Source organism: Triturus cristatus, chromosome 7 (assembly GCF_964204655.1).
Source record: "Triturus cristatus chromosome 7, aTriCri1.1, whole genome shotgun sequence".
Taxonomy (NCBI): Eukaryota; Metazoa; Chordata; class Amphibia; order Caudata; family Salamandridae; genus Triturus; species Triturus cristatus.
Window position 1 is genome coordinate 844947199 of NC_140590.1, and position 576716 is coordinate 845523914.

Below are 576716 nucleotides of genomic sequence, written 5' to 3' on the forward strand. Positions count from 1 at the left end.
TGGCATTCACATCGGAGGTGAGATGCTTAACTGTGGCCTCAGGCATGATGCATGGATCCTTTCCCTCCATCATGTTTTTCCCAGGGGGAACTTAAACCATTTGAAGGAATTTCATCTACCACCTCGTCAGCAGTGGATATATATCCAGATATCCGGGGGCCGAGTTTTGAACCGGCGCCTTGCCTCTGGCCATTGGTGGTTTCTGGTGGTGGCAGTGAACCACTGGGCGAGCTGTGTGGCTCTGGTCACTGCCCTTACTGCCATTGCTGCAGATCTCTTTCTACTCATCAAATAGGCCCATTCTACTACTGGCTATCTTCTACAATGCAGCTACTGGGGTTGGAGACAAATGTACCCACTGAGCTGGACACCTCCTGCACTGACTCGCCTTCCGCTCTGAGCACGCCACCATGGGGAAATCTGAGCACAGCCAGCCGCCGCTCACCTTTGAACCTCGCAGGTCCACAAAGACCTCTCAACTGGCCGCCTCAGACTCGGAGCTCGATGCCCCTGGCAACCACCTGTCAAATATAGACAAGACTCTCCTTGCTGTTCAATCTAGTCTTAAATCCATAGATGGGAAGATCGACAATTTGAATCTCTCATATGGATCACATGTCGCAGAAACTGGATAAGCATGCTTTTCATCTACGGGAGGCGGAAACATGCATATCTGATGCGGAGGATGGCCTGCAGCAGGTGACCACAAAGACGACCTCCATGGAGAAGGTGCTGGTGGTAATACAAGTGCACAACGAAGACTTGGAGGCTAGATCGAGGCGCAATAATGTGCGCCTTACTGGTTTGCCAGAATCCACGAATACAGGCCACCTCGAGACATACATTGAGAAATTAATTTGTGACATCTTCGGCGCTGAACATTTCTCACAAGTGCTAATTGTTGAGCGGGCTCATAGGTCTCTGGCTGCTTGACCCCTCCTGGTGCGCCGCTGTGCTCCATCATAGCCCGTTTCTTAAATTATCGGGACCGTGACACCATCCTTTGTCTGGCCCGTGAGAAAGGCGATATCACCCATGAGGGCAACAAACTTGCTTTTTACCCAGACTTCACGGCGGCGGTACAAGAAGCTCAAAGAGAATACCTGCCTGTTAAAAAGCTCCTCATCCCCGCAAAGATTTCCTATGCCATGCTCTACCCTGCGCGGTTGCGCATTGATGATCACAGTGAACCCTGGATCTTCACCATTCCTAACTCTGCTATGGACTTTGCGGAGACTCTGACAAGGTGCAGCCGCTCCCCCACTGCGGCGGCTGGGGTTGCTGGCAGGTCCTCAGACGAACTGGCAGACGAGTGAGGACATTGGCAGGATACGTGAGTAGTAGGCTGGAGTTCATCCCCTCACTGTGCTCTGCTCTGTTTAGAGTGCGCCCTTTCTCTTTTGTTGTTTTTTGCTCCATATTATGGCGTAACTGCATGACGTACCCTGTGGAACTTATGGGGTCCGGTCTTGTACCATTGTTCACACTTTGCCTACTGTAGACTTAAATGTTAATATGAGAGTTATCTCTCTGTCGTTATCGAAATATTGCATGTTGTTAGCCAGATAACACCATTGACACCGCTCGGCCACCTCTCACTACACCAGGAGGGGTATTGTGTTCCTGCGCCCCCCTATGGGTGTTCCCTGTTATTGTTTTCTCCCCTGGGCCAATACTCGAGGTTCACACTGGGAGGTTCTGGATGGATTTGGCATGTTGGGGTTGCTGAAGTGGGTGGAGGGTGATGGGTTGGAGGGTTTGGTACCGTGGTGCTGGAGCAGAGTTTTCATTTAGAAAATTCAGAGGGTTTTGAAGCTCTAGTATGTCTATGCGTTTTATTAATTATTAATAAATAACAATTAATTATTTGTCTTGTGCAAGTGTGTTTATATTAATCAATCCGTTTGTCCTAACATAAGAGAAGAGTTACACGAGGGCCAGCATAATTGTGCTGTTTCTGTTTTAAAAAATAATGTGCGTGTTTTCATGTTTAAACGTTGCTGTGTGCTGTTTATTTTTGAGCACAAAACGCTTTTCGAATTAATGCTTTTTATGTTGCAAGAGCTAGATAAATACATACACATAAGGGTATTAGTGGGGTTAACACTGTTTAATCACTATGCTGTGGTAACGATTGTTTTTGTTTCTTTAATTAAGATGGTCAATTATGGCCTATGGAGGCCTAAACCGAGTTGGCTAGATTGTGAGCCTGCCCGTGATTTGTAATATGAAAGATGTGACGAGGGAGACCCCTGCTGGAAATGGTCCTGAAGTCAACTGACCATAGTCCTCGCCTGAAAACTTTCCATGAGGACAGCAGTAGTTTTGGAGGATCTCCAAAAGAAATGGAACGTCCTTGGCAGCCTTGGGAAACAAAGGAGTCTTAGAAAAGGACAATGAACTATGGCTCGGTTGCTGAGGGAAGTTGAACAAATTAGATACTTTAATAGTTTCTTGGTTCCTGTTCCGTAGTTTTCGTTTTGTGACTTTTCCTGAGCGGAGATTTTCAAATGTAGCGATGTTACATCCCTTCCTTCTCGCTCTGCTCAGTGATTCAGCGGATTTTGTAAACTTTAATGTGTCTTTCCATTGTAGTTTGAGTTTGAGTTTAAAAATTCTTATATAGCGCTCTTACACCAGCGGTTTCATGGCGCTGTAACTGGCAGATCTCCTCAATAGGCAAGGAAGGGAGGTCGGGTAACAGAGAATTAAATGAAAATTTTGCTGAAGAAGTAGGCTTTAAGTTTCTTTCGAAACTGGGAATATGGGGTTAGGGATCTGAGATCAAGGGGTAATGAGTTCCAAAGGGTTGGGGCAAGGGTCGCAAATTTTGAGCCCCCCCACTTTTTCCGGCGAAACCGGGGAACTATCAGGAGGGATTGGGAAGAAGATCGGAGCTCCCTAGTTGGCAAGTAGGGGATAATCTCCGAAGAAATGAATGCAGGGGCCGTACCCAATCGAGCCTGGTAAGTGATAGATGCAAGCTTGAATTGGATACGTTCCCGAACCGGAAGCCAATGTAAAAGTTTCAGAAGGGGGGTGACATGTGAGGGTTTAGGAAGGTTAAAGACCAGCCGAGCCGCCTGGTTTTGGATCATCTGCAACCGCCTGAGACTATATGCAGGTATACCTGCATATAGGGCGTTGCCATAATCCAGGCGGGAGATGACCATCGCAAGGACGATCAACTTCAAGGCCTCAAAGGTGAAAAATCGAGAGACCCTGCGGATGGTGCGAAGAGACAGAAAAGAGGAAGATACCACAAAACTAACCTGGGAGTGAAGGGTAAGGTGAGAGTTGAGTTTAATACCAAGGGTTTTGACCGAAGTAGAGGGGACCGGAGAGGGACCAAGGGAAGGGGGCCAAAAGAGTGAAGACCAGGGACTGGAACAACCACCCGTCAACACCAACTCGGTCTTATCAGGGTTGAGTTTCAGGTGGTTGAAATCCATCCAGTCCCTGATGAAAATCATAATGGACTGGAAATTAGAGATAGAGGCAGAAGAAGAGGACAGATTAAAGACAAGTTGGAGGTCATCCGCATAGTTGTATACGGAGACCTCCATTTGTTGTAAAGAAAAAATGAGGGGAGAAATGTAAAGATTAAACAGAAGAGGTGAAAGGGAGGAGCCTTGGGGGACCCCGCCCAGAACTTTCCGAAAGTCCGCAGTGAAGTCACCCAGGCGAACTGCCTACTATAAAAAATGTTAGCTTAGGGAGGGCTTTGCCACTTGCCATTTTCCTTTGCCGCAAACAGAATCTGCGTTGCTGAGGATCGATGCTGTAAGGACTTCGTCTTGAGAGACTTTTACCGAGAGACTTGTCCTGACCCGTTCTGACATTTAGCTAGAATAGGTAACTATGAGAAAAATGATTTACTCTGATTGATTTTCTTTGACTAATTTTAGATAAAGCAATATAATTTTAAACATGGTGTTGAATATTCTTTCTTGTCAATTATTGGGTTTATATTTTTGATCATTATTGTATATGTTGTATAGATTATGTTTATTGATCAAGGACAGTCACAAAACCAGATCTTATCGACCTGATATAGATGCAGGGTGTTTAGGTGTTTCTTTCCACAGGTTTATTGCCGGAAGAGTATTTGAGCGTGTGTTAGTGAAATGGGCCCTAGCGTATGATGAATATATGTGCATGTAACTGTGTGATTACTCTATCCGTGGTAGCGGGCATATTTTAGATACCCTGATCTCTATCAATTTCCTGGTAGCAGAGGATGGTTTTGATGGTTGTCTTGATCTGATAAGATTGCTTGTACATTAGCTTATTGATTATTGATTTTATTTTGTTGATATTGGTATATGTACTAATACTATATGTTGGAGTCGTCATGTTGAGTTATGTGTAGTGCTTCTGGAATTTGGAAGCTGGTAGCGGTTCCGTAGTAGGGCAGAGGAAGGTATATGCTGACAATTGAAGTTGCGCGTCACATTGTCTGGGTTCGGAATCAGTGACATTATTGCATGTTACTATTAGAATATATTTCTGGTATATAAGGAGTGTATATCGTAGTGAAGGTTATCTGTGAAACTCTGGTCTTAAGTCCCAGGGATCCGTAAGGATTTCCGTTAAAGCTTATTGCGGGAGGAGTAATAGGTATTCTCTGAGCTTGTTTGAGGAACTGGGCAAAGTTGCTTAGTTAATGTATGTTATAATTCTGTAGTAGGACAGATTGTGCGCTGTTCTCGGGAAGCAGGATTCTGTGTGCATGTACTATATTTTTCTTGTATGAATGTGCGTGAATGTATATACATTTATTGATTGTAAGACTCTTTGGATAAGTCCTAGAGGAAACAGTTATGAGATGTATGAAAGTTTGTTGACTCTTGAGAAATAGACTCTCTTTACTATTCTGTGGTTAGCGAAGCAGACAATGGAGATGTTTTTATGTTGTATAGATTATGTTTATTGATCAAGGACAGTCACAAAACCAGATCTTATCGACCTGATATAGATGCAGGGTGTTTAGGTGTTTCTTTCCACAGGTTTATTGCCGGAAGAGTATTTGAGCGTGTGTTAGTGAAATGGGCCCTAGCGTATGATGAATATATGTGCGTGTAACTGTGTGATTACTCTATCCGTGGTAGCGGGCATTTTTTAGATACCCTGATCTCTATCAATTTCCTGGTAGCAGAGGATGGTTAAAGGTATCTCAAGTGACTGCAGCGACTGTTGACGTCAGAAAGTCCGCGCTCTGATTGGATAATGGATCAGAATAGGGTTCGCGCAGGGATTGGAAGAGCTATTTTAGTGACGTAGACGCTCCAGGATTGGTGCGTTAGTGTGAGTCGCGCTGCTATTGGTTGAAAAGCTCGTATTGTATATTTATAATACGGAAAGAGTAGAGAGTTTGGTAAGCGCTAAAATGTATTACCAAGAAGAGAAAAAGAAGAAAACATTCTTTGAGAAAATGAAACAGTGGTTTAGCAAGGATAAAGAGGTTAAGACGAGAGAGGGTGAGTTGCTACCTCCAGCGAAAACACCTGCATCCTTCATGGCTGCGAAATATGGGTATCATACCTGTATATGGTTGGAGAACTGGGTTAGGTATACTAAAGAAGATGGTGTTCTAGCATTTCCAGAACATGGTTCATTTAATCTGGCCGTGTTGAGAAATTTACGGGAAATGATGTTATGCTTAGGCCCGAAGCCAAGACCTACGCAGTTTGAGGCTTTAGTGGAATGGGAAGAGGAAGTTCATGAGCGAGAAAAACAGAGATCTGGAGGTTATTACAGATACATGTTCGGGAGGAGACATGATCGTGAGACTCATCATGATCGAATGAAAAGATGGCGAGATGCTAGTATGTCGGAGGGATTATATCCGATGAGAACAGTTGAAGAAGGAGCAGAAAGGGTTCCTGAGTCAGAAATGAGAAGATATGGAGAGTATGAGGATGAGGTCTTGAATGACATGATTTACAAGAGACCACCTCCATATAGACCAGAACCAGATGAGAGTACACCAGTTGTTTCTCCGATAAGAGATACAGTTTGTAGTATCGAAACAGAGAAAGTGACTCCTGAATCAAGAGGTATTAGGGAGAGAGAGAATCGAAGTGGTGACGAAAATGCCAGACAATTAGCCAGAACGACAACAGAACTGACTGAGAAAATTAGGGAGTTAACGAAGAATCTGGAAGCTGTTACGGTGCCTGTAACTATAGGTCCGGTTATTCCTATGTTTGACAGACAGAGAGCAGGTGAAAATGGACTGGTAGTTCCATACGTTGCGAATGATTTGACAAAAATCAGTTGGTCCTTCAGGAGATTCAGGGAAAAGAACAGGGAGAAGTGACCTGAGACAAACCAGACATGACACATGAAGTGAAATATTGGATGCTAGTGAACCTAGTTGTTAAGGGATGCCAATTTTAGAACCGCAGAAAAGAGTGGTTCCAGTGAGAAAAACTGCTGAAATAACTGTTGATGATTTAAATGATTGGATGAAAGTTCTTCAGAAAAAAGATAAAGATTCACAAGTAATTGATGTGGCTAGGTTACGGATAGAATTAGAAGAGCTTGTTACAGGAACAGTTCCACCAGAAATTTTGAAGAGTCATCATGATGGTGAGCTGATGTTTCTGTGTAAAAGTATCACCTGGAGAGCAAGAAATACACATGATAGACTAAGAGCGATAGAAAATGAGCAGGGAATTGACATTGATAAAGTGAAGGCTTTACAAAAAACCTACAGGATGGATTTCACAGAGAAAGATATTGAGAATTTGAATGCTACTGGTAGAACAGGACAGATCAAAGAAATGGTAGCATTATTGCGAAGATGGGGTGATGTGGAAAAGTGGAAGGATAGGTGGTATAAGAAAAGAGATGAATCTGAGGATAGAACAACTTATTCAGCATTTCCAGTGAGAGAAAAGGAGAAACCAGTGGATAATTATCCCATGAGAGAAATACCTGGAGGAGGATATGTACATGTTCCATGGACCAGACAGGATATTTTATCATTTACGAATGATTTCCCTCGATTGAGAGAAAAGCCCGTCGAGTGGTATAGGCAGGTAGACAGGTTTGTGAAATTGTCAAAAGTGCTGTGGGTTGACCTGAATAGTCTGTTTGATATAATTGTTCCAGCAGACTTGTGGACTGAGTGTAAAATAGTTGTGAGTTGGCCTACTGAAGAGTATCCAAGAGATCCAAGAACAGGGGCACCAGATCCAGAAGTAATGAGAAAATATGATCAGGTAATGGTATACCTGAAGAGTAAAGTTCCTCCAAAAGAGACAGACTGGGTTAAAATAGATCGAACACAACAGGAGGCAAAATAATCAGTTCATGCTTTTTACGAGAGGCTGATACTGGCATTCAAACAATTCAGTGGAGATGAACACCTGGGTGACAAAGATTTGAGTCATTTTGTATACAGATTTGTATATGGCCTTAGACCTGAAATTGGTGAGAGAATTCGTGAGCACACAGTGGATTGGCAGAGTAAGAAAGTAGATGAGATTCTGAGACATGCAAAATACTTCAGTGATGAAATCGAAGCAAAACAAAGAAAGCTGCAAGAGAAAGCACTGTGGGCACAAGTGAAAGTTGCAGAAAGACAGGAAGCACAGTTGGTGGAACAGGCAAATAATCCAGGAAATAATGCGGGGAATAGACCTAGGTATGCAGGAAAAGGAAAGGGAAGTCTTGAGGAAGCAAAGAAAAAGTTCCTGTGTCACAACTGTGGCCAACTGGGACATTGGAGATCTGAATGTCCTAATCCACCATTAGTGAATAATGAGGGTAAATCCTTAAATCAACAGGTGCAGAATGAAGGAAATAACCAACAGCAACAACAACAGAAAGTTGTGAGACAGCAGAGTCAAGAGCCAAAACCGCCCTTGCCGCAGAATAGAGGGGTACAAAAGTATAATCAGGATTCAGGATTCTACAATGATGAACAGGTAAACAAACCAAGACGTTCTAACAAGGTACAACAGTACTTGTTAAAGAGTGAAGGGAGTGAGTCTGAGGGTGATTATTGACGGTGCCGAAGAGAGGAGGAAGAGTGCATACTTGGTGCAACTCTAGAAAAAGACCAGGCAGGACCATTTGTGGATGGGAAAATAAATGAGGAGAGTGTTACTTTTTTGGTAGACACAGGTGCGACAAGATCAACTGTCAGGTCAACAGATGTTAGAAATTTTCCTCTCTCGGATGAAGCAATCCAAGTAGTTGGTGTAGCCAATACACAAATCAGAACACGTCTTACTGAACCAGTAAGAGTACAGATAGGGAAATTTTCAGACATGCACAGATTTATTGTCTGTGACACGAGTCCAGTGAACCTGTTAGGTAGGGACTTGTTGTGCAAGATGAACTGCACAATTTTTTGTACACCGGATGGAATAGCTTTTGAGACACCAGATGATGATGTTTTGTACCGAATGACTCTAGAGAATAGGGAGAGTGAGTTAATTGGTGCATTTGCTGTGTTTAATCCGGAGGATTTGCCTCAAGAGCTGAGAGACACAGTGAAAAGAGCAGTTTGGGATTTTACTGGAGAAGATGTGGGATTGATGAATAATGTAGATCCAGTGAAAATTGCAGTGAAAGAGGGAATTACATATCCTAACATTCCTCAGTACAAAATGACACCAGCAATAATTGAAGGGATAACTCCTAAAATTGAGAAAATGATTCAGCAAGGAGTCCTGCGAGAACTATTGAGTAGTCCGTGTAATTCACCGATAATGGGACTGAAAAAGGCTAATGGCAAATTTAGGATCGTGCAAGATCTGAGAAAAGTTAATCAAATTGTGGTGGCATGTTGTCCTATTGTGCCAAATCCGTCAGTGATTCTGTATCAAATACCACATGATGCTGAGTGGTATACAGTGATTGATTTGTGTCATGCGTTCTTTTCAATTCCATTGCATCATGACAGCCAGCCGATTTTTGCATTTAGGTTTGGCCAGCGTATTTTAGCATGGTGTCGTATCCCACAGGGGTATACGGAGAGTCCTTCGATATTCAATCAGTTATTGAAAAGATCGTTGGAAAGTCTGATCATGCCTGAGAGTTCAGTGCTAGTGCAGTATATTGATGACCTACTTGTGGCATCAAAGACACGTGAAGCTTGTGAAGTAGATACCATAGCTTTACTGAATCATCTGGCAGATGGAGGGTTAAAGGTATCTCCAGCCAAATTGCAATTTTGCAAGAAAGAGGTGCATTATCTTGGACACAATATTGAAAAAGGTCTGAGAAAAGTGACTAATGACAGGATCAGAATAATCAGAGAAATGAAAGCTCCAAAAACCCAGAGAGAAGTGAGAATGTTTCTGGGTATGGTGGGATATTGTCGTCAGTGGATAATTAATTTTTCGCTGATAGCAAAGCCACTGATTAAATTGACAAAAAGCGAAATGACAGATCCATTGGATCTGGATGCAGAACAATTGGCGGCATTTGAAGAGCTCAAAAGTAAAATGTGTGAAGCTCCAGCTTTGGGTATGCCAGACTACGAAAAGGAGTTTGAGTTGTACTGCAGTGAGAGAAATGGATGTTCACTTTCAGTGTTAATCCAGAAACATGGACAATTGAGAAGACCTATTGCGTACTTCTCATCGACACTTGACCCTGTAGCTGTGGGTTTACCAGGTTGTCTAAAATCTGTGGCTGCAACATGCAGAAGCCTGGAACAGAGTGAGGGAATCATAATGGGGTATCCTGTAAGGGTATTCGTACCTCACAATGTGGCAATTCTTTTGACAAGAAGCAGAACTCAGTACATGTCACATAGTCGGTTGACTAAGTATGAAAAGGTGATTCTGGGAGCATCAAATGTGACTCTTGAGAGATGTGTGAATGTGAATCCAGCGACACTCTTGCCGGATATTGAAAATGTGGGTATAAAGATGGAAGATGATCATGATTGTTTGGATGTGCTTGAGTACTGTACAAAACCGAGACCAGACATAAGGGATCTTCCCTTACCTGAGAATGACCATGTGTTGTTTGTGGATGGATCATGCCTGAGAAATGATAATGGTGTGCTATGTGCAGCATATGCGGTGTGCAAAGTTTCAGAGGTCATGGAAGCATCACCATTGAAAGGAGTGAAATCTGCGCAAGTTGCTGAATTGGTGGCATTGACGAAAGCTTGTGAGATTGGGAAAAATTTGAGGACAACTGTGATGACTGATAGTCAGCATGGATTTGGAGTGGTGCATGATTTTGGCCAACTTTGGCTACAAAGAGGTTTCTTGACGTCAGGTGGAACTCCAATAAAGAATGCTGAAATGATTGGTAAATTGCTTGAGGCGATACAGCTGCCTAAGGAGTTAGCAGTTGTAAAATGTGCTGCCCATGGTCAGGGGGAAGATTTCATAATGGTTGGAAACAGATACGCGAATGATGTTGCACAATAGTGTGCAAAAACAAATCAGTCCATTAATCGGGACCGAGAGGGGGAAATGTCTTTTCTCTCTGTGATGTTTACTAATGTTTTAGAAACATGGGATGAAGTGAAGCAGTTACAGGATGAGGCAGGAGAGGAAGAGAAACAAGATTGGATTAAGGCAGGATGCGCTCCAAGAGAAACAGACCATGTTTGGATCTACAGAGATGGCAGACCAGTAATGCCCAACTCAATCTTGTCGTCAATGGCAAGGATGTATCATGGCCAGGGACATTTGGGGAGGGATGCGATGGTCCGGTCGTTCAAACAGACCTGGTACAATGCAAAGTTCAGGACAATTGCAGAGAGCATCTGTCAAAGGTGTTTAGTTTGTCAGCAATTTAACACTGGGAAAAAGACAGTGGTGAGTCTGGGAACAATTGGCAGAGAAGGAGGTCCTTTTACAAGAATGCAAATTGATTTCATTGAAATGCCCCAAGTGAACAGACTGAGGTATGTTCTAGTGGTAGTCTGTTTGTTTTCAAGGTGGGTGGAAGCTTACCCGACTAGAAGAAATGATGGATTAACAGTGGCGAAATTACTGTTGAGGGAGTTGATTCCTAGGTACGGGTTTCCAGTTACAGTTGAGTCTGATAGAGGTAGACACTTTCAAAATGAACTCATAGGTTTGATTTGTGAAGCATTGAAAATACAGCAGAAGCTACATTGTGCATACCGACCAGAGGCTTCTGGTGTGGTTGAACAGATTAATGGCACAATCAAAAATAGGATTGGAAAGATGTGTTTAGCCACTGGCATGAAATGGCCAGATGTGTTACCTCTAGTTCTGATGACTATGAGATCTACTCCAGATAGAACTACAGGTTTGAGCCCGCATGAGATAATTATGGGACGTGCAATGCGCCATGCATTCGTGCCTGTAAATAAGTTGGTGACAATAACTGATGACATGATTTTGGATTACTGTAAAGGCCTGGCTGACGCAGTTCATTCTGTGTTTCACCAGGTTGGAGAAGAAGCTACCACACTTGAGAAGAAGCAAGCCCATGATCTGAGTCCAGGAGACTGGGTGAGGATTAAGGTGCACAGAAGAAGAAATTGCTTGATTCCAAGGTGGGGATGGCCGAGACAAGTTATTCTGACTACAACGACTGCAGTAAAGTGTGCTGGAGTGAAACACTGGGTACATGCAAGTCATACTCTGAGAGTTCCAAACCCAAAAGAAGGGACTGGTAAAGAGTATTTTGAAGAGTCAGATTCCAGTGATGATGAAGATACAGAATCAGTGAGAAAAGAAGCAGAAAAAGCTTCAAGTGAACCACTGCGAGTATCAGAGAAGAGATCAGATTCTGTGAGAGAGCCTGAAGTTTCAAAAAGCAGTGAAGGAAAAAGAAAAGAAAAGAGAAATAACACAGAGACTACTCCTGAATCAGAAGAGGAGGAGACTGAAGAACCACTTGAGATTATACTTGAATAAACAGGGTCAGAAGAAGATAGAGAGGGACAGATTGCGGAAGACCCCCGAGGAGGTGTAGGGAACATTCATGACGAGCTAGGTGAAGGGACAAGTAGACAGCAAGAAGATTGCGTGTCGGAGACCCGAGGAGGGACAGAAGTAGGGAAGTCTCAAATAGTGGTGAAAGAATCTGTGGAAGAGAAGAAAACTGCTAGAAAACGAAAACAGAAGGCACTTGAAACAGAATCGGATGATGAAAATGAACAAACAGAGGGTCGAGTTCTGAGAAAGAGAACTTGGATTGGAGAGAGGAATGATAAAGAATTAAGGCCGAAAAAGGTTGTGAAAGGAGATCGTTGGCCTAACAACAGAGTTAAAAGGGTGAGATACAGAGTAATAAGAGCAAATTCATCAAAAGCTGAACAAGTGGATGAAATATCGAGTCAAAGTTCAAAGGCTGAAGGAAAAGAATCAAAAGAATCGAAAGAACCAGAAGAAGTCAAAAGAGTGAGAAAACCTAACCAAAAGTATAGGTCGCCGGAATGGATGTATGTGACACTGCCTGAAAGTGAAGAGGTGGAAAGTCAAGGAAATCCAGAGGAGACCGTACGAGGAGTGGTTGAGGAAGATACTAGTGAAATCCTGAAAGTACTCTTGACTGACATTGGAGAAGAGTCAGATACTGAGGATTTGGATTTGAGTGTTGGAGATCTAATACAATTTGATGTTGAAGAAAGTGAAGTGAAGAATGACAAGTATCCAAACTGAATACAAAGGAGGATTCACTTGGATTAAGTGAACGGAAAAGATCATTTGAAGAAACTGGAAAGAAAAGAAGTTGAAAGGAATTGTTGAAGATTTTTAAAGTTTCAAATTTCAGTAGTGGAGTAGTGGTTAAGTAGTAAAATGGCTAACATAGAGGATAATCAAAATAGATGTGCCTTCTTTAAAAGGTGGTGTAGGATGTGCTGCTGCTGTACTGGATTATTAATGCTTCTATGGGGTATTTTAGTTTTATTAGTGACTTTTAAGGTTGAATTTGGGATGAATACAGAAAATGTGACAAATATAGAGAAGAATTCACAAAAAGTAGTTCCAATTAGAAGTAGTAGTTACATACACAAAGATAGGTCAATTAATAATTTTTCTAGTAATGTTTTTTCTAAACTGTTATATGAATATGTGAAGACAATGGAAGTGAGGGATTGCTACGTTTGTATGCAATTACCTGCATCCGTTTCAGAGGGTGTTACTTATCACCATTTACCAGCTACATATGGTATTTCCTGTAGTATTTTAAGTAGTGTTTTTTATTTGTTAGGGAAAATAGATTATAAGATGTCTAACAGAGATAGTATTTTTGGGCACTTGCCAATGAACAAAGAGCTGAATCCAGCTAAAGAAGCTAACACTTTTGGTGAGATTTTTATTGAAGAAAAAGGATTAACATTAGATTACATTTTTAAGAATAATTTAACTTGCAGTCTGAAAGAAGAGGAGAAAGCTTTTCTGGATATGGTAGAGGAAAGGAGAGTGAACATGCATGAGAAAGTGGGAAAATATGAAGTGAGTGAGACAATTTGGGACATTGAGATGGGAAAAGAGTTGAAAAATGGGGCTAGTCCAACTTTAGCTCTAGATGCACCGCAGAAGGGTAAACTATGCATTACCAGAAGGAAATCCCAATATGATACATATTTTGTGGGGACTAGTGAGTGCCATGATACATACTTCGTTGCGACAGGTTGGGGTTTCAGAGGTGGAGAAGATACAATTTTTCCAGGAGTGTACTATGTGTGTGGGAACAAGGCTTATTACAATTTGCCTGACCATTGGTATGGCACATGTTATGTGGGCCTGGTTTTTCCTAAGATTTTTCATACAGATAAAATAAGAGATGTAGAAGATATTAACTTATTAACACGTTTTAAGAGAGAAACTTGGTCTGAAATTGTGGGTGATATTTTTGGGGTTTTGATTCCAGCAGTGGGAATTTCTTTAAATGCTTATGGAATTCGGAAACTGTCCACAGTGGTTGATCGTTTATCGACAAATACCGCAGGAGGGTTTCTTTTGGTGAATACGGAATTGAGTGCCGTACGTGCCATGTCTATGCAAAATCGACTTGCCCTTGATATTCTATTGGCCAAGGAGGGTGGAGTCTGTGGAATATTGAAAGTTCAACATTGTTGCACTTACATTCCTGACGAAAGTAAAGACCTGAAGGTCTATATCAGAAATATTACTGATTTGCATGAAGAATTAGTACCACTTGAAGCTGGGAGTTTGTGGACTAAAATAGCTAATAAGATGATAGCTGTTAAGAATTTTATTGCAAAAATAGGTAGTACTATTATAGGTAGGATTTTGTTTCCTTTAACTTGTATAATTATTGCTCTACTGATACTAAGATTGGTGTGTGTGTGTTGTAAAAACAGGAGAGGGAAAAAGAAATTGAATAAGGAAAAGAAAAACAAGAGGTCGAAAAGAGAACCACAAGAGATTGAATTAGAAGAATTGAGGGAGAGTGTTTATTTAGAGACAAAGAGAGATGATGAAAGAGTGACTGGTGTGTAATGTTGTGTAAGGGGAAAAGACATTTCTGATTTCTCCTAAAATGGGATTAAATTTCCACTAATTTTTTTTTTTGGGTTTATTTGGTGATAAAATCACCAAAGGGGGGATTGCTGGAGCAGAGTTTTCATTTAGAAAATTCAGAGGGTTTTGAAGCTCTAGCATGTCTATGCGTTTTATTAATTATTAATAAATAACAATTAATTATTTGTCTTGTGCAAGTGTGTTTATATTAATCAATCCGTTTGTCCTAACATAAGAGAAGAGTTACACGAGGGCCAGCATAATTGTGCTGTTTCTGTTTTAAAAAATAATGTGCGTGTTTTCATGTTTAAACGTTGCTGTGTGCTGTTTATTTTTGAGCACAAAACGCTTTTCGAATTAATGCTTTTTATGTTGCAAGAGCTAGATAAATACATACACATAAGGGTATTAGTGGGGTTAACACTGTTTAATCACTATGCTGTGGTAACGATTGTTTTTGTTTCTTTAATTAAGATGGTCAATTATGGCCTATGGAGGCCTAAACCGAGTTGGCTAGATTGTGAGCCTGCCCGTGATTTGTAATATGAAAGATGTGACGAGGGAGACCCCTGCTGGAAATGGTCCTGAAGTCAACTGACCATAGTCCTCGCCTGAAAACTTTCCATGAGGACAGCAGCAGTTTTGGAGGATCTCTAAAAGAAATGGAACATCCTTGGCAGCCTTGGGAAACAAAGGAGTCTTAGAAAAGGACAATGAACTATGGCTCGGTTGCTGAGGGAAGTTGAACAAATTAGATACTTTAATAGTTTCTTGGTTCCTGTTCCGTAGTTTTCGTTTTGTGACTTTTCCTGAGCGGAGATTTTCAAATGTAGCGATGTTACATCCCTTCCTTCTTGCTCTGCTCAGTGATTCAGCGGATTTTGTAAACTTTAATGTGTCTTTCCATTGTACGTTTTACTATAAAAAATGTTAGCTTAGGGAGGGCTTTGCCACTTGCCATTTTCCTTTGCCGCGAACAGAATCTGCGTTGCTGAGGATCGATGCTGTAAGGACTTCGTCTTGAGAGACTTTTACCGAGAGACTTGTCCTGACCCGTTCTGACATTTAGCTAGAATAGGTAACTATGAGAAAAATGATTTACTCTGATTGATTTTCTTTGACTAATTTTAGATAAAGCAATATAATTTTAAACATGGTGTTGAATATTCTTTCTTGTCAATTATTGGGTTTATATTTTTGATCATTATTGTATATGTTGTATAGATTATGTTTATTGATCAAGGACAGTCACAAAACCAGATCTTATCGACCTGATATAGATGCAGGGTGTTTAGGTGTTTCTTTCCACAGGTTTATTGCCGGAAGAGTATTTGAGCGTGTGTTAGTGAAATGGGCCCTAGCGTATGATGAATATATGTGCGTGTAACTGTGTGATTACTCTATCCGTGGTAGCGGGCATATTTTAGATACCCTGATCTCTATCAGTGGCTAACTTTATTGTCAATTAATGTGTTTTCATATTTTATTGCATTGTCATGCTTATGGTATGTTCTGTTTCTGCATCACATCCCGATCACATCATAGTTAATTGTCTCACCTGGAACGTACGAGGGCTCAATACACCGAAAAAGGTTTGAAAGGTTTTGGCGTTCCTAGATAGGCATGAAATCGCTATTGTCCTATTGCAGGAGATGCATCTCACACCCCAATCAGACTGTTGGGCTCTGTCACAGTGGGCTTGTTACCGCTTGGCGTCCTCCTACTCCTCCTACTCACGAGGTGTTCTCACGTGAGTCAAGAAGCATCTGCCCTTCACCGCGCTCCAAACCTGTATTGATGATGCTGGGCGTTACGCTATAGTGCATGGGAAATTAGCAGGCATTTTAATCACCATAGTGAACACATATGGCCCAAATATTGATGACCCGGGTTTTTTCGAGCGCGTCATCTCCATATTGAGCGACTGGCCAGATGCAGTGATATTGTGGGGACGCGATCTCAACACACATCTTGATCCGGGCCGGGACAAGTCAAGTGGCAGGGGTGGTCATGCACCTAGGGCGGCCCAAGTTATAATAGATGGAATGGCTGAGCTGGGACTAATAGATGTCTGGAGGCAGTGAAACGCGGAGACGCGAGAGGGCACGCATATTTCTACAGCGCATAGCAGTTGGTCTCATCTTGACTACTGGCTCCTGAGCGAGACAGCGGGTGGGTGGGTCTCCAAAGCAACTGGGTTGCCTCACACACTTTCCGATCACAGCCCCGTCTTTTTGTAAATACACCTCCCCTGCACCACGCACTGCGCTTTCACATGGCGTCTCCGCACGGAGGCTCTCCTTGACCCTCTGTATGTGACTGCCATCCGTGATGCTATTACTCAATATTTTGCGGACAATAAGGGTTCGGTGGACAACGCGTTAACCCTCTGGGAGGCCTTCAATGCCACCATACGTGTCACGGGCATTAGCACTTCTGCTGGTATCCTACTGGATCTGAGGGGACAGCTTGGTAAGCTTGAAAACACGTTGCCTGATCTTGAACATGACTATGAGATTTTTCCCTACGCCCAAACGTTAGCAACCATCAAAGAGGTCACGATGGAGTAAACTGAGCTGGCTGAGAGAGAGGTCAAATATATTTCTTGGCAACATGTTGCCCGCGTGGATATATATCCAGATACACAACTGCCTCACGAGACGCGTGGGCCAGTAGCCCGTCCTCCTTGGTACAATCCTATTTTAATACATGGGGGCACTTTAGAGGGGTGATGTTGTTTTTTTAAAATGTTTTGATCCAGCATCTCTACTCCCAAACCACTATTGGTTAGGGGGCAGACTTGGCTCCAGATGGAATATGAAGCAGAGCACTGGGCGGAGCTGTTGGACACCCTCAACCGTGGAGCCAGAGAGGCCAGAATGAAGTTCTGCCTCTTTAAAACAATGCACAAATGACACTGGATCCCACTCCCACTCCAACTGCTGGTGTTGTAACAACACACTCTGCAACATGGTGCACCTACTGTGCCATTTTCCCAAAATCTGTTCTTTTTGGGGCGCTTGTGGATCCACGTTGCACGAGACAATGGAAATTGCAAGCCCAAAGTTGCGGTCCCTGATCATGCTTCATGACACAGCGAACTCCCCTTTGCTAAACCGTCATGAATATAGGCTGCTTCATACAGCGCTCACAATGGCATAAAAATAGTATTCTCCAACACTGGCACTCCCCACACCCACTCAAGCATGAGGTATGGCTCATGGAGATGTATAAAACGGCCTCATATGAGCGACTCATTTATAATCCGCAAGACAGGGTGGAGACGTTTCTCCAGACCTGGTCATGCTTCTTGCACCACAATGGCTGCTGATCACTGCTTGACCTGCTGGCTTTGATCCTGTGTATCTCTCTGCCACAAGCTGCAATTTTAGCTCTCTTAGGGGATGGCACTGATACTGGGCCACCCTGCCTCCCCCCACAGCCCTCCCTGCCTCCCTCAGGCCCATGGTGGCTGCTTTCCTCCATTCTGCCTTACCCTCTCCTCTCACCCCTCTCACTCTCTCCTCCTCACCCTCTGTACCCACATACCCCTTTTTCCAAGGCAGAGCCTTCCAATACACTCTTACCCTACCCTATTTTTGGGCAAATGGCACCCAGGCTACAAATATGTGTAGTGCCATGGACTTTATCCTTGTGCTTACTTGTATTCACTGGTACTTTCAGGCAAACTTTGTGTGGTGACAGTTTTTTTCTTTACAACTCTGAAAACAAATAAATAAATGCAAAACAAAAAAATGCTTTAGAAGATTTACAAATTTATTTCCAACCTACGGTTTGCATTACTATTGACAGGTATAGGGCCCGAGTAAAAGTAAAGGTGCTATTTATTGCACCTGATACCCTGAGATTTGTTTTTTATCGAGGGCTATAAATAGCACCGATTGCAAGTTCTTGGGTAATAGCATTACATTTTTTTAATACACAAAAATCCATATGGTACGGTAAATACTGTACACATACCCCCAGTTACATTTTGGCAGGCTTGACCTGCCGAAATTTAATGAATGTTGGGTTATTTAAGACACCCGATAAATATTGGATGTGTTAAATAAAACCAAACTTGCAATTCCATCTTGTGTGTAAACAGGGGTTTACACATGGCATGGATTTAACTGCGCAACTTAATTTTTTCCAACGCAAACAAGGTTTGCCAGAAACAATTGAGGATTATGTTACTGCCTTAAAGGAACTTGCCAACTCATGTAAATTTTGTAACTTGCATTAAGATCTTATTAACTTGCATTAACATCTTATTAAGGATTGGATTATCATGCCTACTAATGATTACAATCTTCAAGAGTGACTGGGTAATTGATTTAGTCTTCCTTAAAGGATGTAGTTGCCACTGCTAAAAGAGCAGATCTATCTAAAAGATATGCCAAATCATCCTTTAAGAATGTCTCTGTTACCACTTCACAGTGGGAGGGATATTCTGTTGTTTGAAGAGTCCTCCTAGAATGACTTCAAAGGTTTACCTAAAAACAATTGCAGGAACACCCAGAGAAAACCCAAAAGTAATATTTCAGAAAAGAGCAAGGAACTTAGATGTTGCAGATGTGGAAACAAGGATCATCTTGCTAGAGACAAGTGTCACCCAGTCTTCCAACAGAAGAGTTAATTCTGTGGGATTCTTGGTCACTTTGTTAAAGATGTGGAGAAAAATGTTCAGAGAAGTCTGATTCGGAGTCATCAGGTGTCAACGAACTCCTTAATGCGGAATGTGTTTTGCGCATCCGTTGTTCTGTTTTGAATGTCAATGCACCTACAACTAACAAACCCGTTTGTCATAATATTATGTGAAGTTGATATGCAGATTGTAGCTAACTCGGGTTCACCTTACACTATTGTGGATCAGTCATTTTGTGAAAACAATTTCCGCAATGTGTTAGTAAAAAACTGCTTCCTCATATGTCCATCCATGGGTTTTACTAGTGTTGAGAATCCAATGATAGGTTATAGAGTCTTGATGTTTGTATGTAAGAACATGTTCTAGAGAAAGGGCCAACTGTTTTGGGATGCACGGATCAGAAGTCCTTCAGAATAACATTGCATCCCAATAATGACCAACCCATACTACTAAGAGAGAATGAGGAGACACGAATGGGTATTCAGATGGAAATAGAGTTCCTCCGATGTGTTTTCTTGAGTAGTTGGGAGACTTAAGTGTTTCAATCACTAAACCAGTTTAAAATATGGTGATCTACCAGTCTGTCATAAGGAAAGAAACTTTTCTTACAGTTTTAGAGGGAAAGTTAATCCAGAATTAGATAAATTATTGAGTAACTGCATAATGGAACCTCTGGAAATCAGTGAATGGTTGGCTCCCTTGGTAGTGGAAAGTTACTGGCAGAAACCAAGGATGTAAAGTTGTTTTTGTACAATAGATATAACCTCAGCCTACCATCAGATACCTCTTCTTCCTGACAGTAGCAATCTTACTGCTTTTGTTAGTCCTTTTGGATGCTACAGATTTTTAAGGATGCCTTTTGGTTTAGCCTCTGTGACAGCAGTCTTCCAGTGGCTAATGTTTCAACTTTTCAGAGATAGTAGAGGTGTCATGTTTTTCAGGATTACATACTTGTGATGGGGAATGCCAGAATGGAACATGATGGTAAACTGAGGAAGGTTTGAGTATTCTGGGAGAAAGGCGGCTGACTGCTGAGGTCAAGAAGTGCAAATGTGTGGTGGGGTCCATCACATACCTCGATCGTGAGATTAGTGAACCTGGTATCAAACCCAAGAAGGACATTTTGAATTCTGTCCACAGCGCCCCACCGGACATTTGCAAGGATGAGATAAGGTCCTTCCTAGGTTTGTCAGAATTTTACTCAGAAACTGTGATAAACTTTGCCAGTATGATTTATGGCTTGAGGCAATTGCTTAAAAACCGCTCATGTGGAATGAAGATTTACCAAAGGAGTTCGCAGCTATCAAAATTCACATTTGCCAAATTATTCCCTTGCAGGGATTTGATCCTTTTTCTCTTTTTTCAGCTATTGAAAGAGAGATGATTGCTTGTATGTGGACCATGGAGAAATTTAGACAGTATATTTAGGGTACAGTTTTCATATTGTGTACAGACAACGGGATAAGTAATATTAAATAAATTAATTAATTAATCCACTTACATTGTGCAAGCCAGGATACAAGGTACTGATAGTAGGGGGGGTGCAGAGTATGCACATGAAAAAAAGGGATCCGAATCCTGAGGAAGTCCTGTTGACCCCACAGGGCATGCAGAAGGGAAAACATGTTGATATAAAGAACACAAGTATCAGGGGTAATGGATACTAATGATCCAAGAACACCCCGCACAGACGTTTTTTAATCCTGCCAGAAGTCCGGAATACAAATTTAGGTGGACTGTCCCCTAGACAGTTTCAGATATATTTTTTTTGTGTTGAGAGGATCTTTGATTTTGATGGGACAGAGGGATCACCTCTGGTTCTTCAACATTTGATAATTTAATAACGAGAAAAAATTTTTTTCCCTCCACTCTGTACGTTGGTCTGTGTCAGAGTGTTAATGTGTGCCATTTGATGAAGCATGACATGATTTAATGTGTGAGGGAAGTATTTAAACACAAAATGTTTTTCCAATGAGAAAATCTTTTGAATTCCCCTTTCTTTCCTTTGTGTGGTTAAGTGTTAGCAGCAGGAAGGACAAAGGGAAGGGAAGTATCTCTCTCCCCCGCGTTTTGCATGTGTTTATGGTTCCACTGGATCCACAGAGACTGGTAAACACCTTAAGCCCACTTCAAGGGTGGAAGACTTGGGTGGTACCACTTGGCAGGGAAGACTCACAGATGGCAGAGCCCAGGTGCAGGTGCAAAGTTGTTGGAAGCCTATTCTGTCCCGTAGGCTTCAGATCAGGAGGCCATCCAACCAGCCCTTAGAGTCACTTTGGGTCCTGAGTTCAAGAGATGCTGGTCCAGTCCCTCTTACTGATGCATGAGGGCAACATGTAGCACGTCAGCACAGCAAAGCAGGATTCCATCAGATTAGCAGTCCTTCAGCTGCACAGCAGTCCTTCATCCTGGCAAAGTATCCACAGGTCTAGAGGTGTAATGAAGTGGTAGTGTTTGAGGCCCAGTATGTATACCCAGTTGTGCCTATGAAGTATGGGAGAAGCCTCTAGAGGTTTCCCTTTGAGGTCCCCAGGAAGACTAGCTACAGTATGTTTGCAGCCCTTTGTGTGGAGGCAGGATACAGCCTCTTCAGGTGTGAGTGGGGCTGTGTCCAGCTCCTCCCTCCCATCCTGCCAGTGATGGCCTATCCTGTCGCACCTAAGCTCCCTATTGTGTGTATCTGTCTAAGAGGAATACACAAAGCCCAACTATCAGCTACACCCAGTCATGTACCCAGATCCAGACTACAGGCACTAAATGGATAAGGCAGGAAAATGACAACTTTCTAAAAGTGGTATGTTCAAAATTTCAATTTAAAATCACTTCACTATATAAGTTAAGGTTTTAAATTGTGATTCCAAAGACACCAAACATGAACTGGTTACCTCTTCCCATTTGGAAATGACATAAAATGGAGTAATCCACTGCTAATCCTTTGGGTTCCAGGGTGGCATGGTACTTCAATGCCACAACAGGGGTAGTAAGCGCTATTTAAATTTGAATTACAATACAGTACAGTAAGGCAACTTTAATGTTATCCAATTGAAGAGATTGGTCTTGCAGTAGTGAAAAGTGAATATAAGAGTTTTTCACTACTTGGACAGGTAAAACATAAAAATACATGTCCTACTTTTAAAATGCATTTCACCCTGCCATTTGGGCTTTCCAGGGCCTACCCTAGGATTGGCTTACATGTATTAACAAGCATTTGCAATGCAATAGGTCTCGCATTATAAAAGTGTGAGCAGTTGGCATTACTAATAATAATGCAACACTAGCTATTGGCATTGTAAATGATGCCATTTATTTATGTGTTTGTTTTATAAAATAGATAAAAAAGGCATTGTCATGAACAATAACAATAGCTGAAACCTTTGCAAATGCGAGACCTATTGCATTGCAAATACTTGTATCAGTACTGCAGGCTTTTTAAAAGTTTTAGTCACTACTCAAAATAAAATCCATGTTATCAGCGTTGCCAGTGCTCCTTTATGTTTAATGCCCTAAATGAAACACAATGTTCTAAGCAGATTTCTAAACAGCATCTCCAGCCCTGATCACAATGTCTCACTTCATGCAGGACAGTGGGCACCCTGTTTTTATGCAGTGCCAAGACGGGGTGAACTAATGCACAGACTGAGGTCTGTCAGCCTCCGAGGCTCAAAGCATTCCTTGCAACAGTCTTCTGTGTCAAGGTATTGCCATGTGTACAGCACACACTCTGCAACAGCAAGTGGTTTCAAAGTTGGGGGTGACTTCCCAAACTTTCCCGAGGTGTTTGGTGACAGCGTATTTATGCTGACAGCCAAAAAACCTGTTTGTGGTTGTGTGTGTGTGTGTTGTGTGTGTGTGGTTGTGTGTGGGTGGTTGTGTGTGAGTGGTTGTGTGTGTGTGGTTGTGGTTGTGTGGTTGTGTGTGTGTGGTTGTGGTTGTGTGTGTGTGGTGGGGTGTAGGGGTGGTTGTGTGTGGTTGTGGTTGCGTGGTTGTGTGTGTGGTTGTGGTTGTGTGTGTGCGGTTGTGTGTCTGTGTGTGTGTGTGTGTGTGTGTATAGTTGTGTGTGTGGTTGTATGTGTGTGTGGTTGTGGTTGTGTGTGGTTGTGTGTGTGAGTGGTTGTGGTTGTTGTTTGTGGTTGTGTGTGTGTGTGAGCGGTTGTGGTTGTGTTTGTTTGTGGTTTTGTGTGTGTGCTTGTGGTTGTGTGTGTGTTGTGGTTGTGTGTGTAGTTGTGGTTGTGTGTGGTGGTGTGTGTGGTTGTGTGTTTGTGTTATTGTGTGTGTGGTTTTGTGTGTGTGTGGTTGTGGTTGGGGGATTGGGGAGGGCAGAGGTAGGGAAGGAGAACTGAAGGAGGAAAGAAGAGGAAAGGGGATGTAAAATTAGTGAGAAGTGTGCCAGGAAGGCAAAGAGAGAGATAAAGAGAACAGGAGGTTCAGTGGGGGTAGAGTGCGAGAGAAGAGAAAGTGAAGGGGAAGTGAAGTAAAGTGAGGACAGCAGTAGGAAGGTGTCGGATTTAGGAGGGGACTAGATACAGGGAAGGCGAGTGAGGGCATACTAGAGGAAATGAAATGGGATCTAAAGATGATAGAAGGGCGGGGGGAGATGAGTGAACATCGATGGAAAAAGAGGAAGATGGAGGGTGGAGACCTAAAAGGTGATTAGATGAGGCAGGATCGGGAGGGGCGAGTACAGAAAGAGCAGAAGCTGTGGAAGGAGAGAAAAGAAAATAGAAATGGAGAAGCATGGGGAGGGGACAGGAAAGAGATGGGGAGGTGAGAGTATAAAGAGTGGGAGAGAAGGACCAGGAGAAAAGGATGGAAGGTGGAGAGAAGAGGGGGGAATGGCTGAGATAAGGGTGAGGATGTAGGTGGAAGAAAGAAACTAAAAAGAGATGGGAGTGGAATGAGACTGGAGGAGAGGGAGGCTGGAGAAGAGCGGGGCAAGAAATAGATGAGGAGGGTGGGGGGGTAGCGAGGCCAGAGAAGAGGGAGGCTGGAAAGGGGGCGAGAAAGAGATGAGGAGGGTGGGTGGGGGGTAGCAAGACCAGAGGAGAGGGAGACTGGAGAGGAGGGAGGCAAGAAAGAGATTTGGAGGGAAGCGAGGCCAGAGGAGAGGGAGGCTGTAGTGGGGGCAAGAAAGAGATGGGGAGAGGGGAGGCCAGAGGGGAGGGAGGCTGGAGAGGAGTGGGGCAAGAAAGAGAGATGGGGGAATCGAGGCCAGAGGAGAGGGAGGCTGGAGAGGGGTCAAGAAAGAGATGAGGAGGGTGGGGGGGCAGCGAGGCAAGAGGGGAGGGAGACTGGAGAGGAGAGGGGCAAGACAGAGATGGTGGGGGGGCAAGGCCAAAGGGAAGGGAGGCTGGAGAGGAGGGAGCTAAGAAACAGATGTGGAGGGCAGGGAGGCAAGTGAGGCCAGAGGAGAGGGAGGCTGGAGAGGGGGCAAGAAAGAGATGAGGAGGTTGGGGGGGTAGCGAGACCAGATGAGCTGTGAAGCATCCAGACTGTCCTGAAGGAAATAAGGTGCGAGGTCGGGGTGAGGCCAGAAAGAGTTGAGAAGGGAGGATGGAGAGGGGGGAGAGTAGATGAATATGTGGCTGTGGGGACGGAAAACGTGCTAGAAGCGAGCAGGAAGAGAATAAAAGAGGTGTGGAGAAGAGAAGGGTTTTATACAGGTAGAGGGCTAGAAGGACGCTGCAAGGCGAGAAAAGTACATCGGATGATGAGAAAGAGGGGTGAGAGAGAATAGAAGGAGATGAGGACGGATAAGCAGAGGGAGAGAAAATAAGGACAATGAGGCGAGAGTGGAGAAGATAACGAGATACAGATGAGACGATGGCGGTGGAGACGAAAACAATGAGATACGGATGAGAGGATGAGACGGAGGCTGGAGAAGTGAAGGGGGTGGAGGGCGGGAGAAGGGTGGGGGAGCGAGCATAGGAAAAGGGAGAGAAAAGGCTTCCGAGGGAATAGTGGAGAGGAGAAGAGGAAGGCCGTGAGGTGCAGAGGGAAGAGGTGAAAGAATTAAATGTGGAAGCGTAATAAGGGAAGAAAAGAAAGTGAGGGAGGGGGCTCAAGGGTGGGATATTGGAAGAAAAGGGTGGCAAAGAGAAGTGATGGGAAGGAAGAAAGTGGAGGAGAGAACATTAACAGAGAGTGCTACTCTAGAGGGGACACGAGGAAAGGGAGTACATGGCATGAAAAGGGTGTGTGCACACTTAAGAATTTGCACCTGAAGATGCGTAAAGGTGGTGAGAGGGAGAAAATGGAGGGCTGGGGAAGTAATGATGTGGAAGAAGTGAGACGTAGGTTGAGATGGGGGTAGAGGAGTAGGTGCAATGGCATGGTATAAGGAGGGGGAGTGATGTAGGAGAGAAGGAGCGTGAGAGAGTGGTTAAGAGAGGGACGTGTGGTGGTGTGCATCAGGAGGTACTGGGACAAAGGTAGTCAGAGAACGAGGGAAATGAGACAGACCACGTGTAGAAAGAGACAGCAAAGTGGGGAGGATGGTTATAGGATTAGAGGCGGCGCAGGTAGAAATGTGGGGAAAGAGGTGAGACGCGGAAGGACTGTATGGTGCACGCGGGAAGGAGGGGAGGAACAAGGGAGGGGAAGGAATCCCACTAGGTGGAAAGGGGGCAGGAGATATAACGAAAAAGGAAGAACAAAAATGGAGGTTGGATGGGCAAAGGAAGAAAGAGGCGACACGCGAACTGGAATTAATAAAACTAAAAAGGAGGAAACTGGAGGAAACAAGCATTGGCCACGAAAGTGATCGCGATCACGATCGCTGTGAAAGCGAAAGTGATTGCGATGACGCGCTAAAACATTCAACGGATGCGCGCGCAAGCACGCGTGCTTGTTGCGCGTTCTAGCAAGCTGGCTAAAAAGCTGGGGGGAAAATGCTACCGCCGGCCACAGCTTGCGCGCACCCGTGCACATGCACTGCAAGCTGTAGCCGGCTGTAGCACTTTTTGAAGCCCTCACTTAAGGTCTCGCCAGACCAGCGCCCAAGCGCTGGGTCAGGCGAGACCTAAAAAAGAAGGTTTGGAACCAGCCAAGGGTTTATCTTGACAGGTCAAAATGGAAATTTAAAAACTGCACACACAGGCTCTGCAATGTTAGACCTGAGACATGTTTAAAGGGCTACTTAAGTGGGTGGCACAATCAGTGCTGCGGACCCACTAATAGCATTTAATTTACAGGCCCGCAGCACATTTAGTGCCATGTAACTAGGGACTTATAAGTAAATTAAACATGCCAATTGGGTATAAGTCAATCGTAACATGTTTAGAGGAGAGAACACAAGCACTTTAGTACCTGTTAGTAGTGGTAAAGTGTACAGAGACCTACTGCCAGCAAAAACAAGGTCAGAAAAAATGGAGGAGGAAGGTAAAAAGTTTGGGGGAAGACCACCCTAAGGCTGACAGGTCTAACAACCACCATAGTTGGCCAAATGTAGAGAATTTTGCTCTTAAAAAAGAATGAGGTTCCCAGAATTTTCCAAAGCAGGCCTAGTTTTGTTTGGTTCCTACCTGCAACATGGACGGACCATCAAGCCACAGGCAGTTGTGTTTCTTGGCTATCACCTGAGTGGCAAATGCAAGTGGGAACACACAATAGCCTCCTCTCATTCATGTCATCTCCCTTCTCTGCTACTGGTGCAGCAAGCTGAAAATGCTTTGGATAGCAGTGGAAAAGTACCACTGCAACACAGGTGCCCTTTTTAGCCTAGTTTGTTTATTTCTATCATTCACAAGCTTCGCAAATAACAAAACTGAACTAAAAAAAAAATCATTAAGTTATCAGATTGCAAGCTTCACAGATTGCCCTTTCCTATTCTTGAGGCACCTAAACATTAGATGTTGGCTCTGTACTTCAACGAATAATTACGTGAATAGGATACTTTAACAAACAAATTTGAATAGTTGGAAAAAATGTGTGCGGCCTCCGAAGTGTTATGTTATGTTATTCGCTTTTGTAGAGTGCAAACAGATACCCAAATAGTGTTTCCCGGCACTTTAGGTGTAGTGTATGGAAAGATATATAAGGGAAGAGAAATAATATGCAAGTTGGCATACCTGAGAAGCATAGTGATGAAAACAAAACCTGGACGCACGGGAAAAGCATTTCTGGGGCACAAAAATGCAAAAGCAAGGAGAAGTTACAGAAGGAGGAGAGACCGTTGGACTGAAAGGAGCATTGAGAAGGTAGGAAAGAGACATCCAGGATGAGAGAAGAGAAAGTCATGCAAACTCAGAAAATTGGAAATTTAAATTGGTTTCACGTCAAGCACAAGCAGCACTGACAGTCAGAGGAAATGGTTTTAAATAACTTCCACTATGTAGTACAGTGTTCTGTCTGAGTCTATTTATAAATAACTATGATTGTTTCACCCACAGTCGGCATGGTTTTATAAATTGCTAATGGTGTTTTTTATCCCGGTAAATATGTATTTATTTTTGTTGTTTCAAACCCATCTCAATTTTCCTTTTTCCCAAGAATCTTAGCATACATTCTTCTTGTAGTCTTGAATTCTGTTTATATTTTTACCTAATTTTCTCTTTAGAAGGAAGGTGTACTTGAACAAAGATGTATGTCTCTTTATATTCATCATATATGAATTGTGGGTAGTTCCTCCAATGATAGAGTCAGGAGTTGAAGTATCTTTATAACTGCTTGTCCTGGCAGGAGAGTCAGGAGTTAAAGTATCTTTATAACTGCTTGTCCTGACTGGAAAATGTAGGGAAAAAAAGGGCCTACATCAGCAGTTTTGGAACGCCTCAGGTCCAAAACATAACAGGTATTTATCCCGGCCCTCTTGATGCAAACAAAACTCCATCTGAAGTTGCAACATCATACTACCACTATCAACACTAACCTCTGACCACTCTGGGGCCTTGTGATGTATGTAATACTCCATCTGGGGCTGCAGCACCCAAACCGCATAATGAAGATGAAACTAGGTTTCTGCTAAGAAGCCCAACCCTCAGGAAAATCATGAAACCCCATCTTGGGCTTCAACAACCAAGCCACATAAAGAGCATGAAACCTGGTTTGATGCTACAAAATCTATAGCTCAGGATTTAAGTGAGACTCCATCTTTCATTTTGAGGCTGTAGGACACAATCCTCATAATGGACACAAACCCCCAGTTGATGCTGCAGCACACAATCTGCAATGATGAACATGAAAGTCGGTCTCAAGCAACCGGGCCCAAACCACATGAGGTGCACGAGGCTCCATCTACAGCAGGTCTGCAAAGCTCTACATGTAGCTAAGATTTCATCGGAGACTACAACACAGGTCTCTGTTTCTTGTGTGCTCTTCTGTGGTTTTGTAGTACGTTCAAACCACTAGTTTTTCTAATACATCTACCTCATGTTTAAATAGATTCACAGACCATGCATTTTACATTTTCAAACCCTTTTTGACAAGGCTTGTCCATTCTAACTGTTGAGTGTCCTTCCTGCAGACTGTGGACACTGCAGCTCAATGTAAACATGCTTTGAACTAAATATGGGAAAACGGAATTGCACGCACACACTGCATATCTTATAGGGGTGTAACAAGACAAGAAGTTTCAGAAGCACCTTGCCAGGGGGTAGTGGAGTATTTTATGTTTCAGCGTAAATATAAACATGTCGGTTAGGAACTCTATGGGGTCAAAGCTAATGACATCCCAGTAGACACCATTATCCCTATTCCCTCTATTTAGAGTCAGCATCGTTTTGCAGAAAAAAAATGATTTTAAATGATCACATAAGATCCTAATACATGGACGAGAAAGATCTGAGTCTGTGCTTTGTCTCAAAGGAATACCTAATACAGCACATCCTGAATAATACATAAATACCATAAATGGAGTACACATTTCCGGCAATGTGCGGTAGATATGACTCACTCCTTTATAAGATGGCTTTACTGGGACAGGTGTTGAATCAGCATGGCTGAAACACGCGGGCCACCACTACAAGTCCCAGCGGTTGCTTTCAATCTTACAGGGGATGAACAATTTTCATAAAAAAGATCTTTGAAGCTTAGTAGCTTGTTTGTCATTAGGAAGAAATCTATTTTGCAACCCTGCAAAAATTATGATGTGCCTGCTTACATGTAAAACATTATAAAATGCTTTGTCAAATGCTTAGCCTATGCGGCAGAAAAATAAGCAGAAACGAGTATTGCGTTTGTATTAACTGTGCAGAACAAATCTCCACAAGGTCAGAGTCTGTGTCTTGAAGTAGTCACTAGCTATGGTTGGGAAGGGAGATGCAGATAGGAGGTAGGGCATGGGGCAGTTGTGATGTCTGACAGCTGCAACAGTGCTGAGATTTGTTGCAAAGTTTGGCAGACTCAATAATTGCAAAGCTGACACTGTTTAACAAAAAAAGGGGCCATGCATTGCCCCAGGAATGTCCTGATCCCAGAATTCCAAGGGGGGTGTTGGAAACTATGTTACTGGTTGAGAGGGGTGAAGCCCCACTGAAGCAGCACCCACAGTCCCTGTATGGATTAGACACAAGCAAACCCCAAGTAACATGTGCTTGACATGTCCTCTGGTAGTTTGGCACAAAAGCAGTTAGGCTTAATTTAGAGACAATGTGTAAAGTATGTATGCAGCACTTAAAATAGCAATCAAGTGCCTTGGGCCATCTGCACTGACCTGCTTGCAGTCGTTTGTGGAGGGGCTGCCTTTGCCGCTGGGCTGCTGGGCTGCTGTTGAGACCGAGGAGGGGAGTAGTGCAGGACTACATCTCCCAGGAGCGCCTGTGGACCTCCAGGTGTGTTGCTGCTGCCCCCCGCCCACAATCAATCAATTAAAACCTCACGGAACCCGCTGACGCGGGTCCCGCTTCGTGACTTGGGCCATCTGCACTGACCTGCTTGCCGTCGTTTGTGGAGGGGCTGCCTTTGCCGCTGGGCTGCTGGTGAGACCGAGGAGGGGAGTAGTGCAGGACTACATCTCCCAGGAGCGCGTGTGGACCTCCAGGTGTGTTGCTGCTGCCCCCCCGCCCATTGGTCAATGTGTCTCTTTAACTCCGCCTCACTTCCCGCAGCGCGGGACGCACGCGGGCGGCGCCGGGCTAAGCCCGGGCAAAGGGCGGGCCGTCTGAGGCCGTCCGAGGGTGATCGAGGACGGGACGGGCCACATTATTGTCATCTGCGTTTCTGTGTCACTACCATCGGGACTGAGACCTCACAGGTATTGCTGTTGTCTGAGATTATTGACGATTTGCGCCACTAACACTTGACTCAAAACCAGGTTGTGTTATAGCATAGTGGTATTATGTCCAAACAAAAAAACTCTTCGATGTCGAACACCATGGACAACTACCTGGTACAGATTGTCAGCAAAATCAATAATGATAGGAGGGTGTCACTGGGGTTAAATTGTTTGTCCAATCCCCCATTGTCGATTCCCCTGTCTGATTCACTGTTGGATTCTTCTTCACAGGCTATTAGTAGTACTGCCACCGACATAGTGATCTTAGATAGTGATAACTGTGAACCAAGTGTGCCCTTAGCCCTTAATTTGCCATCCAATCCTGTTTTAGATCTAGTTGAGGATGCTGAAGTGGCACATCCCCAGTCTCCTGCCCTTCCCCTGAGAAGCAGGGTAGTTAGAGCATGCAGGAAATCCCAGACCAAAAATAATGGGACTCGTTTAGGAAGGAAAAGGGTAACTACCATAAATAAAAGCACGAATAAAGAAGAGGCACCAGGGTCACATGTTAACAAAGACCCTGAGAATGAGCTATCTGCAAAAATTGTAAACATGATCGATACCAAAATAGAAAGTATTATTATACCTTTGGTAGCTAAAATCGATCACCTTACGGCAGAGGTAGTTAGATTGAGTGCTATAATAAACAGGCCAGTGGAAGAAGTAATACCTTTGGCACCAAATTTATTCCAAATATGGTGCCCTCTAGCGGTGGAGTAAGTGCTACAGCAAAAGAGATAGTTAATGTCCCACTTCAGCAACCTACATCTAATAAAAAATTTCAGAAGGTAACTACAGCTAGCCATAATGCCCCACTTCCAGTAAGCGATCAATTTCAATGTATCATTGAGGCCCATCCCCTTACATTGGTTCTTGCTAATGTTCCTACCCTGTCGGCTGACAAAGCAGAGTCTACATCTTCTTTGATTAGCAAATCTTTGCACTGGATGGTAAATAATATGAAGATGTCCCCTTGGGGCGAGCAAAAACTAGCAGGGGAAATAATTATGGCAAGAAGAGTCTCATGGTTAGGGCACAACCCCAAAAAATTTAAAGGAGACTGTGTGGTTCTTAACTTTTCTAATCCAGAAGTCCTCCCCAATGTTCTGGGTAACATATTTCCCCCCCAACGAAGGCAAGGTGCTATCATCCCATTAACTCTAAAATATTTTTACTATAAGAGAAGCAGAGATGTCTATCGAGCGATATTGAGGCCAGGGAGGACTCCGGTCCCAAGCATAGGGGGTAGGAGTGACTCCATTAGTAAGTGGAACATTAGCCTAGAAAATAGGTTTGGGGTTTTGTCAGACTTAAATGACTGTGACTGACTTGATGGGGAAACTAGTCCAGTGAATAAGAATATAGTACTGTCTGATAGTTTGACTGCCCTTACAACTTCCGTTAGCAGTCGAGAAAACGGGGTAGTAGGTAACCTTAGAGAAATTCAGACAGATGTAATCGAATCACATGGGCTAACATTCCCCAGTATCCCTGAAAGTGCAAGTTTAGGATCCAATGTGTTAGTAAATGTTTCACTGGGCCTTCCATGCATTAATGCTGATCATGTGAATAGGACAGTTGGCGAGATACAAGGCCCATTGACTAAAGAACTCCTTTGTCTTCCTGTAATTGAATCAGGATTGACTTTCTTATCCTGGAATCTTGCAGGAATAGCCAACAAGCTGCATTCTATTGCTTGGTGCAGCTTTGTTGACCAATTCGACATAATTTTATTCCAGGAATCGTGGTCTCTGGTCCCGGTTTTCCGCCCTGGATTTCTTAACTTTTATATACCTGCTACTAAAAAATCCAAAGGTCGCCCATCAGGTGGTTTAATAATTTGGATGCGCCAATCATTATGTTGTAAAATTAACCAACAGAGCCTCCCATCTAATGATATATTGTCATTAAATCTTATCTGGCCCAATGGCCAGGGAATGGCCATTTTCAACATTTATGCAAGAGGGATGGTTGGAGGAACCTTGTCTGATGTGACAACTGCTTTGGATTACCACCTCTCAGCACTTCCATCGGAGATGTTAATAATCGTAGGAGGAGATTTTAACACGACATTTGAGCCCCTTGGCCCTGAGGACCAGTTTCTTGCTGCTGAAGAGGATAATAGGTGGGGTATTCCCCAGCTGGATCTTCCCCCAGTCAAGAGATGGTCAGCCGCAGCCATTCAACTCAAAGCACTCTGTCTGGAGAGAGGGCTCAGAGCCGCTAATGGGTGCACTCGGTCAGATCGCCAGGATGCAAGTACATTCGACAAAGGCAGGTCCTCTAGTCGTATAGATTACTTCCTGGTGGATATTAGAGTTTGGTACAGACTGAACGACATGACTATATATCCACGGGATGAAAGTGATCATAATCCCCTGTGTTTGGAACTACAAACTCCTAATAGGTCTAGAGAACCCAAAATCGGAGGGGAGAAAACTACCCTGGACATTATCGTATCAAATAATATGCGACATGTCAAATGGGATAGATTTATAGAGAAGTTGGAAAATTTAGAGGACCTTAAAAAAGTGACCATTGACGAAGTGGCCAACCTAAGTTCCCAATTGACTAATAAAAATTTCTCTTTAATCATACTTGAGGCCCACACCATCTTCTTCTCAAAACTCCAAGGGTTTTTTATGAAGTCCTCTAAGGCTGGTAAAGCTAACAAGAGAAATCCACCTGAGGTGGGATGGTTTAATAAAACTTGTAAAATAGCTCGCCAGAATTTGAGTGCAGCCCTTAGATCAAGAAATATGGAAGATGTGAGATTAGCTAGGAAGTTATATAGACAAGTGCAGTTAGTGGCTAAGAAAGAGTGGGATGAGGAGCAGTGGCAAAATCTGAAACATGCCTACCTGGCTAAAGACCAAAAACAATTTTGGGCCGTAATAAAGTGGGATAGAGGTGGGATTGCACCATCACCCCAAAATAACGTGGCAAAAAATCAATGGGTAGATTTTTTTAGACCACAGTATGCTTCTGTCTTATCTGAAGGAGAGCACTCACTCCCCCCTACCATCTATTTTCAAACGCAGGTGTTCTCGATCAAAGATGTTAATCTAGCTTTAGATAGTGTAACTGGGGGCCGAGCTCCTGGAATGGACGGGATACCTGCGGATGTGTTTTTAACTGACAGACCAACTTGGTGTCAATATTTTCAATGGCTAGCTAATTCAGTAGCCATGGGTGCACCTATTCCCCCTTCATAGAAAGGGGCGGAAATAATTCTGGTTTATAAAAAAGGGGATAAATCACTACCAAGTAACTATAGACCTATTAGTCTTATAGATTCAGCCCAAAAGCTGATAGGTCGACTAGTGCAAAATAAGTTACAATCTTGGGTTGAAGAAAATCACATTTTATCCCCGTACCAAGCTGGGTTTAGACCTTGCACTAGCTCTGTTGACCAGGTTTTCTATTTTTTAGCTCTTTACTGGAGGAATGTGAAGCTGACTAATGGGACCCTTTATGCGGTCTTTATAGATCTGAAGTCAGCTTTTGACCTAGTGCCTCGCTCTAAACTCTGGAGGGTTCTCGATGACGCAGGAATGGCCCCAGAACTACTAACGCTACTTGTCCGCTTGCATGAGAATAATTATGCACGAATTAGATGGGGAAGCCAGGGGGAGATGACTGACCCATTTCCTGTTGAGCGTGGTGTTCGACAGGGATGTGTCTTGGCGCCCACGTTGTTCTCCTTGTACATTAATGGCATAGTTGACCATCTTGGATGTTCCCCCACGGATGCCCCTGTATTGGCAGGGTCCCGAGTGCCTGTTTTCATGTTCACGGACGATACGCTGATAGTTTCGCGAACACCAAGTGGGCTACAGAAAGCATTAAATGTATTTGCCGATTTTTGTCAAGAACGTGGCCTTGAGATAAATACCTCCAAAACTAAGTTTATGTGTTTAAATCAGCGGCAAAATTTTAGAGGAGTTATTAAACTCAATGGCATCCCGCTGGAACAGGTCGAGGCTTTTACATACCTAGGAATATCCCTTCAGAAGAACATGAAATGGACAAACCATATTGATATGGCTGTTTTAAAATTTCATCAGTTAGCAGGTGCAATTGTTTCTAAACATAAATCTTCTTTGACTAAACCCATTACTCCCGCCCTGGAAATTTATAATATGAAAGTTATCAGTGCCTCCTTGTATGGTTCGGAACTATGGGGTTTTGCCAATCTAAACCAATTAAGGTTGGCTGAAAATAAGTTTTTACGCTGCCTAACAGGTGTTCCCCAAAGTACCCCAATGATTCCGCTTAAATATGATTTAGGCAGGAAAAAAGTAGAGGATTTGGTACGATTACGCCCACTCCTTTATTGGCGACGGATCATGGCAACTCCAGAACTAGCACATTATGCCATAGCCCTGAAAGACATTATCTGACCGTTTCCATTCCATCTTATGGCTTAAAGAAATTAGAGATCTGCTTATAAAATTGGAATTAGGGCATTTATGGAATGACTTAAATGGTTCAAGTTTCCCATCAAAGTCAATTCTCAAGAAATTGTACTGGGACATGACCCTGACATCTGCCTCTAGCTCTGGCCAAAATTCCAACCTGACTGGTCGCTTTTTTGACATTAAATCTATACCATCTTGTGAGGCCTTTTGGGATATTATAGAGAGGCCCATTGACAGGAAACTGTATTTCCAGTTTAGAATTGGGTCTCTCCCTGTAAAAGCTTTTACCCATAGATGGTCATCTACCCAGGATGATAAATGTCCCTATTGTCTAGATCTGATTGAAGACCCAGGTCACTTGCTGTTTGTGTGTCCATTGTATATTGCTTCACGCCATAGGTGGTTAAAACCAGTATGTTCAAACTTGGGAACACGTAGTTACAAGGAAGCCTTAAGAATACTCGAATCTGATTGCACTCCTTGTTTGGCTATTGCTGTCGCAAAATTTTTGGGGTGGGCATGGATATTACGCCTTCGTACCCTAAAATCCCTTGAAGCTGGTCATTGAATGCTTGATACCAAATGATGTTTAATCAATTTTAAAAATCATTATCTTATCTCTTAAATAGATTTTAATTATTGATGTTTTTTTTTTTTAAAGTTATTCGCCAGCATCATGATTTAATGTATTTTTAAATATTGTATTTTAGTATAGTATTTATGATATTGTTAGGATGTTAATTGCTTTTATGACATGCTGTCGAATAAAGCTTTTGAAACTTGACTTGCAATCAAGTGAAAACACAAATAAGAAATATCACACAACAATTTAGAAAGCAGAGTAAAACTAAATAAATTATTTGAGACCAAAATTACAAAAATTCAATCAGTAAAACCGGAGATAGGCAATTTCAAAGGTTTAAGTGAACAACAGGGAAGCACATAGCACCAACTGTGATTATCTGGTCACCGGACCAGGACAAAGTCACAAGTTCAGGCCAACTGCCATAGATTATTGGTCTGATACAGAGCCCAAGCTAGGCCTGCTGAACAAAGTATCTTAAATCTTGGTTGTGGAGCGTTGCAATATCCTGCTGTGAAGATGCTTTGTGCAGCAACGGTTCTGCGGTGCTGTGACACTGCGATACAAAGTCCTGCATCATCCTCTAGGTTACCGGCAGTGAGGGGCTCGCAATGCAAAATCCTGCATCAGAGATGCGGCACACTTTAGTGGTTCTGAAGAAGCTGCAATGCTGCGATGCAGAGTCCTGCATAGTCGTTGAGGATGCTTTTGATGAGGGTCTTGCATTGCAAAGGCCTGTGTCGAGGTTGCGTTGCGCAAAGGTGGTTCTGATGAGACTGTGATATGAGATGCATTGTGCAACGTTGGTTCTGACCACAGGACTACATCTAGCCTGGCAGACCATTGCATTGCAGTAGGGAAAAAACAATGTAAGACTTGTGCAATACCAGGACATGTAAAACTTGAATATGAATGTCCAACTTTACATGCACACTGTGACTTATATATATTTAAACTGATGGCTTAGGACTGGCAAAAGGTTTACTTTGTCAGGTCAAAATGGCAGTTTAAACTGTACACCCAGTTGGAAATACAGTCCTGAGACATGTTTAAAAGGCTACTTAAGTGAGTGACACAATCAGTACTGCAGGCCAATGAGTAGCATTTACTTTAAATGCCCTGGGTACACGTAGTACCACTTTACTATGGAATTACAAGTAAATTAAATGTGCCAATTGGGTGTAAGCTAATAATTTCAACATTTTTATAGGAGAGAGAATACACACTTTAGCACTGGTTAACAGTAGTAAAGTGCACAGAGTCCCAAGGCCAGCAAAACAAGATCAGCAAAAATGGAAGAGTGAGGCAAAAAGTTTGTGGAAAGACCATCCTAAGGCTTACAGGTCTAACAGCGAGACATCTAGGATTGAGGAAGGAAGAGGATGTAGCAGAGAGGATGCAAATGTCATCTCTACTATCACCTGCATGGCAGCTGAATAACAAAATGATAGCAACTCAGGAACGTCATCTACTTTCCAAAATCCTAGAAGTCCTTCCTGAACCAAGGAATGGAGAAGGAGAGTCCCTGCAGCCTTATGTCTCACCTACATTGGGCAGGACGTCTCTTTGTAACAATGGGACAGCTAGGTGGCTCTGCAAGTGTAATTAAATATTCACCAAATCAAAGAAAATTGAGAATCTAGACAGGTGTAACCTTTTATAAAGAGAAGCAAAGTACAACGGAAATAACAAAGGGCTGAAATGTAAATGTTTCAGCCATGGTGGAGAAATTAATTAATTGCCACTTGATATGCTTCAAGTTTATTGGTTTTCCAATAAGGTAGGATTTTTCTTTTCATCATATATGCAGAGTTGGCTCTCCTGTCAGATGTGTCCGAAATATGATTGACTTGCCCGATCCAATTGGGAACTAAGGGGCATATCAGCAAGCAGGCATTACAAAATGATCGCCGCTTTTGCGTCCCTTTTCGGACGAAAAGTGGCGATAGTTTTATTGCCTTATCTCCATTTTCCTTAACGCCCATCTTTGCATCTATAATGAGATACAAAGTGGGCGTTCCTCCCCAGGATAATGGGAGAAATGTCCCTAAGCAACATTTCTCCTATTATCAAGCCTCATGCAAAGCAGCATAGCGACAGGAAAAGTAGCGATAACCTCTGTTATCGCTACTTTCCTTACGCCTGCTTTGAAACTGACTTAGCCATGATATCCTACGGAAGGTGGATATCATGGCTAAGTGTGTGAGGCCCTATCAGCAAGCTATCGCCAAACTTCGTGGGATTATCGCTGGGTTTCCAGCGATAATTACACGTTTGGCAGTTAGCGCTAGGATGTTTATCGCTTTTGAGATAAGCGTTGCTAATAGCACGCTATCTCAGCGATAAAAATCCACGCTAGCCGGCGATAATTATTCTAGCGCTAAGTGCGCTTAGCGATAATTGTCGCCAGTTGTTGCTGATATGCCCCTAAGTGATGGAGGCCTGAAAGATTGATCATGATTCCTGACATGCTGGTCCACTTCAGGTTCTCAGAGGCAGTTGTAGAGTAATTTGATTTTTGTAAAGGAATAAAATGTTAAACTGGTTCTGGTAGCTTAAGATGTGGATTAAATCCACTTGTCGAATGACGTTTTTCTCAAAACTATGTATGTTGCACAAGTTACAACACAGACAAATACAAATATTTAAAAAATAAAACTGGTGAAAGGTTCAGTCTGGTGGGCGTGGCTCCTATCCTCCCTGAGTTATTTGAATCACATGGAGAAGATTCCATCTAGTAGTGTGACCAGACTGCAAAACTAAGAATTGGGAATTCTAATCTTGGCTTCTTCACTTGACCAATTTGTGCTAGTTTATGCAAATCTCTTTTTCAAGGAGCCTTCCAATGTCAAAACAAGAGCGCTTGGAAACATTAAGAGCTAGATAGAATCCTGTCACATTCATTTAAACACAGTATAACCAAAGCCCTCCAAGCTAGACTCCCCCGCGACACTGGATTACATTTTGCCAAAAACGCAGCTGATTTCCCAGGATCATATGTGGATTTTGTAGAAGAGCGCAATCCACCATGCTGGCAGTGCTTTTCAAGTTACAAACTTTTGTTTACCTTTTCTTGCCTTTGAGTTTGCAGTGCAGCACAGGATTAAAAAGCCACATCTTAATGAAAAGGTTGAATACGTCAAAGAGCAGAGACTGTAGCCTCAGACCACTGGCAGAATGGCAGGCCAGATGCCACCTAAGTCAGTGTAACTTTGCAAACATGTTGCTTTTTGACTGAAACTGCTCTTGTGACATTCAATAAATCTCCACAGAAAACAAAATCCCCTTTACTGTATTTCTCCCCTTCACTGTATTCATACGTATGATGTCTTTGCTTATATCTTTATGCATCCGCATGTCCTGCGATGTAGTGCAATTGTTTCTTTTCCTTTGTGTATGTAAAGCGCTCTAATACCCATGGGTCTAGCTAGAGCTATATAAAACTTTATAAGTAAAAGTGATGAATAAATAAATAAATAGATCATTTTGAACAACTGCGTTTCTCCTGTTCCTTAAAGTAATGCAAACGTATCAAACTGTTCTTTGCTCAGAGCTTTAGGAACCCTCCCATATATAACTATGAATTAGCTTTTTAACCCCTTCGCTGCTAAACCTTCCCCCCCCCGTACTAAGCCTTTTTTTGGCTATTTGGGGTAGTTCGCGCTTAGGCCCCTGTAACTTGTTGACCACATAAGGTATCTACGCCAAATTTGGGTCCTTTTTTTACAACATCATGGGAATTCTAAAGGTACCCAGGGTTTCTGGATTCCCCTGGAGGAGACCCAGAAATTAGCCAAAATACAGCAAAATTTGTTTTTTGGGGGAAAAATGGGAAAAAAGGGCAACAGATGAAAGCGTCTGGTTTTTCCCCTGCAAATGGTATAAAAAAAGGGGTTGTGGTGCTGAAATCACCATCTTCCCAGCTTTCCAGGACAGGCAGACGTTTGTCAGAAAACCGAAAGTTTTTACACAGTTTTGGCATTTTTCTGGGACATAGCTTATTTTTGCTATTTTTTGTGCTTTCAACCTCCTTCCAGTTAATAGTAGAAATGGGTATGAAAGCAATAATGGATCCTGGAAAGCTATACATTTTAGAAAAGTAGACAAAATTCTGAATTCAGCAAGGGGTCATTTGTGTAGATCCTACAAGGTTTCTTTTTATTTTTTTATTTTTTTTATTATTAAATACCTGGTTTGATAACAATATATACATTTATATAATAGACAATCTGACATAGCTTAATTTTTACATTGATGGTCATAAATAATACATAATACATAATCAGGTGTTTAGTGATTCCATTAAATATAAAATACAAGAATATATATATTAGGAAGGCAGTTAGTTCATAAATGTTAAACTAACATTTAAAAAAATCTAGATACAATCTGTATGCAGCTCTACCCTACCATTGGGAGTTCCTCCACCTCTTCAGAGGAGCCCATATTTCCAACCCCAACTCCCTCATCTTCCTTCCCCTACGACTGTATAGAGCAGCTTCAATATTATGTATCCCAAGTAGTCTAGATAGCCACAGTTGAAACGTAGGGGCCATGGCATCTTTCCAACTTCCTGCTAACATTAAACGCAAGACAGCCAGACATAAAAACACAAAGGCTTCCTCCTCCGTCTTCAGCCCCAGGTTACTGTCAATACCTGTTATCATTAGGGTTGGGGATAGGTTGATCTTTCTACCTAGCAGCCCCTCCAAAAACTTTTCAATCTCTTCACAAATTATACTCAATTTATTACATTGGTAAAACATGTGGATCAAATTGGCGGGTCCCTCCACACACCTTGGGCATTTATCATCTTCCCTTTTATTCCACTCATATAGTTTGGAGGGTGTATAATATAAGTTAACTATGGTTTTGTAATGTTGTGACTTTAAATTTGTGGAGCGAAAGATTTTCCCTGCCATTTGCAATGCTTTGTCCACATCAACATCCGGATCATCTAGTTTCTGCATCCAGGAAGCCTCAACCTTTTCAATGTCATCTTGTAAACTTGATAACAGGGTGTTATATACCACTTTAATTTTAGTCCCCCCACCTAAAATATAGTCAAGCTCCTTGATTCTACCGCCTGGACATATCCTTGGTCTGATACCCATTAAAGTATTACGTATTTGTAAATATTTAAAGCCTTGATTATCTTGTATACCAAATTTCTGTTGAATAATGCCGAAGTCTAACATTTGCCCACCTTTCCAGATATCCCCTATACTTGTCACTCCTTGTTGTTCCCAGACTTTCCCCATTCTATCATAGCTGAGTTGGGGAAAAGGACTTGAATTCCAGAGGGGGGTATAATAGTTTATTTTAGGTATTCCTATTAAGCTACAGAACCGATTCCAGACCTTCCAGGCACTATCCATCAATTTATATCGTGATTTTTTATAATATCTTTTATCCGTTCTCCGTAACAGGAATCCTATGGCTTCCCTGCCCAACATTAATTCATAAATAGATGGTAATTCTGAGCTGCCATATAAGTTGTCTGTATGATGTTTGGCCGATTCAAATAGTGTTGCCATTTGACTAATTAGACACGAATAATGGTAGAATCTAATGTTAGGCATAGCAAGTCCCCCCTTTTCCTGCGGCTGCGAGAGATATTTCATAGATCGTCTTATTTTGCCGTACTGCCAGATAAAGTTCATAAATGTTGCCTCTATTAATTTCATTAAGCCTTCCTCAATCATATATGGAATAGATCGAAAGAGGTAGAGTAATTTTGGGAGCATAGTCATCTTCAATACATTGACTCTACCTATTATTGTCAGATGTAAAGCGTCTATTCTTTTTAAATCCACCGTCATACTTGCTAATAACGGATCAAAATTATCTTTAATAATAGCTTCCGGTACCGGGCTCACTCTAACCCCCAAATATACTGCAGAATCGATTCGTCTTTCGTCGTTCATTATAATATTACTTGTACACACTATCTGTGTCTTACTATCATTTAGCAAATATCCGGAGCCTCGTCCAAATTCATTAGCGATCTCTTTTATACTATTCATAGCCCGGCCTGGTTCAGGGGTTAATATTGCAAGATCATCAGCATAGGCCAATAGTTTGGTCTCAAATCCATTACTAACCACTGGTCTAATATTATCACATCCTATTAATCTTTGAATTAATGGGTCTATATATAGGGCGAAAAGAATAGGTGAACAGGGGCATCCCTGACGTGTCCCCCTGGATATAAATATTCTTTCCGAACTTATACCCATTAATTGAATTCTCGCCGTCGGTTCAGAGTACATGGCCTTAATAGAGCTTATTATTTTAGGCCCAAAACCTCTATATTCCAATATCCCCCAAAGATATTTCCATGTGACACGATCGAAGGCCTTTTCTGCATCGAGAAGGATCAAGGCCATCCGTCCACCCGTGGCAGCCTGCATATCAAAAAGTGAAATAACCCGCCTGATATGTTCTGTGGTCCCACGACCCGGAATAAACCCATGCTGCCACGAGGAGACAAGTCCGCCTATGATCCTTCCGAGCCTTTTGGCCACAACCTTTGCGTAGATCTTAGTGTCACTATTAATGAGGGATATAGGGCGATATGAAGCCGGGTTCTCTGGGGGCTTCCCTTTTTTATGTTGGTTTCTTTCCATGAGTCCGGGATTACCCCGGAGTTCATTATACCGTTAAATAAATCCAGTAATATACTAACGATCTCATTCTGTATATATTTGTATACCTCTAGCGGAATGCTATCGGGCCCAGCAGCCTTCCCAGTACGTAAATCTTGTATTGCTTCTGCAACCTCCCCTTTTTCAAAATCTTTCTCCAGTGCCGCTAAATCTTGACTGCCTAGACGTGGGCCTAAGTCTAGCTGACCCATTAATCTGTTATTATTCTCACGCTCTTCTTTCTTCCCTTTAGCTGAAAAGCTTATTGTTTCCCCTCTAAGAGCTGCCTTAAATGCATCCCAAACAGTGTTTCGGGATGCACTATAGCGATTCATATTAAAATACTCCTGGGTCCACTCCCTAATATGCTCAACAAAACTGGGATTAGCGAGAAGCTTCCTCCCAAATGTCCATTTTGTTTGTTTGTTTCCTATTCGGGCTATCTACCAGAATCTCCATAATTAATGGGTTATGGTCCGACAAAATTTTTGGAAGCTTCTCAATTATAACATTCTTAATTTCAGAGCTAGAAATCAAAAAATAGTCTAATTTAGTATATTTATTAAATGGATGGGAAAAATATGTAAACCCAGGTTCATTTGGTTTCTTATTCCCCCAAACATCTATCAGCTCGTGTGAATCCCTTAGTGCTTTTAATGCGCGATATACCTTAGGTTTACGGCCTGTATACGATCCTACAAGGTTTCTTTACGGAAACTAACAGTTGAATATAGGAAAAATTTAAAATTAGTTGAAAAAAACATTTTTGCCAACATTTTCACCTGTAACTTCTTCTAATTATGACAGCTGTTTGTAAGCAATATACCATTACATCAACTAGAAATCTTATTGTGGTGATATATAGGACTTGCAGGTTCACCAAGAACCCGATGAACCCAGAGCCAATAACTGAGCAGCGACTTGCAATGTTTTTTCATTATGTTCCGGGTATTTAGCAATTAATTATATACATGGAAAAATCGATATGCAAGACACCTATGGATTTCTGAAAATGGAACAAAATATAGAGATTAGAAACAGTGTGTGGGTTTGGTAGGTTTCCCTAGCTTTCCGTAAAGCACGGGGCCAAAAACCCAGGTGACCCCCCTTGAAAACCAGGTCATTTTGTGATAGGCAATTTTGATGTTGCCTCAATATGTTTTGGGCCCTTGCCTGTCGCGGGTACTTGGGCCTCCCACACGAGTGAGGCACCATTTTTATTGGGAGACCTGGGGGAACGCTGGGTGGTAGGAAATTTGTGTCAGCCCGGTGATGCCACAACTTTCCCACACAAAAATGTGTAGAAAAAGTGATTTGTTTCAGCTAAATTTGAGATTCGCAGGGGATTCTGGGTAAGAAAAAGTTGAGGGATCCACGCAAGCCATTCCTCCCTATAATCCCTCGGGTGTTTAGTTTTCAGAAATATGTGGGTTTGGTATGTTTCCCCAGCTGGCCGCCGAGCACAGGGCCAAAAACCCAGGTGACCCCCTTGCAAAACCAGGCCCTTATTGTGATAGGCAATTTTGATGTTGCCTCAATACGTTTTGGGCCATTGCCCATTGCGGGTACTCGGGCCTCCCACACAAGTGAGGCACCATTTTTATCGGGAGACCTAGGGGAACGCTGGGTGGTAGGAAATTTGTGTCAGTCCAGTGATGCCACAACTTTCCCACACAAAAATGTGTGGAAAAAGTGATTTTTTCAGCTAAATTTGAGGTGGGCAGGGGATTCTGGGTAAGAAAACGTTGGGGGATCCACGCAAGCCATACCTCCCTGAAATTCCCTCGGTGTCTAGTTTTCAGAAGTGTGTGGGTTTGGTAGGTTTCTCTAGCTGGCTGGCGAGCACAGGGCCAAAAACCCAGGTGAGCCCCCTTGGAAAACCAGGCCCTTTTGTGATAGGCAATTTTGATGTTGCCTCAATACGTTTTGGGCCATTGCCCATTGCGGGTACTTGGACCTCCCACACGAGTGAGGCATCATTTTTATCGGGAGACCTGGGGGAATGCTGGGTGGTAGGAAATTTGTGTCAGCCCGGTGATGCCAGAACTTTTCCACTCAAAAATGTGTGGAAGAAGTGGGGTTTTTCAGCTAAATTTGAGGTTTGCAGGGGATTCTGGGTAAGAAAACGTTGGGGATCCATGCAAGCCACATCTCACTGGAATCCCCCGGGTGTCTAGTTTTCAGAAATGTGTGGGTTTGGTAGGTTTCTTTAGATGGCCACCGAGCCCAGTGCCAAAAACTCATGGGACCCCCCTTGAAAACCAGGTTGGTTTGTGATAGGGAAATTTGATGTCGCCTCACTAGGTTTTGGGCCCTTGCCTGCCGCGGGTACTTGACCCACCCTTGCGAGTGAGGTACTATTTTTATCGGGAGACCTGGGGGAATTCTGTGTAGAAGGAAATTTGTGGATCCACGCACATTCCAGAACTTTCCCACAGCAGAATTGTGAGGAAAATTTGTTTTCTTTTTACAAAGTTTGAGGTTTGCAAGGGAGTGTGGGTAACAGAACCTGGCGGGAGCCAGACAAGACACCCCATCCTGGATTCCCTTTGGTGTCTAGTTTTAAAAAATGTACAGGTTTGCTAGGTTTCCCTATGTGCCAGCTGCGCTATAGCCCAAAATCCACAGGTAGGCACATTGCTAAACAAATGTCGGTGCTTAGTGGGCTTTCTGTCGCCCTGGGGAGAATCGGGGGAGGGGGGTTCACCCTGAAATGTCCCCAGGGAGGGCAGAAAGACTGTGGCTATTTTTGTGGGGGTGGGGGCATTGGTATGTCGATTTTAGGCAGCCCACACCCCCACGCATAGAGAAGTCAGCGTAATCGCTGGCGCCTAATGGGCTTTCTGCCGCCCCGGGAGCAGATCAGGGGCCACTGCCCCATCTGCCCTCCCGGGGGGCGGAAAGACTGGAATTTCTCCGGGGAGGTATTGTCATGCCCATTTTGGGCAGCCCCTACCACTACACGAATAAAAAAAAATGTCCCTGGTTTCTAGTCGGCTTTCTGTCCCCCCGGGGGGGCAGATTGGGGGCTGCTGCTCCCATCTGCTTCCCGGGGGGCAGAAAGGCTGTAATTTTGGTAGGGGTGGGGGCATTGGTATGCCCGTTTTGGGCGGCCCCTCCCTAATTAAAATTAACCCCCAAAAAATCCCTGGCGCCTAGTGGGCTTTCTGCCCCGTGGGGCATATTGAGGGCTACTGCTCTCATATGCCCCCCGGGGGGGTGGAAAGGTTGTAATTGTGGTGGGGGTTGGGGTCATTTGCATGCCCGTATTGTGCAGTCCCCACCCTAATTACATATGGTAATACAAAAATCCCTGGCGTTAAGTGGGCTTTCTGCCCCCGGGGGGTAGATTGGGGGCTTCTACCCCATCTGCCTGCCAGGGGGGACAGAAAGGCTTTAATGGTGGTGGGGGTGGGGGCATTGGCGTGCCTGTTTCGGGCAGCCCCCACCCTAAAAAGAAATGCGCAAAAAAATATCTCTGGTGCTTAGTGGGCTTTCTGCCCCCCCCCCCCCGGGGGGGCAGATTGGGGCTACTGCCCCATCTGCCCCCAAGGGGGGACAGAAAGACTGAATTATGCCATTTTTTATGGGGGAGCGAAGGCCCTTGTCCAAGGGGCCACTCCCCCCTCCCTGGTGTCTAGTGGGTGGATCCCTGCTTGGGGATCGCCCTCCTGGGGTGATCCCCAAACAGGGATCCAGTGGGGAGGGGTAGCATTGGAAAGGGGGAGAGTCTCTCCTTTCCAATGACACCCCTCCCATCTTTCTACGTGCTCAGGGGGCTGAGATAGCCCCCTGAGCATGTAGAAAGTGAAACTGATATTAGCCTAAAGGCTCATTTTAGTTTCGGTTTCAGTGAAATGACGTCAGCGCGACGTGCGCTCTGATCGTCATTTCCCTGAAATGGGAGGGAGGGGGGCCTCGGGAGCTGGGGAAGTCCTTTCCCAGCTCCCGAGGCTACAGGGGAGAAATATAAATCCCTCTGGTGCCTGCACCAGAGGGATTTCCGGTGCCATGTGCCATGACGGCCGGGAGCCTTCGTGCGCACACGAGCACCGTTGCGCATGACGGCTTCCGGCCGTCGTGCGCATGGAAGGGGTTAAGGTCAAAGTCCATGATCAGGAAGACGGTAGTTTGAAAGAACTTGTGAATGAGGTAGGCATTCTTAGATCACAGTGAACAACTGTGAAGGACTTGAAATGATCAAAAAGACTGAAAACAGAACATATTCTAGTCTCATAAATTGATATATGTCACAATGTGTTCACCTGCACTGCCCACTCCCACTAACTGAAGATTAGACAGATGAAATTGAAGTAACTCATAAAGATCAATTCCCTGGCTTCCAGTGAAGGAATCCTTAGTGTTCCAATATAATTACCTTAATAAGGTTTGTTCATGAAGAGGAGATCCTATATTTTTTTAAATTATATCAAAAGACATAGACAGAAGGTGTTTGAAATTTTAAAGAATTCATCCTGGAACAAAACGAGTTAATATTTTTGATTATCATTTTTGTTAGGCCTTACCGTGGTATTTCCCTAAACGTTTTGCCTTACTCCTCTATTTTTGCTGATTTAGTTAATTTTTGGCCTTAGGACTCTGAAATTTACCACTGATAACTAGTGCTAAGGTGCGTGTGCTATCTCCTTTAAACATGGTGAGATTGGCTTACACCCAAAAGACACATTTAATTTACTTGTAAGTGCCTACTAAAATGGTACTGAAAATTGAATGCTACTAGTGGGCCTGCAGAATTGATTGTGCTACCCACTTAGGTAGCTCTTTCAAACATGTCTCATGCCTGCCAAATCAGGCTGTGTGTGCAGTTTTAAACTGCTATTTCGACCTGGTAAAATAAATCTTTTATCTGGCATAAATCTTACTTTTTAATAGTCACCCCTAGGATAGGCCTTAAATAGCCCATATGTCAGGGCGCAATCTAATTTGAAAAGTTGGGAATGGACTTTTCACTTTTACATGTCCTGATAGTGAAACACTCTTAAATTCATTTTTCAGGACTGCAAGGCCTGCCTCTCCTAGCTTATAACATTTGGTTAACTCATTCCTTTTTATAAGTGAATACTTTCAATTGAGAGCAGGTACAAATGTTGTATTTGACGTTAAGAAAATTGGCATTCAAAACCCTCTTTAATGGTAAAGTCGGATTTTAAGTCACAAGTCTGAAAGTGCCATTTTTAGAAAGATGGCATTTTCTTGTCCGAATCGTTTGGCGCCTGCATCCTGTATCCTGGGTCATATGACTAGGGGTGGCTTTGAGTTGGTTTGTGTGTATTGGTCCTAGACAGAGAAACAATGGGAATAATAGCTGGCAGGATGGGCACTCTGTCCTGATGAGGGGGAGGAGCTGTCAACTACCACACTTGCACATCACAAAGGCTTTGACAGGCACACTCAAAAAAGGATTTGACACAAGTCTTTTGGTACCCCAGACAAGCTGAGGCCAGGACAGGGAGGCCGTAATTCCAAACACCTCCGGGGGTGGAAACCCTCAGAACATTCTGGTACTTCAGCAGGTATACATAATGGACCCTCAGACCCAACCCTTCAGTACACCTCTGGACCGGTGGAAGACTCAGAAGGACTGCTGTGCTGCTTTGCTAGAAGGACTGCAACTCTGTTACCCTGCTACCCTCTTGCCCTGCTGCTTGAGTGAAAAGACTGGACCTGCCTCTGGATAAAAAGACCACCAGAGTGACTCGAAGGGCTAGTTGGCTGGCCTCCAGAGCAGAGCCGCAGGGACAGAAAAGACTCCAACTACCTTGAATCCAGCACCTGGACTCTATCTGCTGTGAGTCTTCACCCCTCAAGTGGTGCCAACCTAGTCCTGGACCCTTGAAAGTGGGCCTGTGGTCCAGTAAGCAGAATCAACGCAGCACAATGCATCTCCTTGCAGCAGCATCAAAACCGCCACAGTGTCAATACATCCCCAGTGCCAGACCTCTCATTGCAGCCCTGCAGCTCCCCAGAATCACCTGATCCTCGAAGCAGGATCTGCAAACTAGAATTTAAGTTACTTTGTTCAGCAGGACTAACTTGGTCCCTTAATCCAGCCCATGTTCTACTGCCGTCGACTTTGTCCTTGTCTGGCACAACCAGATAACCACAGTTGGTGCTTCATGCTTCTAGGCACTATTTTCACTTAAATCTTTAAAATACCATATCTCTGATTCTACTGATTGGATTTTGTCGTTTTGATCTCAAATAATGTATTACATTTTACTCTATTTTTCAAAAATGGTTTTGGATTTTTCTTGTGTTGTGTTTTCTTGTTATTACTTTTTGAAGTGCTGCAAAGAAAATGTATACAGTACCTTCAAGTTAAGCCCAACTGCTTGTGCCAAGGTACAAGAGGGTTAAGCACAAGTTAAATTAGGAATTGCCTGTGACTTCGCCTTGACACAAGTTGCAGCTGCTGCTTGAGCAGGGTTTCACCCCTCCTAACCAGTAAAACAATTTCCTACAGTTTTTTTTCTTTAAAATAGCAATGTTGCCAACTGTGTGGACATGGAATTGGCAGACTAGTGAAGCTTGGGCTCAGTTTACATGCTAACTTAATATTTGCATTTTTCTGGCTTGGAAACTGATTGCATTTCATACATTTCTATATTCATATATCTGAGTATACATTTCTCATTATAAATTTGTGTTGCATTTAGTATTGCTTTTACATGTACAAAATATAACATTTGCTTTATTATAGTGTGATAGTTAATCAGTTATTCACATATATGTATTCATATGCTATATAATACATGAAAAATAATTGTGAATAGGCAACAAGATTCATATGTTATTTCTTGCATTTTGCTTCATTCAGAAAGAGGCCAACTCTTTTCAAAATAATCAGAAAAGTGGATTCAAGCTTGGTACAACCATGTATTAGGTAGAGAGGAAGCGTCCACTTTCTGGCAGACTTGGTCCATGTGAGTTGAGCTGCAAACATCCTCAGTGAAGGCCATTGGATTCTTTGAGCTAGACTGGCTTTATCACCTTGCTAGGAAATGCTGCAACCAAGACAGAAAGTGACCTTTGGAGGTGGAGGACATGAGGCTTGTTGCTCATCTAAGGTAGGAGGGATAGATGCAACCTTAAGAAACTAACATGCACTTTTAGTGCTAAGACAACGTAACTAGGGCTAGAAGGGTGGGGTGGTGAACAGAAACTGGTTCCATCATACAACAAAATGAACTTCAGAAGTACCATTACAAGTTGGAATTCCTTTTAATACTTTGCTTAATATTTGCTTTCATTGCAAGTGTCCTTTTTGTTTTTATAGGTACACCAGAGCATATTATGTGCACTAGATTAGGACATTGATTTTTGATAAAGATGTCTATTGCTGCTCTTTGTGTGGGTCCATCCATGGCAAAAGGAGTTCAGTGCACAAAAAATAAACAAATAATCCTGCATACAAGACTGATTGTTGCCCAAAATGCACCATTCTCATGTAATGCACAGGTAGATCATTGGAAACAGTACACAAGGTTCCCTGTCTCAAATTGTTAAAATGGCATTAAGCCTGCGCTTGGCCAGAGGGTCTATCTGATCTAATACTGGGCCGCATTTGCAGAAGATTGCAGAAAAGCAGCAATACAGCTAGCATGTTGAAAAATGTCAACTCCCTCACATGCAGAAAACTGAGCTTGAATGAACTACAAGTACAAAATTAGAATTCTTGACACACTGGTGCCATTGTATGAAATGTCATCTGTGCTCAAAGTCAGATTCGCAATTGGATATTTACCATCAAGGTGATACCAGTGAAAACTCACCAGGGCTCGGATAAGTCAGTCACATGCCAGGAGATGTCCAGACAAACTGATATGTCTGAACCCTGGTAGGGCTGGGGAAGAGTCAGTCACCTTTCATGCTTCTCTGATGTGGTAGATTCTTAGGGATGATTGTATGGATGACACTATCATATTGACCATCTATCCAGGACTGCAAAAGTCTGTACTCATTGAAGCGATTCGTTAGAGTTCTTATATGCTTTCCAACCCGTTCCTTTTCTTTCTCTACATTGGCCTGTGGGATCTCTCAGAGGTTGGAGTGGGAGAGGAAAAACACAGATTAAGTTGTCACAGTATTCATGATGCTAAGGCTCAAATGTCAAGAGCCTTAGCTTAATTTAATTTTCGGCACAATTGTTTACTGTTTCTTTGACGTCCTCAATTATGCTTCTTCTTTATTTGTGTTTGTCAATCACTTTATACTCTTCTCAGTACCAGTCAGAGATGTTGACTGGTATGTAAGGTGCCACCGAGGCCCGCATAAAGAGCTTCCCAAAGTTCCCGATTCAGCTGGTAACTTCCAAGACTACAATGGGTGTTTCTGGGAACAAATTCACTAGGTCAAAACTGGAGAAATGTATCTCTGAAATATGGCCAACATTTGGGAAAGACATGTGAAAACTGGTGCTGGAACCAGGACTCATAAAGTTATTCCTTATCCTTTGGGGACTACTTGTAAGGGGTTGCTAAATTTGCATCACTCACTTACTTATCTCTCTGGAAATGGTAAATCCAGATGTGAAATTCCTGCATATGCTGATATGTTTATAATGAGGTTCTTGTGAAACTGACTTAACCTGGGTATGTGCCACAGGCCTCGACTAAGTCTATGCCCTTGAACCTCTTGTTCGCTGTAGTCACCAGAATGTTTTTCAATTCAGCACCTAGGATATTAGGACAAATATATGAACGCATAAAACAAAGAGTGATATACCCTCAGGGGCTTATTTATGAGCCCTTGTGTCACTTTTACGCCACCGGTGCGTCACTTTTTGTGACGCACCAGTGGCATAAAAAATGTGCATGTTGCACCATATTTACAAAGTGACGCATCTAGCTAGATGCGTCACATTGTAAACCCCTACGCCACATTATACCTGCGCCAGGTATAATGTATGCAGGGGGGGCGTTCTGATGCAAGAAAGGCTCGTAGAAGTGACGCAGTGAAATCTACAATATTTCACTGCACCACTTCTAGGACGCAAATGCGTCAATATCTTGCGCCTGCCTCATGGAAGGCATAAGAGTGACACAGGCACAATTCACAAGGGACTTGCCCATTTGTAATGACCCATTGCTGGAGTTGCGTCACTTTTGTGACGCACTCCAGCAATGCGTAATTTTTACGCCTAAAGATACGTCAGAAATACTGACATATCTGCAACTCCTTGTGACATAATGTGTCATACTGTCAATATGACGCATCATTGGTGTCACAAGGAGGGCACAATGAAAAGTGACTCATCGCTGTTTTCTCGCAGCGAAGCATCAATTTTCATAAATAAGGCCCTCAGTGGCTTATTTACACGCCACTTGTTCCACTTTTGCGTCATTTTTAACATGGGAAAAGTGACGCAAAAGTGGCTCACGGGGCTTGTAAATCTGCCCCTCAGTGTGTAAAGTCTCCCTGAATTGAAAACTCATATCAAACAGGATGTTGTAGGTAGACGCTTGGGGGGAGTGAGACATTTTGAGAACTTCAATGCAACACATTTAGGAGTACAGGACAAAAAACTAATTACAATAGATGTAAGGTCTGCAATAAGAAGGTTTTATATTTCCATTGTGATGCATTAAGTACACTACCTTCAGATAAGCTGCAAAAACAAAATTGAGGAAATCGAGCTTTCTTGCGCATGAAAAAGTTGGCCTTTAAATTACGAACTTCTAATTTGTTTATTTTGGGGAATTTCAAGTAGTGCTAGTTACATGAAATCCCTGAAATTATGCCAGCATGCCTCGTCGCGTAATTACACTGTCCTTGGTGACAAAATGTTAGTGCAGGAGCAGGGGAACAATTTGAATAACCAGAACACCAGCAGCAATTGTGTTTTTCAACCTATTTTTTCACTCCAAAATGAGTCCTCGCATCAAGAATTGACACAATGGGGCATTTTCTGCAAAATGCTGAGCTAAATGATGGATTTACCTTTCATATAATTATATGGCATTTTGTTTAATTTCCCCAAAAGTTTGTGTGATTGCCCAAAAGCAAACTGGCGTTTTTGGCATCCCCCGATAAAAACATATGTTAAGGGAAACATTAAGGGGCAGATTTACAAGCCCCATGTGCCACTTTTGCGTCACTTTTCCCATGTTGAAAGTGATGCAAAAGTGGCACAAGGGGCTTGTAAATCTGCCCCTAAGGATTTTGCGATGTATCTTTTGATGCATACCATGCTTTCTACTCTTTGAACAACTTCTCAGAAAATGTCTAAGCACTGCTGAGTGGACAAAATTAGAAAGAAATATAGAAATAAAATTACCATCCACACATTTAGATTTCACATGCTTATGGTGATAGCTAAACGATGCAAAGTGGTCTTTCAAAACAAGTACTATGAACAATTATGACGCACACCTGCTGGTGTGGCAGCTTCTTTGGAGAACTAGAAAATATGAGAAGTTGTAGCATCGAGCATAGGGGCATATTATCAAGCCAGGCGATAAAATTATCGCCGCTTTAGCGGCAGAAAACTGGCGCTAAAACGGCCGTAATGTGCTTGATAATATGCTCTATGGAATTCCAATTGAAGCCCATGTTAGACGTGAAGGACATCTAACCTGAGCTTCAATTGAAATTCCATAGAGCATATTATCAAGCACATTATCGCCGTTTTAGCGGCAGTTTTCTGCCGCTAAAGCGGCGATAATTTTATCGCCTGGCTTGATAATATGCCCCTTAGTAAGCATGACGTGCGCATTCAAGTGAATCTTATTATTATACCATTCACTAGATCCTTCCACTGTAGAAGGCCAGACTGAGTGTGTTCGCCACTGGCTGGGATTGCAGGCATTGGGGCTCCAAAGACTCCTTGATGGTGCTGTGGTTTGCTTCCAGAGCAGTCAAGTCCCAGCTCTTGGGAGACAGTGGTCGCCAATTGGAATCAATTATTGCAGAGGAAGAAGTAGGGATTGTGTGACTGTCATTTCAACAGGTATGCAGTGATACCATCCTTTTCCACACACAACACACACAGACCACACACTCTACTTAACACACATAATACACACACCAACACCCTGCACCTCACCCACACGCACCCAAGTCACTTGCACACCATAAAGCTTCCATACACACTGCTGGAAAACGGGGCAGTATCTGTGATGCCTGCGCAAATACCATGCCACTTTAGTCCTTCACTGGGAACCAAACACCCTAGTGTAGCGCCTGACTCTCAGAGGGTAGCATTGCAGAGCAGTCTAAGGCTTATTCAAGGGAGGTGGTGTCGGCTAGTAATTGCCATTTACAGGTATGCAGAAATAACACTCAATAATTGATTGTCCAGTCTGTACTTTGCTTTATAAAAGTAAGAGTACATTTATTAAACACACACACTACTCAATACTATGCACCAATTTACAAATATACATAAGCTGTTGGAATTACTTTGCGACATTGCATAACATCTCCACCCCGCCCGCAAGGGGGGGGCCTAGTACCGCCACTCCCATGTATGCACATCATCTTGCCCCCTAATGCCGTTAGTTGAACATAACCTGGAGCGAGGGTCCTGCACACTGGCACCATCCCAGTGGCGACCCATCCCATTATCTCAACAAGCCTTGAAAATGGGTACACCCTGTCTTGGTGACACATAACCCTGACTAAACATGTCATACTGACCATGCCGTATACACCTCTACATCTTTAGTGGCTAGCAGTCTGGGTTGTTCTTCACCTAAGCGCAGCAGCAAGAATACATGTTGAAGCATCACTTTAAATGAGGTACTTATCATAGCTGATAACATTTATAATACATTGCAATTACAACCTCTGAAAGGCATTACAGATGATATCACAGGATTAAGCATATATGCCGCCAGACACCCTAGCAGGAATGTCTGACAACATAACCCCACTTTGCTTATGATTCTTCCTTCGCAGGTATTTCACATCACACATACCTTTTAGTTCCCCTAAAAAGAAATAACGTGCTTAAATGCATTTGTGGTGCAATTACACCTCTTCACCTCCAGGGGATGCCCTTCTCCAGACATCCCCAACTCAGCCCTTCACTCCTTGAGGCAGTCCCTAAGGCACCCCCAGCTGCAGAACAAAAGTTCCAGCCATGGGGATGCTGCTAACGCCTGGCTGAGCCCTTGAGGGTTTATTCTTTTTAGTCCCTTTGAGACACAGGGAGGGACTTCTTCTCATTGTGCTGGGGGAGACAGCGCTGCTCCAGCAGCTCCCCCTGCACCTGGGCACTCACTTGGTGGTGACCCCGTTCTCCTGGGGCCACCACAAATGAAAAAAAGCGGTTTTCCCCTTGCAGGCCAGTCCAGGCCTGCAAGGCATTACGGGGCGATTCCTCGTTCTCTGTGAATATTAGAGCAGCGACTCACTCGCGAGCCATGCTGCCCTTTTGTCCTGGCGCTTTGCGCCGCATCCAGTTCTTCGTTGGGAGCCTGGTTCCACCCGGAACCCCAGGGGATGCATCGCAGCTCGGGGAGCCCACCTCCAGCTGCACCTTCCACGGTGAGTGTTTCGGCTCGTGGAGCCCACCCCCGGCTGCTCTTCCTCGGGGGCCAGGGTGGGCTCCTGGCACCCCGCTCGCACATCTTCACGAGGAGCGCAAAGGTGCTCCCCAGCTGGCTTCTGGACATCGGGGCCCAGAGTTGGGGTCCCGGGCCCCTTACAGGCTTCTTTGCGGGTGGCGCGACGGCACTCCCCACCTCCTCCTTCACACACGGGGCCTGGAGTTGGGATCCAGGGCCCCTCCCCCTAATCTTCATGAGGAACGCGTTGGCGCTCCCCGGTTTCATTATCGCCGGGGGCAAGGGTGGGCTCCTGGCATCCCGCGGGAGCACCTTCACGGGCTGCGCGACCCGACTTAATTTCTTCTGGGGGCAGCCCCCTGGACCTGACCCACCCTGGGGGCATAGTTGAGACCTGGCGGTGGAGCCCCACGCGCTTCGTTGTCGGTCCACTGGGTCAAAGGTCCCCTACCTTCTGGGGGCATATCTCGGCCCGAGGCAGCCGATTTTCACCATTTTCATCTCTTCTTGCTCCTGGTGGCCAGCTCTACCCATCTGGAGCACATTTCGCCACCCTCTTCGCCTTCAAGAGGGTGAAATTCAGCAGGGAACTGTTTTCACTGGCTCCCTGCGCCAGCCTTTCATCTGGCTCTCCTCATGGGCCTCTCTTCTCCTTGCGCAGAGGCCCAGGCTTCTGCTCACTGGTCCTGGTGTCCATTCCTGGCGCAATTCAGGGTCCTGGGCCAGTCTGGAGGTTCTTCCTACCAGCTGCCCATGGTGCCAGGCTCCAGCACCAGTCGTCCTCAGCAGACCACACCCCAGAGAGAGCTTCTCTTCCTTTGCAAGTTCTTTTAAAGAATTGTGGAGGGGGCTGGCAGGAAGTCTCTGTTTGCCCTATCACACAGCAAGCCATCACTTCACTGCCGCTGCTCCCTCCTTCCTGCCCAAGCCTCTGGGTTGGTTCAAGATGGCGTTGTCCATGGGTCTCCTGCCACATGGACTCTGAACGCCCCTTCCCCCGCACTGCCTTCTCCCTTGTGCAGCCTGGTGCCTGGCACTAGGTGACAGCTGCTTATAGATTAGCCTGTAGCTCCATCAATTTTCTCTTCTTGGAGAGGAGGCCTTCGCTCTTGGTAGGAAGGTAATTAATCCAGCCTGCCAGGGTGAGCTCCCAGCCAGGACCTGGTTACGTGCTGACTCAGAGAAATATGACATTTCTGGATGACCCAAAAGCAGTACAAATATGGCTTTGGACTCTGCAGAATACTCCTTCTCACACCAGTTACAGTGGACTTTAGTGCGTGTCTGGATCTTGTAGGCCTGAGGAAAGTGAAAGAAGCCCATGGACTCCACATCCCCATAGGAGAATAATGAAGTGAAAAACAGTAAAACAGTAAAACACACTGAATTTCCTTGGCATATTTCTTCCCACTGTATAAAGCCTATTCCCTGTCACCATCCAATTCTGCATAAGTCCTGCCGCACCATTCACTTTGTAGCTGCTCCTGGGCTGCGCACGCCAGGAATCGCCCCTGCGCAGCCCGTACACGTGTGCACCCGCATGTACACATGTGTCTGCATGTAACTAGCCCGGTGCCCCTTACTCCAGCTACTGTGCAGCAGCCTAGTCAAGCTAGGGGGACACCAGTAAAATCCACATGCAGTCTCTTTCATCATGAGTTCACTGTGGGTAAGTCCCAAATTATGAGCCTCTCCCACAGTAAAAGCTCAACAAATAGGTGCTCAAAAAGCAAAAAATCTGGGTGGCTCAGAGTGTCAGAACAACCTTCTACACACACCTTTCATTTGCACGCACACCACACTCAGATTCACACACGTAACACATAACTAATGCACCACTCACACTAAACACCACAGAAAACACACAAATCAGTAAACATATACTGATACAACCACACCGCAAATGCTGTCGACATATACACAAGCACACATACACACTCACACACCAATACAACAACCAGACACAAAGCACACAGCACACACAAACTTCAGACCATACACACACACCACATACACATGGACCTGGGTGCACTTCCATATATGCCTAAATGCAACACATACACACACACACACTTTCTCCCTCTCTCTCTCTCTCTCTCTCTCTCTTTCTCTCTCTCTCACACAAACACACACACACACATAAACATGTGCTCTTTCAATTTGCGTAAGGGGAAACAGATGTTCCAAGAATTGGGCATGACTTCACATTTCGGGTGGCCATATATCTGCACACTCAGCAGCGATCCGTGCAGGCAAGCGCAAAGGGGTGGGTGGGGGGGAGGGCGACAGACAATGGAATAGGAATTTTTTATTCATTTAATTGTCCGTATTCCGTCGGCTGTCAACTCCCCCACTGCATTCACCTGCACAGACGGCCGCTGTGAACACTCACTAAGGGTGCTGCTGGGAAGCACTGGAACTCTTGAACCCACAAGTCAGGGGCAAATATGGCACCACCAAAAATGAAAATGAAGGGAGTCTTTAGGGGATGAATGGATAATGGTGGCATACCACAGCTGCAAAACATGGCTGCAGGCTTTCGTTTTTCCTATTACAAAAGCATGACCAGAGAAAGAACGAAGTCCTACAGCAACGTACACAGTAGGAACCTTCTAGAGTAAGGTAAATGTAAATGTCAAGGTACTTATAGAGTGCACTGTCACCAGACAGACACCTTGCAGTGTCGCCTTTGTGGTTTCCTGGCACTGATACTCATACCACTGTGGAACCCCTCCTGGCTTTCCCTGTGAAGTGTCCACTCCTGGGCACCCCCAGGGTGAAGCCAGGCATCCTTAGCGCTGTTGGGGCCAGTGTGGAGGTATTGCCCAGAGTTGCAGCGTGGGGCCCGTGATTAGAATAGGCACCGAGGCGAGAATAGACAGGTCCGAGGAAATTGAGCCCGAGCCCCACCTTGGTGGGAATCGAACCCTGGTCCCTGGCCAGAACTCTGCTTCAGGGTCTGCCGCTCTAACCATTGAGCCACACTCCTCCACGTTAGGACCATGGAGTGTCTTGAAGTGATGAAAGAGGCATGGGGTGGATTCAAGACTACGCAGCCTTGGTATTCACAATTAATATCACTGACACGAGCTTCTGCGCAGAGCTTTGGCCACCCCCACTCATTCTTTACAAATTAAGCACCGGATGAGAAGCGAAATTCCTCATTAAAGGGATGTTTTGCAATCTGATTTTGAGGAGGACAGGGACAGAGTGAGTATCTGACAATGATGTCTGTTTTTGTTATTCAATCACATCACTCACCCACATATTTCCACAACCCACGCACGTCTGATAATTCTTCTGCTACTCGAGTGAGCATTTTTTGTTCACGATTTCTGCTTTTACTTTGCACATTCATAAAGAACCCGTTGACTGCAATAGAAAATCAAATCTTAAAAGAGTGACCTGTTTAGTTATGAAAGGCAATTACAAGACTTGTCATTTCAAACCGTAGATAAAATTCATTTAATTATTCCTTTAGGAATCTAAGTACAAGGGCTGTGTAAAGTTTTTGGTAATATTTTCTAGCGACTGCTTGTTGGTACTGAAAATGGATGGGATGTTTCTTCATGATCTAACTTCACAACGATATTCCTTGCAATTTGAAAATGGATGGAGGTTGACAAACACTTTTTCTGGAAATAACTAAAAAGAAGTGTGAAAGTCCAGATGTTAATGTGAAAACTAACATGCAGTAACTGCTACGGGTAATATTCGTGGTAATTGCAAGAAGGAAAGAAGCTGGCGAGTTAATGCAAGAACAAGTATGCACATTTGAAAACCCCTATCAAATACCCCCTTTTCTAAGAAATGTATGTGTACAATTCTTTAGCCTGGAGTGCACAATATATTGGACTACTAAAAAACCTATATGTAATTTCCTTTCGAGCTTTCTCTGGCCCACACGATCTGAGGGGAATTTAATGCACTTTAATAATAGATGCACTAAGGCAGCACCTTTTGTCTGGAGTGTGACTCGTTAATCCACATTGCAGCTGGAGATACTAGTACCTTATTGCTTCAGCGTTTCTTGCTCCTTTAAAGGACACCTTCCTCCACAAAAAACAATCCACACAGGCATTTCCCTTTTTCTACATTTAATACAGAATGGATTAAGTATATAAAGTGGGAGTAAAATCTCCTTGTTACTCCTTACTGAGGAAGGCACATAGTGTTTGACGCATTCCCACGTTTACTAGCTTCAGTAAACTGGGAATGCTCAAACATCCATGGCTGGCTTCAACCACTAAACGTTGCTCATCTTGATTTATAAGGATACTTTGCCACTGAATTGCGTTAAATTCCTTTAGAAAGCCATGAAAAGCGCTGCAAATCACCCCTTGCATGGCATTAAAAATATTACCGAAGCCTTTGCATTGTCTTTGCGTCACCTTGAGTGATACAAAGTCGAAGTAAAGGCGTGATAAATTTGGGCCTGTGTGTGCTTGTGCATGTGCAGAAGAAAGAAAACACATTTTGGTCCCGAAATATAGATTGAAAATATGAGTTTCCACTCAAATACCACACTTTTGTTGGATATGCTGATGTGTGTTTCCCAATTAATAGGTCTTCACTTGTTCTTTGTTACCTTTCACTCTTCCATACATACTGAAATGTGGAATTTACAATTAAAAAAGTCTTTTGAGGATAATTTAAAAACTGGAAGATAACATGTGGTGTGAACAACACTCAACTTAAAGAAAGAGCCATGAAGTGCCAGAGTATGAGAGTGTATAAGTGCATGGGCATGTGTGCGTCTGGGTGTGTGGCCGCCCACCACTTGACACCCAGCCCGATGCGGTCTAAATACCCTCCAGATAAAGGAGGTGGAGGTACAGAATATCGTGCTCTGAATACTGATGTACATCTATATAGCATTTGGAGCAGAGGTTCAAGTGGAGGATCCCAAATGAGGCGCATGGTCGACCAGCCAAGGCTGTGGAGATCTGAACGAGTCAGTACTATACACACGCACCAAGGGCGTGTGCTGAGAAGCCTTCCTCACACTACGAAAAGTAGGAAGCACAATTAATGGCACTGGTGCCTGGTATTGCAGCTCATTAGGAAGAGTCAGGAAGTGATCTAAAACATGGTTAATAAATGAGGGCCACGCGCGCCCCAAACACTCGTCATCCTAGCTGTTACAAAGGAAGTATCCAGTGAAAGAGACAGTACAGGAGGCAGTAGCTTCTATCCATAGGGTCTCTCAAGGCACCACACAAAGAGCAATACTGGATTGGAAGAGTCCTGGGTTCATCTGTAGGTAACATCTATGACATGCTGAATTTCCGGGCAGGGATCCTGTCCCAAGGAAAGAATCCCTTGGATATGGCGAAGGATGCCTGGAGATTATTAATGTAATGCTTGCTGCCCAGAGACACCTTCCAGTGGCTCCTTGTATGCCAGCTGCACTTTAAAGGTGGTCACTGGCCACCGACCTAGGAATAGAAGAGATCACTTTGAGTGATGGTAGTCTGGATTTGCTTCTCTTGGACTCAGAAGTACTTCTCTATTTCAGCTGGCAAAACTGTCACTAGAAAGGTAATCAATAACCTGTCTATTGACCTATCAGACGAGATGAGGAAGAATACGAGTCTGTAGGGACTCCTTTGCAGGAGGAACTTTGGTGGAATAGGGCTTACTTTATATCCTTAGGAAAGCACCAATTAACCAATTGCTACCAATTAACCAATTGTGGCATTAAGCCAGTGGGCAATAGTAAGGTGTACCAAGACCCTGCTGAGAAGAGTCCTTCTTCGTACTTAAGTTAAACTGAAGATACCTCACTGACCATGAAATTGTCACAGGAATCACATCTTCCCACTACAACTCCAGGTCACGGTTGCTTGGACTCGCTTGAGCGAAATGCTTTCTAGAGTGTAATCTGTGTAATCAATGCTATTTACCTAAACATGCTTTCAAGAAGTATGCTTTGATCTGTGATCTTTATGATGTCAACTTAGTCCATGTCCGTACTATTCTCTACAAAAGAGATAGTTAGACAAACAGACAGACAGACAGACAGACAGACAGACAGATAGATAGATAGATAGATAGATAGATAGATAGATAGATAGATAGATAGATAGATAGATAGATAGATAGATAGATAGATAGATAGATAGATAGATAGATAGATAGATAGATAGATAGATAGATGGATAGATAGATAGATAATGAGACATAGAGTATATGTGTTTGTGTGTGTACAAAGCAAAAACCAAAGGAAATGATGGACGGAGTGTTGAACATTGCAAGCACTCACCCCCAGTCAACTGATCTGGGTTTAATCCACCACCGTTCTTTAGCCCACTCTGCCACCCCAGATCAGACATGGCTATACACACATGTAAATGATGGATTTTATGAATATTCACATGCAAATACATTTTATACTGTATAAGTCTGATCAAGAATTTGCCCCAGCCAACTATTCATTGAATTTGTGTGCATATATTTCTCTAATCATATACATAATGTATGCGTTTGGGTTTGCCTATATAGTTTGGAATTCTTGTAATGTAGTAACTATTTTGCACCATGCCCACTTAATAATTATGCCCTGTTCCTAGAGCTCTCGATGTCCACTCTAGTACTAAGACCGTTAGGATGCTACTTCTTAATTGCCGCTCCTTGGTTAAGCATGCAGAGGAAATTTGTTTTTTGCTTGAAGAAGAAAGTCCTGACATGCTTTTTCTGACGGAAACCTGATTGAATGAAGAGGGGTGCCCGGCTATTATTCAAGTTTTGCCCCCGGGATATGCCATATCTAGGCTTGACAAGAAAACAGGGAGGGGGGGTTTAGCCATTATTTATAAAGACAGACTCAATTGTCGTACTACATCCAACCCAATACAAGACTGTGAAAGTCTTTTCTTTACGGTCAGCATATCACAGGTTAGTACGTTTTCCGGCATTTTAGTTTAACGTCCTCCTGGCCCCGCAGCTAATTTTTGCAAACTACTCCTGGATACTGTCGCTAGTCTGGCTAGTACCCTCCCTAATTTTACTCTTCTTGGGGATTTTAATTTGCACTTTGATGAGGTTTCACTTCCACCAGTAGTGGAGATCACCAAAGGTCTTGAAATACTTGATCTCAAACAATTAAGTAACAAACCTACACATAATAAGGGACACACTCTTGACCTCATTTTTTCTAATGCCCCCAGTCTTGTGGCGACCGACCCGATTCCTCTTCTAAGGTCGGATCAATCCCTTATCCCCTTTACGCGGACAGTTCAAGAGGCTCCTCCTTTGGTGAAGAAAAGTGTCAGACACACGCGTTCCTGGGCAAAATTGTCATGTGACTCTTGGACTACTTATTTGAAAGAGTCGGTCCCTATAGTAGACTCCAATCTGATAACTGCAAATGATCAACTTAATAAATGGTTAGAGTCATTGTTGGATATGGATCTACCCAAGAACCTTACGCATAATAAAAGAGGAGGCCACCATAATTTGTGGTATACACCCAATCTACGTGCCCTCAGACAGGCTTTGAAGAAGTTAGAGCGAAGCTGGAGGAAAGACCCGACAGCTGATAGGAAAATGGAATATAGAACTGGAATCAGAACCTATAAGCGTGAAATAAAACTAGCTAAATCCGCTTATTTCGAAAATAAAATAATTTCAGCAGCAAATCGCCCCCGTGAAATTTTTAAAATTGCCAAATCTCTTTTTATTCCTCTTCCCCCCCCCTATCATTATTAAGGATATTCCCTTACGTTGTAATTTAATTGCTAAATTTTTTAATGACAAAATACAATCCATTTATAAACTGTTCCCCGCGGTACCTGATACACAGACAGGGCCCCCCATATGCGCTGATGCTAATCAGCTAGAATGTATTCCTCTTTTGAATTTGGTCACCCTCCAGAAGATTCTTAGTCAATTGAAATCTGGAGCGCCTTCGGATGCTGCCCCTCCTACTATTTTAAATCGAGTCTCTGAGACTGTAGCCCCGGTGATTCTTAAAGCAATTAATGCTTCCTTAGAAAAGGGTATAGTACCTCCCTTATGGAAACAGGCTATGGTCAGAGCTTTGTTAAAGAAAGCCCATCTTGATCCAGAGATACTATCCAATTATCGCCCTACCTCGTTGCTTCCTGGCATAGGGAAACTGGCAGAGAAATATGTTAATACCACGATCTCTACATTCTTAGAAAATAACAACTGTTTTCACCCCACTCAAACCGGATTCAGAGCTCAACAGAGTACTGAGACCGCCCTTTTGGTAGTGGTGGAAAGCCTAAGGAAAATAATGGATAGCGGGGGCTGCGCTGTATTAATCCTGCTCGATCTCAGCGCAGCCTTTGATACGGTTAACCATCAGCTTCTGATTCAAAGGCTTAGGGAGGCTGGAATTACAGGTCTGGCATTAAAATGGCTGCAATCTTTCCTTGAAGACCGCTCTTTTGTAGTCTTTGAAGAAAATTTTGCTTCGGAGCCAATGCCCCTTGGATGTGGGGTTCCTCAGGGCTCGTCCCTGAGCCCCACTCTCTTTAATGTGTATATGATCTCCTTGGCGGAACTCGTAATTCCTTATGGCATCCAGATTGTCACATACGCGGATGACACCCAGTTAGTGGTTTCACTTAGTCAAGAGGACAATTCAGCCCCTAATCTGGCTTTATGCCTGCAAGAAGTTTCCAGATGGATGGACAATTCTTATTTGAAGCTCAACGGGGACAAGACGGAACTTATGTTTTTGGGAAACCACTCCCCTTGTACAATAGCCTCTTCCTAGCCTAACTGTCTCGGTCTTCCGCCCACTCCCAAAGCGGAAATTAAGAGTCAGGGCATGTGGGTGGACCATAACCTGGACTTTAAGAAGCAGGCAAGTAAGGTAGCCGCTGGCTGCTATGGAGTACTTAGAATGCTTAGGAAGATCCTCCCTCTGCTCCCACTTACTGTAAGAAGAGTATTGGTCCAGGCACGTATTCTTTCGCGCCTGGACTATGCCAATGCCCTTTATCTAGGAGCTCCCCAGGCAGCTATCAAGAGGCTCCAGGTTATTCAGAATTGTGCAGCACGGTTACTTACTAACTCTTCTAAGCGCATTTCAGCTAAACCGTCGCTTTCAGCATTTCATTGGTTGCCGATCCCCCAAAGAGTTCATTTTAAGGCATTGTGTATTACTCATAAAGCTCTTTCTAACAAAGGTCCCCTTATTATCAGATCTCTTATCCAGCCCTATCGCCCGGCCAGGTCGCTTAGATCGGATAAAAAGCAACTAGCTATAGTTCCGATTATAAAGAGAACGTGCAGCGGAGGACGCCATTACGGGTACAATGCTGCGAAACTGTGGAATAACTTGCCACTGTTGATCCGTTCTGAATCAAACCATCTTACGTTTCGTAAACTTTTAAAGACCTTTTTGTTCCCTTAAATTCTCTACCTGCTCAAAGGGTTGCTGTAGCGCTGGGATTATCTCGGGTAGCCATGAGCTTTAGAAATGCCTTTCAATTCAATTCAATTCAATTCAATTCAATAATGTTTGTTAGACCTACTAGTGACATATATTTGTTGTTGAAATTATGACTACTACCACTTGTCTAACTGTAATCTTCACCTTAACTTCAAAAACATAATCTTACCCAAACTCAACTCTAACCCTAAACCTAAAGGTAAACCTTACCATATCTACGTCTTACCTTAAACCTAAGGTGAAGCGTCCTCCTTTTTCCCACCATAACCCATAGTACAGTCCTGCCTATAAAATAAATCCTACGGCTACCCATAAGCCTAACTCTGCCCCTTATCATTACTATTTATCTAATCCTAAACACCCTTACTAATCTGAACTCTAACAATAAGCTTGATCTTAAACCTAACATTAAACCTACCCCAAGCCTAAACCCGACTCGATGCAAATCCTAATCCTAGCACTAACCGTCAAACAAATGCTACTCATACCCCAACCTTAACACTTACAATTATAATTACCTTGTTCAATATAGTGGTATTTTCTGTAACTGTATTTTCAAAAGATTTACCTGGGATTATATATCAATGTAATGGAATCTCAGTAATGTGCGTGCACTGTTGGTTGTCATTATTACCACTAGCGTACCATCCACCACCTTGTAACACAATGATGGGAGTTTTCTGTAGATTTTTTCCATTTGTGGTTGGATTCACTAACATCTTAGTGGTGGTTGGTTTGCACAGTGCGTTCAAAATGGATAGTAAATTAGTTGATAGTTACCAGACCCAAAAGAGTGGAGTCCCTCTCTGAAGACCTAAAAGCCAAATGATTGTCTAAATTGCCATTTCCATGTGTTTTGTCAAGAGTGAATGGACTGTTTGTTTTCAAAGCAGAGACTCGTAAAGGTTGAAGCAGAGCACCCTCCTTCCAATTGTATTCCTATCATCTCAGAGGTGGTAGCCTGAGACTGGACTTTCAGTACAGAGTCTGTACCCTGAGACTAAAAAGGTGCCTGGCAGTCCACACCTTTTGGAAGGGAACCACAGCTCCCCCTCAAGGGTAAGACACTTTGTTCGTGCCATGTACAGGTCTGCATGGGCCAGGTCTCTGGTCCTCTGTCTCTTTGAAGTCACAGTGGGTCCCGTACACACTGTGTCACTGGAACCAAGCTATAGTCAGCTGATGAGCTGAGCCCATAACAAGGGCAAAACTGTCCTGGGTTGCTTGCGTTCCTGTTCTGGGATAGCCATAAGCAAACAAGCTAATCATGGATTGGTTTTGTGGATTCTTCCTCTAAGGCTCTGGATGGTTAGGTGAAGGATAGTGAATGATTACAATGGGCTATACAATTTCTTCATGATGGAGCACAATTTAAGTAATTGTTTTATAGAGTTGAGCTAGCACATAGTAGATATTAAGCTCACTGTGCCCAAAGAACTTGGTGAAGAGTCTAACTACTGGATCAGCACCAGAGTGTCTGAAAAGGTACATCGGAGGGACCCTTGAAAGGGTGGTTTAGGGCGCCCTCAGTGGAGAGAGTGGGAACACCAGGATTAAACACAGAAGTTCCCCAAAGTGCCCAAAAAGAGCTTGGAGGGAATAGATTCCCATACCCCTACACAACACAAGGAGAGAGGTTCTGATGGACGAAATTCCAGTGTTGTGTAGTTCCTACAAATCTATATAGGATCTGCACGTTTAGACAACATAAACTAAGGGATTGGTGTCCAGACTGATTCCAGACACCCCCGAAGGATATGTTAGTCTGTAGACAAGCTAGCTCACAGTGCCACTATAAGACCCACAACCTTACCAAGGAGCGAATAGTTTCTGGCAACTATCACACATGACAACTCTGACCCCTTAGGGATCGTGGAAACACTACAGTACTTTTCGCTCAGTCACTTGTGCTCACTTTGTCTCAGAGAGATACATAGAATAAACGGTGGAGACATTTTCAAATAAGCATTTATTGAACCAGCCACATTCTAGCATAAAATACGTAGGCTGCAACACCATTAGACAGAAACAGATATATACAATTATAAGCACCAACAGAGTAAATAAAAGGTAACATTCTACCATGGTGCTAAAACAGTGAATATATGCAGGCATATAGATACATGGCAGTAATCATGAGTACTCCCAAGATGCAAACCCTAACTAAATGTACCTAAGTGTACCTACCATGTATGTAGGTGTATAGCCAAGAATCCCCATAGGAAAGAGCCAACCCCATTACCTGATGAAAGAGAATGAAGTACCCCGTCTTAGTCTCGAGTTGGACACCCCGCGAGGGATGTCAGACCACTGCGTGCGGGAGTGTCTGCGTGCAGGGACTTCAGCATCTCGTGTCAGCATGGAAGATTCTCCATTGGTTTGCCCAGGGAAAATGTGGTACTTATGTACCCAAAAGGTGCCCTCAGGGGTTCTATCTAGATGGGCCATGGTACTGTGGGACTGTCGGCCAAGGATGACGATAGTGCTGACTTTTGTGCAGAGTTATTATGCAGAAGATGGTAATCCTGCTGTGATGCTAAGAATCCTCATGCATATTAAATGAGGCAACATCTAGAAGAAAACCACACAATATTTATTCGCACCTAACTAGGTAAAAGGTCAGCACCAGAGCTGTTATGTAGAGAAAGGTAGGACAAATGTAGGTAAAAGGTTTTGCGACTACCTAGGCCTATATTGGGGTACATCAGGGCTCATAACATCAGGATACCCTGTCTCCTGCCCAGGTGTTAGAACTGTGTGCACTTAGGTCACAAGCTAGGGACTCTGACTGTGCCAGGAAACCACCCACAGGTGGGCAATCCATAAGGGTGGCTAATGTGGCCTTCGAAGGAGGTTATCCACAGGATAAGAGTGTAGAGCATGCCCTAGTGACGTTTAGTTGGGTGGTTGGCCCCGGAGTCAAGCTGTAGAGCCTAGACAGCGGCAGCTGTCACTTCCAGTTGGTTACCCTGAAGGGGTTCCCTGACACTGTTCTGTGGGATACCTATGTCAGTCAGACTATGGTGATAGCCAAACTGGTTTCCCCAGATCAGTACTTGCCAGGACAGATTTGTAGAGTAACTAAAGCCCATGGACAAGTCTTCTTCTGCCCTATGACCCTGATCTCCTTAGAATGAGTAGGGGCATCAGTTCAGAGGAGAGTTATTGTCAGTCCCCAGATGCCCCTTGATTTCATATTTAGCATTGAACTTCTATCAGTAAAAAAGAACAGGGTGGGACAGTCACCCTCGGCACCGCAATTAGTTGGGTACGACTCTGAAATGGACACAAAAAGTATGGGGTCCCAGATGAAGAGTAAGTGGGAGGAGGTGGAGGCCCTCCACAGTGGGAGAGCCAGTGGGTCAAAGGTTACCTGCTCTGAGAGAAGAGCACCTCAAACTAACGTTCGTGGGGGCACTTCTGACCTTGAGGTGTTGCCTGTGATGTCACAGAGAGTATGCAAAAAATGATGGAAGGAATGCTTGAATTAATCTCAACCACTGGTAATTAATTGGGCATCAACCCAGTCTATGTTTTTTTTTATCCCTGGATGGGCATTGCGGCGTTTTGGTCGGTGGAATTCCGCGAGTGCCCCAATAAACCTGCGAGATTCCGCAGTACTCCGTGAGTGGGCAGAAGTGCTCGTCCACCTGTTTGCGCAGATTTTTTACAGGCAAGTTATACGATCCGCACGGTGCAGCAGCTGACACACCGCTTGGTGGACATCATTGACCTTGAATACAACCTTCTTTATCTGCTGGGCATTGAGGTTGTGGGTCTCAGTGGGTAATTATTTATTGTTTGTTTTCTAAAGTGCTAATGTTTTTTTTTCAAATAGCATGCTGCTCACACTCAGAGGTAAGTTAAATTTACATAATGTTACGCATATTATGTGAGCTAGCCAGGTGCTTAGTGCTATCTAATTCTACTCGTCAGCGCTCGCTTGGGTTGATTATTTAGGAAGTCATGCAGACTCCACAGTCCTGTCACTAAGACAGTGATAGCAATATAAGTGAGTTAGCATTCTCTGTGCCATAATTATGTAGCCCATACAGTCCCAATCTCCCAGCGATGTACTGTTTGCATCTATGCATTCAAAAGGGAGACTGAGTTGACCCATCAAAGGGGGTGAGAAGTAAGGTCATTTATTGCAATGCATTAGCATTAATACTTCCAAATGTAGTTAAGGTGTAGGAAATTAGGAATAGGCCAACTCAATACTAGTACTATATGCAATCTGATTTAAGAAAAGTACAATGTTACTGAGTTTGCCATAGCCTGTTAAAATATTTTTGGGGAGATTAACTGTACCACAAATCTATTTTTTAGCATCCTTATTTCTTACAACAGCACCCAAGGGCAAGAAGAGGGCACCATCAAAGGCAGGTCACGGTGAAGGGGCTGCCACCACCAGTGCTGCGGCAGGTAGAAGTACCACAACCACTACCGGTGCCATGGCCGAGTGATCTGCTGGACCCAGAAACTCCTGTTATTATTTATTATTTGTATTATTTCCCTAACTTTCACCTCTCCCCATTTAGAATTTAATTGCAGTGTTTTTTTTTATTGTTTCCTTTTTATTCAACTCTTTTTCTATCTAATGTGTGTTAAATTCTTGCTATCCCTGCATTATCCTTTATTTCTATATTTTTGCACCTGACATCCTCCTGTCTGCACTAGTCTGTAGCTTTCTCCTGCTTGGCTATTAAGCTTTCCCTCTCCCCTTATATGTCTTGTGGACTGCTACTGTCAGACTAGGAGAACAGATTTTAGCTACTTTGCTGTGAAGATTGCAGTCCCGAATAAGCTGTTTGTCTGTGCGCATGTTTGTTGAGGAGGCTTTCTTTTCCTTGGTCATGTGCAAACTGTAAAATTAGAGAGTGGCCATAGTGGACCCCCCCATTGTTGTGTTGCATTGTCATTCATTGTATACAAGCAGTACAGCATGGCAATAAATTAGAATGTCCTTCATTGACCAATTTATTTCACCCCTTCATTGCACATCGATGACTCAGAGTCATCATAGCCCTGCCCCTCCATTATGAAAAGGTTTTGGTTGGCTTGACTACCTGGCATTTCTAGCATTGTCAACTAACAAAATGCCCAAAGTGATATTTTTTATAGAAGGTACTGCTAACCAAACTGTAGTGATGTATTGCGGTTTTATTTTGTTAAAAAATAAGAAGAAGAAGGGGAGGTGTATCTGGCATAAAAAATGTGTAATGTTTTCTCTAGCTACACAGACCACCAGAGCCGGGGCCAGCTGCAGTGCCAGTGCATAATATAACCCGACATTTGTAAAGCGTGAACTAATCACCCCTAAGGGTCTCAAGGCACTGGGGCCGTCGGGAAGAGTAAATTAGCTATTGTGCAGAGTCACATGGTGCTGGGCTGAGCTGCAGCTGGCACCAGGGATCAAAACGTGAGCCCTGTGCTCCGGAGTCAGCAACCCTGGCAGCTGCGCCACACCTCTCCCGAGCGTCAATGCGTCAGACGCAGCAGTGGACGCAGAAGGAAAGGGAGTACCAGTGGTAGCTGGGACAGGAGCTGGTAAGTTACATTGCTTGCTCATTGACAAATTATTAGTATACTCACTGTGTTTGTTAAACAGGCAGATATGTATCCCATTCATCATAATTTATCTCCTCCCTGCCCATGGGGTTTCGCCAACCATGACCTAACTGCAACATGATTCGATTTGGCACTGCAACTTTGGCTCTGCAATGTGTGTCTGCTTCAGTTAATGTGGCATTTACTAAGTTTTAAATGCATTTGCAAACCGAAAACAGGGAGTGTATCCCTCCCAGTGTCCACTCAATCACCTCCTAGTACTTCACTCCTTTCATATTGCCTAAGGTCAGTCCCAGCCTACGAAAGAAATTGAGAAATCCATTCTTAGCATGTTCCACAATTTTCTGGCCAAGTGATTTATGTACATAATCATATTTCAATGCTTCCATAACAGATTTTCACCTGTCCCTTTCGACATATGTCAACTACAGTGACTTACTAAGCCAAAGCTTAGCAAGTGTACCCCACTATTCAATAGAAAAACCTGTACCTATCCGGCCTAATCCCTCTAACTTATCCTGCAGTAGAGTAAGTTAGGTTTCCTTTCATTACTGCCAAATAAATGTTTTATTGTTGAAAATAATTTGTGGTGGAGTGCAAGGCTAGGGAGTAAAGTGGGACTAAGGACCTGATTTAGTTCTTGGTGGATGACAAATATAAATCTCATAGTATATAATGGGATTTATATGTGATGGAGTAACCTGTCCGTCAAGATTTAAATCATGCTATAAGTGTGCCTGATTTCGAGTTTTGCAAATTGGGATACTCTTTGACGAACGTACCAAATAAAATCTATATGCTGTTCCTTTCCATGTAGTGTAGTGTACCATTTTTCTCACTGTCTACTTACAGCAGATAAGATATACACATTTTATATGTGATGTGTGTGGACCAGGGTAGAATTGAAAGGCATTTGGAGAAGGGCCATTGGAATTAAAGTAGGACAATTGTTCATTACAGCTGCCCCAGTAGCAGAGTACTTGACGTGCTAGCATGCCTCAATTAATTTAGCACAACAAGAATACTTTTACTGCATAGTGCATAATGCCTTACTCTTTAATGAGTAGTAATGTATTTTTCTTTTTACATACAAAGTGTTTATATATTTTTTTTACCAGAAAATCCTCTAAAAGAAAAAAATCTTTTTTTTTTAATCTGGTGGTATTCTGGATTAATTCCTTGCAGCCAGTCAGTGCTTTTATGTGAGGCATAAATGGCCATGTGACTCCTAATCACATCAAATTCCAATGGCATTAGGGGCCAGCAATGTACCTCTAATGTGCCACTATTTAACTTTAAACAAGTGTTTGCACAGAGCATTGTTTACAATTTTCTTTTCTTTCTTTTTCTTTCTAGATATAGCTACTCTTGCTGGTCCACCATCACCACCTACTGGGCAGAGGATGCAGGCCATCCAGGGACAATAACGTTGACTGATGGTTCTGGAGGAGGAGGAGGCTGAGGTAGCATCTGCTACAGGCCCTTGCCCCAGATTTTCTAGCCAGTCACCAGCTCCTCCATCGTTGCCACACCATCATCAGCACTGCAGGCAGCTGGGAGCCTGAAACATGCCACATGCTGTATGAGCTGCAAAAGCTTCTCCAGCAGGTGGCAAGCCTTGAGCAGGAAGATGGAAGACTCCAGCCTGTATCAATGATGCCCTCTTCTGAGTCATTTTCTTATTTTTTGTTTTCGTGGGAGGGATTAGTATGGGTGGAGAGGGTAGGAATTGGGAATGGACCGGGACTTTGGACTACTCTTCTTTGTACATTATTTTGGACATTAATTGGAGATGGGGTGATTTGTTTGAGGAGAGGGGTGGGACTGTTATGAATTGAGAGGGTAGGTGTTTGAACTTGAAGAAAATGGAAAAAAAATTCTTAAACTTTATGCCTAAAATAGTTTTTTGTGTTATACTTTTACTTTGCACTGCTGCCTTTTAGCGCAGCATGTTATTTAATCTGCTTATCAAAGTGTATGCCAATTAGCTATAGTCAGTTATACCTTTGTCCTACTACCCGTTACTATGTTGACCATTAGGGTGGATTGCTGCCATTGCCTATATTGCCTACATTACATAAGAACTTACTTATTTGCAGTAGACGTTAGTTACTCACTCCATAGTTCTCTTACCTGAATAGATAAAGCAATGGGTGTGACCTCTCTTAATATTCCAAAACCTTATTCCAGGGTTTCCCAAGGTCCTTCTTAATGGTGTTTGTGGTGGTAGTAGCAGGCTTGCACACTAACAGGGAAGGCATCACAAGCGAGGTTCCATTCCCAACTATGTGAACTCCAACTGTAGGATTAATCAAAAAGATTATTAATCACAAGTAACTAGCTTGAAAGAAAACACAGAGGTAGTGGATTATATTCATATCATAACTTTACAAAGATTGAGACCAGACTACCACCATGACACAGCAAAGAAGACCTAATATTATAATAAAAATTAACAATAGTGACTTCTTCTGAACAATGGGGAGCTAGTATTTAATTAAAACAAAACTTTCAAAATGCTCGAGTCAGGAGAAGTGGACTCAGAGTCAATAGTGGATAAGGTTAAGCGTTTACGCAACACAAGGCCTGAATGATAATGTTGACGAATTATGTTATATATCTGAAATATGGTTCCCTTTTATGCATGGGTGGGCTAGGGGGGGCTGGTGTGGGCTATTGCTCAGGTAATAGAACATCCTGCAGTGAGTTGGTGTCACTTTCACCACATTCGCCCAACCGAGTGTGGGATCCATTTGTGGTGTAAATTAGGTCACAACACAAAAAATCAGGGAAAGGTGTGACAAACAAACACTACACAGCAACAATATTTATCAGGGCAAAGGGGAGCACATCATCATCCATCTGTTGTAGAAGGTAATGAAGGATTGATACAGTTCAGTTAAATGCATTACAAATGGTCCATCAGCTCCAGAGACCCAAGTTATATCTAAATGGTCTTTCATCTAGGTGTAAATAATACAAATTATGGAGGAGTGAACCAACACAGTTCTAAAAGTTATGACTATTAAAAGAAAAATGATACTGTATCTAAAATGCCTAATTGGGTGGTGCATCTGAATTCTTCTTGGAATGTCCATCTCGGATTCCTCGCAGATCCAGTCCTGTAAGGTAAGCAGGAGTGTTATGGAGCTTTTGCCTTTCGTGCAGAAGAGAAGTCCTGCGGATTGTAAAACAGAAACAATATTGTAGAGTCAAGGTGAGGCCAGAAGGTAAGATTCATGAGGAGTGTACCAAGACTCAGAGCAAGAGCATAGGCTGCTGTAATTATTAATTTTATGACTTATGTGCGATCAATTAACTAAGAAGTGAGAGCAATTCACAACCAATCACAAATAAGTAGCTGCATGAACCGGGCTGATCAATCTCACAACTGTCATCATAACATTTAGCCGAATGCATACATCATGTGATGATAATGTGGCATCACAAGTCTGTCTACAGTTACAAGCAACAAGCACCCTCGACCACACCCACTTAAGGGTAGTTTCACTTTTGAGCCAGCACACACACTCATCAGCATTTCCCAAATCAATGCACCTCTCTTCAGTCCACAGAGCAGAGCAGGCCTCAGAGTTATCATCTTATTGCTTTTCCTTTGAAGTCAATAACTTATACTGACAGTTGAGGTTGTCCTGCACTGAGTCCTTTCATCCTCTTCCAGGCTCTGAGTAGCAAATTAGGTCTATCCTGACCTGAGTGATATAGACCTGTCGTGTACTGCTTTTGAAGAAGAAGAAGAAAAACTGAATTTGAGTACTTTGTGTAGATTTATGCTTGTTAATTAAAGTGGCTGGTCTGGTATCTGAAGAACCCTGCAAATAAAACTCTCTAATTGTGAAAGGGCCAGTCATCTTCAGGAAAGATTATCACCCATCAGGCCCCAAACATTGCAAATCATCAAATTTAAGTTTACAAATTAGTTGAACACCCTCCCTCACTGTCTGTCACCACATGAATCATCAATCATCACTCACAATCACTCAATAATATATCACTCATTGGTGCAGTAGTTACCTTTTCCAATCCAAGCACAGTGGTGCACAATTGTATCTCTTCTGTGATGCAAGCAAGCAACACATTGGATTTGGCAGTCTTGTAAACCAAATGATTTTTGCTGAGGCAGCCCTCCTATGGGGTCAAAAAGAGAAGGATAGGCATGGGACGGAGGAAGGCATTGTCTCCAATGTCCTTGAAGGGAGAAGGGTTGTTTCTTCATTGCGCACTGATCCTACTCCAATCTGGCCATTCAAGCCCCTAAATATGGTGGGTTTGCATAACTCAGACACAGCAAAATATATAACGTTCCTCTTCATATATCCATTTTTTTGTTGCCAAAGCACTAAGCAGTTTGACAATGCTCAGCAGACACATTGGCTACCAGACAAGCCAGATACTTTATTGTCAGCCTGCTGAGCTCAGGTCATTGGTGCGCTGCTGGGGACAGGGCTGCTTTGAATAAAGCTGTCAGTCCCTTCGTACTCATCACCTTCACCTCCCACCATGATTGGAGCGGATTCTCTCTCTCATCATCACCACTGCCACCTGCAACAATTATTTTATGGTGTGCCTCCTACCGGGTTGCATGATGTTTTTTCATATGGGTAGTTTGGCCTCTAGTAACATAGGTGAACCGGGCTTACCTTAACAAACACTTGTGTGGCCAACAGAACATATTCCAATGTTATCCTTCTGCTTGCTAATTTAAAGAAGTCCAAATTCGGGAGGAGAACTTCCTTAGTGTACCACTGCCAATGCCTGAAGAAGAACTGGACGTAGGTGAGTGTGTTGTTTATTACCTCTCTGCAGAGCATACTTCAATTGAGGTAGTGGTGAATGCAGGTCTCAGCGGGAGTCTTACAAATATGGAAGCTGTGGTTAGTGGTGGTAGCGGTACCTGTACCACATCCCTAAGAGCAGGTTGTCTGTGTCCTGTGAGCCAGCTTCCAGACAATGACTGACTCGTCATTCTCATCCCCTTCCATAATTGAAAGGCTCTCAGGAACTTACCTTTTCCCCTATCTCTTCTGGCATGTTTCAGACTCAGCCGAGGTCTAATCCATGTCCAGATTATCAGAATAGGGGCTTGGAGAAATTGGTGGAGTACCTTTCCTTTTTCTTGGTGGAAGTCTGGAAGACAATGGTTCAACAACATCTTGATGAGCAGGAAGCTCAACGTCCTGTTCTGCTCCTACTTCGGGAAGATCTACTATTGCTGGCTGTGGCTTGTGTTGTTCACTATGCTCAGTTTCCTGCAATGTAGGGGTGCTAATTTGCAGCTGAGACAAATACAATTCAGGCTCACTGCTTGTGGCCATGATTGCAGTGGCTGCCTTGCTGAGGTACATAGCAGTGGGCTTAGGTTGGGGTGGTGCAGTTGATGTGGGAGTGCTTCTCCCAGCTTGCTCCCCGGAGGACGGTGTGGCAGGCACATGTCTCCTGAAAAAGGTGTGAAGTGGCATGCAAGTGGTGGCAATTTGCTTCTTCATCTGCTCCTCACTGGCCACTTTCTTGGAAGCACCTTTCCTTGTAGCCATCTTGAAGATGTTAGTTGGCAGCGGCACTTAGCTGCACAAGTGGAAGAGACTGGAGGACTCACGTCACATGTTGTGGTCATGTTATTATGTACAGGTCTTCTGTCTGACAGTACTGTGAGTGATGTCTCTTGTGCGCCTAAAAACAAACAAGCAAGAAAAACACAATGGCCCAGATTCTGAAAGGTGTCACGCCATGCAGCGCAGCACCCGAAGAAGCTGCATTGCATGACAGGGAGAGAGCAGGGGAATGCCATATTCTCAGAGATATGGCTCTCTCCTCTCCCTAGCACCAGAGCTGATTTCATCTGCTGTGCGCCGGCACATACTAAAGCGCCATAGTACTATGGTGCGTGCCTGAGTCTACCATAGGACTTGAACTGAAAGGGTGCCCTTCCTGTACAAAATACTATGGCTAGACAAGTTTAATATATGTTCCTATATTGGATGTGTGCTGCACAGTGCAGCACAAATGCAAAGTAGGAAAGAAAGGAGAAACAAAAACATTTGTCTTTTAATGCCTGCATTCCAGCAGCATAAATTTTTGGCGCTAAACCCCTTTCTACTAATGTTAGTAGGTAGGGTTTAGAGTAAAAAAGCATGGGTGGTTGCATGGGAACACCCACATACCACCCATGTAATGCCTCCTTAAGGCAAAGTAATGCAAAGCAGGATTTTGCGCTGCTCTGTGCTACCTTTTTATACAAACCAACACTAAAATCAATTAGCATTGGTTTGTAAATCCCCAAATAGGTTTAGGGTCGGGTGAGCATTACAAGAGTCTTCAGATGGATCCCTATCAACACCAGGAGAACTGTCACCCACACCCTCATCATCAGTGGGCTCAACTACGGAAATGCCCTCTATGCCGGAACCACCACACACACCTCCTCAATCGCCTTCAAACCATCCAGAACGCAGCCGCAACAATCATCCTTGACCTGCCTAAATGAGCCCACATCACCCCCCTCCTCCTCAGACTGCACTGGTTCCCCATCAAGAAGATATGCCACTTCAATCTGCTCACCTACTCCTTTAGAGCCCTCCACAACACTGGACCAGATTACCTGAACAACCACCTGATCTTCCAACATCCCATGCATCGATTGCACCCGTACCAGAGTTCGCTTCTTCTCCCCCGTCACTGGCAAATCCTGCAACAACTTCTCTATCCACCTCCCTCCCCTAGTTCAGGAGTGGACTCAAACCTGGCTGTTTGAATAGACCCTCCTAACGCTAGCACCTAGATACCCCTCAGGGTGATAAGCATGCTCTAGATAACTCTGATCGATTGATTGATTTAACCCGCCGCTAAACCTTTGTGAATCTGCACCATAGTGAAAAGCGGACTTTTTGAAGTTTGAATTATTCATTCATTTATTGTTACTTATCTTAAATAATTAGCAACAATAGTGTATCCATTTTAAAGTAAAACCACACCGCCCTAACATTTAATTTTCAATCAGGAAAACATTAACAACATACAGATGTAACTGTTTGCTTTATGTGCATCTAAGGGAGACACTTGTGGCAGTCAGGGAGATGCAGGGGAAAATTGAATAATCCTTAAAAAATTGAATGCTGTTGTGCACCTATGGCAAGCAAGGGGGTCCAGGGGGAAATGGAATAATCCCTAAAAAATGAATGCTGGTGTGCACCTATGGCAGGACAGGGTGGTCCAGGGGGAAATGGAATTAAAATGAATGCTGGTGTTTGTGCATTGTGCATCTATGGCAGGCAGAGAGCCCAGGACAAAATGAAATAATCCTTAAAGAATGAATGCTGTTGTTTGGCTGTGCACATACCACAGGCAGGGGGTCCACCAGTCCAGGGGAAAATAGTAATGACAATCCTTAAAAAATAAATAATGGTGTGCGGCAGGCGCCTATGTCAGGTAGAGGGTTGATGGAGGAAAAAAGTTTAAAAAAATAGCTTTTTTTAAATTAAATTAATAAAAAAACGTAATTGCTGGTGTACTAGTGGACTATGAGAAACCCATTGGTAGCCAAGGAGGTGCAAGGAAAAAATTTAAAAAGTGTTTACATAATATAAAACACTGTTCATACATACATATACTACAATGTTCCTCATGCATATGATGCAGCGGAAGCGGTGGGGAATTTTTATCATCTTTTGTCCCACACCAATTACTATAACACTAACGGAAACGTAACTCTAATGACGGGTCCATGAGTCATTATTATTCAGTAGCAGAATCAAAGGTCCTCTGATGGATCTTTGGTAGAGCTAAAAGGGACTAAGTAGCGAAAGTCGGAGACCTACACTCTCACGAGGACCTGTAATGAAAGAGTAAGCTATTCATCAGTGAACATCAGAAATATGTCAAATAACTCATAATTCGTGAATAAAGACAAACACTATTATTTTCAAAATATTTCTCTTTGTTATTCAAAATATGAATGGTCAATCACGAGTACAGAGTAAAAATTTCATCGCTTAGTTCTTAAAGTTAGAGGTTAATTCCACAACAAGTAAATCAGCCCAAAATGCTCAAATCATCAATCACCAGGTATAGAGAGGAGAGAGAGAAAGAAAACATCTGCATAGATAGTTCTCTTCCGAACCTTCCGAAATGGAAATACTAATGCACCGTGTGCAATTAGTCGTAAAAGCTAACCCCATGCCCGCTAGGGTATAGCACGTGCAGCATCACCAGCCGATGATGTGCTAAACTCTTTAGGAAAGTCTTAGGTTTCTGCGGATACACCAGCCAGAGTGATCAGGAATCAGCACAGCATACAGCATACAGCATACCACAACACAGGGTGAAGTCACCAATCTTGTGAACGAGCTGACGAACATTTTCCCACAGTCGATTTATAGTAGTCTTTCTTTATCTCTGAGAAAATGTTTCTTTTACAACTCTCTACAAGCCTCTCCATTGGACAATAACTATAGGAAGGCAATCTCCTGACAATGACTTTACAAATATTCTCTAAGCATGCTTTGTCTAGGAATTGTATAACTTCCTGGAGAGGAAGAACTACAGCTACCTTTGTACATAAATATCGAAACAGTTTCATCTAAGTCTACTACATTCTTCGCCTAGACAGGAAAAAGCCTATAATTTTCTATTCAGAAATAAACTAATATGTAAATTTTTTAAGAAGCGTTTGAAACAGTTCAAGAACGGGAGCACGGAAGCACATCCCCTAGCATTTCTACAGCCTACAATATTTTAACTAAAGGGAAAAATAATTTCTAAAACCTACATAAACGTTTACGAAGAATAAAACATTTTTCTCGTGTTTTAAAGTCGATTCCTGCAGTTTAGGAAACATAAAAACATTTCATTAGAGAGACAGGATAATTTCATTTCAAGAACAAAGGCTACATTATGCATTAATCTTTTAATGCTGTCCAAGCAGCCGCATACATCACAATATTAAAAGGTTCCAGAACAGAACATTAGAAACGCATAAAACGTGTGAGCCATCAACAATCTGCCTCTTTTAAATGCGGCTCCAAGCAAATAAGTTGATTTTTCTTTTACTACTTGCCTATAACTAATTGTCTTTGCCTTTAATTATCTTTTTTCCTTTAGAGATCTACTCGTGGCTTAAACCCCAATCCTGCCTCTATACCGTTCTCCAATTTATGGAGATCTCCTTCCCCACCTCTTTTCCATAACCTCTATGCGTTATTCCTCTCTTATTCCCCATTAGAACGATCCTCATCATATATTTTCGGTAAGTATTTCTTTTGTACTAACTGTTCTTATTTTTAGCCTTACGAGTAGTTTTTCTACCCGTTTTTTTACTCCATCAATATTTTCACCTATTTAATATTCTTTTTAAACTCCTAGCGATGTAACTACCAACATCGCTAATGCTTATTTTAATTTTAGCCCATTTTTTAACTAATTCGAGAGGATTTAATTTACCTCTCTCTTCCACGCTGGCCGCTAGCTCCAACGCGTCCCTTCCTCACGTCGTGCATTAGAGGAAAGTTCCTTGGCAACGGGAGAGCTACATCCTCCCGTTGCCAGTAATCTTTCTTCTTTACATTCCTTGCGGGCATTTCACGAGCGCTCTGACGATCGTGCTAATCACTATAACAACGGGCAGCAGCAGCTGATCACTCGCGCACTCGTATGTCAGTTGCGCGAGTTTTTTATTGCGATCAGCTGCTTCCAACTATGCAATTCAGATTTAAACATCAGATTACTGGACACAAACGCAAGTAAAGATTAACCAATAAGATTCTGCATAAAAAAGGGGGGAAATTAAACAAGAGGAGACAAACCTTCATATTTGGCCTTTATATACCTTGTATGGTATTATTACCACAAAAAAAAAGAGAGAGGAGATATTTCCCTCACCTCCTATCTAATTCAGAATCAAATCTAACAATTTGTACCTAATCTAGTTTTCTGCACCATGTCTGATACAGATTCAGACGACGCTTCCGACCCTACTCCTAATATTGATAATGAAGCGCTCAAAAAGATGCTACATAAGGAGATGAGGTCCCGCAAGATTTAGAGCTTGACCCAGGTCATGAACTCTAAAAGGTAACTCCCTATTGAGGAAATAGAAATCCCTGACATTTTGAACCCACACTACTCTGAGGATATCACCGAATTAAGGGGCAAAAGATTAAAGAAAATAAAAAATGTGGATCAAATGACCCCTAAGAGCACTACGGGAGGTCCTTGCACCTCATCCAATATGGGAGGTCTTAGCACCTCAAATATCAATGGAGGTCCCCGCACCTCAAACTCCCTGGGTGTCCCTAGCATCACAACTTACTCGGGTGTCCTTGGCGGCACAAAACATCTGGTTGTCCCTAGTGGCATAAAATAGCACAGTGCTCCTTACAATATGGGAGTCAATGAATTTAATGATGATGGATCCTCAGACATACCTGATGAGTATGTCCTAGATCTGGAGGAGGACGATCAAGAATTTTACAGTCCGGAGGAAGAACCCCCATCATCCTTAAAGGACAATATTTTAGACCTCTTGGGGGGAGAAATGTTTTCCCCATTAAACCTCAAACACCCCAGAAGTTCGGAGTGGTCTCCACAAGACCACGTTGCTAAATTCATAAAAAAATGGGTAAGAAACCTCTTAGAGAAGGACACTCGAAACATTCTTAGAGCCGAATGCTCTAGGCCATCTATCGAGGACAAAACCTGCCAAACCTCCAGCTTGGACCCCGAGCTGATTAAATTCCTCTTCAAGCTCGGACGAGATCCAAGGAAAGGGATGTAAAGATCCCTCATAGGATGTCAAGACCGTCTTCTCAAGGTCCTGGGACCGTAAGTAAGAATTATACATTCTGCTGAAGAAAGCCACATCAATGGCACACCTCTCAACACCGACCTGATCAGAGGCTGGAGCCAGAGGGCACTGATACTCCTGGGCAATGCAAAAGCAAGCATCAACGCAGAAAGATGTACAGTTGTTTTTACCAAAATAAGCCCAAAACTCAGTGATATGGCAAACAGAGAACGCTCACAAAACGCAAAAGGATTACTCTTTGGGGAAGATCTCATTAAATCCTTGGGGAAGTACGTATCTATTTTCACCGCCTTGGATAAGGCCCAGCAAAATATGCGCAGAGTGTTTAATCCTAACCTTTTTGACCTGGCCTGAAGAAGGGGCCTTTCTTCCAGCCGATTTAACCAAAGGCCCTATTAAAGATCCTGTGGCTACGGAAGAGGGTACCAGCAGTAAAACACTCCTCAATTCTACCCCCAATGAGGGAGAGGACGACGCAACAGAGGGTTTAGATCCAGGCGAACCACCAACTCCATCAACTCTACAAGTGAGTTCTCTTCCTCCTCCTCCTTTCCCTTCTTTCCCCAAAAATGTGGGAGGCAGACTCAAATACTTTTATCAGAATTGGAGATTGATCACTCAAGACCCTTGGGTTTTAAACACAATCAGGGGATTTATGATAGATTTCACACATACACCTACACAAACCTCTTTCCCGAGAGACATGCCTCTCTCTCTAGATCAACAAAAAATAGTAGAGGAGGAGATCTCCTCCATGCTTCAGAAAGGAGCAATAATAGAGGTCCCCTTAGAAGCGTTAAGATTTATAAGCACACTCTTTCTTGTGGAAAAAAGGACATGGGTTGGAGACCTGTGATAAACTTAAGGGAACTAAACAAATATTTGGTTTACAGGCACTTCAAGATGAAGGGCATCCCCCTTCTGAGGGATCTATTATTAGAGGGAGACTGGCTATTCAAACTAGACTTAAAAGATGCTTATTTCACCATCCCTATGGCCACTAACCACCAACCCATTCTCCAATTAATTTGGAAAAACCATCTATACCAATTCCAAGCTCTTCCCTTCGGACTATCTTCTGCCCCCTGGTGTTTCACCAAGGTCATGAGAGCAATCGCCTCCTCCCTAAGAGAAAGAGGTATTCACATGATCATTTACCTAGACGACATTCTTATAATGTCACAAGACCTTTCACAAATAGTCCAAGATCTGAAGACCATTATGGACCTCCTAGAAACGTTAAGTTTTATCATAAACAAAGAAAAATCAGTCTTGACCCCTTCCAGAACTCTGGAGTTCTTAGGTTTAACAGTAGATATTTTGAGATGTCTCCTTCTACTCCCTTCCAAAAGAATTGCCAAAATCAGGAAGTAAATAAGACATATCCTGAAACAAGAAGATTTATCTCTGAGAGAGCTTGCCAGATTACTTGGTCTCCTCTCCTCCTCCACCCAAGCCATCTTTCCCGGTCCCCTAAACTATCGGGCCCTCCAAAGGGTAAAAGCAAGGGCTCTAAGATCTGGCCTCTGGTACAGAGATCGTATTACACTGGATCAGGAAGACCAATCGGAACTTTCCAGGTGGCTCAAGAACCTAAACGAGTGGAATGGCAAAGCGATCTTTGGGTCAAAACCAGATTTTGTTTTAGAATCGAATGTGAGCCTCCATGGTTGGGGAGTTTGTCTTCTTGATCAGAACACAGGTGGTATCTGGTCACAGAAGGAATCCTCTCACCACATAAATTACTTGGAACTAACAGCTGGCCTTTACGCATTGATGAGTTTCAAACACTCTCTCCAGGGCAGGTCAGTCATCCTAAAGATGGACAACATGTCAGTGGTAGCCTATATAAATCGCCTGGGAGGCACCAAATCTGCAGATCTATCCAACTTAGCCAAGAAACTTTGAATGTTCTGTCTAGAACACAAGATCGTTCTCAAAGCGGAATACCTTCCTGTGGAAATCGGACATCTCTGCAGACTGGAACTCCAGATTCCTATTAGATCACAGCGATTGGAAACTCAATGTTTCCGTTTTCACAACCCTGAACAGGATTTTGGGTCGCCTAGAGATAGACCTGTTTGCGAGCAGACTAACTTTTCAATTGGAGAAATATTTCAGCTGGATGCCCGACCCGGGTGCTCTGGCAGTCAACGCCTTCCTACGCCTTCCCTCCATTTGCCATGATTCAAAGAGTTCTTCAGAAAGTGAGACAGGATCAGTGTTTTCTTTTCCTAATAACTCCCTTTTGGCCATCTCAGGCATGGTTCCCCACCAGTCTAGAACTATCTTGCAACTCCCCCTTCTTAATTCCTACCCAAGAGAATCTTCTAACAGACGTAGATGGAGTAAGTCACCCCCTAATCCTGAGTGGAAGTTTAACCCTTCTCGCCTGAAGAGTGTCAGGAGATCCAATGAAATCTCAGGTCTTTTGTCGACAACTGCAACTCTCCTCAGAGAGTATTGGGCCCCAGGCACTCACTACAGATATAACAACGTATGGAGAAGCTGGGTACATTGGTGCCTGGAAAGGAACCTGAATTCCTTGGAGGCACCTATTGTTGACATAGTTAACTTCCTTGCCGAACAATTTGAAAGAGGTCTCAGCTATAGAACTATCAACTGCTATAGATCAGCAATCTCTGCTGGCCATGTCCTTGTCAATGGTAAAACAGTAGGTAAAAATGTCATTGTTTGCAGAGTGATGAAAATCATTTGTTTAAGAAGGCCTTCTAAACCTAAATATCAAAGTGTCTGGGATGTCAAGCTAATACTTGATCTTTTCAATAAATGGCTGGATAATTCTCTCCTGAATAGGAAAAACCTTTCCATTAAACTTGCTTCTCTACTATGCCTAATCTCATGCAGAAAGGTCTCAGACGTCAAAGCCCTGGAGGTTACGAATAGATCCTATAACATGTTCGGTGTCAAATTTGAGATTTATAGAAGAACAATGACTATGTCTGATTCAATCTTTTATCCACGTTTTGATTTATGCCCAAAACTTTGCGTTGTGGTCTGCAGGAGATAGTATGAACGCAGAATGTTTATTCTTCGTCCCCTGGGTGTGAATCAATTACTTATATCTTTTGTTAAACCCCATAAAGGTTTAACCTCTACCTCTATTGCTAGATGGGTTAAAACTGTTATGGGTTTAGCAGGTATTGACTTAAAGAAATTATCTGGTTCACTCCCTTAGAGGTGCTATGGCTAGTAAAACTCTCTGGTCTGGAGGTAAATTGGATAACATTCTCTAAGCTGCTGATTGGTCGAATGCTAGCACCTTTGGACGACACTATTGCAAGCCTATTGGACATATGTCTGATGTAGTTTTACAGAGCTACCAACATGCATAATTTAGCCTCCGTTCTTGTAATGAAATTGCGATTCTCCTATTACCATGGCTAGAGAATCTAGATTTAATTAAAGACACAGAGGCTGACATTTCCCCCGATCCCACCCTTGGATGGTGATCTTACTGTGATTTAATGTTCTTTTATTATCAGTACTAATGTCACCTCTTACCTCTTCTTTTAGCTTGTTAAGTCTTATACTATTTGTTACATTCAGAGGTATTTACTTCTCTCTCTTTTCAGGTAACCCTTCTTAACGGCAAGACGTGTAGTCTTTGGATTTTCAAGCGTTCTTCGTTCTCCTTCATATTGCTCATCCGAAGTTGATTTGGATGTTTGGAAGTTTAAAGTTTCATGGACTTATTCTTTTCTCCACATTTGAAAAAGGCAGATTGTTGATGGCTCACACCTTTTATGTGTTGCTAATGTTCTGTTCTGGAACCTTTTAATATTGTGATGTATGTGGCTGCTTGGACTGCATTAAAAGATTAATGCATAATGTCAGCCTCCGTGTATTTAATGAAATCCAGATTTTCTAGTCATGGTAATAGGAGAATCGGAATTCTCTTTTAATCATCCATTTTTGATTATTCAATTTTAACACAATTATTTTATTACCTTTCAGTTAAATGAATTCCTCTACCAATTTAACTATATATTTTGCATTATACTCTCTAATAGTGTACATTCTAAAGAAGATAGCAAAACCTGTCTCCACATTTTATTAACCCTGGGGGGGAGTATGCGGAGTGGTGCTCTGCGTAGTTCCAAAACTCCATAGAACTGCGCTTCGCTCCGCCCCGTGCCCACGAAAAGGGTTAAAAAATGTTTTTCAAAACCCACTTACATTCTCTTCTGCCTGCCCTCCACCTGGCTGCGTTGTCTCCTTCTTCAGTTGTCCTCCTCCTCACGTCCCCGTACGTATTACATCTTGCTTGAACAGAACTCGAGAAATTATTTTTCCCAATCATTCGTTGAATCAGCAGCCAAATATGTTCATTCCGGTGCTGTGTACTTTTTGCTTGGTACTTTTATTCTTTTTGTTCTTCGTACCGTATTTTCTTTTTCTTCCTGTTCACTTTGCTCAGATTGGCTAGATATTTCGATGTCTGTCTCTGGGATTCCTTCATTTACTGAGTATTTTAGTCTTTTTTTTCCCTGTGGCCATTTATCACCTTTCTTTGTCCTTTTTCCATTTGTCTTTTCAACTTCTCTTTAAATTTTCTTTATACTTTCTTCTGATGAATCCCTTTTTCTTTTGTTTTTGCTGTTTACAGGGATTACAGCATCATTTTTATTTTCACTAGTCCCAGTAACTTGTGCCCACTCTACTAGATTCTAAACTCATTCATGAAAATGTCTTTGTTCTTCTTTAGCAAGTTCTTCACCTTCAAGTGGACTTGGGACTCTTCGGTGTGGCTAGCATGAATCCAATTCAGTAAGCCATCACACTTAACAGCTGTTGTCGTCACCATTATTACTTGATAAGGATCATGCCATCGAGGTTCCAGCCAAGACTTCCTCACGTGCATTTTGAATAGCACCCACTCGCCAGGACACAGATCATAACCATGTTCTTGCTGTGTTGTTGTTGCAACTTCTCAAACCTGGTGAGACACAGAACGTACCACATCAGCCAATCCTTTGCAATAATCTAGTACAAAATCATCAGTAATGTTCATCAGTTGGTTTGCTGTAACTGTCTGCTGTCTGATAGCCCTTCCCCTCACAATTTTGTTTGGGGACAGTCCTGTTCTTTTATCTGGAATACGTCTCAAGCACATTAACACCAAAGGCAGAACATCAGGCCATTTCAGTGTTGTGGCTACACAAACTTTAGCCAATCTAGATTTTATTCTGCCGTACATTTGTTCAACTACACCTGAAGCCTCAGGTTGATAGGCACAGTGCAGTTTTCGCTGAATCTGTAATCTGTACAAATCATCCAAATTATTTCATTGTTAAAATGTGTTCCTCTATCGGATTCCAATGAGTCTGGAAAACCGAATCTAGGAATAATCTCTCTAAGAAGCAATTTTGCAACTGTTAGACTGTCATTATGTCTTGTTGGATATGCCTCAACCCAACGAGAAAACAGACAAACAACCACAAGGACATATTGTAATCCTTGACAAGGAGGCATTTCAATAAAATCTAATTGCATCCTAGTAAATGGTCCTGCAACTTTGCCAATCCATCCCATACTCACTATTGTTTTTCTTTCTGCATTTTGTTGCTGACAAATGATACATCTTCGACAGAGGCTTTCTGCAATAACCCTGAATTTAGGGTTAAACCACACTTTACAAAATAATCTGATCATGGCATCTCTACCTATGTGTGTTGGGCCATGCTAGACTCTTGCAATCTGTAACAACAGACTATCTGGCATTACTGGTATTCTGTCAGTATAGATCCACACTTCATCATCTGATCTGCATGTACATCCTGATTTAATCCACCCTTCCTTTTCTGAATCACTTGCTTCTTCTTGTAATTCCCTTACTTCATCCCAAGTTTCAACAGATGAAAACATCAACCTGCATTCTGTTTTGTCAACCTGTTCATTTGTTTGTTAATCCACATTGATCGAATATGAATTTAGAACACAAAATCTTGCAATTTCATCCGCATAGCGGTTACCCAGTGTGATATACTCACAACCAGATCTATGTGCTGAGCACTTCACCGCCCCAATTTGTGCCGGCAATTGTAGTGCCATCAATTAGATCCTTTACACACTCTCCATATCCGGTTGGTGAGCCCGAAGAGGTCAAGTATCCAAGTTGGGACCGCAACAGCCCGAAATCATGAACAACCCCGAAGCCATATTGGCTATCAGTGTATATTGTCACTCTCATTTGTTTTGCTAGGCAACAGGCCCTAGTCAGAACTATCAACTCTGCCACTTCTGTTGAACTCACTCCTTTCAACCATGATGCTTCAATCACATTTGTGACTGTGCAAATTTCCTCTGCAACTCGCAAACAACCTTCTAAATCTCTCAGGCATGATCCGTCAACAAAAAAAACCACATCAGACTCAGGCAATGCTGTATCTTTGATATCAGGCCTTGGCTTTGCACACAACTCAATCACATCCAGACAATCATGATCCGCTTCATCCAGAATCACTTCACAGTCTTGAGTCGGTAACAAAGTAGCTGGATTCAAACTTGTACATCTTGTTACTGTCACATTCTCTGCACCCAGTATCACTTGCTCATATTTTGTTAACCGACTGTTTGTAAGATGCTGTGTGCGAGTTTGCTTTAAAATCTCAACGGAATGTAGTACATACACTTTCAAATGGTCTCCCATTACAATTGAACTCTGTTCAAGACTCACATATTTTGCAGCTACAACTTTTAAACTTACTGGTAATGCTGGAGTGACTGGATCCATTGTAGCAGAGAAATATGCTACTGGTCTCCGTGCTGTTCCGTGTGTTTGCATTAGAACTGACAGTGCACTACCATCGCATTCATTGCAAAATAACGCAAATTCCTTCTCAAAGTCTGGCATGCCCAATGCTGGTGCTCGACTCAAGCTGTCTCACAACTCTAGGAATGTTTTCATGCATTCCTCATCAAGATGTATTGGGTCTTTCACATCTTTGTGTTTCAATCTCTGCAATGGTTTGGCGATCAGTGAAAAATTCATAATCCACTGCCTGCAGTATCCAACCATTCTCAAAAACCTTCGAAATTCTTTCTGTGTTTTTGGCTGATTCATTCGCATAATAGCATTGATCCGATCTTGTGAGACTTTACGAATTCCTTTTTCACTGATATGTCCCAAATACAGAACTTCTTTTTTACAAAACTGCTATTTTGCCGGTGAAACTTTATGCCTACCTACTGCCACGTGGTTCAGTAGAGCAATTGTATCTGTCACACAGTCATCTTTTGTTTTGGATGCAAGCAATAAATCATCGATACAGTGAACTAGTACTGACTATAGGCATTATCAATGATTGCATATATTTCTTCAATATCTGATTTAAGATTGAGGGGCTCTCTGTATACCCTTGAGGAACTCAGCACCATGCCAAAACACGGTTTCGGAACTGGAACGCAAATAAATATTGGCTATCCGGATGCAAAGGTATTGAGAAAAATGCTTGACACAGACCGATCACAGAAAACCATTCTGCATCACATGGAATTTGATACAGGATCACAGCTGGATTTGGTACACTCGGACAACAAGGTATAACAATTTGGTTTACCTTTCTCAGGTCCTGTACAATCCTATATTTCCCATTCAGTTTGCAAATGCCCATTATAGGCAAATTGCATGGGCTCCCTAGAATATCTTTCAGTATTCCCTGTTCAATCAGCATGTCTGTTACAGGTGTTACTCCCAGGACTTATTTTGTACTGTGGTATTTTTGGAAATTCTGCATTAGGTTTTACAGTAATCTTAATAGGAGCAACTCCTTTAATCAATCCAATATCTTTCCCTGAAAAATCCCATACATCCGACAACGCTATATCTTTCAATTCAAGCAGTAAATCACAACTGATATAATTCATTCACTTCTGTTCCCTGACTTGCCAATTTAAAAATGATATCCTCATCTTTTGTATGGAAAGCTATTCCATCTGGTGTACAATAAATGGAATGATTAAGTTTACATAACAAGTCCCTTTCTAACAAATTAACTGGCCTTGTATCACACACAACAAATTTGTGTAACTCTTGGAAATTTCCAATTTGTACTTTCATTGGTTTTGTTATTGGCATTTTAATCAATTTGTTTGAAACTCCTACAACTTGGATATTTTCTCCCGAGAGGGGTGGGTTTGGGATTTCCACAGTTCTCACAGTGGACCGGGTAGCACCAGTATCTGCGAGGAAAGTAATAGCATTACCATCAACCTCGCCATCCACATATGGACCTGACTGATCTACCTCTAGAGATGCACGAAGAACTCACTCTTCCTCCTCCCTTGGGCACCGTCATTGTGATGAATCCAAATAATTTTCCTCTGTCTTCATCAAATATTGTGAAGTCACCTGCACACTTGAATTTACTTGACCATTAGTATGAAAACCAGCATTTGCATTGTATCTTTGCATTTGATCATTCACTTTCTGATTCGGCAATGGAGCTTGTGGTACTTGCAAACCTTGTCCTCTATTATTTGATACCTGTACTTGTGGATTTTGATTTTGCATCTGATTCATCTGTATCTGATAATCTTTATTCTGCATCTACATCTTATTCGGATCATATGTTCCACTCTGTCCTGTATTATTCAACACACTTCTACACTCGCGTCGGCAATGTCCAAATTTACCACAAACATGACAAGGAAATTTCTTTTTCAATTCTTCTTTGTCTCTGAAATTACCTCTACCTCTTCCTTGACCCATTGGAACAATCTGTGTCACTATATTACTATTTGAAACCACACCTTTCATAGCAGTGGTAGTCTAGCCATTACCTTGATAAACATCTTTTGAATCAACTCCCAAATAACCTCTTTTCTTCACTTCTTTCATGTGTGCTACCATTAATTTCTCTTTCAACTTTTTATGTCTCATCTCTATATCATCGTCACAATACTTTGCATAATTAAGTATCTCATCAATTGATTTGCTCTGCCAACAAATTAAATGCTGCTGAATTATCACACTTATTTCTGGTCTTAATCCATACACAAATCTGTACACAAAATGTCCCATGCCCTTTTCTGTCATATTCTCTATTCCACTGAACTGCTTAAACACATGTAGAAGTCTTTCATAATATGCATGTACTGATTCTTTCAAATCCAGAGTTGTTCTATCAATCCTCACCCAATCTGTTTCCTTTGGAGAAATGTTTCCTTTCAAATACCTAATGACCGGATTATGTTTTTTCATAACCTCTTATGAAGGTGCTCCTGTTTTAGGATCTCTTGGATATTCTTTTTTCTGCCAATCCACAGCAATTTTACACTCAACCCATAAAACTGTTGGAACCACAATATCAAAAAGACGATCCAAATCATTCCACAAGACTAGAAACTTTCACAAATCTTTCTACCTGTCTATGCCATTCAGCAAGCTTCTCTATCAATTTTGGAAAATTATTCGTAAAAGGTAATATATCCTGTTTCGACCATGGAACGTGAGCAAAACCTCCTCCTGGTACATTTTTCATTAGTTATGCTGTAACAACATCCACCGGTGTTTTTACCTTTTCTGTCTATTTAACAGGATACATCGGTAATGTAGCATTCGCTTTTGCACTCTCATCTTCTTTCTTTTTAGCCCATCCTCCTTTCCATCTATCTAACTATCCCCAACATCTCAATGTAGTGATCAACTCTTTAATCTGCAATTGTTTCCCTAAAACATTCAGATTTTCCAAATCCTGGTCTGTAAAATCCAGCCTATATGTATTTTGTAAAGTCTTAGACTTCTCAATGTTGACTCCATACATCTGTGCAACTTCAGCAAAAGTCTCATGCAGATTTCTTGCTTTTCTCGTAATATTTTTAGTCATTCTGGACTAATTGTACCTGCAATAAATTCTTCCAAATCCCCTTTTAATTTGCTCAAATTTATATAAATATCTTTATTTTGCCCACTGCAACCAGGAGCTACTTCTCTAATCCATTTGTCTAATTCTTCTGGCGATGGACGTACTGATGTCTGGACATCTTCACTTGACTCACTTCTTGGTCTAATAGGTATCTGTGAATTCATTCTCCTTTCAACTTGTATTAATTTCTTAGGATAAAGATATATAACTCTTTTAGACATTTCATTCCTCTCTGAAGTATCAATCAATTGTCCCTCTTGTCCCATAACTATTCTCACATTTGTATCACTATTTCATTAGTTCTCCCATTAATTCCAGCTGTCCCTCTAAAACTCGAATGAGAATGTTCATTGGGACCAGTTGAAGCATGCCCTCTAGTAAGTCCTTGTCCTTGTCCATCGTTATATAATGGCACTACTGGACCAATCGTCACTGGTACTGACAAAACTTCTGGATTCTTCATCATATTCATTATATCTGATTCTTCTCTAAGCACATTTTGAATTTGTCTTACACCTTCAGGTGATCTATTTATGTGCTCTTCAATCTGAATAAAAGGTGCATTTGCACTTGGTAAAACATTTGAAACACTTGTATTAATTTGTTCTTCCTGATATGGTGGATGCCTATTCATTAATAACTCATTCATGAAATCTTCATCAATTTCATCTGTATTATTCATTAAATCTGTATTTTTCTCTTGTAGTTCTGTATTTTTCTTTTTCTCTTTGGATTTCCCCCCTTCACTCATTTCAGCTTCTCTAACTGGAAACATTCTAGTCCCTTCAATAACATCTCTTCTCCACATCTTTTTACGGGCAGCCCATTTTGCTTCAGAGTATCCACTCACTGTTTTCCTATATCTATTCTGCTGTCTATCTCTTTCTCTTTTATATGCTTCGTAATCCCACTCTTCAGGGGCTTCGTACTGCATAGGTCTTGGATTTGGACTCAAATTATTCATTCGTCTTCTCAAATTTTCAAAAATCCTAGTATTAAAGGTACCATTCTCAGGGAAAGCCAAACTACCATCCTGTTGTGTATATTTCATCCAATTTCCTAACCAGGTACAAGTATGAGAACCCCTTTCTACAGCACCTTAGTGAAGTTTTCTCAGCAACTGACCAATACCAGCGTGGCACTTTGATACATCAGTATCACTCCTTCAACTGACCCTCCCTTTACAAAATCAGCGTCAATGTCATTTCAAGTTTTTGACTAACAAAACAAACTACATAAACACAGCTTGCCTGCTCCACTAATGGAAATACGAAAGTATTTTCATGTACTCTAAGAATTTCTACTCTCCAGCACAGCCTCGACCAGCATGATTATGCTCTCTTACATGTGAAAGATTCTCGGGACTTTTCATTTGCGCTTCTGAAGCGACCCAAATAAACCTCCACTACTTCAATCAACAAAGTTCCCTGTGCAGTAACTTTCAGTTTGACGACCGCCTAGTACCGCATCAACAGCAGACAACGCACATACAGTTTAGTGTATGCCACACTAAGACAGCCCTTAGGCTTATCCCGGGATCTTGGGCCTATGGCGAACCCGCTAACTTCTTTCCATTGAGGTTCAACAAACCTCAACGTGACATAAAGGTGCAAACTCAACATATATCATAAACTGTTTGAATCTGTCCTGTCCTACACTCCTCTTTTCACTACCTAGTATTTTAGTCTAAACAAACCATCCGATGCAACTACCAAAAACTGATGCAGAAGAAGCGGTGGGGAATTTTTATCATCTTATGTCCCACACCAATTACTATAACACTAAAGGAAACGTAACTCTAATGACGGGCCCATAAGTCATTATTATTCGGTAGCAGTATCAAAGGTCCTCGGATGGATCTTTGGTAGAGCTAAAAGGGACTAAGCAGTGAAAGTCAGGGAGCTACTATCTCACAAGGACCTGTAATGAAAGAGTAAGCTATTCATCAATGAGCAACAGTAATATGTCAAACACATCACAACTCATGAATAAAGAGAAACACTGTTCTTTTCTAAATATTTCTCTTTGTTATTCAAAATATGAATGGTCAATCACAAGTACAGAGTAAAAATGTCATCGCTTAGATCTCAAAGTTACAGGTTAATTCCACAACAAGCACATCAGTCCAAAATGCTCAAATCATCAATCATCAGGTATAGAGGTGAGAGAGAGAAAGAAAATATCTGCATAGATAGTTCTCTTATGAACCTTCCGAAATGGAAATACTAATGCACAGTGTGCAATTGGTCAGAAAAGCTAACCCCATGGCCATTAGGATATAGCACGTGCAGAATCACAAGCCGATGATGTGCAAAAGTCTTTAGGAAAGTCGCTTAGGTTTCCGCAGGATACACCAGATAGAGTGATCAGGAATCAGCACAGCATACAGCATACCACAACACAGGGTCAAGTCACCAATCTTGTGAACGCGCCGATAAACATATTCCCACAGTCGATTTATAACGCAGTCTTTCTTTATCTCTGATAAAATGTTTATTTTATAAGTCTCTACAAGCCTCTCTATTGGACAATGACTATAGGAAGACCATCTCCTGACAATGACTTTACAAATATTCTCTAAGCATGCTTTGTCTAAGAATTGTATAACTTCCTAGAAAGGAAGAGGAAGAACTACAGCTACCTTTGTACATAAATATTGAAACAGTTTTATCTGAGTCTACTTCATCCTTCGCCTAGACAGGAAAGAACCTATAATGTTCTATTCAGATATAAACTAATATCTACATTCTTAAGGGAGCGTTTGACACAATACAAGGATGAGAGCATGGAAGCACATCCCTTAGATTTTCTACGGCCTGCAACATTTTAACTAAAGGGAAAAATCATTTCTAAAGCCTACATAAACTCTCACGGAGAGTGTTGAAAGCCGGAGTCCCAGTCCCGCACTACTGTCACCAAGTGCGCGACCTGGGGCTCCCCACTTAACATTAGGCCAAGTAAGGACACCGTTTGAAATAGCCCTGCTCACCCCCTTAGTAGCTTGACACGAGCAGCCAGGCCTATTTCCAAGGCACGAGTGTTCTGTATGTGCAACCACGCCCACAGCAACCCCCTGGTGACACCACAAATGGACTCCACACGAGTTTGCTAAAAACGAATATAACTTTATACAAAAAGATATACGATCAGACCACACGATACATAAGCCAACATAGAATAAAGGGTAATATTCGTTCCAGCTGGCTGGTAGGTTCATATCCCAACCACCGCTTTCAAAATGCTATGCTGGTTGCAATACTAGAATCACACACGTTGCGATAGACAAACAATAATGCTCTGCGTAACGATACAATCCTGTGCTGGGCACAGGAGAAATAATACAATGGGTAACGATACCTGAAATAATGCAATGCGTACCGCTATATTCATGTACTGTGCAATGAAGGAATAATGCAATGCGTCACACAGCAATCACGTACTTTGCAATGAAGGAATAATGCAACGCGGGCCGCTACAATCATGTACTTTGCAATTAGGAAATAATGCAATGCTTAACTACAATCATGTACTTTGCACTGAAGAAATAATGCAATGCGGGCCGCTACACTCCTGTACTTGGCAAGGGAGAAATAATGCAACACCTAGCGCTACAATCGTGTACTTCGTTAGGCAATAATAATGTCAGGCGTCCTAAGACAGTCTGGCAGTTCGTTAGCAGCAATATTGGCAATGTGTATTACAACAATCAGCCTCTTCGATAACAGTTGCCCCCCACACGGTTCAATGATTGACACAGAGTACAGCTTCTTACTGTGGCCCCTGTACTGCTACTCCTTTCGTCAGTACGGTCCCCACTTTGAGCCGAAGCAAAGGCTCACGTCCTCAGAAGGACTGAGAGGCCAAGAGAGTGTCCCTCTGAGCCCGCACCCTGCCCAGGTAGCAATCTACATTACCTGGGGGCGCGACTCCACTCTCCACTCCTCCTTCCACAAAATGGCCCTTCCATGTAGAGCTCTCTCAACGGCCCTCAGCGGCTCAGCCTGGCAGCTCAGCTCCTCCAGGGCTGCCGGTCCGGGCTGCGACTGGTAGGAAGGTCTTAGGCCCTGAGATTACTTTTACTCTGGGTGCACATTCGCCACCGCACCCTCTGGGTCTCTTCTGGTACAAAGCCACCACACAAAGCTGATGGGACTCCACGTTGACTCCGAGTGCACGATCACCAGGCACTCCTTCCTGTGGTCTCAGTTGGCACCAAGATACGCACACCACGCTGCAGAGGCTCAGAGGTTCTTCCAGTGCACACGATGATCAGCCGATCACCTCCACAGTACCAGGTTGCATCAAAGTAGGCACACTGCTTTGCAGAGACTTACTCCAACTCTGGTTCCCCGATATCCAGGCGCTCTTCACCGACGCCTTCGGCCGCACCATGACACGCTCACCATGTCTGAGCCTCACTTTTCCTCCAGTGGACTCGATAACCAGGTGCTCCTCACCAATGCCTTCGATGCACCCCGACACGCACCGTGCGCATCCGAGACTCACTCCCCTTCCGATACACACGTTGGTCAGGCGCTCCTCATCAACGCTTCCCGTGCATCACGACACGTATCCTGCGTGTCCGAGAGTCACTCTACCTCCGGTGCACATGCCGACCAGGCGCTCCTCACCAGCGCCTGCGGTGCACCACAACATGCACTCTGCGTGTCTGAGTCTCACTTCAGCTTCGTTGCACACGCTGACCAGGCGCTCTTCACTAACACCTGTGGTGGACCACGACACGCACCCAGTGCATCCGAGACTCACTTCAACTGCGATGCCCAAGTTGGCCTGGGGCTCTTTACCTGTGCTTCCTGTGCACCACAACACACACCCAGTGCATATGAGTCTCACTCCTTCTTTGTGTGTCCAAGATAACAGGGCACACCTTCTGAGGGTCGCAAGCTGTCACAACATGCGCCTACAGCATCGCTTGAAATTTCTCTGGAAACTTTTATGTTCCTGTGTTTCCAAACAGAGAGCCAGCTCACCTCGGGCCCTTGGGGTTACAAGACCCAGCAGAAAGCACAGTCTCCATCAAGCCGGGGGACCCAGCGCCTCCAAGCACAGTCCCAACAGCCTCTTCTTTGGTTAGAACAGCAAACTGCAGACCAGCCCCAGATCACCAAGCAAGGGTTGGTCTTTTCCCAGTAGTCTCTTCAGTTGCTCCTTCCTTAGCAGAGGTTCCTCTTGACCACAAAATGGGTCCAAGCCTTTTCAGTCTCAATCCATTTCAGTTTCTTTCCAACGTTCGGGGTTACAGCTCTCATAGTTATACCCCTTAATGTCTTTGAAGTTCATTGTGCTCAGGGGTCCCTGACCCCTCCCTAAATCAGTTCTGGGTCTCTCCCTCCCAGTGTCACCTTTCTCCCTTTGATACTGGGGGTCTGGATCCTTAAACACTCAGCAGGAGATGGGTCAATTGGTTTATAGCAGCAGGCCAGGTCTTTCACCTCCTAGGCTTCTCCTCCCCCTACTCTTCAGATGCAGGGCAGCCTGGTGCCATCTCAACCCCTCCCTGGGTCAAGACCTCTCCCAACTCCTCTCACCTCTCAGATCCAGACAGTCAAGCCACATTCAGCAGAGACACACAAAAATGTTTAAAGCATAAAACTCAGCCACTTTCTAAGAGTGGTTTCTGAACACACAGTGACAAAACCATTTTCATACAAAGATGTGTTATGACACTGTGAGTTCATACATACTAAGCCCACCTCTCCATTATAAACTTACAGGAAACTAGGCTACCAAAACAAAACACCCTGCCTCCCCCATTCTATCCTATGGGCAGAATGGCCTTTCAGCAGTGAAAAACGAAATGGAGGGTTTTTCACTGTCAGGACATAACACACACCTTAGTATATGTCCTGCCTTTTACCTACACTGCACCCTGCCCAGGGGGTACCCAATGTGTATTAATAAGGGAAAGTAAGACCTGACAAGTGGTTACACTTGTCAGGACAACATGCTAACTTAGCAAACTGCACGCAGGCCCTACACTACAGGCCTGAGTTCCCTTCTCCGCGCGCCTTTGCATTACTAGCCCTGGCACACACAGTGCACAACACTAGGGACTTTACTAGGAAGGCAAACATACCAATCATGACCTTACCAGTAAGGCAAACATACCAATCATGACCTACCAATTACCATTACACTTTACATAGTGAACACTTGTACTTTGACACTGATCAGCAGTGGCAAAGTACCCAAAGCATCTAAATTGGCAACTCTATGTCAGGAAAATGGTCTAGGGGGAAAGCAAAAAGTTTAGGGAACTTTTGCCAAAAAGGGCAAGTCCTACAGAGAGTAAACATTTTTCTCATGTTTTAAAGTCGATTCCTGCAGTTCAAGAAACATAAAAACATTTGATTAGACAGACAGGATAATCCTCATTTAATCATCCATTTTTGGTTACATTTACTATTATAACAAAATTATGTTATTACCTTTAAGTTAAATGAATCTCTCTACCAATTTAACTATATATTTTGCATTATACTCTTTAATAGTGTACATACTAAAGAAAATCGCGAAACCTATCTACACATTTTATGAAATATCATGTAAAATAATGTGTATTTAATGTTTTGTTTTCAAGCATTAGTATTTATTAAACATACACACGGATGGTTTTCTTTGAACAGATTTTATTTACAAAAATCATACTCCATCACATATTAAACTGATATCAGGGAAAAGTAAAAGATATGAACAGTAAAGGCGTAGCCCTCTCCTACCAATCTCTCTAGAAAACGACTTTTAAAACTGGAAAAAGAAAATGGTTTACGCAGTGGCAGGCTGCACAAAATGGCCACTGGCAACATGGTCAACCAAGAACATCAAGCAAGCAGGGATGGCCCCAACAAATAACACATGGCGGCCTATGGCAAAACCACACTGGTTGGCTATAAAAAATGGCCACCGGCCACATGGTCAAACAACAGCAGCAAGTAATGAAGGAGACCTATGGCAAAAAACACAGGCTAGCTACACAAAATGGTTGCCAGCCTCATCGTAAAACAACAACAGCAAGCAAGGAGGCATGGCCACAACAAAGAACACATGCAGGCTTATGGCAAAAACACACTGGCTGGCTACATAAAATGACCACCGGCCACATGGTCCAACAATAACAACCAGCACTGAGGCATGGTCGCAACAAAGAAACCTTGCAGGACTGTGGCAAAAGCAGACTCGCTGGCTACATAATATGTACATCGGCCACATGGTCAAACAACATCAACAAGGAAGGAAGCACAGTCCCACCAAACAACACATTCAGGCCAATGGCAAAAGCACACAGGCTAGCTATATAAAATGGCCAACGCCCACATGGTCAAACAACAACAGCAAGTAAGGAGGAGTGGCCACAACAAAGACCCCACGCAGGACTATGGCAAAAGCACACTGGCTGGCTGCAAAAAATGGTCACTGGCCACATGGTCAGACAACAACAGCAAGAAAGGAGGCATGGCCACAATAAAGAACACATGCAGGCCTATGGCAAAAGAACACTGGCTGGCTACATAATATGGCCACTGGCCACATGGTCAAACAACATCAACAAGGAAGGCGATACAGTCCCAACAAGCAACACATGAAGGCCTATGTTAAAATCACACCGAATGGCTACATAAAATGGTTGCCGGCCACATGGTCAAACAACAAGCAAGGAGACTTGGACAACAAAGAACACATGCACACTTATAGACACTGACTACACAAAATGGCCCCCAGTCAATTGGCACGGAGGCCAAAGACAAATGGTGGCTTATGGCACACACACACACACACTGGCCAGACAAAGGAGGCATGGTAACACGGAATAAAACACTACCATTAATTAAGCAATGCCAAAAACAAAAATTGAGCGAGCTATAAGATTTTTACAACAATCAACATCCTCCTAAGGTTTCAATTATTATTCCACCAAAATGTACTTTTTGTTGGAAAAACCATGAAATAAAAAAAGAAGTTTTTTAATGTAATCAATTGCCATCCTTGACCTAAATTATGTTTTAAAACAACATATGCCACAGAAACATTTGTATCATTTACCCATGACTAGTACTGGGCCTATTGGCTGGGATGCCTGTGTGAATACTAAGCTACATAGTAAAATAAATGAATAGTGCAAATTTATAAACATGGAGAAAATGTACTGTACTATGTTGGCATTATGTGCAAGGCACTCACGTGTGCGATACAAACATGTTGTTATTCTGTCCATATGGTGACGGCTATTTGTGGAATACAAACAATGGCAGCCTGAACTCATCTCGGCCCGAGGCAAGGATGCCCTTTTCCATATATAACATTTGTTTCCAAATACAACAGAGGAGACACTTCTGCTGATTTCAAGGGCTCCCTGCATGCTGAAGTTTTCACCTAGCAGCTGACTGACATCTCCGTGAGGGATGTCCAGTTTGTGACCACGATGGGGTCCTACACTCTTCTCTTGCCCACCAGGTAAAGGGGTTAGATCATACAGAAGGGGGTTTCTTGACAGACCATATATTCACACCCTAGCACATAGGTTAGGGTTTGCATTGCAGGAGTATGTTAGATTGTTATAAATACTGCACATGTATGGATATATACATTATCTCAACGAGATGGTGGAACTCTTCATTTTATTCACTATTTTGACACTCAATATAACTTTTATATGCTTATGTCTATTAATCATTGCAGCACATATCATCTATGCAAAAATCACTATGGTTCAATACATTTTGAAAACATCCCTTTCATGTATTCTTTGTATATTTCACTGAGCGAAGGAGAGCACAAGTGACTGACTGAAAAGTTCTAGGTCTGTCACCACGATTCCTGAGAGAAGAGGGTATTCATGTACAGTAGTTGCCAGAATTTTTGGCTCCCAGTATTGGTTTAGGGTGGCTAACAGTGGCACTGTGAGCTATCTGGTCCAAAGGACAACATATCCTGTGGGGTGAATGGAATTAGTCTGGCACCATCCTAAGTTTATGTCATCCCAAAACGCACCGTTTCCACTGATTTGTGGAAACCACATGACAGTATGTATGCAGCAGACAAAGAGAGTGATCCTTCCATGATGAAATCAAAATGAAAAATGACCAGGAGCTGGACAAAGCACTGGGAGGAGCCTGCTAGCTAGGAGCAGGAAGTTGGAGCCTCTGGGGCACTTCCTTCTTGTTGAAAAAAAAAAAAGTACGATAAAAAATGATTCTTGCTCTAAACAAAAACCTGAACGGTCCGTTAATTCAAGAACATCTTTTCAAGTTGATTTAGCAGCTTCTCAAGTAGAAAATCTGCTCTAGATGCAGCTGAGGCCACTTCCGCTCACCAGCATCACTAAATGGCGGCAGAAGGCGCCGTGCTGACCGGAAAGCCATGCTAGTGCCCATCAAATCTCACTTGCACTTGCTAGCAGGCGGCAAATCTCTTTGCACTCACCAGTGCACAGTAAAATAAGGCTTACGTACACTAATGGAAAAATATTTCTGCCACATGCTGGATGGCGGAATTTAGTGGGAACTCCACATTATATGAGTTGTGCAGGGTTCCCCAATCCCACCAACTCTGCGAGGGCAATTATATTTCAGCCCAGGCCTAGTTATTTTGCAGACCATGCCACCTCATTTTGGATCCAGCTTTAAACAAATCCATTCTGACCTGCTCCAATGGGAACTGTCCAGCCCAGACTGACATTTGTTAACACATTCAGTGCTGCATTTAATGGAATTCAGAAAGCCATTCGTAAGCATTGGCGTACCTTGAATATTGAGAGATATACCTTACCACCACCTCTCTACTCCTTCAAAAGGAGCTCTAACATCAAAGATGATCTGGTGCATACAGGACCACCTACTAAGATTTCAACACTTTCCACTCAAAATACACTGTGGAATTTACCACCAGGGGCATCACCCCTGTGGGTCATGTTCGGCATGTCCACAAACAAGTCATACGACTATGGTGGACATTGGCACTGATAGACCTTGGTCACAAATCAGACACACTAATTGTAATAGTGATAAACTTATTTATGTAGTCACTGGCCCTTGCCAACTGAAATACGTGGGTATGATGACCCCTAAAGTTAAACTTCGTTTTTCTGAACACAAGAGCACGATTAGGTACAAAAAGCAATCGACTAAACTAACCAGTCATTTTTTATCCTTTAAAAATCAAGCAGATGAACTGCGATGGACATTATTGGAGCAACCTTTTATTCCCATCCATGTTACAGATGTCACACGTTTTCTTCTTCAGAATGAGCAGCAATGGGTGTTCAAGCTTAAGAGTGACAACATAGGGCTCAATGACGACAAACCATGGACCCTGCTGTAACCTCCTCTTATATGCCCCCTTTTTGGAGTAATCAGCAATTTTCAATATAGATAGCTAACTTTACTTATAATCATTATCTCATAGTTCTTCTTTAACAATTTACGCTATCAGCAAAGTTCTGCAGCCAACATATGGGCATGTTCTGCTTGTATTTCAAACTTGGTACTTTATTGGTCCATTATGGGAACGAAAAATTATCATTTTGTTCGCATCTGCGAACTTACTTGTTCGTTTTAATGGTGAAACCAAACTCAATAATTTTTAACTTGTAGACTTTCAACAGCTACGTTATCCCCATCTCATGTCCGTACTCGACACAGGAGTGACTTGAAGTGACTACAATTGCCAGTTCTCCATGCTGCCTTGACACGTCATTTCTGACTTAATTACAGCCACACAATACTAGGTTCACATATAATGGCGTTTTGGAACATAAATCACTCTCAAGTAATAGACTCTCAACAGCTATGTCATCCCCATCATATGTCCGTACCACGGACTTGACACAGGGGTAATTTGAATTGACTACAATTCCCAGCTCTCCATCTGGCTTTGACACATCACTTCCGACGTAATTACGACCACCCAACACTTGATTGACATATAATGGCACTTTTGGAACCTCCCGCAACACCTCCGGTTAGAGCCTTGAATGGTCCTGGATACCAACGGAGAGGTAAGCTGTCCCACCTCATATGGTTGGTTTATCTTAAACTGCTGCGCTCAGTCACGCACTTAGTTTGGGAATGTGAGACTGTTCTTTTGCTTGCGGCTGCTTTGTATTTAACCCCTTCCCCGCTCATGACGGAACCGCTCCGTCATGAGCCACGGTTGCCGTTCTCATGACGGAGCGGTTCCATCATGCCACGACCGTTGGCGGCCGCTCCGCCCACGCGGCGCTGTTTCCCCGCCTGTGCGGGGGGACAACGCAACTGGGCGGAGTCATGACGGAACCGCTCCGTCATGAGCACAGCTCAACCGTGGCTCATGACGGAGTGGCTCCGTCATGAGCACAGCGCCACCGCGCTGCCCCCCGCATCCCCCAGCGCTGCGGCGGAATTCCCGCCGCAGCGAAGGGGTTAAATGACACGTTCCCGGAACGCGAAATGTTTTCCGCGCTCCGTGTGAATTACTTTGAAATTCTCTTGACCAACATCAGTATGATTTAAGAGTTTGCTTGTAAAACAATGATTGCCTACTCTGGCAACAATACCACATAGTCGGTATATGCAATCTCTTTTCGCTGACTTGGGCGGCATGTAGCTTATTGGTGGTTTCTGCACCATATTATTTTAAATACATTATTTTAACCCCTGACTTTGGGTTTCTATGTTTGTTCTCATTATTAGTACTGTGAGATATTAGACACAAAGCATCACTCTATTTGTGCTAGTTGATTTGTTACACATTCTATAGCTAACATTCCTTAGGGTGCTTTGTCTTCTATTAATACACGCAATAGCGGAACCTCTATAAGATTGACGATTGGTTGATTTGTACCCTAATAGAAGACATTGCCACAGATACTTCCCTTTGAATGTAGATTGAATGTGATTGTGTGCTGTATCTATGTTGCAAGGGTAACTAGTACTCAATTAATTAACTTACATTGCCATATGTTGACATGATCGATGTACTGTTCTTCTGTAGACAAAACCATTCAATCAGTTATGAGGTATAGATTTAATTACATAATGAGATCTGATATTTCTATTAGATAGAAGGAATCAAATCACTCAAATTGACTCTAGTGCTTTCTCAGTTTGATACTCTGCTTTTTTCAGAGCGGTGCCTCAAGTCCTGAGCTGTTGCCAGGTGAGGTGATGTTTCTTGCCCATGAACTACGGGTAAGTCTCTATTGGACGTTTGTGTCATAATTGGTTTATGCATAATATTCACCAATAGTTGAATAACTTATATCCCTTAACTTTTTCTACACAGGTTTTACTTATACACCTGAAACCTCCATCTGAGATCTAGAGTGGTATAGGTTGTATCGTATCCATTTACTTTTCCTTTGGTTACAACTTTTTCTAAATACACATCACGCAGTAGCATTGCTTAATATCTAAGTCCTGAAGAAGGCTAGACACTTGTTAGGTCATGATAGCTGAAATATGTAGACCACAACTGCAGTTATTATGTTAAAACTGCATTATGCACTGTTTTTAATCCTGACATCAAGACAAAATCATTAAAATTCCTAATGTCTCTTGATAGTTAGTTTTACTTTACACTTGCGCTTCTTGTGCGCACTGCGCTCATCACTCACATTTAACAACAACAGCTCATCATCCTGGGTTTTAGTTAACCTAAGATAGGGAAAACACTCATAAAACATCCCTGTGCTCCTCCCTCACAGTGAGGGGGTTGTAGCCCTCAGCTGTACTAGAATTTACAGCCGAGAGGAGATCCCAGATGATGAAGCCTGTCACTTCGGTGAGTAATGGGATTCTGTTCTTTTAGTTAGGACTTCCTGTGTAGGTTCAGTTACTTTGGTGCACTTTAGGCACACATGTCATCATAACTGTAGGTGACTTTGGTAGACCCTCGGACTTTTTGGTTGTATACAAAAATACACAATCACTGACTCTCTGGATACGCTACATTAGTCTTCCGAAAGTCCGTAAATGTCTTCTCCTAACACATTTGGCCATTCGTTGTTGATATCACTTTCCATCATATATCCACTTGTTTTGCACTGAGCAATATGGAAATCTTTTAACAACTAAAATAATTTCCATTTGGTGCAATTATGATTTTATGAATTGTTCTAAGCTGAGCTTTAATGGATCATTGTCCACAGGATCATTCCATGTGTTCATATTGTCTATTTCGCAAACCATAACAATGTCCTTGCATTATATTTTGTCTTATCGATGCCTCAGTGAAACATTGTTGCCGTTCATTATCTATGAATTTGTATATTTGTGTAAATTTATGTGCATGTGTTTATAAGTGCTTGTGAAGGTTGTGTGCTTCTTTGTGTACGCATCTGTGTGGATGTGCTCACATAAGTGCGTATATGAGTGGATGTCTTTACAAGTGCACGTGACCTTGTAGCCGTATGCGCATGCGTGTTTTTATGAGTGTGTGGGTGCATTTTGTTTTACGTTTGTCTGTGAGCTTGTAAGCGGGCAAAACAATGATTCCATTTGGTTATGCCTATGACTTGCAGAATGCAGTTGGACTTATAAATGCCCTGGTTACTTACCGGTAATCTTCATTACTCCAAGTCCTTGTCTTCCTAGCCACAGTAATTACCAGTGAGCATTCTGCTCTTACAGAAACTCCAAGTAAAAAGTTACATACTAGTCTCCCTATCCCTCCAATATGGCCCCCAGTGACAACAACCAATCACAAACAAGGATACAAAAGTCAGAGCATGACCTGTAAACAAAGCCATAGACATGAAGCCACAACAGAGGGCCGGGAGGGAAGGGAAACTATACATTGGTGAGGAAGACTAGGACTTGGAGTAATGAAGATTACCGGTAAGTAACCAGGTCATTACCTCCTCGTCTGTCCTTCTCGCCACAGTAATTATCAGTGAGCCGATACCAAAGCAGTATCAGCTTCATGGAAATGAAACACAGCCCACACATGGAAGGCAGTACAAAACAAACTTTATTGATAACAATGGAGAAAGACACACATCTCAAGAAACCACAGAGTCCAGGACCAAAGAAGCAAAGGCAACAGAAGCCCCACCCCCAATCTCAAGCCGGTAATGAGACATGAAGGTATGAGGAGAAGACCAAGTGGCTGCTCTGCAAATATCCTCCATGGAAACACCCTTAAAGGTGGCCCAAGAAACAGCCACAGATCAAGTAGAACACCCCAGAATAGGATGAGAGGGAACCACAGACTGGACATCATATGCCAAAAGAATAGCCTCCTTAATCCAGCGACTGAGAGTGGAAAGAGACGGCGTCAGGCCCTGCCGAGCCTGACCAAAAGTGACAAACAAATTGTCCACCTTACAAAATGAAGCCGTGCGAGACAAATAAATCACCAAAGCACGCTCAATATCCAAAAATTGCAACAGAGATTCCTCCTCCGATGAAGGAACAGGAATAAATACAGGGAGGACCACCTCCGCAGATTGATGAAAGAAAAAGTACACCTGCAGGACAAAAGTAGGATAAGCCCGTAAGACCACTCTATCCTCCAAAATCCGCAAAAAAGGAGCAGACCGCAGGAAAGCTCCCAACTCCCCAACACGTCTGGCAGAGGCAATAGCCACCAAAAACACCACCTTGAGCGTCAAAATTTCAAGTCCACCAACTCCAAAGGCTCAAAGGGAACCCCTTGCAAGGCCCGCAACACCAACGGAATGTCCCACGGGGGAGGCAACACCATCGGACGAGGATGTGGAAAAGCCAGAGATTTGAAATGACGAGCCACCAAGGGCTCCACAGACATCAATGGGAGACCATTTAAATCCCGAATGGCACACCACTGAGCACGGAGGGTAGAAAGGGCCAAGCTCAAATCAAAACCTTCCTTAAAAAAATCCAGCACCCGAGCAGGATCCAAAGTCTAAACAGACCAACCATGGCGAAGACACCAACTAGCAAAGTTCTTCCAATGCTTAGCGTAGGACTTCAAATTCGAGGAACGCCTGGACTGCTGGATAAGACATGTAACCTCCACAGAACAACCACTCCGGATCACGGAACCCCTTTCAAGAGCCAAGGCTGCAGACCCATGGACCTGAACACCAGAAAAGGAACCAGAGGGTCCATCAAAGGATACGGATCGAATGGTAACGTCCAACCCGGATGCACCACCAACTCCAACAAGAGAGGAAACCACAGGCGGTGGCACCAACCCGGGACCACCAGAAGAGCCCTCTCCCTCTTGATGTTCTGCAACACAGCCGGAATCAGGGGAACCGGCAGAAAGCATACAATAGGCCCCTCGGCCACAGGAAGGACATCACATCCACTTTCCATGCTTCTGGACAAGGCATAATCATGCAGAAACAATGGATCTTGGCATTGTCCGGAGACACAAACAAGGCCACCACCGGACACCCATACTTCCTCTGCAATGTCAGGAACATCAACCAGGTCCGAGACAAAGACAGTATGAAGGGAAAGACCCTGTTCAGACAGTCTGCCACTACATTCTCCCATCCGGAGAGATAAATCACCGACAGGGACACCAAGTTTGACTCTGCCCAAGAACAAATCAGGAGACTGAGGCAACTGAGGGAACAAACTCTGCAACCCCCCTGATCATTGGTGTATGACATGACCACCTGGTTGTCCTTGCGGACCTGGACACTGTGACCCTCCGACAGGGCAGAGAAAGCTAAGAGACCCAACTGAACCGCCTTCAGTTCACTATAATTGGATGAGCAAGACATCAGAGCTTTGGACCACTCACCCTGCACCTAAGAATCGTCCAGAGTAGCCCCCTAGCCCAACTGGCTGGCATCCGTAGTGACCACTCAAGAGGGAACAATCAGAAATGAACGTCCCCTGGACAGATGATCTTCATTCAACCACTAACCTAGATCCTCCCTCACCTGGTCTGACACAGGAACCCCCTGATTGAATTCCTGACCACAGGGGCGCCAACGAGACAAAACATGGTTTTCTACGGGATACAAATGGAGACGAGCCCACAGAACCACCAAGAACGAGGTGGACATCAGACCCTGGCCCCTCAACCACAGTCTCACGGGACGACAAGTCCCCGACAACAGGGACCGAATCTTGGACATCAGAGTCAATTTATGTGTACGAGGCAGGAACACCAACCCCAACTGAGTCCGGAAGAGTGCCCCAATGTACGTCAGATCCTGAGAAGGAACCAGGCAGGACATCTTCCGATTCATCAGAAATCCATGACCCTCTAGGACCTGGTAAACCTCCTGGACATGGAGCTCCGCCTTAGAAAAAGAAGAAGCAGAAATCAACAAATCATCCAGGTAAGGAAAGATCTTAATACCGCTCCCATGCAAATGACCCATCAAAGGGGCCGGAACTTTAGTAAAGACCTGGGGGGAGGAACACAGGCCAAAGGGTAATACCTTGAACTGAAAATGGTGCCCCATAACACAGAATCGGAGAAACCTCTGAGAGTTCAGATGGACCGGGACATGAAGATAAGCATCCTGCAGGTCGATGGAAACCAAAAAATCCCTCTGACTGATCAGAGGGAGGAACACCTGCAAGAACACCATCTTGAACTTTATGGGAAGAATGAACCAATTTAACCACTTCAGATCCAACACTGGTGTGAGGTCCCTGGTGTGTTTCTCCACCAGGAAGAGAATAGAGTACACTCCCAGTCCCTGCTGATCCATGGGTACTGGAATGACAGCACCCTTTTCTACAAGACAGCGGGCGCCTTCCAACAGAGCTACCTTCTTCAGAGAGTCCCTGGGCAAGGAGTGACCCGAAAACAGTCTGGGGGAGTCTGGACGAACCCAAGGCAAAAACCTTCTGACACCACCTGAAGAACCCATTGGTCTGATTCAGTTTGCCTCCAGCTGCCTAAAAAGAGGGACGTCCACCCCCCACAGGACCCACTCCTGGAGCAACCCAGTCGTGACTTGGAGGGAGCAGAAGAGGAGGAAGAGTTGGCAGGGAACCAGGATTTGTCAGAGGAAGGAGCACCCCGGCCATGCCCCCTTCCACGAAAGGGCTGAGGAGCCCGTCCTTGACGAGCAGGACCAAAGGCCCTACGAGCCCCAAAATAGCATGAATGTCCTGCTCTCTCCAGAGCCAACAGCTTACGATCCTCTGCAGACTTCTTTGACCATATCTTCCATGGGAGCACCAAGCAGCTTAACTCCAGAAATGGGATTTTCATGAGTAAACCCTTTTGAGCAGCATCAGCATTCCAAGAGCATAACCACAACTGGCAACGAGCTGCCACAGAAGACCCAGCAGTAGAAGCCGCCGCCCTCAAAGACTCATAGAAAATCTCAGAAAGCAGACGCACCTGCTGTTCCATCAGTGTGAGCGTGGGAGAAAGGTCCTCGCCCTGGTCCAACAACTCAGCCAATGATTGGAAGTCTTTTAGCAAAGACTGAATGGCATTGAAGGAATAGGTAGCAGCCCTAATGGAAAAATTGGCAGCGAAAAAAGTGTGTTTCACCGCTGCATCCACCTTTTTATCAACCGGATCTGCCGGGAAAGCATCCGCAGAAATAATAGCACCCTGAGAGGATATGCCAGCCATCAAAAAATCCACCTTCACAGAGGCTGGAAACTTAAATTCAAAGTCCTGCAATGGATATCTTTTGGCCAGAATCCTGGGAAAGTTACTCTTATCCACATCCTTCTATTCTGTCTCCAACACCTTCAAGACAGAGGATTGGAGGGGTAACGACTCCAGCTCCTTCTTTTGATACTGTGAAAAGAAATCCATGTCTTCCACATTAATATAAGAAATCGGAAACAACAGGTTGGAGCGAATGTGTTGAAGAACTTCCTTAAGAATCAAGATCTGACCCCTGCACTAAACGACCCTTAAGTTCTACATCCTCCTCCCCATAATGGGAGGAACCAGGGTCACATTTAGCCTTTTTAGAGGGAGGAACAGACTCCCTGTCATGCAAAGCAGCAGCCACAGCAGAATTAATCATCTGTTGGATTATAGCCAGGGAAGGGACCGTGTCCGCCGTCTAAGAAGACTCACCAGCGTGAGTAGAAGGCAACTCAGCACCTTCCTCCATCTTTGCCACAACAAAAATGCCAGAATAATCCACTACGACAAGCTAGGACGCCTAAAAAGCTTACTATTGCCATGGTAACCATTGAAAAAACGCTTCAGGCCGGCCATCAGCATGGCCCTAGTGGAAACACCAAGTTAATTAGCCCCTGCATAAGGCGCCTTCTCAATGCGCCGAACCGCAATGAGCCGGCAGGAAACCACACCCCCACAGGCCGAAGACCAGCGCAGAAGACTCAAGCCTCCATCCAGAGGAAGCGGGTAAGAGACAGGGGAAGAGGGAGCCATGCGAAGACCCAGGTGTCTCTCCTTACCCCACAGGAAGCCAAGCGGCAATAACTGAAGACACACTGAAGACACGCCGAGTCCGCTAGAGCAGGACTCGGCAGGTCTAATGCATATAATGCACTGTCCAACACCACGGCACCTCTGAGAGTCCATGCAGTTCTGCGGAGGAAGTGCCCATTGAAGGGTAAAAAGAAGGGGGGAGACATGTAACACAAATCCACCCCCCCTACACGGGGCCCAAGAGTCCGCTAGAGCAGGACCGCCGCCCCCACCAACCTGAACATCAGGAACAGGAACAGCACTCGGAGTAGTGCAGAAACCAAAAAACAGGTTGTGCTCTGACTTTTGTGTCCTTTTATGTGATTCGTTGTTGCCACTGGGGGCCATGTTGGAGGAATAGGGAGACTAGAATGTAGCTTTTTACTTGGAGTTTCTGTAGGAGCAGAATGCTCACTAGTAATTACTGTGGCGAGGAAGACGGACGAGGAGGTAATGCTTGTTTATGACTGTGCATGAATGTGTAGGACATGAGCCTTGACATTTATGTGTGTGTGTATCAAAGTGCATGTGCATGTATGTACTTGTGTGCTTGACTGTGCTCAGCAAGTACGAGTGTGTACACAGGTATAACTTTTATTTATTCGGCATTCGCTTGTTCAGTAAATAATAGTGGATGATGTAAGCACTCTTCTGTCAACAATCGCTTCTTCTCGGCACCTGTACTCTGCATCTGGCAGGCTTGAGTTTGTGTCCAGAATTGATGTGTGCGTGACATCTATTATAGATGCTCCATAAATTACATATTAAATGTCATGTTTCTTCCTCCCCTCAGTAAAACATGGATTATTCTTGGCTCGAATTTATGTCTGTTTTAGCTCTGTGTCACGCGAGACAGGAGGAAGGCTTTTGAATGGTGCATTGGCGGTATGAATCAGGCACTTAGGACTGACGGCGGGAAAGAAAGATTTAGCATGTGGGTGAGGGCACTAGTGAGAGCGTGAAAGAGAAACCAAAAAGCGTAGTAATGGCAAAAGAAAAATAGAAAGAACAACAGAAATAGAAAGAAGACACAGCAAAGATACAGCATGAAACAAGGAAGGGAAGACTAAATCAAAAGAAAAGAATGCATCTGAATAAAGGATCAGATGGAATCAGTAACAGAAGTAAAACAAATATGAGAAAGCAAGAAATGAAACAAACCAACAAACAAATAAACAAAGAAGAAATAAAAGATTGAAGAATTAAGCCTAATAGAAGATTATGGTATCTAGTGAAAAAGAAAGGAGAACAGTAGACAAAGCAAGTGAAAGATAGACAAAAACAGAGAGACCCGGTGTATGGGAGAGAGAGAGATAAAAAGAGGGAGAGAGAGGGAGACAGTGATAGGGAGCTATGAAAGAAAAAGAGAAAGACACCCTGAGAGAAAGGAAGAAAATTAATGATTGTTACACCAAGAAATGAACAGAAATAGTGAGAAGCAGAGATTAAGAGCCATATTAATGACACGGTTTGGGTCCCTCTTACAGCATGCAACGTGCACCACGTGCAACACAAACCTTCAGTTTTTTCAGCCATGCAAAGCCACTTTGCATGGCTTTGAGGTGCTTCAAAAATCTGGAGTAACGCAAAGCAGTGAAAATCACTGCCTTGAGCTACTTTGCACTTTGAAGGCATTTCATGGGCATTGCTTGGGTGTCCCCACATAACTCCCAGGGTTTTTGGCACATTCCCAGATTTACAAGACGATGTAAACCTAGGAATGAGCCAAAAAGATACGCCTCCTCAGGAGTGGCGTAATGAGGAGAAATATCTTTATTTTGCACCACACATAGAACAGGAAATAGCCTCTTCCTGCACAAAAACAATCCTGCATGCAGCAAGGCACTAGGCAGCCCATTGTGCGCCAGCACAGCAGAAAATTCAGGAATGTACCATATGCCTTAAATGCTGAGCATTCCTACCCTTTTCCAGTGATGCAGTGCAACACAACAAGGTGAATTGCTGCGCTGCACCACTATTTTATAAATATGCCCCCAAGAGACTAACCATAAGAATGGTTAAAGGAATTATGATGGAACGCAAGAAAGTTTGGGGGGAAGTCAAGAAGAAAACATGGAAGGTCTAATAAAAAATAAACAAGAATAATCTACTAAAGCTAAATGGGCCGATTCACAAAAAGACTCCACAATCTTGGCGGGGGGGACATACTTGTGGCAGGGGCCTTGCACTTATTGCAGGACCTCCGCAATAAGTAACTGCAGTGCAGAGTTTCCACCACGAGTGCTGGCCCCCCTCCCTGACTGTCGGTCTTTCACCACAAGTGTGGAGGTCCTTTGTGAATTGGCCCAATAGACCAAAGTATGTGTGTAGGGAAAGTATCAGCCAAGAAGAGGGCACAATGTGCAAGGCTGTAATCAAATCCACTGCAGGTAGAAGAGCACCCACAAGAGTGTACAACTGAACTACTACTGCTGAGTGTAACTTATTCCGCCGCATCTCGTTCATCAATCTGTCTTTCAGATGTCCAACACAGCTAGTTGGTTTAGTCCTTCATGCACAAAGCACTGCTTTTTTCCCAATATCACAGAGGTTATTAACATGACAATGTGCAATATTGGTTCTGCTCTATGAGGTGACGCTGTGCTAATTTCTGGAATTGCCATTGACCTCTAATTTCTTCTGGACACGTTGAACACTTTTGGGAATGATTTGTGACTCAAAACAAAGCATAGCAAGTTGTGAATATGAACATTTGACCACAAAATACTAAAACCTGGAAATTTCAACTAGGAGTGGTGGAGATTTTAATGGGGCCAAATTTTATGTATTTGGGTTTTTCTTTTGATTCGCAATATAGGGGCTGATTCCGATTCCCGGTCGGACAGCTGTCCATAGCCTTATCGTGCGACCGACAACGTCCCCGGAGCCGGTCTGTCCTATAGAGTAAGTACGATTCGCATAACTGCCAAAAACACGACCGACACGTAGGCTGTGAATCAAGCTCCATTCTCCGTCCGAGCCGTAACTCCTAACGCTGAACTGAGTCGCCCGGAAGCAGTATCCATAGCAGTTTCCGGCATGACAAGTACGATGCGTACTTCTTACGCGCCGGACGGGTCACCACATACGGGACGTCACAGCATCCGGAAAAAAGCATATCAGCTACGATTCGCGCCACAACTCAAAACACGGCTACGAAACGGACCAGCTTGCAGCGGGTACAAGACGGAGCAACAAGCAGCGTGTACGACACAAACACATCATGAATCCCATCGCGCAGGTCATATCAGTACTCTACATCTATGACCGGCTCAGGAACAGACACTGACAGCGCAGGCAGTAAGTCAGACACCTACCACATAAACAAACGACACGTACCTGCAAAATGGCACACACACACAGGGGATCCACATCCTGGCCACTAACAACAGCCCACCATAGGGGTTGCATGGCCAGCACCACTAACACCCCCAGCCATAGGGCTTATGTTGCTCATCACCCCTGCCACCCACACCCATAGGGGACCTGTTGCCCATCACTATTGCCACCCCCAGTCATAGGGCTTATGTTGCCCATAACTACTGCCACCCCTAGCCATAGGGCTTATGTTGCCCATCACTATTGCCACCCCCAGCCGTAGGGACTATGTTGCCAATCACCCCTGCCACCCACACCCATAGGGGACCTGTTGCCCATCACTACTGCCCCCCCCAGCCATAGGGCTTATGTTGCTCATCACTACTGCCACCCAGACCCATAGGGGAACTGTTGCCCATCACTACTGCCACACACACCCATAGGGGACCTGTTGCCCATCGCTACTGCCACCCCCACCCATAGGGACTATGTTGCCCATCACCCCTGCCACCCCCACCCATAGGGCTTATGTTGCCTATCACTACTGCCACCCACACCCATAGGGGACCTGTTGCCCATCACTACTGCCACCCCCACCCATAGGGGACCTGTTGCCCATCACTACTGCCACCCCCAGCCATAGGGCTTATGTTGCCCATCACCCCTGCCACCCACAGGGGACCTGTTCCTCATCCATCACTACTGCCACCCCTACCCATAGTGGACCTGTTGCCCAACCCTACTGCCACCCCTACCCACAGGGGACCTGTTGCCCATCATTACTGCCACCCCTACCCATAGGTCTTATGTTTCACATCACTACTGCCACCCCCAGCCATAGGGCTTAGGTTGCCCATCACCCCTGCCACCCCCACCCATAGGGTGTATGTTGCACATCACTACTGCCACCCCCAGCCATAGGGCTTATGTTGCCCATCACTACTGCCACCCACACCCATAGGGGACCTGTTGCCCATCACTACTGCCACCCCTACCCATAGGGGACCTGTTGCCCATCACTACTGCCACCCCCAGCCATAGGGCTTATGTTGCACATCACTACTGCCACCCCCACCCATAGGGACTATGTTGCCCATCACCCCTGCCACCCCCACCCATAGGGGACCTGTTGCCCATCACTACTGCCACCCCCAGCCATTGGGCTTACGTTGCCCATCACTACTGCCACCCATACCCACAGGGGACCTGTTGCCCATCACTACTGCCACACACACCCATAGGGGACCTGTTACCCATCACTACTGCCACCCCCACCCATAGGGACTATGTTGCCTATCACCCCTGCCACCCCCACCCATAGGGCTTATGTTGCCCATCACTACTGCCACCCACATCCATAGGGGACCCGTTGCCCATCACCACTGCCACCCCCACCCATAGGGCTTATGTTGCCCATCACTACTGCCACCCACACCCATAGGGGACCTGTTGCCCATCACTACTGCCACCCCACCCATAGGGACTATGTTGCCCATCACCCCTGCCACCCACACCCATAGGGGACCTGTTGCCCATCACTACTGCCACCCCCAGCCATAGTGCTTATGTTGCCCATCACCCCTGCCACCCTCACCCATAGGGGACCTGTTGCCCATCACTACTGCCACCCCTACCCATAGGGGACCTGTTGCCCATCACTACTGCCACCTCCAGCCATAGGGCTTATGTTGCCCATCACCCCTGCCACCCCCACCCATAGGGACAATGTTGCCCATCACCCCTGCCACCCCCACCCATAGGGCTTATGTTGCCCATCACTACTGCCACCCCCAGCCATAGGGCTTATGTTGACCATCACTACTGCCACCCACACCCATAGGGGACCTGTTGCCCATCAGTACTGCCACCCCCAGCCATAGGATGGGTGATGCACAACACATCCAGCATACACCAACATTAGGTATGTCAGCAAAATACATCCCCCTTAACATCATGTCCACATTGTGTAGTCTGTGACAAATGCCCACAACAGTGAATATGACTTCCAAAATACAATGTAACTAACAGCACGTGTGACCAACACATGAGTGTGACATACACAAGGCAAGCATCCCTATAGCACTGGGGCAATGTAAAAAGAACACCCCCTCACTGTGTAGAACAGAAGTTAAGTGTGGGCTTCCAAAATGCAGCAGATGTTGAGCATTGTGGTGATGGGGACTAAACCCCCCCTCATCACAGTGACCAAAAGGTAAGTGTCATCATGGTCAAAGCTGCAAATAACAAACAGCATGTATGATCCCTGCTCCCAACACATTAAACACTTCTGGGGAAAACTAGTGGTTGTGTCCCATTCCCACAGAGATGTGGTGAGGCTAACAGTGCTGTGAAAACATAACACACTCTCGGCCATGTGCAGACAAGCACCACACATGGGGGCTGACAATGCATACAGTGTACAATGACACAAGAGCAGAAGTGACCATCACCAAGCATGCACATGAAAATAGACACACTAATCAAAACAACATGTGTAGACTGTAGGTGTCAGCTCACAAACACACATTCCATGCAAGCAATGGCACCTAACAACCCGGATGAATGTGCACAATGATGTGATATGACTCATAGGGACAGCAGTCAAAATCACAGAAACAGCACCCAGACAAAGGCCCACAACAGCAATACCAATGCACTGGTGCAGATGCACAAACACAAACAGGCAACCTCACACTGCACATCTGACACAGCATGTGTGTGTGTGTCACAGTATCCCCAGGCAACTACACAACACATGAGGGGGGCTAAACCACAGTGACACAGATGTGGACACAGTGCCACACAAAAGTAAATCATCATTGGGACACCCTCAGTGGGAAATCAGGCATTGGGAGATGAGAGGGAGCACAACAGACACATGTGACACAAGCTGGAATTAACAAAAACTTACACAGCAAGAGACTGCCACACAACAGCACTACCCCCATGGACCAGACAATGGGGTGACACAAGCATGCATGACACTTCCACTGTGATGACAAAGGCAGATGGCGTACAAACTGGGAAACCCAGACATGTGTCCTGTGCCACAAACGTACATCACACATACACAAACACAAATCGCTCAGCATAGCCCCTCATCCATGGACAAACGGGAGCTAGGGGACCATCCATGCAAACATTTACATCAGTCCACCCTCACCACCACACACCCTGAACTGCAACAATGTGTATCTGTGAAGCCCACATGGACAGGTGACATTGCACATGCACCCATGACAAACACAGGAATTTTGGGAGGAACTAAGGTGCACAGACACATCACACAAGGACCGCTTACAATCCTGGGGAATGACAGACATACTGCACAGTATGCGGTACATGGACATGACCTCAAAGCTCACATAACCTTCAGAATCCCTGCCACAGTCCCAGGACAATGCAGAAGCTAAGGAGAACCACAAGGCACGCATGCTGCCACCTGCCAGCATCGCTGCCATGAACCCAACAAGTGGGGGCAGTCACACACACTTACAAATGTCTCAATCACTGCAAGGTACCACCTAGGGACAACTACATGATTTAGCAAATAAACAGGTGCCTTGGGACCCATCTGTGTCTGACAACATCATCACCACTCAGAACTGACAAATCCCACTGATGATACACCAATTAACAGTAGTGTGTCATGCACCCACACATCTAGTAGCACATTGGAAAAGTAGTGGGATGAGCCCAGTACCACTCAGCAAGCATCAACAACAGGAACATATCAAGGGAACACTGTGTATGAACAGGGATGTGGACACACACACATGCTCATTCAACACACACCATGGCCCCGGCCATGTCACTGGACAACATACTTACTTGAGGGGACCCAACTCCTGTGGAAGCCCAGCTGTGCCAAACATATTCCCCGCACATCTCACTCATGTCTGCAGAACACCTGGTCAGTCAGCCAACAGTTACCACACAATAAAGTCTCTGGTCACAACAGCCGGGGTACGGGAGTCTCCCCTAAGTCATCTGCACATACCCAAAACATATGTCTAGCAAGTTGCACAGAGGACCCAGTTGCTCCCATAACAATGATGCCCACACCTGTAGGTCCAGTGTTGAGGAGCACAAAGTCTGTTGAAGTGACAAATTGGACAATGGGAAGCACATCATATGTGCCAGGGTGCAAGCCAGAGATGTGGCCATGCAAATGAAATGTTCACAGAAATGTCCACAAATAGTTGATCCTTACATACCCAGGTAGCTGCAAAGGATGACATGGATACCCACTAGAATAGGATACATATCTCATGGACCACAGGGAGTACCTCACAGCAACACATCAGTATTCAACATTGGAAACCAAGCATCACAGGTGCAAGGGCATGTTAAACATCATCAACATAATGTACAGCTAAATCAAGTTCACAAGGATAAAGAAAAAAGCTTTATTCAGCATATTAAAAGTTAAACGTCTGTTCAAACAAAAGGCCAATGGCCAGTCCATGTCCAAATGCCAAGGAGTGAAGTAGAGTGACAACTGTCACACCTTGCTTGCCTGCACTGCTAAGGACCGGGGTCATCCCCTCGGAGGGGCATACATGGGGGCAGGCCAGGCACCGCAGGGACAGGTTAAGGGCGCAGCAGAAGGAGGCAGTGAAGGGGTGGTGGATGCGGGCCAGACACTTGCAACTGCAGTGGAGCTCACTGAAGTGGTGGGTGCTGTCACCACTGTGGTGCATAAGTCAGATGGGGTGGGTGCCGGCGGGCAGGTCAGATGGAGTGGATTGGGTCACCACTGCAGTGCCCAAGTCAGACGGGGGGTCGTGGACTCCAATGCTGTGCCTACATCCATGGGAGTGGAATGGGGGGCAGGTGAGGTCGGCAGGGCAGGGGGGAAACGGTCCTCACATCAGTGGCACTAACCGTCTGACTAGGTGTGGAGGAGCAAGTGCCAGGGGGGGAGGGCCTTAGCATTTTGGGGATGGTGTATCTGTGGGTGGGGGAACCCGGGGCAGGGAGTGGCGGGGGAACCTCTGGAGTGGTGGCCTGGGGGATGGAGGACGGAGACTTTGCCTTGGAGCTGCGTGTTGACAGGGGGTCTTGCTCGTCTTGCGCCGTGGGGACTTGCGGGTGGGGGTCTCTGTCTGACTGCGCCTGGGGGAGGGTGTCCGGGTGTGAGGGGCACTCCCCTCTGTGTGTGGGGACTTCATCTTCCCCTTGTAATCAGGATCTGCTGGGTCAGTGGGGAAGAGGCCAAGGTCACAGACTTCACTTCACTACGGATTTCTAAAGCTCATGGCTGCCCGTGAGCGTCCCAGCGCTGAACAAGTACAGGTGGAATCAAGAGGGGAAGCTTACGGGAAAAGCCAGGTCTTCAGAGATTTGCGGAATGTCAGAAGGTTGGGTTGTGCGCAGAGGTCAGAGGGGAGGGAGTTCCACAGTTTGGAAGCGTTGTATGAAAAACGCTGACCTCCTGAACGTGCTCTCTTGATCTTAGGCGGCAGAGTAAGGTGGGCATTAGAGGATCGGAGGGGTCTGGAGGTGGTGTAGAGAGTCACCAGGTCTTTGAGGATAGGGGGTGCTTTTCCATTGAGAATTTTGTGCGTTAGACAGAGTGCCTTAAACTGCACTCTTTCCATGACGGGTAGCCAGTGCAGCGCTCTGATGGCTGGTTTGGCCGAAGAGCGACTCTTAGTGTTGGTCAGAATCCTAGCGGCCGCATTCTGCACTACCTGTAATTTAGTTGTAACTTTCCGCGGTGCGCCCAGGTACAGTGCGTTTCCGTAATCCAGCCTTGACAAAATGAGGCCCTGGATCAGAAGTTTCCTTGATTGGAAAGGGAGCAGTGGTAGGATTTTCCGGGTGGAGAGCAGGAGACCAAAGCAGACTCCAGCCGTTTTTCTAGCTTGGGTAAGCATGGTGAGATTTTGGTCTAGCCATAGACCGAGGCTTTTAATCTCGGTTTTGGGAGTTGGGGGTTTGCCCATGCATGGGGGCCAGAGAGAGTCTGGATGAAAGTGGGCCTGATTCCCCATCACCAGAACCTCCGTCTTGTCGCCATTAAGCTTCAAGTGAGATCTGTCCATCCAGCTGACTATGTCTCTCAAGCAGGAGTAGAGGTCGATGGTGGGATTTTCCTGTTGAGTAAGAGAGACAACCAGCTGCGTGTCATCTGCATACGTCAGGAGTTTGATCCCATATGGGGTGACTATCTTTTCCAGGGGGGACATATATACGTTGAAGAGCGTGGGGCTCAAAGAAGAGCCCTGTGGCACTCCGCAACGTATAGGGGTCTCTTTAGATGTGTAATTGCCCTCTATCACCTGGAATGAACGGTCCTGAAGGAACGATTTCAGCCAAGACAGGGCAGTGCCTGTGATCCCAAGATCTTTAAGTCGCTGGGCCAGGATCTGGTGGTTGACCGTGTCGAAGGCCGCACTCAGGTCCAGGAGGATCACTGCCACTGATCCTCCTGCATCCATGATCTTCCTGGCCTCCTCGACCACCGTCACCATCGCAGTTTCAGTGCCCTGGCCCGGGCGAAAGCCTGTCTGTGAAGATTTGAGTAATTCGTTAATTTCGAGGTAGTTAGACAGCTGGGAATTGATGAATTTTTCTGTTATCTTGCTGATACACGGGAGAAGAGAGATCGGCCTGAAGTTGGATAGGTTGAGGGGATCTAAATTAGGTTTTTTAAGTAGGGCCCTAACCTTTGCCTTCTTCCAGCTAGGGGGTACCAATCCGTTTGTCAGAGAGGCATTGTTCACGTTTACCATTGGTGCGAGAATGGTAGGTGCTACCTGCTTTAAAATTTTTACTGGGGCGGGGTCCGACGGTGAGCCACTTTTGAGTGAATGGAGGATGGGGGACAGAATGTCCTGGCTTATGGGGGCGAGTATGTCAAGTCCCGTGTTGAGGTTGTTGACCTGCATTACGGACAGCGATGAGGGGTCCATAGGGGAGAGGGGCGGAAGTTGCTGTAGAATATTTTGTATCTTTTGATCAAAGAACGTAGCCAACTTATCACAGTCGTTGTCCGAAGGATCAATCGAACCTGTGGGTTCTGGTGTTTTTAGAAGTTGTTTTACGATTTGGAAAGTCTCCCTAGATGAGCAAGATGCCGCACTGATTTTCTCTTGGAAAAAAGCGGTTTGGGCAATTTTCAGGGCTTTTTTATAGTTACGAATGGACAATCTATAGTCCTTCTTGCTATTAGGGTCGAAGTCTTTCCGCCACACTCTTTCGGCCCTTTTACAGAGCTTCTTCAGATGGCGAGTTTCCTGGGTGAACCATGGGGAGGAAGTTTTTTTACGGGAGGTTAAATATGGTTTTTTAGGAAGGATCGTGTTGAGAGAGTTTTCAATCCACGAGGAGAACTCCATATCTGTTGTAACAGGGTCTATTTCATGGTTTGGTTTAAGGAGTTCCAAAACCTGCTTCCATTTATCGATGTCTAGTTTGGCCCAGGGACGCGTCAGTTTGCCGGGGGGATTGTTGGGAGGAGAGATATTAGGGATCTCCCACCTAAAGGGGATGAACAGGTGATCCGACCATGGCAGGGGGCTCGGGGCATTAGTTTTAAGATCGTCAATATTGCATATGATGGGGTCGAGTAAATGTCCAAGCGTATGCGTAGGTTGGTCGCTCTGAAGATGGAGATGAAGAGCAGCCAGGTCTGTAAGTAGTTCTGATGCGGTATTGTCATCGCTGTTGTCGAAATGGATATTAAGATTCCCTAAAATTATCATGTTGGATAAAGTGCTAGACATGGCCGTAGAAAATTCCAGGAGGGAGCTACAGAATTGGCCCAGAGGCCCTGGTGGGCGGTAGATGAGGACTCCTGAGAGGGAGTTACATGGGGACAGTTGAATGCTAAAGTGTACATTTTCACAATCCAATAGGGGACTATCGTGAAATCTACATGGAAATTGGTCCTTGTGGATAATAGCAATCCCTCCTCCCCTTTCCTTCGCTCGGTCCAAGAGGAAGAGCTTCTGGGGAGATGGGGTTGCAGGTGATGCAAGGGAAGGGGGCTGGGAGGGAGAGGTCTTGGAGGACTGCGGAGTGGTTGTGGATGACTGTGTGTGTGTCTGCAAACCAGCCCCTGTGAGTGTGTCTTCAGTCCCCTGCGCTTGCTTGTGTGCATGTCTAGACCTTGGTTTGGGTGTTTGTGTGCTCGGGAAAGGTAGGCTGCTAGGAATCGTGGGTGGTGCAGGGGTAGGAGGGGTGCGGGACTGTTGGAGGAGGGACACTGCTGCCTTCAGGGAGAAGGCCACAGAGTGATTGGTCCTCTGTAGGGCAGACATGCCCGAGCAAATGCCCTCCATGAATGACACCAGTTGTGTCAACAGACCTGTGTGTGCATGGACCTTCAGCATCGACACCTGCCCTACATGGATCTGTCGAAGTAAGTCCACAGACTCCTCACTCAGGGCAGCAGGGGACACAGGGGCAGGGGGTGCAGTGCCGGGCACGAAGTAGACATGCTCACGAACACGGGAGCCCACAGGGACCTCTGGGATGGGAGCCAATGGGAGGGTGGTGGTGGTGGTGGTGGCGGTGGCGGGGACAGCCTCACTAGCTGGGGTATGGTGGCTGCTGACACCCGCCTCCACAAGGGAGTCATCCTCAGAGCTGCTGTGGCCCTCAGCTGGGGGGAATGGTGCTGACGACTCCTCTGTGTGGCTCCACCCGCCATCCGTGCCACTGGGTCCACCCGACTCCTCTCCTTCTGTCCCTGTAAGGCTCTGTGGGTCCTCCTGGTCCATGGATCTGTCCCCTCCTGTGGCTGTGGATGTATCTGGATAGGAATAGGAAGTAAGAGAAAAACATCAGTCACCTGCACCGACTGCACACACTACAGTGAGTACATCACATCACAGGGCAAGCCCTGGCATCATCAGCTGAACACAGCTCAAACTGCCAACACTGTTTAGGATAAGACAATTGTCATTCTCAACATCAACCATGGCACACATATCCCTCCTTGACTTTCACACATATTTCTGTTGCATGTTGGATGCTAACACCCCAATGTGCCAAAATGCACAACCCACACATTAGTTGTACATGCAATTGAACATGTAGGAGTATGTCACTATACACACAGCACATCTCTTGCTACTGAATCAGTACAGGTGTCTGGATGAATGGATGGGCAGAGACTCATTTCACATGCTGGTGATGCATGCCAGCAACACACACTATGATGTCCTCATGTCCTGATGGGCAATGCTACAATGGTGTTCATGGTACGCACTTGAACACAATGCAGGATCACCCATAGCAAGTTAAATGCCATGGCACTGGGATGCCCTGAAAGTCAGTCAACACTGTCTCCTGTCACAGGGGCAGGGCATCCAGACAACAACAATATGCACTGGCTCACAATCCTAGCTCAGGGGTAAAGCTAACTCTGCAGATGACCGGCGCACTTGCCCATCCCATGCAAACAACATGTCCAGGAGCCAGAAGACACCACATCATGCAAATCAGACATCTGAGTCTCTGCAAACACAAATCCCTGTACATTAACACGTCACAGTCTGCCATGCATGTAACCCAGCTGCCTGAAGGACACAGTTGCATACACCATTGTGCGCTGTCAGATGATCACACACCTATATGTCACACAGGTCTTGTCTCTCATAGTCACATCTCAGATGTCATGCTGACCCTCTGAATCATGGACACCCCAGTTCTACATAACAACAAGCCACACCCTAATGACACAGAGGCAGACACCTGAGGGCACATGTCACTAAGCACAAACTGCAATTTCATACACAGGAGTGGGATTACAGAGTGTTTCTCAATGCCCTTGAGGAGGCATGACTGGCAAGGTCTACGTGAAACAGTGTTTGGCCCTGGACAGTAGTCAGGTGGCTAAGCAAGTGTGACATACTCGATATACATCAGGCATGGACTAACCCCCTTCCTGCTGCTGTCTGGCCTTCAGCTGCCTATCCATGTCCGGAAAGACCACTGCCAGTATCTGGAGCATGTGGGGAGTCAGGGTCCGGTGTCCGCCCCTCCTGCGTGGAGGTGACAGCTTCAGCTGGACTCTAGCTATCCTCCGGGTCCAGCCACGAAGGTCCTGCCACCTCTTCTGGCAGTTGTGGATCTGGCGCTTGTAGAGTGTAGACCCCCACCGAACGAACAGCCCGGGCGATGGTCAGCCAGATCTCCTGCTTCTGGTGGGCATCAACCTGTGAGGATGACAAAGTGAAAAGTACATTAACACACATGCCCCAGATTTGTGCAGCACACATTTGGATATACATGTCATCATCACAAAGGGAAATGAATTACACAGGTAGTGCAACCATGGGGAAGGACAAATCACCTGCATGTCTGAAATGTTAACAATGCCTGGATAGTTTAAGCTTGCACTAATGCACTTTAGCAGCAGGAAACCTATTCAGTACATGTACCTACACAATTTGGGGGATGAAAGTAGTCAATGAGAATGCTTGCCACTGGTGTACACACTGCTAGTCCTGCTAGTCAGACAACATGCATAATTAGGAAGGCAGTGGACTGCACACTCACCTGCTCCCCTGGTTTCCCATAGAGCATGCTGTACTGTGGAAGGAGCCCATCCAGCAGGGCCTGGTTCTCCTCCTCAGTGAAGGCTGGGGCCCTCTCCAGAGTACGTGCCATAGCAGGAGCCAGAGGATGCAGAGACAACAGCAGTGGTAGCAGGGATGTGGTCCAGTAGCATGTAGAGCAGGCAAGTGAGCTTCCTGGGGGCCAGACAGCCTTATATCTGTGCTGCAGAGTCAGACTCTGTGCCATGTGTCCCAAGTGATAGGTCCGACACGGTTGCATTCTATGAATCTGGCCAATCCATTTAAATGTACGACTTGTTCACGCCTTCTGCATTGTGCAAATCGTCACCTTCATGGAACACTTGAAATTGCAACATTGTTGTAGGCATCCAACTGAATTTTCAGTGCTCAACTCGTACAAGTTTTGAATCCGCATCCGTCTCCATGACAGTCCGGAGCCAATGGGTGCGCCCGGCTCGTTCAACTGACTGTACAACGCGTATTTTGAATATACACATGCACCCGTCTCCATACTATTCAATGGCCAAGGCGTACGCCTGTCTCGGACCATGCCTGTCTGACGCGTATGCATGATAGTCACCCGCGTCAGACCTCATTGCATTCAATGACAAAGCGTACGCACGGCTCGGACATGACCCGTGCAATGCGTACGTATTTTCACCCGTGTCGGACCTCATTGCATTCAATGACAAAGCATACGCACGGCTCGGACATGACCCGTGCAATGCGTACGCATTGTCACCTCCGTCGGACCTCATTGCATTCAATGACAAAGCGTACGCATGGCTTGGACATGACCCTTGAAATGCGCACGCATTGTCACCCGCGTCAAACCCCATTGCATTCAATGACAATGTGTACGCACGGCTCGGACATGACCCGTGCAATGCGTACGCATTGTCACCCGCGTCGGAACTCATTGCATTCAATGACAAAGCGTACGCACGGCTCGGACATGACCCGTGCAATGCATACGCATTGTCACCCGCGTCGGACATCATTGGTGTGACTATTATACGGATGCAACACACTTTTACTGGCCAGGGACACATGTGCACACTTACCACACTAAAGCATTGGCCACACAGTGTCCCATGGCATGTAAGGCTGCATTCCCTGGGTGTTTGTGGGGGGCCACATCTGGTTTTTTGGCTGGCACTTTGTGCAGCCACTCCCAGGCTGTGCAAGTGTACATGGGGGCAGAATCCTTTGTGTGTTGTGCACATTACCACTGTGATGTGCAATTGTACAGTAATGATCATGAGTCACGGACACAGTGTCAGGTTGGATATGTATTGGACATGTCACATACGCCCTGAGTCCTGGGGGTGATGGCATGTACGTCCCAGTGAGACCTGTAGCCACAATAATGATGTGCACCCACAGTCTGTGTACATGTTGTGTCTCAGATGTGTCTGATCAAATGTGCCCAATGGGTGACAGTCTCCACATCCATGTGGTATATGCATCACCCTTGATGGGGTGTGTGTCTAAGAGAAGTACATGTAGGGCCGGCAGGAACAACAGTGGCCACTACCTGTGGGATTTACGCTTGCCTTGTGGTGTGTACATGATACGCAATTTCCATTGCTGTGTCGATGTGGCAATACAGGGACCCTGGGTTTCTGCATGGCAAAGATCTGTGATGCCTGGGAGACATGAGGCCTCACTTGTCACTGTGGTGTGTGTTTGGAACGTTGCAGCAGCACATAGGTTGGGTGACACAGCCAGATGATTGGCCATTGCACTACATGAGACTCATGTGGACATGTAGAATTGAGATGTGAGGTGGTGGTCATGTAGGTGACATATGTGTCCATGCCCAACAACACACACCTCAGTATATTGTGTAATGTCATGATCTAGCATGTGATATTGATCGTGGTCATGGCCACATGGGTGGATGAACTGACAATCTTCCTTTGTGCATCTCTGTACTGCTGGTCACCAGCTGTCCATCGGCCGTTCCCAGACCTTGCAACCATGCAGGAACGTGACTGCATCAGACGGTATCGCTTCACCAGGCCACTGATTGCGGAGTTGGCGGAGCAGTTGGCGCCACATCTGCTACCTGGCCGGACATACCCTACAGCACTGACCCCAGAGGTGAAGGTGATGGCAGCCCTGCACTTCTTTGCTACTGGTACCTTCCAGTACACTATGGCTACTGCTGGTGGGATGTCGCAAACGATGTTTAGTCGTGTGCTACACGATGTCTTGGAGGGGATGTTGCATTTCCTAGACCTGTATATTAAGTTCCTGAGCCCAGCTGAACTCCCTGAAATAAAGGATGCCGTTTATACACTGGGGAGGATGCCGAACGTCATTGGATCTATTGATGGGACACATGTTGCCCTGATACCACCACAGGCACATGAGCAGGCATACCGTAACAGGAAGCTCTACCATTCGATCAATGCTCTGGTGGTCTGTCTTGCTGACATGTCGATCACACATGTGTGTGCACGGTTCCCTGGTTCTGTGCACGATGCCTACATTAAGAGGGATAGTCGCATTGCAACGCTGATGTCACAGATGCCAGCTCAGCATGCCTGGCTTGTCGGTGTGTACTGACTGTTTATCATTGTTTGTGTTTGTCAATGTTGTATTCCGCACTCCTATAAAACTCAGCTACTTCTTCATTTTTGTGTGTGTAGGTGACTCCGGATACCCCAACATGCCGTGGTTGCTGACACCTCTCAGGAACCCTGTGACACCAGCCGAGCTGCACTACAATGAGGCACATGGTCGGAGCAGGAGGGTGATTGAGCGGACATTCGGCCTCCTGAAAAGCCGCTTTCACTGCCTGGACAAGACCGGAGGGGCCCTCCCATATGAGCCTGCAAAGGTGTGCAAAATACTCCTTGTCTGCTGCATGCTACAGAACATGGCAGTACGGAAGGAGGTGCCTCTCATCCAGGATGACGATGATGATAGCCAAGCTCCAGCACCTGTGGAGGATCCCGGCCTGGGCCAAGATGCCAGTGATGATGAGGATGAGGGTGACGTCCGCTCACAGCTCATCAACAACTTCTTCACCTGAATGTGAGTTTCCAGGGTTGTTATGTGAATGTATGGAGGTAGCCTGGAATGTGTTGTGCCAGCTCTGTTGCTGTCTGAGTGTGTCTGTGTGCCACTTGACTGGAATGGATGTGTGCTGTGATGTGTCCATTCAGGTTGTGTGTACTCCACAATAGGGTAGTACTGCTAACTAGTGTTTGTGTAGGTGTCTTGCAACATGTTTTGTGCATGTGTATTGCATTTCTCTCCTGTTCTTCTGTGCTTTAGACTGTGTCTTGTGTCTGTCCTTCCCAGGGTACTTTGCCTGTTGTTGGGTCAACACTGACCCCCAACACACAGACGCCAACACCAGTGTGGAAGTTGACAATTCCCATCAACTGATGTACCACACATCCCTGGACTTCCATTCTCCAACACATTGAGAGCCTGTGTCCACTGTTATGTAGAATTACCGTGCAACTATTGTGGAATAAACGTGCTGCTGATGTGTAATGAACCTGTGCTATGCTTTCTCATGTGCGTTGTCTGTCTTCCCACATCTGAGTGACATTTGCTTACCTCACCTGTGGACTTGTTACCACTGACTGGGGTTGGTGTTGTGCCTGTGCATGCCACTGCATTTCAGGTCAACATCATTTTGTGTGATGAGTAACATGGCCATGGTGAGTATGTTTTGTGTTGCCATAGTGGTGTGTCTCCCTCACATGTGTCACATCACCATGACTCACCTTACGTTGCTCACATTGTGTCAGTATTTGGCATGCACTGTGTTGTGTAGCAGATCGACATCTCCCTGAACATGACAAGTTGGAATCACAACAGGCAAGTATGGTGTACTGGTGAGTTTATTTACAAACATGTGTGAGGGAAGTGCACAGGATGGTGGATGCTGTACATTGGTTTGGGAATCCAAAGTTCACATTGGAGTTGGAAGTGCTGGTAGATGAAATGTCCAGAGTAAAGTCCACAGTCATCTGCTACATTGGCCCAACATGAACCCTCCATGTCATGTGGGCGAGTTGTGTGCGATTGGACAAGGTGAACGGGTTGCGCACAAAGGACATTGTCCAGAACAGGGTTAGAGGCCCTGTGGGATGTGCTGGCTCATCTGCCTCTCACATGTCCTTCTTCGGACGACCCCTCTTCTTCCGGGCGGGGGCTCCTCATGTGCAGGCCTCTGCGTTGCAGGCGACTCTCCGCCAGAGCCCTCCTCCCTCCCTGTGGCGCTGGCAGATGGTGTTGCGACAGATGTTGTGGCCACACAGGGGGGTGTGGACAGGTTGGTGTTGATCTGGCAGAGGCATTAGAGTATGTCCCGATGCACCACAGTAATGTCATCCCACTTGGCCTCCATGCGGGCATCGTGGGTGACCTGCTCGTGTTGCATGTCCTTGAGGATCCCCACTATCTGGCCAAATCCTCCGGTGCTATCCTGATACGCAGGTGGGGGTCATCATGCAGTCCAGACCCCTCTGCAAGGTGCGGCCTGTGCCTCCCCCCCCCAGCACCCCTCTCCACACGGGCAGGACCAGCGGCGGGACGCCCAGGTGACACTGGGACCCCTTGGGTGGTGCTGCTGTTGGTGTTTGCTGTAGCTTCCGGGGGGTCCTGTGTCCCTGTACTGTGAGTGTTGATTGGCCTTGGTCTGTCCGTGTTGGCGGGGGTGCCCTGTCGGTGTCCAGATGCTGGATGCGTGGGTACAGGGGATGCAGATGTTGATGCTGCTGGTGCTGCATGATGGCTCACACTGGAGCGGCAAGATTGGTCGTCATCATCCAAAGAGGACAGAGAGAGAGTCAGACCAGAGAGATCAGTGTCCCCCAGAGTCTGGGACTGGGTATCCTCATCATTTGGTGCAGGGTGCCCAGCACCACCTGTGTTTGGAAGAGACACACAATGTGAGTTATGTTTCTACATGCATCAATGGTTCACAAACATGACATTTTCTACTTTTCGAACAGATGCCTGCATGTACACTGCTTTTTCCCTGCTTGTCACAGACAGAGTTTGATATTGTTGTTGGCCATTTGCCAGCATGGCCTTGTGCTCCCCACGACAGAGCCCAGTGTCAGACATCTTGTCAGTCCCTTCCCACTCCCTGTGAGGCGAGTGTGGTTCAGTGGGAGCTTGCTGGGCCATGTGGCTGTGTGTAGATTGTCTGTGATTGCGACTCCCATCATACTCTTGGCTACACCTACTTCCCAGCATGCCCATACTTCCTCCCTCTTGACTCTGCTTCCCTGTGAGGGGATGTGACAGCAATGGCAAGATGGCTGACTGTGTAGTCCTGGTGTTTGTTGTTGGCCATTTACCAGCATGGCCTTGTGCTCCCCACGACAGAGCCCAGTGTCAGACATCTTGTCAGTCCCTTCCCACTCCCTGTGAGGCGAGTATGGTTCAGTGTGAGCTTGCTGGGCTATGTGAGTGGGTGTAGATTTGTTGTATATTGGCAGCGATTGGCTTAGCTTTAGGGGAATCCATCTTGAATTTAGAGGCTATCTTGTCCATTTTGCGGAATCCATTTTTGTATTTCTGATAGCCATTTTGTTTGCCATGTGCTCACCATGTACTTTGTCCTCCCTCAGTGTTGACTGCTCTTGTATTCTGCCTAGAAACTAACTATATTTAGCATCTTCCACCTTTGCACATGCCCAGTGAGTTTTCAACTGTCCTTGCAGCCGTTAGTAGTATGTAACTGTCAGGACGTGTTTACTAGCATTGGCAAACTGTTAACTCCTCCTACTTGTCGACTGTGCATTTCTATATGACCTTATATGTACATAAAATCTTCTGCTGTACTTGTACCGCCCTCTTTCAAGCCCCTGTGTGGGTATAAAAGGACCATGCTCCTTCTGTTTGGTGTGCTACTTCATTCAATACCGAAGGGTGCTGTGTGAATGTAGTTCCACCTCATGAGGTTTATTAAACTTTGTATTTTCTATTCCAGTTTCTGTGACAACTTCTTCCTATTGGTCTGAGGACTCTGTGCAGAGAAGGGCGAAGCCCTTGCACTGGTAGGCCTAGCTGAGGTCCACTTCTACAAATTGGCGCCCAACCAGTGGGGCTCATCGGCGACTCGGATGCCCAAAGGATTGGTCGCGACGAAGGATTGGAATCTCGCTCTGGACGCGATCGCTGCCCGATGAGACCCGAGTCTTGGCAACCACGGCATTTTTCCTTTCTTTCTGATCTGACCATCCAGGTGGTGCCGGTCCTCGACAGAGATCTCTTCTGTTGATTCACCGTGCAGTGACAATTTGGTCGATTTTAGAACTTGGCAGTTGGAACCTGGACACCAAGTGATTGGTAAGTGTCATTCTGCGGCGCTTGCTGTTGGTTTTTATGCCTGGGATTGGTAAGGTAGTTTAGTAACACTTACTGCGGCTTTTGTATTTTGGATTTGTGTTGGCCAACTTAGATTTCTATGTGATTCATATATAAATTGCAATTTATATAGGCAGGTAATGAGGAGAATTTTCTCTATCTGAATTGATTTGAACGGCACATCGTACTAAAGGTACCTTAAGTGCTACTTTGATTATAATACTGCATATTCTGCACTATTTTTGGCATGCCTGTTTTCAGCACACTTCGTAGGATGTGTTGCTTTTGCAGTGGTACCAATTTGAGACTCGATAAAGCACAACCGGCCCCCCCCCGGAGGGGACGCCTAATAGGGATATGTATATTAAGCATGGTCTTTCTTCTATAATGTACAGCACATTATGGACTAAATACACTCGTAAGGATCCTGAGTTGCGTTGGCCTATGTATGGGTCATTTGACTTACGAAAGATTGAGTATGTGGAACAATGTCTGTGTAAGCGAAAGACTAGGCAAGATATGTTTGATTGTGTACGAATGTGGGAGAAAGAAGTGCGTGAACTAATGAATCATGAGCAAGCCTTGATTGAAAATAACAGCGAAAGAACATTTATGTGAAATCATTAGAGCTGAAGAACAAAGAAATAAAAGAGGTAAAAGAGAGAGAAGATAGGGAGCTCAATTTACAGGTAACTGGCCAATACGCTGTTCGGCGGCCCCTTTATCCTATACTTAATAAACCACAAGATGATTCCTTATTATTAGATCATCCTCCACCTCCGTATACTGTTCCTTCTGCCCCTCATGAGTCAGATGAGGACTCTAGTTCGGAGGAACACAAGGCACCAGAAACTCATTCTATGTTGACCGCTGCGCGTTCGACCCAGCTTAGATCTGCCGCTCGTAAAGCAGTTCGTAGCATTGCCCCCACCTCTGAACTTCTAGATAGTATGAAAGGGTGGCAGGAAAGGGAGCAGCTGTATTTTACTGAGGTGTTTGCCGCAGAGGTCCTTGAGCTGTTTAGGAAATATTCTGAGGAGTTAGAGCCCGATGATGTAGCAGTTAATTGTAAGCAAATGCGTGATGGTCTTTTTGTTCTCCCCCAGGTGAATGATACAATCAGGCGTTTGGTTAAACTGCGTGTTGATGCAGTCCGTTTGCGAGAGGAGAAAAAGGCTGCAGACGTAGCTGCACAGACATCTCAGACCGGCATGGCACAAGCTTCTATCTCCGGAACAGATAAGACTATCATAGTTCATGCGAAACCTATGCGGGAGGCCGCGCCTTTGTATGTTCCTCCTAAAGAACAGGGTACAAGTGATGATAAGGCCTCTATCGATGCAAAGGGTTATTTTATTTATATTTGGGTTTACACTCCTTGGAATAGGACGGATGACATGGCACTTAAAACTGCATTGCCTGATCCGCGGAAAAATCCAGCCGCTTTTTATGAGGAAGTTGAGGGTGCTATTAGCTCTTGTACTATGACTTTGCCTGATATTGATTTATTTTTCTGATTGATATTACCGCCTGATATGTGGAGAACTGTTCGAAAAATTGAAGATCGTGCAGCTTTTGGGGTGTTATGGAAAGAGTTAGAACAAATGGATGTAGAAAGGGAACCCGCACAGAAGCCATGTCAGTTAATTTTAGATCTTCCCGCAGCTATATTAGTTAAGTTAAAAACGATTATTCCCCCTAAAAAGATAGATTGGACTGTTTTAGCGTCTTGTAAGCAAAAGGCAGATGAATCGGTCTCTGATTTCTGTACACGCTTTGAAGAAGCATTCCACGATTTTAGTGGCCAGTCATTGACAGATGACATGGGCAGACATCTGTTTGTCGATAAATATGTCGCAAACCTGTTGCCAAGAATAGCTAGCAGCTTAAAAGCCAGTGAGAGTTCATGGACTACCTCTTCTCCGGTTTCTCTCTTGACTATGGCTCAGTATTATGAACGCCAGGAATTAGAAGCAAAGGGTAATGAGGATAAGAAGACTAAAGAATTAAAAACGAAGGTTATGTTGGCTCAGGCTTATGGTCCGCCTTTTAGAGGTAATGATAGAGGTGGACGTGGATCTTATGGGTCGGCTTTCCCTTCTTATACTCGTTCAAATTTGTCTGCTGACCAGTGCGCGTACTGTAAGAAATTTGGGCATTGGGCTTCTGATTATCCAGCACTGTGTGCTCAGCAGTGTCCACGTGGTCAGGGACAAATGAGAAATCGTTCAGGATATTCAGGGCCTAGAGGAAGCACAGGTGATCATGCTAGGTTTGATGCTAATATACGTGGGCAGAATGGGTTTAACACTTTTGATAGAAGGAACCAATATCAAATGTCCGACTATGTGCCGTCTGATTCTCAAGATTCTGCCTATGCATAGGATTGCCTAGGATGGGGTAAGGAATCAGTTGAAGTTCCAGTAGATCAGAGGGGTCCCTATGTTACAGCAAATGTTTTGGGTTCCACTGATCAGTTTCTGGTTGATACAGGAGCTACTCGTAGCGCCTTGTCTAAACAATTGGTTCCAAGGGCTCCCCTTTCTGGCTTAACCATTACATCGATAGGTTTCGATGGAACCCCTTCCCTTAGCCCATTATCACAACCACTTGCATTCCATGTGGATAAATTTACTGCTCCGTGTCCATTTTTGCTTTCCCCGAATACACCAGACAATATTGTGGGTCTTGATATGCTCAAGTATTTCAGGGCTACGATACGATGTTCTCCAGAAGGTGTACGTGTTATCTTGAATGACAACCATCCTGTAAAGGAGAGAGCTTGTCTTGTTAAAGAGGATATTGCATTAGCTTCACTCCCTAGTAATTTGTGGGCTACTTCAGTCACTGATGTAGGGCAAATGGTTATTCCACCAGTACATATTAGTGTCAAGGAGGGTGCTGTGCTGCCACGTTTTCCTCAATACAAAATTTCACAGGAAGGTGAAGAAGCACTCATACGTATTGTCCATGATCTCATTGAAGTGGGGGTTGTTGAGGAAGTTCCTTACAATGTTTGTAACAGTCCGATTCTTCCTATTCTGAAAAAAGATACTGACACTAGGATTTACCGATTCATTATTGATTTGCGAGAAGTTAACAAGATTGTAGTACCACAATACCCCGTGGTTTCTGACATAACAACACTTCTTACTTTGGTTCCTCCGACAGCAACTACATTCTCTGTGATAGACTTGAAGAATGCTTTCTTTTCGATCCCTATTCATCCTGATAGCCGATATTTGTTCGGTTTCACTTTGAATAATCGATCGTATAGATTTTGTAGAGTTCCTCAAGGCTATACTGAGAGTCCTAGTATTTACAGTCAAGCATTAAAAAGACAACTTGATTCTTTTGTTTTGCCTGAAGGTGTGGCTCTCATACAATATGTTGATGACATCTTGTTGGCAGCCGATACCCCTGAACAGTGTGAAAAATATACTTTGTCCTTTCTATCTTTTCTTGCTTCCCATCATCACAAAGTGTCACGAAAGAAATTGCAATATTGTAGACCGAAGGTAACCTACTTAGGTCACCTTCTGTCTAAGGAGGGCCGTGCACTCACACCAGATCGCATTCAAGCTATTTTAGACACACCAGTGCCCCTTACTCAGAAAGATGTCCGTGCATTCATTGGTCTTACTTCTTTTTGTAGGAAATGGATATTAGGGTTTTCACACATTGTTAAACCCTTGCTAGCACTTTTGACTAAAGATACTCCAATACCCCTCCCATGGACCGATGAATGTGAGACTCGTTTCCGACAGTTACGACAAGCTCTTTGTTCAGAACCAGTGTTAGGTACTCCAGATTATATGAAGCCTTTTACACTCTATGTACATGAGAAAGATGGATGCGCATTGTCAGTTTTAGTGCAGACACACGGTGACAAACAGCGTCCCTGTGCATATTTTTCAGCAGTACTTGATCATGTTGCTCGTGCGTTACCTAGATGCTTCCGTTCAGTTGCAGCAACAGCTGTGTCAATACGTCAGAGTGAAGGGATAGTTTTGTCACATAAGCTGTTGGTGCTAGTACCCCATGCGGTTGATGCCCTTTTAAATCAGACGAAGACGCAGCATTTAACTAGTGCTCGTCTGACGATTACGAATTGACATTGTTGGCCCCTCACATTACACTAAAGAGATGTGCGATACTAAACCCAGCCACTTTGTTGCCATACCCAGTGGCTCAGTGTCAGTCACAGGAGTCTCATGATTGTATATTCCTTACTGAGGAACAGACAAAGGGTCGTGTCGATCTGCAAGACACGCCCCTTTCAAGTGTTGATGGGGAACTATGGGTTGATGGGTCCTGTTTGAAGTTACCAGATGGTACAACGTCAGCTGCATATGCAATTACAACACTTCAGACGGTAGTTGAGACAGCTCGTATTCCACAGAAGTCAGCTCAGGCAGCTGAGCTAATAGCTTTAACACGAGCATGTGAACTTAGTACTGACTTATTTGTGAACATTTATACAGATAGCTGCTATGCTTTCGGAGTGGCTCATGATTTTGGGCTACTCTGGAAGGAGAGGGGCTTTCTTACATCCCACGGGATGCAAATAATGCATGGAGAATTAGTACATAATCTCTTGACTGCTTTAACATACCCGAAGAGAATAGCAATTGTTAAATGTAGCGCATATAAGAAAATAATTGATAAGATAGGACAAGGCAATGCTTTTGCAGACCAAACAGCCCGTGAAACTGCCATGCAGCAAAGCACCATGTCTATGTACGTAGTGAAGTCACAGGCTGAACGTTGGCATGATACCAGACAGGAAGTGCTAGATATGCAGAGATCTGCTTCTGCAGAAGAAATTGAGCAATGGTCTAAGGAGGGAACATTGGACGATGAGGGCTGTTGGAGGAATAAAGAGATGAGCAAGTGGAGACTGCCTACAGCCTATTTACAACCTATGATTCATATGGCACATGGGCCGGCACATGTTGGAGCCTCCTCGAACACAAAATTGCTCACGCAAGTTTGGGAGCATCCAGAAATTGCTGGCACAGCTAAAAAGATGGTGCAGTCTTGTCTGATTTGTCTTCAGCATAATCCTGGTAAAGGGACACGAACTCCTACAGGAGGGTTTGCTACGCCAACCGCACCTTTTGAAGTTTTGTAAATGGATTACATCCAGCTTGAGCGCTGTAATAACTTAAAGTATGTTTTGGTAGTGGTATGTGCCTTCAGTAAATGGATAGAGGCATACCCTACGAAGGACAATACAGCTCTCACTACAGCAAAGGTACTTTTGAAGGAATTCTTCCCTAGATTTGGTGTCTGTAAGCTTTTATGGAGTGATAACGGACCCCATTTTGTTGGCCAAGTTATCGATTATGTCCTGAAGGGATTAGGAATTAAACACAAGTTCCACGCTGCTTTCCATCCACAATCAGCAGGGCTAGTGGAAAGGTATAACGCCACACTTAAATTGAAACTGGCGAAAATACTGGCTTCCACATCCTTGAATTGGCCAGACGCATTACCTTTGGCACTGTTGTCCATTAGATCAGTGCCACATTCACGATCTGGTCTTACACCATATGAGGTGGTGTTTGGAAGGCCTATGAACATTTGGGGAATTCCTAAACCATGCCCCATACATGATGTACCATGTGTGTTGATGAGTGACTACCTATCACAATTGACTGACAGTTTGGTTTCTATTCATCAACAGGTTCGAGAAGCTCTTCCTGATAGGTCTGCAGCAAAGGCCATGGACTTCGACCTGCAGCCCAGGTGATGATCCGATCATTCCAGAGGTCGAGCAGCTTGGAACCGAGGTGGCACGGCCCAGAGCAGGTGCTCCTTTCAACGAGAACTGCGGTCCGAGTGACGAACAGGAGGAACTGGGTGCACTCCACCCATTGCAAGAAAGTGCCGTCTACCTTGGTGGATCCTGCTGCCTTAATCGACAATCGGGACATCCTGGATACAGAGAAAGGCCAAGCCATATCACCTGACGAACTTGAGGGAGTCTTCCCGGACCAGAGGATTCCTGGAGTATCCCGATACCAACTGAGACAACGGAAAGAGCCCGCATCGTCGAAATAGACTGGTTGAGCAACCGCCCTGGGTTAGTGAAACGGAATGCCGATGTGGCAAGGGGGAGGATCAGTCTTGTATAGTGTACTGACACCCGTCTTGACCCTCGGTGAAGAAACTAACGGCTGCCCAGGGATAAGAGCTCCAACGATTGTTTTCAACGACAAGCTGATCATGTCCACAATGAAATCAACTGTTGCTAAGAGAAAGATCATTTGTGCTATAGGGTTTGTTGTTGCTATGGTGACTGTAGCAGTAATAACCTGGTTCGTTGAGAAAGTGGCTCCTGTTTGAGAGCTTTTGATCGCCATTACTCCAGTATCAGTTGAACACCACTACTTTACGCTTCCCTACCATGAGCAGAAGCATCGACAATCTTATTTAAATAATACCTTTATCTAGATGTTGCATCATACTCATAATGCCACAAATATCACCAACTGTTGGGTGTGTGGGATGATACCTGCACATCAAAAGAAAGGAGGAACACCTTTTATTCCTCTTCCCTTTTCTCATAATGGTTCTTGTCAAGCTTGGTATGCGCTTTTGTTTGCATCTGGAAGACGCACAGTAGGCGGGCTTCTTTTTCGCCTTAATAAAGTATGCTACCAAGATAAAGATGGTTATCCTCAAGCCAAAGGGACCAAATGGGAATGGGAAGAGTATCAACCGGACAATATTTCAACACCATATGTCTTCACAAATATGAGAACTTTTACCAGTAATGAACAATTTGTGATTTTTCTGTTACTAGAGCTAAAGCAGATCTATGTGTAAGCAGTATTGGGAGAATTCCAGTGGGAAAAAGCGAATGTACTATAATTCTGACTATTGAAGGTATAAATAATAGCAGTTTTATAGCCTCACATAATACCTATTTTGTCTGTGGTAGCCACGGATATTATCAACTACCTGCTGGGTGGTCAGGTGTGTGCTATGTGTCCTTTCTATTGCCCCCTGTGTTTCTGGCACCTGCATCATATCACCGGGACCTTAAATTATTTAACGATATCTCTAGAAATAGATACAAGAGGACACTAAGTACTGTTAAGTAGACCAAACTGATACCACTCTGCAACAATATGTCAATTTTAATTTAGGTTTGTTCTTCTTTGTGGGTGCTGCATTAAACAGTAGGAAAGTAAGACGAGTTGTGGAAGCTGTTACCATTCAGACAGCTATGGCACTTGGGAACATTACGGAGGAGCTGCAAATTGCAAGGATTGTAGCTCTCCAGAACCGAATGGTTCTAGATGTGGTTCTGGCTGATCGAGGTGGTGCATGTCACATCATCGGTAGCAGCTGTTGCGTATTAATACCGGATCACTCACCTTCAGTATACGACGCAATATCAAAACTGCATAAGATTGCTGCAGAAATTCATCCAGAGACTGGTACTTGGACTTTTACTGGATGGTTTTGAACTCTTGTTTCTGCTTGGGGCTGGAAGCTACTGACTATCCTGTGTGTAATGATTACGATACTTTTTACATGCTGTGTATGTATCCAATGTGGTCCAATGCTTTGCTCCATTTGCATCTCTGCCTGTATACCTGTCAAAAGGAATGTTGCAGAAACAGAAGCCCAACAAATGTTGAATAAAGAGGTGGCCGAAATAATGCTAATAGATATATGGGATGCATATTTAGATTACCCCAGAGGAACAGATGTCTTCAGCTAATGCTAAAAGGGTTGTCTGTTGTAAATTGGCAGCGATTGGCTTAGCATTAGCGGAATCCATCTTGTATTTAGAGGCTATCTGGTCCATTTTGCGGAATCCATTTTTGTATTTCTGACAGCCATTTTGTTTGCCATGTGCTCACCATATGCTTTGTCCTCCCTCAGTGTTGACTGCTCTTGTATTCTGCCTAGAAACGAACTATATTTAGCATCTTCCACCTTTGCACATGCCCAGTGAGTTTTCAACTGTCCTTGCAGCTGTTAGTAGTATGTAACTGTCAGGATGTGTTTACTAGCATTGGCAAACTGATAACTCCACCTACTTGTCGACTGTGCATTTCTATATGACCTTATATATACATAAAATCTTCTGCTGTACTTGTACCGCCCTCTTTCAAGCCCCTGTATGGGTATAAAAGGACCATGCTCCTTCTGTTTGGTGTGTTACTTCATTCAATACCGAAGGGTGCTGTGTGAATGTATTTCCACCTCTTGAGGTTTATTAAACTTTGTATTTTATATTCCAGTTTCTGTGCCAACTTCTTCCTATTGGTCTGAGGACTCTGTGCAGAGAAAATCGAACCCCTTGCACTTGTAGGCCTAGCTGAGGTCCACTTCTACAGATTGTCTGTGACTGCGACTCCCATCATACTCTTGGCTACACCCCTTCCCAGCATGCCCATACTTCCTCCCTCTTGACTCTGCTTCCCTGTGAGGTGGTGTGACAGCAATGGCAAGTTGGCTGACTGTGTAGTCCTGGTGTTTGTTGTTGGCCATTTGCCAGCATGGCCTTGTGCTCCCCACGACAGAGCCCAGTGTCAGACATTTTGTCAGTCCCTTCCCACTCCCTGTGAGGCGAGTATGGTTCAGTGTGATCTTGCTGGGCTATGTGGGTGGGTGTAGATTGTCTGTGACTGCGACTCCCATCATACTCTTGGCTACACCCCTTTCCCAGCATGCCCATACTTCCTCCCTCTTGACTCTGCTTCCCTGTGAGGGGATGTGACAGCAGTGGCAAGATGGCTGACTGTGAAATCCTGGTGTTTGTTTGGCTACAAATCCAAAGTGAGCCCCTGTGCTTCACACAGCAGCACCCAGTACGGGGTATCTTTTGCTGATATTTCAATGAGGTGTGTGTCAATGCATTGTACCCGGTGAGTTGTGTGGAGTTTGTGTTGAGGGGTGTGTGTCTCCACATGCTGGTAAGTATGGTCAGGGCTGTCAGTCCTCCTTCCCATCATGAAACGTGCTTCCATTGTAGGGCGTGCAAGTTGTCTTTCAGGATGTCAGTCAGTGGTGTCCTGCTTCTGATTGGCACACAAGCCCTAGCAGGGCCTTGTGCTCCCCACAGCAGGACCCAGTGTCAGCCATCTTGTCAGTTATTATCCACTCCCTGTGATGTGGGCATGTTTCAGGGAGGTCTTGATGGGCCAATCAGGAGGGGGAGCATTATCTGTGACTACAGGCCCCATCATGCTTTTGGTTACACTCACTTCACCTGCATCCCCACTATTCCTTCCTGACAGTCAGCTGCACTGTGAGGTGGTGTTTTTGTGGTGGCAAACTGTCTGGCAGGGTCTATTTGGCTTTGTGCCACTGGCTTGCTCTATTTGTTTGTAGGTTGGTGCATGTCATGACACAGTTCCCAGTTACTATGAGATGGCAGGTATTGTGTTTGTCTGACTGGCATACACATCGTGGTATGATTATCTATTGGTTAGTGTAGCTTTGCTTGTAGTGCATGGTTTCACTGTCCCCTTGCCACACAATCTTGGGTATGTTGTTTGTGTACTCACCAGGCTCTGGTATGTCTGTTAGGCCATGGACGCTCTCTGGCGGTAGGATGTCCACCACCTTCTCCTCCCAGGTCCTGAAGTAGACTGGTTTGGCAGAAGGACCACCGCCGTGCACTGACTCAGGGCGTGATCTTTTTCGATGAGTTTCTTGACCCTCCTGCACACGTCATACCACCTGTTCTGGATATCATCCTTTGTGCGCCTTGCTGGTGCTTGAGCGTTCACCTTGTCCACAATCCTCGCCTACATCTTGGTTTTCTGTGAGATGGGGGTCCTTTGGACCAATGTACCAAACAAATGTGGCTCTACTCTGATGATCTCGTCTACCAGCACTTCTAGCTCACTATCTGTGAACTTTGGATTCTTCTTTGGGGGCATGGTGATGGGTGGTGGTGGTGAGGGATGTGTGTGTGAGGATGCAAGTGAGGGTGGTGTTGTGTTGGTTTTGCTGGGTGTGTGTGTGTGTGTGCTTTTGTATGAGGTGCTGATGGTGTGTGAGTTGTGTGATGGGTGAGTTGTGAGTGTGGTTGCTGTGTACTGGTGTTTGCTGCTGGCTGTGTCTCCTGTTTGCAAGGGATGATGGTAGTGATTGTAGTCCTTTATATAGTTGGAGTTGTGGGTGTGTCTTTGTCCCATGTTTTTTCCTGTGGTATTTATTGGCTTTGTCATTGCTTGTTTGGTCCTTTTTTTGTCTTTTTTCCTTTGGGTTTTGTAGGCATGAAGGAGACGTTCATGTGATGGAAACGGACGCTGCGTTGTCTCGTGCGGGCTTCTCCGCCTCGTTCATGCTGCCTATCTTCTGTGTTTGGTACGCGTCGGTCGCGGCAGTCTCTATTGCTTGTGTGCCGGGTTGTCTGTGCGTATGGGTCGTGCAGCTTGGTCTCCGTGCAAGTCAGTCTGGTTTTACACGCATTGCATGGTACTGCGCTAATCGTACATCGCAGGTACGGGTCGGTCGGGTTCATTCCGGGTTCGTGTCAGTCGGTGAAAATCGCATCGGTTTTCCGGCCGGATCACTATTTTCCCTACGGCTCGGTCGTACGGCTTGTATTCTGTACGTGTCGGTTGCAATTCACTCGCGTTCCATCGTACTGCACGGGTCGTACGGCGCTGGTCCGTGTTGGTCGGTATTCGGTCCGGGTCCGTGTCGGTCGGTTCGTTTTGCGGCCGGAATAGGAATCCGCCCCCAAGTTGTAATTTGTTGCTTACTTCTAGAGCAATCCAATGTCAGAGAGCCATTGTATAATTTTTTAGTTTTCCACGCAGACAGGGACACACACTTGTGAAAGAAAATGTGAATATGTACAGTGTGGTGTTCCTATGCTGGAACATGGTATCAGAATGTCTTCTGCATCTAAGAAGTTACTTCATACAGCATTAAGTGTGTGGCTATAGCGACATATGGAGCTGGGGCCTGTTGGTATAAGGGCGCTGAGCAAATACAAAAGTTGGAAAATATATTTCTAGGTAGGATGCTGGCTGTTCCCACATGCCTTGCCACCCTTCATGCGTCTCTCAGAGGTTGTGCAGGATTCTCTGGACCACGAGACCAAATTGGGCCCCTAATTAATATTATGGTTAAGGATCTAGAGCATTCCAGAAGTACGTTTTTCGAGGAAGGTTCTGCCAGATTGCTTTGCTCTGGAAAATATTTTGACCATTCTATGGGTAAATTATGTAAAAACAACTTTAACTGACTTGGGACTGCTGGAGCTCTTTTTCAACCCAGCACGCATAAGAAGCACGACCTAAGAGTCTTGTTAGAGATCTACACCTTCAGAGGCAAGCTGGAATTAACATGGAGGATTTTCAAACGCTGTATTCCATCATTAGCTCTGGACCAATTAAACCATCATTAGGGTGTTCCGTTTTAGCTAGTTTTTAAACACCGATCACATATTTTATCTTACTAGGCAACGTTTTAATAATATTCATTTTTTAGCGGCATTCCCAAGGCAGGTTTGATGGTTTCCAACCCTCCCTAATTGTCCCTGTGACAATGTTTCCAACCAAAGCACAAAGCACGTCATGCTTTTCTGCAAACTGTATTCCTGCTACTGGAAACGTTCCTGGCCCCAATTTTGTGCGCTAGTATTAGACAGCACAAGATGGTATTAGTTTTTCTGCAACAACTAAGCAACCGGGAGCACTTGCATAGCAGTAGCAAATTACATTTGTTGTGCCCTGGCAATAAGGAAAACATGTGGGACACCAGAATTCTATTTTTAATATTTTATTATATGGATCATTCTTTGTATTTTTTAATCGAAGGATAACATGTCTCCGATGTATTTTTTGGTATTGACTTGTTTTAATTTGTGTGTAATATGATATGTGCTTTTATGGCTTCAAATGGAGGCGAATAAAGAAAGTAACGCACGGAAACGAACAAAACAACAATGTACGTATTGCATTATACAACAAACAGTTCTGTCGGTCCAGGCTAGGTTTGTTAACACTAAGGTGCTACATTGTCTAATATCAATGTTGTCTCAACTTGGTAGAAAACATGTTTGTGGTACATAAGAATTTGTATTATCATGAAATGATACAATTAAGAATTATATCACTTGAATTATTCTGTCACATGGCAATTTTTAATTATTAAATTTCTTGTCACAGAATGCCCAGCAATTTCTAATAATACTTCTTTGCTTCGAGGAAATTACCCCAAATGCATTGGAAGTGTTATCACCTCATATTTTGAACAGGTTATTTATAACATATAAGCAGTGGATTAGTCTATTTTCAAATGGAAGGCAGATTTACATTTTTTTAATAATACTTTTTTGATACCTTCTGGATTCTGGCAATTCATAATTTTTTAGGTTTGCCATACGTATGCCTTCATATCCATCACTAAAGAGAATAACTGACTTGTATAAACGATTGTCAGGAGACGTTGTCCAGTGGTTTATTATTTCAGCTATCTCCATCCACCAGAATGTATATTTTCTGCAGTCGGTAAACAGGTGTACCCGATTCACTTCTGAACAGTTACATCTACATCATTCATTTTTAGACATAGTTTGAACGGATTGCCTGGTGTCTAATAAAGCCTTCTTAAAATTCACTGGACCCAAAACCATAGTAAAAAAACTCCCCGTCAGACCTGGAATAATGTCAGCACCATGCATGGCCAACCACTGATACTGCATAACCCTCCAATAGAAAATAATAATAGAGCAAAGGGTTTAAAATAAAACCCCATAGGAAATAATGTTAAATTACATTATTTACAAAAGCTATAATATAAATATATATAATATAATGTTTACAAAGTCTAAAAATAAAACATTTTTTTTACTTAAATGTATTTTCTAACAAACGTTTCTATATTTATAAATGAGTGCACCATTATTTTTTATTAAATATAATTGAATTTCTTTTAACTAGTTTTATGCATAACTTAAAAAAATTATTACTGCAGAATAAAAAAAACATACTAGGATCTTTTAAAAAAAATGTAAACTTTAATAAAATAATACTTTTCATTTAATTAATTTAAATTAAATAAATATTTAATTGAAAATAAATTAATATCACTAAGGTATTTTTTTAATTTGTTCTAAATTAAGAACACATTTATACAATTATTCACATTACAATTTAAAATGAAAATATATTTACATTTTTTTTTAGTTAAATTAAACAATGTACTTTACCTTAGAAACACTCTATAATTGGTGTGAATATCTCCCTATGCTAAAGTATAGGGACATTTTAAAAAGTTTATTAAACTTTATAATAAATTACAAGAAATATTTTAAGGTAAATTTTAATTTAATTTTAATTTAAATTAATGTCATATATTTATTTAAAAAGTAGAATAAAATTTAAATGGTGTCGCACAAATAGCGTAATTTTGAATTAAATATTTAATTAGTTTAAATGTAAAAAAATGATTTTCCACATAAACTTTTAAAAAAAAGTTTATATTATGCATTAATAATTATTAAAAGTTATTCATAGAATTACTTAAAAGGGGTCTCATTGTATTTTAATATTTACATATATTTTTCAATTCAAAAAAGGTTTAAAATTATATTTGTAATCAAAAAAGAAATGTTTAAAAAATATATTTTTCTTAACATTAACTGATGTGTTTTATTATATTGTTAACCATTTTCAATCATATAATTTATTTTACTATTATTTACTATGGAGTTTTATTTAAGTCCCTGTCTCAGTTATTTTTATGGGAGGGTGGTTCAATATCAGCAGTTGGCCATGTGTAGTGCTGATCTTACCGCTGTTTATTCTTATGGTTGGTTGTAACTTCCACTCCTAAATTTGTCTCCACCCCCTTTATCAGGGAATGGAAACGTGAAGGTCTACACTTTTTAGTAACTTTACACTCAGATTTCCTGAATAGCCAAAGAAGTAAAATTACTCAAATGTGTAAGTACATTTGTTAATTATAAGTGTAACTTATCTTTGGGAATGACACCATGAGTATACAGAAGATACTTCAGAGGATGCATAATACGGGAGATAGTTCAGACCTGAAATTTAAAGACAATTTAAATCATGTAGCACATGCATTTTAAAGAACACTTAAGGATTTTGTTTAATGTGCAACCAGAAACTCTTCAGTCAGAGACTAGAAAAATTAATTAATAATTTTACAAGTGAGATGGTATAAATTGAACACATGAGATTTGAGTGTCTCTGAAGAATTAGGTATTCACTCAGACATAGATGTTTTTGGATACTACTGTACCTGAGTAAAATTGTAAACTGATGAGCCATGTATTGACACTTAAGGTTCAATATCTATATAAAACCTCTGGCTCAGGTAATCTTCCTCCTCCCCATACATTTCCAAATGCATGCAGATTATATTCACCACCACAGCAGAGCAGGTGGTGAACTATTTCTGCAAGACAGCGCTAACATTGCTGAAAATATTTAAGGCCTGAATACAAGTCAGGCGGTCTTGTGACCTCCAGACTCAGGGTGGCACAGGAGTGGCGGTCCACCGTTTTGCCGATTACAACTTTGTGAATCGTATCGGCGGTGGACCACTGTCGTTCCCTGATGGTGGTGCAGAAGTGCCACAATGCATTATACCGAGCAGGGACTGGCGCAGTCCTGCTCAGCATATTTTGAGTTCCTGTACCGCCAGACTTTTCATGGCGAAGCCCCGCAATGAAAAGATCTGTAGTGCAGGACCGAAAGGGGCCCTACAGGGCAACCATGTCCCCCCGTCATGGGGATACATTCAGGTGGACATAACATGTGCCGCCCTGTCTGTATTCCCCCCAGTTTCAGCACAACATGGATGTCATCGTCCATGCCGAACTGGAACTTTATGGCCCTTCCCTATTGTGGTGCCTGTTCTCAAGGCACCGCCATGAGAAAGACCAAAGAACCACCAACCGTATTGCAAAATGAACTTGTGTAACACGTGTTCAACTCATAATACGACCAGCTGTCCATGTGCGGGTTTGGTGCAGCAAACCCAGTGTTGGGCCAGTGCCACTGTGCCAAACTCGTAATCAGGCCCTAAGTTCTGAATGAAGAGGGATTCTTTTTTACACAATAGTCTAAAGCTCAAAATTTGTGTACCCACAGGACCTCCAACTGTCTGCTTACCATTTGAATAATTGGTGGAACTAGGATCAACCACATTCTAAGCAATAAAAAATAACTTAAGGCACAGTTTGGCACAGAAGTACTTGGACCTGAAAAAGTAATTACACATTTTTCAGAACTCTAAGTCATCCACTTACTTATAATGGAATACAGGACATAATTCCACCTGCTTAGCACTGTCTTCAAAGTAATCAAGATTCTTGTCCCAAAGTACCTATAGACGTTGACTGGGCCATCAAAAACCGTATGCTCCTTCTTGTTTCTGGTAAAACATGACCACCATAACTTCTGAAAAAGGTCAAGACTCGTAGATGAATGCAAGAAATTGTATTTTCATTTAGGTGGGTGAAGATCCTCTGCATGCAACACCTACAATCTTGTTAGCGTGAACCACAACAGTCACTAAATTAACCTGCGCTTAAACCTCTGGTATCTTGGGACAAAAGCAGTCATGCTTAACAAAGAGCCTGATTCCGAGTTTGGCGATGCAGGAGAGTACTGCCAAGCTGGAGCCCGCTCCCGCAACCACCAAACCCATGGTCGCACTGCTTGCCAGATTATGAGTGTTCTCATGTCTGGCAGACCTCTGAAAATGGGCACTGCAATGGGAACACCCGAAGAGATCCCACACGGCATGGACTGTAAATTCCATGCTGTGCATTAACTGGGGGGCATGCACACAGGGGGGCACATGATGTGCCCCTCTGCTTGCATCCCCATGCACATGGGCAACAGGGGTCCCTGCAGGGCCCCCTTTGTTTCAGGACCACCAGCCTTTTTATGGAGGAAAGACATTTATAACACCACTGGCGGTCCTGAAACTCATAATATGCATGGCAGTGCCACAGCAGCATCATCAGCATATAACTGAGGCCCTCACCGCCGCATCAACAGTCGGGAATGGCAGTTCCATGGCGGCTGCAGAAGGTGCAATGGTGTTCTGATCACCCAATGGTTCATGGGGAGGTTGGACTGCGAGTGCGGTGGAGGCTGGATTGCCACCTCTGAGACCCCGCGAGTCTGGCAGTCAACAGAGCGCCAGACTCGTAATAGGCCCTTAGAGGCAATGTATAAATATTTATGCATCACACAAACAGTAATAAAGTAAAAACACAAAATAAGAAAAATCTCATACTAATTTAGATAAATAGGGAACATTTTAATAAATAAAATCATACCTGAATGACAAAAATCCAGTTAGCAGAAATGGAGATATATAATTTTAAAGGTTTAAGTTAAAATAGCTGAAAGCGCTAACTGTGGATATATGGTCGTGCTGGACCAGGATAAAGGCACAAGTGCTGTCCGACCACAATGGAGAGCAGGGGAGGTACAGGACCAATGAGGCCCGCTGAGGGTTGTGCCTTATGTCTTCGGTGCTAGGTTGCATGCCATTGCCTTGCAAGGCTGCAGATCATCCGGCATCTGTCCCAATGAGGCTATGTGGTGAGGTTTAGAGGGGCTTTGTGTTGCCAAGCATCAGTTCTGATAAAGCTTGTAGCTGTGCAGAGAGGCTTAGCATCACTTGGTGCTATTTCGGATGAAGCTCGCAGCTGTGCATTGAAGCTTTGCATCGTTCAGCAACGGTTCTAGCGAAGCTTTTGGCTGTGTAATGAGGCTTAGTGTTGCTCTGTGTCTATTCCAATGTGTGCAGAGGCTTTGCGTTTGCATTACGTTGGTTCATGGTAGGATTGATAAAACCTTTAGTTATGCCAGGAGGAGTTCTCTTTTCTGCCAGCCAAGGATTCAGGATCTGGGGAGGAACATCCTTGTGCAAGGACCAGCAGGGATCAGGCAGGTCTAGTTTCAGGATAAGGCAGGTCCAATGCCTCAGGTCAGCTGGGCAGCTGCATGGAGGCTTCTGGAGATTGTTGTGTCCCTTTAGCTCAGAACAGGAGGTTCTCTTTCTACAATGCAGGCCTCAAGCAGCAGTACAGTCCTCTGGGGGTCCAAGTAGGCCTCTAGTAGCAGGGCAGTCTTCTGGTAGCAGCAAGGCAGTCCTCCTCTGGGAGTCCAGGAAAGTCTCTAGCAGCAGGGCAGTTCTCTGGGGAACAATGCAGCCTTTCTAGAATCTTCCAAATGTTCAGAAGTGTACTGTAGATGTGGTTCAGGATATCCAATATGTATACCTGGTGCGAGCCTTTGAAGTGAGGGTGAAATTGTTGTTACCTCACATCTGGTTCTGGAATGTTATTCATTTCTCCTATCAATGATACAAGTATTCTAGGGTGGCAAAAGACTGGTGTCAAGTCTCTTTGTGTATGTGCTAGCGCCAGCCCTTTGAAATGTAAGTTGGTTAGGGACCAACTCCATCCCACCCATCCTGGCAGAAGGACCCATCCTGCCAACATCTAGCCCCCCTTAATCTCGCTGTCCGGGAGGAATGCACAAAAACTAACTGACAAGCTATTCACAGTCATGTGATGCAGAACACAGGCTGCAGGTCCCAAATGGTTATGACAAGAAAATGAAAATGTTCTAAAATTGGCATTTTCTGAATTTTAGAGGGTTTTAAATTACTGTTCATTTGAGCCCAAACTTGATATCCTATCTATTCCCCATCACGTAAACGTAATAAGGCAACCCAATGTTATCCAATGTGAGAGATAGGCCTTGCAGTAGTGGAAATGAATCTAGGGGTTTTTCACCACCAGGACATGTAAAACTTAAAGACACATGTCCTAGCAGTATTTAATTTACAGGCCATGAGTACATGTAATGCCACTTTAGCATGGACTTACAAGTAAATTAAATGTGCCACTTGGGTGTAAGCCAATTTTACCAGGTTTAAAAGAGAGAGCACAAATACTCTACCACTGGTTAGTAGTGGTAAGGTGCTCGGAGTCCTAATTCTAACAACAACCAAATTCAGACAACAGAAGCGGAGAAGGTAAGTGGTTTGTGGGAATACAATTCCAAAGATATCAGGTCTAAGAGTGAACAAGAACACTGATGTTCACAGAAAAATAACTTGCTAATTATCCTGATATTGGATCAACTGAGGTTTAAAAATTGAAGCTCAGTAAGACAAGCTTGACTTCAGTATGACAACACACATGAATAATTTTGGAAGGAGAATAGCAGCTAAGCTGTAAGCACTAGGCACCATCCTGTTCAGAATGTTCTTTAACTGTCTCACTGATCAAAAATGTAAGTCAGTGATCTTTATCCGGCTCACCTACTTTCTGACCTTTTTCAAAACATTACTTCAGGAGCTACACTATGAGCACAGCACTCTGCAATCACCGTAGACATGGTAGTTTTGTCACAAACCCCATATACTCCCTCTGTGTAGTGGGCCTGGTGTGCAGGGCTTATGTTATGTTACCCCTGTGTCACCTCATGGTGTGCTATAATTCCATGCCCAAGTTGCCCCTCTCGCTCTGTTTCCATTACACCCGAGCTTGCAAGCATTTCCTGAACACTTGACTTGCTGTGCTCCCACTTTTGCTGGGCTCTTAGAAGTTTTTCCCTCGTACATGTTTAGACAAAATAAACCTTTTGTTTCCTGGTAAGGGGTTTCATCAGTTAGTTTGCACCTGCTTTTTCTGAAAGTTTAACCCTGTGTACCAACAGATGTTTCTTTCAGGAATCTTGGAGAACCTTCCAGATTGCCATGTGTGCTGCATGCCTTGCATGATTCTGTTGTATCCATTAGACCCTGAGCCTATATGTAAACCATGCCCTGTTCTGAGCTCCTTGCTTGGCCTATGTTCCCTGCAGAACAAGCTTCCTTCTTACCCACTCATGTGAAGGATTGACTTTTCCTAGGCAGCACTATTCTCGGCTGCAGTTCAAGTTCCTCCAGAGATTCCCTTGACTCTAGTTCCCTCAATGCATCCGTCATCTCTGTCTTCTGCTCAACTGAAGAACTAGTCTAAGTACTTGATATCAGGTTAGTGCATACTATCATTTTACAGTAGTAAGAAGGCTGGAGTATTGGCATCCTCAAGACTATATACTTGCCTTCAAGTTCTCTCTCATTGACTTCCCTCCAGTTCACTTTGATTGTGTTTGTTCCGGATTCTTCCTGCAACCCTGGCTATTGAACTGGATTATTTTTAAGAACTAGAGACTTGAGTCTGTTTCCCTGATAAACAGTAGTGCCTTGAATACGCTCCTCCAAGCGCTTGATTCATGTATTAACCCTGTACAGAAAGTCATGTCTTGAGTTTCCACCTGAGTCTCAGTAACTCCAATCTGTATTTCGAGTTATTCCTTGGAAGTGCTTAACTTCACTCTGTTTTTCCGGTTATTCTGTTCCTTGCTGTGTGTCTGAAAGAGACTGCATGTGTATGTTACCAATTTATTTGCAAATCCATTGTTTGAGAGGATTAGTGTATTATTGGTAACTGCCTCTTCTTGTTATTTCTAGTGCATTACGCCTTCGCAAAACCAGAGGTCACTGGCCTGTGTACATCTATGTAGCAGACTCAGAGGGCCTCCAGTTAATGCTGTGCCGCATAGTTTCTGACCAGATCCAGTATGGCAAGCCTCTCTTTTCTTATTTTGTCCCTACCTCCCTCCCCCAAGGGCCATGCCTTGTTTAGGGAGAAATTATTTCTTGAATGGGTAAGGCCCACTGGGATAGTAGTTCCAGTATCATCTCCATGGTTGGAACCAGGTGAGAGCATGACAAGTATTAATCATACATTTTACTGGCAAACCATACAAAACTAAAGCTGACACTGGTGTTACATTGCTACTCAGAGTTAGTGTTTAAATATGAATCCATTATTGGTACGCATTGATTAAAACCTGAGGTCAGTCAGTCAAATAGCTTTATTTCGATAACAAGTATCATAAAAGCATTGAGCAATCCATCAGTACAAAAAGAAGAAAATAGAGATTATAAAATTTATAAATATAGCAGCACATAATTGAAAACAGTCAGATTTTAAAGCTATTTCATCATGGATTGGACATTTCATTTTGAATTAGTTAGATAAAAACACTAAAAATATGGTTAAAACTAAGGATATTTAATGCCATATGTTGGAGTCAGTGTATAATAATTCAAATTACAACTATCCTCCTTTTTTTGCTCTGCTGTACATACTCACAAGGGTTCCTAATCAAAGTCAAGTCGCCCTTCGTTTAGCACTGTGCCTGATTATCCAGGCACGGCCTAGGAAATTGGTGACTCCGCAAACAAAGAGGGTTCTCGAATCAGATTTTAAAATACGTAAAGCTACTCGATGATTGAGAGTGCCTAGTTGATTGCAGATTGACTCAAGCCACCTAGACCTAGCGTTTGCGTACCCTGGGCAGGTGAACATAAGATGCGCTATACTCTCTTTAGATGCCCCACAAGCAGGGCATTCTTCAGTGGTCTGATATGGGGGGCACCACTTCGCAGTGAATTCATGAACTGGAAGTGAGCCAAATCTAAATTGAGTATATAGTGCCCTCTCTCTTGGGATCTAAATTATATCCAAGTATGGTTCAAGGCTTCAAAATTGTTTATGCTCTAAGAATTCCTCCGTAAACCTTCCCATGCTTGGACAGCTGAGATCTCTGGCATCTATGCAGCCCCAATAAGTGCGTTTGTGTTCTATCTTGCTAGGTGGATTTTGGGTGTCCCAGGATTCCTTAAAGCCAAGAGTTGTCATTAGTGCCTTAACATTGGAAATCCACTTAACCCCCTTGGTTAGTATCCAAACTCAATACTTCTGCAAAAGCTTTTGCATAGTTGGCGAGTTCCAGTGTTCTCCTAAGGCGAGCTCAAAAAAGCAATGGACGAAGTTTCGCCATGTCTTTGAAATGACGCCTGTCCATGTCATATATGAAAGGGGTTAGGGGGACGCTTTGGGGCAGCATAATCAGATCCCTAAAGAACTTGTGTTCTGACCTGCTGATCTCATCTAGATTATCAAAACCCCAAAGCTCAGCTCCATACAGAGCCGAGCTAACTGCCTTAGCTCCATACACAGCGAGTGCTGGGGTAACAGGTCTACTGAATGATGAGCGGTTCAGAAGCATTTTGTCGAGATGGGGTCTCCACTGCATCTTTTCTGAAATAGTCAAAGGTGGTTACTCTCTCTAGGTGTGTCCCATCTAGAGTAATATTGTTTCTGAACGATCTGTGGGGATTGAATATCATGAATTTTGTCTTAAATGTATTTATGACCAGCCCCAGGGTATTGCAGAAAAGTTGGAATCTATTCAGGAGGTTTTGCAGGCCAGCTGGGGTCTTAGAGATCAGCAGTGTATCATCAGCAAACAGGAGAGTTGGTTCCTTGTTACTTGCCAGGGCTGGTGCATCAGCTGATGTTTCTTGCAAAAAGCTGACCACCCCGTTCACGAATAGGGAGAACAGGGTGGGTGCCATCACACTGCCCTGTCAAAATCCCCTGTTTGCTGGAATCTTATCCGTGAGCTGCCCTTGGGACCCCCATCTAACCTGTGCATGGTTACCCTCGTGTAGCCTTACCAATAGGATAAGGATTAGTGGTAGAATACCCATGTCACACAATATTTCCCATAACCTTTTCCTGGGCACCAGGTCAAAGGCAGTCTTTAAATCGATAAAGGCGAGATAAAGACTGCCCTTGCAAATCACTACCACCTTCCAATAGATCAAAAGGAGCCTAAAGACCTGGTCCACCGTTCCCGTGTTGGCCTGGAATCCCGCCTGGTATTGAGAGAGGATGTCTTCCTGCTCAACCCACGATTGAATTCTCTGCAATATGACCCTGCCAACCAGCTTCTGCATTGCATCAATTAAACTGATTGGCCTATAGTTGGCAGGGTCCTGTCTGGCTCCCTTCTTGTAGATTGGGACTACCTCCGCCCCCTTCCATGATTCAAGTACTGCACATCCTTGAGAGATGGAATTAATCAGAAGGAGGACATACTCAGCCCATTTCTTACGATCTGCCAGAAACAGATCTCCAGGGAGGCCACCTGGTCCCAGGGCCTAAGCAGGGACTATCCTGCCTATAGCAGACTCAACTTCGTTCAAAGTGAATGAGTCACCCTCGCCATCCCCAAGATTGGTTGGAGGATGGTCACATTGCCCATCCACACTTGCATCATTAGGCCCAGAATATAGTTCCCCAAAGTGGTCCTGCCAAGCCTGGGATGGAATGGGGCTAGAAATTTGATTGATCTGCTTCCCCCTTGTTTGCCCCTCTAACTAGTGTCCAAAAGAGGCTAGAGTCCCTTGCTAGGCTGGTGTTTTTTAATGCTTGCCAGCGGTTTTTGTCCCTGTCTAACTTTGCTTGCTTTAAGGCCTTTCTGTAATCTTTCCTTGTGGCGCTAATGGCGTGGCCATCTTTTTGCTCTAATGGCTACTACCAAGGCCTGCCGTTTGAGTCTGCAGCCATTGGTGTACCCTGATTGTCCCCCCTCGGATATGCTGTAGGCTTGGTGGGCCTAATGGGCACTTGGAAATGAGTGCTAATCTGTTCAACAGTACGTGGATGTATAATGAGAGCATTGGTGGGACCTGCTGCTATGTACTTGCCTAATGGCCTCTAGCTTTGCGTCCTGAACGGCAACCTTATGCCATTTTAGTGCTCTTTTAGAGCTTGAGGGGATCACCTCTTTGGTCACAGAGTGCGTGCGGGTATTAGATGGAGGGAAGGAAAGTGCCCATGGGAGCTTCATGGACAGACAGAGAGGGTTGTGGTCGTTGTCAGTTGTGTTCCCCACCACCATATCTAGGACATATCCCCAGAGCCTGACATCTTGTAGGATGTAATAAATACGAGACAGACAGGTTGCTCTATTATAGGTGAAACCTCCCTGGGTGTCTGATTTGGTCCTTCAATTCACTGCCCACAACCCATATTCCACAGTGAATGCATTAAGTTGAATAACTATCTGTGACCATCTTTTTATCGGAGGTATATTTAGTGGGGAAACGCCCCATTTTCTGTCGTCTTCCTCTATCCCTAATATATCCCCTGTACTAAGAGGCTCAAAAGTGCTATTAAAGTCTCCTACAATTACAACTCTAGAATGGGGCAAACAGCTTGACTAGCCTTGTTCTAGTAGTGTGATAGTGGGTGAAGGTTTGCCCCCTACTGTCCCCCTTATGTAGACATTAAATAAATCCATTGTTTCTCCTCCCCTTGGACCCTTGATTGTGAGCCTCATGATGTCTGGGGTCAAGCTCAGGTGTTTGGAGATTCTACAGTTCAGGGTAATATTAACCCATACAATCAGCCCACCAGCAACCTATGGTGGTTGCTGGTGTGTGATAGCAACTATAGCCCAATTTGTATAAGGGAACAAAGCTCCATGTTTCCCGGAAAGCGCAGATGTCGTAGCCCTCTACTAGATCGTTCCAATGGGGTAATAGTAATTTACTACTAAGGCCCGCGACGTTCCAGGAGATGATTTTTAGCTGGTGGGGAAGGGCTGGGTCTTGAGTTGTGTCTATAATGGTGGTGTGGGCTGAGGGTGATGGGAAAAGCAAAAGAAGCAAGAGGATCGGGTATTGCTGGGTAAGTAGCCACCTGAGCCCTAACATTAACTGTGTGCATGGGTACTTGAACAGAAAGATCCGGGCTAACTAACCCTAATTTGGGGTCAAGACGATGTATTCGGTCATTTATGGGGCTATGATCAATAACTGTGGGAGGGGCTTGAGGCGGCTGCCCTGGTCGGGTCTCATTTTGTAGTCAATCAATGGATTCCAATGAGGACGAATCTCTTCGTGTCCCTGGCTGGTGGTTGTCGCCTAATCTTTCTGTAGGTGTTGCATTTGGAGATCGCCTACTCTGTATTTTTGAAGCGTCAGGGGAGCAGGTGCGAAACTCAAGTAAGAGAAGATTTTCTGCCAGTTCTACGTTAGTCAGGGTAAGTTCAATGCAGTCAAGTGATTGTGTGTGTGATGTGCATCTCCTAGCCCTGACAATGTCCTCCCGAATGAGTGATCGACATCCCCTGACATGGCGAATCCAGTGTATCGACTTATTAATTAATGAGTCCTCGCTTTCATAACTGCCCATAATATCTAGTTTAGGAACGTTGACCATAAACGCTCTTTTTGCCTGTGGAGGGGAAGTATGCGGTGGGTAGTACCCCTTTTGAAGGTTTGCCACCATAGGACCCATAGCTATTGGTGCGCTTGAATGGGTTGTGTAGTGTGCGGGTGCTTGTGGAGAATCTAAATTCTGGCGATAGGGTCTTCTGGAAGCTGCCTGTCCTGTAATGGAAGGTGAGGGTACCTGTTTATGCAAGATTGGTGGGAGCGCAAGGATTCTATTGCCTGCTTGGTTTCTCTCTGCCTGTGTGGGGGGGGAGATCTGCTGGGCATGTGGGCGCTGTAAACACTGTTCGAGCGGGGGGCATAAAGGCTGCTTGTGTTTGTGCAGAGTATTCCTCAGGGATAGGGTTTTAACCGTATTGTGGAGCTCTTCTATCTTAATTCTCATGACTCCTATTTCCAACCTAAGAGAGCTAACTAGCTGATGGAGGTCTTGCAATGATGGAGTCACCTCTTCACTGCTCTCAGTAAGAGTTTGCGGCAATAGGGGCATGGTCTGAGCCGCCGAGGCGCCAGTAGTGTCTGCCAAAACTGCAAACCTATTTGAGCAAGGAACTAGAAGACCAGGTTGACTACCGGTCATTGTAGTTAGGGTCGTTGGAGCTTGAGGAGGTATGTCGGGAGGAGGGGGTCTGTCATCTGTACCTTGGCTAGTTCCGATGGGATCTCATTACTATGTGTCACTACTCCCTTCCTGGAGTGCTTGCGAAACATTGAGGGGATGGTTGGTGTGTGTACTCCGCTGGGACTTTGGGATACTGGGGTATTGGGGTGATGGGGTAATGGTTGGGTGTTAGAATTAGGTGTTAATGAATCTGCATCTAGGATATCTTCACACTCATGAATGAGGGTGTCTATCCTATCCATCACACAGTTATTTGCAGTACGTTTATGTGCCCTTTTTGCTTTTTTACCCTTCCCTGCCCCTCCATTCGAACCATTGCTCGCCCCCACTCCCTCCATTTCTTTCCTTTTGCCCATTTTATTGTCCCAGTTGGATTAATACGTCACCAAAGTTCACTGAAATGGACCCCTAGTATATTTGAACACAACATGCAAGCTTAAACCTTAAGCGTTCAAGCGTTCAAGCGTTCAATGGGGGTCAGCTTTTTCTACTAAGTCCCAGGGCTATGGGCAAAGATTATTGTGTTAAGTTCCTGATAAGTCCCTGCTTCGGTAAGAGTGGGCCCAGGTGGAAGAAATGTCACATTACACAGTACCTTTTTGGGCTGTGGATGGTATGCGGCCCAGTCCAGCAGTTGGATGTAAGGGAGGTGGCCCTTCCCTGCCTCTTCCTGGCAATGACGGGCAAGGATGGGCCCGCCCTTGGCCCGGGCTTTGCCCGGGCACTCCCGCGCGCGTCCCGTGAAGTGGGAGCAGCGAATGCCTTTATGTGCCTCTGGGCGCGCAGGAAAGTGACGGCGCCTCCAGGCGCTAAGAGCAGCAGGGCAGTCTGGGGGCTGAAGTCCCCCTGCGGCGATAGTGTAAGCGGTTCCCGCAAAGAGGGAGACGCGAATGCCTTTATGTGCCTCCGGGCGCGCAGGAAAGTGACGGCGCCTCCAGGCACGAAGAGCAGCAGGGCAGTCTGGGGGCTGAAGTCCCCCCTGCGGCGATGGTGTAAGCGGTTCAATATCAATGGGGTAGAACAATCCCCCAGTGGTGCTTGATCTGGCAGCATCAGTAATGGTCTGGTGTTAATTTTGGCAATGTCCCAATGTTACAGCCTGTATTACAATGGGGTTGAGGGCTCGCGCTGCGCTCCCCGCCCGCCTTTTCCAATTTTCGGCAGCTCTGGGAGCAGACGCGGGCAACGGCTCCGTGCGCTCACACAGGGACCACCGCTGTGAATCTCCTCACCTGAACGATGGACGGGACGTCGGGCCTCCGGATCTCTGCGTCTCAGTCCTGTGTAGCCTGGATTGAAGCAGCGAGCAAGTGGGCAAGGTATCCAGGCCATTCCATGAATGATGCAACTTACATCCCTTTTTTTTCTCCCAGCATCCGTACTGAAAGTACTATTAATACAAAGAGCTTGATTTAGAATTTACATTTAATGAAAGTCCTCTGATTTCTGCATTTAAACTAAAATTTACAGGAATATGCACCTGTGAACTTTCCTATATCATCAAACCCATATGGTGGAATAAATTCTCCTCCCCCATAATTTAGTAATTTCTTCAGAAATCAGAGGATTTTCAGGGACCACTATCCATATGGAAATAAGGACCACATTTTGGTAACTCTGGGTGGGTAACTCCACTCCGCCAGCGGAGTTTGCAGAGATTTGCCTACTCCGTGCTCCGTTGCAAAAGTGGAGATAGGCAAAACTCCGCCTCCAAGGCAGAGGGGAGTTAGCCACTCCCTCCCCCCTCCCAAATTCTTTAAAAATGATAAAAGGAGGCACTTACCTACGTTTCTGCTGAGCGGGGAGGGAACGGGGAGGGAGCGGAGTGGAGCAGAGCGGAGCGAAGCATAGCTCCACAACGTTTTTTTTTCAAACTCCGTGGAGCTACGCGTAGAGGCACTATGCCAGCTCCACCCACCCTTACATTTTGGTTATGCTGCAGGGCCACTTGCTTGGCAGCCTTTCGTAGGATGAACACTCTGAGCTGGAAATGCCATTATTGCCATGAGTACTCTTTTAAAATGGGATAATGGTTTTCTGTGATTGAGCAAAGGGAATCTACTTTGGCTAGACAAGGACTCTGCTTTCAGTCCTATTACATGAGCCCCCTCACTGTGGAGTCTTTAAGATTGAAGTGCTAGGACCCTCGCAGTGCTGGGAGGACTTTAACAGTAATTATGTATGCTGCTGGGAGGTGTTAAGGTGTGGTGAATGAAGTCATGATGCAATGCATACAGTGAGATGGTAATTCTTTGCTGAAAAAGGTGTCTGTTACAGAGCTCCGTGTGTGGCATGTTCCTTCGCATGATCCTGGGCTGAGGAAAATGCTGCAACTGGTGAAGAGTTGGCGATACGCAACAGTACAGCAAACTGCTTGTGCGTGGCATGTTCGCCCCAAATTGATGCATAGCAGTCTGAGGTTGGGGTTTGTGGAGTCAAAGCCGTGTTCCAGCCCATACGTGGCCCTAGAAGAAGTGGAATGCCCAGAATGGGAGCACATTCAAAAAGCCCACCAAAATCTACTGTTAAGGGTGAAAGAAATTGTGCTGCATCATAATACAGAGCCATCATCCATGCAAAGCAAATGCTAAAGGCAATGACAACCAGGTACAAAAGCAGAAATGTTCTTACCGATATATGCGAGTGAATAGCTTTACGACCTCTGATCAGATGTGGAGACTCAAGGCCAAACACATGAGTGGTGTTTGCAGATGTTGCAGGTGTCATCCTCCATCTTAGTCACCCAAACAACTCGTGCAAACACAATGTTGGGAGAGAGGGACGCAAAATATACAGCTGCAGCATTCCTGAAACCACCACCGCCATTCGACAAGGTGAAGAAACAGAACATTGGTGGCAGGTGGGCTGCATGGATTGAAACATTTGATTACTTCATAGATTTGCTAGAAGAAGATGATAAGAAGGTCATTAAATACTTAAAGAACATTGCTGGCGATGGAGTAAAAGAAGTGATAAAGAAAGTCTTGCCAACCGAGGCAAAATTGTACCAAAAGATAAAAGAAGTATTGGTAACCAAGTTCAATCCAATGCCAAATGCCGACTATGAAAGACACATTTTCAACCAAGCATGACAACAGGTTGGTGAAACGATGGATACATTTGTTGAAATACTTGAGACACTCATGAAGCGATGCAAATTCTGTGTCTTCACTAACGAAGAAGCCATGTAACTCAGAATCAGAGATGGCTGCCTTTCCAATTCATTTAGTAGGTGCATGTTGAGAGAAGAACACAGTCTGAAGAAAATGTTAACAACTGCAAGAAGGGAAGAATGAGCAGATCAACAAGCTGATATGGAAGCGGAACCGGCCCATCATGAATCGTCTCTGACCATTTACAGAAATCAAAATTATTTTCACTCCATCAGGCACAAAGGTGTAAACTTGGGCAGCTTCTGACCACTGCAAAGCCAAGGGACATTCACAGCGTCCATGCAACACAAACTTTTTTTTTAGTTTTTCCAAAACCTTTATTGAAGAACACAAGTCTGACACAGCCGTCTTTCGCCTACAACCCCACCGGGGCCGGCAGCAGTGCACGTTAGGCATAGAGTATAACATTCTGCAGTTAGCACACAGCAAGCCGCCTACAACCCAACAGGGCCGGCCGCGTCAGAACACAAAATCATAACAACGCTGAGGCAATATGAAATTCAGCTCAGAGCATTAATTGGCACCACAGTGTACAAAACAAAAAGAGGGGTACAGCTAGGATTCCCATGCTGGGTTATGGCCCCCGCCGACCTGTAGTCACGTAGGACCACGGCGAGGGGAGAGGGGTGCAGCCGCCCCGCGGCTCATGCCCCGGCATAGGCGACACCCAGCACACACATACCCATGTCAGTTACACATTACAATGTCAAGAGTAGCCCATAGGAGCACAGGCAGTCCGTGAGCGCAGGAGAGCCCCGGCGGTAGGGGGCCCCACATCCCTCACCCCCACCGAGCCTCAGGCGTCCCCATCGTGTAGCAGGCTCAGGACGTGGGGGCAGTGGCGTTATCCAGTGTCTGAGGGGTTTGAAGCAGGTACCTCCTTAAAGGGTCCCATATATCTCTAGGTTTGGAGACAGTCGGCAAAATGTCAGCATAGAGAGTAAGTTCTTCCTGCCAACGTATCAGATCCACCCAGCCAGCTCTTGAACTTAGGGGCATGCCCTCTCCCCCATCTGCAGGCCACTTTACGCTTGGCCAGGAGAAGATAAAAGGAGACAAATTTTCTATGAGGAGCCGGGAGGCTCTCCGTACACCCCAAGATACCCATTTGTGGGGTCGGCGGCAGAGGGGTAGCAATCATTTTCCCCACCGCGTCAAACACCAAAGTCCAGAAGGCGTGCACAGAGGGGCACGCCCATGCCAGATGCAGCATGCCCGCCCCCTTGGCCCTACATCTATCGCACCTAGTGTCCTCCCGCAGCCCAAACCGATGGAGCTTCAAGGGGGTATAGTAGTAGCGCTGGATGAACTTATAATGCGTGACACGGAGCCCGCTACTAGCAGCCACCTGCTCTGTCTGTCTACAGCTGAATAGCCAGTCACGATCAGTTAAGGGTTGTCCCGGCTCTTCTTCCCATCCGCTGCACGCGGCGCACTGCGCATATTCCGTCCCCGTGTATATTTGAACGGTATAGGGTCGACACCAAGTGAGAAGCCGTCGTGGCCCGTAGCACAGCGTGTAACTGGGGAGACGTCGCCGGTTCTAGCGGATAGTCCGGTGTAATGGCCTGAACTCCAGCCCGGAGCCTGATGTACAGGAAGGTGTCTATTGTGGTGGGACGAGGGTCAGCACAAAGCTGTTGCAACGTGATGAATCTGCCGTCTTTATACAGGTCCCCCCACGTATTGAGACCCTTATGTTGCTTCATCTTGATGAAAACTCCCTCCTGCAAAAGAGGCATGCGGGGGTGGTACATGAGCGGGAGCAGCGGAGAATACAGCATAGGCGCACCCGTCTGCTTCACGATCCACTCCCAGGCGCGTCCCGTACACTCCACAGTATCGGGACTGCGGTAGGAGAAGTGTCTCCACAATGCCCAGCCAGCGGTACGGGGTCAGCGAACGAATGCTCATTGGCCACATGTGCTGTGTACCGCAGGCCGCTCGTCCAGTAGTGCTTGTAATGCGCCTGGGCGCACTGATAATACAATTCAAAATTGGGCAGGTCGAGGCCTCCTGCCGCATATGGACGAGCCAGAACGTCCCACTTGATACGGGCTTGCTTCCCTCCCCACACCAGCCGCAGGAGTTCGGTGCGCAGGGTAGCGAAAAAAACTTTCCCCCGATGGTATGGGATATTTGTGAAATAGTAAAGCATTTTTGGTAGAATTACCATTTTGATCAGGGATATTCTGTCCGCAAGGGACAGAGGCAGGGCGATCCACCGTGTTATGGTGTCTTTCAGTGCCTCTATCGCCCGGCCATAGTTGTCTCTCATGAGTTCCTCCCGATCAGCAGAGACCTGCACCCCTAGGTACTTTACAGTGGAGTCGCACCCCTCCAATGGGAAGTCTGTGTGGAAACGAGACACGGCTGGGGTAAGGGGGAATATCTGGGATTTAGCCCAGTTGATGTGGATACCCGTGAGCCCCCCAAACCTCACAAACTCTCTCAGAAGTGGATTTAAGTTATTCTGTGGGTCTTTTACATTTGGAGTCATGTCGTCCGCGTATAGCGAAATGAGGATGGGACGTAAGGGGCAGCTGAGCGCCATGTCCCGATGATACTGCCGTACCCGCGCCGCCAATGGTTCCACAGCCAGTGCGAATAACAGAGGTGACAACGGGCACCCCTGTCTGGTACCTCGGGAGAGTGGTATGGCGTCAGAGGTGTGGTCGTTTATCAGTACCTTAGCCACTGGTGCGTTATACAGCAGTCGAATCCAAGCGGAGAAACCCACCGGGAACCCCATGTTGCGCAAGACCGCATGAAGATAGTCCCACTCAATCGAATCGAACGCCTTAGTGGTGTCTAGGAAAATAGCAGCCAGGGGGAGGTGCGGGGCAAACTGATGCATGATAGAGAAGTGCGCAAATTATGAGATGTTGCTCTCCCGGGTATAAATCCTGCCTGGTCCGGCAACATCAGTTCATCCATGAGGAGATTAAGACGATTCGCTATCATTTTAGTTGAAATTTTGATGTCTACGTTGATTAACGATAGGGGCCTGTAGGAATCGCACTTATGAGGGGGTTTCCCGGGTTTCAACAGAGATATGATAAGGGCCTCCCTCATTGTGGCAGGCAATATCTGCGCCTCCAGCGCCTCCGAGTAGACCTCCAGCAACACCGGTGCGAGATGGTCTGAATATAATTTGCAGAAGTCTACCGGAAGACCGTCAGACCCGGGCACCTTCCCCGACGCTAACTGGGCGATTGCTTCCCGAATCTCATCCAGCGTAAATGGGGCAGCTAAAAACTCCCGTTGCTTCCCATTAAGATACCCTAAGGTGATGTCCCCAAAGAAGGCAGGAAAGTCCGTCGTGTTCACTCCTTTTGACGTGTACAGCGACTCGTAGAATGTCGTGAATGTACTCAATATCTCAAGGCCTTCCCTGTGTCTATCCCCATGCGCATCCTCTATTTCCAGCACATAGTTGGCGTACCGTGGTCGCCTGATATCGTGAGCTAGTGCACTCCCTGGCCTGCCTCCCTCTCCATAGCGTCTGGCGGTTACATATTTCCCTCTAAACCTTGCCTCCCGTTCAGCTGTGGAAGTGTAGTCAGAGATTGTGTCACGCAATTTAGCTCTCCCCTCACCTGATTCCTCGTGCCAGACATCGGCCTCCAGTATTTTTAGTTGACCTTCGAGCAAGCGTAGACGCCGACGCATGTCTCTCAAGACCCCAAAGCTCTTTGCCATACAAGTGCCCCTGATTGTGACCATCGCTGCCTGACTACGAGTGTAGTGGTGCGGTAGCGCGCTGGATCTGTCTGTCTGGGGGTCGCTGACCGTATTAAAATCCCCGGACCATAGTACATGTGTGGCCCCCCTCCTGTGATCTGTCCCCAGAGTGAGTGTAAAAAATCGGGGTCGTCTGTGTTGGGCCATAACAACTCACCAGCACAACCGACTGCGTACCCAGCGTGCCCCACAGCATACAACTCCTCCCATCCCTACCTCCCTTCATTCCCGCACATGCAAACGGAGTGCTACGTTTTACGAGAATCACTGTGCCCCTGGCGTATGTGGAATATGATGAGAATACGCGATCGGAGGCCCATTTGCTCCCAAATGTCGGGTTGTCCCTAGGATCCATGTGTGTTTCCTGTAGGAGCGCTATACTAATGTTGTGCCTATCGAGGTATGAAAGGATCTGTCGCCGCTTTCGGGGGTCCCCCAGCCATCTAACATTCCAGGTCAGTAATTTCAGTTTGATCAGCGCATGGGGCGCGTGTGTACCGCAATGTGAGTGCGCCATGGGCTGTCACATAGGGGACCAACTCCCAGTGCTGGCCCCATCCCATGTGAATAGGTACCATGTGTTCGGAGTTTTACTACAGCTGTAGTTGCCTGAGCAGTTGCTGATTTAGTCCCCCCTCCCTACCCCTCCCCCCAACATACTAATAAACCATGTACTCCGCCCCTTCCCTCCCACATCAGCACCCCAACCGTGCCGGCATCAAGATACCCCCCCCTCCCAACGCCCTGGCGACCGCAACGTGTGGGTCAACTGTACATCCATAACATTCCAACCCTGTAGGGGACTGCCCATGGCGGGGGCGCCTGTGGACCCAGATATCCCTCCCTTCACCTCTCTCTTGTGGTGGTCTACAACCCGCCAACAAGGCAGGAGCCTAGAGAGGGAGTGTTGGGAGGGGGCCCGGCTATAACACAATATTCGCACATTTCCCTTATCTCATCTAATTCGCATTTGGGTTAACGCAAGGGGACCATCCCATACCTGTATTCTGATGGACTGTACTCTGATGCCCCCCCGCCTGCATACCATGAAGAGTGGTAGTTCGATCATGTCCGTTTATGAGTCCTCAGTGCCACCCCTTCGTCACCCTCTCACCTCCGGTCTCTGTGTCACTGACAATCCGGCAGCGGAGGCTATACTTATGCATGAGTGTAGGGATGTTCACTCTCCTCCCCGCGTTTCAGTTGCAGGCGAAGGGGGACGCGAGTCGTCAGTATCCGTGGCATGGCTAGGTGAGCGGTGTCGCAGAGTCTTAAGAAACTCTTCCGCCTGCTGAGGATTTATGCACAGAGTCGTGCGCCCCTGGTGCTTGATGCGCAATTTCGCGGGATACAGTAGGGCATATTCAATGCTGGCTTTGCGCAGTTTTTGTTTGACAGTTACAAATTTCCGTCTAGCTTCCTGAACAGCCATGGTGAAGTCCGGGAATATGGAGAACGCAGTACCCTCAAATTGCAAATTTTGCTGCTGTCTCGCCCTCCTCAAGGCCACGTCCCGGTCTCTATAATTGAGTGTGCGTGCCACAATAGGCCGAGGCGGCCCACCCGGCGGCGGCCGAGGACCAAGCGATCTGTGGGCCCTCTCCACAATCAGATGGGACGAGAAGGCCTCCGCGCCAAACGTCGTTATGAGGAGCCTCTCCACATAGTCTTCCATCCGTCCGGTATTGGCACTCTTGGGGATCCCGGTGAGGCGTATGTTGTTCCGGCGGCTACGGGCCTCCAAGTCCTCGTTCTTTGCCGCTATCACTTTCAGGAGGCGGTCCATCTGCGTTAGTTGTTTGCCCATAGTACCTGTGCGGTCCTCGTTATCAGAGATGCGCTGCTCCACTTCTTTCAGCTGTTCATCGTGTTTATCAACCTTTAAGACGAGAAAGTCAAGCCTGTTATTCATCATGTCCATTTTTCCCGACAGCCCATTCAGACTCTGTTGCAGCATTTTCAGCATCTCTTTGACTTCAGTGTACGGGCTTGCCGCTTGGCTGGGCGGCCGCTCCTGCCCCTGCCCGGGGGGCTCCTCCGCTACCGAACGGGTGACCACTTTCTTAGCTTCAAAGTGGAGCCGTTGCTGCCGCCCATCAGACTTCCCCATCCTGGTGGCCCATGCCGGTCCGTCTGGGTATCTTATGTAGCGTGGTCCCTGCCCGGTGTTTGATGGCCTCCTCCCTCCCGAGCCGCGTAGTATAACTGTTGACGCTGGACCATGACCGCCGCGGGGCTAAGGAAGCCTCCGCAGGCCGGCCCCTGATCACCACCCCAGGAACTATGGGGGCAAGGCGGCGTCCAAATGGGAGGGGAACAGGGGCCCCTCCTCACTCCGGGCCCCCGCCAGAGCCAGCGATCCTCGGGGCGGCCGTGCAAGGCAGCCTCCCGCCAGTCGCGCGGTCCGCCGCTCGTGTGTCAGAGGCCCAGTGACTGACGCCGCGTCTCACTCCCCCAATCCCAGGGCGATGCAGTTGTTCGGGCAGCGAAGGGGGAGGTGGCCCAGAGCGCACAGCGCCTCGAGGTGCGCCTCCAGAGTCGTGAGTCACCCCAGGGGAGGGGAGGGGCGCGCCAACAGGTTCGTAGTCACCATGAGGGGATGCGCACAGGATTTTGCAGTGCTTCCGAGCGTGCTCCCAGAGTTATGGGGTGCCCCGGAGAGGGGGAGCATCAGGAGCTATGGAGTGGCTGTAGCGGTGCTGCCTATAGGTTGTAGTGGTTCCGGGATGTGTGTCCAGGGGTACTCAGTGCCTTGGAGAGGCGAGGGGGTGTGCCTATTAGTATGAAGCAGCAGAACGAGGGCGAAGGTGCACCCCCCAAATCCTCATCAGCACGGCACTCACCCCCTCCATTGACAAACGGAATTCTCCAGAGAGTCCTCAAGTGTCACCCCAACAGCTCAGGAGACGCCACACACGGGGTGCGTCCCAGCGACGCTGTGGCACAAGAGGGAATTTAGAGAGAAAACAGTGGAACTCTCCAGGCTTGCGTGGCACCCCATCCGATCATCCAGGCTATCGGGTGTGTTGTTCAGGCGAGAGGCAGGCGGGGCCGGAGCAGCCCCGCGCTCAGCCGCGCAATGCGCCGAGCTCCTCAACCGCCTCCGGCGATCCGCGGCCCCAGCCCTCGGCACGCCGCTCCAGGGGGATCAACCGCCCAGCTCCCGGCCGAGCCGCAAGGGTCACCACGTCTCCGCTCCACAACCGATTGGCTGTAACTTTCACCGAGGGTGGCGGCTTCCCTACTCCACTCAGGCGTATCGTCTTATCGCACGGGGACTGTGCAAAGTGCTAATAATTGTCGGATATGCAGACCAGGCTCCCAGAGCCTCACGACGGTGCGGCCATCTTGGTCTGGCGCCACCTAGCGCCCCCCATGCAACACAAACTTGCATGAGTGCAAGCACCAATCCGTGTCCTTCAAGGAACTTCATCCAGTGCATGCCTACTCAGCTTTGCCACTGCTGCTAACATGGGCCTGATATTTCTCAATTACATCATTCGTACTCAGTCTGATATTTTAAGTCAGTTCCGGTTGTTGTTTCATATTTTAGAAAAACTCAAGAAAATTAAATTACAACTTCATATTAATGAGGACATTTACCCTATTGCACAACAACACCACAGAGTAATTTTTCACTTGCAAGAAGCTGTTGAGAAAGAACTAGAAACGCTGTTAAAGTGTGACATCATTCAACGTTCCACCGGTCCTAAAGCATGGGTATCGCCCATTGTGGTGGTGCCAAAAAAGAACAGTGGAGATGCAGTGCGCATTTGTGTTGATAAGCACCAGGCCAACAAAGCTATCAAGAGAGAAAGACATCCTGGTCCCCACATAGCAGACACGATCATTCAATTAAACTAAGTCAAAAGGGCATATTATCAAGAACGATGTTAAAATTAAGAATTCCAATAGAAGCCCATGTTCTGGTGTGAACCTGGCCTTCTATTGGAATACTCAAGGGCATATTATCAAGCCCATTATCGCCGCTTTAGCTGCAGTTTCCTGCCGCTAAAGCGGCGATAATTTTAATACCATTCTTGATTACATGCCCCAAAGTCTTTTTCCGCCTTGACTTGAACAAGGGATAACATCGAGCTGGAAGAAAATTGCTGCTACATTTATACCTTTGACTCATCTTGGTCTGTTCAGATACAAAATACTGACTTTTAGAATATCTTTGGCTGTGGAAATATTTCAGAATTTTATATGCAGAGTAGTTCAACATGTTACACATGCTTTTAATTACAGTGATGACACGAAAAGAGCATGACAAGTGTGTCAGTTACTTGCTGATGCAGGCCTCAATCTGAATGCAGTAAAGTTTGAGTTTCATAAAACCAAGCTTAAATTATTTGTGAACATATTCTCTGAAGGGAGAATGGCTCCATACCCAGATAAGGTGAAAACACTGAAATGTATATGTCCCCTACAAGATGTAACCATGCTGTGATCCTTCAAAGCAATGGCTAGTTACTGCTAAAGTTACATTTGTGACTTTGATATAGTGAGTATCCCATTGAGAGAGGTAACTAAGTGAAATGTCCCACTCCAGTGGTCTCCTGAATGTGACCAAAGTTTCAGAAGAATAAAACATACAATTGAGAATGCAACTGAAATATCCTACATTGACCACAAATTTCCGGCTGAGATCACAGGAGATGCATCCCCGGTGGGGCTGGGAGCCATCCTTGCTCAACACGATGGTCATCCAAATGCTCAGAGACACATTTTGACCTATGCCAGTCGAAGCTTGTCTGATACTGAACATGCCTATTCTGAATGGGAAACAGGGAGTCTGGCTATAGTGTGGACCTGTGAACATTTTCATGGGTTTCTGTATGGAAAACATTTCACCATTATCAAAAACCACCAGGCATTGCTCACTTTCTTTGGAAACCCGCAGCTAAGATGTCACCTCACATTGAGAGGTGGGGGTTGTGACTGCAACAGTATGACTATGAAATGGTGCACAAGCCACGGAAAGACCAAACCTGTCTGATTACTTTTCACAAGGGCCACTACGTTGGCACAGTTCGACATCCAAAGCGGCTGAAGAGTATGCCAACTTTTTTATGAGGTTCAGCACACCAGTAGCAATATCCATTGAACAGATTATTGCTGCTACCAATACAGATAAGAATATGATTATTCTCAAAAACCTCCTTTCAATTCAAATGTGAAAGAAAAGCATTCAACCCTTTGCTGATGACGTTGAATTAAAAAAATAAAATTTTTTACAAATTGAACTATCCATCAACGAGAGGGAATTAAGAATTGTCACCCCTGAGAGCCTGTGACAATAAATCATTGAGCTGGCCCATGAAGGACATTGTAGTATTGCAGCTACCAAAAGAGCACTAGGGGCCTCATTAGGATTTCCATTTGGAAACGGGACCACCCGCTTACAAGTTGGCCTTCCCGCAAGCCGAATTAGGATGCGACCACCACTACAGTGGTTGGAAAGTCTACATTTTATATTATGGTGGGTGCTGCGGGCTGCAGCACACGCAGCAGTAGAAAACATAGACATTACACATATCCCTGCACTGTGTGTCAGGGATATGAGGGCCCATGTGAGAGGCCCAGGGGGGTAAGGGGGCCCACTGCGGGCCCCCAATGTCCGTTTCTGCCTGCCTTTTCATGGCAGGTTCACCGCCATGAAAGGGCTGGCTGAAAGGAACATTGTAATATCTACGGCGGTGCCTGTCAGGCACTGCCACCATTGTAGGTATTACTTCACCTCCGACTGACCGACGGACTCCTTGAGCCCGTCGTATACATGGCAGTTGGTCTCTCCGAACGCCACCAATCTGCCCACCATCCTAATGTTGGGGGTGGAAAGCACCATTACGATGGCGGTGGGACCGCCACTGATGGGCTGGCGGCGGCAGTCCCACTGTCATCTTAATCAGGCCCCAAGGGATTGAGTGTGGTTCCTTTGCTTAGATGAAGTTGAGAAAGAACTGAAAGCGTGACATTTCTATAACTGCTTATCTTCCAAAGAGAGCTTAAAACAAACTCCGTTCTGTGTTTAAAAGCACCATGTTAACTCTTCCTTACCTGGGCTCCGGCCGCTTTTGCAGCATGCTAACTATATTTGGTAGGAAGTCTTCCTCTTAGTACATCTCAGTGATCTTCCCCTGTTTTTATTTCTTAGTGCCCATGATCGCCACGGCGTCTTCTATTTAATATACTTCCACCGGTTGGTGAAGTTCCATTAAATATTCAGGTATGTGGGCACCACCAAGGGCATCTGAATGTGTTATTACACTACATGTACGAATGGTTTTACCTTTCAGCATTCAAAAACTCTTTGATGTCATGATTCTTTTGTGGAGCACATAATCACCATGCTTAATTGCTTTCTTTTTAGACCACAACCCATTGGTGTGAGTCTTAGGTGTCGGCTGACACCCCCCAAGCATTTTACTTCAAGTTGGATGCCCATTCACTGGGATCCACAGCCAGCGGTAAGCTTGAAATTGCTACTGCGTTCCTTGTTCTTTACACATCTGGTACACACCATTCTGACCATAGTTTGGATTTCATTATTCAACAGGCTGTCATCTCCTCCCCCCCCCCGTCCTGATGAAGACCCGTTCCTGATGCCTAAGAAGCTGCACAATTGCCAAGGGTCGAAAACGTCAACGTTACTGTCACTATTAGTCCACGTATTCCCCCTGACTTGATCAGGAAACTATAACTACAGTTGGAGAGTTATGCTTTAATTTTTGGACTTGACAAATAAGTTTCTCTCCCCCTTTTTGTATGTATATGTAATTCATGTCACCCTTGTACAGCACTTTGTCACTTATCACTATAAGTCACTAATTGTACACCATTGTTTTTTGTATCATCGTCCTATGTGTACTATGTCACAGACAGCCATTTCCTCTATTTAGTTTTGTATATACAATAAGTAAGGAAATTTCATTTTTTGCAGATTTGAGTTGTTCCTTTTTTGTGTGTCACTTAGAAATATAACTACAATGTATATTCCGCAATGTATTGAATACTTTGTACAAATCTATTGACCTACCCGACAGAACCAATTTTTTCATATTATCTTCCAAAGTGATGCAGCATCCATTAACCATGTCTGACCTTCCTGCGCATGACTGGGTGAGAGTGGCAGTCAGTTTCTTTGTGTCCCTAAAAAATGGACATCATCTCATGGCAGTCATCGATAAATACTCTTGTTTTCTGTTGGTGGAAGACTTATCACTGACAACCCTTGACAAAGTAATTGAGCAGGTTGATGACATCTTTGAAGCGTGGGGCATCCCACTGTTCTCAAAACTGAACCAGCCAACCTTTCAATAGCAAAGAATTCAAGGAACTTCTTGTTCAACTCAATATCAAGCACCAAAAAAGTACACCTCTCTGGCCTCAGGTCAGCTGTGTTGTCGAGCGAGCATCAATGAAGGACATTGACCTAATGCCTATCGATCAACTCCCCACTGCACCACTACCACCTTGCTATTTGGGAGAGCCTTTGGAACTAAGCTACCTCAATAAAAATCCACAAGATTCTTGTCACAAACACTTCTCCAAAGTGCAAGATGAAAACTTATGCTGATTATGGCCGATACTCCCAGGAAATGGTCTTCAATAAGTGGGACTGGGTTCTGGTGAAACAGAAGTGGAAGCGTAAAATGGGCACTCCGTTTGCTGTCAACCCTCTTAGCATTGTAAAGACCAAAGGGCACATGGTGACCACACATTGTCACTGAAAGTCTATCACATGGGACATGTCATACTTTAGACATTTGAATCGGTGTTCGTCTGCTCCTGAGATTGTGAGCGAGACAACCCCGCACAAATGTCCAGAGGAACCATCTGAGTCTATGTCATCGGTGAATGCTCAATGAATCCCTCAACTACCTGATACCACCACCCAATCTGGCAGACAAATGTGATCGCCTTGACGACTCATTGAGGAAATATGATGTTAATGTTTATTTGTACTTTTTGAAGGGGGATATGTAGAGTCTTTAAGATTATGAGCACTAGGGCCCTCACGATTCTGACAGGACTTTAATGACCACCTCTAAACACCTCCCAGCAGCTTATGTAATTTCCGTTAAATTCATGACGCAAAGTGTACAGGGAGTTAGTGATTATATGCTGAAGAATAAAGATGTTTGCTACAGACCTCCATTTGTGGCGTGTTCATTTGCATGCTTCCGGGCAGGGGAGGATGCTACACTTACTTTCTCCAAGTACTGTTCCCAGCCCCTATACGGCTGTGCTTGGCAGGATGCTGGGTTCATGGGAAGGTGTTGGGTGCAAGCTTTGCACCCAACACCATGTAACAAATGGAAATGGACATCTTACTTTACGTTAAAAAAAACTAGAAAGTCACCAAAGAAACCAAAGGTTAAAGTGACATTATAATTAGCAATATGCATGATGAAAGCCATTATAGGACTCAGGGACTCAGTCCCCTGTCCTGTAAACAAATGTAATAAACATAATAGGGGGCAGGACAGGGATACCCTTCCCCCCGAGGCCTGGTGCCAAACCCCCCATCCCCTGGGGTCAAAAACCTATTTTGTTTCGGCGCTGCGGGTCCACAGAGCTCCCCAAAAAACTCAGTCTCTTCTGATTTTTGATTGTGCCGCCCCTAGGGTTCTCCAGGACCCGGGGTGGTCATTGCTTTGATTATTCTATAGGAAAGGGGGGGCCATCCGGATCCCCTCCCCAAGCCTTATTGCCGTCTCCAGGACCTCATCCCTAGGGCAATCATCATAATTAGGGGAGGGGGAAGTGCGGTCCCCTCCACAAACCTTACTGAGGGCCTGGGGACCCCAATTTGTTGGGGCCAATAATTATACTTAAGGAAGTGGGGCACAAGGCCTACCTCCCAGAGCCTAATGGAGGCCCTGTGAGCCCAATCTCCCAGACCTCATCTCTGAGTCTTGCACAGTCCCTTTGGGTCACATCCTCTGGGGTGATCCTTAAACTTGGGGAAGGAGGATCCTCCCCAAGTCGCTTACCTTTCCAGGGGGCACCATTACCCAGGGCTCAGTGGGAGCTGTGCCCTGGGATCCCATTGCCTTAGACAGTGCTGTTTCCTGCCTGTGAAAATGCAGGCATACCCTGCCAACACTTTACTGAGCAGAAAACAAAATTTGTGTCTGGCCCGGGCGAGAGAGCAGAACATTGCTGATCCCACCAGGGTGGGAGAAAAGTTATGGCAACTTGCTCCCAACAGCACCACAATGGGTGTTGGCTAGGGAACCATCAAGGGCAGCGGGGGGCTTGAGGTTCCCTCCATGACCCCCAACACTTTTGGTGATGTGGAACATCCACTTTGGGAAACAAATGCTGGCTCCTGCCAGTAACTGGTAAGGACACTAGATGTGGAGCCGTCCAGGCTCTTGGGGACCTGAGGTTCACCTCGTAGCCTCCAACAATTTGACTGACATGGGTGCTCCAACCAATCACCGGGGCTTTGAAAAAAGATTATGGCTCTCATCGGCAGCTGGTATGGGTGCTGATGGCTTCTGCCAGCATATGGTATGGGTGCTCACTGAGGAGCCAGCCAGGACTATGGAGGCCATAGGGCTTTCAGAGCAGCTCTCAACAATTATGGTGATGTGGGTGCCCCGAGGAAAGTACTGGGGCATCAACTTTGCAAAAAAAGTAAAAAAAGAATAATAAATGAGCAGCAGTGGCCGAAGGCCGTGCTCAGCATGGGGTTGACTGTATGCAGGGGTTTGGCTGCACGCCCTGGGGTCAACCACCCGTTGTGCACGACCAAAGACCCTAACCAGTGGGGAATTTGCTGTCATTGAGCGGTGGTGCAAGGTGGGGGGGACTCAGCAGGACAATGAAGGAAAATTAAATAAAACATTTATTTTCCCTTCTCGTCGTCTGCCAAGTCACCCAGCCTCACTTCTCTTACCTACACGGGCTGCTCCTGGTTGGTGCAGGGCCTGGCTGCAGACCAGTTACTAGGCCATACGTGGCAGTGGGTTGAATTTACATATAGTAATTAAATAATACTTTCCTATAAATTCACTGAAAATAACAAAGGTTAATGCAATGTTATAGTTATGTGAAAAAAATATATATCGATAGATAGATAGATAGATAGATAGATAGATAGATAGATAGATAGATAGATAGATAGATAGATAGATAGATAGATAGATAGATAGATAGATAGATAGATAGATAGATAGATAGATAGATAGATAGATAGATAGATAGATAGATAGACAGTCATCAGTAGGTAGTTATAGTTAGGGCCTAGTTTCCAAAGGAAAAGTGCTTTTTCAATTTTGGCTAATAACACTGGTGCCAATTGACGAATCTTTACGAAATTCTCAAAACTAGTTTGCCACTCACTTCAGCTTCGGTCTAGAAAGTTTCAAGGTGATTCATCAAGTGTGTGCCAAGAAAAAAGGGGGATCTCAAAAGGGTTTTCAGTAGTTCTGGTGTTATTAAAGTTAAAAGATTTATGTATATTTAGAGGTGAAGAACAACCGTTGCTCCATCGCTGCGGATCTGTGGATCCACGTGCAAACAGTAATGCCATGATTGGCTGCCACCACTTCAACAAGGTAAGGGTGGCAGCCATCTTAGGACTTGGAACTACAAAAAAATGCAACAAAAAATCACAAGGGGGGAATAGGCATATTCTGGCCTTCTAAGCCTGGTGGAGGGTCCCAAAACTTTCGTTTTTGAACTTTTTTGCCAAAAATGTGTGGACGAGTCATGGATTCACAGCGAACAAAATAACTTAATCGTTGTCTCCCACGCTTATCTTTTAACATGCCTCTGGTGGGCCAGGTCCCAGAGTGAACAATATGTATACTTTAGTGGAGGGGGGCACACATGGCTCACCTCCCCAGGCTGGTTTTGGCCCCAGGAACCCCATCCCCCGGGGTGCAGCCGATAGTGAGAAGGAGAGGGGGCCATGTGGCCCCTTTCCATGGCCAATTTCAGCCACCGGGATATCAACCGGCGGGGCCTAGCCTTTTAAAAGGTAGGAGGGGCAAGTGCCTACCTCACTGGACCAGCATCATCCCAGGGGGGTGCCACATGGCCCCCCATTTGACATTGGCTGGGCCCCAGGTGATGGGGTTCCTGGGGCACATATTGGCACGAGGAGGAGCTGTGTTCCCCTCTCCCCATTTATATAAGTGCTGGGCCCTGGGGAATGGGTTCCCAGGGGGCACAAATGGCCCAAAGAGGGGGCTGCATGCCCCCTCCCCCTAGTGTGGGGCCAGAAACGTTTGTTTTTATTATTTTGGCAAGTCATGGATTCACAGCAAAAAAAAAAAGAAAACTCAAGCATGGTCTCCTGCACTTGTTTTTTTTTCACCCCCCGGGGTGGGCCAAGACCCGGGGGGACAATATATATACTTTGTTCGAGGGGGCACACATGGCTTACCTCCCCATGCTGGTTTTGGCCCCAGGTGCTCCATCCCCTAGGGCCCAGCTGATAGTGAGAAGGGGAGGGGGCCACGTGGGCGGGCTATCTAATGATTATAGTAATTGTAAAATGAGGGCGGGAGGGAGGCGGGCAGTGCGTAGTGGGGCTACGTGAAGTGTGCGGGTGGGCGTAGATTTGCCCCTACTCCGTAATGCTTCACGTAGCCTCACTACGCGCACTACGCCCAGGGTTGCATGACACATCAGAGGATGAAGATGATGATGATTATGCAATATTGCTAAGAAGAAAGCAGCAGAATTCATCTATGCCAAATGGTCAGTTTTGCCTTGAATATGTGCTTAGCATCATGCCCCGGAACATCATTTTTCAATGACCTTTGCTACACACTGTGACACTGAGCCTGGACCTCAATATGGACTGCTATAATTTGTGTTGTTACCAAAGACCCTGCAATCAGCATGCTGACTTAACTCTGCCTCTTCCTCTGGACATGTTCCACCCAAAAGACTCTGTCAGGCCCTCCACTGGTAATCTATGAAATGTGGGGGTTGTTTGACCAAGTTATGTGGCAGTCTTCACCAAAGCCAATCAACATGCTAGTTAAAGCCTACAATTTACACAGATGTGTTTATCATGGCCATTCAGGTATAGAAGTTTTCAATAATGTTTGAGAAGTGAATCCATACAAATGTATACCGAGTGACATATGATAAATATTCATGTTCAACTGTGTAACAGATAGGCAGTGAGATGACTGGGCATGTGAGATCTAGCCGTGCCCTCATTGATCAAATATAACCTACTAGCAATATCCCAACATTGCCCTCCGTACATGATGGCAATAGGCATGTGTGGAAATAGGTCCAAGTCTGTTGCATGCCACAAGTAGTGTCTCCATTTAGCATTGAAAACAAGTCTCAGTTTGCAGAACTACTCACACTCTACGGGGTGGACAAAGATTGTTGTGATGGTGGTCATTGCATGTCACATTCCAAGATAGAGCACATAGATGACGATTTGTTATGGCACATATCGCCCACCTGCTATTGGAATCACAATGTCTGTTTCAGTGAAGCTGTGTTGGCAATAGGGACTTAGCCTAAATTGCAAGTCCTCAGTCAGACACTTACCGTGGCTTAACAATGCCTTGAATCACTGTGAAAGGAGAGGACAATGTATCCAGGGATGTGTAATGCACTGCACTTAGCATATAGTCAGATGCTGTACCACCATTTCAAGTGTGGCATCACTATGAGGCAATGACAAAAGTAACAGCTGGGAAAAGTGGGTATGACACTGGCACTACAGGGAGCAATGCTTCATTTCCCCTCCTGTTTGCTGCAGAACTGTGTTCTGACTTCTGCCATGCAAATTTGATCTGCACATTTACAACATTGTGCACGGGCAGGGGGGTGAGCCTCCAGCCACAGGAACAACCAATTTCCATAATGATGACATACTTGCACTACGCAGCAAGTATGCCTATGTCGGTGCATGTTAGATGGACTCAGCTCCAGGCTCTTGTGATATGCAGGGTGTGGACGTAATCTGTGGAACACAGTGCAGACATTCATCATCATGATGGACAAGAGTTGCAATGTCAATGTCAGTTCAAGGCCATGTCCCTACATTGTGCTGTAAATGTTCAACAATGTGCAGTCCAACTCTGTGAGTCACACATAAGTTGTTCAACTTCACAAAAGAGTGTCACTGGCCTAGGCCATAACTCCAACTTGCCACACTGTAATGCAAGCAACTTTACTGTGCTCATATCAAAAAAATCCTGACACTATCCATCCAGCTAAGTCACATGTCATGACCACACATATACCTTCGAATGATAACCCTGAGATTTAATAAGTTGGAAACAACGTAAAAAGCAACACTCCTCCAAACCACTTCGACATAAGTGCTACCTGAATTCCAGAACAGTATACATTTATTAACATTTAACAAAATTAACTACCCTAAACTGACACTAAGCACTACTACAACTAAACTATTCTTAACTAACTATGACAAAGTGAATAATAACATAAACTATCTAACGTAACTAATACTAAACATGCAGCAACATATCTGAGACATCAACCTCCCTCTCACCCTTAAAGCACATCAGAAGACAGGACAAATACATCTTATCTAAACTAACTACACAGACATCATACACAAATATATATTTTTTGTATGTTATAAGTTTTTTTAGAAGAGCAAATACATCAACCCCCCACCCAAATGAAAAGGAAACTTATCCACAAATACTACAAGATAATAAATAAAAAAAACTATGCTAAAATCTAACACTACCTATTACTACACTACAACTACACTACCGACCAATTAAAAAACTAACCTATCACTAACTAATATGTATAAATAAAATTGGGGGAATGAAGAAAAGGAGGATGGGTGTCCATTGGCCAGTTCAAAATGGGAGACCCGGAGCAGCTTTACGCCCTGCATGTGGGTGGTCTGCTCCGACATCTCACATTCTAAATATGCAAACCTGACATTCATGCCTATTGTAGCACAACAGTCCTGCATGGTAAATGGAACCACCTGATCAGATCTTGCTGCTGCCATTGTAGCTTGTCCTTGGGTCTGTGAGGGGGCACCAGATTGTGTTCCGGATACTGAGGCTGCAGCTTGTCTCGGTGTTCTTCCAGGGGGATGTGCAGATCCCTCCCCATGTTGGGACCCACACCTGTGTTTTACTCTGGTTGTGTCCTTGGCCTACATTGGGCACTGACTTCTACCAACCAGCGGCACGGTCAGCTTGATACCTCCTTGACATGTTGCGGTATCCCGTGGAGATACTGGTCCTTCCAGACCTTGAATGCACGGGCCTCCTCTGGCGACATGTTGTCTGTCAAATAAGATCAATGACCGAATGTGAGTCATGAAGACTATGTCAAATCTCTCCATTTAACACAGAAACACTAGGTCAGTGAAACATGGGAGCCTACACTCTAACAAAATATTGGGAAGTTTGAAAATAACATCTACAATGCAATGTAGAATCAATTATCAGTTACAACATGCTGGCAACACTGACATGACGGTGCATGGCATGTGACTGGTAGTGTCACAACCCAAAGAGCCTGTCAGGGGCATATGTACAAGCCCCTATCGCCACCATAACATCAATTTCAGTGACATTATTAAGGAGAAAGGGTCTGCACCTTATGTACAAGGCAACGTTAAGACACGTAACATGGGTTAACGCTGCCTTGTACATCAAGCACCCTTTCACACTATGGTTAGTGTGAAAGGGGTATCCAGTGGGTAATGCAGAGTGAGGCCAAACAATTATTCGTACTGAATTGAAATTTTTATGTGTTGAACTTGGGGGGCTTTTTTAAGAAAAGTTGAACTTGGACGCTGCACTTTAGCACTTTTACCTGCAGGAGCTGGGTTATAGCTCCGGGGCCGCAGTTTAATTTGACAAATTATTTGAGGTCAGCAGTCGAGTATTCGACGCTGGCGCCAATGTGCACGCCCAGATATAAAATGGGCTAATGAAGCGACCGCGCAGCGGACGCGTGCAGCGGGCGCACACCTGGAGTGCCAAAGGCGCGCCTAAGGAAAGCCCGTCTGCGCCCGTCCGCGCCCGTCTGGTCCCAGGTGCCAGAACCCCTGCCAATTGCGCCAGGATCTCGATTATCTATACCTCTGAACAGCTCCAGCAGTATAGAAGAACGATAAGGAGTAACTGTATCCATTGTATGTGCCCAGACAGGAAAACAATTCAATGCATGCATTGTCCATTTCATTTCCGGCCTGCTCCTAAAGAGCACACAACCTTGACTCCAGCTTCGGTTTTTAATATGCTTTTGCTTAATTGTCGCTCATTGCCTAGACATGCTATTGAAATTAGATTATTGTTTGAGGATGAGAGTCCAGATGTTCTGTTTTTAACAGAAACATGGCTAACGAGTGAATCTGACCTAACTCTTACGCAAGCTCTCCCATCCGGGTACACTATTCAAAGACATGATAGAGAACATAACAGAGGAGGTGGCATAGCCATTGTTTTTAAAACTGGATTCAACTGTCGTATATAGGGGAACCATATACCCGACTGCGAGAGTTTGCTTTTTTCTATCGGTTTCTCCCACACCTGCCCTTTCTCAGGGATTCTAATTTATCGCCCTCCAGGGACACTGGACAAATTTTGCACTGATCTTCCCGAGATTACAGCCAACTTAGCTAGTTCCTTGTCCAACTTTTCTTTGCTGGGAGATTTTAACCTGCATTTTGATGATTACTCTTTACCAGCTATACGTAACTTAGTGGATAGTATGGAAGCCCTCCAATTATTTCAAAAGGTGAGGGGCGACACCCACTTTCAGGGTCATTTACTCGACCCTGTTTTTACTAATGCCACTGATCTTCAGGTTGGAAATTCTACTCCGCTGCCTTGGACTGACCATTGCCTTATTCTTTTTTCTTGGACTCATCAAGACAGTAGTAGACCCGTAAAAACATCTACCAAAGTGTTTCGGGCATGGTCACAACTCCCAGTAGACCGCTGGGTATCAATACTTAATGGCACTAGACCTGCACCAGAGTCCAATCCGATCATTGCAAGTCACAACTTTGAAAACTGGCTGATTTCCTCTTTAGATATGGTGCTCCCAAAGAAACAAATTAAGGATAAAAGTGGAGCAAATCGTACAGCATGGTATACACCCAAACTGCGTAAACTCAAAGCATGCTTGTAAGCGATCTGAAAAAAAATGGAGAAAAGATTACTCCATTATTAATAAAATGATAGGGAGGACATTAAAAAGTATAAAGAAGAAATTCAGTGTGCTCAGTCTCTTTACTATGAAAACCAAATACTGTCATCCCCCAATTCTTCTCGCGAAATATTTCGCATAGTGAAATCTCTTATCAAACCCCCTCCCCTACCTACTCTGTGCGATGATATGTCATCTCGCTGTAACCAACTAGCCACTTTTTTCTTCAATAAAATTCTATACCTCTTTTCACCAAGCAACAGTCTTAATCAATGCTCCCTTAACCAACAACAAAGGAGGCATTGATAACTGTATCCTAGCTGAATTTCCCCTCTTGTATCAACCCACTTTGCAAGGTATTCTTGGCCAGCTGAAGTCAGGCTTCCCTAAAGATACAGTCTCCCCCCTCATTTTAAATCGAATCTTTGATACAGTTGTCACTGTTATCTTAGATAAGATTAATGCATCATTTCGGAAAGGCATAGTCCCCCCTCCTTGAAGGCAAGCAATGGTTAAAGCTTTGCTGAAAATATCAAATTTGGACCCTGAGGTATTAGGAAACTATCGTCCCATTTCTCTATTGCCAGGGATCAGCAAAATTGCTGAAAAACATGTGAATAGTGTTTTGTCCAGGTTTCTGGAAAGCAATAACTGTATTCACCCGTCCCAAACTGGTTTCAGACCCCTACAGGGCACAGAAACTGCCCTACTGACCGTGGTCGAGGCTACTAGAAAAATCTTAGACAATGGGGGCTGCGCTGCCATTGTTCTTTTAGATCTCAGCGCAGCCTTCGATACAGTCAACCATCAGCTGCTTATCCAGAGGCTTAAAGATGTAGGAATGACTAATTTGGCCCTTAAAGGGATTCATTAATTTCTGGATGACCGGTCATTTCAAGTGTTCCATGAAGACTGCATCTCTGACCCTCATCCGCGCCATTGTGGGGTTTCTCAGGGATCCTCCCTGCTCCCCACGCTTTTTAATGTGTACATGAGCCCCCTGGCAGGTGTTGTGGAGCCTTTCGGCATTCAAATTGTTACTTATGCCGATGATACGCAGCTGATTGTCTATCAGCTCAACAACACTGCCTCGGAGTTGGCCTTGTGTTTGGGAGAGATCTGAGCATGGATGGAGTGCTCATTCCTGAAGTTGAATGGATCTAAAACGGAGTTGATGTTTTTGGGTAATTACCCCGTACCTAACTTAATACCACCTTGGCCAAATTGTTTTGGCCTTCTCCCATCCCCCAAAGATTATATTAAACGTTTGGGGGTGTGGTTGGATCGTAACCTTGATTTTGGGGAACAAGCAAGGAAGGTTGCTGGTAGCTGTTTTGGGCTGATGAGGATGACATGGAAAATTATTCCTCTCCTCCCTTTCGCTGCAAGGAAAGTGGTGGTCCAGTCCCTCATTCTTTCCAGGCTTGACTATGCCAATGCTCTTTACCTAGGAGCACCTTGCTCCACGGTCAAGACATTGCAAATAGTTCAGAGCTGTGCGGCACGTCAACTCCTGAACATTCCCAATCGACAGTCAGCACGGGCAGCCTTGGCCACCCTGCACTGGCTGCCTATTCAGCAGAGAGTGCAGTTCAAGGCTCTCTGCATTTCACACAAGGTATTGTCAGGTTCCGCTCCACCTATCATTTGTTCCCTCGCTTCCTTTTACCATCTTGCGAGAACCCTGCGATCAGGCAATAAGTGGCTGGCAGTTGTTCCTAGAATTTGGAAAGTACGTGCAGGGGGTCGCCTTTTTTCATATAATGTAGCAAGGCTATGGAACACCCTCCCACTAGACATTCGGTGCGAAACTAACCACCTGGTCTTCCGAAAACGTTTAAAAACGTTTTTGTTTACATAAATTGATACGTAGTTCATTAATTTTGGCCTCTAGCGCTGGGATGCCTTTGGTAACCATGCGCTTTACAAATGTTTTACAATTACAATTATAATTACAAACAAGACAATCATGCTTGCACATTAACACATTTTGCACAGACAACTTGTATGACACATTCCTAAGCCCCTGTTTGTCCAAACATAATCATGTTCTCCATGCTCTTTTGACAAGAGCATCGATGGAGATTGCACAAGGGTGTGTCAAAACTATTGATGGTGTATGTCACTCTTGAGAACTCAAATGATAAATTATTTAAGTTTCAAATCTCATACAACGTTACTCTAGACAGAGGTACAAGGGCAGCGTACATAGTAGTATGCACCAATATGGAATGTTAGTGAAAAGCTGATCCTATCTCAGCAAAACTCTGAGAAAAGCATTATTCTACATATTTTTTGCTCTTTACATGTGTGGTGCCTTGTGCAGCACACATTGAATGATCAAAAAGCATTGGATTGTTTATGTACTGTAGGGTCACACTTCAAGTACATGAACAATCTTTTCCCTGCACGCAGACACACTTGCAATATGGTGCAAGGATGTCTGGGCTGGCACTACATTACAATTTTTTGCACCAGCGCTGGTGGAAATGCAAGCTTCCACCATATACTTGTAAACATGGTGCAGCGTTGCGTTTCTGCAGTGGAAAATGTAGGCCTGAAGGCATGCTGTAGAATGCCTCACTCCGCAAAAAACTTGTACATATACCCCATTATGTTACAGACAACATTTTTTATTAGTAACAAAAGTGTTCATTTAACTAATTTGAAGTTGTACTGACAAGCTTGATGGCCGATGAGGACTCCAAGGTGGTCTAACATGTCACCCACACGGACAGCGCAATCCTGCCATCGATGCTTCCGTTGTCGGACAATCCTGTCCACACCGAAGACCCGCAGCATCTGGCTCCTCACATTCTCCCACCTCACGTATCGCATAGCCCTGCAGAATCCGACCCCCACTTTCGATCATCAATCGCAGGTAGTGCTTCACTAGCCAGAGAAAGCCCCCCAATGCCCCCTCCAACATCCTACCCTCCCTACCCACACCCACCATGTCCCAGCACACACCTAAACCCACTCCTAAAAAATAAAAACCCAATATATACCCCAACAACTATTACTAATTTAAAATACCCCTTGGACAAACACCCAACAACAAATAGTACTAGACACAAAAAACAAGTAAGGACAACTACACAAGACTTCAAAGGGACACTAGGGACAGTTCACAGGACAAACCCACACTCTCAAAACCAAATTCAGCAGCACACTACACCAAAAACCTCCAATACGCTCCACAATCACAAGAAGTGTGCTAATAAATGAAAGTGACAGTGCACAGTACTCATCCAGGTTACAGGATGCATGCTGACATCACTTCCTGTGTGTTTGTGGCCCATTTTTTGACTTTGCAATCATTTTCTGCACGCAAATTGGCTTTAGCTGTAATTATTCATGTTTTCTTTTTTTTTTATTTATCATATTTTATTGATATTAATGTCACAAATATCAGCACAAATCTGAGTAACATATACGGCACATAAGAAACAACCACTCGAAGCAGAAGAGCAGGACACAGCATTCGTGAAACAGAAATATTTGAGATACATATTGAGATTGTAGGCACGGAAATACAAATATATATACCAATAAATCGAGAGAGACATACAGAAGGGCCCCAGCAGCGGGAATCCCCCCCCTTCCTTAATCCCAATGTAGGCTAGACCAAATCCTTCCAAATTTGACCTTAAAACGTATTCCCCGAGCTTTAGCAACTGCAGATTCCATTTCATACACCCCTCTCAACAATACCCAAAAATCAGTAATCTTGGGGGATACTGGGTCAATCCAAGCCCGAGCGATACACAGCCGAGCAGTACTAATACAAATTGACACGAGTAAAGTCGAGAGAGGGCCTGAATCCAGTACCATACCCAAAACAATTTCCTTCTCCGTTAATTGTATATCCTTGCCAGCGAGCTGACTGATAGCATTTCCAACATCCTGCCAAAATGAGGTGAGAGCAGGACATTTTATAAGCATATGTCTAAGATCCGCCGCAATTTCCTTACATTTAGGGCAGAATGACTTTACTGATGCCCGCTCTGTAATCCATTTAGAGATAACATTCGGAGTATAATAAACCATAAAAATAGTACGATGCTGTTGCAGTTTTAAATTAATTGAGATAACAGCCGAGTTAAATATGGCCATAGAATCAGTAACTTCTTCTATATTAATATCTGTACAAAACATAGAAGAGTTTAGTCGCTATCAACAACCCGTCGCTTTCACTAACAGATCGGAAGCTCTTATAGATTTTCCCGATCTGACCCCGGCCAGAGATCCTATAAACAGCCCGCAATACCTCTGTAGTATCAGGTAGGGGAAATAAACCCTTTCTTTGTAAAAAATAATCCCTAATTTGTAAATATTTAAAAAATATCTTATGGGATTGTCCAAACTCCGCTTGTAAAGAAGCAAATGATCTAAACCCATGATCATCATATAGCTGCCCAAGCCATATTAAACCCGACTGTACCTACAGCCGGAACACTGAGTCTGAAAATATATCCGGAAAACGAGGATTTCCCCATAAAACAATAAATTCATGTAGCTCTGATATGGCAAAATTTTTAACAATATCTTGCCAAATATAGTAAATATGTTTGACTGTCTTAAAACGAACTCTCTTAAAGTAATTAGGATCCAACATACTATGTAAAAGAAAACCGGTGTTGAAACCAACAGCAAGCTTATACGCTAACCATGTTTTAGTTACATAAGGTCCCAAAAGTAAGCTCTGAATCCGATTAAGAAAAGCTGACCAAAAGTAAGTTTTGAAATAAGGAAGAAGGAATCCACCTTGCTCATATGCCAATTTTATGTATTTAAGTGCTCTTCTGGATTTACGAAAACCCCAAATAAAACTGCCAATGGCTGAGTCAAGTCGCTTGAAAAAAGACACTGGAACTCGTAGAGGAATGGATCGAAAAAGATATAAGAATTTCGGCAAAATATTCATTTTTACAACATTGCATCTTCCAATAATAGTAAGTGGTAGTTTATGCCATTTACGTAAATCCGCTAAAGTTTTCTTAAGTAGCGGTTCATAATTTAGGAGCATAAAATCCTTAATACGGCCGCTCATGCAAACACCCAAATACATAGCCGAGTTAGCTAACCCCAAAAGTGGTATTGGAGATAAAGTCTCATAATTAAGGATCAATTGTGTTTTGTTAATATTAAGCTTGTATCCCGAAAAGGAACCAAAAAGTTCAGCTGATTGCGTAATTGCAGTAATTGCAGTTTCGGGATTAGTAGTAAACACAGCAATATCATCTGCATAAACCGTAACTTTTAAAGATATTCCGTTGAGTATTACCGGTGCAATAGAGATATTCTGTAGTAAATGCCTAATAAAAGGCTCAATATATAAAGCAAACAATAAAGGGGAGAGCGGAAATCCCTGATGCGTACCCCGCTGAATCTGAACCGAGCTAGATGTAAATCCATTAACTTTAATAACAGCAGATAGACTAAAGTAGAGTTGCTGGACCGCCGAGACAAATCCTCGACCGAGGCCTAAAGAAAGCATAGTACTCCAGAGAAACCCCCATGCTACTCGATCGAAAGTCTTCTCAGCGTCCACACTAGCATACCTATCTGAAGGCCCTCTTGACTGGCAATATCGAAGGCCGCATACGCGGTATTAATATGGGTTACCGTATCTCTACCCGGAACAAAACCATGTTGTTCATCTGAAACCAACCGGTGAATATACAAAGAAAGACGAGAAGCAAGAAGTTTTGCAAAGATTTTCGCATCCGAGTTAATAAGAGAGATCGGTCGATATGAGCCCAGTTCTTCTGCCGGTTTGCCCTTTTTGAGAAAAACCATAAAAGAAAAAGGAGCCACCCCACCCTGAAGTATATCATTAATCAGCTCAAGAAGGAATGGCATCAGCGGAGCCCTAAAGATTTTATAAAACTCAAGAGGGATTATGTCCTCGCCCGCCGCCTTGCCATTAGACAAAGAACTAATTGCTAAATTCAGCTCCTCCAGATCTGCACTTTTCTCCAAGTTCAAAGTTTGAGATAACTCCAAAGATAAAGATAATAAACCACTTTCTTCTAAGTACTTCCCAGCTATCATCTGATTAAAAATGCCAGATTGTTTATATAGGCCATCATAAAAAATCCTAAATTGCTCTGCTATATCCTCAGTTTTCGTATATGTGATACCGTCTACCCCTTTAATACTCTTAATGTGTGATTTAGCCTTACGATCCGCTAATTGATAAGCCAGTACTCTGCCGACTCTTTCCCCATATTCATATTGCAAAGATCTAAACTTAATAAAATTATTAGCAGCCTTATCCTTCATCCCTCTAATCAATTTAGCTCTCACTGCGATAATTTGAGCATAAATTAATGATTCACTACTATCTTTTGTAGCAATTGCCCGGGCATGTTGCTGCTCCAGTTCAGAAATTTGCAGACGTTCATTATTTATTTCAATATTATTAGATCTATTTTGCCTACCTATAAACTGAGTGGTGGCACCTCTAACCACAGCTTTTAAAAAATCCCATACCACCGCAGGGGAAGATGTATTCCGATTCTTAGATATATATTCCTTTAAAGTAAGATGCATATGATCAATAAAATCCGAATTACTAAGCAAATGCCGAGGGAATGAGAATTCCCTACCTTGGGCTTGTCTAGATAGGCCTAAATTTATCGTCAACAGAATAGGATTATGATCCGAAGTTATTTTAGGACATACGGATATGTGCGTTAATCAAAAGCCGACCTGTAATAAAAATCATATCAATCCTAGAATATTTTTTATGAGGGTGAGAGTAAAAAGTAAAACCAGGATTAGTAGGAAACAATGTTCTCCAGGCGTCTTCCAGTTGATGAATTTGCAATAAGTCCTTAAGCGCATCCCTAACCTGAACCATTCTAAATCGGGCAGATGCATTTGTAGTATAAATTTTTTTATCTAAAATGCAATTAAAGTCACCCATCAGAACAAGATCACCCTCCCAGTCCAAAAATTCGGAGTTCAGATAAGAAATAACCTCCGGACAATCCACATTAGGGCCATAAACCATAGACACAGTAACCTTCCTACCAAGGATAAGGATTGCGCAATTGCCCACCTACCCCTGCTATCAGCAAGAGTTCGCAGTACAGTAATTTGATAAAACCTATCTTTTAGAAGAGCCACGCCACGTATAGAAACTGTCTGCGAGGTGCATACCACCAAGTCGTACCCTAAATGTTTAAACAAATTTCTATCTTGGTAAGACAAATGAGTTTCTGCTAATCCAATAATTTGAGGCTTAAATCCTTTAAGCTCTTCAGCCACCAATCGCCTTTTACTAGCAAGATTCACTCCACAAACATTCCAACTCATAAATTTCACATTAGCCATTCCCAATCGATTCATTATCTAGATAAACTAACTGATTCCTCCTCTTCATATTTCTCAAATTTATTTTCATCAGTTTCTTGTGCCGTTTTAACACCCCTGTGACTATTTCTCCCCAACAACCCTGCCTCCCCCTAAAGCAAAGCCCACCCCCCTCCCTCCAGTTTCTACAGAAAGGAATCCTTAAAGCTGTCCTAAATGACAGCATATGAAGGACATTGCTAACACCCCCCCCCTTGCCCATCAGCCTGCCAACACGCCATAGCCCCATATTCAAATTCCAATAATTATGCTTTGGTTACTAATATACACCTTTCAACATAACACCACAAAGATTCCCCCCGGAAACCAAAAATCAATCAAAGAGAAAAAAAAAGCATCCTAACCAATCTAAACTCTCTGTATTTATAAAAAATCAAGGCTTAGAAGTAGTATGCCAGTTAGCAAGTGCAATTTTGGCTTCCTGCTCATTTGAAAAAAAGTATGAGCGACCATCCCTTACCACTTTAACCCTAGCAGGCTCTTGCAAAAAAACTTGAGAGCATAATGGCTTAAAAGAATCAATAAGTTGCCGGAACTGCCATCTTTTCTCCATAGAAACCTTACACAAATCTGACCTAACAAATATTAACATGGAGTTCACCTTTACAGGAGCCATCGGTCTAGCTTTTAAAAAAATAGCCTGCCGTAATAAAAAATTGCCAAAAAAAACAGGATGGGCCTTGAGAAATTCGGTTTAGCTTGTATATTTGATTTTAGAGTTAAGGGGAGACGATGTGCTCTTTGGATCTGTGTGTCCAAGTCCCAATCCCCCAACTCTGGGAATGCTTTTTGTAGTAAGTCAACAATAAATGCACGGGGATCGGATCCCTCCTTCCCTTCAGGTACCCCGAAAAACCTCAGATTGTGGCGACGCTGTCGATTTTCGATATCCTCAATCTTTGACTGCAAGTAAACGAGCTGCGACTCCTGAGTAGTGACAGATTTAATGACTTGAGTATTAACTTCCTCAATGTCTGCGACGCGCTGTTGCAGCTCAGTCACGTCCATTGTTAAACGATGAACTTTTGCATTAACCTCAGATAGTGCCTTTTTAATTTCCGCAGAGTCCTCCCTTGCTTGTTGGTAATGAGCTTGCGCCTCCACTCTCTGTATGTTTAAAGCCTTCATTATGTGAGAAAGAGTAGGCTCATCATCAGCACTCCCTCCAGCTTGTTCCTGATTCGGCAAGAATGTATGGTCTGTAATATCTTTGGTAGCACCCTGCGAGCTAGTTTCGGTATACTGTCCAATAAGTGAGGCTTGTAGACAATCCGAATCAGATACAGCGTTATCAGGAGAGGAAGAACCACTAGTCGCTAGAAGGGCTGGAAGAGAGGGGCTTATCATAGCTTCGACTACATCAACTGTCACATCTGAGCTTTTTTGCATTAGATGGGTGTTTGTGCCTCCCAAGCCTGAATTAGACAGTCTAGAGACAGTATTTCTTACTCCGCTCTTAGAAGATACCCACTTGTGTAATGGGCTAGCCCCCCCAGAACCAGCCTTGCATGAGCTAGTGCCCTTCAGCCGGCCAAAAACATCGGTAATTTGAGCCACATTACCAATGCTGCCACGGCCCTGCCACCTTTACCCAATCGATTTAATTGAATACCCTTAGTTTTTAGTGTATCGCCCGGTGGTCCATAGACAGCGCCGCTATTCCTTATATTAGCACAGATGCATTATTCATGTTTTCACATGTATTTAGCTATATTTTCCTATTGTGGTTATGAAAAATTAGTCGCGTTAGCGTTAATGCGGCAAGAATCTGGACGCTAACTGCAAGTTTTACCTGTATTTGCTGTAACTTCATCTCTGATCCCAAAACACACCCTAAAATTAATCTCTGACCCCAAAAAACACCCTACAATTCACCTCTGACCCCAACACACACCCTGAAATTTATTTCTGACACCAAGACACATACCCACCCACAAACATACAATTCAACATTAATAACCGCACATTGTTAAACTCACGTGTCAGATGAATGTACTCATGCAGAGTATGAATATGCACACAAGGTTTTTTGTGTTGTGATGTTTTATTGCAAAAAATATGCTTATGTGCATTTCGCACATTCTAAACAAAGAAAGGGTTATCATATTTTTACATGATCATTTGAAGAAATTGTGGGTAATTCTGTTCATTCGTGCTGTTCCTGCAGCCATAGCTGGGGTGTGTGCAGCATCCGTCTCTTCTTCTTCGTCATCCTCAGGATTGTCCGGTTCATCCAGAACTTCAATCCATGGTGCTTTGGTATGGACACATATGTTGTGTAGCACACATCATGCCACGATGATCTTGCAGACTATTTCAGGGCTGTACAGCAGTCTGACGCCTGAGATGTCGAGGCACCTGAACCGTGACTTGAATACACAAAATGTTCTCTCCACAATGGACCTGGTGCGTCCAAGTGTGACATTGTAATGTCTCTGTGGATGGGTGTTTGTGGCTCTGAGGGATGTCATCAGCCATGGAGATAATGCACATCCTTGATCACCTGTAACATGAAATGTCCATTAGTATTTGTGCATGCTGTGTTTGCAGAGTTTCTATTTTTGTTAGTGTGATTTTTGCTACTTAGGTAATTTAGCTTTGCCATGTGTAGCTTCAGACAATTGTCCAGTATCATGCAAATTACATTGCCTCCCAGCTGCTCCTCCATCCCCCCTACCCTATGTTATGGTGGCGGCTGCACATTGCACCGCTGGTGCAAGGAAGGCATGCAAAATGCAAGCACATCTGCGTCCATCCACAACACAAACACAACTGGTGCCAGGCACCCTGGATCTCATTACGTCTGCTTCTACTACTCATCCGCCATCATCGCACTCAACCCCAGAAGGAAGTATAACTGACAACAGACCACAACGAACACTACCCATGGCCAGTTATCCTGCCTCCACTGCCGAATGACCTTCACCACTGCCACGGCTGCCAACACCGCCAACGCACTGAGATGCATCCTCATCACCATGTGCTCCCTGCACAGACACACTGTGGACATCTGGTACCTCCAGGACACACTCTCACCCAACATCGTCTTCTTTATGGAAAGCAGCACCACCTCCTCCTCTGCCCCTGACATTGCCCTCACAATCCCAGACGGATACAAGATCTGGACGGAGGACTGCCCCAAACACCAGGCAGGTGTCTTCACCATTGCGCATGAAAAAGTCCCTCTGCCTCTCCACCTCCAGCAACACATTTGCCGCCACGGAAGACCTGCACTTCCAGGTCCAGTCCAGCCCCAACTCCACACTCTGCAGCACACTTGCCTACAGACCCCCCAGACACATGGACTGCTTTGCTAACACCATCAACGACCTCTTCGCACCCCACGTCATCACCTCCTTGGACTAGATACTCATTGGAGACCTGGACTTCCACCGCAACAACACCAATGGCACCAACTCCACTACCCTCTGGATGAAGAGCTCACCAACATGTGACTGAAACAACTCTAACCCACAATGACCCACAAGACAGGACACACCCTCAAACCCTTCTTCGCAGGAGGAAACAGCGTACACTTCAGCGACACCACACAGCACCCATGGACCGACCACCATTGCCTAGACTTCCTTGGAAGCAAAACCAAGCCAGCCAAACCCGCACCTTGCGCCACGCAAAGGAACTGGAGCTGAGTCACAGCTGAGCAGATGTAATCAACCCTCAACTGCAACACCCCTAACGCTGCAGCAGATGCCAAACGTGCTGCCATGGAATCCCGCACATGGATCTCCAATTGCGCAGACAAACTCACCCCGCCACACAACTCCGACAGACAGCGCAGCAACAAAGCCATATCATTCACCACCTAACTAAAAGATTCCAGACACACCTGCAGACCCCTGGAGAAAAACAGGAGGAACTGCAAGACACACGTAAACTTCTAGACATACAAGAACACCATGACCAAATACCACCAAGGTATCGGTAGCACTGAAAGGAGCTTCATCCACAACATGATAGTGGCATTGTCCGCCAACTCCAAAGACCTCTTCAACGTCATCCATGAATTCACCAAGGCCACCTGATAAGCCACGGACAACGCCATCCTGGACATGTCTGTATCTGGATTTTCCAGCAACCACAGCACCGAGACCGTCCTACTAGCTGCCATAGACAACATCCACACCCTTCTCGACCAAGGCCACACCGCAGCCCTGATTCTACTTGACCTGTCAGCAGCATTCCACACTGTTAGACCTGGTACCATTGGCGTGGGTCTCCTGTGGTTTTGCAATGTTTTTCTGGTCTAGATGCTTTGGGCACTTTGCACTGCTATTCAGTGCCAAAGTGCAAGCTCTCCCTTTTGTAAATTGGTGTAATGGATTAGTGACTCTATGATTTGCTATTTGACTTACTTGTCAGACCCTGGTGCAGTGCACCATGTGTGTCCAGGGCCTGTAAATCAAATGCTGCTAGTGGGCTTGCAGCATTGGTTGTGCCACCCACAGAAGCAGCTTATAAAATATGGCTCAGGCCTGCCATTGCAGAGCCTGTGTGCAGTCTGGGACTATCATGTTGATTTGGCAAGTGCACCCACTTGCCAGTCCCTAAACCTTTCCTTTTCTACATGTTAGCCCCCTAAGGTAGGGCCAAAGTACCCCCATGGGCAGGGTGCATTGAATGTGAAAGGTAGGACATGTCCTGATGTGTGTGGCATGTCCTGATAGTGAATTACAGCCAATTTCGTTTTTCACTATTGCAAGGCTACCTGTTCCCATAGGCCAGAATGGGCAGTTTGATTATAACATCTTATAATCCTAACTGACCCAGGGAACAAGGTGGAAATTTGAGTTTAGAATGCCTGAACTCAGAATGTTAAAATACATCTTTTAGTGAGGGTGAGTTTTACATTCTGTGTTTGAAAATACCACTTTCAGAAAGTATGTATTTTCTTGCCTAACCATCCAGTATGCCTCTGCTAGGTTTGTGTATTCCATGCCTGGTTTGTGAGTGACAGGGGGCTGGAGAGGGCCTTGGCTCCAGCAATCTGATGGGTCAGGTCTGAGCCGTATAGGACCTGTATTGAATAGAGAGTAGGGGGAGGAGATTTCCTTTCACTGAGCTGAGCCCTAATAGAATAGAGAGTAGGGGGAGGAGATTTCCTTTCAGCTACCTAGGTCAGGTCTGCTCTCAAACAATGCTGTCTCCACCCCTTCCAGGAAGCTGCATCCAGGAGGGCAGAACTGGTTTTGACTAGGTGCAGGCACTCTCTGTCTTCAGAGAACAAAGGATTTTGCAATATAAATATTGGGTCCCAGACCCCAGAACTTTAGATTACTTCTGGTAACCAAGACAGACCTTTGCCAAGGAGAAGAACCAAGGAAGCTGAAGGAGGAGACTGCCCCAGCGAAAGTGACTGTTTGGGGTTGGCCTGCAGTGGCTACTTTATTGCCAAGCAAATGAGAAAAATAACTTTGTGCGTACTTTAATCATCTTGAGGAAGATCTCCAAGGGCTTGAAGCTGAGCTTGCCTCCTGTTCTGAAGTCTCAGGGACACAAAGACTTCACTACCAGCTCCATTCGAATTCCCTTGCTGGGAATTTTACTTGCAGTGAGGTGCCTGCTGTTGTTTGGGCTCTCTGAGAAACTGTGTGTCACTGGGAGCTGGAAGCACAGCGCAACGAGGAGAAGCGTATCGCCGCAGCAGCAGTTGCAGTCGCATCGCTGAAAAAGCGTGCCGCAGTTGTTCGCCGTCACATCGCAGTTGAAGTGTGTTGCATCCCCGGAGAAGCATGCCGCTGCCTGAGAGGTTGCCGTCGCATCACCGTAGAAGCGTGTGGCAGAGCCTGTCGCGGCTCCAAAGTTCCTCGATTTTGCCACACGGCCATGAGGCTTACACGCATAGCATCCAACGTTGTCGCATCGCATCCAAGATGCCATTTTGTCGCATTGCACCAGATCGTAGCATCACATCGAGGCGCCATCTTGTTGCATCGCACCAGATCACAGTAAGAAACAGACGCTTTGCCTCATCTCCGATAAGGAACAGACGCATCGCCTCCCCTGCGCTGCAGTAAGGAACAGGTGCGCTGCCTCCCCTGAAGCAAGGAACTGACACATCGCCTTCCCTGCGACCCTTTTGTTTGTTTTGCGTGACGCATCGAAGGCACTTTGAGAGTAAAGTGTTGCATTTACTATCTACATTGAACTAAGCTATTTCTACCATTTTAAAGTCATATTCTTGATATTGACATGTGGATTTTTGTCATTTGGTCTTGTGCTAAGTCTAGTAAAGATTACTTATTTTGCTAAACTGGTGTGGTGTCCATTTGTATTGTTTTCACTGTACCAAGGGGGTGAGCAGGGGTTATCTAGGATTGTATCCCCCTTATCCTGACTAGAAGCAAGGGTCTCTATTTGGACAAAGGTGCAAGCCATTGCCAACTAGAGAGCCCCATTTCTAACACACACCATCTCCCACCGCACACTAGCGGACAGACTACATGACGCAGGTATACAAGGAACCACCCTTGACTGCATCCAATCATTCGTCACTGGCAGAAGCCAAGGGACCAGACTGCCACTCTTCCTCTCTGAACCCACAAATATTCACATGCTGAATGCCCCATGGACCATTGCTCACCACAACACTCTTCAACATCCACATTGCCCCCTTCACCGCCATTGTCCAACAGCACAGACTCAGCATAGTGTCCTACGCCAAGGACACCCAGCTCATCCTTTCCCTCACCAAGGAGCCCACCACCACCAGACTCAACTTCTAGGAAGGAATTCAGGAAGTTGCAAACTGGATGAGCAACATCTACATGAGACTCAACCAAGAGAGGACATAAGTTGTCATCCTTGAAAACACCCCAGCGGCATGTAATAGCACCTGGTGGCACACTGCCCTCGGCAGAACTACAACCCACACAGACCACGCCAGAGACCTGGGCATTGTACTCAAATCATCCCTCTCCATGTAGCAACAGGTCAACGCTGTCACATCCAGCTACTTCAACACCCTCCACATCCTCTGTAAGAGCTTCAAATAGATCCCCCCAAATCCAAGAATACGGTCACAAATGCACTAATTTACATCAGACTGGGATACAGACATGCCCTCTGCGCCGGCATCGGACAGTCTCTGCTCCACAAGCTCTTGACTATGCAGAACACCACCACCACACTTGGGCTTGTGTTTACACTTTCCTCGTAGGTCTTGACCCTCCATCACACCTACTTGGTTCCCACCTCTCCCAGCATTTGCAGCTGTGTGACGGAGGGGCAGGAGCTTGGATGGAAGTTTGTCTACAAGGCTACCCCCAGTGACTGCAGTCCCTTAGGTTTTTGTGTATGGTTGGTGGACACATTTCAAGGCATGATGTGTGACATTTGCTACATGTGCATTCTCACATTTGTATGCTACATGATTGTGGACTTGATGTGTGTTGTGTGTTCAGTGTGTACTTTCCAACAAGCAGTCCATTTCCATATGTGCCATTCACATACTTCTGGTTGATGAAGGACTGCTGACGATGTAGGAGTCATGCACACTCCCTGCAAACTTTTTCTTCATTTTTAAACCACCTTTTTTCTGGTCTTAGAAACCAGCCACTATCAGGCCTTAGCGGCTGTTTTTTTAACGTATTGCCGGCCCTAGGAACGCTTACCTTGCATCTCATTTTCATTAGCTATCGCTAACAGAAGTGGCAAATGGAAAAACGGACGATATCACCAGTAAGCTGTCGCTAACCGCGGTTAGCTACAACTTGTACATACGGCGATAAAAAAAAAAAGCAGCCGTAGCGTCGGAGGCATTAACTCCTTGTACATATGCCCCTATAACTCCTGTCCTACGGTTACTATAACTCGCACCCTAGCCATGCGCTGCTAATTACCTCATATATTGCCTCAGTTGTGACATCTTCTATGACATCATTAATAATATCACTGAAACCTATGCAATCAAATTATTCATGAGAAAACTCTGCATGGCGGGGGTAGGAGTTAAAGTTGTTTTAGGGTACAGGTTATAGTTTCTTGGGATAACTATGACTATAACTACTGAATTTCTATGGATCTATGTGTGTAAATTCTGAAACTAACCATAACGTCCCTGTAACCTATAGCTATCTATCTATCTATCTATCTATCTATCTATCTATCTATCTATCTATCTATCTATCTATCTATCTATCTATCTATCTATCTATCTATCTATCTATCTAACTATCTATCATCTATCTATCTATCTACCTATCTATCTATCTATCTATCTATCTATCTATCTATCTATCTATCTATCTATCTATCTATCTATCTATCTATCTATCTATCTATCTATCTATCTATCTATCTATCTATTAATCTTCATTGCAGTTAATAGAAGGTTTTAAGACTTTAGTTACATTATAAATCATTTGTTGATGGTACCATACTCATTTTAGGAATTGTGGTGTGTTCTAAGGTGATTTTACCATGTGAAAAAGCCTTCTGCTGTGATATCATGAATCATGTTTGAGAGAAAATTATTTTCTCATGCTTTTCCCCCAGAGGTTTGGAAGGTGATCTATAAGCTAAACTGAGAGCATATTTTCTGTAAATTCACATTATCTTTCTCAATCATGTGAGAATGAAGTCTGACATTCTCAGTAAAACATGTACATCCAACAAGGGCAGAGACTGTCAGTTGATTCCTTTGTGTTCTACTGCAGCTTCCCAGAGTGTTCTAAAGAACAACTAGAGCGCTAACAGTCCTACTTATGACAAACGTATGGCACACCTGAAGCCATCTTGATTGGAATAAAGTGGTAACTCCTAAAACATTTAATTTAAAAAGGAACAAAATGAGGGGGTTCATTTTGCCATAGAAAGTATGATTAGTGCTGCAGAAAGAAAAATTAGGGCACATTTTGAGTGACTTCTCAAATACTCTTCTATTTCATTAAAAAATTCTGAAATGCAGACTGAAACATGCACTTTTAATACCAGCAGCAGACTTCCGTGGTGAGCAGTAGCTTTACTACAGTGATCTAATGAGCAACTAGAGTGCTATCATTCAGAATTTATGGCAAATGTGTGACATATCTGAATACCTTCTTGATGGAATCAAAGTAAAAAACTGAAAGCATTTCCTACTGAGGAGACTGCAGTAAATGAGGAAATTAGGAAACTTCATAACAAATAAATCTCCCAAGATGGCCACCAGAGACAAAAGAGCCCAAATGCAGCACAAATATCACCCAGATGTAGCCCACATGTAGCCCAATGACAGAAGTGTGCAAAACACTTATTTTTTGTGTATTTGCAGTTTTATATAGTGCAGACTTGTCAGGTATTGGAGTGTTTTACATGAGCATTGGTTACATCACACAAGATCAAATTCATTTTGGTTGTAGACATGGGGAGATTAATTGATTTAACCAGAATCTCAGAATGTTGAGCTGAAGCAGAAACTCCAACCTGGTTCCCCAGTTGCAACGACTGCAGCTCTGGAAGTAACACCACATCCTCTCCCCTAGGTGCAACATTTATTCAAGTGGTCAAATGGATAAAAAATCATAAAGATTACAAATAATTTAAAAGTTCTTTGTCGCTATTTGAAAACTCAGAAAATATGTCCTCATTTTAGTTTTTTAGAGCACTAACCATAATTTTGATGCAAGTAAGACCCTCTCATATATGTAATTTCTAAAGGAAATACTCTAGGTATTACAGTTTTGATTACAACAAGATGACGTCAGGCATTCCACACTTTTGTAATAAATATAGAATGTTAGCAATCTAGTTGCTCATTGGGATACTGTTGAGAGGCAGAGGCCAGGGACACGGACTCTGAAAATTGAAGGCAGGTAGGAGAGTGCGGAGGCAACAATTTTACCACACTGGGCAGGCAGGAAGGTTAGTGGCAGCACAACAGACTATGGAGGGCAGTGGAAAGGGGGGCAGGGGCAACAAACCAACAATACAGGACTGGCAAGAGAGGCTGTGGCAATATAATAGACCATTGTGGGCAGAGGGAAGAGGCAGTGGTAGTACAACCATACATGCCAACAGACCCGTTTCAGCCAGGAAACGTCCAATGTTTGTAAGCTCAAATGGGCTTTATTTGATCTGTCTCCTGTCTACAATCTCCTCTTTTTCAATATAACTCAAAGGGGAAAATCAATACCCCAGTTTTTTTTTCAAAATCTCCCTCTTACCAAGTTCAAAATGTTCACAAGTATGGTACATTGGATCATGGTAGGCAGGAGGAATTGGGGTAGGGACATGGACTCGGATAACAGAGGAGAGGAGGGACATGGAGAGGTGCACCAAACTGACCCTACAGGGCAGACATCAGGGTTTGCAGCAGCACAATACACCACACAGCGCATGCGGGACGGGAGTGCAGCACAACAATCCATAGAAAGCAATTAGGGAGGGGACAGGACCATGCACATGGACAACAGAGAACAGAGGGGAAAGAGGCAATGGTAGCTAGCTGACCATAATGGACAGACAGGAGAGAAAGCTGCAGCATAACAGACCATAAAGGGCAGGAGGGACGGATCAGGGGCATTACAATGGAACAGACAAGCCAGGAGGGAGGGAATAGGGGTCTTCATATGAAAACAGAGGGCTGGGGGCAAGGGGGCAGGGCAGGAGCAGCAAGATGACCATGAAGGTCAGGCAGGATGGGCACTAGAAACAAGACACACCATGGAGAGCAATAATGAGACTATGATGGCATACACACAGACCATGGAGGGAAGGTAGGAGGGGGTCAGGGGCAGCTAGCTGACCACACAGGGAAGGTGGGAGGGGCCATGGCAGCACAGAAGACCATGAATGGCAAGCGGGAGGGTTAGTGGCAGCACAATGGCTATGATGGGCAAGAAGGAGGGTGCAGGGGCATGCACAAAGGACCATGGAGGATAGAAGGGAGGGTCAGGAAATGGGCACAGACAAGAGAGTTCAGGGGAATGGGCCTCACAACAGACCGCACGGTCAGACAGGAGGAGCAGTTGCAGCACAACAGACCAGGGAGGGCAGAAGGGTGTGGCAGTAAAATGGACCATGGAGGACAGGAGGAAGGGGATAGGGCATGGCATGTGGACAGGCAGGGTGGAGGTGGCAGGGACAGGTTACAGTCATCTGACAATGCTAGGCAGGTGGGAGGGGAGTGGCAGCTCAACAGAACACTCAGAGTAGATAGGAGTGGCAGGTCCATGGAACATGGTGGGCAAAAAGGATGGAGCAGGGGCATGCACAAAGACATCAGAGGGTAGGGGGAAAGAGAATAGGGGCAGCAAGCTAAGCACAGAGGCTAAGCAGGAGGTCAATGATGGGCCATAGCATTGGGCAATGGAGGGCAGGAAGAGTGGACTGGTACATCATGTTAAATGGAGGGCAGTGGCAGCACATCAGAACATGCACGGCAGGAGGGAGGAGGCTAGTCCATGGATTCAGACAACAGAGGATAGGGAGGAGGTGGATGGGGCAGCAAGCTAACTGTTCAGAGAAGGTGGGTATTAGGAACTTTATTGTTTTTAAAATGTGTGTCTGTGCGAACTACTTAAAATATGAACAAGTATGCAGCATAATCTCACTTTTATTCAGGAAGAAGAGGACGTTTGTGACTGTGACTCCGGGGTCACTTGGCAGAAACACCCCCTGACCCTCCACCCCATCGCAAAATGTAATGCCCGTGAAAAGGGTAGGTGGACGCAGTGTTATATAGAACATAGTCCTGAGAGCACGATTGAAATTGAAAACTAGATATAGTATATGGTATAAACTATGCACCAAAAAGTGTGATATAAGATGAACCGGGCGTGAAATATAATATGCAATACATTGTGCGCAATGACAGATTCATTGGAGAGTGCGAGATAGCACAGGCACTAGCGCGTGCTATGCGATATGCGCCTTGGAGTGTAATATGCACAAGGCAGTGTTGTGTAACCTAACTAGTCTCTAAAGTTGTAATATAAAATATGTGCTGGGGAGTGTAACGTTGCATATGCACTGTGACAAAGATATGGATCCCAGATTGTAATATGCATGGCATAGCGCTTTGCGTTATAACACGTTATAACATAGGCATCGAGGAAGGCACGTTAGCTGGGGCAATATAACCCGTGCGAAGGCAAATGTGGCATGACATATTCACGGGGTGGTGTTACAGTGCACATGGGCTAGAGAGTGTCATAGCATACGCACTAGCTGGTGGAATACAACACAGAGGTGTGAGGCACTCGGCAGGCACTGGTGGGTGTAACACAGCATTGGGCTCAGCCAGGAGCACACTGTGACTCTCAAGTGAGGTTCGTCTCCTTTCCAGAGAGTAAAATAAAAAGTATTACACATCCGGCGGTGGATGTGTGTTTTATTAACCGTGTGGGGGGTTTCTTGCATAGTTTGGTCGAATTTTTGTCGAATCCCCTTGAATGGATTGGTATACATGTATAGTAAAAGTGCCCGTCAATAGCTACCCATGTTTGTATAAATAAACGACAAGGGTGTCTACTTGGAGAGTACCCACCGGCGGGGGCGCCGGGATTAGGCACGGTAGGGCGTCAGACACATCAGAGCTTCACTAGCGGTGTAAATACATTCCATGTGGATTCATTCTATGCATAGTCGCCTTAATGAATATCACGCAAATCATCATGGTGATAGGTACATACGGTTTGTCCAGCATGTCCTAGGTGTTTCTATAAATATATATTTTTTAAAAATAATAAAAAACAAAGGCTGGCCCCGGGGGATGGGGTCCCTGGGTCCATAAGTGGCCTGAGGAGGGGGGCAACGCAGCCCCCTCCTAAGGAATTAAAAAAAAATAAAAGGCCATGATCCGGGGGTTGGGGTCCCCGGGGCCGATTAAGGCCTTGGGAGGGCCAAATTTATTTTTTTCAACAAAAAAAATTAGGGTGCAGGCCCTGGGGGATGGGGTCCTCAGGGCCAGTAAATTAGAAAAAGTAGGGGGGCCACACAGCCCTCCTTCTTAAAAAAACCTCAAATAAATAAAAGACCGGCATCGCGCCGGAGGCCACGCCCCCTCCTTGCAGCACTCTGCAAACTCGCCCCCTGGTCAGTTGTAAGTTGGGGAATTAATTCCCCTTCAATACTGAGGGTCCCTGAGGGCCAACTAGCCCAACAGGTATCTCCAGTATGCACCAGGGAGCTGCGTTGCAGACAGGTGTTCTGAGGCCACGCCCCTTTTTACACCTCTATGCAACGCAGCTCTGTGGCGCTTACTGGAGGTACCTAGTGGGCTAGTTTGACCCTAGGGACCCTTAGGATTCAAGGGGACTTAATCTCTCAACTTAGAACGGCCACAGGGCGTGTTTACACAGTGGTGAAGGGAGGGGACGGGGCCTAAGGTGACGTGGGCAAACACGCCCTGTGGCGCGTTTTAAGTTGGGGAAATAATTCCCTTTCAATCCTGAGGGACCCTGGGGGCCACCTAGCCCACCAGGTGCTTCCAGTAAGCGCCACTGCTCTGCGTTGCAGAGAGGTGGTGCAGGCTGTGCCCCTTTTAACACCTCTCTGCAATGGCGCTTACTGGACATACCTAGTGGGCTATTTTGCCCCTAGCGATCCTCAGGATTCAAGGGGACTTAATCTCCCAACTTAAAAAACAGCCACAGGGCGTGTTTACACAGTGGGGAAGGGAGGGGCCGGGGCCTGAGGTGACGTGTGCAAACACGCTCTATGGCGCGTTTTAAGTTGGGGAAATTATTCCCCTTCAATCCTGAGGGCCCCTGGGGGCTAACTAGCCCACCAGGTGCTTCCAGTAAGCGCCACTGAGCTGCGTTGCAGAGAGGTGGTCCAGGCCCTGCCACTTTTTACACCTCTCTGCAACGCAGCTCTGTGGCGCTTACTGGAGGTACCTAGTGGGCTAGTTGGACCCTAGGGACCCTCAGGATTCAAATGAACTTAATCTCCCAACTAAAAACGGCCACAGGGCGTGTTTACACAGTGGTGAAGGGAGGGGACGGGGCCTGAGTAAACGTGTGCAAACAAGCCCTGTGGCGCGTTTTAAGTTGGGGAAATAATTCCCTTCAATCCTGAGGGACCCTGGGGGCCAACTAGCCCACCAGGTGCTTCCAGTAAGCGCCACTGCGCTGCGTTGCAGAGAGGTGGTCTAAGCCGTGCCCCTTTTTACATCTCTCTGCAACGCAGCTCTGCGACACTTACTGGAGGTACCTAGTGGTCTAGTTGGACCCTAGGGACCCTCAGCATTCAAGGGGACTTAATCTCTCAACTTAAAACGGCCACAGGGTGTGTTTACACAGTGGGGAAGTGAGGGGACGGAGCCTTAGGTGACGTGTGCAAACACGCCCTGTGGCACGTTTTAAGAGGTAGTTTTAATCCCCTGCCCTATTATATACTAGGGACTTACAGAGGAGGTCATGCTGATCACAGGGGGACCTCAACTCACAGTGTTCCCTAGTGTATGTAGGTGTTTTCACTGTATTCTGAGTGTCTTTTAACATAGCACTGGCTCTAGGACTGTTTAGTCATACTCAGTTAACACCAGTATCCATCTGAAAAAGTTGAGGGTACAGGACGATTTTGCAACAACGCTTATTTCTGCTCTTCTGTTTGTTCTTTCTGCACGTTATCCTTCTTCCTGCACTTTTCTTCATCTTTGAGGACTTCTGTTGCTTCTTTAGGGATTTCTTTTTTTCTTTCTGTGCGTTTTTTGTTCTTTCTTCACATGTCCTATCTCTGTAGGCATAGTTAGAAATTAGCATTTAAAAAACCTTTGAAATTCACTGAAAAAAACATAGGTTTCAGGCATGTTATAGTTAGGAATTAGCATTTAAAAAACCTTAGAATTTCACTGAAAAAACCATAGGTTTCAGGGGCGTTATAGTAAGTTGGACTTTTCACTCGTACAATACCATTGAAATTCCCCTGTTATAGTTAGTTCAGCTAACTATAACTCGCACGCCCGAAATGCACTGCTGATGACGTCACATATTACATCACTCATGACATGGTCAGTGACATCACTCATGACATCACTGATGACATCTCAAATAACATCACTGATTACATCATCCTTGTGATAGAGTGGCAGACCTCCTCTCCCCCTAATATAACCTTTGATACACACGTTCAAAAATATTAACTAAAATTTTCAAAACAAAGGGCATACCAATATCAGTTACAACAACCTATTCAGTAATTCTAAGATCCAGATACACATCCACTCATTCACCAACAGTCCTATACAGTCACTCATGTATGTACTCACTCATCATATGTACTCATACACCTATACATCCTGTTACAGAATGCCACTCATCCATAGAGTTACTCACACACATAGTCACTCATGCTAATAAAGAATCAAACATCCATTTACTTGCATATACAGTTATACACACACCACCACACTTACTTCTACAGGAACTTACACATACTTAGTCTTTTAAACAATCACTTATAGAAACACATACTTATTCATACAGGAACTCTTTCAATCTCTCACTCTCACATATACTCACTTATATACACCAATAGTCACATATACTAGTTTAAAACATATGTAGTGACTCATAAAGACACTATTGAGACAGTCATTCACTCACTAACACACCCATGCACACACTCATCCACCCATACAGTCCTCCACACATGCTGTCTTCAACACATACAAACAGTGAGTCACTCATTCATGCACCTATGCATTATGTAATACCCCCCACCGAACCATACAGACACTCAGACACTCATACTGATACTCAAAAAACCAACTAATAACCTATATAGACACTCATGTAGCTACTCACCAACCCATGCAGCCACTTATACACAAAGTGAGAGACTGATACAGATATTTACATATTTAAACATTACTCACTAAGCCATGTATTCACTAAGATACACTTAATCAGTCAGTTATACAATCAATTTTTCAAAAACAAATCATCCATTTAGACACTTATATACCCATTTATTCTTCCATCGACCTTGAGATAAACATATATAAAACATATGTAATCTTCAGAAAAACACACATACACTGGATGATGTCATCAGTGATGTCATCAGTGATGTCATTTGAGATGTCATCAATGATGTCATGAGTGATGTCACTGACCATGTCATGAGTGATGTAATATGTGACGTCATCAGCAGTGCATTGCGGGCGCACGAGTTATAGTTAGCTAAACTAACTATAACGGGGGAATTTCAATGGTTTTGTACAAGTGAAAAGTCCAGCTAAATATAACGCCCCTGAAACCTATGGTTTTTTCAGTGAATATATATATATATATTGCTGCTGCTATACCAGTGTAATCTAAACTGTACCTATTGTAAATGTGAAGCACTCTCATACCCTTGGGTCACGTTCGCGCTATATAAAACTCTATAAATAAAAATAAAATAAAATAAAGGTAAGATGTGAATTTTTGCATGAAAGTCAAATCACTTTCTGATAATTTGCCACAGGCTCTCCCCCGCCTCTTCTGTTGTGAATATCTGAGGGGTCACATTGATGAAAGATGCACTAATGTTGGTCCAAAGCAGTTCAGTAACCAAGACGCAGAAAATAATTTGATGAAAGGGAAACTGGGATAATGGTGAATACGCTAATTTATAGCGCGGAAAATATTATTGGAATGTCAATTGTCCAGGGTGCTCTCGATTGAAAAAACAACCCATGGATGACCTGCAATAGTTGTAGTCCTTGAGAGAGCCCACGCCAACGTGAAGGAAACAAATGGTGCACGCAAGAACCATAGAAAGTGATAAGATACAGCCGGAAGTAGAATAATATTGACATGACAGAGTCTGTCTGTCCGTGTGTTGAACGTATGCTGTTGATAGGTAGAGAAAAAGACCACACACCAATTAATGCAGCTAAAACAAAAAAAGGAAAGAAAAGCAGGAGATGATGGCTGTGCCACCTAGCAGCCACTGTCAGTCTCGAGGGGCTCTGGGCTCAAAGCGTCTGCCTCGGAGAGGCTTGTAGGACTGAGCCCGCAGCTCTGATACGTCAAACTTCTTATGGACTCCAGAGGGAGAAGCAGGCTGGAGAACCGAGCAGAGGAAAAGCGAAAGAGCAGAGCCATGGCATCGCCAGACGGAGCCTTGAAAGGCTCAAAGCTCGCCCAGGGCTGAACGAGGGTTCTGAGGATCAGAGGATGAAGGGGGGCCGCCTCCCAAATCCAAACAAACGGACATCTCCCTGTTAGCTATCACGCCTCTCCCCACCACCAAGCGCTCAAACTCCCCAGCTGCCATCAGCAGTCTACAAAACCTGGGGTGTTTGTGTTCTCTGCTGCTAGATCACAGCGTTGCCCATTCATTGCAATCGAAGCACTGAGCCTGGGCTGCTGTGTGTTGGAGCTGGAAGAAGAACATACTTTCATTTTTATAATCTATTCCAAAAGTGTAACACATAGTCTGATGTGAGGCACCACGGGACTGTGGTTTCCAAACAATGATAGACAGGGAATTAAGTATGGACGAGATTTGGTTAGAGAATGGACTGGAAACATTTCAGTGCTCATCTAAGTGAAAAGCAGACTAAAATCATATTGTAATTTATAATTCACCAGTAATAGCTAACTGGAGTAGTATAACTCTTGCCCTCACCATGCGCAGTTTTGTAATCAAAGATGCCATTTCAGATGTCATCAGTAATGTTATAAACAATGTCATAGACCTTGCCATGAGTTTTGTGCGGTCAAAGCAGTGCATTACAAAGGCATGAGTTATACTTTCTTCAGTTAACAATAACTGGTGAACTTTAGTGGTTTGTTGAGGTTATAACTGTCATGGTTTAAGTGACATTTTCACCTAGCTATAACATACCTTTAACCTTTGTTTTTTTCAGTGAATCTCTCTTTTTTTTAAAGCAAAGTAAGAAGTTATTTACATACCTAACCTTTGATTTCTCAGTGAATTTCTGTCTTTTTTTAATGCAAAGTAATAATACAAAGGCTGTTATTTTTAATTAAGGTAGATCTACTGGCATTGTCCGTGGGTCAGAAGTCCAATATATAAAAAGACAGGCTCATTGGCTTTATCAGGGGGTCAGCACATCAAAATTCATAAACCACATTTATTGTTTTTGTCATTAAATCAGCATAATAATTTATCAACAATAATAATCCAATGTATTCCCATCTACATCCATCCCAAAGATTAATATTAATTAATTTTATAATAATAATTTACATCAAGCATTTTTTATTAAAACAGCTATAAACATGTCTTGGAATCTTTCTTTAAGACTCCTCAGGCTGCAAACCGCAGCCATTGAACCAACCCCAAGAGGTTCTCACTCTCCAGCTGAGGAGCCGATCCGGGGTAAGGTTAAAAAAAATAGATTTTTGGCCACAGACCCCCAGCCCAAAATTGTGATGTGAGGCAGTGAATCAGATCTTATCTTTTGACTGCCAGGAGCCACAGTACTACTGTGTCTCTATTTACACATAAAATGCGAACATTAATTTCTCAAAAACTACTGAATGGATTCAAACAAAATCACAAAAAGTACGCTTTCTGATAAGGATCTATTTTATTACAAAAGTGAGTGCAATTCCTTTAGCAGTTTTTTCTGTATCGCTGTTTTATTAGTATTATTTTGCATGGAGTATTGTATTGCACCCACCTTCCCCCTTTTCCATGGTCTGCTTACCATCACCCCAAAAATGTCTTATGGGAACCCACTCCTAAATATAACTACACAGTCTAGACTGTCATTGTAGATTGCCAATATAGAGTACTAGAACTCCTGTAGTGCCTCATACCACTAATGAGGCCATAAAGCACTTCTTGTGGATGAGTAGGATGCTAATATGTTACGTTCACTTTGCCTGTTTGGTTGAGTTTGATTCCATAATGTTGCCTGTGTGAAAAGCGTTGTTCAGATTGTGTGATACAGTGCTTAGTTTGTAAAAGAATAAATTACGTTTTGGTCAGAGCCCACAGGCAGCACCATCGAAGTCTAGGATGCCAAATAACAAGGATGTGAAGTTTTGATTCCATCTCATGCCTCTTTAAGTGGCTTCCAAGGATATGTAAATCAGCACACTTCGTCATCTCATGGCATCACACATCTTTCCGTGTGCCTATCCCACTGTGCGTTCGGCAGCGTCATTGCTCCAGCGGTGGCCATTTTAGCATGAGATTGTAGTTCGCTTGTATGCATATACTATGGAAATGAACTGCCCACATATGAAACGAAATGAAATTCAAGTCATTGACCCTCTGCAAGAGGCTCGCACATTTTAGGCGTCATAAATACAACTGGTTTCCTCAGTGATATATTGCATTACTGTGCTCAACTATGTGTAACTTCAGGTCCTTTATCTTTCTGTACTACGAGGATGAGAGGAGCAATCTAGATTCCAGAGCTGCACACAAGGAATTAGTATCAATTACAAAATAAGACATGAATGTACTATTCCAGCAGGAAATGTTTCCTTCCTCCGGGGACTTCTGTAAGCTCAGCCCGCCTCTCTCACACAACCTTTCCAGCTGAAGCTCAGAGCCATCAGTCAGTTCAGTTGCTAACTCCACACCCAATTACATTTCCATTACCTACTGCGCGAGCACGTAGGTTTCCAGATCACTTCATCTCCAGTAGCTCTGACTTCTTACGTGGGTATGGCTCACTTTCACAGAAGAAGGGCCCTCTCCCCTGGAAAGCAGAAGAGCCTGCCGCGTGAGCAGCTGGGGCATTTAACGTCTCAGCAACCTCTGCTTTTCATTGTTCACTGGAGATAATGCTGACTTTAAAAGCCAAGCGAGCACTGAACCAGGTGTGCATTAAGCCTCAGAAAAGAATGCACGCGAGAGCCTGCACGCCCGATTACCTGAACGAACATGTTATGTTGATGCTTAGTTTGTAAGGAGATTTGTAGCCAAACCGATTTCACATGCTTTCAAAAACACGCTGTAGGAACAACATCTGTAAAACAACTAAGCAAATAACTATTTCTGACGCTTCTTCAAAACGATTGGAGTTCAACTGCAATGCGAAGCAGGGAGATTCTTCAGAAGCAGGGAACCAGCAGAGAGTATGGGCGAGTATGGGCTTCCATCAAATCTCTCTTTGGAGTAAGGGGGACCCCTAACAGCACTGGAGTTCACGGTGAAGGCGTCCTCCCAGGCAGTAGAGTGGCAGTACCTAAGCCTTCTTGCTCAGCATCCTTTGTAGCTCTGTCCTTGTATTCTACAATGAATTCCCCACAAGGTAACACTCTACCAACAGGTCTCAAACGTACTTCATTCCACCAAATCTTGAAAACTGCTCTAACATCCTTCATATCATCTTAACTATAAAACCCCTTCCCACTAATAAACTTGTGCAACCACTAGTAGGCCAGTACTACGTATTGCACACTTGAAATCAATACATACATGTTCTAAATCTTGTAATATTTATGGGCACCCATTCCCTATGATTTATGCTAGAGTTTATGTCGCCACCCAAGCGCTTTTTACTTTATCTCAGACTGGTGCCTTGTAAAGCATTTCTATTTTAAGTGCTGATGGCAGTATACAAAATTATATATATATATGTACATATACATATATAGATATATATATATATATTGCACAGAAGTCCTCTCCGCACATCCACCAGGAATGAAGACGAGCCACACCAGTCTTGCAGGAAATAGTGTAAAGTTTATTACACCAACGACAAAAGACGCGTTTCGGCTGACAAGCAGCCTTGGTCACATGACCTCGTCTTTGAACCAGGAAGTAACGTGTGAGAAACCTATGGTTTTTTCAGTGAATTTGTACGTTTTTTTAAAATGATAATTTATTTATGTATTATTATTTTTTTATATATTTATTTTACAATAAACTACGTATTAAATTTTTTTTGGGGGGGGTTTCTCCGTGCGCGCAAGGTGCGCGCACCGCCGCGATTTAAAAAAAAAAAAATTACATTTTTCTGCCTTCGGGGTCCTTCAGGGACCCCCTGACAAAGGCTAGGGGGTCAGGAACTCTCTACCCTGCCCCCTTTTCACGTTCGCCACCTTCCTTTTTAACTCTTGCACTGAAAACAAACAAAATGGCAGCCGACACTTCCTGATTTCGACCGATTTGAACGTTGACTAACATGTAACCACCAATCAGAATTACGCTCGTGCACGTTAGGGTGCTCGCACGGTGCGCACACGGTGCGCGCACGGTGCGCGCTTCTAGATATTTATATGCTTTTAAATGCTATTTTCTCAGGAACTACTGAACAGATTGACACCAGACCTGCAAAAGGCACTTCCCTGACCTGAGGACTACCTCTCTGCCAAATTTCAAGTAATTCTGTTCAGCCGTTCGGGCTGTACCTTCGACTAAAGGTCCTATGGAAAAATACATGGGGAAAACGTGTTTTGGGACCCCCCTTTTTTCTCGGCCCCCGCTTGACGAATCTCCCCGAGCCTTTCAGGGTAGGAGTGGAGCGGAGCGCCCCACCTATTTTGAAGATTTTGCGAGGATTCGTCAACCGGCGCCAAAGTTATTCCAAATAGAATGTTGCGGATTTCCTATGGAAACACGGTCCTAACTATAACTATCAACTGGCGACCGCCAGTAGATAATATCTATATATATATATATATATATATATATATATATTCACTGAAAACACCAAAAGTTTCAGGGGCGTTATAGTTAGGAATTGGCATTTAAAAAACCTTAGAAATTCACTGAAAAAACCATAGGTTTCAGGGGTGTTATAGTTAGCTGGACATTTCCCTTGTACAAAATCCTAGAAATTCCCCTGTTATAGTTACTTCAGCTAACTATAACTCGCGCCCCCGCAATGCACTGCTGATGATGTCACATATTACATCACTCATGACATGGTCAGTGACATCACTGATGACATCACTGATGACATCTGAAATGACATCACTGATGACATCATCCAGTGAATGTGTGTTTTTCTGAAAAGTTTAAATATGTTTTATATATTTATAGTGAAAGGCCTATGGAAGAATGAGTGGGTGTCCAAGTGTGTGAATGGGTGATTGTCTAGGTGCGTAACTGACTCTATAAGTGAGTCATTAAATGTATCTTACTGCAGTCTACTGACTAAACTGTGTGAATGTCTTCATGTGTCTGTGTGTTGGTGTATAAGTGGCTGCATGGTTTTGTGAATAGCTATATGAGTGTCTATATGGGTTATTGATTGGTTGTCTGAGTATCTGTATGGGTGCCTGAGTGTTTGTGTGGGTAGGGTGTGTGTGACTCTGTGCATAGATGTGTGAGAGGGTGATTCAGTGAGTGTATGGTTTTAAGAGTGCAATTGTGATGGACTGTATGGTTGGGTGAATGTATGTATGGGTGTGTTAGTGATTAAATGTATATCTCAGTTGTACATGTGTCAGTAACTACATATGTGAAAAGCAGTGTATATGTGTGTAAGAGTATATAAGTGGGTATATGTGAGAGTGTGTGATTGTAAGAGTGGCTGTATGGATGAGTGTGTGCTTGTATCAATGATTGTATAAGAGCGTACGAATGTGGTACTATTTTTATGAGTAAGTGAACTTGAGTATGTATAACTGCATAGGTGAGTAAATGGGAGTGTGATTAATTATTTGCATGACTGACTAGGTGTGAGAGTACCTCTATGGATGATTGGTGGTGTGTGAGTGTCTCTGTAGGTGTATAAATGCATATGATAGTCTTGTACAGAATGACTGTATGTATGAGTGACCGTACAGGTGAGTGAGTGGAGGTGTATGTAGACCTAAGAGTTAATGAGTGGGTATGTAGTGATTGGTATTGGAGTATCTATGGTTTTGAGAATGGACGTCTGAAATTTTGAGTTGGTGTATCAACGGTTAAATTAGGGTGTGAGAAGATGCAGTAATTTATCACATGGATGATGTCATCAGTGATGTCATCAGTGATGTCATTTGAGATGTTATCAGTGATGTCATCAGTGATGTCACTGACCATGTCATGAGTGATGTAATATGTGACGTCATCAGCAGTGCATTGCGGGGGCGCAAGTTATAGTTAGCTGAACTAACTATCACAGGGGAATTTCTAGGGTTTTGTACGAGGGAAATGTCCAGCTAACTAGCTAACCCCTGAAACCTATGGTTTTTTCAGTGAATTTCTAAGGTTTTTTAAATGCCAATTCCTAACTATAACGCCCTGAAACCTTTGGTTTTTTCAGTGAATTTCAAAGGTTTTTTAAATGCCAATTCCTAACTATAACGTGCATAAAACCTATGGTTTTTTCAGTGAATTTCAAAGGTTTTTTAAGTGCTAATTCCTACCTATAAATTGTCTCTGATGATATCATGTTTAATGATTTTGATTGGATTTGTATATTTTTCAAATTCAGTGTGTCAATTTCATTAATTACATTTTTTTTTTAAATACTTTTTTATCACCATTTTTTAAACCTATTTTTTCAATTAATACTTTTAAAAATTAAAAAATATTATTTGAACATAATGGGTTTTTCAAACATATTTTTCAAAATATTTTTGTAACTATATGTTCAAAACTTTATTTCATATATTTTTTTCAATGTTTTTTCAAACCCTATGCGCACCGTTCTCAATTCCTACGCGTTAGCATCCGCGCATGGTATGCGTCGGGTACGTGGTTAGTGCGCAATTCCAATGTGACCGGTATTTTTTAGACTAAGTTTACACTTAGCTCTAACTTTTTTTTTCAACCAAAAATGGCTTCAGGGCAGCAGGCATCACCTGCATCTCCTCATATTTCTGAGGATGAATTTTTGGAGGAGGCACCACCTAAAGAACGTTTTTCTTCAGTGGTGTGGACATTTTTTACTTTTCCCGCGGGGCAGAATAAGACCAATGCCACCTTGGTCACGTGCAAGATTTGCAAAAGAGTCCTGTCGCGAGGGGATCCTAACAAGAAATACTCGTGCGGCACAGCAAGTATGATGAAGCACATGAGGACCCTTAATCCGAACAATCTTGCATGAGAAGAGTGCCGACGGATGAGAAACACTCCTGCTCCTGCGCCTTCCACCTCATCGCAGCCGAGCACATCAAGAGTGCATCCATCAGCCCAAACCTTGGACATCCGTCCTCAATTTCAATTTTTAAAAGTGCTCTGCACTAAGTGCAATGCGACTTTGTGCGATGGTGAGCAGTCGATCGATCTGATCTGCCGCCGGCAAGAAAGTCACATTTGCTATATATATATATTTTTTTTTATTGTTCCCTGAAGTTCATTGTTTGGTTTCTCCTGTTTTGTTTTTTTCAGAAAAAACAAAAAAACAAAAAAATTGTTCAGAAACCCCCCCGAAAAATTTTAAAAGAAGAAAAAAAAAGTTCTTGTAAGAACTAACTTTCCTGGTTTAAAAAAAGAGCTACATTTCTTTGTTAGTGTGTGAAAGTTTAGATGAATGTATGTGTAGTACGTAATTGGCTGAATGAATGCATTAGTAGCGTATGGTGAATGTATAAGTGCAGAACTATGAGGAAGTGCTGCAGCATCACACAGTAACCTCTTTAACTGCAGTGTGCTGTAGTACTTCCGAAGCACAGGGATGCAACATATGTACATAAATATGTTGCAAATCTATGCTTCTGTCTGCACGGCTGCTTAAACTGCAGCCATATGGTGACACAGGCACCCTTGCACCATAGTGCAAGGATATCTGTGTCATGTGCTGTTTGTTTTTCTACAGGAAGACACACCTTCCTGCACAAAAACAATGAGAACATGCATTTTTCTCCTTCAATGTATGCTGAACATTTCAGCATGCATTGAAGATATAAAAATGTGGAGAAATTAAAACAATTCTCCTTGTTGTGCTTTCCTACACCAATTTTAGAATGGTGCACCATTCACACACATATCGAGATTTATGATTTCTGATATGTTAGACCTGGCACCTTGGCGTGAGTTTCCCTTCCACTTTTTGATGGTGTGCCTCGATTGTTTTGCTGGTGTTGTCCGCTCAGGGCACTGCGCCACGGCTAATCCGTGCCGCAGTGCAAGTGCTCCCTAGGTAAAGTGTACCTGTAATTGATGTTCCTGATTGGTTTATTGGATTCACTGTCAGTCCCCCGTAAAGTGCACCAGGGGTGCCAGGGCTTGTGAATGCCAATGCTGCTGGTGGGCTTGCAGCGCTGGTTGCGCCACCCACAGAAAGCGGCTTTGTAAAATGTGTCTAGGGTCTGCCACCGCAGACCCTGCGTGCAGTCTGGGACTGTCGCGCTGACTGCGCAAGTGCCCCCACTTGCCAGTCCCTAAACCTTCCCTTACCTACATATTAGCCACCCCTCTGGTAGGCCCAAGGGCAGGGTGCATTGTAGGCATAAGGTAGGACATGCCCTGATGTGTGTGGCATGTCCTAGTAGTGAATTACAGCCATTTTCGTTTTTCACTATTGAAGGCTACCTGCTCTCCATAGGCCAGAATGGGCTGCTGGAGTCACTACACGCTGTGACCCCAGTGGACTCAGAGAGCATGGTAGAATGTCAAGTTTAGTATGCCTGAACTCAGAATAATAAAATACTTCTTGTAGTCAAGTTTATTTTAATATCCTGGGTTTGTAAATACTACTTTTAGAAAGTTAGTATTTACTGACCTGACCATTCCAGTCCGCCTCTGCTGTGTGTGTGTTCTGCCTAGCAACAGTAAGGAGCAGGGTTGGGGAATCCCCAGAGACAGGTTGGCTGCCAGGTGGTGGGTAGAGAGGTGACACCTGGATGGGTGGGAGGAGTACACCTTGACTCTTGAATAGACCTGTGCTCTGCCACCACAAAGCCGGCGCCGCCCCCTGTGGAGCGGCTGATGTCTCTGCCCTGCTGCTGAAAGGAAAGAGCAGAGTCACCATAACAAAGTGCTCCAGAACTGGACTGAGCCAGGCCCAGGCCCCCTGGCGCTAAAGAACAAAAGAATCATGGTATAAAAGTAGGAGCCTGGCTCCTAAGAAATCAGAATCCTGTTTTACCACAAAGAACCTCTGCCCGACTAGAAGGAGAAGAAGACGCTGGAGGAGCTGGCCTGCTGCTTGCCTTGCTGAGAAAGGAGAGGAAGAGACTTACTGAAAAGACTTTGCTACTTTGTGCTTGAACATTCTCCAAGGGCTTGATCTGAGCTTGCCCCCTGAACTGAACCCCAGGACCAGTGGGTTCTCTGTGCTTTTGCTCGTCCTCCAATTCGAGCCGTGTGTGCATCCCGCTGGAAAGAGACTGCGCCCCTCATCGCCCCTCCTAGGGCCGTGACACTCAGAAGCTTGCCTGCCTCAAACCCGTGAGAGCCCCGCTCCGTCCAGAGCCGCTCTCTGTCCCCGGGCCAGGCCGCCTGCATCCCTGTCACCGCCTGCTACTGGAGCGCGCTGACCGCGCTATCACCCCTCCCGCCGGAAGCCGTCCGACGACTGTGATCTACGCCGGGTCATCCAGCTGCACTGACCGTGCCCTGTGACCCCGCTTCGCTATCCCCGGACATCTCAGGCCGCGCCGCCCCCGCTGTGGAGACCCCCCTGCACCGCCGTGCTAAAGGGTCGCTGGCCGCGCCTGCCTACTTGCCCACACCTGCTGATTGAGGACCCAAGAACACTTCCGAAGCTGAGAGTCGCACCGACCTGTGCCGACTCTCCACATCACGAAAGAAGTTCCAGTATCGGGCTCGGGGCCCGCAACGCCTTATTTCCCCGTTCGCAGGAGCCGATCGCTGTGAGTACTGGAACCACAAGTAACATTTGCAAGAGACTACAGAGTCTCCATTTGAAGCTACAAACAGAGAACATTTGCCTGCTTTACAACCTGGTGGCATAGCGAAAACGTTATTGGTCTTGTGATAAGTCTGCTGAGATATATACCTATTTTTACATAAAGAAGCGTATTTTTCTACATAGCCAAGTCTGGTGTCCGTTTCTGGGGGGATTGATGTATTTACTGTATGTATGATTGTAAGTGCTTAACCAACAACGCCTGAGGAATCGCCTTGGCTGCTCACGCCACGCACCTAGAGGGTGAGCAAGGGTCATTCACGAGGGGTTATCCTGCGCCCTGACGTAGAGGAGAGGGTTCCTGCTTGACACAAGGGCAACCTTGCGCCAACCAGAGATCCCCGACTCTAACATGATAAATCTAGACATGTGTCTTGTTCTATGAGTATTAAGTGCAATCATGCACAACAACACTTATAGAACACCCTTTCAACACAAAGTGGCCTACATGATGAGGTTGTACTTACATGGAGTATAAAAAGTGCACAGAGTGCCTTTTCTTCTCTTTGTAAATATGAAAGAGTATCTTACACAATAACTATGTCACAAAAAGTGACATATTTCCGTTTTTAAATTTCCTTGCGAATGATAAAAGGTAAGCACAGAGTTTTGTCTGCAAAGATGTTCAAAGAAGAATGATTGAAATAATTGTGGTCCTTCAATATCTAAAATGGGAAATATTATGAACCCCTCAAATCTCTTTTTTTGCAGGTCACATGATATCTGATTATGGTCAGATTTCAAAACTACATAGGTATAAACAGAGTGTTTTTAGAAACATGTTTCAACTTTGTAGCTTCTTGCAGACCTCTTCATTCTGCATATTGAGACTTAGTTAAACTTACCTTCACAGTAATAGGAATAAAAAATGGTACACATTTTTTTCACATTTTCATTCCAATCTAAATTCATAAAAATTGCTTATTTTAAAATTTTGGATCTGTGAAAGAAAAGGAAAAAAAATTATAACATGTAATAATACATTTTTTACAACACAACATCATTTCCACAAAGTAATCTTTTTGCCTTTTTTCCTGTTCTCAGAATATATTAAATTTCACTCAAAATAGTGATTTCAATCGTACTCATCACTTAACAGCGGGCAAAAAAAAAACAATCTCAAAGATTGTTAAAAAAAATCAACATGCTATTCTCAAACAAAAAACAAGATACAAATCACAGATATATAAAATGCATACAGCTAACAAAATGTTATAAGTTTAAGTTACAAAAGCTGTAAATGTTGTCGCTTTAAAATATTCACCGAATCTAAGGATGAAATTTTAGAGGATGCACCACGCCCACAACGTTTTCCTTCAGTGTTGTGGAAATGTTCTACTTTTCTCGAGGGGCAAACAAAGACCAATGCCACCTTCGTCACGCACAAGATTTGCAAAGGAGTTCTGTTACGAGGGGATCCTAACAAAAAATACTCGTGCGGCACGGCAAGTATGATGACACAAGAGTGCCAACGGATGAGAAACACTCCTGTTCTGTATCTGTAAAAAAGAATCACAAATGTATATTAATAACTTTCAAATTTATACTATTCCATTACTATACAAACACATTTTATATAACAACTGACTAAAGAAACTATAGCCCTGAACCACAAGTGTGACGATCGTTAAAACACTACATGCATAGTGCATACTACTTTGAAGCAGTTCATGCCCTAAAGCCTACCTCACTAAAAGACTACATGCTAACTGACTAAATAATTACAGTACTATAAGGAGACACACTGGGTGAGTGACAGGGTGTTTGCTAGAAGTGTATGAATACTAACTAGGGATTTGAAGGTGTGAAAGACAACTGTGTAGATGATTAGTGGACTGCATCCGTACTGGATAGGCATTTAAAGCAGTCCATGTGCTAAGGCCTGGCTCACTGCATGAGTACTTGGGTACTGACTGAATGATTAGAGTACAGCAAGGAGAGTGCCTAGGTGAATTTATAAGTGGTAGGCTTTTCGTACAGGGAATAGATTAGTACTTGGTACTGAATGGGTCACTAAAGGAGTGCAAAGGGAGTGACAGGATGTTTGCTGGACTGTATGGATACTGACTAGGGAATTGAAAGTGTGAAAGACAAGTGTCTAGGTGGTTAGAAGACTGCATACATAGTGGATAGGGGTTTGAAGCAGTCCATGCGCTAAGGCCTGGCTCAGTGCATGACTACTTAGGCACTGACTGAAAGATAGTATCTTGGTGAATTTATAAGTGTTTGGGTTTTGGCACAGTGAATGGATTAGTACATGGTGCTGAATGGGTGACTAGAAGACTGCAAAGGGAGTTACAGGGTGTTTCCTGGAAGTGTATGGATACTGACTAGCGAATTGAAAATGTGAAAGACAAGTGTATAGTATGTTAGAAGACTGCATGCATACTGCATAGACATTTGAAGCAATCTATGTGGTAATGTATGGTTCACAACATGAGTACTTGGAAACTGACTAAATCATCAGACTACTGCTAGGTTGGTGCCTGGGTAAAACTTTTAAATTTTCAGTTCTGGCACAGTGAAGGGAATAGTACATGGTACTGCACTTTAGTCTCAAACCCTGACTCATTTTATCAATGCATAAGCAAAGAATAGCTTCTAAAGCTACTAAAACTTGACAACATGACCGATTTTAAAACAGTTATCTGTCATCAAATACACTATGTTACCAAATGCTTCTCTCACAATCCTTACCCAAATGTACACAGACTCACAGTGTGATTTTATACAAGCAACACTATCCCTAGCAGTTTACCAAAACTCATTCACTAGTCTAGAAGAGGTAATGGTACTGCACACAATCTACATATTTAAGCACAGCACATTAGTATCAAAGCATGACTCATTTAATCAACGCATAAGCAAAGACTGGCTTCTAATGCTACTAAAACTTGACAACATGACAGGTTTTAAAAGAGTTATCTGCTAAAAAATATAAGATGTTACCAAATGCTTCTCTCACAGTGGTTCCCAAATGCACACAGACTCACAGTGTGATTCTAGACAACAACCACTATACCTAGGAGTTTACCAAAAATCATTCACTACTGTGGAACTGATAAGGGAACTGCACACAATCTACATATTTCAGGACTGCACTTTTGTGTCAAAGCCTGACTCATTTAATAAAAGCATAAGCAAAAACTGGCTTCTAATTCTACTAAAACCTGACAACATGACAGGTTTTAAAACAATTATCTGTCAGCAAATACACAACATTACCAAATACTTCTCTCACAGTGGTTCCCAAATGCACACAGACTCACAGTGTGATTCTAGACAAGCAACACTATCCCTAGCAGCTTACCAAAACTCATTCACTACTGTGGAAGGGGAAAGGGGACTGCACACAATCTACATATTTCAGTACTGCACTTTAGTGTCAAAGCATGAATAATTTTATCAATGTATAACCAAAGACTGGCTTCTTATGCTACTAAAACTTGACAACGTGACAGGTTTTAAAAGAGTTATCTGTCAACAAATACATGATGTTACCAAATGCTTCTCTCACAGTGGTTCCCAAATGCACACAGACTCACAGTGTGATTCTAGACAACAACCACTATACCTAGGAGTTTACCAAAAATCATTCACTACTGTGGAAGTGGTAAGGGAACTGCACACAATCTACATATTTCAGGTCTGCACTTTTGTGTCAAAGCCTAACCCATTTAATCAACGCATAAGCAAAGACTGGCTTCTAATGCTACTAAAACTTGACAACATGACAGGTTTTTAAAGAGTTATCTGTCAGAAAATACACGATGTTACCAAATGCTTCTCTCACAGTGGTTCCCAAATACACACTAACTCACAGTGTGATTCTAGACAAGCACCACTATCCCTAGGAGTTTACCAAAACTCATTCACTACAGTGCAAGTGGTAAGGGAACTGCACACAATCTACATATTTCAGGACTGCACTTTTGTGTCAAAGCCTGAGTCATTTAATCAAAGCATAAGCAAAAACTGCCTTCTAATGCTACTAAAACTTGACAACAAGACAGGTTTTAAAACAGTTATCTGTCAGCAAATACACGATATTACCACATACTTCTCTCACAGTGGTTCCCAAATGCACACAGCCTCACAGTGTGACTCTAGACAAGCAACACTATCCCTAGCAGCTTACCAAAACTCATTCACTACTGTGCAAGGGGTAAGGAGACTACACACAATCTACATATTAAAGTACAGCACATTAGTGTCAAAGCATGACTTATTTTATCAATGCATAAGCAAAGACTGGCTTCTAATGCTACTAAAACTTGACAACATGACAGGTTTTAAAACAGTTATCTGTCAGCAAATACACGATGTTACCAAATGCTTCTCTCACAGTGGTTCCCAAATGCACACATACTCACTGTGTGATTCTAGACAAACAACACTATCCCTTGCACTATACCAAAACACATTTCTTCATCTAGAAGAAGTACTACATTTTAGTATAGAAACATAACATAACTCATTTCACAAATTCATAAACAATGACTGGTTTCTAATTCTACCAAAATAGAAAAACAGCACAGTTATCTGTCTGCAAACACATGAAAAACACAAATGCTTATCACAGAATGGTTTCTACATGCACACACACTGTCAATAAGATTGTAGAGAAAAAAAGTACTCCCTACACTTTAGCAGGAGAAATACATTAGTCTGATTAAAATCAAAATAGTCTACATACATCCGCTCACAATTAAATAACTCACCTTTCAAGTTGTTTTGTAGATTAAGAAGTATATCAGTCACACACCAGATTTTCTTTTACAGAATCTCTGCACTGTGCACCTCTCAGCAAAAACAAAGAATGGAAAAGTTTCCCTTTCATTTTCCACACATATACATGTAAACATCAAATCACAATCCTTCACACATGAACTCAAAAGTCAAAAGCAAACACACATTTCTATTGGTTAAACATTTCAACCCTTTCCAACTGAAATACATTTCAACCCTTCCCCCAATCTGCCTTCTGTCTCTTACCATAGAAACAGGTCATGAAACACTGCACTGAGCACACAGGTCACAAGTTCAGCACACAATGTTGCTAAACAAGACAGGAAGTGTGCTTGACTTTTCAACATATCAGCTTATCATATATAATGTTCCTTACAATCTGTTTTTGTTAACCAATAAGAATCATACTTTTAAAAAACTGAAATATACACCCTACCTTTCAGTGTAGAAAGTAGTCATACAACCAATGATTTCTTGTCTTTTTTCCCCAAAAAAATCCGCATTTCGCCGTTTTTTTTTTTTTAAAAGGGGGCCCCAGGGGGTCCTTCTAGGACCCCCTAAGCACCTCTAGAGGGTCAGAGTATTTCCACTCTGCCCCCTTTATATGTTTTACACACTTATTCCCCTTGCTTCTTCAGCCTAGCTTCTACCGAGGCAGAAAATGGCCGCCAACAGTTCCTGGTTTCGAATGTAGACAGACACTCGACAGCCAATTAGCATTCAGTGCGCGATCGGGAGGGTGCGTGCTCGGTTCGGGGAGGGTGCGCTTACGGTGCGGGTAGGGTCCGCGGATCCTCCCCGGCCATAGATATTTATGTACTTTTAACTCAAATTGTCTCAGGAACTACTGAACAGATTCACACCATTTATGCCAAAGGCACGAGTCTGAACTGAGGACTACCTCTTTGCCAAATTTGGTGTCATTCTGTTAAGCGGTTCGGGCAGTAGCTGCGACAACAGATCCTATGGGAAATTGCATGGGGAAAATGCGTTTTGGGACACCCCTTTTTTCTCGGCCCCCGCTTGACGAATCACCACGAAACTTTCAGTGTAGGCGGGGAGTGGAGCTGGCCAAAAGTTTGGAAAATTTCGCGAGGATTCGTCAACCGGCGCCAGACTTATTGGGAATAGAATGTTGCAGATTTCCTATGAAAATAGGTCCTAACTATGTCATCAGTGATGTTATTTGAGATGTCATCAGTGATGTCATGAGTGATGTCACTGACCTGTCATGTGTGATGTAATATGTGACATCATCAGCAGTGCATTGTGGGCGAGCGAGTTATAGTTAGCTGAACTAACTATAATGGGGGAATTTCAATGGTTTTGTATGAGTGCAATGTCCATCTAACTATAACGCCCCTGAAACCTATGGTTTTTTGAGTGAATTTCTAAGGTTTTTTAAGTGCTAATTCCTAACTATAACGTGCCTGAAACCTATGGTTTTTTCAGTGAATTTTAAAGGTTTTTTAAATGCTAATTTCTAACTATGCCTACAGAGATAGGACATGTGAAGAAAGAAGAAAAAAAAGAAATGCAGAAAGAAGCAACAGAAGTCCTCAAAGACGAAGAAAAGTGCAGGAAGAAGGAAAACGTGCAGAAAGAACAAACAGAAGAGCAGAAAGAAGCCTTGTTGCAAAATCATCCTGTACCCTCAACTTTTTCAGACTTATACTGGTAGTAACTGAGTCTGACTAACCAGTCCTAGAGCCAGTGCTATGTTAAGAGACACTTAGAATACAGTGAAAACACCTACATACACTAGGTAACACTATGCATTGGGGTCCCCCTGTGATTAGCATGACCTCCTCTGTAAGCCCCTAGTATATAATAGGGCAGGGGGATTAAAACTACCTCTTAACGCGCCACAGGGTGTGTTTGCACACGTCACCTCAGGCCCCGTCCTCTCCCTTCACCCCTGTGCAAACACGCTCTGTGGCCGTTTTAAGTTGGGAGATTAAGTCCACTTGAATCCTGAGGGTCCCTAGGATCCAACTAGGCCACTAGGTACCTCCAGTAAGCGCCACTGAGCTGCGTTGCAGAGAGGTGTAAAAAGGGGCACGGTCTAGTCCACCTCTCTGCAACGCAGCACAGTGGTGCTTATTGGAAGCACCTGGTGGGCTAGTTGGTCCCCAGGGGCCCTCAGGATTGAAGGGGAATTATTTCTCCAACTTAAAACGGGCCACAGGGCGTGTTTGCACACGTCACCTCAGGCCCCGTCCCCTCCCTTCACCACTGTGTAAACGTGCCCTGTGGCCGTTTTAAGTTGGGAGATTAAGTCCCCTTGAATCCTGAGGGTCCCTAGGGTCCAAACTAGCCCACTAGGTACCTCCGGTAAGCGCCACATCGCTGCTTTGCAGAGAGGTGTAAAAAGGGGCACAGCCTGCACCACCTCTCTTCAACGCAGCGCAGTGGCACTTACTGGAAGCACCTGGTGGGATAGTTGGCCCCCAGGGTCCCTCAGGATTGAAGGGGAATTATTTCCCCAACCTAAAACGTGGCCCAGGGTGTGTTTGCAGATGGCACCTCAGGCCCCGCCCCCTCCCTTCACTATTGTGTAAATGTGCCCTGTGGCGGTTCTAACTTGAGAGATTAAGTCCCCTTGAATCTTAAGGGTCCCTAGGGTCAAACTAGCCCATTGGTACCTCCAGTAAGTGCCACAGAGCTGAGTTCCAGAAAGGTGCAAAAAGGGGCGTGGCCTCTGAACACCTGTCTGCAACGCAGCTCCCTGGCGCATACTGGAGATACCTGTTGGGCTAGTTGGCCCTCAGGGATCTTCAGTATTGAAAGAGAGTTAATCCCCCAACTTAAAACACGCCACGGGGCGCGTTTGCACAGTGGTGAAGGAAGGAGGCATGGCCTGAGGTGACATGTGTGCAAACACACCTTGTGGCATGGTTTAAGTTGGGGAATTAATTCCTCCTCAATCCTGAGGGTCCCTGGAGGCCAACTAGCCCACCAGGTACCTCCAGTATGCTCCAGAGAGCTGCGTTGCAGACAGGTGTTCAGAGGCCTCGCCCCTTTTTACAACACTCTGAAACGCAGCTCTGTGGTTCCCATTTTATTTGTCCTTGGAAGTCCTTGTGGGACCCACTGAGCAGGCCTAAGGGGTCAGGGTGTTTCTACTCTGCCCCCTTATATCAGATTCACTTGTACTGCCAGGTGTTCCTGTTATCTGTGGAAGAGGGAAATTTTTCTTCAAAGTATCAAAGCGTTTTGCAAAGGTTAGTATTCTTCCTTGTGCATAATCCTGTTCATCCCTTTTGTATTTTCTTTGTTTCCGTTCTTCAATCTCTGTTTCATACTTTTCTAATCTGCCATTCATTTCCTTGCGCAGTTTTGCTATATCTTCTTTGTTTGTTTGTTGTTTAATTAGATCTTCGATTTCCTCTATTTTCTGAGTTAATTCTATTACATCCAATTTTGAAAGTGGCCTAATAGCATTTACAATCAAGAAATATTGGCATCTAATTTCTGGGGATCCAGATATTGGGAAGATGTTGGGAGAAAGACCGATGATTACTTACAGAAAAACAAATTGCCTCAAAGACACACTTGTATCAAGTCACTTCAAAATGTCTGAATCAGAGAATTGGCTAAGCAACCAACAAAATGGATTTTAAAAATGTAGTGTCTGCAAAGCCTGTAAAATTGGCAAAAACAAAAACACGATCAATGATCCAAGTGGGCAAGTCATCAAAATTGAACAAAAAATCCTTTGTACATCAACTGATGTGGTATATGTTATTGAGTGTAAATGCGGAATGCAATATGTCGGAAGCACAGTGTGCATGCTGAAAAAACGGATTCTAGAGCACATAAGAGCCGTTAAAAATAAAGATATGTCATATTCAACAGCTAAGCATATTGCGTCATGTCAAAAAAGTGATTGGAGAGCCATGAACTACTATAGGATACGGATGATACCTCAAGAAGAACGGGTGGGAATAGGATGAAAAAACTGCGACAAACAGAATCACGATTAATTATTAGACTAAAAACTAAAATCCCGAGAGGGATGAATTATGATGAAGAACTTTTTGTACATCTAGAGTAAGATGAGAGACTGTTTACCATTTATAAATACTGATAGTCTTCATTGGAAAATAAGCTGCTTGAAATCATGATACAAATAGCATTTATAGGGGGTACTATACCCCATGATGTTGTATTTACATAGAAAAGAATCATGAATTGAATAAGGTTAATATATGCACTGAAGTGACCTCCGTTTTGTTTTAAGGTTGATACTATATCAATTAATTGTGAGCAAAAGGGAGTGCATACAAAAGAGCACAGGGATTTGCGCAAATAATATAGGTACTATACCACTATATTGCCAAATGGATAAATACTACGTATAAAACTTCCATAAAGCTAAAGGCAATACGCTAAACATTGTGGAAATATGTGGCAAATATTTAAACATGTAATAACTTTTTGTTGCCATTTTTTATTTTAAATAAATTACAAATATGTACTACAATTCCCATAATGCCACATTGAGGCAAATATGGGATAAATAGTAGAAACAAATGATTACTCACTTACCGTGAACAAAGCAGAGAGTAGGCTAAAACGCGTTGGTCTGAGTGGTAAACACTGCATTAAAAAGCTAAAATGCCAAGTTTTGAGTGCGCGTCCATTGTTTAAAAAAAAAAAATTATATATATATATATATATATATATAGATATATATATATATATATATATATATATTATCTACTGGCGGTCGCCAGTAGATAGTTATAGTTAGGACTGTGTTTCCATAGGAAATCCGCAACATTCTATTTGGAATAACATTGGCGCCGGTTGACGAATCCTCGCGAAATTTTCAAAATAGGTGGGGCGCTCCGCTCTGCTCTTACCCTGAAAGTCTCGGGGGGATTCGTCAAGCGGGGGCTGAGAAAAAAAGGGGGGTCCCAAAACGCGTTTTCCCCATGCAATTTTCCATAGGGACCTTTAGTCCAAGGTACAGCCCGAACGGCTGAACAGAATTACTTGAAATTTGGCAGAGAGGTAGTCCTCAGCTCAGGGATGTGCCTTTTGCATATATGGAGTCAATCTGTTCAGTAATTCCTGAGAAAATTGCAGTTAAAAGCACATACATACCTATAGCCGTGCACCGTGCGAGCACCGTGCGCGCACCATGCGAGCACCCTAACGTGCGCCAGCGTAATTCTGATTGGTGGTTACATGTTAGTCAACGTTCAAATCGGTCGAAATCAGGAAGTGTCGGCCGCCATTTTGTTTGTTTTCAGTGCAAGAGTGAAAAAGGAAGGTGGCGAACGTGAAAAGGGGGCAGGGTAGAGAGTTCCTGACCCCCTAGCCTTTGTCAGGGGGTCCCTGAAGGACCCCAAAGGCAGAAATATTTTTTTTTGTTTTTTTTTTTTAAATCGCGGGGGTGCGCGGTGAAAAACAAAAAAAAAAGAATAAATTACATATTTTTTTTTAAACGTAGTTTATTGTAAAATAAATATATAAAAAAAATAATAATACATAGATAACTTAGCATTTAAAAAAATGTACAAATTCACTGAAAAAACCATAGGTTTCACACACGTTATAGTTAGGAATTACCATTTAAAAAACCTTGCAAATTCACTTAAAAAACCATAGGTTTCACACATGTTATAGTTAGGTGGATATTTCTCTCGTAAAAAACCAATGAAATTCCTCCGTTATAGTTAGTTCAGATAACTATAACTCGCGCGGCCGCCACTCTATCACAAGGATGATGTCATCAGTGATGTCATGAGTGATGCCACTGACCATGTCATGAGTGATGTAATATGTGATGTCATCAGCAGTGGATTGCGGTCGCGCGAGTTATAGTTATCTGAACTAACTATAACGGGGGAATTTCATTGGTTTTTTACGAGAGAAATATCCACCTAACTATAAACCTATGGTTTTTTAAGTGTTCGATAACCTGCCCAACGATCTTAACACACTAGGGGCTGCCAGTACTACCAACCCTACCGGCACTACGGATGTAAAATCACTTCTTAAAAAATTAGAAAAACTTTTGCGCACGGAACTCAATAAATGGTGGGAGAAACGCTCCCTGGAAAAGTACAGGGAAGTGGGGAGAGTACCACATGGATTAAGAATACTTATTGCCCCCTCCTTTGAAAATCCTAATCCCCTGATGCTTGAGGAATGGGCTTCTAACAACCTTGAGTCGTCAATGAATATGGTTAAGATTTTGATAAAGTATGCTGCCATTGATAGAGAAGTAATTTTGAAGCAAATCGATGACCTGAACCAGTTATTGGGGGCACACGAACAACAAGATATGATCACTAAAGGCCGAGTTGAAATCGATGTACGACTTCAAAAATATGAAGAATCAATAAAGGCGCGAAAAATATTCAAATTCGCCAGGGATAAGACCAACTATGAGTCGGGAAGAATCTTTACTTTCGCACGCAAGTTTGATAATGTTAAGAGGCAGGCTCTGACATCTAAAGCAACTGTAGCCCCAAGTATTAGTGTGCGTCCCCCTGGCGCTATAGATTCTGACTCTGATCTCAGTTCATTGGCAAGCAGTGTTTGCTCATCTGATAGTGGGCCAACCACGGGACTAACGCCTATTCCCACTGACATCTCCCCCTCTGAGGAACTTGGTTTTTTAGTGGAAGATCACCGCCACACGTTGCGGCAAACTACTCAATCAATGAGAGGATCAAACGAAGAAATGAGAGTAGAAAACAAAGACGGAAAGCCAAAAGGAGGAAACAACAGGGGAAAATGGAAAAACACAAAGAAAAGGAATTAGGTAATGCCGTGCCATCTGACAATACTGTCATCAATCTGACTGATGTGAACCTTACCCAATCTGAGCTTGCTTTATTATCTAAAGGACTGTCATTTTGCCCAAGAAGTTGTTTTAGGTATGTTCAAACCAGAATTGATGTTTTCAAATTCATACGGAAACTAAAACTACTTAAACACTTCAAACTAAACAAGGCTGCCGGCACTGCTGCCAATATTGTAAGTTCAGACAAGGCCGGTTCTCGGCTAACTGCCAGTGATGTAACGCACTTAAAAACCATTCATGCTCTTGTTGGTAATTCAGAGGGTGTGATATGTTCAACTCAACAACAATTGTTGGACCTAGGCACCACGGGCAATTCACCAGCTGTTAGCCCATTCCGTCCTAAATCTACATTCATTCCACTTATGCCAAAGGACGCGTTGGATGTATTTAGTGACTGTGTCACTCAAGACCTTAAAAATCTTAACAGAAAGATAAAAAAGTCATCGAACCGTCTGAATTATCAAGAGCGACAATATTCCACCCTAATCAATAAACTGAAAAACAACAAGGAAATCATTATAACTAAAGCAGACAAGGGCGGCAATGTTGTTCTGTGGGCTAAGAGTGACTACTTACAAGAGGCCTATCGTCACTTGAACAATGAATCATGTTACAGGAAGGCCACCTTTAACGACATCAAGAAGCTAAAAGACTGCGTCCATGCTGAACTAGGACAATGGAAGAGGGATGGGTTACTCAACAAGAATGAATACAGCTTCTTAAAAATTGAGTTCCCAACCACTGCAGTTCTTTATTTCATCCCAAAAGTGCACAAAAAACAAGAGCCCATTCCAGGTAGACCTATCATTTCAGCTCAGCGAAGTTTATTTGAAAATATTTCTAAATATGTTGACTTTTTTTTGCGGGGTTCTGTGGAAGAACTCCCATCCTACATCAAGGATACAGGGCATTTTCTCTCTAACATATCTGAGACGGTGTGGCAGGATGGTTATTGTTTTATTGTCATGGATATTTGTTCTCTCTACACGAGCATACGTTACTGTGACGGTTTACAAGCAGTTAAATTTTATCTAGAGAAGAGAGACATCATTTTCCATCAACACAACATTATGTTGTTACGCATGATTGAATTATGCTTATGCAATAACTATTTTTTGTTCAACCAAGAAGTGTTTCAGCAATTGCAAGGTGTAGCGATGGGGGCATGTTTCTCCCCTAGTTACGCGTGTTTACACGTGGGCTGGTGGGAGGAACATGTCCTCAGATGCATACATGACGATCTGTATCAGATTCATGTCGTTCGTTGGTGGAGATTCATCGACGACATCTGTATAATTTGGAAAGGGTCAATTGAATCGGCTAATGAATTCGTAAAGCTGATCAATATCAACAACTTGAATCTTGAGTTCACTGCCCATATTAGTGCTGAGCATGTTGAATTCCTTGATATTGAACTCTATATTCTTGACAGTATTATACAGACTAGAATACACCGCAAAAGTACAGCGGGCAATTCAGTACTTCATGCACAGAGCTCCCATCCATATCATCTACTTAAAAGTATACCATATGGGGAGTTTTTACGCATTAAACGCATTTGTAGTACTGATTCAGATTGCATTAATTGCCAAAAAGACTCATTTCAGAGGTTTTTAGCCCGCGGTTATGCTAGAGTTGACCTGGAGACAGCACTTGAGAAAGCCAACAGCACTAATCGTGATGATTATCTGAAATCGGTAATCAGGACTACCACTACTAAATCCACCCCTAAAAATGAGAGTGAGTGTAGCGAACCGGGCTGTGTTCGATTCATCACTACTTTCAGTAATCAGGATAAGGAGGTGAGAAAACTGATTTATAAAAACTGGTCCATAGTGAAAACCGACCTGACTATGTCCCAATTAGCACCTGATCTACCGCAAATCACATTCAGGAGAGCACCCTCTATGAGGGATGCCCTAGTTAGGACGAGCCCAGAGACTACCATTACGAGCACTTGGCTCTCTAACCGTAAAGGTTTTTTCAAATGTAGCTCGTGCCGAGCGTGTAAGTTTGGCACCAACACTCACAAATTTATAGGCGCATTTGATTTAACCCCTACTGCTTTTAAAGGTTTTTTCACGTGCAAAACTGACCATGCAGTTTATGTTCTTGAATGTTCGTGTAATTTAAAGTATGTTGGAAGTACGAAATTACAGGCATCAGTCAGAATTTTACAACATTTAAGGGCCATTGTTAATTCTGATTCAAGCTACCCTGTTGCCCGACATTTTAAATTAGTTCACAAGAACAACCTGAATGATCTGAAATATTTTGTGATCGATGCAGTACCTAAACAGATTAGAGGAGGCAATAGAGAGAAGCGCCTTAGGCAATTGGAAACCCAATATATTCTTTTATTAGACACTAGGATGCCTAATGGCCTTAACACAGGGGAAGATATGCATACTTTTCCTTGAAAATTAATCCAGGATATTACACTCCCTGTGTGTACTAACTAACAAATTAATCTACTGTAAATACTCTATTGCAAAGTCCACTATACAGAAATAATCACATCAGCTTTTAGATGAGTATAGTCTATTCAGTCTACATTAATAACTGCTGTATGAAGATCACTCCTGTTATCATATCCACCCTTGGGGTACCTTCTGGGGTATAGTTTAATTTCTCGCCTTGGGCTTGCTAATGTTTTGAATGGATATGTATAAGAAATGAAAGGCAACTTTGTTGGTTCTCTAGTTTTGCAGCCCCTATATACTTGTGGATTTTACTCACTGGGTTAATTTAACTTGTCTAATCTAGTTCCATTCTCTGATTCTTAATAACTTTTTTGTGCTGCTACATGACTCTGCTAAATTGCACATGTGTTGCCTATTTTGCACTGATGTACTTGCACTTTATTTCCAGTACTGTTGTTTCTAGGAGAAAATGTCTATAGCAGGGCCATTTGTCCATTCTAGGATTTATCGTTTATATCGGTCCGGTACGCTCATTGTTTATTTTGTGTATTTGCACATACAATGATCTGTGCCATACATGTTTTTATTAGCACTAAGGCACGAGCACTTTATCTAGGACGCAGTAGTATATTAATGCATTATCCATTACAGTTTATTTGCATATTTGTCTCTTAACTGGTTTTATAAGTTGTGTGCAATGATTAAGCAATATTTATTTATATATGCAGTGATGTTCATGTGCAGATTTATGTCATTTTGTAGTTCGCTGTTAATCTTGTATAAAGGAACTATCTATTAATACAGTATTTATCCAGAGGGGACGTATCTAATAATGATCCACATCAACTTTATATCATGTACTTTATGGGGCTTTATAAGGTTATATTGAAGAGGTTCATCCGCATGTATCGATCTTTTTCCTACGGAATATTTATATATAATTTTTGAAACTCTGATTCCTTCTGGTTGTTTCATATATGGCAAACTTTAAGGATATGCGAGCACAATGTTTTACTTCAGGGTACTTTTTTACTGTGTAACCACTATGGTTTAATTTAGATTGATGTGGCTATCCAACATGCTGCAGAATTTTGCACAGTTTAAGTATTTCTTCTAGTATTTCTTCTATTTTGTGTAGTCTACCCGTGATGTAATGTGGAAGTTTGCTGTTCTGTATGCCGCAATCCTATTGGCCCATATATAAGGGAAGAGTCTACATTTTACTATAATTGTTGTGTATGGTTCTTATGGTGTCATGTGATCAAGGCCGTGGCAACACGGCCGAAACGCGTCATGCCTACTGACTCTAAAGAATAAACCTTTTCATACTACAATCTTCAGCGTGTGGTGGTCTGTACCTGTTCCAGATATCTACTGGAGTCTGGGAACTCCTCTTGTGATATATATATATATATATATATCATCGCCACAGCGTCGAGACCTCAGGAGTCCTCCTCGCTTCTACGAACAACGGACACGGACCAAAGTTTTGTGTAAGTTAATTTATTCCTGGTATGCTGCCATAACGTTTCGGCTCCTCCGAGCCTTGCTCACATGACAATGTACCACTCAAAAGCACGCAATTTAAAGTGGCAGTGCATAGTAACGGTGATCACGTGGGAGGCATGTTCAAGGACACTGAAAAAATACTGTCGTTCATTACAGGAAAAGCATAACAATGACATCACATATACTAATTTATACTTATACTAGGTAGGCTATGTAACATGTCATTTTAGAATCACTTCACCCTGGCAAAAATATTGCTTTTATTCTTTCACTGGCCCCCTAGTGGGCCGCACTTGCAACGTGTTGATTTTTTAAAGGCATTGTGGAAGTTGTATTCCGAAGTGAATCACAATCTCCCCTGGGTGGGTAATTTTGCCACGGTGAAGTGATTCTGTGTTGCCCTTTGTTGCAGAACCCCGAAGAAGAGGATTGTTCATTGAAACGTGTCAGCAGTCAATCTATCTGAAGCATGGGATAAGAGTGGAAGAGAAGCTGGAGGGCTGGCGAACTGTTGTGTGCCCCCAGAAGTAGCTTTCGGGCCTTTGGTGATTCATATTTATATATATATGTATATATGTATGTGTATATATATATATCTATCTATGTGATCAAGGCCCGAGTGGGGGCGAAACACATTATGGCGGACAGGCTTGACGAATATTAAAATAAAGTAAATTTGATTGGCACCAACCTCTGGGTCCGCTCTCCATCCTTTTCTACCCGAGTGAGGCAGAGACAAAAGGCGATTTACGTGTATATATATATATATATATATATATATATATATATATATATATATATATATATATATATATATATATATATATATATATATACAGAGTGAGAGAATTGCGACAACTGGAGTCGAGATTGATCATTAAGTATGATACCGTCCAACCACTAGGTTTGAATAAAGATGAAGAAATGTCGGTTCATTTAGGGTAATTTATTCATGTAATAATGCTGCAATTTTGAGAGCTCATACTGTATTATATTGATGAGAAGCCATTAGTTTGTTTTTATCTTTGCACATACACCATAGTGATTGCACAATTTTGTATTTTTGTAGGAGACCAGACTGTCAGCATACTTTTTAAGAAGATGGATTTACAGATGCACAATGATTTAGTGGGATTAAAATTATGTAATTTGGAAAAATACTGCCATTTGGTAACCTTGAGCCCACTGGGGCTGAATTGTATGTAACAGAAATGGCCCACAGGGGCTTGATTCAAGATAGTAATGTGCATTATGTGATAATTAATTTTATTTATTATTTTACTAAAAATTATGAATGATCAATGCCCACTTGGGCAGAATTGAACAATATTTGTAATTTGTAAAATCAAAGTCATGCACATATCTACCAATGTTACGATATATTTTGTCGAGAACAATGGCAATCTGAATAGTGATACAGGAACATTTACGTATTTTGACCATTCTAAGATGGATGCCAAAGTAAAACGTTTTCGAGACTGAGTTGGGACAGGTAGTCCTACTTTCATGTTTTGTTTACTCACTATATGTTTCACTGTCTACAAACTACTGATTACCCGTGACCAAGGTGCGGCTGCACCGAAACGCGTCGGGCGTTTGTTTGTCATTTTGTAAATGAAAAACTCACGCATATGGAGTTGGGCTCGAGATTGCTTTCTTGACTACGAATAAGCTTGATGTGTGCTAATTGAAGGAGGATCGCTACCTCGCACGAGCCCGCCACCGTGAAAGCGGCAGGGAAATCAGCGAACCGTTTGTTGGAATATATATATATATATATATATATATATATATATATATATATATATATATATATATATATATATATTATCCCAAAACTTGCTCAGATTTGAGGCCGCAACTCACCCGCAGGCGGCTCACAAAGCCCTTGTATAGCTCATTGCAGTTTCCCATCACAGTGTTTAATCCTTTGGCCTGACGCGCGTTTCGAAGCCCATTTGCTTCTCATCAGAGGCCTCACGCAAGACAGTTCGTTTGTGCCACATCTTCCCAGCATGCTTTTTCACGACCACCATTGGTCTTCTCTTAAAATAGAGTTCAATTTTCACCAGTGCCTGCTGGGATATGTAGTTTTGGGCCATTTCACTCCCCTCAAGTGGGTTCCGTTCTTGCATGACATTTCAGGATTCATTTAAAGCCCTCCATTAGGCTCCCGGATGAGATTGTGCAATGTCGATAATGCTCCCCGCTGGTGCCGATCAAAGAGGAACGTTACCTCTCTGTTGGTTCCTGTAACACTTTCAGGCAGCGCGATCCCTCCACGGCCGAAGCCGCCGTGATATTTATTATCCCAAAACTTGCTCAGATTTGAGGCCGCAACTCACCCGCAGGCGGCTCACAAAGCCCTTGTATAGCTCATTGCAGTTTCCCATCACAGTGTTTAATCCTTTGGCCTGACGCGCGTTTCGAAGCCCATTCGCTTCTCATCAGAGGCCTCACGCAAGACAGTTCGTTTGTGCCACATCTTCCCAGCATGCTTTTTCACGACCACCATTGGTCTTCTCTTAAAATAGAGTTCAATTTTCACCAGTGCCTGCTGGGATATGTAGTTTTGGGCCATTTCACTCCCCTCAAGTGGGTTCCGTTCTTGCATGACATTTCAGGATTCATTTAAAGCCCTCCATTAGGCTCCCGGATGAGATTGTGCAATGTCAATAATGCTCCCCGCTTGTGCCGATCAAAGAGGAACGTTACCTCTCTGTTGGTTCCTGTAACACTTTCAGGCAGCGCTATCCCTCCACGGCCGAAGCCGCCGTGATATTTATTATCCCAAAACTTGCTCAGATTTGAGGCCGCACCTCACCCGCAGGCGGCTCACAAAGCCCTTGTATAGCTCATTGCAGTTTCCCATCACAGTGTTTAATCCTTTGGCCTGACGCGCGTTTCGAAGCCCATTCGCTTCTCATCAGAGGCCTCACGCAAGACAGTTCGTTTGTGCCACATCTTCCCAGCATGCTTTTTCACGACCACCATTGGTCTTCTCTTAAAATAGAGTTCAATTTTCACCAGTGCCTGCTGGGATATGTAGTTTTGGGCCATTTCACTCCCCTCAAGTGGGTTCCGTTCTTGCATGACATTTCAGGATTCATTTAAAGCCCTCCATTAGGCTCCCGGATGAGATTGTGCAATGTCAATAATGCTCCCCGCTGGTGCCGATCAAAGAGGAACGTTACCTCTCTGTTGGTTCCTGTAACACTTTCAGGCAGCGCGATCCCTCCACGGCCGAAGCCGCCGTGATATTTATTATCCCAAAACTTGCTCAGATTTGAGGCCGCAACTCACCCGCAGGCGGCTCACAAAGCCCTTGTATAGCTCATTGCAGTTTCCCATCACAGTGTTTAATCCTTTGGCCTGACGCGCATTTCGAAGCCCATTCGCTTCTCATCAGAGGCCTCACGCAAGACAGTTCGTTTGTGCCACATCTTCCCAGCATGCTTTTTCACGACCACCATTGGTCTTCTCTTAAAATAGAGTTCAATTTTCACCAGTGCCTGCTGGGATATGTAGTTTTGGGCCATTTCACTCCCCTCAAGTGGGTTCCGTTCTTGCATGACATTTCAGGATTCATTTAAAGCCCTCCATTAGGCTCCCGGATGAGATTGTGCAATGTCAATAATGCTCCCCGCTGGTGCCGATCAAAGAGGAACGTTACCTCTCTGTTGGTTCCTGTAACACTTTCAGGCAGCGCGATCCCTCCACGGCCGAAGCCGCCGTGATATTTATTATCCCAAAACTTGCTCAGATTTGAGGCCGCAACTCACCCGCAGGCGGCTCACAAAGCCCTTGTATAGCTCATTGCAGTTTCCCATCACAGTGTTTAATCCTTTGGCCTGACGTGCGTTTCGAAGCCCATTCGCTTCTCATCAGAGGCCTCACGCAAGACAGTTCGTTTGTGCCACATCTTCCCAGCATGCTTTTTCACGACCACCATTGGTCTTCTCTGTCTTGCGTGAGGCCTCTGATGAGCTATACAAGGGCTTTGTGAGCCGCCTGCGGGTGAATTGCGGCCTCAAATCTGAGCAAGTTTTGGGATAATATATATATATATATATATATATATATTTTACATAACATTATTCAACTTCAGAAATAATCATCCAGCACCCCCTGAGGTATTGGCCACTCGGGAGTTTTTTTTTTGACGGTTACATCTACGCGTTTCAGCAGTATCACGCTGCCTTGTTCAGCGCATTTTCTTTTTCATTAAATGCACATTACAATAGTGAACATAAACGAAGGACTTAATTCACAGTGACCATCAAGCAGCCCTCCTTTACTTGAATAGCAACTGCCATTTTGGAACATGTCTTTTACGAAAGAATAATGTTTATTGTTACAGCAGTTTCACTTCTAATAATATCATTCATTATACTTCTTTTACAAAAACGAATGTTTGCTCATTATTAAGGTAACCGGACACTATAAATGTACATACTCAACACATCTGATTTCATATAATACGCAGAAACCTACATTCCTTGAATTCTGTTTCAGTGTATAAGTTGATCAATTTATAATTGCACAGTTACCCTCACTCTTAAATTTGTGCCCATTTCATATATTCATTCTTTAGGCAGATTACTTCATCATTCAAAATGCATGTGTAAAATGTATTTGACGATTTTTATATAAAGGTACCAATGCATATTGTATACAGTGTAATTCTTGTTGATAAAGTGCTAGTGCTTGAAAACCACTCACTCAATCAATTCCCTTGACTGAGAACCAGATACTCTTTTTCAGTACGAAACTTCTCAAAGTTCAAATACTCATAAGTATATTATATTGACTTCATATACTTTAGCATGTAGGACAGGAGGGTTGTCCACGACCTCTAAATAAAGTACCAGTGCTTTAGTAAACATGAATCAGTTCATTTTCTCCTAAATATTGAATACTTTTCTACAGTACTAAATTATATATAGTCAGGAAAGCTTCTGCACAAAGCCCTGCTTTCACCACTCCTTCACCAGGACCAACAGAAGGACTGCACACAGGAATCCTTTATATAAGCGATTTATTTGGCTTCAAATGCTTCCATAAATTATAAAGCAAATAACCAGCAAAGTGCAAGGTGCATGTTAACCCACAAATCAGACCTAAGCGTTTCAGCCATAGCCTTCTACTGGGTCATAGAGTTCAGTGCACAGAGTGTCTTTATAAAGGGACAGCTGTACCCTCTCCCACCACCAATTAAAAACGTCATGTGGTATTTAAAGGTGAAACAGCACATTCCTAATTCTTATCAAATAAAGAATACCATTGCTGCAGTTCATTACAGACGTAATACAAAAGGTCAAAAGAATCATTTTGAAGTACACTATTAAAGAACATGATTCGCCAAGGTCATACGTTTTAGGCTCTCAAACAGACACATTTTGTGCTCAGCCAAGTAAACAGTCCCCATGGGCAGTTGTTTTTTGGAGTGGCTGTATAGTTTATAATGATCTAATTACATATTTTTAATAACATATTTTTAATAACATATTTTCAGAGAAGAAGAATGGACCAGTGCTAACTGCATCATTAAATTCCTGTTGCAACTGGAACAATTCAATTAAACCCATGTATTAATGTTGTGATATGCATACATATATAAAGTTTTCAATTCCAGACCATTTCAGTTTTGGATATAAAGTGCTAAGTGCTTTATTTGTCCCATATACAGGTTAGAAATAGCCATTAGCCGCTCCTATAACACCTCCTCTAATACACCCATACTAGGATGCAAAATGGCTCCGATATTTCATTCAAAAATATCACATATAAAGATATATAAAAAGGTTCATGAAAAATGCTGTACCTATAGAATACCCAGATTGAAAAGTGCTAAGTGCTGCTTTTATGTCACCTCCACTATTGCACTAATACTTGATCACTAAAGGTTCCATTATTGCACACAAATATAAAGTGCAACCTGTTTTTTCTGTAAAGTACAGAAATTGGAAAGTGATAATGCCACTCCTACATCCACTGTTCTAGTGCACTAATAATGTTAAAGTGCAGTATATTATTGTTATCAAAAACCTGGGAAAGTGTCCGTGCTTGTTATTAAAAGGTGACAAGGCATTAAAATTCAATTTCATCCTCTTAGAGAAATAATTATTAAGATCAAACATATAATCTGAAACAGATAAGACATCCTACTCCATAGCTCTTTTAAGAATGGTATCATTGATATTAAACACCAATCATTGAAAAGGTTACAAAAATGTATAGAGTTCGGCTTTTCTGCATTCAAGCCCCATGGAATTTCCATTCCCAATGTAATCATCCATTTCAATTCCACTTGCCTAAGGGCTATTTCTCCATCTCCTCCTTTGATTTTTATCGGGATATGTTAGATGCTAGAAAAGATAAGGTTATTTTCAAATTGCCGTCATGAATATGTAAAGTCTTTGTTAATGGTGGCCCTTATATGTTGGAGAATGCCCAACTTTAGTTTATTACCGTACTGCACACATATTGTTTGCCACAGCCACATTCTGGAGGATAGATTACATGGGTGGTCACGCAGGCTATTCTTTCTTTGATGGTTTTTTTAGTGGCTTGTGTTACATCCGCCTTGTTGCGGCCATAGCAGCATGTTTTACACTTGGGGCATTTTAGAAAACCATTACACATTAACAAATTAATTTTTTGTAAGTTTTTATTGGTAAAATAAATCTGGGTTAACAAATTTCCCAAGGAGGGTACCTTTCTATATGTGATGTTCACATGTTCCGAAATATGATGTTTAAGTTCATGAGCTTTCTTTAAAATGTTCCAACGATTGGTGATCACTTGTTTCACAGCTTTGCTTGAACTATTAAAATCTGTGATGAATCTTGTTGTTTCTATATTTGGTCCAATAGGTGACACCATTTTTATGGACAGCAGTAGATGTTTCCTCATGTGTTTAGTGGCTCTTTTGCATGCATCTTCTAAAACAGTTATGGGGTGTCCTCGGCTTCTATATCTGTCGTACATCCCGTCAATCTTTTTCTCGTATTCATTCTCCTCGGAGGAATTCCTACAGGCTCTCAGGAATTCTCTGTACGGGATGCTCCATTTTAGAGCTTTGGGTGTGCACTGTAGGCTGATAAGATGCTGTTACATGCTGTGGTCTTACGGAATAAAGTGGTGCAAATTCTTTCATCTTCAATATAGGTTTGTATATCTAGATAGTCAATCGAGCTCTTGCTGTATGTATGAGTAAATCGTAAGTTTAGGGAGTTGTTGTTTAATGATACTGTCCATGAATTTTCTAAAAGAAAACTCTGCTCCAGCAATACTAAGAAACCTTTTAAATCATTCTTCTCTCCTTCCCATATAAGGAGGATGTCATCAATTTAACGGACCCATAAAACCACCCTTTCCAAGTTAATGCTATTATTCTCTGACCATAGGCATTCTGTCTCTCAAAAGCCCATTGTTAAATTTGCGTATGTTGAGGCTAATGAGGTGCCCATGGCAGTTCCTTGTTTTTGCCTGTAGAATCTGCCATTGAAGATAAAAACATTGTTTGTTAGACAAAAGGACATCATCTCAGGGGCATTTTCGTGTGGCTGAGCAAACTCAGGGACCTAATAAAATGCTCACATGCCAAAAGTCCATCATCATGGACTATCGAAGTATAGAGAGAAACCACCTCCACTGTGGCCATGATGTACCCAGGTTTCCAGGGGGTATCATTGATGCGCTTCAAAAAATCCATGGAATCTCGTATGTAGGAAGGTAGATCAACTACACATGGAAACAAAAAGATATCCACAAATCTGGAACTGTTCTCTAAGAGAGAACCACATGAACAGGCAATGGGGCAACCTGGAGGGTTTTCTAGGCTCTTGTGCACTTTGGGAAATACGTATAGGGTCGGGACAATGGGATGAGTCACCTTAAGATATTGCAGTTCATCATCATCAAGCAGGCCTTCATCATGCCATAGTTGTAATTTGGTATGAAAGGTAGACATAATTTGGTTAGTGGGGTTATTTTTTAACCTCTCGTAGTTGGTAGAGTCCCCAATTGTCTCCTGATTTCCTGATGATATTTGATACGGTCCATCACAACAATGTTCCCACCCTTGTCTGACTGTTTAATGATGATGTTAGTGTCTCTACGTAAATCTGTACGTGCTTACCAATCCGTGGTTTTCATACTGGAAGGTCTATAATTCCAGTTTTTCTTTTCTTTAATGTAGCTGTCCCTCAGGTCTTCTGCCACAAGTTCCTGGAAGACATCCACTCTGTTGCCTGGAGGTAGTTGTGGGCAAAATTTCGATTTTCCTTAACATTTACTGCTTACAGATGTATCCGTTTCTATGCCCATTGTTGCACAGTATTAAAGATTTGATGCTCCATCATATTCAGTATCATGTTGATCTCCTTCATTAATCAGATTGTGTATAGGACTCTCAAAGGTTCGATGTCTTCTCCGGTAAGGTTGGACAAGGGTTGTGTTAATTCCGATCTCGGTTTGGAGGTGGGCCTCGTGGCAAAAAACTTCTTTAGTTTTAGTCTCCTGCAGAATTTGTAGAGGTCCACTCTGGCCGAAGCTAGATCCAAGCCTGATTTAGGGCAAACTATTAGTCCTTTATTGAGTAAGTTGAAATATTTGTCATTCAGAATCTTGCTTGATAAATTGATCACCATATTATCTTCCTTTGTATTGATGGGGTTATTTTCATTTATCTTTTCCCCTTCTTTCCTTTCGCTTTGCCTCTTCCTGCTGCACCTGGTTCTTTTTGTTCTTCTGCCACTGGAGGGGGTATCACCCCTCTCCCTCTTCCCTGTGTTGTCATTCACAGCAGTCACATTTCCCCTGAAAAATCCATCCTTGGTCTGCCACCCTGGGCACCTTCATCCCCCGAGCTGACCTCCGAACTTTCTGCACTAGAGAGCCTTATTTGATCATGCTCTTGAAGTTGTTCCATGGTTTGCTTTTTGAAATTGGAATCCTACTGGCCTCCAAAAGTGTATACCCTTCCAGTGGCATAGTCAATTCTGTCTCTATTGAATTGTTTCATCTTTTTCATCTGTATATCTTTCTCTTGTTTCTCTAACCTATGCTCCAACTCTTCCGTTATTTTCTCCAATACCGGGGTTTCAAAGACTTTTTCAAGCAATTTTTCTATGGCAGCAATTTTCCCAATTGCAACTTTCAATCTTCTTTCTGCATGTATTATTAGTGTCTCTGTACGTTTCATGGAACACTCAGTGGTGTAATTTTGCCATTTAAGGTGTAGGTCAGAGTCCAAATTACTTAAAGTTGGTAGGACAAAGATTCTCAGCACCCTGGGAATGCATTTGCATTCAATGTTTTTTTTAAAGTGACGCTCTCCCACCATTTATTAGCCTCCATTGTCCTAGCTTGTTCCAACTCCCTTAGCTGTTGCGTGGTGTATTATTCATATTAGGACCTTTGGCTGTTACTTGGTCCTTCCTTGGCATCTCCACATTTTTATTGAACATGTCTTTTAACATGAGCTCCCATTTGCTCCATCTATCTGCCATGCTGCTTATAGATCAAAAACAGCGTCTGTTCAAGACCTAAGTGAGTAACTTCACTGCAGTGTCTCCCCTTTAGAAATAATGTTTCCTCTTTACACATTGCGGGTATATATTCACCTTAATGTAACTATTCTTCGAAGCCGTCGTTTCATCAGGATTCCCAAACACACACGCAGTATATTGCCCAACTGAATTCAAACTGTGGCGTGACTGGTAAACAACTTGCACCAGCCTGCAAATCTTTGCCCGGATACAATGTTGCAAGACGGGCTGTCCAGGAACAGAAAAGCTACCCGGTAGCAGTGCGTGGAAGGGAGACCCTCGCGCACGCCTGGAAACAAGCAGCCCACAAGCTTCGTCACTCCTCCCGCTGCCGCCAAGCCTCTCACCGTCTCATAGCTTGATTCAGTGCTTCTGCAGTGGATTCCATGCCTGTCTTTCTTCCTCCGTCGTGGATTGTCAGTTGAAGGCACCTCCTTCCCTCACAAAGAATGCCGATAATTAGGAGCTCCTTCACTTCCGGGTGGAAGTCTCGTGTAGACCGGCTCTACGTGACAGATTCAGGAAAGCTTCTGCACAAAGCCCTTCTTTTACCACTCCATCACCAGGACCAACAAAAGGGCGGCACACAGGAATCCTTTATAGAAGCAATTTATTTGGCTTCAAATGCTTCCATAAATTATAAATCATCAAATAACCAGCAAAGTGCGAGGTGCATGTTGACCCACAAATCAGATCTACGCATTTTGGCCGTAGCCTTCTACTGGGTCATAGAGTTCAGTGCGCAGAGTGTCATTTTAAAGGGACAGCTGTACCCTTTCCCACCACCAATTAAAAACTTCATATGGTATTTTAAGGCAAATCAACACATTCCTAATTCTTATCAAATAAAGTATATAATTACTGCAGTTTGTTACAGACGTAATACAAAAGGTCAAAAAATCATTGTGAAGTACACTATTAAAGAACATGATTCACCAAGGTCATAAGTTTTAGGCTCTCAAACAGACACATTTTGTGCTTAACCAAGTAAACGTCATAATGGGCAGCTGTTTTTTGGTGTGGATGCATAGTTTATAATGATCCAATTACATATTTTTAATAACATATTTTTAATAACATATTTATAATAACATAATTTCATAGAAGAAGAATGGACCAGTGCTAACCGCATCATTAAAACTCTATTAAAGCATTCCACCCAGTTGTAGTACTGCATATCTTTCTAAGCAATACTCAATCTATCTATTTGTGTATATGAGGATGTGATCAAAGAAAGAAAGGCTTTCAAGTTTGCCCGTGATCAGAATGACTACGCCACTGGTAGAATTTTTACATTCGCACGCAAGTATGATAACTATAAAAGACAAGCATTATCTGGCGGTGGCGCACGTGACAGACAAGGAACCCCTAGTAATGAGGCACAAATCAGTGATGGCGATTCTGATGTAGTATCTCTGACCACTAACAGTGATTCGGAAGATGGTCAACCGGGTACATCGTTGCCCCTTTCTTCCAATATTCCTAGTTTTTCTCTAGTGGAGGAACTGAATTTTGTGAGCGAGGACCGGAGGTACGCCTTGCGCCCCCGCAAACCTCAATTCGCGCAAGGGGAACAATCAACCAACGCAGGAGGGAGAGGAGGCTGAGGCACCGCCAAAACTTTCTCAAGAGGGAATTCGCGAAGAGCCTGGAAGAAATAACAAGCGTTACTAAGAATACTGTCATTAATCTAACTGATACAGTATTATCATCAGCAGAACTGCAGCTCTTGTCCTTAGGCCTCTCGTTCTGTCCCAAACACCGTTTCTCCTACAATCAGACCAGAATTGATTTATTTAAATTTGTAAGAAAAATAAAACTAAAAAAATATTTTCAACTGAACACTTTCGAAGGTAAATCTTCTGGTTCTGTCAAGAAAACCACCGCCTCTTTGGGTCCTCTACGAGTCAAAGACATCCCAAATTTACAGACATTAATTGATCTGAGCAGCGAGACTGAAGGTGATGAATCAGCTATGGCCACCCCTGATATTATCCGCCCTAAGACAGCCTCCAGCCCTTTCCGTCCCACTTCCACTTTTCTTCCTCTTATGCCTAAAGACGCTGTCGATGTCTTCAGTGACCGTGTTATCACTGAGCTCAAGGCACTTAACAGGAAGGTACCTTTCCAATCACGAAAGAACGATTACCGCAATAAACAATACCATGCCCTTATTTCTAAATTGCAACACAATCATAATCTTGTCATCAAGAAATCTGATAAGGGTGGCAATAACGTTCTATGGTCATGTTCGGATTATTTAGCAGAGGCAGAGCGACATCTTTCGGATACCTCTTGCTATAGACATTCGTCCAAATTTGAAATGAAGGCTGCAGAAGATACAACTCGGAAGAAAATCCTCCATTGGAAGAGAATTGGTCTTTTATCTAAAGATGAAATGAACTTTTTTTGTATTGACCATCCAATCACTCCTATGTTGTACTTTTTACCGAAGGTCCATAAGAATAAGACTCCTGTCCCTGGTCGCCCCATAATCTCTGCACAGGGCAGTATGAATGAGAACTTATCAAAATATGTTGATTTTTTTCTGCGGCCCCATATGATTTCGCTGCCATCCTTTATCAAAGATACTATGGATTTTCTGAATAAAGTTAAGGATATCACATGGTGTTCAGACTACCTACTGGTAGTGATGGATATAGAATCCCTCTATACAAGTATTGACCATAAACATGGCATAAATGCCACTAAATACTTTTTGGAAAATAGGGATATCAACATGTTGAAGCATAACACTATGCTCCTAGAAATGATTGAAATATGTCTATCCACAAACTTTTTTCTTTTTCAGAATGACTACTACCATCAGGTGCGCGGGGTGGCCATGGGGGCTTGTTTCTCCCCCAGCTACTCATGTCTTCATGTAGGTTGGTGGGAGAGCAATATCCTCATGGTCACTCACGAGCGTTGGTGGAGGCATGTAGTCCATTATTGGCGGTACATCGACGATATATTTTTGGTTTGGAAAGGTTCTGAGGAAGATGCTATGATTTTTGTTGAAGACATTAATGTGAATGAGTTGAACCTCAAATTTACTGTGTCCATTGACAGCTCCTCTGTAGAATTTCTAGATGTCTTGGTATATATAGACAATGACAGACTCTGTACTAAGTTACATAGAAAAACAACTGCGGGGAATTCTATTCTCCATGCTACGAGTGCACATCCTCGGCATTTGATTAATAGTATACCCTATGGCGAATTCATTCGTATTCGAAGAATTTGCAGTACTGAATTGGTCTCCACTGAATGTCAGAAGGCAGCATTCATTAGATTTTTGGAAAGGGGTTATAAAGCTCATCTCTTGACCCTCGCCCTTAACAAGGCCAATAGTAAATCTAGGGAGAATTTATTGCAGCCCAGTACTAAAAATGCAACTGTGATTTCAGAACTTTTGGTACAGCCAGTACGTCTGATCACCACGTTTTGTACTCAAGAAAATGCCATCCGCAAGATTATCTATTCAGAATGGCCTATTGTCCTAACAGATAACATTCTTGGCCCCATTCTTCCTAGTCTCCCATCTATTACCTTTAGAAAGGCTCCTTCAATGAGAGATGCCCTTGTGAGACCTATGCTTGCATCCAGTACCAAAGGCACATGGCTTTCCAGGACGGGCTTCTTTAAATACAATTCTTGCCGAGCTTGCACTTTCGCAACTAACAGTATGCACTGCAAAACAGCTTTTAGTGACAAGGAGATAGCTATCCAAGGGCATTTAACTTGCCGTACAGAATACGCTATTTACAAACTTAAGTGCACTTGTAATTTAGAATATATAGGCAGCACCAAACTTCCGGTGCATAAGCGTATTCTCCAACATGTAAGAGCTATCGTCAACAGTGATCATAATTACCCAGTTGCTAGACACTTCAAATCCATTCATGAGAATAAATTAAAGGATTTGGAGTTTACGGTCATTGGGTCAGTTGCCAACCCCGGACGGGGTGGTAATCGTGATAAGTTATTGAGGCAACAGGAGTCCCATTTTATTCTTGCTCTCGATACTAGAGTCCCCAATGGCCTTAACATGAATGAAGATCTGCACAACTTTTTATGATTGCTGTTGTACAACAATTTTTTAGCTTTTTTAGAGTCATTGTCTGCCATATTTTGTTGTACATTTCAAATCTAGTCTTGACATGTTTTCTCATTTTTGACTTGCTGCTATTGCTCTTTTTATCTGCTAAATTTATAGCGCTATTTTTGCACTGTTTGTTTACCAGCACCGTAGTTTTTAGATTTTTTTACAGACTATTTATTATAGGGGTATTTTTTATGTATAGAGGTCATTTAACTAACTATAAAGTGTATAGAAAGAATTTTTTTAGACATCTTTTTATCATGAGGTTTTAGCTATTTATGAAGTCCGGCAGTTTTTATTGTTGCACTGATATTGTTGAATTTTTTTGGTTTAGATTTTACCTTGACACCAATTGCTTTACCTACTGTCTTTTTTATTTTGTTGATGATTTTTAATTGGTGACAATATTAGCTTCTTAGTCTATTGTATATATACACTTTAGTCGGATACTTGCCTGTCCTAAAATATCTTTGGGATGGTCGCATGTATCTACATGGTGTGTCTTATGTTTAGTTATATCTAGCTACCTCTCAATGGCATTTTACCCCTTAGTTGTTTTTTGGTCTCATTCTTTTAGTGTCCGCAATCAAGTGTATAAATTGGTATGTTTTGTCAGATACATGTTATGAGTTAGTGGTGGCATTTTTCAATGGACACTAGTCCTTGTTTTATCAGATTCTTGCACATTCAGCTACTCATTGAAGCGGTCCAAATACACTATGTACTAATTTTGATTACCGCCTTCTTGTAACCTATTTGTATTTTCTGATATTATTTATTATTTTTTTATACACATCACCGCCACGTTTTACTCAATTAACTCCTTTTATATCTGGCAAAATTCACTATTCTGTGTTTTCTTCGGATGCTTTGAGACCCTATTTACTGATATTTTTAGTCTGTTTTCCACTTTCACTGAATTTTGGTGTTGCTCCTCTATTTATTTCGTCATCATACTGCATTGCATCATGTGATCAAGCTCCCTGCGTGGAGTGAAACGCGTCATGGAGGACACTGGTCCTATGACTTATTGACATTTAATTCTTTGGGAGAAATAAATACCTGCTTCATCCATTCTTTGCTGATTTTTTTCGGAGGAAAGAGGCCCGTACCTTCATGTTTCTGCTAAAGTGAAGAGCAGAGAAGGACTGTTTCTATATATATAAATATATATATATATATATATATATATATATATATAGACGTTGCAACGGAGAGCGCCACAGTTTACCCAAAAGAGAACCCTGTTTGACAAGTATGTGTAAGCGACAGGGTAAACAGGCGCCGCCAAAGATTACTTTGGTATGGATCTCGGAAACATCGAAAATGAGCTTCCTTGAGACGCAATGAACATTCAAAAGCAGAAAAATGAATTAATTTTCCTGATAACACCCACTGGATGGTAAAAATTACGGGGACACTGAACTGCATGTACCACAATGCATTGAACCCACTATGGGCGTCCACTAGGGGGCGAAGACTTGAAAAGCGAGTGGCAAACTTGTTTGCTTCATTGTCCTAAAATGTTGTCAGCAGCGCACCTTTGAGAAAGTTCAAGGAGAACGAAATATGTCAGAATTGCCGGCTGCTTTTGAAATTAAAAGGATACAACCCTCATTGCGGAGTGCAGCTGTCTCTCTGTAAAAGGAGGGTTTTGTGAATATATGAGCGAAAAAGCAATTTTGAATTCACAGAGAAATTCACAAATATTCACGAATATCAATCTGAATAAAACAAAACAAATATGATCGATCACCTGCAATTGTTTTTCAAGAATCACGCATGTAGGTCAGGTCCCGGGGGCATGCTTGCATTAATAAATAGGGAGAGTGTGCAAAGGCCCCTCTCCCAGTGCTAATTTATGCTCCGGAGACCACCACCTCTCCGGGGCTGATGATAACCTAATTGTTGTGGGTTCCATATACCCCCTCGAGTCCCGGAGACCCCTACCTCCCTGAGGCTACAATAAACATTAAAAAGGCGTCCATATGGACCTTCGGCCCTAAGGACCACCTCCTCTTCAGGACCAAATACTTTTTAAGCAATGTTGGCTCCCGCAGGAGCCGGGGAACTGGCTGGGACTGCAGGCACCTAGAGGCTCCCTTCACAGTCCCCATTCTGCTCATTGGGTGCCCTGGGCGGGACCAAGGCACTCAGGGACACATGGCTGGGACCTGAGGGATCTCCCTGGCGAGGGGGGTCATGCAGCCCCCTTCCCCCATTACATTTCAGCCAGACGCTGGGGGATGGGGTTCCTGGGTCTAAAATCGGCCTGAGGAGTGTAGCTATGCAGCCCCCTTCCTATTAATTTGTGGCTGGACCCCGCGGGTTGAGGTCCCTGGTGCTGTTCTGGTCCTGATGATGCTCATTTCAAGAAATTAAACCTCAACAGTAAGCACTTACAAATATAAAGATAGCAGGTGTCCTATTTAAGCTCCACTTCTATAAAGGAAATATGATCCTAACTCCTGAGCTTGGAGAATGCACAGCAAGTGTGTTTTCTTGGCAATTCCATATTGAAAAACTTTCTACAATCCTCTGTGGAGTGCATCGTTGATCTATTGTAGTGCAATCTGTATGTGACTGTTATGAGTGGGTTCTTTTTATGTCCACTCCTGGTGAGAACAGAGTCCATGGTTTCCCTTTTAATTTGCTAGGAGTATGCAAATGTGCAAATAACTTGTTTGCTTCCCTGTTTGGTCCCACCCACCATAGTAGTATCCAAAGGTCTTCCTATCTTTTGCTAGGATGATGGATAGCTTAACAAGAGTCTCCCCAGTGTGTTTCCAGCTGATTTTGGTGAGGAGTTCTCGATTCCAAGGAATATGAGGACATCTCCACCAAACAAAGAAGCACTTATTTGATATAGTTAGGAGAAAGGACCCTTGTTTGGTTGAGATTTACATCTTTGTAGTCTTGTTGTCGTCTGTATAGAAGGACTCATGTTATCATATGTTTCTGGATAAAGACGCACCAGGAACATTCACATTGCCAAAATGCACACAAAGTCACTGGTGACATTTCCTTGTGCTCCATTATGTAGCTGTAGTGTATAATACGTACTGAACATTTACCCAAGAAGGTAGCACTTAGTAATTAACCAGCAGAGAGAACTCCACTTGGGTAGATATTTTCTGCAACACTGTGGACTCTAGTTGGATGAAAGGGCAGGTGCAGATCTTTTGTGGCTGACTTACTCTCACAGCTACTGACACACCCACACAGACACGCACACACCCACTCACAGACGTACTCTGACACTCATGCACCCACTCACAGACCTATGCACCCACTCGCAGAGCCACTCATAAACCCATTCAGAGACTCATGCACCCACTCATGAACCCATACAGCCACTCACATAGCCATTCACAGACCCACTCAGAGACTGACACACCCAGTCAGAGACTCATGCACTCATTCACAGACTGACTCACACACTCATAGATGCACTCACAAAGACATTCTCACATGTACTCACAGACCCACTGGGACACTCATTCAGACACTCATGCACACACTCAGTCATCGAGTGAGACAATTATGCAGATACCCACATACCCATGCAGACACTCACACACCTACTCACACACCCATTGAAACACTCACACACTCTCTCACACACCCACTGCGACACTCCTGCACTCACTGTCAAAGGTTACAGTTTACAGTTAGAAAATACAATTTAAATAAAACCTTAGAAAATCACTTAAAAAAAACAAAGGTTACAGGGACGTTATAGTTAGGAAACATCATTTAAAAAAACCTTAGAAAGTCAGTGAAAAAAACCAAAGAGTACAGGGTCATTATAGTAAGGAAAAAGAATTTTAAAACAACTTAGAAATTCAATGAAAGTAATAAAGGTTACAGGGACTTTATAGTTAGGTTACATTTCACTCAAACAAAACCACAGAAATTCAGCACCCACTCACACTGATATACACAGTCACACAGCCACTTACATAATATATGTTAAAAACAATATCACTCATTAGTAGTACAAAAAGTACACTATTTAAACTTTTGTAGTAACTTGGTATTTATGTTTAAAACTCATAAAGTTTTAGAAAAAACTCACATTCACAGGATGATGGGATGATGTCATCAGTGATGTCATCAGTGATTTTATTGACCATGTCATGAGTGATGAAATATGCGTGTTCATAAGCAATGCATTGCGGGGCATAAGTTATAGTTAACTCAGCTAACTATAACTGCTGAATTTTGCTGGTTTTGTTTGAGTGGCCATATGGGTGGGGGGATTGTGTGAGTGGCTGTATGAGTGCATGAGTGTGTGTTTGAGTGTCTGTATCAGTGACTTAGTGGCTGTGAGAGCTGTTTTATGGGTGTGTGTATGAGTGGGTGTATGGGTGACTGAGTGGCTGAGTGAATGGCTCTATGGGTGAGTGAATGGATACGTAAGTGGGTGTATGGGTAAGTGAGTGGCTGAGTGTGTGTGAGTGAGTAGGTGTGTGAGTGGCTGTTTTGCACCGTAAATATCTGGGTGATTTGCTCTATAGGTGCATGAGTGGGTATGTGAGTGGATGTATGGGTGAGTGATTGGTTGTGTGAGTGGGTGTGTGACTGAGTGAGTGGGTGTTTGTCAGTAGTTGTAAGGGTCTATGAATGGATATGTGAGTGGGTGTTTGGGTATGTGAGTGGGTATATGAGCAGTTGTATGGGGTGTGAGTGGGGGTGTGAGTCGCTCTGTGGATGATATCATCAGTGATGTCATCAGTGCTGTCACTTGAGATATCATCAGTAATGTCACTGACCATGTCATGAGTGATGCAATATGTGAGGCCATAAGAAGTGCATTGCTGGACCTGTTATAGTTAGCTCAGGTAACAATAACTGCTGAATTTCAATGGTCTTGCATGAGTGAAATCTGAGCCTAAATGTGAAGTCCTTGTAACCTTGTTTTGTTCAGTGAATTTCTAAGGTTTTTTTAAAATGCTTTTCCTAACTATAATGTCCCTGTAACCTTTGTTTTTTTAGTGAATTTCAGAGATTTTTCAATATTATTTTATAAGTGTAACCTTTGAGGGTTGGTGTGTGAGTTGCTATATAGGTGGGCGAGTAGATGCGTGAGTGGCTGCATGTGTGTGTGAATGGGGGTCTGAGTGGTTTTGGGTGTGTGAGTGGCTGTATGGTTCAGTGACTTGGTGTGTGAGTACTGTATGGGTCTGTGAGTGAGGGTGTGAGTGTCTGTATGGGTGTGGGAATAGTTTTGAGGGTGTGTAAGTAAGTGTGTGAGTGGATATGTGAGTTGGTGTATAGGTATGAGTGACTGTATGATTCTGTGAGAGAGTGCAAGAGTAGCTGTGGTTGTGAGTGGCTGTATGGGTCTGTGAGAGAGTGCATGAGTAGCTGTGGTTGTGAGTGGCTGTATGGGTCTGTGCATGGGTGTGTAAGTGGTTGTATAGATCTGCACATGGGTGTATGAATGGCTGTATGGATGTGGCTGTGTCAATGGGTGCATGAATGTCTGTGTAGGTCTGTGAGTGGGTGCATGAGTCTCTGAGTTAGTCTGTCAGTAGGTGCATGAGTCTCAGTGAGTCTATGAGTGGCTGAATAGGCATGTGACTGGGTGTATACATATCTAAATGGGTCTGTTCCCCATGTTGTGACTGTCATGTGCCACATTATCTTACACTGCATAAAGTTAGTCTGGACAATTTAGTGTTAAAAAGGGCACATAATTACATGCTGCAACCTCCCTGCTCATTTTACTTTCTTTCTCTCATGAGAACTAGACACCTTTACTTTTAATAAATCAAAATGTAAATTATGCTGCCACTTCTGTGGAAAGTGTGCTGCAATCCTATTAAATAAAGTGGATTTGTCTAGGTAGAGATTGTCATGAGACTGTCACTTCCTGCCATTAAATGAACAAGGAGCCATTTAAATAAATACAAACAAGTTCACATAAGCGTCCTAAGTCTATCATACTAGGAATGATGCCTTCAAGCAAGGTTGTCCTCACTGCGCCCAGGTAGTTCTTGCACAGCAATCATATGTTTCACAACATCGCACAAAATGAGTTCTATTCAGGGCATCAGCGGTAGGGATCTATTTCCACCTTTGACTCTTAAAATCCCTGGTGTCTTGTTTGATTTGGATCTTACCTTGGTAGAAAAAATACTAATAATTGTAATTTGCTTTTAGAGTGTTGTACATTTATCAGACATTTTCCCAAAAGGTGTTAAACACCTCACGAATGAGAAAAGACAAAGTTCACATCCTTACAATAAACATTGAGTTTACAAGGAGGTACGGCCCCAGTCTTTATTGGGCAGACAACAATCCCAGCTTCTATTTCAAGCTTAATTTCCTGTATTCTTTCCAGCTCGACCTAGGACACAATAGGGTATGGACTATGGAGTCACCAAGTGGCATGCTTAAACAAGCATTGGCAAAGCCAATAGTTCTTGCCTATTTGAAAGCTATCTGATTAGCCAATGTCTTTTAGCCATATTGTACAGCAGCATGGCTAAAAAATAGTGGCATGGCATAGAGGAGTAGAGTGGCATAGCGGAGAGTGGAGTAGAATGTCATGGCGTAGATGGGATTGCGTGAAAAAGAATAGAGTAGACTGCCGTAGTAGCATTATTGATGTCTCCTTAATCGTGTATATACCACATACCAACATCCCTGCAATAAAGTCACTATTACAATGGTAGCAGAAAGCAACAACTGCTGCACGCACTCCTCAAACTAACACGATGAGGAACATTGAGTAAAAGGTCTATTGGTGTTCGACTGACCTACCATTGCCTTGCCACTTTGCTATATTTGGAGGAAACATCACATACTTCCACTAATAATCCTGATGCATATGGTCAATCTGCAACCAGTACGGATGCCCACTTAGGCAACACGAATGACACACATACGCACTGTCATAATTCATTCGGAGCTATTGTCATCCCTTTTAAGCCAATCAACCTTATACTTTGTGCGGTTCAAAATACTGATTTATACAAAGCCCTCACAAAGGGCCTCATGTAGGTAAATAAATTTTACCGGTTCTAAAATACCGAGCCGTACCGAATCGGTAAATTAGAATCGGTAAGTTATATGTAGGTAAAAATTCGGTAACAGTTACCGATTCGGTAACATTCGGTAATCACGAATCGGAATTCACCGAATCGGTAAATACCGAGGTGGTATTTACCGAATCGGAAAATACCGAGGTGGAAGTTACCGAATCGCAAAATACCGAGGTGGTAGTTACCGATTCGGAAAATACAGATTCGGTATGTACGGAGTCGGTAAAGAAAATCACATGACTTGACGAAACAGCGAATCCAGTGCAACGACAGCCCACCCAACCTGGAACTGCCCACACCCAGGCAGGTGTACTCAATTAGCCGAAGTGGCCACACCCAGGCAGGTGGACATAATTAGCCGACCCTGGAGAGGCTTGGAGTGCAGAGGAGAGGCAGGGAGCAGTTGCATGTGCGAGCGGGTAAACGAACAGCATGTCCAGCCAGAGAACACAGAAAGACGGAGGGGAAAGGAGGAGGAAGCTGAAATTTAGCCCCAAGGAACTCCAGGTGCTGGTGGAGGAGGTCGTGAAGCAGCACCAGAAGCTGTTCGGCAGGCAATCCCTGCAAGTGCCTGAGGTGGAAAAGCGCAACATATGGCTGGCCATCCAGGCGCAGGTCAATGCTGTGGGAGTGACCCACAGGGACATTGAGGTCCTCAAAAAGCGCTGGTATGACCTGAGGATTGTAACCAAGAGGAAGATGGGCGACATCCAGAAGGAGGCCAGCCAGACCGGAGGTGGAACCAACAGGGCACCTGCCCTCACCGAACTGGAGGAGCTGGTGGCGGCCACAATCGAGCAAGAGAGCGTCGTGGGTCTTGGGGACGCCGACAGCTCTGCCAGAGCCGCAACACACCAAGGTAAGACGAAAGCACAGCAATGTATCCCCCCCTACCCCATCCCACATCCCCCAAATGTGAAACGAGAATCACACTGCAGTCCACACGTGTCAGTGCAGACAGGCAATGCATTTCGGGAGATGTAGTCAGGGCAACACTAACCATGACGTAAATGTTACAGGGCAACAAGGCATGTCACGCACTCGAGGCACAAGGAGACAGGGGACATGTTGGAATGTGAAATTATTTATTGTGCCGCTTGCAATGCAGCCCTTCGGGGACACTGAGCCAATGTTGTATTTCTGTCCACAGATGTGACATCATGCAGGACAGGGCATGCTGCAGGAGAGACGGCACCACGGCAACATCAAACACCTCCAGCCAGCACAAGTACAGACCGGGGAGCAGGCCCACTGGCAGCCGCACCACCAACACAGCCAGCATCGCCGCACACAGAGCCAGCATCACCTCACCCAGAGCCAGCATCACCACCACCAGAGCCAGCCTCGCCACTCATGTTCGATTCACCGGCCACATCTCCGCTTGCATGCGTGAGACAGAGGAGGCGTCCAGCAGCCAGGCTACGAGCCTTGGACACCTCGTCAGACGACAGCATGGGCCCTGAATACCGCACCGGGCCCCAGGAAGGGAGCCATGCCACTGTGCCCCACACCTCACAGGCAGCACAGACGGAAACAAGAGGGCGCCGCAGGTCGCGTGTCCAGAGTCCACCAGCACCCACTGACGGCCATGGTGTCTTCTTGGGGCTCGAGGGCCAAATGTTAAAGCAACAGCGCCTGCAATCAAAGGCAGTCATGTCAGTCCAGAGGCACATGTGGGTGATGAAGACAAGCATAGTCAACATGGACACAAACATTGGCGGCATGGCTGCGGGCATTCGGGACATGTCCCAGTCTATCCAGTAGTTGTGCAGCAAATTAGATGCTGACATCGAAGCACGGCGCCGGGAACGCCAGAGAAGGGACACTACCAGCAGGGCACTCAACCGTCTGGCAACTGCCACTTCCCTACTGTGCCGGCGCTCTGTGACGATGCAGGAGGGCCTAACACAGTGCTGCAGCGACCTGTCTCGGGGATGGTGCAGGTGACAAGTGCACTAGGGGTGCTATTGACGAGTCAGGCGTCGACAACTGCTGCAGGGGATCCTGCGGAGAGCATCGACACCACCAGCAGCATCACACCCCCCGTCCCAGAAACACGCAGGAGCAGCAGGCGGCTTGGGGTTGGCTCTAGTGAGGATGCACAGGCCGTGCAATCCACCACTGCAGCGCGTATGCGCAAACATTGATGTCGCCCTGCCTAGCCACTTCACAATGGGTGACGTAACCCTGGACATACTCCTTGTATAGATGATATATTGCCAGATTGGCCTGATCATGTGTTCATGGCGTGGTGCCACATTAAACTACGTCATGACTGCTCACAACTCGCTGTGTCCCCTTACTTACTCAGAAATAGTTGGATGTGATCTCTGCCCGTCTCTCTCTCCCATCGATTGCAGTTGGCACTCTAGCTGCGTTGCCCTCTGGCTGGCCTGACTCATCCTCGTTGTCCTCAAAATATGTTAGTTCCACATCTGTACCTTTTTTCATGGCAAGGTTGTGCAGCATTGCACAAGTGGCAATGATCTTGCAGCAGGTGATGGGTTTGTACTGGCGTGCGCCTCCGCTCTTGTGCAGGCAGCGGAACCTGCTCTTCAGTAGTCCAAACGTGCGCTCCACCACATTGCGTGTTGTTTTGTGTGCCGCGTTGTATCGTCTCTCACTCTGGGTAGCTGGGTGTAGGTAGGGAGTGAGGATGAATGACCGGCATGCATATGCACTGTCGCCTGGATGGGTGAAAGGGAACCATCAGTAACATGCCTCTATACACTATGTTTGCATGTTTCAAGGGGCGTCACTGTGACTTACCTAGCAGGTATCCCTCTCCGAATTCTCCGGCACTCAGTCGTGTGTAAATCCCACTATTCTGGAAGATGTAAGAGTCGTGGGTGCTCCCAGGAAACTTTGCAACAATATCTGTGATGATGTTCCCTGCATCACAGATCACCTGCACGTTGATGGAGTGGGTGGACTTCCTGTTCCTGTAGATGTGCTCTGTATCTGCTGGTGGACAGATTGGGATGTGGGTACCATCAATACAGCCGAGGACATGGGGGAACTGTGCCATGTGATAAAAGTCAGTTTTTGTTTTCTGCAGTGCAGCCTGTGAGTTCGGGAAGCTTATGTAGTGGTGCATTCTCTGCATCATGGCATCCAGGAACTTCCTGAAGAAACGGGACAGGCAACTTTGGGATACCCCACCCACCGCAGCTATCACCACCTGATAACTGCCGGATGCCAACAGATGTAGGCTGCAGAGCACCTGCACATGTGGGGGTATGGCGTGCGCCCTTCTAACTGGCTGGTCCAGGAGTGGGTGTAGGTCCCTGATTAAGTCCATGATGGTTTCGGGGTGTAGCCTGTACCTCTCATGTATCTCTGCATCAGTCAGCTGGAATAGTGTGATGCGCTGTCTGTAGATTTGTTCCTCCCGTCGCCACACCCTCAGTCCTGCTGCCTGTAGACGTAGGCGCCTTGCAATGACGTACATAGCGGCCATGTTGTCCACGCTGTTGAATTTTGGGTTTGTTTTTATCCATTGTTGATGGTTACCACCTGCTTTTAGTCCGTGTTAATTACCGACTCTTAATTACCGATTTTAATGGATTTCTTAATTACCGACTGCTCCTACATGTCATTTCAAATTTTTACCACTTCATATTTACCACTTCATGTTTACCGATTCGTTAATTCTGTATTCGGTAAGTATGAATCGGTATTTTAGAATTCGGTAACTATGAATCGGTATTTACCGCCTCATATTTACCGAAAAGTGGTTTTTGGACTCCTACATCTCACTTGTCTGTATACCGGTCGGTAACGGCATATTTACCGAAAATCGGCCGTTACCGACCGGTATTTCGCTACCTACATGAGGCCCAAAGTCCCACGGATGACACATGTGTTGCCTTTCTTCTGTTTGGCTGTTCTCTGTACAGCTGTTCTTTGAACCTGGAACAAATAAACTACAAAAAAATACCAACCACCACAGCCTCTCATCTTAAATCACTGTATATCTTTAAACTCTTCTGTGTGCTCCAATACCTTGTGCCTTCTATCCTTGCAATAAAGGCCTGACCCACAAGCTACATCACTGAATAACGGACCCATGGTACACTGTGTATTGAGACACATGTTACACTTTTCAAGTGGTGTTGGAGGGGGTTGTAAGAGGGAGTGGAGCGGTCTTTTGATGATCACAGACCGTGGAATTTCCTTGCATCAATTTACAATGAGACCTACAAATTGATCAAAACCTTAAAACTCCCATTAGACTGAATGTCAACATATTTTGAAAGGAGACGCCCATTGGATAATCAGGATTGCTGGATACCACTCAACTGCTGTCTTTGTAGCAGATTATGATGTTGAGCACAATTAGGCTAGTGATGAGAAATGTAATGCCCCACGGATGCAAGATTTTTCATCTTGATACATTTCTTAGAAATTAAATAGAATTCCACCTAAATGAAAGTCACATTTTGCCTTGGCTAGCATTGAAAAATACTTTTCTTCTGAAACCCAGCTGAAAATACTTTTATTGAAAAGTGCAGTCATCTTTCGCAGCAGTCATCGGCGTCTTAATTCCCTTGAAACGGAACTGCCTATTTTGCTTATTCCAAATTTTCAGTGGTATTTTATTTTGTATGAAACACTTCCACTTAAATATCCTCATGAAACATGGTGGTGTAGTGCAACAGGATACCATTGTACCGCAAAGAAAGACTCCAACCACTATATACTAGCGGGTTGGAGGCATTTTAGAGAGCAGCATTGGGGCAGAAAGGGCATTTCAAGCAGTTCATGCAGCACCAACAGCCACACCTGGGAACAACTCAGTTCCAGAGGCCAGCGCTTGACCTACCATTCAGAGAGTACAGCTCTGACATTAACAACGAGGGTAACAAGGAAATTAAACTTTGTCATTTGCGCAGATCCTTTGGCGTCACAACATGTGAAGAATGCAAACTCATTAAGTGACGAATGGGAACCGCGAGCTGTTGATGTCACCCGAGGCCAGTGCAACTCTTCAATAAACTTTAAAACAGACTCTGCGTAATCAAATACCACAAAGATATACTTATGTACAGTTCCTATCACAAAATCCTGAGGATCAGTGTCAGTCAGTGGATGAATGCAGCACGATTCGGTAATGGGAAGAGGTCTACAGCAAACAGCGACGATGGACTGTGGGCTGGGGGTAGGCGCAGGCAATTTATAATAACCCGGGTCATGCTCTAACATTGATGGATGCAGGAGGGGGTTAATCTTAAACAACCGTGCCTCACAAGCATCAACAATGACAGACGAGGAGAGGGGCAAAGTACAACGATGAAACGGGGTATCCTACGACATGAGGCCATCAGCAACAATGGACACAGGAGGGGGCAAGTTACATCAATGAAAACAAGCCTGGGAGTGGTGCGCACGCACGCGCGCTAAATGGAATTTGCACCAGGACCAGCGCAACCGCCATCTGTTTCCAATTAAGATAATTGGAAACAGATGGCGCTGCTGCTCCTCCCGAGCTGCCTAGGCCAAGGCAGAGAGAAGTCGGGCCATGCACCTGCCTTTGGCCAATTGCGTGCTGTCTTTCTTAGAAAGACGCACGCAAAGGCCAATAGGTGTGATGAAAAAAAGCACACGCATGAGCGTGTGGGGTCGAGTTGAAAAGCCCTTACTAGAAGCCTCGCCTTGCAGCGCATGCGTGCTGGGTCAGGCGAGACTTAAAAATGGCAACATCACATCCCTGTACCATGTCAGACCTGCCTTTACTGCCAAAAACAAAATGTCCTAAGCACTTCAAATAACCATTTGCCCTAAATTTCTTTTTCAAGGTTTGAATTCCATTAAAAAAGATTGTGGCCCGCCTCCCCTTTTAGATAACAGGTTGGCCACAGTGTTAATAAGAAACATATCTTGTAAGATGCAAGGTGCCTCTCTCGTAGGACTGGGGGTGCATTTTACAAGACACAACCTATGTATAGTGCAAGAAAACTATTAGTGCAAAGCATTACTATGGTAAGATTCTTTGCACAAAGCATGTTAGTTCAGAGCCATACTGAGAAATGCTTTACACAGCAAAGCTGAATGTTCATTTTTAAAGGGGGGCAGGGTTATGGCTTCATGACATTAGCTGGCACTTACGTTCAAGCCCCAAGACAAGATGTAACTCAACTTCCCAACACAAGTTTGTGCATTCAGGGATCCATGCAATTACAGGCAGTTTGCACTTTTTTCTCGAAGACAAAATTTCCCACACAGTGGTAAAAAAAAGTCATTATGTTTAATGTTCAGCTGGATATCTCTCGAAGGTGGTGAAAACAGCCTTAATGGCACATCCACTCACCCTGCAGATAGTTCCAGGGGTCCCGGATTCCTCTTTCACAGACATGACCTGCACTCCCAGATATCAAAAGCCATCCTCCCTATGGCCCTGGCAGAGACAGACATGATGGTACAGAAGCTTCCCAGACAAAGGGCAGGAAGGGCCAGACTTGGGGGACTTCTCCTGAACTTTATTGACCCCCCTTCTTTAATTTTAATGAATTAACCCCGGGGAGGTGGTGGTCCCGGGAATTAACTGTCCATGTGGAGGGGGCTGCATGCACCTCTCCCCTTTTATTTAATACATGCTTGCCCCTGGGACCTGGCCCACCCAGAGGCCAATGTTTAAACAAGTGCAGGAGTCCATACTTGTTTTTATTTAATGTTTAGCGTGAACTCAATAATTTTCACAATTTTGCTGCATTTTTTGTTTAAAAAAAATGCTTTTTGGCCCTGGTGGGGTGCCTAGGGACACTAGTGCTACAGGGTCAGGGTGTTCCTAACCTGCCCCATTTTCTTTATATTTACAGTGTTTTTTTTGGGACTCTGCTAAGGCCGAGCCCAAAATGCCACCCAACATTCCTGGTTGAAGTGTTGGCAGCCAATCAGATCTCTGCATGAGATAGTCACTATTTGCTAAGGCTTCGTGACCCTAGTTGTACAAATTTGGACTGTCTTTAATATGCACAAAACTACTGAATGGATTTACACCAAATAATATAAAAGGCACTTTATATACCAAGGTCTAGCTTTCTGCCATATTTGGTGTACTTTCATTTAGCTGTGCAGGCTGTAGTCATATCTAAAATATCTATGGTAATTACTATGGAAAATGCATTTTATTTGACCTCCCCTTTTTCTCATCCCCTTCATGACAAATCACCCCAAAACGTTCCATGCACAACAAGACCCAACTTGGCACTTTTATTGGAAAAGTTTGTGACTATTCTTTAAACAGCATGAAAGTTACACGCAACTCAAAAAGTGCTTTTCCTTTGGATACTAGGTCCTAACTATAAATACGGATTGTACTACGGTCTTTAAGTCTTCATGGGGCAGAAAGGGTTTGATTTTTTATATGTGTTTCAGCGTGTAGAAGGCACATTTTGCAGAGGCATTATTGTGCTCTTTCATGTTCAGTTTTTTTGTCAAGTGTAATTCCCAGAGATTTGACAGAGTTGGAGATAGAAAGTTAGCAGTTTAGCGCAGTTAAGTTGTCAAGCCAGTTGTGTATTGGATAGGACTTTCATTCGGTTGGATGAAGAAGAGTTCAATTTTGTTGAGGCTAAGCTTGGGCTGGTTGTTGGTCAGCCAAGTTTGTACCCTTACTAGACTGTTGTTTAGGTGCTGAATGTCTTTGGGAGATGAGATTTTAATGTATAGTTGGGTGTCAACCACATAGAGGTGGTAGGCAACACTGGCTTGTTTTAGGATGACTGCAAGTGGTTCCATATAGAGGTTGAACAGGGCAGAGGACAGAATGTATCCTTGATGAACTTCTTGTTAGACTAATACTGTTGATGAGGTAGATTTGTTCAGTTGAATTAGTTGAGATTGTTGGTTCAGATATGAGGTAAACCACTTAAGAACTATACCTTTGATGCCTGTGATGGAGCAGGTAGTGCAACATTTTGTATACCTCCTCTATTCCTGCATGAAAATACTAATTATATAATCTATTAATTATAATATTATTAAACGAGTATTGCATTTATACTAAACAACATTATTATAACTTAAACTTAAACTATACATGGGATTTGCTATTTGCATGGCTAAATAAGTCTTATAACTAAAATCTGTACGCATATTAACAATAGTATATGTGGTAATAGAATACTGCATGATCTATGTTGCTTTGTGATGTTGCACCCTCGAGGAGGATCGAAAAAGGTGAATATAATTGCTTTAAATGTCTCTATATGCTAGATAAATACAAGCACATAGAGGGATTAGCCAGGGGTTAACATTAGAATCACAATTCTTTTGTGTTTGTTTCGCTTAAGATGACATCTGGGCCTTAATCCAATATGGCCGCTGTTACCACGCGCAGAAGTGGCCACTGTCTCATTAGGCGTGGAATGAGCTGCGCATGTGCGAGAAATCGCCTAAACCTCATAGCGACCTTTGCACATCATGTACCCAGTCAAGGATATGAAACGGGACGTTCGCCAAGACAGGGGAACAATCAACCTCACAGTAAACCGGAACAAGCCGACACTTCGCTGACCAATGACCTCACCCCTCGAACTGTACCAAGAAACTTGGATTAAAAATCAGACGATCTCAACCAGCCAATCACGACTGTTCTAAAGCTTAAAATTGTATCTTCTTTGACTTGATTTTGTTATAAAAATAAGGGTAGAAGAATAGGGGGGCTCATCTCATCTCTCTTCTTTCCATTCATCACTTTTCCACCTTCGTTCGTCGTGACACCTTTTCTGATGATCCAGATGCTGCCCGACCGCTTGATGACTGCAAACTTTTTCTAAATCCACGGGCTATGATAGGAGCTTGCACGATTTCTGGTCCTTTGATAAATTGCGACTGTAGCATGCTGATCAGAGGACTTTGAGCTTTGGCCTGCTTTTCGGACAATTTACGACAACATTTGGTTATGCAGAGCCAATGAATTAGGGGACTTCAAATAGCCGTATTAGGTAAATATAATGTTCTGCAATTTATTTGAATTGATCTAAAAATTCTAAACTTTGACGAGGCAAATGCAAATATAAAATCATTATGAAAATTTAGATAAACAAATATTGATTAACAAGAAATATGGGTTTGTGGTTTCATTAAGGGAGATAAGGATTTTGAGTCTTAAAAAGTGTTTTAGCTGGTTCAAAATCACAATCAACCAATCCAACTAAATTGGTCCATTGACCAGGTGGGTGGAGTGCCTTGATGTTTGGGACTAGGGATCTATAGGCGAAGGATGTTAATGTATATTTTGTAAAATAACTTTTCTCTCCCTATAGGTTATAAGGTATTTACCCCACATGTCCAGCGCTTGAATTACTCATCCCTCCTGTGTGCAGACTCGTGAGAGAGACATATGAGTGTTGTTGTTATGGGCCCCACCAAAGAATGTGTGTGTGAATGAGCTACTGTGACGTCGGGTCTGAGACGCAGGGAGGATATCGGGAAATGTTATTTCCCATTTCCAGATTTGCGCTGGATCACCTGCAGTCTGTGAGAGGGTGTTTAGGAGAATGCTATGGTTAACAGTATGTTTTTTTTTTGTCCTCATTTTGCCAAACTTCTTGATGGGTTATACTCTGGTCTCCCTAGGTCTTATTCTGGGGGGACCTCGCTGGGGACCATAGAGTAGAACCAAAAGATATTAACCCACAAGTATACACCTGTTTTCAATTCCATCTCCAGATACTAACAGAGCCGACCTGAAAACAAGGAGATAATATGGCCGACATAGTAAATGGCATAATCATTGGTATCTCGTTTCCTTTTCTCTCCACTTTATCAACGGAGCCCATACTTTCTCTTTGCTTTTCTGGTCACATATCATATCGGATTCACTGACATATAGAATACTCTTCAGGCATTCAGAAAAAATCAGGGGGTTCCCGGATTTCCACAGTTTATATATTTCCTGTCTTTGCCAGCAAAAAACATAAAACAGAAAATTGGATTCTACAGCAGAAACTTGCATTTCTTGATCCAAACTAAGTCCGAAGAAAATTAAACATAGTGTGACTTTTAGTTGTGTCGTAATATTTTCTCCTAAAAAAGCAATTATGGCATTCCAGAAGGGGGCAATTATTTAACATAACATGAACATATGTTTATCATCTGCCTCTACCTGCATAAACCTGGGATATGTGGCAAACAAATGATTTTGCTTTAATGGGGCTGATTTTACTACTTTTCTTAGTATGGCGTATGACTTGCTCCACATTTGCTTCAAATCCCAGTTTTCAAACTCCTCTCCCCACAATTTTAGAATTTCATTCTCTATGTTTCGGTCTGTTTCCACAAAAGCCCAATACCAATATGACGTTTCCTTGCGCCACTTATCAGTTCTCATTATTTGATCCAATTTATCTTCTTCAATCTCAGCCCAATCTTGCGTTGCCCACCATGAACTAAGTTGGTAATATTTAAACCTTGTAAGCCGACCATTAGTACAATTACTCAGAGCTTCCCAGCTCATCAAATAGCTGCCAGCCCTAAGGTCTGTCCAATGGCTAATGCCTCCTGTTCTCAAAGGTTGGCTCAGTTGGTCCCTCAAACACTCCGGTGTACCCGGAGAGTCCCAAATTGGTGCCCATTATGAGAAATATGGGATTCTTAAGATTTTTCGCACATACATCCATGTGTTCAATGCAGACCTTAAAATCTTAAGTCGCACTTTTAAAAACAATTTACGATCCCCGAACTTAAAAAGAAAACCACTTTGACCTTGGGGTACATCCATCAATAATGCTTCAAATAATGCACCTATCACTGAGTTGTCAACTTTATTTGCCAGCATACGGATATTTTTAAATTAAAAAGCGTAGCAATATGCTAGTATGTCCAGTAGTGCAAGTCCCTGATGTCTAATCTCCTGCATAATTTTTTACTGGAGATCCTGGAACCTTTTGATGCCCAGATAAAACTCCCTATTCTTCCCTGAAGTTTTGCTATGTATTTCTTAAGAAAAGTTAATGGAATGGAATTGAAAAAAAAGCCACTTTAGGCAAAATAATAATTTTTATAAGTTTGACCCTTCCATAAATATTAAGTGGTAAATTCACCTATTTGGAAAGCATACCACACACTTTGTGACTGACTTTCTTCCAATTTATTTGCATACAATCCTCAATGTTTTGAGTTATTTGGACTCCTAAATATCTTATATCTGATTCTTCGCCGCGCTACTTACTACCCTCTGATTCCAGTCCATAATCTCGTTTTTCTCTGGGTTAACTTTATACCTCGAAATTTGTCCAAAAACCTCCGCCTTTCTCATCAGATTTGGAATAGCTTCTTGCGGATTACTTGTATAAAGCAGCAGGTCATCTGCATAGAGCCCTAACTTAACTTAAAAAATACCCGATTTAAATGGAAGAATAGCCATATCTGCCCTAATCAAGTTAGCTAGAGGTTCAATATATATATTAAAAATAATTGGGGAAAGGGGACAGCCCTGCCTCGTCCCTCTATGAATTTCAAACCAATCTGACAATCTCCCATTTATTAAAACTCTAGCTTTGGGGACAAAATATAGAGTCTGAATCACCTTTACCATGTTTAATGGAAGACCAAAGCTTCGTAAGGCCTCCCATAAATATGGCCAGTGTACCTGGTCGAAAGCTTTGGCGGCATCCACTGCCACTATTGTCAAAGGTAATTTCTGAGTCTCAGCCAGATCTATGGCCCCTAATAACTGAAAGGTCAACTCATTCAGTTGGCACCCGGGGATAAAGCCCTTTTGATTAGAGTGGATAATCTTGTGTATTGCTTTAGCCACCCGAGATGCTATGATACCCGAAAAAATCTTGTAGTCCGTATTCAGTAACGAAATTGGCCTATATGATTCTATCTTCTGTGGGTCTTTATTGGGTTTCTGTATCATAGTGACTGTAGCTTCTAGCCAGGATTTAGGGACCTTTTTCCCGCCCATGTATATCTTATTAAATAAAGCTAATAAAACAGGGGTTATGATCTCTATAATACACAAAAAGATTTCAACTGGGAGGTCATCTGGCCCCGCTGCCTTTCCCTTAACCATTTTGTTGCATTGGGCCCTTATCTCACTCTCCTTAATCTCTCCTTCTAAAGTTTTTAACTGCTCCTCAGATAGTCGAGGGAGGGTTGTTAACCCGAGCCACTCCTTTATGTCCACTTGACTAGGTGCTATATCTACTCATACAGTTCCTTCATGTATCTACAGGCCTCCTTACACATGTCTGAATTGACATTCAGGAGGTCCCCTGATTCGCCACAGATCAATTCCCGTATTGTATTTCTAGCCTTATCAGTCTTTACTTTCCAGGCTAATAGTGATCCACACTTCTCACCATAGGCGAAGTGTTGAAGTTTGCTCGCCTTCCACCTGTCAAGTGCTTTTTTAAAATCTATTTTAGCCTTAAATACAGATTGAAGCCCCTCCAGCTCCTTACTTAGCGCCCCCACTGTATTGGAGTCCTCCATAGATGCCTTCTGTAGCTCATACTCTTTATATTTTATGTCTTTAATCGCGTCTTCTCTAGCTTGTTTCTCCGCTCGATGTTTCCCTACCATGATAGATTTTAAGGTCCCCCTTAGATAAGCGTTAAAAGCATCCCAAACTATATCCTCTTCTGCCGGACCAAAATTTATGACGAAAAAACTATCTGCTTTTTCCTTTAATTGCTCAATTACCCCTGCATCTAAAAGAATTACCCTGTCCAATGTCCACCTTCTACACTCCTCTGCTTGATAGTACTTTAAAGATAGTGCTACGGCCGAATGGTCTGATATTATTGCCGGGACATGGGTCACCTCAATCACTTCTCCACATAGCTCCTGATCAACTAAGAAATAATCAATACAAGAATGGTGTCTATATTTTTTTACTATAAAAAGTACATTCTCCCGTATCTTTCTTTGTAATGCACCATATATCTACTAAATTGAATTCTCTCATTATGCTTTTTAGTCTAGAGAAGGTTTTCGGCGGGCTATTATATTTAGCTTTAGACGTCCTATCTAATTCTTTATTTAGAACCAAATTAAAATCTTCTCCCAGTACAATAGGGCTGTTGTCTCCAGTAGACAAGACTCAAGTTTTTCTAACGAATCTGGGTTATCGTTGTTTTATTATTGTCGTAATAAACTGCGCATACCAGGGGCCTACCGTGGACTAAAAAGGTTGCCACTAACCACCTTCCCGACTGATCTGTCTCATATTTAAGTAATCTTACTTTTTTATTAGTTTTAACAATTATGGCAACTCCCCTGGAATTCCCACTCTGGTCCGAACATAGTACCTCCTGTATCCATCTGAATTTCCCAAAGCACTGCTTACATTCTATTCTTTCTAGATGGGTTTCCTATAATAATATTATTTGGGTCACGCTATCTTTACAAAATTCACTGACCCGTGACACTTTTTTCCTAGATCTTAGTCCATTCATGTTCCAGGTTAATATATTAACTATTTGTATTGTAGTCATCCCCCTGAATAAAATAGGTCCTGAATCCCCTCTACCTCAACAACCCCATCTGGTTCTTTCCGAGCAAAGAACTTGAAAACTACAATAATGAGGATTCATTTTTTGTTTTTTTCTCCCACTGCACCCCACACCAAGTGACCCTTACCCCCCTCCCCCTGGAGGAGGCATCAAAACAAAAGAGAAATAGTGAAGAGCAAAATTAAATATCACACTGCAACTCGTATTGTTAACTCTTTTAACCAACGTTCAATAACTCATTTATCCATCAGTTGTATAAATGCATCAACTTCGTCTGGGTCACTAATCTGCATTTTATTCAGCCGCATTATTTTTAACGTAGCTGGAAATTTTTGTTGCACCTGTGCTCCCTTTTGTCTAAGCTCCGTCATCCTCATACCTAACTCTCACTGTCTCTGGGCTGTCCTCTTACTTAAATCGGATCTTATCTGGTAAATAAAACCTTCATGTTTCAGAGAACCCTCTTTTAATGCCTTTCCTGATATCAGCTCTTTCAAAGTGAAATTCAGAAAGTTGATCAGAATTTTTCTTGGGGTTTTCCTCTCTGGTTTTAGCCTAAAGGGATCCTGGTGCACCCTCTGTATCTCGTTTTCCCACTCACTATCCGATCTGTCAGGTAAGATCTCTCTTAATAGAGTACAAATGAAGGATTTAACATCCCCCTTCTCTGCCCCCTCTGGGATTTTTAAGAACCTCAGGTTATTACGACGTAATTGTGTTTCAAGCCTTTCTAAGTCGTCTTCCAGTACTCTATTCTGTTTACTTAAACATTCCATCTCTTTTGAGTTTTCCGAGACCGTTACTGACAGGGTTTTTACTTCCCCCTCTAGAGTACAGGTGCGACTTACAATATCATCAATTTTCTCCTCTAAAGCTTCACATTTGTCATGGATCCTCCGCAGACTCAGAAACTATTTTTCCATAGATTTTTCGCCATCCTCCCCCCCTCTTTGGTCAACAGTGCGCTTCTCACCGTTCTCCCTTTGATTAGAAGATTCTATCCCTCTATACGGGGATTCTAAATTTGTCTGTGCCATACTGGTAGGGCAAGTGCTAGTACCCGAGTTAGAACTAATGTTGGGGCTATTATTCAGGCTAGAAGGTGTGCTGGATACACCAAAATCAGGATTTAAATCAAGATTTGAATCAGCAACAGCACTAGCTGACACCTTATCCTTTCCAGTCTCTTGCCCTTGATCATTGGGAAGCAATCCAGCTAAAGCCGAGAATCTGTTCTGTACGGGAAGAGGGACGGGGTTTGTTTGCATCAGAGTTTTCTTTCCCTTAGTTTGTGCAGTTGTTATGTGTTCCATAATTTTAAAGTATGACTTTAAGGGGGCTGGTTTTACCGGAGCTCGTGCCTCCTTCTGCCCGCTGCGCCGGGGTTTTCCTATGCCTTTTGGAATTTTCTTCTTTCTTGGGGATACTGGAGCTACAACTATGACCTCCTTTGGTGGCTGTTCCCAAGTTACCCCTCCTTTACCGCCTTTATCTTTCTTTCTCCCATCCGGAAGTGATCTTAACTGGTATCGACATCTCGCTTGCCCCTTCGATAAACATTGTGCAGGTTCACTTGCGGGGACTAATATAGTGGGGTTGGTTTCCTCTCTTATATTCTTTTCAATATCAACGGAAAGAACAGTTCCTACCCCTTGTGGCAGAAATCGTGACCAAATTCGATGGCCATATTAAGGGGCTTTTCCGTCTGTTTCTGCACACTCAGAGCTTCCCGCGGCACCTGTATATTCTTTGCTCTCACCCCACTATAACCCTTAATTTGCCGCTGTTGGAAAATTGCATGCGCAGCTTGTGTATTCTGGGGTACTGGGATATACTTAGCTTTGTCTCTGCTACCTCCTCTGCTTTCAGCCGACACCGCGGCACCTTTTTCCTCGCGCCAAGGTCCCGCTGTGCTTCTCCTATTGACCAGAAAGCCAATCGCCGAAGTTACCGCTCTATCCTTTCTTGGAAGCATGGCCGCCCATTGCCATACTCCGTAGCCTTTCCCCACCGCTGCCGCTAAACTCATAGAACCTGGAGCAGCGTACAAAAATCTAAGCTTTGTGTCTTTGTGTCTTTATAACTTCATATCTTCACGTCTTTGCCCGCCGCCATGTTTCCGCAGTGTGGTTAACAGAATCGAAGGCCACTGATAGGTGAAGTAGGATTAGGAGGCAGACCTTACCATCATCAAGAGATCTGTGTAAGTCATCAGTAATATTCAGAATTGCAGTTTCCGTACTGTATCCTTTCCTAAATCCAGAGTGGAAGGTGTTGTGTAGGTCAGACCTTTCAATGTGGCTATTGAGTTGTGAGAGCACACATTTCTGTGTTGTTTTAGTGACTCCTTCTTCAGAGATATTCTCAAACTTTGTCCATGTTGCATTGTTTTTCAGTTGTTTGGGATTGAGGTTGGAGTACAAGCACAGTTGCGAGTGGTTGTGGGGGGGGTGGTCGTCATTAGTTGGAGGTTCATCATTGATAGAGGGGTCATCATTGGTAACGGGTGAGGAGGTGGGGGTATCCAATGAGAGTTTGATGTTTGTTATCTTTTCAGAGAAGAAATGGGCGAATTAATGACAGAGCTTGACAGAGTCATTAGAAGAGGTTGGAGGGAAGTAGGAGGTTTGCTGTTTAATTATGTTGAACAGGTCAATAGGTTTGATTATAGAATGGTCAAGTTGGGCTTGAAAGAAGGAGGACTTTTCTCTGTAGATATTTTTTTTGTATATGGTAAATTGCATATATTGGGGGGCAGATTTACTATTCCAACTTCAATCCAGCTATCACTAGGGAAAGAGTATATATTGTGGTGTCAGATTTAACATTATCAATTCAGTCCAGCAAACATTGAGAATGTGCATATATTTGGCCTGGTCACAAATTTACTATTTTAAGTCCAGTTCAACTAACATAAGGTGATTTGCGTGTATGGGGATGGGATAGCTATTTATTTTAAGCTTAAAAAGCTTAATTTAATAATTAGACAAAAACAGCTGCGATAATAAAATGCATGTAACAAGAAAGGATGATACCAACATCAATAAATAATATTATATGAGATGAATAATATGAATATTGACATTATGAAACTAAAGCTTTTGTGAGTTTTATCATTAAACTGGAGGAAAAAAAATTAGGAAAATATAGGAAAATATAAATAGAAAGGAAGAGGAGCACCAGAGTAAGAGTGTGAAGACCAGGAATCAAAAAAGAAATACAAGTATAAGATATTAGTATTATTGTAAATAATATAACAATGCTGTGACCAGAGAAGTTCAAGGTGAGTCACAATTCTCAGCAATAACAGCAGATACACATAATTCCTTTTTGGAACCAGTATTCAAATAGGCAGTTTTTTTAAGCCAATATGCTTCTCTATTGACAACAATAATGGAGGATCCCACAAACGCTCATTCTAATCTATGACCCCCCCCAGAGGCAGCACAGACAAATACAGCAGACCCTCAAAAAACGCACCAACCTCACAGACCCAACACATTGGGAATGTCATTGACCACTACAGGCCCAAAAGGACAACCATCCTAAGCATCCTGACCATCATTGCCCACAGGCAGACGGCACTAACACAGCGGACAACCAACGTCCCACCTCAGACAAAGCTGCTGGCTGTGCTGCACCTGTTGGCTTCTGGTACCTCCCAACCAACTGCCGGCAGAGTCGGAGGAGTCTCACAGCCAGCCTAATCCAAGTTCATCACAACTGTCCTGGATGCCATCATCAGCTTGGTACCCCAGTATCTATACCCTCCTCCCCCACTGTGCAGGAACAGCTTTTGACCAAGCAAGGCGTCTACTCCATAGCTGGCTTCCCGCACGTGTCAGGGGGCAATTGACTGCACAGATTTCCTACCTGTGCCCTCTGGTGACACTGCACACAATTACCTCAAGGGAAAGCACACACATTCAATCAATGTGCAGGCAATAGTGGACCACCGGGTTATCGCCACTAACGTCTTCGCCAACTACCCAGGCAGTGTGCATCATTCCACTTCTTCTGACAGTCCATCATCAACCAGCTCTACCAGGATGGCACCCATGGAAATGCAATGCTCGTTGGTAACTACCAAATGAACACACAACACACCTCAACTTCACAATCATGAAACTCACAACACTCGGAATGCAAAGGTTCCAAACTCACATACAACAAGCCCAACAACATGCCCACCCACCAGACACAACAGCACAACTTACTGTGGCAACCTGGGCCAGCCATGTACATGAGCCATCAACTGCATGGCACATCAGCCACACAATAGCAGATTGTGGGGAGAGGCGGGAACCAGGCATGTGCGAAGGAGGCAAGTGACCCTTAAATGAGAAGGTACACAATGCCAAGTGTGGCGTGTATTGTGATGACCAGACTGCAGTATGCAGACCACACACATATCCAGGTCGACATACACCGCTGGTGTATGGAGTGTAGTGGACAGTGGACTCAACCACATCACCCCAGCCAGTGGGGAAGATCTCGAAAATGTAGGTTGTTATGTCCCCCCCTGTAAGCGTGAGTGGAGTGGGCTGGTCCGGCATATGCCAGGCCAGCTTAGGGGTGTGAATAAAAAGCACGTAGCTCTGGGCGGGGTTCTCTTCCGTCTCTGCCAGGGCTATGCCTTTCACCCCACCACGAGGCTGATGCCATCGTCGTGAGCGGAGTTGCCTGCGATCCTGTGTGCCTGCTGTACCCCAGGTCGCTGGTCCCAGAAACCGTCCTGCCTGCTCCTGCGTACCCAGGCCTCACTGCTCACCTGCTGACACCAGTGTGTGTCAAAGAAGGCCACGTGCCAGCGCAAGCTCCAAGCCCGAGGCCCGCGACCTTGGCAGCCTGCTCAGACCGTCACAGCCTCCTCGAGCAAGGCCCACAGTCCTCCTTTCTTGTTGATGTACTCCACCTGCATACACAGCGGACAAGTAGGTCACACATTTGGAACTGAATCTGGCAGAGAACATATTAATGGCTGATTTTATGTCACTATACTCCCTTTGATGTGGTGCCACCAAGTCTGTGTATGGCATTCCAACCACAAGTGTCCGTGGGCCCTCGCGGACTACTGCCCTCGGCACACACTGCGCTCGAGTATGTCACACATTTGGAACTGAGTCTTGATTTCAGCATGGCAGAGTTTATATCATTGCACGCAAGGAGAGGTGTAAGAAGAAAACGCTTTTCAGTCAGGAGGAAAAAAGGATCATCGTTACGGAGGTGTTCGAGCACTACCAACAACTGCCCTGGTGTCACTAACTCTGTGCTTCGCAAGCCAACGACACATGCTTGTGGGCCCCTGCTGACCGCTGCCCTCCACCTACATTGTGGTCCAGCAGGCCTTACACCAATCCAATCCAGTCCGTACCAGGCAGGACATGTCATCGTCGCTGACTGGACACCCGCTCAGCTCTGGTGCTTCTACCTCCGCCAACCACAAGTCATCCCACATTTCAACGTTGTGTGTTAGAGTTCCAGGAGAAGCTCGCTGAGCAGCAGTTTGCTTGCACTGACCGCTGCCTCGGGCCTACACTGTGGTCAAGTAGGTCACACTTTCAGAACTCAGTCTTGATTCATTAATGGCAGATTCGATATCATTGTAGAGGCCTCATCGCAGACTGCATCCACTTTCAGCTCCGGTGCCACTAAGTCTGTTCCCGACATCCATGGAAACTTTCTGGTTGAACTTTGGCTGTGACTGAGTCTATGGACTGGGGGTTGCCTTCATCATCATGTCGGTGATACTGACTTGGTGGCAAAAATTAGGATGTAGCATTCCTCTCCTCCATTTGCTGCTTCTGGACGGCTTCTGCCCTCTGCATCATGCCCTGGAGGACACCTTCCACTGTCCCCTGCAACCCATCACCACATTCACCTAGGACATCGATGAGGACCCGCTCAGCTTGCGTGGCCCCATCTCACTGCACCGCAAGTCACTGTCCTGTGGCGGTGTGCCTGTGCCGGCTGCAGTGCATTCGGGGCCACTAACTCTGTGCAGCTCAAGTCAAACACCCTGTCTGCTGAGATATTGGATGGCATCTGAGACGATGGTCTTAGGCCATCAACGCCATATGTCTGTGGCCCTGTGCTGTCCGCAGCCTCCAGCCTCAACTGCGGTCCACCAGGGCTCATACATCAAATCGAGTGCTGACCGGCCTGGATGTCGCATCACCACAGGAGGCACACACCACCACCACCAGGACCAGCTCCTAATGTCAAAAGCCAGATTCGAAAGTGTCTTACTGCCAGACTATCAGAGTTGCTCACACCTGTCGTGGATGCCATCATCTACCTGATACCCTGCTCAGCACTACAGGTGCCACTAACTCAGTGCACCACAGCTCATGGACACTTCTATTGGCTCATTGGGTGACCTCTGTACTTGCTCCGGCTACCACCAAGGATGCTCCACAGTTGTCTCTGTAATGCTGGTGTTTTCTGTGTCCATTTTAATAGTGTTCGCTGTTGTAGTTGTTGCCTGCACCAACGATTCCTTGCAGGCCGGCTTACACTCACCCCACACACATCCAGCACAGGTGTCACTGTACATGTGACCCTGCCAATAAAGGGGCCATGCACACGTACCCGTAGCCACATTACATTGTGCTGTGTACAGCAGATGCAACCATGTCCCCGCTGGCAGCGGGTAAGACCTTGAACATGTAGCTTTGTCGTCACCCAGTCAATACGTAAGAGGAGTGGACTGGGCCATCGTACGGATGTCTGGCATGGGTGTGTGAATGATAATTACAGGGCTCTGGGCGTGGTTCATTACAGGACATGTGCAAATGCATGTGTCTCTGTCGCAGTGTAGGTCTCCTTTGTGGGGTATAGGTGGTCCCTGCTGGGACTTAGACACCCATGTATGTGGTCTAGTTTGGCTTCCATGAGCTCTGACCCCACCGCTCCTGTTCGGCAAACTCCTTTTGGCATTCTGACACCTGCATTGGAATGCGATGTGTGCCTCGGTGGAGTGTTGGGAGCCAGTTGTGGTGGCGAGTGCTTCCTGCTGTTGTGGTCTGTGCAGGGGCTGGGGTCTCCTCTATGTAGCTTGACTGCCCTGCTCCTGAGGGTGGGTTGCCTAAGATGTCAATAGGCTGTTGTAGGGTGTCAGTGTCTGAGGTGTGGTGGTCCTCTCCGGCATCACTGATGAGTTGTCTGGTCTGCTCTGCTGGAGGTGTTGTTTGTCCCTCTGCAATGTGAAGGGGAGATGCATGTTGACATTGTGTTGACATGTATGTTGGCGCATTGTTCTTGTTTACATGCAGACTGTATGACAATGTACATTGTGACTGTTTGGGAGGTGGTAAAATTTCGAGGTGGGACAGTGGACATTTGGGCTACATGACGGATGTGAGCTTGTACACGTGCATTTCCATCTCACAGTTTCCTACTATGTTAGATGTGATTGGCCTGTTTCTGCGCATGGGCGGACCCAGTTGTGTCCTCTGTTCTGCAATGTTGGTGTTACACTTTGTACCACATTTTTGTGGGATGTGCTGTGATTGCTATGTGTGTGTGCTGCAGTGTGCCACGGGGATCAGGGACACGATCCAGGGTCATTGTGAGTGTGCAGTGTGCTACACATCGTTGTGCATGTGTGCCATTGTGCCCATCTCCCCCTGTCCCCCCAGTCCCTGGTCATTACTCACCCTGTTGATGTTGTGTCCGGTCCTATCGTGCTGTGTCCGTACTCCCGACTCCTTGCACCGTCTCCACACTGATGACTGTGGCCTCCATTTGCTCCAGCTCCTCCTGTGGTGCAGGACTCCCACCTCCTGTCGACGTTGCTGCTTTTCTCTTGGCAGCGGGTTTGTGCCTGGTTTGGCTTTTTACATCTTGCCAGCACCTCTTTGCCTCCTCCATTGTCCTCCTCGACACTCCGACTGCATACACGTATGTCAAATTGGCGTTCAGTTGATGGTAGTGTTCTGTCACCTCCGTGACGCTGATCTGGTTTTCCAGAGGACTGCACCCCGTCTTTTCTTGTCCACTTCTCCTTGCCCTTCCCCGACCCCGAGGTTCCGTGCAGGTGGTCAGAGGGGCTTGTGGAATTCGCGTTGGCCTCTGCACTCGGTCCTGGTGCATCCATGGTGCTACGCAGTTTCTTTTTACTCCCTTTTTTTTGTTGCTTTTAAAGTGCATTTTCCCGCATGACACGTGGGATTTGTAGGCCTGTGGCTGGTTTTTGCTGATTTTTGTATCGCGATTGGCGTCATCGCTACTATTTTCGTGTTTGTGTTTCGCATTTTTGCGGTATCGCATTGATTTTAGCATGGCCATTTGACGTGTTATTGTGGGACTATCGCATTGTGCCGCCGGCTTGAGAATACCACGTTAACACAGAGTTATTTTCCCATCATAGACTGCGATGTGAAGGGTTGCGTTAAGCTACTTTTGCAGTAGTTATCACACGTTCTTGAGAATATCCCCCATAGTCTATAATACACAAAAGAAAAGTCTGCTTAGTATTGGCTGTTATAGAGGTTTTATGAATTATTAGCCATAGTTTGTCCCATAAAGTAGGTGACCAGGTAAATTCGAAGTCCCTTTCCCATTGAAGTTCAATCTTAGATTTCAGTCTCCACAAAGGAGGAATAGAGAAACTTTATATATGAGGACGGCTCTAGGAAATAAGTTTAAAACCTTTAACAACCTGATTTGAGGAGGAGAAGAAACTGGAGGGCTACCAAAATAAACAAAGCAGATCTAATACTACTTTTAAGAGAAGGGAGAACATAGAGTGAAATGAGGTACAAAAATAAAAACATGACTGAAACTGAGGAAAGGAAATAGAATCACCATACTTAAAGAGGTCCGAAACCAATATAAAACCTCAGTCCCTCCAAGATTTCCAGTATAACGCTCTGTTACGATATTTAATAAACCTGCTTTACCACAGGGGCATCTGCAGAAAAGTCACGTTAGAAAAAGAGTTGGAAGGAGAGTATGATGATAACAAGGAAAAGGTATGTTTTAACACTAAGGCCCGATTATAATGTCAGGTGGATCGCCGCCAACAGAATGTTGGCGGCATTCCATCCGTTTTTAGGACCTGCAGTCCAACCACATCATAATGATGTGGGCAGATGGACCGACCAACGCCTCCGACAGGCTCAAGGAGCCCGTCGGAGCATCGGTTGGAGCGTAATCCCTACAATGGGGGTTGTGCCTGCAGAGGCACTGTTTTAGGGATTATGAGGCCCCTTTTACCTATGTCTTCACAAGGCAGTCCGACCGCCATATAAAAGCAGACTGAATGGGACTTTGGTGGCCACAGCAGGGCTCCCGTGGCCATCGGCTATGGGGCAGGGGGGCACATGTGGTGCCCGTTCAAACATCCATGCACCATGTGCCAGGCACCACATGGTGCATTGATGTTTCAAAACATGCCTTTTACAATTGTGACTTGTGCTGCAGCCCTTTTCCGGACTGCAGCACAAGTCGCAGTTGTAAAAGGCATGTTTCCAACCACCTTCATGGTGGCCGCATCGTAATAGGGTGGATAGAGCTTCCGACTTAATGTTGGGTGGGCTCCATCCCAATACAATGGCGGTCGGACGCTCGTCCGTCTGCCATCATAATGAGGTCCTGGGTGATTAACTATCAAGGGTTTAGAAGAAAAATACATAATTTCCAAAATAGACATGTAATATTTCTCAATGTGAAGCCATAAAGGGGAAAAAGAAGAAGTGCTCTGTTATAACCATAAAGAAGTTTTGTGAAAACAGAATACTTTGTGATATTGACGTTAAATAGAAAAGGGAACCACTCCCCCCAATTAGATTTTTTAAGCATGGACAAACACTATGAAAGTTTTCCCCTTCCATAAAAAGGTAGGAAGGAGTGTCCCAAGCTACCTGCAGAAGAAGCTAAGCTTCTATTGTCTGTTCAGAAATCTAATCTCTAAGGGTAAAGCCTTGCCTATTGTTCCCTGTTCCCCAATATCCATTTGGAAAGATACAGTGGTAGGTCCTTTTCCTATCTCATCTCCTCATGTTGGAACAATCTTCCATATCACATTCATTCTGGTACAGAACAGATCATGCCAAATTGTTAAAACTCCTGAAGTGAGTCAAGCTTCTTTATGTGAAGGAGGGGGATTCTTACTGGTATCTTGGAAATGGTATAGAGAATAATGGGTAAAATCATCAACTTAATGGCATCTAAACAACCCCACCACTATAAAAATAAAGGATTCCAACTCGAAAGCAAGGTTTCAGATTTAGGCAAAGCTTCTTTTAGATTAATGTGGACTGTCTCTGTAACGGAATTAGTAAACCAAAGGCCTAAATATTTGATTTGAGAAGAGGACCAAGTGAAGCCCGAAGATTCAAAAGATTGCCTAGTACAATGTTTATTTAAAGGAAGGACTTCAGTCTTATTAAAATAAAATATTATGTACAGAAACAGATTCGAAAAGGGAAAATCAGTCAATAGAGGTGATTATGCTATGTTAGGATTAGATACAAAAATCAGAATGTCAGCAGCATAAGCTACTTAAGAGAAAGAAGAGGTTCCAAAGCAAGAAGAAATAACAGAGGAGAAAGAGGAGAGCCTTGAAAGATACCTTCTTGGAGTAGGAAGTAGGGAGACACCATACCATTTACTGCCGTGGAAGCTCTGGGAGATTTATAGAATAAGCATGTAAGAGAAATAAATTGAGGACAAAATCCATGACAATGTAGAGCTGAAAGCATAAAATCCTAACCTAATCTATCAAAGGCTTTCTCAGCATCAATCTTGATTGCTGCTTACAAATAAGACAAAAGTGGAGCTTTACAAATGGTTCTTTCCCAATTAGCACAGGTAGAAAGTGGTCTAAGCGCAAGGCTAATATTTTTACTAAACTTTAGTAATAAGAAATAATGAGAGGGATGGGGCGATAATTTTTACAATGGGTAGGTTCTTTACCTTTTTTGTGTATGAGGCATATAGATGCCTCCTGAAATGCCTGTTGCAGAATAATATGCGTCAAAAAACTGGAATAACTGTAACACTTTTGATATTAAAAGATCAGAGAAATGATGGGAAAATTCAATTGATAACCATCGGGTCCAGGTGACTTAGCTTTCTTAAGGGTGGAAATAGTTTGGGTAAATTCTTGTAAGGAGATATCTGTTTCTAGAGGAGAGTAATCTATGTCTCCTGTCATAGGATTGCAATAACACCACAGATAATTAACAATAGCTTGTGGAGCCACAGCGTCTGATGTAGATAGAGACCTCTAAAATTGTTTGAATTCAGCAACGATTTCACTGTCTTTAAAAATGGAAGTCCCCCGAGTGTTGTGCAAATGATCTATCTTGGTTCGTTGTTTCTTAACCTTCAAATAATTAGCCAGAAGCTTTCGATCTTTATTGAAACCCCTAGAGTATAGAGCACTACTCTTGAGTAACATGGTGGAGGTAGTATTTACATAGATTTAATGAAATCATAATTTGGCTTTAACTAAATCATGCAAGATCACCTTATATTTAGATTAATAAAACTGCTGCTCTAGTGTCTTGAATCATAATTCCATCATTATTACACAAGCTTCAGTCCTACAAACTTTAGAGTTAGTGCATATCATTGGTGACTGGGGGAGGGACGGCAATTTTAATATTATAACTTTCGCTCTTTAATACTGGGTAAGTGACTATAATTTGTGAGTTGTGCATTTAATTACTATTTTAATTACTATTGTAACTGCAGCCCAACAAACATTGAACTTAGTGCATGCATTTATGAATTCAAACTCCTTTCTGACACACGTTTAAAAATGTAGAATAATTTCAAAACATAACAAAATTAATTAAAATATATTACTCACGAATTAAAGTGTTATAATGAATATAGATTAAATAGATTTTAATATAGTTTTTTTTATTGCTTTATTTGTTACCCTAAAATGTATAATTCCATGAAAAATTAAATTGAATCAAACATATCCATTATTCATTCAAATTATGTGTTAATTGATTTTTTGATGTAAGTGGTAACAAACAAATCAACATTTTAAAATATTAGCATTTTTTCAAAAACATAATTTGCCACCAAATTATTGCTCTAATTGCATTGATCCAGCTGATCCAGTGCTCACTGGAGACCTATTTGTGTTTGATCCAGAATGACTAGGTCATCTACATATTGTAGTATTTGAATTTTATGTGGCGATAGATGTTTGGTGGAATATTGTTAGCCTTTGCGATTTCAATCCTTAGATCTGCAGTGTAAAGGTTAAACAGGAAAGGGGCTAATACACAGTCTTCTTTAATATCTTTGCTTGTGCATACTTTTGGAGATGCCCTGTTCCCTTGGCTGTGTTTGACCTATACCTACGTGTTCGAGTAGAGTGAGATTATTTCTTTCAGTAGGAAGTAGATTATGTTGCAATTCACTGGTTTCTTCCTTAAAATGTAATACTCGGCACCGTAAAATGCTGCGGAGTAGTCCACAAAGCTTGCAGTTCTGGGAGCTTTGGTAGACCTGTTTGATCTATAAGCGCGATATGAGAGTGCGATTACATTGTCGATAGTTGAAGCACCTTGCTTAAATCCCGTCTGAAAATATATATTAGGTTAGCTTTTCCGCCCAAATTTTTAGTTCCTCCAGTAAAATGCTGGGATCAGAAAAATGCAGGAAGTGTTCACCTTCTGGAAATTCTGAAAACTTGGCACTTTGCTGGTTCATGCATAACTCAGTGCTGCACTACCTATCACAGAATTTCAATGAGAACTAACGAAGATGGTAGCAGTGCACTGGGTTTTATAGCCATACCTCAGGACCAAAGTAAAAGCCAAACCGTGGTTTCTAAAGTGGTCTTACAATCTCAAACATGGTGCATTTAGAAAGTCATCCTGAATCTGGATCATGGTATTATGGAAAGTTTCTTCTGTTTCATGTGATGTAGGTATGAAGAAGTGGATTATTAGTTGAAGTAGATGGTAGTCCTCTTCAAGAAATAATGGCACTATTCCTTAACTAAGTCCAGTTAGATCTAAATAATTTAAACCTGAGCTCAATCCTTGGTAGTTGTAGCTTAACCTGAGAGAAATGTGCAAAGCATTTATAAGTACCAGAACAGTTAAAAAGTAGAAAACACAACATAATAAAAATCCCACTTTGATTTATCAAAATAGCATACATTTTAACCCTCAAATAGACACAAAAATGAAATAAACGTTGATATAGAGAACTGTAGCTATGATTTTTCAAAGTGTTTCTAGCACCACTGGAATATAGTCACTCTAGACCGGGTCAAAGTTGAAAGGATAAGGCTGACGGGAATGGAGCACTTGTCAGATACAGTGACTAAGTTCGGTCCAGTGGAAAGTTGTTGACAGAGGCGTTACCAGGTTGAGGTGCCAGCAGGATCCGAAGAAGAGTATGTTGACGATGCCTTGCTGAAGCATGGGACCTATGTGGGAGCCTTGGCGTTGGTGGAAAGTTTAAGGCTCTCGACTTTGAAGGAGGAAAAACTCAGGCTGAAGTCTAAAGATCAGGCCCTGGAAGGTGCTGCAGCTGCTGGTGGGTTGCTGACTTGCATTGGTCCCCAGTGAAGTTCTCTATGTTTGGACTTAGAAACCTTTTTGGAAATTAGGAAACTTACAGCAGGGTAAACCAGTAAATTGATTTCTGCTGCAGTTCGAGAGCGGAGTCTGTAGCTTGGCGGCAATCCTGTGACAGTCTCTGGTACTTTCAGCAAAAATCTCTGAAAAAGTTTCTACGTTCCAGCTTATAGGCTGAGGCAGGGAGTGCACTCTGACACTTGATGAACAAAACTCACTCCAGGGGAAGCCGCCAGCAGAGTCTACGGCAAGTTCTTTTGGAACTTGCCAACAGGCTCTACCGGAAGATGGGCTTCTTGCAGCTTTTGTGATCCTGTAACATATCAGGAGGCTTGCCAACTAGCCCTTGGAGTCTATTGTTCTGTCTTGGTTTTAAGTGGGAGTATGTCCAGCACTTGGAGTTTCTCTCCACTGGTTACAGTAAGTGTAGTCCTTTTTCTGAAGTCCAAAGGGTTCAGTAGGTGCAGTCTTTCTTCTGTCTTCCTTAGGTCTAGCAGTGTTCTGAAGAAAGTATCCAGGGGGGCCACTTTTATGCCTGGATCTAGTTTGTGGGAGGGAGAATCGCCATACCTACTTTGACATCATTTTCTGTGGGTTTGGCCCTAAGCAGTCCCTCTGTGCCCTGTGCTGCCAAAATCCAACATGGTATCACATTTCTTTCCCTGATCAGAGCTCTGGGCACACCCCTAGGTGTGGCTAGTAAAATGAGGTTATCCCCTAGCAAACGATTTCTGGAACAGATTATACCCTCCACTGGTATTAATGCCACTCTGGCTACTTGGAAAGTGCTAGTGGTAGATCTAGGTGTGAGCTGCGTATGCATTTGAGAGGAGATGATATCCCTTTGAAACATGTGCATTTAGTGGCAACATCCTCCAGGTCAAGCTTCCAGTAGGTGAAACCTTCTCTCAGCCTAGGCCCTTTTAGTCTCTCTCCTGGGAGCCATGCATTCTACCTGGCAGGCTGCTAAGTGACAGTTGGGGATTAACTCTGAAAAGGCAACTAGAGGCTTTACGCAGGAAAATACCAACTTTTTTCTAAAAGTAACATTTTCTAAACAGTAACTTAAAATCAGATTGCGTTTTAAATTCCTATTAAATTGAGTCCATGAACCACACTTCTAACTATTCTCAAATTGAAGTTATGCATGTGTTATAATGTCACCCAGTGCTTTTCTATGGGAGAACCAGCCTTGCCACAGTGAAAAATGACTTTGAAGATTTTTCACAGCCAGGACATGTAAAATGTAAGAACACATGTCCCACCATTGAAGTACCATGCACACTGCCCTGTGGGCATTTAGAACCTACCTTAGGGGTGATCTAACAGTATTAAATAGGACTTACAAAAGTTTTATTTTGCTTTGTAGAATCAGCAGTTTTAAAACTCCACACTCAGGTAGCAGGGGGAGGCATGAAGAAATGCTTTGTTATGTCACTTTAGTGGTGGCACAATAGGTCCTGCAGTTTACTAGTGGCATTTAACTTACTGGTGTTGGGTACACTGAGTACCATATTCCAGGGACTTAGAGGTGAGCTAAATATGCAAATCATGGATTAGTCCATTCTAAATGTTTTTAGAGGTTAGAACAGGCCCAGTCAACTGATCTGGGTTTAATCCATCATCATTCTTTAGCTCACTCCGCCACCGCAGTTCAGACATGGCCATATGCAAATCAGTCTGACCCTGTGCCTCATGGGAACAGTCCAGCCCGAACTGCCAAGCCATGTCTTCCCTGGACTGGAAACAAGCATCCTGGGACCGGTTTCTGGCTAATCATGTACCAAGGTCAGCAGCTCTGGCCGTAATGCCACATCCACCATTATAACCAAAATTTCATGCTACTCACTCTTGCTATTCTGAACACATTCTTTGCCTCAATGTTTTCCTGGACCAATTGACATAACCCCAGGGACACATTTCAAGCACGTCTCTCATGCAGACCCTGACCATAATCCCATCTGGCTCAAAGTAAAAGCACTATAATGCTACACCAGCTAAAATGCTAATTTAAAAAAACACAACATAATATATGCATATTCCAGTATACGGAGCTGTAGTGCCTTAAGCCAGTATATCCACATTTGCTCAAGTATAAACCAGGCTCATGCTTTGCCCTTTATGTTCTGTGCAGAATCCTTATGCAGCTTTATCAACTAGTGTAGAATATCGTGTGGCTACTTTCACATTATACACTTTTATAGATAGAAAAACAGAGATGACAACAGCATTCTTTAATGCATGGCAGCAATTTTTCCAGTTGGTTGCCCATGTTCAAACAAAATAAAAATTATATAATTGAATAGGTACTATTTGGCATATTTAAAGTATATAACTAAAAGAAACCTTTTTAAAAAATAAAAAAAATAAGATTCTTTTTGGTCCAGACCCTTAAGGTATGTTTACCAGATAATGGTTCAGCACTCAAAATCAGATTTTAGTACTAACATGTAGTTTAGCATATATAAAAAGAAATGCATAGTTTTCAGTATCATGCATTATCCTTTAGCATTATCGTTGAGTCACAATAGACATATGTTAGATTGGTTTCTTCATTCAGTCAGTCAGTCAATTAGTCTTTATTCGATTCACATCATAAAAGACATAATACACATATTAAAAAGACAATTCATATATAAAAAAATACAAATTACAATACACAATAAAACTTCTAAAATCTTGGGACATAAAAATGTAAATTGATAAAAAAGGTAATCACAACATGATAAAACATAATGTGAGACACGCCATTTGATATCATAATCCAGATACAATACTTATTGGTAGCGGCAAGGTCTTAAAACACAAATCAAGATTTAAGTTTCCGTGCCCTAAGAACCCATGCCCAACTAATAAATTTGGCAACGCCTATTACTATGGGTTTTCATGTGTCGGTTTTCAGGATCCTTCCAGCGACCTGTGCAGAACGAGTGTTCATTAATCTGCAGACGGGTCGAAGCCAAACACGTCGAGGGAGTAAGTAGGTTGGGCAACAAAAGAGAAAATGATCCAAGGATTCAGTCATATCTACACAAAAGGGTCACTTGTCACTACCAAGAGGACTCCAACTTTTGGTGAGGCCTCGCAGTAGTAGGGCACCCACTCTAAACTGGTGATACAATTTGCGGTCAAAGTGCTTCAGAATGGTATCCCAGTAGCTTTCATAGACAGACTCATCCTTTAAAAGTAAAAATGAAGCAGTCATTGAAGACCCTATAGAGGAAACAAATCTCTTGTTCTTAATAAAATCCCAATAGGCTTCCTTTAGGGCATTTTTCGATGGGAATGCCGCAGTGTCAGGGTGGGTCCATAAGTCACCCAACCCAAGATCTATCAACAGGGATTTAATACCAGACAACCAAGGAATCCTATGCGAACCCACCAGCCCTTTAACCTCCAAAAGGGCATTAGCATAGATTGATAATTCAGGTGTGGTCCACAAACGGCGCCAAAACGCCAGGGATCTGTACCCTGCCAAGTCCTCAATAGGCTGGATTCCCAGATCATATAGTAGGGGGATCCGCGGAGTGGATTGTGGAAGACCAATGGCTGACCGCAGAAATTTGTTCTGGGCTGTCGTCAGCTTAGATAGGTTACTGAAACCCCAAATCTCAGCGCCGTATAAGATGGCAGGCAGAATCTTAGAGCCATAGATCTTCATTAGGTGAGCCATGGGTTTGGTGAGTGAATGTTTATGCTCTTTCAGCAGGGCTCCACCTAATTGGGCATGTTTAAGGGCGAGAAGATCTAGCTGATGAGACCAGCTGCATGTCTCGCTAAAAGTAACCCCCAAATAAGAAAACACGGCCGTTGGATCCAGACTGACTCCATCCAGCGCCTTAATATGTCGAGATCCTCGGAAAACCATAAACTTGGTTTTCCCAACGTTAATTTCCAACTCATGTTCGCGACAAAAGATCTCAAAGCGAGACATTCAATACATCTTTATTCCTCTTTTTTTGTTTAAAACCACAACAGCAAACAGTAGCCAATGCGTTTCGCCCAACAAGGACTTTTTCAGGGCTACAAAATATGTAAACAAACAGAATTTTACTTACAATATATACAAATAAAAGCATTTCCTAATTACAATATACAGAAAAACAGACATTATACCAAATAACAAAAGACTAAGTACATTTCCAAAATGTAATACAAGTGATATTTAGAACTCATTACTCAACGATAATGATCTCAAGTGAAGAGTAGACATCTTAAACACTGTTACTCTTATGAACATAGGGAAATGAATGGCGCGTATTATAGACATTGTATGTACAACTTTAGTATTAAACTGTATAAAAACATCATCTTGAACAGAAACAAGGATCATTAAGTGGTAACAAAATACATATGAAGAGTCATATAAAAAACATCAGTCATGCACCTAGTGCAATATGACATTTTCAACTATAGGAATATGTGCCTCCATATGTCAACTGACGTACCTCAGATCATAAATAAGCATTAGTAGTCCTTCATGATCCAGTGAATTTAAAAGTGTGAATATCAATAGTAGCTTTTCAAAGTTGAAAATTCCTGTAAAGAATCAAAAGAAGCCGAATTTTATAATTTTATAGCCCAACTCATCAATGATTTGACGGTGACATAGAGAGTTTTTGGCTAAGATAGTATATACATACAAGCAATAGCAATAATGTTGTGAAATTATAGGTCTGTATAGTCACGAAACTCGTTTCACTGAAAATATAGACCCACTCTTATTGTTGTAGCTCATCGTTTCTATTATTTGATTATAAAGATCAAAGAATTTTTTATAAATAACAACACTTTTTGGTAAAAGGGTCTCAGAGTGATCTGATGTTGTAAGCACTGTGGCACCCTAACTGTGATGTAAAAGAGGTATAAAAAAGCGCAGGGCAAAATAGCACAAGCTTAACTGCCAAGGATACAGAACACTTGGTAATTGGGACATTGCATGTAGATAAATAAGTGTTATCATGATATCGAGATCATTACTTATATCGCTCAATTATATCTAAAGCCTATCCTTGACATGGACATCTTCGAGTGACTACAATAGTGCCAATAACATGGTATTGATTAAGTAGTGAGATGCAATTACGGTGCTTAATACCTAATCTCCTGAAATTTGAATTTAACAAAAGATGTTTTGTAAAATGGTCTCAGAAAGTCCTAACAGTATATGTACCGTAGTACCTTAACTGTGTTGTTGATAAGATATCAGAAACACAGGGCAACCTGGTACATGGCTTTACTTTACAAGGATATAGAACATCTAACAATGGAGACATTTTATATGGACACTCGTACAGTCAAATGTTCTCACAATAATTGAACCATCATTTATAACCCACTATATTGCCTAAAGCCTGTCCTTGATATGGAAGGCGCAATCTTTAAATGGCTACAATAGTGCCAATAACGTTATATAAAAAATTCTAAAAACCTATTTTGCCCAAAAACGAAACCACAATATAAGGAAAAGTGCCTTTATAAAACAGGCCATATTGGGTGTAAATGCCATATTGTGATCGCTAATAATGAGATTAGGGAGTAGCTGAGAGAATCAGCACATACTCTTTGAGCGACATCTTGGAGTGTCAATGGGGATATAGCTCACAATGGGTCATAATGAACTTGTTCCATCTCAGAATGCCAAAAGCAATGAGCAATCATTAGAAATGAATATCTATGTATATCACACAGGATTCTTACCAATAGGTCATATTAAGGGTGGATGTCATACAGATTATATATCAACATCAAGGTCAAAAGAAGACCGAATGTATTGGAGTGATTAAATTGAGCACCATCTTAAAACGGCTACTAAGGAAAGAACCGAATGTATAGGAGTGAACATATCAAGCGCCATATTAGACCGGCTTAAAAAATGCAGCTGCCACTATGAAAACATCGAGGGCCATCTTGAAACGGCTACGAAGGAAAAAACAGAATATATAGGAGTGAACATATCGAGCGCCATCTTAGAGCGGCTTCAAAAAAATGCAGCTGACAATGGACCTAATGAGTTTATTACAACTAGGAAAACAAAGAAAAAAAAGAGCACGCTGTCCCAGGACACTGCCCCTGTCCATTGAAACACTTAATTATGTGAGTTTCCATCTATATATGTCACTCAAATTTCTTACCAATAGATTATATTGAAGGTGGATGCCGTATAGAAATTGATCAACATCAAGATTAGGGAAAACCAAATGTATTGGAGTGAATACATCGAATGCCATCTCAGAATGGTTACAAAGGGAAAGCCAAATGTATCAGAGTGAGTACATCAAGCACCATCTTAGACCAGATATGAAGATTCAGGCTACAATAAATCTAATGAATTTGTTGTAGCTAAGTGTACCGTTGAACAAGAGCCCGCTATCCCAGAACACTGCCCCTGTACATTGTACAACTTAAGGTATGTTTGTTTGGCAGATTTATGAGTAAATAGCTTCTGAAACTTCGATTTGTTGTTCATAACAGGCTTTACATGTAGCATCCTATGAGTCAATACAACTGTTAACTAACCCAAGATAAAATCTAGTTTGAGGGCACTGGCTACAGGTCCCTTATCAGCCATGCAAAAGACAGACTTGTGAGTTGGAGTAACCCCACAAAACAAAGAAGGATTGAATTTGCTTACATTATGTTATACAGAGTTGTAGAGCGGACTACCACCCAGGAGGGTAACCTGGCATTGAGTAGGTGTGAGTCTAGCTTAACCTAGGGTCCAGTGGTACTACTCGAAAAGCCAGGTCTTTGGCATTCTGCTGAATTCAAAAAGTGAGGGGGAGATTTTTATGTGTAGTGGCAGAACATTCCACACTTTATGAGCGATGTAGGAGAAGGCTCGACCACCAGATCTGGTTTTCAATATGATTGGGATGTGTGCAAGTAGGAGTCTGGACAAGCAAATGTGTCTGCGAGGTTTGTGAAAGCAAATGCTATTGTTGTTGTTATATAGTGCCTTGAAATTGCGGGTTAGGAGTTTGAAATGTGCTCATTGGTGTATGGGTAGCTAGGGAAGCTCCTTCTGGTCTCACTTGATATAAGTACCGCATGGGAGGCTGAGGGTAATTCTGGCTGTCAAGTTCTGAATGGTCTGCAACCTTCTAGTGAGCTTTTTGTTGATCCCGGCATAGACGGTATTCCTGTAGTCCAGCTTTCATTTCACAAGGGTGTGCATTGTGGTTTTCCGGGTGCTAATTGAAAGTCATTTGTAAATCTTTTGCAGTCAGACTGGTGTAGGTCATGTCAAGTTTGCGGTTGATGACAATCCTGAAGCTCTTGCTGTTGGTTGTGGGGGTGGGTGTCAGTCCTACCTTTGTTGGAAAACAGGTAGAGTCCCACAGTGAAGTGAAGATCCCTGTTTCAGTATTCTTGGTGTTCTGTTTCAGACAATTCATCTTCTTCCATTTTACTTGATCCAGGTGCTGGTTGTCTTGTCCTTGAGGGAGAGAATGAGCTGTGTGTTGTTGGCATTGGAGAAGACGTTGATGTTCTGATAGCAGAATATTTTGGCAAGAGGGACCATGTATGCGTCGAATACTCAGTCTATGGGAGGATACTTGCTCACCAGCTGGATGAGTAGTCCACTGCAACAAGGATCTCAGAAAAATATCAGCTGCAGAAACAAATGACTGATGACACATCCACAGCCATCAAACACCTCTCTTTATGATTGGGTGAAGAAATGCTTGCAAAGTAGACTGTTGTAGAGCTTAAAATCAATATCTGTCATGCAGCCAAATTAATCTGACAAAACTCTGGCACTTCAAACAGAACCATTTTGTAGTTGTTTTTTTCCCTACAAAGATCTCCCCCTGCTGAAGGGTGTAAATCAGAGTAGCAAAAGACACCTGCTGTATCTTCTTGAGTCAATGGTGTCAGTAGAGACATATAATCATTTTGCCTTCATTAAATCCTAGGATCTGTTAGTAAGTTAAGCCTGACTGAGAAGCCTGACCCCATCAGAGTAGAGAAGGCAAGCAGTGATTCCAGGAATCATAATGATTTTCAGCGTCACAAAGCTCAGTTGCATATTTATGAGGAAGTGGCGGATTGAAGCATTAGCCACCTTGGCTTAATGCCACTTCCGAAACGCAGTGCTGCACCATATTTACAAGCCCTGCGTTTCCCCCTGTGCTGGTGCTAATTTTAGCTGCCTAGTGCTAACACAGACACGCTTGCACCATAGTGCCTGTGATGTAGGGAAAGATTGTTTATGTGCAGGAAGGTGTCTCTTCCTGCATATAAACAATCTGAAAAGGCATTTTGAAACCTCTATGTGTGCTGCATAAAGCAAAACATCATTTTTTTAAAAATTGATTGTTTATGTGCAGGAAGGACACAAGTCCCTCTGTTGCTCTAAGATGAGGGTAGTGGAGAGGCCGATATCTTCCACTGACCTATCCTGCTCCTTGGAAGAAAGGAGGTCAGGAAGAGGTTATCAACCGTAGCCAGGAGCATGGTTACCTTGGACCTCTTAAAGTGGGGTTTGAGACAATTGACATGTCAACCCCTTAATAAGTTCCAAGGGAACCTGAGTAGGGGTGAGCAGAATTTGTGCGTTTGATTCTGCAGAATAACTCCATATTACATACAAATCCCAATAGATTCTGCAGAATTCTGCAAAGGGATGATGTGGGTATTTTGTGCTATTTTTTTTACCTCAAAATGCACCCTTGCATCCAAAAACAGATACAATTATGTATTTTGCCTAAGACAATAGCATGTATGTAAGGGCGTCCTATGGTAATTTTGTGGTTTATAAATGTAGAAGGACTGATCATGATGAGAAGAGGGAACAGTCTCTCTAAGTAAATTTACCAAATTTCTTCGATTCTGCCAGTGGAACCAAAAATTATAACCAGGACTAGTCTTGAGGTCCACCAGGTAGGTGACATTACTCTTGCATTGTTTCACTTCATAGGGCCCAGACAAGCAGTTTTGCAGGGCTGTGGGCTTCACAGGCTCCATCACCCACACTTTTTGGCCCGGCTGAAGGTCAACCAGAGTGGCTTTCTGGTCATACCACCATTTCTTAACCTCCTCACCGGCTTCAAGATTCTCTTTAGCCTTCTTCCAGAAGCACTTCATCTGTGTACAAAAAGCCAGGATATAGATGATCACATACTGAGGGTCTTTCCTGGAAGCTTGCTCCTAACCCTCATTTACCAGGCTGAGAGTACATTGTTCAGAGTGGCTGTACAGAAGCTCAAAGTGGCAGAATCTAACTCCCTTGTGAAGTACCTTCATGTATGCAGCCAACAGGCATGGTAATATGACGTCCCACTTCTGCCTCAACTGCCCTGATAGGCACATGAACATGCCATTCAGGGTCTTGTTTAACCTTTCAAAATGCTCATTCAGTTGGGGGTGGTAGGGGGTGGAAATCATATAGGCTACCCTACACCCTTCCACATAGACTTCATGTATGCAGACATGATGTTGGTACCCCGATCAGATATTACCTGCTTGATGTACCCCAATCCAGTGAATATCGTCGTCAGTGCCCTTGCCACTGTGGGCAAAGTCACTGTCTTCAGAGGAATAGCCTCCGGGTACCGGTTGGCATGGCACACCAAGACCAGAATGAACCTGTTGCCCAGGGCTATCTTGGGGCCCAGAGGCCCAAAAATGTTAATGCCAACCCTTTTTTTATGTGAATAATTGTTATTCTTTTTATACTTAGCACATCATACAGCTGTGATTATGATATAGTAAGTGTAAATAATTGTACATGCCCATTCGTAATTTTGTGTCCACTAGGTGGGTGGAGCAAATGCTATGTATGACATTACCATCCAGCAATGACAACAATAATTCACTTCAGAGATTAACAGCTTATGATACTGTACAAAGCAATGTCCAAACATAACATAAAGGAAATGAACTATTAAAATTAATACTACTGCCTTAATGTGTCTGTCCTATAAGTATCACAAGTATGGTCCCGCTGTGTATGTCGGCTATGCAGAGTGTAAGCTATCAAAGTCCTGCTGTTGTAGATGCCACTATATAAGCAGCATGATGAAGGGGTTATGCAAAGTGGTTGTTGCTTTGTGTGTGGGTGTATGTGATTGGAGAGGGAGGGGGGACTATAATGTGTGAGTGCCCCTCCCACATGTATATGTAATGCCTAGTATAAAGTGCGCCCCCTGAATTGGAATTGTGAGTCCCGTTAAAACTGACAATACATCAGAGACCTCCCCCCAGTATATTATAATGCGGGGGCAAGACCAGACCATGTGTAGGAAGTCCGCACCCTCGACCCGACACCTGGGACAAATGTCCGTGGGGGTGAGATACATACGCGCCAGTCTATGCAGAGCTAAGTACATGTGGTGTAAGTAATTAAATTACGTGAATTTCAGACGAGCATTTGTTGAAATGGCTTTGTGGTTTCCAATGCACTGTTGCCATTGCTTATCAGTGATGACAGTAGAGAGTGCCGCTGTCCAGTATTCTCATAGGGGGTCAGTGAAAGAGCTGTGTCCATTCTCAGCGAGTTGTATATAGCCGTGATAGCTTTCCTGCCTGCTCCATGTGTCAGAAGTGTCTGCAGGGCTTCAGAAGTCGGTGGAGTCACACTTATGTCCCCCCAGGTTTGCCTTGCTCACTGCGTAAGTGTTGCATAGAGAAGAAACGTGCCGGGTGCCACTCCGTAATCGTCTCTCATTGTGTCAAAATCGCACAAAGCAGAGTCGACAAATAAATCTCCCCACGTGGTCAGTCCAGCTGCCTGCCAGTCAGCCAGTTCCGGGCACTGCAGATGAGTGCAGGTACCTGGAACCGTCTCAATGGGAAGCTCTGGGGCATATAGGGGAGGGTAGCGCCTGGATGCCACATAATGTAGCCAGATGCTACGAGCCGCCCGTAGCAAAGTGCAGCCTTCTGTCCTTTGAAGCTGAGTTCGAGTGCCCGAGAGCCACTCAATCAGATCTGACCTTGATAGCGTCATTGCCCAGGGATCAAGTTCAGTTAGGTTCTTCTTAGCGAGCCAGCGCATGGACCATTGGAGCTGAGCAGCTGCATAATATAACTCGTAATTTGACACACCCAGTCCTCCCTCAGATATAGTTAGATAGAGCTTTGGGAGCGCTATCCTCGCCCTGGAATTGCCCCATATCAATGACACCAACAAAGAACGTAAATCGTAAAACAGTTTCGGAGGCGGTCTATAGGGGAGAGCGGCAAAGTCATATAGGAGCCTAGGGAGGAGGAGCATTTTGGATATAGTTATCCGACCCATAGGAGATAATGGAAGGGTGGTCCAGAACGAGAGAGATGCTCTGGCACTAGTGAGAGCCTTCCCCAGATTACCATCCAACAGATCAGATGGAGAGTGAAACACCTGAACACCCAAAATGTATCATATGCTCTGGTAAGTGTGGCATGGGGTTGTCGTTGCCTATGTGCAAGTCGGATGGGTGACATCTGGAGTAGGACAGATGTGTCCTAGTTGGCCCTCAAGCCCAACATCTGTGCATAGGTGTCTAAGAGCTCAACTAGGCCCCGGAGCGCCCCATCCTGATTGGACAAATAGATCAGTGCATCGTCTGCGTAAAGGGACACTATGTGCCACTTTGTGTGCACACAGAAGCCCCATTCTATAACACGACTGCGAAGCACACATGCCAGGGGATCCATGGAAAAGGCAAACAGAATGGGTGAGAGTGGGCAGCCTTGTCTGGTGCTGCGCTCAATATCAAAGGGTGGCGAGATGACGGGCCTGTCTTCACGTGGGCACTCGGGTTGGTATATAATATCTTCACCCACCGTAGGAATTTGGGGCCTATGCCGAATCAGACCGGTACCGCCTGCAAGTAGTCCCACCCCAAGTTGTCAAAGGACTTTTCTATATCTAGGGCCGCTATCCAGTGTTGCTCAGGCACCATTTGGGCCCTCTCTAGGAGTTTGAACAGGCACCAGAGGTTCAAACCCGTGCTCCTGCCCAGGACAAACCCATTCTGGTCCGTATGGACCAATAATGGAGCAGCCTCAAGCAGCCTATTGGCCAGCATTTCACCCAGAATCTTATAGTCTGACGTAAGGAGGGACAAAGGTCGGTATGAGCTAATGAGGAGAGGGTCTCGGCCGGGTTTTGGGAGGACCACTAAGACAGCCTCGCGGAAAGAGGGGGGCAGTATGCCTTTGTCAAAGGATTCTTGGCATATGGTGAGCAACTGTGGAGCCAACTGGGCTGAGTAAGTAGCATAGGATTCCGCGGGCCAACCGTCCATTCCAGGGGTTTTGCCTCTGGCTAATTGTCCGATAGTGTCCCAAATTTTGGTCACTGTAAATGGAGCCTCCAATATAGTGTACTGATCCCACGTCACTTGTGCGAGGACCGCCTGTTCTAAAAAGAGGTGTATTGCCTGAGAGTGGCCCATGGCTGGAGCCTTGTATAGGGACACATAGTAATTATCGAAGGAAACATTGATCTGTTCTTGTGTATTGACTAGGGTGCCGTCCAGAGAATAGATTGCAGTGATAGGTGGTTACGTAAGATTACTCCTCAACAACCAAGCAAGCATCTTGCCTGCTTTATCACCTTCCGCTTGCCGTCTCGCAGAGTACTGTTTATAATCTAAAGCACAAAATATATCCAGTGATTCCTTATGTGCTATTCTAGTTTTAGAAAGCGCTGGTAATATGTGGGGGTCTGAAGGGGCCATGCGCTCTTGGTGTAGCATTTCAGCCTCTAGCCCTTGAATTTCCCTGGTTAATGTCATAAAAGCACCGTACACCACCTGTATGACCTGCCCACGAAGGATGACCTTCAGGGCATCCCATTGCATGTGTGGCTGTCCCTTCATTTATCTGGAAGTATGTGGTTATGGATTGCGAGATAGTAGCACTCAAAGCTGGGTCTCGAAGTGCTTCCAAAGGGAGTCGCCATGTCGGCACGCTGGGCCTTGACGTGCGCCAAGACAGTTGAATCTGCAGGGGACTGTTGTCCAAGGTCGCACAAGCTAAATATTCAGCACTCTCGACATGTGCCAGCGCTGTTTCCGTGCAATAAATGGCGTCTATACGCATATACAGATTGTGGAGAGTGGAATTGGGTGAGTATACCCGAGCTATAGGATGTTTTGCGCACCACCCATCAAACAGTTGCATCCGCGAGGCCCAAGCAGTCATAGTATGTGCAAGTCCAACAGCCTGTGCTCCGGGGAGGGGAGGGTGGGAGCGATCAAGAAGCAGGTCTGGAGTACCATTTTAGTCGCCCCCCCAATGCCAACCCTTTTGAAGGGAGTACCAACAAAAGTAAATGGCTGCATAGGACCCTTGTGCTTAACTCCTTTTGTACCGCTTTGTTCGCCATAAGTTGGCAGGGTATGCTCAAACGTGAGTCCCTTGCTCACTTTGCCACTGGATTCAAGCAAGCCTGGCTGAAGACAGCTGAAATGCCAGAAACCGGTCCTAGGAAGCTTGTTTCCGGTCCAGGGAAGGCATGGCTTAGCAGTTTGGGCTGGACTGTTCCCATGAGGCACAGGGTCAGACTGATTTGCATATGGCTGTGTCTGAACTGGGGTGGCAAAGTGGGCTAAAGAACGGTGATGGATCAAACCCAGATCTGTTGACTGGGTGTGAGCGTTTGATTGGTTATGATGCTCCGTCCATCACCACCCCTTTTGTACCGCTTTGTTCGCCATAAGTTGGCAGGGTATGCTCAGACGTGAGTCCCTTGCTCACTTTGCCACTGGATTCAAGCAAGCCTGGCTGAAGACGGCTGAAATGCCAGAAACCGGTCCTAGGAAGCTTGTTTCCGGTCCAGGGAAGGCATGGCTTGGCAGTTCGGGCTGGACTGTTCCCATGAGGCACAGGGTCAGACTGCTTTGCATATGGCCATGTCTGAACTGGGGTGGCAAAGTGGGCTAAAGAACGGTGATGGATCAAACCCAGATCTGTTGACTGGGTGTGAGTGTTTGATTGGTTCTGATGCTCCTATAGTCCTGTTTGGTATCAGTTGCACCGCATTAGGGTGTCAGGTGCATATGTGTGTGAAAGTGCAGTTACAGTCCATGCTGATACCAGTCAAATTGTGTAGCAGTGCAAAGTGAGCATGCGGGAGTGACTGTCTGGAAGACCACCTGTGCTTCATGACACTGGTCGGCAGTATTGATTTATACGTTGTTCTTTTCCAAAAGCACTTAACCTCTCAACAATGGGTATACTCACGTGGCCTCGTTTCGCGGTGCTGCTAAAAGTGGTATAATTCTCTGTATGTACATATTAATGATTTCTTTATAGCCCAGGGTGCACCCTATAGCTGTGTGAAATAGCATTATTAGGATTGTGAGGGTGGGCCAGGGGCAGGCAATGTGTCGCATTGCATAAGGGTGCTAGCTTGGTATTAGAATAGGACTTTTTTTCCAAGCGTGTATATTAGCGAGATCTGATCAACAGGAATTGGGCCTAGTATTGCTAGTAATATTGTCACATATTATTTATGTCCAGAACTGCATGATATTCATATTGCATTGTTTAAAGTGTGCATTGAAATGACATTTCTCTACGTCAAGTGTGAACATTTGTGTCATGTTGAATATTTATGGGGTTTCTGTGCGCTTTCTACACACATTGCTTCTGAGGGATACCTGACTGCTCAGTGCTAAAATACCCAAGGGTGAGCAAGGGTTGCACAGTGTGTTGTATCACCTACCCTTGATGATGCATGCTGCCTGGCTGGGGCATCCCTTCAGTCAACAGGACAGTGCTGGCTTCAACAGGGACCCCCAACACATGGGCTGCAACAGGCTCAGGAACCTTAGGCTGGCTAGATAGGATTCTTCTAATAGATCAGGTGATCACAAGAGGTGTACCGAGTTGCCTGGGCCTTGACTGGCCGCTGTAGGCCCACCCGAGTAGGGTACTCCATCTGCGCTGTGCCAAACTCCTCTCTAGTGGGATCTCCTTCCTTCTGCCAATTGATCAGTTCAGGTAGGTTTCCCAGGGCTGCAATGTAGGTTCTTGGGCGTCACATTCAGGCTCTGTCTCATCCTAGACAGTGAGAGTCTCCGGAGCAGGTTCCCATGCCCCTTGCCCTTCCTCTTTTTGGCAGGCACCTTGGACATTCTTCCAGGTTTCAGCTCCACTTGACTACCCACTCAGGGAGTCATGGACCATGTGGTCTGGCACACTTACTCAGTTAACCCCAACATCTCCAGGTGTGACCTGAGGCCACCTCTTTCCAGGTGATATGCTATAGGTCATTGCCAAGCAGACAATCCACAGGCAAGTATGGACTCACAGCTACCCTCCAGGAGCCTGACACCCCCACACTCAACGTGAACCACAGCCACAGGATAGTGATTCTCATGGTTGTCAGCTACAAAAAACAGAGGCAATGCACTAGGAACTGCCTGCTCTGAGATCACCAGATGACATGTGACAGTTGTAATATTGACTCCAGTGTCTCTCAGAGCCTCCACCCTTTGCCCATTGATGGTGACCTCCTGCCTACACTTCTTAATATTATTAGCATGTGAGCTCTTGCCATCATCTCTATATCACCCCGTGGCATTAGGGTAGTCTCTGCACTGCCATGCATACTCTCTGGGGCTATCGCTTTCCCAAACGCTTCACTAGCCAGCCCTGGTGTCTGCCCACTAGTGGGGGGCTGCCCGCTTGGGACCTGTTGGCACTCAAAGCACTTAGGGGTACCTTCCTTGAGGACATGTTATCAGGGAACCATTTCTTTTTTCTGCACTGAACCTTAGAACTACTTTGGGGACCTTCAGAGAACTCTTTGTTGTTATGTTTGTCTCCCCCTCCTTCTTCTGGTGGGTACCTTGCCTACCCTTGTGGTAATTGTCCAAACACCTTCTTATGGACCCTGGTGATGAGCCGGAGGTCTGCCTCCTTAGGAAGCTCCCTGGGGCTAGTGACCTTACTATGAATAAGGTGCTGGCACAGATCTGCAAAACAAAGACTTAATATGTGCTCTTTTGCAATCACGTTTTGCAGCCCCAGGTAATCTTTCACATTCTTGCCCTTTACTCAACCATCCAGTGCCTTGCAAAAGGCATCTACACATTCCAAACAGGATGGGAAACCATCTGGCTGACCCTAAACCGTTGCCTATACTTTTCAGTTGTGAGGTCACATTTCTTGACGAGGGTTTCTTTAATGGGAGGTTACCTCATCCTGTAGCCCTTCCCTAGGGCCAATAGGGTGTGCCTCCCCTCACTAGGGATTTGCTTCCAGAGGCTAACCCCCAATCCTCCTTGTGGATCCTATGCATCTTCAAAGCTACTTCATAAGCTTCAAACAACTTGTCAATGTCAACCCCCTCAACAAAGTCAGGCACCAGACCTTTTGGAATGTGGGAGGGAATCTCACTTTTTTGCCCTGAAGACAGCCTTGGACCCATAGGGACCATAGTTAAAAGGCTGAAACATGTTGGCAATGACACTAGGATCATAGGTACATCAAATCCTCATGACCCCATTTCTTCTTCATTTTAATATCCTCTGAAACTCCAGCATTAAAGGGATACCTGGAGCTTCAGGAGGACTTTTAATCTTTAGAACCCCCTGGCCTATTCTTCTAAGTGCTCCCTGAAATATGGTCGAGCCCACCCTGACCTTTAGGAGTCAGGGTGAACCAGATGATGAAGCATGACACTACAAGAGTGTGTGAGGGTTACTTAACAAAAAGGAATTGCTTCCATTCTTGCAATTAAACTAGCGATACATCTACAAAAGAGAATAGTGGCCAACATGTACTACAATTAGGTGGGATACTTTTTTTGAGAGTGTTCTCAAAAAATGTATTAAATTTTACTCTATTTTATAAATTGGTGTGAGATTTTTCTTCTGTTGTGTTTTTACCTGACAAGTATTGTGGGTGCTGTTTGAGTAGCGTTTCAACCTACCCAACCAGGAACCAAATGTCCTTTACACTACTTAGGTCCTGTTGAATTTCAATTTTTAGAAAGGCTGTCATCTTTAACTGAAGTTCTAAAAATATGGATGCTCCTATGATTTCAAAATTTGTTTATGTAAGCATAACAAATGGTTCATGCCTAAGTCGACTTTCAGAAGGCTGACCCCTATATTTAGGTTAAATGTGCAACATAATGAAAACAGGGTGATGACAATACTGTTAAATGTGTAAATACGCTGTAGAACAACGAAAAGTATGAGGAAGTGTTTAAAAATAAAATCTTGCCGGGACGTTTGAGGGCATAAGGAAAAGGAAAGTTGATTCAGGGTGAACTATTAGTGTGGGAGAGTGCAGCACATATCATTTCCTTATAATACTTCTTGTGTGAAAGGTATATGCCACCTCCGTGTTTGCCAGAAGCATTACACACATTGTTGTATGCAGAAGAAGGAGAGAGAGAAAATTGTTTCATAAGTGGCGTCAGATGTGGTGGTAAGCACTGATAAGCATGTTATTGTTGCTTACTACGTTGGGGGATTCGGTGTGTCCTACACCTTGATCGCTTTGACATGGTGGGAGTTTTTTTTTTTTTTTTACAAAGGAAATTAGAGCATCATCCCGTCATGATAACACCAGTAGAGCACAAAGAAAAGTGTATTTATATTGTGCTGTATTTTTATGCAGAGTGAGCATATTGAGGGGAAATGCAACTTCTTCGTTATAGATAAAGGAGATTGCTTGTTAAGAAGTGAGCAAGTGAGTAAATGGTTTACATTGTGTTTTATTTTGGGTTGTAGAATCCTTTAACTAAGAATGTGGGGGCACTGCAACCTTACTGACAAAAAACTATGGGGCAGATTTACAAGAAAGTGACTCATCTGTAGAGATGCGTCACTTTCCCTGCGCCACCCTGAGAAACCCTTGCGCGACCATGGATGCACCGTATTTACAATACGGCGCACCATGGCGCAAGGATTGACAGATGCATCAGAAATTCTGACGCATATGTTGGGGCAAAAGTCATGCATTGCTGGAGTCATGTCGCAAGCATGACTCAACTCGAGCAATGCATTTTGAGGCCTAATCCCACTTCACTGCCTCACTCCTTATGCCTGCTTCTAGCAGGCATAAGGTTTTTACGCAGTGGAGTCCTAGAAGTGAGGCAGTGAAATCCACTGCGTCACTTTTACGAGGCTTTCCTGCGCAGGAATGCCCACCCTGCATACATTATACCTGACGTAGGTATAATGTGACGCAGGGCTTTACAACATGACGCATCTCCCTAGATGCGTCACGTTGTAAATTGGCTGAATTTTTTATGCCGTCGCTGCGTCACAAAAGTGATGTAACGGCGGGGCAAAAGTGTCGCAAGGGGCATGTAAATCTGCCTCTATATATGTATTCATTGAAGTTGAGGAAATTGACAGGCAAGTGAAAGATTCCCAATTTGTTTTGGACCCCTTGTTGCCATGAAGTCCGCCATGTTTTCAGGGCAAAACCAGTTTTTAACCAATGCACTGCAGTAAGTCTTAAACATGCTTTGTGGTGGGATAATGCCCATAAGTGCACCTCGCTACACAGAAGACAAGCAGCTCTTGTTAAGGACAAGGGCATGTTGATGCAGACAGGCTATCAGTTCCTGTAAAAGGAAACTGTGCACGCCTAATGGAAAATGGTGGCCCTCCTCCGGATCCTGGCTTGAATTCTGAAGAAACGCAGAGGGCGTGCTGAATGAAAGGCTAAATGCGCGTCATCGCCTGATACATAAACCGACAACAAGCCCTCTCCGGAGCCTTCTGCTTGATGGATAAATCAGCAGCCCTGCTCTGTGCTCACCAATTTATGGCCGTGGGTAAAGTGTGATTCCCTGAAAGTGTGAGATGATATACAATGGCATTTACTGATAGAACAGACTGTGTCTGCCTGAGAGGGCATCCGTCACCTGTAAGTAACAGTAAAATCCTAGGCTGACGTTGCCTCGCTCAGTTTGTTATTACCTGGCAAATATTTGTATGCAGAGGGGGGTGGTCAGATGGGAAATTGTCAGATCCAGGAAAGCACTGAATGACCAATTATGGTTACCTTACCTCCTCGTACGAACCCCAAAGATTTCTTTGTTTTATTGTTATAAGGAGACTGTTAAAGATTCTGCTGAAATATATTGTTTTTTTTACCTTCAGATAGGTGAGACCTCCGAGACCGCAGCGCCTGGATACCAGCGGAGGTGAATAGCCGCGCTATATAAATAGTGATTGATTGATTGACTGATCGACCTGCTTCAACAGCATTTCTCTGCAGCTCCAAGTGCAAGTCAGAATATTTGTAATATTGTTCTCTCCAGTCAAGTCTTTTTGCATCTTAGGTGATTCTATTCCTCCACCTTCCCCTACTGAGCGAATGGGAGAAGCAGGAAAGGTGAGTCCTCTTTGCAGGGCTGCCCTGCAGAGTTTTATGATGGTGGCTGTCCCAAAAAATGTTTTATTTTTTATCCACTCTAAAGTGACCAGGAGAAAAGGTTTGTGGTCAGCAGGTGCTCGCACAAGAGTTTTAGTGTGACTGTATTCAGGTGGGGGGATAAAATCCACTCCACCGGAGGAATTAGCAGAGTTTTGCCCACTCTGCACTCCACTTGGAGTTCTGGAAAAAACTACACCAACCGCCACGTGGTGGAGCTTCTTCTCATGTGCGGCTCACCAATGTTAAGCTGGCAAGAATGAGCAAGAAAATCAAGCGCAAGAACTCTTCCTGGTGAGATTTCTCAATACTGGCAGTCATGGAAGGTCGTTACTGTTTGCGTTGCGGAAGCTGTCGGTCATGGTGAGAAAGCTGCGGCTCGAGTAGAAAATCCACTCAATCAGCAGAAAGAAGCAACACCCTTGGGCCCACCTTGTGGTGCAGTTTGTATTGATTTTGCAGTGTGGAACAAGCTTGCAGCGCTAAAAATCAGTACGAGCAGCACAACATGCTGAATTTCACCACTCGTAGAGTGCTTATGTACCTCCAACGAATTCAGTAGAGTGAAACTCCATGAGCTCTGTGCACCCCTTATTGTATTGCTTAATGAGGTTGCAATGCCTATCTTACCCGTGGTGGCAGTCCCATTACATTTGGTGATATTTTGTTGCTTTGAAATCAGAGATGCAATAAACACTCTTCAGTTTCACAGCAAGCCTACCATTCAAGTGTCTTTTCTCCATGGAACCTCATAAGCATGTTGAGTAAAATGAAACAATGTGGAAGCTGCCTCTCCTGGTAAGCAGGCAATCAATGTTCCTGGTCAGGAACAAATGCCCTCTTGACCTTCTGCAAAATTAGATCACGCAGGCAGATGAGGCTGCATTTCAGGCCAGAGAAGCAATGTCTCCCCCCAAGAGACCAAGGCAAGACTTTTCTCCTCAGCAGGATAATAATGTGTCTGAAAGAGAGATGGAGCAAAATGGTGGATATGAGCAGGGTGCTGACTTTACTGAAGTTCACCATGCACTTGCGAACAAATATATCCTTTCCTTCTACTTCTACCCAGGGACATAAGGGGGATTTCTTCTTGGAATACTAGAGGAGGGATCCTGTATCTTTATCACTACTTAAGATGGTCAGACATATGATGACTAGGGAACTGAAGGACATCGATAAATCTAATTTACCCAGATTTTTGTCCCATCATTACCCAAAATGCTGGAAACTGCTGTTGTCACGGTGGACTCCATTATGGCAGGATTGACAACCCAGGGAGTCATTATGTCTGATGTGGCTGGTCTGACGGACTCTGATGACCAGAAGGTGGAGGGCTCTGCAAAATTTCTAAATTAGGAGTTAAGCATAGGCCACATATAACATGGAATGAGAGGCAACAAAAGCAAAAGTTTGAGACCAAAGAGTTATGCACAGAAACAATGAAAACAAGACAAGTCAGTTTTGCTTGTGGTTTTCTTTTTTATTCCATTCATCTTCAATAATTACAGATGAATGCAGTGATCATGTTTCGCCTAGCCATAGGCTTCCTCAGGGCTGCGAACATGTAAGGAACATGTGTAAATCAAAATTTCTATGCACATATAATTAGGCCTGGGAAGTAAACTCCACTCAGCCGGAGGAGTTTTGCCACTCCACACTCCGATTGGAGCGCAAAGTTTGACAAAAAGCTAGCCAACCGACGGAGCAGAATTTACTGGTGTGTGCGCTTACCAATGCGTTGATCAACACTAAAGAGTCGGATGCTAGCAAGGGCAAACTTCTCACTGGTGGTGCAGCTGAAGTCATTGATGCTGAAAGCGTCACTGCGTCACTTCTCAAAGCATTCCTTCCTGCTGCTCGGCTCCATCATGTTGGTGCAATCCATGCCCTGTGACAGCAGTGATTGTCTCCTTCTCTGCGAGGGAGATGCGGGGCTGGCAGAGTCAGCAGGAAGCCTGCAGGCAGTAGCGCCCACTCCCCACCTTGCGCATCTTTGGTCATGTGAAGGGATCAATGGCAGTGCGGCTAGTGAGAATCCCCGCCCCGAGTCTGTCAGCGGCTGCCTACCGCAGGAAAGCCAAAGTTCAGCAACTGCCCTGGGACCACAGGAAAGTGCACTTGGCTGTGACAATTGGTGTAGCAAGCATTATGTCAACAAGGCCTTTCTGGTCCTAGAAATATAATGCAGAGTAATTATACACAGGAACAACAGTTCTCTGAAACATCTAGGCATAGTACTAGAGTTTGTGCACATATAAGGAGGCAGCTAAAACCCCAGTCATAAAATGCACACGGATTTGTGTGTACGTTTTCAACAGCGCCAGATGCACCGGGGCTAAGCATTAATATACCACAGCTCTCCTCAGCTTTAAAAAAAAATGGGTTTAAAGTAAGCTAGTTATATATTCTATGCAATTAATTTACAAGTCTCTATGTATGTTTTATCAACTAAAAACTTGGAAACTGGTTAGATTTCTCTAACCAACTACAATAAATTGGTAACTACAACATTATTCCTCTCAAAGCTTTGCCATCCCCATCCAAGCATGTTAAAAAGGCACTATTTCTGGTTAATAAACCACTATGATATGTAAGTAGGTATATACCTAACTAGAAAACTGATCTATAATCGGTTCACAGTAGATACCATGACAATCACAAACTATAAAAATATGTAGGGGGAAACTTTCACCCTTTTCAAACTTTTCACCCTTTTTCTCATTTGTCCTCATTTTTCTTAATTTTCCTTTTAGTCTTACCACTAAATTAGTTTTCACAATTCTATATCTGGTTCTTACTCTTCCTATGAACTGGTTGTCATTTTCTCTTAATGCATGGTTTCTAACTTCTTAAGATCCCCTATTCAAGATCCCCCAATTAACACACCTGAACCCTTAAGAATTTAGTTAACCTTTTTGTCAATATATTAAATAAATGTATCACAGGACATTAAAAATGTAACATTAAAAATGTAATGACAAATCGGCATAAGTGCACGCAATCAATGTATTATGTCTAATTGTGTGTCCAATACAGTGAAAGTTGAGACGGTGTCCTGATGAAGGCAAACTGCCGAAACTCACGTAGTCCTATCTACCGCCGACCCTCCTTTCTGTCCATGTTGAATTGGACCATAGTGGAAATATAAAAGGAAACACTATTGTATTAATTGTTATTAGTATCATGTTTGTTTTAAATGTATGTAATTACGTCTTATGTGTTGTTGATGCAGTGTGATTATATGTTGTTGCTACACTGGTATTACAAAGTATACAGAATTATGTATTTTTGGTATCCAAAAGAAAAGGGAGAAAAAACCAGATGAAATAATATATAAATAAAATAAAAATATAACTTTTGAGAATAATCAAAGCACTATGTTGTTTGATCTATTGTACAATGTCCTGACATAATTTTATATACTCACGGTTGCCATTAGCTTGTTTTTTCCCCTTTGACATTTCCACTAACATGCCTGAATGTTGATATAGATTGATGGGTCGTGTATTCAAGTAATGTCGTACTGCACACTATCCATCGTCATGACCAATGCTCGTGCATAGGCTTACCACATCCAATGTGATCAGGAGATAGAATTCCTTCCAGACCACATTGGTGATTTTATTTAAAAAAATCCCTTGTGTCTTGGATATATGCGGGTAATGCCTTTACAAATACCTGCAGGAAGGAGTCTAAGTATTTAGAGGTGGGCTCAAACAAGCTACCTATTGCAGAGATTATGGGTCTGCCTGGTGGGGTTTCCTTGTTCTTGTGTATCTTTGGAATTAGATACAGAATGGGCATGACTGGATTATCTACTTTCATAAATAGATACTCTGCTTGTGAAATCAGTCCTAGCCCCACCACCGAGCTAGATCTTTCAGGAATGTTTGCTTCACTTCCACTAGATTACTTTGTGGTACTTTAAGGTAACAATTGTGGTCTCTTAGTTGCAATTTGGCATCTGCATTATAGGACTCAAGGGGCCAAAGCACCACATTGCCACCTTTGTCCGAAAGTCGGACCAAAATATCTTTTCTGTTCTTTATTTTTGTTACTACAGCATAGTACTCTTTTTCAAATTGATTGCCATCTTTCAAAAATGTCTTACTAGAGACTAATGATAACTCTTTCAAATCTTTGATGACCAATTCAGAAAACATATCCATGGCATCTTTTGGGGTGTTTGGTGTAAATGTTGATTTTGGTTTGAATGGGGTCACATCACTATCAAAAACATCCAAGCACAATGAGTCTACTGTTTCACCCACTGTCCCCAATCTCGGCAACCCCTCAGCCTCAAATTCAAGCTGTCTTAAATCTCAAAGTACTTTCATGTCTCCAACCTCCAGATTCACTTTTTCTTCTCTTTCAAGTGTTTTTCTCTCAAGGTTACTGCTTCTATTGAAGAAAAATTTATTGAGCTTCAGCTTTCTTATAAATTTTAAAAAATCAATGCAGGTTTGCGTGTAGTTAAAGTTTGTTCGAGTGCAAAATGATAGTCCAAGCGAAAGTATATTTTTCTCCTCATCCGATAGCATTAAATCAGTCACATTAATTATAGGTGTGGTATCTTCCATCCTCTGCAATGGTATGATTCCTTTTTCTTCATCCCTGATCTTAGTTCCATGCCTGTGCCATCGGTTTTTGAGCTTCCTTGATGTTCTTTTCTTTTCCCTTGCAGATTCGGCCTTGTGCTCTGAGTCCGGTCTATGTATAAAAATCTGCACTCTTCAATTACTGATGGCAGATTGCAATGCTGGAGATTGCGATTTCCTTCGTCTGATACAGTCTCTATGTCTAAGCTCACCAGGGAACTTGTCTCTGAGCTGAAATCCCCACCCATCTGCTACTCATCATCTTTCTTCATTTCAGCGCCTGTAGATTTTGATAGCCTTTGCCTCCTAATGTTGTCAAAACGACGGGCAAATGTATATATCTACCCTCGCTGATAATCCAACCTGTCTCTTTGAAATTTCGCCGCTTTTCTCTCTCTTATTACCTGCTCATGTTACTTTAACCCCTTTTGTGCCCATGACGAGCTGGACTCGTCATGGAGCACAGTCGCGCTGTGCCCATGACGAGTCCAGCTCGTCATGAGGCATTCCCTAGGGAATCCCTCTGGTGTGGGCACCAGAGGATTTCCCTTTAAACCAAAATAGCCTCGGGAGCTGGGGAAGAGCTTCCCCAACTCCCGAGGCCCCTCCCCCCCTTTCACTGTAATGACGATCGGCGCGCACGTCGCGCCGACGTCATTACAGTGAAAGTGAAACTGAAATGAGCCAAGAGGCTCATATCAGTTTTACTTTCTATGTGCTCAGGGGGCTATCTCAGCCCCCTGAGTACGTAGAAAGACGGGAGAGGTATTGTTGGAAAGGGGAGAATCTCCCCTTTCCAATGGTACCCCTCCCCAGTGGATCCCTGCTTGGGGATCGCCACAGGAGGGCGATCCCCAAGCAGGGATCCACCCACTAGACACCAGGGAGGGGGGAGCGGACCCTTGGGCAAGGGCCTTTGCTCCCCCATATAACATTGGCGCAATTTAGTCTTTTTGCCCCCCCTGGGGGGGGCAAATGGGGGCATTAGCCCCCAATCTGCCCCCCGGGGGGGCAAAAAGCCCACTAGACCCCAGGGAATTTTTTTATCAATAAAAATAGGGGTGGGGGCTTCCCAAAACGGGCAGGCCCATGCCCCCACCCACCCCCCAATTACTACAGTCTTTCTGCCCCCCTCGGGGGGCAGATGGGGCATTGGCCCCTAATCTGCCCCTTCGGGGGGGCAGAAAGCCCACTAACTACCAGGGATTCGTATTCACTTTTTTTTTAGGGTGAGGGCTGCCCGCAATGGGCACGCCAATGCCCCCATCCACCCGCCACCATTACAGCCTTTCTGCCCCCCCTGGGGGAAGCTGGGGCATCGACCCCCACAAAAATGTGTGAAAAAGGTGATTTTTTCAGGTAAATTTGAGGTTTGCAGGGCACCCTGGAATCCCCCTGGTGTCTATTTTTCAGAAATGTGTGGGTTTGGTAGGTTTCCCTAGGTGGCCGCCGAGCACTGGGCCAAAAACCCAAGTGACCCCCCTTGCAAAACCAGGTCGTTTGGAGATAGGCAATTTTCATGTCGCCTCACTACGTTGTGGGCCCTTGCCTGTCGCGGGTACTTGGGCCTCTCACACGAGTGAGGCACTGTTTTTATCGGGAGACCCGGGGGAACGCTGGGTGGTAGGAAATTTGTGTCAGCCCGGTGATGCCTCAACTTTTCCACACAAAAATGTGTGAAAAAGGTGATTTTTTCAGCTAAATTTGAGGTTTGCAGGGCATTCTGGGTAAGGAAACGTTGGGGTATCCACGCAAGCCATACCTCCCTGGAATCCCCAGGGGGTCTAGTTTTCAGAAATGTGTGGGTTTAGTAGGTTTCCCTAGTAGCCGGTAGAGCTAGGGTTCAAAAACTACTGCTAGGCACTTTGCCAAAAAAAGTTCATTTTTCACAGCGAAATTGAGGTGTGTCCACGATGTATTTTGCGCAGTTACCTGTCGCGTGCACTAGGCCGACCCACACAAGTGAGGTACCATTTTTCTCGGAAGACTTTGGGGAACACGGGGTAGGTGGAAATTTGTGGATCCACGCGGATTCCAGAACTTTCCACCACAGAAATGTGGGGAAAATGTGTATTTTTTGGCAATTTTTTAGGTCTGCAAGGGATTCTGGGTAACAGAACCTGGTGGGAGGCAGTCAAGTCACCCCATCTTAGATTCCCCTGGGTGTCTAGTTTTCAGAAATGTGTGGCTTTGCTAGGTTTCCCTAGGTGCCGGCAGAGCTATGGTTCAAAAACTACAGCGAGGCACTTTGCCAAAAGAGGGTCATTTTTCACAGCGAAATTGAGGTGTGTCCACGTTGCGTTTTGCGCCGTTTCCTGTTGCGGGCACTAGGCCGACCCACACAAGTGAGGTACCATTTTTCTCGAAAGACTTTGGGGAACGCGGGGTGGGTGGAAATTTGTGGATCCACGCAGATTCCAGAACTTTCCACCAGAGAAATGTGGGGTAAATGTGTTTTTTTGGGCAATTTTTTAGGTTTGCAAGGGATTCTGGGTAACAGAACCTGGTGGGAGGCAGTCAAGTCACCTCATCCTGGATTCCACTGGGTGTCTAGCTTTCAAAAATGTATAGGTTTGCAAGGTTTCCCTAGGTGCCGGCAGAGCTATGGTTCAAAAACTACAGCTAGGCACTTTGCCAAAAAAGGGTCATTTTTCACAGCGAAATTGAGGTGTGTCCACGTTGCATTTTGCGCCGTTTCCTGTCGCGGGCACTAGGCCGACCCACACAAGTGAGGTACCATTTTTCTCGGAAGACTTTGGGGAACACTGGGTGGGTGGAAATTTGGGGATCCAAGTAGACTTCACAACTTTCCACCACAGAAATATGGGGAAAATTTGGTTTTTTTGGCATTTTTTGAGGTTTAAAAGGGATTCTGGGTAACCGAATATGGTGGAAGGCAGTCAAGTCACCCCATCCTGGATTCCCCTGGGTGTCTAGTTTTCAAAAATGTATAGATTTGCTAGGTTTCCCTAGGTGCCGGCAGAACTATGTTTCAAAAACTACAGCTAGGCACTTTGCCACGAAAGGGTAATTTTTCGCCACGAAATTGAGGTGTGTCCATGTTACGTTTTGTGCCATTTCCTGTCGCGGGCACTAGGCCGACCCACACAAGTGACGTACCATTTTTCTCTGAAGACTTTGGGGAACGCGTGGTGGGTGGAAATTTGTGGATCCACGCAGATTCCAGAACTTTCCACCAGATAAATGTGGGGAAAAAGTGTTTTTTGGCAATTTTTTTCGGTTTGCAAGGGATTCTGGGTAACAGAACCTGGTGGGAGGCAGTCAAGTAACCCCATCCTGGATTCCCCTGGGTGTCTAGTTTTCAAAAATGTATAGGTTTGTTAGGTTTTCCTAGGTGCCGGCAGAGCTAGGGTTAAAAAACTACAGCTAGGCACTTTGCTAAAAAAGGGTAATTTTGCATTGTGAAAATGTGGTGTGTTCATGTTGGGTTTTGAGCCATTTCCTGTCATGGGCACTATGCCTACCCCTACAAGTGAGGTACCATTTTTATTGGGAGACTTAGGGTAATTCAGATTTGTAAAGGAACTGTTATTACCTATTGACTTTCAATGCATTTCTGCCTTCCAAATGAAAGATATTGTGTAAAAAAGAAGTAATTCTAAAAAATGACTGATAATTCTCATGCTAGTATGAGTATTCCCAATTTCGGAAATGTGCAAATATCTACTGTTTCTAAACTCTAAATTTTGTTCCCATTTCAGAAATACATAGGTGTCTTTCATACCTATATTTCCATGTACACATTTTCACAGAATAATTACTATATACCCGGTACATAATAAAAAACCATTGCAATTTGCTGCTCAGTTTTTGGCTCTGGGTTCGTCGGGTTCTTGGTGAACCTACAAGTCCTATATATCCCCACAACCAGAAATATCCAGCGGATGTGACGGTATATTGCTTTCAAAGAGCTGTCATAATTAGGAGAAGTTACAGGTGAAAACGTTGACACAAAATTCTTTTTTATTCAACAAATTTTCCATTTATCCTATATTTAACTGTTAGTTTCTATAAAAAAACCTTGATGGATCTACACAAATGACCCCTTGCTCAATTCAGAATTTTGTCTACTTCTCTAAAATGTATAGCTTTCCAGGATTCATTATTGCTTTTGTACCCATTTCTACCATTAACTGGAAGGAGGTCGAAAGCACAAAAAATAGAAAAAATAGGCTATGTCCCAGAAAAATGCCTAAATTGTGTAAACATTTTTGGGTTTCTGACAAAAGTCTGGTATCCCCTAAAAGCTGGGAAAATGGTGATTTTAGCCCCACAAACCATTTTTGATAACACTTGCAGGGAAAAACCCAGAAGCTTTCATTTGCAGCCTGTTTTTCCCATTTTCCCAAAAAAACCTACATTTTGCTGTATTTTGGCTCATTTCTGTGACCCCTCCAGGGGAATCCACAAACCCTGAGTACCTTCAGAATCCCCATGATGTTGGAAGAAAAGGACTCAGATTTGGCGTGGATACCTTATGTGGTCAAAAAGTTACAGGGGCCTCAGCGCGCACTACCCCAAATAGCCAAAAAAGGGCGTGGCACAGGAGGGGAAAAGGCCTGGCAGCGAAGGGGATAAGCGGGTGCATAACTCCAACTCAAATTTCTTCAGTGCATCTTCATTAGCAACTTTTTAAATTGATTTTCTATTTTTTTGATTTCGTCAATGATTTTGTCATGATCCTTGCTTGCATATTTAATTAGGATCTTCATCATATTTTGCGACGACAATGCATTATTGGCGCCCCACTCCTGGAGCAAGGTGTATTGAAAAATGAGTGGGTATATGAGTGCCTGAATGGATGATTTAGTAGGTGCTTAACTGACTGTATAAGTCAGTGATTAAACATATCTTAGTGGATGCATGGGTTAGTGACTAATCTGTGTGAATGTCTGTATCAGTCTTTCAGTTGGTGTGTAACTGGCTCAATGGGTTGGTGAGTACCTACATGACTGTCCATATGGGTTAATGATTGGTTTTCTGAGTACCTGAATGGGTGCCCGAGTCTCTGTGTGGGTGGGTGTGGGGTATGTGACTCCCTGCATGGATGTGTGAGTGCGTGATTCACTGGGTGTATGGGTTCCTGAGTGCATCTGTGAGGGGTTGTATGGGTGAGTGAGTGTGTGTATGGCTATGTTGGTAAGTAAATAGATGTCTCAGTGGTACATGTGTGAGTAACTACATATGTGAAAGGCAGTATATGTGAGTGTTGGAGTATGTAAGTTACTATATGTGAGGGTGAGTGATTGTGGGAGTGGCTGTATGGATAAGTGTGTGTTTGTGTCAGGGATTGAAGAAGAGAGTAAGTATGTGTTAGTATCTGCATGAGTAAGTGAGGGTGTGTGTGTATAACTCTATAATGAGTAAATCACAGTGTTATTATTTCTTTGGGTAACTTACTAGGTGTGTGAGTAACTCTATGGGTGAGTGTGGTGTGTGAGTATTTGTATAGGTGTATGAGTGCATATATGAGTGACTGTATGGGTGAGTGGATCTGTGTGTAGACCTATGAATCAGCCAGGGGGTATGTACTAACTGGTATTGGTGTGTCTATGGTTTTGAGAATGATAGTCTGCATTTTAGAGTGGGGAAGAGGTGTGGTGCAGCAGCCAGGGGGCTGACTCTGGAACACGGGGCTCACAGACCAATCCCCGGCTCCAGCGGCAGGTTAGCCAAGCACCTTGTGACTCTGGGCAATAGCTCCCTTCATCTTACTGATGGCCCCCAGGGTCGGGACACCTCTCCGGAGGTAGCTGTGCGCTTTACAAATGCTGGTATTTCATTTATTTCAGAGTAGGTGTATGAAAGGTTGTATTAGAGTATGATGAGGTGCATCAGATATTAAGTGGATGATGTCATCAGTGATGTCCCCAGTGATGCCATTTGAGATGTCATCAGTGATGTCATCAGTGATGTCACTGACCATGTCATGAGTGATATATTATGTGACGTCATCAGCAGTGCATTGCGGGGGCGCGAGTTAAAGTTAGCTCAACTAACTATGACAGCCGAATTTCCCTGGTTTTGTATGAGTGAAATGTCCAACTAACTAGAACGTCCCTGAAACTTGTGTTTTTTTCAGAGAATTTCCAAGGTTTTTTAAATGCTAATTTCTAACTATAACGGCCCTGAAACCTATGTTTTTATTAGTGAATTTCTTAGGTTTTTTAAATGCTAATTACTCACTATAACGTCCCTTAAACCTCTGTTTTTTTCAGTGAATTTCTAAGGTTTTTTAAATGCTAATTACTAACTAGAACATCCCTAAAACCTATGGTTTTTCAATGAATTTCAAATGTTTTTTAAATGCTAATTTCTAACTCTAAGGTAGTAGTCGTGTTTGCAGAGTGGTGCTGAAAGGGTCCTAGCCCTCCGACTAGTGCTCAGAAATTTCGCTGCGTAGGACTTACAGGAGGTACCGGGAGGGCTACTTGGCTGCCAAAGTCCCCCAGGAGTAAAGTGGACTTCATCCCCCTACCAGTACTGTGCCAGGAGGCACATTCACAGAGTGATGGAGAAATGTGAGCATGCCCTCCAAAGATCTTTTAGCAGTCACACTGTGTGGAACTTACTGGAGGTAACAGGAGGGGTAGTTGACCCCCAAGGTCACCCTTGGGGCCAACTACCCCTCCTATTACCTCCAGTAAGTCCCACAAAGCAGGATTGCTAAGTTCTCATAGCAGGCCATGCCCCCTTTCCCCACCACTCTGCAAACGCTCTTCCTGACACGCTCTTGGATAGGGATTAAAGTCCCCTTCACTGCTGGGGGTCCTTAGGGGCAAACTAGCCTACCTGATGCCTCCAGTATGCCCCAGATAGTGGGATAGCTGACAGGTGGACACAGGCCATGCCCCCTTTCTCCACCACTCTGTAAACACGCCTCCTAGCATGTTCTGGGTTTGGGGATTAAGTCCCCTTGAATCCTGTGAGTCCCTGGGGGCCAACTAGCCCACCAGGTACCTTCAGTAAGCCCCACACAGCTGGATTGCTGAGAGTGGTCTGAGGCCAAGCCCCCTTTTTATACCACTCTGCAAACAAACCTCCTGGTGCACTGCTGCTCAGGGGATGAAGTCCACTTTAGTCCTGAGGTCCTCAGGGCACAAGAGGACCTCTTCGCCCCACCAGCAATGAGCCAAGAGGTGCGTTTGCAGAGGGGTGTAAAAAGGGGCGTGGCCTCGGACCACCTCTCAGCATACCCACTGTGTGGGGATTACTGGAGGTACCTGGTGGGCTAGTTGGCCCCCATGGACTCTCAGGATTCAAGGGGACTTAATCCCGTAACTTAGAATGCGCCAGGAGCGTGTTTGCAGATTGGTGCACGCAGGGGGCAGGCCTCCAGCGAGATGCCGGCTTTTCCTTTTTCTTAGAAGTGGGGCTGTGTGGCCCCCCTTCTCTTAATATTTTGTGGTCCCTGGGGACCCAATCCCCCAGGGCCTGACCCAATTTAAAAAAAAAATTAAAAATGGGAAGGGAGCTGCGCAGCCCCCCTCCCGAGGCCGATTTAGGCCCCGGGGACCCCATCCGACAGGGCATGGCCTAGTTTATGTATTTATTTTTTATCATTAATACGGGAGGGAGGTAGCGTGGCCCCCCTTCCCTAGGCCATTTTTGGCCCCAGGGACCCCATTCCCCAGGGCCTGGCAAGCCTTTATTTTTAGATGGGGGACACATGACCCTCCTCCTCAGGCCATTTATGGTCCTAGGAACCACATCCCCTGGGGCCGGCTTTCTGTTTAAAAAAAAAAAAGGGAGGGGGCCGAGCAGCGAGCCAAGGGTATAATGAACTTGCCTCTGGTATCTGGATCCTACTAAGGAATATAATTGTCGCAATGTCGAATGAGCAACACAGCCATTTAGGGAAGATTTTACTCGCTTTCAAAACTACAAGTCCAAGTAATCAATGCAATAATGAGCAGGCCCACTAGGGGGCCGGCAAAATAATAAAAAAGTCGGAAATGCACTAAAAGGCGAGTCTGTGTTGCCATTTGTGGTTGAAGCCCAGCTATAAGAGGCGCAATGCCTTGAAACGCGTGGCTAGAAAAGTCAAGTGAACTGGCAGTAAGTTCAGAGAAATTCAATGCCAAAGGGCGGGCAAGCTGTTGTGTGCCCTCTAAAAAGCTTTGTGCCTTTGTTGGAACATTTACTTGCAGAGCTGCCGAGCCCCGCGGAGGAGCACCATCTCACTATAAAGAGGAGAGGCTGTGGGTTTGAACTGTTCCTGACCCGCTAAGCAGCACAGCAAGCCAAGGGTTAAATGAACTTACTTCCGGTATCTGGATCTACTAAGGAATATAATTGTCGCAATGTCGAATGAGCAACACACCCACTTAGGGAAGATTTTACTCGCTTTCAAAACTACAAGTCCCAGCAATCAATGCAATAATGAGCAGGCCAACTAGGGGGCCGGGAAATGAATAAAAAAGTCAGAGATGCACTAAAAAGCGAGTCTGTGTTGCCATTAGTGATTTAAGCCCAGGAAGAAGAGGCGCAATGCCTTGAAACACGTCGACTAGAAAAGTCACCAGAACTGGCAGTAAGTTTGGAGAAATGCAATGCCAAAGGGTGGGCAAGCTGTTGTGTGCCCTCTAAAAAGCTTTGTGCCTTTGTTGGAACATAAATATATATAAAGATAGATAGATAGATAGATAGATAGATAGATAGATAGATAGATAGATAGATAGATAGATAGATAGATAGATAGATAGATAGATAGATAGATAGATAGATAGATAGATAGATAGATAGATAGATAGATAGATAGATAGATAGATAGATAGATAGATAGATAGATAGATAGATAGATAGATAGATAGATAGATAGATAGATAGATAGATTTATAGATACATATATATAGAGATAGATAGATAGATAGATAGATAGATAGATAGATAGATAGATAGATAGATAGATAGATAGATAGATAGATAGATAGATAGATAGATAGATAGATAGATAGATAGATAGATAGATAGATAGATAGATAGATAGATAGATAGATAGATAGATAGATAGATAGATAGATAGATAGATAGATAGATAGATAGATAGATATGTATTTACAGAAAAAACAAAGGTTACAGGTATGTTATAGTTAGGCTCAGAATTCACAAGTGCAAAGCCAGAGAGAACTATAACTCGCGCCCCTGCAGTGCACTGCTTATGACCTCACAGATTACATCACTCATGACATGGTCAGTGACATCACTGATGACATCTCAAATGACATCACTGATGATATCACTGATGACATCATCCACAGAATCTCTGATGCACCCACTCACATCCAAAAATAACCTTTCATACAACCACTCCAACTTCTACCCTAGCAGTCTCAAAACCATTGACATGCCCATATCAGTACTGACACACCCACTTACTGCTACTGTCGATTAAGCTCATGAACACTTGTCAAGGTTCCAGTGGCCTTATTCATTATCACACATTATGACCGCGTGACAGTGGAGAGTGATGACACAGTTCATATTGGTTTATATATACCGTGTAACATTGGATGGAACTACACATATTCATTCTACGAATATCCTGATATATTCGCATTCTCCACTATTAGCTCTGATGAAGCTCTAAATTCAATTGGAACAAAAGGTGTTGGCTGGATGTTGTGTTATATTTGGATCTAAGAAGAAATAATAAGAAATAAATAACATTTGGTGTTTGATTATACATATTGGATTCCTTATTGGACTCTTACTGGTGCACCTCTTCATTTGCTATCAAATTCTGCAGTTATAGTTAGCTGAGGTAAATAGAACTCACGCGCTGCAATGCACTGCTTATGACCTCACGTATTACATCACTCATGACATGGTCAGTGACATCACTGATGACAACACTGATGACATCTTAAATGACATCACTGATTACATCATTTGTTGACTGTGAGGGTTTCTAAAAAGTTTATTAGTGTTAAATATGCATACAACAAGTTGTATTGGTGAATCAGTGGGTGTATGAGTGCCTGTATGGATGATTTAGTGGGTGCGTGACAGACTGTATAGCTGGGTGATTGTACGTTCCTTAATGAATGTAAGGGTGAGTGACTAATTTGTGTCAATGTCTTTATCAGTCTGTCAGTTGGTGTGTAAGTGGCTGTTTGGGTTGGTGAGTAGGTACATGAGTGGTAATATGGCTTATTGACTGGTTGTCTGAGTACCTGTATCGGTGTATGAGTGTCTGTGTGGGTGGTTGAGGGTGTGTGTGACTGCCTGAGTCAATTGTTGTATGGGTTTGTGAGTGCATGTGTGAGGGGCTGTATGGGTGAGTGAGTGTATGTAAGGCTGTGTCGATGACTCAATGAATGTGTCAATGGTATATGGGTGAGTAACTGCATATGTGAAAGGCAGTTGAGGTGAGTATTAGAGTATGTAATTGACAGTATGTGTGAGTAGTGAGTGAGTGATAGATTGGTTGTATGGGTGATTGTTTGCTTGTGTCAGTGACTGTATAGGTGAGTATGTTTTAGTATCTGTATTAATAAGTGAGCTGGTGTGTGTAAAACTGTATAGGTGAGTACATTGCTGTGTGATAGACTCTATATGGTTATATGAGTGGATATATCAGTGGCTGTATTAGTGAGTGAGTCATTGTATGAGTAGCTGTATGGGTAACTGAGTGGATATGTATGTACACCTATGAATCTGTGAGTGGGTGTGTAAGCACTGACCTGGGTGTGTCAATGGTTTTGAGAATGCTACTGTAGAAGTGGGAGTGGGTGTATGAAAGGTTATATTAGGATGTTCATAACATCCCTGTAACCTCTGTTGTTTTTAGTGAATTTCTAAGTTTTTTTAAATTCTATTTCCTAACTATAATGGCCCTGAAACCTTTGGTTTTCCACTGAATTTCCAAGGTTTTTTAAATGCTAATTCCTAACTATAACGTCCCTGTAACCTTCCTCGTGATTGTGCAATGTGAGGGCAATGACCTATGCACATTAACTGGAGTAGGACTGGAAATCCTAATGAAGGATACCTTTATTGAATTGATGATACTTTTCACTCACACTGTCTTGGTGTACGCTAATATATGCCAAAGACAGAAACAGTAGTGGTCCAATCAATACTGTCCACATATTGACAAAGCCAGGAAACATGTTAATTAAGCAGTTTCTGCATTCCTCAGAGATCATCGTATGAGCTGTATCTATAACAACAATCTGTGTTTTGACATGCATGGAATTTATAGAAATGATGGAGTGCAATTTACAGATGAAGGCAACAGTGTGTTTCTAAGTAATCTAAAACTCTGTATCTAGTCTTATGTGTAGTAGCAATATACACACAAGCAACACAAACACTCTATTCAGAGGCACACTAATACCCAAAACATTGTTATATTTATTTTGTTTAAAGATAATTTTATCCGTTTTTGGGGATCTTCACATCAACGTCACGATTCCCTGCGAATATGTCGCGAGAACGGTAAACAAAAACAGACCTTCAATGAACATCATCACATCAAAAAATAATATGTAAAAAAATCTATACTGAATGTTGCACTATACATATTACTATATACATACTTCTTTCAAAGCATAATGAGATATTGGTGGTTCAACACCCAAAATTAGTAGTAATGTGTAATGCGGTGCATTTACATTCTATATGGATTCCCATACATTACGAGACAAAAGAATTCATGACAGTTTTAGCACCCAAACATAACAAATGTATATGGAGAAGATTTCTTCAATCAATACATCTTTATTTGTCTTTTTCTTCTAAAAACCACGTCAATGAACAGTAGCCAACATGATTCTTCCTATAAAGACTTCTTCAGGGATCTGAGTTGATTGTAAACATCACTAGTCCATCAGGGTCCGACAATATTAAAAACAGCCCAAAATGTATTAATTTGTCAAGTGCCCGAATTTGGAGTGTGTGCCCCTCCAAGAGTATGAACGTGGCGTCTGATTCAATGGTACTGAACCACCAATATCTCATTTTGTTTTGGAAAGTGTTTTCCATTAGGAGCATAGAAGGGTTGTCCTCGGGTAATTGCACCATCAGTAACATTTGAACTTTGCCTAACATTTTGTTGGAAAGTGTGGGATTCTATTGCCTCGATCTTCTTTTTCTTTTTATATTTTCTTTCAAAGCATGTTTAAACTCATATTTTTCTACTAAGTTTCTTTAAAAACAATCTTCAAGCCCTATTTTCTGTTTTCGCTGTTATTTGGGTTATTGCGATTACGTTAACCGCGACGATCGCGCCTTTAAGTTGAAAATACAAATATACACACATATTCCAGTATTTTACACACTAGGGTTTTCTTACAGTATTCTCTGAAGTCATGTTTTTCTAGACAGTTTCTAAAAAAAACCATCTCTAAAACCAATTTTATATTTTCGTGGTCACTCTGGAGATGGAGTTGATGTCGGTAATCGCGAGTCACCCAGACACGTCATGAAAATGTAAAGAAAAGTAGAAATTAATTCTAACAATTGCAGTAGATGACTCACTGTATAAACAACTCTAAAAAAACATTAATCAGAATCGCAATATCTCTATAATAATGCGTATTAATGATTCACTGAAATATTTTTTTATATTTCCACCAATATTCACGACGACATCGATAGTTGCAATGTCCTCACTACAGTACATGGGTAGTTGCACTGGCGGTCGTAGCGTTGTCGTGAATATTGTGCACTTTTATTAAAATCAATATTGGACGCATATGTTTTGTCACTAACACCCCCATTTCTTAACCATGGGGTCACAGTATCTCCACTCTGACCCCTTATGTGGGCTTTCACACAATTTTTCAGCCCAGAAACCATTCCCATTAGATAAAATGGAGTGGCAACTTTTTATTCAGGTTGCGGTTAGCCAATCAGGGGTTTCCCGTTGGCGCGTGCATTCGCAAGTAATCGTGAAACCACCGCGAAATATCCACGGGCAGAGATATCACTATAATTTTAGGCTTAAACTTCTCAAAAACTACTGAACAGATTTACACCAAATACGCAAAAGGTACTTCCTTGAACAAACATCTACCTCCCTGCCAAATTTGGTGTAAGTCCGTTAAGCGGTTTGGGCTGTAGGTGTGTCTAAAGGTTCCTATGGGAATTAACATTACCAATGCACCCATATTTCGTGCCCAAAATTCTCAGTCCCCTCTGCACGCAACATTCCTAATCTTTTCATGAGAACTAGAACCAACCTTGACACTTTTTTGGGAAAATGTCATGAAGAATGTTCAAACAACGCCAAAGTTATAGGCAAATACAAAAATGTTTTTCCTGTGGAAACATGATCCTAACTATAACTACCACCAGTAGGTAATATATATATGACAGTTTCTCACTCGCAAAACGTTTTAAATAAATATTCGTTGAATGCTTTTCAGAGGAGTTTGTCCGTATCCTTTGTTGCTTTCCTGGATACATTTGTTGCATATATGTGTATGTATGCATGTACATATGTGTGTGTATGTGTATACCTATATATACATACATATATATATGACCTACTGGTGGTCGCCAGTAGGTAGTTATAGTTAGGACCTATTTTCCATAGCGTTGTTTGTTTTGCCAATAACTTTGGCGTCGTTTGACGAATCTTCGCAAACTTTCCAAAACTAGTGGGGCGCTCCGGTCATCTCCTGTCTTGAAAGTTTCGGAATGATTTGCCAACCAGGGGCCGAAAAAAATGGGGGTCCCAAAACGCTTTTTCCCATGTTATTTTCCATAGGAAACTTTAGACAAAGCTACAGCTCGAACTGCTGAATGGAATTATACCATATTTGGCAAAAAGGTAGCCTTGGTTCAGAAAGAGTCCTTTTTGTTAAATGGTGTAAATCTGTTCAGTAGTTCCTGAAAAATTAGAAAAAGAAAAGGTTTCAGTATCTATGTCTAGTTTTCAGAAATGTCTGGGTTTTGGTATGTTTTCCTAGATGGCCCCAAGCCCGGGACCAAAAACGCAGGTGACTCCCTCGCAAATCCAGATAGTATGTTTTGGGCTGTTTCCTGCTGCAGGCACTACATCTACTCACACAAGTGAAGTGCCATGTTTATTGGGAGACCTGGGGAATGCTGGGTGGTAGGAAATGTGTGGTGGCCCAGTGATCCTACAACTTTCCCACACAGAAAAGTGAGGAAAACTTGATTTCTTTAGCAAAATTTGAGGTTTGCAGGGGATTTTGTGGGTAGAAACATTTTAGGCGATCCATGCAAGCTGCATCTCCCTGGACTCTCCCAGGTGTCTAGATTTCAGAAATGTCTGGGCTTTGTAGGTTTTCCTAGATGGCCACTGAGCTTGGGACCAAAAACGCAGGTGACCCACTTGAAAAACCAGGTTGTTTTGTGATCGATAGGTGGGCACCTGTGTTTTTGTTCCTGGGCTTGTAAAAATCTAGGGCAACCTAAAAAACCCAGACATTTCATAAAAATAGACACCCATGGGAGTCCAGGGAGGTGTGGCTTGCATTGAACCCCCACAGCATTTTCCTGTCCAGAACACGCTGCAAAGCACAGTGTGGGAAAGTTGTAGGATCACCGGGCCACCACAAATGTACTACCACCCAACATTTCCCTTGGCCTGCCGAGAAAAATGATACCTCAAATGTGTGGGTGCCCAAAGTCCTAAAAACCTATAAACAAACTGCCCTTTGGGACTCCCTTTGGGCCCCCTTCAATCTCTACACGTTTTTGGCCCTTCCATGTCATAGGCACGTAGCCTAAACACACAAGTAAGGCATCATTTTTATTGTGAGACTGGGGGAAATGTTGAGTATTAGGAAAGTTGTGCCGTGCAGTGATCCCACAACTTTCCCACACAGATAATAGAGGAAAATGTGACTTTTTAGGTAAATTTGAGGTTTGCAGGGGATTCTGAGTAGGAAAATGTTGGGCGATCAATGGAAGCCACACCTCTCTGGACTCCCCTGGGTGTCTAGTTTTCAGAAATGTCTGGGTTTGGTAGGTTCCATTGATGGCCCCAAGCATGGGACCAAAAACGCAGGTGAATCCCTCACAAAACCAGATTGGTTTGCAATTAATCATTTTGAAGTCTACACAGTACGTTTTGGGCCATTTCCTGCTGCGGTCACTAGCCCTACCCACACAAGTGAAGTACCATTTTTATTGGGAGACCTGGGAGAATGTCAAGTCATGTCAAGTCATAAAATTTGTATAGCGCACTACATACCCAGAGGGTTTCAAGGCGCTTAGGAAGGGGAGGAGGATTATTTGTCAAATATCCACGTTTTAAGCTGCTTTCTGAACGCTAGGTGGTTCTGGGTGAGGCGAAGGTAAGCGGGGAGTGAGTTCCATGTTTTAGCAGCCAGGTATGAAAAGGATCTGCCTCCCATGGTGGTCTTGTTGATGCGAGGTACAGTGGCAAGGGCTTGGCTGGAAGACCGTAGTTGGCGGGAGGGGGTGTAGAAGGACAGTCGAGAGTTGAGGCAATCTGGTCCGATGTCGTAGAGTGATTTGTGTGCGTGGGTAAGCAGTCGGAAAGTGATCCTCTTATTGACGGGTAGCCAGTGGAGGACTTTAAGGTGACCAGAGATGTGTTCGTTGCGTGGGATGTCTAATATGAGCCTGGCTGATGCGTTTTGGATTCGTTGGAGTTTCTTCTGGTGTTTTGCGGTAGTACCCGCGTAGAGGGTGTTTCCGTAGTCCAGTCGGCTCGTGACCAGAGCGTGGGTGACTGTTTTCCTGGTTTCGGAGGGGATCCAGCAAAATGTTTTTCTGAGCATGCGAAGAATGTTGAAGCAGGAAGAGGATACGGCGCTGACTTGTCTGTTCATTGAGAGTGAAGAATCCAGGATGACGCCAAGGTTCCGTGCGTGGTCTGTCGGGATGGGTGCTTTTCCGAGGGCTTCCGGCCACCAGGAGTCGTCCCATGCAGAGGGGGAAGTACCTAAGATGAGGACTTCTGTTTTGTCTGAGTTCAGTTTCAGACGGCTTTGTTTCATCCATTCGGCAACTTCTTTCATTCCATCGTGTAGGTTAGTTTTGGCGGTGCTGGGGTCATTGGTGAGAGAGAGGATTAGTTGAGTGTCGTCCGCGTAGGAGATGATGTTGAGGTTGTGTTGGCGTGCGATGGCCGCGAGGGGGCTCATGTATACGTTGAAGAGGGTGGGACTGAGTGAGGATCCTTGAGGTACGCCGCAGATGACTTCAGAGGCCTCGGACTTGAATGGAGGAAGGCGGACTCTCTGGGTTCTTCCGGTGAGGAACGAGGTGATCCATTCAAGTGCTTTTCCTTGGATTCCGATGTTATTGAGGCGTTGTAGAAGGGTGCTGTGGCAGACTGTATCGAATGCTGCAGAGAGGTCGAGGAGGATGAGGGCGACTGTGTCTCCATTGTCCAGTAGAGTTCGAATGTCGTCTGTTGCTGCGATGAGGGCGGTCTTAGTGCTGTGTTTTGCTCGGAAGCCAGATTGTGAGGGGTCGAGGGATTTGTTGGCTTCGAGGAAAGCGGCGAGCTGGTTGTTGACGGCTTTCTCGATGACTTTGGCCGGGAATGGAAGAAGCGAGATGGGGCGGTAATTTTTGAGTTCGGTGGGGTCCGCTGTTGGTTTTTTCAGGAGGGCGGTGAGTTCAGCGTGTTTCCAGTCTTCTGGGAAGGTAGCAGAGTTGAAGGAGCAGTTGATGGCGTTTCGGAGGTGCGGTGCTATGACGGAGTCTGCTTTGTTGAAGATGTGGTGAGGGCATGGGTCTGTGGGGGATCCTGAGTGGATGGAATTCATCAGGCGGATGGTGTCATCAGTGGAGATTGGGTTCCAAGCGTTGAGGGTGTTCATGGGGGGAAGATGGTCAGCAGATGGTAGGGTGGGTTGGTTTCCGGGTTGGTTGTCAAAGCTGTTGTGGATGTCTGCAATCTTGTTGTGGAAAAAAGAGGCTAGGGAGTCGCAGAGGGTTTGAGAGGGGGTGATGTCGTTGGAGTTGGCCGAGGGATTGGAAAATTCCTTGACGATGTTGAAAAGTTCCTTGCTGTTGTGGGCGTTGTTGTCAAGTCGATCCTTGAATGCTGTTTTCTTGGCTTTTCGGATCAGTTGGTGGTGAGTGCGGGTGGCGCTTTTGAAGGCGTCCTTGGTGCTGGTGGTTGGGTCTTTTTTCCAGGCCTTTTCAAGGGAGCGGCAGAGTTTCTTGGACTTCTTGAGATCATCGTTGAACCATGAGGCTTTCTTGCTGCCAAGTTTGCTTTGACGTTTTTTCAGTGGAGCTAAGGTGTCGGCGGTGTTGGATAACCATAGGGTGAGGTTGGCGGCGGCTTCGTTGGCGTTAGAAGAGAGGGCTGGGGAGTTTCGAAGGAGCGATGCGGAGATTTGGTCTGTGGTGATTTTGTTCCAGTTTCTTTGCCGGGTAGGTTGGGAGTGGTTGAAGGGTTTCGGCTTGTTGTAGATGAAGTGAACGCAGCTGTGGTCGGTCCAGAGGAGATCCGTAGTGTGGCTGAAGGAGACATGATTGCTGGATGTGAAGATGGGGTCGAGTGTGTGACCTGCGATGTGGGTGGGGGAAGTGACTAGTTGTTTAAGTCCGAGGTTGGCGAGGTTGTCCAAGAGGGTGGTGGTGTTGCGGTCGTTGGTCTTTTCAAGGTGAAAGTTGAGGTCTCCCAGAAGGATGTAATCTTTGGAGGGGAGCGCGTGTGGGGTGATGAAGTCCGTGATGTCTTCACTGAATTTTGCGCGAGGTCCTGGAGGTCTGTAGAGGAGAGTGCCTCTGAGTGTTGTTTTGGGGTCGATGTGGATCTGGAAGTGAAGATGTTCGGAGTTGGCGAGATTGACGTCAGAGCTGGTTGAGATGCGGATAGATTTCTTGTGGACGATAGCGATTCCTCCTCCTGTGTGGCTGGTACGGTCTTTGCGGGTGATCTTATAGTCTTCAGGGATGGCAATGGTGATGTCTGGTGCGGAGGAAGCATTCATCCATGTTTCCGTAAGGAAGGCGATGTCCGGAGAAATGGTGTCTAGTAGATTCCAAAGGTCAATGGCATGCCTGTGGACCGATCGGGTGTTGAGAAGGATGCATTGTAGGTGGTTGGGGTCGGGAATCTGTGGTGTGGTCGTAGCAGAGATGTTGTCGGTACCGATGAATTTGCAGGAGTGGCATGAGAAAGGGCCATGGGTGTGTCCAGGAGCGGCTTGGACGCAGTTGGGGGCGCGACCGGGGTTAAGGGCTAGGAGGGTGGTGGCATCGTAGGTAATGCGGGAGGGCTGGGTAGCGCGAGGGGCAGGGGGTCTGGCGCTGGGCGCGGTCCAGGCACGGACGGGCGTAGACGGGCTTACCTTTGGCGCACCTTCGGCGTGTACGTAGCGCGTGGGGGCATTGGCCATAAATGGATGGTGGGGGGGAGGGGCGAGGGCGCTTCAGCTGGGAGGCGGGGCGGGCAAAGGAGGACGACAACAACAACAAAATGGAGGTGGAGGGGTCAGGGCGGCAGGAGCGCTAGGGGGGAAACGCAAATACTACAACAGGGTCACGCTACGGAACAAAATGCAAATGAGTTAAAGCGGCGAGATGAAAACAAAATATGCAACAGAGTCACGCTAGCAGTATCGCACTGCAAATGGGCAAATTGGTAAATTCAGCAATCAAAAATGGGCAAAGCGGCAGTTCCAGCACGCAGCGGCAATAAGAGCATACAGCAGGCTGTAATTATTAATCGCAGTCCAGGTTAGAGCGTAAGCGCTGCACAGACGATACCTCAGCAGCAGGGGAGCGACCGCTCAGCTCGGAAGCGGAGAGCTGAGTGGTAGGTAATTTGTGGCAGCCTGGTGATACTACAGCTTTCCAATGCACAGATAAAAGAGGAAAATATGACTTTTTAGCTATATTTGAGGTTTGCAGGGGATTCTGGGCAGGAAAATGTTGGGAGATCCTCACAAGCCATACCCCCCTGGACTCCCCTATGTTTCTAGTTTTCACCATCAGGCAAGCCCCAATCTACACACATCCTCATCAAGCGTAAGTGCACACACACCATTAGCAAAGTACAAATCCACACAACGCAGACTGTCAGCCAAACTCCAGTTCAGACACACACAAACTCTCCCTGGTTTCTAGTGGTTTTCTGCCCCCACCTGGGGGCAGTTGAGACCACAAATATCGCTGAAACAGACAAAATGGGTGCCTAAAAAAACGGGGAGTGAACCTTGCCTATGGGACTTCTCCCTGACATGCCCATACACATATCTCTGGTGCCTAGTGGGCTTTTTGTCTCCCCCGGGGGGCAGATAATGGCCATTGCCCCCATCTGCCTGTCGGGGGCAGAAAGACTGTGGTAAAAAAAAATTGGGGTGGTGAGGCATTAACATGTCCATTTTGAGCAGCCGCCATCCCTATATATAACAAAAACAATCCCTGGTGCCTAGTGGGCTTTTTGCCCCCCAAGGCGCAGATCAGAGACTATTGACCCCATCTGCCTCCTGGGGGGGCAGAAAGACTGTGGACTTTTTTTGGGGGGTGGGGGATGCCCAAAAGGGGAATGCCAATGACCCCAGCCCCCCAAAGACGTTCCCAATAGCCCCTAATCTGCCCCCTGAGGGGCAGAAAGCCCACTAGGCACCAAGGATTGTTTTTTGTTATCCGTAGGGGTTGCAGCTGCTTCTAAAAAAAAGAAAAAAACTGGTGCCTAGAGTGCTTTCAGCCCCACCAGGGGAGGAAGATTTGTGGCATTTTTTTGGGGGTGTGGATGCATAGGCATGCCCATTTTCGGCAGTCTACCCCCTATAGACATTTAAAAAAATCCCTGGTGCCTAGTGTGCGTTCTGCCCCTCCCGGGGTGGGCAGAAAGACTGTGGAATTTCTTTTGGGGGTGGGGGCATCGGCATGACCATTTTGGGCAGCCCCTACCCCTATAGCCAGAAAACAAATCCCTGGTGCCTAGTGTGTTTTCTTTCTCCAAGGGGGACAGATCAGGGGATATTGCCCTATCTGCCATCCAGGGGGGCAGAGAGACTGAATTATCCCCAAAACATTGGGGGGAGCAAAAGCCCTTGCCCAAGGGGTCACTCCCCCTCTCTGCTGCCCAGTGGGTGGATCACTGCTTGCAGATCACCCACCTGTGGCGATCCCCAAGCAGGGATCCACTAGGGATTCACCCCTTTCCAATGATACCTCCCCTGTCTTCCTACATGTTCGGGGGGCCGATTGGCTCATTTCATTTTCGGTTTCACTGAAAGGAAGTCAGTGCACGCTGTTCGTCATTTCAGTGAATAAAACTAAACAGCCTCGAGAGCTGGAGAAGGTCTTCCCCAGCTTCTGAGGCTGTTGAGGGGGAAAGGAAATCCGTCTGGGCCCACTCCAGAGGGATTACAGCGCCATGTGTTCAGGCGGTCACAAGCCATCTGACATAATGAGCACTGTGGCGTTGGACGGCTTCCGGCCGACCAGCGCATCAAAGGTGTTAAGAAGCGAGCACAAAGAAGATGCCATATCAATGGGTATTTTACCTCAGTGGTATACCAGAGGCGCAATGTACCCTAAGTGTTAAGATTTTTCCACTCCGAGCACCCACCTCACATGAGTAGTACAATTTACATTAACAGTCGGTCTACTCCTTTCTAGAAATGTTATAAACACCATAGAAGAAGACACACTGCCAATGAAAGACACAGCCTTCCTGACCAGAATCATATTTGGCAAAAAGACAGGTGATGCTACCTCACAAGGCACACTGTTTTTAACAGCAACAGAGTCATCACTTTGTAAGGAAAGCAGATTCATTGCTACTAACCATTGCTGGCTGGTGCAGGTAAGAGCAGTGGGGTGGTGGGGTGAGGTGGATTCGACAGATGACAACGAGGGAAAATAAAATTTTACACCATTATTCCAGAAGACACTGCTCTTATATATACACATCAGTGTAGCTAGCCAAAAAATTGTCAGATTGAGGTAAAAAGGGGGAAGAGAGGCAGAAGACACATGGGAATCTGGCATATTTGTGTGCAACACTAGCTATCGGTGACGGAGATTAATGAGCACCTGCTAAATAAAGGGCCACATATGTAGTTCAGTTGCTGATTTTCAGCGCTTAGTGGAAGAATCGAGCCAAGGATTGGACTGCAATTCTCATTTGTCAATTATTGCAAAACAAGTCAGATATTTATCTGACATCTCCGTTTATAGTTTTTGCACAACTGCAAAAGCTTCTGGTTATACAGCGATTTGGGAAAAAATACACATGGATGGATCATGCAAAGCAGAAAAACTCTCAGCAAAAATCTTCTCAGTCACCTTCCATTCAGTGGAATACATCGGTTGGTCTAGCAACTGGAGGATTTAGCTGGGAAGCCTCTGGAAGACTAGACATTTTTGCTCCTAACTCATACTCCATCTATTGGTAGGAGATTTAGCTTCTACAGATCATTTGGCTGTCCTCTTCAGAGTAAATCTTCACCAGCTTTTCATGGTAGATGCAGTGGATGGTGAGGCACTTATGGTGTAGTCCTGGTCCCAGTCAGCCACCACTCCAGCAAGTCAACCTGCTTCCAATTCCTGACAATGCAGAAAAAGGAGAATGAAGACTCTCACATTTGGGAAAGGTCAATTGAGGATGCTTGGGTGCCCTAGGTATTCAGAATTGGCTACAAGTTTTTTCAAGTCCTCCAACGACTTTGTTTCTGGAGCCTCCAAGCCCTTTGGCTAAGGCTCATTATCGGGGCTCCCCAAGCAGAACTCCAGACTTTAACTGCAAGTGAGGAATTAAAAGGGTGCCAAAGGTTGAAAGATGTATGGGTGCTACTCAATCATGTTTCTAGAGCACAAGCCACCTGAAGACTTTCAACAGATTGAAGAGTAAAAAAAAAATCAGACTCAGAGTAAGCAAGAGTACCCATAGGTAACTGAAGCAACATCCACGGTTGGACCTGCAGTGTGATGTCATATTTGGACTACTTGATTGCTTATTTAACTGCTGCCCTCCCATGCAAATACGGAAAACTAGCGCCATCCAATCCTTGTTTGCAGATAGAATGGGAACGTGGGAGAACTGAGCTTTATTCTAAAATTACTGGTACACTCTTAAGTTATAATATGTTACACTATTTTAAAGCTATTTATCACCTTAAGTCCCTCATCTCTGCTGCCATTCTAATCAATGATAATATCACAATATGGTAATAACATTACTGCATTCGTTTTCATATGTATCACTTCTGATTTAGTTTGATCGCAGGTTAATGGTGAATAATATGAATTCATGTAATTTACGGGTTTTCAGTTTTTAAGTGCAAAGTAGTTATTGCCACTTTTTTGCTGGGAATAACAATCATTTTTTCCTTTGTATAATCCATTATCGCTGAATCTCAGCAATGGAATAATGTAGCATTTTCCTAAATTAGTAGTGTGTGTTAATGTGTGATAATCTGATTATTGCACATTTGACACAAGCTCTCTAAAAAAAACCCCAAGAAGTACCTCTGCCCTAGAACCATCAAAATACTTGGGGTAGTGGATGCAACTTCACAAACCCTTTGGGCCCACCCCTCCCCCGGCAATAGCTCCAAAGGGATATACTACTATATGTTGAATGGTTTTGTGAGGGATGAGCAAAGTTGGGAGGGCAGGATCCGCACAACTCTGATTTTTCTGTAAAAAAGTTTATGATGCTATTGAACTTTACTAAGTTTATAAAACAATTGGCAGATCAGCTGCTTGTTAAGACAGTGGAACTCTGATTCTGACCATCCTCTAGTGTAGATGAAGCCTTTGTCTATCACTAGTAGCAGTAGTAGTAGTAGTAAACTTGACTGTTTGGGTAATTAAAACCATAGCAATGTTATATGTAAACGTTTGAGATATATAAATATTAAACCATATGGCACATATAACCTTCATGATATGATGGTTGAAAGAAATTTAAAAAATTACAAATTACAATTCAGTGTGGTACAGATGTTCTTTTGTGCTATCGATTGTGCTGGGGAAGGTTAAGCCATGTTTTTTATCTCAAGTTTGTGGCGCTTTAAGGGGCATATTATCAAGGACCGCATTATAAATTATCGCCAGTTTAGCGGCAGAAAACTGCCACTAAAGCAGCGATAATAAGCTTGATAATATGCCCTGGTGAATTCCAATAGAAGCCCATGTTCTGGTGTGAACATGGGCTTCTATTCGAATTCTCCAGGGCATTTTATCAAGCCCATTATCGCCGCTTTAGTGGAAGGTTTCTGCCCCTAAACCGGCGATAATTTTAATGCCGTCCTTGATAATATGCACCTAAAAACTTTAACAGTTTACAGTTAAATTAAGGATCCGATGGGCTGAGGCACTGAATGATGACGGCATTGCATGTCCTGATCGTTCTTGATTTAGGGTCAGGCCACAATAAGGTGACGCATGCTGGATATAAACATAGACTACTGCAAATCAAATGGATAAAGTCCTCTTTTTTTGTCCACAAAGAATGCATTCTATGGGACCATAGTATTTCCGACTAGGTTGGCCTTCTAATGTTGGTAAGCTTACTGAAGCAAAGTTGTTTCTTTAGACACACAGAAAATGTAAGGCTTAGGTAAGGTGCATTGCTTACCGGTAGTATAAATTTGCCAATTACTTGACCTCTAAAAGATTCATTGTAAGTGCATCTGTATTGGTCATAGGATATTCCCTCCTGAAGTTAACAATGCTGCGGTCACTGATAAACAACAGAGGGTGTGAATTACAATGTATTTAAAGGGGTACAATGAAGGTTCCCTAAGAAATGAGGAATTGCTCGTGAATTGGAAATGCTCTAACCAATTCTCCCGGGAATTCTTCAATTCTCCTGCAAGTTTCAAATTGCCAACGATTTCAGGTGCAAAAATGTGCGGACTACACGCATAGGATCCATAGAGTTACTGAAGATCTTGTAATTCCAATTGTGCCATTAACTCCTGTTACCATTAGAACTACAGTGCCCTCAATAAGAGTCCTTTGCTGCTTTTTAAAGGGGAAGTATAAGCTTAATTTCTGCAGGTGTGGGTATCACCACAGGATGTCTACCATGGAAATGTCCACAAGCAGGCCCTGACCTGGTTCATTTAAAGTGGTGTGGTACAGAGTAGTGAGTTTTCACTACACTTGGGTTTGGTATGGGAGATGTAAGATTAGGTTGTCTCTGTGCGATACTTGACTATGGGTTTCTCCATGATTGAGATTTTTGATTTACTGATACGTCCATAGTACAGTGCACTACAAGTGCCCAGGGCCTGTAAATCAAATGCTACTTGTGGGCCTGCAGCATTGATTGTGCCACCCACATGAGTAGCCATTCTAAACATGTTTCATGCATGCCTCTACAGAGCATGTGTGTGCAGTTTATAATTGCCATTTCAACCTGGCAAGTTCACCTACCTGTGAGACCCACACCTACCCTTTTATTACATGGATGTCACCCCTAATGTAGACCCTAGGTAGCCCCAGGGTAGGGTGCAGTGTAGTTAAAAGGTAGGACAAGTACTCGAGTTTTACATTTCCTAGTATTGAAAAACTGCTAAATTTGTTTTTCGCTAGAGCAACGTCTATCTCTCTCATAGGTTAGCATTGGAGCTGCCTTGTAAGACATTACAAGTGTAACTTCCAATTGCAATTGCGGTAAGGACGACGGTGGCAGCTAGTCCCGACCCCGCTTGGCGCCATCACTGCAGAGGAAATAATTATCTTGCTGTGTATTTTGTATATTCAATAAAAGGAAACGTTTTTAAAAATCTTTTTTACCTTGTAATTGTAATGGTGAATTTGTTGTAGGGACCTCCTGATGCTAGATATTTAGTATCTGTTAGACCTGTCAGCCCTTTGGGTGGTCCCTCCTCATCATTATTTATTTTGTCCCACTTTTGCCTCAAACCCAGTTTGAATTTTTCCTTTTTGGGAACCACCAGACTTTTTAGTGTTGCTGCAGATTCAGGGAGCCATTTTAGCTACCCCTGAAACTTCTGTCTGAGGGCCTGGAGCACAAAATGGTGGCCACCTGTGACATCACCAGCATCCACTGGAACCTACCAGCACCTTCCAGAACATTCCAGGAGCTTCCAGAACCCTGTGACCGTTGGAGGCGGTTTAGAATGTTGGGAGGATAAGAGAGGCAGTTGGCAGTTGGAGCTGGCAGTTGGCACCTGACTGGTGAAGAGAGAGGAGCACAACAGTGAAGGAGGAAGGAGTGAAGCAGCAGGGGTGGAAACTTGTGCCTGGAGTGGGGTCCATAAACCCACCCTTGATACTTGTCCCTACTGATGGATCCCAGCCTATAGCCCTGTGTGGGAAGAAGACAGAAGAAAACCATCCTAAGGACCTGGACAGCAGGAACAGGCCTTAGAACCAAGAAAACAGCAAGATTCTGACCTGAGAACTGGTTTCCCTGGAGTCCGGCGTCGAGTAGCCTGAAGACCTGGAGCCCGAGGTGGAGAAGCGGCGCTGACTGAAGTAGCAGACGTCGTACCCGGAGCCGCCAGAGGTCGTGAGAGGGCGCCGACGGAGGTCGTGAGGAATACCAGAGGTCGAGGAGGAAGTGAACCGAGGTCGAGCGAGCGGCGTCATCGGAGGAGTGAAGTCCGCCCTCCGGAGTCGTCGGAGACCGAGGTAGAGGAGCACCGGAGGTCGGGAGTGAGGATCGCACTCCGGAGTCGCCCGGAGCCTGTGAGGAGGAGCACCGGAGGTCGGGGGTGAGGATCGCACCCCGGAGTCGCCGGAAGTCGACATCGAGGCCAGGCCGGCCGACGTCATCGGAGCCGAGAGCGCCATCGGACCGGAGCCGCCCGAAGTCGACATCGTGAAGAGACTGCCTGACGCCGTCGAATCGGAGGTCGAGATCGAACCGAGGCCACCGACATCGGACCGGAACCGCCTACCGGCGTCGTCAAAGATCTGACATTGTGCCGAGGCCGCCGAGACCGAACCGGAACCGCCTCACGGCGTCGACACGACTCCAGCGGCGTCGGAACATCAGAAAAAGGGCAGTAAGTGGAGTAGAGGGCGCCTAAGGCCCTGTGGAGACCTGAGAGACTGCTCTAAGGGGCTAGGGAGGTGCTGAAACCAACCTGACTGTGCAAGGGGTGAACTGGGACTAACCTAGAGAGGTTGTGTGGAGAGAGAAAGCCAGGGCACTGGTATTCCCCCCTTTGATCTACCTCAGATTAGGCCTCAGCCTTGTCCCAGCCAGGGAGTAGCCCCCCTCAAGCCTTCCACAACCCTACAAGCTGTGCCTGGGCCCTATCAGCCCTTAAGAATTGAAGTGTCATCTGATTACATGAGTGTTGCTGTATACTTTTAATTATTTATTGGGGGTACTGTATTTATTGAATTTTTACCTATTTATTGCTGCACTATATTTATAGGTCCACAGGACTTGTTGGTGTACACTATTTATTGGTACAGTATTTATTGCCTCAAAGTATTTAATTGTCTGTATATATTGCACTTGTATTTATGCCCTGTTATTTATGATCACCCCTATTTATTTCATCAAACAGCCAGTATTTATTTGACCTGCACTATTTAAATTTGTATATTGTGATTGTCTTATTTATTTTTCCAATCAGCAACTAAGAGAAAAAGATAAAGAAGAATATTTTCATAATTTTTACGGTGTAGAGTCGTTTTTGGAACGGATGCACGCATGGTTATTGTATGGGTATATTGTATGCTTAGCACTGCGCCTGTTTCCTGACCACTCGAGCCAAGCTACCACAGTGTGTTCGGGGAGTCCACCACCACCCTGCGGAGTGGGAGTGGGCGTTTCCAACATAAATTGGTGTTCAGTGGTGGGATAGAGCTGTGCCTACATATACTCAACAATAACTGTGGGTAGTCCATAGGCCTACACCGGGAGTTTTCTCACAGCGGCCTTCCTAATTGTGGGTTTTTGTTTTTTCCAAATTTACTCTGGTGGTGGGAGGAGGTATTACTAAAGGTACCACCCTACATTGTTACTGCACAAAACCTGTCCTCTAACCTGAGTGGGCAAGATGGAGTTTGTACTGGAAGATTTAGAAACGTACACTGTGGCCCAACTCAGGGAGTTTTGCCAGCGGGAGGGGGTGTACTGTCCCCCAGGAGCAAAGAAGGGTGCACTCCAAACCAGCTTAAGGGCTTGGGGGGAGGCACGCCGAGAAAGCAAGGCTGAGGAGGAAGACAGGGATGGAGAGCCTAACCCCGAGGGGGCTGAGATGTACCAACCTGAGGTGGGGAACCTGTCAGCAGGGCCCAGGACACTTTCTAGGAAGGGCAGCACTGTCTCTAGCGGGGGCTTATCCAGCGTGGAGTTAGCAGATCGGAGAGAGAAAAGACAGCTCACATGGGATTTAGCAAAGCTGGAGAAGGAGAAGGAGGAACAGAGGTTGGCTCATGAGACGGAGAAAGAGAGGATGGCTCATGAGATAAGACTGAAAGAGATAGAGCTTCAGATCCTAAGAATAGGGGCACAACCTGTTCCTAGTGGTGGCAGCCAAAACCAAGAGGTCACCAGGGAATCCAAACCTTACCTGCCAAAGGACATAGTAGCTAGCTATGGGGCGGGTGACGACATCGCCAAGTGGCTAGCAGCCTATGAGGTCTCGTTGAGGGCCCATGGGGTTCCAGTGAAGTACTGGGGAGGGGGATTGTATAAGTACATGCCTCCAGCTGGTAGGGATGCTTTATTGGCCCTCGAAGAGGATGAGCAGACCCACTACCCCACCATGAAACTGGCGCTCATCAGAAAGTTTGGACTAACACCTGAAAAGTACAGACAGAAGTTCAGGGGTAGTCACAAGCTGGGCACACAGAATTGGGTGGACTTCCTGGACTATGCAAAGAAGGCACTGGAAGGTTGGATTCAGGGCAGTGAAGTAAGGAACTACGAGGAGCTGTTTGACCTAGTACTGAAGGAACACCTACTCGAGAAATGTTTCCCTGAACTGCGGCAACACCTGGTGGATAGCAAGCTGACCAGTCCCCGGAAGCTTGCTGAGGAGGCGGACATTTGGGCTAGTACCCGGGTGTCCACAAGGGGGACTGGAGGGGATACTCAAAGGGCCGGACAGGGCGCCCCCCAGAAGAAAGAGGGAGGGGAAAAGAAAAAGGAGTTCTCCAAAGGCCCCCAAAATAACTTCCAAGGGAAGGGAACAGGATTCACCTCTAAGGCTAACCCACCCAGAAACCCTAATCCTGGCCAGAGTCAGCAGCCAAGGGTTGTCCATTGCTACGAGTGCGGTGGCGTTGGACACTATAAAGGAGATCCGAAGTGTCAGAAACGATCACCCCCTCCCACTGGAGGAAAGCCCCCCGGAGTAGCTAGTGTAGTGCTCGGGGAGGAGATGCCCTTAACTAAGGGAAGGGAGTGGGCGGGTGTCACTTTAGTGTCCCTGGGAGAACGGGAGATGGTTCCTAAGATCCAGGTGCCCGCAAATACCGCAAAGTATGGGCAGTGGATCACCATCAACGGCCAAAGAGGGGAGGCTCTGAGAGACACAGGAGCCAGTATGACTATGGTGCGTAGCCAGCTGGTGTCTCCAGAGCAGGTAATTCCCGATGTACTCCACCCAGCCGCGATGGCTGACGGCAGAACAGGTCACTATCCAGTGGCCGAGGTTCCCTTTGAATGGGGGGGGGTTGCAGGTTCACTTCGAGTTGCCGTAAGCCCTGCCGTGCCAGTCGATTGTCTGCTGGGCAATGACATGGAGCACAACGCTTGGAAGGAGGTGGAATACCGGACTCACACCGAGATGCTGGGTACACCTGACTGGGCCTGTGTTAGCACAAGGTCCGAGACTACCCGAAGAGGGAGTTCATTCCGGCTGGAGCCTGGAACAAAGGCCCAGCCAGCTGCCAGTCAAGGGAAGAACCGAGGACAGGAGGAGCCTGCCTCGGCGTCTCCACCCCGTAGGACGGATAGGCCACCGGAGGTGGTGGACCAGGAGTCTGCGGAGGGGGACGTTACCAACCTGGAGGACCTACCCATCCCGGCCGAGTGGCACGTGGAGGGAGGGCCGTCCAGGGAGGAATTCTGCCAGGGCCAGAGGGAGTGCCCTACCCTTGAGGGCCTGAGGCGACAGGCCGAAGCCCAGGCAGCAGGGAACGTTGAAGGGAACTACAGTGTTTACTGGGAGGATGGCCTCCTCTACAGTGAACCCAAGGCACCCCTACATGGATCGTCACGAGCCTTGGTAGTTCCTCAACGTTATCGAGCCTTCCTTCTGGAGTTGGCTCACGAGATACCATTGGCAGGACACCTGGGGCAAGACAAGACCTTCGCCCGTCTTGTCCCACACTTTTATTGGCCTCAGATGAAAGTGTCGTCCGATACCTACTGCCGGACATGTGTGTCTTGCCAAGCCAGTGGGAAAACAGGGGTGAAGCTGAAAGCTCCCCTGGAACCACTTCCTGTCGTTAGCACCCCCTTTGAAAGGGTGGGCATCGACATTGTGGGTCCATTAGATCCACCAACTACAGCTGGTCACAGGTTTATCCTGGTTCTGGTGGATCATGCCACACGGTACCCAGAGGCAATACCTCTGAGGACCATAACAGCACCTGTTGTGGCTAGGGCCCTGATGGGAATCTTTACCCGAGTGGGTTTTCCCAAGGAAGTTGTGGCCGACAGGGGGACCAACTTCATGTCAGCATATATGCGGGCAATGTGGAAGGAGTGTGGAGTGACCTACCGGTTCACGACTCCTTACCACCCCCAGACCAATGGTCTGGTGGAAAGGTTTAACAAAACCTTAAAAGGCATGATCAGAAGTCTGCCTGAAAGCCTGCGGAGGAAATGGGACGTCCTCCTACCCTGTTTACTTTTTTCCTACAGGGAAGTGCCACAGAAGGGAGTGGGCTTCAGCCCCTTCGAGCTTCTGTATGGGCACCCTGTACGTGGACCTCTTAACCTGGTGAGAGACGGATGGGAAAGAACTCCCAGAAAGCTCCCCCAGGATGTGGTGAGCTACATGCTGGCCTTCCGGAGCCAAATGGCTAAGTTGTGGAAGCAAGCTTCTGACAACTTGGAAGCCAGCCAAGCAGTGATGAAGGCGTGGTATGACCACAACGCTCACCCGGTGGAGTTGGAGCCTGGCCAGAAGGTGTGGGTGATCGAACCAGGAGAGCTTAGCGCCCTCCAGGATCGCTGGTCAGGACCCTTTGAGGTGTTGGAGAAGAAGGGTAAGGCCACCTACTTGGTGGACCTGAAGACCCCTCGTCAGCCCCTGCGGGTGCTGCATGCCAACCGCCTCAAACCCCACCACGAGAGGCCCGAAGTCATCTTGATGATGGTGACTGACGGAGGAGAGGACGTGGAAAGCGAGCCTCTCCCTGATCTGTTTGCGTCTCAAGAGAAGGATGGGTCGGTGGAGGGAGTGATTCTCTCCCCATCTCTAACTCCTGAACAGCAGGAGGACTGTCGCCAGGCCCTGGGGCAGTACTCTGCGTTGTTCTCCCTTGTCCCGGGTAGGACTCACCTGTGCGTCCATGACGTGGACACAGGAGACAGCCCACCTGTGAAGTCCAAGATCTACCGGATGTCAGACAAGGTGAAGGCCAGCATTCATAGTGAAGTCACTAAGATGCTGGAGCTAGGAGTGATTGAACCTTCTAGCAGCCCCTGGTCCAGTCCGGTGGTGTTAGTACCGAAAGCTGCACCACCGGGTGCCCAACCAGAACTGAGGTTCTGTGTGGACTACCGGGGACTGAATTCAGTGACAAAAACTGATGCTCATCCGATCCCTAGGGCGGATGAATTGATTGACCGGCTGGGAGCTGCCCAATATCTAAGTACCTTTGACCTTACCTCTGGGTACTGGCAGATCTCTTTGACTGATGGAGCAAGGGAAAGGTCAGCCTTCTCCACGCCCAATGGCCACTACCAGTTCTGTGTGATGCCCTTTGGGCTCAAGAACGCACCTGCCACGTTTCAGCGCCTGGTAAACCAGATCCTCACCGGAATGGAGAGTTTCTCTGCTGCTTATCTGGATGACATAGCCGTCTTCAGTAGCAGCTGGGAGGATCACTTGCGTCACCTGCAAGCTGTTCTCCAGGCCCTGAGACAAGCTGGATTGACGATCAAGGCCAGCAAGTGCCAGATCGGGCAGGGGTCGGTAGTGTACCTTGGACACTTGGTGGGTAGGGGAACGGTGCAACCCCTCCAGGCGAAGATCGAGGCCATCATGGCCTGGGAACCCCCCAAGACACAGACTGAGGTCCGAGCATTTTTGGGCCTCACGGGATACTATCGCCACTTCGTGAAGGGGTACGGTACCATCGTAGCCCCCCTCACGGAGCTCACGTCCAAGAAACAACCTCGACGGGTAGTCTGGACGGAGGCTTGTCAGCAAGCCTTTGAGAAATTGAAGAAAGCCATGTGCGAGGCCCCGGTCTTAAGGGCCCCAGACTTTTCCAAGAAGTTCATTGTCCAGACAGATGCATCAGAACATGGCATTGGGGCAGTGTTATCGCAACTCAACGAAGAGGGTCTGGATCAACCCGTGGTCTTCCTATCCAGGAGACTACTTCCCAGGGAACAGAAGTGGAGTGCAATAGAGCGTGAAGCCTTTGCAGTGGTATGGGCTCTGAAGAAGTTGCGGCCATACCTGTTTGGCTCGCACTTCCTAGTTCAGACCGACCACAGACCCCTTCGTTGGCTGATGCAAATGAAGGGGGAGAATCCCAAGTTGTTGAGGTGGTCTATTTCCCTACAGGGGATGGACTTTCAGGTGGAACATCGGCCTGGAGTGGACCACGCCAATGCAGACGGTCTCTCAAGGTATTTCCGCCTTAGTGATGAGAACTCCCAAGGGGTTGGGTAGCTCTCCCCACTTTCAGCTGGGGGGGACGCGTGTTAGACCTGTCAGCCCTTTGGGTGGTCCCTCCTCATCATTATTTATTTTGTCCCACTTTTGCCTCAAACCCAGTTTGAATTTTTCCTTTTTGGGAACCACCAGACTTTTTAGTGTTGCTGCAGATTCAGGGAGCCATTTTAGCTACCCCTGAAACTTCTGTCTGAGGGCCTGGAGCACAAAATGGTGGCCACCTGTGACATCACCAGCATCCACTGGAACCTACCAGCACCTTCCAGAACATTCCAGGAGCTTCCAGAACCCTGTGACCGTTGGAGGCGGTTTAGAATGTTGGGAGGATAAGAGAGGCAGTTGGCAGTTGGAGCTGGCAGTTGGCACCTGACTGGTGAAGAGAGAGGAGCACAACAGTGAAGGAGGAAGGAGTGAAGCAGCAGGGGTGGAAACTTGTGCCTGGAGTGGGGTCCATAAACCCACCCTTGATACTTGTCCCTACTGATGGATCCCAGCCTATAGCCCTGTGTGGGAAGAAGACAGAAGAAAACCATCCTAAGGACCTGGACAGCAGGAACAGGCCTTAGAACCAAGAAAACAGCAAGATTCTGACCTGAGAACTGGTTTCCCTGGAGTCCGGCGTCGAGTAGCCTGAAGACCTGGAGCCCGAGGTGGAGAAGCGGCGCTGACTGAAGTAGCAGACGTCGTACCCGGAGCCGCCAGAGGTCGTGAGAGGGCGCCGACGGAGGTCGTGAGGAATACCAGAGGTCGAGGAGGAAGTGAACCGAGGTCGAGCGAGCGGCGTCATCGGAGGAGTGAAGTCCGCCCTCCGGAGTCGTCGGAGACCGAGGTAGAGGAGCACCGGAGGTCGGGAGTGAGGATCGCACTCCGGAGTCGCCCGGAGCCTGTGAGGAGGAGCACCGGAGGTCGGGGGTGAGGATCGCACCCCGGAGTCGCCGGAAGTCGACATCGAGGCCAGGCCGGCCGACGTCATCGGAGCCGAGAGCGCCATCGGACCGGAGCCGCCCGAAGTCGACATCGTGAAGAGACTGCCTGACGCCGTCGAATCGGAGGTCGAGATCGAACCGAGGCCACCGACATCGGACCGGAACCGCCTACCGGCGTCGTCAAAGATCTGACATTGTGCCGAGGCCGCCGAGACCGAACCGGAACCGCCTCACGGCGTCGACACGACTCCAGCGGCGTCGGAACATCAGAAAAAGGGCAGTAAGTGGAGTAGAGGGCGCCTAAGGCCCTGTGGAGACCTGAGAGACTGCTCTAAGGGGCTAGGGAGGTGCTGAAACCAACCTGACTGTGCAAGGGGTGAACTGGGACTAACCTAGAGAGGTTGTGTGGAGAGAGAAAGCCAGGGCACTGGTATTCCCCCCTTTGATCTACCTCAGATTAGGCCTCAGCCTTGTCCCAGCCAGGGAGTAGCCCCCCCTCAAGCCTTCCACAACCCTACAAGCTGTGCCTGGGCCCTATCAGCCCTTACGAATTGAAGTGTCATCTGATTACATGAGTGTTGCTGTATACTTTTAATTATTTATTGGGGGTACTGTATTTATTGAATTTTTACCTATTTATTGCTGCACTATATTTATAGGTCCACAGGACTTGTTGGTGTACACTATTTATTGGTACAGTATTTATTGCCTCAAAGTATTTAATTGTCTGTATATATTGCACTTGTATTTATGCCCTGTTATTTATGATCACCCCTATTTATTTCATCAAACAGCCAGTATTTATTTGACCTGCACTATTTAAATTTGTATATTGTGATTGTCTTATTTATTTTTCCAATCAGCAACTAAGAGAAAAAGATAAAGAAGAATATTTTCATAATTTTTACGGTGTAGAGTCGTTTTTGGAACGGATGCACGCATGGTTATTGTATGGGTATATTGTATGCTTAGCACTGCGCCTGTTTCCTGACCACTCGAGCCAAGCTACCACAGTGTGTTCGGGGAGTCCACCACCACCCTGCGGAGTGGGAGTGGGCGTTTCCAACAGTATCACACTGTTAAAAATTACATTCACGCACGCACAAAGGGATTAGATGCCGCTCTAAAGTTCAAACAGTGCTTACTCGCCCGGTCCGACCCAGCAGCCAATCACGGGTGCGGAGGGCGGGACAGTGACAGGCCCACACAGGAAGGCGAGCGGTTAGCGCTCTAGCTTCCATTTACTTGAGGGCTATTTAGCCACTCGTCGCCTCTAGCGCGCAGCGTTTGCGCGCAGTGTGGCGCCTATTCCTGCGCCTAAGCCGAGCCAAAGACCAGCCCGTCTGCGCCCGTCCGCGACTGGACGGGGCCAGGGCCAGAGGGCTATGGAGAAACGTATATACACCACAGAAACCCCGTCCGGTAACCGGAGAACATATACCTCACAGGTATTGGTGGAACTGCGTAACCACCTCCCGATGATATGTAATGAAACTAGGGGAATTACTTTAGAAGGCCCGTTTACCTGTCAGGTATGTCATACACAATTTCATCTCTTTGGGGAGGAAAGAAACCAATTGAGTGACCCAGCTGGCTTGCACTCTAAAGTGCAAAAAACTGTCCCGATGATTCACACAATGGATAGTTTCCCCCTGGGGAGTAAAAACCTGCTCTGTAATATTCGCTCACTAGCGAAGCATGCCATCCAGGTATGGGATCTCATATCTACTGAGAAACCCGACCTTTGTTTCTTAACAGAAACATGGCTTAAGCCTCACTCAGTCCCAGCCGTTACATTGGGTATTCCGTTGGGATATAAAATAGTCAGGCTAGACCGTCCCAATAAAATAGGAGGGGGAGTGGCGATTGTTCATAAGGAGGAATTGAACATCATTATCCTCGAGGAAATATGTACACCCGAGATGGAATTATTAATTTTTAAAATTAATTCAATACCCAGGGAACAAAGGAAGGGAGCATTTGTATATCGTCCACCAGGCCCGAGTGGGAATTTCTCTGTTGCACTCATAGAGGCCTTAGCACCGTATGTACAAGAAAACCAGGACTTCCTCTTGGTGGGGGATTTTAATGTCCATAGTGAGTCAGAGAAATGTATAGAGGCAAAAACTCTCCTAATGGATCTGGACTCTGGGACTTAAAAAGATTAATTATGGGCCCACTCATGAGGCAGGTCATACTTTGGACTTAGTTCTGTCTAACTCATCCTCCATCAAATGCATGACACCTACACAGGTAGAGTGGACAGATCATTTTATTTTAAAATTTCATACTGCCTCCACGTATAAGCCACGAACACAGATCGCCTTGGCTAGTAAGAGGAGACCTTGGCATAAACTTACCATGGAAACCTTTAGAGAGAAGTATAAAACCTCCCTGTCTGAGAATTCTACAGAGGACGTAGTAACTGCTCTTAACAGGTTTGAAGAGACGGTTAGAGTAGTAATTAACGCCATTATCCCGCAGAAAGTATATAAACCTCGCCCGGCAAATAGGCAAGAAGTTTGGTTCTCTGAGGATCTAAGATCTTTGAAACAAAAAAACAGAAAACTGGAAAAGTTATGGAGGCAATCCCAGAGACCTGAAGATAAAGAACAGCATAGAACTTCTCTTAAGATATATCATAAGGCCATCAGAACGGCCCGTAAAAATTATATTGCAGCACAACTAACAGCGGCTGGGAAAGACTCTAGAGTATTGTATAATATTTTACAAACTTTTACCAAGCCAGTAGCTTGTGAGACTGCAGAGGTTACATCCCAGGATCTTTGTGATGAGATCTCTCTATTTTTCATGAAGAAGATAGATGGGATCTATGACAGGATTATGGTTTCAAATACAATTGCTGCAGGAGAAAATAATATCCCTCAGAATATTATACGGCAAGTACAACCTACTCAGTGCCTTACAAGTTTTCCCCCTATTTCCTTAGAAGAGGTAATCTCATTGATTACTCAAATTAAGAGTGGCAGCCCCTTAGACTCCATCCCTGCACGTATTATGCCTATGTTGGCAGATGTCTTAGGACCAGAAATTCAGAATTTGGTCAACATCTCCCTTAATACAGGGAAGGTTCCCTTAGATTGAAAAAGGGCGTTGGTAAGACCACTGAGGAAAAACACTGCCATCCCCTGGACGGAACTGTCTAATCTAAGACCTATTTCGCTTCTCCCCTTTTTGGGTAAAATAATTGAGAAATTTGTAAATCGGCACCTGTCAAATTACATCGAAATGACAGGTGGGCTAGACTCCTCCCAGTCAGGTTTTAGGCCAAGATACAGTACCGAGACCACCTTGTTGTCAGTCACGGACGATCTACACATGTTCCAGGATAAAGGCTATTCTGTTATCCTGGTTCTGTTGGATCTGTCTGCGGCGTTTGACACAGTGTCACACAACATCATGGCCACCAGGCTAGCTAACATCGGCCTGGAAGACAAGGCTTTAGCCTGGCTGAGGAGTTTCCTAACAGACCGCACCCAAAGGGTCACATTGGGGATATATCGGTCAGAGCAGAGGGGGATTTCTAAGGGGGTGCCACAGGGCTCCTGTTTGAGCCCAACTCTCTTTAACATCTACGTGGCCCCCCTAGCTGACATCATGAGATCCCATGGTTTTATTCCAGTGTCATATGCGGATGACACCCAACTCCTCTTTCCTTTTAAAATCCTCACTGCTGAGGTTAGGAATGCCTTTGCCCAGGGGATGAAAGCAGTGGCTCACTGGATGGCATCTAACTTCCTGCAATGTAATGTCGCAAAGACAGAAGTGATGCTGTTCGGGGAGGCCAAACTCCTGTGGACTCCCGACTGGTGGCCTCAAGACCTTGGCCCAGTTCCTGAGCCCAGGCAGGTAGTGAAAAATCTAGGGGTCCGACTGGACCAGGAGCTTTCCCTAAAACATCACGGCAATCAAGTGGTGGGCTCTTGTTTCCGTATTATTGGCTTGCTGCGGAAAGTGTTCCCTTTGCTGTCAGACTCTACTAGAAAAATCTTGGTACAGGCTCTAGTACTAAGTCGTTTAGACTATTGTAATGGACTATTATTGGCGGCAAATGAAGGAGTAATTTCTAGACACCAGGTGGTCCAGAACACCGCTGCTCGCCTTGTCCTAAATCGGCCCCCTCGTATTCCCTCCAATCCTCTTCTTAACAAGCTTCATTGGCTATCTATCAAACAGAGGGTGAAGTTTAAAATCTGTTGTGTTATACACAAATGCTTGCATGGGAGTGGCCCTGTATATTTGTCCAACAAATTCTCCCCCTATGTACCCATGCGCTCTTTGAGATCCAGTGATCAGGCTCTGTTGTGTGTACCCAGCGTAAAAGAAGCAAGACAGGGATACAGAGCCCTATCAGTTGCTGGTCCAATTCTATGGAATAGCCTCCCAATATCTTTGAGGCTCTGTGACGAGCACCTCCCTTTCAGGAAACAATTAAAAACTTTCCTATTTCAAAATTAACAAGATATACTGCTTGGATCCTCTTTTCCTTTTGCATTATGGCCGACCAAAGGCGCGGAGATACTCCTTTGGGAGTTGATTCCAGCGCGGTACAAACTCACAAATAAATAAAATAAATAAATTGGAAAAGTACATTTGGTGTCTCTTGATTCACAATTTCACAACACATCCTTTAGTGAATATGGTTTTTAAGTTGCAGGTCTAAAACTGCCCCTTTTAGAAAGTTGGCCTTTTCTTACTTTACTTTACCCATTCTTTGCCTCTGCCTGTCTCTGGAATACACATCTGGGTTGGGTGACAGTTGGGTTTGTGCATTCCCTCTAGACAGTCACATACAAAGGGAGCTGAGGTGTGCTCTGCATATCCTGATGGCTTGTCACTAGGCTGACGGGTCTTCCTGAGCTAGAGTTAGGTTAGAGGGAGGAGCTGACACTTGCACCTGAATAGGGCTGTGCCTGTCCCAACATAAAGAGTTGCATACCCTCTTATAGTGTATCTGGAGCCAGGGCAGGAAAGGGCAGGGTCTTGTGCACTAAAAAGACCTTTATTTGAAGTCTGCCTACTTCAAAGGCTAAACTCGGCATAAGTACCAGACCTATGACACCATATACTCAGAACACTCCTGGAGCTAAGAACATTCTACCAGGAAGAAGAGTGGTTGTGCCTGAAGGCGGGACTGCCACTTTGCTCCTTGCTTTGCTGTGTTGGCCTGATACCTGCTGCTTCTTGCCTAGGAGAGAGAGGACTGGACTTGCCTCTGTACATCCTCTATCTCTGAAGGTTCTCCAAGGGCCTGTTGGGCTTGCCTCCTGTTTCTGAACTTATGGATATCAAAGACTTTCTCTGCATCTTGCTACCAGCACCTGGGCTCCTCTGCTGTGAGTCCTGCTCTGCCAAGTGGTGCCAAATCCAGTCCTGGACCCTCACTTGGAAGTGAGTGTTTGGTGCTACAATCCAAGAAACCAAAGTATCGACACCGAATGGTCGATTAGAACTGGCGCATTTCTCTGCGAAATCGACGCATCGCTGCGGCCTGCACCGAAGCCATGGACACCGCTCGCCTACTGCATGACTCAATGACCTCGATTTACAATGCAGCCCTGGCTTTGCCGACACAGTGCTTCCGAATAACCGCCGCTGCTCAGGTTGCGGACACTGCATTGCTGATGTCTGTGACGCACCGTCCCTGACTCCACAACATTCCAGGCCCTGCGTGGCTTCACGCCAATGCATCGCCTGCAGCCCAACATTGTTGCATCGGCCCGACGCACAGTGCTCTAGACATTAATGCATCAACAACGTTGCCCTATTTCGGAAATGACACATTGCCTTCGACAGCGAAACATCCTCTCCTTTGCTCAATATATCATCCCAGAGCATCAACGCATTCAAAGAACTGTCAGCATGTCTGCATGATTCTGGTATCTGTCCCGCGCTCCATCGTGGTCGGACTGAACTTTTGCATTTCCCCAAGTCAAGTGCACCAGATAGACCCAGTGGTAGTTATTCATTTCTAAGCACTTCATTTGAATTTCTTTGCAAGATTTATATCTTGACTAGTGAATGCTGGATTTTTATAACTTTGGTCTTGTTTATCTCAGCTAAATATAAACTATTTTTCTAAACTGGTGTGGAGTACTATGTGGTGTTATGACTGTGTTACTGTGTGTGTGTACACAAATACTTTACAAGTTTTCTCTTTAGTTTAGCCTGACTGCTCTGAGACAAGCTACCAGAGGGTGAGCACAGGTAAGCTTTTAAGTGTGCACTAAACTTACCCTGACTAGGACTGTGGTCCCTGCTTGGACAGGGTACATACCTCATCTAATCAGAAACCATATTTCTAACAACTCCTTTGTACTGCCCTAAGTACCTGAAAAGCCTATTTCTTGCAGCAGGGTAGGAATAGGACAAGAAGAAGAAAGGACAAAAAGCAAATATGGTTCCTAAAGCCTTCTTGGCTATCTATTTCTGCCCCTAAACTCAGTGTTAACATTGGAAGTGCCAGCACTATCATGCAACAGCTGTTGGTTCCCCCAGCTACACATATTTCATCCACTCATACATGGCATTTTTGACAATGAGACTGGTCTGCAATCCGGGCAGGCATTAAAAGTACTTCTGCGTAATGGCTGTGGCCGATTATTGGATATTACGGTTTTTATATGACATACTCCGCCCATAACTACCAAAATTTCAGAGAGACATTGATCTCTTCGGACATCTCTCCACTTTCTTATTCACTGAAGTAACTTAGGGGCATATTTACAAGCAGGCAATAAAAAATTATCGCCGCTTTTGCGGCCGTTTTCGGCCGAAAAGCGGCGATAATTTTATCGCCTAATTATCAAGGCCCCGCTAACGCGTAAACCTTGCTTTAGTGTCAGGATTCCTAACGCCCAGCTTTGCATCTCTAATGATATGCAAAGTGGGCGTTCCTGACATAACATGACAGGAGAAATGTCGCTAAGCGACAATTCTCCTATCACCAAGCCCCGCGCTATGAAGCATAGCATCAGGAAAAGTAGCGATAACCCCAGTTATCGCTACTTTCCTTACGCCTGCTTCAGGACTGATTTAGCCATGATATACTATGGAAGGTGGCTATCGTGGCTAAGTTTGTGGGGCCCTATCAACAAGCTAACGCCACATTGCGTGAGATTATCGCTGGGTTTCCAGCGATAATCTCACGTTAGGCAGTTAGCTTGAGGATTTTTATCGCTGAGGAGATAAGCGTCGCTAATAGCACGCTATCTCAGCGATAAAAATCCACGTTACCCGGCGATAATTATCCTCACGCTAAGAGCGCTGAGCGATAATTATCGCCGGGTGTTGCTGATATGCCCCTTAATCAGGGCGCAGGCACTGCCTTACCAACGAAGGTATTTTGCAACACTGGAGCTGTGCCTAGGGGTGTAGAGTCGTTGCAGCATCTCATTCTAATATTACTTTTGGGCTATGGCGCACATTTGAGGAGTAGAATCAAGATTTAGCACAATTGTTATCAACTGACATCAACATGTGTTTTTTTTTAATTCATCTTTCTCTGCATGTTATATCTGCACATTTTCCTCTGGCTCCAACACGTCTTTAGTGTTCAGTGTGCAAGTAGGACTAATGTGCTACAGAGCAGCTGGAATCCAGTTAAAGGTGCGAATCTCAACTTCTCTTACCTTGCATTATGAGGTATCTGTAACCTCTCGGTTCAACATCAGCTGTGCGGTGCGCAGACAGGTATTTTCGCACCTGTGACAACAGCTTTGTAGGCCGTCCGTATGCTCAGGGGCAGAAAACTCCCACCTTCAAACACAAGTTACAAACGGGAACTTCCTGTAGAAACCACTGCTGATATTGCAGTTGCTTTCCATTGCTTAGGTGAATAAACACATGCAGGGCCGGCTTTAGCGCTGGTGGCGCCGGTGCGAGAATCCTTTTTGGTGCCCCCACACCATATGAATGCCTCCTCGGATTCTCTCACTACGACCGGGCATAGGTGCCCCTCATCTCTCTAATCATATTTTTTTCCTAAACACAGCGCCCAGCCCAGAGGTCGGCGCCCCCTCCACAGTTCAGCGCCCAGTGCGGCCGCACCAGTCGCACTGCCCTAAAGCCTGCCCTGAACACATGCTCATTCTCGCCACTCTTGCAAGTCGCTACCCCCTACTCTGGACCTTCCTGGTTTTGTTGTTAGACGTAAAACGCCTAAATTACCAACTTCAGAGGTCAATCTAGAATAAAGCAGGAAAAACAAATAAACAAACGGACTTCTTTGAATGGTGCATTTGAATCATGACCACCAGTCTCGCGCAGCGCTTTCTTCGCACAGTTAAGAGCCTGCCAATCTCTTCCTCCAGCAGGAACCCGAGTAGACCACAGCACGGGCCGGGGATGGATTGCTGTCAATTTCCTCCCATGAAAAGAAAACAATCTCGGAAGCAGCGCCAGCCCTCGTCGGCGCCATCAGGTGTCCCCCGCAGATCCCAGCGCGAGCGCTGCACTTAAGAATAGGCTTATGGCTCGGCTGGTCTCCAACTGGGATCCTCGTAATGCTTGCAGGTGCGGCTGGGTTCAGCGCCAGCGCCCAGCAGCCCGCCTCGCATCCGTCACTCCAGCCGCATGCTGCTGATTGCACCGTAATGGAGTCTCCACCGTACAATTTTCTTACTGAGTTAACATCAAACCTGCAATTTACACCAAATAGGATGCTATTGCTTAGGTGAAGCAACTGCGATCTCTGACACCTTGAAAGCTGTGATGCCAAGGGCAGTGGTAATGAGGATGTGAGGAGGTGCGAGTTGCAGACTCCCTTCTTCCCGAGACTCTCTGAGGCGTCTTGAGTGAAGCGAGTAAACCGAAAGGGTGGGAAGGAGAAGGGTTGTAGGAGAAGGTGTGGTGGAATCTCTGATGAAAGTATTCACTAGGGATGTCGATAAGTGTAGCATCTCGTGAAGCTCTTCTGCCGGAAAGCAGGCGACAAAGAGCCAATGCTTTATTTGTAAATTGACATTGACAGTATCAACTCTACTACTAACCATCACACTCTAACAAGTGTGAGCATTCATATTATTCCAGCCCTGGGTGGCAGCTATTAGTCATTGTTCTTGTGTATTCTAATAATAAAATGCTGTTGTTGTGCTCATTGCTAATCAGGCAGACAGCGCCACCATGTGCCAAACTGTCAAAAGAGCCGGTGGTGATATTTAAGTGCCGGTGCCAAACACCGGAAACCACGGGATAAAATTAAGCACTGCAAAGAGCTGAGGCAAAATATATGCATGGTTGTCTATATGCTAACGACACCCTAGTACGGATCACCAGGGACCCTGACGTTCCAGCAGAAACTTATATGAGTAAAGGGAGAGTTGGAACTGTGTCAACGCTACTAAATGCATCCCAACAGAAAGGGTTCTCCGCTTTTGTGGGTGTTTGACATGTTTATGCCAAGAATAATCTCTTGAAGACTCTCTTTTCCATATAAATAAGGCTTTTACTGTGAATCTTCCTGTATTACCTCTTGTTTCATTTTCTGGAAGTTTCATCCATTTTTTTCCATTTGATATTTCCATGTTCTGTCTGAGTCATTGATTGCTACATAGCTCTATAAACTTAGATGAAGCTGATTGATTCAAAGCCCATGTTTGTTCAAGGTTAGTTTTCCAATGGATCCCATTGGCGATCATGGGTCCTATGGTGACCCTTCTGGATTGATGCGTTCTGTAGTTCATCAGCTCTGATGGACAATAAACCTCTGGTAATACGTATGACAAAGAACATGAGGCGATAGCGTTCTTTGAAATCCCTGTGGTACAGTCAAAGTGACCTGGTCTTTGACAATGACCTGCAAGATCGTTTTATCATGACACAACATTGATCGGAAACAGCTTTCACAACGAGGTCTTTACTACGGTGCGCCTTCACTGCGCATTTTTGTACCACGTATTTTTTTAAAATGTATATGCCTTTACAACACATATCTTTACCACGCATTAAAGGTACGTTTGGGGTGTGGGGGGTCTCCCCCATACATTATTTGTATATATGTATGTATGTATATATATATATATACATGTTCAAAGACTTCTCCCACCAGCCTTGAAGATCCTCCAACTGCCAAGGAAGTAAGTACACGAGCCTGCATATAGTGCAAATTATTTATTCAATGCCCAGAGCGACGGCCATAACGTTTCGGCTCCGTGGAGCCTTGTTCACATGACAGCGTGTAACTCATGATGCAACAAATTTAAAGTGATACTACAGGTCACGTGGGGGAGATCACATGGTTACGAAGTCATAGACAGCGAGAAAGTACATTTAACCTCACGGTAAAAAGTAAATACACACATAGTCAGATTGCAGGCTAAAACATTGTAACAGTCTTCTAATCTTTTTAAAATTGTAGCATGTGTGTTTTATAATGTCGGCATAAATGCCTAGTGCCTGTGAAGAATACAATGTACATCTTTTGACATCACCTGGACAATGATCAAGAAATGCGCCAGTTATACATGAATAACCAAATTGCCGACAGGCAGAAGAATAATATGTACTGGTCTGACTTCGACTAATAACACAATATTACTCATAAAAAGACATAAATATTCTATTAAAAGGTATTGTGTTAAAAGATCCATGTTGCCCACCGGACCATTAAAATGAAAAAGTGATGAGTGCAAACAGTATAAATCGAAAAAAGATGAATTGCAATTAATATGCCTGTGCTTGAAATGATTAAAATAATACATTTCATATATAAGACAAATATAAAGAGAAGAACCCACCCAGTGTAACCCAAGGACAGTGTGTTAGGGTTAAAATCTTCATATAAGATTTTAAAAGGCACATTAATTAAAGAATAGAATCCACAAAACAGATTAACCTGTATCAGTAAGTATGATGGATTTAAGCAGAACAAGGTAGTGGTGAAGCCTTTCATATATAGAGTGGATATAAATACCCACTAAGTGTGATGAGTTTTGAGATGGAATTCAAAAAGCGGTTGGGTTCCAACTGTTAGGACACACAATTCCAAGGGAAAAGGGGATGTGCAAATAAGCAAGATTAATAAATATAAGTACATTTTGTCTAAGAAAAATGGTAAAGTACCAGATAAATAACCATAAATATATAAAAAATATAAATATATTAAATAAGGTTAAGACAAAAGACTTAAAAATGTTAAAATGCTGTTATGTACACATCAGATAAAAAGGTTGCCCAAATGGAGATTACCGCTTATATACCCTTAGTTTGTGTGATTTATAGAAAGACCCCCTATATAGTTTGCCCATTGAATTGGTTGCAAGGGACAGGAAGGAGGCTAGTAAGCAGACTAATGCGATATTGTGTGCTTAACCCAGACATGTGTGCAGATCCTCCGTTATATTAAGTCCTGTCGGAACCTTGGTGTTAAGTTGCAGGATATATCGGGTTTCCAATTTGCGGAGGTTGGACTCACGATCACCACCCCTCCTGCTCGGTTCAATGCAATCAATAACAAAATAGTTTAGGCTCTTATTGTCACTGTTGTGAATCTCTCTAAAGTGGCGAGCTACGGGGTAGGTGTTGTCCTGGTTAGAAATCGCACGCAGATGTTGCAGGATGCGTTTGTGGACCGCTAATTTTGTACTACCCACGTATCTAAGGTTGCAAGGACAGGTAAGGACATAAATGGCAAACTCAGTCTTGCAAGTCAGAAGTTTGTTGATCCTGTGCTGCTTATTACTAAAGGGATCAGTAAAAGTCTTGGTGTTAACGCCATGAGAGCATGCTTTGCAAGTTTTACACTTGTAAAAGCCATTGTTAAGTTGTAACCATGACTTATTGTCAATAGATTCAGGGTTGGTATTGACCAAGGCTTGTCCCATCGTGGGGGCTCTACTGTAGGTGATGGTAACCTGCTGGGGAAGCATGGGACCAATTACAGGATCACTGCGCACGATGGGCCAGTTCCTATTGATGATTTTGCGTATTTCTACATGCTGTTTGCTATAGCCCATGATGATTCTAAATGTGTTGGATGGGCTTATGTTGGTCCCCTCCAGAGTATTATGCAATGTGGTGCTGCTGGTAATACCACAAATGGGTTTTAACAATTCGCTGCGATTGTGCACATTAGCTTTCACAATGGCACTTTCAATGATACTTTCAGAATAACCTCGCGCCTTAAATCTAAGTTTGCTATGCTCTTGTGCTGCCCTAAGGTCAGTATCATTGCTGCAAATCCTCCTCAAGCGCAACATCTCCCCATAGGGTATGCTGTTAATGAGGTGGGGCGGGTGTGCACTGGTGGCATGGAGGGTGGTGTTACCGGCAGTGGGTTTACGGTAAAGCTTGGTCTCCAATGTGCCAACATTAGTGTAGACCTCAGTGTCAAGGAATGTGACATTGGTTTGGCTATAAGTAGCAGTGAATTGAAGATTGAGGTTGTTTACATTGAGACTTGCAATAAAATCCTCGGCCTCATTCAATGATCCCTTCCATACTACAAACAAGTCATCAATAAATCGTAGCCAAACTAAAACATTGTCATTTAGGCACTGTGTGTACTCATGCCTAAGAACCGTTTCCTCCCAGTAGCCCATATGGAGGCAGGCGTAGCTGGGTGAAAAACTAGCCCCCATGGCTACGCCCCTCAATTGTCTGTATAACAGACTATTAAACATGAAGTTGTTATTGAGGAGACAAAATTCCAACATTTCAATAAGCATTTGATTGTGTCTAGCAAATTGGGGAGGTTTACGAGATAAAAAGTATTTAGAGGCCTTGATACCGTCATTGTGTCCAATACTGGTATAGAGTGATGTTACATCCAGGGCTATCATCCAATAATCATCTCTCCACTGGATTCCATAGATTTTACGAAGGAAGTCTCCTGTGTCCTGTACATACGAATCTAATGATTTCACAAAATCCTGTAGGAAATAATCAATGTATTGAGACATTTTTTCACAAATACCATCATGTGCAGAAATGATAGGTCTTCCTGGAGGGTTGACAGGGTCTTTGTGTATCTTGGGGATGAAATACATTTTAGGGATGACTGGGTTGTCCTTTTTCAGGAAGTTGTATTCAGATTCAGTTAGGAGTTTTTGTCTTTTCCAGTTGGTCAATTTATCACGGATCTCTTTGTTTGAACTTGCAATGGCCGCTGCTGTAGTTCGGGTGTAGCAATTCCTGTCGTTGAGCTGATTAAAGGCTTCATGGTCATAAAGCTCCTTTGTTATTAGGACAATATTGCCACCCTTATCACTTTGACGAATGATAGTCTTTTTATTGCTTCTGAGTTTAGAAAGAAGTTGATGGTATTGCTGAGACTGTCTATTGTAGCGTTGTTTCTTCGATTGAATCTTAGTGTGTAGAGTCTTAATCTCAGCTGTTACATTTTCATTAAATATATCCAAAGCATCGCGAGGCATGACTGGGTTGAAGGTGGATTTAGGTCTAAAAGAAGTGATGGGTCCCACAGAAACAAAATCATCTAGACCGTGGGAAATTGTATTTTCACCCGTACCCTCAGTGTCCCAAAGATCCTGGATAGCATCCTGCAGAGAGTTGTCATTGGCACTATCAGGAGCATTACGTTTGTTGTTTCGCATCGCAAAGGATTTTTTAAGCTTCAGTTTGCGGATAGCTTTATAGATGTCAAATCGCACGGAAGCATAGTCAAAGTTATTGAGTGGTGCAAATGAGAGGCCAAGTGCAAGTATTTTCTTTTCGTCTTCGGTCAGATCAATGGATGTTAAATTGATGATTGTATTGGCGTCCTCACACATCATTGGTTTTTCGCCCAATAGCCCCTTCCTCTTTTCCTGTTTGGATTTGAGGTGTTTCTTCCTTGCCCTTGCCCTCTGCCTCTGCCTGGATTTGTAGTTTGCGTGTTTCCGGTTTGATTTGTTGCAACCAGTCTTGGGCGTAGGGTCTGCCTTCTTCCCTCGCATAAAAAATTCATTTCTTGTGCTGGGGTTGGTCTTGGTATCAAGTCAGATGACACTTTATCACGGAGTTCCGATTCCGAGTCACTACCCCCCATTGAGCTGAGGTCTGATTGGGTTGACTCATTAGTGATGGTTTCCTTGTTGGGGCCCCTGTTAGTTGGAACCACCTTGGATTTGGAGATTCTTATTGCGTCGTATTTTTTTGCAAACGTAAAAATTTGCCCCAGTTGGTAATCGTTACGATCACGTTGGAATTTATACGTTTTCCTTTCCATGATTGTTTTTTCCTCTTTCTTGAGTCTTTCCATCATATCTTTTCTTAGTTTTGTTTTTTCCTCAGAGTCCTCGATTTTATCCAGTTCCTCATTTATCACTTCAATTTCCTTGAGTAATGTGGCTCTATCAATATCGGCATATTTGATCAAAATTAGAACCATCTTACGCGAGGATTCCAGGTTCGTTTCCGCCCATTCTCGCATGAGCTCGGGGTTAGGGCTCTCGTAACTCGGTGCCGTGAGAATTCGTAACCCACGGGGAATACGATTGACATCAATATAACTTTGTAGCGATTTTGACTCCCACCACTTACTCTGCTCACTTCTTAATTTTCTCTCCAACATCTTAAACTTGTCCTTCAGTGCATTTCCCTGCGTGGTCACATCCGAGGTGGGTTCTCTCAAATTCGTTGCAGGCAAGGGGAGGCTGTCCGAGAACATTGCTAATGCCGCAGCCTCCCGTTCACGAACGCTGTCGGCCGTCATGCTCAAATACGGGCTCAATAAGTTAGCAGATGGGGGTTAATTGGTGTGGTCAAACTTGTCAATACCAACTTCCCACTGCCGCAGATATACTCCCCAACCCCGATACCTTCGCTATTATTTGTACGGTGTCCCCGGTTCACCTGTCGTGTCGCGTCGTCCGATCACGGCTGGGCAGGATCACCTGAGGTGTAGTCGTAGTCCGCTGCAGCCTGTGTCCACAGGTTCGTCGGTCTCGGTATCCAGGGGGGTCAGGCGCCAACTCCTCCTTCCGGAGGCAAGTATTTCCGGAAACTCCAGAAAGCAGTTTCACTACTCAGCGCCAACCATTCAATGGAGAGGGCTCCGTGTCAAGATCGCGTGAAACTGGAAAACGATCAAATATGTTCAAAGACTTCTCCCACCAGCCTTGAAGATCCTCCAACTGCCAAGGAAGTAAGTACACGAGCCTGCATATAGTGCAAATTATTTATTCAATGCCCAGAGCGACGGCCATAACATATATATATATTAGTGCTCAGGCTTGGGTGCAAAAGGCTTGAGGTGCACTCGAACATCAACTCGGGGCTCCAAGCTCCAGCCCCATTATATCGGTGCAGATGGCGCCAACCCGCTCCCTTTCATAGTCAAACACCACCTTCGCCGACGCGTTTCGAAAATATCTTTTCTTCTTCCAGGGCTCGTGGTGAAAGGATAGGCACGTACCAGCAACTGTCTCTCTTTATGCAAAATGTGCACGCCCTCTGATGGGCAGCTCTGAATAAGTCCGCGCTAAGCATCCTGGAGGTTGCAGTGCCAGATACATTTTCAATCCGTGCGTGCATTTTCTGTGGGTAAATAAAGAACGCTGAATGAGTTCTCAGCCGACAAGCGTCAGCTCAATCCAACATTGATGATCCACATACAGAGGCTGTAATATACTGGCCCCTGTGGCCCCCTGGGTTACTGAGGTGGTGCACACTCGGCGGTATGGCCACCGCCAAATATTAGTGCTCAGGCTTGGGTCCAAAAGGCTTGAGGTGCACTCGAACATCAACTCGGGGCTCCAAGCTCCAGCCCCATTATATCGGTGCAGATGGCGCCAACCCGCTCCCTTTCACAGTCAAACACCACTTTCGCCGACGCGTTTCGAAAATATATTTTCTTCTTCCAGGGCTCGTGGTGAAAGGATAGGCACGTACCAGCAACTGTCTCTCTTTATGCAAAATGTGCGCGCCCTCTGATGGGCAGCTCTGAGCTTGGAGCACCACCTCAGTAACCCAGGGGGCCACGGGGGCCAGACCCCCCTGGATTGAAAATCTCAGATTTAGGTTTGCTACAGGACATTTGTCAACTGGCTTCAGGAGAAAGTAGCAACACACAGGAAGCATCGCTTTTATTGGCCAGAAAAGAGTGGAAACACATTTTAAACCTAAATCTAAATTCATCCCTTTATCTGCCAGTGATGGTTTGGATGCATTCAATGAGCATGTGGTTGGGCAAATTAAAAGATTGACCCTTGCAGTCAACAGACAAAAAAAAAAATACTCTAATACCGACAGAAAATACCAACAACTAATGGAGAAGCTACAGAAAGGGGACTTGATAATAAGGAACTCAGACAAAGGCGGTAACATTGTTCTTTGGCCAGTAACGAATTATTTAAAGGAAGCACATAGACAGTTGAATGATATCCAGTGTTACAGGAAGAGCAATCTTGTGAAATTTAAAGCAATGCAAGATAAATTATTTCAAAATCTGTTGGCTTGGAAGGGCCTAGGACTGTTAAATTGGGATGAGTACAGGTTCATTAAAAAGGAACATCCACTTGTACCATATATTTATTTCATACCCAAAGTTCACAAAAGTTTAACAGCCCCTCCGGGGAGGCCTATTATTTCAGCATGCAATGGACCTTTGGAAAATCTTTCACAATACATAGATTACTTTCTTCAGACCCACATGAAAAAACTAGATTCTTACGTGCAAGACACCAGTGATTTTTTGAACAAAATTAAGGATCTAGTATGGAGTTCTGAACTATTGTTAGTGACAATGGATGTGACCTCCTTATACACATGCATTAAGCATATGGATGGCCTAAGAGCAGTGGAGTACTTTTTAAACAGAAGATCAATGGAACACACTGAACATACACGAATGTTACTTAGTATGTTATCCTTCTGTTTAGAAAACAATTATTTTTTGTTCAATGATCAATTTTATCAGCAAACACAAGGTGTGGCTATGGGGGCCAGCTTTTCCCCCAGCTATGCCTGTTTATTTATGGGCTGGTGGGAGGAGCTGGTCCTCCAACGTGATCATGAGCAGGTCTGTAAAAATAACATAGTCTCCTGGTGGCGTTTTATTGATGATTTATTTATTGTCTGGCGAGGTTCTGAGGAGGGTGTTTTACATTTTGTAGAAAATATCAATCACAATGATTTCAACTTAAATTTTACATCTAATATTAGCAATAGCTCGGTGACATTTTTAGATGTTGAAATTTTAGTGTGTAATAATGTGTTAACTACTACCCTTTTTAGAAAACCCACCGCTGGAAATACACTGCTACATGCCACAAGTGCACACCCCAAACATCTTATAAACAGTATTCCATATGGGGAGATGCTTAGAATTAAGCGCATTTGCAGTGATCCAGCTGACATGAAGATAAAACAAATGGAAAGTCAGGTTCGGTTTTTAGAGAGAGGATACAGCCCCAGAGTGGTAAAAGCAGCCATAGCTAAAACACAACTCCAGCACAGGGAAAAGCTTCTCCAATACAAGAACAAAACGGCCACAGACAAAGTGGAGCCAGTCCGTCTAATTTTTACCTACTCAAAACAGGAGAAGCAATTGAGAGATCTTGTCAGACGTAACTGGCATTTTGTTAGGGATGACCCTGTGATAGGTGAATTGATGCCACACAATCCAGCCATTGCGTTTAGAAAGTCCACAAGTATGGGGAATGTCCTGTCCAAAAACAGCCAGGAGCTCTGTAAAAAGGAGGGCTGGCTTACAGCAAGGAAAGGATTTTACAAATGCACAAGTTGCAGAGCTTGCCAATTTGGTATCAATACCAGAAATTATAGGACATTTTTCTCTAATACTGATAGGGAAATAAAACAACACCTAACATGCAAAACAGAATTTTGTGTGTATGTCCTTGAATGTGATTGTCACCTTAAATATATTGGCAGCACAAAGTTGGCAGTTCACAAGCGAATCCTCCAACATTTGAGGGCAATAACCAACAAAGACCCAAATTACCCCGTCGCCAGACACTTTGAAACCATGCATAATAGTGACCCACGATTTCTCCACTATTTTGCCATTGAGTCGATTCCTACAACTAAAAGAGGAGGGGATAGGGAGGCTACCCTCCATAGGCTAGAGACCAATTATATATTGGAATTCAATAGCAAATGGCCAGGTGGTTTAAATACAACGGAAGATTTGCATACCCTACTATGAAATTTATTAAGAAACAGAGGGTGCCCCATACTGGGTGGATATCTGTATATCATTTGGCTGTATCTATAGGGACGCTGTTTTTTAGCAATCAATTTTAAAGGAATTTCATGGGTAGTTTTATCTATGTTTTTTTTTAATATATTGGTTGTTTTAAACGTGTCACTGGGCTACTCTTATCAAATTAACAATTTTAATCTTCAGGATTGATTGGTACACCACAGCTCCTCATAAGATGAAGTATATTTTATATCTGGTTATCCTCAGTTGAGTGTTCTTTTCTTATTCATGTCCCTGATTTTTGCTGCAAACACTGTATATTTAATGGTTTTTATTGGTATCATAGTATATCCAGTTTTTAAGTATTATGTATACTTTGAAATGACAATACTATAGCACTTTATTTCGGTGAGCACTTTATATCCTATGTTCATTGTGCAACATATCAATTTATGAGTAAATTTCAACATATCGATGACACTCTCATTGTATATTTCCCCTAACAAGCACATTATTGAGATACACATATTTATATGTAAAATACATGAGGCATTTAGGCTTTTATTGTATGTGTTAAATTACTTTAACAATGGGGGACCTTCTGAACATGATTGTGACTTTTAAAACATGTTTTGTGAATTATGATGGCTAAAATCTGCTGTATTTTGCAATAATGAGACCATAGTATGTCATCTATGTTTACTGTTGAAGGTGGCACTTGCACTTTAAAAATGGGTTACTCTGTGACGTGCGATCAGGTGATCAAGGCCGCTTGGACGGCCGAAACGCGTCCTGACACAGGAGGAGATAGAAAATAAAAAATAATGCTACAAAAGTTGGTCTGTACTGGTGATTTCCGTGCATAAGCGGGATTGTATCACGAGTTGCTGCAATATATATATATATATATATATATATATATATATATATATATATATGTCATCAGTGATGTCATTGGAGATGTGACCAGTGATGTCATCAGTGATGTCACTGACCATGTCATGAGTGAGGTAATATGTGACGTCATCAGCAGTGCATTGCGGGGGCGCGAGTTATAGTTAGCTGAACTAACTATAACAGAGGAATTTCCAGGGTTTTGTACGAGGTAAATGTCCAGCTCACTATAACACCCCTGAAACCTATGGTTTTTTCAGTGAATTTCTAAGGTTTTTTAAATGCCAATTCCTAACTATAACGCCCCTGAAACCTTTAGTTTTTTCAGTGAATTTCAAAGGTTTTTTAAATGCCAATTGCTAACTATAACGTGCATGAAACCTATGGTTTTTACAGTGAATTTCAAAGGTTTTTTAAATGCTAATTCCTTTCTATAACTTATCTCTGAAGATATCATGAAAAGCATTCTTTTTTAAAAGTAGGGTGCACATTAGTTTTGTGGAAAAGCATCTTTGTGATTGGTTAAGAAAAAGCAGTTTCAACGTGGAGTACATATCATAGGGTAAAATTTGCTCAGCTCAACCACACCTGCTACTTGCATTGGGAAGGCACTGTTCGAACTTTAAACAATCGTCAACTTTTAACCTGCATGTGTTGTTAAATGTTCAAGAAAATGTTACAAAAAATATCATTAAGTTTTAAAAAAATTGATGAACTTTTAACCTGCACGTATTGTAGAATGTTCTAGAAAGTGTGTTGATAGAATACGTTGCACTTCTGACTTCTATGTGTTGTTGAATATTAAAAAAAACGGTTCATATGGAAAATTAAAAAGAAACCAATAGAGAAGTTTTGAAACCTAAAAGAATCAAGGAACTATTCTAATTTATTCTTCACATGTATTTATGTGTGCAGCAACAAAATTATAGACACAACAGCACTAGGAAGAGGAAGAAGCAGGGAGTGGGGGAAGGGGGGGAGATGGGCAGAATGGCACACATGCACAATTAAGTACAACACACATATATACTAACAATGGCCAAAATAAAACACACCAACAAGGAGCACAAGTCACACAACCTGCCAACATCACACCACTGAACGAGCATAGAAGTGAAAACCACGCTGCATTCATACAGGATGTGTACAAAGGCCAGTCGTTGGTGTTGTGGGATGTCTGCGACCGTGGTCATCATGGATGAGATGCCCAGCATGTGGCACATGGTCGAGTTCACTGTGTGTTATGTTGCCAAACGGCTGCTCCTCCCTCCCACGAGCCCCCACACTTTTGTACGGTGAGCTGTTGTATCTCGTGCACTCGTACCGCACGCCATTGTAATGCCTATTTGCGCATGTCCTGCTACAATCCATCAACAACATCACAGTGCCGTTTGGAGGTGGTGCATGCCACTTTACAACATCGACGGCTGTGGCTCTTGTAACAGGCCACACCAGAACACAGAGACACACTTACTGCACTTCCTGTACACGGACATGTCCGAGATACCCCGTTCCCCTTGCTGGATAGGCACACCCCTGCACTGACCTGTGAACCCCGGACCAGCACACGCCAGTTGTGCATGCAGGAGGATGCGTGGGTAGCTACACATCCAGGCTTACTGCCAACGCTGAGGTGACAGCACACTATGATGTTGCAGGGCTCGTGCCTATCATGCTAAGACAATGACCACAGGGACACACTTACTAAGATGTGGGTTTGGGGGGCATTGGCGGTCCTGGAGTTGTTGAGATGAGTCTTCTGGCCCTCATGGGTATCCCTGTATCATGTTCATTGACTCTATGGCACCTGTGGGAGTTCTGATGTGGCTCTTGGCTGTGTTCCCTTTCATGGTGGAGGTAGTTGTCCTGCTTAACACCAGCAGAAAGCAGGTGTAAAATCCCTGGTGCTAACGTGTCTTATCGCCTGAATTTGTTTCGCATTGCAATTGGTGTGAAAGTTGTGATGTGATTTTTTTCATGTGCACAACAGTATACGAACTGAGCAGTGTATCTCGTCAAGATCCACCACCTGATGCACTATTCCCAATCAATATAAATACAATGAGATTTCTTAATAGATTTCGTGTGTACACTGTAAGTGCAGCCAATACCTCAGTGCAATACAATACAGGATTTTAGTATTTAGAATAAACGCAAAGGTGCACCTCATGTCTTTTTGCACGGGAACGGTTACTCTCCATTTCATTATCAGCACTTTAACGGAAGTAAAGTTGAGATAAATCTAACACACTATTCAGAAGTTGGTGCAAACTGCAGATATCACTAGTATTCCAGCGATAAGTGCCCCAAAATGTAACCCCATGGTGGACTCCATCAAATAACAGTAATAAGAACAAGAAAGAGTCACACAGCAGTTAAGAGAACAACCAAAAACATGATTAATTTTTTTTTCAAACTTAATTTTTTATAATAATAAATATATAAATGATAAACTATTTTCAAACTTTTTTTTTTATTAACATAAATATAAACAATAAACTAATAAACAAAATGTAACAACAATAATACAAAACAACAAAGCGGAACACTCCTGTGGGAACCACGGATGTCGACAGACCTGGAAAATCAAAAAGATTGTTAAAAAAAAACCAACATGGTATTCTTAACAAAATACCACAAGAAACAAATCATAGATATATAAAATGTATACAGCTAACAACATTTTATAAGTTTAACTTACAAAAACTGTAAATGTTGCCGCTTTAAAATATTTACCGAATCTGAGGACATTTTTTTGCAGAAGGCACCACGCCCACAGCGTTTTTCTTCAGTGGTGAAGACATTTTTAACTTTTTCCAAGGGGCAAACAAAGACCAATGCCACCTTCTTCATTCGCAAGATTTGCCAAAGAGTTCTGTTACGAGGGGATCCTGACAAAAAATACAGCAAGTATGATGAAACACCTAAGGACCCTTCATCCAAACAATCTTGCACGGGAAGAGTGCAAACAGATGAGAAACACTCCTGTTCTGTATCTGTAAAAAACAATCCCAAATAAATGTATATTAATAACTTTCAAATTTATACTATTCCATTACTGTACAAACACATTTTATATAACAACTGACTAAGAAACTATAGCCCTGAACCACAAGTGTGACGATCGTTAAAACACTACATGCATAGTGCATACTACTTTGAAGCAGTTCATGCCCTAAAGCCTACCTCACTAAAAGACTACATGCTAACTGACTAAATGATTACAGTACTATAAGGAGACACACTGGGTGACTCACAGGGTGTTTGCTAGAAGAGTATGAATACTAACTAGGGAATAGAAGGTGTGAAACACAACTGTGTAGGTGATTAGAGGACTACATCCATACTGCATAGGCATTTAAAGCAGTCCATGTGCTAAGGCCTGGCTCACTGCATGACTACTTGGGTACTGACTGAATGATTATCGTACAGCAAGGAGTGTGCCTAGGTGAATTTATAAGTGCTAGGCTTTTCGCACAGGGAATAGATTAGTACTTGGTACTGAATGGGTCACTAGAGGAGTGCAAAGGCAGTGACAAGTGCTGGACTGTATTGATACTGACTACTGTAGGTAATTAGAGGACTGCATCAATACTGCATAGGCATTTAAAGCAGTCCATGTGCTAAGGCCTGGCTCACTGCATGACTACTTGGGTACTACTGACTGAATGATTGAAGTACAGCAAGGAGAGTGCTTAGGTGAATTTATAAGTGCTAGGCTTTTCGCACAGGGAATGGATTAGTACTTGGTACTGAATGAGTCACTAGAGGAGTGCAAAGGCAGTCACAAGTGCTGGACTGTATGAATACTGACTAGGAAATTGAAAGTGTGAAAGACAAGTGTCTAGGTGGTTAGAAGACTGCATGCATAGTGCATAGGGGTTTGAAGCAGTTCATGTGCTAAGGTCTGGCTCAGTGTATGAATACTTAGGCACTGACTGAATGATTAGAGTACTGCAAAGATAGTATCTTGGTGAATTCATAAGTGTTTGGGTTTTAGCACAGTGAATGGATTAGTACATGGTGCTGAATGGGTCACTAGAGGACTGCAAAGGGAGTGACAGGGTATTTCCTGGAAATGTATGGCTACTGACTAGGGAATTGAAGATGAGAAAGACAATTGTGTATGTGGTTAGAGGACTGCATGCATAGTGGATAAGGGTTTGAAGCAGTCCATATACTAAGGCCTGGGTCACTGGATGAGTACTTGGGTACTGACTGAATGATTAGAGTACTGCAAGGAGAGTGCCTGGGTGAATTTATTAGGGTTTGGCGCAGTGAATGGATTAGTACATGATGCTGAATGCGTCACTAGAGGAGTGCAAATGGAGTGACAGGGTGTTTGCTGGAAGTGAAGGGATACTGACTGGGGAATTGAAGGTGTGAAAGAAAAGTGTGTAGGTGCTTAAAAGACTGCATGCATAGTGGATAGGGGTTTGAAGAAGTCCATATGCTAAGACCTGGCTCTGTGCATGAATACTTAGGCAGTGACTGAATCATTAGAGTACTGGAAAGAGAGTGTCTTGGTGAATTTATAAGTGTTTGGGTTTTGGCACAGTGAATGGATTAGTAGATGCTGTTGAATGGGTCTCTAGAGGACTGCAAAGGAAGTGACAGGATATTTCCTGGAAGTGTATGGATACTGACTAGGGAATTGAAGGTGTAAAAGACAAGTGTATAGTATGTTAGAACACTACATGCATAATGCATAGACATTTGAAGCAGTCTATTTGGTACTTAGAAACTGACTAAATAATCAGACTACTTCTAGGACAGTGCTTAGGTAAAACTTTTAAATTTTCAGTTCTGCCGCAGTGAACAGAATAGTACATGGTACTGCACCTTAGTGTCAAACCCTGACTCATTTTATCAATGCATAAGCAAAGACTAGCTTCTAATGCTACCAAAACTTGACAACACGAGAGGTTTTAAATTAGTTATCTGTCAGCAAATACACAATGTTACCAAATGCTTCTCTCACAGTGGTTCTCAAAAGCACACAGACTCACAGTGTGATTCTAGACAACAACCACTATACCTAGGAGTTTACCAAAAATCATTCACTACTGTGGTAGTGGTAAGCGAACTGCACACAATCTTCATATTTCAGGACTGCACTTTTATATCAAAGCCTGACTCATATAATCAAAGCATAAGCAAAGACTGGCTTCTAACGCTACTAAAACGTCACAACATGACCGGTTTTAAAACAGGTATATGTCAGCAAATACACGATGTTACCAAATGCTTCTCTCACAATCCTTACCCAAATGCACACAGACTCACAGTGTGATTCTAGACAAGCACCACTATCCCTATGAGTTTACCAAAACTCATTCACTACAGTGCAAGTGGTAAGGGAACTGCACACAATCTACATATTTCACAACTGCAATTTACTGTCAATGCCTGACTCATATAATGAAAGCATAAGCCATGACTGTCTTCTAATGCTACTAAAACTTGACAACATGACATGTTTTACAACACTTATCTGTCAGCAAATACACGTTGTTACCAAACACTTCTCTCACAGTGATTCCCAAATGCACACAGACTCACAGTGTGATTCTAGACAAACAACACTATCCCTAGGAGTTTACCAAAACTCATTCACTACAGTGGAAGTGGTAAAGGAACTGCACACAATCTACATATTTCACGACTACACTTTAATGTCAATGCCTGACTAATTTAATCAACGCATAAGCAAAGACTGGCTTCTAATGCTACTAAAACTTGACAACATGACAGGTTTTAAAACAGTTATCTGTCAATAAATACACGATGTTACCAAATGCTTCTCTCACAATCCTTACCCAAATGCACACAGACTCACAGTGTGATTTTAGACAATCAACACTATCCTAGGACTTTACCAAAACTCATTCACTACAGTGGAAGTGGTAAAGGAACTGCACACAATCTACATATTTCACGACTACACTTTAATGTCAATGCCTGACTAATTTAATCAACGCATAAGCAAAGACTGGCTTCTAATGCTACTAAAACTTGACAACATGACAGGTTTTAAAACAGTTATCTGTCAATAAATACACGATGTTACCAAATGCTTCTCTCACAATCCTTACCCAAATGCACACAGACTCACAGTGTGATTTTAGACAATCAACACTATCCTAGGACTTTACCAAAACTCATTCACTACTGTGGAAGGGGTAAGGGGACTGCACACAATCTAAATATTTAAGTACAGCACATCAGTGTCAAGGCATGACTCATTTAATCAACAGATAAGCAAAGACTGGATTCTAATGCTACTAAAACTTCAAAACATGACAGATTTTAAAACAGTTATCTGTCAGCAAATACATGATGTTACCAAATGATTCTCTCACACTGATCCCAAATACACACTAACTCACAGTGTGATTCTAGACAAGCACCACTATCCCTATGAGTTTAGCAAAATTCCTTCACTACTCTGGAAGAGTTAATGGTACTGCACACAATCTACATATTTAAGTACACCACATCAGTGTCAAAGCATGACTCATTTAATCAACGCATAAGCAAAGACTGGCTTCTAATGCTACTAAAACTTGACAACATGGCCGGTTTTAAAACAGTTATCTGTCAGCAAATACACGATATTACCAAATGCTTCTCTGACAATCCTTACCTAAATGCACACTAACTCACAGTGTGATTTTAGACAATCAACACTATCCTAGGAGTTTACCAAAACTCATTCACTACAGTGCAAGTGGTAAGGGAACTGCACACAATCTACATATTACTCAACTGCAATTTACTGTCAATGCCTGACTCATATAATGAAAGCATAAGCCATAACTGTCTTGTAATGCTACTAAAACTTGACAACATGACATGTTTTACAACACTTATCTGTCAGCAAATACACGATGTTACCAAACACTTCTCTCACAGTGGTTCCCAAATGCACACAGACTCACAGTGTGATTCTAGACAAACAACACTATCCCTAGGAGTTCACCAAAACTCATTCACTACAGTGGAAGTGGTAAAGGAACTGCACACAATCTACATATTTAAGTATAGCACATCAGTGTCAAAGCATGACTCATTTAATCAACGCATAACCAAAGACTGGATTCTAATGCTACTAAAACTTCACAACATGACAGATTTAAAAAAAGTTATCTGTAAGCAAATACATGATATCACCAAATGCTTCTCTCACACTGATCCCAAATACCACTAACTCACCCTGTGATTCTAGACATGCACCACTATCCCTAGGAGTTTACCAAAACTCATTCACTACAGTGCAACTGGTAAGGGAACTGCACACAATCTACATATTTCACCACTACACTTTAATGTCAATGCCTGACTAATTTAATCATCGCATAAGCAAAGACTGGCTTCTAATGCTACTAAAACTTGTCAACATGACAGGTTTTAAAACAGTTATCTGTCAGTAAATACACGATGTTACCAAATGCTTCTCTCACAATCCTTACCCAAATGCACACAGACTCACAGTGTGATTTTAGACAATCAACACTATCCTAGGAGTTTACCAAAACTCATTCACTAGTCTAGAAGAGTTAATGGTACTGATTACAATCTACATATTTAAGTATAGCACATCAGTGTCAAAGCATGACTCATTTAATCAACGCATAACCAAAGACTGGATTCTAATGCTACTAAAACTTCACAACATGACAGGTTTTAAAAAAGTTATCTGTAAGCAAATACGTGATATCACCAAATGCTTCTCTCACACTGATCCCAAATACCACTAACTCACACTGTGATTCTAGACATGCACCACCATCCCTGGGAGTTTACCAAAACTCATTCACTACAGTTCAACTGGTAAGGGAACTGCACACAATCTACCTATTTCAGGACTGCACTTTTCTGTCAAAGCCTGACTCATTTAATCAAATCATAAGCCATATTTGTCTTCTAATGCTACTAAAACTTCACAACATGACAAGTTAAAACAGTTATCTGTCAGCAAATACACGATGTTACCAAATGCTTCTCTCACAGTGGTTCCCAATTGCACACAGACTCACTGTGTGATTCTAGACAAACAACACTATCCCTCGCACTATACCAAAACACATTTCTTCATCTAGAAGTAGTACTACATTTTAGTATAGAAACATAACATAACTCATTTCACAAATTCATAAACAATGACTGGTTTCTAATTCTACCAAAATATAAAAACTGCACAGTTATCTGTTTACAAACACATGAAAAACACAAATGCTTATCACAGAATGGTTTCTACATGCACACACATTGTAGAGAAAAAAAGTACTCCCTACACTTTAGCAGGAAAAATACATTAGTCTGATTAAAATCAAAATAGTCTACATACATCCCCTCACAATTAAATAACTCATCTTTCAAGTTATTTTGTAGATTAAGAAGTATATCAATCACTCAACATATTTTCTTTTACAGAATCTCTGCACTGTGCACCTCTCAGCAAAAGCAAAGAATGAAAAAGATTCCCTTTCATTTCCACACATTTACATGTAAACATCAAATCACAATCCTTCGCACATAAACTGAAAAGCAAACACACATTTCTATTGGTTAAACATTTCAACCCTTTCCAACTGAAATACATTTCAACGGATGTATGATGTAACAACGCGTACCATTACAACGCGGTATGTTACATCGCGGTTTTAACAACGCAAGTCGTTACATCAACTTGCGTTGGAGGGCGCTGGACATAGGAATAGTGTGAATTACTATTCCAACTACAGTCTACGTACAGTAGGGAAGGTGTTGGAATAGTAATTCACACTATTCCTTAGCCTACAGCGCCCTCCAGTGCAAGTCGGTGTAACGACTTGCGTTGTTAAAACCACGATGTAACCATACCGCGTTGTAATGGTTGCGTGGTAAAGGATGTTTCCCCATTTCAACCCTTCCCCCAATCTGCCTTCTGCCTGTTACCATAGAAACAGGTCATGGAACACTGCACTGAGCTCACAGGTCACAAGTTCAGCACACAATGTTCCTACACAAGACAGGAAGTGTGCTTGACTTTTCAACATATTAGCTTATCATATATTATGTTCCTTACAATCTGTTTTTGTTAACCAATAACAATCATACCTTTAAAAAACAGAAATATACACCCTACCTTTAGGTGTAGAAAGTTGTCATACAACCAATGATTTCTTGTAGTTTTTCAAAAAACGTTGCCGTGGATCCGCCCACCCACCGCGAGAGAATCCGTGCATCCAACGCGATAGGATGCGCGCACCGTGCGCGCATTTCCCCGTGTTTTTTTTTTTTTTAAAGGGGGCCCCAGGGGGTCCTTCTGGGACCTCCTAAGCACCTCTAGAGGGTCAGAGTATTTCCACTCTGCCCCCTTTATATGTTTTACACACTTATTCCCCTTGCATCTTCAGCCTCACTTCTACCGAGGCAGAAAATGGCCGCCAACAGTTCCTGGTTTCGAATGTAGAGAGACACTCGAAAGCCAATTAGCATTCAGCGCGCGATCGGGAAGGTGCGTGCTCGGTTCGGGGAGGGTGCACGCTCGGTTCGGGGAGGGTGCGCTTACGGTGCGGGTAGGGTCCACGGATCCTCGACGGCCATAGATATCACTAACTTTTTTACCCTAATTTTCTCAGGAACTACTGAACAGATTCACACCATATATGCAAATGGCACGAGTCCGAACTGAGGACTACCTCTTTGCCAAATTTGGTGTCATTCCGTTCAGCGGTTCGGGCTGTAGCTGCGACAACAGATCCTATGGGAAATTGCATGGGGAAAACGCGTTTGGGACCCCCCTTTTTTCTCGGCCCCCGCTTGATGGATCACCGCAAAACTTTCAGGGTAGGAGCGGAGCGGAGCTGGCCAAAAGTTTGGAAACTTTCGCGAGGATTCGTCAACCGGAGCTAACGTTATTCCAAATAGAATGTTGCAGATTTCCTATGGAAAATAGGTCCTAACTATAACTATCTACTGGCGACCACCAGTAGATAATATATATATATATATATATATATATATATATATATATATATATATATATATATATATATATATATATATATATATATATATATATATATATATATATATATATTGCGTGGTGGAGGCATGCTTTATAAAAGCAGATGCGTTCTAAAAAAATGTGCGGTGATAGCATGCAAAGTATTTCCCTGCTTTGTTCCGTCATACAACCAACATTGATTAAATATGGGGTAGCAATACCTTGTTGCCTGATGAGAGAAGGTAAGATTTTACTTGGCAATGTAATCCTGTATTTTTTTTTATTATGCTTGCAACTTTCATGAAATTCCCGAATTTTACATTACACCAAATTCACAAAAACTCTTGCAATCTAGCATAATGTGATTTTGGGTAATTTTCATCCACAGTAAACTGGTCCACGCAGAAAGGTATACAAAAAGATTTCAGTCCAATGTATTACTTTGCAAAGAGCTGCCATACAAAGAGCTGCCAACATGTGTTTTGCAACTTAAAATATTTAGACGTCCCTTCTTCAGGGCGAAATGTGTATGGCTCAAAATACAATCAAACCACCTTATGTATTGCTTTTTGCACATTTTAGTTCTAATTTTCATTTAGATATGGACTTGAAATTGTAAGACTAAAAAAAGAAATATAAAATACCATTGTTGATTCTTCAATCTTAATTTTGGTCAAAAATCTGTAAAAGCACTTACAAATCCCTCTTAGCAAAGATTGCAGCTAAGCTCTCAATTAATCATTTTCTTTGCGAGTTTTAGCAGTGTTAGGGTTCCAACATTGCCTATTTGATATAATCTATTGACAATCAAATTTGAGTTTACCCTCCCCATTACCTTGCCGATTTCGAGTGTTGTATAAGAAATTTTAGAGACAGATTTTCAGCCACAAAAGACACTAAAACAATTAATATATGACTACTCCTAAAGTATGGCTATTGCTGAAGTTGTATAGACAAAAAGAGAGAGAGGGAAATTAATGCATCCACTCTTGTTCCCCGAGGGAGTACACAGTAAACAACAGAAGAGTGAAGCCAGAAGGTAAAGGGCTATCAACAGGAGTCACTCGTGATTTTATGAAGAGCCGTGGATGTTACGACTGACTAAATTGATCAGTTACGTCCTAGCTTAAAAATGAGGTCTACATGTTTCAGCCTCTAAATGCCAATCGCAAGGCTTTCTTTAGGCCCAGGGACAATGGCGGTATGCACTCGCTAAGGTGCACCCTAACCTATGGCCTCAGAGGGAACCAAATTACTCACGGTTTGCAAATTTTCACCTTCAGGACTTCTGAACGTGTTAACAAATGTGTAGGGAGAGAAGGACATATAGAACAACAGACACAAGACATGACAATTCACATGTAGTTTGCTAAACTTTGCTAACGCGTGCAGAAGTCCTGAGGGCGAAAGTTTGCGAACCGTAAGTAATTTGGTTCCCTCTAAGGCCATAGGTTAGGGTGCACCTTAGTGAGTGCATACCGCCATGGTCCCTGGTCCTGAAGAAAGCCTCGCGATTGGCATTTAGAGGCTGAAACATGTAGACCTCATTTTTAACCTAGGATGTAACTGATCAATTTACTCAGTCGTAACATCCACTGCACATTTTAATCTAGCCTTACTATTCCACTAATAAATCCAATAGGAATAGTAAAGACTATTTTACTCCCACTTTTTGCACCAGCACTTACACATAGCACAAAACAATAAATCCCGCTCTGCTGTAGTCAGGCGTTGTAGCACACCAAAGAGGCACTCGGCCTCTCTGGTGGGGGCCCAGTGATGAAGCATGTCACCAACTAGGTTGGTGAGTGAGGGCCCTTCATAAAAACATGAGTGACTCCTGTTGATAGCCCTTTACCTTCTGTGTTTATTGCAGAAGTTTCTAACCTAATGAAAGAGAAATGCTTAATGTGAAGCTGTGAATGACGGCTGCCACTAATTAATATAAAAATAACAGCAATTGTATCTATTGTAAATATTTTGCAATTTGTAAGTTCCATCACGCTCAGTGTGTTCACATCATAAAATAATAATAACAATAATATTGATAACATTAATATTAATGACAATAATAATAATAATAATAATAATTGTTAGACTTGGCACCATAGACGTGGGTCTCCCTTCCATTTTTTGCTGTTGCCTCGTCTGTTTTTGCTGGTCTAGATGCTTTGGGCACTTTGCCACTGCTGTTCAGTGACATAGTGCAAGTGCTCACTTTTGTAAATTGTTGTTATGGATTAGTGACTCCATGATTGGTTATTTGATTTACTTGTCGGACCCTAGTACAGTGCACCATGTGTGCCCAGGGCCTCTAAATCAAATGCTGCTGGTGGGCTTGCAGCACTGATTGTGGCACCCACAGAAGCAGCCTGTAATATGTGACTCAGGCCTTCCATTGCAGAGCCTGTGTGCAGTCTGGGACTGCCATGTCGACTTGGCCAGTGCACACACTTGCCAGTCCCTAAACCTTCCCTTTTCTACATGTCAAGTCACCCCTAAGATACTCCCAAGGTACCCCTGTGGGCAGGGTGCATTTTATGTTATTATTATTATTATTATTATTATTAAAAAATTTTATAGAGCGCGTAGTCACCCTGAGGTATCCCAGCGCTAAAGATCCCTACCTCAGTGGGTTCGGCGGCTAAGAGGGGACAGCAGGTTTCAGAAGGAGGAGAGTTAAAAAAATTAAGGGAACAAGTGGGCTTTGAGCCGTTTCCTGAAACGTAAGAAGTTGGGTTCTTTTCTAAGGTCTCGGGGGAGCGCGTTCCAGAGGCGTGCGGTGTGGACCGAGAAGCGTCTTCCACCCGAGCGAGCTTTCCTGAATCTGGGCATGATGATAAGGGACTCCTTGTCCGATCGAAGGGATCTTGGGGCTTTGTAAGGTTTTATGAATTTTCTAAGGATCGGAGGGCCTTGATTCTGCAGAAGCTTATGCGCCAGGCATAAGGCTTTGAAGATCACTTGTTCCCTCACTGGGAGCCAGTGAAGGAGCTTCAGAGCAGGTTTGGCTGAAGCTCTGGCCGGGGTGTTAGTGAGGATCCGGGCCGCCGCATTTTGGATTTTCTGAAGTTTGTTTAGAGTTGCTTCCGGTGCGCCCAAGTAGATTGCGTTGCTATAATCGAGCCTGGAAAGTATGAGGCCTTGGATGAGAAGTCTTTGCGATGTGGGTGGAAGTAGGGGCAGGATCTTTCTCGTAGATTTCAGTAGTCCGAAGCAGGTACCGGCTACTTTTTTGGCCTGTGTGGTAAATGAGAGATCGGCTTCGATCCATACTCCCAGGCTTTTTACTTCCTGTTTTGGGTCTGGGGGGGGGCCCAGACAGGGTGGCCAGATGTCCAAGGGAAAAGTGAGACCTTTTGGACCCAGAAGGAGGATGTCCGTCTTTGATCCATTCAGCTTTAAAGCTGAGTTATTCATCCACTCTTGTATCTGCGTCAAGCAGTTGAATAAGTCCGCAGGTTGTTGACTGGGGTGGGATAGGGAGACGACTAATTGTGTGTCGTCAGCATAACTGACGATGCTCACTCCGAACGGGGTGACAACCTCCTCCAATGGGGCCATGTATATGTTAAACAAAGTGGGGCTCAAGGAAGAGCCCTGAGGCACCCCACATTGGAGGGGTGTTTCGGAGGAGCAGGTGTTATTCTCCCAGTTCTGAAAGGACCGTTGGGCCAGAAAGGAGGAAAGCCAGGATAGAGCAGTGCCTTCTACTCCTACCTTCTTGAGCCGTTTGATCAAAAGTTGGTGGTTGACGGTGTCGAAGGCCGCACTCAGGTCGAGGAGGATCACTGCCACTGATCCTCCTTCGTCTAAGAGTGCTCTGGCCTCCTCCACCGCCGCCAGGAGGGCGATGTCAGTGCCCTGTCCTGGGCGAAAACCTGTCTGCGAGTTTTTTAGTAGATTATTAGATTCAAGAAACTGGGAAAGTTTCTTGTTCACCAGTTTCTCGGCGATCTTGCTAGTCCCAGGGAGGAGGGATATTGGTCTATAATTAGCCAATTCCGCTGGATCCAAGGAGGGTTTCTTTAAAAGCGCTTTAACAACTGTCGCTTTCCAATTAAGGGGAATGATTCCCTGTTGAAAAGACGCGTTAATCAGATGGGTGAGGGGGGGGATGATGATGGGAGCTACTTCCTTAAGGGTCCGTAGTGGTGCGGGGTCCCTAGGAGATCCGCTTTTGATAGTTTTTAGCGTGTTCTCGACTTCTTCGGTGGTAATTTGCCCCCAAGAAGTTAAGTTAGGGGAAATCGGAGTGTCGAGGGGATCGCTAATGATGGTCGGAATGGAAGGAGGGATGGAATTAAGGATTTTTAAAAAAAATTCTTGGAAAAAGCTGGCTAGCTGGTGGCATTTTTCCTGGTCAGCTTTGGGGTCTGGGGGGTTTCTCGGGACGGGATCGGTAACCTTGATGAGTTCTTTCAGGATGTTATAGGTTTCTTTACTGGAGCAGGCGGCTTTATCAATTCTTTCCTGAAAGAACAAACTTTTTGTCTTACCAATAGCAGATTTGTATACTGATAAGGAGATGAGATAGGCATCCTTATTGGTGTTGGATTTCTCCATCCTCCAGGAGCGTTCAGCTCTTTTACAGTCCTGCCGAAGCGACTTGAGCTCTGGAGTGTACCACGGTGTGGAAATTTAGCTTGTAACTGAACATTATCTGCGCCATCTTGCCTCTCCTCAGCGCCACGCACAGCGAACGCACGGCCGCCATTTTAGGCACCCCACTCTCTCCCCCGCTCATTGTCGATCGCCAGCGCGTTCCCCTGGCGCTGCGAGCATCCCCCGCGCACCGGCCACCCCCGCTCTCTCATACACGGGCCATAAACCCTCTCATTCTGCGCGACCCTGCCATGGAACCACATCCCACGCCTGACCGACATCCCATACATGGTCATGCCTCTCTTTGATAACCCCCTTCCTCTGCGCCCCATTGTCCGAACCGATCCCAGGCCATCACCTAGCCCTGCGGATGCAGTTTATTGCCCCTACTGTAAGGGAAACACCCCACATCAAAGGGATTACAGTGGATCAAAGCCCCTACCCCCTGAGACCCGGCCGGTTGCACACACCCCCGGGAATTGGCGGAATGTCCAGCTGCGTGATAGCCATCTCCTACTGTAGATGGGGTGGGGACTTCTACTGTAGATATGTGTGGGAACGAGCTTGAAGTGGGGGTTCCAAGGATGTCTTTCCGTACATCAAAGTCTCAATAAGAATGTACCATGTGTAATAAAGCAATAAACCTGTGTATAAGAGGCCAGGCCTCAGAGATGCAGTTAGAGCACCTCGTGACGATACCTTGCTGTCTGATCTGATGTGTTCTGCTCCGACGGAATAAAACTTTGTTTCCTGCCCTCCAGTCTCCGGCGCCTGCCTCTTTCATTGGTAAATTATCGAGTGGTATGAGAGGCGATTACCGCCGGGCAATACTTGAAGGGTTATCGACTGAAATTGCCGCTACCATTTAACAATTGGCGTCCCAAGCGTGGGGCCCATCAAAGACACGTGGATCCTGTGGGAGAGGTCCTGACGACAGAGTGAACGACTGCAACGATCGGGAGAGCTCCTGCCCAATAGACCCTCGTCTGGCAGCCGATCATCCGAACTTCACTGGTTCCGAGCAGACCTCTCTCGAGTGATCTACGGTCCTGACTGGGAACCATCAGGAGTGCCGCGGCAAATACGGAGAGTAGAGGACGATCGGGCGCTGGAGGCGGAAGACGAGAAACTGTCCACTCGGTCCGGGTAAGGTCGTGATACACGACAAATTGCGAAATAATTGATTGATTGTTTGAAGTTTTGAAATACTAGTATTGCTCATTGATTGTTCTCTTTGAGATATTCGCTGTCTACAAACGGGGAGGAGTAGAAATACTCTCTCTCTCTCCCTTTGCAGATAGTGAAGGGTAGGTAACGCAGACTTTTGTCCCCATTGAAACCCGTCGTGCCTATCTTTATCTCCCCACTGATTGATTGTCCGAACATTGATTGTTTTGAAGAATAGTGCTCTTTGAGATATTCTCTGTTTGCAAATAACGTAGAATAGAAATATTCTGTCTAGTCTTTGCAAATAGTGAAGGGTAGGTAACGCAGACTTTTGTCCCCGTTGTAACCCGTCGTGCCTATTTTTATCTCCCCATTGATTGATTGATTGATTGTCCGAACACTAGTTGTTCGATATTGGTTCTTTGGAGGTATTCTCTGCTTACAAATAACGAGGAATAGAGATATTCTGTCTAGTCTTTGCAAGCAGTGAAAAGATAGGTAGTGCTGACTTTTGTCCCCATTGAAACCCGTCATGCCTATCTTCTCCCCACTGATTGGTAGTTGGTTCTGCCCGGACCGCTTATTAGAGGTGGACCATCCGGCTCCACTGGAAGGCACCCCTAATAAGGACATGTTCACTAAATATGGACTAGTCGCCGTAGCTTATAGCAAGCTATGGCATAAATATACAAGGAAGGACCTCGAGAGTCAGTGGCCACTGATTGGATCCTTCGACGACCATAAGATAGAAGTGCTAGAAATGGCTCTGCGTAGCAATAAGACGACGCCTACTATGCTTGACAGTATCGGCATGTGGCGCAAAGAAGCAACGCAACGGAAAAAGAGGGAAGAAGTAAAAGCAGAAAAGGAATTACGAAAGGCAGCTCACCTTGCCGCTAGAAAGTTAGAAGAAGAAATAAAGGAGAGAAGGGAAACTAAACTAAGACAGGAGCCCGAAACCTCAGGCCAGTACGCTGTTAGGACCCCCTCTATGCTCTACCCTGAGTTGTCCTCTAAGCAACGAACGAATGACGAATTACTATTAGGTCCCCCAATCATTTACATGCCCCCTCCATACGCACCCTCCCAATCGGTAGTGCAACACCCACAACCCCCAAACACGAGCGAAAGCAGTACAGGGGCCTCGGTCCTCACGGCCTCCGCACCAACCGAGCCTCTTGTACTGAACACAACGTCGGCAATAACGTTGGATGACCCTGAGATAAGAAAGAAAGATTCCATCAGAATGAATCGACTAACGAAGGATGAACGAGCAGGAATCGACAAAATAGTAAAGGCACTGGTGGGATCCTTTTTGACCTTACAAAACTAAAGTAGCGCTAGAAGATAGCCCTTTGTGGGATATAATGAAACCAAGGGAAGGAGGCAAGCTCACGGACGAGACGGCCACGAGGTAGCCCGACTCCATTACTCTCGCTACCTAAACATGTCTGCCCTACTGCCCACCCTGCCCAATAAGCATGACAAAATCCTGCACAAACGGAAGCCTGCTGACACCCACCATCGACGTCACCAAACTAGGGCTAGATCGCGCTCAATTGGGCTATGTTATTTTTCCAATTACACAGTAACATCCTTGTGCTCGTTGCCAGATTGCAAATATGTACAAACACTCCAACGAAGTAGTATAGTTATAACATTTTAATAACTTATAGATATAACAAACACACCAACAGGGTAAACAGGTTAAAACACATTTTTAAACAACTATTTACATGACAGTCTGCTGCAACCTCCATCTCAAAGCCTTAACGACCACGTGACACCGTCCTCGCCTCTCCTTCCTCGAAATTGCAACATTGGCCTGTTTTGGGCGGTCCTTTTAGTCAGCTCTGGGCTATAAAAAACCATGCCAAATCCATCGACATCAGTGGCGGACGATTGTGCGAATAGGCCGGAGGCTATACGAAGCGCCAAAGCTCTGACAGCGCCAAGATGGAGTCTGCCACGCTGGGCGGATCTTCCCATTCGTTTCTTCTTTCTTCAATAACGGAGGGGTGCCCTGGCCGGGGGAAGCGCCGTGGACAGGCCTCCCCCACCTCCCCAGGTGGAGGCTCACCAGCAGATGAGGGCACCCCAACCGTCTTAATTCGCCGGCCAACTGAGCTGCACCCTGGCGCTGCACGCGACCACCGGACAACCGCCCAAGCACGGGTTCACCAGGATCACCACTAGCGCCCGACGCGAGGAGTGGGCCCCCGCAGCCAAGTAATCGGGGGCCCACCCCGGTGGCGATACCATCCAAACTGCTGTCGTTGCTGCTACTGGAATCACCCCGGTGGCGATACCATCCGAACTTCTGCTGTCGCTGCTACTGGACCCACCCGGTGGCTGTACCGAAGAGCTGCTACTGCTGCTGCCTTTGGACTCCGGCGGTCGGTTCTCCGGATCCAGGCCTAGCCCACCGTGAGGCGATTCTGGACTCGAAAGCTTGTCTGCTTGGGCGTGGGCCCCACCCTTGACAAAACGCCCCCTCAGCTTTGCAGGGTTTGTGGGAGTCATTGACACTCGACTCCCGCGGACTTCCGGTAAGGACAAACCGCCGCCATTGTTCTTTGCCCCGGGCAGCAGCCACCTTGCCTCCGCTCGGTGCAGTGAGAAAGACTGATTCAAGACGTCGGCGGAAGAGCCTGCCTGCTGCCCCGCCCCAAGAACGAACCACGGCATTGCTACAAGATCGCGGTGACGCCATGCTGACGCAAAGCTGACACTAACGAAGGTTCTCGAACTACCGAAAGGAATTCTGGTCCAACAGCTAATTCATGGAAAGACTTAGACTGTACACTGGCCCGACCTCGCCCCAAAATGGCGCCGATGTAGGAGAGGCCTACAACTCCTTGTGGCGTTCCAGTCACGTGGCATTTGTGTTAAAAGGATATGAATGTGATGTTCCCACACATGATGAGCAGAGGGACGGGAAGGGTACTGACCGAGCATACGTACAACCTTACTGATTGCTGACCTACCCATTTTTATTTTTAGCTAAAGATAGTATTGCTCATGATATTCGACGCCTCTCACGCCGTGGCCGGCCTGAACGGTTGTAGGCCCGTATTTGTATACTGACATTGTTTTAAATAAAGGGCCTCTTGAAAGAATTACGGAATCAGTGTCATGACTAATCACATAGGTTGATAAAGATTTCTTCTTTTGAATAAATGATTGTTACTCCCAAGCAATAGAAAACAGATAATGCAGTCCCCATTTGCCTGAATCTTTTTGATTAACGGAATTTGTACCCATCACACCTACCTTTTTCCAAGAGTTGTCAAACAATGGTCAACCATAGCTTAAGATATATGCCAAACGCAAGGTATGGTATCTTGCACCTTAATACACGACCGATTGAGAAATGCATGTATGACAAGGGAACCCGAATTTAGGAAATGAATAACTTAGAGCATCTTCGTCTCGGACAAAAAGAATAAGAAGTCTGGGGTATTACCCACTCCTGCGGCTAGCCTAGTACGAGGTAAATAGAACTTTTTCGTGTCTACACGCGCTAAGGTACTTTTGAATACTGCACATCCCCTCCCCTCTTTTTCCCCTCTACAGGTCACGACGAAGCTCCGACTGAGGAATGAAGTGGACATGGACCGCACCTTGTTCAATATCAGGAAAAACATAGACAAACGTTGTGGGGTAGTGCGCAAAGTGCAGACCACCATTGGGAACATGAAAAACTGTATGATATGACTGTGCATGTGTGCTACAATTATACGGTATGACTGTGTATGCATTTCATGCTTGGGTCACTTGAAGAGAGCGTCACCGTATGATTGAAGTGCTCGTCCATCGACCAAAAGGGAGGAGAGTAAAAAGGTCCAACACCCCCCCCAAGATAAACTACAAAAATACTGAATATACGCAGCATGCTTAGGAAAAAGGACAGGAAAGGAGAGGTCCCCATACTCAGCGTAGCCCTGAGTCTCCGTCTTAAGTTTCTGCGCTTGATGCATGTGCTGTTGCACCCTATCCGGTATTTGTGTGTACGTGATCACAGAATTTATGTCTTTCCCCCGCTTGTGTTTCCTTACATAGAACAGACCCATGCTACTCCATGTTGTGTGTGCACCAAGTGGCCTATTTTCGTACCCATGTCTCTCTCTCTCTCTCGTTTTGTGTCGTACATATGCCAAATAGCCTACTTGATGCACACGGCTCTCTCTCTCTCTCTCTCTCTCTCTCTCTCTCTCTCTCTCTCTCTCTCTCTCTCTCTCTCTCTCTCTCTCTCTCTCTCTCTCTCTTTCTTTCTCTCTCTCTCTCTCTCTCTCTCTCTCTCTCTCTCTCTCTCTCACTCCCTCCCTCACTAAAAGGCTCTTTCTTGCCCTCTTTCTTCTTGAATAAATTAACGACACATACCTCTTCGGTAAGTGTATAATTGGCCTGGAGCACGGTGGTGTTCGAACAAAATTGACTGAAACAAAACGACCGTACTTTGCCACGTTACTACCTCTCCTTTCTACAAATATTGAGCTTAATTGGCTGAGAAAAGAAAGGACAGGTAAGACGACTGATGTCTCCCAATTTGGCCCTCATCACGGGGACTATATGTCAGTGGTTTCCGTTTTTTCAGAGCTTTAACAACACCATCTCCACCGCCCAGAATTACCCCCGCCCAATTACCCCGAAATAGAATGTCTAAAGCACCCCGTTCTCCCAAAATAACCCCAGCCCTATACTAGCCGCCTCAGAGTATTTCGAACGAAACAGCTGATGACCTTATTCTCTAATAATACATCGCCTAAACTGATAAAGGGTTACCTATTGTCGCCAGCAAAAATAATGCTTAGCTTATGTTCCTCCCCGAAATGGATACTCGTGAACCCGTGACAGTAGCACCTCGCACTTTCTTTTCATAAACTTAGCAGTCCTCAGAAGGAAATATGTATTAACAAAACTTGTGTTGAGACGAACGAGTCTCTGCCGGAGAAGCCGGTTCGAATTTTTAATAGACTAGAAGGTTGACAGATGTCAGGCTTCCTGCAACCAGTATCGGGCGCAGGAATCGGCACCTAGAGGGCCAGACGATGGACAGAGACACCCACAGAAACTTGCACCACAGCAATGATTAATAGATTAGTAACGCACACACTAACATCAGAGTTAATAGACACCAACCATACAGCAACCGATAAAAGCATGTCCACAACTACTCGGTGGTTGGGAGAGAGGATGAAGTATGTAAATGTCTTCCCTGCCAACTCTCTAAGATTTTTGTTTCTTGTACCCATTCAAAGATAACCTGCGGCCATCGGAAGAGAGGGGTCGGACGTGACGCACAGCCTGGCTGCGGACCATGGAACATCTATGGCATCGACCAAGAGGGAAGCATCGAAGCAAAAAGGGCGTGAGACGAGGCACCAATATCAGGATGATAAGTGATAGAACGAAGGGCTATATCAAGGCCCCCTGCTCACTGACCAGCGTGCCTGAAGTCCCAACCCATCGGGCCCGATTGATGGGCCCAGTGCTGGAAGATTCTGCTCTCCTTGGTCCGCATTTTGATCCGATCCCACTCCACCCCCTCTTCCCTCGGCATCCCGAAGCACGTCACACCCTTCTCTCTCCCTCTCCCCCTTTTATATGGATTATGAATTTGACTTAACTACAGAAGAACAAAAAGCAGGTACCCTGTCTCAAAGTACCTATGACGAACTGTGTTAAGGAACAGGACTGTGATCAGAGAACAGCGAATGGTCACACCCTGCCACGTGAGAGATTGGATTTGAGCTGGACCTTAGCTCCCCCGCCGGTGCTCAACAGTGCCAACGAAAGAAAAACAACAATAAGAGCTTACCAGTGATGGCTCTTCATAATAGGACACTGGAAAGAAGAACCCATGTTAAAGTTGAAAAATCCTCTCCCAACCACCATTTTATATTAACTATCTTCCTATCGAGTTTTCATGATGTTGCATCAGTCACTTCCGACTGCACACTGAGAAGTTTAGAAAATCTAACTTTGTATAATGACCTTCATACAACACCAGCCATGCACACGACTATACTGACTATCTTTTTGATCCACACGAAGTCTGGGCCATATGTAATGTACGGAATATCCCTTGCTTTACCAGAAACATTTTTTTTGCTTTACAGTATCCTATTTGTGCTCAAACAAGCTCACATCTTCCTACCCCTGGGCCTGACATGCGGCGCAACTGATGTAACTTTGTATGTATTACCTCCTCGCCTACTTTATCACCTGTATGTAACTATGTACAAATGTGTCAGATTACTCCTGCCTGCCCTAAAAACTCTGTATCTTTAAGGAATGTACGACAGACATTAACGATATTATAGCTGAAGGTTAACGAAGGTGAATGTCGGCCAGGCAAGCTGGCGAGATATGTTAAAAGGGAGGACTGTGGAAATTTAGCTTGTAACTGAACATTATCTGCGCCATCTTGCCTCTCCTCAGCGCCACGCACAGCGAACGCACGGCCGCCATTTTAGGCACCCCACTCTCTCCCCCGCTCATTGTCGATCGCCAGCGCGTTCCCCTGGCGCTGCGAGCATCCCCCGCGCGCCAGCCACCCCCGCTCTCTCATACACGGGCCATAAACCCTCTCATTCTGCGCGACCCTGCCATGGAACCACATCCCACGCCTGACCGACATCCCATACATGGTCATGCCTCTCTTTGATAACCCCCTTCCTCTGCGCCCCATTGTCCGAACCGATCCCAGGCCATCACCTAGCCCTGCGGATGCAGTTTATTGCCCCTACTGTAAGGGAAACACCCCACATCAAAGGGATTACAGTGGATCAAAGCCCCTACCCCCTGAGACCCGGCCGGTTGCACACACCCCCGGGAATTGGCGGAATGTCCAGCTGCGTGATAGCCATCTCCTACTGTAGATGGGGTGGGGACTTCTACTGTAGATATGTGTGGGAACGAGCTTGAAGTGGGGGTTCCAAGGATGTCTTTCCGTACATCAAAGTCTCAATAAGAATGTACCATGTGTAATAAAGCAATAAACCTGTGTATAAGAGGCCAGGCCTCAGAGATGCAGTTAGAGCACCTCGTGACGATACCTTGCTGTCTGATCTGATGTGTTCTGCTCCGACGGAATAAAACTTTGTTTCCTGCCTTCCAGTCTCCGGCGCCTGCCTCTTTCATTGGTAAATTATCGAGTGGTATGAGAGGCGATTACCGCCGGGCAATACTTGAAGGGTTATCGACTGAAATTGCCGCTACCATTTAACAACGGGGCCGAGGGTATTCGTTTGGTGTGTCTGAGGGTGGTGTTTTTAGGGAGGAGTATGTCCAACGAGGATGTGATCCAGGAGCTAAACTGTTTATCGGCCGTGATAGCATCAGAAGAAAACGATGGCATAGAGTTGGAGAGAACGGAGGACCATTCAGATGGTACAAGTTTGTGCCAACGTCTATCGGTGACTTTGATTTTCGCGGACTGGGTGGTAGCAGTGGGGGACTCCCAGGAAATGGGGATTAAAAAATGATCGGTCCATGGCAGTGGCAAAGAAGGACTCGTGGTAATATTGGCATCATTAGTGAGGACGGGATCTAAGAGGTGTCCCTTGTCATGGGTCGGCTCGTTATTCACCAACCGAATGTTGAGTGACAGAAGGTCCACTAGTAGATCAGAGGCAGATCGGTCAGCGGGATCAGTAAAATGGAGGTTAAGATCACCTACAATAAGAAAGTTAGAAACAGAGGCGGCCAATTGAGAGGTAGTTTCGGTGACTGCGTTAAGGAATTTCCCGAGGGTACCCGGGGGCCGGTAGATGAGCAGTCCCGAAAGGGAGTGCGTCGGGGAGGTTTGAAGGGAAAAGTGGCAGCTTTCAGCGTCTTCAATGTTGGCGTCATTGATTCTACAGCTGAGGTGATCGCGGTAGATTATGGCCAACCCGCCTCCTCTTCCTCTGGGTCTATGGCGGGTTTGGATGAGGTAGCCTGGGGGAAGGGCGGTAACAATATCCGCATTCATGCTGTCAGAAAGCCAGGTTTCTGTTAAAAACAATGTGTCTAAGCCTTGGTCTTGAATCAGCCCATTAATTTCGAGTGCGTGCTTGGGGAGGGAGCGACAGTTAAGAAGGCCAAGCTGTAGCCTGAAATTGGCTGGGGTCAGAGTGGCTGTATGGCAGCGTATGCAGCTTATAAAGGGTTTACCTGCTTCGTGAGTGTAACGACAACCTTCGTTTTTTTCAGGTCGGAGGTCGCGAAGCATGTCTGCTGAGTACATCAGGCGACTGGGAGATGGATCTAGCAGCATCCCTGGGCCTGGGTCCGTCCGGGCCCGGACGGGCCCAGACGGGCTTGCCTTATGCACGCCTTCGGCGCGCATAAGGCAAGCCCTGATGTGTGTGGCATGTTCTGATAGTGAAATAGTGCCAATTTCGTTTTTCACTATTGCAAGGCTATCTGTTCCCATAGGCCAGAATGGGCAGTTTGATGATAACATCTTGTAAACATAACTGACCCTGGGAACAAGATAGGAAAAAACGTTTAGTATGCCTGAACTCAGAATGTTAAATTGCATCTTTTAGTGTGGGTGATTTTTGCATTCTGTGTTTAAAAATACCACTTTTAGAAAGTAGGTATTTTCTTGCCTAACCCTCCAGTGTGCCTCTGCTAGATTTGTGTATGCATGTCTGGCTCGTGAGTGACAGGGGCTGGGAGAGGGCTGATGAGTCAGGGCTGGGCTGAATGGACCTGGGTCGAATTTAGAGTAGGGGGAGGAGATTTCCTTTCACCTGCCTGGGCCAGGTCTGCTTTCAACAATGCTGTCTCCAGCTCCTGCCAGAAAGCTGCACCAGTGAGGACATAACTGGTTTTGGCTGGGTACAGACACTCTCTGCCTTCAGAGAAAAAATAATTTGTGGGTATACAAAGGGGGACTCAGAACTTTAGATCACTTCTGGGAAATGAAGAGGAATCTTTGCCAGGGAGAAGAGCTGGAGAAGTTGAGGAAGATTACTGCCTGTGCTGTTCGCTGTTTGGGGTTTGCCTGCAGTGGCTTCCTACTGCCAAGGAAAGGAGAAAAGGACTTTGCTGTTGATTTGTCATCTTGAGGAAGATCTCCAAGGGCTTGAAACTGGGCTTGCCTCCTGTTCTGAAGTCTCAGGGACACAAAGACTTCACCACCAGCTCCCCCAAATTATCTTTTTGGGAATTCTAACCTGCAAAAAGGTGCCTTCTGCTGTTTAGGAACTCTAGAGACTGTTTGTCACTGATAGCTGGAAGTTCGACGCAACGAGGAAGAAGCGTGTCGCATCTGCCCCTATTCCCAACGCATCACCAGCCACAGGGAAGAAGTGTGCTGCATCCGCACTTGGTTCCGATGCCTCGCCGAGCAACCAGGAAGAAGCATGCCGCATCCACACCGGGTCCCGATGCATCGCTGAGAAAACTGTTGCAGCACCTGCTGTGCGGCTGCAAAAGATCACGCATCGTACCGGACTGTCGCATCGCATTGAGCAGCCATTTTGTTTCATCGCACTGGATCGTTGCCACGCATCAATGCGCCATCTTGTCGCATCGTAACCGGAACGTAGTAAGAAACAAACGCATCCCTTCCTCTCCTGTAAGGAACAGACGCATCACCTCCCCTGTGCTGCAGTAAGAAACAGACACATCGCCTCCCCCAAAGCAAGGAACTGACGCATCACCTTCCCTGCGACCCTTTTGTTTGTTTTGTGTGACGCTTCTAAGGTACTTTGTGGGAAAAGTGTCGCATTTACAACTTGCATTGAACTGAACTATTTCTACCATTTGAAAGCCTTCTTTTTGATACTGTGTTGTGGATTTTTGTTGTTTGGTCTTGTTTAGATAAAGATTACCTATTTTTCTAAACTGGTGTGGTGTCCATTTGTAGTGTTTTCACTGTGTTACTGTATGTGTTCACAAATGCTTTACACACTGCCTCTGAGATAAGCCTATCTGCTCAGGCCAAGCTACAAAGGGGGTAAGCAGGGGTAATTTTAGGCGTGTAGACCCCTTTCCTTGACTAGAAGCAAGGGTCCCTATTTGGATAAAGGTGCAAACATTGCTAACTAGAGACCCCCATTTCTAACAATAATCATCATCATCTTCATCATCATCAACATCATCGTAATACAGATCACCACATATCTAATGAGAAGAATATTGTGTATATTCGTTAATGGAGAGAGAACTAGAAGTCTCACTGCAACTTTATCTGTATGGATGCAATCAAGATGAGGTGTAAAATTTAGGCTGTCTCTTTTTGTTGCCGATCCCTCAGGTAGAAATGTGTTATGCTATCAGTCATTATTAAATCTGCTTTCTCGTTGGCTGGCATCTCATGATGTGCCGGCTGTGCAGCAAAAACTCCCATTGAATGGCCCCATCATGCTGACAGAGAAAACAGGTGCAATGTTGTTAATGTGCAAACACAGATGAATAACCTACCTGCGTCTATCAAATGACCACCCACCCTAGCAAGTATCTTTTCAAGGTCGGTCCTCATTTCCAAAGCCACAACATCATCCACTTCAGGAGAGCACACAAAACTAACATATTGTCTTAAACCACAAACTGTAAACCACCCCAGCCAAGCAAGGTGTCCACCCTTGCCCTGAGTCTTTCTGTATCCATTGTAGGTATCTCAAATATGTACCATAAAACAACATCGGACAACATAATCTAGCTCCAACTTTAGTCATACAACTATGTACCTGGGCTAAAAATAACTAAGCCTTGTAATCTTTCCAGAAGATGAGCCATCACTCTGCATGGATCACCTAACTACGCACCCTGGTGGATATCTGCATGCTCTGTAGTCAGCTCCCCCATGTCCTTCACTGCTGGGTCCCATGGTTGTCATGGTCTGTCTTTCGCACACAGCTCAGGCACCACTGGGATGGAAGGGTAGATTAGCACAATCCACTCCCTCATGGGATTTAGCGACATTGGACACCCTGGTTGCATTGCCAGGATTTGACAAATGGGAGCTAATTGGGCTGTCCAGGTTTCGGGAGCCCTGCATACTAGGTGCAGTCATTCCCTTCACTAATTTACAGAGAGACTACAGTTTAGCTCCCACCGAGATGTTTAGCTATTTACAAGCAGACATGCTCTCCAAACAACACAGACAATAGGCAAATAACTGCCTGAATACTCCTCTTTAGAGGATTGGATGCTCGATGACCACATGATATGCAAGGCGTCCTTCCTCACATATCTTAAACTCATTAGTAACACCCCTGACACCCTAGTACATCTGCGTGAGAAGTGGGCTTAAGATTTGGTTGGCATAAAAGATGATGAATGGCCTGAGGCCCTGGCCTCTACGAGGTAAATATCGATAAGGGTCGGGTTCCATCTGGTGCAGCTTAAAATATTAAATAGATCCTATTTTACCTGTACCACGTTAATGAAAATAGAGCAACAGATGACTCCTGTTGCAGAAAATTTGCTCAGAAATGTACCCTTTTCCAAATTATCTGGGAATGTCTTTTCATGCAACGTTATTGGGAAGCAGTTGGAAACTGTATGATCACTTTGTGTGGCCTCTTTCTGCTAAATGGTACTTGATCAATGTCTTGTAAGATCCACAACTGAATGAAACAGACCTGGATGACTCTAAGCCTGGCGACAGTCAAAAGCAACATTGCCCGCTGTTGGGGGCTGATATGGTGCCATGTCTGAGGAATTGAAAAAATAATATGGACTTGAGTTTGATAGCTGGAAAAAGTAGTTTACAAGAATAGGGGTTGCCCTAAAAATGGGAGAAAATATGGGGTAAGTGGAAAGAATATCATGGGGGATTGCGTATCTCCCCCTCATTTGAACATGGATTCCAGCACCTCCACTGATTCTATATCCCCCATTTTAAATATTGCAGTTGAGTGAGCAAAGGGCAGGTACTTACCTGATGTACAAGTCAATTTAGGAAACATTCTGCTGTGTAACATGACGCTAATGTGGTGTTATGCTTTGCTTTTGGTTCAAATAAAAAGAAGTATTTAAAAAAAACTTAGCTTTATCTCTTCATAAAATTACATGACAAATTACAGAAAAAAAGAGATCCTACACCTTAATGAGTCAAAACCGCTATCAAAAAATCACATGGTGGTATCCCCAAATGAACATAAAACTAGCACTAAAGCAACATAACTTAAGTCATAAAACAGCAAAATCCCTGAAATAAAATACCTTTTACATATATTTAAATATGTATAAAGATATATATTCACTGAAAAAACAGACCTCAAATCAACTTTATAATTAAGTGAGAACTTCAGTGACAATGCAATACTAAATGTACAAAACCTCTGATAATAGACAGTTATAGTTAGCTGTGGTAACTATAACTCATGCCCTAAGAAAACTATAACTTGCACCACCACCAAGCATAGTTTCCTCATCATTAATTTCATTGCAAATGTTGCAGCAATATTATTAATGATGTCTTAGAAAATGTAAAGAAAGAAGTAATATCTGGGGTAAATAGCAGTGCATGGCGAGGGTGCAAGTTTTAGTTACCTTAGAAATTCATTTATAGTTACCAGAGCTAACTATAACTGGTGAATTTCAGTGGTTTTATATGTTTAAAATGTAATGTTGTCATCCAAATATAATGTTACGTTAATCCTTAGCTTTTCAGTGGATTTCTGGAACATACATATATGCATATATATAACTAATCCACGAAATGAGAAGCCTAAAGATTAAGATAATGCTTCTATTTTGACTATTATGGGCTATATGGGAGACCAGGAGCTCTGGATACTAAAGAGAATCTGGTTCTCTGGTCTCTTGAACTGTAGAAAAACAGGGTATAAATGAAAACTAATAATCCAGAAATTACGCATGATATGAGTAGGTCTTCAACCAGGAATATTTTGATGAAAAATCTGCTCAAATTTTCTTTTTATATTACAGATTTGAAAAGAGTGACTCTTGGCAAATAATCTAAAATGAAGGCTCTGGAAATTCTCTTTTACTGAGTCTGTTGGAGTCCCGACGTGTATAAGAGCTGTAGCAAGATAAAAAAGTTCACTTTAGTGTCAATAGTTTTGTTTGGATAGTATAAGATCAAGGGACATATTTAGAGGGGGCACCAAATTGGGAGATGGAGTTCTTGTGAATGCTAAATTTAAGTGGTGCTCAACATAGAGCTGAAATGCTGCAAGGGGTTTTACCTCCGCTTGCTTTTCTCCCCCTGGACCACTATGAGTCAACCTCCGCCCCATTCCCAGCTCGCAGGCAGAGAGCTGTTAAAGTGATGCCTACTTTAAAGTGGTTCTAGAGCCCTTGGGGATGATCCCACTTGTTTGACAGCTGGGATCCTGTACTTTGTGACACATTCTGCCTGGATCTGAACTCAGCGCCTTGAGACCATCACAGGTGAGTAGCAAGCTTACAATTCCCTCATTGACTGATGGAGTTTGCCACCAGAAGATATCTAAGCGGTGGATTCTTATGACCTGGAGCCAAGGAGATGCTTGCAGGCTTGGTGATGGCAAGTGGTGTGCTTCACCTCTCTGTAGGGCTGGTGCTCCAGGCAGGTTCGCTTCTCGGTGGTGGAGGAGGCAGAGCCGGGGACAGTCATTGGGAACATAACCCGAGAGAAGGGGCTGGAGGTGGCTGATGTATACTACTTCATGTATGAATATATTAAATGATGGTTTAGGAAAATGCCATGCAAGGATGAGAATTTTTACTCAGGTTTAACCCTAGAATTACTCCAGATTTCAGATGGACACTACGTGTGGCCTGATTTAGAGTTGTTTGTTAAATATGGGTCCTTAGATATCTGTAGAAAGTGCTTAAAATGAAGGGAAAGCCACAAGTGCAATTTCCTCTGCTTTACTCTCCATTTGGCGGAGAGTTCTCCGAAAATGTTCCAGATTTGGCATTTTCTCATGAAATCAGAGAATTTTCAGCTATCAAACGACTCTTAAGCATGCCCTATAGAAAATTAAAATTAGCGATTGAAAACTGGAACAAAGCTATTTCACCTCATAGGTGTTGGAAAACACTTTGATCTAAAATAAGACAGACGTCGAGCATGCTGTATTCACCGCAGTGATAAAAAAGGCTACATTTTAGGATTAAGTGGAACTTGCAGAGTTTCACTCTGGAATTCCACTCTGCGGAATTCAACGGAGTTACATAAATACTCAACGAGATTCCGCGGAGTTCCACAAGTGGGTGGAATTAGGAACGTTGCGGTGCTCATGCTGATTTTTAGCACCAGGCGCTTGCTCTACACTTTAAAATCAGTGTGAATGGCACCAAACGCCACGCTGGAGAGTCCTGCTTCTTGAGAATATTTTCAACTCAAGTGGCAGCTTCCTCCACGAGAATGGTTGCAGCCTTCTGTCTCACGATACAAATTCTTATTTGTGCTCACCAACTTACCGCTGGTGAGTCGCACACTATAAAAAACTCTGCCACATGGTGGTTGGTGGAGTTTTGCTGGAACTCCATGTTACAAGTGTAACGCGGAGTGGGTAAAACTTCTTGAACACCACAGGTAGCGAGGAATGACGATTCTCCAATTATTATGCAGAGAGAATCTTGATTTCATTAAAGACATACGGAGGCTAACATTATGCAAATACTTTTATTTGCTGCCCAAACATGCAGCCCTTTCAAGAATGTTAATACATCACAATAAAATAGAACATTGGTAACATGACAAGTAGACTGTGCAGGCTCCCATCTTCCTTGTGGGCTGTGATGACACAGCTTTACAACGTTACGTCTCGGAAAGTCCAGTTAATCCTAAACATTGTTATCAGAATCCAGTTAGTCCTAAACATTGTTATCTGAGAAGGAATAAAAAACCACTGTATAGTGAAAGGTATAAAGACAGACTAAAGCTGAAGATAAAGGCACAAAATGCAATATCAGTATATTAAACATAAACATTACCAAACCCAAACCTCTCAGGGAGAGGAGGGTGGCATAATGTTAGCCTCTGTATGTCTTTAATGAAATCAAGATTCTCTCTGCATAATAATTGGAGAATCGTCATTTCATTACAAGACCGGAGGCTACCATTATGCATGTTTAAAGCCATGTAAAGCTACACTGCTAACATGCTCTATTGGTCTCAAGTAAAACTTAGAGAAGGTACTTGTGTTTGACCAATCTGCTGCCTTAAGTATTTCGGGCAGAGATCCACCTGCCAAAAATACTTTGCTAGCCATTGCACCCTTAGAAGAGTGGGCTCCGAATCTAGAGAGATCCACTCCAACTTCATGCATAATCAAACAGATCCATCTGGCTAAGGTCGCTGAGGAAACAGGTCTAAAGGGTCTAACATATGATAAGAGAAGCTGAACACAGCCAACAGGTCTAAACGTTGAAATCTTGTTTCCATAGCACAATTCACAAAACACAATTTTTCAAATTCACGGAAAAAGGGGTAGAAAATAGACTCTGACATTGTTTTAGTTATTTTCCAAATGTCGAAATGAACACCTTCAGAGGAGTAAAATCTATTAGAAAGTTCTAGGGCTCTAATGTCGGAGAACCTTCTAAAGGAGATCAGACACAGTAGAGTTGCCAATTTCATGGATATTCTTTTGAGGGAGTGTTGATCGTTGACAGGCTAAGAAGAAGAGATTAAAGACAAGGTTAACATCCCAAAGAGATTCGTAATGAGTCTTGGGAGGTCTTTTTAACCTAATACCCTTCATAACTCTTATGACTAGGGGGTTGCTACCAATAGCGAGGCTATTAACCAAGGCATGGCCCGAAGAAATTGCTGATCTGTAGCAATTGATGGTTCTGAAAGAAAGACCTGATTCAATAAGATTAGCAAAATAATTAGCTACCTGTTGTAGAGGACACTGAATGGGATCCAAAACCCTTTCCAGTCACCAACAAGACCATTTTCTCCAAACACCCGTGTATTTTTTCCTGGTGTCCATGAATCTTCCAATAGGCCTTTAGCTTCTCCCGAAAGGTCAGAATATCTGCCTGAATTCCTGATATCCTCCAAACAAGAAGGTCCATCTTCCCTTTTAAGACCAAAGGATGTTCTTCTCCATCCGGACCCTCGAGTAGGCCCAAGGATGATGGGATCAGCCGTGGAAAATCCACTGCTAATTCCATTACCCCGGGAAACCAAACCTGGGATTTCCAAAAAGGAGTTACCAGAATGATGGAGCACGACTCGAGCCTCACCTTCCATAGTAACTTCTGAATCATCGAGAAAGGAGGAAAGGCATAAGCCTTGATCCCTTCCCAAGACTGGAGAAAGGCATCCACTCCCGACGCATTCGGGTCTGGCCTCCAACTGAAGTATCTCTGGACTTGGTGAGTTAATCTGCTGGCAAACAGGTCTATTTGGATTGGGCCCTAAAGCTCTTGGATCAGGGAAAAAACCTCGGGGTTCAATTCCCAGTCGCTGCAATCGTGGAGGAAACGTGAATTCCAGTCTGCTCTCAAATTCTGGGCTCCCGGGATGAATTCTGCTCTGAGGGTGATCCTTTGGTCCCAACAAAAATACCATATTCGCTTGGCAATATCTGAGAGATTTTTGGATCTTGCGCCCCCAAGGCGATTTATATAAGAGACAGCTGAGAAGCTGTCCAAGCGGATTAGGGTATTCGAGTTCTTCAGAAGCTCTTTGAAGCTCATAAGCGCATTCAAAGCTGCTAACATCTCTAGAGAATTTATGTGAAGGGATTGTTCTTCTAAGGACCACCTCCCCCCGGTTTCTAAATTGTTTAGGCGAGCACCCCACCCGTGATTGCTCGCATCCGATTTCAAGGTGAATTCTGGGACATTTCCGAAAATAGCTTTCCCGTTCCAGGCCTGGAGGTTGTTGAACCACCAATGAAGATCCTCTCGAGCATCTTCCGAAAGGTGTAAAGAGTCTTCGTACCAGAGCCCTTTCCTCAGGCCCAGAGCTTTTAGTCTTTGTATACCCCTGTAATGGAGGGGACCTGGAGAAATTGCCTGGATAGAAGAGGAGAGGAGACCTAAAACCCTGGCTAGGTCTTTTAGACGGATGGATTCTTTGCAGAGAATAAGGGAGACATGTTTTTTTTATTTTGGTAACCTTTTGGTGGGGAGGGATTAGGTTGGACAGAATAGTGTTTACTTTGAAACCAAGGAATTCTATTTCCTGTGGCGGGGTCAAAATAGATTTTTCCAAATTTATGATGAAACCCAAGTTTCGGAGAAGGTTTATGGTCATATCTAGATGCTTCAATAATTATGACTTGTCCTGAGACATGATGAAAATATCGTCTAGGTAAATTATTAGATGAACCCCTCTCTGTCTGAAATAACTCACCACTGGACGTAGAACCTTGGTGAAGCACCAAGGGGCTGATGAAAGACTGAAAGGAAGTCACTGGAACTGGTAGAGAGTTCCTTTCCAAGTAAAACGGAGGTACTTGCGACACTCCTCGTGCACAGGTATGGTAAAGTAGGCATCTTTTAGGTCCAATTTTACAAGCCAGTCCTTGGCTTGTAACATGTCCCTTAAACGATGGATACTCCCCATCTTGAAGTGTTGGTATGTTAGGAACTTGTTTAAGTGTTTTAAATTTATGACGGGTCGCCATCCCTTGTCTTTCTTTTTGACAAGAAAGATAGTACTTAGGAAACATTTGGATATTTCTGATAGGGGAACTTTTATAATAGCTCCCTTGTCTAACATATGGGAAATCTCCAACTCTATTAATTTTGAATTTTCCTTGTCTAGAGTCATCTCCCTTGGTATTCTTACTTGGAGTGGCTCTTCCCAAAATTCTATTTTGAACCCCACAGCAGTTTCTAAGATCCATGGATCTTGAGTGATTCGAGACCAATTGTGTGCAAAATACTTCAGTCTTCCTGCCACCTTGGAGGGGAAATAAGACTTTGTGCTTGCCTTGGAAGGTTTGGTTGGATGTCCTTGATCTGCCACTGCGGGTTCTTGAACCCCTTCCTCGTTGGGGGCCAGCCCTTCCAAAAAGTGGTTGTCCTCCAAAAACTCTCCACATATTGGATTGAGCCTTACTGAAGGCATTAAAAGAGGAGACATACTTCCCCAAGCAATTAACAAAATTGTCGCCAAACAAGAGACCTTTGGCATTCCACATATCTTCCTTTGCGGATAGGTCCGCGAGCTTGGGGTTCATCTTGAGAAGAACCACCTTCCTTCATTCAGTAATTAGATTGGCGTTGGTATTACCAATAAGACATATTGCGCGTTGGGACCAGCCTCGTAGGAGTTCAAGATCTATTGGTGTATTGTTGGATCTAGCCTCCTCGGTCATATCCTTTTTTGATTGAGGTCCCATTACGTCAAGGAGTTTGTCTTGAGCTTGCTTGAGGCATTTTTCAATTACCTTCCTTGGGTCCCTTCCTGATTTAAAGAGGAAGGTGATCAGCTCAGGGTCAAGGTTGGGGGTGCTGCAGATCTTGTCTTCCGAGGAGGGTCGAGGGCACTCATTCCGCAGTAGGTTGCGGGTATCTCTATCGAGGGGTTTCCTGACCCACTGGGATAGGTATTTACCTACGTGGTCCATGGGCCATCATTCCGTGCTACGAGGATGGCGAATGGTGGTAGGGTTAAACATTTCCCCCCAAGGGGGTCTTTAATAGTAAAGGAAGAGGTTGAGGCATGGTCTAAATCCTCATCAAGGTCCTCAAAGGTATCTTGGGAATCAAAAATAAACTCATCCAAGACCTCATAGTCTGTGGTTTGATTATTAAAATCAACGTTAAAATCATTTGTCCCGTAAAGGGTACTTCGTTCTATAATGCCGCTACGGGCACCCCTTCTCTCCGGCCCACGGAATTGGGGTCTCTCTATTGTGATGCTGAGAGCACCATCATCTCTTGTAGCGTGCGGGCTACCAAATTCCATCGCATCGGTGAATGCCTCCATCGTATGTTTTCTTTTCTGGGGTACCTTACCCCTTTATCGAGGACCAGAAGAGGAGGGGGATTCCCCATTCGACATAGAGAAATAAATCTCCTCGGTAGGGGAAACCCTCTTCCTCTTAGAGAGAGTAGCGTCAACTGCTTCTCTGATGGAAGATTTTAGTTCTTCCCCAATCAATCTCTTGAGATTGTCACCCAGAAGCTCCTTAGGGGAGTGTTGGGGTACATTCGTGTCAGATTGCATTGTAAAATATCAATAGATTAGGTAAAACACTTGGAAGGTATCAGTAAAATGCTTTGAGAGGCTTTAGTCAATAGAATGCCTTAATGAGGCTTTGATCAGTAAAATGCCTTTATGAGGCTTAAATCCGATAGTGCAGGAAGGCACGTGAATCAGATAATCATAAGAGGCCTTACCAACTGACTTGCCGGTTGAGGTTTTCAAAGTTGTAGGCTTTAACAAAATATATCCGGCAAAAAGTATGACTTGAGCGCAGCGATTTAAAGAAGCCAGCAGGTGGCGATCTCTCATTAAATGTAATATTTTACAAATAGTAAAAGTAAGGCTCCGGCTCAGTCAAGGGTCCGTTACGCTCGAGAGACGAATGTAAGAAAGGAACTTGACGCTGAAGCGAGGGGACATTTCGTAATGCGCAAGCCGCGCAAGAATGAGGTACGTTCCCGCGTCTCCTAGCAAGTTGCCAGGAGACGTGGGAATCGAAAGCCGCAAGCTCCGCTTTGTTTCCGCTTTTTTTTTAACTGTCGCTCGAAGTGATGGACAAAATATGCAGGGGAAAAAGGTTTAAACAAACCTTAATAGCGGTAAATATCATACTCGATTACCGTAACTGCTCCACTTGGAGCAAGTTACAGGAAAGAAAAAGACAATACAATATTTACCTTGACAAATAAACGATCGTAAGGCGATCGTTGGGCATAGCATTAACTAAAGTAATTATTCCCCGCCATAAATTGGACAGGGGAAGGCTGAAAAGGAAATGATTAGCGTTCATTGGATAAAATGCATTAATTAGTATAAAAAATACTCTTAAATCTATGCTACGTTCGTAGGAAGATATAATAGGTTGAAATATAGTATCAAACAGTTGTATAAAGTAAACTAATAAGGAGTTAAACTATGAATAAAAGGTGTACTTATCTGTGTCAGAGCAGCGAACAAAAGAGGAAGATGGGAGCCTGCGCAGTCTACTTGTCATGTTACCAATGTTCTATTTTATTGTGCTGTTTTAACATTCTTTAAAGGGCTGCATGTTTGGATCACCTCTACTTTATTTTCGGTCTGTGTTGTATCACATATTACAGAGTTTTAGAGTAATTTACTGCTGTTTAATATTGTATTCCAGAACTGAAATTGAACCCCCAAAAAAAGATTTAATTACTCCAGTTTTCCACACAACAATTACCTCACAGGGAATTATTACTCAAAGGGGCAGATGTATCAAAGTTTCATGCACTGCAGAGCAGCAGCCAATGTTGCTGTGGTGTATTGTGCCACGGGGAAAACACAGCACAAAGCCATATCTATTAGGGTTGGCCTGGTCTGCTGCCATCCCCTTTGCTAAACCTCTAAATGGCTGCCTTGCATGATGCATGTTGAATAATACATGACGTGTGACACATGCACTGTCTAGCATAGAATTTAACTGGCAGCACACACTTTCGGTACATATTTTTATGTCTAGACTATGATAAAAGATCCCACACACTGGATGTCTGCTGTGAAATTCAGCATATGCAGCACATTTTTTTGATAAATAAAAACATTTCTCTTTGAAAAAAACTTTTCATGGAGCTGTTATTTTTTTAAGGAAATGATGGTCTTGGGTACCGGAGCAGATCTGGCTTTGTGTTAAAACCTATGGGTGTTTGCTCTCACTAACCAAGAAACACCTCCGTGAAAGCCCCTTGACACAAATCAATGCAAAGCAGTGCAGAGTGCTTTTTGCACTGAGAAAAGGACAATTCTTAGCACAAAATGTCTTTTGTGCTGGAAAGTAAATATCACGAGACATGTTGCATCGCTTAGTCCTGGTGCTGACCCTTAGAAGATCTAGGCCTGCTTGTGTGGTCAAATCTGATTGCCCTTCAGGCATGAAAAGAGGTATACAAATCTGGAGACATAGTCATTCAACACTCTGATTCAACTTGTCAGTAATTTAAGGTTGGTCACAGCTTGTCATGCAGAGTCTCTGGAAAGATGAGTCAATGTCAAAGATTGTGCAGAGAAACTCTCTGTGGTGAAGCAATTGTATACCTCGATATCACAGACAGATATATTGGTACTCACAAATGTAGACTCACGACAATCAGATACTGGAATATTGTACAGGTAAGTATAAATGTACTATTCTTATCTCCACTTCCACCTACTTTGAAGGTAAATAAATATATTTCCTTGCTTGTCAGGCTCCGGATCTCCTGCATTCCAGTTTATATTTTTACGGCGGCAGGACCGTCAAGTATTTGGTTTCACAAGGCCTTTTAATTAAACTTTAATTTAACATTTTATGCCCGTGCTATTACAATTCGAATTGGTACTGCAGCAATGAGCGCTATGTAGCAGGATATATATTTAGCTGCAGTGCACAATGAACTATGGGATATGTAGTATTCACTACTGGCACATGACTATTAACTTAAAAAGCACCAGGAGCAAGTTAAATGTGATCAAGGCAGTAGAGATGAAACGTGGGAGGGTTAGACTATGCTGGATACAGCCTTTACTATTTCTGAATAAATGCTGTGGTCTCCAGAGCTGGGCTATGGCGCCTAATTCTTTGTTGGATTCTACTACTGGAATTTCCGTCCACGTTTTGCCAAGGCCCTCCTGCATGGTCGGGGGCCCCCCAAGATGGAGATTGGTGTGTGTGTGTGTGTGTGTGTGTGTGTGTGTGTGTGTATATATATATACGTATATTACTCTTCAGACTGCGTCTCTCCTCCTCAATGCTTGCAATGGCACAGAAAATGGAGTCAGAAGACCATCAGAAGTATGTAGTGCAAGAATGTTTCTTAATTATAATTTTTATATATATATATGTGTATATATATTACCTATTGGCGGTCGCCAGTAGGTAGATATAGCTAGGACCTATTTTCTATAGGAAATCCGCAATATTCTATTTGGAATAACGTTGGCGCCGATTGACAAATCTTTGTAAAATTTTCCAAACCTTTGGCCAGCTCCGGTCCGCTCCATCCTGAAAATTTCATGGTGATTCGTCAAGCGGGGGCCGAGAAAAAAGGGGGGTCCCAAAACACATTTTCCCCACGCATTTTCCCATAGGACCTGTTGACGCAGCTACAGCCCGAACTGCTGAACGGAATTACACCAAATTTGGTAGTCCTCAGTTCAGACTCATGCCTTTTGCTTAAATGGTGTAAATCCGTTCAGTAGTTCCTGAGAAAATTAGGGTAAAAAAGTTAGTGATATTTATGGCCTCGGAGGATCCGCACACCCTCCCCGCACCCAGCGCGCACCCTGCTGTGCATGAGCTGTATTCTAATTGGCTGTCAACACTCCAGATCAGGAAGTGCTGGAAGCCATCTTGTGCCTCGGTGGAACCGAGGCACAAGAAACCTGAAAAACAAAGGCGAAAAATGCGACAAGGGGGCAGGGTAGAATATAGGTGTATAAGTGATAGTGTTCTATTGATCATTGACAGCATGTATGAGTGTATATAGGTGTATAAGTGATAGTGTTCTATTGATCATTGACAGCATGTACGAGTGAATCTATAGGTAAGTGATTAGATGTGTGTATAGATCTAGGCATCACTGAGTGAGTGTTTAGAAACTTGTATTGGTGTGTCAATGGTTTTAAATCTGGCACTCTGTATTTTACAGTGAGTGATGAAAGGTTATACTAGTGTATGATGAGGTGTATCTGATTGTCACATGGCTGATGCCATCAGTGATGTCATTTGAGATGTCATCAGTGATGTCACTGTCCATGTCATGAATGATGTAATATGTGACATCATCAGCAGTGGATTGCGGGCGCGCGAGATGTGGTTAGTACAACTAACTATATCGGAGGAATTTCAATGGTTTTGTTCGCGTGAAATGTCCAGCGAACTATAACACCCCTAAAACCTATTGTTTTTCAGTGAATTTCTAAGGTTTTTTAAATGCTAATTCCTAACTATATCAGGCCTGAAACCTATGGTTTTTTCAGTGAATTTCAAAAGTTTTTAAAATGCTAATTCCTAACTATATCAGGCCTGAAACCTATGGTTTTTTCAGTGAATTTCAAAGGTTTTTTAAATGCTAATTCCTAACTATATCATGCCTGAAACCTATGGTTTTTTCAGTGAATATATATATATATATATATATATATATATATATATATATATATATATATATATATATATATATATATATATATATTATCTACTGGCGGTCGCCAGTAGATAGTTATAGTTAGGACCTATTTTCCATAGGAAATCAGCAACATTCTATTGGGAATATCTTTGGCGCTAATTGACAAATCTTCGCGAAACTCTCCAAACTTTTGGCCAGCTCCGCTCCGCTCCTACCCTGAAAGTTTTGCGGTGATCCGTGAAGCGGGGGCCGAGAAAAAAGGGGGTCCCAAAACGCGTTTTCCCCATGCAATTTCCCATAGGATCTGTTGTCGCAGCTACAGCCCGAACCGCTGAACAGAATGACACCAAATTTGGCAAAGAGGTAGTCCTCATTTCGGACTCGTGCCTTTTGCATATTTGGTGTGAATCTTTTCAGTAGTTCCTGAGAAAATTAGGGTAAAAAAGTTAGTGATATCTATGGCCGCTGAGGATCCACGGACCGTACCTGCACCGTAAGCGCACCCTCCCCGAACGGAGCGCGCACCCTCCCGATCGTGCGCTGAATGCTAATTGGCTGTCGAGCATCTCTCTACATTCGAAACCAGGAACTGTTGGCGGCCATTTTCTGCCTCGGTAGAAGCGAGGCTGAAGATGGAAGGGGAATAAGTGTGTAAAAGATATAAAGGGGGCAGAGTGGAAATACTCTGACCCTCTAGATCTGCTTAGGGGGTCCCAGAAGGACCCCCTGTGGCCCCCCTTTTTAAAAAACAAAAAGCGGCAAAATGCGCGCACGGTGCGCGCATCCTATCGCGTTGGATGCACGGATTCTCTAGGCGGTGGGTGCGCGGATCCACGGCAACGTTTTTTGAAAAACGACAAGAAATCATCGGTTGTATAACAACTTTCTACACTGAAAGGTAGGGTGTATATTTTTGTTTTTTAAAGGTATGATTGTTATTGGTTAACAAAAACAGATTATAAGGAACATTATATATAATAAGCTGATATGTTGAAAAGTCAAGCACACTTCCTGTCTTGTGTAGGAACATTGTGTGCTGAACTTGTGACCTGTGAGCTCAGTGCAGTGTTCCATGACCTATTTCTATGGTAACAGGCAGAAGGCAGATTGGGGGAAGGGTTGAAATGTATTTCAGTTGGAAAGGGTTCAAATGTTTAACCAATAGAAATGTGTGTTTGCTTTTGAGTTTATGTGCGAAGGATTGTGATTTGATGTTTACATGTATATGTGTGGAAAATGAAAGGGAAACTTTTCCATTCTTTGCTTTTGCTGAGAGGTGCACAGTGCAGAGATTCTGTAAAAGAAAATTTGGTGAGTGATTGATATACTCCTTAATCTACAAAAGAACTTGAACGATGAGTTATTTAATTGTGAGGGGATGTATGTAGACTATTTTGATTTTAATCAGACTAATGTATTTTTCCTGCTAAAGTGCAGGGAGTACTTTTTTTCTCTACAATGTGTGTGCATGTACAAACCATTCTATGATAGGCATTTGTGTTTTTCATGTGTTTGTAGACAGATAACTGTGCAGTTTTTATATTTTGGTAGAATTAGAAACCAGTCATTGTTTATGAATTTGTGAAATGAGTTATGTTATGTTTCTATACTAAAATGTAGTACTACTTCTAGATGTGTTTTGATATAGTGCAAGGGATATTGTTGTTTGTCTAGAATCACACAGTGAGTCTGTGTGCATTTGGGAACCACTGTGAGAGAAGCATTTGGTAACATCGTGTATTTGCTGACAGATAACTGTTTTAAAACCTGTCATGTTGTCAAGTTTTAGTAGCATTAGAAGACAGTTATGGCTTATGCTTTCATTATATGAGTCAGGCATTGACAGTAAATTGCAGTTGAAATATGTAGATTGTGTGCAGTTCCCTTATCACTTCCAGTGTAGTGAATGAGTTTTGGTAAACTCCTAGGGATACTGGTGCTTGTCTAGAATCACACTGTGAGTCTTTGTGCATTTGGGAACCAATGTGAAAGAAGCGTTTGGTAACATCGTGTATTTGCTGACAGAAAACTGTTTTAAAACTTGTCATGTTGTCAAGTTTTAGTAGCATTAGAAGCCAGTCTTTGCTGATGTGTTGATTAAATGAGTCAGGCATTGACACTAAAGTGCAGTCGTGAAATATGTAGATTGTGTGCAGTTCCCTTATCACTTCCAGTGTAGTGAATTAGTTTTGGTAAACTCCTAGGGATACTGGTGCTTGTCTAGAATCGCACTGTGAGTCTTTGTGCATTTGGGAACCACTGTGAAAGAGGCGTTTGGTAACATTGTGTATTTGCTGACAGAAAACTGTTTTAAAACTTGTCATGTTGTCAAGTTTTAGTAGCATTAGAAGACAGTTATGGCTTATGCTTTCATTATATGAGTCAGGCATTGACAGTAAATTGCAGTTGTGAAATATGTAGATTGTGTGCAGTTCCCTTACCACTTGCACTGTAGTGAATGAGTTTTGGTAAACTCATAGGGATAGTGGTGCTTGTCTAGAATCACACTGTGAGTTAGTGTGTATTTGGGATCACTGTGAGAGAAGTATTTGGTAACATCATGTATTTGCTGACAGATAACTGTTATAAAACCTGTCATGTTGTGAAGTTTTAGTAGGATTAGAATCCAGTCTTTGATTATGCGTTGATTTAATGAGTCATGCTTTGATACTGATGTGGTGTACTTAAATATGTAGATTGTGTGCAGTACCATTAACTCTTCCAGAGTAGTGAATGAGTTTTGGTAAACTCCTAGGATAGTGTTGCTTGTCTAAAATCACACTGTGAGTCTGTGTGCATTTGGGTAAGGATTGTGAGAGAAGCATTTGGTAACATCGTGTATTTGCTGACATATACCTGTTTTAAAACCGGTCATGTTGTGAAGTTTTAGTAGCATTAGAAGCCAGTCTTTGCTTATGCTTTGATTAAATGAGTCAGGCTTTGACACAAAAGTGCAGTCCTGAAATATGAAGATTGTGTGCAGTTCGCTTACCACTTCCACAGTAGTAAATGATTTTTGGTAAACTCCTAGGTATAGTGGTTGTTGTCTAGAATTACACTGTGAGTCTGTGTGCATTTGAGAACCACTGTGAGAGAAGCATTTGGTAACATTGTGTATTTGCTGACAGATAACTAATTTAAAACCTCTCATGTTGTCAAGTTTTGGTAGCATTAGAAGCTAGTCTTTGCTTATGCATTGATAAAATGAGTCAGGGTTTGACACTAAGGTGCATTACCATGTACTATTCTGTTTACTGTGGCAGAACTGAAAATTTAAAAGTTTTACCTAAGCACTGTCCTAGAAGTAGTCTGATTATTTAGTCAGTTTCTAAGTACCAAATAGATTGCTTCAAATAAAAGTGTTCTGACATACTATACACTTGTCTTTTACACCTTTAATTCCCTAGTCAGTATCCATACACTTCAAGGAAACATCCTGTCACTTCCTTTGCAGTCCTCTAGAGACCCATTCAATAGCATGTACTAATCCATTGACTGTGCCAAAACTCAAACACTTAGAAATTCACCTAGACACTCTCTTTCCAGTACTCTAATGATTCAGTCACTGCCTAAGTATTCATGCACTGAGCCAGGTCTTAGCTCATGGACTACGTCAAACCCATATCCACTATGCGTGCAGTCCACTAACCACCTACACACTTGTCTTTCACACCTTCAATTCCCCAGTCAGTATCCGTTCACTTCCAGCAAACACCCTGTCACTGCCGTTGCACTCCTCTAGTGACCCATTCAGCATCATGTACTAATCCATTCACAGCGCCAAACCCTAATAAATTCACCCAGGCACTCTCCTTGCAGTACTCTAATCATTCAGTCAGTACCCAAGTACTCATCCAGTGGCCCAGGCCTTAGTATATGGACTGCTTCTAACCCTTATCCTCTATGTATGCAGTCCTCTAACCACCTACACAATTGTCTTTCACACCTTCAATTCCCTAGTCAGTATCCATACACTTCCAGGAAATAACCTGTCACTCTCTTTGCAGTCCTCTAGTGACCCATTCAGCACCATGTACTAATCCATTCACTGTGCTAAAACCCAAACACTTATAAATTCACCAAGATACTATCTTTGCAGTACTCTAATCATTCTGTCAGTACCTAAGTATTCATACACTGAGCCAGGCCTTAGCACATGGACTGCTTCAAACCCCTATGCACTATGCATGCAGTCTTCTAACCACCTAGACACTTGTCTTTCACACTTTCAATTTCCTAGTCAGTATCAATACAGTCCAGCACTTGTCACTGCCTTTGCACTCCTCTAGTGACCCATTCAGTACCAAGTACTAATCTATTCCCTGTGCGAAAAGCCTAGCACTTATAAATTCACCTAGGCACACTCCTTGCTGTACGATAATCATTCAGTCAGTACCCAAGTAGTCATGCAGTGAGCCAGGCCTTAGCACATGGACTGCTTTAAATGCCTATGCAGTATGGATGTAGTCCTCTAATCACCTACACAGTTGTGTTTCACACCTTCTATTCCCTAGTTAGTATTCATACTCTTCTAGCAAACACCCTGTGAGTCACCCAGTGTGTCTCCTTATAGTACTGTAATCATTTAGTCAGTTAGCATATAGTCTTTTAGTGAGGTAGGCTTTAGTGCATGAACTGCTTCAAAGTAGTATGCACTATTCATGTAGTGTTTTAATGATCGTCACACTTGTGGTTCAGGGCTATAGTTTCATAGTCAGTTTTTATATAAAATGTGTTTGTACAGTAATGGGATAGTATAAATTTTAAAGTTATTAATATACATTTATTTGTGATTCTTTTTTACAGATACAGAACAGGAGTGTTTCTCATCTGTTTGCACTCTTCTCGTGTAAGATTGTTTGATTGAAGGGTCCTTAGGTGTTTCATCATACTTGCTGTGCCGCACGAGTATTTTTTGTTAGGATCTCCTCGTAACAGAACTCTTTGGCAAATCTTGCGAGTGAGGAAGGTGGCGTTGGTCTTTGTTTGCTCCTTGGAAAAAGTAAAAAATGTCCTCACCACTGAAGAAAAACGTTGTTGGTGTGGTGCCTTCTGCAAAACATTTTCTTCAGATTCGGTAAATATTTTAAAGTGGCAACATTTACAGTTTTTGTAAGTTAAACTTATAAAATTTTGTTAGCTCTATGCATTTTATATATCTGTGATTTGTTTCTTGTGGTATTTTGTTGAGAATACCATGTTGTTGTTTTTTAACAATCTTTCTTAATTTCCAGGTCTGTCGTCGACATCCATTGTCCCCACAGTAGTGTTCCGCCTTGTTGTTTTTTATTATTGGTGTTACCTTTTGTTTATTAGTTTATTGTTCATATATATGTTAATAAAAAAATAAAGTTTGAAAATAGTTTTTCATTTATATATTTATTATTATAAAAAATAAAGTTTGAAAAAAAAATTAATAACGTTTTTGGTTGTTCTCTTAACTGCTGTGTGACTCTTTCTTGTTCTCATTACTGTTATTTGATGGAGTCCACCATGGTGTTAAAGTTTGGGGCACTTATCGCTGGAATACTGGTGATATCTGCAGTTTGCACCAACTTCTGAATAATGTGTTAGATTTATTTCAACTTTACTTCCGTTAAAGTGCTGATAATGAAATGGAGAGTAGCCGTTCCCGTGCAAAAAGACACGAGGTGCACCTTTCCGATTTATTCTAAATACTAAAATCCTGTATTGAATTGCACTGAGGTATTGGCTGCACTTACGGTGTACACACAAAATCAATTAAGAAATCTCATTGTATTTATATTGATTGGGAATAGTGCGTCAGGTGCTGGATCTTGATGAGATACACTGCTCAGTTCTTATATTGTTCTGCACACGAAAAAAATCACATCACATCTTTCACACCAATTGCAATGTGAAACAAATTCCAGCGATAAGACACGTTAGCACCAGGGATTTTACACCTGCTTTCTGCTGGTGTTAAGCAACTACCTGCACTATGAAAGGGAACACATCCAAGAGCCACACCAGAACACCCACAGGTACCATAGTGTCAATGAGCATGATACAGGGATACCCATGAGGGCCAGAAGACTCATCTCAACAACTCCAGGACCGCCAATGCCCCCCAAACCCACATCTTAGTAAGTGTGTCCCTGTGGTCATTGTCTTAGCATGATAGGCACGAGCCCTGCAACATCACAGTGTGCTGTCACCTCAGCGTTGGCAGTGAGCCTGGATGTGTAGCTACGCACGCATCCTTCTGCATGCACAACTGGCGTGTGCTGGTCTGGGGTTCACAGGTCAGTGCAGGGGTGTGCCTATCCGGCAAGTGGAACGGAGTGTCTCGGACATGTCCGTGTACAGGAAGTGCAGTAAGTGTGTCTCTGTGTTCTGGTGTGGCCCGCTATAAGAGCTGCAGCAGTTGATGTTGTAAACTAGCATGCACCACCTCCAAACGGCACTGTGATGTTGTAGTTGGAATGTAGCAGGACATGCGCAAATAGGCATTACAATGGTGTGCCGTGCGAGAGCACGAGATACAACAGTGCACCGTACAAAAGTGGGGGTGCTCGTGGGAGGGAGGTGCAGCCGTTTGGCAACATAACACACAGTAAACTCGACCATGTGCCACATGCTGGGCATCTCATCCATGATGACCACGGTCGCAGACATCCCACAACATCAACGACTGGCCTTTGTACACATCCTGTATGAATGCAGCGTGGTTTTCACTTCTATGCTCGTTCACGTTCAGTGGTGTGATGTTGGCGGGTTGTGTGACTTGTGCTGCTTGGTGGTGTGTTTCATTTTGGCCATTGTTAGTCTATATGTGTGTTGTACTTAATTGTGCATGTGTGCCATTCTGCACATCTCCCCCTCCCCCCACTCCCTGCTTCTTCCTCTTCCTAGTGCTGTTGTGTCTATAATTTTGTTGCTGCACACATAAATACATGTAAAGAATAAATTAGAATAGTTCCTTGATTCTTTTAGGTTTCAAAACTTTTCTATTGGTTTCTTTTTAATTTTCCATATGAACCGTTTTTTTAATATTCAACAACACATAGAAGTCGGAAGTGCAACGTATTCTATCAACACACTTTCTAGAACATTCTACAACACGTGCAGGTTAAAAGTTCATCAAGTTTTTAAAACGTAATGATATTTTTTTGTAGGTTTTGTAGGTTTCAGGGGCGTTATAGTTAGCTGGACATTTCCCTCATACAAAACCCTAGAAATTCCCCTGTTATAGTTAGTTCAGCTAACTATAACTCGCGCCCCCGCAATGCACTGCTGATGACGTCACATATTACATCACTCATGACATGGTCAGTGACATCACTGATGACATCACTGATGACATCTCAAATGACATGGAGAATGGAAAGCAGCGCAGGTTATGCCCATTCGTAAGAACACCAAGGCCCCCCTGACAGATCTGTCCAATCTCCCTCCCATTCCGCTTCTTCCTTTCCTGAGCAAACTACTCAAACTATGTCACACTCACTGGCTGTTTAGATCCCTCCCAGTCAGGCTTTAGGCCCAAACACAGCACCGAATCAGCTCTGCTAGCGGTCACGGACAACATAAGGATGACCCTAGACAAGGGCTGTTCCACGATTCTTGTGCTGTTGGACCTATCTGCCGCGTTCGACACGGTCTCACATCAGATATTGCTCAGGAGACTGAAGGAGATTGGACTAAGAAACTCTGCCTATCAGTGGATATCGAGCTTTCTATCTGATCGCTCCCAGACCATCACTCTTGGCCCATATTGTTCGGCACCAGTGAAACTGTCCAAGCTGAGTACCCCAGGGCTCATGTTTGAGCCCCACTCTGTTTAATATCTATGTCGCTCCCTTGGCCAGTCTCCTGAGGACGCATGGGTTCACCCCAATTCCCTATGCCGATGATACACAGCTGCTCTTCCCTTTTGACAAATTTACCCCCTCTCTACAGCAGACCTTCTCCTCTGGATGAAGAACAATCATCTTCAGTGTAATGTTGGGAAAACTGAGATTTTACTCTTCGGAGAGGCTCCCTTACTATGGTTTCCTGAGTGGTGGCCGACTGATCTTGGTGCCCCTCCTGCCCCTAAATCCTCTGTCAAGAACCTAGGCATACGTCTGGATCAAGCCCTTACTTTGAAGGAGCATGTCCCCCTGACAGCTGGCACCTGTTTCAATACATTGGGCCTACTTCGTAAAGTCTTTCCTCTGCTTCCTGATTCCACTCGGAAGACTTTGACTCAGGCACTTATATTAAGCCATCTGGATTACTGTAACGGTCTGCTGATCTCTGTTAGTGAGGCCTCGATCAGTAGACTGCAGGTGGTCCAGAATACGATGGCGCAACTAGTCCTTAGCGTGCCCCCTAGGACTGCCTCTCGTCCTCTTTTCTTGGAGCTTCATTGGCTTCCTATATGCCAACTGGTAAAATTCAAAGTCTGTTGTACCATTCATTAGGCGCTAGTTAATCTTGGTCCCACTTATCTCTCAGAGAAATTCATACCCTACCTTCCCTCTAGGTCTCTCCGCTCTGGCTCCAAACATCTTTTGGAGGTCCTCCAAGTTAGGAGGGCAAGGCTAGGGGGAAAGGCCCTTTCCTTTCTGGGCCCCTGCTACTGGAACAAACTCCCCCTGCACTTGAGACAGTGTCCTGACCACCTAGAATTTAGGAAGCTGCTCAAGACCACCCTTTTCTGATCTAGCCGCAAGAGCGCTACACCTATGTTGCCCGCTCGAAGCGCAGAGATACTCCTTCGGGAGTCGATTATGGCGCTATATAAAAAAATTAAAAAATCAAAACACAATTCACTGCGCAGACTCCGAGGGGGATATTCTTAACACTTCCTGCGTGGACTTCGAGTTGGCTGTTCTTCCTATTCAGGTCTCGCGATCTATCCATGAGATTGTGTATTTGAAAACAAGTTAATAAGAGTGGTTTCTTGTAATTATGAAAAAATGAAGACATTAGAGATGTTGATTAGCTTGGGAAAATGAATTATGAATTGCTCCATGACATATATAAAGCAATAATACTTTTATGATCTTGCGAGAGGCTCGAGGGTATCTAATGAGAGATCCAGGAGAGGAACCACATCCGAAGGAAGGATTGTGATTTGTTCATATGGATGTCTTTATTTTTTTTTAAACAAATGTTATTGGTTTTCAAGGTACCATATGGGCAAGCCCAGCGAGCATCAAGCATGTAAAAAAACAATACACATAGCCAGGCACTATATATCATCCCCACTGAAGTCTTGGATGTCATTATTTAGAAGAAGATTACATCCATTTTGCTTTATTTCACTATCGGATTTTGGTGAGAGTAGACATATTTGGCTTCCTCTCCTTTCCTGTTTGCCTCTCTCGACAAATATGTCTTCATCAGATTCAGATGAACAGCCATGGCTTCCGTACCAGCTCAGCCATCTCAGAAACCCAAGAAATCCTTGTTGTGGCAATTCTTTGAAATGAGGCCAGGTGCCAAAATTGTTTCTGCAAAGTACGTTACCTGTAAACATTTCAGCAAAGAGTTTGATATAGCATGAGTAACACAGGGATGTGGAGACATCTGAGGTCAATGCATCTGCAAAGGCTTGCATGGGCAGAGTTGGCTCATGCTGCGCGGCTAGACAAGTCTACAGGGGCTTCAACACCATTTGCTTCAGGGGATACTGTGCCTGCTCGGGTTCTAAGTGCACAGGGGGACAATAGCCTTCCTTTTTAGGTTTCATCTGCACAGCGCTTGCGCTGTGCTTGTGAAATCTATTGTATGTATTAATAAGCTTAAAAGAGGATTACATCCCTGTTAGACTCGGCCATTTTTGCAGGGTCATCCCTGAACTTTTTGCCTTCCTCGTGGTATTTTGTCTGACCTGGTGTTGGTGGTTTTAGGACTCTGGACACTTTATCACTGCTGTTCAGTGTTAAAGTGTGTGTGCCCTCTATGGTAAACTTGGTAAGATTAGTCTACACCTGTTTGGCATATTTAATTTACCTATCAGTCCCTTGTAAAGTGGCATCTCATATACCCTGGGCCAGGAAATTAAATGCTACTGGTGGTCTTGCAGTGGTGCTTGAAAGTAGCCTTTCAAACCTGTCTCAGGCCTCTTCCATTGCAGGACCTGCGAACGCAGTTTACTGCTGCTGTGACATGGCACATAAAGTGGGTGCCACTTCTGTGACTCCCCTTTTACTACATATCAGTCACCCCTAAGGTAGGCCCTAGATAGCCCTATGGGCAGGGTACCCTGCAGGTAAAAGGTAGGGCATGTGTCTTTACTCTGTGGCATGTCCTGGTAGTGACAAATGGCCATTTTGGTTTCTCACTACTGTAAGGCTGCCCTCGCATAGGAATGCATTGGCGATTCCCTGATATGTGTTTCAGTGGTAATTCCTGTTGTGTAATGGTGTTCGTAGATTTATTATCACTATTTTAGAAATGACACTTTTTAGAAGTGGGCATTTCTGTGTGCTATGTGTCTTTGTGCCTGCCTGTTGTGTATTGCATGTCTGGAGTGACAGGGACTGGGGAGGTGCAGTGGCTCCAGAGGGGCTGGGTGAGTCAACACTTGGATGAATAGGCCTGATCTGCATTTGGAGTAGTGGGAGTAGCACCTGGACGTAAATAGGACTGTGACTGCCTTACACAAGGCACCTGTGGTTTGTCTGGGGAAGAGCCTACACTGACAAAAGGAGGATGTTGTGCACTGTAAAGGTGTGTTTAACTGCCCCCCAGAACTGGTTTGGACCGGGAACAGAGCCCTGTACCAGGGGGAGAACAAAGACATAGTTGGTATAAATATTGGGGCTGTGACACCATGGAAGGGAGCTGTGTGCTTATTGGGAAATTGCAGCAGGTAGGGTGCTGGACCTCCAGGAGGAACCGCCACTGGGGACTAACCTGCAGTCTGCTGGGAGGGGTAACTTAAAGTATTTCCCCTCTGCTGAGGGACCCGGTGTGCTGACCTGCCTGTGTCCAGCGCTTTGTATTTTTGGATCCAGCGAGCGGTGATGCTACAAATTCACCCTGATCTCCCCAAGTGCATGTGGAGCACTGCACAGGGTATGGAGGGCTTCTTCCCCTGCTGGCTGTCTCTTATATGGGGAAAGAGCATGCAGAGCATTCTGGTGGTGATTGACAGAAAGTGCAGGGTGAGCGCGCTACCCTGTATTGGGCCGGGTACCCGGAGCAGCGTGTGGCCGTGCGGTGAGTGTTAGGCGGCACTACCTGGGCCAAGACGTTGCAGAGACTTCACTCCGTGTTTCGGGATCGGAGCGGCTGAGTCAAAATCCTAAGAGCAGCCCGCAAAACTGGAAGGCAGACAAAGGAGCCTGCCCATGGGCAGGGCCGGCCAGAGAAAGCAGAGTCGGAGCTGGAAGTCAGGTGAAGGATGCCTGTTTGTGTGCCGGGCTCCAGTGGTATCGAGGAGAGCCCCGCGTACTGCCTGAGCCTGCTAGATGACCAGAAGGAGAAGCCACGAATAACAGAGACTTTGCTCCGTGCAAGCGCAAAGAGAGAGAGATAGTCATCGCTTTGGGGTCCCAAGGCCCGGTGAGGAGCTGCAGCATTATAGAGTCTAGTGGGCTCCCGCAGTCATGCTTCATGGGCGCGGACAGCTGCACTTGAGGCCCTGCCTTCAAGGAAGCCCTTGCTCCTCAGTTGGAAAGGGAGCATTGAGACCCTGGTCGGAGGTGGTAATTGGGCATTCCTGGTATTAGCTGGGCGGATGGCCCAGTAGCCTAAGAGTCCCGAGTAGGGGTGGGCAGAATTTGCGTAATCGCGTTACGCAAATCTCCGCGAAACGGTAAAAAATCTCCGCGAACATGCAGAAATTCCGCGAACACGCGGATTTGCTTGTTCGCGATGCTTTTCTCCTGTTCACAGTTGCTGTTTGCGTGCTCGGGGAGAAATATCTGGCGAACACGCATTTTGAGAACGCGAACAAGAAAAAATTTCGCGAAGTCGCAGAAAGCAGAATTTTGGGCAATTTTGCGTTCTCCGCGGAATGCAAAATTACCGAAATCCAGCAAATTCCGCGAGCGGAACGGAATTTACTGCCCAGGCCTAGTCCCGAGTCCCGTTACCGCATAATAGGAGGACGGAGGCGGTCCCTTGGGTGTGCTTGACTTGACTTCGTAATCCCCACACTAAGGGGATATAAGTCTGCATGAGGCTATGGTGAGCTGGTGGTTTTCACGAAACATAGACAGTGGCAAGGGGGTACTAAGGTGCACGGATGTCTATGGACCTTACATAAGGTACTTATGTGAAATACCATTACTGTGGTGATGCCTAATGTGTTGTGCGAGCAGACAACCTTCCAGTACTTACTGGTCACCCCAACAATAGGTGATGATGATTACACTGGCCCAATTGGCCTTGTAATGTATGTTATGCCCTGATGTGATTATCATATGGGTAATAGGCGCTTCCATGAAATGTCGATGATTAGGATGCATGCCTAAGGTTTTTTTTTCTAAGTGCAAGGTTACCAGTAGCTACTGGTTGTTTTACTAACTGTGAGTTCTAATGGTTATGACAGAGGCCCAATTAGCCCTGTTGTGTATATAATCCCTGTAAAGTGACACCAAGTGCCAGGTGGCACAGTGTATATATGTGATTATGTCCTAATGTATTTTATGAGTAATCCAAAGGCTATTTTTATCTAACCTTTTGTGGAGTTTCCTTTGTGGTGTGCCTAGTGTGTCGCTGGTGTGTGAGTGTGTTGCACAAACACTTTACGCTTTGCCTCTGGGATAAGCCTGACTGCTCGTGCCAAGCTACCAAAGGGGTGAGCAGGGGGTTATCTTCAGCGTGTAACTTCCTTGCTCGGACTAGAGTGGTGGTTTCTGCCTGGCTTAGGCACCTGCCCTAGCCAGTCATAAATCCCATTTCAAACAATACCGCCCTTACTTTTCATTGGTTTGCCACTTACGTTTCATATCCATTGGCTGTAGCATACTATTTTCTCTTGTTTCTCGTATGTTTCTCTTATCAGTCTCCCATGTACTGTTTTCGTTCTTTTTTGTGGAACTCTTTTAAAAAAAATGTTTTTATAGATTTTGCCTGCACAGTGCTTGCTTTATTTGTCCTCTACCTAATCTCTCCATGGCTGCATGTATTTAAAGCATGCTTGTTGATCCTGGTTTCTCTCTTTCCTCATTCGTTTTAAGTTCTATGTTTTGTATTTCCCTCCTCTGCCTGACTGCTTGTCAGTTAAATGTAGCATAGAGATGACAGTGACTACAGATGGATCATGAACAGCAGAGAATTAAAAGTGAAAATTAAACAGCTTAGAACATTAGAAAAATCCTCTTTAACTAGAGTACAATGAAAGATGCGTTAGGCATGATTCCGAGGCTGCTAACTTTTTTCAACAGCAACAAATGGGAGAAAGTGGGTTGTCAGGCAATCTGATCTTGCACCTCACTCAGGGCACCAATTAGAAAACAAACTAGACCCTATAGTGTGTGCATCTGCCCACCTCTACACAGGTGTAAGCCACCCTACCTCAGATGCAGTATGGCAATTTAGGACAGAGTCAACAGAACTCTTCAGCGGACACAAAAAGTGTGCGTGTTTCTTGGCATACTATTCGAGTTTGCTGAGGTAAGCAATAAAGCTTATGGCTATGAGATGGAAAATAGAAGCAGTACTTCATATAAAGTTGTTTAATTCTTAATAATTCAAAGATTGTGTGAGTGTCTGCTGTTGCTTGACAGGCTTCCTGAGTTACAGCAGAAATAACAGAGTCCGGAAGATGATTGATAAGCAGATTATTAAGTATTGTAACACTGGATTTGTGTTTGAATTATGTTTTCCTTTTTCTCTATTTATTGCAGAGCTACTGCCTCACAAACAGTGCGTCCGGTCTTGAATATCCATTTCAACCAGATGTGGCTGGCTCCAGAGGCAGCATCAGGAGCTCCTGAAGAGAGGCAGAGCAGCAGGGGCTGTGGCCACCACAACATCTGCTCATTCACCCAAGCGACATTGGCCCCTAAGATGGCTGGTAAGCAAGTAATATCTTTTAAGACTTGACTGTTGTGATGGAAGTGGAAATGAAATCCAGAATACCATTAACCGGCACTCAAATGGTAGCAGTAGAAAGGAGGTAGTGAAACAATAGTCGGCGTCAGGAGGAGCTGAGCCCGTCGGTCAATTTACACTTTTTTTGTAGGTCTAATTTTAGTACAGTTGTATGTATAATATACTTAAAGATTCTTTTAGCCAGCTCTCTTCATATATTGGATGTTGACATTCACATTTTGCTTCCTCCCACTGCAACATGCAGTATAGGGCAGCGGATGAGCCTACTTCAGCCACTGGCTGATTGCACTTTGAATGACTGCATTTTGCTCTTTCGCCACAACAGCCACAGCTTAGTTACCTTCAGGTCACTGGGTGACCAGCTATAAACAAGCAATGGCAAGCCAACAGGTTTCGCAAATGCAAAGTCTATTAACTTTGTCAATGTTTTTTTACATGTTGCACAGAAGTTGAGCTGTTGTGCAACAGGGCTCAAAGGGAAAAAACATTGTATGACGTGGTCAAATCTGGCCATTTCATGGCACTTTTTGTTACATTAAGCCATGTTGCACAGCAGGCCATCCACTGACGACCATGTAAGAAAACATTGATATAGATGATAGATTTTGCATAGGTGAAACCTTTTGGCGTTGCCAATGCTTCTTTGAATGTAGCACTATTTTGCAGCTTATGTAAGCAGACAAACAGATCTGCCCATGAGAAGTTTGTGCCCCCCAGGGAAGTAGGTTTTTGTTAAAAACTTTTTTTTACACGTTTCTCCTTTTTTCCAAGGATATGCTGTTGGTTATTGTTTAACACTTCAAGTTATATGTTTTTGTCTTATCCTTTAAAAAGCAAATACTACTAAATATAAAAAATGTTTGAAAACAATAATTTTTTATAGTTGTTAAAAACTGTTCAAAAAATGGCTCTTTTATTGGCTACCCTATAGTTTCATAGTCTCTCTTGTTTGAACTATGTTTCTCTTTTTTTCTCCTCTCCAAAGCTCTTGTGAGACTCTGATAAGAACCAGGAAGGCAACTCCGCGTGAGCAGCCCTAGGGGGTAGTGCTTCCTGGTTTGCTCTTGCGAGTCACTCAGGAGTTCGTACTTTTCATAATGAACTTTGCATTTACACTGAATATATATATTGATGTAGTAAGCATCATTTATAGCCAACACAATAGAAACAGTGTGTTTAGTTTAATGAAATGCAATCTATTATATAATTGTGGAGGAATAAAATCACTTAGATTTATGAAAAAACCCTACTAGTTTTATCTGAATTAGACCAACATAGCTTTAGACCAATTTAGCATATATTGATACTCATTTATTTACTTTAAGTCCATTTATTATTATTAGAAAAACTTCAATCTCTATTTTTTTACAATCCTACAAGTGTCTCTGGAGATCGTATACTTTAAAATTGACACTTTCCTTTCTTACAGTACTTATGCCTTATAGTCCCCATTACTTGGCTGTGGTAAGAAAGTAGACTCTAAAATGAGAACTTTTTACAATAAAACAACCGTAGCATGTAATGAGACACTGTGATCTCTGTGAAACCTCTCCTCAGCCTAACAACTGTTTATAGTAGATGGGAAGAGACTGGCCTCTCCAGTGAGACCGGGAAACAACCTTTACAACGCAGTCATTACATCGCACTACCTTTACAGCGCAGTCATTACAACGCAACATCCTTTACATCGCATGCCATTACAACGCAGCCATTACATCACATGTCTCTACAATGCATGTCATTACAACGCATTTCACTACATTGAATGTAATTACAATGCAATATAAGGTAAGTAACGGGGAATAGTAATTTTTACCCCTCCCCTATCCAACACTTACCCTACTGTTGCACTCACTGGAGTGGAAATAGTAATTTTTACCCCTACACTATCCAAAACCTATCCTACTGTTGCACTCACTGGAGTGGGAATAGTAATTTTACCCCTACACTATCCAACACTTACCCTACTGTTGCCCTAAAAGTAATATGTGTTGTAATGGTATGCATTGTAATTAAATGTGTTGTAAATGTAGTTTCTAAAAATGCATTGTGATGGCATACCATGTAAAAACATGAGTGGTAATGGATGTCGCGATGTAAAAATGTGTTGTAAAGGCATGCGTTGTAAATGTTTGCGTTATATAGTCATACATCCGTGAGAACTTGCATGGAGGTAACCAGTGTGTGGAGTGGGGTATAAAGAGACACTGCCGCTCCACTCACACCTTTCCACAGGCTCAGAATTATGCATAGTAGGATGGGGAAGGTACACATCTCACATGTTAGACCTTACTATTCAAGTACTACAGTATCGGTCGCCACTAGGTAGTTATAATTAGGTATGGTTTTCAATTGATAGAGTATGTTTTGGTTTGCTAATATCTTGAGTCCAGTTTTCTGAATCTTTGAAAAAAGTTCATCCACTTGAACTCGTTCCTGGGAAGTTTCAGGGCGATCTGTCAAGCGGGTGCTGAGAAAAACGGAGAGCCACAAAATGAAAAAAAAAACATGCATTACCAACAGACTTCTTTAGACAAGGCTACAGCAAAAACTGCAGAACAGAATTACACCAAATTCATCAGGAAGGTAGATCTTGGTCCATAGATTGTGTTTTTTGTGATTTGGTGTAAATCTATTCAGTAGTTTTTGAGACACTTAGGGTAAAAAATAATTGTATATTTCGCAGGTGGGACCGCAAGAGTCTCAAGAGATTCTCGTGGGAGAGTTTATTTGAAATAGAGCGGTCCGATTGGCCCAGGGAGCTTTATTTCACTTGGGCCATCTTATTCCTGTGGTACTCAGATTCCTGCAAACACTCAGATTGGCGAGAGAAAAATGTGTTTGGCAGCTATTACACGACCTGTTGACCTGGTTCCCTGCCCCGAACTTAATAAAATGGGCAGGGTAGGGATATCCTGGCCCCTTAGGCCAAAAAGGGAAAAAATTACAACTCCGCGATCCTGTGAGACTCTCCTGGGAACGAAAAAACCGTGCACACCACCATAAAGGGGAGGGGAACTGCATGGCCCTCCTCCCTGAGCCTCCAGAGGCCCCGTAGACCCCACCATGGGGCTGAAAACAATGTTATGGGGATGGGCAATACAGTACGCGAGCCATCAAAGGCACTGGGAAGCTAACCCACAAAGCCAAACATATTATGTATGGGGAGGGGGCCGTGCGCACTCCTTACGCAAGCCAATGGAGGCCCCAGGGAGCACACCTCCTGAGCCAAAATTATTAAGGAAGGGGAGGTGGGCCACATCACCCCCTCCCTGAGCTTTACGAGGTCCTTGGGAGCCCACCTCCAGTGCTGAAAGTTTTTTCAAAATGGGGAGGGGGCTTCATGCCTCCCCTCCATGAATCATGCCAGGCCCCAGGGAGCCCACCACCAGGGCTGAAATTGTTGAAAATGGGGTGGGGGTCGCTAGGTTCTCTCCTTGATCCTCTAAAGGGCCAGAGGAGCCAACTATAACTCACGTGACCGCAATCCGCTGCTGATGACGTCAGATATTACATCACTGTATTTAGACACTTATTTACCCATGTCTTCTTCCATTCATCTTTAGCTATACATATATTTCATTGTTTTTTTTTTCCGAAAGACACATATGTCATCAGTGATGTAATATCTGACGTCATCAGCAGCGGATTGCGGTCGCGTGAGTTATAGTTGCCTGCACTAACTATAACGGGGGAATTTCATTGTTTTTTTACGAAGGAAATGCCCAGCTAACTATAACATGTGTGAAACCTATGGTTTTTTAAGTGAATTTGCAAGGTTTTTTAAATGCTAATTCCTAACTATAACGTGTGTGAAACCTATGGTTTTTTTCAGTGAATTTGTACGGTTTTTTAAATGCTAAGTTATGTTTTTATTAATATATTTTTTTAAACAAAACTTTTTCACGGCGCGCGCACAGTGCGCTTTGCGCACCGTGCACGCGCGGTGTGCATGCGGTGCGCTTCGTGCACCGCACGCCCACTTTACGCAGTTCATGCCGTGCCATAAAGTTCGTGGCGCGAGGTGGGCACGGAGCGCTTCGCCCCCAAGGGCCAAATCATTTTTTTTTTCTCGAAAAATCGCGGAGTGCGCGCACACTGCGCGATCTTCGCAGAATTTTTCCGTTTTGGGTGGTGCGCGCAGGGTGCGCGCACTCGGCGATTTTTCTAAAAAAAACTGGTCACTGTCCACCCTGCCCCCTTTTCACGTTCTCCACATTTGTTTTTCACCCCCTCAGAGTGCGAGAGACAAAATGGCGGCAGACACTTTCTGGTTTTGACCGATTCGAATGTTTACTAAGATCTAACAACCAATCAGAATTGCGCTCGCGCACGGCAAGGTGCGCGCGTACAGATATGTATATTGATTTAAATGCTATTTTCTCTGGAAATACTGAGCAGATTTACACCAAACCTGCAAAAAGCACTTCAAGGACCTTATGGCTACCTCTCTGCCAAATTTCACGTAATTCTGTTCAGCCGTTCAGGCTAGAGCTGCGACTAAAGTCCCTACGGAAAAATCCATGGGGAAAACGCGTTTTGGGACCCCCCCTTTTTCTCGGCCCCCGCTTGACGAATCACCCCGAGACTTTCAGGGTAGGAGCGGAGCGGAGCGCCCCATTAGTTTTGAAAATTTCGCGAGGATTCGTCAATCGGCGCCAAAGCTATTCAAAATAGAATTTTGAGATTTCCTATGGAAACTCGGTCCTAACTATAACTATCAACTGGCGACCGCCAGTAGATAATATATATATATATATTCACTGAAAAAACCATAGGTTTCACACATGTTATAGTTAGCTGGACATTTTACTGATAAAAAAACAATGAAATTCCCCCGTTATAGTTACTGTAGGCAACTATAACTCACGCGACCGTAATCCCCTGCTGATGCTAATACTGTATTTAGACACTTATTTGCCCATGTCTTCTTCCATTAAATTTTAGCTATACATATATTACAAATATTTTTTTTTCATAAAGACACATATGTCATCAGCAGAGGATTACGGTCGCGTGAGTTATAGTTGCCTACAGTAACTATAACGGGAGAATTTCATTGGTTTTTTATCAGTAAAATGTCCAGCTAACTATAACATCGCACCGCGTGCCCACGTTACGCTAGATGGGCCATGAACGCACGATGCGCTTCGCGCACCGTGCGCACATGGAGGACATATGATGAGCATCGTTGTGACAGGTAAAATATATGTTTGGCTTTGATTTTATATGCCATGCACAAATGGTGGCCTTCGGGCACCATTTGCACACGGGGTGGGGAGAGTGTGGATATTTTTTTTATTGTTTTATTATTTATTACTGTACGCGTACGGTAAGCGTAATCGGCGAAATTTTCGAAAAAATTAAAATTGCCTTTTTTCACTTGGGGGATCGTTGGGGACTCCCTCGACATGGCTAGGTGCTTGGGAGCTGTCTAAACAGCCCCTTTACATGTTTTTGCCCTTTGTTTTTCAACCCCCCGTCAGAGTCCGAGAGAGAAAATGGCAGCCGCCGCTTCCTGGTTTCGACCGATTCGAATGTTTACTAAGATCTAACAGCCAATAAGAATCGCGCTCGCGCACGTTAACGTACGCGTACGGTAAGCGCACCGTAAGCGCACCGTAAGCTGGCTCAGATATATATATTGATTTAAAGGCTATTTTCTCAGAATCTACTGAACAGATTTACACCAAACCTACAAAAGGCACTTCCTTGACCTGAGGACTACCTCTCTGCCAAATTTCATTAAATTCTGTTCAGCCGTTCGGGCTGTAGCTCTGTCTAAAGGTCCTATGGAAAAATGCATGGGAAAAACGCGTTTTGGGACCCCCTTTTATCTCAGCCCCCGCTTGACGAATCCCCCCGAGACTTTCAGGGTAGGAGCGGAGCTCAACGCCCCACCTATTTTGAAAATTTCGCGAGGATTCGTCGACCGGCGCCAAAGTTATTCAAAATAGAATGTTGCGGATTTCCTATGGTAAGAGGGTCCTAACTATAACTACCTACTGGCGACCGCCAGTAGGTAATATGTATATGTATATATATATGTCCACAGAGTTGCTCCTTCCGGACTGTCTGGGCCCCTCGGAGGGTGGCGTGCACGCCGGCGGAGCACACCGGCACACAGTATTGGTGACGGTGTGGATATATATATATATATATATATATATATATATATTACCTACTGGCGGTCGCCAGTAGGTAGTTATAGTTAGGACCCCTTTTCCATAGGAAAACCTCAACATTCTATTTTGAATAACTTTGGCGCCGGTCGATGAATCCTCGCGAATTTCTCAAAATAGGTGGGGCGCTACGCTCCGCTCCTACCCTGAAAGTCTCGGGGGGATTCGTCAAGCGGGGGCTGAGATAAAAGGGGGGTCCCAAAACGCGTTTTTCCCATGCATTTTTCCATAGGACCTTTAGAACGAGCTACAGCCCGAACGGCTGAACAGAATTACTAGAAATTTGGCAGAGAGGTAGTCCCTAGGTCAAGGAAGTGCCTTTTGTAGGTTTGGTGTAAATCTGTTCAGTAGATTCTGAGAAAATAGCCTTTAAATCAATATATATATCTGAGCCCGCTTACGGTACGCTTACCGTACGCTTACCGTAAGCGTACGGTGGCGTGCGCGAGCGCGATTCTGATTGGCTCTTAGATCTTAGTAAACATTCGAATCGGCCGAAACCAGGAAGCGGCGTCCGCCATTTTGTCTCTCGCACTGAGTGTTGTTTATCAAACATGATGGCCAAAAACATGTTACTGGGCTGTTATGACAACTCCCTCCCACATAGTCATGTTGAGGGAGTCCCCAAACATCCCCCAAGAGCAAAAATGTACAGGGCTTATTAAAGTTGATAAAAACCGTGCACAGAACGAACTGCGTTAAGTGGGCGCGCACGCCTCGAATGGCGTAAAGTAACTTAGCATTTAAAAAACCGTACAAATTCACTGAAAAAACCATAGGTTTCACACACGTTATAGTTAGGAATTAGCATTTAAAAAACCTTGCAAATTCACTGAAAAAACCATAGGTTTCACACATGTTATAGTTAGCGGAAATTTTACTGATAAAAAACCAGTGAAATTGCCCCGTTATAGTTAGTGCTGGCAACTATAACTCACGCGACCGCAATCTTCTGCTGATGCTAATACTGTATTTAGACACTTATTTGCCCATGTCTTCTTCCATACATTTTTAGCTATACATATATTACAAATATTTTTTTTTCATAAAGACACATATGTCATCAGCAGAAGATTGCGGTCGCGTGAGTTATAGTTGCCAGCACTAACTATAACGGGGCAATTTCACTGGTTTTTTATCAGTAAAATTTCCGCTAACTATAACATGTGTGAAACCTATGGTTTTTTCAGTGAATTTGCAAGGTTTTTTAAATGCTAATTCCTAACTATAACGTGTGGGAAACCTATGGTTTTTTCAGTGAATATATATATATATATATATATATATATATATATATATATATATATATATATATATGTTTTAAGACATTGATATGAATTATCTTTTAATTGCCTTTTTAGAGTTGTTGCAACTACTATATTAGCTGGGCACAAGACCCGTTAAGTCTCTGCGATTCAATAAGGACCTTATTGATGAATAGATGTGTAATGTTCGGCTATGGTAACACAATCCCGGTAGCTAGTGACCATCACCGACAGTGACTTGCCTTACACAGTAAAGTATGGTACAATACCATAATTCTTTACAAATTGTAGACTATGTATCGGTATTTTATCACCAACTAATCGGTTACTGGTTATTTGTGACATTATCACAGATGACGATGCAGCACTTTTTGCAGACAAGTTATATTTAAATTGTGTATAATACATGTTAAATTGAGCATCTGAACGAATGCTGCTGCAACATTGTTACACCCTTTTGTTTCTGTTATTTTTGTGGCTACAGACGCTGTGCAACACACATGCATAAAGTTACATTATTTTGCATTAAGGTAGGAAGGTGCCTGTAACCTTTCACAATAGTATTTTCTTTATGTTTAATATGCGTTATGTGAATGCTGTATAAATGTCGACATCATGATTTCATGGTCATGTGACCAAGACCGAAGCAGGTTGAAACGCGTTGTCTTTTTTCTTTGACATTCAAAATGAAATGATCTAACACAAGCCTATTGGTGCCCCGAATTCTTTCGTGGAGGTGAGAAAGGATCTTGATTGCAATATATAGCCAGTAGGTTATAGTTTCGTCCAAAGTTTCCATATGAAAAGCATTTTTTGTTTTGCCAATAACTTTGTGCTTCTTGATGAATCTTCATGAACTTTTCAAACACCTTCCCCTTTTTGCTTCAGTTGCTATGTTGAAAGTTTCAGAGTGTCACTTCAAGTGGGGGCTGACAAGAAAGGAGGCTCCAAAACTCATTTTCCCATGGTAATTCTATGAGGTTTTGGCTTTTTGTGAACACGACTGCAGCCCGAATTGCTGAATGAAATTGAACCAAATTTGGCAGGAATCTAGATGTTGGTCCAAAAAGTGTGTTATTGGTGATTTGATGTAAATCTGATCAGTAGTTTTAAGGATATTTAGGTTTCAAAAATAGAATTATCTGGGGATGTGAGCCCTTGCAGTGGACACGCCGATCCTACTAATTTTGGTTGGCTTCCAGCACTTCAACCAGGAAGTGTTGGCAAACATCTTGGGAATTGGCTTGAAGCCAAGTTCCATAAAATAAATAAAAATAAACAAAATGGGCAGGGTAGGGATACCCTAACCCCCCAGATATGGTGGGGGGTCCCACATGGACAATGCTGGGATTAAAAAAAACGTTTTAATTAATTTTTGCCACAAATTCATGGGTAGACCCTAGCAAAACTGGAAAAAAAGTTGTGCATATTTATAGGAAGCCCCCAAGTGGGCCAAATCCCTGTGTTTTGTAATTACACTAGGGGTGCCCATGTGGCATGCTCCAGGGACTGCCACCTCCCCAGGGCATACAATAGAAAACTGATGTGGGAGGAGGCGCACGACCCCTGCATCCCCAGGAACAACCACTTCCCGGTGCTATTTATTAAATTAGTGCGGGGAGGCCCATATGGCCTCCCCCACAGCCCCGGGGATCGCCACCTCCCTGGGGCTTTATATATAGATAAAGAGGGGGGCAAGTAGACCCCCAGAAGCCCCAGGGATCCCCACCCCCCAGGGCTGTAACTTTACTTAATGAGAAGCCCCACAGATCCCCTCAGCCCCGGGACCTCTGTCCCCCCAGGCAATTAACTCAAAAGTGCTGGGGGGTCGTGCACCCCCCTGCAGCCCCAAGGGCTACCATCTGCCTGAAGCAATTACCATAGAAATACAGGGGGGCGTGCGGCCCACTGCAACCCCAAGGACCACAACCTCCCTGGGGCTCAAATGATACAATGGAGGGGGTCCACTGGGGACCCCTGGCCCCAGAGACCACCACCTCCCCGGGTTTAAAGTAAGGATTGGAGGGCTGCTGCATGGCCCCCCTCCTGGAGCAAAAGATGGCCCTAGGGAGCGCCACCCTTAATAGCTGTTTGATAAGACTAGACAGGAGCTTTACCGCTCCTGCCAAGCCATAGCAAACTGTTCTCCACTTTGAGCAAACAAAAACATTTTGCTCTCACTTGCTGAAAGCGGAGCATAATTGCTTTGACAGAGAGGGAGCTGCATAATAGCATCTCCCGTTTGTCAAAGAAATGCTGACTCCCTCAGCGCCAGTGGGGGCTTTGAGGCTTCCCTTGAGGTCCCCAACATTGTCAAGTGAATCAGGGAACCCACACTAGAGGTCAGGCCCCGGCAGATGGAGTCCCGAAGGCAAAATAAACTTGCCAAAGTGCCACTCAGCCCTACTCCCGTTAATGTAATAAAAAACAGCTGGCCCTGGGGATGGGGTCCCCGGGACCAAAATCGAACCGGGGGCTGTGTGGCTCCCCTACCCCATGTAAATAAGGAGTTGTAGTCCCTGAGTTGAAATTGAAATGAAAAGTGTGGCTTATATAGCGCATCTGTCACTACTAACGGAGTCTCATGGCGCTGCAGATAACTAAGATCGACTATAACAGTGTAAAAACTAAATCAGGGCCGAAGAGCAGACATCTGATAATCCAAAGATCCAAGTGTTTAGGGCCCTTCTGAATGACTCTTCTTGTTCCATCACTCTCAGTTCCTTTGACAGACTATTCCACGCCTTTGCACCCAAGACCATTGCTGATTTCCCTCCTTTAGTTGACAATTTGAAACCAGATACTGTAAGCAGATTTGCAGAGCTAGATCTAAGTGTCCTTGTTGTAATATATGGTTTGAATCTTGTGGAAAGATAAGCAGGACCCAAACAGCGAAATGCTCTGAAAGTTGTCAACAGTAGTTTGAACAAAATTCTTTTGTGAATCGGAAGCCAATGCAAAGTTTTCAAAGCGGCAGAGACAGACGCTCTACGAGGAAGTCCTAGAACCAATCTGGCCGCTGCATGCTGAACTACTTTAAGTTTCCTCAGGGTAGCTTTATTCATCCCTACCAGGAGGCTATTACAGTAGTCTAGCTGCAATAGTATAGGAGCTACTGTTACCGTTTTCCTTGCGGCAAGAGGGATTAGATTGAAAAAAAAATTCAATGTTTTAATGAGGCCAAAACAAGTCCCTGTCAGCTTTAGAACATGAGGTTTAAAAGAAAGAGAAGAGTCAAACCATACTCCCAGATTTTTTGCAACCTCTACCGTTGAAGGGGTGGCTGCGGTGTCATCTGGCCACCAATCCTTAGGTTGGAAAAAGTTATTTTTTCCAATTGGAAGGATTTCTGTTTTATCAGTATTACAACTAATATATATATTTTGATGTTATAGAAATGATCCACTTATCAGTGATTATCGTATCACGGCACGGAGAGTAATAAGAATATACTCCAACAGAGTGCAGTTGCACCGGTGAGCATTGAGACTCAATAATAAGTCCATTAGATAAACTTCTGGAAAATGCAAGAATGAGTGAATAGAATGTATGGCATGTATAAACACGTATGAACAGATGACTGTTGCACTTATATTTCTTAAAATAAACCGTTGAAGTGATGCACATATCTTTTCCTAAAATCGGTTTTTTGATTTCTATAAAAAACAATGTTTGTACATGAATTATTGAATGTTAGTTAAAAAAAAAATTAGGTTTTAATTCTTGTATTTTTTATTTAGGCAAACATGAGATTTGGTCTTTTTTAAAAAAGTTGAGGAAGATAAAAAGTATTGTCCTGAAGAAGATGGTACCTAATCATATTCACCATCGAAACGCGTCGACGCCTGTATACTAAGTTAAATTTGGAGAAGTCAGCAAACAGTTTTAGACAGGGAATCTAGACCCATGCTCAATGCTGTCTATACATAGGTCCAAATTAACGCTCTAAATGACATAGCATATTGTCGCTTCTTTGTATTCTTCCTTTTTTAATATTTTTAATATGTTCATATGATTGTTGATGTGTATATGTTTTATTTTGATTTAATTAGCTTGATATGTATATGTTTTAGTCTGATAAAATTATTTTGCATTTATGTGATATGTATTTTGAGGGATTTTAGTGTGATTAATGTGATTGAACTTATACTTAGAGTTCACACTTTTGTATTTGGAATATTAATTAAAAAATACTGACACTTTTTATGAGACTGTGGTTGATTTATAAGTGCCCCAATCATCAATTCTCTGTGTAAACTCCCGGTTTATTGGCTGTGATGTGTGAATGACAGATGTATAATATTCGATTTACCCAAAGGGAAAACTTTTTTTAACTTATCAGTATTACAGCAGAGGTGGTTATTTTTCATCCATTTGATGACTGCCGTAAAACAAGCCTTAAAGTTTTCTTTGGCTTTTGTAGATTTCTCTTCCAATGACAGAATCAGTTGGGTATCATCAGCATAGGATGTAATTTCGATCCCAAAAGTCAAGCTCAATGAAAGAAGTGGGGCCATATATATATGAAATAGAAGAGGACTAAGAGAGGCCCCCTGTGGGACACCCGTAATAACGGTGCGTTCTGACGATAGAAAGGAGCCCAAAGAGACAACCTGCTTTCTATTTGACAGGAAAGATGTAATCCATGCCAGTGCAAGGTCAGAAATGCCACAAGATCTCAATCTGGCAAGCAGGATATCATGCGAGATGGTATCAAAAGCGTCAGACAGATCCAAAAGGATCAGGACTCCCTTCCTGCCTCTATCCGTTATAAATTTTAGGGTGTCTGATATCTCGAGTAATGCTGATTCTGTCGAATGTTTTGAATGAAATCCAGATTGGCGGGGATGGAAAATAGATGTAGACTCAGAAACACTAGAGAGTTGTTTGTAGACTATTCTCTCTGTGATCTTACCCAAAATTGGTAGTAGGGATATAGGCCTATAATTGGATAAATTAGATGGATCAACATTCTGTTTTTTCTTAAGGGGCTTCACGATAGCAAATTTTCATTCTTCTGGTACTATGCACAAGGCTAGGGAGGAGTTCACTATTTTATTAATCAACTGATTCACCACATCAATGATATGGTGTAGGAAAGTCGGGGGGCATTCGTCCAGTGGAGAACCTGATTTACAGGCTAATATCACCTCTTTCGTTTGAGCTAATGAGGCAGTTTGGAATGCTTGAAGGGCAAAACTGTCCATTCTGTGGTCTAATACCTTTCCATCAGAGAAATCCTGAGGACTATAAGTCTAGAAGTTCCTTTGAATGCTCTTAATCTTATTTTCAAAGAAGATAGCAATTTCGTTACAAAGTGTAAGGGACGGAGGGATCTCGGAGTGTAAAGCTTTAGGATCTGTGAAAGATGTTACGATTTTAAATATTTCTTTTTGATTATGCTTTGCCATAATGATTCGATTGTGGAAATATTCTTTTTTAGGAATTTTAATAGCCAAATGATATTGTTTCCTAAATGATTTAAAAATTTGCAGATTAGTTACTTCATATCCCCTTCGCCATTTGCGTTCAAGTTGTTTACAATGCAAATGAAGATCCGCCAGTTCTTTTGAAAACCAGGGATCATTGTGGCTTTTCCTTTTGGTCATACGAATACCGCACTTGGGGTATCTAATTTGTTCCCTATAGATGTTAACCAATTATGGAACCTGAGCGAGTCCTCTCCCAGTTCTCCCATGAGTGTTGGAACCGTGTCTTGGGCTATTGCTAATAAGGAGGGATTGGAGAGTAATGACTGCCATTTCTGCCTGTGTACACCCGTATTGTTACTCGTGACTACACCGGCCTTTTTAGAAATTGGAAAGGCAAAAGGGATAAAGCTATGATCAGGCCACACCTGTGGAATTGGATTTTCTATATGAAGTGACATAAGATTGGTGCAGACCGCATCCAGCGTATGACCTGCTCTACGTGTTGGTCCCTGAGCAACTTGTTTCAGGCCGAGTAGGGTGACCGTTTCCAGGAAAGATGAAACTCCTGGGCTGTTATCACATTCCAAATGTAGGTTAACATCTCCGAGCAGTGAAAAATTTGAATATGTAAGCAATGCCTCGCTAAGAGCATCACCTAAGGATTCAAGGAAGAGATTGCAGTTACCTTGAGGCCGATATAGCAAGGCCCCAGAGAAGGAAAAGGTGTTGTTTATGGTGCAACAAAAGCCCATATTTTCTACTCCTTGGCCACAGGAAAGTGGTCACACGGCCCCACTCTCATAATTTCTTTTTTAAAAGACTGGCAAGTAGCCGGAGGCCTGCCCCCTTTCTCCACCACTCTGCAAACCTGCCTTTTGGTGCACAGCTGGTTGGGGAATAAGTCCCCTTGGCTGCAGAGGGTCCTTGGGGGCCAACAGGCCCTCCTGTTAACTCCAGTAAGTTCAAAACAGCAGCATTGCTGAGATGTCTTCGGAGGCCATGCCCCCTTTCTCCACCACTCTGCAAATGTTATGTTATAGGGATTTATTAAGTGGATATTTACTAAGCAGTGTCAGGAGCTAGCAGTTTTGAGTAAACATAACTTGCCCTAATTGCTGAAAAGCCAGGTTTTGCGTTCTTTCCTAAAGGTTGTTAAAGTTTGAAAAGTTCTGATAGAGCTAGGAAGGCTTGGCCATAGATTGGTGGCACCTAATGGGAAGCTTCTGCCGCCCTAGTTGACTTTCCGTGACCTGGGTGGGAGGATCAGTTTGGTCACTTCTGAGCGAAGGAATCTGATAGGGGAATATCACTTCAACGGCGAATTTGATGCAACTTCTAACTGGGAGCCAATGGAGATTTTGAATGGGTTTGTCCACTGCTTGAAACTTTGGGATACCTAGAAGCAGCCTAGCGGCAGCATTCTGTATCATCTGCAGCTTTCTTAACTGTTTCTCGGGCATGTTGAGATAAAGTCCATTACAATAATCCAACTTAAATAGAACATGGGAGGAAATTATTATCTTCCTACTCTTCTCGGGAATATAGGCCAAGATTTCTTTTATCACTTTGAGTTAAAAAAAAACTGGAGGTGGTGACCGCATTGACTTGAGCCTCAAAGTTACGTTTGTCATCAATTAACACTCTTACATTTTTAGCCTTTGCCACTGTGGTGGGTAGTGAACTTAGTTCCTCCGGCCACCACGCTGACGACCAGTTAGGGAAGCAATTACTGAACAAAGTGATCTCAGTCTTTCCTGAGTTCCATTTGAGGCAGTGTGAACTCATCCAGGAGCTGATGGTTAATATGAAGTCACGGAAACGAGTGATGAGAGACACACTGCTTTTATAAACAGACAGGATGATTTGGGTGTCGTCCGCATAGGACGTCAATGACAATCAAAATGATCTGATCAAAGATGACAGTTCTGACACATAAGTATTGAAGAGAGTGGGGTTTATTGAAGAGCCATGCGGAACCCCACAAGGAAGTCAAAAGGAGGGGGACTCATATGTGCTAAAGGCTACAGATTGAAGTCTGCCTGATAGAAATGAAGAAATCAAAGATAATGCTTTATCCTTGATTCCAAAGAAACTCAGATGATTGATTACCAGCATGTGGTTGACCATGTCAAACGCTGCCAACAGATCGAGCAGGATGAGAGCTGCTGAGCCCCCATCATCTAGTACAGCCCTAATGCCATCAGTGGCTTTAATCAAGGTCCTTTATGTGCTGTGGCCTAGCCTAAAGCCAAACTGGCTCTCACCCAAGAGATTATTTTCATGCAGGTTGTTGGCTAGCAGAGTATTCATGAACTTTTCCACCAACTTGGCCGGAAGTGGAAGACGTAAGATGGGTCTATAGTTATTGGGTTCAGCTGAGTCAAGGTTAGGTTTCTTTAGAAGAGGGAGAATTGAGGCCCTTTTCCACCTGGAAGGTAAACTCCTTCCTTAAACATGGAGTTAAAAATGGTGGGCAGGCTGGTTCCTATGGTTTAAGTTAAGTTAAAGTTAAGCTGGTGAACTACTGGTTGGGGATGAAGTCCCTATTGCTCCAGTGGATCCTTGGGGGCTAACTACCCCTCCTGTTACCTCTAGTAACTCCCACACTGTGGGATTTCTGAGAGGTGTTCAGAGGCCACTCCCCCTTTCTCTACCACTCTGCCAACACACCTCCTAGTGCACTGCTGGTGGGGGGGATGAAGGCACCTTGGCTGCTAACGGTCCTTGAGTGCCAACAACCCTTCCTGTTACCTCCAAGAGGTTCCACACAGCAGGATTTCCGAGAGGTTGTTGAAGACCGCGGCCCCTTTCTTCATTACCCTGCAAAAATGCCTACTGGAGCAATACTGGTTGGGGGGGAGAAGTCCTCTCAGATGCTGAGTGACCTTGGGAGCCAAGAAGTAAGTCCCTTATAGCGGAATTCCTGATAGCTGGTCCGAGGCCCAGCCCCCTTTCTCCACCACTCTGCAAATGTGACCACAAGTTAAAAAAAACATAGAAATTCACATAAAAAAACAAAGGTTACATGGATGTTATAGTTAGGAAATAGATTTTGAAGAAACTTAGAAATTCACTCAAAAAACAAAGGTTACAGGGACGTTATAGTTAGGAAACAGAATTTAAAAAACCTTAGAAATTCCCTGAAAAAAACAAAGGTTACAGGGACATTATAGTTAGGCTCAGATTTCCCTCATACAAAACCAGTGAAATTCAGCAGTGACATCATCAAGTGAGTGTAAGTGTTTTCTTGGAGTTTATGAGTGTTAAACATATATACTAACCTACTACAGAAGTTGTATTAGTATACTACTTGTACTACTAATGAGTGAAGCTATTTCTAACATATATGATCTGTGTGGCTGTATGACCATCTGTATCAGTCTGTGAGTAGGTGTCTAAGTGGCTGTATGGGTGCGTGAGTGCATGAATGAGTGGCTGCATGGACGAGTGACTTGTTTTCTGACTAGCTATGTGGGTGTGTGAGCTGTTATGTGAGTGGTTGTATGAGTGTGTAATTGGGTGTCTGAGTTATTGTATGGGTGTGTGAGTGGTTTTTGTGGGTGAGTGAGTGGGTGTGTGAGTGGCTGCGCGGGTGTGTGAGTGACTGTATGGGTGTATAGTGGGTGGGTGAGTAGCTGTGTTGGTCAGTGAGTGGCTGTGTGAGTGGCGGTATAGGTGGATGATTGAGTTCCACATTGCAGGATTGATGATAGGCTGTTGGAGACAATACCCCCTTTCTCCACCACTCTGCTACCTCACCTCCTGGTGCACTGATGATTGTAGGATAAAGTCTCTTTGGCTCCAGAGGGTCCTTGGTAGCAAACTGCCACTCCTGTACCTACAGTAAGTGCCAGAGTGTGCAATTGCTGTGAGGACTTCGGAGGCCATGACCCCTTTCTTCACCACTCTGCAAACGTGCTTCATGGAGCAACACTGGTTGGGGATGAAGTCCTCCTGGATGCTGAAAGACCTTGTGGGACAAGAAGCCCCCCTTTTATCTCCAGTAAGTCCCTTACAGCTGGATTCCTGAGAGCTGGTCGGAGGCCCCACCCCTCTTCTCCACCATTCTGCAAACACAACTTCCAGTTATAAAAAATTGAATTTCACTTCACAAAACAAAGGTTACAAGACGTTATAGTTAGGAAATAGATTTTGAAAAACCTTTAAAAATATCTGAAAAACCCAAAGGCTAAAGGGACGTTATAGTTAGGAAATAGAATTTAAAAAAACCTTAGAAATTCAATGAAAAAATACAAAGGTCACAGAGACATGATAGTTAGGCTCAGATTTCCCTCATACAAAACCAGTAAATTCAGCAGTGACATCATCAAGTCAGTGTGTTTTCTAAGAGTGTGTGAGTGTTAAACATAAATAGTAACCTACTACAAAAGATAGATTAGTATACTAGTTGTACTACTAAGAGGGGTACTATTGCTAACATCTGTGGGTGAACAGCCATTAGTATGTGGCTGTTTGTACGCATGCCATTACTTCGCAAGCGTTACTACGCTTGCGATGTAACAACACATACCATTAGGATGCATGCTGTTACATCGCAAGCGTTGTTACAACGCATGCGTTGTAATTGTATGCGCTATCGCCATCGTTATTTTTAAGGCGCATCTGTTTCCAGACGAGGCAGGAAGCCGGAGCAGAGAGGAACCACGCGAGATGAGAGGGACCACAAAGAGAGAGTGGTAAGTGGGGCTGTATAGTTTTCAGTGTCGTGCAGGGGGTAGTGCTTAAGGTTGTAGTGTTGTGTTTGTGTAGTGTAGTGTACAGTAGTGTAATTGTGTTTAGGGTAGTGAAGGTGGTTGTGAAGGGTAGTGTTTGAGAGTAGGTAGCGTACAGGAGTGGGGGAAGGGGAAAGGTTGTGCAGGGGGTAGTGATTTAGGGTTAGGGTAGTGTTGTGGGGTTTGTGTGGTGTAGGGTAGTGTTTTAGGGTTTAGGGTAGTGTCGGGGGTCATGCAGGGTAGTGTTAGAGTGTAGGGTCAGGAATGGGGGAAGAGGGAAGGACGTAAAGTGGTAGTGGTTTAGGGTAGTGTTGTGGTTTTTGTGTAGTGTAGGTTAGTGTTTTAGGGTTTAGGGTAGTGTCGGGGGGTCATGCGGGGTAGTGTTAGAGTGTAGGGTCGGGGAAGGGGAAGGACGTGTAGGAGTAGTGTTTTAGGGTTTAGTGTAGTGTTGGGGTGTCATGCAGGGAAGTGTTAGTGTAGGGTCAGGAATGGGGGAAGGGGGAAGAATGTGTAGTGGTAGTGTTTTAGGGTTGTGTAGTGGTGTTTAATTAGTGTAGGGCAGTGTAGGGTTTGAGGGTTAGGGTTGTGTTGTGATATAAATAGTTAATGAAAAAGTGTATAAATAGTGGAAGAACATTATTTGATAAAAATGACAATATGCTGGTACAATTTAGTTTGAAAAGATATTGTTTTTAAAACATTTAGCAAAATTCAATTGTTAAATTTGTTTTTATATGCGTTTAATGTTCGCTTTTTTAAAGAAAAAAAGAATGGTTCATTATCGGACTTAAAAATTATTTAAAAGATGAAGGACATATTAATTTTGAAAAAAGATTGACATTAGTGTGTATTTAAGAAAATAGGTCATGAATTTTATTTATTACCGAATAAGAAATTAATAGTCGATTTCTTAAATTAATCCTCCACCCAAAACCCATATTTCCTTGCCATCCCGACACAGGGGATTGGTAAATATTTTAAAAAAATGATAATTATTACGAGGAAAAAAAGCGTTTCAGTGGCACGCTTAGTAATAAAATTAACTATGGGCGTAGCTCGCGTAGTCGCACTACGCGAAGCTACGCGTAGATGTTCTTGCACTGCGCGAGCTATGCGTAGCTTCGCGAGCATGTGTAGTTGCTTGGGGTGCCCGTTCGCTAAGCCTTTTTCTTGTTCGTGAGCGCGGTGTGCGTGTTCGGGGAGCTGTTTGCATGCTCGGGGGATAATATCTCACGATCTTACCCATGCGGTCGCCAATGGGCGCGGCCATCTTGTTTTTCAATTGTCCCGCCAACTCGCGATGCCTTATTTCCTGTTCCGGGTCGCGTATAGCGTGTTCGCGATGCGCATGTCGTGTTCGGGAGCGCATTTTACTTGTTCACGATGATTATTGCATGTTCGCGTGAAATATCGTGCAAACTTACCCACGTGGTCCCGAATGGGCGTGGCCATCTTGTCTTTCACTCTACGCTATGGTTCTGGGCCTACTTTTCTATCCTCCCTTAATCTTTGTAATCCTTAGTATTTAAAACATTTTATCTGACTTTTTTTAGTTATCATCTATCTCTCTCTTTCCCTAAGTTTATATTTTGCATTTTATTTCTACTTTTACTGTGTTTTTTTTACTTTTATTACTTCTTCCTTACTTCTTCCCCCTAACTTTTTTTCCCTTCTAACTTTTCTTTTCCGCCTCCCACCCACCCCAGAACCATGGCCAAGGGCACGTCGTCTAGCTGTAGCGCATCAAAGGGGAAGGGGCCTGTGCCCAAGAGCCGCCTGTCTTGCGGCAGAATGCGTCCTGCAGGGGTGCAGGCCCAGCAACTTTTTGGTGAGGCGGAGGTGGCCGCCCTTGTTTTTTTCATTCAGCACCACCTCCCCTTGACCTTGGCAGCAGGCGGCAGGCCCGGCTCCGGGTACGCTACCCAGGAGCGTCACCGTCGGTGGGCGAAGGTGCGCCGGGCAGTGTTCCGGTGCTCAGGGGTCTGGTGCACCCATAATCAGCTGGCCCACTGGTGGTCTGACATCCTGGACCGGGAGCAGGACCTGTTGGACCTGCTAGGTGTCGAGGTCGTTGGGCTTGGTGAGTAACTTATAGATTTTTGATGAATAACAAGATTACTGCTGCGTGCCAACGCGTTGTTGGTAAATTACGTTTCAAAATCTTCTGTGATTGTAGGTCCCAGGTGCTCGGTGCTACTCTTACTTGTTTGCAACTTTACACTAGCTTGAGCTGATTAATGTAAGAGTTTATTTCAGAGAACTGAAGTTAGGTAATGCTATTGCTAGAGAGACTTCCATTGTGAAATAGTGGTGGATGGATATTGTATACTAGGTTTAGTTAGTATTAGTTAATAATTGTTTTACGGTCTGCGTGACGTCTCCTCTGTCACTTAGTGCTGCTTACCCCAGTCCTCCGTAGAACCTTTTGTAGTTTGTTTAGTGGTAGGCTTAGCAGGGTCAGTCAGTAGCAGAACAAGATCAGATGCAACCAACCCACAATTTTGTGTATGCACAAATGTATGCATGTGTCCTCCATCTCATCTATGCATTTGATGGCTAAAAAAAATGGAAATGCAGACTTAGTGAACAATTGGCCCATCTAGAATAGGTGGCCTAGGTCAGGTGGTACTTCCTAGGTTTCGTTAGTATTTGTAATCAGAATGATTATGGAACACTGGAGTGTTCATAAATAAGTAGATGATCCATGAATCCAGCAAGCAGCCCAGTAGTCGATCCATCTGATTAGATAGGTAATTTTTATTGCAATTGTTGTTTCCTAAAATGTTTTTGACTTATTTTTCCAAATGATTTATTTGTTTCACAGCACCCCTTAATGTTTGTCTCTTTCTTTATTATATCTTACATGAACATCAACACCACCCAGGGGCAAGAAGACAGGGTCAGAGTCGGCGGGACAACATCAACCAGGAGAGGACCGCTCCTCTACCGAGGCTCCTGCTGCTGGCCCCAGTAAGTCCTCCAGTGGTTATATTAACAATTATATTTCCCTAACTTTTACTGCATCTTTTTTTTCCGAACTATAAATTATGGTTCCACTTTCTAATTCTATTTTTTACAAAAGCTTCTTTGACCTTGACTATCTGTTTCCAAATTCTGGTTATCCCTGCCTCTAACTAAGTTCCTTCTAACTGCCTCTGCTATGACTCTCTGTACTACTACTACTACTACTACTATTATTCTGTCTGTAGCTAAGCTTGCACAGTTGGCCACTCTTTATTGAAGGTTTTCTTTGGAATAATAAAACTCAGATTGACCAATAGCTCTAGCCACTGTGTCCTGTCCTTTGGGTTGTCCTCTTCTAGTCTTCTTAATGTTGAGGCTTTGACCATTCCCACAAACAAAATGCCCAACCAGATATTTGACTATTATTTTGGATCGGATAGTACATACTACTACTGTGTTGTAGTGATTCTGCAGAGCCACATACAGAACTATGCACAACAAAATAGGATGTCAGTGATGGGAGGTTGGACCTTACTCATCACACCTCAGTCAGAAGAACCCACGATCCCCTGACCGACTAGCTATAGTGTCTCACATTAGGTCCCACTCCCTACCCCCCCACACGAAGAAGATACACAATGATGATGACTGAGACAGACAACCCAGAACATAATTACACCCTTTTGCTCACTCACTTGTGTAAGTCCACCCCACCACACCAAATACCATAGAGTCTATGTGTAAGTTCAAAAGGTTTATTTGAAATAAGTAACAAGCTCTGTATGTCGTTATATGAAAATTTACTACAGCCATCGTCAACAGCAAAAAGCATAAGATTAAAACAGTAAAAATTTACAAGTGCAGGACAACAAGAACAAGACAAAAGATCTTTGTGAATTCTGGAAGACCCCTCACCGTAGAACGTAGAAATACTGGTTACATCATGCATCATATGCTCTGCAAATCTCTGGTTTGTAGAAGGGAATCTTCCGCCTATTATATGAGAAAAATGCTGCGCGTTAGATAGTATACTGCAATAATGCAAGCATTTCGGGTCATGGCAAAAAGTGTAACATGTACATGTGATCAATCAATCAATCAATCAATCATTCATTTAATTTGTAAAGCGCACTACTTACCCGTAAGGGTTTCAAGGCGCTTGGGCGGGGGTGATGCTGCTACTGGTCGAAGAGGCAGGTCTTGAGTTGTCTCCTGAAAGTCAGCAGGTCTTCGGTTTGTCGTAGGTAGAGGGGGAGGGTGTTCTAGGTCTTGGCGGTGCGGTGGGAGAAGGACCTGCCTCCGCAAGTGGTTCTACGGATGCGGGGACCATGGCCAGGGCGTGGTCAGCAGTGCGAAGTTTCCTGTTGGGTACGTAGAAGGAGAATCGACTGTTGTGATAGGCTGGTCCGGTCTTGTGGAGTGCCTTGTGTGCGTGGATCAGGAGCTTGAAGGAGATTGTCCTGTCGATGGGGAGCCAGTGCAGATTCCTCAGGTGGGGGGTGATGTGGTCGTGGCGTGGGACGTCAAGGATCAGGCGTGCAGAGGCGTTCTGGATTCTCTGCAGTCTGTTGATGAGCTTGGACGAGGCTCCGGCGTAGAGGGCGTTTCCGTAGTCGAGTCTGCTGCTGACTAGGGCCTGGGTGACTGTTTTCCATCTGTAGATCTTGCGGAGCATGCGGAGGGTGTTGAAGCAGGTGGGGGAGACTGCGTTGACTTGTTTGGTCATGGTGTGTTTTGAGTCGAGGATGACTCTCAGGCTGCGTGCATGGTCGGTGGGGGCCGGGGGGGTCCCCAGTGATGCGGGCCACCATGAGTCATCCCATGCTGAGGGGTTGGACCCGAGGATGAGGATCTCCGTCTTGTCTGAGTTCAGCTTAAGACGGCTTTCCTTCATCCAGTCGGAGACTGCCTTCATTCCCTGGTGGAGGTTGGATTTGGCGGTGAGAGGGTCCTTGGTGAGGGAGAGGATCAGCTGCATGTTGTTGGCGTAGGAGATTATGTTGAGGTCGTGCTGTCGGGCGATGCATGCTAGTGGTGCTATGTAGATGTTGAACAGCGTCGGGCTGAGGGAAGATCCTTGTGGGACGCCGCAGATGATCTCGGAGGCCTCGGACCGGAACGGGGGGAGGCGGACTCTCTGAGTTCTGCCGAAGAGGAAGGAGGTCGTCCAGTCCAAGGCCTTCTCCCGGATCCCTGCGTCTTGGAGTCGTGTGCATAGTGTGCGGTGGCAGACGGTGTCGAAGGCGGCGGACAGATCCAGGAGGATGATGGCCGCCGTCTCGCCGTTGTCTAGAAGGATCCTGATGTCGTCTGTGGCAGCGATGAGGGCGGTCTCGGTGCTGTGGTTGCTGCGGAATCCTGATTGGGAGGGGTCCAGTATGTTGTTGTCTTCGAGGTGACTGGTGAGCTAGGTGTTAACTATCTTCTCGATGACCTTTGCTGGGAACGGAAGCAGGGAGATGGGTGGGAAGTTCCTGAGGTCGCTCGGATCCGCCTTGGGTTTCTTCAGTAGGGCGTTGATCTCTGTGTGCTTCCAGTTCTCAGGGAAGGTGGCGGTCTCGAAGGAGAGGTTGATGATTTTGTGCAGGTGGGGTGCGTTGGAATTGCTGGCTTTGTTGAAGATGTGGTGTGGGAGAGGGTCGGACGGGGATCCGGAGTGGATTGTGCCCATGGTCTTGATTGTGTCCTCGATGCTAACGTTGGCCCAGGTTGTCAGGGTGTCGTGGGCGGTGGGAGCGGTGGGTCCGCCGGTGCAGCGAGGTCTGCAGGGGTCGTCCGGGGTTTGAAACTGTCATGGATGTCGGTGATTTTCTGGTGAAAGCAGGTGGCGAGGGAGTTGCACAGGGCTTGCGATGGTGGGATGTCGTTGGCGCTGGAGCTGGGGTTGGAGAGTTCCGTCACGATGGTGAAGTGCTCCTTGCTATTGTGTGCGTTGTTGTCAAGGCGATCTGTGAAGGAGGTCCTTTTGGCGGTCCTGATGAGGTGGTGGTGGTTGCGGATGGCGTCTTTGTGGGTAGCGTGGCTGTCCGGCGTCTTGTCGCTGTGCCATATGTTCTCCAATTTCCGGCAGGTGCGCTTTGAGTTGAGGAGTTCCGGGGTGAACCAGCCGACTCTTTTGCTGGTGTCTCTGTTGGTGGGTTTTTTCAGCGGGGCTACGGTGTTGGCGCAGTCGTTCATCCAGCGTTCGAGGGTGAGTGCACCATCATCGGGGTTGGTGGGGTTGGTCGGAGGGTTGAGTGCGAGGCCTGTCTGTAGTTGTTCTTCAGTGACTTTGCCCCAGCTAAGCAATACGGACTAACCAAACTCCATAACAAAGTGGCTTGTTTTTCGACCTCTTCACTTATACGCAACCGTCATGTGGCCTCAAAGGCATCTACTGCACATGTCAATAAGCTGCGAGGTATAATTAAATATGTGCAAAAAGAGTAGTAGACATGATGAATCTAAGAGGGTTACACAGGGCTCAGGCTAACTTTCAAAAGAGTAGAGTAGGACTAGATGACCCTAGGAACCATATCACACTAATAGTGTCTATCTATTGACTGTACTACTCTAGTGCTGATGTATGTTGTATTAACTTTTTTTTCAATCTTCCAAGTGAACACTAATAAAATAGGGGGAGGTTTCCAGGCATCTAAAAATGTGTAATGTTTTTTCTAGGCATACTACCAACCACCAGTGCCGGCGGGGCCAACGGCGGCGATGCGGCCATTCCGGAGGGGGCGGGAGAACAGGCGGCACCTGCAGGAGCTACAGGGGAAGAGCCAGCATCAGTGGCGGGTGGTGGTAAGTTATATTCATTACTTCTTGACATTACTACTAGATGGAAGTGTGTTCACTACTTCACTCACTGTACTGTGCGACTTATTAAGTTGTAGTGAACATTATACAACGGTTGAAGAAGACACCCTTTACTTAGCTTTAGCAGCATGAGTTGAGTAACCAATGGCCTCTTCTATCTGACTCCAACTCAGCTGTGAAGGTTTAATGGAGAGGACAAACTCAGATCAGATGACCTTGATGGATGTGTTGAACAAAGAGCTAAAGAAGGGTGGAAGGATGGGCAAGATAATATGACTGACTGGCAGAGAAGGATATGTTGGAACCATGCATAGGTGGCTGATAGTACTCAGATCAGATGCATGGGTTGTTGAAGGATGGGTGGAAGGTGAAAGGATGCCTGCCTGGGTGGGCAACACAGTATGGGTGGATAGCACTAGATAGCAAGAATCAGCGGTGTTTGGTTCAAACTTAAAGCCAAGGCAAGCAAGGAAGGAGCGGACGCATGGGTGGTTGTTGGTGAAACCAACTAAGGTTTGTTAAGAGATATATAAAAAAGAAGGATAGACATTTACTTTAAAGGATGTATGCCTGGATGTACTATCATCAATAGACAGCATAGGTGGAGACTGTCACTGGAGAGTCTTACTTTGAAGAAAATGTAAAAGAAACTGCGCCAGAGTAGCAAAGTGGAGGGGAATATAAGTAGTATTTTCAGAATACAGTTGACTCGCAGTAGTTTGCAAGCACATCTTATATATATATATATATATATATATATATATATATATATATATATATATATATATATATATATATATATATATATATATATATTATCAAGCCGAAGCGCCTTCCTCCGACTCCGAGGACCACTCCCTACCTATGTTAATGTATTTTTGATTGTGTCAGCCAGCCTGCAAAGGGTGGCCTATCTGTTGGTTACACAATCAATGAAAGCAAAGTACCTTATGCAGTAGCGGTCGGTGGTGGGAGTGCTGGCGGGCGGTTATATGGGGAGGGGCAGGGTGGGTGGGAAGTAAACTATGTATTACGGCCAAATACAGGTAAGTAAACATAAAAATAAATAAAATGATTTTCATTGTGCGCACTGCACCGCCAAATGTGATTAAGTGCGTGCACCGAAATGTGTTTTATTTATTTATATGTATTGTTTAATTACCTGTGATTGTCCGTAATCCATAGTTTACTACCCCCACCCTGCACCTTCCCATGTCACAGCCCGGCAGCACTCCCACCACCGATCGCTACTGACCTGATGTCGTATTACCATCTATAATATAAGCAATGATCATTGGATCCGATAAATAATCAGCCTTTTTGTAGTACCCAGGGCAGGGTGAAAGTGAAATTGAGCAATTGCCCTTATGTAACAGACAGAGTATGGCCAGTGCCACCCGTAATATAAAAATATGAGCTTCCCCACCTGCAGACAGTAGTAGTAAATAAAACTAATGTGAGTCTGCATCATGTTGTGACTCATATCTGTTTGTCTTGGGTGCAAGCTTAGCTGACTGAGCTGGCAAGCCGGCTACAGCAAGGTTATGTAATTTCGCTAAACTAGAGATAAGAAGTAGAACAAGACGACTGGTGTGTACTGGAGTACATAGTGCTAGTATATTGTCGGAAATACCCACAAATGTTAGAGTCCGAGGAAGTAGGAGTATAGATACTTACCACAAAATCACAAATGGTATGTACTATGCTTGCTAGTGATACTGTGCCTCTATGGGGCCGATTCCGATCCGGGTCGGAAAGCACTCCGACCGAGTTGGATCCGGAGTGTTTTCCGACCGAGCCGGACCCCTACAGTCCGACCGAGCAAGTACGATGTGCACGTATGCTGTTGGACTCGGTTTGGTCGGACTCCCATAGAAGTCAATGGGAGCCGGTCGTACGACGCGTACATGGGCTCCCATTGATTGAATAGGTATGTCTCGAACAAGTGCGCCCCCTACAGTGGGTACGCGTCGGTGCCACCCGCACCATACATGCCTGTGTTGGGGAGACCCATAGGTCTCCCCCTGTGTCCGAGTCGTAGGGCTGGGGGATTCAGGGGGTCCGACGCGGACCCCCAAAGTCCGACTCCAGGAGCTTTTGCGAGCCGGACACTCCGGCTCACACAGGCTGTCCGACGCGTGCATCGTACTGGCTCAGTTGTAAATCGCATCCATTGCACGCCATGGTTAGCTTCCGACCGGGACGAACGGAGCGGTTCGAACCCAGAAACGACTCGGTCGGTGAATTTCATGTAGCTCCACATTTCATGTTATTCCACATTATTCGGAGAAGGGCCGGGAATCTTAATTGGACCTTAACACCTAGGGAGTTTAAGACTGTCATTCTTTTACCTAGCTCCCATTGTCTTGTGGCCGTAATATGAGATATATCAGACCTAACGGTAAAGGAAAACGGGCTGGAATATAAGCTGCACTTCACTTGACCTGCTTTCAACGCTAGGGATAGGATTTTCTCTTTTGATGAATATGTAAGAAAGTTCACCAGGATTTTTCTCGGTTTTAGCCTTGTAGGATTCCTTCTATATCGATCTCGGTGAACTCGCTGTATGTCGTGAGACAGGTCAAGATCTGGGATATCTTTAAGGATTGTTCCCTTTAGAAGTGAAATCACAAATTCTTTTATGTCACCTCCCTCCAAATCCTCCGGGACATTCAGGATCTTTAAGTTATTCTTCCTAGCGTGATTTTCAAGCCGTTCAATATTATCTTTTAAGTCTCTATTTTGGAGGGCTACCTTATCCATTTCCACAGTGGAGCTATGTAGGGCTTCCTTCATCTTAGGGATTTCCACTTCCAGAATATCAGTCCTCTTAGAGACCTCTTCGATTTTTTGCGCCAGTACCTCACATGAAGATTTAATAGCGGCTTGATTTGACTCAGATATAGAGAATCTCCTACCGATGTCTTCCTTCAAAGCCAATAATATATCAGCTAATGCCCCGACTCCCTCGTTCTTAGAGGGCTCAATACTGGATATCTCCAGTGAGTGGGGCATATCGGCGGCTAGCATCAGTGTTGTCGTTATTAAATCAAACTTCGCTGTTGCATTGACCGTTCCTGGTGCATCCTCTTGATTTTCACAGTTGTCCGGACTGCCTTGGGTTTCTAGGGTCGAGTATCTATTTGACACGCTAACCGAAGGATGTATGGCCTCCTGCCGGTCATCTGTATTGGGCACTTCGTTCTCTCCCTCAGGTAAGATCGAATGGGAGACTTTCTCTAGGGGTATAGATGGATTAATGGAGCAGGCAGTCTGTTTACTGGGAGAAGCCATAACGATTCTATAATTTATCTCCTTAGCCCTGTCCAAGGGGTTGGATAACACTTTGTAGAATGACTTTAAGGATGGAGTCACTCTAACCTTTGACAGCGGGGCTTTCTTTGCCCTCCCTCTCCCTTTTCCACCCTCTACAGGAGTATCCTCCGTGGTCACTTTTTTCTTCCCCTGCCTAGCAGAGACCTTAACCTTAGAGGCTAAAGGGGCGACACTAGTAGGGTAAACAGGATCCGTGTCTACATCCAGCTTTGCTGCCCTATTCCGCAAAGTATATCTACTAATTAAAGTTGTAGTGGTAGTTATATTTGTGGAGCCCTGCTGAGGAATAGCACTACATAGGGCATTCCGGGGAGGGCCACATCTCCTGCTATCCGTGCACCCTCGGAGCCCTGTACTTGAGGGGATGGTTTCAACCAGTTCCTCTAGAGCAGCCCGGACTGCGCACGATCTATCCCCAATCTTTGGAGCGGTCGAAAATATACTTTCCTTCAAGGGGCCAAATCTCAGAGCTTCAATCCCAGGGAATAAAAAAACCTCACCTCGATCCTCCCATTTCCCCCAGTTCACCTGCCCTCTCTTGCTCCAGGTCCTGCTCCTCCACTCGCCGTATCCGTAACCAAAATAGCAGGAACTGGAGACCAGAGGTGCGCCGTCTCCACTCACGTATCGCGCCAACAAATCGGAGCAGTGAAACCTCGGGAGGCTCCACACCTCCCGGGACATCAAGCACCATCCGGGGTAAGGAGAATCGGTGAATTTTTTAATTTTTAATTAGGGAGATCTTTCGGTTGAAACTGCTATGAGCGGAGAGAACAAGTCTCGCCGGGTTTCATGAGGAGTCTAGCAGCGTGTGTCAGGGGAGCTCAGCCGCGGCCGTTAGCTTCCAGCCGCCATGTTTCCCCTGGGCCTGGTCTACTTTTAACAATGCTGTTTCCACCTCCTGCCAGGAAGCTGCACCTGAGAGGACAGACTGGTTTTGGTTGGGCAATGAGATTCTCTGCTACAGAGAACAAAGGATTTTGTATTATAAAAGAGGGGCCCAGACCCCAGACTTTTAGATCACTTCTGGGAATCAACAGGTACCTTTGCCAAGGAGAAGAGCTGGAAAAACGAGTGCGCCTGCAGCACTGATTGTGAGTACCCACATTAAGAGCCTGTAAATGTAACTCAGACCTGCCACTGCAGTGTCTGTGCGCAGTTTGGTACTGTCATGTCAACCTGGCAAGTGCACCCACTTGCCAGGCCCTAACCTTCCATTTTACTACATGTTATTCACCCCTAATATAGGCCCAATGTGCCCCTGTCGGCAGGGTGCAGTGTTTGTGAAAAGTAGGACACGCCCTGATGTGTGTGCTATGTCCTGATAGAGAAATACTTCCAATTTTGTTTATCACTATTGTAAAGCTATCTGTCCCATAGGATAGAAAAGGGAGTTTACTCATAACCTCTTATGAGTTTTACTCCAATTGGGGACAAGTTTGTAAAATACAGTTTAATAGGCCTGAACTCAGAATGTTAAGATGCATCTTTTAGTGAGGGTGATTTTTACATTCTGGGTTTGAAAATACCACTTTTAGAAAGTAGGTATTTTCTTGCCTAACCATTCAGTGTGCCTCTGCTATGTTGTCTGGCTTTGGTGTGACAGGAGCTGAGGATCTGGGGATGTGCATTCTGTTCAGACAGCCACTTGGGGGGGGGGGTGTTTAGGTGTGTCCTGCCTTTCCAGGATGGGTCAAGGCTGGGATGAATAGACCTGGCCTGCATTCAGAGTTGGGGGAGAAGATGTATTTCACACCTGAATGGGCCTGGTCTGCTTTTAACAATGCTGTTTCCACCTCCTGCCAGGAGGCTGCACCTGAGAGGACAGACTGGTTTTGGCTGGGAAATGAGCTTCTCTGCCACAGAGAACAAAGGATGTTGTATTATAAAAGAGGGGCCTGAATGTAATGAACTGATGCATCACCTTCCCTTCGACCCTTTTTGCTTGCCTTTTTTAACGCATCCAAGGTACTTTGTGTAAAAGTGTTGGATCCCACATTTTCTTGGAACAAAATTTTTTCTACATTTCAGGAATCATATTTATAGTACTGTATTGTGGATTTTTGTCATTTTGATCTTGTTTTGGTTTAGATAAAGATTACTTAGTTTTCTAAACTGGTGTGGTGTCCATTTGTAGTGTTTTTACTGTATTACTGTATGTGTTCACAAATGCTTTACACACTGCCTCTGAAATAAGCTTGTCTGCTCGTGCCAAGCTACCAATGGGGGGAGCAGGGGTTATTTTAAGAAGTGTATCCCCCTTACCCTGACTAGGAAGAAGGGTCCCTACTTGGACAATGGTGCAAAACATTGCCAACTACAGACTGCCAATTCTAACAGCTACCATTAGCTGAGATAATTGGTCTACCCGGAGGCTCCCCTCTGTCTTTGTGCATCTTGGGCAGCATATAAAAACAAGATGCAACCGTTTTTTTGACATATACAAATTAGTATTCATCTATGCTCAAAAGCTCCCTCTCCTTCCACACCCTTAGCAGCATGTGGTATGTGTCAATAGCTAAGCAGTAGAAGTTGCACATGCTCTTCTCAAAGTTATTGGTATTTTGTAGCTGCCTATATGTATTCTTCGGATATGTGGTGATATCCCATAAAACCACATTTCCCCCTTTGTCAGAGGGTTTAATGATAATACTGCAGTCTCTGGAGAGAGTTTCCAAGGTGAATTTATGTCCCCTTGTCAAATTAGACGCAAGGTAATTTCTAAACTTCTTCCAGAGTCCCATAAGATCACAGGTGACCACCTCATGGAATGTGTCTATAGAGTTGTTGTGTTTTAGGATTGCATGTTGATCTGGGTTTAAAACGATTCTGACTGATTCTATCCACATATGTTCTATCTACATACATGTATATATATGCACATATGTATATACACAGATATATACATACATGTATCTATACACTACACACATACATGTATATTTAATTTTTTGTATTTATTTATTTCAGTTTACATAGATGTGGAGTTAAGAGCAAATAAGGGAAGGCCCCACCCTGTCCCTTTGTAGCAAGAGACGTTTGAGTGAATAGAAAAGTTCCAATGATTGGATTTGGTCTGCATTGGGCAGCACAATGTATGACCATCTGTGGGTGAATCCACAACCACTGACACGCCAGTAATTCAAAGCACCATGGTAGCCAAGGAGGGCGGGGGGTGAGGATGTGGTTTAACGGCTGAGAGTGCCAACTATGGAGCAGGGGAACCAAGTTCTAGTCTCGGCATCTGCTCAACACCCTGTGATTCTGATAAAAACATTAATCTCTCCGCGCCTACAAAAAATGAATGTGGCCTTGTGTCATGTAACTGGTGCTCGTGTAAAACGCTCTATATATAAAAACTACAAAAAAAACTCAAAATAAAGTGCCGGTGGTAGTAATATATCGGACGGTGAACAAACAATTATAGTGGCGGACAGTAAAATGTCCTGTTAGCAAATGAGAATTGTATAAGAACGAGGACACAAAGCGCGTCCTATTTCAATATCTGCCGCTCCTGAAGTGTGTGGGCGCACAAAGAAAAATACAGCCTCCGATTGGCAAAAATGATGTAACTACACACCTGGGGCTAGTGGCCGACAAAGTACGCCTGTCTGTTTTCTTGGTCTCCAGCAAACTGAATGCCCATGTTTCGCTCATTAGAAGTCACAGCAGGGAATACAAGCAGGTCTTTGTCAGCCATGAGAGGCAGATAGTCGTTGGAGCTGCTTCCGAACAAAAAAATAACAATCTACTGAAATAATTATCTCATTTCTCTGCTTGGTTTGGAATTGCACAGCTGTCCCGTTTGGAGAACACGGCACCAGCTGCAGTTAATAGTGCCTTTAAGCTGGAAGGGTCTGGGTTTGATGGGCTGGTGATTGTGGTGTGTGGCTGTTTGTTTTTGTTTGCTGTCTGTTAGCTTGCGTGAACCAGAGACAGAGTAAAGAGAGTCTGGCGACGACTGGGTGGACGAGACTTGTCCCCTTTTACCTTTAAAGGACAGTCTAACAGGTTAATCTATAAACTGTAGAAACCTGAGTGCAAACTGAATAACAACCTGCTATACAGTGCTTTATGGAACAGTTTGGCTGTTTCCAGTTGCAGTGCATCACGTGTATTATTATTACCCAAATTAATCGTGATTAATGTTTCGACCTCGGTAGGCTGGAAGACCTCGCGTGCCTCTTAGGGATTCACTCTGCTCTGCAGATCACCGTATATTTTAGGGGGAAACGTTTAATTCACTGAGTCAAGGTTTCAGCTGGATGGCACAGCGCTGATTTCAGCCACGGGTAGACCAGAATATCATCTTTCAGATATTGACAAAAGGGGCACCATGGGGAGAAACAGCTGTCTTCGTGGGCTATATAAACGGGTATTGCAGTGTATCGTTATTGGAGTCATATAGCGCTTAATGGTCCCGCCGAGGAGTTGGGGGACTCTAGTTTTGAGATATGTATAAAACTGCAGACACCTCGCTTGAAGGATCAGCTCTCTGCTCTGCGCCTCGTGCGTGTCCCTGCTGGACCCGAGTGCCTGGAAACACAGAGAACCGGGGTGCACTCACTCTGATCTGTGTGAAGCACCTTCTCGCCTGATGCCCGGGCTAACACTACAAGCCTCGCCCTCCTTGATTACTCGCCAGCGCCACCGCAAGCTCCGGAGCAGTGTCAAGGCACTGCGGCGGCATGCCTGTCAAATGTGCAGGCTTCCCGACCCCCTCCTTTTTAATTATTTCCACGCTTCCCGCTCGACGCGCTTTCATCACTCTCCTTGGACTCAAAGCACGGCGGGGCCGGCGGGCGGCAAGACTGAAAGTTTGCGAGTGGCATCTGTCGGAGAGGCAGGCGCCACGAATGAGCAGTGCGCAGACTGGCAAGGGCGGAGAGTCAGCTTTGACACTGTTACTTTCATCGCAACTCCAGGGTTCGGTGAGTAACAAAGCCATTTCAAAATATACAAAAAAAAGTCACGTGGGAAAGGCCTGCTTTGTCGTTGGCGAGCACTGACATGGTGTGCACCCAGAAGCCCTAACAATGCATACTTCACCTTTCATAATCTTTGGTCTTTGCGACAAATCCAAACGGACCTTTCTCCGGCATAGCGCACCTTAATCCAATGTGCAAATAATGTCGGCCATTCACCCCCACCCGCGTGCATCACTCTTCTTTCAGTATCATCGAATCGAAGTGGCGTAATAGTGCCTTGTTGCCAATAAACGTGCGCACTGGCTATCCTTAATGCACAGCCTTGTGCCTCCTGTTCACCCAAACCGTTTTACCCTCTATAAATGCACACCACGCTACTGCTTGAGCAAGTTCCCAGCTGTACTTCTTGCGTTCAGCGTAACATTATTAATGCTACACTTTCATATGAGGCCATAAAACGGATAGGTCTGACAGGCAGTGCAAACACTCTTGTTAGTATCCGAATCCCAAAGCCATTCCCAGTCTTTCTTCTCTTTCTTTCTCAACATAGGAATTAATCATCCCAATACCCTGGTACTCCTGACTTTGTTGTACCTTGGCTGGGCTGAGTCTTTTCTGGGTGCCACTTGCCCACCTCCTCGTTCAGGCTATTTTAGACACATTCAATTGAAAGCCGAGGGCACACTGGCTAGCTTCCAGTACAGGGCAGTTGCACCAGTCAGAAAAGGCTAGCCAAGACTACCAAAGTAAATGCCACCCTCTGATTTGCCTAGGAAAGATGTCTAGAATGTGCAATGACTCCCTGTAGAATTCATCGTCACACCCTTCTCTTGCTGACCAGCGTAATTATACTTTACTTCCTCCCTGGCCACTCAGCTGAAACGTTTGTCAGCTGACCAGCAAGCAGTGAGACATAGACTCTACCTAGTGACTTCATTCCCTGACCTCTGTAGATATGCTTCTGTGAAAATGCCAATTGTTTCCCATTTGCACAATATACAAATACTAAATGGAAGCGAAAACAGCAACACAGGTTGGTAAATGGCAGTACAGTACTCTAGGTTCATGGCAGCCTCAGTACTTCTTTCATTGGACGCATGTGTGCGTGCTTCTGTACTGGTCAAATTGCCATGCACTTGCCATGGCTTGCTTTACGTTCTGTCATGGATTTGACTGATGTGTGGTGCTTTTCACCCCTACCATCATCTCAAGGTCAAACATAGGGCCATATTAACAAGGAACAGCGATAACTTTATCACTGCTTTATCGGCAGGAAACTGCCGCTAAAGTGGCAATAATGGGCTTGATAATATGCCCTTGTGAATTCCCATAGAAGCCCAGGTTCTGGTCCCGCTAAAGCGGCGATAATGTTTTCGCCGTTCCTTGATAATATGGCCCATAGTTGGCACCGGAACCAGTATTTTGAAGCGTGTCTGACGTCACATGTCACGCCATAGCTGCGCCAGTAAAGGGAAACAGTGTACTTTAGCGGATACCATCACAGCGATGCTAAGCTTAGCTTGCGTTAGAACCGTCTCCAGATGACATCCAGCAGCGGGTGCTCCAGAGCTTCCGATGGGGACATTTCAAAGTAAGGATCAGAGGAATGTATCTCTGAGGCGCGCAACAGGGCTCCATGGAACATGGCCTTGAAGAGGCATAAGGTATGCTGCCACAGATCACAGGTGAAGTCTGAGGGATGCTGGGAATCTGCTTGACATTCAGGTGGACTTTTCTTCCGCGTGTCCTATGATCCGTATGCCTCTACTTTCTTTAACCCCTCCCCACACACCACTCCTCCCTAGAGGCAGACTTCCCACAAGTTGGTGCTTCCAGGGCAGTTCACCTATACATCCCTAAGAGAGAATGAAAACTATTATTCCAAGGAGTAGTCTGCTTTTCCCCGCCTTTCCATGTGAAGACCACAGTGTTGTGAAGATAACAAGTGCTGTGCAAATAGCTGCAGTAATCTTCACAGCAATGAAAGCGGTAAGCTTCCGGGGCGTTATCAGCAGGTGAATGCTGCGAGAGAGTCCCAGGCAGCAGTAAACATTCCTCCCCCAGATGCTGCAGACAGCAGCGTATTATCTCTCCATGTACAGTTGCTTTTGAGCACCTGTGTCTTATCTCCTGCTGTGCCTTTTCTGCTAATCACTTATTTTCCATAAATAAATTGATTTTTGTTCCTACTGCTCTCATTTTTTTTCTCACTCGCATACTCTCCGTTCTGGTCCTCCATCTCTCGAATGCTTGCACGGCTTTCTTCTGCTTATCTATTGGGTTTTCATTCTTTCCACTCTCCTATTTTCTTCACCTACTTTTTCCAAGTACTCCACATCCCAAAACTGCATTGACGTTCAGGGCCTATGCATGGAGGTGGGAAGTTTCTATCTTTTATGCGCCCTATGCCCTGACCACTTACAAACCTTCAGAAATAAGCAGTAAACGAACTCCTGAAACGTTTTCTCGTAATTTGGAGATTGTGGGAATCTTCATTAATGCTCTCAGGATTAGGTATTTAACCCATAAAATAACTGGAACTTTCAATGTGAATTGTTTTAATGGGGCCTCACCCACCATGAAAAAATGAATTGAAAAGGAAAACAAAGCCAAAACTCGATTTCTGATTCTTTATGCATCCACAGTATTTTTTTTATTTTATATTGGATAGGATTAACTTGTAAATCTGCATTCAGGAAACTCTGAATCTCACATCATTTCGACTTTGTCCATCCGATTTAGTGAACTGAATAGAAAAAGACAAATAATTGGCGAACTGGTATCGCCCACCCAGAGTCATGTATTAGCAAATTGCTGCGCCTAGGGGTGGAAATATTGGCAAAGAGGCCTAGGCCTATGGGACTCCATTATCATGTCTAACCTTAGTGGGGCAGCAGCCTCTAGGGAAGATTTGTCTGCTTTACAGGAACCCGCTTCCAATGCTGGTAATACACCAGGCTGTTGTCGCCCCCACACATAATAAATGTGTGCAATTCTCCCTATGCAGCCTAGATCCATAGATCCTGGCCTGTCATCGGTCAGACTAGACAGAAGCTTGAAGGAGCTCCTCGAGGGATCTCTGCCAAATTAAGTGAATATTAGCCTATCCTTGCTCTTCTTCCTGAAAGAACACCAGTCAGTGACCAAAAATCTGTCAGGGATCTCTACGAGGTCCTGAAATGCAAGATACTGAGGTTAGAATTAGGCCTGGGCTAAATTTCCGTTCCGCTCACGGAAATTGCGATAATTTGATATTTTCGCGTTCCGCGGAGAGCGCGAAAATGTCAAAATTTCCGCATTCCGCACCTTAGCGATAATTTGGTTCTTGCTCGCGCTGTAAAATAATACATTCGCCGACAAGTTTTCCCGATCCGGTCGCGTTCTCCACGAGATGTTGGATTGTTGGTAGCCATTTGCGCTGTCTTGCGACAGTTCGCGCCCGCAGTAACGTCATGCGTCGCGCTATCACGTCTTTCTTCTCGCGATCATGCACCGCGAGAAGAGTGAAAACAAGATGGCCGCGCCTGCAAGCAACCGCATGGGTAAGTTGGCGAGCCGCGAACACGCAGAAAATACCGCGAACGGGTGGGAAAAAAACTTCCGCATCTTCGCGATATTTCCGCGTGTTTGCAGAGATTTTAAACATTTTCGCGATAATTTGCAAAAGTCGCTTTCGCAAATTCCGCCCACCCCTAGTTAGAATAGTGACCAAGGAAGCTGGGACTTTCATCACTGTTTCCAGTGCCGCCTAATCGATTTGCCTCTTGGCTCCATCCCCAGTCTATTTGTTTACATCTGTTGATAAGTGCCGTTATGGGTTCAAGCAGCATATGCACTCTTTAGATGTTTGCACAGTAATTAGCACTAGCTTGTGATTGCCAATGTTGCTACCGATGGTAACTAACATGGGCAAAACAGTTACAACATTTTGTTCTCATGCTGTTTGTTGTCCATTACAAGTGAGATCATAAACAGAGGTTTGAATGGCGCCAATTTCTGTGACCTAATGATATTTGCATCCGATTGTTTTTTCACCTGCTATTACCTCATGAGATTTAATAACACAATAGTGTCAGACCAATGGCTTCAGGTTTAGTCACTTCCTCGATTAACTATACTTTGCCAGGTGATTTATTGGGTAGGAAGCACATTTTTGCGCACATTTTGAGGACAGAGGGATCTGACCAGCCTTTCTGGACTGATGTACTACTTGAGAGACTTCCCATTCCTGGGACCTGCAGAGTTCAATCAATAGCAGCATTGTGTTGTGGCATTCAACAGGCAATCAACAGAGGGAAAAAAGCAATACACATGCTGCCCTATGGTCTATCTGGTAATGCACTGTATTTTACCATGAATAAGTCCCTGATTTTAAGGACTTGCCGGCATCTTTCTAAGGACCAGTGTTCAACTACATTTGCTTGGAGTTAATGCCGGCAACCTCAGTTTTTTTACAAGGTGACTTTCCTTGAATGGAACGGACCAATGGAATTTGAACCATGGACATGAGAGATACTTACTCCATGATTTTACCGGAGTAGTGATATGGTCTGGGAGAAGAACAACCTGTCCTTTAGCCAAGGTGTTGAGGACTACTTGAGTCAAGCTTTCAAAGGCTTGCTGTATCATTTAGCAAAGGCAGATAAATAAGTCGTACACATCATAAGCACCAGGAGAGAAGGGGGAAAAAAGAAGAAGGGAGACCACAACGGGAGAACTGGGGTAAAGTTTTATTATTGTAGGTAGTTATAACAGCACTACTGTACAAAAAAGTGTATGGTGACCATAACACACAAGTAAGCACTGGGCGTGCTAGTGACAAGTGACGGCGCAGTGACACAAGGTGAGAAAACAGCGTGAACGGCGATAAAGTAAAATAAACAGTGGTAAAAAAAAAACAATTATATACAATGGGGGTTTTTTTGAATTAGGGGAAGTCAATTGACCACTACAGCGCCAAAGTTCTATGCTGGGTAGTCAACGGCGTTGATGATGATTTCTGGTCATCATCAGGACATATGGTCACCTATTTCCAAAAATAGTGCTGGGGGCCGCAAGAAACAAATCAATTAAGGCGGTCAGGGATCAAAAGAAGGAAAAGAGGCAATGTTAATCTCCAGAGGATTCTCCAGTGTGTTGCACAAGTCAAGAGTCAAGCAAGGAGTGCCAGTGCGGGAATCAATCATGGAACAGCTGCAAGTCTGGCGATTGGAGCACGAGGGCAGGAAGAAATTGTTCAGGAGGAGGACCCAGGCGGTATCTGAGTAGCAGAGTCTGATCTGGCCAAAATCTGGTAGAGGTCGCGAAGGGAACCGGAACCAACCAGTGTAGTGGGACGCGGCATGTGTCTGGGCTCTGTAACGAGCACCCTGAAGAATCAGCTGGAGATCCTATCCGTAATGGCCGGAGGACGAGTGAAGCGTTAAAGGCTTGCCGGCACCACTCTGATTCAAGCAGTGCCACCCCTACAGGTGAGTCTAAAGGTGCATGGTAAAAGACAATAGATTCCTGGAACTGATACCTACGTGGGTGAAACCAGGGCCTACTGAATAGGAGAAGAAGCCCTTTTCAACTTGATGGCCTGATATACCATTCTCACTCGCAAACCTGGGTGTGCAATTTCAACACTGACTGGTCTGTGAATGGAAATGCAATTTGTGATGCAGCCCACCTACTAATAAGTTGCAATGCAAATTGTACATTTGCAGTTGGTCGCAAAATGACTTACCTAATGAATGATAATAAGGAGGGTTGAAATTTACGGCCCATGTGGTTGGCTGCATATGCAGATATGGCCTCCTGCAAGGCCCACAGATTACCATACCTAGATTTGCATTGCTAAGAATGCCCCTTAAACAGACAGGTGCAGCATTAAACAATAGCTTCAGTTTGGGAAGACGTTTAACCAGTGACTGGTCAGCCTTATCCCATCAAAGCCATTCTCAAAGGGGAAGCTCTCCCACGGGGACTAGGTTCCCCTTTGCGAATCAGTTTGGGGGTCAGTAACTGACTTCAGTTTTTGACCTCAATTGCGGTCACACCTGCTATGCATTCCACTGCATCCTAAATAGAAGGGAGATTCTCCTTTCCCCCCCCCTCCTTTTTGAGATTCATAATGGATCACAAAAGTATTTTTTCCACTTTTTAAACGTATATGCATTGTAAAAATGTTTTTTGTGGTTGCAAACCCAGCTGTTTTTGCAAATCATAGGCTTTGCGACCACATAAGACGCTTGTACTTGCTGTTCTTCATGTCTTTTTGGATGGACAGGGATTTGTGCAGTACAACTAGTCATAAGGTTAAGCAAGTCATTTTATTTCCCCCGTGACTCTATTTCACACTGTCACTTACTGTCATTTTATTCTTTCTGTCAAAATGTATGCATTATTAGCTATTTTCCCATGTAATTCTTTATCCCCATAACTTTCTCTCTCATTTACTCTCTTCCTTTCAGTAGTCCCCGACCACTTTCTATTCCGCAGTTACATTCTGTGGCTTTTAGTACTTTCCTGGCAATCTTTTTTCCTCTTTCTGACTCTTTTTGTCACTTTTTCTACTTTTATGTTACTCTCACTTACTCTACCTTTGTTTATCATTGCCTCACTTGCCTGCTACATTTTTTTCTTCACCACCGTTTGCAGATCACTATCATATCTTATTTATCCCGAATTCCCTGTTACACAAACATTTCTCATGTCTGCTCCTTCTTTGAGTCCCTCCTCAATTCTGTTTGATGGTTTAGAGCACGTGTACCTGGTCGAATGGGATAACCCCATTTAAAAGACAATGCTTCTTTTATGTTTTCTTTTCTCTAATCAAATACGAATCTGTTTGTGAACAAGTAGGAAAAATAAATATGAAATCCACTAGTAATAATGACAAACTATAGTGTGGCCCCCTCTCTAAACGCATCTCCTTTCAGTTAGTAAAGTATTTCAGCTAGTTAATACTCACGGGTGATATCTGATGTAGCCTACATGTTACTCTTTTAAGTACCCTTTAAATGGATAATGCAGCACACGTAAAATGCCAATGTGGCAATTTAATCGCAACATCCAACCACTCGTTTGTTTTTTTGGGAAACCAAACGGAATTAGACTGCTTGAAAGCTGAAATAAGTTTGAAGAAAATGTTTTCAGTTTATGATTTTACTAGCAGTTGTTTTTCTTTGGCGGATAGAGAAGTTGAATATTTTATCTGTAGGAAATGCAGATGTAAAGGGGCTATTCAACGAGTCCTCCGATGCAGCACCCCGGACAAAGCCTTATGATATGCATGCTGAATCCCAAGCAGACCCCTGGGCCCCCTGCAGTCTCAGACAGCCTCCTCATCAGGTGCTGGGTGAACCTCGAAATCCCCAGCACCAACACTGCAGACTGCCACAACTGCGGGAGCATGTATCTTGATTCTTGGAGGTGGGGCCCCACAGGATCCGGGGCCCATTTGAAAAAAAGGGATACAGTGACCTGCATCCAACACGGTGTGGAACTCTACCTTTAGGAAATCTTAGTAAGAGACGGGGTTGGTTCGAGTCTGGCATCATGGCAATCCAGATCAGGAAAAAGAAGCCACGCACTGTCTCTTCTTGCACATCTGTCATCGGCATTGCACCGATCACCTGCAGATGGGTACTGGGGGTCTGTGATCACACCCCTGCACTTTGAGTTTTCACCTCTCTTGAGGACGTGGGTACATATGCCCTCTAAGGTTGTATAGGTTATGTTCAGAGACTGGCCTTGGGGTGTCCACGAACTTTGAACCCACGAATCATCTAGGCATTCGTAATTGACACTGTGTATTATAATTGCACGACACGAATTCGTTTTCATTCAGAATCAGCAAAGTGATTATTAAGTCACGTAGAATGAATTATCTAAGAATCACATTTGAATCTTATGAATATGAATCATGGCGATGTTCTATTTGTATATACATGGAAGTGCGAATCGTACAAGAGTAGTCCTTTAGAGCTTACAAATTATTTATGAACCATAGATGTGCGACGTCTATGATGACTGCTCCCCAAATCACCATGTTTACACACCTCAAATCAAAAATTATTTTGGGCTCTGACTCATATTGTGAATCGACAGAAACACCGGGAACCATTAAGTGCACACGTTTTGATTGGAGAATGCAATCATGAGTACTGCAGGGGACAATCTAGAGACCAGGAGGTTATGCTGAAGAATATTGCTCGACCGTGAATCAATACTGAAACACACGAATATCGAATTGTAGGCAATGAACAATCAAGAAGTTGTTACTCACATATCCTGCACCAGGATTCAATAACCAACACATTAATTTGAGATGGGCCCAGTGATAAACCATAAAACAATGAGCCATTTATAAATCAGTATGCATACAACGCAGAAAAAAATATCTAGAAGTCGGTATTGATATGCCCACATTATGAATTATGGGTCACAAAATAGCCCAGTACTTGAAATATAAATGGTAGCCCACAACTCATTTGTGACTCGATTTTCAAATACCTGGAATCATGAATTATACAACACAACTCATCTGCAACTATATGTTCACACATTAAACACAGTGAACTATCCACCACAACCCATCTGTGACTCTGTGTTCATACTCAGAACATAATGAACCATACCCCACAACCCATCTGTGGCTCTGTGTTCATACTCAGAACATAATGAACCTTACCCCACAACCCATCTGTGGCTCTGTGTTCATACTCCGAACATAATAAACCACACCCCACAACCCATCTGTGACACTGTGTTCATACTCAGAACATAATGAACCATACCCCACAACCCATCTGTGACACTGTGTTCATACTCAGAACATAATGAACCATACCCCACAACCCATCTGTGACGATGTGTTCATACTCAGGACATAATGAACCATACCTCACAACCCATCTGTGACACTGTGTTCATACTCAGGACATAATGAACCATACCCCACAACTCATCTGTGACACTGTGTTCATACTCAGAACATAATGAACCACACCCCACAACCCATCTGTGACACTGTGTTCATACTCAGAACATAATGAACCAAACCCCACAACCCATCTGTGACACTGTGTTCATACTCAGAACATAATGAACTATACCCCACAACCCATCTGTGACACTGTGTTCATTCTCAGAACATAATGAACCATACCCCACAACCCATCTGTGACTCTGTGTTCATACTCAGAACATAATGAACCATACCCCACAACCCATCTGTGACGATGTGTTCATACTCAGGACATAATGAACCATACCCCACAGCCCATCTGTGACGATGTGTTCATACTCAGAACATAATGAACCATACCCCACAACCCATCTGTGACACTGTGCTCATACTCAGGACATAATGAACCATACCCCACAACCCATCTGTGACTTTGTGTTCATACTCAGAACATAATGAAACATACCTCACAGCCCATCTGTGACGATGTGTTCATACTCAGAACATAATGAACCACACCCCACAACCCATCTGTGACACTGTGTTCATACTCAGAACATAATGAACCAAACCCCACAACCCATCTGTGACACTGTGTTCATACTCAGAACATAATGAACTATACCCCACAACCCATCTGTGACACTGTGTTCATACTCAGAACATAATGAACCATACCCCACAACCCATCTGTGACTCTGTGTTCATACTCAGAACATAATGAACCATACCCCACAACCCATCTGTGACGATGTGTTCATACTCAGGACATAATGAACCATACCCCACAGCCCATCTGTGACGATGTGTTCATACTCAGAACATAATGAACCATACCCCACAACCCATCTGTAACTCTCTGTTCATACTCCCAACACAATAAATCATACATCTCAACTCATCAGTGATGGTGTGTTCATACTCAGAACATAATGAACCACACACCAGAACCAATCTGTGGCTCTGTCAATTCTCTGAACATAATGAACCATACCCCACAACCCATCTGTGACACTGTGTTCATAATCAGAACATAATGAACCAAACCCCACAGCCCATCTGTGACACTGTGTTCATACTCAGAACATAATGAACCATACCCCACAACCCATCTGTGACACTGTGTTCATACTCAGGACATAATGAACCATACCCCACAACCCATCTGGGACACTGTGTTCATACTCAGAACATAGTGAACCACACCCCACAACCCATCTGTGACACTGTGTTCATACTCAGAACATAATGAACCACACCCCACAACCCATCTGTGACACTGTGTTCATACTCAGAACATAATGAACCATACCCCACAACCCATCTGTGACACTGTGTTCATACTCAGAACATAATGAACCACACCCCACAACCCATCTGTGACACTGTGTTCATACTCAGAACATAATGAACCAAACCCCACAACCCATCTGTGACACTGTGTTCATACTCAGAACATAATGAACCATACCCCACAACCCATCTGTGACACTGTGTTCATACTCAGAACATAATGAACCACACCCCACACCCCATCTGTGACACTGTGTTCATACTCAGAACATAACGAACCACACCCCACAACCCATCTGTGACACTGTGTTCATACTCAGAACATAATGAACCACACCCCACAACCAATCTGTGTCACTGTTAATTCTCTGAATATAATTAACCATACCCCATAACCCATCTGTGGCTCTGTGTTCATACTCAGAACATAATGAACCATACCCCACAACCCATCTGTGGCTCTGTGTTCATACTCAGAACATAATGAACCTTACCCCACAACCCATCTGTGGCTCTGTGTTCATACTCCGAACATAATAAACCATACCCCACAACCCATCTGTGACACTGTGTTCATACTCAGAACATAATGAACCATACCCCACAACCCATCTGTGACACTGTGTTCATACTCAGAACATAATGAACTATACCCCACAACCCATCTGTGACACTGTGTTCATACTCAGAACATAATGAACCATACCCCACAACCCATCTGTGACTCTGTGTTCATACTCAGAACATAATGAACCATACCCCACAACCCATCTGTGACGATGTGTTCATACTCAGGACATAATGAACCATACCCCACAGCCCATCTGTGACGATGTGTTCATACTCAGAACATAATGAACCATACCCCACAACCCATCTGTGACACTGTGCTCATACTCAGGACATAATGAACCATACCCCACAACCCATCTGTGACTTTGTGTTCATACTCAGAACATAATGAAACATACCTCACAGCCCATCTGTGACGATGTGTTCATACTCAGAACATAATGAACCATACCCCACAACCCATCTGTGACTTTGTGTTCATACTCAGAACATAATGAAACATACCTCACAGCCCATCTGTGACGATGTGTTCATACTCAGAACATAATGAACCATACCCCACAACCCATCTGTGACACTGTGTTCATACTCAGAACATGATGAACCATACCCCAAAACCCATCTGTAACTCTCTGTTCATACTCCCAACACAATAAATCATACATCTCAACTCATCTGTGATGGTGTGTTCATACTCAGAACATAATGAACCACACACCAGAACCAATCTGTGGCTCTGTCAATTCTCTGAACATAATGAACCATACCGCATAACCCATCTGTGACACTGTGTTCATACTCAGAACATAATGAACCATACCCCACAACCCATCTGTGACACTGTGTTCATAATCAGAACATAATGAACCAAACCCCACAGCCCATCTGTGACACTGTGTTCATACTCAGAACATAATGAACCATACCCCACAACCCATCTGTGACACTGTGTTCATACTCAGGACATAATGAACCATACCCCACAACCCATCTGGGACACTGTGTTCATACTCAGAACATAATGAACCACACCCCACAACCCATCTGTGACACTGTGTTCATACTCAGAACATAATGAACCACACCCCACAACCCATCTGTGACACTGTGTTCATACTCAGAACATAATGAACCATACCCCACAACCCATCTGTGACACTGTGTTCATACTCAGAACATAATGAACCACACCCCACAACCCATCTGTGACACTGTGTTCATACTCAGAACATAATGAACCAAACCCCACAACCCATCTGTGACACTGTGTTCATACTCAGAACATAATGAACCATACCCCACAACCCATCTGTGACACTGTGTTCATACTCAGAACATAATGAACCACACCCCACACCCCATCTGTGACACTGTGTTCATACTCAGAACATAACGAACCACACCCCACAACCCATCTGTGACACTGTGTTCATACTCAGAACATAATGAACCACACCCCACAACCAATCTGTGTCACTGTTAATTCTCTGAATATAATTAACCATACCCCATAACCCATCTGTGGCTCTGTGTTCATACTCAGAACATAATGAACCATACCCCACAACCCATCTGTGGCTCTGTGTTCATACTCAGAACATAATGAACCTTACCCCACAACCCATCTGTGGCTCTGTGTTCATACTCCGAACATAATAAACCATACCCCACAACCCATCTGTGACACTGTGTTCATACTCAGAACATAATGAACCATACCCCACAACCCATCTGTGACACTGTGTTCATACTCAGAACATAATGAACTATACCCCACAACCCATCTGTGACACTGTGTTCATACTCAGAACATAATGAACCATACCCCACAACCCATCTGTGACTCTGTGTTCATACTCAGAACATAATGAACCATACCCCACAACCCATCTGTGACGATGTGTTCATACTCAGGACATAATGAACCATACCCCACAGCCCATCTGTGACGATGTGTTCATACTCAGAACATAATGAACCATACCCCACAACCCCTCTGTGACACTGTGCTCATACTCAGGACATAATGAACCATACCCCACAACCCATCTGTGACTTTGTGTTCATACTCAGAACATAATGAAACATACCTCACAGCCCATCTGTGACGATGTGTTCATACTCAGAACATAATGAACCATACCCCACAACCCATCTGTGACTTTGTGTTCATACTCAGAACATAATGAAACATACCTCACAGCCCATCTGTGACGATGTGTTCATACTCAGAACATAATGAACCATACCCCACAACCCATCTGTGACACTGTGTTCATACTCAGAACATGATGAACCATACCCCAAAACCCATCTGTAACTCTCTGTTCATACTCCCAACACAATAAATCATACATCTCAACTCATCTGTGATGGTGTGTTCATACTCAGAACATAATGAACCACACACCAGAACCAATCTGTGGCTCTGTCAATTCTCTGAACATAATGAACCATACCGCATAACCCATCTGTGACACTGTGTTCATACTCAGAACATAATGAACCATACCCCACAACCCATCTGTGACACTGTGTTCATAATCAGAACATAATGAACCAAACCCCACAACCCATCTGTGACACTGTGTTCATACTCAGAACATAATGAACCATACCCCACAACCCATCTGTGACACTGTGTTCATACTCAGAACATAATGAACCACACCCCACAACCCATCTGGGACACTGTGTTCATACTCAGAACATAATGAACCACACCCCACAACCCATCTGTGACACTGTGTTCATACTCAGAACATAATGAACCACACCCCACAACCCATCTGTGACACTGTGTTCATACTCAGAACATAATGAACCACACCCCACAACCCATCTGTGACACTGTTTTCATACTCAGAACATAATGAACCACACCCCACAACCCATCTGTGACACTGTGTTCATACTCAGAACATAATGAACCAAACCCCACAACCCATCTGTGACACTGTGTTCATACTCAGAACATAATGAACTATACCCCACAACCCATCTGTGACACTGTGTTCATACTCAGAACATAATGAACCATACCCCACAACCCATCTGTGACTCTGTGTTCATACTCAGAACATAATGAACCATACCCCACAACCCATCTGTGACGATGTGTTCATACTCAGGACATAATGAGCCATACCCCACAGCCCATCTGTGACGATGTGTTCATACTCAGAACATAATGAACCATACCCCACAACCCATCTGTGACACTGTGCTCATACTCAGGACATAATGAACCATACCCCACAACCCATCTGTGACTTTGTGTTCATACTCAGAACATAATGAAACATACCTCACAGCCCATCTGTGACGATGTGTTCATACTCAGAACATAATGAACCATACCCCACAACCCATCTGTGACTTTGTGTTCATACTCAGAACATAATGAAACATACCTCACAGCCCATCTGTGACGATGTGTTCATACTCAGAACATAATGAACCATACCCCACAACCCATCTGTGACACTGTGTTCATAATCAGAACATGATGAACCATACCCCAAAACCCATCTGTAACTCTCTGTTCATACTCCCAACACAATAAATCATGCATCTCAACTCATCTGTGATGGTGTGTTCATACTCAGAACATAATGAACCACACACCAGAACCAATCTGTGGCTCTGTCAATTCTCTGAACATAATGAACCATACCCCATAACCCATCTGTGACACTGTGTTCATACTCAGAACATAATGAACCATACCCCACTACCCATCTGTGACACTGTGTTCATAATCAGAACATAATGAACCAAACCCCACAACCCATCTGTGACACTGTGTTCATACTCAGAACATAATGAACCATACCCCACAACCCATCTGTGACACTGTGTTCATACTCAGAACATAATGAACCACACCCTACAACCCATCTGGGACACTGTGTTCATACTCAGAACATAATGAACCATACCCCACAACCCATCTGTGACACTGTGTTCATACTCAGAACATAATGAACCACATCCCACAACCCATCTGTGACACTGTGTTCATACTCAGAACATAATGAACCACACCCCACAACCCATCTGTGACACTGTGTTCATACTCAGAACATAATGAACCAAACCCCACAACCCATCTGTGACACTGTGTTCATACTCAGAACATAATGAACCATACCCCACAACCCATCTGTGACACTGTGTTCATACTCAGAACATAATGAACCACACCCCACACCCCATCTGTGACACTGTGTTCATACTCAGAACATAACGAACCACACCCCACAACCCATCTGTGACACTGTGTTCATACTCAGAACATAATGAACCACACCCCACAACCAATCTGTGTCACTGTTAATTCTCTGAATATAATTAACCATACCCCATAACCCATCTGTGGCTCTGTGTTCATACTCAGAACATAATGAACCATACCCCACAACCCATCTGTGACGATGTGTTCATACTCAGGACATAATGAACCATACCCCACAGCCCATCTGTGACGATGTGTTCATACTCAGAACATAATGAACCATACCCCACAACCCCTCTGTGACACTGTGCTCATACTCAGGACATAATGAACCATACCCCACAACCCATCTGTGACTTTGTGTTCATACTCAGAACATAATGAAACATACCTCACAGCCCATCTGTGACGATGTGTTCATACTCAGAACATAATGAACCATACCCCACAACCCATCTGTGACTTTGTGTTCATACTCAGAACATAATGAAACATACCTCACAGCCCATCTGTGACGATGTGTTCATACTCAGAACATAATGAACCATACCCCACAACCCATCTGTGACACTGTGTTCATACTCAGAACATGATGAACCATACCCCAAAACCCATCTGTAACTCTCTGTTCATACTCCCAACACAATAAATCATACATCTCAACTCATCTGTGATGGTGTGTTCATACTCAGAACATAATGAACCACACACCAGAACCAATCTGTGGCTCTGTCAATTCTCTGAACATAATGAACCATACCGCATAACCCATCTGTGACACTGTGTTCATACTCAGAACATAATGAACCATACCCCACAACCCATCTGTGACACTGTGTTCATAATCAGAACATAATGAACCAAACCCCACAACCCATCTGTGACACTGTGTTCATACTCAGAACATAATGAACCATACCCCACAACCCATCTGTGACACTGTGTTCATACTCAGAACATAATGAACCACACCCCACAACCCATCTGGGACACTGTGTTCATACTCAGAACATAATGAACCACACCCCACAACCCATCTGTGACACTGTGTTCATACTCAGAACATAATGAACCACACCCCACAACCCATCTGTGACACTGTGTTCATACTCAGAACATAATGAACCACACCCCACAACCCATCTGTGACACTGTTTTCATACTCAGAACATAATGAACCACACCCCACAACCCATCTGTGACACTGTGTTCATACTCAGAACATAATGAACCAAACCCCACAACCCATCTGTGACACTGTGTTCATACTCAGAACATAATGAACTATACCCCACAACCCATCTGTGACACTGTGTTCATACTCAGAACATAATGAACCATACCCCACAACCCATCTGTGACTCTGTGTTCATACTCAGAACATAATGAACCATACCCCACAACCCATCTGTGACGATGTGTTCATACTCAGGACATAATGAGCCATACCCCACAGCCCATCTGTGACGATGTGTTCATACTCAGAACATAATGAACCATACCCCACAACCCATCTGTGACACTGTGCTCATACTCAGGACATAATGAACCATACCCCACAACCCATCTGTGACTTTGTGTTCATACTCAGAACATAATGAAACATACCTCACAGCCCATCTGTGACGATGTGTTCATACTCAGAACATAATGAACCATACCCCACAACCCATCTGTGACTTTGTGTTCATACTCAGAACATAATGAAACATACCTCACAGCCCATCTGTGACGATGTGTTCATACTCAGAACATAATGAACCATACCCCACAACCCATCTGTGACACTGTGTTCATAATCAGAACATGATGAACCATACCCCAAAACCCATCTGTAACTCTCTGTTCATACTCCCAACACAATAAATCATGCATCTCAACTCATCTGTGATGGTGTGTTCATACTCAGAACATAATGAACCACACACCAGAACCAATCTGTGGCTCTGTCAATTCTCTGAACATAATGAACCATACCCCATAACCCATCTGTGACACTGTGTTCATACTCAGAACATAATGAACCATACCCCACTACCCATCTGTGACACTGTGTTCATAATCAGAACATAATGAACCAAACCCCACAACCCATCTGTGACACTGTGTTCATACTCAGAACATAATGAACCATACCCCACAACCCATCTGTGACACTGTGTTCATACTCAGAACATAATGAACCACACCCTACAACCCATCTGGGACACTGTGTTCATACTCAGAACATAATGAACCATACCCCACAACCCATCTGTGACACTGTGTTCATACTCAGAACATAATGAACCACATCCCACAACCCATCTGTGACACTGTGTTCATACTCAGAACATAATGAACCATACCCCACAACCCATCTGTGACACTGTGTTCATACTCAGAACATAATGAACCACACCCCACAACCCATCTGTGACACTGTGTTCATACTCAGAACATAATGAACCAAACCCCACAACCCATCTGTGACACTGTGTTCATACTCAGAACATAATGAACCATACCCCACAACCCATCTGTGACACTGTGTTCATACTCAGAACATAACGAACCACACCCCACAACCCATCTGTGACACTGTGTTCATACTCAGAACATAATGAACCACACCCCACAACCAATCTGTGTCACTGTTAATTCTCTGAATATAATTAACCATACCCCATAACCCATCTGTGTCTCTGTGTTCATACTCAGAACATAATGAATCATATACAACTCATCTGCGAATTTGTATTCACACATTTAACACAACGAATCATCCACCACAGCCCATCTGTGACTCAGAGTTCACACTCAGAACATAATGAATCATACCCCACAAAGCATCTGTAACTCTCTGTTCATACTCCCAACACAATAAATCATACAGCCTAACTCATCTGTGACTCTGTGTTCACACACTGAACATAATGAACCACACAACACTACTCATCTGCATCTCCATTTACACAGCACAGCATTGTTTTCAAACGAAGATTCATAATTTGATAGTTCAAATTCACCTCTGAGTCTCACTCACCCGCTAAAGATCGGGCACAAAATAAACTGGAAAGATGAATTAACCATTCCTTTTGTTTTTCGTGCATTATTGTATCTGCAAAATATAAATTCACAATTGTGAACCATGAAACATCTATAAAACTGTACTCAAACAATTTGATCATAAATAATATATCAGTCTCTGTTCATCACGCTCATCAGATTTTGACCACAAATCAACTATGCATTTGTATTCAATTCCTCCAATTATGATTCATACAATATTAATTATTTATAGAGCAGTATTGAGACTTTGTGAGTTATGAACTGCATACAATAAATCACTTAAGGATGGTGAATTTGCGCTCAATGAAAAATGTCAAGTATGAGTCAGAGACATCAAACAATCAATGAAGGTGTTTACACTCAACAAAAACATATCATATCCTCTGTCAGTCGCTTCATGCACACCTCTGTTTGTGACTTCTATATCACAAATTATCTTTACAAATGTAGACACTTTGATTAGCAAATCGCAGACCATGAGGCTTTGATGCAGTTATTTCTTGGTCGACCCTGGCTACTTATAAATGTGCATTCTCTTAGAGTGTGAAATGCCGGTGATGAATTATCTAAGAATATAGATTTAAGTCACATAGACTATTGCCATAGACAACTAATGGATTAAAATATACATTATTTGTGAATCTTTCTTCTCTTTCTGTGAATTATATAACTCATAGACCTCAAATATTTTATATTTTGTCATTCATCTCACATCTGGAATCAGGTACCACTTGATTATTTGAAAATCTGTATTTGCATATTTTGTTTTTCTCCTAAGACACACATTTTCTCTGAAGAAGTTGCAGTGTGGCAGTAAGTAAATCCACCTGGACCCTAACACGGCGATGAAATTCTAGGAGTCTGCTTTGAATAATATATACCTTTTTATTCTGAGGTTTGAAGTGCACACATCAAATGGCCTTCTAAAATGAGGGAAAATAATTCATGAGTGATTGGTTATATATCTTGTACAGTGCTGACATGTTACCAAATGTGAGTCAAGCTGCATTCGAATTAGCAATCAATGTAAAAAATTACCTTAATGCAAAAGAACACACAAGTTTTACCTGAGGTCTTCAACAAGCAGCAATGGCAAGATGAGCTATTGAGAGTCGTGGATTGTAAAAAATACAGTCCTTAATTGATCGCCAACTTTTTTTGGCTACCAAACTAATGGAGGTTGATAGGAAAGCTGTGTCCAGTTTTCAGACTTAGATAATAATTAGGAGTCGCTAAGGGTAGTATGCGCTACCCCGTCTCTGGGTCACAGCATAACATAACTATAGGCTACAGCAATAACAGAAAGCAAGCATGGTTTTAAGAGTGGTAGGCAGCGGCAGTGGTTGCTAGCCCTTTCTCTGGGGCAACAATAATGGAAAACAAGCATGTATTTAAGAGAGGTGGCCATTAATAGTAGCCACTACCCTTGTCTTTGTTATCATGAAGGCCGCAGCAAGATAGAAAGTATAGGAGTGGTGTTTAGTTTTCAAAATGTCCACACTTTGTCCTTCACCTAGGTCCTATAGATTTTATTTCGCACTCTCTATTTTTAAGATGGCTTTCATTAAAATTTTTAATTTGCATTAAAAGTTTTGGGACATATTATCAAGCATGGTGTTAACATTATCGCCGCTTTAGTGGCAGAAAACTGCCGCTAAAGCGGCGATTATGGGCTTGATAATATGCCGCAGAGAATTCCCATAGAAGCCCATGTTGACACAGAACATGGGCTTCTATTGGAATTCTCAACGGCATATTATTAAGCCCATTATCGCCGCTTTAGCAGCAGTGGCGATAATGTTAACGCCGTTTCTTGATAATATGCCCCTTTATTTTTTTATAAGTCGTAAAAGATCTCAGATTTTTTTTTAAAGGTAACACTAACCGTCACTCGACAGGGGAAGGTAAAAATCACCCCGATGTTTTTTGTTGTTGAGTGTGTGGTTTGAGATTAGCAATGCATAAAGGGTAGATTGGTACCCTAGAGAAATGTCCAGCACTCCTGATGAGAATCTGATTTGGACTAACATAGCAGTGTCCAACAGTCTACATAAAGGGCATGCCATGATTCAATGAGCAGAATTTACCATAATCGGAAACTAGACCTACAGAAGGTAGAAACGTATATAATATTTGGGGACAAGTTAAGTCAATGACCAACCTTGCTCTCGCAAGGTGAATTCTTGGATTTTCCCAAAGAGAGGTGCATAACCACAATACAAGATGTGCCTACCGGTGCGAAATTTGTCTTGCAGGAAAAAGGGACTTGCACGTTGAAAAAGTTGAAAAACAATGCACAGCACTTTTTTATATGCTGCAATTTTCAACCGGCAGCCAGTAAATATTGTTGAGATAACTAGAAACAGTCCCATTGTGGCTATGCCCAAGCATTAATCAGGCAGCAGCATTGTGAACAACTTGAAGGCGCAGAAGTAAATTATGAGGGCGATCTAGATAAAGGGAATTTTCCATAGTGCTGGCAGGGCAAGATGACATTTGAGCTCGAAAAAACAAGTCGCAGCCTTCTTGATAATCTGGGCTTTTAAACGAAGACATATTCCTAGCACCAGAAGTGCTGGGTCCAGACCTCAGAAAGGCCACCAAGACTGAGAAGTTACGTTCTATCTTCTTTAAATTCAATGGCGCTAAATGACATCCTGCCAACATATTCCCAACAGGTTTAAGGCAGAAAAAGTTTTGACAAATTTTCATATATTTGAGCGTTGCCTGGGTAACCATATTGTGAATCATCTCATGACTCAAAGTGCAGTGCAGGCTGATAAAATGCTTTTCTCCCAAGAATGAGTGAACGCTCAAATGGAAAACAAAAGGAGACTGAGAGCTTAAAAAGTCAAGCAGCAACTTTATTCACAAGCTTAAAATTGCCAATAGCCTAGAGAAGGCTCATTCATTTCCGAAAGAGATTATCTGAAGTTTGTCAGGATGGTAGTGTGCTTTTTAAAGTGTCATTCACTGTGGAGAAAAACCCAGTTCTCTTTGTCCAGTCCTGCATCACAAACAATCACAATAAAAATCATCTACGAAGGTTTGTTTGTTTGATTATGCCAGTTAAGGTTTTCGAACTCTATTTTGGCATCGTTCACTGGGTGACCCATTGAGGTTCATCTGTGTGAGGTCTTGGGACTTAATGCACACCATTGCTAGGATATTTTGCAAAGGCTATTGCACCAACCGACCTTAGAAAAAAAAGGATGATCCCACAAATTGATGTGCGCACAATCTAAATTTGTAAAGATGAAGGGGGAGATTTACTAAGATTTTACGCCGTGTTTGTGTCACAAAAGAAAAGCAAATTGGCGCACAATCTTTTTTCATGATTTACTTTCCAGCGCTAAACTTGTTTACACACCTGCGATGTTCTGTTTAAGAAGGTTTAAGAAGTGGCAGCGGGAAAAATGTAAAAAGCTACAAAAAAACATAAAGTACAACAGTGATTGTTCAGTCGTATTGTCAAACGGGCAAGGCATGGCTACACCCGGCCCTCAGCAAATCAGGATCTCTGTTTAAACACAAGAGCCACCTGAATTTTCCTGCTGTAAAACATAAAAGAAGGGATCTCTCCCAGTGTGTCAGATCTAGTGATATGTATATGGCAGGTTATTCTGATGCTAAAGACCTATAATAGAACAGGACTGAGCTTTTGGATAGTTCTGTTTTGTTCTCAAATTTGTTTCCTTGCGATACTCAAGGAATTGGAATTTGAACCTTAGTTTGTCCTCTTTATTAATACTCCTCTGGTTTGTATACAAAGAGGAAAAGACCAAGGCATGAAATATTTTAGAGATGTAGTTCAACCACGGATTGTAGACCCTTTATCCAGGCTGAAGCAATCCGAAATTATGTCCCTGAATACTGATGCCTCCGGGTGTGTCCATACACTAACTCATAGCAGTAAAGGAGCTAAATGAACCTTATCTGCAATATAAGCTGATTTAGCTCCGAGTGGATAATAAAGCTAGAGGTAGATGGCGGGGGTTCAAAAACCTCTGATAGACACGATTTTGCTCTGCTCGAATCAGAAAGGCATTGTGGAGACCCCATAACCGAGCCACATACATGGCTCAGGTAATGCATCCAGTATGATACACTTTCAAATGGGGGGAGATGGGCAAACAGTTAACTACAGAAAACAACATTGTTTTGTTCTGTTTCTTTAATATCATCTCACTAAGATAATAGGAGTAAGTAAAGTAAACCAGAAATGTCAATACTCAGCTGCCAAACTTTCTCCTATGCTTGCTAATTGTGATAGACTTTCAACATTTTGGAGTAAGGTGGTTGAGACTATTTGCTTTGTGGTTAGCTAGAGAACTATGGTAAGTGCATATTTACTCATATTTGCACTTGAGCAGAGAGAAGAGTCTGATATGCAAAGCAAACTGATCTATTATCCTGTTTTGATCACCTGGATGCAAATTTGAGCATCTGTTGATCAGAAAGTTGCCCCTCCATAACAATATAGAAGTGTGAAATGATTAAGGCTATGAATTTAGGGGCATATTATCAAGAAACGGCGTTAACATTATCGCCACTTTAGCGGCAGAAAACTGCCGCTAAAGCAGCGATAATGGGCTTGATAATATGCCCTTGAGAATTCCCATAGAAGCCCATGTTCTGGTGTCAACATGGGCTTCTATTGGAATTCTCTGCCGCATATTATCAAGCCCATTATCGCCGCTTTAGCAGCAGTTTTCTGCCACTAAAGCGGCGATAATGTTAACGCCATGCTTGATAATATGCCCCATTGATGTTTACTCTTTTAGAGCTGCTTTTAACCCCATTACAGAAGAGAGGTTAGAATATTAGCAGATATTGAAAAAAAACAAGATTGTTTTGAAAATGTAATGTACCCTAAGCTGTTGGAATTTTCAAAGAGTGCTTTCCAAAATGTTTCCCCTTCTCTCTTTTATTTTTGTTTGTTGGAAAAGAATGATTTTAAAACAAGAAACCTTGGTTTGATTGCTTGTTAAATGCTAGTTAATACAGTCCTGGCTGGTATGCCAGTGTGCCAGCCTCTGATGTAGCAGCAATGAGGGGAGAAAACAAACAAAGAGCTTGGTGGGTGCACCCTTCGTGGGTGCATTTGCTGGATCTATTTTCTTAAACCAAGACTTCTCATGATCTTTGTTACTGTAATGATAGACCTAGCAGATAACAATCTCATTGCCAGTCAGTGTTGCAATATTGGACTGATAAGTGTGTGCTTTCGGGTCTGCTACATGAGGTGAAGTCTCCATTTCATGATTCCACGTGAAAAATTGTATATTTTGTGTGATAAAGAGCACCTGATCTATCTATCTATCTATCTATCTATCTATCTATCTATCTATCTATCTATCTATCTATCTATCTATCTATCGATCGATCGATCGATCGATCGATCGATCGATCGATCTATCTATCTATCTATCTATCTATCTATCTATCTATCTATCTATCTATCTATCTATCTATCTATCTATCTATCTATCTATCTATCTATCTATCTGTCTGTCTGTCTGTCTGTCTGTCTGTCTGTCTGTCTGTCTGTCTGTCTTTAGATTTTTTCTTTTTTTGACCTTATATCACCACAGATGAACCTCTGTTTTGTATCCACCTGTATCATTTACCCATATTTTATCCAGACCTTTCAAGGCTTTTATTCATACATGAGTTTCCACACTTCCACTATAAATGATTCAAGGTGTAATCATCTGACCAATACATTCTGTCAGCTCCACCATTGTTTGAAAGGAAACCCCAGTTTTTCTTTATTAGGTTTACAGTTAGCCAAATCTCTGTATATTTGTGTATTTCATGAAGGCACACTCATTAATCCTTGGAGGCTCAGCTTGTATCCATTGTTTTTGCAAACTTCTTGCTAATAATACTAGGTAAATAATCAGTTCTCTTTCCCCTGGATCAATTATATTCAGTTCTAGTCTATCTATCTATCTATCTATCTATCTATCTATCTATCTATCTATCTATCTATCTATCTATCTATCTATCTATCTATCTATCTATCTATCTATCTATCTATCTATCTATCTATCTATCTATCTATCTATCTATCTATCTATCTATCTATCTATCTATCTATCTATCTATCTATCTATCTATCTATCTATCTCAAGAGAATGTAATACACGGGGGTCTCCACACCAGATTCAACGCTTCTTACACTAAAAGGCAGCTAGTCCTTACAGCAGGGCTTTAAGTGGTCCGGGTCTTACCGGTGCTGAGCACCGGCAGTCTTTTACAGGAGACCTTGAAACGGGTCTCTATCGGGCTCTGTTTTGTGCCCTGGCACAGGCGGTCCGTTTTTTTCCGGGCTGCAGTGACAGCAGGCACATCGATGTGAGCGTGCTCACACTGCTCACTTCTCACTAGTGGAGAAGTTATGGTATGACATCATGCCAGGTGAGCCTTGTAGGGGAAGGGAAATCCTTTAAAGAGAGTCATTTTCTCTCTGGATTTCAATTCTCTTTTTGAAACTAAGGCGCAGCAACATTGTTGTGACGTCACCAGGGCTTTAAGTAGAAGCTTTTCCAATATTATATACAAGCCATAGTTGCTGATTATTTATCTTATGCAACTAACAACCATTGACAAACCAATAGTCCTGACTTGTTGTAGATATGATGTTACTTGTTGTATCATATCTGGATGCAATGACAGAAACAGCAAAATACAAGTCGGGCGGCGCACAACGCTAAGCACAGATTTTTAGCTTAGGTGTTTTAAGCCACACCCTTAATTACATTGGCCACGCCACCTTGAGAGACCTCCCAGTTTTCTCATCCCACTTAAAGCCCTGCCTTACGGATAAGGACGTTTTAGGAAAGATCTGATGGTTTTATTAACATTATAGAGAGTATATGGATCTCAAATCTTTTCTAATATTTTAGCAACGTGAACGGAGACATGCCTCACGCTGTATAGCCTCAGTGTTTGACGTGTATAAAAAGAACTATGGAAACTGCGATCTTGATATCAATAGGAAGAAGAGGCGCTGGAGACAGGGACATTTGATGTGATTTCTTCCACAGGAGTTTGCTAAAAGATATCTGTTACTATTATGTTAACCTTTTGTCTAAAAGTTCCTTCATATAAAATACTTGGTCCAAAAATTCACCAACTGATCGTTTGAAACATATTATGTTGACATTTTTTAAAATATATGTAAATATTATAAGCTTACAATTTTCAATCAGTGGTCACAGACTAATCCAAAATCTCATTGCATTGCCTTGGGGAGCTACCCTGCCAGGATTAGCACCCATGATATGTATTTTGCACACACATTGCTGCAAAATGGATTAACTCACAGATCTACTTCACTATGTGAAATTGTGTGCGACCAATATGTCACACATAAATCTCTGCAGTAGGTGAATTCACCCGCTGATCCTTGTCATTCGGACAAGAATCTCTAGCATGCATGAGAAGCACAGACCTATGCAGTAGGTGCATTTATTCATTCAGATTTCTGACTGTGATTACAATATGGGACCTACAGGGTACTTGGGGGTCTCTGCAGTCAATTTATCCCTCTGAACCATCTACCCATGATTGGAACCATTAAATTAGAGGTTACACAGAGGACGTAAAATATATAGAACCAATCCTCAACTGCATTTGTACATCTACTACCACAACAGTCAGTGGAAATGTACACCTTTGTGTGGCTGCAGAATTAGACATTTTCTAAATACGCAAATAATTTATAGAGTATTCTTGGAAACATATGACAATATAGGTTTTCCAAGATTCACTTAGACTAGCCTTCATAATTTTTAATTGAGTCTATTTAGATGGCAGACCTGCTTGCATAATTCTATGTTGTGCGCATGCTAAATCCCTGCGTAGGGAAAACATTTTCCCCCGTTGAGAATAGGTTTTCCCCACACAATGGAATTTTTTGGATGGTCCCATCGTACTCCAGCTCTGGATAGTAGATAGTAAATAGGGGACCTGTTGCCCATCACCCCTGCCACCCCCACTCAGGGCATATGTTGCCCAGCACCACTGCCACCCCCACCCATAGGGACTATGTTGCCCATTAATCCTGCCACCCCCACCCATAGGGGACCTGTTGCCCATCACCCCTGCCACCCCCACTCACAGGGGACCTGTTGCCCATCACCCCTGCCACCCCCTGCCACCCCCACTCATAGGGCATATGTTGCCCATCACCCCTGCCACCCCCACCCATAGGGGACCTGTTGCCCATCACCCCTGCCACCCCCACTCATAGGGCATATGTTGCCCAGCACCACTGCCAACCCCACCCATAAGGACTATGTTGCCCATTAATCCTGCCACCCCCACCCATAGGGGACCTGTCGCCCATCACCCCTGCCACCCCCAATCATATGGCTTATGTTGCCCAGCACTCTTCCCACCCCCACACATAGAGGACCTGTTGCCCATCACCCCTGCCACCCCCACTCATAGGGGACCTGTTGCCCATCACCCCTGCCACCCCTAATCATAGGGGACCTGTTGCCCATCACCCCTGCCACCCCCACTCATAGGGCATATGTTGCCCAGCACCACTGCCACCCCAACCCATAGGGGACCTGTTGCCCATCCCTACTGCCACCCCCACCCATAGGGGACCTGTTGCCCATCCCCCCTGCCACCCCCACTCATACGGCTTATGTTGCCCATCACTACTGCCACCCACACTCATAGGGGACCTGTTGCCCATCACCCCTGCCACCCCCACTCATAGGGGACCTGTTGCCTATCACCCCTGCCACCCCCACTCATAGGGCATATGTTGCCCAGCACCACTGCCACCCCCACCCATAGGGACTATGTTGCCCATTAATCCTGCCACCCCCACCCATAGGGGACCTGTTGCTCATCACCCCTGCCACCCCCACCCATAGGGAACCTGTTTCCCATCACCCCTGCCACCCCCACACATAGGGCTTATGTGGCACAGCACTCTTGCCACCCCCACAAATAGGGGACCTTTTGCCCATCTCCCCTGCCACCCCCACTCATAGGGGACCTGTTGCCCATCATCCCTGCCACCCCCACTCATAGGGCATATGTTGCCCAGCACCACTGCCACCCCCACCCATAGGGGACCCGTTGCCCACCACTACTGCCACCCCTACCCATAGGGGACCTGTTGCCCATCACCCCTGCCACCCCCACCCATAGGGGACCTGTTACCCATCACCCCTGCCACCCCCACTCATAGGGCTTATGTTGCCCGGCACTCCTGCCACCCCCACTCATAGGGGACCTGTTGCCCATCACTCCTGCCACCTCCACTCATAGGGCATATGTTGCCCATCACCCCTGCCACCCCCACCCACAGGGGACCTGTTGCCCATCACCCCTGCCACCCCCACTCACAGGGCATATGTTGCCCAGCACCACTGCCACCCGCACCCATAGGGACTATGTTGCCTATTAATCCTGCCACCCCTACCCATAGGGGACCTGTTGCCAATCACCCCTGTCACCCCCACTCATAGGGGACCTGTTGCCCATCACCCCTGCCACCCCCACTCACAGGGCATATGTTGCCCATCACCCCTGCCACCCCCACCCATAGGGGACCTGTTGCCCATCACCCCTGCCACCTCCACTCATAGGGCATATGTGGCCCAGCACCACTGCCAACCCCATCCATAGGGACTATGTTGTCCATGAACTCTGTCACCCTCACCCATAGGGAACCTGTTGCCCATCACCCCTGCCACCCCCACTCATAGGGGACCTGTTGCCCAGCACCACTGCCACCCCCACCCATAGGGACTATGTTGCCCAATAATCCTGCCACCCCCACCCATAGGGGACCTGTTGCCCATCACCCCTGCCACCCCCACTCATAAGATGGGTGATGCGCCACACATCCATCATACTCCAACATTAGGTATGTCAGCAAAATACATCCCCCCTAACATCATGACAACAGTGTGTAGTCTGTGACAAATGCCCACAACAGGGATTATGACTTTGAACATACAATGTAAATAACAGCACATGTGTGACCAACAAATGAGTGTTCCCTACACAAGGCAAGCATCACTATAGCACTGTGACAATGTAAAACGAACACCCCCTCACTGTGTAGAACAAAATTTAAGTGTGGGGTTCCAAACTGCAGCAAATGTCGAGCATGGTGGTGATGGGGTCTAAACCCCACCTCATCACAGTGACCAAAAGGTAAGTGTCATCATGGTCTAAGCTGCAAATAACAAACAGCATGTATGATTCCCGGTCCCAAGACATCAAACACTTCTGGGGCAAAGTAGTGGTTGTGTCCCATACCCACAGAGTTGTGGTGAGGCTAACATTGCTGTGAAAACCTAACATGCTCTCGGCCATGTGCAGACAAGCACCACCCATGGGGGCTGACAATGCATACAGGGTACAATGACACAAGAGCAGAAGTGACCATCACAAAGCATACACACATCTAGAAAATAGACACACTAATCAAAATAACCTGTGTAGACTGTAGGTGTCAGGTCACAAACTCACATTCCATGCCAGCAATGGCACCTAACAACCAGGATGAATGTGCACAATGATGTGATACGACTCACAGGGGCAGCAGGGAAAATCACAGAAACAGCATCCAGACAAAGGCCCACAACAGCAATACCAATGCACAGATGCAGATGCACAAACACAAACAGGCAACCTCACACTGCACATCTGACAAAACATATGTGTGTGTGTGTCTCAGTATCCCCAGGCAACTACACAACACATGAGGGGGGCTGAACCACAGTGACACAGATGTGGATACAATGCCATACAAAAGTAAACTATCATTGGGACACCCTTAGTGGGCAACAGGCATTGGGAGATGAGAGGGAGCACAACAGACACATGTGGCACAAGCTGGAATGAACACCATCTAACACAGCAAGAGACTGATGCACAACACCACTACCCCCAGGGACCAGCCATTGGTGTGACACAAGCATGCATGACACCTCCACTGTGATGACAAAGGTAGATGTCGTACAAACTGGGAAACCCAGACATGTGTCCTGTTCCACAAACGTACATCACACATACACAAACACAAATCACTCAGCATGGCCCGTCATCCATGGACAAATGGGAGCTAGGGGCCCATCCATGCAAACATTGACATCAGTCCACCCTCAACACCACACACCCTGAACTGCAACAATGTGCATCTGTGAAGCCCACATGGACAGGTGACATTGCACATGCACCCATGACAAACACAGGAATGTTGGGAGGAACTAAGGTGCACAGACTCATCACACAAGCACAGTTTACAGCCCTGGTGAATGACAGACATACTGCACAGTATGCGGTACATGGCCATGACGTCAAAGCTCATGTAACCTTCCTAATACCTGCCACAGTCCCAGGACAATGCAGAAGCCAAGGAGAACCACAAGGCACACATGCTGACACCTGCAAACATTGCAGCCCTGAACCCGACAAGTGGGAAATACACAAATACACATGTCTCAGTCACTGAAAGGTACCACCTAGGGACAACTACATGATATTGCAAACAAACAAGTGCCTTGGGGAACCCTGACTGTGTCCCATCTGCGTCTGACAACATCATCACCACTCAGAACTGACAAATCCCAATGATGAAACACCAATTAACAGTAGTGTGTCATGCACCCACACATATGGTAGCCCATGGCAAAGTAGTGGGATGAACACCACTCAGCAAGCATCAACAACAGGAACATATCAAGGGAACACTGCCTGTGTATGAAAAGGGATGTGGACACACACACATGCTCATACAACACACACCATGGGCCCAGGCTATGTCACGGGACAACACACTTACTTGAGGGGACCCAACTCCTGTGGAAGCCCAGCTGTGCCAAACATATTCACAGCACATCTCACTCATGACAGCAGAACACTTGGTCAGTCAGCCATCAGTTACCACACAATGAAGGCTCTGGTCACAACAGCCTGGGTACGGGAGTCTCCCCTAAGTCATCTGCACATACTGAAAACATATGTACAGCAAGTTGCACAGAGCACCCAATTGCTCCTAAACCAATTATGCCCACACCTGTAGGTCCAGTGGTGATGCGCACAAAGTCTGTGAAATAGACAAATTGGACAATGGGAAGCACATCATATTTGCATGGGTGCAAGCCAGAGATGTGACCATGCAAATGAAATGTTCACAGAGATGTCCACAAATAGTTGATCATGACACACCCAGGTAGCTGCAAAGGATGACATGGATACCCACCAGAATAGTATACATATCTCATGGACCACATGGAGTACCTCACATCAACACATCAGTATTCACCATTGGAAACCAAGCATTACAGGTGCAAGGGCATTTTAAACATCATCAACCTATTGTACAGCTAAATCAAGTTCACAGGGATAAAGAAAAAAGCTTTATTCAGCATATTAACAGTTAAACATCCGTTCAAACAAAAGGCCAATGGCGAGTCCATTATCAAATGCCAAGGAGTGAACTAGAGTGACAACTGTCACACGTTGCTTGCCTGCACTGCTAAGGACAGTGCACATTCCCTCGGAGGGGCATACATGGGGGCAGGCCAGGTACCGCAGGGACAGGATCAGGGCGCAACAGAAGGAGGCAGTGAAGAGGTGGTGGATACAGGCGAGACACTTGCAACTGCAGTGGAGCTGACTGAAGTGGTGGGTGCAGTCACAACTGTGGGGCACAAGTCAGATAGGGTGGGTGCCGGCACAACTTCAGTGGGCAGGTCAGATGGAGTGGATTGGGTCCCCACTGCAGTACCCAAGTCAGACGGGGTGATTGTTGACTCCACAGCAGTACCTAAATCCATGTGAGCGGAATTGGGTGCAGGTGAGGTCGGCAGGACTAAGGGGGGGACACGGTCCCCACATCAGTGGCACTTACCATCTGACCAGGTATGGAAGAGAAAGTGGTAGGGGGGGAGGGCCTCAGCATTTTGGGAATGGTGTGTCTGTGGGTGGGGGAACCCGGGGCAGGGAGTGGCGGGGGAGCCTCTGGAGTGGTGGCCTGGGGGATGGAGGACGGAGACTTGCCTTGGAGCTGTGTGGTGGGGGTGGGGTCTTTCTCTTCTGGCTCCGGGGGGACTTGTGGGTGGGGGTCTCAGTCTGACTGCGCCTGGGGGAGGGTGTCCGGGTGTGAGGGGCACTTCCCTCTGTATGTGGGGACTTCCTCTTCCCTATGTAATCAGGATCTGCTGGATCGCTGGGGAAGAGGCCCAGGTATTTATTTATTTATTTATTTATTTATATCATTTGTAGAGCGCTCTGCAACCCTACGGGCATCCTGGCGCTAGGTACATACAGCTGAGAACCCTGTAGAACAAAAGAGGACAGTGGACAAGGTGCTGATCAGTTAGATTTTTTTGGTAGATTTTTTGGGAAGAGAGAGGACGGAGACAGAGGAAGAGCTTCTGTGGAGATGGGGTTGCAGGTGAGGCAAGGGAATGGGGCTGAGAGGGAGAGGTTTCGGAAGACTGTGGAGTGGTTGTGGATGACTGTGTGTGTGTCTGCAAACCATCCCCTGTGAGTGTGGTATCAGTCCCCTGCGCTTGCTTGTGTACACATCTAGACCTTGGTTTGGGTGTTTGTGTGTTGCTCGTGTCTGTGGCTTTGTGAGAATGTGCAGGTGTGTGTGTGCTTGGGACAGGTAGGCTGCTAGGAATCGTGGGTGGTGCAGGGGTAGGAGGGGTGCGGGACTGTTGGAGGAGGGACACTGCTGCCATCAGGGAGGAGGCCATGGACTGTTTGGTCCTCTGTGGGGCAGACATGCCCGAGGAAATGCCCTCCATGAACGACACCAGTTGCGTCAACAGACTTGTGTGTGCATGGAGGACCTTCAGCATCGACGTCTGCCCTACATGGATCTGTCTAAGTAAGTTCACAGACTCCTCACTCAGCAGCAGGGGACACAGGGGCAGGGGGTGCGGTGCCTGGCACAAAGGAGACATGCTCCCGAACACGTGAGCCTACAGGGACCTTTGGGATGGGACCCGATGGGAGGGTGGTGATGGTGGTGGTGGGGACGGTGGTGGGGACAGCCTCACTAGCTGGGGTTTGGTGGCTGCTGACACCCGCCTCCACAAGTGAGTCATCCTCAGAGCTGCTGTGGCCCTCAGCTGGGGGAATGGTGCTGATGGCTCCTCTGTGTGGCTCCACTCACCCTCCGTGCCACTGGGTCCCCCGACTCCTCTCCTTTTGTCTCTGTCAGGCTCTGTGGCTCCTCCTGGTCCGTGAAGCTGTCCCCTCCTGTGGCCGTGGATGTATCTGGATAGGAATAGGTAGTAAGAGAACAACATCAGTCACCTGCACTTACTGCACACACCACAGAGAGTACATCACATCACAGGGCAATCCCTGGCATCATCAGCTGAACACAGCTCAAAGTTCCAACACTGTTTAGAATAAGCCAATTGTCATTCTCCACATCAATCTTAGCACACATATCCCTCCTTGACTTGCACACATATGTCTGTTGCATGTTGGATGCTAATACCCCAATGGCCGGACATGCACCACCCACACATTAGTTGGCCATGCAAGTGAACATGTAGGAGTATGTCACTATACACACAGCACATCTCTTGCTACTGACTCAGTACAGGTGTCTGGATGAAGTGATGGGCAGAGACTCATTTCACATGCTTGTGATGCATGCCAGCAACACACAATATGATGTTCTCATGTCCTGATGGGCAATGCCACAATAGGGTGCATGGGGAAACACTTGAACAGAATGCAGGATCACTCATAGCAAGTTAAATGCCATGGCACTGGCATGCCCTGAAAGTCAGTCAACACTGTCACAGGGGCAGGGCATCCAGACAACAACAGTATGCACTGTCTCACAATCATAGCTCAGGGGTAAAGCTAACTCTGCAGAAGGCCGATGCACTTGCCCATCCCCTGCAAACAACATATCCAGGACCCAGAAGACCCATCATCATGCAAATCAGACATATGAGTCTCTGCAAACACAACTCCATGTACATTAACACATCACAGTCTGCCATGCATGTAACTCAGCTGCCTGAAGGACACAGTTGCATACACCACTGTGCGCCGTCAGATGATCACACACCCATATGTCACACAGGTCTTGTCTCTCACAGTCACATCTCAGATGTCCTGCTGACCCTCTAAATCATGGACACCCCAGTTGTACGTAACAACAAGCCACACCATAATGACACAGAGGCAGACACCTGAAGGCACGTGTCACTAAGCACAACCTGTAATTTGATACACAGGAGTGGGATTACAGAGTGTTTCTAAATGCCCTTGAGGAGGCATGACTGCCCAGGTTTACGTGAAACAGTGTTTGGCCCTGGACAGTAGTCAGGTGGCTAAGCAAGTGTGACATACTTGATATACATACTCCTTAGGCCCCAAAATTGGAGTCCCCTGCTGCATGGGTTTGTTTGGAATACCCCAACCACATGTGGCGAGTCAGACCAGCAATTGGAACACATCTCAAGGGCACACGGAGGGCCCGATTCACAGAATTAACTTAAGACTAAATCCTTTAAGTTTTAAAAAAAAGTTTATTGAAATTTAAATACAGCAGAATTATGATAAAACAAACATATGCAGAAAACAAACTAAAATGCTATTATTATCATAAGCAAGGGGAAGAAAATAATAAATAAAGAAGGAAAGAGAAAGAAAAGGAAGGGAGTAAAGATGGTCAATTAACAGAGCAAAATATATATGATAAGAACATAATCATTGGTATATAGAAATATGGAAAAAGAGTATACAAATATAATAAAGGTACAAGAACTTCTCCAATAACAATGCATAAATAAATAAATATAAAACATTCTATATGCATATATACTTGAAACCATCAAGGGTACTTCACGGAGGTTTGGGAACCTCTTCCGCAGTAGGAGTATGGGAGGGTATAGATCGTGCAACTACATTTAAAAAATTTGTGATTGGCACCCAAAGTAAGTCACGCTTAATAGCCAGTGTAATGGGGTAAACATAGGCCCTGTCTAGCCTATGATGATAACAGACCCCGTACCACCAAGCCTGAAACAAGACTTTTGAGGCCTCCTTCCAAGATTTGGTGATTTGTTGAAACGCTACAGCTATAAGATCAATAATGGAAGTGTTAGAAGTGGAAGAGGACCATATGTCTGAGATACTGCCTAAGAAAATATGTGAAAAATTAAAGGGAAAATGTGTAGAAAAATTTTTGTTAATCTGTTGCCACACATCATTCCAAAATTTATAAATCACGGGACATGTAAATAACATATGTTTAAGATCTGCTATTGAAGCTGAACAAGACCAGCAAGTGGAGGGAATAGAGGGGTCAATCATATGTAGTTTAGCAGGAGTAATCAAAAGTCTATTGTATATAAAAAATGAAGTTTGAGTTGTATTGGCTGCTCTAGACGACTTCCTTATCTTAATCCAAATTTTTTGCCATGTGGGGACAGAAAAAGAGTCCTCTAAATCTGATTCCCAGTCATTTTCTACTTTAGATTTATCACGGGTGCTAGAAGTATCCCGTAACTTCTTGTAAATTTGGGAAGCAGAAGAAGAAGCAAGTAAATAAGGGAGAAGAAGAGGAGAGGAATTGGTATGAGTGATGAGTGATGGAATCAGAAAGGGAATCATAACTAGTTTGTGCAGCTGTACTCAGTAAATTATATTTAAATTCAAAGGAAGTTGGTAAAGAAAAACGGGATTGAAGAATAGAAAAGGAAACACAAGTACCCTCGTGAAAAAGTTGGTGAGTCCAACTAAGACCCAGATCCTTCCAGTCCTTCCAAAAAAGCATCCTATTTCTTATTTTAATAAGGGGATTATACCACAAGGAAGACTGCAAAAAATGAGAGCGATCATCTAATCCGTCCAGGAAAAGAGGAGAAAACATTTTCCGAGAGTTTTTAAGAATAGGAAGGGAGAATTTCTTGGGAATATGAGACAGTGACACAAATTCTTCAAAATTGAAAGGGTGAAAGAAAGAAGATTCAACGTCTACCCACAAAGGCTGAGAAGGGGTATCAGACACCTGGGCAGATAATAAGGAAACAGAATGCTGAAGGAAGAATGAGATATGATAAGAAGCAAAATCCGGAAAATTAAACCCACCCAACAGCTTTCTTCTGGTGCCATAAGAATTTCGATAAGATGGAGTAAATATTTTTATAGCAAGATTTAGGGATATTAATTGGAAGATTAGAGAGATAGAACAAGATTATTGGAACTAACATCATTTTAATAGAGTCCAATCTGCCCCACCAGGATAAAAACAAAGGATGCCACCGAGTTGTAGAGTCTTTTAGAGTTGTTAATAGATTTTTAAGATTTAGTGCTACAGTGTCCTTAACTGAGGATTGAAACCACAATCCTAAATATTTGATCTTAGAAGGGCTCCAATGAAAAGAAGAGGCCAAGAAATCTACATGAAGACAACATTTATTTAGAGGGAGGATTTCACAGTTATCCACATTAAGTTTGTAACCTGATACTTTCGCAAATTCAGAAACTTCAGATAAAAATGATGGAATAGAGGATTGGGGTTTAGAGATAAATAAAAGTATATCGTCCGCATAAGCAGGAAGTTTCAAATGCTTATCCCCATAAGGAAAACCGGTGATATCTTTATTCTCTCGAATTTTTGTCAAGAAGGGTTCTAATGCTAAAATAAAAAGAAGAGGAGAGAGGGGACACCCCTGTCGTACACCCCTGAAAAGGGGAAACGAAGAGGAGACAAGACCGTTTGCTAATATAAAGGACCTAGGAAAGGAGAACAGTAAAGAGATGTATGCAAGGAATTTTGGGCCAAAACCAAACCAAACTAGAACTGCAAACATAAATTGCCAGTTAACTCTATCAAATGCCTTTTCGGCGTCTAATGCAATAGCAGCTAAAGAAGACTTGTAGGAGTGGGACTTACTTAGTACATTAAAAAAGAGTCGAGTATTGTCAGAGAGGTGACGACCCTTAATGAAACCACATTGTTCCCTACCAATTAATTTAGGTAAAATCTTGTCGAGACGAAGCGCTAGAATTTTTGCAAATATTTTATAGTCCAGATTGATTAGAGAAATAGGCCTATAATTTTTACATAAGGTATGGTCTTTATTTTCTTTAGGAAGGAGACAAATTAAGGCTTCCTGAAAGGAGCCCCCAGATTGTTTGGACGATACAAAGAATGAAAATAACTGATGGAGTTTAGGAACGAGCAGATTGGAGAAATGTAAATAGAATTCTATCGTGAACCCATCCGGTCCAGGAGCCTTGCCTTTTTTAAGCACTTGAATAGATTCCAAAATATCTTTAGGGACAACAGGTGCTTCTAAAGGGGCAAAATCGATATCTGGAAAGGAAGGGGAAGGAATAGATGATAAATAGTGATCAATGTCAGTTGACAGAGGAGGAGACTCCGGAGTATAGAGATTTTGATAAAAGTTAGTAAATTCCAGTAGGATATCCTCATCCTTATGAAGAGTGATATTAGATGAAGAGACAATAGATTCAATTCTAGTACGTTCTCTCTTAACTTTAAGATATTTGGCAAGAAGGTTACCTGCCTTATTTTGTGCAGAATAATACTTGGCACTAGATTTGAGTAAAAATAAATTTGCAGATTCCGTGGAAAGCTTATTAAAGGAGAATTTGGCTTTGAGAAGCTTATCCAAATCAGAACGAGACTTAGTTAAGTAATAAGAGTGTTCCAATTGTTTAATTTGCAAGTTAATCGATTGTAAGGAGTGGGAGGTGGCGCGTTTTTTTACGAGAAACAAATGAAATAATGAAGTCTCTAGAAGCAGCCTTAAAAGTGTCCCATAACACCTGAGGGGAAATTCTAGGAGATTCATTTTCTGTAAAAAATAGGGATGAAAATTCGAGGAAGGCTGGGGTAAACTTGGGATCTAATAGGAGAGAGTTATTGAACCTCCACCTTCTGGTACCTTTAATGGGGGGGAGTAAATCCAGGCGTAAAGAAACTGGGGCATGATCAGAAATTAAAATAGAACCTATTTCAGAGTGGCGAATATGTTGAGTCAAGGCCTTAGAAATAAAAATGTAGTCAATCCGGGATTGGGAAGAATGAGCCGGTGAGTAGTATGTATATTCTCTAAGTGTAGGATGGCAGAGTCTCCAGGAGTCAACAAGGGAACGTTGGGAAATAGTGGAAGTAAATTGGGTGTGCATGGAAGAGGGCGAAAAGTGGCAATTGGATCTTCGATCTATAATAGGATCCACAATTGTGTTGCAATCCCCCCCAAAATCAGGTAATCATCAGAAGATTGCATTAAAGATGTAAGCATCTGGGGCCAAAATAATTTATCCTGTGTGGTAGGAGCATATACATTAAAGATAGTTATAGGGATATTATCAATCAACAAAGATACAGTCACCCACCTACCATCAGAATCATTGGATTGACTTATAACTTTGATATTTAACCGTTTATGACAGAGAATAGCAACACCATTACGTTTCCCAGAACTGGGGGATGCGAAAACGTGACCCACCCAATTACGCCGTAATTTGGTGATTTCGGCTTCTTTTATATGAATTTCCTGTAATAACACAATATCCCCCTGTAAACTTGCTAAGTGGGATAATACACGTTGCCGCTTAATGGGGGAACCCAAACCTTTAACATTCCAAGTAAGTATAGTTATCGACATCTAACAAATATAACTGATATCAAAAAATTGTGTGAGAATCAAATATGTACAAAAAGGCAATAAAGTACAAGGCATCTTATAAAAAACTTGAGAGAAAATAACATTGTTCTTAATGGAGTAATGATAGAGTAAGAAAGAGAAATATGACATAAGAGAAATTCTTGGAGAGAAGAAATTATAAGCAGAGAGGCATGAAAGAAATAAGTTGAGAGTTAGAATTAGGGAAAAAGAGAAACAACAGAGATAGAAAAAGGACCAAAGAAGAGAGTAAAAAGAGTAAGTAATAAGTGATAAGGGAGAGAAGAAACACGTGGTGCAAAAAATAAAGGTACAAAACGACAGACACAAGTGATGAAGAAATAAGCTAACAAGTAAGCATACCACAAAAAGGAATGAAGAACGGGGTTGGTGAAGCCACATAAGGAAGACGGGACACCGAAAACGGGGGACTCCAGGACGACGATAAGGAAGGGACATCCGCTAGGCAAGTTGAGGAGAACAAGGAACGACGAAGGACCACAAAGAATCGCTACCTAATGGGGGAAGAAGAAGGAAAAGTTAATCCGACAAAATGGTACAAAAAACATTAGGAGAGAAACTAAACAACACTAAAGTTGAAAAACAAACAGAAACTACTACAATACATAAGACCCTCATGGCTGAGGTACTTCCATGGATTCGGCTCTGCAGCTGTTCAGAAATTGCTGGAGTAACATTGGATCTTCATAACTGGTAGTTTTATGATTATGAGTCACTTTAAAAAGGCAGGGATGGAATAAGCCGTAGCGCGCATTTATGCTGCGTAGTGCAGGTCTCATCTCCAGGAACTTTTTCCGATGGTCCGCAGTCACTTTAGCATAATCTTGGGCGAAGAAAAGAGTAGAACCATTCCAAGCAATTTTCCCACGTTGTTTGGCAGCCTGAAGAACTCTGAGTAAATCCGTATACTCCAAAAAGTACAGAATGACTCCTCTCGGCTTAGTAGATGATGAGGGAGAAGAACAGGATAATGTACCTAAACGATGTGCTCTTTGAATATTTAATGAGGGTGTCTCAGGAAGACCCAAAAGAGTTGGTAAAAAAGATTTGAAAAAAGCAATCGGATTAGCACCTTCAAGGCCTTCAACTAATCCGTAAATGCGCAGATTGTTGCGCCTATTTCGATTTTCCAAATTCTCAATTTGTTGCCTAAGTTGAACAACCTCCTTAGAAAGAAGAGGAACTTGAGCCGTGAGATTTTGAACAGAGTCAACCCGTACTTCTAGGTCTCCAACTCTCTTTTCAGTAAGAGACCAGTTGGCTTCCAGGTTCTGAAGTCTGACGTTAGTTTCCTCCAAATGCGGCTTGAGAGCGCGAATCTCGTCAAGAAGAAGTTCCATAGATATCGGGGATGAAGAATTGGTGGGAGAGGGTGGGTTAGTTTTTACCCGCTTGCCAGAAGTAGATGGTGACGCAGAAGGTATTTTGGAGCTTTGTTTGGCGCTTAAGCGAGGAGTAAGCGGTGCAGTAGATTTGGCGCCACCAGAGTCTTTGGTGCTATCTTCAGTGTGCTCCTGTAGAATATCAAAAGGATTATAGACCTCTAAACTCGCCTCGGTGGAAGGACGAGCACCACTAGAGTTGCCGCGAGGCATGTTGATATATAGGAAAACACACCGAGTCTTTTGAAAATAAACCAAGTGAAGACTTGGGAAAAAATGCAAAGAGAGTGAAAAAACACCAGTCCAGGCAAGAGTCAAAAATAATGTTCCACAGTAACTGCAGGCAGAGAGGAAATGGCAATGCCGGGAGGGAAACCAGAAGGTCAAATAGAATAAGTGTTGCCCAAAAGAACGGAAAAGAAAATGACAAAAAGGGGTAGCCAACTGTTAACCAGCATCGTCATGCAGCTCCAGGTGAGAAGCAAGAGGTCGATGAAAAAACAAAATGGCGGCCGCGACGGTGAGGTAACCGAAAAAACATTAAATTAGGCTTGTTAGGCTCACCCTTTGAAAAAATAGCGGCAGCATTCCAACGAGCCGCAGTTCCGATTGCCGGAACCAGCAAGTCCGACGTTTTTCAGTAGTGAAACATTGCCAGCAGGAGTCGCGGATCCTCACGTCTCGGCGGAGCTCCCGAGAACAGCGGCCATCTTCTGAGGCTCCGAAGCCACGCCCCCAAGACTAAATCCTAAACTTACTACTTTGTGGTATTCACAGAATGCACTTACCACTTTTGTTATTCACAGACTGCACTTACTACTTTTGGCATTCACAGAATGGATTTACGACTACTAACTTTACGTCCGTACTCGGGCCGGAAATTCCGGCCCGGAGGTGGAGCTTCCGGCCCGGAGGCGGGCTTCCGGGCCGGAGGCGGAGTTTCCGGACCGGAGGCGGAGCTTCCGGACCAAAGGTGGAGATTTCGGCCATGGCTAAATCTCCGCCGCTGGCCGGAATCCCCACCTCTGGGCCAGAAGCTCCGCCTCTGGCCCGGAAGCCCCGCCCCCGGGCCGGAAGCGCCGCCTCCGGGCCGGAATTTCCAGCCCGAGTGCGGACGTAAAGTTAGTAGTCGTAAATACATTCTGTGAATACCAAAAGTAGTAAGTGCAGTCTGTGAATACCAAAAGTAGTAAGTGCATTCTGTGAATACCACAAAGTAGTAAGTTTAGGATTTAGTCTTAAGTTAATTCTGTGAATCAGGCCCACAGATCGCATGTCAGTTCTCAGGCATTGGGCAAGCAATTGAACCACCCATGAAACACACAACTGAGTCACTGGAACAGATGCTGTCCGGTAGCTGAAGCATAGCTGACTGCAGGGACACAGTGCCCTAGTGACACAAGCAACAGACTGTAGGGGTCACACCTGTGGAACAGATGAGGAGGGTGCATCACACAATCGAGGGACATGAGTATTGGACTATAAGACCTACGTAATGTGGACGTGTGAGCAGGTCAAAAGACTGCAATTAGCATGTCAGACATAGTACACAGATTAGGCATGGACTTACCCCCTTCCTGCTGCTGTCTGGCCTTCAGCTGCCTATTCAGGTCCGGGAAGACCACTGCCAGGATCGGGAGCATGTGGGGGGTCAGGGTCCGGTGTCCGCCCCTCCTGCGAGGAGGTGACAGCTTCAGCTGGACTCTAGCTATCCTCCGGGTCCAGCCCAGAAGGTCCTGCCACCTCTCCTGGCAGTTGCGGATCCGGCGCTTGTAGACCCCCACCGAATGAACTGCCCGGGCGATGGTCAGCCATATCTCCTGCTTCTGGTGGGCACCAACCTGTGAGGATGGCAAAGTTAAAAGTACATTAACACACATGCCCTATAGTTGTGCTGCACAGATTTGTAGATACATGTCATCATCACAAAGGGAAATGAGTCACACAGGTAGTGCAGCTATGGGGAAGGACAAATCACCTGCATGTCTGACATGTTAACAATGCCTGGTTGGTTAAAGCTTGCACTAATGCACTTTAGCAGCAGGACACCTGTTCATTACATGTACCTACACACTTTGGGTGATGAAAGTAGTCAGTGAGAATGCTTGCCACTGGTGTACACACTGCTAGTACTGCTAGTGATACAACATGCACAATTAGGAAGGCAGTGGACAGCACACTCACCTGCTCCCCTGGTTTCCCATACAGCTTGCTGTACTGTGGAAGGAGCCTGTCCAGCAGGGCCTGGTTCTACTCCTCAGTGAAGGCTGGGGCCCTCTCCAGAGTACGTGCCATCGCAGGAGCCAGAGGATGCAGAGACAGCAGCAGTGGTAGCAGGGATGTGGTCCAGGAGCATGTAGTGCAGGCAAGTGAGCACCCTGGGGGCCAGCCAGCCATACATCTGTGCTGCAGAGGCAGAATCTCTGCCATGTGTCCCAAGTGATAGGTTCAACACGGTTGCATTCTACGAATCTGGCCAATCCATGGAAATGTACGACTCGTACCTGCCTTCTGCATCGTTCAAATCTTCACCTTCATGAAACACTAGTAATTGCAACATTGTTGTAGGCATCCAACTGAATTTCCAGTGCACAACTCGTACAAGTTTTGAATCCGCATCCATCTCCATGACAGTCCAGAGCAAATGGGTGCGCCCGGCTTGGTCAAGTGACTGCACAACTCATATTTTGAAAATACACACACACCCGTCTCCATACGATTCAATGGCCAAGGCGTACGCCTGTCTCGGACCATGCCTGCCCAACGTGCATGCATGATAGTCACCCGCGTTGGACCTCATTGCAGTCAATGGCAACGCGAACGCATGGCTCGGTCATGAACAGTGCAATGCGTACGCATTGTCACCCGCGTCGGACCACATTGCAGTCAATGGCAAAGCGTACGCACGGCTCGGTCATGAACCATGCAATGCGTACGCATTGTCACCCGTGTCGGACCTCATTGCAGTCAACGGCAAAGCGTACGCACGGCTCGGTCATGAACCGTGCAATGCGTACGCATTGTCACCCGCGTCCGACCTCATTGCAGTCAATGGCAAAGCGTACGCACGGCTCGGTCATGAACCGTGCAATGCGTATGCATTGTCACCCGCGTCGGACCTCATTGCAGTCAAAGGCAAAGCGTACGAACGGCTCTGTCATGAACCGTGCAATGCGTACGCATTGTCACCCGCGTCAGACCTCATTGGTGTGACTATTCGACGGATTCAACAGTGTCCCATGGCAGTAAGGCTGCATTCCCTGGGTGTTTGTGGGGGGCACATCTGTTTTTTTGGCTGGCACTTTGGGCAGCCACTCCCAGGCTGTGCAAGTGTACATGGGGGCAGAATCCTTTGTGTACTGTGCACATTACCACTGTGTTGTGCAAATGTACAGTAATGGGCATGAGTCACGGTCACAGTATCATGTTGGATATGTTTGGGCCATGTCACATACCCCCTGAGTCCTGGGGGTGATGGCATGTCCATCACAGTGAGACCTGTAGCCACAATACTGATGTGCACCCACAGTCTGTGTGCATGTTGTGTCTCAGATGTGTCTGGTCAAATGTGCCCAATGGGTGACAGTCTCCACATCCATGTGGTATATGCATGAATCTTGATGATGTGTGTGTGTCTAAGAGACGTACATGTAGGGCCTGCAGGGACAACAGTGGCCACTACCTGTGGGACTCACGCTTGCCTTGTGGTGTGTATGTGATACGCTATGTCCATGTCAGTGTTGATGTGGCAATACAGGGACCCTCGGTTTCTGCATGGCAAAGATCTGTGATGCCTGGGAGTCATCAGGCCTCACTTGTCACTGTGGTATGTGTTTGGAACGTCACAGCAGTACATAGGTCGGTTGACACAGCCAGATGATTGCCCATTGCACTACATGGGGCTCATATGGACATGTGGAATTGAGATGTGAGGTGATGGTCATGTAGGTGACATATGTGTCCATGCCCAACAGCACACACCCAGTACATTGTGTAATGTCATGATCTATCATGTGATATTGAGCCTGGTCATGGCCACATGGGTGGATGAACCAACATTCTTCCTTTCTTCATCTCTGTTCTGCAGGGCACCAGCTGTCCATCGACCGTTCCCAGACCTTGCAACCATGCAGGAACGCGACTGCATCCGATGGTACTGCTTTACCAGGCCACTGATTGAGGAGTTGGTGGAGCAGTTGGCGCCACATCTGCTACCTGGCTGGACATACCCCACAGCACTGACCCCTGAAGTGAAGGTGAAGGCAGCCCTGCATTTCTTTGCTACTGGTACCTTCCAGTACACCGTGGCTACAGCTGGTGGTATGTCGCAAACTATGGTTAGTCGGGTGCTGCACAATGTCTTGGAGGAGATGTTGTCAAGTTTGCGAGCCCAGCTGAACTCCCTGAAATAAAGGATGCCTATTATACACTGGGGAGGATGCCGAACGTCATCGGATATATTGATGGGACACATGTGGCCCTGATACCACCACAGGCACATAAGCAGGCATACCGGAACAGGAAACATTTCCACTCAATCAATGCTCTGGTGGTATGTCTTGCAGACATGTCTTTCACACATGTGTGTGCACGGTTCCCTGGTTCTGTGCACGATGCCTACATAATGAGGAGTAGTCGCATTGCAACACTGATGTCACAGATGCCAGCTCAGCATGCCTGGCTTGTTGGTGTGTACTGACTGTTTCTCATTGTGTGTGTTTGTCAATGTTGTATTCCGCACTCCTACAAAACTCATCTACTTGTTCATTTTTGTGCGTGTAGGTGACTCCGAATACCCCAACATGCCGTGGTTGCTGACAGCCCTCCGGAACCCTGTGACACCAGCTGAGGTGCGCTACAATGAGGCACATGGTCGGAGCAGGAGGGTGATTGAGCGGACATTCGGCCCACTGAAAAGCCGCTTTCGCTGCCTGGACAAGATCGGAGGGGCCCTCAAAGGTGTGCAAAATAATCCTTGTATGCTGCATGCTACACAACATGGCAGTGCGGAAGAAGATGCCTCTCATCCAGGATGACGATGACGATGACCAACCTCCGGCACCTGTGGAGGATCCCGGCCTGGGCCAAGATGCCAGTGATGATGAGGATGACAGCTCACAGCTCATCAACAACTTCTTCACCTGAATGTGAGTATCCAGGGTTGTTATGTCAATGTATGGAGTTAGCTTGGAATGTGTTGTGGCTACTCTGTTGCTGTCTGAGTGTGTCTGTGTACCACTTGACTGAATGCGTGCAGTGATGTGTCCATTCAGGTGGTGTGTACTCCACAATAGGGTAGTACTGCTAACCTGTTTTTCTGTAGGTTTCTTGCGACATGTTTTGTGCATGTGTATTGCATTTCTCTCCTGTTTGACTGTGTCTTGTGTCTGTCCTTCACAGGGTAATTTGCCTGTTGTATGTTCAACACTGACCCCAAACACCCAGAATCCAACACCAGTGTGGGAGTAGTCAATTGACATCAAGTGATGTGCCACACACCCCTGGACTACAATTTTCAGACACTCTGTGACCGTGTGTCCACCGTAATGTACAATTGCCTTGCAACTATTTTTGAATTAACATGTTGCTGATGTGTAATGAACCTGTGCTATGCCTTGATAGGTGTGTTGTCGGTCTTCCCACATCTGAGTGACATTTGCTTACCTCACATTTGGACTTGTTACCACTGACTGTGGATAGGTGTTGTGGTTGTGCATACCTATGTGTTTCAAGTCAACATCATTGTGTGTGATGAGTAACATGGCCATGGTGAGTATGTGTTGTGGTGCCATAGTGGTGTGTCTCCCTCACATGTGTCACATCACCATGAGTCACCTAACATTGGTCACATTGTTGTAGTATTTGGCATGCACTGTGTTGTGTAGCAGATCGACATCTCCATGACACATGACAATTTGGAATCACAACAGAGGCAAGTATGGTGTACTGGTGATTTTATTTTCGAACATGTGTGAGGAAAGTGCACAGGATGGTGGGTGCTGTACATTGGTTTTGGAATGCAAAGTTCACATTAGAGTTGGAAGTGCTGGTAGATGAAATCTCCAGAGTAAATTCCACAGTCATCTGCTACATTGGCCCAACATGAACCCTCCTTATCATATGGGTGAGTTATGTGCGATTGAACAAGGTGAACGGGTTGTGCACAAAGAACATTGTCCAGAACATGTTTAGAGGCCCTGGGGGATGTGCTGGGACATCTGCCTCTCACATGTCCTTCGGACGACCCCTCTTCTTCCTGAGGGGTATTGTCAGGTACAGGCCTCTCCCCCAGAGTCCTCCTCCCTCCCTGTGGTGTTGGCAGATGGTGTTGCAACAGATGTTGTGGTCAGGTGTGTGTTGATCTGGCGGAGGCATTGGAGTATGTCCAGATGCACCACAGTAAGGGCATCCCATTTGGCCTCCATGCGGTCATGGTGGGCAGCCTGCTCCTGTTGCATGTCCTTGAGGATCCCCACTACCTGGCCAAATCCTCCGGTGCTATCCTGGTACGCATCTATGATGCGTGCCAGTTGGGGGTCATCATGCAGTCCAGACCCCTCTGCAAGGCGCGCCCTCTGCCTCCCACACCTCCCAGCACCCCTATCCACAAGGGCAGGACCAGCAGCGGGACGCACAGGTGACACTGGGACCCCTTGGGTGCTGTTGTTGGTGGTGTTTGCTGTAGCTTCCGGGGGGGGGTCCTGTGTCCCTGTGCTGTGGGTGTTCAGTGGGCTTGGTCTGTCTGTGTTGGCGGGGGTGCCCTGTCAGTTTCCAGATGCTGGAGGCGTGGGTACAGGGGGTACAGATGTTGATGCTGCTGATGCTGCATGATGACTCACACCGGAGGGGCCAGGTTGGTCGTCGTCATCCGAAGAGGACAGAGACAGAGTCAAACCAGAGAGCTCAGTGTCCACCAGAGTCTGGGCCGGGGAATCCTCTTCATTTGGTGCTGGGTCCCCAGCACCACCTGTGTTTGGAAGAGACACACGATGTGAGTTATGTTTCTACATGCATCGATGGTTCACAAACATGACATTTTCTACTGTACGAACAGATGCCTCCCTGTACACTGCTTTTTCCCAGCTTGTCACGGACACAGTTTGATATTGTTGTTACCCATGTCCCAGCATGGCCTTGTGCCCCCACAACAGAGCCCAGTGTCAGACATCCTGTCAGTCCCTTCCCACTCCCTGTGGGGCGAGTATGGTTCAGCTAAATCTTGCTGGGCCATGTGGGTGGGTGTAGATTGTCTGTGACTGCAACTTCCATCATACTTTTGGCTACACCCCCTTCCCAGCATGCCCATACTTCCTCCCTCTTGACTCTGCTTCCCTGTGAGGGGGTGTGAGGGCAATGGCAAGATGGCTGACTGTGAAATCCTGGTGTTTGTTTTTGCCCATTTCCCAGCAGGGCCTTTTGCTCCCTACAACAGATCCCAGTGTCAGACATCTTGTCAGTCCCTTCCCACTCCCTGTGAGGCAAGCATGGTTCAGTGTATGCTTGCTGGGCCATGTGGGTGGGTGTAGATTGTCTGTGACTGTGACTCCCATCATACTCTTGGCTACACCCCATCCCAGCATGCCCATACTTCCTCCCTCTTGACTCTGCTTCCCTGTGAGGGGGTTTGACAGCAATGGCAAGATGGCTGACTGTGAAGTCCTGGTGTTTGTCATCAGTGATGTCATTTGAGATGTCATCAGTGATGTCATGAGTGATGTCACTGACCATGTCATGAGTGATGTAATATGTGACGTCATCAGCAGTGCATTGCGGGCGCGCGAGTTATAGTTAGCTGAACTAACTATAACGGGGGAATTTCAATGGTTTTGTACAAGTGAAAAGTCCAGCTAACTATAACACCCCTGAAACCTATGGTTTTTTCAGTGAATTTCTGAGGTTTTTTAAATGCTAATTCCTAACTATAACGCGCCTGAAACCTATGTTTTTTTCTGTGAATTTCAAAGGTTTTTTAAATGCTAATTTATAACTATGCCTACAGAGATAGGACATGTGAAGAAAGAAGAGAAAATGCACAGAAAGAAAAAAAAGAAGTGCAGAAAGATGCAACAGAAGTCCTCAAAGACGAAGAAAAGTGCAGGAAGAAGGATAATGTGCAGAAAGAACAAAAAGAAGAGCAGAAAGAGGCCTTGTTGCAAAATCATCCTGTACCCTCAACTTTTTCAGACGGATACTGGTGGTAACTGAGTCTGACTAACCAGTCCTAGAGCCAGTGCTATGTTAAAAGACACTTAGAATACAGTGAAAACACCTACATACAACATTATGCGTTGGGGTCCCCCTGTGATTAGCATGACCTCCTCTGTAAGCCCCTAGTATATAATAGGGCAGGGGGATTAAAACTACCTCTTAAAACAGGCCACAGGGCGTTTTTGCACACGTTAACTCAGGCCCCGTCCCCTCCCTTCACCACTGTGTAAACACGCCCTGTGTCCATTTTTAGTTGGGAGATTAAGTTCATTTGAATCCTGAGGGTCCCTAGGGTCCAACTAGCCCACTAGGTACCTCCAGTAAGTGCCACAGAGCTGCGTTGCAGAGAGGTGTAAAAAGTGGCACGGCCTGGACCACCTCTCTGCAATGGAGCTCAGTGGCGCTTACTGGAAGCACTTGGTGGGCTAGTTAGCCCCCAGGGGCCCTCAGTATTAAAGGAAAAGTATATCCCCAATTTAAAACGTGCCATAGTGCGTGTTTGCACACGTCACCTCAGGCCCCGTCCCCTCCCTTCACCACTGTGTAAACGCGCCCTGTGGCTGTTCTAAGTTGAGAGATTAAGTCCCCTTGAATCCTAAGGGTCCCTAGGGTCAAACTAGACCACTAGGTACCTCCAGTAAGCGCAACAGAGCTGAGTTGCAGAGAGGTGTAAAAAGGGGCTTGGCCTCAGAACACCTGTCTGCAGCGCAGCTCCCTGGCGCATACTGGAGATGCCTGTTGGGCTAGTTGGCCCTCAGGGACCCTCAGTATTGAAGAGGAATTAATTCCCCAACTTACAACTCGCCAGGGGGCGCGTTTGCAGAGTGCTGCAAGGAGGGGGCGTTGCCTCCGGCACGATGCCAGTCTTTTATTTATTTTAATTTTTTAAGAAGGGGGGCTGTGTGGTTCCCCTTCTTATTCTAATTTATTGGCCCTGATGACCCCATCCCCCAGGGCCTGTCTCCTAATTATATTTTTTTGACCTCAATCCCCAGGGCCGGCCACTGTTTTTTATTATTTTTAAAAAATATATATTTATAGACACACCTAGGACATGCTGGACAAACCGTACGTACCTATCACCATGACGATTTGAGTGATATTCATTAAAAGGCGACTATGCATACAATGAATCCACGTGGAATGTATTTACACCACTAGTGAAGCTCTGACATGTCTGATTTACCTACCGTATCTAATCCCGGTAGACACCCTTGTCGTTTATTTATACAAACATGGGTAGCTATTGACAGGCACATTTAATACACATGCACACCAAGCCATTCAAAGGGGATTCGACAAAAATTCGACCAAAACTATGCAAGAAACCCCCCTCACGGTTAATAAAACACACATCCACTGCCGGATGTGTAATACTTTTTATTTTACTCTCTGGAAAGGGGACGAACATCACTTGAGAGTCACAGCGCGCTCCTGGCAGAGCCCAATGATGTGTTACACCCACCATTGCCTGCTGAGTGCCACACACCTCTGTGTTGTATTCCACTAGCTAGTGCGTATGTTTTAACACTCTCTAGCCCATGTGCACTGTAACACCACCCCGTGAATATGTCATGCCACACTTGTCTTCGCACGGGTTATATTGCCCCATCTAACGTGCCTTCCTCAATGCCTATGTTATAACGCACGGTGCTATGCCATACATATTACAATCCGGGATCCATATCTTTGTCACAGTGCATATGCAACGTTACACTCCCCAGCACATATTTTATATTTCAACTTTAGAGACTAGTTAGGTTACACAACACTGCCCTGTGCATATTACACTCCAAGGCGCATAGCGCATAGCACGCGCTAGTGCCTGTGCTATCTCACGCTCTCCAATGAATCTGTCATTGCGCACAATGTATTGCATATTATATTTCACGCCCGGTTCATCTTATATCACACTTTTTGGTGCATAGTTTATACCATACACTATATCTAGTTTTCATTTTCAATCGTGCTCTCAGGACTATGTTCTATATAACACTGTGTTCACCTACCCTTTTCACAGGCATTACATTTTGCGATAGGGGGTGGAGGGTCAGGGGGTGTTTCTGCCAAGTGAGCCCGGAGTCACAGTCACAAACGTCCTCTTCTTCCTGAATAAAAGTGAGATTATGCTGCATACTTGTTCATATTTTAAGTAGTTCGCACAGACACACGTTTTAAAAACAATAAAGTTCCTAATACCCGGCTTCTCTGAACAGTTAGCTTGCTGCCCCATCCCCCTCCTCCCTATCCTCTGTTGTGTGAATCCATGGACTAGCCTCCTCCCTCTTGCCATGCATGGTCTGATGTGCTGCCACTGCCCTCAATTTAGTATGATGTACCAGTCCACTCCTCCTGCCCTTCATTGCCCAATTCTATGCCCCATCATTGACCTCCTGCTTAAACTCTGTGCTTAGCTTGCTGCCCCTATTCTCCTTCCCCCTGCCCTCCGATGTCTTTGTGCATGCCCCTGCTCCATCCTTTTTGCCCACCATGTTCCATAGACCTGCCACTCCTATCTACTCTGAGTGTTCTGTTGAGCTGCCACTCCCCTCCCACCTGCCTAGCATTGTCAGATGACTGTAACCTGTCCCTGCCACCTCCACCCTGCCTGTCCACATGCCATGCCCCTATCCTCTTCCTCCTGTCCTACATGGTCCATTGTACTGCCCTCCCTGGTCTGTTGTGCTGTAACTGCTCCTCCTGCCTGCCCCGTGCGGTCTGTTGTGAGGCCCCTTCCCCTGAACTTTCTTGTCTGTGCACAGGTCCTGACCCTCCCTTCTATCCTCCATCGTCCTTTGTGCATGGCCCTGCACCCTCCTTCTTGCCCATCATAGCCATTGTGCTGCCACTAACCCTCCCACTTGCCGTGCATGGTCTTCTGTGCTGCCATGGCCCCTCCCACCTTCCCTGTGTGGTCAGTTAGCTGCCCCTGACCCCCTCCCACCTTCCCTCCATGGTCTCTGTGTATGCCATCACAGTCTCACTGTTGCTCTTCATGGTGTGTCTTGCTTCTAGTACCCATCCTGCCTGACCTCCATGGCTATCTTGCTGCTCCTGCCCTGCCCCCTTGCCCCCAGCCCTCTGTTTACATGTGCAGATCCCTACTCCCTCCCTCCTGGCTTGTCTGTTCCATTGTAATGCCCCTGATCCGTCCCTCCTGCCCTTTATGGTCTGTTATGCTGCAGCTTTCTCTCCTGTCTGTCCATTATGGTCAGATAGCTACCATTGCCTCTTGCCCCTCTGTTCTCTGTTGTCCATGTGCATGGTCCTGTCCCCTCCCTCTTGCTTTCTATGGATTGTTGTTCTGCACTCCTGTCCCGCATGCCCTGTGTGGTGTATTGTGCTGCTGCAAACCCTGATGCCTGACCTGCAGGGTCAGTTTGGTGCACCTCTCCATGTCCCTCCTGTCCTCTGTTATCCAAGTCTATGTCCCTACCCCATTTCCTTCCATGATCCAATGTACCATACTTGCGAACATTTTTAACTTGGTAAGAGGGAGATTTTGGAAAAAAAATGGGGTATTGATTTTCCCCTTTGAGTTACATTGAAAAAGAGGAGATTGTAGACAGGAGACAGATCAAATAAAGCACATTTGAGCTTAAAAACATTGGACGTTTCCTGGCTGAATCGGGTCTGTTGGCATGTATGGTTGTACTACCATTGCCTCTTCCTTCTGCCCACAATGGTCTATTACATTGCCACAGCCTCTCTTGCAAGTCCTGTATTGTTGGTTTGTTGCCCCTGCCCCACTTTCCACTGCCCTCCATAGTCTGTTGTGCTGCCACGGCCCTTCCTGCCTGCTCAGTGTGGTTAAATTGTTGCCTTTGCACCCTCCTACCTGCCTTCAATTTTCAGAGTCCGTGCCCCTGGCCTCTGCCTCTCAACAGTATCCTAATGAACAACTAGATTGCTAACATTCTATATTTATTACAAAAGTGTGGAACGCCTGACGTCATCTTGATGTAATCAAAACTGTAATACCTAGAGCATTTCCTTTAGAAATTACATATATGAGAGGGTCTTATTGGCATCAAAATTATGGTTAGTGCTCTAAAAGACTAAAATAAGGACATATTTTCTGAGTTTTCAAATAGCGACAAAGCACTTTTAAATTATTTGTTATCTTTATGTTTTTTTATCCAGTTGACCACTTGATTAAATGTTGCACTTAGGGGAGAGGATGTGGTGTTACTTCCCGAACTGCAGACTTTGGAACTGGGGAACCAGGTTGGAGTTTCTGCTTCAGCTCGACATTCTGTGATTCTGGTCAAATCACTTAGTCTCCCCATGTCTACAACCAAAATGAATGTGTTCTTGTGTGATGTCACCAATGCTCATGTAAAGCACTCCAATACCTGACAAGTCTGCACTATATAACACTGCAAAAACACAAAATAATAAGTGTTTTGCACACTTCTGTCATTGGGCTATATGTGGGCTACATCTGGGTAATTTTGGGCTACATTTGGGCTCTCTTGTCTCCGGTGGCCATCTTGGGAGATGTATTTGTTATGAAGTTTCCTAATTTCCTCATGTACTGCAGTCTCCTCAGTAGGAAATGCTTTCAGTTTTTTACTTTGATTCCATCATGAAGGTATTCAGATATGTCACACATTTGCCATAAATTCTGAATGTTAGCACTCTAGTTGCTCATTAGATCACTGTAGTAAAACTACTGTTCACCATGGAAGTCTGCTCCTGGTATTAAAAGTGCATGTTTCAGTCTGCATGTCAGAATTTTTTAATGAAATAGAAGAGGATTTGAGAAGTCACTCAAAATGTGCCCTCATTTTCTTTCTTCAGCATTAATCATAATTTCTATGGCAAAATGAACCCCCTCATTGTGTTCCTTTTTAAATTAAATGTTTTAAGTGTTACCAGTTTCTTCCAATCAAGATGGCTTCAGGTGTGCCATACTTTTGTCATAATGAAGACAGTAAGCGCTCTAGTTGTTTTTAAGAACACTCTGGGACATTCTGTCATTGGGCTATACTTGGGCTACATCTGGGTGATATTTGGGCTACATTTGGGCTCTTTTGTCTCTGGTGGCCATCTTGGGAAACTTATTTGTTATGAAGTTTCCTAATTTCCTCATTTACTGCAGTCTCCTCAGTAGGAAATACTTTCAGTTTTTTACTTTGATTCCATCAAGAAGGCATTCAGATGTGTCACACATTTGCCATAAATTCAGAATGTTAGCACTCTTTTTGCTCATTAGATCACTGTAGTAAAGCTACTGCTCACCAGGGAAAACTGCTGCTGGTATTGAAAGTGCATGTTTCAGTCTGCATGTCAGAATTTTTTAATGAAATAGAAGAGGATTTGAGAAGTCATTCAAAATGTGCCCTACTTTTTCTTTCTGCAGCACTAATCATACTTTTTATGGAAAAATTAACCCCCTCATTTTGTTCCTTTTTAAATTAAATGTTTTAAGAGTTACCACTTTAATCCAAGCAAGATGGATTCAGGTGTGCCATACGTTTATCATAAGTAGGACTGTTAGCGCTCTAGTTGTTCTTTGGAACACTCTGGGAAGCTGCAGTAGAACACAAAGGAATCAACTGACAGTCTCTGCCCTTGTTGGATGTACATGTTTTACTGAGAATGTCAGACTTCATTCTCACATGACTGAGAAAGATAATGTGAATTTACAGAAAATAAGCTCTCAGTTTAGCTTATAGATCACCTTCCAAACCTCTGTGGGAAAAGCATGAGAAAATATTTTTCTCTCAATCATGATATCCCAGCAGAAGGCTTTTTCACATGGTGAAATCACCTTAGAACATACCACAATTCCTAAAATGAGTATGGTACCACAACAAATGATTTATAATGTGACTATAGTCTTAAAACCTATTAACTGCAATGCTTTTTAATGAGGTGCTATCATGTATATTGGTCCCAAGATGGCTGCCAACACTTCTTGGATGAAGTGCTGACAGCCAATCAGATCTCAGGATGAGATGTGTGGTTAGGCTCCGCCCACATATGTATATGATTTTACTTTTGGTTTTCACAGAAACTACTGAACAGATTGACACCAGACCTGCAAAAGGCACTTCCCTGACCTGAGGACTACCTCTCTGCCAAATTTCAAGTAATTCTGTTCAGCCGTTCGGGCTGTACCTTGGACTAAAGGTCCCTATGGAAAATTGCATGGGGAAAACACGTTTTGGGACCCCCTTTTATCTCAGCCCCCGCTTGACGAATCCCCCCGAGACTTTCAGGGTAGGAGCGGAGTGGAGCGCCCCACCTATTTTGAAAATTTCGCGAGGATTCGTCAACCGGCGCCAAAGTTATTCCAAATAGAATGTTGCGGATTTCCTATGGAAACACAGTCCTAACTATAACTATCTACTGGCGCCCACCAGTAGATAATATATATATATATATATTCACTTAAAAAACCATAGGTTTCACACATGTTATAGGTAGGTGGATATTTCACTCGTAAAAAACCAATGAAATTCCCCCGTTATAGTTAGTTCAGATAACTATAACTCGCGCGACCGCCACTCTATCACAAGGATGATGTCATCAGTGATGTCAAGAGTAATGCCACTGACCATGTCATGAGTGATGTAATATGTGACGTCATGAGCAGAGGATTGCGGGCGCGCGAGTTATAGTTATCTGAACTAACTATAACGGTGGAATTTCATTGGTTTTTTACGAGTGAAATATCCACCTAACTATAACATGTGTGAAACCTATGGTTTTTTAAGTGAATATATATATATATATATATCTGGCACTATTGTGTCAGTACACATGTGTATATACAAGGGAATATCATTAGAAAAGTGTAATACGCTCCTTGGAAAATTGTATGTATTAGTTGCATATTATTTTAAGTTGTGGCTATATTCCTATGAACTACTGCCCAAGCTAGTATGTGGACTGTAGAAAAAATACATAATAAATTGAAGAGCGGCAGAGGTATAGGATTTGAATATTAAGCAATACGTTGCTATGGATGTGTCAATCTGTTGAAAAGTCATGAGGCAAGCCTAATTATCCATAGCAAACTAAACGAATGGATGGCTGAAAATCTGACCAAGAGCAAGGAAAGGGAATGAACAGGGAAGGGGTGGTGAGATCTAATAGATCAAGGAGTGTAACAGGAGTAAACGATATATAAGCCTATTCACATATACACTTGAAGCATGATATAAGCCTATTCGCATGTACACTTTCAGTATTTGAATATCGCAGCACTGTCACCCCTGAGGATATCTGGTTGTTGAGGGTGCTGTGTCTCCGTCAAAAAGTCACGTCTTGAGTTTCCCTCTGAAGTCCACCAGGAAGAGTGCTGTTGGGACGTGGAGGAGCAAGTTGCTCCAGGTCCTGGCGGCATGTAGGAGAAAGAGCGTCCCTCCCACGTCTGCAATGGATGCAGGGTGTGTGTCTGAGGGCGAGCAAGGCTGTGCGCAGGTGTCTTGACGATAGGTGGAATCTTATCGATGGTTGATATAGGATGGCCCTTGGTTGTGTAGAGCTTTGTTTGGGTATGTGAGGATCTTGACCTGACACTTCGTCTGGATGGGTAGCCATTGGAAATTTCTGAGGTAAGGGGTGATGCTGGTCCATTTGGGTAAGTTCAGGATGAGTCTAGCTGTTGTGTTCTAAATGGTCTAGAGTATTTTGAGGAGATGGGCGGAAAATCTGGTGTAGAGAGCATTGCCATAGTTGAGGCAGCTAGTGACGAGGGCGTGTGTGAGCTAAAGAATGATGATGGATTAAACCAAGATCAGTTGACTGGGGGTGAGTGCTTGGAATGTTCAACGCTCCATCCATCATCCCCTTTGGTGTTGATGAGGGCGTGTGTAACAGTCTTTCTAATGTTGGTTGAATTCTGACGAACATGCGGAGGGTGTGAGAGTAGGAGGCAGTGACTGTGTTAACCTTTTGTTTATTGCGAGCACAAATAAAATTTAAAATGAGCAACTTTACAATACAAGCAGATATTATTACTTTATACAATTAAAATCCAATATAACATCTTAACTTCTAACTCGAATCAATTTCTTTCCAACTTCATTGCACACAGATATAAATCCTGCACCTATCAAAAAAAAGTGCAATGTGCGAATAATGAATATTAAAGTGCTCTGCAAAACCATTTTGCCATAATCAACTTGTTATATTCAGGCTTTCTGGGGGGGGGGGCTAGTCCCTCATCCATCCTAAATATATAGAATAAAGTGCACTGCATAGCAGCTCAGCTTTTACATAATAAAACATATTGATCCACTGATAAATGTTACTCATTCCACTTCAATCTAAAATACAGAGCCTTTTACTTTCTAACTTATCCATAAATTTCCAACCTGCCAAGAATTTCCTAATAGCCCCTACCTTTTTTGCATATGCTTCCTCAAAAGATTTAGTATGTTGCATTTTTCTGTACCAATCATGGTAGGTTGGAATTTTCGCTGTCCTCCAGTTTTGAAGAATCAAGGAGTGAGCCACCAAAGCGGAGATCACTATAAATGCTTTCTCTCCTTTGGAGATTAGAGTATTCAAACTTTGCCTTATAAACCTAAACAATGCAATCTCTGGCTCTTGTTTTAATTTTCTCTGGAAACCTTCCTTAAAAGCAGAAAACACTTCCTCCCAGACGGGGTTAAAAAAGTACATGTAAAGAAAATATGTATCCAGCCCCACTGCTCCATTTGTTGTCAGCAAAAGCACTTGTCCTCTACCTCTGGATGCATGTTCTGTAAGGCCCTTGGTGTATAATAAGACATCCAACGGGATAAAAATGCCATTCTTTTAAAATTAGCAGTTCTTAATGTTTTATTACCATGCAGCGAAGTCTCCTGCCACTCTAATTCTAAGAAAGTACACTGAGTTTCTAGGGAGATTTTATCTAGAAACCTTGTTATTAAAGGGCTTTCCCTTTGATCTCGTAATAACTTATACCAATTTCCGACACACCTTATTTTGGCTCTATAGAGGGTTGGTAATAGGGAGGCCGAGGCGCTACTCAAAGGAAAGCAAAAATTCTTTACAAATTGAGTAGTCTGAAGAAAAGCCAAAAAATTACAGCTGATTCCACATCTAGCCTGAATCTCCTACCATTTTATACATCTCCCCCCAACGACAAAATGGCCTAATTCCTTAAAGCGTTTACTTTCCCAAAATCTTATCTGATTATTTCTGATATACAGGCCCAATATTTTACACTCCAGGAGTTTAAAAAACTCATACCCCCGTGTATTCGCCTTCGCATGATAAAATGAATGTATTCTTTCCTCGAACCCCTGTAGTGTCTTACAACGAGTCTTTTTCGGAAGTTTGGCCGTTTTAATAAAAACTGGAGTCTGTGATTCTGCTTCCTGCACCATCTTATCCATAAAACAAGCTATCCAACGATTCCTTACCATCTAACATTCAAGCCATTAAATCCACAAAAGCTGCTTCATAGTAAGTTCGTATCTCTGGAAGTGCCAAATCCCTTGTCTGATATCAAGTTGAAGAACTGGAAGTCTCACTCGTGATGCTTTTTTCTTCCAAATATATTGTCGAATCATAACTTCCAACTGTGTAAAATATAAGATATTAATTTTAATAGGAACATTCGAAAATAGAAATTTTAGTAATGGTAGGATGGACATTTTTATAGGAGCTACCCTTCTATTTATTGAGAGTGGAAGAAGAGCCCATCTATCTAATAGGTTTCTAATCTTGGTGGTCATTACTAGATAGTGTAATTTAAAAAGTTCCTCATAACTTTTTGTAATGTAGATCCCAAAATGATGGATAGGATCAGGAGATTGGGCTTGCCGTTGCAGAGACTCAGGCAGAATTTGACTAATTGCATTGAGTAATAAAATTTCAGTTTTATTATGGTTAATTTTATACCCTCAATAACTTCGAACTGCAAAAATTCAGTCAAAGTTGCCCTAATGTTTTGTTCCTCTGACTTAAGGTAAAGAATAAAGTCATCTGCAAACAGTTTTAGTTTGGGCATTCCTTCCAAAGGTGCGTGTATCTGCAGATTGGCCATTACTTTTGCAGCAAGATGTTCTATAAAAAATGCAAACAGATCAGGGGATAGAGGACATCCCTGGCGGGTTCCTCGCCTTATATCCGCTCTCCCTGATAGCTGCGAGTTTATAATGACTTGGGCCTGAGCCCCCTGATATATATTTGCTAACATTTGTGTTATTTGCATTGGGAATCCAACCTTTGTAAGAACTGCAAAAAGATCTTCCCAGTTAACTAGGTCAAATGCTTTTTCGGCATTGCCCGTCTTCATGAGGACAGGTAGTTTGTTCGAGTTTAAAAAATCCAACGCTTGGACTGAAAACCCAGTATTAGATGACATGTATCTGCCTGAGACAAACCCCATCTGATCTTTATGGATGACCTTCTGAGGTATTGGGGAGAAACGATTTGCCCAGATTTTCAGTAACATTTTATAATCAACATTCAACAAACTAATTGGTCTGTACGAGTTGACGATTTTAGGACACTTATCTTTTATAACAAAACTTACTATCGTTGACTCCTTGAAAATAGAGGGGACATCACCTCCCACTCATACAAAATTAAATATCTCCAACAAAAAAGGTTTTAGTTCTTCTGAAAATGCTTTATAAAATTCTGTGGGTAAGCCATCTTTCCTGAGGCCTTGCCACCCGGCATTGAAGCAAGGGCCCTCTTGATTTCGCTTAGGGTGATTTTGGCACTCATTTCATCTCTCTGATCAATTGTCATAAGCAGAATATTAATGTCTCCCAGATATTGGGATATCGCTTCATTTGATACATATACTTAGTTACATAAAGCATACTATAATGGTTCAGAAATATTTGTGAAATGTTTTCCTTATCAAAAATCAATGCACTGACTCTGGTTCTATCAGTTCCGAAATTATCATTGACTCCAGCTTTACTTTGGTTGACCAGGCGAGAAGTTTCCCCACTAACTGACTCTCCTTATAAACTCGCTGCGGTCCGGGAGCTGGTTATTTCTTCGAGAGTAAAAAATTCCCTTAACTCCTATTTAGTTCTGATTAGATGTTGCTCCAGTTCAAAGTGCTCCCCTCACCACTATCCCTCTGCAGTAGAGCTATTTCAACAGCTTGTTGCCATTGAATTATTTGCTACCTCTGCATCTTAGATTGTGATGATGAAAAGGCCTACATTTGGCCCCTTACTGTAGCCTTGAAAGCCCCCCAAGTCGAAAAAAGAGTTGCCATGCCCTTATTTTCTTGAAAGAATGTCTTAATACATTCTTTCATATCTTCTACCCATTTAGGGTTCGAAAGGAGGTGCCTATCCATCTGCCACCTGGATCTCTCCCACCTCTCTGCCTCTATTCCCATCTCAATAATAACCCATGAGTGATCTGAAAAGGAGTTGGCTCTAATTTCAGCATTGACACAATAAACATACTAAGGGATTAAAAAAATCAATACGAGTAACAAGAAAACTGAATATCAACTCAATGTAGCTCCCGCCATAGATCTATAAAAAGATAATCATGTTTTATGGAGCATAATATCCTTTTTGTCCTTGGTTTTAACTGTTTTTTCCCTTTATTGGAGGTATCCTTTTCACATCTTGAATGAAATTAAAATCTCCTCCTAACACTATGTGCCTTCTTTGCCTCTAACCAGCTCAATAATCTTTATAAGAGCTGTTGGATAATCATTAATTGGTGCATAATAGTTTGCAAAATTAAACAGTGCTCCATTTACCCTAGAAGTAACCCAGATCCACCTCCATTGAGGGTCCTTCGTCACTTGATATATCTTGCAGTTAGTTCCTTGACCAGTGACGGCCCGTGTAGGGCGTTTTACCGGGGCGGTGACGTGGCGCAGAGGAGGGGCAGGGTGGGGGGTTGCAAAATGCGGCGAACGGCCGATTTCAGGTAAGTTAGGAAAAATAATAATAAAACGAATTTCGTTGCGCGCGCTGCATCGCATTTGGCGATGCAGCGGGCGCAACGAAATTCGTTTTATTAATTTTTTTTGTAGCTTACCTGAAATCGGACGTTTGCCGCAATTTGCAACCCCCCACCCTGCCCCTCCTCTGCGCCACGTCACCGTCCCGGTAAAACGCCCTACACGGGCCGTCAATGTCCTTGACTAAAATAAAGAGCTACCCCACTAACTGCTAACCCTGATGAGGCAAAGAAGGCTCTAAAATAGTAGTTAGGTATAAAGAGCTTGGGTGTATTTGTTTTCAGATGAGTCACCTGAAGATACAAAATCTGAGGAGAAAAAGAAGTAAGCCATCTAATCAGCCCACCATATTTTTCCTTATTAGATATTCCATTAACATTTATCGATACTATCCTTAACTTAGAATCTATATTGCATCATAAAAACCAAAGCCATACCATTTGTGGTCCTTTGTTTCATTCCATTCACATTGCTCTACTCCCGTAGTTGCACTAATAGCTAAGGTTTCTTTTCTAATTCTACTCACTTTTTTGCAATTACCTCCCTACATCCCCTTCCCTGTGCCCTACCTCCCCCCAACCCTCACCACCTTCCTGTGACCCCTGGCAGATGGGGAATAGCCCACCATACCCCCTGCCTCCCCTCTCTGAGAACCCCCTAAGTCAGGTGCCATGCTATTGCACCCTAGTGTGACCTACTACCCTACCCTGCCCCATGAGAGAAGAAAAAAAAAATCTCTTTACTTTTCCGTAGTGATTTTCTTCAACAGTTCCTGGGCTTCATCAAGACTTGTAAACATGTTAAACTTGCCTTAAACCAAAACTCACAATTTCGATTGTTGAGCAATGGCCGCCTGTGCTCCCTGTGCTTTGAACAAGTAGAGAAGCTTAACAAACTCTTTCCGACGATACGCCGCTGCTGCACTCATATCCGAAAAGACACGACAACTAGGGATTTCCCGAGTGGAGAATTGCTTCTTCTGAATCGCTCTGGTCAAGATCTGCTCCTTCAGACGATAGTCCGCAAAGTTGACTGAAATTGTTCTGGGTAGTTTTAAGTTGGGGAGCGGCTGTGCTGGGACTCTGTGTGCACGTGTAATCGTGAGGTCACCCGAAAACTCGGGCAATACATTCTCCTTGATGAAGGACTCGACCCACTGGAGCGTTTGTGACCCTTCACAGCCTTCACGGACCCCAACTAGCCGCAGATTTGAGCGTCAAGAGTGGTTTTCCAACTCTTCTAGCTTATTTTCCAACATGTTTTTCAGTTTTTTATCTATTGAGGCCTGCTGCTGTATCAAGGTCATCTGATCTTCCAGGAGAGAGAGCCTTGATTCAGCCTCTTGGAGTCTTGCCAGATAAGATCCTACTAGTTCTTCAATTTTTGATAGTCGTGAATGAAGTGCTGCTATCTCGGTTCCTTGTGTTGCTTTCATCTCCCTTATCTCATCAAGGATAAGATTCAACATAGCTTTTATATTGCACTGGAAGCTTGTCCCGGCCTCCAAAAGCTGTGCACCTAATGGATCTTCTGATCCTAGCTGTGGTTATTGATCTATTACTAAGTTTGTATCTGCCGCAAACGTTGATGATGACGAAGGACTCGCCAAAGGTTTAAAACGTAAAGGGAGATCCTTAGCATCCAGCGAAATACATGGTTGGGCCTGCTCCTGTAAATCATGTTCTGTAACTTGATGTAGTAGAGGCAGTGAAGGCTGAGGAGGAAGTGAAGGCATCTTAGATTTCAGAAATAGCGAATATTCCTTTACTTTGCTCTGAGATGCACTGGAGGTTTTTTTCTGTGTGCTCTCCTGGTTCGCTGTTACATCTTGATTAATCGCTGGTGAGTGATTAATCAGGCTCTCCCCCAACGTTACTGAGCCAGATGATACACTAACTCGTTCTTCAGGCCCTGGACTTGAATTTTTTCCTCTCTGGCTGGAATTTTCAGCCATCTCCTGATTAGTGGCCTCTTGACTCATCCACACCGTGCTCCAAGACATCCTCTTCAGAACTCATGGGGATAGCAATTGGGGCTGACCACCGACGAGCTTTCTGTGCACGCTCAGCTCTTGCGGTCGCAGAGGCAATCTTCATCTGTGCTGTTCGAATGTTAGACTTAGGCACCATATTGAATCCAGTTGAGTCAGTACATTAGTGATTTTTAGATGTTTCCCCATCCTGACAGAATTTTTTTTTCCACAACTAAGTCCAGCACCACACAGTCTAATTCCAGAAAAAAGGGTCTCCTTGCCCCTATTCCAGCTGTTTCCTTTTGTTTCTTTTTCCTTCCTTTCCCCTTCCTCAGCTCATCAGTCCCTTTCTCTTTTCCTTCCGTTCCTATTTTTCTTTTCCTTCCTTTCTTCCCCCTTCCTTTAATGTAGGCAGAAGCCTCTCAGCTGAGCCCCCACAAATCAAAAAAAAAAGGGAAAACAAAGGCTGGAAAAAGGGTGAAGCTGCATCTAGTTTCAGCCTTGTGAGCCTTTTCAGCCTTTACTCTCTCCTCCACGTTTCACCGGCTGCATCTGATGAAGCCTCGCTCTCCACAACCTGCTTTAGCAACAAAGAAGTGCTGCCCTTCACTGCCAGCAGCAGACTCCCAGTGCAGGGGCAAGAAGAATGCCGTGCTGCCACCACCGAGAGCAAGCCATATGAGAGCGGAGCAGTCCCAGCCACGGTGCGCTTTCCCGAAGTGAACAGAAACCAGCAGCAGCAGCCAGCTTCACGCAGCCAAAGATCAGAGGTCAACGAACAACTGATTCATCAGCGAGGGGCGGGGCAGTGGTCACCTGAGGCTATGTGCAGACAGGATTCGCTGTAGCCTCCATCCGACTGTGTTGACCTGTTGCTTCATGGTCAGTTGGCTGTCAAGGATGATACCAAGGTTGTGTGCGTGGTCTGTCAGTGCCAGTGTTGGTACAAGTTCTGCTGGACACCAGATGGGGTCCCACATGCAGGTGTTCTTCCCAAAGATCAGTACGTCTGATTTGTCAGAGTTGAGTTTGAGGCAGCTGTCTCTCATCCATTCTGCTACATTGGTCATGGCATTGCAGAAGCTGGTTTTGGTGTTGGAGGGGTCGTCAGTGAGCGAGAGGATAAGTTGAGAGTCACCAGCTTAGGAGATTATGTTGCATCTGTGTGATCTGACGATGTCTGTGAGGGGGGTAATGTAGATGTTGAACAGGGTGGGACTGAGGCATGATCCTTGGGGTATGCTGCATATAATGTCCTTGGGTGCGGAGGTAAAGGGAGGCAGACGGATGCTCTGAGTGTGTCCTGAGAGGAAAGAAGCGATCCACTTGAGGGTGTTTTGCTGCATTCTGATGTTGTGCAGTCTGTCGAGTAGGAGGTGTGGAGGAGACTGTATCAAATGCTGAAGAGAGGTCACGGAGGATCAAGGCCACTCTTTCTCTGCGGTCATGGAGAGTTCTGATGTCATCAGGGGCGGCAATCAGTGCTGTCTCAGTGCTGTGTTTTGCACTGACTCCTGATTGTGAGAAGTTAAGAAGGTGGCTTGGTTCCAGGTATTTTGTGAGATGTTGGTTGATGGCTTTCTCAAGGACTTTGGCTGGGTAGGGGAGAAGGAAGATCGGTTAGTAATTGTTTAGGTCGCTGGGGTCCGCAGAGGGTTTCTTTTGGCGGGGTCAGACCTCTATGTGTTTCCATCTATCTGGGACAGTTGCTTTGGAAATTGGGGTGTTTAAAATGCTGGTGAGTTCCGTGCTGATTGGGTTGATTCCGAGGTTGAAGAGCTGGTGGGGGCAGCGGTAGTGGATGCCCCGGAGTGGATGGATGACATGATGGTTCATGTGGTCTGAGTGGCGATCGGAGACCAGATGTTAGTGCCGCTGGTGTTCAATGGTTGAATGAGGTTGTCAAGGCCGAGAGTGATGGGTTGTGGGTCGGAGTTGTTGTAGATGGTGACAATCTTGCTGTGAAATTAGTCTGAGAGGGTGCCGCAGATTTCTTGGGAGGGGAGGATGATGTTCTCTATGGCTGTTGGGTTGCAGAATTACTTGATGATTTTGAAGAGTTCTTTCATATGAATGACCGCATTGTCGATGCAGTTGGTGATTGCGCCTTTCTTGGCTTCCTTGGTGCGGATGTGGTGGTTGCTAAGGGCTAATTTGTGAGCAGCTCTGTCTGTTGTTGTTTTTTTGCAAGGTGTGCATTGATCCTTTTTTTCTTCTTTGATCCTCTTCCATTCCTGTGTCCAGCCACTGGGTGATTCTTTTTTTTTTTTTTTTAAATAAGATGCTATTTTGGGGTAGAGCTCTTCTAGACCTCTTTTTCCTGCTTCCCCTGCTTTTATCCACACTGACATTTCTTTTTCAAACTTCTTTGAGAGTGTTCCTTCCATATCATCACCTCTTCTCTTAAAACCTTACCTAACTCTGCTTTCTCCCATATTTATTTTCCCACAATTTTTCATCTTTAATACTAAACTCATGATGCTAATCACAATTTACAGTGTGTTCAACACTTTAATTTCTGTTGTCTTTTGCTTTTCTTTACCTTTTTTTAAATAAATCTTTATTTGCATTGCTTAGTTCTTTCAGTTAATGTTTTATTCACTTATGTGGGATGTCAGATTGTTTCACAGAAGGCTGTACAAATCGTCCCTTGTGTGGCTTTGTAAATATAGGCTAGAATGTTGCGTCATAGATGCGCCACAAAAGTGGTGCAACAATGACGCAAAATACTGGTAAATCTGGCTCTGGGATCTTTCCTACAGCTTTGCCAGTGTAAATCAAGCCTCTTCTGCTGCACTCACTTTTACTTGAGAACTAGGAGGCCTCATACCGATCTGCCAGGGTACCTCTTTCTTTGATACAACACTCACTGGCACTTGAGAACGAGGAGCTCTCACACACCTCTGTTGTGGACTCAATCATTCTCTGCAACCCAAACAGTCATTTCACAGAAGGGATACCACAGCTCGAATAACAAAGACAAACAACTTTACATTAGACAATCTAATGACTTACACAACAGAAAAAACAAACCTGTTGTCAATGGTTTGGTGAGGATTAGTGTGTTTAATGTATTTGCCCAGAGCTTTAATATATGTACATATTTGTATTTTTTTACTGTCATGTGCTCTCTCTCCTTCTTCCAATTTTACTACTACTATCATGGGTGCACTCCTCCCTCTGTGTCGCTGCTCTCTTCTACTCCTCTTTACGCGAGCATCTTCTTTACTGCTCAAAGAAACAGCAAGACTGCACAGTTTAGGATCCCTGTCAAAGCCCGAAATTTCAGAATATTGTTTAAGAAAATGCAAGCGTCGTCATTTAGCAAGAATGAAAGCACTTGCAGTTGCCAAGAAAAAGGAATTGATCAGATTCCAGCATCCTTCTTCCAAGGCAGACCTAAAAGTCGAATTATGCATTTATTTTTCTCTCATCTGTTACAGACAGCTGGATGCTCACTCACTTGGTCCTCTTTTCATCATTTTCCGCACAGTTTCTCCCATTTACTCCAATCTATTTATTATTTCCGTGTAAATGTATTTGCTTCATATTTTTTTTCTCTTGGTGTTCCCTTTTCGCACATTTCCCTTTCTCTTACTTCTCATGCTAACCTTTTACGTATTTATATTTTCATTTCATTTTCTTTATGCTCCACATACATTTTTTGAGTTCCTTTATTGATGCCTTTCTATACATTTTTCTTCTTTCGAATTTCAGTAATTTTACTTATTTCTTCCTTTCCCCATTTCCTTCCTTCTACAATCTCATGTTCCTTCCCTTTATTTTTCTTCCTTCATTTGACATAGCATTGATGCAAGTTTCTTCGTTTGTCATTCATCTTCCTTGACTGCTTTTCATTGTGTCTTTCTACCGCTTCTTTTTTTGCATGTCCTTTTGCCTCCTTTTGGCTCTTGCGTTTCTTCCCCCACCGGCTTCTGCACTACCTTTTTGCGCCTCCCCCTATCAGTGAAGGCCCGCGTCTGGGTGGTAGAATGAGGGCTCGGCGGGTGAGGCACAGGGAAGCACTGGAGAGGGAGGATTAGCGCTCTGACTCACAATGCGGTAAATGGTGTTAGACTTTTAAATCCATAATAAATCATGTCTGCTGTCATCTTTTCCTTTTCCTGGACACAATGGGAGACTGGCAAAGCCGGGCCGGTATCTGCTCTCCGCAGCTGCTGGCTCTGTGCCTCACCTGGGCATATTTAATCAAACTGTGCCTGCCTGCTTTTCTGTGTGCTGCAGTTTCCTGCACATCAAACCTGTCTGTACTTTACAAAGGCCCATGTAGCCGGCGCTTCTGAGCAGCCCCCGATCCAGCTTCTCAAAGAGGATCGGTAAGACGGAAGAAAATGCGTGCAGGCTCGCATTAGGCTCGCATGGAAGTGGGAGCAGAGCCAGCCGGGCGCGAGCAGGGGCTTTGAGACTGCACCAAACTATGGGCGGTTCGAAGCAGGAAGACAGGCTGTCAGAAGGAGAAGCCCATTTAATATGGCAGTTTAAAGAAAATATATTTTACAGGTTCTAACTCTGCAGGTTCGTCTTCGTCTCGTCCCTTTATTTTTTCCACAGATCCAGAGACCACGAGGTTATAAGGAAATTAGTAATATCTCCCGCATGTGGGTGCCTCTCCAAGCCGCTACCGCTCTGGCACAGTCAAGCGGCGCCCACAACGGGAGGTAAGGGTTGATAATAGGGTGACCAACTGGCATGGGTGCAAATTCAGGACAGTGAGTGTAAATTCAGGACAAAGGGTCAAAACTCAGGACAAAAATTCAGGACAGGAGGTAAAAATTCAGGACAAAAGGTAAGTTTTACAGACACATCAGAGGGGGCTGCGCAATAGTATATAGGTGAGTAAAAACCACTTAAGTACAAGTGAAAATAAGTTTGTATTAGGCTGAGATGATTGTAAACTTCATGGTTTTTCAGTATGCGTGCAGCTTGAAGCAAATGAACAGGTCTCTTTGTGGAAACAAAACTGCCCCCACCCCACCTTTCCAGCTCGCAGGGAAACGCCCAATGCCCGGTTCGGCCAGTCGGGCCATGCTACCACACTCCAATGGTTCCCCTGATCTTCACATAGACCCTCCCTCATGTGTATTTAATTTCTTTTATAGTGCTACTCATTCGACCTATGTACGGCAGGGTGTCGGAGTGAGTTACATCACACACATATTATATAGAGACAGACTCATATAAGTGTGAAAGTCAATGTATAGAAACTGTTGCTTAAGATAATAGGGCTTACAATGTGTAATCATACTTTCATCCATCATTTAGTCTTTGACCATTCATTCTGTCCTTCCATCTGTGTGCCCATCCATGTCCATATCCATCGCGTATCCTTCCATCCATCATTTCACTCAGCCATCCCTCCATCCACCCTTTTACTCATCCATCCATCCTTTCACCCTATCCATCCGTACACTCATCATCCACTCTTCCACCCATCCATCCATTTACTCATTCATCCAGCCATTTACCTATCCATCATCTATCCTTCCTTCCATCCATCATTCCACTCACCCATTCCTCCATCCACCCTTTCACTCATCCATCCCTGCATTCATCCTTTCATCTTATCGATCCGTACCCTCATCCATCCACTCTTCCACACATCCATCCATGCACTCATCCATCCAACCACCTACCCTTTCACCCATTCAGCCATCCTTTCACTTACTTTTTCATTCACTCATCCTTCCACCTGTTCAGTCATTCATCCACCCATACTCCCTTTCTCTATCCATCCCCCTTTCACTTAGGCCATCCATCATTCCATCCACCAACCTATCCATCTACTCATCCACTCATGAATCCATCCATTGAACTTATCACTCATCCATCCTTTCACTCATCCATTCACCCATCTATCCATCCTTTTGTCCATCTACCCGCCCTTTCACTCACTCATCTAGCCTTACATCCACCCTTTAACTCATCCGTCCATCCATTCACCCTTTATCTTATCAATTCATGAATCAATCCATCATTTCACTCATCCATCCACCCATTCACTCACCCATCATCCACCCATTCACTCACCCATCATCCACCCTTTCACTCATCCATCCACCCTTTCACTCATTCATCCATCATTTCACTCATCCATCCATCCACCCATCCCTTTACTTACTTACTCTCTCACCTTTTCACATTAATTATGAGCTGAGCCTTTGTCTACAGAGTTGCAGACAGAAGAGGCCCATCAAGAACTTCACCCTCACTGTAGTTCCTACAGCAAGGGGTGGGGGAGGGTTCACTATGCCCCTGCACATAGGCAATCTGAAAAAGTAGAAGGCATGAATCATGTATGATGCACAGTGCCCGGATGTGAGGCGACTGTGACATGGTGTTGTTTCCAGGGCTTTAAGTGGGATGAAAAAACTATGGGGGTCTCTCCAAAGGGGATGTTTGTTGTAATTAAGGGTGTGACTTAAAAAACCTAAGCTAAAAATCTGTGCTTAGTATAATGTGCCGCTCAACTGGTATTTGTTTTGCTTCTGTCATTGCACCAAGATATATAATAAAACAAGTAAGGTTACACCACTTAAGTACAAGTGAAAATAAGTTTGTATTAGGCTGAGATGATTGTAAACTTCATGGTTTTTCAGTATGCGTGCAGCTTGAAGCAAATGAACAGGTCTCTTTGTGGAAACAAAACTGCCCCCACCCCACCTTTCCAGCTCGCAGGGAAACGCCCAATGCCCGGTTCGGCCAGTCGGGCCATGCTACCACACTCCAATGGTTCCCCTGATCTTCACATAGACCCTCCCTCATGTGTATTTAATTTCTTTTATAGTGCTACTCATTCGACCTATGTACGGCAGGGTGTCGGAGTGAGTTACATCACACACATATTATATAGAGACAGACTCATATAAGTGTGAAAGTCAATGTATAGAAACTGTTGCTTAAGATAATAGGGCTTACAATGTGTAATCATACTTTCATCCATCATTTAGTCTTTGACCATTCATTCTGTCCTTCCATCTGTGTGCCCATCCATGTCCATATCCATCGCGTATCCTTCCATCCATCATTTCACTCAGCCATCCCTCCATCCACCCTTTTACTCATCCATCCATCCTTTCACCCTATCCATCCGTACACTCATCATCCACTCTTCCACCCATCCATCCATTTACTCATTCATCCAGCCATTTACCTATCCATCATCTATCCTTCCTTCCATCCATCATTCCACTCACCCATTCCTCCATCCACCCTTTCACTCATCCATCCCTGCATTCATCCTTTCATCTTATCGATCCGTACCCTCATCCATCCACTCTTCCACACATCCATCCATGCACTCATCCATCCAACCACCTACCCTTTCACCCATTCAGCCATCCTTTCACTTACTTTTTCATTCACTCATCCTTCCACCTGTTCAGTCATCCATCCACCCATACTCCCTTTCTCTATCCATCCCCCTTTCACTTAGGCCATCCATCATTCCATCCACCAACCTATCCATCTACTCATCCACTCATGAATCCATCCATTGAACTTATCACTCATCCATCCTTTCACTCATCCATTCACCCATCTATCCATCCTTTTGTCCATCTACCCGCCCTTTCACTCACTCATCTAGCCTTACATCCACCCTTTAACTCATCCGTCCATCCATTCACCCTTTATCTTATCAATTCATGAATCAATCCATCATTTCACTCATCCATCCACCCATTCACTCACCCATCATCCACCCATTCACTCACCCATCATCCACCCTTTCACTCATCCATCCACCCTTTCACTCATTCATCCATCATTTCACTCATCCATCCATCCACCCATCCCTTTACTTACTTACTCTCTCACCTTTTCACATTAATTATGAGCTGAGCCTTTGTCTACAGAGTTGCAGACAGAAGAGGCCCATCAAGAACTTCACCCTCACTGTAGTTCCTACAGCAAGGGGTGGGGGAGGGTTCACTATGCCCCTGCACATAGGCAATCTGAAAAAGTAGAAGGCATGAATCATGTATGATGCACAGTGCCCGGATGTGAGGCGACTGTGACATGGTGTTGTTTCCAGGGCTTTAAGTGGGATGAAAAAACTATGGGGGTCTCTCCAAAGGGGATGTTTGTTGTAATTAAGGGTGTGACTTAAAAAACCTAAGCTAAAAATCTGTGCTTAGTATAATGTGCCGCTCAACTGGTATTTGTTTTGCTTCTGTCATTGCACCAAGATATATAATAAAACAAGTAAGGTTACACCTAGAACAAGTAACGTTACACCTACAACAAGCCAGAACTATTGGCTTTGTCAATGGTTGTTAGTTGCATAAAGTAAAAAAGCAGCAATCTTGGCTTCCTTGAATACAATATTGAAAATGCTTCAGTTTAAAATGATGACACTCTGAAAGAACTATAATCCTTTCCTTTGAACTTCTTTCACCGCCTTCCTTTGGTTAACTGGATTCTCAGGTAGCAGCAGCATGGGCGTTTTTGCACTTCCATGGGACAGAATGCCCTGCCCTAGACCAAGGCTGGAGGAGGCCACCACATGCTGTCCCAGCCCAGACTGCCCCATTGTCATTCTGTATGTGGCAATCAGCCCCACACGGAATGACAATGGGCGGGGAGGGGCTGCTCTTGGGATCAGAAAAGTGCGAGGCGGCCCCTTCAGGGGGCTGAGACCTCTCGCAGGGGAACAGCTCTGTTCCCTGAAAGGCCAAAAATTACGGACAAAAGGCGTCAGTAAAAGGGTTCCTCACGGACAACGGACGTGAGGTCCCAATTACGGACGGTCCGTGAAATTTATGGACGGTTGGTCACCCTAGTTGATAATCGGACACTGCATACAGGGAATGCAAGGGGCGCAGACAGACCCCGTGCATAATTTTCATACTTTTGGCTCTGCCATCCTCCATAGGGATCTCAACTTGTAGTCCTGCATTCTTGGTAGCAAAAGCAAAACCGCAAGTACCAGAATGCAAATAATTCAACCAGGGCACTGGCTAAAGTAGGCAGCCATTATGCAGTCCAAGTCTTTCCTGTCAGAAATTATTATCTGTTGCGTTAGTCAAATTAGGTCCTCTGAACTATACGAAAACTACAACTTCCAGAAGGCACTTTTTTGTTAAATGAACTCACAGAACAGGAAACAAAGTGTTCTTATGACATGGTGTGGCCCCACCCTATTTTCATTAGCATGTCTTCAGTTCAGCAGCAGTGCTCAAACTCTCTGGCTTGGTCATCTAACTCTGTTCAAGAGTGTTGCATCATAACATTCTTTACAGCGCCAAAATAGGCCATCTAAATACCAGCAGTACAACGCATAATCATGAAACCCTTGATTATATATAATACTAGCGTGTATTTAGGCATACAAAGAATAATAGTAATAAACACAATCACATGGCGTGCTTTAGCATCAGTTCACAGACTTGTAATTAGCTGCAAATTCCAACGGTGCATTAGAAAAACTGGTTTCAACCAGTGTAGTCTCAGAATAGAACAATGTGGGTACAACAGCACAAGCGTAGCTTTCTTTCCATTGATAAAGGATGGCATCTAAACTTTCACCATGCATATAAGGATGCAAGCAGTGGCATAACGCAAAAATGCTGGAACCACTTGCAGAATGCGACAAGAGGCCCTGGGGATCTCATATCTCATAGATATTCATAGGCCTTAGGCTAAAAGGAGGCTCCCTGAAGACCTATGCAGGGCTCCTGGATTCGAGAGGAAAAAAACATCAACTTCATCATTAAAATCAATCACCTTGAAGATGAAGGAGCATTGATTTAATTAGGTTTCTCTCTCAAACCAAGTCTGTGCTACCAGATAATTTGACCATGTATTAGTAAGAGGAGCACACTCATATAGATTAAGTCTCTAGGAATTATTTACAGATTGGCGGATTGGATACTTAGTAAAAACGCGACAGATATCCTGTCCACTGTACTACAAATGACATAGGCTAAAATCCACTTGTAATACAGCGGATGCAACATCTGCCTCATTTGTGATGGAGTATCCTGTCCATCAAATTCTAAAAAAGTCTATTTGTCTCCATCAGTAGGCTGACTTCAGGAGGTCCCTCTTAACCATGGACTTTGGATGGAACAACAAATGGCAATATCAAGGTCCTTCAGGTTGGTTTCAATATATCTGAACAATTAAGCCAAGGCCAGAATAAGAACTGCTTGTTGATACTCACCATTATTTCGATATTGTGCAGACCTACTTGAATTTTCTTTGGTGCAGCTACGGTGCCTTGCCCTTACTGGAGTCATATCTCAAATATGTTTTCGGCCTAGGATTCACATAGCCTCATATGCAGGTACTTGAAATGGCAGTGGCGACAGCTTTGGCTTGAGAAACCGACACCAAATTTGTAGCAGAGAGCTCACCAAAATGAGAATTATTCTTCAAAATGCCACCAGCTACTTGGGAAAAGGTCACTTTTTTTTTTAAACTGTGGGTTCGACCAGAAGCAGAAACTCTAGTATCTGGACAATCAAGAATGGAAATGAGTTCAAACTGCATTACCTCTATTTTAATGGGCCCTTGAGCGCAAATGTAAATGTCTAATCAGTAATTTGGCTTTTGATTAATTAACGCCAAGCAATTTTTTCATGATACTAGTTTACAAATGCTTTGGTTACAGCAAGTAGCGCAATTTGGACAGGAGGTTTTACATATGCGTATAGCAGGATAGGCACTGCTGATGTTCAGTTCCATGAACACCTGTTGATGTCAGAGCCATTTGCTGAAGAAATCATTTGCAGATATATGAAAGAGAAAGTGTACCAGGGGATATCTGTGGTGAACGCCTGCTTTAATAGTGAAAGACATTTATGTATTGCCATTCTGGCCAAAACTGACCCTCGTATATTTCATGAACTCAATTATTGGTTCTCCCATCCCAGTTTTCTTAAGAGACTTTGGTACATATTATCAAGCACGCGTTAGCGGCAGTAAACTGACTCTAAAGCGCGATAAAGGGCTTGATAATATGCCGCAGAGAATTCCAATAGAAGCCCATGTTGACCCCAGAACATGGGCTTCTATGGGAATTTTCAAGGACATATTATCAAGCCCATTATCACCGCGTTAGCGGCAGTTTTCTGCTGCTAAATCGATGATAATTTTAATGCTGTTTCTTGATAATATGCCCCCATGCTCGAGAAGACGTCCTCCGAAATACCTAGCAATATAAGATCTTTTTCGAGCTAAATACATTTTACATCAAATAAGGGCAGCTCGAAGCTTTGCTCGAAGGGATCAATACCTTCTCTGAACTCCACTTGAGAGTTGGTGATAATCGTTTTCCCACCTCAAGGAACCCTGATTACGAGGTAAGATTATTTTTCAAATATTTTAGAAATCTACCAATAATATTAGTCTATAATTTCCAGGACGACTGAGGTTCTCTTTTAAGTTTCGAATTAGGAGAGCAGCTCAGAAGTATTACTGCTGAATCCTTAAGAATTATGTTATTATTTGTCAAAAAAATCATCCATGGGACATCACCATGGAATGTATAGTTCCTTAATCCTATGCAGTAGGACTAAACCCTTCAGCTGCTTAGCAGTAGGAAACAAGAGCCCCTCTGGTGGTGCCTTGGCATACCAGAGGAACTTTTAGGCATTTTGTGGGCATCCATGCGAACTGAATATGCCTCATACATTGCTGGTCCTGGTATAATCCTGGCAATTCCTGGCAGATTGTTTGTATCCATGTTATGACACTACCTACTTCCAGCATAATGCATTTCCCACAAAATGGTGGTCATTCTTGACATATTGTGCGCATCCCTGACTTAGTAGTGCCAACCAATAACATACTGATGGTTCTTGAAGTATGGTGGAAATTCTTAGCATATTGTGGGCTTTCACTGCACAGCGGTATCAAACCTGTTATAATGTTCACCCTGGAATAGCAGTGGTAATTCCAGGTAAAATGTGAGTATTAAGCCTAATGTGGGCTCTCATAGCATAATGATGATTCTGGTTGTAGGTGATATCTCTTGCCCTATTGTGAGCTTCCTTCCACAGTGATGGTAGGCCTTGACATATTGTGGGCATCAATGGCACCCACATTGACCTAAATTATGAAACACACGGGCAAAAGTCTGACCCTGGTTGTAATTCCTGGCATACTATGGTAATCCCGGGTATGATGTCCTATGGCACAAATGTAAATAGTTTTGAATATATTAATATTCAAGCAGGCTCAGAGACAAGAGAAACCTGCCTATATATTCTTCAAAACTCTGTATGGATATATGTTTGTCAATGACCAGGGTTTGGTGGTAGTACAGGCCAGGCAAAAATGTCCTGCATCCGGGATGTGTTGCGGTGCTCTGATCAGGAGGCCCTTGGTGGTCTTGGGTTAAAGATGCATGGTCAGTCTTTTTCACTCAGGAGCAGTGCACCAGGGAAGCAGAATTGCAGTCCATCTTGTAGAGAAGTACAGCAGTCCTTCTGAGGCTCCCAGAGGTGTACTGAAGAGTTGGGTCTGATGGTCGAGTATTTATCGTTGGTGGCAGCTTTGAAGTAGGGAGAGGTTCTGAAGGTTTCCACTCCCAGCAGTGTTTCTGGCCCCAGCTTGCCTGGGGCATAAAAGACTAGTGTCAAACCCTTCGTGAGTGTGCTCAGGCAGAGCCTTTGTGATATGCAAGTAGGGTAGGTGGCAGCTCTCCCCCCTATCAAGTCAGAGGTGGTCCATACTGCCAAAACCTAATCTCCCTTTGTCTCACTGTATGAGAGCAGTACACAGAGACCAACTGCCAGCTACAAGATACAGGCTCCAGGCACCAAATGTTTAGGAGAAGAAAATGCCAACTTTCTAAAAGTAGCATTTTTAGAATTGTGACTTAAACTCCAACTTTACCATTAAAGAGGGTTTTGACTTACAATTCTTTAGACACTAAACCCAACATTCCTTCTTACTCCTAATTGGAAGTTAGCACTTATTAAATGTGATAGGGTAACCCAATGCTATCCTATGGTAGAGTTAGACCTTCCAGTAGTGGAAAAACAAATCTAACAGTTTTTCACTGCCAACACATCTAAAACTTTAAAGTACATGTCTAACTTAAAACAAACTGCACCCTACCCTATGGGCTGTTTAGGGGCTACCCTAGGGCTGCCGTATGTGTATTACTAAAGAAAGTTTGGGCCTGGCAAAAGGTTTATTTTGCCAGTTAGAAATGGCAGCTTAAAACCGCGCACACAGCCTGCGATTCCAGGCCTGAGACATGTTTAAAGGGATTTGTGAGTGGGTGGTACAATCACTGCTGCAGGCCCACCATCAGCATTTAATTTGTGGGCATATGTAGTGCCACTTTACTAGGAACTTACATGTAAATTAAATGTGGCAATTGGGTGTAAGTCAATGTTACAATGTTTTAAAGAGAGCACAAGAACTTTAGCACTGTTGAGCATTGGTAAAGTGAACAGAGTCCTAAAAGACAAAAAAACTGGTTCTAAAAACTGGAGGGTAAAGGCAAAACATCTTGGGGAAGGACCTGACCAAAAGGGCAAGCCCAAAAGCTCCATTTCTTTTTTTCTGGTCTATCTGGGTATTGGTGGCAAAGTCAATAAAGTTTCCAGATCCGAAAATATCGGCATACACACAAGAATCATGCTAACATAGTGCTATCAGTTCACAGCCAACTTCAGCGTGGAGATTGACCTCCCCCCTAAAATCCCACGCAATAATGATATATATGGAATTATGCATGGATGGTGCCTTCTTTATGATCTCTCTACCTTATCTGCATTGCTGCTATTACACACTTATATCTAACCTAAAAATTAAAAAAATTACCATATAAGGATTTGGAAGACATGGGGCCTGATTCACAAAGGTAAACTTAGACATTTGGTCAAAACGTTTTGTCCACACTCGGGCCGGATCTCCTCTCCAAGTGTGGACGTAAAGAAACTACTCGTAAATGCCCTTTGTTAATTTCCTAAGTCGAAAACTTAGACGTGTGGTCTAAGTTTAGACCAAACATCTAAGTTTACCTTTGTGAATCAAGTCCATAATATTTATCCACTGAGTTTCTTTTAAACCTTCTTTACCATGCAGCACTCCTCAGCAAAAAAGGTGTAATGATTTTTGAATAGAGGGAATGCATGTTTTGGATGGGTTGAATTTTCTATGTGATATGTGATTACTGATATTAGATGAGAAATGACTTCTAAGAACTGGTTTTGCTCCAAGAATGGAAGGATGTCATTACAAAAGATTGAAAGAAAAATATCTTGATCCAATGCAACTCTTTTAAGAGCGCTCTTTTGAATTGAGACCTGCCTATACCAGAGATAGACGCAAGACTAAGAATTAAATTCCTGTTATTATTTATGTTGTGATCTCTCTTTAGTCTACTTTCAATATTCAGATCTTTAATCATGTAAATGCTTCAATATTAACCATAGCATTGTCAATAAAAGAGGAATTTCTGGTGGTAAGCAATATTGGTATAGGGATATTTTCACAATTGGGCCACCCATGCATCATCCTCAACCCACCTGTGTTACAAAAATCACTTCAATAGTTTCCTGCCTGACTTTAATAGAAGTCTCCAGTCAAACTATCGGGTATTCATTAGTCAGTATTGTCTGCCATTTACAGGAGGAATACTCCTAAAGGTGAAAAGGGCAAACTTTCTAGGTTTCTTGAAAGCAGCATATTTGTACTCATGAAATATAAGATCAATCATGAGCCCTCAGTTTACCTGCCAAATGAGCTATGTTCCAAGAGAAGAAATACAATTCTGAGCAGTTAATATCTGTTTCTTCCAAATAAGAATGGCAGTAATGTCATTCCACATTCAATTCAGAGAATAAATATGCCATTGAAGAAAATAACACATGAATCAAAGTTAAAGAGTTTGCAATTGCTCTGGAAGAACCCAGCTGGGGTGAAACAAGAAAGTTCTTTGGTATCTCTGAAGCACTGACACTTCTGGAGTAGTAGGAAATAAAAGGGTGTTAGGAGAAGTACATTTCCTATTAGGAGATACTCCAAAAGCAAACATTTCCATTTGACTGATGCACCCCGTGGCTGCGAGGCACACTACTCACAGTGCAGTACAAACCTAAATTCAAATCAAAATCAAAATTAGCTTTATTCGATTTTAGACATTTTAAAATCATAAAAGCACTGTTAAAATATGTTAAAAGACATTGGTCTATCATACTGTGCAATAAGTGCATTCAAGTAAGTCAGGTTGTGCGAAGATCCTTTTCAGACAGCAGCAATCACGAATAGGTTTTAGGCATTTAGGCCTTTTCTAATTCTCATGATATTTTTCAGAAAAACAGTCATAGTGCATACTAAAAATGCATTATCTAAAAATTGTAGATGTAAAAACGCTGGTCTACACTGCCTCCAGCCAACCCGTTTTAACAAAGGGAGAATCCATCTTTTTCTTTCTTTTTCATAAAATTTACAAAACAAGATCACATGGAGAGTTGATTGTATGGATACATTATCACAGGGGCAAGCAGGTAGTTCTCTGGACCAGTTATTTATTTCTGGATAACTGACCAGTCGATGAAAATTATTAAACCTAAAATGGGTTAAAAGGTATCTATCGTAACCCCCCGTGCAGCATAGGAGATACGGTTGCATACCATAAGTAGATAAATTCATTTGATGTTGGACCAGCATTTGCTTATTAGCCTCCTTAGAGAATCTGAGTAAATCCAAGTGGGTGGAGCATCTTATTTTAAGATCCTTCCTAGAAATAAAATTCATTTTCTCGGGGGTGGAGTAAAACTCTGGGTGGCCAATGTCACTCAAGAATCTTCTCACATAATTTAGCCATGTGATCTTACTTACCTGATCCAGTTTCATAGAGTCCTTGATTATTTCTTTATTTAGGGACGTGCTGCTTGATGTCCATACGTGGTGCCAGAGCAATATGGGTTGCATTTTTATGATATCAGAAGCATAAGGGATACATAATTCGCTATGGCAATTAAAAACCGGGGAGCTTGCTGGAACGGCTAAAATGAATCTTAAAAAGGCGTTTTCTACGCGTTGAATCGAGGACACATCATAAAAACCCCACACACCCGCCCCGTATATTGCAATACTTAAACATTTGGCCTGATATATTTTAAGTAGTATGTCGGGGGGTCTTTTTCCCATTTTCTTTGAGAATTTGACGAGTGTAGCAGTCGCCTTCATAAATAGCAAACTTCTACTTTTCACCGCTCGGCCCCATGAGCCCGTATTAGTGAATAATACACCAAGGTAAGTAAAGGAATTTGTACAATCTACTCTTTTATCCCCCAAAGGGAGGCTGTTGCTTTTAATTCTCCCTTTCCCACAACTCATCACAAAGGTTTCAGGCCTAATTTATTCATAAAACATGAATAAGTTAAAAGTGCTTTCTGCAAACCAAGTTGTGTGCGGGCCATTAAAACCGCGTCATTAGCATACAGGAGGGCAACTATCGGCCGTTTATTGAGATATGGAGGATCCTGCGCCGTTTCTTCAAGCTCCTGTTCCAGGGCATTGGTATAAAGATTAAAAAGGAAAGCGCAAGAACACAACCTTGTTGCACCCCCCTGTCCACAACGATTGGTGCAATACATACCGCATTCATGCCATAATGCACCTTAGCTGTGGCCCCAGAATATAATTGTTTTAAAAACTGAATCAAAACCGGGTCGACTTTTAGATTAGTAAGAATGCTCCACAGGTTGTTATGTATCACGCAGTCAAAGGCAGCTGTTAGGTCTACAAAGGCCAAAAGGAGTCTCCCACCCTTTGCCTGCATGTACTTCCCAATTAAAATACTTAGATTCAAAGATTGTTCGACTGTCCCTAACCCTTGTCTAAAACCATATTTGCACATCACTAATTATGTTGTTGTCATCCGCCCAAGTTTGTAATTTATTAAAAACAACTTAGCCCATGACTTTCATCAATGAGTCCAGTAAAGATATCGGGGGGTAGGATGCTGGATTTGCTCGCTCCCCTTTCTTAAAAATCAGGATGATGACGGACTCAGCCCATGTTTTCAAAAAACCATTGGCACAACTTGCTTGTAGTACCGGGGTTAACAGGGGTGACCAGAGTAAGGGAGTGGTTTTAAAAGGTCGATAGGGAGGCCGTCTGGTCCAGGGGCTTTACCGCCCTTACTGGAGTTAATAGCCTCAATTACCTCATCAAGAGAGATTTCAATGGGGGTAAAGGTATTGGAATTTTCCACCTGTGAAGTAAAAAATTCAGGGGAAGTTTCATCATGTCCCTGTATACTATAAACCTTAGAAAAATGATCTATCCAAGCCTTTTCATTTATTGCAATTGTGATTTATGCAACGTTGTAGGATTTAAACAATGGCGCATTCACTGCCCGCCAGAACATGGAACAGTCTTTACTAAGTGATGCCTCATATAGAGTCATCCATGCCTCATGCTTCAGTTCTTTCTCTCGGTTTTTTCTAGATAAATTATAAGATGTTCTGCATTTTCTAATCTCATCGCAGTCTCTCTCTGTCTTATGTAAGGCCTCTTTTAAGGTGGAATATGCCTTTGTACATTTTTTATCAAACCATCCATTTCTAGTATCACATCTGGTACTATTCCCAGCTTTTAGGGAATCTTGGACGGTGGAAGTAATCTGTAAGAAGGCATTCAAAATTGCTTCATTAGAGGACTCTTCCCGCAAACAAGTTAAGATCGAATCATTAGCCTTGGTGATAATTTGCTTATTCAATTTAGTTGTATTGCAATTATCCCATCGTAATTTGTATCCATTTTGGCTAGAAAGACGAAGACCCTGGGTCCAAACCAATTTATTATCTGTTCGCTGGGCTACTATATTTGGTAATATTAAGTCAATACTTAAGGGGAGATGGTCACTCATGACATTTCGGTGAGTTTTAACATTTGCTACCTAGTTTGAATAGCAATTTCGAACAATAATAAAATCAATTAAGGATTTGCAACCCCTACCTACAAAAGTATAATTAAAATCAACGATAGTAGAACACAGACTATTTGCAAAACCAAGATCATGAGAAAATAAAAGTTCATTGAACTTATCACCCCGCTCCGCATGGTCGAAGTGAACTAGATGGTCGTCCTCTGTGATCGTTAGGCCGCAAGAGCCTGGCCCCTGTTTGGAACACAAACTAACGTTAAAATCACCCCCTCCAGATTATGATCATGTCTTTGTTCTTGTGGGTACTCAAGTTGCCAAAATCATCACTTAGTTGCCATAGGGTATCCCCCAAGTAACCCTTCTCTATATTATTGTAGAAATTCACCACAATTAAGGTACAATTTGCGACCAAATCGATCTGAACAATCTGACAGAAATTTGTACATTTCAACAGTGATATTTTTTGTGTTTCCACTAGGTTTGAAATATATATACTAAGGCCTCCCTTATGTCTACCATGCTTTGAATGGATGGCCGATTTATAATATGTCTTATATCCTTCTATATGTAGCTCCTCTACCATCCATGTTTCCTAGCGGCACAAGATATCTAATATTTTAATGAAATTGTACCATGCTGGATTATATGCTTTATTCCTCAGACCGGCAACGTTCCAAGATAATACTCTAATAGTTTTCTGGTTAATTAGTTCAGTCGTGTTAGTTACTCCTGTGCTAGCTTCAAGCTGAGAGTCTAGTTCCATACCTATGCGCTCATCACAGGTTGGAGTACTAGGCAAGCTTGAGTTTAGTCGATCAAAGGTGCCAGTCCCCCTTCCACCCTCAGGCCCTTTGATTTCCCAGAACTCTATCCTTTCTGGACTTGAGGTAATATTGGTTTCATACCTACTCCCTTCATGTTCATTAAAATTATTGATCTCCCCAATAGCCGTCTTCTGTCTACTTTTGACCAAAAGTCAATCATTCGCGAGTGTAGAGATTCAAATCTATTTTGTGTCTCCAAGTTATAGTTCGTTCTGGTGGGTCTTTGTATTCTACGTGGCATATCCTGTTGCAAGTTGAACCGGCTTGGGCGATAAAAATATCCCAAATGAAAAATATTTATTCCGGATTCAGTAATTGTCATTTCCTCTGCCCTATTCAGTACTTCCCTAACCAGGGATGATGAGCCAAGGGATAGGACTACACAATCACCACCAAAGGATTTCTTACTCTTTCCTACCCACGGTACGCGTCTTACCATTTTAAAGGACCTAAACAGTTCCGCAGACAGACCTACTCTATTTCCCAGGAAGTGTATGACCTTGTTTTTCAACGTAGTCCATGTTTCATATTCTCCTGGCTCAAGGACTGGAACATTTGCCAGGACAACAGTAAGGGGCGCTGCAGCCGGTGGGAGGTCAAGATTATATCTGACACTTTGGTAGTTTTGATGTTTCGGAGAGGCAATAACTGATCTTGATTGTATGTCATGTATAAGCCTACCTCCCTGTTGTGTAGCTACTATGCTTATCCCCGGGGAGAGTATCTTAGCTCAGTTTCTAGCATCACTATCTTGTTTTTCTATAACAGGGTTCCTTTGGGTCCCCTCCCTACTTCCTAGTTTAGTAGCCATTTCTACTTGCTTATTAGGAATGGCTTGAAATCGAGAGCTAGTTAGCATTTCTGGGTGATTAATAATTCTCTGACCATGCAGATTCCTATTTGGTATGGTGAGGGTCTGATTTTTCAAAATCTTTTCCAGTGTTTTTTCGATCTGGGCTACTCTAGCTCCTAAACTATCTGTATGTGATTTAATGTATCTTGTTAGCTCAATGAGCATGATTTCCAGTTTACTACTATCAGTGGAAATTTCTATTGTACTTTCAATTTTAGAGAGGGCAGGGTTATCGTTTCTTTTTTGTTTCTGGCCGTTTCCTTTTTTCCCCAGGACTTTTTTTGAGACTCATTTGAGGGGACTTTTGTGGACTACTACCTGGGAATTGTCTGTTACCGTAGGGAGCTTTGGATTACACTGCCTTTTAGGTGGTGGTAAGGTATCACTATCCTGGTCACTGGCTAAAACATCATCAATATCGTCATTTGTAACCTGGATACAACCATTTCTATTCAGCCTGGTGCTCTGGATTTCGGGGGGGGCATATCTCATCTATCCCTTTTTGGGAGATATTTTTATCATTGGATTTTTCTTGTTTGTTAGCGTTTAGCCCCTGCACTTCTATATTTAATGACTCTTCTACAGATAAAATCTGTTTATCTATAGCACCTACTGCACCTGTCAGGTAGTTTAACAAGGACATTTTTATTTGCTTGGGATTAGTGTCCTGCGCGTCTGGTTTTTTACAGGGTAATTTTCTTTTCCCCATTTGTTTCTTTTATAAACAGCCCACACCTTAAAGTTCAAGAAAAAACCGTTAATTTAGAGTAAGGGCTTAAAATCAGATAGGTCCATGATAACACCTCTCCAGGTGGATACCGAAATCTCTTTCCAACAGTCAAATCCTAGATTTGTTTAAGAGGAACAATTGCACAGTACCTTTTTTTAGTCACAGATAGGATCACCTTACTAATCCAGACACAAGTGAAGGGGGGGTAGCCCAGCCCAGCCTCGTCCAGTCTCGGACGGGTGCAGACGGGCCCGCCCTTGGCCCAGGCTTCGCCCGCGCGCGTCCCGTGCTGCGGGAGCCCGGAGTTTCTTAAGTGCACCTCCTGGCGCTGGCTGGATGCGTCAGCGGCATTCGCGTTGCGTGAAGTGCTGGGAAAGGTAGTCCGCGGCCCCGCTCGTGATATCCCCACACACTGCTGGCGATTCCTTCAAGAGCTCCCGCGCTGCGGGAGCTCAGAGTTCCTTAAGTGCGCCTCCTGGCTGGATGCGTCAGCGGCGTTCGTGGCGCGTGAAGTGCTGGGAAAGGTAGTCCGCGGTCCCACTCATGATATCCCCACACACTGCTGGCGATTCCTTCAAGACCTCCCGCGCTGCGGGAGCCCGGAGTTCCTTAAGTGCGCCTCCTGGCGCTGGCTGGATGCATCAGTGGCGTTCGCGCCCCGTGAAGTGCTGGGAAAGGTAGTCCGCGGTCCCACTCGTGATATCCCCACACACTGCTGGCGATTCCTTCAAGAGCTCCCGCGCTGGGGGAGCCCGGAGTTCCTTAAGTGCGCCTCCTGGCGCTGGCTGGATGCGTCAGCAGCGTTTGCGCCGCGTGAAGTGCTGGGAAAGGTGGTCCGCGGTCCCACTCATGATATCCCCACACACTGCTGGCGATTCCTTCAAAAGCTCCCCAAATCATATTGCTACTTTTGAGATAAGGAAAAGTTTCAGACATTAAAGGCGCTATGGCATTCACTAGTTTAGGGTGTAACAAAGTATGTTTTGAAACATCTGGCAGTGCTTTCGTTCTGCTTATCATACATTTCTTCACTCTAATCAGGCTGAGGCATTTCCTTTAGAATCTGGTGCAAAGAGTATTGTGTTGGTAAGTTCATTTTATGAGCTTCTAGCTCTGTCCGAAAACTTAGGAGCATGTAGAATGCAGAAGTGTTACTCAGATCTTATGGAAATGCATGGTGCCAAGTAATATGAGAATTACTCATATCAATGTAATTGAAGTCATGGCAGGTTATGGTCAATTTTATGGAGCAAAAAAGACTGCATTAATTGTGGGCATTTTGCACATCTCTTACTTTGAAAACAGGACGAGTTGGATTCCCTGAGACCACATTGGAACCTAAATGCTCATAAAAATTGAACTTGAAGTCTAGAATCGATCCAGAAGACAATCTTAATTCCTGAATAGTCAATTAAACTATCCTTACACTTTAGAAATAAATTGATTTACACCTTTAGGCTTCAATCTCTAATCAGCATTTAATGTATCAGTTTCTTTTAGCCTTTTGCCAATTAAGTCCTGATATGTGTAAAGAGAACTCATCTGGGATGCATACTTTCCAACGATCCTTACAAGGACTACTACTAGAGGCTGGTGGTGAATATAAGAGCTCTTGCATATTAGTGTCCCCTTCCTCACCCTTGTGGCAGGGCTGGTAATTCAAGTCAGAGCCATCTTGGAGAGTTGTGAATTATATATGTATTGGTATTTAAATTAGTGATTAAGATCAAAAGAATGCTCTACATATCCTCAAGGGGTGGGCATACTTGTATAAAAAAAATCATTAGCAATTTTTGACATACTCTGTGCAGACAAATCTGAGCATGATTTCTTGACATCTGCTTTTCTTAAAATCATAAACAGGGAAAATTGTTGAAGAGAAGAATGAGTGAGAATTTTTTTGTCTGATTTGAAGCAAGTTGTCGACATCGGGTTTCAATGTCGGGCTATCTCCCTGCATCACTGGTGGTCTGCTAATTAACTGCAGTGACTTGAGAATCCAGACAAGAGTCAATGTATTTTAGTAAAGCAGAATGACTATCCAAAGCAGGAGGATTTAAGATTGATTTTCCAGCTCCTTGGTCTCCAAACAGATTTTGGTTTGGGTTGGATGCAAAAATTTAGGACTTTTCATTTTTTATTATAATCAGGGCTCGAGTCACGGTTAGATGCCACCTACCCACTGTTTTCAGAGGGTATACACGGTCTGCCCTGCTGCAAAGGTGGCCACTTTCAACAGAGTGCCACGTTCCTTTCATACTTCTCCTGGAATTCAGAGAAATATGCTGAACTCGTTCCGGTGTAATTTTCTGATACCGAGACACTTTCAGCAGTGCCTGCACGTTGTCTGCTTTTGTTCCAAGCAGCAGCATGCAGATGGGGAAAGGGCTTATCAGATTCTAGCTTCGCTCATAACAAAAGCCACAGCTAAGGGGCCATTAGGCCTCTTTTTGTTAGAGTATTCTGGCTGTGAGTTATCAGAGCCTCACACCTAGATGCTATGGAGGGGAAACAAAGGTTTACATCTTATCACTTCATAGTACTTAAGAGAGAAATGCTTTGACTTTGTTCAATACCTGTATATAACAGATATTCATATACTGTAAGAATGTCAAATGTGTTGGTGGGCCCTAGTACACACTTAGCAATTTAAATACCATTATTTTGTTATATTTCTTTTAAAGCACTTTAGCACTACTCATCTCAATGCAGGGTGTCAGAGCGATTTGCATCACACGTACAGATATATACATTGACAATGAATCATATGAGTGTACATCAATATAAAGGATGTGTTTCTTAAGACAGTGAGGGTTACAAGGTGTAAGAGCAACAATGTCCTTCATACCTCTCTTTGCTATATTAGAAGGATTACAATTTATGAACTGCAAGTAACAAAAGGATCTCTGCCTTCAAAGCACTAACCCACTTAACCATTAACCTAAAATAAAATTCTGTTAGCTGCGTGTTACATAAGGTGCTTTGCAGGAAACATATTAACCCTCTATACTACTTTCATTCAAAACTAGGACTAGGCAAAACACAGATCTCTCCAGCAAATTCTCCTCCAGAGTTATTTTACCATTATTATTATTATTCCCTGAGGTTTAGCTGCCACACCAAGATCTCTGAAGCAGATGCCTTAACCCCATAAGATATTTTAAAATACATACATTCCAGCCAATTAGGCAGAACAGATTACTGCCACATTTCTCCTTGTTTCTGATTTCCTTGTGGCAGGGTTTAAAAACATAAATGTATAAGTTGAGGCCCAGATTTTTCAAATGTACTCATGATAGACCTGCTAAACATATTTGATCAGATGTCACTTTCTGTGAGGTCATGGATTGTGATGTCACTTCCTGTGATGTTACACACAGCAATGTTACTTACCGGCAATGTCATACACATTGAAGTAATGTGTGGTGATGCCACACCGACTCTGCCTAACTTGGTGGGTCCCCCCACTTCTTTTTTTAGTACTTGAACCCTGATTATCATCAAAATCAAAATCACACATGCTTGCATACTTGGTCTCAAGCAGGATAAAAAAGATTCCTTTAGTAGTCCTGCCTGGAGTATTTTATCCTCAACACACATTTCATTTAGTTGTGAGCCTTTTAGGATAATAAAATACGTATTTGGACAGCATGAAAAGTGACCTATCATAACCACTATACATTTTGAGCCTATAATTTTCAAGGACACATCCCAACCCAGCCTTTTGCAGGTTTCAACCCGTGTAGACTGGCTTGCTTATATTCTGGGCTTGTTTGGCAGTGAAACTGAGGTAAAACAATGCTCCACCAGCCAGACCTCAATTTCATGCCAAAGACTCTGTCCATAGCTGGGATCAGGGGGTGGTTTAGTGGAGCAGCTTCCAGATGAGCAAGAGTTGTAGACAATGTAGTCCTCCTACAGCAGTCAAAGAACTAGAGCCCTGTAGCAAGAAGTGTCTGTGGTAGGTAGATGGCAACAGCAGCCAGAGGCTAATGGAGGGAGAGCGCAAAGCAGGTCAGGTTTCCTAGACAATACAGACACTCATCAATGAGTGCAGTTAAACCTCAGATTTATTTTCAATGAAATTGCAACCACTTGAAAAAAAGGTCAATGTTAGTCTAGTTGAAATATATTTTGTGGGTCTGTTGTGTAGTGTAGCACAGGAATGGTGGTTGTTAGTTACAATCACTAACCAATCACATATAACAAGTGTGATGTGCTCACCATGAATAGCCATCTAATCAACATGCCAAAACTCTCTAGCCTTAGTTAGCTTAATTAGCTTTGCTAAGAAATCATCTGCAAATGTGCCTCTTAGCGCATTGCTGGTGTTGCGAAGAGGTCCTCTTGTGTCCTGAGGACCTCAGGACTAAAGTGGACTTCGTCCCCCAAGCAGCAGTGCGCCAGTGCGCCAGTGCGCCAGTGCGCCAGTGCGCCAGGAGGTGCGTTTGCAGAGTGGTGTAAAAATCCGGCTGTGTGGGGCTTACTGGAGGTACCAAGTGAGCTAGTTGGCCCCCAGGGACCCACAGGAGGCAAGGGGACTTCACCCCCCAACCAAGAGCGCACCAGGAGGTGTGTTTGCACAGTGGTGGAGAAAGGGGGCTTGCCTGTCTCCACCTCTCAGCAATCCCATTATCTAGGGCTTACTAGAGGTATCAGGTAGGCTAGTTGGCCCCTAAGGACCCCCAACAGTGAAGGGGACTCTAATCCCCATAAAAAAGCATACCAGGAGGCGCGTTTGCAGAGTGTGGGCAAAGAGGGCATGGCCTGCTATGAGAACTTAGCAATCCTGCTGTGTGTGGGACTTACTGGAGGTAATAGGAGGGGTAGTTGGCCCCCAAAGATGTCCTTGGGTGACAACTACTCCTCCTGTTACCTCCTGTAAGTCCCACACTGTGGGATTGTTAAGAGGTCTTCTGAGGCCACGCCCCCCCCTTTCTCTATCACTCTGAAAATGTGCCTCCTGGCACACTACGGGTTGGGGAATGAAGTCCAATTTACTCCTGAGGGACTTTGGGGGCCAAGAAGCTCTCCTGGTACCTCCTATAAGTCCTACGCAGTGGAATTCCTGAGTACTGGTTGGAGGCCCAGCACCTTTTCCCCACCACTCTGCAAATGCAACTACTAGTTAAAGAAGCATTTGCAATGTAATAGGTTTCGCATTTGCAGGAGTTAGAGCTATTGGCTTTGTAAATGTAAAAGTGTTTTACTAATTTTTTTTGGGGTGGAGTGGATGTACGTTGTGTGTAGTGGAATTATGTGGTATGTTGTGCAGGGAACTTATGTGGATAGAAAGTAGCTGGTATTTAGTGTATAGGAATAATATAGAGTGGGATTATGTGATATGGAGAGTAATTATGTGGTATGGTAGTCTGTGTTGTGGAGTGGTAACCTCAGGTTTAGCCTTCCTCATTTCTATAGAAGCTAAACTATAAACTCAATGAGACAAAAAAAGAAGGAACCACTGTGGAGAAATTCTGGACCTAGTCAGAGGTATGACCAGGACCACTGGAATTATGCGCATGTTTAGCTGCACCGATTGTCGCACAATTATACGTTTTCCGCATTTGCCACATTATCAATCATTTGCTACATAGTCTGCGGATTTGAACAAAAAAAACTTGTTTCTAGTTCAAATGGCTCAAACGTTATCACAACTGCAGGGACAAGTGTTACAGCATGGTGGAAGGCCCTTTGCAAACCTGGAATGGTCAGCTGTTACTTATTGCTAAATATGGGTGTTAAATTGCTACTAATGGTGTGCAAAGCACTCTTGTTACTTTCTGCGCCTCTCTTTCCTCTTTCTGCATTTCTGTTGCTTCTTTCTGTACCTTTCATTCTTTTTATGTGCTTCTCTTGCCTCTTTCTGCACATCTCTTCTACTTTCTGCACCTCTCTTGCCTCTTTCTGTACCTCTACTGACTCTTTCTGCACCTTATTTGCTTTTTTTGCAACCCTCTTGCCTCTTTCTGCACCCTTCTTCCCTTTTTCTGCACTTCTCTTGCCTCTTTCTGCATCCATGTTCCCTCTTTCTCCATCCCTCCTGACTGTTTCTGCACTTCTCTTGCCTCTTTCTGCACCTATGCTGCTTCATTCTGCAGTTTGCTTGACTCTTTCTGCACTCCTCTTGCCTCGTTCTGCACCTCTGTTGCTTCTTTCTGCACTTCTCTTGCTACTTTCTTCACGTCTCTTGCTTCTTTCTGCACCCCTCTTGCCTCTTTGTGCACCTCTGTTTCTTCTTTTTGCACTTTTTTTCTTTCTGCACCTCTCTTGCTTCTTTCTGCACCCCTTGTGCCTCTTTCTGTACCCCTCTTCCCTCTTTCTGCACCCGCCCTGCCTCTTTCTGCACCACCGTTGCTTCTTTATGCACTTCTTTTGTTTCTTTCTGCACCTCTCTTGCTTCTTTCTTCACCCCTATTGTAGGCCTGGGTGGTGAACTTCGCTCTGTTCATGGAGTTTGTGGAGTTTTCTGCACTCCATAGAGTTCGCGGAGTGCAGAAAACTCCGCTTCGTGATGTGCAGTGGAGATTTTTTCCCGCTCTTGATCGCGAACGGTGGCAAACAGTAAGTTCGCGAGCGCAAGCTGCTGCTCGGGTGGAATTTCTACCCGAGCGGCAGGAATACCAGCACAAACTGCAGTTCGCATTGCACTCCGCCATTCGTGAAACTTCGTGTTTTTTTTGTAACTTTGTGAAGTTCCGCATAGGAAAATTCTGTGAACTATGCCCAGGCCTGCCCTATTGCCTCTTTTTCCATCCTCTTTCCCCTTTCTGCATCTCTGTTGCTTCTTTCTGCACCTTATCTTGCCTCTTTTTGCACTGCTCTTGCATTTCTGCACCCCTCTTGTCTCTTTCTGCACCTCTCTTGCCTCCTTCTGCACCTCTATTGCCTGTTTCTGCAACACTTCAACTTCTTTTTGCACTTCTCTTGCCTCCTTCTGCACCTCTGTTGCCTCTTTCTGCACCTCTGTTGCTTCTTTTTGTACCCAGCTTCCCTCTTTCTGCACCATTCTTCACTCTTTCTGCACCTCTCTTGCCTCTTTCTTCACCCCTATCCCTTTTTCTGCACCTATCTTGCCTCTTTCTGCAACTCTTTTGCTTCTTTCTGCAGTACTCTTGCCTCCTTCTGCACCTCTGTTACTTCTTTCTGCACTTCTCTTGTCTCTTTCTACACCCCTCTTGTCTGTTTCTGGACCTATGTTGGTCCTTTCTGCACTGCTCTTACTTCTTTCTGCACCTCTATTGTAGATTTATGCACCCTCTTGCTTCTTTCTTCACCCCCCTTGCCTCCTTCTGCACCTCTGTTGGTTCTTTCTGCAACCCTCTTGCTTCTTTCTGCAGTACTCTTGCCTCCTTCTGCACCCCTGTTGCTTCTTTCTGAACTTCTGTTGTCTCTTTCTGCACCCCTGTTGTCTGTTTCTGCACCTCTGTTGGTCCTTTCTGCACTGCTCTTGGTTTTTTCTGTACCTCTCTTAAACATTTCTGTACCCCTCTTGCCTCTTTCTTTATCCCTCTTGCCTCCTTCTGCACCTCTGTTGGTTCTTTCTGCACTGCTCTTGCGTCTTTCTGCACCTCTTCTCTTGTTTCTGCTAATCTCTTGCCTCTTTCCGCACTTCTCTTGCCTCCTTCTGCACCACTGTTGCTTCTTTCTGCACTTCTCTTGCCTTTTTCTGCATCCCTCTTGCTTCTTTCTGCACCTCGGTTGCTTCTTTTGCCAGAGGCTTCTTTCTGCACCTCTCTTGGTTCTTTCTGCACCCCTCTTGCCTCTTTCTGCACCCTTCTTCCCTCTTTCTGCAGCTCTTTTGCCTCTTTCTGTACCCCTGTTCCCTTTTCCTGCACCTCTCTTGCCTGTTTCTACAACCCTCTTGCCTGTTTCTGCAGAACTCTTGCCTCCTTCTGCACCTTTGTTGCTTCCTTCCGTACTTCTCTTGCCTCTTTCAGCAGCCCTCTTGTTAATTTCTGCAACCCTCTTCCTTCTTTCTGTACCCCCTTGCCTCCTTCTGCACTTCTGTTGGTTCTTTCTGCACTGCTCTTGCTTCATTCTGCACCTCTTTTGTCTTTTTTTGCAACTCTATTGCCTCTTTCTACACTTCTCTTGTGCACCCCTCTTCCTTCTTTTTGCACCTTTCTAGCCTCTATCTGCACCCCTCTTGCCTCTTTCTCCACCTCTTTTGCTTCTTTCTCCACTTCTCTTGCCTCTTTCTGCACCCCTCTTTCCTCTTTCTGTACCTCTGTTGGTTCTTTATGCACTGCTCTTTATTCTTTCTTCACCTCTCTTGCAAATCTCTGCACCCATCTTGCCTCTTTCTACACCCCTCTTCCCTCTTTATGTACCTCTCTTGCGTCTGTCTGTACCCCTGTTCCCTCTTCCTGTGCCTCTTTTGCCTGTTTCTGCAACTCTCTTGCTTCTTTCTGAACTTCTCTCGCCTCTTTCTGTACTGAAATGGTAAGTGCAAGCTGTCAAGTTTAAAGGTCTGCGTGCTCTTCTGACTGAGGTATATGTCTACTTGAACATGTATTCTCACATGTGTTATGCATCTGAAGATGTTAGCTTAAAAAGCAGGTAACTTCTCCTATAGGTGGTCAAATCTTCTTAGTTTCTGCTCTGTCATTCGGTTGCACAATCAGACATGTCTTCTGCATATAGGTGTTATAGAGCCCCTCAAATACACTAATGAATATGCCTTTTATTATGAGCAGAAAGAAATACATACACGTTTTTGTACATAAATTTACAGAGTATGCTGTTTGAAACACAGGTATTCAAGTATTTGTATGTTTATTTTGATGTAACATGTCACTAGGTAAAAGCAGAGACTTGCACATGCATACCTTCACAAACTTGGTCAGACTTACTACAGTGATATGCTTAGGATTGGTGTTTTATATTTGGTAGGTCTAACATTCTGAGCAGTCGATTAATAGTGAACCTTCAAGAGAAAAGTTAGGTTTAAGACATCTTGGGAGAAGGATTAGTGATTAGGCTACTTTGTATGAGTCTGTTTTAAGGTACAGTCAAAGTAGGTCTCTTTCTGCACCTCTGTTGGTTCTTTCTACACTTCTCTTGCATCTTTCTCCACTTTTCTTCCTCGTTCTGGAATTCTGTTACCTCTTTCTGCATTTTTCTTGCTTCTTTCTGCACCTTTCTTCCTCTTTCTGCACCTCTCTTCCCTCTTTCTGCACTTTTCTGAATATGTCCTACATATATAGGCATAGTTAGAAATTAGCATTTTAAAAAACCTTAGAAATGTACTGAAAAAAACATAGGTTTCAGGGACGTTATAGTTAGAAATTAGCATTTGCAAATCCTTTGAAATTCACTGAAAAAAACATAGGTTTCAGGGACGTTAAAATTAGGAATTAGTATTTAAAAAACCTTAGAAATTCACTAAAAACACACAGGTTTCAGGGACGTTACAGTTAGGGTGACATTTCACTCGTAGAAAACCAGAGAAATTCGGCCGTTATAGTTAGCTGAGCTAACTATAACTTGCGCCCCCGAAATGCACTGCTGATGACATCATATATTACATCACTCATGACATGGTCAGTGACATCACTGATGACATCTCAAATGACATCACTGATGACATCATCCACATGATCATCTGATGCACCTCGTCATACCCTAATGTAATCTTTGATGCACCCACTCTAAAATACAGACTACCAATATTAAAACCATAGACAGACCAATACCAGTTAGGACATACCCGCTCACTGATTCATACGTCTACACACACATCTTTTCCCTCACCCATACAGTCACTCATACACGCAGTCATTCATCAATACAGCTACTGATATATCCACTCATATACCCATAAAGACACTCACTCACTGCCACTAACCCAAACAGTTACTCAAATACCTGGTCAGTCACTCAAAGTATCAATCGCACTACCATTTACTCACCTATTCAGTTATAAACACACACCACCTCACTTATTCATACCATATACATGCTCTCTTCAACAATAACAGACATAAGCCCACACTTATCCAAGCAGCCACTGTCACAATTACTCATTGTCACATATACTCACTTATATACTCCAACACTCATATATACTGCCTTTCAGATAAGAGGGGTGCAGAAAGAGGCAAGAGAAGTGCACAACGAAGGAACAGAGGTGCACAAAGAGGCAAGAAGGGTGCAGATACAGGGAAGAAAGGTGTAGAAAGAGGCAAGAGAGTTGCACAAAGAGGGAAGATCTAATTCCTAATTTTAACTTCCCTGAAACCTATGTTTTTTCAGTGAATTTCAAAGGTTTTTCAAATGCTAATTTCTAACTATAATGTTCCTGAAACCTATATTTTTTCTGTAAATTTCTAAGGTTTTCTAAAATGCTAATTTCTAACTATGCCTATATATGTAGGACATGTTCAGAAAGAGGAAGAAAGATGCAGAAACAGGCTTTAGAAGTGCAGAATGAGTCAAGAGGGGTGAAGAAAGAAGGAACAGAGGTACAGAAAGTAAAAAGAGAAGTGCAGAAAGAAGCAACAGAGGTGCTGAAAGAGGCAAGAGGGGTGCAGAAAGAGGCAACAGAAGTGCAAAAACAAGCAAGACAAGTGCAGAACGAGGCAAGAGAATTGCTGAAAGAGGCAATGGAGGTACAGAAACAGGCAGGAGGGGTGCAGAAGGAAGGAACAGGGGTACAGAAAGAGGCAAAAGAGGTGCAGAAAGAGGGACAAAGGGAGCAGAAAGAGGCAAGAGGGGTACAGAAAGAAGCAAGTGAGGTGCAGAAAGAGGCAACATATATGCAGAAAGAGGCAAGAGAGGTGCAGAAAGTGCAAGAGATGAGCAGAAAGAGTCAAAAGAAATGCAGAAAAAGAAAGAAAGGTGCATAAAGAAGCAACAGAAATGCAGAAAGAGGCAAGAGTGGATGAAGCAAGAGTGGTTTATACACCATTAGTACCAATTTCATACCCACATTTAGCAATAAGTAACAGGGTACCATTCTAGGTTTGCAAAGTGCCTTCCACCACGATGTAACACTTGTCGCTGCACTTTTGGTAACGTTTGAGCTGTTTGAGCTAGAAACAAGATTTTTTTGTTCAAATCTGCAGATTATGCAGCAGATGATGGATTATGTGGCAAATGCGGAAAATGTATAACTGCAAAAGTCGGTGCAGCCAAACAGTCGCATAATTCCAGTGGCCCTGCTCATACCTCTGACTAGATCCAGAAGTGCTCTTCAGTGGTTCCTTCTTTTTTTGTCTCATTGAGTTTACAGTTTAGCTTCTATGGAAACGAGGAAGACTAAACCTGAGGTTACAATTCCACAACACAGACTATCATACCACACAATTACTCTCCATAACACTTAATCCCACTCTACATAATTCCTACACACTAAATACCACATACTTTCTATCCACATAATTTCACTGCACAACATACCACATAATTCCACTACACACAACCTACATCCACTCCACTCCAAGAAACATCAATATAACACTATTACATTTACAACGCCAATAGCTCAACTCAAGCAAATGCGAAACCTGTTACATTGCAAATGCTTCAAGTAGTCAAGCACTCAGGAATTCTGCTGCGTAGGACTTACAGGAGTTACCAGGAGGGCTTCTTGGCCCCCAAAGTCCCTCAGGACTAAAGTGGACTTCCTCCCCCAACCCGTAGTGTGCCAGGAGGCACATTTGCAGAGTGGTGGAAAAAGGGAGAGCGAGGCCTCCAAAGACCTCTTAGCAATCTTACTCTGTGGGACTTACTAGAGGTAACAGGGGGGGTAGTTGGCCCCCAAGGACAACCTTGGGGGCCAGCGAGCCCTCCTATTACCTCCAGTAAGTCCCACACAGCAGTATTAGTAAGTACTCATAGAGCCCATGCCCCCTTTAACCACCCGTCTGCAATCAAGCTCCCTGGCGCACTCTTCAATAGGGATTAAAGTCCCCTTCGCTTCTGGGGATCCCCAGGGGCCAACTAGCCTACCTGATATCTCCAGTAAGCCCCAGATAGTGGGATTGCTGAGAGGTGGACACAGGCCATGCCCCCTTTCTCCACCACTCTGAAAATATGCTTCCTGGTGTGCTCTTGATTAGGGGATGAAGTTCCCTTGCCTCCTGACGGTCCCTGGGGCCAACAAGCCCTCCTGTTATCTCCAGTAAGCACCACACAGCTGAATTCCTGAGAGTGGTCTGGAGCCATGCCCCTTTTTACACCTCTCTGCAAACGTGCCTTCTGGCATAATTCATTTAATTTTTTTAATTAGGGAAGGGGGGCCGCATGGCCCCCTCCCCTGGGCCATTTTTGGCCCCAGGGACCCCATCCCCCATTGTCTGGCTTGATTCTTGGGGACGTTGGGGGGAGCCCCAATTCCCCCACGGTCCCTGCTGGCTCCCCGCCTCCTGCGGGAGCAGGCTTTGCTTTTGGGATAGGGGAGCTGCTAACCAGTAGCGGCTCCTGGTGGGAGCACTGCGGGGCAGTGGGGTCGGGACGGGGGAGGATCAGGGTGGGGGATAGTAAACTAACGCATACGGCCAAACAGAGGTAAGTAAACAAATAAATAAATAAAACAAATTTTGTTGCGCGCACTGCATCGCATTTGGCAATGCAGCATGGGCAATGACATTTATTTTATTTATTTATTTGTTTACTTACCTTTGGTCGGCCATATGCCGTAGTTTACTATCCCCCACGCTGCTCCTCCCCTACCTGCCCCACCACCCGCAGCACTCACACCAGGAGCCGCTACTGCTGCTAACATGCAGCTTCCTTTGCCCAAAAGCAATTCTGCTTTGCTTCTTGGAAGCGAGAGCAGGATTCCTGCTCTTGCTTCCAAGAAGCAAAGCAGTGTTTGCTATGGCAGGGCGGGAGACTTGCTCCCACCCTACCATAGCAAACGGCAATGTCCCGGAGGTGGGCACCCCAGTACATTGCAGGAGCCAGCCCTGGGGGGTGGCAGTCTCCAGGGCCATCGAGGGTTCCAGGAGGGGGGCCGTGTGGCCCCCCTCCCATCTGATTTAAGCCCCGGGGAGGTGGTGGTTCCTGGGCCATTTGACATGTCATTAGTGATGTCATCAGTGATGTCAATGACCATGTCATGAATGATGTAATATGTGATGTAATCAGCAGTGCATTGTAGGGGTACGAGTTATAGTTTGCTCAACTAACTATAGCGGCCAAAATTTCTCTGGTTTTGTACAAGTTAAATGTCCAACTAAATATAACGTCGCTGAAAGCTGTGTTTTTTTCAGTGAATTTCTAAGGTTTTTTAAAATGCTAATTACTAAGTATAACGACCCTGAAACCTATGGTTTTTTCAGTGAATATATGTATATATATATATATATATATATATATATTAATTATTCACCAAGTTTGCCCCAAAGCTTCGAAGACGCACTCAACAGGTGATGTATAGAAGAACAGGCACTGAGGGAGAAAAATGCTTTTAATGTCAAGACTGTGCCAGAACCTTTAAGATCACTCGTACTATACGTTATGCATGGACATAAAAAGAGTAATGGAAGCCTTCTGTGCACATTCTGAGATGCCTATGAAGAAGAGGCTTGATGCTTCGAAACGCGTTGGCGCAATAAAAGAAATACCTAAACTGGATTGAAATTGCTGGCTGCCTGTTCTTATATACATCACCTGTCGAGTGCGTCTTCGAAGCTTAGGGGCAAACTTGGTGAATAATATATATATATATATATATATATATATATATATATATATATATATATATATATATATATATATATATATATATATATATATATATATATATATATATCTAGATATATATATATATATATATATATATGTATATATTCACTTAAAAAACCACAGGCAACTATAACTCACACGACCGCAATCCTCTGCTGATGACGTCAGATATTACATCACTGATTACATATGTGTCTTTCTGAAAAATAAATATTTGTAATATATGTATAGCTAAAGATTAATGGAAGAAGACATGGGTAAATAGGTGTCTAAATACAGTGATGTAATATCTGACGTCATCAGCAGAGGATTGCGGTCACGTGAGTTATAGTTTCCTGCACTAACTATAACGGGGGAATTTCATTGGTTTTTTACGAGGGAAATGTCCAGCTAACTATAACATGTGTGAAACCTATGGTTTTTTAAGTGAATTTGCAAGGTTTTTTAAATGCTAATTCCTAACTATAACGTGTGTGAAACCTATGTTTTTTTAAGTGAATTTGTACAGTTTTTTAAATGCTAAGTTATGTATTTATTAATATTTTTTTTTTCAGGTTGCGCGGTGCGCGCCTATAGATATATATGTACTTTTAACTGAAATTTTTCTCAGGAACTACTGAACAGATTGACTCCAGATATTCAAAAGGCACATCCCTGACCTGAGGACTACCTCTCTGCCAAATTTCAAGTAATTCTGTTCAGCCGTTCGGGCTGTACCTTGGACTAAAGGTCCCTATGGAAAAATGCATGGGGAAAACGTGTTTTGGGACCCCCCTTTTTTCTCGGCCCCCGCTTGACTAATCACCCCGAAACTTTCAGGGTAGGAGCGGAGCGGAGCGCCCCACCTATTTTGAAAACTTCGCGAGGATTCGTCAACCGGCGCCAAAGTTATTCAAAATAGAATTTTCAGATTTCCTATGGAAACACGGTCCTAACTATAACTATCTACTGGCGACCGCCAGTAGATAATATATATATATATATATATATATATATATATATATATATATATATAGCAGGGTTTGCTATGACAGGGTGGGAGCCATGTAGTGCAATGCAAACTGCTTTGTCCCGGGGGTGGGCAACTCGGGACACCCTGAGGGTGGTGGTCCCCAGGGACATCTAGGTCTCCAGGAGGGGGGCCACGTGGCCTCCCTCCCATCTGTGTGCTGCAGCAGGGATTGATCATACCTGTTAGAATGGAAATATTCATGTTTGCACACTGCCCTGTGTAAGTTAGCATTCGATGCGCTATTTTCTTTACAGTCGCCATTTTAGGCTGTTCGAAACTGATCTAGTTCAATTCCAAGAAAAGCTCCACTATAAGTTTTGTTTTTGCCACGTTAGACTTGTTCCCGTAATGAGTACCCTATTCCAATTAGCGCATACCTTTCTCACTAGGTAGAGTCCCTCTTCCACTAGTCTGGTTACGGCCCCAAATGGAACAAACTTGGAATTGAGATACTTTGTAAATGATAGAAGCACTGAAACCATTTCTTTGTATTTCACTATTTAGCTGCACCTGCCTGGAAAATTTCACAGTGGGCCCAGTTACGAAATGTGCCTAATGTATCTTCTTGCTTGTTGATTTCAGTCCCTTCTGCAGCACTCCTAGCGACTGGGTAGTCCGGGCTCCGCTCTGAGTGTATATGAATAAGCAGTTTGTATTCTCTACTGTCTGACCGACTTTTCATTTGGTATGGAAGGCTGAGAGGTGGTCCTTAGTGGCCACTTCCTTGATACCCCTCTACTATTTCTCTCACTGATTTTATTCAAAATTATTATATGCAGGTATCTTAGGTCACAGGAAAGAATCTTGGTGTAGATGCATGTTAATCTCAAGTGCCTCTTTAAGAAAAAGAGAAGTCTGGGTGGAAATGTAAAATAAATGTTTATTCAATCTTCTTAACTTTGAAGTTTGATTATCTGATTATATGATTACAGCATAAATTTAAGGTGGGTGACTCGAATGAGTCCACGTTGGTTTGTGGGTCTTGTAGTGTGTGCCTCAGTTGTGTAACGCTGTCTGAGACGTTTCAAGCCCACCAATGGGCCCCCACTCGCACATCCGGCTTGTCAATCCTCCATGGATGCCTCCACATTGAGACTCTGTGATTCGGAGCTCCGTGGCCCCAAATTTACGGGTGGTGCATCTCCCGCGGTTGGGAGGCCACGTCAAAATCAAAGCTCCAAGGTTCCCACCTATGGAGACACACTCTGACATACACTGCAGCAACCTTCATGAGGTGTTTCATGCTCATTGCACTCTTAAGAGGCGTGAGAGTCATTTTGGCATAGAGGCCACACCTCCCACTTAAAAATATGACCCCTCCAAAGGGCGACTCGAATGAGTCCATTTTGGTTTGTGGGTCTTGTAGTGTGTGCCTCAGTTGTGTACCGCTGTCTGAGATGTTTCAAGCTCACCAATGGGCCTCCACTCACACATCCAGCTTGCCAATCCTCCATGGAGGCCTCCACATTGAGACTGCGTGATTCAGAGCTCCGTGGCCCCAAATTTCCAGGTGGTGCATCTCCCATGGCTGGGAGGCCGTGTAAAAATCAAAGCTCCAAGGTTCCCACCTGTGGAGACGCACTCTGACATCCACTGCAGCAACCTTTATGAGATAAAAGCCGGATCGGCGGGCAGATCCAGTTTACAGCATGCCTGTCGATTCACGCCTGACGCGTTTCGTGCTCATTGCACTCTTCAGAGGTGTGACAGTCATTTTGGCATAGAGGCCACACCTCCCACTTAAAAATATGGGCCCTCCAATGGGGGACTCTAATGAGTCCATGTTGGTTTGTGGGTCTTTTAGTGTGTGCCTCAGTTGTGTGCCGCTGTCTGAGATGTTTCAAGCCCACCAATGGGCCTCCACTCGCACATCCGGCTTGTCAATCCTCCATGGATGCCTCCACATTGAGTCTCCATGATTTGAAGCTCCGTGGCCCCAAATTTCCGGGTGGTGCATCTCCCGCGGCTGGGAGGCGGCATAAACATCAAAGCTCCAAGGTTCCCACCTGTGGAGACGCACTCTGACATCCACTGCAGCGACCTTCATGAGGTAAAAGCTGGATTGGTGGGCGGATCCAGTTTACAGCATGCCTGTCGCCTCACGCCTGACACGTTTTGTGCTCATTGCACTTTTCAGAGGCGCAACAGTCATTTTGGCATAGAGGCCACACCTCCCACTTAAAAATATGAGCCCTCCAATGGGCGACTCGAATGAGTCAGCGTTGGTTTGTGGGTCTTGTAGTGTGTGCCTCAGTTGTGTGCCGGTGACTTAGACGTTTCAAGCCCACCAATGGGCCTCCACTCGCACATCTGGCTTGTCAATCCTCCATGGATGCCTCCACATAGAGTTGGAGGTGTGGCCTCTATGCCAAAATGAATTTCGCGCCTCTGAAGAGTGCAATGAGCACGAAACACATCAGGCGTGAATCTACAGGCACATATAACTGTGCTTTTATGTTTTTTGATGCACTCACTGGAAAATTTGTAAACACACTATGGGTACTGGTCTCCGAAGATGGTAGCACTTTGGTCCTGACAGACATGTCTGTCTTGCTTTGTCAGGGTTTACAAATCTAGTCCTCATAGTTTATGTTAAACACACACTTTGCACACACACACACAAAAACACATCATTACTATATGTATTAAGAAAGGCTATCAAGCGTAAGATAGTGTGTATTTACTATTCCAACTCAACGCAAGCCTTAATACTGGGGTAGGTTATAAAGCGGGTCAAAGAAAATATAATTGCACTTTTAGTTCTGTGATTTACTAACTCGAAAGTACCTAAATACACCAAAGGGATTTGTCTCTTTAGCACTATTGCCCTCAAACAGATGGCAGAACATGAACTATTTTTTCATACAATACAGCGCGGCAAGATAACTTGCTGCTTTATACTGCTTTGCATAGCTAGCAGAAAGCAAAAATGTTCCATATTTACAGAGATATGGAGCATTTCTACTCTCTCCTTGTGCTGATGCACTGTGTGCTGCCTATGGCCAACACAAGCAGCCTCGCACCATAGTGCAAGGGTGCCTGCATTACGGTTAAAATAGTTTTTGTGCAGGAAGGGACACCTTCCTGCTCAAAAACAATCCCTAGAGTCATCTTCCTCTTTCTATATGTGCTGCACAATCCAGCAGAAATGGAAGAGGGAAGTATTGAGAAGAAATACATATATTTCTGCTATTTAAGTTTCTATCTTGTTGGCACATCATTTTAGTGCAAACCCAGGTTTATAAGTTTTTGTACATCTGTGTTTGCATCAAAATACATGAGTGGATGCGTGGACCATAAAACAGCCTTGCAAGATGACCAGATCTGAAGTCATTCAGAGTGCTTCATTCTGCTGCAATATACTGCATTTGTATGCAATTTACTTTCAAAGTCAGTACGTTATTGTAGTCTTTCTTTTAAGCTACAAAAGCACTACTCGCTGTACTCCATAGTCAGCTTGTCTGTGAAAAGTCTTTCAACATTACAAGTTGAAACCAAGGGATGTTCACTTTTTCACACCAAACCATGTCTAGTTCCTTAAAATGCAAAAGTATCTGGTACATCGTTTACAAAAAGGTGGTAGTCCCTTCAGAAGTGCATTGCAAAGGAAAAAACTAAGAGGCATATTAGGATGTCCGCCCGCCATCTTCGCGGTGCTGGGACCGGCTGCCAGACATGCGGCGGTCCTGCACCGCTAATTACGATGCGACTGCCACCCTGGCGGTCGCATTCCACATTTCCAAAATTGCGGTGGGGCCGCAATGGTGAAAAGGCATGTTGTGCATTGCCATGCACGATGTGGCAGGCACCGCGCAGTGCCTGTGACCTTGTGCATGGCAACCCCCCCAAGTGCAGCCCCCCAAAGTGAATCCCCAACAGCCTTTCCATGGCGGCATCGCTGCCATGGAAAGGCCTTGATTCACACCCATCCTAATATAGATGGCGGTGCCTGCTAGGCACCGCCACCATATTGAGGCCCAATTCCGCCCGGCCGGCAATCGGAATGATTGCCGACCGGTGGAAAAGCGGCGGGGGTAAATCAGGGCGATCCACCCGCCATCATGATCACCCCCTAAATATTCAGCAACTCCCATTTATGAAATCGTTATTTGACCTACGATTATTCACTGCAAATACTTTGGTGCCGATGAAGATGCGCTATAATGGGAGCCAACGTCTGGACCAAAATAATGGCGTTGAAGTATATTTCACCTCAGTAAGTTATACCAGCATTATGATCACAAGGACAAACTAAATAACTGGTTTCAAACCTCTTACGCTCGGTGTAAGCAAATGGCTCACACATGGAATTAGGTTTAAAATGTGAAATATTTGCGTATCCATTAATAGTCTGCATGGACATAAGTCCTTAAAAAATGGAAATAGGCAATTTCAAATTGTTTCTGCAATGAACAATAACAGACGCCATTTTCTGCACAGCCCGGTAATGGAGGCAGACGTAGCCGCTTTTTTCAATTCAAATCGTTCAACAAATTATGACAATTACTTTGATTTGTACAGTGGCACTAAATAAAATTTGTTTTAAAAGCGCAGGAAGGAACACGTTTACCGGAAAGTACATAAAACACATTGATAGGCAGTAAATATTTCCCAGGTTCTAGGAAGTGGTGCAATCATGACTAATAGTTATGATTTCCTTTATATTTAGAAACTTTGGGTCAATTTTGATCAAGGTTAAACAATATTTCAAAGAGGAATGGTAAGTATTATATTTTTGTAGTGAAAGCACATCCACATTTTATATATAACATGGTATTTGACATTTTCACAATTTCAAGCATCTGTAAACTACCATGTGAGAATAGTCCAGCAAACGTAAACAATTTATGGGATTTTATTTTGTCTTCCGGTGTGTTACCCACATTCATTGATGCATGGGATGGGCCTTGGCTAATGGGGCTAAGTGCCTGTAGGAGCCTAAGATAAGTGCAAGCCTCATGACAACGCTGGGTGGAATATGTAATTAATAACTGAGTGATGTTGGAGTTAAAATTCTAATGACATTTACTAGTGTGGCTTATTGTAGGGTAAGTTCTGAATGCGAAAAATGCTAAGATATCAGGAAATAACTCCCATTTCTCTCTACTTTTCTAAAAATAGGACAGCAGCTTACCTGCTTTGTGGTGTAATCTACTGTACAACACCGACCCAGCATGTTTTGACCAATAGCAGCATTTGCTCATGGTTTGTTGTTGGTTGGTTGTTCACTAACAGCTTTAAATGTTTACACTTCTATAAATTCGGAATGTATGTGATGGATACGCAACGGAAATTTCTAACTATAGAAGTAGAATCTTCTTGACATCTACTATGTACAAAGAAACTGATGAATTCCCAACCAGTCTCCTTTCCTTTGGTTCCTCTATGCATCCTGTGGTTTCAAAGCTCCATTGCATATAAGCACACTGTGAAGTAATAGGTTTTCACACAAGTGGCAGTGGTGAGCCTTGGAGTGCACAGGCCAAAGTTCCATTCTATCTTATGATAATGTAACCAACTCCTAGAGTTCTCACTGCTGAATGTTTGTATGTGAGCAGATTGTGGGTTTGAAGGTAAATATGAAAGCAAAAAAAGATTACAAATTAAAATCAAGACATATAAATTTTTTGACAGCGAGAGCAATGAAGGAAGGTGACCAGGATTAAAATAAAGGCCATATAAGAAATGAAACCGCAGATAATTGTAAGTAAAGATTTCATCCTACTGCATGCAAATTTTTCTCAAAAGATTTTTCCATTAGAAGTATCTGAAAAATATAGGAATTATGGTCCAATAGTTAAAGATAAAAAGGATGAGATGAAATTAACAAGATACAGTTCCATAGGGATAGGGATCAGCAACATTTTACTCATGGAGTAAACGCGAATAAAATTACATGGAAATGTATTTTCGATTTATACATTTCCAGAAAATTAATAGTGCTTATGTAAAAATATTTCACAAAATTTAACATAAAAATGTTAAAATGTTCAATTTAATATTTTATATCAATACAATGCACTAGTTCTTGTATACATACACATTCTTTTTAGGCCCTGTTGAAGTCCCTATTAGGGATACAACTTGTTGGCTGGGTCTGCCAAACAAAATGATGTTTGTGAATTTAATAAAAGATCTTAAGATAACGGAAAACATTTGATGATTTCCTTTAAAGTAGAGATAAAAGACTGAGGGCCTCATAGCGGTTTCAAAACCAACAGCCTAATTACAATGGACGCTGTTGGCTATAAGACAGGCTAAAGGAGCCCATCTGCCAGTCCGAACTGGCACATAATCCCTATTGTTGGGTTTTACACTGTCCGGATTACGCCATCCGGATTACGATGTTGGTTTCCAGCAGGGTTTCCAGGCTGGGCTTTCTGACATGGAACCCCTGTCAGAAAGTGACTTTGGGGGCCCCTTGCAAGGCCCCCTAAACCCCAGAGCCTCTGGTTGGGGGCCACAGGGTCAACTTTGGTGCCCCCTCTTCATCCCAGCACCATGTGGCAGGCTCAGGTGCAGGTATGAACACAAACTCCCTTTTCTGTATGGGAGCATGTGCTCTGGCCAGTTTCCATCTGCAGCATAAGCTCCTATACAGAAAAGGGAGCTTGCGACGCACATGGTGCGGTCCCATCAAAATTCAGCAGTCAGGACCGCCAACCAGAGGTCGGTCAGACCTCAATCCGCAATGTGTCCACCCGACATTGATACAAGGCCCTTTGTGTACACGATTGGGAAGGAAAAAAAGAGAGATTACGGCAACTAAATTGGATGGCCATTAAAAAAGAATAAGATTATATTGTTGCACTCCTATGTGTGAAAAAAACACGGTGATGTAACTCTTCGAAGAGTCACTCAGCTGCTCTACTTCACCTGTCATTCTGCTCACCCTCCACGTCAAAGTTTAATAACTGGAAAAGCATGGGTGATATGTGGAAACTACACGGCTACTCTATGGTAAAATGCAGAGATTAGACAAAGGGTTGTGAAAGAAATCTGTAAGGTGTCAATAAAAGATTGAATCTGGATCCAGAAGGTACAGCCTCATGTGCAAATTCAAGAACATCTTTGATTTACTGCCTACCTGAATGAGACAAACAACATTGGCACATCCTTCATCAAGGTGTCTGAAGTTGTAGGGCAGTTGCAGAACTGGTGTCCTATGGAGACCCCATACTGCTTGAGAATGGAAAACATTTGGCGGAAAAATTGCTACTTGAGCATACAATGCACGTTTGTCTCACTTTTTGAAAAAAGTAATTATAAAGTGTAATAAACTGGAGTATTTGTCAGAGAGAGTAAGAACCCACTTCAAAGAATAATCACACACCACCCTTGTTGGTGTGATACACTAGAGTCACTAAATATACCTCTTATTAATATATTGGTGGCTTGGCACATAGCAGTTCGATTTAACTAGGATGGTCTGTGTATGTGCTATTAAACCAGTAATAAAGTGAAAAAGCAACATAACAAAAGTTCCAGAACAATTTAGAGCAGGTTTCTAAAGAGTGTGGTCCTGGTGGGGTCGTTGACAAAGGCAGGAAAGCTCTGAACGGATGGAGTCTGAAGGCTGTGCTCAGGATGAACTTAATGTTAATTGTCTTCAGCCTGGTGTTAGTCTCAGTGAAGGGACATAAATATCTACTACAAAAATATCGACAACCTATACTTAAAAAGGTAAGTAAACATCATTTTCAAAAAATCGTTTTCAATAATATCCATGTATTAAATATCGATTTTTAAATATATGTGATCAAGGCTCGGAGGAGCCGAAACGTTATGGCGGCAAAAAGGCACAGAATAAAATAATTCAGCACTTACTCATGGTCCGTGTCCGTATATGCTGTGAGTTACAATTGCAGCTGTTCTACGGAATAACACACTTATATATATATATATATATATATATATATATATATATATATATATATATATATATATATATATATATATATATATATATATTCATTCACCAAGGTGCCCCGGAACATAGAGACGCCCCTCCACGAGGATGGATTCAAATCTTTTAATGCACAGAAACACGCTAGCAGCCCCAATGGTGTAAGTCCCTTATGCGTTTCGTTGCTCCTGCAACTTAATCATAGGGAAAGGGCAACAGGCAAAATCCGGTTAGTACTTCAAAATGCTTATTTATTGCTTTTTACCCAAAGTGCATCTGCTTTCCAGTAGGCTGTATGCTGTGATTTGAAGTAACATTCATCCCCTTCCAGTAGGGTCCGTTTATATTGCCAACGCTATTTTTTACCCCATTTCGTTTTTCAATGTTCATAACCCTCCGGTGGGTTTCAGATATATAAAAATTCGAATAATAAAAATAAAATACATTAATAACTAACATTCATTTAATACAAATAAATATATTTAATGTCTATTGTAACAAATATAACAAATAAACTTACTTAAAAAATGTAAACACATCCATATATATGTATATTATATATTATATATATATATATATATACAGAATATATATATAAAACATATATCAAGTTAAAAAAGTATTATCAAACAAATAATATTAAATTATATTGTAATTGAAAAAAGATTCAATAATATAATTATCTAACAAATATATATATCTATAGCATAAAAGAAGAAATGCAGTACTCGAAGTTGATAAAAAAAGTTGAGCAGTAATCATGAAGTCTTTGTCACAAAATCAGACAAGGGTGGAAATATAGTAGTATGGCCACAAAAAGATTACATGCTAGAAGCTCACAGGCACCTAGATGATCTGAATTGTTATGAGAAGACAAACATCAAACAATATAATTTGGCAAAGGACATTTAAAAAAAAGATGTTTTGTGAATGGAAACGAGAGGAAATTATTTCCCCAGAGGAGTACAAATTTCTATATGTGGAACATCTGGTCTTACTTAGACGTGAAGGACACTGGGGATTTTTTGACATAAATACAAGATATAGAATGGGCAGAAAACTTGATGTTTATCACATTAAACATCTAATCCTTGTATACAGGTATAGAGCATAATACAGGCATGAATGCAACACAGTTCTTTTTAAATACTAGGCCAATGAAATGTGGCAATCATAACAAAATGCATTTAAAATTGATCTCTTGGTGTCTTACCAATAACTTTTTTACCTTCGGCAATGATGTTTATCTGCAAAAGCAAGGTGTGACGTTGGGAGCCTGCTTCTACCCCAGTTATGCATGCTTGCATGTAGGATGGTGGGAGGAGCAGGTTCTCAAACCCATACTTCGTGACAAATATGCCGGCCATGTTTTAAACTGGTTGAGGTATATAGATGATGTTTTTATTGTATGGAAGGGGGATGAGAGACAGGCCAATGAATTTATCAACTGTATTAATGAGAACACTGCTAATTTAAAATTTACCTCACATATAAGTAGGGGATCCATTGAATTTTGAGATGTGCGAGTGTATGTAAAAGAAGGGAAGCTGGTAACCACCGTATATAGAAAAACCACAGCGGTCAATGTTATACTATCTGCCAGCAGTGCACATCCTCAGCACTTAATTAAAAATATCCCCTATGGAGAACTTCTACGCATAAAAAGAATCTGCAGTACACAGGAAGATCTTGAAAAGTGTACAGAAGAAGCGTTATGCAGATTTAGACAGATAGGGTACAATAATAAAGTTCTATTGGAAGCAGAAAGGAAAATGATGGAAAGAACCAGGGAATCTCTATTCTCCAATCACAGCAAAAAAGGAGAAGGTGTTGATGATAATAATGCCCCCAGACTTATCACCATCTTCAATAAACAGGAAAGGAATATTCGATCTATTATCAAACACAATTGACCAATTGTGTTAACAGATGCGGTATTGGCTCCGAGGCTCCCTGCGCAACCTGTTATTACATACAGAAAAGGCCCCTCTATGCGCACAAGGATTATGAAGAGCAGCCCAGAATTGTCTAAAGCCACTATGTGGCTGCAACCTAAAGTGGGTTTAACTAAATGCTCTTCCTGTTGGGCTTGCAGATTCGGGGAAAACACAACCCATTACACCACTCCATTCAGCCCTGATAGTATTGCTATCAAGGGCAAATTTAACTGTAGAACGGAGTATGCAGTGTACATTCTAACATGCACCTGCGGTTGAAGGTACCTGGGGAGTACCAAGCTGCAGGTGCATGTACGAATTCTGCAATACCTACGAGCCATCGTGAATAATGACACGACTTATCCGGTGGCTCGCCACTTCAAACAGATGCATGATAACAATCTAAACTGTTTGCCCGTCATTGATGTGGAGGTGTGGAGAAATCGAGTTTGATTATTGATATATATATATATTTTCACTTAAAAAACCATAGGTTTCACACACGTTATAGTTAGGAATTAGCATTTAAAAAACCTTGCAAATTCACTTAAAAAACCATAGGTTTCACACATGTTATAGTTAGGTGGACATTTCACTCGTAAAAAACCAATGAAATTCCCCCGTTATAGTTAGTTGAGATAACTATAACTCGCGCGCCCGCAATCCTCTGCTCATGACGTCACATATTACATCACTCATGACATGGTCAGTGGCATCACTCATGACATCACTGATGAAATCATCCTTGTGATAGAGTGGCGGTCGCGCGAGTTATAGTTATCTCAACTAACTATAACGGGGGAATTTCATTGGTTTTTTACGAGTGAAATGTCCACTTAACTATAACATGTGTGAAACCTATGGTTTTTTAAGTGAATTTGCAGGGTTTTTTAAATGCTAATTCCTAACTATCATGTGTGTGAAACCTATGGTTTTTTAAGTGAATTTGTACGTTTTTTTAAATGCTAAGTTATGTATGTATTATGATATATATATATTTTTTAAGGTTTTTCATGGTGCGCGCACCCCGCGATTTTTTTAAAAAAAAATAAAACGTTTTTTTCACCCTTCGGGGTCCTTCAGGGACCCCCTGACAAAGGCTAGAGGGTCAGAAACTCTCTACCCTGCCCCCTTTTCACGTTCGCCACCTCTCTTTTTCACTGTCGCACCCAAAACAAACAAAATGGCGGACGACACTTCCTGATTTCGACCGATTCGAACGTTGACTGACATGTGACCACCAATCAGAATTACGCTCGCGCACGTTAGGGTGCGTGCACCGTGCGCGCACGGGGCGCGCCTATAGATATTTATGTACTTTTAACTGCAATTATCTCAGGAAATACTGAACAGATTGACTCCATATATGCAAAAGGCACATGCCTGACCTGAGGACTACCTCTTTGCCAAATTTCAAGCGATTCTGTTCAGCCATTCGGGCTGTACCTTCGACTAAAGGTCCTATGGGAAAATGCATTGGGAAAACGCGTTTTGGGACCCCCTTTTTTTCTCAGCCCCTGCTTGACGAATCACCCCGAGACTTTCAGGGTAGGAGCTGAGCGGAGCGCCCCATTAGTTTTGAAAATTTCGCGAGGATTCGTCAACCGGCGCCAAAGTTATTCAAAATAGAATTTTCAGATTTCCTGTGGAAACACGGTCCTAACTATAACTATCTACTGGCGACCGCCAGTAGATAATATATATTTATATATATATATATATATATATATATATATATGATTTCACCAAATGATGCGCTTCGTAGTTCCCTGCCTCCGGCGTTGGTGTCAGTCAGCGGCAGCAGCAGCTGGTCAGAATGTGGTTGTGTCCTTGACTTGGTGCACAATAAACTATTGTGCTGTCTTCTGGTGTGTTGCATCTTGTTTTCTTATCAATTTAGGCAATTTACAAATAACTCCAACTATATATATATATATAAGTAAACAACATACATTTTTTACACTTCAATTAAAATAATCACGTATAACATTAATCAATAGAAATATTATTTTAAATAAACAAAAACATAATTTTATCAATGAGAACATTATAAAGTAAATTATTGAATATTGGAATTAATACATATACAATCCCTAAAACAATTTATACAAAAAAATACTTAGTCTTATACTAATAATATACAAAATATACTACTCAGACAACACAACAGTAATAACATTGTAACATTACACAAATATAAAAAGTACCACTTGCACTATAATAAATGCACAATTAGATAATATATTGTTTTGTGGAGCACTATAATTAATACAATACTCGATTACAGAGAGATACAATCTACTATATCCACTCCAGTCAGAGCAACAGTAAGTAAAGTGTTGATTTGAGGAAGGAAAACAAGTAATATTCCCACTGCAGTCAGTACTACATTAGAAACAAACAAATGCTCTGTAAAACAATAACATTATTTCAAGAACAAAATGAAAACATTTAAACATAAATATAAAAAAGCAAATATATTTCATATAATTGTTTAGAAAAATAATATTATAATTTTAAATACATATCTTAAATAAATAAAAAAACATTATTAAAATTTAAATCCCTAACAAAATATTTGTATTTAAAATTATTTATTTACAAAAACATTTATTAAATAATATTCATCTTATTTACCACCCACCATATACCCTACATAACTTAAAAGAAGCACCGAAAACTTAACTTTAAAAGCTAATTATTTACACTAATAACATATGTATCAAACTAATTATCAATAAATAATAATTAATTATTGTTTAATTAAATGAAATATATTTTCCACAATATCCCCCACAAAATATACAACAGACTCCTACATGTAATAAAAATAAATTACAAAACTAACATAATACAATTTACATTTCTTTCTACCACATACCCCCAAAAAAACACATCTAAATTATTAGTTACAAATTCAAATTACACAATTAACATAATTAATTATAAATTAAATAATCATTATTAAAAATTATTTATATTAAGTACTTAGACTTAATTTGCTTACCACGCTGTACCCCTATAAACCCCACATCCGACACCTAAAATAAAAAAATGTCAATATTAATTAACAATTAATTACAAATTAAATTACTTCCCATCCTGTACCCCTATAAAACTCACAACCTGCACATAAAATGTATATTTAGAAAACATATTCAACACTATTAACATAATTAGTTATCAATTGAATAATTATTATTTATTAACAATAATTATTAAAAATTTAAAAATTACTTTCTACCCTGTACCCCTATAAACCAAATTCCAAAATTCCAATTGAAGCTCATGTTAGATGTGAAGGACATCTAACATGGGCTTCAATTGGAATTCCATAGAGCATATTATCAAGCCCATTATCGCTGTTTTAGCGGCAGTTTTCTGCCGCCAAAGCGGCTATGATTTTATCGCCTAGCTTGATAATATGCCCCACAGTGTGCAGAGTCCTAGGGACAACAAAAGTTGGTTTCAGGGAAAGAAGGCAAAAAACTAGGTGGAAACCATGCCAAGATGGGCATTTACAACATGGAGCATGGTGCATTACCATTTAAGACATGGAACATGAAGACACCCGAACAACAAGTTCAAGACAACTTTTCATTAAGAACAACGAATATGCATATAATCTCATTTAAAATGAAAGAAATGTGCAGTTTCTAAAACACATTGATTATGTATAATTAGAAAACCTAACTAAGCAGTCAGTCAATGCTGAAAGCACATGGACATGGAAATAGCTTAGTTGCCAATGGCTATGGTGGTGCATTATGACAAGAAGGCTGTGATTAACCAATGACATGACAGTGCTCCATAGCACTGTATTTGCTATGACCAGCATCTTAGTTTGGATCAGCACCAATGTCTTTGCTCCCAGTGGGCAAAGGGTGCAATGCCATCATTGTGAGACATTGGCCATTCAGGGCACAGCAATAAAACAAGACTTTGTTAAACAGATGAGACCACATGACCTTGGCCTGGGTTTCAAGAAAAGTAAACTACTTAAAATTGAAGGATTATAGAGTAGTCTATAGATCTATCTGGATTTAGAAAATTCTTTACATGAAATTTTATCTCCCACCCTGATGAAAGTGCTCATGAGCAAGGATGAATCAAATACAGTTAGACTCAAGCTATTATAAATACAACTGTCAGATTGGGAGAAGAAGTTCTGTCATATAGTCCAGGCCAGTTCGACAAATATCATAAGAGGTTTTGGTATGTTGCCTGCACAACATTTGACTCAATATGGCTTAGCCAAATGAAACATACATTTTATGATGCAATTGTACTTACATGATAGCTATTATGTCAATCGAGATGTCTACCTGTGCAGCCCAAAAGAACACATCTCCTCTCACAAACGGAGATATCTAAGACCTCTTGTATGGATAATATAGACGTCCTAGTCGTTCACTCTAAAAAGGCAACACATAGAAAGGCTACATGAAATGGTGAAAGGCTCAAGTATTAGGGGGTAACCAAATGTGGAAATGAAGAATATGGTATGTAATCGTGGGAGAAACTTTCTGAGTAAGGCCACTAGCCATGGTATGAGGAGGGCATGTGAAACATTGGGGTGTTGCAGAGCAGAGGCGCAACTAGAGCCAAATTTCGGGGGGGCTGAGCAAAAATTTCGGGGGGGGCTGAGCTTTAAGCAATAGGCAGAGTGGAGCTGCAGGGGCTCTTACAAGGGGTGAAACAACAGCAAGGCCTCATTAACATGCAAATGATCTTTTAAAGACCTGTGAAGTGCTCGGGTGCGGGTGCTTTTTTGCCCGGGAAGGTGTCTCATCCCGGGCTACCACACACGATGGGGGGGGCTGAAGCCCTTTGATTCCAATGGATGTTGCGCGCCTGTTGCAGAGTGGGTGGGTGAGAATCAGGTGAAAGATGTATAGGAGGAGACAAGAGATAATACCACCGACAACAGTGTGGACCAAGCCCCTCAGGCAAAGGGGGCATAGAAGGAGACAGGAAATAACCCCCACATCAGTGTGGACCCCCCACCACACAACACCCTTCTTACATCCAGCTTCCAGATTGGGATCCTCCATGAACACACAAGGCATGGTCTTGCTCTTATACAATCGATTGTGGGGTGTGCCTCTAACCTCTTACTGTTAGGGTGATGGCAAAGTTTTGGGAGTATAGACTAGGTTGTGCAGGAGAAAAGAGTGAGTGCAATAATCAAGGTAGAGGAAACATGGCTAATGCACTCAATTTGTGACTCTCCCAGTGATAATGGCAAATGCACAGTGAATCCCCTTCTTTCCTCATTCCAGCGGATTAGACAGGGGCCCAAGGGTGTACAATTATTCTCTAGACTCCATGCATGTACCTCTGTTATCCCTCTATTAAAATGTCTTTTGCTGTTCATTTCTTGTGCCACTGTAAGCAGGGGAATAGTCTCTGATGCATTGCTAAAGTTATTCCCAGTCCACACAGCTAAATCACCCTCACGCCATTCTGCTATTGGTTACTGTTATTTCTCCTTGCTTGTATCCCCCAGGGAAAGAACACCATGTGTCCGTATCCTATGGTACATGTCTCCTTTTGCCGTTGTTCTCTCACTGATGTATAAGATATGGCCTCCACTTTGTTTTACCATCTTTAACAACACTGACCTAACAAATGCTCTGACTCCAAGCCAATCCAATCTGGTGGCCATGTGTTTGCCTCTATGGAGTTTAGGAGGACTATGAAGTGGCTCTCCTCATATCCTCGACCCAGCATCAGGTTGGTAGTACCACCAGCATCATAGCAGAACTCGAGGGTAACTTATTCATATAACACCAGGCACATTATTTCCTCATGTCACTTCCTCCATGTTGTCCTAAATGGACATCTCTGAGTTAGACACCAAGGTGCCGATTACGATCCGGTAAAAACCGGGTACGAACCGTCGGTCGGAGCGTATTCTCCGTCCGACTCGTACCCGGTTGTAAAACACTACAAACATGGAATTACGATTCGCACGGAAACACCATTTCCGTACGAATCGTAAAAAACACCGACCGACGAAAATATGCATACGAATGTGATCCGGGAATGCTGCGACGTGACGTCGGGACGCTTCTAGGCAGCGTTTCACGACCCAGGAATTTTGAACCGACAGCAGTCCGGACGGCAATATTTTCACGGCACCCAAAAAGTGCCGCAAATGCGAAGTACGGCACGAAACGACCAGAGTAGGTGGCCCGGTAAGCGCCGTATCCCCCCCAGACCCCGCATGTACGTGCCGTACCCCCACCAGCCCCCGCATGTACGCGCCGTACCCCCCCCAGCCCCCGCATGTACGCACCGTACCCCCCCCAGCCCCCGCATGTACGCACCGTACCCCCCCCTGCCCCTGCATGTACGCGCCGTACCCCCCCTGCCCCCGCATGTACGCACCGTACCCCCCCCAGCCCCCGCATGTACGCACCGTACCCCCCTGCCCCCGCATGTACGTGTCGAACCCCCCGTGTATGTACACCCGAGTACGTGTCGAACCCCCCCGTGTATGTACACCCGAGTACGTGTCGAACCCCCCCGTGTATGTACATCCGAGTACGTTCGAGTCGTACCCCCACCCGTGTATGTACGCGCTGGGGGTACGCACCGTACATACACGGGTGGGGGTACGACTCGAACGTACAGGGGTGTACATACACGGGGGGGTTCGACACGTACTTGGGTGTACATACACGGGGGGGTTCGACACGTACTCGGGTGTACATACACGGATGGTTCGACACGTACATGCGGGGGCTGAGGGGGGTTCGACACGTACATGCGGGGGCTGGGGGGGTACGGCGCGTACATGCGGGGGCTGGGGGGGTACGGCGCGTACATGCGGGGGCTGGGGGGGTACGGCGCGTACATGCGGGGGCTGGGGGGGTACGGCACGTACATGCGGGGGCTGGGGGGGTACGGCGCGCACATGCGGGGGCTGGGGGGGGGTACGGCGCGTACATGCGGGGGCTGGGGGGGGTACGGCACGTACCGGTCACCTGTTTGGACGTCTCCATGATTGTTATAGGAGTTCGGTGCGGACGGTCTTTTAACCATACGGTTGTACATTCGGACGCCCGGGACGGATCGTGATTCCCCGGTCGGACTTCGCTTTTCACGTTTGTACGGTAAATTGTACGAGGACGTGTCGGACACTTTTTCCGACCCGAGGACGTGTGGGGAATTATTCCCAATGCGATTCGTATGGTCTTTTTCCCATGCGAATCGTGATTGCCAGTTCGTACGGCACTTGTACGATTCGTACGGTAAAAAGACCGGATACGAGTCGCACGGGGAATTTTTTTACCGGATCGTGATCGGCACCCAAAGGTCCAGCTCAACTTACCTACTGCTGAAAGTTGTACCGTGATTTAAAACAGCCAGCAAAATGTATCTAGTCACTTCTGTGAGTGGGCGGAGCAGAGGTAGCATAAGCGGATGCAGAAACATGAGCAAACAAAAGGATGGGGGGGTCAGCTGCTCTGCGGCATATATTATATTGTTGTACTACTCATGCGCTAGGCTACCCTTTATTATTATAACAAAGTTGCCTGCGTAAGGTGCAGGAGAGGGGTTGTTACTCTCTTGACTGACCTAAGGTTAAAATGACCTGCGCCCCTCAGTATATTTGACAAATCGATGACTGTGTGTGATGTGTTTATGTAGGGGATACTGATGGAAACATTAAGGGGTTTTATTGTTTTTATGAATTCACTAAATAAGGTACTTTCGTTTTAATTTTCACTCTGCCCTAAACTTTTGGTAAAACCTTCGGAACCTTTTTGTGCTCGACATCCTTTTTGATTGGCCAACAGACTGCTCAGACAGTGCTATCAATACTATATAACTCATCTAATCAGTTTCAAATGTCTGATCCCTAATTAACTCATCTAATCAGTTTCAAATGTCTGATCCCTAATAGCATAGTTAGAGGTTAAAGTATTATGTTTATTCAGAACCGAACAATGACTAAAATACATACCTACACCACAAAGTCATTCATTCATTTCAATATACATCCCTTTATGCTTTAATGTATTTTTAACATTAGTTGCTTGCTACTGTATGCGCAGATGTGCAATGTTAACCTCTCGGGTGACTTGCCAGTAAATCCACTATATTTGGCGTAGGCAGTAACAAGTACCCATTGAATAATCCCGAACTTTCTCTGCACATATATGTGTAGCTATACAGAGTTTCATTTTCCTGCTGATTTACCAAGTAAAGCCATTGTACCGTCTATGCTAATTCATCACTGTTTGTTTTAGAAGTCGAGTCATCTTGCTTAATGCCTTTCCAACTTGCAGGTATTTTCTTTCAGCTAACGAGGAATATAAAAATGTTAACATCTAAGGTCACTGCCTTTCAGTGATTATGCTCACAGGTCTAACGCAATGACATTCCTTTTTTAAATATCAGAAGAGCAGTACAATTCGTTTATCAGATGTTCTCTGCTTTTACAAAATCGTTGTTTCTTGTGGACTGTGGAATTAACCAGTAGAAATGTTTAATGTACTCCTCAAAAATTCATATGCCTGCTTAATTTTCACCACATATTGAATGTGTGACGGTTATCACGGTTAGACCTAGATACTACAATAATATGTGTCTTGGTTAGCCACTGGACCTATAAGAATGTATTTGTGCTTTGATTTGATTTCACTCAATTCTCTATGTGGCCTATTTACCAGAATGTTAAGCAGAGCTGCAAGTCACCTTGTTGTACTGCACTGCGTGACAGGGAAAGAGCACGAATGCATCATATTTAAGGCCATACGGTGCATTCCTGCCTTTTCCCCTGCAGTGGCGCCCTTTTGGCAGTCTACTGTCAACGCAGGCACCGTTGCACTATGGGGCAAGGGGGCCTGCTTTGCATGTAGATTGTTTTTGTGCAGGAAGGAATACCTTCCTGCACAAAAACAATCCTGAGATGCATATACTTAGAAAGAGGAAGTAACAAGGAGAAATAAAGATAGTTCTTCTTGTTACGGCTCACTTGAGAAGGCGTATCTTTCTGGCACATTCCCAGGTCTACCAGTTCTGGTAAATCTCGGAATGCATCAAAAACCATGGGAGTTGCATGGTAATACCCATGCAACACCCATGGAATTGGAAAGTTTACCCTGCACTGCATTGCCTTACTCCAGATTTATAGAGCCACTTAGGGCCATGCAAAGTGGCTTTGCGTGACTGCATTATTCATATGCAAGGTTTGTGTTGCGACGCAAACTGGCACATAAATGGGCCCCAAATTATGCAATTTAAATTGGGCTTTGTGAGTTTCACGTAATTTGCTTTTGTAATTCCTCAAAATGCAAAATGCATTTAGTGATATTTGTTTTGCAAAATGTATCTTTTCGCCCATTTTGGACATGCGGACACATTTTGCTCTAAACAAAATTGCTTAAAAAATACTACCCCATGAGCAACCTCTCAGATTCTGCCACTCATGTTGGTTCTGTGTGCTTACCTTAAATTTTTACCCTGAATGGCTCATTATTACATGATGTGGCATTATGACGTAATTTCAGGAATTTCTCATAAAAAGAGTAACGTAAATTACCAACATTATGCTAGATTATGCTGGTGTAACCAAAATTGTGCCCAGCCCCAATTTTAAATGGGGTGTCGTTGTTCAGTATTAGAGCTAACAGAGCAGTGGTGGCTCCTCTGCTAAGGCGGATGAGCGTCGCCCACTGCTGCAAACCAGTGAAAGAAAGATAAAATACACTGATGATAACTCATAACTTGAGGTTATTATCATTGTATTTGTTCCTGCTGCAATGACTGTTTGGCCGTCCAAAACAGTCATGCACACTTCGAGTGTTCTCCATGCAGGCTGCATAACAGCCTGCGTGGAGAACATGCCCAGGCCCTCATTCCCTGACTGAGCGCCGGTCCATGGTGCTAAGAACAATCACAACACTGAATTGCAGTGTTGTGATTAGCTTAGGGGAGGGAGCCTGGCTGCTTCCTGTTCCGGCCCCGGAGAGGAGAGACTGATGACGTGGGAGACAGCGGGAGTGGCAAGCAGGTACATTTTTTTCTTTTTTTTTTTACATCCCTTTTCCCCCTATCACCCACCTACCCCCCAGTCTGTCCCGGCTGTCCCGGCCCACCCCTCCCGATCCGTGCCGGCAGCTACTGTAACAGAAGCAAAGGGTTGCAAAACTCCCTTTTCTTTATTATTCCTGGTGCACCCCTAAAGCTTTGCCCATGTGGCTGATGAGAAAAATGCATGCATTTACTGTTAAAATGCTAACAGGTCATTTTTTTTAAAAAAAGTCCTGAGACGTGTGACTTCAGTTTTGAATATGAATTGCTTCATTTCGAAAATAAATACATTACAATTCGTTTTTTTCTGTTTGTATCCTTCCACGACAGTGCAATGTTTTTTCTTTTTATGTCCCTGTTCTGCAGGGTCCAGTATGGAGCTGCAGGGCCATCACAGAGGAAAAAAGTTCAAAGAAGTGCAGCTGGGTATGATTTTCTAGGCCACCGAGCTGCAGCGTGCTATTGCACATGCACTATGTTCAGAAGTCCTCCTTTCTCCTACATCAGAGAGGGTGCCCTCCAGCAGTCCTCTCTCAGCTCAGAGATGGAAGAACCTATGACCCTCAACTGCAGTAAGTGAGCATCAGGGAATGTCACGGATTACTCTACACACTGCCTAGAATGAACTTTAAATGAATTATTTGCCACTATTTTGTGTGTACTACCAATCAATGCTGCTTGTTTTTAGATTTTCACATCTTTTATCTCTCTGTTTCACCTTTTGACCATAGCAGTCCACTTCAAAGTGTTAACAGTAAGGGGGGCGTAGCTGGCATAGTGCCTCTACGCGTATTTCCACGGAGTTTGAAAAACTGCAGAAATACGCTCCTTCCCCCTCCCAAATTAATAAAAAAATAAAAAAGAAGGCACTCACCTGCGTGGCTGCCTCCTCCCCTGCCTGGCTGCTCTCCTTCCTGCTCGTCGCTGGCCTTGCCGTCCTTCTCCTATGAGAAAACACTAGGTTGAGAGTAATGTTTGTTCATATGAGAAAGAAGGGGCAAGGACAGCGAGGAGCAGGAAGGAGAGCGGCCAGGCAGAGGAGGAGGCAGCCACGCAGGTAAGTGCCTTCTTTTTTATTTTTTTATTATTTTGGGAGGGTGGAGGGGGTGGGTAACTCCGCTCCGCCACGGAGGGGAGTTTTTCCCTAAACTCTGCATTTGGAACGGAGCGCAGAGTAGGCACAAATTCGCAAACTCCGTTGAAGGAGCGGAGTTACTGGCCTGGGGTTAGTTAAGAGCAAAAGTGCTATTTGTACCTCATTCATTAAAAAAACTGGAACAGATTTTTGATGTCATTCGGTACAGTTTTGAAAAAATGTGTATTCTAAGTTATTGGTAGCCCACAGATGTACTCTGGAAGTCCTGCTCTGAGAATAAAAGTGAAACTGTACCTGTGTACATGGGATATTTTCAGTTACTTATTGTTACTTATTACAGTTACTTATTGTTGATTTTACTCTTAAGTCTACTCATCCTGGTGAAGTGAATACAATGTGGCAAAACGTATTTTCATAGACAGGACAGCTCTACAAAGGACACAAATACAAGCTCTACCCACCCCAGCTGGGCTCCATTAGAGAGCTTCCCAGCATACCTCTGTCAATACTAAGCACAGTCGAAGGCCATGATAGTGAGTGTGGAGGGGACATAACTGTGAGAGCAATGAGTAGGAGTAAGAGCACTGAAGATTATTGTTAAGTAACTGTGTATTACCTTTACATCCCTCTTCCATGTCCCAGTCATTGCTACTGACCCATGTAAGAAATTGGTTTATAAAGTGAGGGGTGTGGCAGCACTACTGATGCAATAACAACAATCCTGGTAAGGGTGAACCACAAAAATTCACTAAATTAACCCTCTGGAAGTTTGGAACAAAGCAGTCAGCTTTAACTTAGAGGCAATGTGTAAAGTATTTATGGAGTACACAACAACCACTAATACATTTAAAACATAACAGAAGAAAAATTCCAAACCAATATCGAAAAGCACATTTAATAAATATAATGATACCAGAATGACAAAAATCCAATCAGTAATACCGGATATATTCAGTTTCTAAATTTTAAAGTGAAAATAGGGCCTAAAAGCTCAAAGCACCACTCACGGTCATCTGGTCACACAAGACCGGGGGAGAGCCACAAGTTCAGCCCGACCGCGATGGAGCATTGATCAGATACACCAGGTTAGACCCACTGAGAAGTTACATTATGGAGTATGATACAAAGATTTGCATTTGCATTGTAGGAAGCAGCAAGGAGGAGGCTGAGCATCATGGATGGTCGTCGGATTAAGCACGAACAGCATGTCGAACTTCACAGAAGGTCATAACTGTAGCACAAAGAGCCAGAAGGTCTTTGCTGTGGCTTCATGATGGCAGTCTTTGCAAGCTGTGGTTGTTGTAGCACGGTGTGCAGGTCTTGTGGTGCCAGTCACCGCAGACAGTTGTTGTCGGAGCAAAGAGCAGGTTTCACCTGAGCTTCTCGTAGGAGGTTGTCGTGGACAGCAGAGTCTTGGCTCAAATGGATCCGTTTGTGGTTGTGATAGTCCCAAACTTCAGTATATTCATCTTTTCTTTCAAGAGGAGCTTCCACTGATTCCACCCAAGGTTACAAGTCCTGAGGCCCTCTTGGGGCTCAGGACTCCAGCAGAGGCCAGCAGCAGGACTCAAGCAGGTCCAGATGCAGATCTAGGCAGGTCCTGTTGCAGCAGGTCAGCTGAGCAGTTGCAGGGAGGCCTCGGAATCTTGATGTGTCCCTGTAGCTCATGCAGAAGGTCAGCCAACTGACCCTTGGAGTCACTCTGGGTAGCCAGGAAGCAAGGCAAGCTTGTCCAATCTTCTTTCATCAGAAAGCAAGGCAGTCCTTCGAGCAGCAGGGCAATCCTCTGGCAGCAGGGCGTCTGCATTTTTCACAGGTCTTGGATGTACTGAAGAGTGGCTCTTGAGGCCCAATATTTATACCTGTTGCCAGCCTTTGTATGGGGGACTCCCTGTCCTACCCCCTTAACTGGTTCTGAAAAGTTCTTCTCCTTCTCCTGATCAAGGCTTCAAACCATCTGGGGATGACAAAAGACAGGACAAGCCTGGTATCAGGTTCCTTTCTGTGTGCAGTAGGCAAAGCCTATTGAAGTGTAAGTGTGGCTGCAGACAGCTCCTCCCAAAGCATCCTGTCAGGATGTCCCATCATGTTCACACCTAAGTCTTCTTTTTGCTACTGTCTGTAAGCAGGACACAAACCACAACAGCAGAGCCATTCACAGCCGTGAGGCCCAGGACACTGGCAGAAAGGCACAGTAATTTAGGAAATTGTGCCTTAAAATCTGACTTTACCTTTGAAGAATATTTTAAATTACAATTTTCTTGAGTATAAACAGCATATTTCTATCTGCTCCCAATCCAACATTACCACCAGTGTTAGTCAATGGGAGAGATAGGCATTGCAACAGTTAAAACCAAGCATTGGCATAGCCAATAGGTCTCGCCTTTGGGACCTTATAAGTGTTTAGCCATGCAACAGTTGCATAACTAAATACTTATAAGGTCCCAAAAGCGAGACCTATTGGCTATGCCAAGCGGCCGTGAAAGTGATTGCGATCAAACATCCAAGCAGCCGTGCGGCCGCGAAAGTGAAAGTAATCACGGTCAAGCGCGGCACGCGCGCCCACGAACATGCACTGTAGCTCTAGGCTGGCCTGGTAGCACTTTTTGGAGCCCTCTCAATAAGTCTCGCCAGACCAGCGCATGCGCTGGGTCAGGCGAGACCTAACAAATGTAGGCGTTCTTCGCTGTCAGGATATGTAAAACCTGGTCTAAGCGCAGTAACTTGGTGCTCAGAGAGGGAGTGGGAGCCTAGCCATGTTCTCCACCTAGGTTGTAATGCGGCCTGGGTGGGGAACATGCAAAGTGCTTTTGACGGTTTGGCCGGCCCAAGACATCCGGACAAATCGTCATGTGCACTTAAAGTGCACATACCACTCCTCCCCCTGCTGGCTGACAGCCCACCCCTTAAAACTGTGCCAGCCCAGTGCCGTAAAAATAAAATGATAATATCTTTATGTTATTATCATTTAATTTTTCATGCGGGGTGATGCTACTCTGCCTTAGCAGAGGAACCGCCACTGAAACGTAAGTACAAAATGCCCTAATTTTAAATACCAAAGACTCCGCCCTGTGAACCTTTGGGTTCATAAAACCAAGCCTGTAGGAATACGGAACACAGAAAAAATAAATGAGTGCGACCAACCGGGAGGGTCTGCTAATAAGTAGTGCGTCATCAGAGTGAACACTGCTTACTGCATGGAAATATGCAGAGTTTCATGAATCCGTATAGCCTAGGTCACTCAGGTTCGTATGAGGCAGCTGTCCGCTACCCTACAGGCTTGGTTTTATCGCTTTCCTGCTGATTTCCGATAACTATCAGCTGTTTGCCTGTCCCGATTCTCAGGTATTCCTGAGTTTTCCTATCCTTAATATTTTGTTTAATTCTCTCTTTGTTTGGAACAAGCATTATTTTTTACTGGTAAATTCTGTTTCTGCTTTTAAGAATAACTTCTCTGGAGCCTTTTTGAACTGCTCTAAAGAGTGTTTCTTTGTGGATGGTTATCTAAAAGAGGATTAACTCTTAAAAAAAGTAATGTTGTACTGATTTCGTCCAGAGGACTGTTAGACCTGGCATTGTTTGGTGTGGTTTCCTCTATCCTTTTGCCTGTGACTTCCTGTTTTTGACAGTGTGCTGGATATCATTTTTTGCTGGCTTTAGGGTATTTTACCATGCTGGCCAGTGCTAAAGTGCAAGTGTTCCCTGTGTAAAATGTAATGGTATTTGATTTCTCCATGATTGGCCCTTTTAATTTTCTAGTAAGTCCCTAGTACAGTGCACCAGGTATGCCCAGGGCCTGTAAGGCAAATGCTACTAGAGGTCTTGCAGCACTGATTGTGCCACCCACATGAGTAGCCTTGCAAACATATTGCAGGCCTGCCACTGAAGTGTCTGTGTGCAGTTTTAAACTGCCATTTTGGCCTGACAAGTGCACCCACTTACCAGTCTCAAACCTTCCCTTTTATTACATGTAAGGCACACCTAAGGTAAAAGGTAGGACAGGTCTTGGTGAGCTTGACATGTCCTGTTAGTGAGAAACTACGGCAAGGCCTATCCCTCCCATAGGCTAGCTTTGGAGTTGCCTTGTAACATCTTAAAAGTGTATCTTCGAATTGGGAGCTGAGGGAAAATTGGAGTTTGGCATCTCTATACTTACAATTACAAAATACATATTTTAGTGAAGTTGGTTTTTAAATTGCAGGTCTGACAATGTCACTTTTAGAGATTTTGCATTTTCTTACTTTAACCAATTAGTGCCTCTGCTTGTCTCTGAATACATGTTTGTGTTGGATGACAGTTGGGCTTTGTGATGTTACTCCAGACAGTCACACACAAAGGAAGCTGGTATGTGCCCTGCATATCCTGATGGCCCATTATCATATCCTGCCATCTCCTGATGGACCTTCATGGTCTGGGCCAGCCATGTGGAGTGATACCCCGAAACTGGTTCCAGGATGCTTGTTTCTGATCCAGGGAGGACCAGGATTGACAGTTTGGGCTAGACTGTTCCAATGAGGAGCAGATCAAGATTTATTTGCATATGGCTGGGTCTAAACTGGGATGGCGTAGTGAGCAAAAGAAAGATGGATTTAACTCAGATCTCTTGACTAGAGTGACTGATTGAATTATTCAGCATTCCATCCATCACTGTTGCTGCAGCATTTTTTGCACTAAGTGGGATGGGTATGGCCAGAAGTAGGTCCCTTGCTTGCATTGCCACTGGATTCAAGCTAGCCTGGCTGATGTGTGATACCCCAAAACTGTTCCGAAGATACGTTTTTTTTTTCAGGGGGACCCGGCTTGACAGTTTGGGCTGGACTGTTACCATGAGGAACTGTGTCAAGAGTGATTTGCATATGGCTGGTACCAAACTGGGGTTGTGTGGTGAGCAAAAGAATGTTTGATTTAACCCAGATTTCTTGACTGGGGGAGAATGTTTGGTTTACACAGCATTTGTTGCTGCATCAATGGCTCTCAAAGGAAATTGTATAACTGTAGCTGCATACAATTTAAGAGCCTGATTAGTTGGTAATTTCTTTTTATCTTCTTAATAAACAATGAAAAAAATAATTACACAAATGAAAAGCCTACTTAAATTCTTTCTTAATATTCTAACGTGTACTGCAAGCATATGGCAATCACATGGGGGGTATATGATGTCTCTTTTCCTATTTATTTATGTGGCCTATGCTTACAATAAAAAACACCTGACCACTGCACCAGCCTTCATAGGCCATGGACCTACTGACTTTGCCAATTCTTATTCCAAAGATGTTTGGGAAAGAAGCATCATCTATTCATGGAGAAAATGTTTTTTATTTTTAAAAAAGGAGTGATTGTTCAACTAAAGGTTTACACCAAGAATAGTGGGGCCTATTTACAAGCCCCTTGGACCGCCAGTGCGTCACTATTTCCCATTTTAAAAATGACGCACCGGCAGCACAAGAGGCTTGTAAATAAGCCTCAGGATTGTCAATTCTCTGCTGTCAATCCACTGCCAAATGCAGGCGTGTGCCAGAAAAACTGTTTCTTAATATTAATTCACGTAACGTTTTTGAGCTGTTTACGTACCAATAGGAATGGTAGTTTAAATCCTTTTTGTGAACAGCTGCATAAAGAATGACAAATTAATTTGTTTTATTTATAGCTCATCATCTCTCAACTGTGCTGCTTTTTAAGTCCTGCAGGTAACTGACCAAAGTAATGGTACCCCATATCCCGCCTCTGAAGCATGAATGACCAAGCTGGCCTTGCCAGGATTTACCAGCTGACCTCAAGGTTACGTCATACATTGGTGGTAAGAGTTAACTGACCTTCATCCTAAGTAAGACTGCAACCGAAAATGCAAAAACAAAACAATGTCACTCGCATGGTAAAATATATGTATGTAGTACTACAGGTCGTGTGCATTGTGGGAACTGACAAAAGTGAACAGAGTGAGCTGAAGTTGATGAAAATATTGATGGCTAACTGGTTATAGTATTAAGATGTTCAACATAGCTTTCCTTTTACTGCAGTCAGGCAATGTGCCAATCTCAGCACAAGTGTAAGTGCATTTACCATTGGTTCCCCTCCATGGTCATATTCAACTCGGAGGCAATTGTTGATCCATGTTATCAGTGTGATGACAATGGAAAGGAGGCATGCATAACCAATGTATAGATTGCCTGGGCCCAGTGTGATGACAATGAAAAGGAGGCATGCATAACTAATGTATAGATTGCATAGGCCCACAAGGGTGATGTGAAAAATATTACACTTTATATTGCGTGTCTCAGTAGTAAAGCATAATGGTGGCTTCATTAGGGTTGCCACCACAATGGGTTACAATGGGTTACATATGTGTATGGCAAATAGTGAAGTACTGTGAAACAACAGGAGAAGAACAAAAATCACAGAGCAAACAGCTATCAAATTGAAGCACTCAGCACTTGATCCATGCTCCAGCCGAAAGAAGAGGAGGGGACACCAGCACGCTCTGGCCAATTAGAAGGCAGCAAATAAGAGTGACAATGAAACCAAAGAATGGTAAGCAATGGGTGTGCTGCAAGATCTTTGTTGTTTGCAATATAACTCGCAAGTGAGAGCACATGGAGTGCATGAGCTGTCTCAGGCGAGACTTAAAAAAAAGGTACCAACCTACACCTTAACTTTTTTTTGCCTAATGAAGGTCTGTGGCCCTCTAGCAGTTATCATTTCCATATTTCATACTCTCCACAACTCACTCTTCTCAAAATTCACCATTGCTTTACCCTACATCTGTCGGGGAGTAAGCATGCAATGACCTCTATGGAGGCACAAGGCAGCAAGGCACTCTCTCACGGAGTAATCGTCTCCGTTTGTGAAAGGACAACAAAGGAGAAGGCAGGGGATGCCAGCCCTCTATTGGGGGCCAGCTAGGGTCACTATATGGTGACCACCTGGAGTTTTCCTATCTCTGGAGTTGGGAGTCACCTTATTAGTAGTGACTGAAATGATTGCAAATGAAGACAGAGGAAATTGAGGTAATGCACATGGCCCAGAACTCTCAAATCAATTTGACTGTTTACTATTGCCTAGCCCCAAAGCGTAAACAAGTAATTTATAAGTGACTCATATACAGATTTTGTAAAACATACAGTGCAGTTCAGCTATCAATATTGTTTCTAATGTGTCTATATGTGTGTGCAGGTCCGTGTATGTTTTTTTCTGCAGATTGGGAAATGTTTAAATTGCTACATTAAAAAATGTGGACTGCAATTGAACTCTCTATTTTCCCAGTTCAAACTGTTAGAGCTCCTGCAGTCCAGGTATTTCTTTTGCATACTGGGATTTCTAGTCCTATTATTAACATTGGCACTACACATTCCAGAAGATAAAGGAAAACATTAGCTGGTTAAGCCACTCATGCATGGAACTGGGAAGGTTGGAGATGTCCTCCAACTACAATAATCAGCCTTAATTTGTCTTAAAATCTATTATGCTAGCTTGCTGCTCATTCATAATAACCTTCAGGCCATGCCGTCTATCAGTGTCTGTTTTATTTAGATCACAAGAGGATCCTTGTTATGTGTGACACATTCAAGCAGCTCTGGCTGGATCATATTAGCCCGTAGCAGCGTGCATTTAGACGTAAATCATTTTGGTATTAAAGTCTGGTGATGAAAAATCCCTACATTTTAAAATTTTATCAAAAAGCCTGGACTGACTGAAAGCATCACACATGACAACTAGGCACTTGGCAACTATGTTGTGCAAGAAAAAGACTGCCCCATAGTTTTAGCGACCAAGTCATCCCTGGCCATGTGTGACACTTCCAGTCAATTTTAGCCTTCTAGTATATTCAGGGCCACTTGAATTATGTGGCAGGCAACAGCCAAATTATGTGGCAGGCTTGAGTAATTATGCAGCCTAATGTGGCACATTTTTAAATAGTATTAATTAATTATTTTTTTACATTTGTACACATGTTAACATGTCTGGCCATTGGGTGAACCTCATTAGTACCAGTTTAATACCCAAATATAGCAATAAGATACAGAAGGGGGACCAGTCAACCTTTGCAAAAGGTCTTCCACTGTGTGGCAACACTTAGTAACTTTTGAAAAGTTTCAGCTAGAATTTTGTTGTTGTTGTTAAAGTATGCAGATTATTCAGCATATGATGTATTATGTGGCAAATGCTGCAAATCTATAATTATGCAAAAATCACAATGGCCGCACGATCTCATAATTCCAGTGGCCCTGAGTATATTGTATTTTGCATGTCATTTTAGTTCCTTCTTGCCATAAAACCAGAACTCAAAATACAGGAATACAATGTGCTGTTGGCTGAAAGGCCAGGACTGGCTAAAGGTGTCATACTAGCCAGCTATATTATGTATATAATTTAATTTACCTGTTATCATAGTTGACAAGCAGACCTAAGTCGTTTTTGACACCTTCTGCCTATGTCTGCACAACAGGAAAGTGTTGTTTCCTGTGACATTTGTGAACTACATAACTACAGTGCAAAAATGCAAAGTGATGATGGCTAAAAGAGGAGGACTAGATGACACACACAAAATGGGGCCATTTTGTAGCAATAGGCAGTTGGTGTTTCTCTGGTAATTAACAGGGATGATGCGGAGACAGTCAAATCATGCATGCCTCGTGCAACATATTCTCACAAAGAAAGGTTTGTCAGTCTCTCGGAAAAATTGCCTAAAAGAGAGAACTTACTCTCCGTTTACATAGCTGTATTTTAAAAACAACTTTTGACATAATCTTATTTTACTACATTGCTCCTTAATAAGTTAAGTCTGCTTAACTACAACGGCGATCAGACTGATATTAGGCCTCACATTAGAGTAAATCTGTTTTTCACAGGAATTATGTCTTATCCAAGAAATAACATCATGTCCCACGTGAATTACAGGTTGTGGAATCTCTGCTTTTTGTAGCGGAATAAATCAGCAAAAAATATTGGGCCACATGTATCAATACTGTAAATACCGATGACCTAATTGCGATTTATTGCAAATGGAAATTACGTAATCGCTATTCCTAATGTTAGATACTCCATGAGTTTCATTTAGCGATTCCAAGTGGGTGGCAAATTGACCGACCTCATGAATACTAATGAGGTAGGTCGCTATTTGTGACCCATTCGGAATCACTAAAATCACGAGGATGGTGGCCTGCTGGGGAAAGCAGACCACCATGTCCGTGATTGCTTTTAAATAAAGCTATATGTTTTTTTTAATGCAGCCCGTTTTCCTTAAAGGAAACCAGGTTGCATTTAAAAGAGAAAAATTAAAAGTTTTCTTTTTTTTTTTAGAGCAGGAAATGTTTGTACTACCATTCATAAAGGGGAAGTGGTCCCTTTGGGACCCCTTTCCATTTGTGAAGGGTTACAACCAACTTGAAGTTGGTGGTAAAATGCTAATGTTATGCGACCGCATTTCAATTGCAAAACATTCTTACATACCACTACAATTCAGAGTTAGGAAGGGATGCCCTAAACACGCCCCTTCCTAACACCGAATCACAAACCCTATTTGCAATTCGGTAATAGGTAACCGAATCGCAAGTAGAGTTTGGTACATCAGAAAATGCATTTTCCTGGTTACAAACAGCCTGATTCTGCGAATCAGGCCATTTGCAAGCAGAAATAAGCTTCTTTCATCTGGCCTATTATTTTTGTAGAGCGATCTAGAGAACTGATGATAGATATCCATGTACTTTGGACTTACATTTCTATTGGGGGTACGTGTGGCATCAAAAACAATGATGCAGAGGTTTATAATTTTCCTCAGCACCTTGAAATGTCCATATGGAAATCTTTTACAGGTCACTAATTATGTACTTATTTTATTATATGTTTATTTGGGGAAAAGTAGATTGAACATTTGTTTTTCAAAACAGGTAATGAAATAGGTGTTGTTTAAACAATGAATAATAGAGTGGCTTAGGGCAGTCAATATAATGATGATCTTATATTGCACAGGGACCTTTGAAATCTCTTCCATAGTATGTTGTTCTATTCAAGTGCTTTCTGCAAAATAAAAGGAGCCAAATTTAATCATGCACACACACACACACACATAGACACACACATAAATAATTTAGCAAACTAGAATTATCTACCGGTGCCCCCTTGCGTAACCTTTGCTCAATCTGACACCAAAATCTACCACTATCATTTTCTTCTCATTGGTACTTCAATTTATTAGGTAAAGACAAACTTGTTTCAGTAAATTCTGTATAATAGCTGCATAGACTGTACAAAAAACGAGCTATGTGCCTGGAAATGCTGCATTCTATGAGGTTATAATCACTCACTGGGAATGTTCACCTTTTGGAAACTGGAACGAGGCGTCAATGGTATCCATTCTGACTGGGAACCTAATCCATTCCTCATGCCCTAAACAATCTTTAAACTTCTATAGCATCCAGTCTCCTCAGTCATTCAGTCCCATGTGAAGGCTTCTCACTTAGCATCCCACGGGAAATGGTTAAATCCTTCCTAGGGTGCCACCAAAAGTGTGGATTCTTGCAGTGTCTAATCTATTTTGTGATAGCCCTCCAGACTAGGATTATGGGAATCTAATCAATGTGGAAGGACTAATTAGAAACATGGAGTGGATTACAACGAGTTCTGTGAAGGGACATACTAAACCACCTATACGTACATAGTCTTGCTCACAGGGGCTTTTAATGTTGAAGGGTGCAAGGCACTAGCCTACATTTGGTAGGATGTTTCATAATCGGACCTGCTCATCACCCTAGGACTATAGCTTTGGTAGGGAGTGGACCAGAACAGAAGATGGAGCTTCTGTGTTGAGGGAAGAATTGGTAATCTTAGTGCACATCCCAGAGTTAGCTCACAAAGGGGAGCAACTTTAACTGTTGTCATTGTACAGCCAAGGCGCAGCAATAATAGTCTACTGTGGTGCGCCCCTTACGTTAAAATTGTCTAAGGTAGGCTAGAGCTATGTTTCATTATTGTCTTCCTTGGCAACATTACAACAAAACTGAGAATTATGATCTTGAATGTCTATTCAGTCAAACTTTTTTATGCCTTTGTTAGCCGTATATGGACCTGCTATTTTATTCAGGACTTCCGGTTACTGCTTTTCCATACTTACCTAGCCTGTCTAGCTTGTAAGTAAGTTGTGTGTAGAATGCGTGTGTGTGTGTAAGGTGAATGTTAAATGACTTAATTTACCTGTGACCAAACAGGGTGTTATAGCATTGTTTCTCTTTCTGCATACACTGTTCAACCATTAATGATATACAGAAATGTTATTCAAACAATGACAAAGTACAGACATTGGGCCTGATTACGATGTCCGACTCCATTGTTGCGGGATGGTAATTGCCCTACTAGTAGTTGGTGGTTCCATTCAACATATTACAATACGACTGCCCTGTAGGTGGTCATAAACATGCCCTTTTCTATTGCGGCTTGTGCTGCGGCTTGGAAAAGGGCTACAGCACAAGCCACAAAAGAAGAGAGCATGTTTGAAAACATCCATGCACAATGTGACAGGCAACATGTAGTGTTTGGCGCACAGTGCATGAATGTTTGAGGGAGCACCACAGGTGCTCCCTAGGCCTTATAGCAGAGGCCCACATGGGACAGGGGCCCTGATAGGGTCCTCAAAGTCAATTTACGAAAGTCTTTGGATGGCTGTCGGTCCACTATGGAAAGGCTGCTGGATAGGAACATTGTAATTCCTACGGCAGTGCCTCAGCAGGAATTACCCCTATTATAGGGAATGGTCCGACATGCTTCTTGAGCCCGTCGGATGTGTTGGTCCCTCCGCCCAATGCGGTCCGAATGACCTCATCATAATACGGTGGTCAGACCGCTCTGCTGGATGTCCGATGGACTGCCACTGGCAGCCTGTCGGTAGTGGTCCAACTGACATACTAAAGAGGCCCATTATCTGTACATGAGCTGTCCTTATTGATTCTGTGGCACTCCCTTAAATGGGATTTTTTTTAAATCCGTAAAGTGGCATAGTAAGCAGATCTTTTAACACACTGTTAGTGTGTACTGATCCAGCATATAGCTTTGTGTGAGTGAAGCAATTACAATTGAAGTTAGAAATAGTAAAAAAAAGCGGTAGGCATGCATGAGTGCACACTTCACACCATGCAGTGTGTTATATTTGATGTCTGAGAAGCCAATTTCATCTGTACTGTTAAAAAATGTAAGCTGCTTATCCTGCGCTAACCAAAGCCAGGGGAACTGTCTCATACTTTCTTCCTTTAGAACATTTTAGTTATTGTAATCATGTTGACTATAAATCTGTAAAACACTTAAACTAGACCTCAAACAGAATGTTTAATGTATGTTAAAATACCTAAGCTTAAATATCATAAAATGTATCCACAACATTGTAAAAACAAAATTACATATAGTCCCCATTTTTTCAACTAACAATCGGGTAACTAATCTTGGGTATACTCATCACTTCACACTTTTCTTTAAAATATCTTCTACAACATATAATACAATATAATGCTGCTATTTTCCCTTCCTCTCTTAAATGAGCTTATTGTAAGACTCACAGGATCCCAAGGCGTTCAACTGTCCCTCACAACTGGAGGAATATTTTTTATATCAAACACAAATGCGCGAAGTAAGCCCTATTGTAAAGAGAAAGGGGAGCTTCTATGAACCCAGACATCCATTAACTATAGTTTTGTCATTTAGTCAGTATTCCTTATCTGAGGGAAGGCTGGATTCCAAGGGCTGCTGGTAGATGAGGTTCCAAAGAGCTAACAAGGCTGATTTATGTAGGAAGTGACACTGAAACAGTTTCCTTATGATATCCATATTCAAGAACAAATGGCAAGCAGCACTAATTCTAACAAGTTATATCCAGTGAGAAGAGAAGATTGTCCTTGAAGACCCATTTAGGTCTGACAGTGGAGTGGAATGTGCACCCACATCAGGGGTGGCTGGCAGGGAACGGGGGTGGCAGGGCGGGGGAACGTTTTAATTTTGTTTTTAAACCCACTTACTTTTTCATGGTCGCTGTCTATCCGTCGTTGCTTCTCTTCTGGACAAGTCCCAGAACCAGGAAGCACCCAGACTCCCCGAAGCCAATCACAACGCTGCTTTGCAGCGGTGTGATTGGTCTGAGCACTGTGGTTTGGTGCTCAGACCGGGACTGGAAGCCTGGGCATGTTCTCCACCCAGGCTTGGTATTACAGCCTGTGGAGAGCATGCTAAGTGCGCATGACTGTTAGGCCAGCCCAAGATGGCTGGCCAAACACTCATGCTCGCTTAAGTGCATGAAGCACTCCTCCCCCAGAGACACCAGCTCTGCCCCGTCCTAACCTGCCTCGTAGCGGCAAAAAATAAAGTGATAATAATTATGTTTTTAGCATTCTATTTTTCCATTTTCCACTGAGTCCAATGGGGCTATGCTACTCCACCTTAGTGGTGGAGCCGCCCAATCCAGAATACTCTCCATATGTGACTCTACAGAAATGCCACGTGATATGGTTTTTTAAAAGAAAAGTGAGGAGTATCCCCAGGTCTTAATTCCTGAAGGTAGGTAATGGTGGTGTGCATCACCACTCATCATTGGGTACCAAGACCTATAATTCATCCTCACACTTCTACTGGCAGAAAGAAGGAGAAAGGAGGAAAAGGGAGACAAAAGAGAGGGAGAGAAAAACAGGACACAAGTGAAAAAGTGTGTTAGGTCTATGGCCTGATACGTCTGTGCCAGGAGCAGTGCTGGGAGCAGCACCAAGAGGTTAGCAGAGAATTCACATACTCAGAGGAGGAAGGAGTGCTCCACTCATTGCTTGACACTGAATTGTTGGATACAACATGCAGCTCATTGCTGTGCTTCCTTACTGCCTAGATCGTTCTACAGTCTTCACGCTCGTGGTTAGTCAGTCAGTAATACTTTATTCGGTAATTCAAAAATATTTAAAGCCAACAAGCCATTAAAGCTATATATATTGATAAATATATAACGGTTAAAATACATCCATAAAAATAAAAATCACAATACAATTGCTTAAAACAGAAAGATAGCCTGCGGCAGTGCCAGTGGCGGGCTCCTAAGAAAAACTTTATAGCACTGCACATGTTTGGTAACATATTATGCACTGAGTTTCGAAGATTAGGATTCTTGCCTGAGCTTTAATTTGTGTTTGGCAATACAGATGTCCTGAGCAAATACAAAAACATGTTAAAAGTTTGACTGAATGTGCAATCGGACGGAACCCACTGTCGGTCTTTTAATACATTCACAGGAACCGCCCTGATGGCCCTGATGCCAATGTTAAGAGATGTCTGCTGGGCAGGCAGACAAATCTACATTTGGCAGTCAGGGGACCGTCAGTATGGCGGTAGTAAAGTACTCCACTATACCGATGGTAACCTCTAAATTAGGAGCCTAATTTGTGTAGAGCACCAGTGGCAGCTTCTGGTATTATTACTTGACCTTCCCGGAACTGGCACTGCAGGTTAGGTCCTCCGCCGAGTGGGCGCGAGTTATTGACGCACGTTGAATCAACGTGTCCACTCCATGCTGCTACCCGATGGGGCCAGTCTTGAATAAATTGTAGATTGGCTACTGCACCCACGGACACCACACGCCACTGGTGCTATCATACTGATAATATCTAGGTTACTACACCCCATTATCAGTCACTTAGTGTAGATTTCAACTCCCAAACTAGGCCCTGAAGAATTGCCGCCTGATCCTTCTTAGGACAACTAGGGCAAGAAACATGTTGACCGCATGAAACATAGCGCATCTGCCTATAAAATCACTACAGACAGTTGCCACTACTCTTTTTTAATCAGGGTGGGAGACAGGATTATTAAATTGGTTGCCCTGAGCCTCCCTGTTCCTGTTTTAACTCACTTGGTCTTTTTAGAAACCACAACACAACACATCTACACTTTAGGGCCCCTTACACACACCTCACCATACGGCAAGGAATAAAAGATCTCCGCCAAAGAGCCCCCACTTAAGGTGCCCGTCAGGTAGTGCAGCGCCGACCCGACGAGGAGCATGCCCAATGATGAAGCATGACACCCAGCGGGCTGGGTGTGTGAGGGCCCTAATTCCGAAAGGAAGGATTCCCCATCCTCCCTCTTGGTAGCCAGCTATTTGCACCAACTCCGAAGTCACTGTCAGCCTCTTTAGGAACTGCATACTCCTTTAATTTGTTATCATTATTACTTCTCATCCATACTTCTATAAAAATTACTGATAAACAAAAACAATTGTTTTAAATGGAAAACCAGGTAAAGCTAAAACATTGTGCTCAGAATAGAAAGAGAGCTCGGTATAATTAGTAGAAGGGTGAATGCAAACAATGTCATTCTTATTGGGTGTGAAAGCTCCACCCTTTGGGCACTTCCCCAACTAGAATACTAGAATCCACCTCCTTTGTATACTCTTTTTTCTCTCTCTGTCTCTCTCTCTCTCTCTCTCTCGTTCTAGCCATCTATTTGTTCTCTAGTGCACATAATCGTTTTATTTATCAAGGGCTGTGAACTTTGTGAGTTCCTCTCTGCCAGTCCTCTCTGTTTCTGTTTATTCTTTTCACTGTCCCTCTGTCTATTTTTTTTATCTTTCTCTGTTTTTCCTCTCTCTCAATCTCTTTTTCTCCTGTTTTCATTCTCTCATCCCATCTCACAGTCACGTTTTTCTATCATTATCTCTCTCCACTTCCCCTGTTTAACACGTTTTCTCCATCTTCCACTCTGACACCCTTCCCCAAGTCAGGACTGTGATGCTCTTTGTTTCTGTGTGTACGCTCTATTCCCAACCCTCTCTGTCGCTCTCTTGCCCTGTTGACCTGTTCCTTCTCTTTCTTCTTTTCCCCTCTATACTTCCCTTTCTCTGTATCACTCTCTCTCTCTTTTATCTTCTCTTCTCTCTTTTGCCTCTCTCTCTCCCTTTCTCTGTTTTTCCTTTTACATTTTCCAATCTTCAGCCCTCTCCCACTCTTTATCTCCCTCACTGTCTCCATCTCTTTATTCAAAACTCTCTCTATGTCTGTGTTTTTCCGCTGGCTGTCCCTATCTGCCTCTCCCTCTCTCTGTTTCTCTGTGTTTTGTTTTCTCAGTGCCTAGCTCATTCTGTTTTCTTTGTCTCGCTCTCACTCTCTCTCTTTGCTCTCTTTTTCTTCCCTCTCTGTGTTTTTTTATCTTTGTCCCTCGCTCACTGTGTTTTCTTTGTCTCGCTCTTTCTTTTTGCTCTTCTCTCTCATTCCCTCTCTCTCTCTCACTCGCTCTCTCTCTCCCTCTCTTTCCTCTCCCTCTCTCTGACACTTTATCTCCCTCTCTAACATTCATCCCTATGTCAGGGCCGAGATGTTCTGTCTACCTGACACACGCTGATTTCCCTTCATGTTCAAGCGATGGCACACATCCTGCAGTGCAGTGATGACAGTTCCTTGATAAGAGGCTCGTGTAATTACTTCTTGTAGCTTCTGTCGGGGTGATTGGACGGTGGCAGATTCCCTCATTTTATTCCCCGATGTCAACAGACCTATGTAATAACCTATAATCACAGGCCCGCCACCCTTTGTCCTCTCTCTGCAAGGCGTGGAGTTGCATATTTTCCTTGTTGAGGGCTCTCCCCGCCTTCCTTCCTGCGGAAATGAGTTCTGAGTAGGGGCACTGCGTTTATGAGGCTCTCCCAGCACCCTACTGCCGGCGGTAGATGTGCGGATATTCGATTACAAGGAGAAGCCATGGAATTGACTTCACGTGGGAATATTATGTGAGAAATAGATAAAAGGGATAAGGAACGGCACACTGGCCATATTGGAAGAATGACAGATTCATCGATAAGAGATGTTTCTGTGCAGACTCGGTAAATGTAATCCTCTCAAGCCGCTTCCCGCCTTGGCCACCGACTGACTCACACAGCTGGACATTACACACCAGCAGAGGGAGCAGGGGCCACAGGCCTGGTGTTCAACCTGCCCAGCTTTGTCTTTTTCTTAGGGAGATGAGCAGGGATGTCAAAGCAATGGGCCATGGACCCTCATCCACCTTGGAATGGGCGGGAAAAAAAGAAGCAATGCAGGGCAAGGAGTCCTCAAGCGTTGTGTCGATGTTTATATCATGCGGTAATGCAGGCCATTACCGTGAACGAATCGGCGCATACTGTGCTGTGCCTTAAACCTGGTGCTGGCTTCCTCTGGCACTACTGAAAATATTTCAGGGGATCAGAGACTGATCCCCATGGCTCTGTTGTGGGTCAGCACCTGGATGAGACAATGCTGAACTTTTTTCTGCCGTTTTTAGGTCTCGCCTGAGACAGCGCTTTAGCGCTGCTCTGGCGAGACTTACAGTAAGCGAGTTTTGGAAGTGCAAACAGTGGCTTTTCAGGCCTCCAAGTACAGTGCATGTGCGTCGGCTGGGCGCGCGCACCATTTGGAGGCCTGAAAGCACTCGTTTGCTTTCACTTTCGCGGGCCGTAGGGCCGTTTGCTTTCACTTTCGCGGGCCGTAGGGCCGCTTTGATGTGATCGCGATCGCTTGTTTTTCTTTTCGTGTGCTTGTTTTTGTTGTTGTCACATTTCTTTTGAACTTTGCACCCATCTACTCGTCTACCGGTAAAACACATTGACATTTACAACACTAATAGCTCCAACTCTCAGAAATGCGACACCAATTTGCATTGTAAATGCTTGTTTTTTAACTTCGACACAAGCTGGTTTCAGGTTGATTCACGCGATCAGTGGTGGGTGCAAATGTCGCTGTGCTTTGCTTTACGGACTCTCTGCTGCAGCGGTACCTGCTTACTAAGCCCATTGTCTCCCGTAGTGTCTACTAGTCCCTGCCAGTCGCCGCCATTGCATCCTCCTCCCTGACCGCGGTTGTTATTAGCGGCAGTGCTAGAGTCCAGCACCACCGCAACCTGCAATCCCCGCCGTCGCAGCCCCTGAGGCGGCGCGGCATGGACACATACTCTCCTTCCTCATTAACATTTCACCGGGCAGGCAGCCCCCGCAGAAGGATGATGGTGCCCCGCTTCCCCCAGCCCCGTCGCCTCCTCCCACGCTCCCCGAGAGTGCCCCGCTGGAGCTTGAGAAGGACGCCTTTGCTAGCTGCCTGCCAGCCCTGCAGGCTGTGGTTAGGACCCCACTGCACGCAACATTGGCCACATAAACTCCTTCACCCGGGGCATACCGCTGTCCGCCACCGTGCCCTTCTGCAGGCAGCAGTCGGCGGGACCCATGGCCTGCTGGACCCCGGAGCAGCTGGTGGGGAACGTCTCCCTGAAGTTGCACTAGTAAGTTGCGCACATACACCCCTGTCCCCTAGACCGATTACATTTCAAATGCTTGTTTTTTTTTAACGAGCGTTGCGCGGCTTAACAATCTTTTTTTTTTGAACCGCTGCAACGTCATGCTTTAACTTGCAATATTTCTCTTGTTTTTGTGTTCAACATCGTTACAATCCGTACGTTAACTTTAAAATGGTGCCCATAAACCTATTATTAGCAGTTCGGTGGCTTCTAACATAGCCAAAGGTGCTTTTTCCTTCTCCTCCTTTCCATGTGTGTAGGCAATTAAACACAAAAGGAAGGCGGTGGCCACCTTTACATCGTTGCCGGCTATGCAGCTTTTACGTCGGTTATACCTTTAAACACGGACGTCGCCACCTTGCTTTTCTATCTGTTTACTTCTCTAACTTTCACAGCACGCTTTAGCTTTTAAAATATAAAGTTACAGCGCAGCGTGCCGCAAATGCAAAAAGCAACAAAAAATGCTAATCTCAGACTTGTAATAGGCTCTGAACTCATAACAATCACATGAACAAAATATAATTATTTTGATTAACTCTATATTGTGACACTTAAGCAAGTCCTTTATTGGTTTGAACTGCTCGTAATAGTACTTCCGGGCTTGATTCGTGACTTATGCCATGCTCCCCAGTGATGCAGCATGCCGTGTTAGAGCAGCAGGCCCAGAGCACCCGAGGTCCGGGCCAGAGCACCCGACGCCATGAAGAAGAGCCACTCCAAATCAGCGACCCTGACCAGGCTCTTCAGGAAGAAGCAGGCCACCACAACCTCTTTACCCCAAATCCACCCTGGATCTTACCACAGACTTCCAGCAAAGTAGACAGGAATTCCTACGTTCAGTATAACATTTATTGTAAATTCCGCCGTTGCAGTCGCAAACCGTTCTTACTTTTTAAATAACATATGCTCCAGTTTGCGTTTCAACCCTTGTGAAATTTTCTGCGGTCTCCTTCGGCGGGTTTTCGTCTTAAATGATTTTCTTTTGCTTAATTGTGTTTGTTGGCCTCGGTCGTCTCCGAGCTCTCAATGTTTCTTGGTCTATGCCCAAGCAGTTAGTTAATTTCCGCTATATGTAGTCCCACTTTCATAATTAGAACAAGCATTTGCAATGCAAAGGTCTCGCATTTACGTGAGTTTGAGCTATTGGCATTGTAAATGACAATGCGTTTTATTTATGCTTCAAAAACCAAAACATAAAAGGCATTGTCATTTACAATGCCGATAGCTCAAACTCGCGTAAATGCGAGACCTGTTGCATTGCAAATGCTTGTTTTTATTGAAAATAGGGGCATATCAGCAAGGCGAGGCGATAGAATTATCGCCGCTTTTGCGGCCATTTCGGCCGAAAAGCGGCGATAATTTTATCGCCTGACTAGCAAGCTCACGCTAACGTGTGAAAACCTGCGCTAGCATAGGAATTCCTAACGCCCAGCTTTGCATCTCTAATGAGATGCAAAGTGGGCGTTCCTGACCTGACATGACAGGAGAAATGTCGCTAAGCGACATTTCTCCTATCATCAAGCCCCACGCTATGAAGCATAGCGGCAAGAAAAGTAGCGATAACCTCTGTTATCGCTACTTTCCTTACGCCTGCTTCAGGACTGACTTAGCCATGATATCCTATGGAGGGTGGATATCATGGCTAAGTTTGTGAGTCCCTATCATCAAGCTAACGCCACATTGCGTGAGATTATCGCTGGGTTTCCAGCGATAATCTCACATTAGGCAGTTAGCGTGAGGATTTTTATCGTTTTTTAGATAAGCGTTGCTAATAGCACGCTATCTCAGCGATAAAAATCCACGCTAGCCGGCGATAATTATCCTAGCGCTAAGTGCGCTTAGCGATAATTATCGCCGGTTGTTGCTGATATGCCCCATAGTACTTTAAGAGAAGCACCTCCGATTTACAGTATAACACGGCTTTCTTCGGAGCCAGAAAGAACAATTCAAGACTTGTTTTGGCAAAGTCAATCAGTCCAACTTTGACATGCTGGTGAGGCGGATTATTTTTTATAATTTTTATTGAAAGCACAAGACACAATAATACAAAAAAACTAAATGTTTCACCTCAAGATTGCGACCACATCGTTGCAAAATAAATGTAAAATAAGATTTTAAAAAATAAACCGCATATAAATCAAGATTTCAAACATTTTATTGAGTATACGTCCATCAAAGGGAGTAAAAATTGGATAACCGATTAGTACTTGCTACGGCGAAGTCATATCTGCATAAACAACAATGGTGCAATGCAGAAAAATCACCCAACACGCTTGGCTTCACAACACACACATTCCTTTGCTATTGGCCATCTCTGGAGTTGCCCTTCGTAGTCATTGCTACGACTTTTTCCCCGATAGGATCGGGAAGATTCTGTGGGAGGCAGAGGAGGCAGAAATCACACACGGGCTTAAATTAATAGACACAAAACAGGTTTCAGAAAGCAAATAATTTTATTATAGCGATTCCATGGACTAAGTCCCAGACTAAAAAGGAGCAGCAAAGCATTGCATCCAAGTGATAAGGCAATGCATCCTCTCTCCTTGTGCCGAAGGACTCCCTGCCCTTTGATTCTGCTTGAAACCAACCAACGATGAATTCGCAACCTCAGCTTGGCATCAGACATGGGTTCCAGCCTCATATTCCAGCCTCGCACGGGCCAGAGTGACTCCTCCACCGAGAGTGTTATCAGCTCCTTCTTAACACTCTGCAGCTGCTGATCATAATTGGCCATAGTCAGAAAAATCAAAATGTAACCTTCCTCTGCTTATACTTTCCGTCACTGGTGAATTTCCTGGAAAGCACTTATCTTTCATAGGGTTGGTTAGTTTGGCATTATTTTAACAACAAAGAACTGGCACACATAGGCACCCTTCACTTTGGTCAGGATTGGGAAGAGGAAAGATAATTTTATCAAAAAACCTCCATCACCTATGTAATATCTTGGTGTAACTCACTCCAGTGTGCCTCATACTCTAAAAAATCAAGAAAACAGATAGAATCAAAGAGTGAACAGTCAGTACTTCAAGAAAGTTTGCTTAATTTACTTTACACATACCACCAACTTTCAATCTATATGTGTACAAAATGTGTAGAAAAAGAGAAAGTATCTCACGTGTGCACCACCAGAGGAGCTACTGGCAGGTTCTCACCAGCTTGCCCACGTTTGTTTCATCATTGATAAACTTTCTCACAATAGAGTGATGTGTCCAGTGAAGAAGAAAGTAAAGTTAAGAAAGAAAACTTGTGTCCCCCGTGAAAAACAAAGACCCAAGAGGTCTCAAAATCAAAAAATAAAAAGTAAAAAGGAATAGACTCGCAGGTACTATCCTCCTTTATTCCAGATTGGGAGTCTATCCCACGTTTAAAAACACAGCATGTTGTATACCATTTTAATGACGGCCAACATGTTTCATTGCCAATTTATTTGTGGCAAATTCATCAGGGCTAACGAGGTCAGCAATCACCTCCCTGGTAAAACAACATCAAGAAGAGACTGACAGACACAAAGAAGTTTAGTTCAGAAAGGAAATGTCCACACACAGGCTCTCTTCAGTATAATTAGAATTCAATTCCTTAGAAAAGAACTCATCATTAATCCTATGATTTCATCATACTTGGTTAGTTTGGCAACAAATGTCCTTCTCAAAGCAGGGTTCCCATCCTTTCTCTACCTTGGGAGCATGATATACCGTGATCCGAGTGTACGTACCCAGCGATAGCATTTATGTTCCAAGAAGACTCCATAAGTGTGAAGGATGCCCAAGGATACAGACAATGATTGCACTTGAGGCTTCTTCAAGGCACTCCATTATCTCCTCTATAATGTTGCAGGGATTCTGCTTATACACAGAACTATGCGTAGAACCCCAGGACCTCAGTGAGTTGTGGTGTACCAGAAACTCACCTCAGAACCCAGAACCCAGTATCCGGCTAGCATAAGTGTCCCATTCGTTATCCGAGATTTAGCTCGGCGGTCCCAATGAAAAGACAACCCAGAACACGCGACTCAGTACATACTCAGGAATGGTGGGAATCGGAAATACCTGTCCGTATATTATTCTCACATCAGTCCACAACAAGAATCAACAGAGACACGGTGAAAATAAAAAGAGTTTATTTTTATAGACCACGTGTCCTAATATGCAGTACTTTGGCTAATACAAGCAGACAAATGATTAAAATCAAAACCATTAACATAGTTACAATTCCATAGAATATAAAAGGGGTGATCATGTTATAATGACAGTGGATACTACCACTTTCCCTTTACTAAGAGGCTAATATTATTATTAGACTAACAGAAGGTCTCTTAGGCTTGAATAGGGGACCCCATACCTCAAAGATCAGCTTAGTGAAATCACATCACAGGAGCATCAGGAGTCTTCTCGCAGGAAGGCTCGTCTTCGGTCTGAATAATAAACATGATGTCTGTGATATTAAAAGCACCAACTTTCAGGTATGTGCAGCTGCTCGTGTGTTATGACTAAATAGTGGGTCGATCAACCTAGAGTGGAAAACATGCATTGTCTAACAACTCAGACTGTTTGTCACATCGTGTGCAGACCAAGGTCGCTTCGCAGAGCTCGGGATGGTAACAACAGATTGCTCTTGTGTGAGGCAAAACTCGAGTCAGCAGTTCGTTTAAGCAATAACATGTGAACGCAGTGTCGTGTGCAAAAGCAGCAAGATGGCTTTCTAACTTCTAACGTAGTTATGCTAACTTAACAATGTATGTACGTATTAAGGGAGTCCTTACTACAATAGGGATACCACAACAGTGTCTCTTGGAGGGCTTGTCAGACTACACTTTCTATTGTTAGCTTTAGCGTGTGAACCTTTGGTGTTGCTATCTGCATTGTTTGCTTAGTCTTTGTTAACCTCTGATCCCTCGAGGTCAGGGCTTTCGTTATTGCTAAAATTTTGTGTCTATGGACACGGTAGTGTTCACACCGCATTTCTACAATTGTATTTTCACTGTGTGTCATTTCTCTCTGCACCTTCTAGATCACCCTCTTTATTCCCCACTGTCTGAGGAGACTTGAGACAAAAGGAATCAATCTTTTCCCTCTTCTTCTCCCCTATCTTCCATGGGACACATAGAAATGTACTTTAGGGTGGCCCCTCAGCTACTTTACAATCTTGAATCAGGTTCCCGTTTTGTAAGTCTTTCAAACCCCGGCTCCATGTGCTCTGTCTCTTGTCACAAGCATCCCAGTGGTCCTTGGAGCTACAGCCCCAAGGCTCCAGAGGCAGTCAAAGGGTGCATGTGCCGGTCCATTGGCAGCCAGCCAGGGTTTATTGATTATCTCTAGGGGTGAGCGGAATTTTGATTTACGCCTGTGGAATTAGCAGGATTTTGGTCACTCTGTGTTACACTTTAACACAGAGTTCTGACCAAATTCCACCAATTGATGCGTGGCGTAATTTTTCTCCCGCAAGCCCACAAAAAATGTGAGCTGGTAAGTGAGATTTGGCATCCCCTGGCGCAATTTCAGATGTTGGCAATCGTAGTCAGAGGGCTACTGTTCAGGTAGATTTTCTACCACTCAAGTAGATTTTCTACTCGAGCAGCACCTAAATCAGATTTGAATAGCTGCGCACTCTTGCACAACATATGGTGTCGTTCATGCTGACTTGAGCACTGCTCATGCTATCAGCACTAAGTTGCAGCGAGAGCAGTGCAAGATGCCTATTTTCCACCCATTGGCGGAACTCTGAGGAATTTTGCAGAGTTTTTATGTAAATCCGTTGAATTGCATGGAGTGAAACTGCCTTCTCTGTGCCTCCCACCGTGCCCTTGAGCTCACATCTCCATCATGTTGCTAGTGGCAGGTGCCATCTTGAGTAAAGTCACGCCTTTTAGACTAAAGCCCAACTGGGTGTTGGTCGGAACTCGATCACCAAGCTTTTAATGCAGAGTATTACCTCAAGAGCAGCGTCTTCTCCCTCATCTAAGATTATGCTCATCCAGCTGTCTCTCCAGTTCCCTCCACCTTCCAAGGGCCTAGTAGACTTGGCCATGCTGAAGTTGCAATGCATCA